At 37.9% G+C, this 576,716-nt stretch overlaps 1 protein-coding gene across 2 annotated transcripts; it reads left to right on the plus strand.

The window, feature by feature from the left end:
- The first annotated feature begins 57,267 nt into the window (after positions 1-57,267).
- On the plus strand, positions 57,268-333,421 carry KLHL1 (kelch like family member 1). 2 transcript variants are annotated; one of them, XM_086611712.1, is made up of 11 exons: positions 57,268-57,779; positions 127,994-128,176; positions 148,362-148,498; positions 168,856-169,052; positions 210,916-211,128; positions 240,066-240,252; positions 286,055-286,279; positions 309,260-309,422; positions 325,639-325,851; positions 331,645-331,816; positions 333,362-333,421. In XM_086611712.1, exons 1-11 carry the CDS (start codon positions 57,268-57,270, stop codon positions 333,419-333,421), a joined length of 2,262 nt encoding a protein of 753 aa, XP_086467838.1. The 2 variants fall into 2 exon arrangements, with proteins under 2 accessions (XP_086467838.1, XP_086467842.1); XM_086611716.1 differs by lacking the exon at positions 127,994-128,176.
- The last annotated feature ends 243,295 nt before the right edge of the window (positions 333,422-576,716 follow it).

Raw genomic sequence — 576,716 nt, forward strand, 5'->3', positions numbered from 1 at the left:
GTCCTCCAGATTCAATGAGCGTGTCAGATTTAACCTCTCTGCCCAGTCCGCCAGGATCCTTAATTATCTTTAAAATGCTTGGTTATCTCTCATTATCTGGATGTGTCCCCCTGTCTCCACTTTGAGCTCCTTGTTCTTTCATCTACAGGAAACCCACTCCAATTTAGCCTACCATGTGTATAGCCTTTCAAAACCAGATACAACAGCTCTGTCTTCATACAGGTATATTCATATTGCAGGAAACAGTTTGGAAAATCTTGGGCTTTTTGCTTCTCAGATCTGTTGCTGCGTAACATGTTTCTTATTTTAATTTTTCCCTGTTAGAGTATATGGTCTGTACTCAAATTATTGTGATGCTAACACCATTATCATACATTCTGCAGGCTCGAAGAGCAGTCAGCAAAATATTCTGTTCTTCTGAGGACATTTTATTATTTTTATGAGAAATGCTCAAGGTCTGAATTTAGTTGCAAAGGTCACTGATTCACTGATTGTAAAACTGTTAAGTCTAGTAACAGCAGGAAAAGTATGCTGTTGCTGTATGTGTAAATGTCAAGTCAGCTACTGTTGGGATAAAAAGCATGAACATAATTGAAGATCTCTGCACAGGTATAAAAGAAACCAATTAGAAGACGTTTATTGCAATTTCTTCACTAAGAAACAAGATAAAGCATGTGTATGAAGGGTATTTCAGTGACTAGCCAGTATCTTGAACAGTGAAAGTATATTGTTTTGTCTCTCCAGATTCTCATCTACTATTGCTGGTTTCAGAATTTGTCACTAGTGATATTTTGTAGCTTGATGCACTGAGTAATGATATTTATCACAAAAGGATAGTGACTCAACAAAGACTAGTGCCATTTGTCAGCAGATCCACCATCATCATAAAAAAAATATTTTCCTTGAAAGAACACTGTCTTATGCCAACGATTCCTCCCAGATCTTCAGGAGAAAGAAAGCAAAATGAAGACACATATTGCAATGAGGTATTGGTGAATTTTCCAGTTCTTTAGCAGTATGTTTTTACTGCCACCATCCTTTTTTAAAAAGTCATATTTTTCTATAGCATGTAGTTTTCTAGCAAAACACATTTTTTGCAACACAGCCCATCAGCTAAATTGGTGGTGCCTCTGTGAAAACACATTTAAGAAAGGGTAAAATGCTTGAAGAGGTAGTGATGAGAGAGTAAAAAAGTGTGAGATGCAGCCCTGTGACACTAAGGTGAGAGGAGAAGTAGGGGGGAAGGTGCTCCAGGTGCTGGAGCAGAGATGTCCTTGCAGTCCCTGGAGGAGATCATGGTGAAGTAAGTCATCTAGCTGCAACCCATGGAGAACCCCATGCTGCAGGAGGTGGATGTGTCCTGAAGGCAGGTGCAGCTTGTAGAGAGGATCAGAAAGCTGTCCTTGACCTTTGACACATAATGGAAGAGTATATGCAAATGTCCAAGGACTACTATAATTTACTTTCTTTCCAGTGATTATCATAGGTAAATAAGAAGACAGTATAAGATTTAGAAGCCTAAATATTTAGTGAAAGTTAGGTAGAGGCTCCCACTTTCCCCACCTTCCAAAAGATTTAGTAATGTATGAAATAAAATTCAATCTAAAGTTCTTAAGGCTTGAGGTTCAGGCTTTGTAGAAAATAAGGAGTACAAATAATTTTTGTTGCTTTAAATTTTTTTTCTCTTCACAGAATAAAAAAAAACCCTACTATTTTTTGTAAGGATTTATGAAAATCTATTTGTAGAGATGATGAGAACGAAGAGTATAATTAGTCTGAAATGAGAATACTATTTAAGTCCATCAGTTGCGTACAAGCTCTTTAGCAGGAACACCAGACTTTGAAACAGACCTAGGACTCAATGATTATCTTTGACAACGTTTAAGTATGTACTCTACATTGAGCTTTAAATAGCTCTGTCTTATAGTTATGACTTACATTTTAGATTTTATTTGAAAAACAATATTTAGGATTCAGATCATTTGCAATTCTGAAGCATTCCAATTGTTGACAGTTCTCACTGTCTCCTGAGGGCAGGAAAGTAGTCTTTGCACCAACACTGAAATAAATTACTTGGAAAAAAATAATATTTTTCTTCATTATTTTCTGTCTCTTCTAACAGGCACAGCAGTAACAACAACACTGCTATGAATCTAGTGCTACTCTACCACTCATGGATGACAAACTTTTAGTGGATGGTAGTTTATTTGCAAACATTTTTGATGGTGGTTGTTAACCGTTGTGCAGGAGAATCTGTGAACTATTTTCACAGGAGGACACTCCTGAATTGCTGTACTTGTTACTGAACCAGAGAACTAAGCTAGCACTGAGTTTTCAAGATCTTGCTGTGCTATCCCCCAGACTCATTTCCTTCAAAATTAATTTTACTTTAAACCAAAGCACTTTGTTACTTCATGATACAAATCTATTCTTCTTCATGATCAGAATAGCACTTTATAACTACAATAACACATACCAGTTATATATATAAGTATAACATAACTTCTATCATAAGATGTTTAAATGACTTGGCTTTGATTCATGGATCATAACATCTGCAAGGAACGTAGTTTTCAATAAATGGACACAGTGGGTAACTGGCCACAAGTTTGGGATTCTTTCTTAAATTAATTTTGCTTTGGAATTTAGTTCTTGTTATTTCAAGTGTGCCTTTATTAAAGCAGTCAACTATTCATCACCTGTATCACAACGAAGAACAACAAATCCTGTGGTTGATTATCAGGCAACAATTCTAACAGAAATAATGGATGTTTGTCTGAGCTCCTAGTGTAGCATATCATGCCTGTAATAAAGCCGTAGTTCTTCAGGACAATATTCATACTGAGCAGTAGCAGTTCCAACCCCCCTGCCATGGGCAGGGAAACCCTCCACTACACCAGGTTGCCCAAAGCCTCATCCAACCTGGTCTTGAACACTTCCAAGGATGGGGCATCCACAGCTTCTCTGGGCAACCTGTTCCACTGCCTCACCACCCTCTGAGCGAAAAATTTCTTCCTTATATACAATCTAAATCTACCCTCTTTCAATTTAAAGCCATTGCCCCTTGTCCTATCACTACACACCCTTGTAAAAAGTCCCTCTCCAGCTTTCCTGTAGGCCCCCTTTAAGTACTGGAAAGCTGCTATAAGATCACCCCGGAGCCTTCTCTTCTCCAGGCTGAACAGCCCCAACTCTCTCAGCCTGTCTTCACAGCAGAGGTGCTCCAGCCCTTGGATCATCTTTGTGGCCCTCCTCTGGACTCACTCCAGCAGCTCCATGTCCTTCTCGTGTTGGGGACTCCAGAGCTGAACGCAGTATTCCAGGTGGGGTCTCACGAGAACTGAGTAGAGGGGCAGAATCACCTCCTTCGACCTGCTGGCCACACTTCTTTTGATGCAGCCCAGGATACGGTTGGCTTTCTGGGCTGCCAGTGCACATTGCAAGCTCACATTGAGCTTCTCATCCACCAGCACTCCCAGGTCCTTTTCCTCAGGGCTGCTCTCAATCCATTCTCCTCCCAGTCTGTACTTGTGCTTGGGATTGCCCCGACCCACGTGCAGGACCTTGCACTTGGCTTTGTTGAACTTCATGAGGTTCCCACAGGCCCATCTCTCCAGCCTGTCAAGGTCCCTCTGGATGGCATCCCTTCCTTCCAGCGTGTCCACAACACTACAGAGCTTGGTGTCGTCTGCAAACTTGCTGAGGGTGCACTTGATCCCACTGTCCATGTCACCAACAAAGATGTTTAATAGCACTGGCCCCAGTACTGACCCCATTCATAACTATGTTTAAGTTAGCATTATTATTTCTAGTGACTGTCCTGGCACTTAAATATCAGATATTGCAGGATTTTATTTATATATTCTTAAGGGTTCTTTCATTTGAATATTTTTTCTTTCTTTCTTTCTTTTTCTCTGTGACAGATCATGACTGTTCCCCAAATACCATTTTGAAGTTTAAAAATGGATAAATAGAAAACTCGTGACGATAGAGGCTTACATATTGGCTTTAAAGTGACAATTCAGGTTAGATATTGAAAATTTACAAACACAAAATTAAAACTATAGAATAGACTATTTTAAGGTTTTTTTCGCATTTCTGTGTCACAGACTATGATCTCAGTTTTTACAGGACATATCTTCTGAAAATAGATATCAGAAGTTATTACTTTAGATAACAAAAATATTACCAAAATAAGGAAACTAATTCATGCAGGCGAAAAATAATATTCTAAATAGTCAACAGCCAGTACAAAGGATTACTCTTACACATTTGAATTAAGCTTCATGGAGAATTCTGTCTCACAGACACATAGAAGGGTTTTTCAATTGACTGAAAAATCATAGAATCATAGAATCATAGAATGGTTAGGGTTGGAAGGGACCTTAAGAACAAAATTTGTCTTTGAAAAAGGATTTATCAAAATAGAAAATAATATACATCTACACTTATTATATATCAGTTACTAAACATTACATCTGCTCTGTGAGTGAGCAGACTCCCCTCCCCGGCAAACAGTTCTGTGATTTTTGGTCTCAAGGAAGGTACTTTCTTTTTTTCTGTTCAGTCTGTCTTGATTCTCAAAATCAAGAGGTATTCCTCCTGGCCCCGTGTCAGTGAAATTAACAAAATATTTGGTAAAAACAATCTAAATTATACCTTGATGTGAATATTTTTTTCTAAATTAGGCTGCCTTCATACAATTATTTTCTGAATATAAAATAGCCACTAAAGAATATTTATGTCAATGACAGGTCATCCTTTGCAAGAACACATCTATGGCGTGCATTTTTTAGTACAGTGATTCCTTCAAGAAATATTTCTATATTTAATTTTTCCTATAATAGAATGCTGGATTCATTAAAATAAGCGGAAAAACCCTCATTAAAACCAAGAGTTCTCTTTCCAAAATTATGGAGTGCCATAAATACATAAGGTTTCTGTCTAGATAGTACCTATTCATTTACGTATCATAGAGATATAACTATGAAAATAGAAATCATTCTATCAGAGTTTCTATTTTTACAAATAACATATAAATTTTTTACTGAAAGTAGCAAGTTAAAGTAATTGAATAACACCACTGTTTGATGTTCATGTTTCTAGAGTTGATTCCATACATTTTGACTGCTAATAAGGTAAGAAATATATTATAGACATTTAATGAAGCTCATTCACTTTAGGAAAACCTTGCGAGAAGTGGAATGTAGCCAACAACCTGGTGAGAAACCTATTGCAAATTTACCCACTGAGAAGCTTAACATGAAATGATTTGATGAACTTAGAAAATTCTAAAGTGATGTTAGTAAAAACATGGCTTGATCAAACAGAGCTTTTCAACTGAAGAAACAACAGGCTTGCTTATTTGCTGAATTTCTGTAGGCTAATATTGGAAGCCTAATCACTACAAATACAGTGAAATATACTTACATTGATTCCTCAGCCCCATAAAAATGTCCAATAAAGGCTCTGTTTGTAAGTGGCATGCAATAAATACACACTTAATTAAATTACAGGCATATACTTTTGAATGGACAAATCATAAATTCACCCTCTTGATAATCAGTACATCAATCGTAATAGAAATTGTATGAGTAATAAATGGAATTGCAAGCTGGGTTTAATTAAAAGGTAATAGTGCAATTATGCCATGTATATTTTTTCAAGATCATATTGCAGTGTTTCAGAAAAATAGAATTGCCATCAGAAAAGCTCAAAATAAATACCTTTCATTCTACTGAGTTTAACTACAGCCGTTTACACAGGAAGCATTTAAATAACCAGCAGTATATCAAGATTCATATCAGGTCTTCCGGATTACTACTTTTAAATTACTAAAATATACGAACCATAATATGAACCAGTAATATGGCAGGAAAATATGCTAAACACATATGGTATTCAGCCAATATTTTCTAGTCTGCAAAATAAGAAAATGGACATTATTATAACTATGCAAATTACAACATATGGAACATCTACGCAAAACATGCACCATAAATCCAAGTTATTTAGGTTCTATTAAAATGAAAAGGCTGATAACTGAACAGAACAGAAGAGATGCTGGGCTGCAGCACATCACTACAGTTCCTTTGTCTTCATCCAACAGAAGAACTCTAACTAGTGAGATGGAAGATACGCCTTTGATCACGATTACTTAGTTGAAGTAGTGGGTAAGAGTGTATATATTTGATTAAATTTTTCCAGGCCTTTCCATTCCTTCTATGTTTTTTGGAGTAAGGAGAACACAAATTACAGGCTGCGGAGACACTAAGCGATGACTAAGTATCTTGCCCGTCAATTACTTAAAGGTGAATGGTTTAAAATTCCTTCCATTCCTCCTTCCTTTTCCTTTGGAAAATCTAAAATCTTTTCATCAGACTAGTAAATTCCTCTGAAACAGTAAGGTCATCCAACACAATATTCAATAGAATAAAGATTGCTCTCCAGAATGTCTGTAATTTACCCTTTTAAAAACTTGCCTTTCAGTGGGAAAATTCTGGCTATACTTAGTTAGTGAAAAGGACGTTCCCCATTTTTCAGAAGTAAATTGTTAAGAATTCATTTTGAGGGTTACTTCTTCAGTGATATATTTTAAAACTTATTGCCAAAAGATAGTAGTGAAATTTGAAGAATAGTGAAAGTCTCTAACAAATTAAAAGAAACTGACCTGGCTTTTTTTTTTTTTTCTTCCCAGTAAGATAATCTACATCTGCATTCTATATTACCAGAGGATACATGTTTTTAAAAAAGATGTGAACCTTTGGTTTGGACAATAGGTGCTTCACTGTGAGATAGAAAAGTTACGTTCTAAGTAAAAAATTAGAGTTTACTCTTCTTTTCTTGAACCATCTAGTGCTGATAGAAAAAGGACAAACAACAGTGAGTTTGAGTTAGGACTGTGAGTTTGCTATGTATTTGGAAAGCACATGAAATCTACATTACTAACACTATTTACTAAGATTTTTATTTTAAAGCTAGAGCATCATGTTACCTATTTATTCAGCGTAAATTCAGCAATTGACAGTTGCGGTTTGAAGTATTTAAAGCTGTGCTATTTTAAAATTATGTCATAAGAATCTACAAATACATAAAATCATATACCTTTGATTCTAAGGTCTAAATTAGTTTTGATTTGTACAACAGTGTACATACACAGGCACACACATACATACATACATGCATATATACATTTTATTCCTGTAAAAAATCATGTTACACAATTTAATTTGTTTTAAACTGTAGAAATATTACTATATTTTGAATATATATTGAGTATAATATATTTTATATATTATATATATTTTCAAGTACAACTCATAGCAACAAGCACAACCACTTAGTATAGAAAATTGTGTTAGTAACAATGTTCAGACCAAAATACATTTAGAAGCTATATTATTTCAAACGGACTTACTACTTTCTTCTCCTTAAACTGCTAAGAGCTACCATCATTGTGGAAGATGAGTAAAAAAGTTGCAACTGCATAAACTGTTTCTTTTGTTTCCTTGTGGGTTTGAGTTTTTTGTTTTGTTTTGTTGAGGTTGGTTGTTTGTCTGTTTGTTTTTGACACAACACATATTTATTATTTATAGCATAAATAACTCTATCAAAAGATATTTAGGATTTGATTTGGAAAGTATATAAAATTTACGACAGTTTTCATAGAAGTTAGTGGTTACCATTCAACATGAAACAACTACCTGGCAACACATTTTTAATGTCAGATTTTAAAAAATAAGCTATTTCCCAGAAAAACATGTCTCAATCTTGGGAAACAGGTACAAATTATTTGGCGGGGTATTTTTGTTTCCATAGCATTAAGGATGTTTTGATTGGGAGGGAAACCTATTAAGGAGAACAGTGTTTCAGAATCTTTGGGTTTAGTAGAACGCTATCATCTAGATCACTAGAGAAAAATTCACTGAAACTAAATTTCTCACCTTTTCAGATGTCATTAAACAATGATTGGACCCTTTGTTTCTAGATACTTCAGACTAAACATTTATTTACAGTAGAACTGTTCACATTGCTTTGAAAATATGGCAAGTTTTTGCAAATTGTATTTTGTAAATACGTTGGCTTTTCTGAAGATAAATGGAAATCAAAATCTTTAACAATTAGTGTCAGAGTATTGAATGAATGCACCAGGAAAAAGAAGTAGACAGTAGAAGAATTGACGCCCTTATTTTTTCAAGATCTAGATTCTAATACACATGTGGTAATTGCCCTTTCCGCAAGATGGTGGAAACAAACACATTAGCATGTTTGTCTTGAAAGTCTGTATGAGAAGCTCTGCCTTGATAAAGTGTAAGTGCATTCTGGGATGCTGGAAATAATTTGAAATGATCATTGATCGATGGCTGGAGAAACAGTGTAAGCATAGTGACAATACTGACTATTTTACGTTGTGGTTTTGTCTTGTACACTCAACAACACAAATCATTTCTAATGTTCTACAAATGATTAGAGCAGGCAATTTGACCATTTCTGGAAATTTGTACTGGTGTTAATAAAAAGCTTATGCAAATATTAACAACAGAAAAACCCAGTTTATCCAAAAAACATTAAATTATAGATTGTAAAGGCAATTAAAAATGCAAAAATTGCCAATGGGAAGATAACAGGTGGCTAGACATGTATCCACAGGGTACCTGTCTCTAAAGAAATCCTCTAACACTAAATGCCATTAATTCTTTATAAGATATTTCTCATGCACTTTGATATTTTAAATGTGAATGAAAAACATAATTAAGCACTCTGTACATATACGTATGTCACAGATTCCTTTTACATATAAAGCAAATATTCTTTCAGTGATTCTCTTTAAGTTCTGCTGACTGCACTACACATCTGTTTGCTTGCTTTTTTGCTTCTTCCTGTAGTCAATGTTGTGCCCTTCATGCTGTCTACAAAGAATATGATTTCTTCCACCTAAGTTACTGTATTTATTTTTTAGGGTCCTTTATATTAAATTGACATAAAAGTAATTGATTTGTTCCACCTAAAATTGATTTTTTGGGCAAAGTTCACCTTGACAAAACTTTTTCTGCTAGGATTCAACTCAAAGATTGAAATAATTGTTTGAGATGACTAGTAGGCACTGGAGCGTGGAGAGCCCTTCAGCCTCCGTGGATATATATTATAGCATAAAATTATCAACTCTTTAAACTTCATTGACTATACCGAACAGAACTCTGACTGTAATCCACTTCACATGTAGATATCTACATTAAAGACACATAGCAAACTGAAGCCCACCTCCTGTTCTTTGCAGATGTTTGTATTTCTATTAACTATTTAGGAAACTTAAGATGTCTTCAGATGTCTAAAGTCAGGTGAGATGAAGTACAGTCCAAACATCTAGAAAACCTTCCCTATAAACTGTAAAACTCAAAATGCAGCACCTCCGTAATATTTGCCAAAGCAATGCTGTGCTAAACCACGACACAATGACTATAGCATTTACTGAGGTTGCAAGATTCCTTCACACAGATATTCTTCAAGTTATTCACAAGATTTTCTTTGCATAGGAAGATTTGAAGACACATCTTTCAGCTCTTCAACGAAGAACAAACAAAAATATACTGCATTTTGGAATTTCTCACTTTTTCTTGTTACAATTATTTAACTTTGCACGGCCTAATTAAATATAGTTCAAACCAGAGAAAAAATGGTGTGCAGGTGGAGAACTCATACAGCACAGAAAATTGAGATACTCAGAGTGTGAGGAAGGAAGGCAGGACAGAATTGAAGAGTAAGGAAACTCAACAGAAGCAGTAACAATGAGAGATATCCTGTGAGTTTCCTAGTGGAACTATGTATTATTTAATAGTGACAAAATTACAAGAGCTTGCACATGTGGTGTCTCACCATGGGAACACAATAGCCGTTGTGCATGCTCACAGTTGTCAAAGTAACGTTGCAAATAAAAGGACGTATACAGAATAGCAGAACTGACTAATAAGACCGTCTGAATAATTGAAATTCATGTGGTGAATTATTCACATAACCATTTTTATAAAGCAAAAGACACAGACAATCTGGTAAACTGCACATATGTGTCACTTGTACTCAGAAAACAATTTGCAGAAAACTACAGGTTCTAGTTGTGATCAAATGTTTCTGAATATCATATAAGAAAGGATGAAAATGCAAATTAGAACATATATTTTGATGAAGTACCAGCATCTAGGGATCAGGAAAGTTGTCAAGACTGAAAACACACAGTTGAATCCTCACAAGACACAAGACACTTGTATATCATTCAGGGCAAATCTGTGGAACAACCTGCATTCATACTACTAAACCATTAAGCTCCCGTATGCCCCAGAACGTCATGGATACATTCACAGTCCCTTTTGGGCATAGAATCATAGAATGGTTAGGGTTGGAAGGGACCTCAAAGATCATCTAGTTCCAACCCCCCTGCCATGGGCAGGGACACCCTCCACTACACCAGGTTGCTCAAAGCCTCATCCAACCTGGCCTTGAACACTTCCAAGGATGGGCATTCACAACTTCCCTAGGCAACCTGTTCCAGTGCCTCATCACCCTCAGAGTGAAGAATTTTGTCGTTATATCTAATGTAAATCTGCCCTCTTTCAGTTTAAAGCCATTGCCCCTTGTCCTATCACTTCATGCCCTTGTAAAAAGTCCCTCTCCAGCTTTCTTGTAGGCTTCCTTTAAGTACTGGAAGGCTGCTATAAGATCACCTCAGAGCCTTCTCTGGCATCGTCCATAGTCAGAGTTAACTTCCTGACTGTCCCAAGAAATGCTATGGAGACTATTACTGGCACAAGCCAAAAACTTTTTGGGGAGCATTCTAGCAGTCTGAGAGAATACGCAATAGAATGTCCAGGAGCATTTCCAGAAACTGATATAGACGTAACCAAAAGCTACCGTATTGATGTTGTTTACCATTCCATTTACATTTTAACTGTTTACTTCAGGCTTAGGTAGCTAGATAATTTATGTTACATAGTATTGCATAACTCTCTGACTGGTTATTTCTGAGCTCTGTACTTTTGAATATTAAATGTATATTTTGCATTCATTAATAACTTTCATTTTGGCATGCTACTTCTTTTTACATTAGGGTATACTAATTGGAGACCACTGCCTTTCTGTTACGCCATCTATAATCCCAGAATTACTTGTAGGGTGTGAACACTACTGTATGGTTCGAGAAGCTTACAGCAGAAATGCCTGCTAGTCCACCACATGATTTCCATTTTATGTTGCCTAGCAACCTTTCTCTGGTATCAATCCCAGTGTACAGATTGGCAAAAGGATCTATAAAGGGAAAACAAATAATCAAGAAAAGGGTGAAATATCTGTAAAAAAACCCTGCACATAAAGGGAGCAATTTATTAAACTTATTTTCATGAATTTGTGGATGCATGATCATTTGTGCACTGATTATTAGTAAAAGAGTAAAGATGTCGTCATGATCTGTGCACCTGTGTTCCTTATGATGTCAGGAATGAATGAGTTTGGGTTTTTTTTAAAAAAAAAAAAAAAAGAAGAGAAAAGGACTTGTGACATGACAGCGGTAGACGTAAGGATCTAAATGCAAAAGTCCATCCACTCATCCCTTAAACTTCCTGAAGTGTTATCTAGTTTTTACTATATGCTTTTCAGAAAGAGAATTTCTGAAAGTTAATCGTAGGCCCATTTGTAGTTCTGTCTGGCTTTTTCACATTGGTACAAGTTCCATAAATGAAAAGTTGTGTGGTTCTGGAAACATCAGGCACTGGAACTGCTCTACAGCATAGACTCAAGTATGTGCTATTGTCTTGAAATTTAAGACATTTTTGTCTTGTTTTAATTTGAATAGTAATAGCAAAGACTGAGTTTTGTGGAAAATCTTGCGTATTTTTCTGCAAGCATATGTATCCAGATATAGATCCTGCATTATGTCCTAGAATATTACCAAAATTATCTCTTTATCATGATGTCTGCTTACATCTGGAGTCTAGAAACAGCACCAACACAAGTACTGTTCCCAAGACACCATATCATTATCAGCTGCTTCTAAACAAAGACCAAATCTTGTACCTCTCTTTGACCACCTTTTGATAAAGGCATGTGTAGTTCTCTTATACATTCAACTACAGCCTTAATGCTTTTAAGTATAGTTTGCACAGACATGGGAACAGATCATCTGAATGAACAGTTCTAAGGCACAGGTAGCTGCTATCTGGCTTCAAACACTTCCCTCTCAGTACGTGACTCCTGTGGATCTCTATCTCAGATGTCCATTCAGTGTTCTCACCAACAGTGTGAGGAAGTTTAATATGAATTCTTCTCCTCCTTTTCACATTGAACAAGATTGAATTTGGCAACTGAAGACAGTGATAAGAACAAGACATTGTACTCTTCAACTATCACACTCCAAAAATTTAGACTAATGATATGGAAAGTATTGTGAGGAGGAGGAGAAAAGCTATAGAAATATTAAGCCTCTCATAAACTCAGTTTACTCTTTATTCCTGTGCTGGTTTTGGCTGGGATAGAAGTAATTTTCTTCATAGTAGTTAGCATGGGGTTATATTCTGGATTTGTGCTGAAAACAGTGTCGATAACACAGGAATGTTTTCATTATTGCTGATCAGTGCTTACACAGAGTCACGGTCTTTTCTGCTTCTCACCCCATCCCACCAGTGAGTAGGCTGGGGATGCACAAGGAGTTGGGAGGGCACACAGCTGGGACAGCTGACCCCAACAGACCAAAGGGATATTCCATACCATATGATGTCATGCTCAGCAACTAGGGGGAAGGCTGATGGAGAGGCTGCTACTCAGGAACTGGCTGGGCATTGGTCAGTTGGTGGTGAGCAATTGTTTTCATTTGCGTTCTTGGGTTTTATTTTCTCTCTTTGTCAATTTCATTTTCATTACTATTACAATAGTAGTATTATTATCATTATTTTATTTTATTTCAATTATTAAACTGATTTTATCTCAACCCATGAGTTTTCTCACTTTTACTCTTCCAATTCTCTTCCCTCATCCCACAGAGAGGGAGTGAGGGAGAGGCTGTGTGGCTTAGCTGCCAGCTGGGATTAAGCCATGACAATGCCTTAGGTACGCCACATGTCAGAGGGATATAGATTCAATCATTAATAGCTACTGAAAGAAAAGGCATAAATTCAGATTTACTTTGGTGCTACCTTTATTTCTAATCCTTGTGTCTGTGTTTCTGACTTTCACTTCTCTATCTTGGTAAATAAGCCTCTACCTTGTGTTACTATAAATTCTGGTTTTTTGCTGCAAGATGAAGTGAACTCATGTAAGCTTAGGCTCATGATGAAGGGTTCATTCTGGTGACTACCTGAAGCAGACATTTCACACTTAGGGTAAGATGATTCAGCACTGGCTTCGCTGGCTCGTGGGCAGCTATCCACGTTGATGTGCCCCTGGGAGCTTGTTCCATATTTCTGTTTATCCACGGAACTTGAGCAGTATACCCAGTCAGAAGGATGCTAGCACTACCGCAAGAAATGGTGGATAAGGAATTGGCTGGATTTCATAGATTTCATAGATTTCATAGATTTCTAGGTTGGAAAAGACCTTAGAGATCATTGAGTCCAACCGTCCCTAATCCCCATTAAACCATATCACTAAGTAGATCATCCACCCTATTCTTAAACCCATCCAGGGATGGGGACTCAACCACCTCCCTGGGCAGCCTATTCCAGTGGCTGACAACCTTTTCAGAGAAGAAATACTTCCTAACATCCAACCTGAATCTGCTGGATCTGATGGTCGCTCTCAAAGAGTTGTGGTCAACGGTTCAAAGTCCACGTGGAGGCCTGTGACGAGTGGTGTTCCTCAGGGGTCAGTACTGGGAGCAGTGCTATTTAACATCTTTGTTGGAGACATGGACAGTGGGATCGAGTGCACCCTCAGCAAGTTTGCAGATGACGCCAGGTTGTGTGGTGTTGTGGACATGCTGGAGGGAAGGGATGCCATCCAGAGGGACCTTGACAGGCTGGAGAGATGGGCCTGTGGGAACCTCATGAAGTTCAACAAGGCCAAGTGCAAGGTCCTGCACGTGGGTCAGGGCAATCCCAAGCACAAGTACAGGCTGGGCGGAGAATGGATTGAGAGCAGTCCTGAGGAAAAGGACCTGGGAGTGCTGGTGGATGAGAAGCTCAATGTGAGCTGGCAATGTGCGCTGGTAGCCCAGAAAGCCGACCGTATCCTGGGTTGTATCAAAAGAAGTGTGGCCAGCAGGTCGAAGGAAGTGATTCTGCCCCTCTACTCTGCTCTCGTGAGACCCCACCTGGAATACTGTGTTCAGCTCTGGAGTCCCCAGCACAAGAAGGACATGGAGCTACTGGAGCGAGTCCAGAGAAGGGCCACAAAGATGATCCGAGGGCTGGAGCACCTCTGCTGTGAAGACAGGCTGAGAGAGTTGGGGCTGTTCAGCCTGGAGAAGAGAAGGCTCCGGGGTGATCTTATAGCAGCTTTCCAATACTTAAAGGGGGCCTACAGGAAAGCTGGAGAGGGACTTTTTACAAGGGCATGTAGTGATAGGACAAGGGGCAATGGATTCAAACTGAAAGAGGGAAGATTTTGATTAGATATAAGGAAGAAATATTTTACATTGAGGGTGGTGAGGCACTGGAACAGGTTTCCCAGAGAAGCTGTGGATGCCTCATCCCTGGAAGTGTTCAAGGCCAGGTTGGATGAGGCTTTGAGCAACCTGGTGTAATGGAGGATTTCTCTGCCCATGGCAGGGCGGTTGGAAGTAGATGATCTTTGAGGTCCCTTCCAACCCTAACCATTCTATGATTCTATGATTCTATGATTCTAAATGTCAGGCATTGCTGTCAGATCTATGAAAGTATTATGTAGATTGTAGAAATCTGTCGGTATTGACTTCTTGCACTGAGTGCTTTACATGAAGGCATTTATTGCAAACAGTACTCCACGCTCCTATATCTTGAACCTGTATAGTGTGTGAAGACAATAAAGAAAGTGGAAAACTGCATCTCAGGCACACTCAGAACGCCCTTTGTATGTCCTTCTTTGACACTCCCATTTGGTCCTAGTTAGTACTACCTCGTCCAGCCTGTGTTGTCCTATATTATTGGGGTTCTTCCACCTTACAGGGCAAAGCGAGAAAACACTGCCATCCTATACGCCACTCAGTGAGAGAGCAATCTTCAGCTGCTAACATCCATACGCTCTTATAGCAGGAAATTAAGCATGTAAATCATCACCCACCCTGAATTACAGGATGACAACATACATGATAACTGCTCTTGCAAGCTTGGTGCTTCTGTGAGATTAGAAACTGTGACACTTCTTTCAGAACTGTCTGACAGAGGCTGCATCTTTTTGTCCATGAAAACCACTCCTTCTATTTTCTGGACAGTTTATCTGGAATAAGGGGAAAGAGGTCTTGCTAGCAGAGAAGGGAAAATAAGACTCCAAGGTTCAGGGTTTTTTTTTTTCAAAACAAAGTAATGACAGATTTGAAGAAAGAGCAAGACTGAGCAGAAATATGGAGGGACAGAGTGGGAGGAGGGGATTTTAGTGTGACGCCCTGCAGCACTTTTCCTTCATGTTGCAGTACTGTCATCTTGATAAAGCTGAGTCACCTGAATCACTCCAGCTGAAGGCTGTCTATCCATAATATCTTCCATTGTGTAAATAGGGGAATAGGATGTCTGCCTTTAGGCAGATATCTCATGATTAAATGCAGTTTGGAAGAAGCACCAGCTTAAATTTAGATCTCTATTTTTAGGCATCTGAATCACATCCCAACAGAAAGAATTGTGGAAGTACAGTGAGTGGTCACTGTGAGCCAAAGGATCACCCTGCAGTTCCTCTCAAATTTTCTACAAAGAATATGAGAATGCTTCATAGGATCACAAAAATATGCTACAGCTGGACTGCTACTGAGCCTTCAAGGAAGAGAATAATGGGGAAAAAAAATTGAGAAAATAGTCATTATGACTTTTTAACAATTAGTGACTAATGGAGGACCTACAAAGCCTCTGAGTCCTACCTAGATACTGCATGTAAGAAATGTGAGAAGGCGATGTCAATTAATGCATTATAGATGCTGTACAACCTTCACATCTCTTATTATCACATTTTCATTTGCTGCATTTGGTTAGAGTCTGGAACATTGACATTTAAAACTAATCTATTGGGAGAGATGCTTCCAAGACTAAAATTAAAATTGTGAGCATACCTTTCAGGAGTACAGTTGGGAAGCAAGATATTTTCTAGCATCTAAATATGTGATTAAACAAAAGCTCCTTAATTATACTACACTCATTAACTCATACTATAATAAATACCCATCTTTAATTATTTATATAATTAAATTCATGTTTCTGAATATTGTACTTCAAATGATTTCTTTTTAAACCAAAATCATTACTGTGCACACTGTCATTGCAAGTGTAGTGATGTAATAACTCAATAGATTGCAGGGCTGAGGATTTTTAAGATGGACCACTACAAATTATGTCAGTATATTATGCAAAGTTTTATATTAATGAGGATGACCAAAAATGCCCTGCAATAAGGAACCATGGGATTTATTTGAGGGGGACTTTCTCATAAATAAAAAAAGTCATTTCAGCTTTTGGTCAGTGCAAGCCTTATCCTTGCAGACCTGGAAATTTTTAAGCAGGTAGATGTTTCTCTTGTCTTATTCTTCAGTATATCCAGTCTTGTTTTCAGAATCAATGAGGAGATACATTCACCATGACATATTAACAGAGCATTTGGTTCCAGTTAAGCTGTTGTCATACTGCTATTCTCATGTCCACAGCATCAGCAGAAGACTTTGTTTGTTAGTTCTCTCTTGTGTGGCAAAAGGTATGGAATATAATTTGCAAGTTAGATTCAAATTTATCCTTTAGCTATAAATGCTATATAACTGGATATGAGTTCTGAGCCTTTATGCACACTCAGTGCACTAAAGTCATTAATTCTCCAGGTAGTCCAGAAATTCCCCGTGAAGTTATCTGCGTAGTTGAGATAATGGACTGTTTTGAGACAAGTTTATTGACTGAACTACTAGTCATCTTCCTAACAAAGCATTTGACTAATTTGCAGAGGAGCTTTCCAAATCAGAATTTCAAACTGTCCCTAAGATTTTCCCAGGTGAAATGCTGTGCTCAGACCAGTTTGTATGTTCAAGGTGTTGACTGACACCCTGGCTGGAAAACCCGGCCCTTTCAGAAACTCCTCAGATGATTCCTGTGCAGCACTCACCAGCCCTTGCATAGATAATACTCTTATAAATAGTCAGTATAAAATGCTCATGAAGATATAGAAATGGTCACGTAGGACAATCTTTCACCAATATTGAGGACAAGCAGGACATGTTTTGCATGTAGTTTAAAATAATCAGTAGTAACAGATCATAGACATGCTAGAGTCACCATGTTTGTCAGGGAGCAGCCCTGTCAAGATGAGCTAGTAGCTGAGGGTGACCCCAGCACAGGCCCTGGGATATAGGCTCATCAACAGGGTGCAATCCCACAGCACCTGAGATGGGCAAGTAAAGCAGGGGTGGTGGTAGGGCAGGTGTAGTGCTGGAGGATGCAGGTGAGGCTGTTTGGGCAATTAATGCACATTGGTACACTCAGGACTCTGATAACTCAGGAACACAGGTCAGCTGAATTACAAGATTTTATCAGAACAGTTTGGGGAGTCTTAGCTGAGAACACTGTTACAAGCACCTATCATAATCTAAACAGTGACTGACCATCTTGTTTGAGATACTTGATTCTCCATATGAGAGTTACTCTAAACAAACACCTCAATAATCAGCCTTTTTTTCTTTTTTTCTTTTTTTAAATTTTTTTCTTTTCTCTTTTTTCTCTTTTTTTTTTTTTTTCTTTTTCACAAGTACTCTATGAATGACTGTCTGTGGAACACTCAATCACTGCCGAGAAAGGTGTTGATAAAGAGCGTTATCAGAAACAGCAGTGGGTATTAAGGAAAACCCACTGGAGAAAGTCTGGCATGCAATCAGTAAGATGCTCTAGCTGTGGGTATAGAAAAGGAACCTGTCCTTTTTTTAAGATATCTATAGTTTTTCAGATATACTTTTAGGAAAAGCAAAAAAAGTCTTCTTTGAGTAGCTTAAGGTATTTTTGTTCTTTCTTTTGTTTAGGTTTATTTGTTCTTAAGAGTCATATTTATTTCCTTATGTTTGTATTTTCTGATTGATTTTTATATCTGATAGTTAATACTAAATTATTTTTTCCTTATTTTTTGCCATCCTTTCCAAGAAGTAGGGATTCTTTATTTCTGCTAAGCTTTTAATCTTCGATTTAATTTTTTGCTAGAAAAATTTCTTCCATCACAGGATAAAAAAAATTAAATCATTTTCAGTCTAAATTCTGTGAAGTGTTAAGCTAACAAATAAAGGATCCTATGAATGTAGATTTCATAGATTTCATAGATTTCTAGGTTGGAAAAGACCTTAGAGATCATCGAGTCCAACCGTCCCTAATCCCCATTAAACCATATCACTAAGTAGATCATCCACCCTATTCTTAAACCCATCCAGGGATGGGGACTCAACCACCTCCCTGAGCAGCCTAAAAAATGTATGACACACCAAAAAAAGTTCTTTCAACTTCTGAAACATAAATTGCTGATAATGTTATTAATGACATTCATAATTCATATTCTGAAATAAATATAACATGATGAGCTTGTTACAGTCAGTATTTTAGGGTAAGATTTCAATAGTCTAAATTATGTAAGGTTACTGGTATGCTGTATTACTAAGCCTGTTATAAAGTTGAGCAAATAGAGCCCGCATGGAAGTAGAAAACTGAATAGTAATCATGTAGCACAACTATATTTCATCCCAAACTTATTCACTAAAGTTGCATGCAGGTGTCAAAAACTAGAATCTACACTGCTTTCCAAGTCTATTGAATTTTTCTCCTTTTTTTTTTTTTTGATCCATAAAGTAAGAATAGAGTTGAACTTCTCAACTAACACACTCAACTAACACAAACTCTGTCTTTGTTATGATGTAAGCCTATCCTCTTTTCTCCTTTGCCAGTATGGTATCATATGTCCATAACGGATTTCAGCAATCTATCTCACTGTTGAGACACCAATACAAGTGAAATACAAAGCTAAACTGCATCCTGTGTGGTTGGTTGTTTTGGTTTTTTTTTTTTGTGGTTTAGGTTTTTTGCGGTGTTTGGTTTTTGGTTTGTTTTCTTTGTTTGTTTTTTCTCTGTCAGTGAAACAAAATATAGAGCTCTTCTGAGGAACAAATTGTTAACTGTAGTTGGCTTTAGGCCTCTAAGTACAGGTCTGTGCTTCAACACAGTGTTTCCCTGCGAAGGACAAGGAAACTATCCAAAAGTAATTAAAAGCCAGGCAACCTACGAGAAAGTAATGATATCAAAATAGCTCACGTCCCAAGAGAGAGAGTGCTGTACCACAACCAGAGTGCAGGACCAGGAGGAATCTTTTCCCCCTTCAGCCCCTGTTCCTGCAGATACAGGAAGCTGTCAGACCCCCAGCATCCCATCTCTTTACGCTGAAGCAAGCGCCAGTATAAAACAGCTCATTTTTTGTCTCGCCAATTCTGCTTTTGAAAGAAAGTTAAAATTTAAATGTCAGCTTTATTCATAGTCACTTTATGCCCGTTTGTTCTTGCACCAACATTTATCCTTTAGCTTTAATCACTCTTATTTTTATCCTCTACTTTTTACTACTGTCTTTTCAAGCTTCATTTTATCTGGCTTAACAGTGCTAGCTCTTTTAGCTTCTATTCCTAACATAAGTTTTACAGTCTCCTAATCAACCAAGTAACCTTTCTCTGAATGTCTTTCAAATTTATTTATCTTCTTCTTACATGGAAGAGTTATCAGTAGTATTCTAGACTATGAGCCATAAAGTGGGAGGTGCAAGGGACAAGATGCCTTACAAAGGGATTTACATAGATTGGAGCATTGAGCATTGGTTAATAGGATGAAATTTAACAAGTCTAAATGCTGGATTCTGCACCTAGGACAGAGTAACCCTGGGCACAAGTATAAATTGAGAGAGTAATGGCTGGAGAGCAGCTCTGCAGAGAGGATCTGGAGGTGCTGGTCAACAGCAGGCTCAATACAAGTCAGCAGTGTGCCCTGGCAGCCAAGAAGGCAAACTGCATCCTGGGGTGCATCAAACATAGAACCATCTGGCCAAAAGAGGTGATTATGCTGCTGTATTCAGCTTTGGTGTGGCCTCACCCCGAGTACTGTGTGCAGTTCTGGGTCCCACAATTTGAGAAGGATGGGAAGCTACTCAGATGTGTCCAGAGGAGAGTAACAAAGCTGGTGAAAATGCTGGAAGGCATGTCCTCTAAGGAGTGGCTAAAGACTTTGGGCTTTTCTAGTTTGTAGAAAAGGAGGCTGAGGGGTGACCTCATTGCTCTCTACAGCTTCCTGAGGAGGGGAAGTGGAGAGGGTGATGCTGATCTCTTCTCCCTGGTATCCTGTGATAGGATGCGTGGGAACGGTTCAAAGCTGCACCAGGGGAGGTTTTTACTGGACATTGGGAAGCATTTATTTACCAAGAGGGTGGTCAAACACTGGTACAGGCTTCCTAGAGAGGTTGTTGATGCCCCATGTCTGTCATTATTTAAGAGATATGCGGACAATGCCCTTAACAACATGCTTTAACTTTTGGTCATCCTTGAAGCGGTCAGGTAGTTGGACTAGATGATCATTGCATTTCCCTTGCAGCTGAAAACTATTCTATTCTATTCTATTCTATTCTGTTCTATTCTATAACTGTCTATAATAATTTTAATGCCTTCCTACCACTACTTGGAATATTCTCAAGACTGACTCTTAAGAAAATACAACAGGAACTTCTTTCAGATGCCTTTTACTCCTTGAATTTCATTGTCTATTTTTTTATTGAGCTCTTTATCTGGCTTATAAGTCATAATTAGCCCAATTTCAACTACTAATATTTTTCAAATTTCAACAGAAGTTTAAGTAGAATAGATCCACTAAAAATTATGTGTATATTTTGATTTTAAATTGCCATGATCGACTTTGTTAACTGGTCACAAAACTGCTTCAGATGTGCAGCACATACTGTTTTTCTATATCAAATATGCATTGTGTGAATGCCTATGTCCAAAACCAATCCTCACAGAGGACTGAATTGTCCATAGTTTCTAGAACTCAGAACTACAGGGCATCCTGGGAAGCCACTCAGAGGCCACAAAGCAGAGGTAGCCAAGCTCTTCACAGTGACACATAGACAAGGAACCATGAACATCAGTTGGAACAAGAAAAGTTCAGATTCTTTTTCACTTTTCATCAGTAAAGCATTAGTTTGTCTAAAAACTTTTTTTCACCATGAGGACAGTCAGGCAGAAGATCAAGCTTCTCAAAGAGGTTTTGCAGTCTCCCTTCTTTGAGATTTTCAAGAATATGAATGGATAAATCCTTGAGTAACCTCATAGCTGACTCTGCTTGGAACAAGAGGTTGGATCAGGGACCTCCTGAGGTCCCTTCGCACCTGAACCGCCATAGGATACTGTGATCCTGCTATCCTATTACCTTTAATGTTTGGGGTTTTTTGATATTATCTAAACAATAAAGTGAAGAATAGGAAACTACTTAGGGAGGTATACACAGAAAAAAACAACAACAAAACTGTTTCTAGTAGTGGGAGTTTGTTAAAGGACTTGAAGTAAAGAAACTTTTGTGGTGAAGGCTGAAACAAATAAGGTTGTTTTAAACATATAAAACAAAAAGGAGAAACTGTATAGAGTTATATAGTTTCCATGTGCGTCATGGAAGAATTTCAGAAGAATAAGGATGTCCAGTAGTGCTGATTAAAAAAAAAAAATAGCAAAAGATGGTGGGCTAGATAACAAAAAAAATGAAAGTGTTCAAAATAATGTGATAAACTTGCATATAGGCAATGCAACTAAAAGAAATACTGCATCTATGTCAAGCAGGAAGTTGGATGCGGTCTGTAAGAAGCTTCTAGTGTTGTAAATTCCCTTTTCCATTAGGGGATCAGAAACTGATCACAACCAATATTTATTAGAACACCTTTTATTAATTAAGCTGTTGCAATTACTAGAATCAAGCTATTATTCACAGTAGATAACTATTTACACAGTGTATTCAATCTTTCTCTCACAAAGTTCCCTCTCCCTCTCTCTCTCTCACATCCCCACACAATCATAGTTGTATAGTTGGGGCGAAAGCTGGGAGGACAACTCCAGCTCAGGAGTGGAGGGTCATACTGATGCTCCTACGACTTCCAGGTAGGTTTTCAGAAACCCCTGCAGAGGTTTCCCTGTTTCATCAGCTGTATATAAGCATAATTCTCTTGTCTTTGCTTGTGGAGAGCAGCCACTGTCCTCTTGGATGTGATCTGAGTTATCCAGCCCATTGTTGATAGCAGTGTGTGCTGGTGGCCTTCAACAGACATGGCAGATTTATGGTGTTCTCAATTTTTCAATTCTTGCAGATTCTATAGGCCTGCTAGCCTTGAGAGGCTTTCACATACTAGTCCTCAGCACATACTTCATCCTTTAATCATCTATTTTCTGGTATCTATGTACCCATAGGTACCTGTACAGCACTTTGACAAAAATATAAAAGGAGCTTTCATGAAAATAGAAGTCTTAGATATGTTAGCTTCCTAAAGCAAGTGGCCTGAGCAATATATTGAATAAAACAGGCACACAGGTAGAGGATCTGAAATTCAGTATTATTTTACATCGGAAGAACTCTAGAAATCAAGAGTAGGAGTTCAGAAAAGACAGAAGCACTGACTGGTATCTTTTTTATGTTAATAATGTGATAAACAATATAGAATTAATAATGTTTAGTAATATAAAATAAAAAAACCTATGTTATTAGAAAGATAATATTTCCTTAATTTATCTTTAATCTACTTTTAACACATTCTCTCCCTCTCTCCCAGTGTTAAGTCTGTTAAATAGCACTTCTAGGAAGCGTAAGGCTTGCATTCATTCAGTTCAGTGTTCTGTCTGAGGATAGAGCACAATGATCCTTTGCCTCTTCCTCCATACTTCTAAAATGATTAATTACGGAGCATGAGTGGAAAATTCACATCTGAAATAATCTCTGCTCTTACAAATGCAGACTTGGGAGACTCCGCGGGACAGATTCAGTGCAGTCCTCCCTAATGGATTTGATAAATATGCGATCAAGCAGAGAGTCCCTTAAAGGAATAACCCTGCTAGGATAAGCAGACTACAATGTGTTTAATGTACACAGTATCTTGATTGTTACCTTGACATCCACCCAAGTTCATTTCCTTATTGGGCAAAGTGGCAGTTAATAGAGTGTGGGATATGGAATAGCCAAGAGCTGGTAAATAAATTCTGTTTTGCAAGTGGACTGTTTTAGTACATGACTGATAAACAAGCAGCATCCTTATGCACTGTTATTCAGTCCTAGGGCCTGTGTTAAAAAATTATTTAGGAAAGGTCAAGATATTAAAGTTTGAAAAATGGCTGAGTGGGTATCCATTTGCTACTGCTCATAATTTTTCTTTCTTATTTTTAAAAGCATTTCATGAGCGTTGGTAAAGCCATGTCCTTAACATTTGCTCAAATTCATGTAAAACACTATGAATGCTCTCTACCGTGAATTTTCACAGAAATAAAATAAGATTTATGAAGTTTTTAAATTTTATTTTTGTAAATCTTTATAAACCTTTCATGAAATATTCATGCAAGCTCAAAATGAATGTGAATTCTCTGTAACGAAATATTTTTGGTGAAATTTAAGTTGGTAAATGCTTTCAACTGTCTGAACAAAACTGGCAAAGGGATATACATTATATCAAACTCTACAGCATAGAACAAAAGGAGTGGTTCTTCCGTAATATATGACAAATTGATTTTGCTATTATTCAGAAAGAAAGTAACTATCATGTTTTAATATATAATTAAGATTTAAAAATATTTCTGTGTAAGAATAATTTATTTTCTAAGAAAAAATATTAGGTAAGGTACATCGGTTTTGGGTCCTATTTTGTTACCACTGAAGTCAAATGAAGGTTCTGTAAAAGATTATGTAACACAAAAGGGCCCATAAAATCATGTATATAAGATATATAGGAACACCAGTAAATTAAGGAAGACATGTGGTTTTTCCTTTTTCATGGGTTTCACTGGCATGCCTTTAGCTACAGACTAATGTCAAAAGAAATATGAATCAATTCCCCTGTAATGCTTCATATTAAATACTGCAGTTGGACGGGATATGTTAATAATTATTTTGCATTTTGTTATTCTAAGACCAATTATGAATGCATTTTCAAAATATATTTTGTTCAGTATGCATCTTGGAGTGAAAATTTGTAACTTGTTGTTATGGTTTATCAGACTTTGTTTTACCAGACTATTTTCAAGATAGAACATTCTTTGATTTCTAAACCTAAAGGGACAGCATTGTATACCAAAGATGGGTTTGCTCCAGAAAATATTTTTTTTAAGTAATGACACAATTATTGAATCTGTATCCTCATCTTTTGTTGTTGTTGTTTTCTTTTCTTTATTTTGAGGATTAATATAGTTCTGTACGATAGTGCCTGTGAAACACAAAGGTACCGATAAGTATATACTATCTGGCAATGAAGAGCAATAACGTCAACAGAGCCATGGAATCAAATCTCTGAAATGTTGCAGTTTAAGATGACTTTGGCAGATACAAAACACTTTAATCACAGATATATGTGCAATTTTACAAATTACATGACCTCACTGTCTCTTGGAGTAGACAGTGCAGCCCAGGATGAAGGTCAGATGGGTCAGCACAGTGGTCACAGTTGTGTGGTGTATGATGACGGGTCTGGTTTGTTGGGTCCCATGGTGTCACTTCAGTGACTTCTGCTCCAATCCTGTGTTCCCCTGGAGTGTCTCTTCTGCTCTTCTGTCACCAATGTCTGTCTTTCTGTGTGTCTCTAACAGTACCTTGCACAGCATCTACATGTGTCTCCCCAAGTGTCTCTCTCTACAACTCCTGCTCAGAGTCTATTCCCACATGTGTCCCCAGGTGCCTGTCCTCAACATGTTTCCCCAAATACTTCTCTTCACATGTCTCCCAAAGTGCCTCTTCTTGATGTGCCTCCTGTGCTTCTCAGCTTCTCCTATTTCCTAAATACATGTCAGAGCACCTGGACCTTCCCTGCCTAACTGCAGTTTGGGGTGCAATGAGATGTTGACAGAGGTGTCAGAACCAACTGGACCCTCCGAGTCTCCTCCACCCAGCGCAGTCTGCAGCTCCCAGCTACCCAAACTTGCCACTTAGGTCCGATACTTGGACATTTAGCATCAGATCTTCCTTTCTTTTTTCCTTCTCTCCTCACTTTTTCAGAGCTCACTCTTATACTTTGCTGACAAGATTCAAGACTTTCTTAATGGACAATCTTTTTCGTTGTTTCTGCTATGTGTGAAATATATACTTTTTCTTCCCAATAGCCGGGTTTATTGTTTTATTCGCTTGTAAACTAGTTGCTTCCTGATCTGAAAGGGAAGAATCATTTTGTTTGTTTGTTTGTTTTTTCTTTCCAAACACATAACTCGCCTTAAAAGCACCTAATATTCACTTTCTGAGGCAGTCTAAAAAAGTGCTTTAGAGCAAAGTATCAGCAGTCAGAGCTAAAGCCAGGACAGAAGGTTGTGCATTGTCACGGTTTCTAGTATCATTAACTATTTTGTAAGTATTTGAGTGGGACACCTTAGATTTTTTGCAGGGTCAAGATTGACCTGGACATATGCAGTGTTACATTATATTTTTTAATTTCTTAAGTGGTTTTTATATAGAGAGAGTTTATGTGTAAGATGTATTAAAAAAAAAGGGGAAGAGGAAAAATCGTGTTAGGATTTGATTGGAGTATGATATAACTACTAGATAGATTTTTGGTACAACATGTCTATTAATGTAAGGAATCACCATATTTATGCATTTCTTGCTTATAATTTTATGAACATCTAAGAAAATGAAGACAAAACAAGCAGCATAATATGTGCATTTCTTAGAAGTGTCCTTCCTTGCTCCTGATGGTTGTTTTTGTTCTGTTTCCATCATGGCATCTGCTTTTCTTTTCTTTTTCATGTTCAGCTTATAGAAACTGTAAATGGCTGACAGGTTCTCTTTGCATCTATTTAAATTCCAGATGAGACTTTCTCTATGTCATGCTTTAACCACCATGAATTAGCTCAAAGCCATGCTAGGGAATAAATCCATGAAATATAAAGTCTCCTCTTGGCATCGGAGGCTACCTTTGACAGAGATTGTGTATAAAGCCAATTAAATGGTCAAGAAATGTTCTATACCTGTCACAAAGTTTAAGAAACTGTTACTGTTAGATGCAGTGTCACACACATCATATAAAGATGTCTGAGTCCATCTATTCAAGAAAAACTGAATTGCTTTATGTGAAGCAGTTCTGCTATGCTTGTCTCTCTGTTTCTTGTCTTTCTTACTCACCCAAGGTTCCTAGAGAGGCTTAAGACACATGAGCACGTAGACTTTCCTTCACCTTTGTGTAAAACTCTTATTTATATCATAAGGATTTAAGCTGTGGATTGAAGATGTTAACTTTATATATCCAGAAGCTCATCAATCCTAAAGGAAAGAGATTTGACAAATCCTCCCTGCAGAATGACTGTGACGTTCTAGTTTTGAGGTTTTACTCTAAGTGAAAAAGTCAGGAAGACATCTAATTTTTAATTAGTTCTCCCCATTTGGGAGATCATCTGATTTCACTGGCAGAATTAGCAAGTGAAATCACTTAAGAGCTGCCATGTAAATGTCCCCTACCCCTAGGGCCTCAGTATATTTAATGAGTACAGTGCTAACCTGGAAACATTATTATTGATTTTAAATGAGAGCAGCTCTGAAATTTGCAGGAAATCATTAAATTAAAAATAATTATTTTGATTCCTTTCTTCATCACTGATAATGTAAATTAGACATGTAAATCTCTTATGCAGAGAAGAGGACAATTTCTGTCCCCTTCCCCCATTTTCCTAATTTTAATAAATAATTTAAATTAATTTCAGACATATTTTATAGTGTTTTCTGACAAACAAGATGAACAACTTGCAGGATGTATCAGAAACAAACAAGACTGCAAGTCTTTTTCTACTTGATTTTTATTTTGTAACTTCTTTCACTAGCTTATACATAGTGTGACGTTCTACTGAAAAAATTTAGAAAAATATTCTGAGATTGTCTGCTCAATTTTCAAGTACCACTTAAGTACTAAAATTCAACCATATTTATGTGGCAAATTTGTGACATTCGATTTGATTACAAATAAAGACCATTTCTGTTATATCAGCATGGAAGCTCACCTACAGGAAAATTCACAACGCCTGTCCAAATCGTGTATGACTGCAGCCTGGAGCCATACAGACATCTATCACATACTTAAAGCTCAGCCCTCCAAAAGTTCTTGAATAAGGGTCACAGTCTTGACTAGTCTTATAGAACTGTTGCTCTTATCACACATCTTTTTAACACTTGAAAACAAGCAATTCCTAGAAATAAACGGGTTTGAGTATTTATACTTCTCAGTCTGTTGCATGAATTGTAGTGCTAATATAAAAGTTTCACTTAAAAAGAATTAAGCATTCCCAGTTAAATATTAAGACTGAAAACTAGTTAGTGTAAAAAATCAGCAGTAAAAACATGCAATTTTTATGTGTGTGTATACATATATATACACACATATGCATATGGGTTTGTACATAAAAAGTTTTAGCAAGAACATTCAATAGAATACTAAAGAACACATTCAGATATAGTATAAAAGTATAGCTTTCCCAATTTCCTCCCATCTTTTGCTCCAAACAAAAAGATGACATATGATATCTTAATGTAATTACACATTCTTAATAAGAGAAGAGGTATACAAATCTATTTCAATAATGGAGAAGACTAGTTTTAAATGTAATTTAAAGCAGTCTGAAAGGGCAAATAACATCACAGAAAAAAAATAAATTTAATTTATTGAAATGGAAGAAAATATAAGAAATACATAAAATCTTCCAGAAACTCTACAGTCTTTAGAAGGATAGAAAACTAGATACTTTCACCAAGAAGAAGCTCATACATTTTTGTCAGCCTTTCTTAGTCACTAATGACTTTTAAAAGTAACGTATAGGAGCAACAAGGATACAAAAATGATAATGCAATGGAAAAAAAAAACCAAACAAACTCATGCATTTTCACTTAACATAAACATTAAGATTACACTTAAAAAATCCAGATTCAGTTAGGAACTGCATCACTTCCTTAGACAGCTTTACTGAATATAGTCCTACCAAATTTAGGGAACTGTGTCAATTTGCATTGCAATAGATTTTGACCTTCTATTATTCATATATTATTAATATCATTAATAATAATAAAGCAAAACACTCGAGGCTAGTTTATCAAGAAAACTTTTTTTATTTTCAGAAATAACTGCACCTGCTCTCAATGATCAAAATCAACACTTGTCATTATATAAAACATTATATCTAAAAATGGAAATTCGCATCTAAGAACTGTCAAGAAGGATATGAGAATTCATTAAGAGTTGAAAGACTTCTGTTAAACAAAAGCAGAATACTTGAAAAATGCTTAGAAATCAGCCTAACTATATGGAGCCTGGAAAAATATATTAGTTAAACAGAAAGGGATCCAATTCTACAGTGCTCTTGCTCATGCAGTCATGCAGCTGCAGAATACAGATACAAATGATTATAATTTCAATATTTCTAAGAATGTAAACATGTATGTATATTCAAGAACGAAATAATTGGAATCTGTGAATTTTGACTTCTGAGACTTCTTATTGTTTCTTTCTATTGTTGGAAAAAATGGAACAGAAATGAATATTGGAATGGAAATGAATGGAAAAAATGTTGGAATTGCCGGATAATTTTGATTTGCAAATAAGACCTAAAACTGTGCACTATCTGGATGGCCCACAGTAAATATATTTTTTCTTCATATTTCTCTGACAACATAGTCTCTTTTGCTGCTACTGTCTGATTCTTCTTTATGGTTCTGTCAGATACGGAGTTTAATAAAAGAAACCATTTTGGCAACTACTTTGCCAGTAAGCTTCTGAGAATAATATCTCAGTGAATAATACCTTGGAAAAGATATAAAGAACTGATACCTGTTATATATAACACCTGAGAATATTCATTCCAGTGCTGACAGCCACAATCTGCCTGATTTATAGGCCAGTCAATATGGTTTTATACATCGATGGGTGATGATTAGAAGTCAAGATCTTCCTTTTCACTCTCTTCATTTCAAACTTTTCTTAGCTTTATTTTCTATCATGATTTCTCACAAAAACTCGTATCATATGTCCCTTGAAAAGAACAAATAAGAAATTATTACCTTAATAGAAAGATGTTCTTTCAGCTATGAAAGAAAAACAACAACAAAACAAATCTCCAAATAGTAGGAACTCATCGAGGTATAGTCAGAGAAACGTCTTGAGCAGAAGGTGTTTCAAACACTTGAAACGTATGGTGCAGTTTGTCATCGTATGTCCTCCACCTTGCTACTCACTGATTCCTTGGCTCTTTCGGGTTACTGATTTTCATTCATCTACATTAAGTTCCAGCGGAAATATGCTTTACGAACCATGGCTATGTTGCAGGACACAGCTGTAAGCAGGCATACCATACTCACTTGACTACAGGCTAGCATACTGATAATAACTATGCATTGAATTTTGCTCTTTAAATAGGTAGAAACCTTATGATTCACGAGTACCGTGAATAAATCATTTAAACACACTGTGTGCCTCTCTAGTTCTGAATTACCTTATAAATACTTTGGTGTGAGCTCCTGGGGAATCTATTGGTAGACCAGCATGTACATCCCACAGACTTTATAAAAAAGTGTAGTATTTCCAAGCCATTGTGTCATAGTTTGATGTGTGTGTGGGGTGTTCTGGTGGCAGGGGAGGGGAGTTGCTCCCTGTGCCACCAGATCTGAGTCCCATCCCCCTCGGGGGGCGGGGGGTGGGGGTGAGCCAAATTGGCGCCTCTACGAATTGCCCTATTTAAGTTGAGACAAAGGGACGGGGCGGTTTTTTGCTCAGGAGTGAGGAGAGGGGCGGAGGGCGCTGCCCTCGCTCCCAGCTCCCGGCCGGGCGGCTGCCCGGGCCGGGGCCGGCGCCATGTGCTCAAGGTGGCACCAGGGGAGCCGCATGGGGGGCTCGGGAAGCACCTCGCTCCCAGGGTGCCCGCCGGGCCGAGCTCCCCCAGAGAGGATTAAGATCTAAGAGAAAACAACCACAACGACCAGGTCAGTCAAGATGGAGCAGGAGGAGGTGTGCTGGAGCTGAAGTTTTCCCTTGCAAATTGGTGTGAAGATGGCAGGCGGCCCCCCTGCAGCCAGGGTGTACTCGGCGGAGCAGAGACCCACTCGTGGCCCGTGGAGAAACCCATGTCGGGGAAGAGATGCCTGAGCCCAGGAGAGGTCGTAGAGCAGGGGATGCACGACGAGGTACTGTGAATAATGGGCATGGAATGCACGACGAGGTCGTGGAGGCATCTCGAGTCCGTGGGATGACCCACGCCGACGCGAGTGGCAGCAGCTCCTAAGAGGCCGAGACTGGTAAAGCCCGAACTGGTGCGATCCATGGGGAAGGATTGCAAACCTGCGGGCAGGACTTACGCTGGAAAAGTTTGGGGATTTTTTCCTTGTGAGTAGGGGATCCACCGAAGCAAGGGAAAAATGGTGTAAAGACTCCTTCTCCTTTAAGAAAGGAGCGGCAGTTAACAACATGGATGAACTGACCTGCACTCCCCCATTCCCTGTCCCCCTGCGCCGCCGGGGGGGAGGTAGAGCCAGGAACAAAAGGAAATAGGGGGTGGGGAGGTGTTGTTTTAAGATTTGGCCTTGTTTCTCTTTCTCCTCTCAAGTAACCGGTTTCATTCCCTTGTGTCTCTTGTTAAGTAACTGTTAATAAATTGTTTTGTTTTAAGAAGAAAGCCTGAGTTATGTTTTGCCCAGGACCATGGTTGGTAGGTGCTCCCTCTGGGTTCTCGTCTCGAACCTCAGTCCAAAAACCACGACACATTGGCAAGACTTGTCACTTTTTTAATTTTAAAGAACAACTGCTGGGAAACAAATTGGAGTCTTGTTTCTGGTTTACATTATTTCCTTATGGTCAGAGGACTGGTCCAGTCTGTCAAAGACCTTCACTTAATTCACATCTTACACCAACATGGTAAAATAAACATCCTGGACTTCCCAGGAAAAAGCCTTAGATGTTACATTAACAGATGTTGGGATGGAGAAGATAAATTCTCTTGGTCCTTCTTTTTCAAGCGATGCTGTTATGCAATAAGAAAAACAGTATTTAATGTGTCAGGATACATACCACAAGTGTGAAAATAATTCCTATATCTTCTGAAAGCTGGATGATATGAAATTGGTGCTTTTGAAATAGGAGGGATAAATTACTCATAAATTTTCAATTTCTCTCAGCATTTCAACTTCTTCAGTATTATTGTGATTAATTACCTTATACTCCACTGATCATATATTTCAGAGAGAGTGATAATTATTGCAATTTATGAAAGACAATTTTTTTCATTTAGTTTGAGATTTCTATATGGCCATTCAGAAGATATCAGCAGAATCACTGGATTCAGCATGCAGCATCCAGGTTAAAGATCTTGGTTATGCAAACAGATCAGAATGGGACTCCCTACAAGCATGTACATGGGATATTAGAGATTTTTAAAGTCAAACAGGTGTGGACTTTATATATTTATTTTGGCATCACATGCCAAATTCAAATTTTAGGCTTGAGTAAAGCCAAATTTCCCAAACCCTAATGAAGACTCTGAAGTTATCTGTTGGGTCTTGCCTGTAATCACATTTCAGGAGTAGCGTTTGCTTCAGGTTGGTCTATCAGTTACTCACACAATTATTTTGAAAAAGCCTCTGTAAAGCCTCAGTACTTTCCAGTCTGGACAAACGGACCTGTGTATCAGCTTGAAATAGTCGAATCATATGCTAGTAAGACATCTAAGAGTGCTCACTATAGCTAATTCCCAGAGCTGACTTTTAGAAACATGATTAAATTGTCTTCAGTATCACAAAATGTGAATGGGTGAGAACATAACAAGAGTCTTACCTCCGCCATTGTAATGCAGAGAAAATATTTTAAATGAAAATGGTCTAACTATAATCTGATGTGGTCAATTGTTTATCAAGGATTAATTATAACACACAAATGCTGTTTATAGTTACAAGTACACTATTAAGCACAACACAGTATAAAATCTAACGAACAAATGGCATTTGCAGAACCACCAGTGTCACCAAAAAAACATAGCAGTTTTCAGATTTTATTAATCTTACAATAAACTATTGCTGCATTATAATTATATGAGCAAGACAGTCAACATTACTATGTGAGCTCCTGTTTTCTTAAAATTCCTTGTAACTGCAAAGACGTATTATTTATGAATTGTACATTGTTTTACTGAATGTGAATTATTGTAGGGATAGTGGGTTGAGTTATTTTCCATTATTATTCCAATATAGCAATGATTTATGCTAGGTATTAATTTTGTCATGTTTCATATGGTATCTACTTATATATAGTTCTTGGCAAGAGTAACTAGCCCAATATTCCTTAGGTAATGAGCTATTAAGTTCAATAAGAGAACTTAAAAGTGCCCTTAGAAATAAAGCATTCACATTTACCTCTCATTCATGTCAGAGGTTAATAATTTCACAATTTAATATCTTCCATCTAACACAGGTAATCAATATTATTCTGTTCATAAGTTGGAATGAATATAAAAATTACCTTAGTAACAGATATCAGCAGCATCCAAAATTAAAAATGAAAAAAAAATTCAGTAACTGAGAAACGGGTAACTTTATAAGAATTAAAATACCACTGAACAAGGAACTAAAAACCTACACATTTTAAACAAACGTGTGTATTTTCATTATATAAATAAAGCCTGGAGATATAATCCAACAGTTGGTACTGGATCTTAAATGAACTTCACGTTGCAGTGCTGACTACTATTTGGACAAATAATGAATAAAATAACAATATCTCATTCTTATACTACCAATCTCTTCTCAGCAATAATAAAAATTCAAGAACCTTAAATCTTTCAGGGTTATGTACACACATTGATAATGCTACTCTTGCATCAAGGTGCACTAGATAAAAGACATTTTGCCTTGACAAGTGTTCATTATTCTTATTTAGACATAGTGAAAGAAATTATCAGGCTATTTTGATTTTAAAAGTCAACAACAGGTCAAGTAGACACTCCAATTACTTCACTCAGTGAAAAAAAAAAAAATCAATTTACCGAAAATATGTTAATTGGTTTAAACAAAAAATTTATAGCAGTTGCAACAATTTACTAGTAATTCCTGGGAGAAGTTGCAGACAAACAAAACAATAGGTGAAACAATTAACATGTTACATCCAAGTGGAAATCAAGCAGAATTTTAAGCTTCAAGGATAGTCCTTCTTATTTATGTGTTCTTGTTCTCTGTTAATATAGCAATATACACCAAAATTATATCTTAGAAACTTCTCCATTCCAAAGTTACAAACTCCAATCTGTTTACTAAATGTATTTTCAAATTACTTAATTTTATACACTCAAATCTGTTAAACTAACACAAGAGATCAGTTCTCATGGCAGAATCCTGTCTGAAAATGGCTCTGAAGAGGATTTGCCTAAAGTTGAAGGGATTGTAGGAGAAGCTATGGCACACACATAAATAAACAAGAACACATCACCTCACATGAATGAATCAGATGAGTTTATATCAAAGGCATGTGATCTTTTATCTAAAACTGCATTGATATCTGGACTGCATGGCTAATTTTTAAAGTTTTCATGAGTAGATCGAGAACTACATCTTAACTCTTTGTCTTGTATGGAACGAATTAAGACACTGCAAGGGACAGGATTAATAAATACGTTGATAAATAAGATAAACTTCATCTGGTAGTTCATTCATGCTTTTCTCTTTCTGTCAAGACAAATAAATACTTTAAATCTTGTCTTCAAATTGCAGCTTTATTCCACAATAATCTTTAGCCTGGAGAATAGAGCATACACCAAAAAAAAAACCCACAAAAAAAAACCCCAAAACAGAAAAAAGTGGGTTTAAATCTTCAAGGAATTGAAGGAATCCGAATCTTCATTTACTTTATCCTAATAAACTGCTACGTGAAAGGGAAGCAAAACTCTTCTTGCTATGCTCTGTACCTTATGAAGAAGGACTGTTAATGATGAGTGGAGAAAACAGCCCCTTAGAGATTGGTATTGTCTGAAGAGTAACGGCACTGAATAGATACTTCTCCCTATCGGCTGACTATCAGCTCATCATTCAGTACTCTAATCTCCTAGTCAGTCTACGTGATGGTTTAGCCCAGCCGGCAGCTAAGCTACCATGCTGCTGCTCCCTCACTCCTACCCCGGGTGGGGAGGAGAGGAGAAAAACAAAAGGACTGAGGGTCCAGATAAGAACAGGGAGGGATCACCCACTGACCACGGCCCCAGGCAAAACAGACTTGTCTTGGGAACAAATCAATGTAATTTATTATCAGTTCATTCAGAGAGAATAACGAGAAACAAAACTAGATCTTAAAACACCTCTTCCCCACCCCTACCTTATTCCAGTGGTGCAGGGGGACGGGGAAGGGGGTTTGCAGGTCAGTTTGTCACACGCTGTTTCTGCTGCTCTTTTCTTAAAGAGGGAGAACTCCTTACACTCTTTCTCTGCTCCAGTGTGGGGTCTCTTCTCACAGGAGACAGTTCTCCATCAACCTCTCCAACGTAAGTCCTTCCTGCGGAATCCAGACCTTACCCATCAGACTCTTCCAGTACCAGCTTTTCCCACAGAGTCACAGCTTCTTAAGGAGATGCGACCCACCCTGGCATGGGCTTGCTTCCCACGGACTGCAGTTACATCTCTGCTCCACTGCTAATCTCCAGCAGTGTGGAGTCCTTTCCCACAGGAGAGTCCTTTATGAACTCCTTCCGGCACAGGCATCTCTGCTTCGGTGTGGGGTTGTCCACAGGCTGCGGGTGGGTCTCTGCTCCACCGTTAATCTCCGTGGGCTTTAGGGGGGCCACTGCCATCTCACCACAGGCTGCAGGTGAATCCCAGCTCCGGCACACCTCCTCCCACTCCATCTTCACTGACTCAGTGTCTGTGTAGCTGTTCCTCTCAGGTCTCAACCCTCTCTCCGCTGCAGCCCTGCTGGACCCAAGCAGACCAATGAACCTCAGTGGTCCCGACAGGAACACACTCCACCCAGTGGACACCTCGGAAGCAGGGCACTTGGAGCTCTCCAAGATGCACTGCTGTGGCCGTCTCCAGTTGAGTGGCAGCAGCCCAGGACTGGCAGCCACCCACGCGGAAGGCCAGAGGCCAGGTCCCCCCATCTCCTCCCTCTCTTTACTGTAGGTCCCACATGGAGTGGGTTTCTTTGTCCCTTCTTAAACATGTTTATTCACAGAGGCACTGATGGCTCTGCCCTGGCCACAGACTGGTCCAACTGTTTTTGGAGCCAGGAAGCTTCTTGCAGCTCCTTACAGGGGCTGCTCCTGCAGCCCCTCCCTCGCTACCAAAGCCCCACCACATAAACCCAGCACAGTCTTAAATACAGAAAGAACTCCGTTCAGGAAGCTAATAGTCTAACAAAAGTTACTGGGATTTCAGTGTGTAATGAACACATCTGAAAACTAGACTTAAAAATTAGGTACTGCAATAATATGCTGCAGTGCCTAAATTCCTTTCTGGATCTAATTCCGTATTAATTTCAGACACTTACACTGTTTGTTTCTATCTATTAATGAATGGAGTATGTTAATCATACTGGAAACATGTTTATTATAGCAATATTTTGTGAATAGTATTTCTTATTGTTTAAAAATGAGCTATTCATAAACAGTATATCTGAAATAATTATGTCAAACAATAAATTCTGAAATTACAATAGAAGAGATTTTGCTTTTAACATAATTGAACTAATTTATGTCATGAAATTGGATTGACGTATTTTGGAGTACACAGCCTTAATTGCTTCTGTTAAAGCAAGAAAACAAACAACAAATGAAACAAATAATAATTCCTAATCTATCCAAGCTGTCTGGCAAAAGAAAGAAGAGAAATCTAACAAACATGACTTATCTAGATGAGTGCACGAAAAGGGATTTGAGTTCTTTGAGAACTCAGAAGGCAGTCCTGAGTTGTTCTTTGGACTATACAACTCTGGATAAATTATCTTTGCTGATCATAATGAGAAAAATTTGTATGACAGAAAAATATATTAATAATATTGTAATATATGTTGTATTATGAATTTAAATTTGTAGTCAAGCAGAGTAAATGTTCAGGCAACTCAAACAAGAATTAAAAAAAACAAATAGAATTGAGTGCATTTTTATGATTCTAGGTCATCTTATTAAATGCCAGGCTAACATATTGCAAACCATTACCTTCTGGTTTTAATTAAAAAGAAATCCTGAAAAAACCTTCTGAAACCTTCTGGCTAGAAATTTTTGTAGGTTAAACCATACTCTTTAAATTAAATTAAAATAGAAAGAAGGAACAACATTCTATAAATCTTCATCAGTGAACTCATGACCAACTCTAACAGAAGACATACATTTTGTGAAAAGGTTTCTTCTCTCTCAATTCTGTTGACACCTTCTTTTCTTCTAGTTTCTTCCATTGCGTTGCCAGGGTACCATTCATAACAGTGCATGAAGATAAAAAAAAACTTTCAGAATAACAGAAGGAACAAAATCATTGCCAAATGCCAAGTCAGGTGTAGATTTGGTTGTTGTTTGTTTGTTTGTTTTAATTTAACCTCCTAACCATTCTCTATCTCATAATTTATATTACTATTTCTGTAGCATCACTAGCTTTCAAACATATAGGGCTTTTACCTCCCAGTTTCACTTGACAAAAAGTAGTCCATACATGATGCTCTGCAGGGCACACTACTAAGTTAGATTTCCATTCACCCAGCTAGATTTCTATGGAGGAGGAATGATTGATATGATATGATATGATATGATATGATATGATATGATATGATATGATATGATAGTCTAAGGATGTTAGTTTTTGCTTCAACAATTTATGCTGGACATTAAATTCATTGAAATTTAAAGTAAGTTTCTCTGACTTGTTTGGGTAGGTGTTCTCTTTAGCATCTATATAACTCTAAACACACAGGTTAGTAAATTACAGGTAGAGGAGTACTGACAAGGGAACTTAGTGACTAGGGTGCCATTCAACTTTCAAGTGCATAAAGGACTCAGACATCATGTTTCTATCTGTCCATGTACTACACTTAGTTCAGTTATGAGAGCTAATACAACATTCAAGAATTTATGTTGTGTAAACACATAAACAGAATGCACAGGCATTCTATAGGACTCAAATACACTATAGCAATAACAACCTAAAACAGTACATTAAACTTTCCTAACAAATAGGCAATAGCTCATGAAATATGTCAAATACCAAAAACAAGTCATTAGTAGAAGACAGGAGTCTTTAGGTATCTTATACAGCTACCACTTGAGAAGGGCACAGGGACAGTGTCCTATCTCTCATATCCCTTTGAAAGTTAAGGCAACTGGATGGTGCCCAATCTTTCCATTTACTATGATGTATACCACAATATTTAGCTTTCAAAACTACATGTAATATCTAAGTGCACGTAAATTTTAGTGGGTGCAGTCTGGAGCTAATTCCCACCTTGCGCGACACTACGTCTTGTCTATGTTCTTACCAAATTTAGTCTTCTGGCCACAGAACTATCCTTAAAAATCTGTCTTAATACCTCAAGTATATTTGAAAAGAGACTTGAAGACAGGACATAGGAACTAGAGAGCATAGTCTGTGCATTTGCTCTGTACGTGAGCAGCAAAACCAAAGACTAATTACGAGGCACATTCACAGGAGGATCAAGTTCTGGACAATATGTGTACAGAAAACCTGATCCACTGATGTGCTACTTCCACACTTGAAAAAAATACAAATCTATTTTGGCGTTTAATGTACAAATCTATAACAATTAAATTATCAAGTATGTTTCAGCTATGTTTTCTTTCAGAAACAAATAATAAAATGCAATATGTAGCTAAACCAGAGACACTAATTTTAAGTTCTCAAAGTGAAACTCCAGCAATTGGTGGTAATTTTCTGTATAGTTAAAATGGAGAGCACAGAAGGAATAATCAATACCTCTGAAACTGGAATTGACTTTGAGTGCACTTTTCAATTAACTTTTTAAATCACAGTTTGCTCTTAAATAACATTTTAACATAATGAAATACTTTATTCTGTTTATAGAGTTTATTTTTATTTAGCTAAAATTTTGTATTTTCCTATTTGATGGCAAATCTTCATACAGAAAATACAAATACAAATGGACTGCAAAATTGTTAGACAGCTTTGTAACTAATACTTTTTTCTTACGCAATTAAACTTTATAAGGATCATTTAAATGAAATGTAAAAGTCTAACAAAATCTGAAAATAGGAGTTAATTTTTTTCTAATAAGAGAGATTTTAAAGTATATTTTTGTAGTATGGATATATTTCAGTGAGAAATGATGTCAAAGTTCATAAAGAAACAAGCAACAAGTAAATCATGACAGATTATAATGATGATGCACTAGATATGACAGCAACATTGAAGTAAATTTTGTATTTAAGGCTAGAGTATTTGAGAAAAGGAATCAAAACCAGAAGGTTGTAATATTTATTTGAAGTCTCTCACTGTCAAAAACTATTAGTGGTGTTACTGGAAAAGTTAGCTAACTACAGATATGTTAGGAACTGTGGCACAAAAGTAATGGGCACTTATTGCTATTTCTGCTGTAATCTACCTTTTATCATTGGCATTTTGGTGCTCCTGGTTAACTGTGTTAAAAGTATAATACAAAGTCTGTCCTTAAAAGAAGTGTCCATAGGCATGAAGATTGGCCTTAAATAGCTGCAAAGTTACATAAAAGGTGGAATCTTGTTAGGGCTGCAAGACCATGACTAGGCTGTTAGTTAGACTCTGCGCTGAGATTACGTTAACTGAGCAGGACATGACACGACATGGGAAACTGCTGGATGTGACAGATGACAGTGCGAGAAGTTGACACAAATTAGAGCGAGCACCATGAGGCACGGCAGGGGTGCACAGGTAGTTAACGCAGAGCTATCTGAGAAATGACTGAACTTCACAGGTAATTGGAGGGAGTACTGGAGACCTTTAGGAAGGTAGTAGCTTGCAGGCCAGCAGTGCCAAGGCGAACACATTGGCAATAACCTACCAGGCTCAGGTTACCTGAGTAAAGGTAACAGAAATACCTAATTTGGATAAGGATGCAGCAAAACTGGGATCAATAGGGAAAAAGTAATGGAGGGCAGTTCAGAGGAGATCGGGCATAGAAAGAGAGGTACAAGGGTGGCAAAAATAGTAATAAAGTATGCTAATGTCGAAATTGGTTCTGTCTGGGTGTGCCTGGTGGGCAGCCCTGAACTTGATTGCTGTAGCCTAAATCAGGACTGTAGACGAAGCCTGCTACTCTGACCATAACACAGGAGTCAACCCTGCAGGCAGGATGGCTTGGGCAGGGTTCTCCTCCCAGTTAACAGAAGTGCACCTGGACAGGCAAATCAATAGTATCTCCAGGTCAGGTCTTGTTCCTGACAGCACCCGTATCTGCCCATCAAGTCTAACACGTATAACATTTTGATACAAACCTTTCAGTGCAATTCATGCAAATCAGATTTCTTTTTTTTCAGTTGCTGATGTAATTCTAAATAAGACAAAGGTACTAACTGGAAAAGTGGTATCAATGTGGTATCAATTAACCCACAGAGGTCAAAGCAAGACTTGTCTTAAATTATTTTTAAAAATTACTATTATTCACAGTGTAGGATTTCTCCAAGCACAATTAACAATTTGTACTTCTAATAGTATCAGAATGCTTCTTTCTTTGACTTCCAAATGGATGGAGATGTGAAACAGGCAAAAGGATATCAACAAAGACTGTGCGCGTACATGGGATAGATTAAACTACTAGAAAAATTTTGTCTGAGATCAGAGACACTTCATTTCCAGTACCTGAGGAAGAACTTGAATTACTACCTTGAATTTATTGTGCTTAAATGGCATTTAGTCATCTTGATATTTGGTAATGCATGTGTACACATATACAACATTGATGGACCTCAACAAATAATATCAGCAACAAGGCTATAAAACATAAATATATAAAATATACTGTAGTAAGAAGACAGAAAATTCTGTTCAAAAATATTAATTAAATTCCTTATTCTGTTTTGGTTTTATTTTTTCATGGAGTCTTTATGATCTACATGGAGAACTTTAAATATTCAATGCCTACTTTGAAAAAAAAACCCACAAAATAAACTGCAAAAAATGCAATTTATTGAGCTGAGAATCAAGTGTTACACCTGTTGCAGAATCTATTGCTTCAAGAACACTAAATATTTATTACCTGCATCTTCATTATCAAGTAAACTTCAACATAGCCTAAAAATATTCTGCATACCTTCTTTCCCTCTGTCTCTTTACTTTCTGTAAAAAATGCTTGTGTCCTAATTTTTTATTAATCTAAACCATTTTCACTTCATTTACCATAGGCTTCTACCTCTAGCTCCACAGAAGACATTAAATTTAAGGAGCAACATAGGATGAATGCAAAGAAGGAAGAACATAAAATTTCAGAAGGAAGCAATAGAAGTCTACTCCATTAATGATAATTTCATTTCTTGATTAGAAACAATTAAAAATGGATTTAAGAAAATGAAAGTTCTCATCTCAGCTTCTATGGATTTATCCTCCATTACTAATATTATGAAGTTCAACAAAAAATATGGTTCTGCAGCACTCTAATATATTCAATAAAGAAATAAAATTTAACAAAACATGGAACATGGAATATTTCAAATTTCCTACAGTACAGGATAGAGGAAAAAAAGGCTACCATGTGATAAAATTATGGGATAATATTTAATTATTTTAAGAGATGAAGAAGGAAGGGATAATATGCAGACAGATTTTAAAAAACAATAAATTAAGATATATAAAACCTCCCCAAATAAAAAAAAAAAAAGAACTGTATAATCTGGTATGGTTTTAGTATAATGTATATCAGTTTTAAATGTATAGAGAAAGCACTCACTTAGCTATCCCTTACTAGTTTCTTTTCCTTAGTGAGCATGAGTCACACGCATTAAAATTGTCATATTTCAGCAACTCTGACATTGAGAGATCATTTTCAAAGGTATATTTGAAACGGTCCCATCTCTTTTCAAGATGCCATGAAAGTTACAGGCTCAATGGCACTCTACAGTCCACTGCTGGAGACATGGATGAGTGCATGAAGGGTGGCAGTGACTTTGGAACTCCTAAGCAGGTAATGCTTCACAAATTAACTCATCGCCTTGCAGAAGTGCCTTGTTCAACAGTGTACCTTACATTTGTTCAAAGAAAATAAAAAACAAAGAAAAAATGAATTATGGGGGAAAAAATGGAAATCCATTAAAAAAAAGACATAGACTTACATGTAAATAATGGCTTTTTATGCTTTTCAGTATATTCCATCAAATTTTGAGTTTTGCAGTTATGTTCTTATCAACAAAAATAGCATAGATATTTTATAATCAGTTTAAAAAAAAAAGAAAAAAGAAAAAAGAAAGAAAGGTCATACCATAAACTTCATTGTCATTTGGTCAAAACCTTAGGAGGGGTCTTTCAGCTCTGAAACTGTCTTTTGTGAAGATGCCTAACTCATGTCCACCTCGATCTACGTCAACTCCCGTAGATGACAGTTTCAGTCAAATCCGTTTCTTCTTAGTTGTTATTTTACATTTCCATTGCCTTTAGGTTTTCTGGCCACCAAGTGGATGGGAGGCCTTATCTACAACTGTGTGGTACACTTAGATATACTATAAATGAAACTAAGATGTTAATTTAACCTTAGAAATCATATATTGAACTTCGATATCTAACAAATATTGCAGTACTAAGACGTTTTTTTTCTGGGTCTTCACTACCTTGCTTATCAATTGTTTTGAAATGGAAAACATGCAGAAAATACAACATATTCTTACTTTCCCAGTTATTAATGTGAATAAAAATTAATGTTATATTGGGGTGTTTACCAAGAAATGTTTACTGGCAAATGTTAATGAATACTAATTTACATTTAATCAGGACAGTGTTTCACATAAATTCCCATTAACAGGAATACATTTTTCTATTGCTAAGAGATAAGTGATGTTCAACAAAGTTTAAAGTATGTCTGAAATTAAATTTGATCTTGATGCACATTTTACTAAATAAATATTAAAAAGTATATGAGCCACTTTATACAAGAGTGACATACAGCATACTTAACAAAGAGATCTAATCTATGCTTACGTGTTTTGTGAGACCATTTGTAGTTTCTAAATTCCTTAATGGTCTCTTGCTAATGTCGTTGGGCATTATCTTTAAAGGTACTAAAATAAATATTCAAAAATAAAAAAATATATTTAAGATTGAATAAGTTATTTCATTTTTTTTTTGTTTTGGAAAATGACTTATTTCTCTCTGTAAAATTAGGAATTATACAAATGATAAGAAATCAAGCTTTCAAAAATTTGTGAAGACAAATTTAAGATAAATACTGAACTTGAAATCCACATTTTATTAGTTTAACATGTGTTCTCTAAATGTTCTAATTACTTTAACTGACAATTATTATAATTTTAATACAATAAAACTGATATTTCCTATGCAAATGTAGACACACCAAATTACAGTATGCTAGTGTAATCCTTGACCAATGGATTCAGATGTTTGTGATCCAAGGCTTAGTTTCCTGCAGCACAGCTGTGCGACTTTGGCACTGTTTTGCTGAAAAATTATTTTAAGTATGACAAAGTATGTTGCCTAAAATCATGGAAGATAAAAAAGGAGAGAAAGAAGGATAGGTGTTGAGACCGCAGGTCAGAGATTCAGTATAAAAAATGTTGACATGAAAAGGTATAAAATCATAGAATCATAGAATGGTTTGGAAGGGACCTTAAAGATCATCTAGTTCCAACCTCCCTACCACGGGCAGGGACACCTTCCCCTAAATCACGTTGCTCAAAGCCTCATCCAACCTGGCCTTGAACACTTCCAGGGATGGGGCATCCACAACTTCTCTGGGAAACCTGTTCTGGTGCCTCGCCACCCTCACAGTGAAAAATTTCTTCCTTATATCTAATCTAAATCTACCGTCTTTCAGTTTAAATCCATTGCTCCTTGTCCTATCACTACATGCCCTTGTAAAAAGTCCCTCTCCAGCTTTCCTGTAGGCTTCCTTTAAGTACTGAAAAGCTGCAATAAGATCACCCCGGAGCCTTCTCTTCTCCAGGCTGAACAGCCCCAACTCTCTCAGCCTGTCTTCATAGCAGAGGTGCTCCAGCCCTCGGATCATCTTTGTGGCCCTCCTCTGGACCCACTCCAGCAGCTTCATGTCCTTCTTGTGTTGGGGACTCCACAGCTGAATGCAGTACTCCAGGTGGGGTCTCACGAGAGCAGATTAGAGGGGCAGAATCACCTCCCTCGACCTGCTGGCCACGCTCCTTTGGATGCAGCCCAGGATACGGTTGGCTTTCTGGGCTGCAAGCGCACATTGCCAGCTCATGTTGAGCTTCTCCTCAACCAACACTCCCAAGAAAAAATTGGAGTTGTTCCTGAGAAAAATTCAGCAACATCAAAGATCAGCCTGTTCGGACGTTCTTCCTCATCTGACTGACAACTGCCCAGTCAACTGAGACTCGTCAGGGATCAGTATTAGGGATGGCTTTGCTTGGTAGCTTATTGGTTGCAGCTCTCTATCACATGTATTAGCCAACAAATACTTGCTTTACTCTCCTAAGTTGTTCATATCTTAGTGACAGTTTCTTCCTTTATGATAAAAGAAGCCCAAATGACCCAGAAAAAAAAGGCTATCCTTGGTACAGTAAGGGTAACTCAGCTTTCACAATCATTGTGCTAAAAAAGTTTGAAAGAAATCTACAAGCAAGGATGAAAACTAGTTACAGTTTTCTAGTTCAAAAATTTATTAAGATAATTAACATTTTAAGAATTGCAGTTTAAGATAATTTCAATTATAGAAAATATCTTGTTTGAGGAATTACTACGATGTGATTTAGAATTTAAAAGAGCTTTAAGTTCTTGAATATAGGTTAGTGTCATGGTGACAGATTTTAATTTGGAATACTTTTGAGTATATTTGTATTTTGTTTTAGGTCTACAGTTTGTTCATATGTATCCTAAATAGTATGAAAATTAAATTTTACTAGTATAATTGATTTTGATTGAACTACGGTTTTATACCTCATTAAACTACATTTCAAAAACTTACTTGCTACTACATTATGAAGAAAAGACAAAGCAAATTTGATTTATTATTACTCAATAACAGTTTTTGAAAGAACACCATGTATCTTGCTGCAGCTTTTATAGTCTTGAATGTCAAAAATATTTGTTTTTTTATTCTTTAGATATATCTACAGTATATTTGATGTCAATCACATTACTGTTAAAATAGAGATATCTGAATATGGTTAGTTTTCTTTCACTTTCTCTTTTTACATTCAAGTATGTTAGCATAATGTATTAACATTCATGTATTTGCAAAAATATACACTGATAGCATAGGGATAACATAGGGAAAGTCTGCACGGAAACCCCCTTACCAGTTCCCACTTCTGTATGTAAATTCATATGCTCAACTGGTTTAAAAGAGTGTCTCACCAAGTAGGTATAATAGCTATTTCTTTGCCAGTCAAGTTAAAAATAGAATAGAATAGAATAGAATAGAATAGAATAGAATAGAATAGAATAGAATAGAATAGAATAGAATAGAATAGTTTTCAGCTGCAAGGGAAATGCAATGATCATCTAGTCCAACCACCCGATCACTTCAAGGATAACCAAAAGTTAAAGCATGTTGTTAAGGGCATTGTCCGCATATCTCTTAAATAATGACAGACATGGGGCATCGACAACCTCTCTAGGAAGCCTGTACCAGTGTTTGACCACCCTCTTGGTAAATGAATGCTTCCCAATGTCCAGTATAAACCTCCCGTGGTGCAGCTTTGAACCATTCCCACGCATCCTATCACTGGATACCAGGGAGAAGAGATCAGCATCACCCTCTCCACTTCCCCTCCTCAGGAAGCTGTAGAGAGCAAAGAGGTCACCCTTCAGCCTCCTTTTCTACAAACTAGAAAAGCCCAAAGTCTTTAGCCACTCCTTAGAGGACATGCCTTCCAGCATTTTCACCAGCTTTGTTACCCTCCTCTGGACACATGTGAGTACCTTCCCATCCTTCTCAAATTGTGGGACCCAGAACTGCACACAGTACTTGGGATGAGGCCACACCAAAGCTGATTACAGCAGCATAATCACCTCTTTTGGCCAGATGGTTCTACTGTGTTTGATGCACCCCAGGATGCGGTTTGCCCTCTTGACTACCAGGGCACACTGCTGACTTGTATTGAGCCTGCTGTTGACCAGCACCCTATCCTGATTTAGCCAAGCAGCAGCAGCAACTCAGCCACCCGCAGTTGCTCACTCACTCCTTTCCCTCAGAGAGGTGGAGAGGAGAAAAATGTAACAAAAGGCCCCAGAGGTGAGATAAGAACAGGGAGGGATCTCCCACCGACCGTGGCCCCGAGCAAAACAGACTCAGTTTGAGGACAAACCAATTTAATTAGTTAACAGCTCATTCAGGGAGGATAACAAGAAACAAAGCCAGATCTCAAAAACACCTCCCCCCACCCCTCCCTTCTTCCTGGCCCTACCTCCTCCCCAGCAGCACAGGGGGATGGGAAATGGGGCCTGCAGGTCAGTTCATCACACGTTACTTCTGCTGCTCCTTTCTTAAAGGAGAAGGATTCCTTACACTCTTTTCCCCCTGATGCAACGGATCGTCTCCTCATGGGACAGTCCACAGACTGGACATGGAAAAGTCAGAGGGCTCAATTACACTCACGGATGAAAGAGAACAAGGAAACAGATTTTTATTCCTGAATGTCTACAATGCTTAAGTGATAATTTACTACTGGCTCTTTTTTGCCTATCTGTCATTAGTTATCTTCACGACTAATCTGTCATTAAATAGGCTAAGTTTAAGCAGTCTTTCCATTTGACCACTGGGCTAGGATTAATTCCTTTGCCTTCAGTAAATTAACAATAGCCAGGACAGCCAAGGCACAGGAAAACATCTAACTATGAAGGTAAAACATCCTGTCAGTTTATCAGAAGTAAAAGGACAGGCAAGAAAGAGTTGAGTCATTACTTAAGGAGCGCCAAACACTATTGATGCTGGGAAGAATGAATTGTTTACACCTTTCATGCTTCAGTTTTCATTAAAAATGTTATGCGTGAATGGACATCCCACCAAGACAGAATAAGGGAAATCAGTTACTTATCTAAGTCAGATGAAATTTCATCAGGTTGAAGAAATTTTCTGCAGAGTACTTAAAAAATGGCTGAGGAAATCTCATGTTAGCATTATCTTTGAGAACACAAAGAGAAAAAATGATCTTCCAGAAGATTAGAAAAGGGATTTTTCTATTTAAAAACAGCAATTTTTTAAAAAAGGAGGAAAAAAAGCCACAGTTGCCTAGCTCCAGTTGATGAAAAACATTTTAGTACAAAGACATGGAAAATCAAAAGGTGTTTATTGTCAGCCAATAAATCATGCCATAACAAACAAGTTTCCTTTAACAGGGTACCTCATCTCATTAGTATGTTAAAAATAATAGGTATTTCAGATAGTGCCTGGTACTATTTTCTTAAATGACCTAGAAAATTACAGTGACGAAAAACCTGCTACAAGATGAGTGTGTAAATGGCTGGAAAACTGTACTCAGCTGTTATTCATTGCTCAGAGTAGAACAAGAAAAAAGGTTGAGAGTGTTTACATAAGTATTTGTCTTTACTTCAGTACTGTTCAATACATTTATCATTTTATAATAGAAAATAGAGTACACCATTCAATTTGCAGATCACTTCAGACTGGACTAGACTTCGGAGACCACATTAAAATTCAAATGATCTTGAGAAACTGAAGTTGTTTATCTTCCAGAAAAAAAAACAAACAGAATGTTTGCTGACAGTAATGCACTTTTAACTTAAAAGAAAATGAAAGATTGTTGTTATCTTCACTTAAAAACTACAGCCTGATTGTCAAACAGCACATGCAAATGTTTAGAGCAAAGAAGAAAATTGCCCAAAAGGTTACCAGAATGATTCTATCAGTTCAGATTTTCTTCAGTGCTCTCCTTTAGATCATCAGAAATAATAAATTTTCTTTTTTGTAGGTTTCTTCCTATTAAAATTCAACCATATCTAAAGTTACTACTTTGTACCGCTCATATAACTCCTACTGGACAGGTAACACATGTTCTGGCCATCACAGCAGCCCAATTGCTTACCTTCTTTGTTAATTATGCCCTCCTTATTAGCTATATGCTGTAGCTATCCAACTGCAAAAGACAAGTTATATCAAAACAAAGAAAATTATGTCAGTCCTTGTTTCATATACTTGCAGATACAAACAACATATCACATCTCAACTTTACATATATATTTAATTTACATGAAACCTTTTGTAACTGTTAAAAAGTACTGGAATAAATTAGGAAAATGTGGATTTTCTATCATAGGCATTTTTCAAAAAACCCCAGAAAATATCTGTCAGAAATAGTTACAGTTCGTTCAGCTTTGAGAAGAAAGGATTAAAAATTTTTTCAGGTTCACCTCCATTCTCTAATTCTACAGTGTAATTTATGTCTAGACTTTTCTTGACAAAGCAACTACGTTGAAACATGAAGTTAGAACATACTTGCTATGTCAGAAGTTACAATCTCATTACACTGAAATCTATGACATGCTGCTGGTACAAAAAAACTGTGGCCAAGGGATTAAAAGTATACTGTAGTTCATCAGGTTAAAATCAGAGAAAACACAGTAGGAAAACAGTTCTGCGTACAAGAACAACTATAAGTATTTGAAATGTCAACTATATAATACCATAAAACATCTTTTAAAAAAAGGCATCCACATCCTTTCTGCTTTGGTATTATGTAATTAAAGAGACGAAATGTCAACCAAGCTGTGATCTTAAATTGTAATGTTAACACTTATTACTGTAGGTATCATGGCATTTGAATGGAAAACTATCCTCTCATATTGTTCAAGCAATTACAATAATCTCATCTGAATCACAAAACATTTTCAAGGGGAAAAAAATCCAGTACATTCTCTGTGACACAGTTCACTTGAAAGTGTGAATAAGCAGATAAAAAAAAAAAAAAAACCAAACAAACCCCCCAAATATTTTCAAATATTTGATTTTCTCAATTTGGTCAGACACTGAATGTAAACAAATGAAAGACCATATGTACACATAATCAAAAACAAACTCCCATCTTTCATTTTCAAAAGGAAGGTCAAGAGAAGCATACAAAAGCTTCTTTTAGTGCCTCATACTAAGTGCTGAAGAATTTTTTTAAAAAAATTAACCCATTTCTGCAAGAAATACTATAACTTCTTGCTGAAGTTTTGAATGAGTTATTTCATTGTGATTTAAGACACAAAACAATAGTATGCATGGTAAATAAAGATTACTAGTGACTTCAAAATTAAAATAGCATTCAGAGATCCTCACCAGCATTACTATATGTGTAATTCCTTGTTAGCTTTCCCAGAAAGGAAGATTCCTCTATTTAACCCTGAAGTCAGAAGCTGCCCAAACATCCACCATTACTTGAGAATAACCAAAGCAATATCTATGTCTCCACAATGGAAAATTTTCAACTAATCTTACTAGTATGATGATAAGGCACTTGGTACAAGCAAGAAGTACCTCAATTGCAACTAGAAAATTTAATTTTCATGGGAAAAAAATGTAACTTCCTAAACTGGAAGTACGCAATTTTTCAGAGTCTATCAATCTATCTACTGACTCTAGAAAATATGAGAAGTATAAAGCAGCAGAAGCTTGATGTTAAATAACAACTCAAGTGACAGAATACACCTCTGTGGGGACAGGTGTCTTTACATACCATGAGACACACCTGAAAATAAGGAAATGTTTCTCCAGAAGTGCATGTATTTATAATAAATTAAAGCAGGAAGCTATATCGAAGGGGCAATGAGATTGAGCTGAAGAAAAAGTCAGGAGACATCATGATCATCATGTGTGGCTTGTCTTAACACTCAGTCTCAGTAACAGGCAATTAAAGAGCAACAAGATTTATTGCCTAAGTAATTCTGTGTGAATGAGATGTAGAGAAGTTTCTAGATTATTTGATTTTATCTTGATGCAGCTTAATCACAGAACTTTTGCTTATACTGTTCAATGGCAAAGAAAAAAACACAAGTTCATTTTTAACATTAATAGAAGGTAATTGCTGTTCTGTACTTCAAAATATTTTACTTTAATTGTGTGCTGCAGAAGGAAAATATGCATTTAGAAATGCATACAACAATAACACTGTTAGATGGCAGTACTTTGTTCTTCACTATTTCTGAAATATAAAACTTTAATATAAAATTATAAGATGCTCACGCTTGTTACTACAAGTGTTAATCTGAGCAATTACATTCTATTGATCTATATAGCCCTCAAAATAAAACTGTCTATATGTAATGTAGTATAGTTGATTTTTTCTACTTTCTACTTATCTATTTTTTTACTCTGATTGCAAAGATTGTCATTTAGAAGATAAATAACATTATCAGGCAAGATTCTTTAAAATAATCCAATATCCTGTTACTTAGATAAAGCATTTTGATTTTTAAAGCTAAATTCTGTAGGGATAGTAAGTTTTTCCTATAAAATAAAGCAACAGATAAAATTATAAGTCAAATTCAGAAAAAAAATAAATAACGTTCCTATTAAAACAACTTATCCACAGAGGAACATTACAAAATACCTCATATCAGCTGTCAGTGAATACCAAAAACATGCATATTGTTCATCTCAACCAGCCACTTCTTTCCTTCACGCTCAGTGACTCACCTTTATTCACTTTACTACATCCCTATGTCTTCTGACATTGATTAAGATTGCTGTTTATTCAGATGCTGGAGAAAGACATAGCAACTCGGAAAGAAAGTCACTCAAAAGATAACTTCTCCAATGATGTGACATTACAAATCTGCTGTTATCCCAACTGATCTTTGTTCTTAAGAGAAGTCGAGAAGTCTTTCGTTTTCTGTTAAATGCTGAAAGGTTATCAAGGGTGAAAATCCCCTGAAATCACTTTTTTTTTTAGCTTCAAAAGAACCTATAAGCTGAAACATAAGCATCATAAGGTCATGTCTAGAACAGTAAACAAAATTGCTCAGTGCCTGTTCTCTGCTGTGTTCAGGCTCTGGGACTCAGGCCAAACGGCATGGCACAATTTACCTCCATATGGCTAAATGCTCTTTTCCTCTAAAACACTGGCTATATCCAAAGTGCCTATTGAGCATATTTCCTGACTTACGCTGACTCCTGAACTAGTTTGCGAGATGCTAGTTTTATAACCCAAAACCATTTTAGTGATTGTGATAATGGCTTATCAGTATTGAACATCTTATGCCAGTTCCATTGGCTCTGTTTAATTTAATTGAGTCTAATTTAATTTACTGGTATATGTGTAGTGGTAAAATCCTAGATATTTCTTTTTTTATAGAGCCTGTTTTGCAAACTATGGGAGTCTCCATTGTTGTGATTTGCTAATATACAATATTTGACAGAAGTTTTTACTCAGATTGAAAAACAAGCATTAAATAAAAGATCAGCAGGAAACTGCATATTTTTTTGAACAGAACATGAAAGCAAACCAGTTCTAAGAAGGTTCAGAGTCACTGTCACTGAAAAAATGACAGCAACTATTATTGAATCAAGCTAAGAAAAAAAATTCTATTTTCTTTGGATCACCAGATTTTCCACAGAGAAGAGAAATTGATATCATTCATAGGAGTACCACTATAAGTGTTAGATTTAAATCAAAACAAAACAACATAGTGATTTTAATACGAAATTCTATCACCTAAAATAGATAAGAACAACTTTCATGGAAATCAGCAAATGGAACATATGATCAGCTTCCAAATGTTAAGGTCCAAGAACATCATATGGAATATGGCATAGGAGCACAAAGGTCTGTGCTCTAACAAACCTGCACAAGATGGAGTTCAACTGTTTCTCTTGACCATAATTTGAGAAAGAAGGCATGACACGTTTTTCAGATAAGGGTAGTTCATAGCCAGCTTGGGAACTGCCGGTAAAAACTATGTATTTCTCAGGAGAAGTGACAACCATTGCAAACAGAGAAACTGTGGGAACTGATCTGGGAATTGAAGAACCTTAATATTCTTTAATTTGCCTACTTTTCTAAATTTAATAATAAAACTTTAATAATAATTTCTCTAGTTTCATAATTTTATGTTCTCTAGCCTTAGTTTATTTGTGAATCTTTACCCACAACAAATCATGTAGCATTTACTATTAAGTGAATTTCTCTGACCGTTTAAAAGCTGCTTTAGGGTGTGTTTATACAACTGCTTGTGATCATAATGAAATGGTTTAAGAAGTGACTGTCCCTCAAGCTAATGTAAGATAACTGACTGTGCTCTTCGAGGCTCCTGCAATGCAGAATAAAATGTATCTGTTCAAATCACCACTGGGGGCAATTCATATATCGTTATCTTATCCAGCATTACTAAGGAGGCAGTAAACAACAACTACAGAGAAGTAATTTCTGTTACTCTCTGAAATAAATATAACTGGTCATGCCACCACACTTGCAGAAATCTATCCTGTGCAGTGCTAACTCACTGTTAATTTTGAGAAATAACATCATTTAACCTTTTAACTTATCAGAAGCAAACTCATTCTCCAAAGTTCAACCTCAATTGAAAACTCACTGCAAAAAAACATATAGAAGAGCTGACGAGTGGTTTACTGTTTGCGTGTTTTTGTTATTGTTTTCTTGCATTAGAAAACAATAATAGTTAATAAGTGTAGACATATTTATAGTATTTTAAATAAGTCCACATGTAGTATCATGCGAGGAAAATCAGCTTAACAACTTGAAACTCCCCTTCCTGACTCACAGTAAGGCCACAGCATTATAAATATACATTATACACAAAATGACAGCTTAGTTTCTCACTACTATCATCTTTTCCTAGCATTTCAGTTTACTTATCTAAACTGATTCAGAATATATCTACATTTCATGAAGCTTTTTCAAAGGCTTTGTACAAAACAAACGTTTAAAGAATGCCTAATACATTATTTATTTGTTTATCACTTAGCACACTGACACTTTCTTCAGTCAGTTTTGATCTCTCAATGGATGTCCAGTCCCATCTATTTATTTCTCTGCTCTCTTTAGCTTGAGTATTCTATAGATCTGTTTCACAGCATCTTTTTAACACCCTCAGATTCTTGCTTCCGAATGCATAATCAACCACCTACAAAATCAGCATCTTCATAGCTGAAGTACATGTTCATTCATTCATGTGAGAATTCCCACATTCAAGTGAGAATTGTTTTAAAACCATTCATTCTAGTATCAGCCTTATCCAAAGCGCAGTGATGTATCTTTTTTTTTTTGTTTCTACTTTTATTCCTCCAAATGTAATGTCTTCTGGATTAAAAATACATGACAGGGTAAAATTCAGTAACAAAATTCCCCCTTACACTTTTAATTTGCTGAGAGATATATCCCTTCTCTTATTAATAACTACCGTTCCCCAGTAACACATATGCTCTTCACCTTCAGACTCACTGGCTGTATATCTTTTGACTTTATGTAAATGTAGTGTGGAGACTCACACAAACTAGGACTATTCATGACCCTAAGGGTAACTGTTAGCAAATTGCTTTGCATGACGATTCCTCTGTTGCTTGTTTTAGCAATCAATAACTGCAACTATAACTAAACTTTATTCCTGATCCACCAGTTCTCCCTGGGGTACAGGGTACAACATGTAAACAGCTTAATGTAAAACACCTGAAATGTAAAAATAAAAACACTCCACAGCTTTGCAATGGAAAGAGGGAAAAAAGAGGGTTAATAAAAATCTCACCAGTTCAGATACCTGCTTCAAGGTTCTTCTCTTTGAAAGTGCTTTTTACTACTTGGAGGATTTATTAAAAGGATATATATCCCTAGGCCATTTTTCCTACAAAACATGAGCATGCGACTTCCTTAGGGACATGATTATGTGAATTTAATTCATTTGAAGAGCATTAGAAAGACAAAAACACAAAGAGAAAGTGTCAGGAATCTGACTCATAACAGGGACATAAAGATTAGCCACTTTCATCTGTTTGCCTAACCAATAAAGAAAAAAAGAGCCATGAGCACTTTCAAGCTGTAAAGTTACTCAAGATTTGAGTGATTATGAGTAATCTGGGGAAATTACAATTGGGGAGGAAGTTCAGGAACATGCTGTGTAATAAATAAAAGTACAATGTGATATACTATGTTCCAGCGTGCAACTAACAGACATAGGACAGATTACCCATACAGACAAACCATTATTTTTATCATAGGACAGATTACCCATACAGACAAACCATTATTTTTATCTTGGCTGTATTTCGTGGCATACGTGAGGTACAGATGGAAGGCTGTGAGGCATCAAAATGTTTCCTTTCGAAAACTTGGAGACACGAGTATTTTCACAACTCTGTTCATATGCCGACGTTAACTCCGTATGAGTAGACTAAGACATATTTGACTAGTTAACTAATTATTTAATTATAATTCCTGAAAGCAAGGTCCCTAGAACTCCCAGCAGAGAACTATTTTTTCTTCTCCTGGATGGACAAGCAAGCCTAGACAACCTATAGAATTCTATAGTTAGTCTTTTTAAAGTTAAAAGTTAGTCTTTTTATGTATCAGAAGTTTCACGTGAAACTCAAAAGACATTTTGTATTCATCTTGTCATGTGATAATGTAGAATATGTTCTTTGTCTCACTGGCATATGTCAAGTGTTTGCAGGGAAACATGAAGATAAGAAACTACGAAAACCTAAGTAAACCAAACTATTTCATTCTTTTACTTCATACTTGGGAAACCCATTTATTCATTAACTGTATGTGGTGATAATGGTTACTTCTTCAGTGTAGTTTCTTTTGGGGTAGCTCTTTTTTACTGTACATTAACAAAATAATTGTGAACGTGATATGAATGAAGAAAATCAAGAGTTTTCCAGATTTCATTTTATGATAGAGAAGGGTTCATACAACCTCACACATGAAAATGAATGCATCTCTTACTTGCAAAAAATGTTTCTATACTAAAATATGAAAGAATCAAGTAATGTTAAAAAGCATATAAAAGCCTATACATAACACATTGAACAGTTGAGGTTTTAATTATTAAAATAAAAAATTCCAAGACCATTTATTTCAATTATTAACATAACTGAAATAAAAATGTATGAATAACAAATAAACTAAAATTTTTTTTTCCTTATAATTTCTTGTTAGTTTGTACTGGAAAGCTGATAAAAAACGGAATCACTTTCTTGAGTTATACTATAATATATTCATTGAGTGACCAATGAAGTGTGTTTAGAAAAAAAATTTTGTTGGAATGTATTGTCATTTATATTTATCTGTGTAACAGAAGTAAAGCTAGAAAATTTAATCTATCAACACTTCACATCAAATGATCCACTAAAATATCAATGCAGATTTTCAAATGTCTAAGATTTATAATACGGCAAGGAAATGACGCAGTTCTCCACAAATCAGAATATTTCTGAATTTTCCTAATCAGTTAAGAGATATTAAATACAGAACAGGTAGCATACTGTCTATTTCTGTATTCATTGATTAAAGTTATTTTATATGTACATATCCACATCTTTTAGAGTTTGTAACTAGATATTAAGTAACTCAGATTCACTATAGATGGTTTCATATATATTGTCATAAAAGGTGCATTTTTAAAGTCTCTGAAATGATGAAAGTTTCATCCGTCCTATTCTAGATGAAGATTTTTAGGCTTTTGTTCCCGCTGCTCTCCAAAGCAGCACATACTCACGCAGATCAGTTTCTGGATAAAAATGAACTGTCTCTTCTGTTTGCTTTTGAATGGCTTTTGTCTCTTTTTATCACTGAATACTGAGAGCAAAATTGAGGCACTAGAGAGTTTGCAGTCCAGCTGTTGTGGCACAAATCAATATTTAAAATGCACAGTGGCAATTTTTCTTCCCTTGAAAGCAGGACTCTGTGTCATGAATTTCTTGTTCTCTTAAATCCAGAACTTTATCAACGTTAAAGCACAAAACCTAATATTGGTTTGTACCCAAAAGCACTACTTCAGTGATAAACTAAATAAAACAGTAATAAAATTGTTAATTAATGTTTGACTTTTGTGTTTCTCTGGAGGAATTTTCAAGCATTAGTGTTTTATGAATGGGGAGTTAAAGCATTCCAGCCCAAGAGAAAGGTTTCCTTTAACTTCTTGAAATCACAAAGAGTTAGTATAACAAACTTTTGATACCTCATGGGTAAAGCTGGCCAATGCAAAGAGTATCTGGAGAAAAATACAATCTTTTTCATCATTTTACTAGGCATAAATCTTCTTCTAAAATACTTCTTTCCAAGGTACAGGTGGATTGCAGGCATTCTGTATATCATCTTATTGCTGGTGATTTTTCATGCATGGGGATTTATGAGCTAGAAGGTGAGGATACGCAGTACAGTTTTGCCCCTGTATTCCTCTCCTACATTTCAGCACGAAGCTTTTAATTCTGTAATTATGTCCCACATGCACAGTGTACTTTATGACACCCCTCCCAAGTGGGCAGATGTTCCTAAGCAGATCTCTCTGTTGTGAAGGAACCTCCCTTGGGTTTAGCACTGTCAGACTGCATTAAGAGCAGATATAAAAGGTAAGAAGCAGATGTATAGTGCTATTTCTGTTTGACATACTGTCCCTCTATCCAATGTACAGCAACACTGAGCCAACAGGCTAATGAATGGAGCCTGCAGAATAAATCGTTAACCTGTAACCTCATCCAGTCTGCATGCAGTCTATTAAGTTTGTACTCGTGTAATTCACGCTCTTATGTTTACTGCCGCTTCTGTGTTTGTTGCTTTGCTTTATTTTGCTCCCAGTATTACATACAGGTCTCAGAACCAAAATGCCAAGGTGAGAAGACCTGCACTGGAGAGAGGGGATGAGGAGGCTATGAGGGACAGTTATTGACCTGCCGACTTACTTGCATGAGGAAGACTGAAGCATCTCTTTTTCCCTCTGTCTCTTCACACTGATGGCCCCAGAGCACATCTGCGTCACATGCAGGGGAGGGGGTGGTTTGCTCAGAGGCGCTGAGATAGATAGATAGAAAATTGTTCAGTGAGGACCTTGACAGCCTCGCAGGCGTGATTTCCACCCCCCCACCCCCCCGCCCCTCCATACTGTGTATATAAAGGAGCCCCGATTTCTCTCCGTGGCAGCTCTCGGGCTTTGCCATCCCAGATAACTGCAGGCATGGGACTCCCCTGAGAAATGGGACGGGAAGGCGGGAGGTGGAGATAGGCTTCCAGGTGACTTCTCCCTCTCTGGCTGCGCTCGGTCACGGAGCTATAAAAGACTGAGGAAGAGCCACCTGCCTCCCGGTGCGGCTGCTGCCGCTGCCGGTCCTCTCCGGGCTGTAGCTCCGCTGGCTCCCCCGTTAATCAGATTAGCGCGTCTTCGCAGCCTCCCTCACCCGCTCTTCCCCACGCAAGTGCCTGTCTCCCCTGAGAGGTGTCTCTCATTCCTGCCTCTCTCTCCTCCCCTTCCCACTGATCACCGTGCAATTCTCGTCAGCTCTGGGCATCTCTCCCTCTCCCCTTCTCCCTTCCCTGCTGGGTGTCTCTACCTCCTCTCGGCTCTGTGCATCACTCCATCCATCCATCCTCCCTCTCCCTCTGCACTGGTGTGTGCGCGCATCTCTCTCCTCCTGGCGGCTACCACCCCTCGCCCTGCAGGCGCAGCGCTGCCCGGAGGAGCCGCCGCCGCCGCTACCGGGAGCGGGGCCGCCCCGCGCTGCCGCCGCCGCCGCCGCTGCCGCCCGGCCCTGCCTGGCCGCCGTGAGTCCCGCCTCAGCCCACCACTGTCCCCCGCCCGCCGCGGCACCATGTCCGGCTCCGGCAGGAAAGACTTCGACGTGAAGCACATCCTGCGCCTCCGCTGGAAACTGTTCAGCCACCCCTCGCCGGCGGGCGGCCCGGCGGGGGGCGGCTGCCTGCCGCCCGACAGCAGCTTCGAGCACTGGGGGCCCAGCCAGAGCCGCCTGCTGAAGAGCCAGGAGAGAGGCAACAGCGCCTTCTGGAAGAAATCCGCCTCCTCCGCCTCTTCCTCGGCGGCCACCACGGCCAGCCCGCCCAACGGGACGCTGCTGTCCGCCGGCGGCCGGCCGGCCGGGGGGCACGGGCTGGGGCACGGGCACGGGCCGGGGCCGCCGCTGCCCCGCACCGTCTTCTACGTGGAGTCCCTGGAGGAGGAGGAGGAGGAGGCGGAGGCGGTGCCCGGCGGGATGGAGGTGGCCCGGGAGCCCGAGAAGCCCCTGGCGCCGCCGGAGCGGGAGGAGGCGCCGGGGGACTGCGGGGATGGAGGCAGCCGGGCAACAGGTGACGGAGGCGGGCACAGGTAGGGACGCGCGGCGGCCCCGGCGCAACCTGCGCGGCGTCCGCGGGTCGGGGGGTCCTTGGCCCCGGCCCTGGGGGCGGGCTCCCGGCCGCGGGAGGGAGCGACGGGCCCGGGGCGCGGGTGGGCAAGTGTGCGGGTGTTGTTGCGGGAGGGAGCGCGGGGGAGCCTGGGGGCGGGAGGGCTCCTCCGTCCGCAATGGCAGAGTTTTGGGGCGGAGGGGCGCCCCGCTGCCCGGGCAGGGCGGCGGGGGGGCTGCCCGAGGTTCCCGGGCGAGAATGGGAAGCCTCAGGGTCGGGGTGTCGCAGGCAGGGGAGGCTGCCCCCCTGTCCCTTCCCCCCCCTGCCCCCTGCCCCCCTGTCCCTGCCCTCCCTTGCTGCCTGCCCCCCCCTGCCCCTGCCCGCGGGGCTGGCCCGGGCACCGGCGCCTCTCAAAGCCGGCGCTCCGCGCTGGGAGGGAATCGTCGCCACCCAACTTTCTCGGAAGTTGATTGAAATGCTAGCGGGAGGTGATGTTGTTCGGAGTATTGGGATGCCAGGTGAATGCTCAAAAGTAAAAAACGTCAGCTTCCCTGGAACCCGGCGACTTAATCGTGTCACAGCCTACCTCAGAGAAAAATAGGAATTTGGTTTACGAGTCATCAACTGAGTGACACCTGAGAAGACGTAAGAAAAAGCAAGACACATCCAGGTGCTTGTGATTCATATGAAACTTCTTTTAATGATGAACTGCTTTTCTTTCTCAACCCTCACTCCTCCCGCCCCAAGCCCAAACAGAAATTAAAATCATCAGAAGAGGGAAATGTAGCTAACAGAGCTTCCAGAGATACTGTGATACAGATAATCCTGAGGATAAAACACTTCATTGGTTTAACTCTGCTTATCCCCATCTCCCTATGGTTAAAATAATTTAATTTTCATTTCCCTTGTCATTTATTACTTTTTCTGTGCAAAGAAATGTATAGTTCTATTTCTAAATAGAAAATAGTGACTTGTGCTCTTCGTATTGAAACTAAAGCATATGATATTAAATACTTTATTAGATAAAGAGACAGCACTGCATTTGTTTGGCTTAATATGGCTGTAGATAAACATACATGTGCATACAACTTTGAGTATGTTAAGCTTTTTCATAGAGACCTAAAGCATATATTCTCTGCTTGAAACTTTTCGTTGTTTTGTCAGTTAGCGTAGTTCATTTCATAGGAGCTACATCGTTTAAACAAATGTGGAATAGCTGGCAAATGACAGGGCACATTTTTAAAGAAAAAGTAAGTGATACTCAAGTTTTAATGAACATTGGAAGTTATAATTTTGAACAAGAAGACGCTTATCACAGGATGCAATGCAAAATGTTATTGAGATACACTATAAAGACAGGTAAAATAAAATAAAAAGTAATCTCTTCAAGGTTTTTGAACTGAATAGAAGAGGTTAAAAACCAGTACAAATATAATCTCATTCTCTAGATTTTATATTATGTGCGTCACTGATCTGAGAATCTTCAGAGATCTCCATACTGACAGAAGCTTACTAAATTTTAATGGCATCACTTAATTTGTCCGTAAGAGTTGAGTTACTAGAATGAATTTCCTCATCACATGTGTAGTCTGTGATAATATAGATCTGATTTATTCTCACTGTTCTTGAGTTTTTATAATCCATTTATTCCTTGTTCTTCATTCATTGCTACTGAAACAACACATCTAGTCATCAGTACCTCATAGTCTTGTTGAAGGCATGTGCTAAAATTTGTTCAGATTTAAAGTAACTCCGGCAGGGAGTTACCATTTTAATATTAATGAAAATGCCACCTTTTCAGATACAAAAATGTTTAAGATAATTTTAGAGTCTGAGACTTGCCTTTCTCATTTTCGTGTAAGAACTTTTCATTTACCTGGCAAGAGGTGGTGAAGTGCTGCAAAAATGGCAGTACTGTGCCTGAAAGCTCTGTGGTCCAACAATCTTCTGGTGCCCTGACAAGTTATGTTTGTCACTCCTTCTGTAGAAACTAGTCTTTTTATGAATGGTGCCAACTTCTTTACTTTATTATGACTATAGGATATGTGAACTAGCATTCAGTCCTGAACTATAGATACTACCAAATACATAAACAGATCAATATGTGGAACTTACACCAAGACTTTACGCATACACCTGCTGAATGTTTGATACAGTGAGTGTAAAATTGTTAACTCCTGGCTCTCCTTAATGTTTTGTCCTGTACATGTTTAGCAACTACTTTAATACTTTAGGACTGTTTGGAACACAATATTTTTGTTTTGTGAAAATGGTGAGAATTCAACATTCGGATATGTTTCAATGCAGACTATATCCACAATATTTCAAATGTTGTGGACAGGAGGTCTCTGGACAATATTAGCTAGTAACCCAGTGGCAGGACATGATGTGAAGTGAAAGTCAACAAGGCAGCTTTGGTTTTATACTTGAGATTAATAGATTTGTTGTTATTTCTACTATTAATATGTATGTGCAAGTGAAAATTACACTTTTTTTTTTCCTTTGGCTTCCTCTTGGGATCCTTGTATCCCCAAAAGGTGGTGTGTTGTTGTGGGTTTTTATTCCTGGTTGCGCCCCTCTGTTTGATATGTGAATTCTCTATTGGAATCCCTTTTTCGGCCCATCTCGTGCAGAATTCCTGGTTTTGGCTATTTGTGGATTTGTAGTTACTTTGTTCTCACATTTAAGTTAAACGTTTAACTGAATGATCTTGAATTTCTAATTTTACTTTGAATATTCTGTAGATATTATGGTATTCATTTAATAAGAGAAGATGATTGGGTAATAACAAGTACATTCTACTTTATTAATTTGGTTTCATATGCTTCTAAAAAACATCCTTTCATGTTAATTGTACAGGTACTCATATGTGTAAGTAAAGTTATATGGATAGTCCCATTGACATTAGGAAGACTGAAGGATTAGACTTCATGCGTGATATGAAGTACTGATATAATAGTTCTACATTCCATATTTGTAAAAACAAAGTATGCAGTGAACAATTAGTGTTAAAACGCTATTTGATTCCTTGAAATTGCTTGCTCGAACACTTGCATATCAAATCATTTCAGAGTGTGCATGTCAAATTTGGCAATAACTGCAGTAGATATTTAAACATATATTTTTATTTCAATTATGTAAGAAAAAGCTGTTAGAAAAAAAATAATCTATGTAATGAATTTGCAATTAAGACTTATAAATCGACCATGAAATGCTTGGAAAATACCAGTGCCAAGATTTGCTATATAGCCATCAGCTCCTAGGAGATTATAATGGAGTTTTTGCATGATCAGTGAATGGTAGCGTGCTTTGCTTGCTTCACACTGTCCAAATCCTATGAAGATGTAATTACTCATGAGCCCTCAGCACTGTTTACCACTACACTCAGTACGCGCCTCACAAACTACTCATGGATTTATCTTTACAACAGCCCTATTTTATAATGGAGAAGTAAACCAGAGAGAGATAAAGGCCAGAAAAAAAAGAGTTGAATTGGTGGTTTCAGAGCACATAGCATTTTTTTCCTACTACTGTGTTCTCAGTTGCACCCATAAATGATGAGCCCTTCTGCAAACCAGCCCATCTCCTCTGGCTGTGTGCAAGAGGAAGGAGGAACACAGGGTTCAGTTAACTTATTGTTTAAGAGACACTTCCAAGAAGGATATACTAGATATGCCTAACCCACATAAAACAAGAACTGACAGTACAGAAGTCTTTCATAAAACATACAAGTGTTTGAAAATACAGCTTCTGAAAGAAGATGGCAAGTCCTCCCAGTATTAGGTACTGTATAATAGTATACTGTAAAGCAAGCAGTGAAAGGACTGAGTTCTGTGCCCTACTCACACAGCAGAATTTCACACTTATATCTCGCTCCACTAGAAAAAGTCATGAGGAAGGAGCATTTTCTACTCTTTCTGTCGAATTTGTCACTGGGAAGTAAAAAATTCAGAATTATTAGGAGTCCAAAAGGTTGAAAAGTGAGAGCATAATTTTGTATTTCAACCATTAATAGAGCAATTTGGTTTACAACTCTCTATGGTCAAAAAATATTTATTTAAATTAAATCAAATCATTATTTGATAAGAAATAATAGTAATGATCAGGGTAGAATCAAGGACATAAAACGTATATTTTTAAACTATAGAATCAAAACTATTGGATAAGCATTTCTTTTGTATTTTTCTCTTTTGACCCCACAAATCTTGCATTTTGATGCTTTTGCCCTTTAGTCTTTCCCACTTCCAAGTCTTCCTCCTTTTCTCTTACCAATCTACCACTTTGTGGTCAGCACGCTGCTGTAGAAAGTTATGAGTTTGAAACCTGCCAGGATGAGCAAGAGTTTCACTACAGCTTTCTAATTTAATGATAAAATATTTTGATCATTTTAGAAAATGCAGATAAATTGTCATAGCATTTTACCGCTTAAGTGCTTGATGTACTCTTGTCTATGTATCTAGTGTCAAGAGAGGATTCTGGGCTCTGGTTTCTAAGTAAAGCGACTTTCCCACTTACGACTTTGACCTCGGTACTGGAGCTTACAAAAAGAGGGGAATCAAGACACCTTCCTGCGTCTTAGACTGTCTTGTGAGCTCTCACACCTTTAGGTATTTTCTCAACTCAACATGGCTATGGCCTTTCTGAGGTGCTATCCACTTGGTATTGTTTAGATATCAAAATATGAACTGTGGATACTACTGTGACAGCCATATGCTAAAATTAGATACTATAGATATCAAATTTATAGCTGCTTATGTTTTCCATTGACTTGACTATCTCATAGAGACTGCTCTGTTAGGAATGAAATTTAATGCTAGGAATGGAATATATATTACACAACTCTGCATTTCCAGGTTACGGAGTCAGAAGAGAATAATTCATTTGTCTTTACCATGAGCCGACTTTTCAACTTGATTATGAAACTTTTAAAAAATGGTTATATAACTTCTATGCTTTTATACTTCTGAGTTTCACAACAGAAGAGACAGGGTTGATACACAGACCTTTCTCCTCCAAAGTTCTGATTCATTCTCAGAGGATGTATGTTCTGTGCATAGGATGCAAAAGAATCTGATGACAAACATATTACATGATCATATAGCTAAAGGCTGTATGTGTGCATAGATAGAATTAAATTAAATTTACAATGAAAATACAGTTCTAGAATTTCTTAACTATGAAGTCTTTGGCTTTTCTGTTTCTAGAACAGTGGTTCTAATGTGGGTTGTTTAGCAGATTTTTTTTTAGCAAAGGAAGCAGAAGAACACACGTCACTTCATGTGCTGTCATTTCTTTTGTCCACTAGGATGCAGGACTGAAACTTGAGAATTCACTGTACATCCCACTGCCACTTGAACTGATAGAATAATTGACATCAAAAGGAAGTTCTTATTTCTTGTGTGGATAATTACAATGGTGATTGTGTACCCTCTCTGCAGAAAGATGGGGGAATATGACAGCTGACAGGATACCAGGTCTTCAAAGTCTTCTGCTGCATTTGAGATCCCAGTGGGAAGCACAGACTCATACACTTTTCTTGTTGGTGCTCCCAAACTTACTTCCTTGTGTTTCATGCTCTTTCAACTCTTTTTGTCTTAATTTTGTGTTCTCCTTCTGGATCTTATCCTAGCCTTGTTCTCCTTTCCACAGTCTCAAAGTATTCCTGGCTGCTTTATTCAAATCCTAGGTTCCTTACCCGGGTTTGATTTTGTTGGCTTCTCTTACGATCTGCCTTCTTGGTTTACTCACCACGTTACTTACTCTAATGCAGAACTGGCTATTCTTTCCTGTATTTTGTCCTAGATACTTTCACAAATCAAGTCCAATTATCCCCTAGTCCCTTAACAGCTTGTCAGACTTCTCATTCTTTTGTTTCTCTGCCACTAGTTCCTAATTTTCAAATTTCGTTATCCTTTAGACCTTTCTCCAGCACCTTTGTCAGTTTTAATGGAAACCTAATAGAATTCCCATTCCTATATTTTGTCCCCATCGTCCAGTTTTACTGTATTCCTGTGACCTATTTCTTCAACTGTTGCCAAGTTGATGGCACCATTTGCTGTGTTTAATTGGTCGCTTAAACACCGAAGTTTGAGTCCTTCATTCTGTGGGTGATGAGGATTTATCTTACCTCTCTTAGATGCATATTTTAGAAGAAGGTGAATTGTCCTCCAGACATGGCCGTTTCTCTTCATTGAGTGTAACGGTAGTCTCAAGTGGCTAGTTCAGATTTAAATGTTCAATTTAAATGTTTAATGTTCAATTAAATTTGAGAAAATGAACATCATTTGAAGTCTACATTGCAAATTCAAACTGCTCTAAAAGGATAGAATTAATTAAATCTGTTAGATTTTCATAGCATTAGAAAAGAGCATATCTCTCATCCTAATAAATGTAAGGGTGCTACTCTGAAACATGGGCCCGCTAAATCCACTAGAAAACAAGACTTGACAGTTATTTTTGCTGTTGTTATCCACATATTTTAAACATTGGCTAAATCAACATTTTCTTCCTCCAGACATATTTTCAGTAAAGCTTGCACTGTTTTGCCACAATATCTCCAAAGGATTCAACATGAAGAAAAGATTTGGCAATGGAAATATCAGCTGCACAGAGAGTAGCTAAATCACTGAAATACCTCTGAAACTGTGGTTTTCTTAAGGGAAAACCTTAACATCAAACAGCATTAGAAAAGGGAAATGCTGTTCAGCCTTTCCATAGTAAAAGAGAGAGCATGTACAGAGAAGAACACCTATCTCTGGAAAATATAATTGATGCTGAATCTTCATAGATAAGCCTCTAGAAATACTAGTGACTTTAATATCTTTTTTTTCCCCTGACAAAAACAGTTTTGTTATAATAATAGTATGGACATACATAGGTCTGTATGTGCACACAGACATCTAAATCTATATCATCTTCATTTCTCTCTTTATATAAACAGCATAATACATACATATATAAAAATGCATATATATGCTTATTTTATATATTTATGCATATCTATACTTTTAATCTTTGAATTCCTACACAGTTATTAATAAATGAATTATAGTTGGTTACTCTCTGCTGTTTTTATGAACAGTGAAGTTCACTTAAATAGGATACATGGAAAAAAATGAGAGCATATTGTTGGAATCTGTGCTAAATTCATAAGGATGGTGCTGCTACATACAGGTTAATGTATTCTTAGCACGTGATCATTGCCTTCTACAAGCTACTTCTTATCCTTGTGACACATTTTTATACCCTCTTGCAAGCGGCTTAAGAGATTGCTCGTTCCTTTTATATATCAAAGTTGCATTTTTTAGGTGAAAACTGGTCCTTAAATATTATGCTATAGTATTTTGGTAGAATTTCCTAGTATGCAAATTGCCTGAACAACTTGAACAATTTTTAAGAATACAGGATTGATGACCTAAAATAAACTATTTCCACTAGTGAAATAGCTTGAAGTATGCCACCAAAAGTTTCTGAAAGGAAATCTGTCCTGTAAAATGTTGAGAACTGCTGCAACTTTCACAGATATAATAATAATGTAGTCATCCCTAGTAATATTGAAATAAAACCCCAAACAAAATCCCAAAACCTAAGATTTACCAATAATATAGTTTCAATAGTGCTTGAAATTTCTGATTTTTATTTCAAAAAATCATAGCTTACCAATAATTTAAGCCAAACATATTGAAAATATTAAAATATTATTATTTGTTGTGTTTTACTTAAGAGTATAATTTTGTTTAGATCTTTTTCTATTAATCTTTTCAATCTTTTATTTCAAAATATTTTTGAAATGTTACTGTTGACTGTAATAACAGATTACAACATCAGAGCGTTTTTATTATTTACACTTTTAAAATGCTCTTGATTACAAAATAAAAAATGAAAACATTTCACTTCAAAATAAACAAAGCAATGTATGTTTCTCCAAAATATCAGTTAGGATTTATCTGAAAATTTGAATTTATCTGATTTATCTGAAAATTTGAATACGTATTTTAAGCGTAACCAGGTTGTTCTTCCCTGTGGTTTTCATTTATTTTACGGACTACAAGAAATACCGTATTATCTGCAACATATATGACTATAATTCCACATCTCCTATTTCCTTTAATCTTGAGTATTTTTAGTGGTAATGCTAAGGATTACTATAAATTTACACTAGATTTACAGTTGTATGGTCATAAAGATATATATCAGAGCATCACCGGTCATTGTCATGCATAGCCTGGTTTTCCAAACCACATTTCTAATCATACCTCCTATTTCTTCACTCTTTAGTCCTTTGCTGCATATCTGCCTACCACATTTTGGCTATGTCACATGTAACTTTTCTAGCAGTTAGGATCCAGAATCCATTCTTTCACTTACCTAGCCACATCTCATCTCTAGATTTCCGTTTTCGCCACTTCATGTGGAATTTGATCTGTTTACTTGACCCAGCTGTGTTGATGTGTCTGGAGGCTTTAAAGTAAAAGATTTACAGTAAGTTCTGTAACTTACAGAAATCAGAAGACACTCATCCTAGCCTAGTGTCTATACAGAAGCTGGTTTTACCTAAGACCGAAGACATCAATTTATAGGAGTTCATGTTAATGGTATCTTTCATATGAAAAATAGTGACTCTAATTAATGAAATAAAATGGGAAATAGAAGATGAGCATATGATTCTCAGAAACCAATAGAAATGTGCAGAGAGAATTAAAACTTAGTTCAATGTGATATGTATTCCACAATTTGGAATTATTTGCTTCAGCTTGTTATATTAAGACTGAATATTAGAAATTAAACATTTAAAATTAGATCTGATTGAAAAGAAGATATTTTTTTCTTTTGGTCTTTGACATTGTTTTAGCATTTGCCATTATCTCAAAATGGGTTTGAAAGATGGAAATGTCTTTTTCAAAATGCTTGTTAAAAAGTTATTTCTAGAATCTAAACCAATAATTCTTATCACACTAAATTGATTGTCTGAATTTAGGGCATTTACTTTTTTATTGTCTAATAAATGGCTGGGTTCACTGTGTGGAATGCATCACCCACCATTCATACTTTTTTAAACTGCATCAGTCAAGTTTTCTATTTTACTATGTCTTATCAACATTAAAGTGTTCAACCTTTTATAACACTTACATTTGCCTGTCATCTGTTTTTATCCTTCCTCCCACTCTAACCATACGGCAAAAGTGACATTGCTTTGACCCTATGGTATCTTTTTTTGTTGCTATTGTAGTATTGTTTTGTGCAAAGCTCAGAGAGGAACCCCAAACCAAATCAAAGATCCTTAGATCTGCATTGGTATAATCACACACTTGTAGCCTCTTTGCTGAATATAGTCCCAGGCCTGATCCTATTTTGGCTCCTAATTCTTTCTAGTGATTCTTCAACTGGATAAATGATTCATACTTATAAATAGGGTGTAGAAATACATAAAGAGAGAAAATATAGGATGCATACTGAATGAATAGGTTTGTTGTGCCGTGTGGTTTTGTTGAAACTATCTCCTCCCAGAATATCTTATAGTTTAGTGATAAAGAAGTTCTTTCAAGTCATAGAAGTTGTCTTATGTTTCTTGGACAAATATGGAGAAGACACTCAAAAAGAACACTGCATCTGTATTTGCAAGAATATGTGAGACTTGAAGTTCAGATACTCAAACTTTTGTTCTTAGACTTCAGGCTGCCTATGGAGATGTAGGTTCTTTTTATGTTTTAGACAGGTAAGGTGCGTCACTAATCCAGACCTTCAGCCTGACCTGGTTCACCACTTTTTCTCAGATTCCTTGTTATTTCTCTACTTATAAATTGGAAGATGAAATAACATTAGTATGCATCCATTCATTATTAATCTGTACACGCACTGTTATATTTTCATGCATGCAATTGAATTATGATAATTTGTGAATGTCTGAAAGATTATTTTCATAAAATTATTTATCACAGAATTTTATAGTACTACTCATCATGCTAAATGTACGCATTCTGTGTGTAAGTCTGGTGGCTTTGCTTAGGCAATTTGGATTTTTCTTCATCAGTTTGTTGTTTTTTTTATTATTTGTCAATTTTTTTGTTATTAGTTTATCCACAATGATAATTGACTTTTTATATCAATTATCTGAAGTTTAGAATTAAAATATCTCAAAAGAAATTAAACCCCCCGCTAAAACACAACTTCAAAATATATAAGATTTAAAACAAGGAAGGAGAGAGTAGAAAGAAGGGGAGAGAGAAGTAAAGAATACAGAATAAACAGTTTTTCATATTTTCAGTTAGTGGGAACAATTTTTGAAAATCTTTTTAGTCTTTTATTGACAGGCACAAGGACTTCAAACTACTGCCATATTTCAGAAGATTTTTGAATAGAAAAAGCTTCAATAAATAATTGTTTGTTAATCAACAATGCCTTGAGCAACATATTTGATTATAATTAATCCTTCTGAATTGAGCTTTGCATATCTTGACTCTTGTTTGTTTAATTTAGAAGATTAATGACTTTTGTTTGAAAATATAATAGTCTTTGAGAGGATTGAGATTTAGATGAAAGTGAATGCTTCTGTACACTGCTCATCTGGGGTGGAAATGCAATTTATGAAAACTGTTATAAAAGGGATGCAAGAGGAAAGCATTGTTCACGTGCAAAATTAGGAACAATAGTTATATCAGTTGGAATTCTTCATGTTTCTTTTGGGCCCAGTTCTTTCATTGTAGTTACTAATGACTAAATAATGAAATAAAGCATATGCTGCTTAAAAATAAGGATGAAAAGAGTCTTAAAGGATTCATCAATATGTTACAGGAGAGAATTAGTATGCAAAATAATCTTGAAAAACCAGAGACGTCCTCTGAAAAAATGAATATGGAATAGTTCAACTTGCTATCCTGTCACAAGAATAATCAGCACACATACCCAGTGGGATCAAATGTCTAGATAGCAGTTCTGCAGAAGTTTTGCAATCAGCAAGTGAAATATGAGTCAACAATGCCATGCTTCAGCTAAAATGTAATCATAGGAATATATAAACAAATACATAGCCTGCAAAACAACTTAATAATTCCTCTTCTCTGATCAATTTTAGTAGAGCCTCAGCTCTACTGTGTTGTCCAGGTCAGTCAAGAAAGGTATGTATTGTTTGAAGAAATTCTAGGTAAAAAATTACTAGAAGTTTAGGAAAAATATTGTACCAAAAAAAAGATTACCATAGGAAAGAGAACTTTTTTTTTGTTTGTTTGTTTTAAGATTTGATAACAATATTAATCTACTCTTCCTATGAAAGGAATGATGGAAGAGACTTAAAGGGTTTAAATCACACATGAGATGATTAGTAAGAAATTGATTCTACAGATACTGATGTACAGGAACAGATTTCCTGGTAGTGGTGTCGACTATTTGATATCTGGGATTAGAAGAATAGGTTAGACAATGTCTGTCAAGCATGACATGTTTAAGCATGACAGCCCTTTCATAGAATCATAGAAAGGTTAGGGTTGGAAGGGACCTTAAAGATCATCTAGTTCCAACCCTGCTGCCATGGCCAGGGAAACCCTCCACTACACCAGGTTGCCCAAAGCCTCATCCAACCTGGCCTTGAACACTTCCAGGCATCCACAACTTCTCTGGGCAACGGGTTCCAGTGCCTCACTACCCTCAGAGTGAAAAATTTCTTTCTTATATCCAGTCTAAATCTGCCCTCTTTCAGTTTAAATCCATTGCCCCTTGTCCTATCACTACACGCCCTTGTAAAAAGCCCCTCTCCAGCTTTCCTGTAGGCCCCCTTTTGCCGTGAAGAAGGAAGTGCATTAAATAATCTCTCACAGACTATCAGTCATTATTTTTCTATGAAAGGGTTGACTACAGATGCTGACAAAGTGTTAAAAAAACCTCTAACCTTTCGTATAGGGATTAAAAGTTTTTTATCATCCTGTTTTTGCAACATTCTTTGAATATGTCTTTTGTAATTTAAGTATACTCTCTCTTTATATTTTATGGCTTCCTTATTTGATTCGCTCTTCCGCTATAGTAATGTGGTGTGCCAAATCTCATGACTGTGCATAGCCAAAATGATGTTAGGCGTTTAACATATAGACATAGGCATATCTTAAAAAGCTTGGAATTTAAAGAAATTATATCAATTGAAAGTAAATGCCAGTGCTACTGTGTTTTTTAGTTAAGACAGAACACTGAAGCAAAAATAACTGAATTACTTGAGGGAACTTATAAACTGTAACTAGGTGGTTTGAGTCTGTATTCTTAAAGGCAAGACCCTATATCTTCCTCAAATAGAATCATAGAATGGTTTGGGTTGTAGTAAAATAAATTAATCCGCAGTACTCATAAAAGTGATGTTAAAGTTTATCATCAAACCTGGTGTGTTTAGTTCCTCAAACTCTTAAAATTTTAATTATATGAAATTTAATGTGGTTTTTTTTGTGCACCATCTTCATTGATATCCCCTCAATGAGCCCATTTAATGTAATATTTCTCATTTTACCATCTTAAAAAGATTGTGGAAAATACCTTTAAGTTTTTTGCTTCCAGAAACAAATAGTGAATTAGATACAAAATAAAGACTCAAAAGTAGTTTCATATAGTTTCCTAATAGCACTAAGTATTCTCTAGTACCATCTGTCTTTCCGCCATCTAAGTTGCTAGGCTGATTTCTCTTCTGTTCTCTCACTGTTCTCATGACAAGCTTCAAGCATTACTAAAGCTCAGAGTTTAAATATGTTCTAGGCTCTTAATACACAACGTTCAGATTGTAACTTGCAGAATCAAACGTGGTTGTCTAATCAAGGAGATCACTGTCTGCAGTGTCCTGTTTCCTTTGTAGTGGTGATTGGGAATTATGTAGCAAGAAAGGCAGAGAGTAATTAAGAGAGGAAGGAATTTGCCTTGCCTTATGAAACCCTCTTCTAAGAGACTTCCTTCTGTAGGAGAAATTTCGTTGAAAGATTTCTTTCCAAATTTTGGAGATTAAGAACCAATACAGGTGATTCTTAAATCTTTTGACTGGTATTGAAACTGATTCCCCTGTGCATGACACAAGAACGTTTTGAAAACATCAGTGAAAAAGTTCAAGATACAGAAAACTAAAAACCACTGCAGTAAGATTAATTAATCTCAAGAACGAATCTTGGGCAGAACTTTATTTTTTTCCCTACACGCTAACTGTTACATTACAACAGAGGCGTTATCTAGGCATATGTTATTTTGCAAGGTGAAGTGAAATAACTGCACTCTTCAGGGGCTTGTTTTTCGCTCTTGCCTGTTTGTGTAGTCTAAACAGAGCCGCCCATGATTGCTGTGATGTAGGAGAAGCTCAAATATACTTCAAGATTTTTATTTTGCTTTGCTTTTTATGTTGGCATATGAAAACAGCAGTTGAAAAAAAACCCACCCAACAGATGGTTTGTGCATTCTGTTACAAGCAGATGATAGGTGCTCTGACTAGTATTATGCAGATAACATTGTCTGCTAAAAGTTTTGAAGAAAGTATGACTATGGCCTAAATTAAGTAGAAAAATGTCGATATGTCTTTTTTTTATGTGAAGAATGAACATATTTCAAAATACGCACGTTTGTATGTTTCTGTACATGTAAATATAGATAGTCAAACCAGGAATGATACTAATTTCAGAAGTATTGCTGCCTCTATTCAAATGTCATGTTTTGATTGTATGTCCCAAGCTTTGCTGTCAGGGCCATAACACTGTAATAAAACTTCTATCTCAGCATGTTTGAGCATATTGAAATGCCAAGTAGATGGATCTCACTTTCCTCACTAATTTATGTTTCTTTTTATTTTGTGTCTTTCTTCTTTACATATTCATTTTTTTCCTGGAATAAAAAAACCCACAGATAATGAAAAAAAAGTGCATGATTCATTGATTCAAAATGAATAATCAAGAAGATTTTCAGAATTACTGAAGCATCCTGTATGGCATATGAACAAAAAGGCTACAGTCTCATTTTAAAAAATATTTTTGCTTCAAAGATCACAATTAGGTAGTTAAAAAGCATGGAAAGAGTTACAAAAACTAATACAAAATTATTCAAATGAATGTGTTGAATTGAGGCAATTAGGACACCTTATTTATTCATTTTTGAATTCTGGTTCATGAAATCATCAGAATTCTGACTGCCTTGTCAGAATCTCGAATAATTATTTATCTCAAAATCCCATCAAATGGTTGAGGAGATGGTCGCAAGTTTAGAGGAAGAAGGAAAATATATTTTGTTATTAATTCTGAGATCACAGACCCTATTTTTGGCAGTTTTGCCACCAAATGAATGTTTTTAAAATGTGTACTTTTTTTGTAGATATAAATTCTTCTCTGTGTATCGTTATTTCAGTAGTCTTTTATTTTTCAGTCTCCTTTATTTACATATGCTTGGTATATCATTGAGAACAGCCAAGGATTTAAATAACAATAATCAGCTTTAGATGAATAAACTTTACAGTATCCATTGCCTTTTAACAAATACACCCAATTAGTCTTATACTGAAGTTTATAGTTTACTATCAACATAATATTTCGACCTTATTTTCCATTACTGCTAAGTCCTCAGTAAGATGTAGTGTCAAAGGGGAATGAGCCATAGCAGTCTTACATCAGAAATAACATTTTTGTTAAAAGCTTAATAGGAGCAAAAAAAGCAGTATTGCTCTTCTGCTAAGCCTTTTATCACATGCTGTGTATTGTCCCTGCTGTGTGACCTTTTAAAATGGCATCTTTTTAAATCTCTACATTGCATTATAAATTAATTTATGAGAATAAAAGAACAATTCTAAAGTATTATAATTAGAAAAATTAGGAGAAATGGCATGCAAGCAAGAGGAAGACTATTAAATTTTTGGTAACCCTCTTCAGACTACCATAACTTTTCTTAGTGTTATTTTTGTGTATTGGTTTCTCAGGTCCAACACAATTTAACAACTTTGCTAAATTTTCCTTGCTAAAACTGCGGGCAGTTAACATCGATGAAGCTATTTTAGCCTTGTTTTTACAGTGATGTATTAGTTTACTAACAGGAGCTTTTCCAATTCAATTTTACTCATCTAAAAGAGTGACATCTAATCCAGTAGTCATCTAGCCAACCTAATGGACTCAACAGTCGAGTATAGCTTATCTAAACAAAGATGTGGCATATGCTGCACAAAATGAGCCCTCTATCCGTGTGATGAAAGTACGTGCATTAGTTTTTAAACAAGTGAAAGTGGAAATCCGTTATACAGTCCAAAGACAGCTTCAAATCGTTAGGCAAGTACCAAAGTGTCTGACATTCAGCAATTGGATGGACCTTCATTACCAGTACTCAAACAGTACTACTGTTAACCAGCTGTAGATGCACCACAGAATTAAAGGTGGCAAGATAAGCTTATGAAAAAACAGTATGAGCATAATATTTTAACCACTGAACATTTGTGTCTGCCTAAGTTTAATTTCCTTTCAGATCAGATTTTATACCATCTCAGCATAATTTTGTGTTGTTCCTCTTGTATCCCAACCTTTTCTGATTTTCATGTCAGAAAAAAAAAAAAGATGTATTAGGATAAATACCCAAAATAATTATATTCCTACAAGTTTTGTAAACACTATCATTTGAACATGGCGACCTACATACCACCACCAAAGTACTTTGTGAAAGGATAGCATGTATAGAAGAGTTCTAACTTTAAATTAAAATGTTAACGACCAACTCTTGGTTAAAAATTGACCTCCCGCTCATGCTTGTTAATACTCCAATCTTTTAATTTGTAATTGACTATAAATCACTGTAATGATTTTTTAACTGGAAAAAAAATTAAACCTGAGGAAGAATAAAACAAAACAACTGAAAGAATAATTTTAAGGAGAATGTGAACTGCTACTGTCATCATGTCAGTTTAATTCATTTTACTTTATAGCTACATAAATTTAGAAGCATTTGCAGGGACAGTTATTGTAAGTCAGCTGAGAAACAGTAATATCTTAAGATAGGTCAACTTGTTCACTTGCTACCATCTGCCCATATCTCAAGACTGAAAAATTTAAATGTTTCACTTTATTCAATAAAATGGAAGAATGGACATGTTAGTTTCATAGATTCATAGATTTCTAGGTTGGAAAAGACCTTAGAGATCATCGAGTCCAACCATCCAAATTGGTTGGACTCGATGATCTCTAAGGTCTTGTATTGTCTAGTTGTCTTGTATTATCCAATATTCTTGATTTACATATAAGTTAGTATCCACAGACCTGAAAATTTAACTGAAAGGAGTTGGATTGGAAAGGATAGATGATTCACTTCACTCCAAAACTTGTAATGAAAGGCTCCACATTATTGGTCTCCAATGAAACCAGGATTGTCCACAGATGTTTATTATTTTGTTGCTTGGAAGATTCTCTAGTCTGAAGCAGAATATTCGTTTTGGTAAGAGAAACTGAAACTTTAGTAATGTGGTAGGAAGAGGCGTTTTAGATTCTCATATTGCAAGGGAAGCAAGATCACAGTTCTTGAGTGAGATCATCATCATTGAGGTAGAGTATCTCAGTTTTGGCAATTTACATTTAGATTAGTTATTTCGGTGTGTCTTTCTACACTCTATAGCCAATGGAGAGAAATAGGTACTTTAAGCCATGGTTCAGCTGCTGTATATCAGATGTCTACGGTAATATGGAATGGATCATGCTGCAGAAATGCTTAGATTTCTGTAGTGTTCATCCTATTTTTCCATAAAGGTTCTTTATGTATAGAATAATGTGGAATAGGCTGCAACAGGGCAGAATCTGAATTTTACCCTTCTAATGTGCTTTCATTACTGGGAAGGCAGCCGAAGCCTCATCAGCTTAACCTAAAATGACAGAAAGAATGAATTAAAAGAGAATAAACATGATTTAACAGTAGAAGTAAATAATAATTTTTAACTACTGTTATATAGGTGTAGTTACTCGAAATTACAACTGCTAGTACAAAAAAGGAGACATTAGGATAAAAATGTAACTCCATTTGCAGAAAGCTCTAAGCAAAAGATGATAGAAAACAAGAATTGTACAATATGGATCTTTATAATGAAGAATTTATACACTACAAAAACTGCTATACAAATTGAAAATTTCAGAAGGTAAATACAATTTTTAAAGCTACTCTTGCAATTTAAATTGGTATTTGCAGTCCAATGCTCGTATTCATTTATGATGGAGCCATTTAACATGGCTGAAACATCTGCATTCAATAGATTTGAATTATTTTTAAATTTGCTTAAGAGCTAGATACAAGAATTTCATATATAGATACAGTTTGGAGATACTGGATGAACATTTCTGAATTCAAATGCAATGTGTTCAAATGGAGGCCCAGTCTTACAGAGTCCTGTAGCTATTGACAATTCTGCTACTAATTTTGACTAAGATACATTTGACTTCTAGTGACTAGTAGTGCCTGATTTGAGATTGGTACAGACCAACTTATTGAAAGTTTTAAAAGAAAGTTTGCAACAATTTCATTTTATTGGAACTCAAAGGTTATTTTCCTTTTTTTCTGTTACACATTTACCAAAAATAAATTGGATGAGGAGAAAAAAGAATCAGATAAAGCATCTCTATAAAGCATCAATGTAATAAAATGTATATTTCTTTCTTTTTTGGTAGATATACTTGCTCTCTTTTAAATGAACTTATCACAAGCTCAACTCTTGTCTTAATATTTTATAACCTTAAACCTTATAAAACTTTAATTCTGATATAAAAGTTTAATACACCAGCAGAACATAGTTGCTGAATAAGAATGTTTTGAAAGGGGTTCTTTAGCACAAAGAAGAAAGCACTGAAGTAATTTGTGAATATTTCATGTTACAAGAGCCAGCTTCAATGTCAGCCTTCAGGTTTTTGACAAAAAGACCATCAAAAGGTTAGTTATAACCTTTGGAAAAGGTTACTTTAGTAATACCAACCATAGAAGCATATGAAATGTTTGCAAGCCTTTGTGTTTTTAGTATGCAAGTTTCTGATGTCAAATAAAAAGATCATCACTCAGGGATAAGTATATTTTGAAATAAGCATTGGTAAAAGCTTTACCTTCCAGAAAGTGTTTTAAAGGAAAATTAATAAGGGGGAAATGATTGATATATATTTCAGATTGAAGTCTTTGCAAACCCCATTTTATTGTGGAAGTTAAATAGTATCAATTGAATGAGTTTTCAGTTAATTCCAACTGATTATACCACTTTGCTTGGCTGCAGTGGTCCCACTAAAATTAAAAATCAAACCCACAAATGATGACGACAGCAACAACAAAAAAATTTCTAAGACAGTCCACCTAAAGAATCATCCCTGAGACCAAGAGCATTTGGTCACAGTTGGATGGAGCAGTCCAGTTGCGCCGAGTTCTTCCAGTCACAAGTAGGCTGCTTAAAGCTACTTAGAGGTGGCCCTACATTAATAAAATCTTGCCTAACTAGTATGATTGATGGCCATCCAGTGTTTTTTGTGTCCAATCCTCAGCTCAGAAATAGCTTCAAGAACTGAAATGAGGGACATTTTGTTTTGCTCTGTCTTGTCTTTGCTTCCTTTCCATGCCCCAGTTGCTCTGTAGTTTACAGAAGCGTGAAATAAAGGTCACCTTTCCACTGACTACACAAGTTATGGCAAGCATGAAAGAAAGTTATATTCAGAACAGCAGATTTTTCCTTCTTCCTTCCATTCTCTCCCCCTTTTTTTCCTTTTTCTTACCATTCTACAGCATTGAGCTGCACTGCTGTCGTTGCCTCACGAAAACACTACTTTATAAACTGCAAACATAATGAAATCGCTAGTCATGACAAATGACCCAGGTCAGTCTTTCCTGTTAAGTCCATGTAAAGGCTGAGCTATGTGCTGTGCTGTACTGAGGAATAAAAGAGCATAGCCTCTAAAGGAACTGTGCTACCAATTTTTCCCACAAGTAAATCTGACAACCATGGATTGTCTTCCTCTACAAGAGTATTCGTAAAGTCTCTACTGTGAGTTTTCTGTGGAAGCAAAAGTTGCCCATATTGCTGTAACCCTGCACAGCTTCTCTGTCCTAATTTTGCTTTTATAAATATCTGTTTCTAATTTCATTGTGTAGTCATTTTCATTGGGACTTTCAGAAGATTTGATTGAATAAAATTACATAAAATTGACTCATCATTTTACATCTGGAAAGAGTGGAGTTGAAAGGTATTATCAATAACTGACATACTAAAGGTGTACGCAATGCAGGAAAGACAGAATGAGGGATAAGATGCTCACTAAGGCATCTGCTCTGCATCATCTTAAATCTGTGGCATGTGATTCAAGAGATGATTATAAGAAATATTTCTTTTAAATACGATCAGTGTGGTGGTATGTTATGCATTATAGAGCACACATAGACACACAAAGAGATTAATTTTCCATTCGCACAGAGTTAAGATACTGAAAAACTCTTGGAAAGAAACTGTGCCTGTATTTTAAGTTTTTCAGAAATAATTATCTTTATTAAGAAAGTGAATGCTAAGCCAAATAGGATTAAAATTAAATCACTATCACATCACCTTTTTTGAGAAGTTAAAGACAAAAACCTGCTGCCAGGTCAAAGATCCCAGCATCTAATTTAGGAAGTGGCTGCTCACATATATTAACATAAGGGAAGAGTATCAAATGCTTTACTGTATTTCTCAAGAAAAAGAAGTTATCCATAATGAATCCAGAGTTTTCTTCTAAGCCAATTTAGAGCCTATTTCACACACATGAAATGTGTGGGGATTCATTTTCCAGTCTCCATGAGTCTGCAGTTGTCAATACTGAGTTTAATCTACTTTTGTTAACATTCAAATATATTACTCAGTCATTCAGAAACATGAGATCTTTCTTATACCTCTGCGATCAGATTAGATTTGATTATCCTCAATAATTTAAATAAAAGATTTTGCATTCTCATTTCTCTTGAGTAAGTAATTAGCAACAAACCCAGCAATACGGATTATTCAGAGATGCCACTGTAGAGGTCTCTTCATTATGAAAAAAATGACCATTCATTCCAATCCTTTTTCTGTCTTCTAGCTAGTTATTAATTAATTAAAAGTCTTCCTCTTTAAAATGGCTTTAAACTGAAAGAGGGTAGATTTAGATCAGATACAAGGAAGAAATTCTTCACTCTGAGAGTGGTGAGGCACTGGAACCCGTTGCCCAGAGAAGTTGTGGATGCCCCATCCCTGGAAGTGTTCAAGGCCAGGTTGGATGAGGCTTTGGGCAACCTGGTGTAGTGGAGGGTTTCCCTGCCCATGGCAGGGGGGTTGGAACTACATCATCTTTGAGATCCCTTCCAACCCAAACCATTCTATGATTCTCTTCCTTTAAAACAGGATAAGTTCTTTCAGAAGCTTTGTGGGAGAATTTAACAAAAGTTTTATTGAAAAACAGAGTGCATATTGCTCATATCGTATTCACATACTTGCTGATTCCTTCACATGGTTTGACTAAAACTTGTAAGGGCAGAATTTCTTCCATTGAAGCCAGTTTGAGACTTCCAAAGGTATCTCATGTAGTCCAGTGTATATGAAGTATGTTCCTTACTTTATTTTTATATTAATTCCCCTATAATAGAATTCAGACAATGGCTAGAGCTCTTTTTGAATTTGGTGTTACACAATAGCTTCTGTCCATTATTCTAAAGCAAAGCTGATTTAAGTAATAGTTTACACTACAAAACTAACAATTTAGCAGTTTGCTATGGATTTCATAGAAAATGAATGGATGAATCCCAAATTATCCAGACAATTTATTATTTTCTATTTCATAAATTTATTCTGAAACCTTTTCTTTTAGCAATTTCCTTTTGTGACTACTTGTCAGATTTTGTTTCCAGTAAAAAGAAGACATCTGGTCAGAGAACCTACATGTGTTCCTCTGTGGCCGAACTCTGTTGTAAATAGAAAATGAAACAGGATACATGAAAAAAACCACCAAAACAAAATGAAGTGAAGCATAGGATTTTCCATGCTTTTAAAAGCCTTGATAAATGCATATTTTTGTAGTTTCTTTTCAGGTATGATTCATTCTTTCAGTGTGTGGTATTGCAATATTTCTGCTATCCATTTCTTGTTCTTTGCTAGAGCTATCATCTTTATTTCAAATGAGTCTCAAAAAAAAAAAATGTAACAGACATCCAAACACGTAAAACCGAAAGGTTAATCAGTTCATATCTTCATTCTGTCAAGCTTTTTAAAATAAGTTCATGATAAGAAAAAAAATAGAATGAGATGGAAGATTTTTAAAAAAAATTTATATTATAGTCAATATACATGGCAAACAGACGTGATAAAAATAAAGGCTTGACTTTTAGTAGGAAAATTATTAGGAAAATCCAAAGATTCATTTTTTTTGCAGAAATACATAATTATGAAATTAGTTTAATATTTAATTTCTGTTATCAAACGTTTAGTAGTGACTGTTAAAAGCTCAGCAAATAGTCCTCTGCATTTGTTAGTACAAGGAGATATTGTGACATCTTACATATAGATCATTTGATGCTCAGTGAAGCTCGTTTGAGCTAATGAAGTTCTATCATTTATTTACAAAAGGAAAGGATTAGCTTCTTCGTGATTTTCATTACTCATACATAACAGAGCATCTTTTGGAAAGGAAGAGCAGAAGGGAGAAAACAGGAGTCATTTAAATGCCATTTAAATGTTCTCTGCATTTGGTTATTCTCCGCATGAAAGGTCTACTGAAGTATGCTGTCTCCTGAGATACATGCCAAAGTTCAGGAGAACAGTCCAAGCCTAGGACATGCAATCAGAATGTATGTGTGCCTGTTACTGACTATGTCGGGTGTCTAATTTCTCTTTGTTTAGGGATTTTTGTTTGTTTTTTGTTTATTTAACTTCTAAGTTACTTTACAGAAAAAAATCTTTAATGCCAGAATTCTGATAGATACTACTATTTAACCTTGAGTCTTCTAAAACATTCTGATTTTTCCTAAAAATGCAGGAAAATACTATGAGAAAGAGATTCTGCCTTTTGAAGTGATCAGTTCAACAGCTTTGATTATTAATATTTTGATATCTATGTTTGTATATGTTGTAGTTTTAGGCCAATCCAGCAACTAAAACTCACTCAGTCGCACCTTCTCCAGTAAAGTGGAGAGGAGAAAGATATAACAAAGGGACTGAGGGTTGAGACAAGAACAGAGGGAGCACCCACCAACCATGGTCCTGGGCAAAACAGACTCAGCTTTCTTAAAGCAAAACAATTTATTAATGGTTACTTAAAAGGACAAAGGGAAACAAAATCGGTTACTTGAGAGGGTAAAAAGAAACAAAGCCAGATCTTAAAACCGACACCTTCCTCCCCGCCCTCCCCCCTCCCCCTTTCCTTTTCCTCCTGGCTCTTCCTCCTCCCCCCAGCGGCGCAGGGGGCAAGTACTGGGGGAGTGCAGGTCAATTCATTCTGTGCTGTTACTACTACTTCTTTCTTAAAGGAGGATGAGTCGTTACACCCTTTTCCCCTGCTCCAGTGGATCCCCTACCCACGAGGAAAAATCCACAAACTTCTCCAATGTGAGTCCAGCCCACAGGATGCAATCCTTCCCGTTCGGATTGCCCCAGTGTGGGCTTTACCACAGTCTCGGATTCTTAGGGAGCTGTAGCCACTCGCTCCGGCGTGGGTTGTCACGCAGACTCCAGATGCCTCTTTGCCTTGTCGTGCACCCCAACATGACCATCCTCAGGCTCAGGCATCTTCCCTCCACAGGCTGCGAGTGGGTCTCTACTCCACCGAGGAGTCCTGGTTGCAGGGGGGCCGCCTGCCATCTCACCACCAGCTGCAGGGGAAACTCAGCTCCGGCACACCTCCTCCCGCTCCATCCTCACTGACCTGGTGTTGATGTGGCCGTTTCTCTCAGATCTCAGTCCTCTCCAGGTGAACTCAGCCCAGTGGGCACCCCGGGAGTGGGGCGCTCTCCGAGTTCCCCAGCTGGCTCCACTGCCGCCATCCTCAGTGGGCGGCGCCGGCCCGACGCAGGCAGCTGCCCGGCCGGGAGCCAGGGAGCGGGGGCAGTGCCCTCCTCCCTTCTCTCCTCACTCCTGGGCAAAGCACCTTTTCCGGTTCCTTTGTCCTGACTTAAATAGGGCAATTCGCAGAGGCGCCCTATTGGCTCAATCCCGAGGGGGATGGCAGTCTGATCTGGTGGCCAGAACTAAGCCTAACCTGGTTCCAAAACTGGGGAGGTCACAGGGAGCAAAGCCCCTCTCCTGCCACCAGAACCCCATCCCCCATCCCCCCCATCAAACCATGACAATATAATACAGTAACCGATAAGCAATTGCAGAACTATGAGAACTTGTAAAATGATGGTGAGTTAAGCCGCTAATTAATTCTGTGGCCAAGATTTTGCTGTGTTAATTTTACTGAACTGAACCTAAAAAAAAAAATAAATAAAAAGCAAGCCCTAAATTTTAATTTGATTTCTTATTTTAGAAAAGTTTGAAGGAATCTCTGAATTATTTGTTAAAGCTTACCTTTATTCTTTATAGGGTTTTTTATATTTTTTGTGCTGACTGAGGGATTGTGAAGGTCTTCATATATATAATAGACGACATTAAAAGCATAATTAGGCAATTATATAATCACACCTCATTTCCTGATCACTTTTAAATGTACCTATTAGGGAAAAAATTCAGACTTATTTATAGGAGACAGCTTACATAAAGCATGTATTCAGGCAAAGACAGTCTCATTAACATAAATATTTTTCTAGATTAGTTATATACATATATATGTGTGTATATGTGCATCCATATGTGTCTATATGGTCAGATCATACCTCTTCACTCTGTGTGTGGAAGCTCTAGATGGGAAATAGTTTTGGATGCTGCTACAGTAAACATTCACTTCTGTCCACTAGTGATCGTACCTCAACTGAACGGGAATAGAGGACTGGAAGGCTGATGAAAAGGAGATTGAATAGCCCCATCCAGTCCTGTGGAGAATACCTGGAAGTTCAAGTACATGCTATAACCTATAACTTGAATAAATGAAGCAATTATAGTTAAAACTATTTTTTGAAATGTGCAATGCAATAATCCTGTAAACTCTTTCTATAAGTGATAAAAAGACTATTACATTCAATGCAAATAGTTCCATGAGCCTTGTAGTTTTGAATTAAGAATTTATCCCTACAAAGCCTTACTTATTTCAAAATAGAGCTTATGTACTGTTATTTCAAAATTGATTTTAAGTTTTAAAATTGATTTCACATTTCAAAATATTTGTGTTTTACGAGAGAGATATATATAAAATACTGGGAAAAAAATTGTGCAGTATTTGATATCAACATGTTTTAATGAACATATGAAAATACTTCAAAAAATTCATATCATTCATCATATAACATGGCATTTTGAATAATTCTAGTTTAAACTGAATAATAAATTAGAATGTTTAGAAATAACATGTCAATTGTTTTGACTCTCACAAAGATATTCTTTTATGAATTTATGCTGGCCAGGCAATGCTATTAAAAGCACCAGTTGGACTTCAATCTGATAAACATTATGCGACTTCTACAATAGTTCTATTTTTTTTATTATTTAATTTTAATTTTAATTTTTAGCTTTTATTTTAATTATATTATTGATGCTGTATTAATTGGATAAATCTACTGCAGTTTTTAAGAAAACAAGAGGAGAATAGGGACATGCAGGTGTACCCAGGAGAGCAGTGGCCGTAGATCTGTGGGAAACAATGATTTGAGTGATGTAAATCTCATTTCCAGGATATATTTGTTCCTACCCAAATAATCGACGATTTCTCATCCTACCCACTATTTCTTAGTTTAAAAGCATATGAATTGTTAATAGTGACTTGAACAATATTAACTTGGTTAAATCTGCACTGCAATGTTCTGCACTGCATAAACAAACATACTTTGGATTGCTGAAGTGTCTATAACCTAATTTTGTTTCTTAACTTCAAATTGTTTAAAAGAAGGAAAGTCATTTTTATAATTGTCTGTAGTATATAGATGTTCTTGTGTTTTGGACAAACTCAGAAACTGTGAATTCTGATAAGTAAAACCCACTTTTCTTCTCTCTCCTAAAAAATATTTGCTTGGTTTTAGTATTAACTACATACACCTTTCAATTGCATCACTGAAAATAAAACAGGAAACAGAAGAGTGCTGTATTTGCCCTCTTTCTGAAGTCTGAGGCCTCATTCAGGAAATGTCTTCTTGAAAACTTAACGTTTAAGTCCCATCAATTTTAATAAGAATGTATTTCCTTTCTTGATAAGAGCTTACATTAATATTATCTTAATTTTATTCGCTTTTCACTAATACCCAAGAAAAACCCACCACCTACCTATTATTATTTCTAAGCGAGATTCTTACAATACAGCAGTAATGTTTTTATTTTTACCACAAAAATAGGAAGCAAAGTTTTTCTTCAAACTTCTGATCACTGAACCAAATAGAATTGAAAAAAACAGTCCTCTTCCTTCATGAAAGCTCTACAGAACAGTAGTGTTAAAAAGTGAACAAATAATCGATTGCTTAACTTTTTTAATAGATACTAATGTTCAGAGTACTCTGTAAACAAAACCAAAATAAGGCTTTGCCAGAGAGACCTCATGAAAATACAGCTTGAAGTCCTTATCCTAAAAAGGTCTAGGAGCTGTTAAAGTTACCAGTAGTTTTCAGTGTTGTCAATAAGTAAGATAAAATGTGGAAGTTTAGGGGCCAAAAGCAGTGCTGGCATTCCTCATTCTGCTGAATAGGGAAGTGAGGGCAAAAGATGTTTTCCTCCTACGTGCCTCCCCACTGTGTCCACAAAGGAGCCCATACATGGCTCTTAGCCTTGACTAAGCACACCTCGCTTTAGGCGTCTAGTTGAGGCATAAAGATGAGAAACACGAAAACTTGCTATAATGGTAGTAGGAAAAGAAAAGTATTTCCAGGTAATCTAGCTCATTTTAGGCCCACTACATGCCACTGATTCAGTGTGATGAGTTGAGCCTTTCCTTGTTAGCATCTTCACCATTCTGACTCTTTCAAAGGGAGGGAAGAGAAAAATAGGGAACATATGGTAGTATTGTAAAAGGAATGCAATCAGCCTCCATTTATGGAGATCTGGGAAATCACTCCCAACACTTTCAGAAGACATTTGCAAGTCGGTTCCACTCTAAGCCCTTACTCTCAGGTCACTATTAGACCATGAGATGGAGCAGCATGTGGAATCCTTCTTAAAGGAAGCTTACTTGCATACTTCCGTAAATTCAAGATTATTCCAGAAAATTGGATTTGCTGTGGTAATAAATATCTTGTAGGCTTCTCTTCGCATCTTCCCTCTGTTCTACCTCCAGATTAACCTATGACATGAACATCAAAGAAAGGTGCAAATAGAATTCAATATCAGGCAGATTAAATGGCATTTGGAAAAAGCTTTATTTTTACTATGGACAAAAATCCGAATAGATATAGATTTTTACCTTTCTAATTTAGAAGCATAAATCTGCTGATCTTCAATGACATTGTTACTCATAGGATTTCAAATACCTGTTTGAAAAATATGTGAAGTTTTGGAAATTCAGAAACAATCATTTATTTTTCTACTAATTCAGCTGAACAAATTTGGTGCATCAGTCACATTTAACTGAGAGTGTTCTGCATGCATATGGGTTCAATGATGCAAAGCTGTCATTCATTATGACATTTATTCTTAGCATAATACAAGAATAAACTGAGTCAGTGTGCCTAACGTCAAAGGAAAAGGTATATCAAAGCAAACTGATGTCCTTACACATGAGCATATTCAAAGCATTTTGAAGAGCTACACACTAAAAAGGCACTCTTTGGAGATGTACTGAAATGTTGCAATGGTTACTTCTTGTATAAACAAAGGCTGGAAAACAATTCTGTATTTTTAAACCACAGAACAGATTTATGTAGACGTAAATATTACTAACTTAATAAATCTAAACCAAGTAAATCTGAACTGCCGCGTATTGGAAATGCTTGAGTAAGGGCCATGCATTCATTTCTTAAAATTTGCTCTTCATGTAGAGAAAAATGAACTCTACCTTCCCTCCTGCTGTTTTGTTTGCCTTAAGGATTGTTGATCAATCAATCAACAAGTATTGCAGATACAATAAAATTTGTAACTAAGCTCCTGCTATTTTAGCATTAAGAGAGAATTGCACAGTGTTGTACTTAACCCGCTACACGTCAACATGATTTAATAGGCAGGCATTGATATATCTAAGTCTCTTCAAACATCTCTACTAGGAGGCTTTAAAAATAGCATCACTAATATCTCATTCAGCAGAATAATATGCTTAAACATTTATTGCTATTCTTTTAGTTCATGTTTTTTTTTTTAAGCAAGAGAATCAGGTTTGTGATTCTGATATAGAGGTTATACTTTAAAAAATATTCATTTATTTATCACTCCCACAAAGTGATGCATGGTAAATCATAATATTGCCATGTTCTTGTTATGCGAGACAGCTGATGGTTTGTGTGCCACCGTCTAACAAGTATATGCAAAAAACTGTTGAGGATGACAGTTGTGTAACTCCCACTTAGCAGCTTTGGTGGGACCCTTTCAGCTTCAGCAGAAAAGACATCTCATGTCTTAAAGAACATTCATGAAATATGAAAAGTTAAGAAGATATTTATCATATATATGTGGCTACTACAAATCCTATACTCGACAGTTTCCTTAGTTGAAAGGATGAAATGTGGACTTCCTTTTTGCAGGCTTTACACAAATCCAAAGCTCTGAGCTTGTATTTCATTACTTATAATTCCTATTGCAAAGCTGGATGCATGTAGCAATCCTTTCCAATGCTATTCTTGTTTGTTAATCTTTTTAAATATCATAATCATAGAATCATAGAATGGTTTGGGTTAGAAGGGACCTTCAAGATCATCTAGTTCCAACCCCCCTGCTGTGGACCCGGACATCTTCTGCTAGACCAGGTTGCTCAAAGCCTCATCCAACCTGGCCTTGAACACTTCCAGGGATGGGGAAGTCACAACTTCTCTAGGCAACCTGTTCCAGTGCCTCACCACCCTCAGAGTGAAGAACTTCTTCCTTAAATCTAATCTGAATTGATCCTCTTTCAGTTTAAAGCCATTGCCCCTTGTCCTATCACATGCCCTTGTCAAAAGTCCTTCTCCAGCTTTCTTGTAGGTCCCCTTTAAGTACTAGAAGGCTGCTGTAAGGTCTCTGTGGAGCCTTCTCTCCTCCAGGCTGAACAACTTGAATGACAATTTATTATATTAAATATATAATAAAAAGTAAACTTTGAAAATCTAACTGTTAAACTCAAGGAATATAAAAACAAATGTTTATTTTGCATTTAATGGTCAAAACAATACCTGCTCCAATTCCTTCTTTCTGTATTTTTAAATCTTTCTGCTGGCTTTTCAGGAGAAAACTTTAAACGGGGATTCATTTTGCCTGACTTCAGTGCCTGTAATGTAGATATTTGAAAATGATCTAGCAATTGAAGCACACATTGTCAGAAGTAAAAAACAGTTAAGGCATCCAGAGAACTAGTCATCTCATTGCTAAAGTAAATTCTGTAAATGTCCAGATGAATATTTCTCTAGGCTCCAGTAGTAGCTTAGTTCAGGTCCTCATGAATAGACATCTACTGTCATTTGACATGCTCTGAGATGTCTAAGATATGTCCATGGAGCTGACAGATACTACACTGGATCTAGAGGAGATCATGCTGTATGTGTTGCCATCTGAAGACCAGACAACATACACGAGAGCATCTTAAATTGTTTCAAGATGCCTGTATGTGGGCAGATGAACTGGTATCTTATAGCACAAAAAATGCAATAAAGTGACATCTTTATGTTCAAAGCATACTTTTGTCAGCGAGGACTAATTTTAAATGTAGAGATGTATCTTATTTTTTCTTATTGAACAGAGAGTTCACAAGTGTACTGTAAAGAAGATAATTTCACAATCCTGAGTGTGATGTTACATGTTTTACTAATTTCTCTATTTAAAAAGAGCATGATAATAGGGTAACATAATTGCCTATGATACAAAATCCTCATTCCTTAGTTAATACACATGTACAGCAGTTTCTATTGCTAATAAAAGAAAATAAGCATCTCAAAGAGAAGATGGACTGTACTGTAATTTGTTTTTGACTATTGTAATTTCTTTTTGAGAAAAAAAAAAAAGTTATGGACCACTTTATATTTTGATTTATGCCCACATAGAGCAACTATAGTAACAAAAATCCATGCTAATTACCAGAATCAGATACAGTGTTTCATTCAGTAGGGAAAGACAAGTTGTTATTGGTGACAGTGAAAAGAATTTTAATGAGATCCTTTCACTTTGAAGAGACATCGGACTACAAAAGTTTACTTAATGATGCATTCATTGAATTTGTTGCTTGAAAGTAATGCTCGCCCTGACATCAGGAGTTTGAAAGCAGTGAAGAAGTGATGGATTTATAACAATTAAATCCAGAAGGGACTATTATATTGACTTAAGTCACATAGAACATATACACAGAATTTCCCTGAGATACCTCAATGCTGAATAAACAAACACCAATATTATAAGATTGGGATCAAGAGATAAAACCCATTCTTCTGTCATCAATACGAAAATAATAAATCATGTTTAATCAATCTCTTTGTTAGAATGACTGTCCCAATGGATGAAAACCTAGGAAAGATTTTAGTACTTAAGCACACTTATAAATGAGCTAATGACATATGATGAAGGTATAATCAGCCTCCGGCAAGTGCTCAACTGCTTAAAAATCACTCATAGACTAGTTATAAAGAATTGTTGTTAAGCTGGAAGGACATTTAATACAGTTGTATCCTGAAGCCAGTTTCATTCATTATTTTAATTGCTTGAATAATATCATATAAAACATATGCATACAATCTGCAGGTGGAAGACAAAAATCTTCCAAAAATGTTTGCAAACCTAAGTCTGAGCGCACATTGATCTTGGATCATTTGGGAGGAAAAAAGAAAAAATAAAAAAATGGAATTCTAGATGTTGAAACACAAGGCTCAGACACATAAGCAAATTACCGATGGGTACTACTTTAATAATCACAGATGTGTATATCCCACAGCAAATGCAAGGTAATTTGAATTAATTTATTCATCTTGCAGCAAAGGATAAGCTTTTTCAGATTTGTAGTATCAATGTCTAAGAACAGAAATTTTGACCAGCTATGTGTACTGCCTTTCGGGAACATGTTTAGCTAGAGACATAGTTAAACACTGAAAAGGATTACCATAGATAACTGAATCTCATTCACCAAAAAGCTTTGAGTTTTGAGAATGAGGTAGATATCTTTCAGTTATTATCTGGATATACTTAATTCTAACTAGGCAGATGGTTAAATAATTTTTCAAGATTTATTCCATTTACATCATTCTCTGGTTAGTTCTTTTTCCAGTTCTTTTGAATTTCCCTTGCGAAAAATGAAGCACAAAAAGACCTAGAGAACTGGAGACTCTCCCTTATTATTAGAGATTTTAATTTGTGGCTCCAAGCAGGTCATCACCTAGAGCTATACCTGCGCAGATTCTCTTGCACTTTTCCCCAGGGAACAATTTCTGTTTCTGAAACAACTGGTGTAGACTGGCTTCACAGAATCACACAATATTGAGCTTGGAAGGGACCTATAGGGGTCATCTGGTCTAATCTCCCTGCTCAAGCATGGACATCTATAGCAGGCTGCCCAGGACCGTGTCCAGATGGCTTTTGAATATCTCCAAGGATGGAGACTCCACAACCTCCCTGGGCAACCTGTGCCAGTGCTTAGTCACCCTCACAATAAAAAGTATTGATGTTCAGGAGGAACCTCCTGTGTTTCTGTTTGTGATCTGGCCTTCTTATCCTCACACTGGGCATGGCTCTGTCCTCTTTGCACCCTCCTTTCAGGTAGATCATCTGCGCAGGCTTGCCCATGCTGATGATATCTAGCTCCTTTTGGAACAAAACAGCTAAATTCACACTGTAGAAACAATTTATCAGTGTTCATCCTGTAAACTTTGGTGTGGACTCAGTGGCCCACAGGTACCTTCAGAGATAATACTAAATACAGCCCAGTCATTACACATCTTTCCTTGTACATCACATATATAACACTATGATATTTCTCATCATGGGCTTTATTGTAAATTATTTCTAGTGGGTTTTTTGTTTGTTTTTTTCATCCTCAGGATTATATTTGAAACCCTTAGCATGCAGCTGTGCTGTCAAGTTCCTGTCAATTGTCAAGTCAGATTTTTTGCTTCCATAAATTGAACTTGGTTTAAGACAAAACTATATTATAACACTTTCACTACAGGCTCAGGTTAAACATTTTAGCATGTATAGCATTTTCTACTTTTAAGTGCTTAACTCTGTAATTTTGTGTGTCTTTCGTATGGAATGCAATCTGATTAGTTAAAATTACTTCCTTTTGGTTTCTCCTCATGGAAACCTGAAGTACCCCAGAATAATCCAGTCGTCCAGTCTAGTTTCTACTTAGAAATCATTTGAACATTGCTAAGTCCATGGGGTAAAAAAAGTATCTAGAAAGTTGTCCTGGTCTCACACTTGCAATAGTCATGATGGTAATTTATGAGTTTTGCTATAGTTTTGGCACTTTGGCTATCTCGGGTGAGTAGCAGGTCGCCAAGCTCTACACAGCTCAGGAAGTTGTGGCTGCGTCTGTTTCTGTATTTTCACCCTTGCTCCATTTTTGGTAACTAGCATCTGAATAATTAAGCAACGGGTTGAATGGAGATGGAATCAGGAATTAGAACAGCTGTTTGTTAATATTCAGTTTTGTTATTAGTAAGATGGCACTGAATGGTTGTAGTTGGCTTTTCTGGCTCAAGATGGTTTTCAGCTTTATTAACGTTTGTATATTATGTGTTCACATCTTTCAAACACTAATAAGAAGGAATATTCGAGCAATCCTTTAATAAGTGTACAGTTTCTCCCTTCTAAGTTACAATTACAATTGTAGCTAGACTGTCTATACCTTTCAGTTAGCGTGGGGATTTGGGCAAATAAGAATGAAGAAAAATGCTAATATATCTTCATAAAGTCTTATATAAGCAATAGCAAATAGAGAATTATTTACATTATAGTTTAGCTCCTCCTCCGTCCCCTATATCAGAATCACTTATCTTCCCACTACAGTTAAGATAATGAAAATGTCTTCTGTCCTCTGATTAGCGAAATGCATCCAAAGGATGCAAATCCAGCCTGTTCACCAGAATCCTTCTGACTCACCCCTGAGGAATGGTCCTTCATGTAGTGCACAATCACAGAGTGCACCAGGAATGGGAGTGTCACCCCTGTCAACCCTGTTCTGAATTTATCAGACTGTTTAGTGTGCAGTTAAACTAATCTGTGGTGCATTGATAAATGACATCTGTGTACAAATACTGTGCTGATACCAGTGTTATTTGAAAGATACAAAGTTTTCCAATCCCTACAGCAAGCTGATGCCAAATCTCCTAAGCAACCTGCTATGACTCGTTTATTCTACCCGCGCCTTCCATTAGCCTTCACGACCCGCTGTCCAAGGACATTGTGAGTAGTGTACTTCTAAAGTGGTACCTCCTGGTGCACAGCTAATGTGTGTGCACGTCTCCTTAGTAATCTTGGGTCAATTTAGAATTGTTCTGTTTACTGATAGTATCATTACACGAAGAAATGGGCTGCAACGATAGCATGTGTGAGAAAATAAGGAAATGGGACTGGCAAAACAATTAGTATCTTACTGTAGCTTGTTTTACGATGACAAGAGCAGCCTCCCTCTGCTCCGTGTCTTTCCTCATCTCCGCGTCCCAGCTAGCATTACGTGCTAGTTTGGTTAGTGGGTGCTGTGAACATTTCACAAGAACTGATCCACAGGTGTCAAACTCACAGCTATCATTATTTTTATTAACTGTCTTCTGTTCTGAAAACTCAGCATCTGTCGTGCAGGCTCACCTTTCTCCCTGCCTGACTGTCTGCTTCTCAAGATTGCAAGCTGTTGCTCAGTTGTCCTCTTCAGTAACACTGAGTTTTAATGTGCACTTGCCATTAAATGCATGAAAAGGAGGAAGAGCTCACCTTACTGAGCAGGACACAGACATTGGAATCAACTGAGAGGGAAAGAAGATGTAGAATAATATTTAGTATTGTTATTGTCAGGCTAAGATGTTTCCATTTACAAGCTCAAAAAAGAAAAACGTATTCTCCTTTAAAATTTGTACAATCCTAAGATAGTCCTTAAATATCTACTGTCTCCCAGTTTAATGTACAGTTCAGCACATACGCATATGTATATATGTACAGATGTACACACAAGTGTGACACAGAGATAGCCTTGCAGAGTAACTATAACTCGCTATGAGCCATCTTGGCAAAAATTGCTGTCTACATCTGGATGAAGTCTGTCATCTACAAGTGGTTTATTTTTAAAGAAGGAAAAAAACCCTGGAATGAGATTTTTTTCTTTAGGAGTTCTGAACACTCTGACTATGTATCTGAGCTATTTACTATAAAATGGAAAACTTCTGCTGCAATTTTGAGAGTAAATTTATTCCTCTGCTCGTCTGCTCTCTCATTCCATAGAGTGAGTGATGATGGAACATATACTTATTGACATTTTTCAGCTTTATTAACATCAAAGCAGGGTTGGTTTTGTTTGTGTTTTGTGGTGTTGTTTTTTTTAACTCACATCTCCAAAATCTTTGCAAGAAGCTGCCCTTTAATAAGCATATACTTTCTCCTTTTCAAGATACAGTTAGATAGCTAAGTAAACAATCAATCTCTGGATCAACTGTTTTCTCAGTTCAGCATATTTTCTCAGGAATCAGCATGATTCCTGCCATAACTGTAGTTAATGAACCAGTGCTTCAAAGTCCTTCTATTTATTGTTATTTTTGCCACTTTTAAGTAGGCCATTAAAACTAAAGCTTAACTGTGGCCAAATCTATCAGAAGAAAAAAAAAGTCCATATAGACGTATGTAGCCAGCAATAAACTTTACAAAAGCTTAAAATCTTTCCCTGAAAAAATCAATCACAGTTGAGCAAACCTGTATTTTTCCTGTTGCTGCGGTTGTTAGATCTATGCTGAATGTTGCTCACCCAGTTAAGAATGCAGATCTCAACTAGAAATTTAATTTCTCTTAGGATAAATGCAGTTTTGTTTTAAAATAGATTATTGTTTTACAACTAGATCATATTAACAAATGTAGGTAGTCAGAAGTAATTTATGGTACTGCCTGTCCTCATCAAACTCATTACTTGCAAAGTCTTTCATCCCTCTCCCTAACCAGAAATATGAAAATTCTCCCAAAAGGCGCTCTTCATATCTACTCCCTTCTCAATCCACACCACTAAAATTTTCCTATAAAATGGTAATGAGAACAAGCTCACAGGACATGATAAGAACAAGCACTGGAGAACAAGCTCCAGCTTTGAGGTGCCATTTCATCTAGATTAGTTACTTTCTCATGGTAAAAAGATAATTTATGTGCATGAAGTTGCCTGTGAAATAGCAACAGAGAATAGAGAAGAGTAGAATAGGAAGAAGAAAATAAAAATAACATTTAGAGAACATTTTTATAGAACTATCTTTCAACTCGAACAGAAAATAACCAATGGGTTATCTTAAAATTCTCACCTTACTTAACTTCGTGAATGGATCTTCACAAAGGATCTTATTGGGAAGGTATATCTCATATTTTTGGGAGAAGGGAGATCAGGGACTGCTGTCTGTGGGAAGGTGGACAGGGAGCCAAGAATGACCACAGCAAAGACAGTGTCCTCACGGATGGCATACAGCCCTACAGTATCTGAGCACAGCAGGCAGAGCCCAGGATGGTAACTGGGACTATTGACGTTCCCAACATGATAAGCAATGAAGGGCCAAGGTCCTTCCAAGCAATCAGGAGCAAAAGGAGATGAGGCCAGAGGCAGGACTAGAGACAAGGCTACAGTATGGACAATAGTGGAGTTTTCCTTTTAAAACAATAACATTTCTTTTTTAACTATTTTAAAATAAGAAATATATTCCCTCATGCGTGCAAGATCAGCAATAACTCAGGAAACCCAAATCAAGCCTATTTGACCACCAGTCTTTACAGACATTAGAGGGAAGAGTTTTCATTCCACTGTGGAAAAGGTCTTGAAAGGTGCTTGTGAGTCCTTCCATTTAGATACAGTCAGAAATACTAGAAAACATCAGTGAGGAACTGGAGGCATACAAAGGAGGTTAAAGATATCCATGAAAAATTCTGAGCAGAATTAAGAAAAAAATGAGACATTCTTCTAAAAGTTAGGAAGAAACGTAGTTTGCTAACAGTGGAACTTGGTATTGCAAACTGAAAATGCAACAATCTTATGCCTGATATGGTCCATTTTTAAGTTTTGTTTCATTTAAGTGTTTTCTGATATGGCTTTAATTTGTGAGGATGTTAATAATGAGCTATTAAAAGTAAATATTTGGAAAGAAGCAGGTTAGCAAAATATACGTTTATTAAAAGTGTTCGGTGTATGAGAAGTTCCTTGAACAAATCTTACAGTTAGTCTAACAAAAATATCAGAATGTTGGGGAAGATACAGTGGCCTAAGGCAAAGTTTGTTTCTTCTACTATTTAAAAAGGATGCTACAGGCAAACTAGCCTTATGTTAATGCTAGGAAAATAATAGAAAAGTTGATATGGTAAGCACTATAAATGGATTAATGCAAAACAAAACAACTTCATGGAAGATAAAGTCTTGATTTGATAAATCAATCAATTATCTTTGTTAGAAGCAGGAGATGTGTACGATCTTATAACACACTAATACATTTTGACACCTGTTAAGGTTTTATGTTAGCCTTTATAAGATTCTAAGTAAAAAGAAAACAATTTTTTAGCAGATAAATGAAGTTACATTTATTTCATTAATTTTAGCTGCTCTGGACTTTATGCATACATAATTATATAATTGGTCTTAAAGAAAATATATAAATAATTTCTTGATGTAATCTGCCAATTATTCAGAAATTATGAGATCTTAAATAATAACTACCCAGTGATACAGTTAAGGCAGCATCACTGCTAGCAATGGGATAATGCAAAGGAAGGGAAGAAAAAATAGAAAGAGGACAATTCATGCTTATCTCTGATTTTTGTAATTTGTTTACTGAGAGACCATAATTCTAATGAAAAGCATGGGCCTCAAACCACTGTACTTTAAAGGGTTTTACTTCTGTGACTGTAGAAAAATATTTAGCTAGGCTTATTTATTCTTACTTGGTTTTAGTTAGCTGTGTGAAATAGAAGATTCAGATGAAAAGAAAGGATGGTTCTGTCAATGAAACATTGTGTTAATACACAGGAGATTTAAGTTCAGTTTCTGGCATTACTTCAAGCTTTCAATATAGATTTGTGGACAAGTCACTTAATCTCAAAGCTTCCAAATGATCTGGAATATAAAGATATTCTCATTTTCTTTGTATTATGCTTCAAGGAAGGTATTATTCTAATCGTAAGTGATACTCGGCTCTTTGAGAATAGTTTTTGATGTACCAGTTACGGCAGGAAATGTAATTCTACGTCTTTGTAAACTATTTACATTTTAGTAAGCTGTACTATTACAAAAAAAAAGAAAAAAAAATAGATATAAAAAATTAATAGAAAAGGATAGTTGTGTAAGAAGCAGGAGCAAACTGATAGATTTTTCTTCTCATATAATAGGATTTCCTTAGGATAATGCTATGAATACTGATGTGTAGATGCAGTTAGGCATTCTTCTTCTCCAGCTGATCTGTTAAAATTTCTTTTAAAAAGAGAGAGAATCCATAGGATGGTGACATCATGGTTTCTTTGAAGTACTAGTGAAAGTGTTAATTATTGTGATAAAAGCCTTAACACCAAGAAATATTAAGTCATTATGCAGCCAAAACCAATTTCTCACCATGAAGTTACCAGTTTAAATTGCACTTGGTCATCTTTTACTTATTTGAATGTGTTATTGCTCTTTATAATTTATAAACAAATTAGCAAAATATTGTAATTTTCAAATGTGACAGAGAATGAAAGTCTGGTATCAGTAGAACTGAGGACAGTGATTAAACATAACTAGAGGATAGTCTGCCATAATTTTTAAGTGCTGTATGCTGACCTGCTTTTTGGCCGTGTATTGTACGATTTTGTCTAATTAGTGTTTGCCCCAAACAAAAACAAACAAGAAAAGGAAAAACTAGTGTAACATAAACTACATCCTTGCTTATACTGGAGGAACAAGACATTAGAATGATAGTGGGGAGGGAGAAATTATTAAAAAGGTATAAATCTTCTTAGATTGAGAGAGAGAGATGCTTGGAAATGCTTATAAATCCTTTTCTTCATCTAAATTATTGTTTCCTGTCTTAACATTTTTTTTTGTTTTATTTGTTTAAAAACCCCTAGGGTTTGTTTTTTTGTTTGTTTTTTTTCTTGGTTTTATGAAACTATTTTTTATTTTAAAAGGTACATTTCACTTGATGAGGAACACTGCTCAAATGTCACCTCCTCCAAAGAGCAGTGTTTAGCTCAATCTGGTTTGTTGAACAAGAACACTTCATGAAGTCATGAAATCAGACACCCTGAGGAGTGCACCCAAAGAGATCATGAAGGTTTCTTCCGCTGAGCCATGCCGATCAATATTTATGCCAAAACATAGTTGTCTATTTTGTTCTTCTAGAGTATCTACTAGTGTATTAAAACAGAACTTTGAATTCTGCCAAGGAATCTTAAGATTTTAAAACAGTTAGTTCTACAGTAGTAAACAAGTAATGTGAGGTAGTTTGGAAAAAAGAAAAGAAAAAAAAGAGATGTATATGTAATTCAACAGCTGTGCTGAAAAGTAAATACTAAAGCTGTGTCTGCTGAAAGATAGCTTTGAAGAAAAGCAGTTGGAAAAAAAGTGTCTTAGTTAAAGGGATTAAAATAAATTTACATGTGTGTGGTATATTAAACAATAAATATGTCTTTTCCAACATTTGTAAAAGGAGTTTAATTAATGGTTTCCATCAAAGATATGTTTGGTATTGACAAGATGGTACAGAACAGCTTAAAGAGCTTTCAGAGATTAATTGTGAATACAAGCTTGAATTCTTTAGAATGTACAGCTCATCAATGTACTTAAAATGAAGGCCCAAAACAAACATCTGTTAAAAACACATAAAAAGCTTGGGGAAAATTAACCCAGTTGACTGATGGCTAAGGCTTTATTTCTACACATCTTAAAAGTAGTGCATGGTGCGAGGGGAGGGAAATAGACATGCTGGTTTAGGTCCTTAGTCTTAACATGAAACATCCCCAAAAAACGTGTTATTGTCGTTATTTTTTGTTTTCTGCCAGCAATAAGCTTGGCATTTTATACGTTAAAATCTCAAGACAAAATGTAAAGTTAGAGTTGGTGAAAATGTATTGTAATAATAGTTTAATTTGAAAACCTTCAACAATATGTTTAGGAAGGAGAATTTATGTTCGCTCAAGACCATCTTTCAAGTGATTATGGTTTGGAAATGTATAGCGAGCAAACGTGGGGTGAAATACACTGAAATAGGCTTTGTGTGCTTTGTTTATAAAGTAGGAGAATTATGAATGGACAGCAGTTTAAGATTGTTTCACAGAACAGGTGCTGTTTTATTTTTATTCAGGTAAACGTAATATCACGTGAATAATTCTAAATTTTTAGTTGAGGACTGGATCAAGCCATTAACTGAAGTTCTTCCTCCTACTCGATCGTCTCTAAAGCCATAACTGACTCATTTAATTTACGCGCTAAGATGTAGTGAATGATGTGTAGAGAAGGCTTCCAGTTCAGAATGTGTGTAATTAAATGAATAAAAAGCTTTCCAAGGTCGAATATCTATAGATACAGAACCCAAGGTTCTGGATGCAGGACCAAGGTCTCCCATTGTCTGAACTGATTCCTCTTACCCTGTGCCATTAAGGACTGTTACTCTTCCCAAAGGCAAGTAACTAGATGAATAACTCCAGAGTATGTCTCTTCATCTCTGTTTTATATTTGTGCTAGTCTGCAGTCATGAGGAAGGCTTTTCCAGTCATACAGTATAAAGAAATTCAGACTCGTTCCTTTCATTGGTGTTCCCTGCTGGCTTGATGAGGTGTCCCAGCCTCGAGTACCTCAGCTGTTATGAATCAAGCAAGGTTTTCTGTCTTTTGCCACTCCACCTATAGGAAAATTAGATACCCTGTGTTCATTTCGTTTCTGGAATTAATAGGCATTCTCTTAGGCATCTAGTAATATCTATGATTGAACTGAACTCTAATTTAGGCTCGTATCCCTTGGATTCTGTTCACTGAGGCAGATTTTATCTGGCTTTATTTTCTTCTCAGCTATATCCCTGTTCAACCAATCAAAGATGAACTGATAAAAGGTTGCAATGTCTGCTATCTTGGTTCTTAAAATCTGCTAGATCTGAGGTTTTACAGGTGAATCAGCTTCCCTTGTTGTGCGCATTAGCAAAATTTAAATAAGAGGTAAGTCACTGCTGGGGCAGTATTGCCAGGAATAAGGAGAAAGGGTAAATTTATGTTTGTTTCAGTGGTTGCCAGGGCATGGCAACAAACAGCTGTTAAGATCATTAGGGATCGTTTCATATACCACGTTTCATCTGTGAATTACTATCCATTTGGACAGCATGATAGAGCTCGATGAGAAGACTGTATTGGCTCTGTTTCTGTGTCTGTCAGATTTAAAAGGTTTAAAGCTCTAAACCAGAGAGTATTATAATTTGAGGTTAGGAATTTATCCATGAGAACTGGAATTGAATTAGGGTGCAAAGCTAATCTTAAAATATAATGTAAATGTACCCTTCTGTTGCATTTGGTTCTCACAACACAATAGCTGATGGTTTGATATGTAAACGTAAGTACTATATCATGATTAATGTGTGTATATATTCAAAATATTGTTAGGACAATAAGCACCTTTTCATGGTAGGCAAGTTTGTGGTTTTTTTTTTTACTTGGAAAAGACAGATTTCATTTTTTAAATATTTTTTTTTTTAAAAAAAAGCTTATATTTCCAAGCATACTTTTTTATTATAAAAACAGCAATTGAATGCACATCCATTTTGCCTGAGAGTAGAAAAGTTTTGTGCATAATTGTTTTTTCATCCCAAAACCTTTAAATAGATGAAGTAACTTTATCATCCTTTAAAAATGAAGTAAAATCCTTTTCCAAGGATATAAAGTGAATTAATTTTAAAAGTAGAATGCATTTCACAGTAGTACAAAACTGTACATACCCCACAAGTTATCCTTCCAGATTTGCAACTCCAACACATTGGAATTTTGTTTGTGTGTTGGTCCTATAGTTATGCAAAAATCTATTCTGTGCCTGCCTTTTTAGAATTATTCCACAAATCTACGTGTAAAATATACCTGTGCTAATGAGTAAGGACTGACAGTGAAAAGTACATGTTGAATGGTAAAGAAAAACAATGCTAGATGGATTAATGTTATGGGCACAGAGAAGGTGGGAGACCTTCCTTCTCCCTTGCTAATAACTGTGGCATTCTCTTTTTCCCTTTCCATCTTGGAGAGGCTCCCTTGTTGAAGAATGACAGTCTGCCTGGAAAGAAGTGTGAACAGTCAAGTATCAGGCTATTTTTACCTCGGACAGAGTAAACAACTAATCTAAGTCTTTTAATGTGATTTAAATGCTTTGATTTTTTTAAACGTTATTTTCCATACATTGTTTGTATTATTGTTTTTTAAATTAACTCCTCAACTTAATGTGTTTAAGCTGTTAAAAGTGTGCATGTAGGCTTTGAAGCTAGTTTTTCTGTAACTTGAAATAATCTCCAGTATGTTTGAACACATGGACTTTCAAGAATACACAACATGGCAGTTCAGACAAATCCTTTTTCTTTCAGTAAAACATCCTCAAAGAACTTTCAAAGTACAATCTATGCTGCTGTCAAAAAACCAAACCCTATTGCTTCTCACCTCAAGCCATGTTGGAACATGAAGAAGTCAATATTTTAACTATTACAAGGCTTTGCAAGACAAGACAAATGTATTGTTCCAAATATAATTATCACATATAAAAGTTTAATAATATGATTATTAAATTTTTTCATCGAAATTGTGGTAAGAAAAAGAGAGTGTCTTTAAAAGAAATACTACTCATTTATCTTACTTACATCTTTTTTTTCAAAAGCATCACATGCTAATATGTTAATTGCTTCTGAGATCTTTCATTTAACATGTTATTCGAAAATCATGTTAAAATATAAAGGCCAATTAAGTAGATAGATACCTTTTTACTTTCTGTGTGATCTGTGATGAACTTAGAATTTAGTAGGGAATAATACCATCTGGCTAAGTCTGTACTTTAAACAGACTGAGACAAAAGCTCAAGCAGCCTTTTATCGCATATGCCATTTAGTTGCTAGCAAATTTCGTTACGTTGGTTTGTCCCAGTGTCTGGGCACAATCTAAGCAATGGCACTCCCCAGGGATGGTGCCTGATAGGCAAAATCATGCTGTGGAGCGGGAAGAGCTTAGCAGAGTGGGTATTGGCTATGCCAAGGACGGGTTCTGATATGTTTTTTTAACAGTGTGGATGAAGCTGTTGTAATTTATTACATTTGGTTACCTAAATTAGATTATTTATAGAAAATACAGCATTGTGCTAAATTCCAAACATCAGCCAGTTTAGTGTGGCATTTATTGCTTCATCCTTTATTGGCCAGGTAGTGGATTTTTGGAAATAACACTTCATATGTTGACGACTCAATATCTCTATTACTAAAATGCAGTTGCTAATGACAGCATCCTTTTAAGAGCAGTGATGCTGAATGTGCCAAATATATCTAGATAATATTTGAATTTAATGGAAATATTAGATCAATAAAAGTAAGTTAGAAAGAGGGGTCATATAAAGTCATGATGTGCTACACTAATGTTAATCTTTTCATCTATTTTAGTTTCAAGTGTAAGAAAATTAAAGCAGTCAGTTGCTTACATATTTATGTCCTTCCTAAATGTATCACATATGAAAATGGATTATATGAAATTATATGCATTTTTTTCGTCTTTCACTAATAGGTGAGCAAAAATCTCTTGTTGAGACTAGCTTGACATAAAATCCAATCTAGAAATGCTACCATGAGTTCATGAGCCGAATTTGGCTGAACTGATGTACAGGGGATTATCGATATCTTCTGAGAACTAATGTCCTAACCATACAATCCTTGAGATCCGTAACAGCATCTTGAACTGTACTAGGAAGCCAATAGCAGATGATGCAGTTCACAGTGAAGTTAGGTCAGAATGTAATGTGCATCCTTGGAAGTTTTTGCTTTCCTTTCAAAGCATCATTAAGAATAGCTAATTACAACTATCCAGTCTAGAGGAGGTCACAAAGCCATGCTCTAATCTGACAGCTATGGTCATGAATATTGTGGAAAATGCATGTGAAATAGGTGAATTTAGCTGTGAATCACTTGCAACTTCACGGATGATCACCGACTGTATTGAATTCCTCCTGCATGTGTAACTCAGCAACACTAACTAGCTCTATTAACAGTACTTGACAAAATTTCACTTTTAGTCCTTCTTTTTTAATTGCACTCATCATCTGTTTTCTTAAATTTAACAGAATAGTGTGCAGTACCAATGACAATTAGAAAACAAAAATCTGGTATGCGAAAACTTTTGCTGAGTGAATTGTATATATGTGCCTGCCTGTGCATGTACCTGTGTGTACGCATATATACATACATGCGCACGTATATATAAATATGAGAACACACACATACCAAATGTATATGTATTATACACACACAAATATATAAACATACATGTTAACAACATATATAAAATGAACAAATGCTGAATGGAGTAGAGACAGTGGAAATCACCAGAAGAGAGAGCGTTCAGGTTCACCAAGGTCTGTTCTCTTTCCATTCGATAGTTTGTAACAAGTGTGGAAAACGAAGGGTACAAGGCTAGATTTCTACCTTCCTTTTAGGAAAATGCAGCCTGTACCTTCCATGTCTCAAGACATCACCAAAAGACTATAAGAACAATGTTAATGATATATTGATAAATCTTTTCCTCTATTGCATGAGGAACTTCATTAAGGTTTGGAGGCCTAACAGTTTTGGCATGTACTATGTGTCTGGAGATGTCTGTTAAAATAAGACTAGCCAGCCAACCCCTCAGCAAAATGAACAGCTGATAAGCACCTCCATCGTTAGAGCCAGTGCCCTAAATTAGTGACCACATAAGCCATTTTTAAGTATTTTCTCCTGTAAAGCTCTGCATGTTTTACATGGCCCTAAAATCCATCGTCTGGCAGGATGCATTTCTCAATTAATGGACTCAGTGGAGAAAATAGTACATCTCTGTCTCTGTTATTTAGGCATGCAGCTTAAGGCCTTTCAGGTGGTTATGGGTGCAAAAATCTTCTCATGGAGTGCTTATAAAGTGACTATTACAGTAGCCTTCTAGTTTTTGGTGAAGGCGTTTAGGTAGTACAATATAAACTATTACTATCATTAAAATCAAGTCTAGATTAAAAGAAGAGAAATCTTCATGTTTTTCATGTATTTACATGTTTGAATATGTTTTAAATATATTCAAGATACAAGAAGAAGTAAAACAATCAAATTCTATCAAGTTATCTCATAAAAAGACAGTTTTTGGCCTTGAAGTTTAGGGTATCTAAGAAGGTGCTTATTTAAAAGCATTGATTAAAACCTGTATTCTCTTACTCTTTATAGACTCATAGAATCATTGAATCATTTAGGTTGGAGAAGACCTTGAAGATCATCGAGTCCAACCTAACACTGCCAAGTCCACCACTAAACCATGTCTCTAAGCACCACATCTACACATCTTTTAAATACCTCCAGGAGTGGTGATTCCGTCACCTCCCTGGGCAGCCTGTTCCAATGCTTGATAACCATTTTGGGGAAGAAATTTTTCCTCATATCCAGTCTAAACCTCCCCTGGAGCAACTTCAAGCTGTTTCTTCTTGTCCTGTCACTTGCTACTTGGGAGAAGAGACCGACACCCACTTCACTACAACCTCCTTTCAGGTAGTTTTAGAGAATGATAAGGTCTGCCCTGAGCCACCTTTTCTCCAGGCTAAACAACCGCAGTTCCCTCAGCCGCTCCTCGTAAGACTTGTGCTCTAGATCCTTCACCAGCTTTGTTGTTCTTCTTTGGACACACTCCAGCATCTCAATGTCTTTCTTGTAGTGAGGGGCCCAAACCTGCACACAGTATCCGAGGTACAGCCTCACCAGTGCTGAGTCAGGAGGACAATCACTTTCCTAGTCCTGCTGCCCACACTATTGCTGATAGAAGCCATGTATCTATGTATGTACATGGATGCTCTTGGCCTTCTTGGCCACCTGGGCACACTGCTGGCTCATATTCAGCCAGCTGTTGGCCAATACTCCCACATCCTTTTCCTCTGAGCAGCTTTCCAGCCACTCTTCCCCAAGCCTGTAGTGTTGCATGGGGTTGTTGTCACCCAAGTGTGACCCTTGTTCCAGCCTGTCCCTCTGTAGAGCCTTCCTACCCTCAAGCAGATCGACGCTCCTACCCAACTTGTTGTCACTTGCAAACTTACTGAGGGTGCACTCAATCCTCTCATCCAGATCATTGATAAAGATCTTAAACAGAACTGATCACAATACTGAGCCCTGAGGAACACCTCTTGTGACCAGCTGCCAACTGGATTTAACTCTGCTCAACACAACTCTTTGGGCTTTTTGGCCATCCAGCCAGTTTTTTACCCAGTGAAGAGTACACCCATCCAAGCCATGAGCAGCCAGTTTCTCCAGGAGAATTCTGTACTTCCAAGCAAAGCATGACATTTTTTCATGTTTTCTTAATCATAATAATTAAGACTTTTAACAGCAATAATAAAAATAATCTTACTAATATTTTGTGTAGTTTTCAATAAGTAAGTGTAGTAGTGTTTTGTTTTGAAATCCTAATAAACTCAGCATATATTGAAAGCTTTCTATCAGAATCTCTGGTTTATCTGTTTACTAAGACTGCATTGTAATATGATCAAAATATTTTTCCAAATTTGTGAGCAGAAATCTGATCTTCCAAAGAGTTTTGAATGTGATTAACATTATCTTATCTTCAGTTCGCTGCCTCTTGTGGGCAAGTAACCTTTTTCCGATTTTAATTACTGTCAGGACTTTGTTGCTCTGAAAGCTAAACTTTTCATTTGAATCTTTTTAAACATCGGGATTTCTCCTGGCAGTATTTGTTTGTTTACCACTTGGTAGTTTCTCAAGTTTCACAGTTAAAGTGATGAAATAATACACTATTATCCTGTGCAATATCCCAGATTAATCATATGTCTAAAAAATTATGTTTTCCTCTTCCTTCAATCAAAAATATGCCCACTTGCTTTCTATTCCTGCATTCTACATGGTGGCAATTATTTTCTTCTTTCAGTCTAAAATTTTAAATATGTTTTAGTATTAAGATCAAGCTATTTTCAGATATTGCAGTTGTATCCTAAATGTAACAACGCAGCCTTAGGCTTGACAAGCGCTTAATTGAAAGCATTTAAGTATCAAGGTAAATTAGTGATGTGTGATTTGTAACATAAGGACATGGAATAGTTACACTTTTGAGTTCGTTGTTTAGTTTAAACTTAATCTACTTTTCATCAACATTGCGGAAGGTTTACCACAAAATTAAGAGGTCTGTCATGTATAAGGGTGAGTTCTTGCTAAATACATTAGTGGATTATTTCCTGAATATCTTTATCGGCTGAAATGCTTGTGAAATTATATACTAAACTGATTTTTTCTTAATTTCTATTTCAGCTGTTTTTTTAAATCATCAGAAAAGGTATTCTTGAGGAAAAAAAAGAACACATAAAATAACCCAACCAAATACCCCTTTTGTCCTTTTTATTGTAAACAGAATGATATTGCACATGCAGTTTTTTATTTAAATACTGTGCATTGCCATGCACATATACAACATCATAATAAATGTACATTAAACACATTATGGTAAAGATATGACTAGTCACTTAAGGAGGGTTGCTGTCCTATTTTAAAAGTAAGGAAAGTGCTAATGAAATGTCATTTTATGATAATTAAATTTTATACAGACACAACATATAATGGCAAGCATATCATTGTAAGCCAGGCTTTTCAGAGTTTAAGTGCTCTGATGGTGTTTTAGGGATGAGATTCTTCCAGCCAAGCACAAGTAGAATAAGCTTGAATAAGCACAGGTTCGGAAGGAGCTCAGACTCATAGACTGAACTAGGTTTTTTGTTTGTTTTTTTAGTTGTTTTTTGTTTTTTCCCCAGCATAACACATATCTTTGAAATAACCTTGGTTGATGTGTTGTCAATGGTGGTGTTTTAAATAGGAAAGATCTGTCCAGGAGGAATGAGTAGTATTTTTCAATCAACTGTTGCAATTACATGTTATGATTGAGAGATTTCACATAATTGTAGGATAAATGAATCCCTCTTTTTGACAGTGAGAAAAAAGATTATGTCAAGTACAATGGAAAAGATTCAATGAAATATGATTTCTTGGAAGTCTATGGCCCATCAATCATAATGCATACTTGACAGCTGTCCAAATACAACAGCTGAGAAACCCAGAAATTAGCGTGCATGCACATTTTAACGTTTTAAATTGAATACTTCATCATAGCAAAGCTTGGCAGAAATCAAAATCATTAGCAGGTGTAGTTCATTAATAGGAATCAGTCTCATCCTTAACTGTACTTAATTTCGTGATATATATTAAGTAACTATTGCAATTTCCAACAAAAATTTATTAATAACTGCTTTATTATAGTCACACATAGTCCGCAGAAAAGATATACAGATTCATTACCCTGTTTTTTCATAGCTCTTGTTTAAGTTTCTGGCTACTAAAATGTAATGATAATTAATATTAGGATTGTCAAAATACTTTGTAAGTAGTAGTTACTCCACTGTAACGTAAATCAAAAAGTAATAGATGTGCTGCCTTGATCTTTCATTAGTGAGGAGTTAAAGATCTTCATCAACTAAGAAAAAAATAGTCTAGTTTGGAATTTACTGATGTGGGGTAAAGATTCATGAATTTTCACTGAAAGTTCCAGTGTTTTCTTGAGAAGCCACGAAATAAATGCATATTCAAGTAATTATCATTAACATGGCTACTTGTGGAAAAAAATATTATAGTGTAAAATGGTAGACAATTTATCTTCACTTTGGAATGAAAAGATTGGAGGAAACCTTTGTGTTTGTTTTACAGCACTCCTAATGAAACCTGAGGCATGCTCGTAGGTATTGATTTATCTGCTAAGTCTATGTTAGTAAGTTGCTCAGATGTAGGAAAAAAGCTGACAGTAAAACTCTCTCAGCCTACAGACATCTTTGGCCAAGAGACTAAGCTATAACATTGCCTAATTGTCACATACTGCCCTGAAGCATGTGTAGGATAGTTTGATGTATTCCAGCTATAAAACCTTTTTATACAAGTTGGATTTTCAAGTGACAACTAAATGAAATTAATTCCACAATTAAGGTGTCGGTAACTACGCATTGTGTAAACTACTCATCTCAAGCAGCAATTTCACTAGTGAAAAATTGTCACATCTATATAATTCTTAGAGGTAGACTAGTAATTATGGCTTTAATGCCTTCTCTTTGTATTATAGCTGCTAAAAATATGGAAACATTCAGTCATGACTGGAAATGGCTTTTCAGCAAAATCTTAACCAAATAAAGATGTATGACAGCAGATAATGCTTTTGATAGCTAATGAATGTTAGCTGTTGAGTTAAATAAATAATGAATGTACCAAGGCAGTGCACAGGAGTATAAAGGCATCTATACCACTGATAGAGGTGTTTAAACTCTTTAAGACTGGAGCAGTTACCTATAGTTTGGGTTATGGTGTTGGTTTTATTTAGTTATTTTATTTTTTTTTAATAAACTAATGGCAGGATTTCCTATTGCATATAATTTTCCTCCTCCTCTCCTTTCCTGCCCCGCCCTGCCTCCCACCCCCAATTTCTGACATGGAGGAGTACTCTGGTGGCAAAAACTGTGCCACACATCAACAAAGTCTGAGGAGCTATACCCATCATTTCAGATTTGCTGAAATCAGGTTGCCCTAGAGCTGTTCAAATTCAAGTACAAAAGTGAAGAGTCTCAATGACCTTACAGTTTAAAAGATTTCTGAGAGATACCCTACACTAACACACTCATTTGGGCTTTATATGAAACGTAGTGATGCCAGGGATGAAGTTATGACTATTTTTGTCACTCACACATTGTAATGAATTCAGTTTTATAGTACAATTATGTCTGTGGCTTGACTAGATTTAAAGTGATTGAAGAAAAATCTTAGTTGAGCTTCAGTATTGCTGTTCTGTAGATTACCATGCTTGGTTTGCTAAAAAAGCGATTTTTATGTAGTTCTTGTATCTTGTATAGTTGTAGAACAACTGTTTTTCATCACCACTTTGACAATTATGAAAGTGTTCTAGAAAACACAGGTAAAGCCAGGATATATTCATAACTTCCATTTAAACTACTGTAGTCCAAAAAAAATTATATTTCTAAATATGACTCTAAAAGACTGAAGTACCTACTTGTTTGCATTCTTCCTGATTTTCGACTGTGTAAACCCAGCAGGAAGTTGAGAGTAGCTTCCTCAAGAAAGTCTGAGGCATAGAAGACATGCTCTGTGCAGTAGGCAAGATTTTCCATACTTTCTGATTCATGTGAAGTAACGGCACTAATATATTCCTAGAACTTCACTTATCTGAGTAAGATTATTTTCATCTAAATAAGCTTTAAAATGTAATTTTTTATTTAATTCAGGCAGCGTTTACACTATTGTTTAGTTTATAAGATAACTTAAGTTACCTTTATACATTTTTTTTAATGCACTCAGATGTTTGCTGTTGTGTTTACATTTTATCCAAAGAATAGCAAAGAAATTGATGAAAATCTCTTTCTTTCTAATCTAGAAGTGCAGATGTAGGCAGTGTTACAGATATTTTTAAAGTAGCTTGATTAGGAATACATTTCTATTCTCTATTTTTATGTGAATCTTCACCTTTCCAATGAATATTTGATAGATCAAGAAAGACTAATAAGTTAATATATTCAAATGCACAGCTATCTTTTATAACATTATTACAATAGAATATAATTAACGTAATATATTTTAATATCTGGTATTGTGATGAGAAAAAAATTCACTATTAACAATTGTATAAGATATTACTGCACATTTTCAGGTCTTTTAATAAGTTGTACAACTACAAAAGTAATTAAAGATCTGCAATCAGTGGCCATTTTTATGTATGTTTCCACAGATATTGATTCTGATAGAATAACCCGTGATAAAACTATGTAATTGATTCTTGAATAATCTAAAGAGTTTGAGAAATTATTTAGAATTTTACTTTGGTAGTCATATCTCAATGCTATTTGATGGCTTTGTGAAGGTTGCAGGGGTTGTTGGAAATGTAATCTGTTTAATCCATTTTTTAATGACTGATATGAACTTTGCATTTTTGTCTTCTCAAGTATAGCTGAGCTAGAATTTCATTTTTATTCCAAAGTTAAAGAAATATATGAGTAGGAAAAAAAAAATCTGCCAAATCACGGGTCTTGACTACTATTTGAATAATAATAATATAATTCACAGCTACACTATTCTGTGTAGATTGAGTTTGGTTCAGATAATCAGGGAATGGAAGGCTCTGCAAATTAGTCCATATGCACTGAGATTAGGTTGGCATTTGAAGGCACACATTCAGAAAGCAAAAGCAAGAGCATTTAATAAAAAAATCAAGTAGACTTCAGACTTGAGTAGGCAGGCACTTTTTGAGATGCAAACAGTGACAGTATAGATTAGCCTGGTTTATAACAAGCCTTGTTAAAATAAAACTCATTCTAGTCATTAATTCTTAATTTTGAAGTGATGTGGAGTTCACTGAAACTAGCTGGAAGTGCATGCTTACAATTCTGCAGACGTGAAAAATTAAGGGATTACTTATTTTGTTACAGAAGTACGGATTTTTTTTACTTTTTACAGATTCGTGAATATTCTATATGGAGTAAACATAAAATGTAGTCAAGTAATCATTGCTGTCATTCTTTAAAGCTGACCTGAGACAGCAAGGGAATTTATGCAATTTCTTTTACATCCATAGTCATCGAAGATATTGAAAAGGTGGGAATATTTTTTATCTCTCTATATATGATCTGCTGTTTGTTTCTCTTGTCTTCTATCTAAATAAAAAGTGGGAAAGAAAAAAATGAGAATAGTCTCAAAAAAAAAAACCAAACAACAAACCAGCTGTAGTATCATAGCCTAGGAAAAAATAATTGGAAGCATAAGCAGGAATCTTAGTGCTGTTACAAAATACCACTGAAGACCCCTCTTTACATACATCGGTGTTCCGTTAAATTGAATGCAGGTACAAACATAGTTCAGAAATCTAGACATTCCTTTTGTCATCCCTGGAGCTCAACTTCCAAAAGAGACTTTTTTGCTGCAATGTTAAGTACAGGAATGCCTAAATATTGAGTACCTACAATTTAAAAAAGATACTTAGGTTCCTTAAATGTTTAATCCAAAAAGTAAGTACCACAAAATGGAGATCCATAAAAGCCATCATACTGAATGAGAGTCCTCCTAAACTAGCCAATGTAGGGCAGGTGAGGAAAAGAAATGCCTTTTTTTAAAATCTTGCTTTTCTTCATCTGTATTCCTGGAAGTACCTTAATCTGCATGGGAGTCACAGGCAAGAGTGTCTCATCCCTATATCTCTTTAAAGAGGGTAAACATTCATGTCTGTTGTAATGCCTTTGCATACGCCCTGTGCAAAATGCCTGATTACAAAGGTCTGGCTTCTTCATTCTTTTTGCAGTTAGCTTTGTGGTCAGAGCACTCGTGCTCTGGACTTGATTCCTTCTCTGCCTGTGGAGTGGAAGGTCTTATTTACTTTGGGGTCTGCATACTAGTCTGTGGAGTAGAAAGAAAGTGTCTCAGCTACTTCGTCTTTCAAGAACAATGAAGCTAAAAGTGGAGGAGTACAAAGAATTAACTTTCTTTTAGCAGAAAAAAAAAATCTGAATTCTAGATTTTACTTTTAAGTTTGTGCCACACCCTTTGGATAAAACATGTAAAAAATCTTTAAATCACAAATAGTAATGTGGACAAAATTCATGTTTTTTCTGTTATTCATAGATTCATAGATTCATAGATTTCTAGGTTGGAAAAGACCTTAGAGATCATCGAGTCCAACCATCCCTAATCCCCATTAAACCATATCCTCAAGTAGCTCATCCACCCTATTCTTAAACACATCCAGGGATGGGGACTCAACCACCTCCCTGGGCAGCCTATAAGGTAAGCAATTAGTATAATGTTAGCTGAACATTATACTTAGCAAAGTATAATGTTCTATTAGGTAAGCAATAATTATGCCACAGGCTGCTCTGTAGCATTTTTGTAACTCTACAGAATATTGTGGCTTTGGCTGGAGATTCTATACCTTCAAGTTTGCAGATTAAGGGCTGTATTTAACTTGAATGTGTGTGTACCTACCTTTGAATTCAGTGGACTAGCATTTCTCTCTTATTGCCTGATTTCATCTTCTATAGATAATAATTTTACAAATCCTGTGATAGACGAAACAATATTAATGGCTAGGTTTTTGTGCTACCATGTATGTGTATGAAAAATTCATTAGATCTTTTTCATATTGAACATACTATGAAGAACTTGGCTTGGGTATGTGCAGAGTTAATGAGTGGTAGCTGTTATGCAATATGTAGTCCTTAATTGCTTGCCGGAGAAGTTCCCAGAGTTGTAGTGATCCTGTAGTGTAGAAGCTTAATCTGTCAAATTTATCTTAGACAGGATTCACCAAACTGTCAATCTTAATTGCTGTTTTCAAGATTAGCAAAAAATGTATTGACACTTCAGAACAATATAGTAAAATGATCTATGATTTATTCCTTTATTTCGAGCATATCTTTCCCACTGGTTTGCAGATGCAGGCAAGCATGTCAGGACCATGAAATTCGTGAGCATCACCAAAAGATATGTGATACTCGATAGGTCTGTAACAAATAACAGGAAGAGATTGTATGCTGCTTGCTACTGAATGCTGTGCAATCTCCCTAAACACTTGTCTTGCAACAGGACATGAGTTGAAACATCATTCATACGGCTTGCTGAATGGGGCTGTAGGGGGTGAGTTTATATGTATGCGTGTTGTGATGTCCCACCTCACCAAGTGCAGTACTTCACTGAATCAGAATTTTAAGCTGGGATTTTTAAAGATTCAGCTTCCCATGGTCTTTGATATGATTTCCATTGCAGTCATAGAGTGTTTTAAGCTCTTGTTACCTATGCTGTGGAAGATCAGTGCATAATACAGTAACACACTGAAATTTTATGGAAATGTATGCTAAATATAATAGTAATAAAATACTTGCTTATCCTTTTTCGTATGCTGTTGCCATCATTCACATATATGATTTCTGTTAACATAAAGTGCCTATATCATAAATTAAATGCTGGAAGAAACTGTGTCTTAATAAAAGAGAGATTTGCATCCTTGAATATATATGTGCACACACTTTGAATAAGTAATGGTGTCTTCTAATTTACTTAGTTTATCCGTATAGGTATGGCCATTTGTCGTGACAAGATAGTTAACACGTCACACTAGCATCTCTCTTAGGCATAATGCAAGCCATCCATTCAGAAAACATAGCACTGCTTTAAGGAAGGACATGAAAGCAGCTGTAAAGGGATCGGCTGGGTCTGAGGTGGAAAAGCCTTTCTCCTGTCACGTAATATGAACTGTACCCTGCACCACTTCTCCTTTTTTTTTCTTCTTTTTTTTCTTCTCCTTCTTTTTTTAGTCACCCTACTAGTAAATCCAGCCCTGCTCTTTTATAATCTGAAGGTGCATTGTTCATACAGTAGTTATAGGACTAATGTAGAAGAGAGCTGCTGTGTTAGTAGCACTGGCATAGGTTTCATGAAGCTTTTGAAGTGACAATTGGAGAAGTACACACCATTGATAGCAGCAACTAACAAATTTACAGGCACAGCCACCTGAAAGAAATGGAATCTTCCCCTCCCTAGTGTATTACAGGAGTCTTCGGTGGTTTGCTTCAGCAGTTTCTGAATGTACAATCTTCAGTGTCTGTATTTGTAAAATTCTCATTTATGTGGAAGTATGTGCATAAATGATGTAATGGGCAGTGATAAAACCACAAGTTATTTTCTGTGCATCACATCTAAATTAAAATACTAGCTGGTGTCAGCTCCTTACTGTACTTAAGTTTGAAACCATCCTCTTTAATTTGCCTAAGTTAAAGTGAGTTCAAAATTCTACTGTTTTATGTTTTTATCATGTATCTGTATAATACAGGGAAGTAAACTATTTAATATTTATTATTTAACTGATAAAAATCAGAACCATAGAATCGCTTAGGTTGGAAAAGACCTTAAAGATCATCAAGTCCAACTGTTAACCTAGCACTGCCAAGTCCACCCCTAGACCATGTCCCTAAGCACCACATCTGCACATCTTTTAAATACCTCCAGGGGTAGTGACTTGATCACTTCCCTGGGCAGCCTGTTCCAGTGCTTGATAACCCTTTCAGGGAGGAAATTTTTCCTCATATCCAGTCTAAACCTTCCCTGGTGCAACTTGAGACCGTTTCTTCTTGTCCTATCACTTGCTACTTGGGAGAAGGGACCAACACCCACTTCACTACAACCTCCTTTCAGGTAGTTTTAGAGAATGATAAGGTCTGCCCTGAGCCACCTTTTCTCCAGGCTAAACAACCGCAGTTCCCTCAGCTGCTCCTCATAAGACTTGTGCTCTAGACCCTTCACCAGCTTTGTTGTTCTTCTTTGGACACACTCCAACACCTCAATGTCCTTCTTGTAGTGAGGGGCCCAAACCTGCACACATTATTCGAGGTGCGGCCTCACCAGTGCCGAGTACAGGAGGACAATCACTTTCCTAGTCCTGCTGGCCACACTATTGCTGATACAAGCCAGGATGCTCTTGGCCTTCTTGGCCACCTGGGCACACTGCTGGCTCTTATTCAGCCAACTCTCAACCAGTACTCCCAGGTCCTTTTCCTCTGAGCAGCTTTCCAGACACTCTTCCCCAAGCCTGTAGCATTGCGTGGGGTTGTTGTAACCCAAGTGCAAGATGTGACACTTAACTTTGTTGAACCTCATACAATTGGCCTTGGCCCATCGATCCAGCCTGTCCAGATCCCTCTGTAGAGCCTTCCTACCCTGAAGCAGATCAATACTCCCACTCAACTTGGTGCCATCTGCAAACACTGTGAGGGTGCACACGATCTGCCAGTCCAGATTGTTGATAAAGATCTTAAACAGAACTGGTCTCAATACTGAGCCCTGAGGAACACCGCTCGTGACTTGCTGCCAATTGGATTTAACTCCATTCACCACCAGTCTTTGGGCTTGGCCATCCAGCCAGTTTTTTACCCAGTGAAGAATATACCCATCCAAGTCGTTAGCAGCCAGTTTCTCCACGAGGATACTGTCTGAAGGATGCCCTTCTAATTTTCTCCCTGCATAACCTCACAACTTCCTTGTAGTCCTCCTGAGTTGCCTACCCCTTCTTCCAAAGATCATAAACTCTCCTTTTATTCCTGAGTTGCAGCCAAATCTCTCTGTTCAGCCTGGCTGGTCTTCTTCCCTGCCAACTCCTCTTTTGGCACATGGAGATGACCTGTTCCTGCGCCTTTAGGATGTCCTTTTTCAAGAATGTCCAGCCTTCCTGGACTCCTTTGCTCTGCAGGACTGCCTCCCAAGGGACTCTGTCAACCAGGCTCCCAAACAGGCCAACGTCTGCCCTCCAAAAGTCCAGGGTGGCAGTTCTGCTGACCCCCCTCCTTACTTCTCTGAGAATCAAACTCTATCATTTTGTGATTGCAACGCCAAAGATGGCTTCTAATCATCACATCACCCATAAGTCCTTCTCTGTTCAGCGGGGTGCTGTGCCTAGTTGGCTCCCTCATCAACTGTATCAGGAAGTTCTCTTCCACACACTCCAGGAACCCTCCTAGTTTCCTCTCCACTGTGTTGTATTTCCAACAGACATCTGGTAAGCTGAAGTCTCCCACGAGAACAAGGGCTGGTGTTTATGAGTCCTCTGCTTGCTGTTTATAGAATATTTCACCTGCCTCTTCATCCTGGTTGGGTGGTCTCTAACAGACTCCCATCGTGATATCTGCCTTGTCAACCTTTCCCCTCATTCTTACACATAAACGCTCAACTCTATTGTCACCATCATTAAGCTCTAGACAGTCAAAACACAGGGTTACCCCACCACCTCTCCTTCCTTGCCTATCCCTTCTGAAGAGTTTGTAACCATCCACTGCAGCACTCGAGTTGTGTGATTCATGCCGCCATGTTTCTGTGATGGCAACTGTGTCATAGTTTTCCAACTGCACAACAGCTTCCAGCTCCTCCTGTTTGTTGCCCATGCTGTGTGCATTGGTGTAGATGCACTTTAGTTGGGCTATTCATCCCAACTAGCCAACTAAGTTGGCTGGGGGAGAAGCCCTAATTCCTACATGACTGTTCTGAGGCACTTCTATCATGTCTAACGCATCAAATAACCCTTGTGTCTTTGCTGCTGCATGGCTCTCCATCCCTTGTCTCCACTGAGATGACAGACTGAAGGACCTCACTAGCACACTGTGCCTCAAACACTGGCATGCTGACCCCAGCCTTCTCTCTAGCGAGCCTGATTTTATCTCTTTCCCTCTTCAAATCTAGTTTAAAGCTCTTTCAATGAGCATTTTTTTTGTCAGAAAACCAAGTCAATACAATAAAGTTGCACTTACCATAATATTTTTGGTATTTGAAATAATGAAACTGTCAGTGAATGTTATTTTGTATGGCCTGTAAATATTTTTAAGGCCCTGTTACCAAAGACAGTTAATATATTTTAAATTCTAGCCTTGCACTTTGGTATTCTTTTGTATTCTTTCTTACTTGGAGTTAAAGTCACACTTAGTGAAAGTCTGAATCATGTCTATGACTAAGTAAATCTGAATAATAAAATGAAAAAAATATAATAATTTTTTTCTCTGCGAATGTTTTACCATCCATCAAAATATCAAGTCCTAAAAAAAAAAAAAATCTTTCAATTTTAACTAGCCTCACCAGAAGTTTATTTTCATTTGTGAAAAATGGTACCATGCATATGACCTGAATCTCTTTGTAGACGTGGAAGGATAATATTACCAGCTACTCACATTTTTTTCCCTTTTACAAAGGGTACTAAGACAGACTGTACTTAACAATATCCATTCACACTTATCTTCAGGCTCAAAATCAGTCCATTTTTTATAGCTGAGTTATAAAGTGCCAACACATTTCACATTTGCCTTCTGGTAAAAGGTGGCATTGGGGGATAAGGGAATTATTTTAATGATATAGGAGAACTATTTTGGTATATTGTGTTTGATTACTTAAGTAATTCAAAAGGCTCAGTGCATATCATCTGGAATAAGCCATTGTAACAACTGAACATCAAGGAAACTGTGGAAGTGTACTTTGTGAGAATGCTGAGTCTGTATCTTTGGTAGCCCTGCTCAGCTGATAGTGCACGGTGGTACGAAATACAATGTCATAAATTTCTTGAGATATTAAGAAAGGAAAAGGAATCATCTCTTTCATTTCCACTATGGCATCTGCTTTTTGGTTTTCTTTCGCATCTGTCTGCTTATTGCTGCTTCTCAGCCAGAGGAACGAGTAGTCATGACCACTTTACATCTGCAAAAGGACAGGAAATGTCTCCAGTCTGTCACATTTAACCACTCAGGCCAGTAACATTAGCCTCCTTTACAACAGTCTTTACCCTATGTCTCAGACTTCCCAGCTAATAACTTCCACTGTAAATGACACAGCAGACACAAAGTTGTTTCTCATTCAACTTAAACCTTGCTGGTGGCTTTGTCTGCCATGAACAGCTATCTCATGAACTTTTGTTATTTGCCTGCATTCAGTAAAGAATAGGATTAAACGAAGTGGAGAATCTATTTTAAAGGAATTCATGTAAATTATTACTATGAAAGAAAAGAATAAAAATAAACTGCAGAAAATTGCATGTATGTCATGAGCAATGCAGAAAGGATATAATTCTAGGGTTACATTTTAGAAATGGGAGGACTTCAACTTTTGCAGGCAAGTAGATCTTTGGTTAAAACTGCAGTTTTGAATTTCTGAGTCATAATAGTCTTGTTCATTCAACTTTTGATTGGTAGAAATGTGGAATCATATATGCTAGAAAATATTTAACCAAAGTATTTAAAAAATTTCATGGTGACAATCTGTCTTCATAATGGAGAGAATGTTTCCCTATTGCATTACCAATTGGGTAATTAAAGTATGAATGTACTGTGAATGCATTACGAATGCTTGATGCCTGTGACAAATGCAGGAGGCTTTTCTGTTTTAGGTATTTATCTTCCATAAGAGCCTTGGAAGACCATAAATTAACAGGTGTTTTATTTATTTTTTTAAATAATGGGAAGAAAACAGTCTCACAAATATAAGGGATTTAATTTGTGCAGTGGCACAGATTTATTTATTTACGGTTCCTACTTGGAGTTGGAATCTTCATCAAGTGAAAATGCACGGTGAATTAAGGCAAAGATTCTGGTGGGGTTGGAGAGAGAGGAGGGAAGAATGCCTATCTGAAGTAGTAACCTTACTCCTAGTCTGAGGCTGATCTGATTCCTTGCAGTAGGAATTTCGTCTGTTTCTCTGACAGTAAAAGGCAAAAGGGAAGGAAAGCAGAGCAGCTGGGTCATGCTTTAATGAACGAGGGTCCCTTGAGTCTTGAGCTAGAAATAGAGAAGGACTACTGACAGTAACTTAAGGAAAGGTGGTTGTGCTTCTCCGTTGTTCTCCAATAGCATATGTATTTAGAAATGGAAGTCTCCTCTGACACCTTTCCTGATTTCTGTTTTCAAGAAGAATGGCTTGCCTCCTTTCTGGAGGCCAATTCATTGTGTAGGTTTATATGCACCTAGTATCTGCTCATAGGGCTTTATACTTGTAAGCTGTATTTCCTGTATCCTCTAAGATACAAAAAATAAATTCAGACAGCAAGATCCAATATGACAAAAAGCTTTGCTAGCAACACGAATCTGGAAAATACACTAGTAAGTTTCCAAGTCATTAAAATAAGTCTATGTGTAGCTAGGATAACTTTATGTTCATTGAAGTTAATCATTGGTTTTTTTGAGAACAGCTGGAACACACTGCTCCCTCTATGTGGGCATGCGAAGCTGAAGAAGCAGTGGATCCACTGTTGGCTGTGGGTGGGAGAGCGCAGTCCAGCAGATAGTCAGCATCTTTTCTCTGTTGTTCCATAGCAAGACTGTTTAGAGGCAGAATAGGTCAAAGATAGGGGAAAAAAGTGTAATTTATCAAGTATGAAGGCTGTTAACTCGTGACAATGGTTTGCAGCAATACAATTAGGACTATAGCTGTCATGTGCCTGGTGTGACTGGGATGATGAACCTTAAAAAGTCAAATCTCCTTCAAAAGTCTGCTCTGGATTTGAGGAAATTATGGAAACTTGAAATAAGGTTTATAAAAGGATCATCTGTATGTTGAAATGAGTTTCAGAAAGCATAATGAGACTGATTTACGCTGCAATTATTGTTATATTGTTATATATATATGTAATCTACTGCAATATTACACTGCAATACATTGTTATATTTTGACATGATGAGAAGAAACAGTAAGAGGTCTTAATTACATTTCAAAGACATCTTAAAAAGCAATGTATAGATTTGGAAGAGAAATGCTAGCTTTTTTTTTTTTTTACCAATTAAAAAGTAATAAATTAGATTAAAGAAAAAAAAAAGAAAAAGAAAAAGGAAAAGTTAGTGTCTTGCTTTCATTGATGGAGGTTGTGCAGAACACAGATCCTGTGAGGCAGCTCAGCTGTCAGGGGAAAAAAAAAAGTTTTATTTTCTGTTATCTATTATGCGTTAGTCATGATTTGGAGATTTTAGATTTGCTAGGAAAAATAGAAACAGTACAAAATTTTTTACTGTTGTATGGTGCAGGGTGTATGGTCTCTTTCTGCCCTTTGCCATTGCAAAGGCTCTCAGGCCACCAGCAGACCTTTCTTTACTCTTACCCTGTCCCAGTCAGGCCTCTTGCAATAGACTGAAGAATCAGACTTTCCAGTCTACACTTAACTGATTTGGTATTTTTTACATATGTAACCTGATGAATTTTCAATGTAATGACATCACTGTGTCCTTTCAATAGTTTTATTACTATATTGTTTCTTTTTGTCTTTTTTTTTTCCTGAATAGGAGCTTATTTGGAGCAAAATCATTAAGCTTCTAACTGACATTATGTATATATGTGGACATTACTGAAAGTTTTTGAATATCAAGATCACTTGTGAATACTTATAATTAATACTCACAATAATTATGAAATTGTAATTACAATTGTTAAAATAAACATGCAGTTCTTATTTACAGACAGGGGATTTCAAGAAATATAACTTTTAAATTACCATCTGTCAATTACTAAAATATGAAAGAATTTGTGAACGTCATCTCCTTATACAAATAAAATCAGTTGCCTCAAAAGCTGTTAAAATGAGATCTGACATCCTTAAATAAAAAAAAAAAACACAAAACCACAACAAAACACACAAAAATTTAAAGAGCAATGCGAATGAATTAACATATCCAAAACTAAATGAAGTCAGTTCTGCAAACTTGCTATTTAATAAAAGTGTACTTGCTTGGGAATTTTGTGTAACTTGAGCAAAAAGTTGACAAACAAGTTTTTTGACTTGAAGGGGTGTATAAAATGGGTATTTTGTTGGTAAAGGCACCATTTCTGTTTGGTCTACCTTTCATTTTACTTCTCAGAATAGCTATTTGGGAAAGTAACTGTACCCAGTAGTAGCACGGATCTAGCATTTTTCAGTACTTCTTTTTTAACTTCTGTGTCAGAATACTTTTATGTATTATTTCTTCACAAAAATGTAGAATATAAAGTTTTTCATAAGTGGCTATAACTGAAACAAAGCTTTCCTTAAGAGATAAATATTTTGGTATACCTTTTAAGACAGTTCATAGGTATAATATAAAACAATAGTATCAAAATGAAACTTTCTAACCTTGGCAAATAAGAGCATTACAGTGTTGCATTTTTCTGTCTATAGGGGAAAAAAAACACACACACCCCCAACCCCACCCCATTTTTTTCTTCATTTTTTTGTAAATGTTTACATATATATAAATTTTCTACAAATAATATTTTATGAATTTTATGTTCTTTTACTTTTTTTTCCAAAGTTTAATAACAATCTGTTCATATTTGTGGCTGCTCAATCTTAATCTTTATTTGGAAATTCCATTTTTTTTTTACTATCAGTCAGGGCTGTGTTGGACTGCTGAGCCCATTTAGTTGTTCAACTGTGGAAGAGCATCTAAATTGCTGGGAGCTGTAAGTATTGCAGAGAGAAGCTGAAAGTAAAATTGTCAGAAGATAGGGCACAGTATTGGTAGGCAGGTACTGGAAGTACTAGTGAGGGAAAAGCAAAAACTTAGGTAATTTTTAAGACTGGACATAAATGACTGGGGAGAAGAAGAGAAGAAACAGGAAAAGCCTGAAGTAATTGTTTAGAAGACTGTAGAGGATAAAAAGTGAGAAAGTGAGAAGAGATAAAGGATCAATTGAACAGAATACTTAAAAAACAACAAAACAAACTCCCCAACTGTTTAAGTGGTTCCAAAGGCATAAGACATAGGACGAACTCATGTCATTAATAACAGTAATAAATTCTGGAAAAATGGGGCAAGACTGAAGGGAAAATAAAGCATTTGTTAATAATTTAACTGAACCCAGGAAGTAGTTTCTGGCAAAATCATGAGATTTTTCACTAACCGTTCATCAATTGAATTCGCTTTACCAAAAAAAAAGGACGAAAATGAGGAATTTTACAAAGGACTGAATAACTAAAAAACCAAGTATTTCAGGAACCTCTGGAGTCCTTGCATATGTTGGTTTCTCACTACTGATACTAGAGAGATCTATACTTGTAACTTAGGTTAGATAATTAACTGGTGAAGAGCAATAAATAAGAAAAATTCCAATCAAGAGTATTTTGAACTGAACCAAAACAAAAGTCTTACTTTGTATGTTTTATTATTAACCTGGAAAAATCACGGTCTGAACAACCTCTTCCTTCTCTCACCCTACTTCTACTTTTTTCTGTCAACTAATAAACAAGAAAAATATTTCTTCTCTGTAGAAGCAGTTAAGTATAGCACAGTGATCCCTTCTTATTGTCCTTCTGTTTCTGAAGGGCTGCTCAATTATTCTGAGGTCACACAATAAATTGGTAGGTAATATTTTGTTTATTGAGGCTGGTAATATTCTTAAGATGCACAGATGAACAGAACAACAATGGAATCATGCATGTTTTTGCTAGGCACACAGATGTCTTACTGACTCAATTTTGCCTTATGGTGTCCAAAGAGTAAGTTACATTACAAGTAATTTGATCCTCAAATTACCTTTAGGAGGATACACCATTGTAAATTATACATTATGCAAATTTATCTATAGAATGAGAACAATGTGTTTATAATATGCACTGGACTCCATTTAAAAGTATTTATTTTTCTACATAGAAAAGGATTCTCTGAGACAGCAATAATGCATCTCTGAGCTGACCTGATGTAACTAAAAAGTTCTATTTGATAGTCAGATTATTTTTTTATCTGGCACTTCTACCTAACTTTGTCTTTTATAAAAGAAATTTAGAACAACCTGCTGAAACTCCGGATAGAGCCTTTAGTTGCAGATATAATTGCTAGTGGCAGTGTGAAAGGCAAACCTTTTCATCAAAAATAGAACCTCAGCCCTGCTGTTGCTGTAAGAAAATGGTTTAAAGTCTTTATAAAACCGTCTCTCTTGCATTTTTGCAAGTAATCGCTAATAAGAGCCATGAGTTTTAACAGTGCATCTTTGCAAGTCCAATTCTACAGTTTATTGATTTCTAAGCCTTCAATGAGCAATTTTTAGAAAACAAATTGTTTGAAGATTTTTTTCAGTCTTACATATGGAATATTTCTGATATGGTTTTACAAGTGGGAAATAGCAAAGCAATATTTTTTTCACTGGAGAACTGGACATATATTGTTTCTTGACTACATGCTTCAGATATGTACCCAGTAATATACACTAAATTACATTGAACTGGTCTTGGATAAGTTTGCATGATCAATCCTGCATAAGTGAAAAATGAAAAAAAAGTTAAATACAGCAGGATTTGCTATTGCATTAACAATGAAATTATATGACATGTTCTGATTAAAGACTTCTTTATTTGAGGCCAGGGCTTCAGTAGAAGGAATGAGAAGTATATTCCAATTGAGTATGTAAAATACCTGAGTACTCTATAAAGTACTCTGCTTTATACGGTGATACGATTCTCCTATTTTATGCACTTCTATGACTATCGTTTACAGAATGGAAATTATTTCTTAATCTAAACCTCTGTTTTCTTAGAGTTTCAAGTCACATGAATTCACTTACCTTTATTTCAAAATGCCTTTTTTTGTTTTCTTTTGAAACTTATTCAGGACATGATTTTGACTAATGATGTTTACTATTGCTGTTTTCAAAACTTTGCATCTCAGGAGTGGCAGTTGCTCAGTTCAGGAGTGGCAGTGGCAGTCCTAATTACTTTCCCTTTTCCTGAGAAGAAAGATACAGGTAGCTAAACCTGTATGTGAGATCCCTTTTTTTCCCAGCATTTTCTCTTTAAGTCCTGGAAATATTACTGTAAACTAAGGATTTCCGTTTCTTTATTCTTTATGTTATCGTTTATTTGTGTGTAGTCAGTGAGCAAAAATCAAGTTTGAGTAGTATGGTCTTAACTGCTTATAAGAGTAAACACCTGTACAAGGTACAGGGAATGGCAGATTAGATATCTGCATAACTCTAGGGTACTAATTACTTTGTCCTAAATATCTTCTGAGGATTAATCTGTGTTTGTCTTGTCATACAAACATAATATGTACTTATAGAAGGATAGAATCATAGAAAGGTTTGAGTTGGAAAGGTCCTAAAAGATCATCTAGTTCCAACTCCCCTGCCATGGACAGGGACACCTTCCACTAGATCAGGTTGCACAAAGCCTCATCCAACCTGTCCTTGAACACTTCCAGAGATGCAGCATCCACAACTTCTCTGGGTAACGTTTTTCACTGCGTCAGCACTCTCGTAGTGAACAATTTCTTCTTTAGATCTAATTGAAATCTACCCTCTCTCAGTTTAAAGCCATTACCTCTTATCCTAGCACTGCATGCCCTTGAAAACAGTTCCTCTCCAGCTTTCTTGTAGGCCCCTTTTAGTTACTTGGGATTGCCTTGACCCATGTGCAGGACCTTGCACTTGGCCTTGTTGAACTTCATGAGGTTCTCACAGGCCCATCTCTCCAGCCTGTCAAGGTCCCTCTGGATGGCATCCCTTCCCTCCAGTGTGTCCACCGCACTACACAGTTTGGTGTCATCACCAGTCTTGCTGAGAGTATACTCAGTCCCACTGTCCGTGTCACCAACAAAGATGTTAAACAATGCTGGTTCCAATACTGACCCCTGAGGAACGCCACTCGTCACTGGTCTCCACTTGGACATTAAGCCATTGGCCGCAACTCTTTGAGTGCGACCATCTAGCCAATTTCTTATCCATCGAGTGGTCCATCTAAAAAAAAATCCATGTCTCTCCAGTTTAGAGACGAGGATGTCGTGTGGGACAGTGTGAAATGCTTTGGACAAGTCCAGGTAGATGATGTCAGTTGCTCTTCCCTTATCCACCAACGCTGTAACCCCGTCGTAGAAGGCCACCAAAATTGTCAGGCATGATTTGCCCTTAGTGAAGCCATGTTTACTGTCACCAACCACTTTGTTATTTTCCATGTGCCTTAGCATAGTCGCCAGGAGGATCTGCTCCATGATCTTGCTGGGCACAGAGGTGAGACTGACTGCCCTGTAGTTCCCTGGGTCTTCCTTTTTTCCCTTTTTAAAAATAGAGACTATGTTTCCCCTTTTCCAGTGGGCGGGAACTTCACCGGACTGCCACGACTTTTCAAATAGGATGGATAGTGGCTTATCTGCTTCATCAGCCAGTTCCCTCAGGACCTGTAGATGCATCTCATCAGGTCCCATGGACTTGTGCACCTTCAGGTGCCTTAGATGGTCTCCAACTTCTCCTACAGTGGGCGGTTCTTCATTCTTCCAGTCCCTGCCTTTGCTCTCTGTGACTTGGGCAGTGTGGCTACAGCACTTGCCAATGAAGACTGAGGCAAAGAAGTCATCGAGTACCTCAGCCTTCTCCATATCCCCAGTAATCAGGTCTCCCGTTTCCTTCCAGAGAAGGCCCACATTTTCCCTAGTCCTTCTTTTATCACTGACATATCTATAGAAGCTTTTCTTGTTGCCCTGAATATCCCTGGCCAGAACACTTGAATAAATCTATAAATAATTATAAATATATGAATAAATATATAAATAAATACTTGAATAAATCTCATCTTGGACAAAGAAGTCAAAGGTCTTAAAGATGTCCTTCTGAGACCTTTTGCCAGAGTGCCTTTTCCTTCTTACTTACAGTATACAGTAAGTATACAGTAAGTAAGTGCTTACTTAAAGGATTGTTATATTGAGGGAAGAGTTAGTACACCCAACTGTACTGGCATTTTCCTGCTGTTTTACCTGTTTTTTTGAAGGACTTAGGAGCAGGTAAAAAATGATTAAAGAATAGTGCCCTTGTTCATATCAAAGTGCTTTTTCTAGGAAGAGGAGCACTCTGAAGTCAGATGTTGTATATCCTCAGAGTTAAGCTTTTATTTCTATTTGCAGTGTTTTAAGATCTGTAAAGGCTCAAAGGCTGAATTTTCTCATCAACACTTTTTGGCTCTTCTTAAATCATTTCTCTTTCGATGACAGCATGGTATTCTTAACGCTGAAAATTATTCTGTACAAACTTGCTGGGGTCGATTTTTTTCTTTTTTTTTTTTTTATGCCATATGCACTCTGGTTTGCTATGTAATATAGAAACATTTGAGATTATTGAGTTTTTGCAATGTTGATAATTTTTGTGAGCCTTTTGTTTTTCTCATCCTGTAGTATCACCTTTCAGTATAATTATCATAATCTTGCGAATGGTTTGTTTTCCTTATTTCTGTACTATTAACTTAGTTGTTTAAAGATAAAAATTGTTCAAGACTGAACAACATCTGAATGTATGAAATTCCCGTGCTAAGTTCAGGTTTAGCACTTGCCAACTGAGAAAGATTAAGGAAAAAGCCCTTCTAGAGTCCATCCTATTCACTGATTACAGGGTTTTGAGGTACACAAGTGTTAAAAAGTGTTTTGAAAGACTCAGGGAATCTTTCGGTGAATTTGTGCTGGAGTTCCTGCGTAATTCACTCAACAAGCATCTCACTGCATGTATGGTTGAGATTGCCTGCACCTAAAGAAAAACAATATATGCAAGTAGAAAGTGTTATTTTCATTTTGCTAATTGGTCATAAGTACCTATATATTCCTTTCATGAACTGCTAAAAAATAACTGGTATTTACTGGTTGAAGCTCTTTTAACTAACTCTTTTAACTAATTCCTATTTTAGCAAGCTACTGACTGAATTTAAAGCATTGATTATGCAGACAGAGCATTTGTAATGAAAACGAGGTAGCTTCTCAATAGGCTAAGTAGCAGATTTTTTATCTGGGTTTTCTTAGAAAATAAATAAAAGATTAATTCATTGTCTTCTACTAAGCTTGTTACTTGCCAGTTTTTAGGATAATAATTTAAAATGTGCATGGCCTTCAGGGCTTGCGTTTGAGTAGTCATTTAATGACTTGCTAAGTGACAGCTATACGGATGAGGTGGAGGGTGGAAAGCATTGTTTATAAATGGCAAGCAGGAAAGAGGGCGAAAATTCGTGGCAAACACAGTCTAGTCATTCAAGAACGAAACAGACTAAGCTCATTTCAGCCCAATTTAACTTTATAGCACTAACATAAATTCAGTCAGGGTACTTCTCTTTTTGTGACCTAAAAAGTGCGGCATGTTTTGAATAGCCAAAAAGGGGCAGGATTAGTACCTTATCTGTTCAAATGTAAACTGACTTAGACCTAAGTTCTCAATTAACAGACAATACGAACCAATTCAGAATTGCTGTTGTTGCCACTTCTGAATTCCCCGGAGGAAGGGAAAAAATGTGTCTGTTTAACCCTAGCAACCTCGTTTATTAGGCACTGATTTATTTCTTGTAAATTACTTGTCATTTTAATTCTTCAGCAATAGAACTGAAGAAGTCTGCATAGGGCTACAATCAAACTGAGGGAGTAAAAAAAAAAAAAAGCTAAAATATCAACACTCTACCCATACTAATGAGCTTAGGTCCATCATTAAAATTTTATGTGAAAGTATTTGTTGATCATCCAAAGATAAGAAAATAAACTTGGATTTCTGATCAATGCGGTTGGCAGTCCAGGTTGGATAGGAACACACAAGCAGATTATGTCACTCACAGAATGAGTATGTTTGTTTTATTCTTTAGGAGGAATTTCCAAGAAGTAGCTAGCATAAACTACTTGACTGGATAACAAGATTGAATACAACAGAATTAAGTAAATGTTCCTTTCTAAATCACCAATTCATAACTGTTTCTATTGAGGAATTATGGTTAATAAAATTTTGCCAGTTCAATTTCCTATAGACAGGCTCACACATATTGTAACCTTACCAGCGTACAAATAGCAATATTGATTAATTTAAACCAGCTGATGATTTCTCAGGATCCAATTTAATGCTGCACAAGTGAAGTTACTGTGGGTAATAATTTTAAAAGGTAACTCATTCTAGTAAGTTAGTGCCTGCATATAGCACAGTATAGATGGTGGAGTGAGGTATAAAGGTAACTGAGTTGATCCTTTGTAAAATTATCTGCAGGCCACCTTCAATTAGGCAGGCTTCCAGCTACTTTAAAGGAATGCTGTGAAGCCTAGCAATTACTGTGACAGAAAGATGGACCAGCCTCTCCTCCTTTCCCCCGTGGACCCTTGTACAATCACTGTAGGAGAGTATGCGGAAGACATTTGGATAAAAATTAAATGAAAAGTAAATCACTAGTACGTGTCAAAAGGAAATACTATTTTTCTGAACTATATTACAGTCTACCAGAAGTCAATAAAAATACCATTTTCTTCTTTTTTTGAAGATAACTGTATTTCATTTTAATAGTGCATTTTTCATATTATTATATTTATGCACTTTTCAATTTTTTCCAGCACCTGGAGATTGTGGTATCTTACAGGTCTATTAATATTGTTCTTAGCATATAGTACCTACTGAATTCAACCCCTATATAATGAAACTATTGTATTATTATTGTAAATTCTTGAAAATATTTATGTGCTTCTTAATATTTGTCTTTCAATAGAATATGTATAAAATGAGATTGGTTTGAATTAATTGGTAATATTGTTTGATGTGCTGGATTAAAATATGTCCTCTGATGCTCTTCTATTGATTATGTAAGTTGTTTTGTATTTATCTAGTCGAAATAAAAACATCATCAGCTTCATCTATGAAATCCTCCATTTTCAACACCACAAGGTATATAAAACCTTCCAGCTTTCATTTGAAACAATTTCATTATGTATTTGTAAAAGGAGAGAGTATCGTCTGTGTCGTGAATTATTTGCAAGTGCTAGCATTAGTTTCCTCAAGGGCTAGTACTTGCTGACACATTTTCTTTTTTTCAGTAAAGGTCTGAACCAGAAATACTGAACAGAGTAAATCTGAACTAGGAATATACAGCTATATGTATTGAAAAAATAATTGCATTTTTCTTCTGTTTCTATTTTTTCTTCCGTTTTTTTTTTTTCATTGTAGACATCATTATCTTTGTATTCTAAATTCACTGTGTATTAATGAGCCTTTTGGTTAAAAAGTAGGTGTGCAATTTATCATCATGGAATATTCCCAATTCATTACAAATTAAGTCAATTAGAGTTACATTTTTCTTTCCCAGGTGGTTTAAAATGAATGTGAAGGTGAAGAAATGAAATAGAGTAGGCATTCTTAGAATCATTGGAAAGATACTATTGTTTTTTCCATTATTTATTTTGTGTATTCATATTAATATTTAAGAAAAACAAATAGATTGTTTAGATCTGTAAAATAATTTTGCTCTAAGATGCTAAGTAAAATTAATGAGCCCAATCATAGTTTAACAATGAAGATACAGCTATACTGTTAACATTAACATGAATATACTGAATTTCTGATTGTGGTTTATATTTATATTTTTTATAACTTCATCAAAGAAGAAAGAAATTGATTACTTCCATGACTGTGCTAAAAAAAAATCATTTCAGTTTTAAAAACTTACAACTTTGGTTGTTGCTCCCAATGCAGTGAGATTTTTTCAACTTGTACTTCTTGTACGACATCCTTGTCTCTAAACTGGAAAGACATGGATTTGACGAATGGACCACTTGGTAGATGAGGAATTGGCTGGATGGTGGCACTCAAAGAGTTGTGGTCAAGGGTTCAATGTCAAGTGGAGACCAGTGAGGAATGGTGTTCCTCAGGGGTCAGTACTGGGGCCGGCACTGTTTAACGTCTTTGTTGGCGATATGAACGGTGAGATCGAGTGCACCCTCAGCAAGTTTGCAGATGACACCAAGTTGTATGGTGTTGTGGACACGCTGGAGGGAAGGGATGCCATCCAGAGGGACCTTGACAGGCTGGGGAGATGGGCCTGTGAGAACCTCATGAAGTTCAACAAGGCCAAGTGCAAGGTCCTGCACGTGGGTCAGGGCAATCCCAAGCACAAGTACAGGCTGGGCAGAGAATGGATTGAAAGCAGCCCTGAAGAAAATGACTTGGGAGTGCTGGTGGATGAGAAGCTCAATGTGAGCTGGCAATGTGCACTGGCAGCCTAGAAAGCCAACTGTATCGTGGGCGTCATCCAAAAAAGCGTGGCCAGCAGGTCGAGGGAAGTGATTCTGCCTTTCTACTCTGCTCACGTGAGACCCCACCTGGAACTGCATTCAGGTCTGGAGTCCCCAGCACAAGAAGGACATGGAGCTGCTGGAGCGGGTCCAGAGGAGGGCCATGAAGATGATCTGAGGGCTGGAACACCTCTCCTCTGAAGACAGGCTGAGAGAGTTGGGGCTGTTCAGCCTGGAGAAGAGAAGGCTCCAGGGAGATCTTATCGCAGCCTTCCAGTACTTAAAGGAAGCCTACAGGAAAGCTGGAGAGGGACTTTTTACAAGGGCATGTAGTGATAAGACAAGGGACAATGGCTTTAAACTGAAAGAGGGCAGATTTAGATTAGATCTAAGGAAGAAATTTTTCACTGAGGGTGGTGAGGCACTGGAACAGGTTTCCCAGAGAAGTTGTGGATGCCCCATCCCTGGCAGTGTTCAAGGCCAGGTTGGATGAGGCTTTGAGCAACCTGGTGTAGTGGAGGGTGTCCCTGCCAATGGCAGGGGGGTTGGAACTAGATGATCTTTGAGGTCCCTTCCGACTCTAACCATTCTATGATTCCTATAACACTTGCACATAGATGTCAACAAACAGAGAATTTCCTCAATTCATTAAGGAAGAATCTAGGAGATGTAAATTCCCTAAGTACAATTACTGGAAAGTATAATACCCATGAAGACCAATTAAGCTGTCAACGCAGCTCCTGATATGCTGTCTCCTGCCAGCTTTTTCTGCCCACATAAAACCTTTCAGTCAATGATCCTCAGCCTTCAAAGTCCCACATGCACCAATACTAAGGAAATTGTCCATTGCAGGCACTTATTTTGGATGAGGCTTTGAGCAACCTGGTGTAGTGGAAGGTGTCCCTGCCCATGGTAGGGGGCTTGAAACTACATGATCTTTGATGTCCCTTCCAACTGAAACCGTTCTATGATTCTATGATTCTAGTGATGAGAACTGGGAAGGATTAATTGATTACTTATATCAGATTCTAGAAGCCTGTGATGAAGTCTAGGAACTGGTCACATCTTATCAACATGGACTTTTTCTTGTGGTTTACAGACTGTCAGGAGCCAGCCACCCCTTGCCGCCCCACTGTGACATGGATTCGTGTAGCTCCGAGGAATTCTACCAGGCTGTTCACCATGCAGAGAAAACCTTCAGAAAGATGGAGAGCTACCTAAAGCAACAGCAGCTCTGTGACGTTATCCTGATTGCTGGGAATCGCAAGATACCTGCACATAGGTAGGATATAAGCGTAAGATACTGAAACTACAAAAGTAAATGTTTTGTGTGTGCTTATTTCTTAAACCAGTGTTTTCTGTGGCCACTCATGCCTGCTTCCCTCTTTGTTTAAACATCACAAATGTGAGTAGCTACAGAGGGTGATATTTGAAGGTTGGGCCTTTGAAGGTGGACTTTTTTGTTCAGATTTCAAAAGTTCAAGTAGCACTCAGCTAGCAAACGTTTTATTGGGAGTGTGCCAAACATGTCTCCCTGCTGTGATGCTGTTCATATGTGAGGAGAATGGAAATTTCTGAAATGAGATGCTGTACAGGTACACCAGACACAGCATGAACACAGCGTCATTTTGAGCTTAAGATCATGATATTCTGATGTCTGTCATACAGAGTCTCTCAGACACTTACAGGGAAATAATATTGAACACTAACTTCCCGTGAAATGTTTCTTTGAATGAACTGACAAATCTCTTAATTACTTTTAATGATAATTATGAGTATGAAAATTATAATGACATTATAATTTTTAAAATTCTAGGAGATTATCTTGTACTAAAGAAGCCAGTATATATGCAACTATGCTTGGGTTTGGATTGTAATTACAGCTTAAAATAGTTATTCTTCATTGAGATTTTGGTCTTAGCCTTTGCTTTAGTGTATGCAAATAAAAGTCCATGCCTAGAGTTTATATTAAAATACAGAGAATACTTTTGAGGTTCTGGGTTAGCATGTCTTTTTACATTTGAACTCTCTATAAGGCTGCAAACTAAGGATGACCTATTCCCTGCTTGTGCCGTGGTTTCTCTGCTGAGGTATTAAATCCACAGCAGGACTATAGCTCCACAGCAGGAAAAACGAAAAATACCCAATGTATTTATGAGTTCTTAAATTAACTTTCTGGTGTAGAGGAATACTCTAAGGTCATCTTGGCAACTTGAACCTTACAAAGCTCCTTCTGGTCTGAGTGAAGATGGGCACAGAGACTATTCTTTTCCATTTTACAGAAAAGTTGGATATTCTATATTCCAACTCCCACAATAATAATAATTTAAAACAGGTGCAATATACAAGAGTGTAAAGCCAAAGCTATTGTTCAAATACTAAAAAGTAAAACCAGACAGAAAGCTTCATTAAAATATTCGATTTGCACCAATAATTATAATAAATGAGAAAATATCTCCACTTAACAAGGAGTAACAGATTGATCTAGGTAGTTTGCAGCACACATGAAGTGGAGTCCGCTTGTTTTTAGATTATCAGCTGTAATAAACATAGAAATCTTTCTCCTCTTCTTTCAGTGTTTTTTATTCTGAAGACATTGTTTCTACTCCTTTATCTTCTAAGAGCTGCCATTTTTGGTGTTCCTCCCTTGCCTTGATATACTTGGATTCCCAGATGTCAGCAAAGTCCCCAGCAATTTCTACCCACTGACTTGGCAACTGACACAGCCCTATGTTCCAGGCTTTTTGCCACTGTTAAATGTATTATGCATCTGGCACTTTATGCACCCCTGGTAGTTGTGGTCTGGTGCCATTTTTATATAAATCACCAAGATCATGGAATCATAGAATGGCATAGGCTGGAAGGGACCTCAGAGATCATCTAATCCAACCTCCCTGTCATGGGCAGGGACGCCTCTCAACTAGACCAGGCTACTCAAGGCACCGTCCAACCTGGCCTTGAACACCTCCAGAGAGGGGGCATCCACAACTTCTCTGGGCAATTTATTCCAAAGTCTTACCACCCTCGTACTGAAGAATTTCTTCCTAAGATCTAATCTAAATCTGTTCTCCTTCAACTTAAACCCATTTCCCCTTGTCCTGTCAGTGGACACTCTTGTAAAAAGTCCCTCCCCAGCCTTCCTGTAAGTTCCCTTCAGGTATTGGAAGGCAGCTATTAGGTCCCCCCGAAGTATTCTCTTTTCAAGGCTGAACAATCCCAGCTTCTGCAACCTGTCCTCGTAGCAGAGGTGCTCCAGCCCCTGGACCATCTTTGTGGCCCTCCTCTGAACACGCTCCAACAAATCTATGTCTCTCTTATGGTGAGGTCTTTCCTTTATGAGTATAAGTACAGAGGGAATAATATTAAACAAACATCAGTCCTTCTGTCCATCTGCATTTACAGTGTTCCGGAGTTGCGAGATTTGCCTTAAGGTGCCTTCCATCAAAAACAGAACTGGAAGGATAATTGTCGTGGGTTAGGCTGCTCCAGCAATCGAACCCCACACAGCCGGTCACTCACCCTCCCCCATCCCCAGGAATGAGGGAGAGAATTAAAGGAGAAACGGGAAACCCGTGGGTTGAGATAAGAACAATTTAATACAGATAAGTAATACACAGTGTAGATGCTCACCACCCCCTCTTATCCGCAGCCTGTCTTGTCCCGAAGCTGCAATCCCGGACGGACGCGAGGCCCCGAAATAGAGAGAGGCAGAGAGAGAGAGAGAGAGAAAAGAAAGAAAAACAGCAGAGCAACAGCGCAGCAAGCGCAAAAGAGCAAAAGTGCAAAAGAGCCAAAGCGCAAAACCCCTTCTTCCCGGCTGACCCTCGCTTTTATACTGGGCATGACGCTGCATGATATGGAATACTAATTGGCCAGTTTGGCCCTCAATCTTAAGTTCCACTACAAATCACAAGGGGAATCGTGTTCCCCTTGTCCTGGCTATGCTCCCCCCTTATCCCGCCGTGCCTCTGCACTCCGGCCAGAACACGGCACACTGAGAAGTCCTTGGAGTTTCATGTCCAACCACAAACATCAACTTGCTATCAACATTCTTCTCAGAGCAAGCCTCTGAGTAAAACCAAAACACAAAGCTCTTCTAGCTGCTAAAAAGAAGAGCTAACTCTGTCCCAGCTAAAACCAGGACAATAATGATCTAAGGCCTTCTAATTTGTGTCCAATTTTACATCCATATACATTACTGAAATAAAATAAACCCAGTTTTTCCGAAATAATTAAGATTTTGTTGTTCTTTCTTGACAGTTACTTGGCCTATTTTTACTTTTCACATTCTTCAAAACAGATGAGGTAAAAATAAAAAAGTCTGAATCTACATTTTTAAACTGATAGAAAAAATACTTATTATATACATAGAAATATTCCAAAATTGCTTTCATTTGCCCTGTTTAATATGAATGATATAAAATATACTGCTACATTTTTTACCAGTATATTTTTTGCCTATTTTGAATGGTTTGGTAAACTGCATAGTTTGTCATGAAGCAGATAGAAGAAGCTGTAGGTTTTTTTTTTATTTGTTTAGTTCATTCTTTCCTCATTTTAAGACAGCTGTTCATACTTATATGCCTAACTTTCAGTAGTAAATTTGATTTCACATTTGTCATTTCAATTCTACAGCATATCTAAATCCTTCTGGAGATGGAAAAACACCTTAATAAGAAGATTGACCATGGAATAATAGCCAAAATCTTATTTAGATTTTCTAATAAACCTACAGACCGCTTTACATTTGATTTTCCACTTCTCTGTGGTCTATAGTCAAAAGATCAAATCCCAAAGAACTCGCAAAAACAATGGTTGAATTATGCAAAGTTGGAAAGATTATGTTCTGAATAAACTAGAATTTTGTCCAAGATAAAATGAAGTGAAGGATGTTCTGAATTTTGGGGGATTTTTTTACAGTATATACTCAAGTTGTTTCAGACAGGTGTGGCTGGAGAAGCACAGAAAAAGGCTCTTTATTTTTAACGTCGCCATTACAATCCTAGAATAAAATTTAATTTGGAAGAGACCTTCTAAAGTCTGATTCAATTCACCATTCTTAAAGCAGGGTCAAAGTTAAAGATTAGGCTGTTGAAGGTCATACCCGGTTAGTTTTTAAATATTGTGACTTGTTGAGGTTCCCCTCATGGCAGCCTGTTCAAGTTTTTCATTATCCTCACTGTCTTTAGTGATCTAGAATGTGGCTTTCAGGAGAATTTACTCCATGATCTTCTTGGTAAGGCAAACCAGTCTATAGTTACTCACATATTCCTTTTTGAGATGGACATTGAAATTGTCTTTTCCAGTCTTCAGAAGCCTCTTGCAAATTATCATCATCTGTTAAAGATAAGAGAGAGTGGCCTTTCAGTGATACTACTGAGCTCCCTCAGCCATTGCTCCTTGAACACATCCTCTCTCGTCCCATGGATTCCTGTAAGTCTAATTTGCTTAACTGTACCCTAAGTTCGTCTTCCTCTACTGTGAGCTATTCCATGCAGATCCTGCCACTAGGCACAGGGACCTGGGAGGCCTGAAAGCAGATCATACTAAAACAAAAAGAAAAAAGACTGGGCGAAAGAAGGCTTTATTGAGCAGTGGACAAAAATTTTCAGTAGTCTTCCTTTTGCTGACAAGATAATTACAGAAACCCTTCTTTCCCATCACATCCCTTGCTAGCTTCCTCTGCATCAGACCTTGCTTCTCTAATTCAATTTTTGCATGTTGGGGCAATACCTCTGTATTTCTTCCATGTCATTTCTTCCGTGTATTCCCATTTTGCATTTGACCTCAATCAGAAGTTACTTCTTATGTCCAGAGTTGTAATTTTCTATTCATTTCAGTAACTTCTCTCATGATCCATTGTCTTAAATTCTGTTGTGTCATGATCTCTGCAGCCAAGTTTGCCATCAGATTTCGCCTTTTTTTCCCCCCAGATTTGTCAGGAGCAGATCCAGCAAGGTGTCTCCTCTACTTCAAGTTTTTTTACAAAGTAGGCTAGGTAATATTTGTTTTGCATTTCTGAGAACATGTAAAAAGCCTGCTTGCAGAAGGCAATACATAATCAGTATTTGTGGAGTTTATAAATTCAATACTTCATGATAGGTAGAAGTTTGGTAGAACATACCCTGTACAAAGTTTATAAAATCTTATCCTAGTAAAATGAACCCCCATTTTAAAATACAATTAAAACATAGATTCATAGATTCATAGATTTCTAGGTTGGAAAAGACCTTAGAGATCATCGAGTCCAACCATCCCTAATCCCCATTAAACCATATCCTCAAGTAGATCATCCACCCTATTCTTAAACACAACCAGGGATGGGGACTCAACCACCTCCCTGGGCAGCCTATTCCAGTGGCTGACAACCCTTTCAGAGCAGAAATACTTCCTAACATCCAATCTGAATCTCCCCTGACTAAGCTTATACCCATTTCCTCTTGTTCTGTCACCCAAAACTAATGTAAAGAGTCCTTCCCCTACCTCCCCACCATCCCTTCTCAAGTATTTGTAGGCTGTAATCAGGTCTCCCCTCAGCCTCCTCTTCTCCAGGCTAAACAGCCCCAACTCCCTCAGCCGCTCCCCATAAGTTTTATTTTCCAGCCCCTTGACCAGTTTAGTCGTCCTTCTTTGGACTCGCTCCAGGAGCTCAGTATCTCTCTTAAAGCGAGGGGCCCAAAACTGGACACAATATTTCAGGTGCGGCCTCACCAGTGCCGAGTACAGGGGCAGGATCACTTCCTGTGATATTACAAGCCATAGCTTATACTGAATAAGTTACAAATTAATAAACACAATATAATCAAAATTATTGCCTAAAAAGTAATGGTTTTCACATATTGTCTCTTCTTTTTAATAGACTAAGAGAATGCAATAGATTTAATATGCTACAATATAGTACAATAAGAATGACTTTCAGAAAGTGAGGGCAAAACACATTTTTCAAGAAAAAATATGAAAGTGATATTTTTCTTAATTATCCTGATTTAGATCAAATTAAAACAAAATAATAGTGTAAAAACCAAGCACAGAAAAACGTTTTATGTAATAATGTAGTCTCACTGTACCTCTCTCTATAAAAATAAAAATTCAGTTAAGAAATGCCATTATATTGCATCAAATGAAGTGAAAAACATCAAAAATAGTTACTCTCCTGTTGATTCTTGTGCATTTCTTCAGATCCCTCCACAGTTTATAATCTGTATGTCATTTCCGGTTCCATTCCTGATCATACTTATTCTTTTTTCCCCTCTTCTCCAGTCACATATCGTGATATGTCCTTTGATTATCTGTTTAAATAGCTTTTTCTCCAGAAGAGATGTTATTGCTGTGCCGTAAAATGTCTAAAACCTGACACTTTTATAGGAAGAACGTCAGTTAAGCTCTGGTCATAGCCTGACTGCTGCCAAATTAATTTGTGTCGTTGGTGTTGCTTTTTGTTTTTTGATTGTTTAGATTTTCATTATGTTTTTTTTTTTCTGACAAAAAATGTGAGAAGGTCAGATTAGAAAGGAGATCATAAAACATAGTCACTGAGCTCTAGTTCCCCACTTGGAGGCATCATGCCAAACTCTCAATCTTATTATAGCTACTTTTCACTGTTCAGGTGACTCAAACAGCTTTAAAGTTATAATGTGCTTAAGCTTTTTGTTGGCCCCTGAACATTGTGTTTGTGTAATCTAATCTTCCACTAAAGAGGTTACAGGTGTAATGTTTCAAATGAAGGAATAGCAAAAGGAAGTACAAACCAATCAAGTATTGTAATGATGAACAAGCAACCAAAAAGATTACTGAGAAAGTAGGAAGACCTCTATAGCAGGCATTTCAGAGAGGTAAAGTAGCTGACATTTAAATAAACCTGAAGAATTAAGTAAATATATTTTTTTTTGTTATATTGCTGTAATGTGTATAGATAACTATCAAATGCAAAAATGTAAAATACCTTAAAGAGAGAAAAATGCCTGAATAATAATTTCCTTTCCCTTCAGTTAAGCTGTTGCACTATTAACAGTCCATTCTAATTTTAAAATATTATGAACATGGAGTTTGTAGTTTCTCCACTCACTCTGGAGATGCATGCTATATATATTTTTCTCATTTTCTGTACCTCTGATTTAGAATACAACCTTTTTAAGACAAGAAACATAGTGTAACTTTGCAGTGCCTGGAATAGAAGGAACTCAGGCATTGCTCTTACAAAATGAACAAATCAATAAAACCAACACTGTAGTTCATACTTCCTTCTTCTATTCAAGTTACAATAAGCCAAATGCAGTTCCACAAGTCTAACTAGACTGCAGCTAGTAAATGTCGTCTGAAACACAAAACCCTTGGAACGTAAATGTTATTCAGAGCTATAGTGACATGATCAAAACATCATTTATTTTCAAGGTAGAAGAAAATTCTTAATCAAGCAATAATCATAGAATCATAGGATCGTAGAATCATAGAATGGTTTGGGTTGGAAGGGACCTTCAAGATTATTTAGTTCCAACCTGCCTGCAATGGGCAGGGACACCTTCCACTAGACCAGGTTACTCAAAATGTTGTCCAACTTGGCCTTGAACACTTCCAAACTTCTACCTATCATGAAGTATTCAAATTTGTAAACTCCACAAATACTGATTATGCATTGTGCTCTGCAAGCAGGCTTTTTATATGTTCTTGGGAACGCAAAATAAATATTTCCTAGCCTACTTTTTAAAAAACTTGTAATTAGAGAAGTCAACTTGAAATTGTGCCTATGGATGTGCCACAAATAATTTGATTGTTTTGAATGAAAACCACTCACTTGAATTGCACTATTTTTAAATGCTATACTTGAAATACTGTATTCTACAGCTGCTGAATAAACATCAAAAATACTAAAAAGAAAGAAGCCAAAGTCAATGTAAATGATACATAGACCTTGAAGATTTGCACTGGAGAGTTCATTAAAGCTTCCAGCCAGGATTGCATAAATGCTATTGGCAGCTCTAAACTCAGACTAAGGTTTAAACCATAAATTAGATTTTGACCAAGATGGTGCACAAAGCAATACAGGAACTGAATGCTGTAGGAAAAAAAAAAGAAAAAGAAGAGTGATATAAGCATAGAATTTACCTATCCCTACTCAATTAAAACAAAATGGTCCCATATAACAAAGACTGGATTACAATAAAACAAAAAATTTAATAAAACCAGAAAAAAAAAAAATAGGAGAATTACATTCTCAACTCGCAATTCTGACTTTCATTGCACTTGATGAGAACTCAAAATTGTGAATGAAAAGAAACCAAGAAATCTACTTTGTTGTTGTTTTAATATTGTCCAGCATAGTGTCATGGTTTAGGCCGATCTGGCAACTAAACTCCACGCAACCGGTTTCTCACTCCAGTAAAGTGGAGAGGAGAAAAATGTAATAAGGGGACTGAGGGTCGAGACAAGAACAGAGGGAGCACCCACCAACCATGGTCCCGGGCAAAACAGTCTTGGTTTTCTTAAAGCAAAACAATTTATTAACAATTACTTAAAAGGACAAAGGGAAACAAAACCGGTTACTTGAGAGGGTAAAAGAAACAAAGCCAGATCTTAAAACCGACAACTTCCTTCCCTCCCTCCCCTTTCCTTTTCCTCCCGGCTCTACCTCCTCCCCGCAGCGGCGCAGGGGGGCAGAGACTAGGGGAGTGCAGGTCAGTTCATCCCATGCTGTTACTGCCGCTTCTCTCTTAAAGGATTATCCTTACACCCTTTTCCCTTGCTCCAGTGGATCCCCTACTCACAAGGAAAAATCCACAAACTTCTCCAGCGTGAGTCCTACCTGCAGGATGCAATCCATCCTGCAGGATGCTTTACCACAGTCTCAGATTCTTAGGGAGTTGTTGCCACTCGCTCCGGCGTGGGTCATCACGCAGACTCCAGATGCCTCTCTACCTTGTCGTGCGTCCCAACACGACCATCCTCAGGCTCAGACATCTCATCTCCATGGGCTGCGAGTGGGTCTCTGCTCCACCGAGGCTGTCCTGGTTTCAGGGGGGCCGCCTGCCATCTCACCACTGGCTGCAGGGGAAACTCGGCTCCGGCACACCTCCTCCCGTTCCATCCTCACTGACCTGGTGTCGATGCGGACGTTTCTCTCAGTTCTCAGTTCTCAGTCCTCTCCGGATGAACTCAGCCCAGTGGGCACCCTGGGTTTGGGGCGCTCCCCGAGTTCCCCAGCTGGCTCCGCTGCCGCCATCCTTAGTGGGCGGCACCGGCCCGACGCAGGCAGCTGCCCGGCCGGGAGCCAGGGAGCGGGGGCAGTGCCCTCCTCCCTTCTCTCCTCGCTCCTGGGCAAAGCACCTTTTCCGGTTCCTTTGTCCCGACTTAAATAGGGCAATTCGCAGAGGCGCCGATTGGCTCAACCCCGAGGGGGATGGCAGTCTGATCTGGTGGCCAGAACCAGGCCTAACCCGGTTCCAAAACCAGGGAGGTCACGGGGAGCAAAGCCCCTCTCCTGCCACCAGAACCCTCCCCCCTACACACACACATCGAACCTTGACACATAGTTGAGTTTATAATGAGAAATCTGAGTTCTTTACTTGCTATTTTCACTTAATATCAAAGAAACATAGGCATTTGTGTTTTTTCTGATACTCAAGGTCAGGGTCAGAGGGGACTCTTACTGTAGTAGCAAAGGTAGCATAGAATGAGTAGAAAATTACGAGTTACATATAAACCAAATAAATTCTTTGTATGGCTACTGAAATCTTTCTGCAAGTGTTTTGATGAAAAGCAAAAATACTTCTTTCAAAACAAAATTTAAATTTTTCGCTGTAAATACTGACTGTCTAGACTTTTCGGATCTTTAGCTCTGAAGTAATAGCTTTTACTTGCTATGATCCTGATAAATCTAATAAACATTTTTCAACAAACTGTAATTTATGTTCTCTTTTTTAGTTCTCTAAGGAGTGTTTTGGGTGCTATTATAGAGAAGTAAAGTTTAAGAATAAAACTATCAATAAAATGAAAAAAATGTGTGGAGAAAGTTAAGCTGAAAGGAGCGATGAAATGATAAAGATCTAGGCAGAGAAGGAAAAGCATTTTAAAGGCAGAAGGAGAAAGAAGCAGAATGAACAATATACAGTCCTAAAACTCAGCTTGTTTTCTTGCATTAATAACAGATGCTCGTGGAAAGCACACAGTATAAGCAGTACAACTGCCCTATGTTCACTCTCAGGTATCTGTAATTATGATTTGAGGATCATCCCAAGTCAAACATTGCATCTAAACTGTGGACCTACTGTCCCTGAGTTTAAAACCAAATTATTCGAGTAATATGGTTGTAACAGAACAACAGTAACAACAAAAAATCCTGCTCTCAGAGAGAAAGCAGCAAGGCAATTTAGATAAGCTTTCAATATTAATCTAGATTGTGTGGGGTTTTTTTTAAAGAAGAAAGTGTAGTAGATAAAGAGTATTTCCTAATGCTGAGAGTGACATTAATATTTTCAAATTAATTTCTGTGATCTGCACAAGGAACACTTCTGATTTTATTTGGACCTTCTTCAGACATAAAAGACCTTAAATTCACACAATTTAATATGCATTAGTCAAAGGTTTTGCACATGCAGAAATAGACCTTGAGTTTTGAAGATAATTTCTGAGAATTTGAAGTTGGTAATCCAGTTGAGTTTTGATTTTGATATGGCCGTGTGTCTAATCTCATTCTAATCAATGGAGAACTATAGCTTAAGCTACCTAAACGCCTTTGTCTGATTGCCAGATATCCACCAAGCTCCTCTATCACTCCTCCTCCTCCTCAGCAGGACAGGGGGAGAACATAAGATGGAAGAACTCATGAGTTGAGATAAGAACAGGAAGATTACTTACCAGTTACTCACAGGCAAAACAGATGCAACTTGGGGGAAATTAATTTAATTTATTGTGAGTTAATAAAAGACTAGGATACTGAGAAATAAAAGCAAAACTCAGACCATTTTCCCTCCTGCCCCCTTCTTCCCAGGCTCAACTTCACTCTTGGCTCTTCTACTTCCTCTCCATGAGTGACACAGGGAGATAGGGAATGGGGGTTGTGGTCAGTTCATCACATGTTGTCTCTGCCTGTCCTTCCTCCCCACACTCTTTCCCTGCTTGGATCTGTCCAACATGGAGACAACCTCTCATGTCTTCTCACAGAAGCCACTCCTGCAGCCCTCTTGCTTCCAAAACTTGCTGTGTAAACCCAATGCAATGTTCTGGCTATTCAAAGGCAAATTTAAAAGAGATGTGCTGAAGAAGAACTGCAGAGAGATTTTCAAGGACTAAATGACATTGTTTATTATCAAGATGCAAAATTATTAAACCAGAGTACTAATGTTACTGCTTTATGGAATGGAAGTAGGTGCAGCAACTGAAATGGACTTTGAAGGGTGAAAGAAACAAGGATGAGATGTCTTAGGAAGAAAGCAAAAAGCAACGTTCAGCTGCATAATCTTTCCTGAGGTACTTTGAGTTATGCTGCCTGGCTTTCATCATGCAGTCCAGAAGGGTTCAGGGTTTTCATAGGTCTGTGCCAGGCCTATGCTGATGATGCAGACAGTCTAAAATATCTGAAATTGGCACTTGACACCTATATTTAGGGGACTGAGTCCCTTTTCAAACTGAATTGTTAAAAAAAAAGGGAGGGAGTTAAATGATATTGAATATAAAAATAAATAAAGCAAACAAACAAACCAGGTAGATGACAGAATGACAAAGGAGGCTATGCAAGGGTCAGCAAGACCTGACAGCCCACCATGAAAAAAGGTGTTGAAGATCACACACAAGGATATGACCAGAGTGAGGTCAATGGAAGAATGAATTGTGAAGGTAAATTAGTAATGATGCTCTATTGTATCATTTTGTAGAAAGAACTAGAATAAAATAAAAGGATGACAAATAGACCTTAAAAAAAATCTAAATATTTAAGCAGTCACTTATTCTAATGACTTCACAGATCTATCTCTGTACTTTCGTCAAGCTTAATCTCCATGTTTCTGACATTTTTCTCAATAGTCCAAAGGAGCTAAAATTGAACTTTTCCTTCTTCTACAAGCTTTTTCCCCTCTTCCTTTTGGAGTTATAGTGAATAAATAAAATCATTAAGCCCACAAATAGATCACTGTTGATTGTGTTGTCTTTCTACATTCAAATATGTATGTTGTGTCTGAAGATGTGAGTTTTTTTTTTACTGAGCTCTGCTTTGTGATTACGTCTTAATTGATCCTCATCAGCTCTTATCTTCATGTCATGGTTTAACCTGGCTGGCCACTAAACACCTTGAAGTCTCCTGCTCACCCTCCCCCACCTTCAGAAGATGGGGAAGAGAGTTAAAGGGGAAAAAGGAAGGAGACTCGTAGTTTGAGATAAGAAGAATTTAATAATTGAAATAAATCAAAATTAAAAGTAATAATGACAAAAATAAGAATAAAAATATAAAAATAAATTATAATCTATAAAAATATAATAATAGATACAAACAAGTGATGCACAGTGTAATTGCTCACCACCTGCTGATCAATGCCCGTCTTGTCCTGGCTAGCAATCTTCAAACAGCGAAGTCCCGAAACTGCAATCCTGGAAGAGTGAAATCCCTGAAGAAAGATCCCAAGAGCAAGAAGAGGGCTTCCTGGCCAACTCTCATCTATATACTGGGCATGACGTTGCATGATATAAAATATTCCATCAGCTAATTTGCGCCTCAATCCTAAATCTAAACTCAAATTCTAAGGTAGGACTTGAGAGTCCATTGCTCTGACTATGCTCCCTCCCAGCTTCTTGTGCTCTTGCACACTGGCAAAACAAGGGAAGCTGAAAAAATCCTTGATGTCTCAGTAACAACTATAAATATCAATATGTTATCAACATTCGGAGAATCGATTGAGAGCAGGCCTGAGGAAAAGGACTTGGGAGTGCTGGTTGATGAGAAGCTCAATATGAGCCGGCAATGTCAACTGGCAGCCCAGAAAGCCAACCGCATCCTGGCCTGCATCAAAAGAAGTGTGGCCAGCAGGTCAAGGGAGGTGATTCTGACCCTCTACTCTGCTCACGTGAGACTCCACCTGGAATACTGCATTCAGCTCTGGAGTCCCCAACACAAGAAGGACATGGAGCTGCTGGAGCAGGTCCAGAGGAGGGCCACAAAGATGATCCGAGGGCTGGAACATCTCTGCTATGAAGACAGGTTGAGAGAGTTGGGGCTGTTCAGCCTGGAGAAGAGAAGGCTCCGGGGTGATTTTATAGCAGCCCTCCAGTACTTAAAGGGGGCCTACAGGAAAGCTGCAGAGGGACTTTCTACAAGGGTGTATAGTGATAGGACAAGTGGCAATGGCTTTAAATTGAAAGAGGGCAGATTTAGATTAGATATAAGGAAGAAATTTTTCGCTCTGAGGGTGGTGAGGCAGTGGAACAGGTTTCCCAGAGAAGCTGTGGATGCCCCATCCCTGGAAGTGTTCAAGGCCAGGTTGGATGAGGCTTCGGGCAACTTGGTGTAGTGGAGGGTTTCCCTGCCCATGGCAGGGGGATTGGAACTAGATGATCATAGAATCATAGAATCATAGAATGATTAGAGTTGGAAGGGAACTCAAAGATCATCAGAACATAGAAGACTCTTCTATGATTCTTCTCATATCAAATCCCATACTAAATCCAAAACACTGGGTGCTAAGAAGAATACTAACTCTATTCCAGTGGGAACCTGGACACTTCATCACTGTGACATTTTGCCTTTCTGGCTCATTCCCAAATGTTGAAAAGTTGCGTGATTCATATTTCTATCTTCTTCTGTTTTTTTTTCATCCTTCTACTTGTTCAAAACAGCATAGAGTTCAAAATACTGACTACAATAGCAAATATCTTCAAAACTGAAAAAAAGGACGCAAACCAACACTGGCAAAATGTTTTGGTTATCAAGTCTGGTGGCTGTGATATGTGCATTTCTCTGGAAAAAACTAAAGCTGTGGTAGACATTGGATGTTTGGTGGAAATGATAATGTCAGATTTGTGTAATGTTCCTAAAAACTATGTGGCAACTTAAGAGATATAATGAGATGTAAAACTGTGTTCCAGTTTGTACTGTGGAAGAGATAAAGAGCCATTTACTGTATTTACACTTAAATGTCTGTGAGATAGTGAAAGAATTAACAGATGAAACGAAGAGAATGTAAACTCAAAAGACATGGTCCTGAGGGCAAAGAGAGAACATCACTTAGATTGTGTAGATTACTGGTATCACTTGTACTTGTAGCTGTGTGCTATAAGAGATTAAATTGGAAGAAAAGTATGTTTGAGTAAAGACAAAAAGGAAGCTTTCTTGTTTCAGGCTTCATTGATTCTCTTCAAAATTCCATCTGCTATCTATGGGTCTGGGGAGATGTTTTGGTGTCTTATTTGGGGATTTATTATTATTATTATTATTCTGTAGTTGTTCCAGATGAAATTGCCTTTACAAATAGGTTAGTTTATAAATATTACTCAAATAGTCAGGGAAAAAAAAAAGTTTGTCATTACATTTCTGTTCCATTTTTCTCCAAAATGAGACAAACACACAGGGCAGACTGCCAATATTAACAGTTATGATGGGAAGTATGAGACAATTCTCATTAATTTGACTGTTATGTGCTCATTGACCACTTCTTTACCCAATAAATGGGAATTTCTGATATGTTAATGAGCTCATCTGATGCTGCTGAATTGTTAGCAAGCTGATTGCACTATGGTAATGGTTCTGAGTGGATGCTGAATACCAAATTAACTCTCTGATTATCTCCTGTTTATTAACTGCACAGGAGCAGCTTTTATTTACAAAGACTGGGGAAAAAAAATGCAATATTTATAATTTTGCCACGTGACTTTTTGCAGATTTTTTATTTCCTTTTTTGTCTGTAAAATATGCAACTGTCAAAGTGTGCATATATGTATATACGCTCATGTATATGCATTCGTAAATACGATTTTAAAAAAAATGGCAAATTTAAGCTCTGAATTCTGAAAGAAAAATTCGTTTACAATGAATAGTAGAACGATTTGCACAAAGCATGTTTTTGAGAAGTCAGTTGAATGCATGTTAATATTGAGACTAAGTTGCTTTTCTGTACCATTCAGATGACTGAGATGTTAAAGAAGAGGCCACTGCTCAAGTATTCACACACCATTCAAAGAGTTGCACTCACACCATGTGAGACTTTAACTGCTAGGACCAAAGTCCCTTCTCAAGGGTCAACTCCAGTGAGCAGAAGGGTGCCCCTTTTGACTCCTCACACATAGACACTCACTCTCAGGTGCTTTCTCTTCCTTCAGACTCAACTCCAAGTTTCCCGTAGCAGAGTTTCAGGCATCGAATCTTAAAAATATAATTTATTCAGATGGTACAGCCAGAAAAACAACTTAAGCTGAGCGCCTCCAGAGATAGACTCCAGACAAAGAAATCTCGGGACTATTATACCCTTATGATCTGTACACTCGCGTCTCATGTGCTCTTCACACATTCTTCTTGCGCTCTTCTGGTCCAATAATCATTTCTGGTCTGGGGTCTTCTAACACTGTATTGAATTCTTTCTCTGTCTTCAGTCAGGCAGGCTGTTAACTGTTCTTTTCTTGCCAAGCTGCAGCTTCTGCTGACGGTTGTAGACTCCTTATCTTCTGGTATGTGCTTCTTGCACACCTGCTCATTAGTAGAACATGAGAAACTGAAAAAGTCCTAGACTTAGGATAAACACTACTTAGCAACAGCCAAAACATCAGTGTGTTATCAACATTATTCTCATGCTACATCAAAAATGCAGCACTGTATCAGCTACTAAGAGGAAAATTAACTTCATTCCAGCAGAAAGCATATCTAGGAGAAGGTTCCCAGCTTGCAGCCTAAGGCTTCAGCAAGTCTTGCTACTAATGCTAGGCAATGGATTCCATTTCAGCTAGAAAATGACTACTACGACAAATACGTAATCTAAACTTTTTGTCACTACTAATTGGGATCTATTAGTCGTTTAGTGCTTACAGATTCATAGTTTCATCAGCTAAAGTCATTCTACAAAGTTAAAACTGACAGTTCATCAGTTTTTCTAACTGTTGTTCAGTCTTCAGTGTTCTCAAGGCTTGTAATGGGGTAGCATACATTAGATACACCATGTTTTCTTTCTTGCCCTTTTTCCTTTGCCTGTTGACTCTGAAAAAAGTATTCAGAAGATGGAGGCAGTTGTAACAGTAACAAGCCCAAATTAACATTTCAGTGTCCTGACTGCAAACGAAGAAAGGCAGATGGCAAAGAATTCTAGATTTGAAAAACCGACTAGATAACAGGTGGAGGCAGAAGGTACACAGAGTGGCAAATTCTTCAATAGAGAATGAATATTACACATTTAATGTTGATCTTAAGTAAAGTTAAATAGAGTCTAAAGAGCATAATTAACAGATTAAAAAAATAAAATGAAAAGTGCAGAACAAATCATTTACCATTGATAAAACATAGAATGCAGGTTTTGACAAGCAAAATTCCTCAAGGTATCAATGGCTTTTACAGCGAGCACTCTTTACTTAGTTTTGCACAGTCCACTAGGGAGTACAGAGCAAGAAGATTTGGGTTTCTGCTGTATTACTGAAGCTGAGTTGAAAATCATACCATTTTCTACTTCATGTGTATTGAACCAATTTTAATAGCTTGCATGGGAAAGAAGAGTGAAAAAGAAGGGAAAGACATGGCATATCTGATTCCAAATTATGGACAATATGGAAGTAGGTATCAGAATTCTCAGATAGGAGATGCCAATTTAAAGTTAACGGGCAATATTTGTTCTCAAAAAAAAAAAATTGCCATCTGGACATCATTTTTTCTAAGGATCTTTGGTACTGAGCAGAAAATAATCAATGTGCTAGATTAAATTTACTGTTAGCTATATTTTTTTCCAAGGCTCTTATAGCTTTTTCTATATTTGGTAAACTGGTGAGAGAGAGTACCACAGTCATCAGGAAAGGTAATCACTACCTGGTATAATCCAAACCAGTTGATCGGTTCTACAACTTGCTCCTTTGTTGTGTTGTGTTTTCCTCAGAAAAGACAGCAGTCTTGATTGTACTGCCAAAATTGTTCTGGAAGTGCCAGCCAGTGCCTGCTTCCTTTTGCTACTGATTTTTTTTTTGAAGTGCATGCGTGGATATACCTTAATATATGTTCTGCAAGCCTTAAAATTTAGAAAATCAGAAAGCCTTCTCTATATGTACAGTAAATGTTTGCCTGCTATAAGAGCTGTAGAGCACCACTATCAGTAAAGACACCCAGTGTCAGCTGGTGTCCTCTGCAGAGCAACAAATCACATTTAAAAGCAATGAATGTTCAGCTCCTATATGAAGTAGCTTAATATACAAGGAAAAGAGTTATATCATGCCTAGGAGTTTTCAGTCCAAGTAACATCTGAGATTCTACTCAGTTGGCGGTAAAATACATTAGAGTTTGCTTAAAGAATATAAGTGGTTGAAGTTTGTTTTTTTATTTGTTTGCTTCTTCTGATTAATAAATGCACTAAGCAAGTTGAGGGAATTCTATATCAAAGGTGTATGTGAAAACCGTTGTGAAAATTGCAAGGAAATATTCTATAATAGAGGAAAATAAAATCTGATGTCATAGGACAAAAAAAAAAAAAGCAACAGGAATCAGTTATATTCTGTTTTATAAAAGAAACCAGAAATATATCGGACTAAATTTGCTTGCAATAAAAGTAGAGAAGTCCCTTAATCTGGAGAAAATCTTGCTGGGTCCACAAACTTATTTTTAGCAATGAGTTATCTGCTATGATTCTCAAAGGTGAAAGAGTTTATTATGTATTCTCACTGCCAGATCACTAGTTGAAAAAAGGTGGCATCCTGAGACACCTGGCCTTTCTTAATGAATAGGTCATCATGCCTTTAAACCAAGTTTTAGAGCTGTTTTGAGCCTTCTGAGCTACAAAAAGTAGCAGAGCATTACAGGTTAACTGATCCCTTTGATTTCTCACTTTTCATTTTCTATCTTAACACTGGAACACAAGATTTACAAAACATGTCAAGTGTTCAATTCAGCCTGTGAAGTGCTTCCAAAGAAAAAAGTTTGTGTCTTGAAATCAGTTAACTTTTTGCTTATATTGTTAGTGAAATAGCTGTTTTGTTATTTATATTAACTATTGATTAACATAAGGGACTTAAAAACGTCACTCATCACTCTGTTCAAAAACTTGTCTTGCTTGTTTAGGTGAGCTGCTGCTTCACAGAACTTTTCTGGTCAAGTAAGCCATCTTCTTGGACAGATGGTGCAAACCAGTAGGGATAAACCTGTAACTAAAATGGGACCTGACATCTGTATTATGTATTTTTCAAGATTTTTCAGAGTTTTTCACTTTGGATTGGATCCTTTCTGGTCCTGTAGACTGAATGCTCGTTTGAAACCGGAATCCATTAGATATCTTTTTTTCCTCACCCTGAATAATCCATCAGACAAACTGGGGAAAATTACAGATATTTGTAGAAGTCTGTGAAAGAGATGCCATCCTTCTGTTTTTTATTTTCTGTCCTCTCTCTGTTTTGTTATCTTTGAGTTGAGAATACACACAAAAGAATATTATATAATTAATAATGTCTGAACATAAATGATATAAACTGCAAATATAAGATATTAGTCTTTAAAAATACTTCAATTGATCATTAACTGGTGTATTGAAGTTTCTGTTCCTTAATTTGCCCATTAGTTTAGATGCAGCAAAGTGTTTTGACTTTACTTTTAGTAAGTGACCAAGCTGAAGACTCACAGTTGAATTTAAATGCTTGTTAATAAATCTGAAGCAACAGCTAATGCAAAATGGTCTCAAATGGAAATCTCAATCTCAGACCTAAATTACATCACTGCTAGCTGTGAGGGATTGTATCTCATAGAAAAACATCAATGTGTTTTTCCTTTTTGCTGGGATTTTTCTTTTTTTAAATCAACCATCTAATAACAATGAATCGAGTCACTTATAAAGAGGTATTGATGAAGAGTTATAAGATTTTTAGTTATCCATAATTGTATGGTTATCTTGATTGACTGATTACACACTTGTGATACTCAGTTTAGACCATGAATAAACAAACATAGAAGCAAATCTTCCTCAGTGGTAAAAGAATAAATAAATAAAGAGTGAATTAGGAGTCTCAAGTGGTAGAAACAAAGTATATTTCTAATTTCATCTTTTTGTAGCTGTCTATTTTTTTTATTAATTGCATGAATGCAAATGTGAACTGAGTATGAATTAGTATCTTTACTTCTAGAATTCATGATTGCTAGAGTTGAACACAAATGAGAAGTGATAAAAAATACTACACCTATTTAGTCATTGTCCATCATTTGAGCCAGAGTAAAGATCTTATACATGTTCTCAAGCTGCCTTACTTGCAGGTAAAATACAGTAGCTTAAAGCACTGTAAAATTATGAAGCCAATTCAAACTGTCATATTTTACTTTGCTGTTGGGATGAGCTTAGAGAGCAAAAGCGATCGATTACCATACTGACTGATAAGCGGTCACTTGTTATTCTTCAGTATCTTTTTTTTTTTTCACCTTTGGACAAAATATTTAACAATATACAAATGGTGAAATATTTTCTCCTGGTTGCCAAGTTCTCCAGTTGTGATTCTGGTAGCTTTTGTCAATGTGTTTATAATAATGTTTTTGAGTTCAACCAGAAATGTGGCCATCTTTTACAGAAGCATGTGGCATGCTATTTATAGCTGTACCACATTTCTAGCTCAAGATAGCTGTGAATATTCACTCCTAGAAAAATCGTAATATTACTGTAGATGGTATCTAGAAGAATGCCTTAGCTTAAGGCCCCAGTAATGACAATCATACCAGGTACTTTCTGTGGCTTTGATTTATCTACAACAGATCCCCAAACAACAATTTTGTAACTATTTTGAAACTATATTCCTTTGGAAATGTTTCTTTTCAAAAGCGTTGAATTACACATGATTTTTTTTTACTATTATTTTTTTTTTTAGTGAATAGAATTTTAAGCTACTTACAGTTTTACTGAACTTTGAAGGATTGTGTAAAGTCACATATTGTTAGTAAAGTTTATAAAAAATAGGCCTTTAAGAACAATGAAAAGTACCTCTGGAGTATGAAATATGTTTCATTAATAAGTTGTCTTTGATACTAGAGGTTATCTTGTTAACAATTGGTACATCTGCATGATTGGAAAATTATCAGAAAGACTGATTACTAATTTCTATGTCTAATTTATACTCATATGCTAATGTGCCACTTGGTTCATATCACAGGAAGAAAAAACAAATTACAATTAAATGTCATGCTTTATTTTGCTGCTGCTTATATGTATTAATAATATATTGTTCCTTGTAATTGATAATTACTATGAAAATATGGTTTTTAAAATATTTTTTATTTATGAAACTTCTAATATATGTATCAGTGTAAATGATACCAGTTTCTACCTTTTTTGCAGACTTGTCCTCAGTTCTGTCTCTGACTACTTTGCAGCCATGTTTACAAGTGATGTTTGTGAAGCCAAGCAAGAAGAGATCAAAATGGAAGGCATAGACCCCAATGCACTGTGGGATCTTGTTCAGTTTGCATATACAGGTATTGTACTGCATACATTACACTTCCTATAGAGAAAGGAGTTGATAGTTCTGTTTGCTACATGCCAATGAATTATATTTCTTTTTGAAATATTTTTTTTCTTTTTAATTCCAGTTAATCAAAACATTTATTTACCATTTCTAGGGCTGAATTCAGATTGTAATCTCTTATCTCCAAACTGTTAAATATGTCAGTCTTGGTAAGTATGAGAGAGCAATCTAGAAAATGGTATATTTTTCTTGATTTTCAAATACTTAAAAAGAGTGCCTCATATGCACATGATTCAGATTACATGAGATCATTGAAGGAATAGCTCTATTTTTGAAGAGTAGCCCTATATTACTGCCTTAGTCACATTGCAGTTTAAATAATTACATACATCTTTAAAAATTTTAAATAATAAAACATTTAAAACATTTAAACTTTACTGTGAGCTGGATGTTGTCACTTTCGTTTCCTGTTACAGGCTGGTACTCTCCTGTGTAATATAATCTTATGAATCACTCATAATTCAGAGTTAATAACTCAGAACTTCCTTCTGAATAGTTATTACATTTTAATGCATAATAGATTTAGTTTTTATCCTTCTTAAACAAGCTGTTATATAAAATGTATCTGAAGTGCATTAATATGAAAGAATAATAAAGTTACAAAATAAAGTAATTTAAAGAGAAGAAAGGCCAATAGTAAGACTTGTAGTCTGAATTTGCCTCCCCTTGCCTATGAATCATATAAGTAAAAAAAAATATTCTGCTTTCTATTTGTTTCCTAAAAGATATCCTCATATTGTTTAATTCAACAATATTTTATCATGGTCTTTCCATTGAATATTCAATTTTTGCTTCAGTTCTAAATGAATAGCCCATATTCTGCAGTTTCAGTCCTTTCTGTATACATATATATTAATTTAATCGTAAGTTGCTGTTTGTTTTGATATATTTAATCGGGATATGTGCTGTTTATTTTATGACATAATAACTTTACCGTCCTAATAGGAAACAAACTGCTAATAAACATAATTTAAGTTGAAATTTGCTCTCTTTGAGAATCATGTTTGAGAAATTCAGGTTCTAGGAATCTCAGACAATCTTCGTTTATATAGTACTCTACATATTCAAAGGGTAGTGTCTTTCAGTTGTGGTTTTGCAGTGCAGGAATATACATCATCCAGAGGGTTTCAAGCTAGGGATCAATGAAATGAGGAACATGTAAGTAGTTTTCATGAAGCATGAGAAGGATACAATCTGATTACTAGGTATGAGCGTAAAATAACGGGGCAAAATCAGAAATACCTTGACGCAGAATAACAAAAGACCTTACTGGTAATGTTAAATCATTCTGTAAGAGGAATGGAAAAGGAAGAGGAGGTAAGAGGAAGAAGAGGGACAGCATTGTTCCCCTGGGAACAAAACTGTGGAAATATGTAAGTACTGTGTGTTTCTTTTGCCTCGGTTTTCACTAAAAGATCACATGGAAACACACAACGCATTTAATACTGATAACAAGAGATAACACGTAAGTGTAGATTAAGAAAGGAAAGAGATCCAGAAGAAAGCAAAAATAGACTTAACCATTTTCAATACGAATGAAGCTATCTCAAAACTTTATTGGTTATCTCTAAGAACTTTGGACACTGGATGTGGTAATGAAAAACTAGAAAAAGCAAACTCCTTCCACTTTTTGCAAAAGATTAAGATTTTCGGCTGCGTTACGCTCCTTGATTTGTCTATGCCCTATGATGTACTCTGTTTATTATATGAGATGGATAACTTCGAGGTTTGTTCTTGGCATTAGGTAAATAAGGACCAACCTTCACAGATGGATAAGAAGAGAACTCCACAGATAGTATAATTCCAATGTTTTCTAGTTTTCCTCATCTGAAGTTTCATTTGCAATGGTCTTTCATTTAAACTGTCACATAAAGCCTAAACTACCTTAAAAATGGCATCATTATGTGCCGTCATAATTTAACCTTGAAAAGTTAGAAACTTAAGGTGATAAGAAAGGTCTCTAATTTCTGTCACTTGCAGTGGGAATACACCATTATCCTTTTATTTCTAAACCATTTTGGAGACCAAACAAGACATTAAAAAGGTCATCTTAATTTTACACTTGAAAAGGAAATTTCAAAAATACTCACAAGAGAAGAGTGATGAGATTCAGGGAACATGACTCTGTTTTATGTACTAAAAGAGAACACCTGGTGGATGCCATGAACTGTTTTGGTTCTTATTACTCTGTCTTGCATTTCTGTTCCAACAGGTTCTTTGTCCTGATTTACTCTCAGCTTGTGTCCTATCTCTTGAAATTAATGTTAGATTATTTCTTTCTCTATTCCTTTTCTCTTCATCAGATATCTTATCAAACTCTTAAATTTCCTAGCTAAAGTTATGCTAGTAAATTTAACAGTTCTAGGGAACATTTGCAGGCATTGGAACACAATTATCTATATTGATGCTGGCAGTTTTAGCCAAAACTAGCTAGCAATCTCTCTAACAAACCTTGGGTATAGCCTGGATATGCAGACTCATCATGAATGTAGTTATCCTTGTACAGAGGGCAAAAGCATTCAGAAGTTCTATGGACAATTCAATGATAACTCACAGGTGATCAGGGAATTCCTAGAACATGGTCCCAAACTTATTCAGTTTATTGAAATTAAACACAGTCTTTGCTCCTCAGTTAATCATTCCGGTTTTCCATGTTCTTTGCAGGATCAAAATCTGTCACCTCACACCCTATTTTTTTTACTTCCTTTTCATTTCCACCATGCCTCATAATTTCTCTAGCTTCATAGTTTATGTCTTTTCTTACCCTCTGATTATTTACCACCAATCTAGTTCATGTCTCTTTTTCCTTAGAGTCATTTCACTTTCTTCTTTGTGCTACATGAATGTGGGCAAGGGGAACACTGAAAAGTAAAGGAAATAGCCAACAAAATAATTCTGTTATCCAGCAATGTGGCAGCCAACAGGAATTCCCATTCAGCCTTTTAATCTCTAATCTGGAGCACACGTAGTCTAGACAGATTATGTGGAGAATTCAACTGCCAGATTCCGATTACTGACTGCACAGTATGTGAAACTCATTTTTCAGCAAGTCATGTCTGTGGCCAGTTTAGCTCTTTATTCTTTTACCCCAGGAATAGCAAACCATTTTGACAAATGAGCAGTTATTCACTCTTCTTCTTTTTCCTGTCACTACCTTCGTAGCTCAAGGATGTTTTTAAAAAAAGAAATAATTTCACATATAGTTGCTGCTGTTAGAAAGAAGTCTTTTCCTGGGGACAACTGAACATTTTGGGAAAATACAGCTTAACATGGGCTTGCTTGCAAGAAGTTAGAAGTTAAAGAGTATTACACTGCAAATATTTTTAGATATGATTTAAAAAAGGTAACTATTTCAACATCATATTAACTGTATCTCAGTCAGGTTTATATTTTTTAGAATTGTCATGGTTTTAGGCTGATCCAGCAACCAAAACTCTCACAGTCTCTCCTTCTCCAGTAAAGTAGAGAGGAGAGAAAAAAAATAATAAAGGGACTGAGGGTTGAGACAAGAACAGAGGGAGCACCCACCAACCATGGTCCCGGGCAAAAGAGACAGGGCTTTCTCAAAGCAAAACAGTTTATTAATGGTTACTTAGAAGGACAAAGGGAAACAAAACCGGTTACTCGAGAGGACAGAAAGAAACAAAACCAGATCTTAAAACCAACACCTTCCCCCCCCAGTCCTTTTCCTCCCGGCTCTACCTCCTCCCCCCAGCAGCACAGGGGGCAGGGACTGGGGGAGTGCAGGTCAGTTCATTCCGTGCTGTTACTGCTGCTTCTTTCTTAAAGGAGGAGGAGTCCTTACACCCTTTTCCCCTGCTCCAGTGGATCCCCTACTCACGAGGAAAAATCCACAAACTTCTCCAGCGTGAGTCCAGCCCACTGGAACAATCCTTCCCCACAGATTGCCCCAGTGTGGGCTTTACCACAGTCTCAGGTACTTAGGGAGTTGTAGCCACTCGCTCCGGCGTGGGTCGTCACGCAGACTCCAGATGTCTCTCTGCCTTGTCGTGCGTCCCAACACGACCATCCTCAGGCTCAGGCATCTTCTCCCCATGGGCTGCGAGTGGGTCTCTGCTCCACCAAGGCCGTTCTGGTTGCAGGGGGGCCGCCTGCTATCTCACCATCAGCCGCAGGGGAAACTCGGCTCCTGCACACCTCCTCCCGCTCCATCCTCACTGACCTGCTGTCGATGCGGCTGTTTCTCTCAGATCTCAGTCCTCTCCAGGTGAACTCAGCCCAGTGGGCACCCCGGGAGTGGGGCGCTCTCCGAGTTCCCCAAGCAGCGCCGCTGCCTCCATTCTCCGTGGTTGGCGCCGGCCCGACGCAGGCAGCTGCCCGGCCGGGAGCCAGGGAGCGGGGGCAGTGCCCTCCTCCCTTCTCTGCTCGATCCTGGGCGAAGCACCTTTTCCGGTTCCTTTGTCCTGACTTAAATAGGGCGATTCGCAGAGGCGCCCTATTGGCTCAACTGCGAGGGGGATGGCAGTCTGATCTGGTGGCCAGAACTAAGCCTAACCCGGTTCCAAAACCGGGGAGGTCGCAGGGAGCAAAACCCCTCTCCTGCCACCAGAACCCCCCCCCCCTCCACATCAAACCATGACAAGAATCTAGTGAAATTATTTCATTTTTATTATGAATCATACATATAGTAGTTCAAGAAAAGTAAAATATGCATATCTAGGAAAAGTATTACTATAGATAAAAGTATCCTGCACCGACACGAGACCCTTCAGTTCCAGCAATAAAGTCAAATTCTATTGCAAAATATCAGAATTAAAGTTAAGTGAAGGGGAGTTTTTGTACATTAGAGACCTGAAGAAAGATAGGTATATTTATTTGAAAAGACAGTTGTTAACATCTGCTATATCCATCAGTACAAGAAAAGGAGAATAATATTAGTCTGGTAACCAGTTACACATTGTTTTGTGTATCTCCTATTTTTCCTTTTAACTCCTGTTAATTAAAATAGTTCTTACCTATGCTTCCAGAAACATCCATATGCTTCTGAAGGGATGTGATTTTATGGACAGAATTTCTGAAGTCACTGTTCAGTGCCTTTTTCTCTAAATCGTTGAAATACGTGATAACTCCACTTTGTTCAAAACAACAACAAAAAATATTGTCTACTTTTTAAAATCTTTCATAAATGTTCTTTCTTTTGTCCCTTTCTAAATACATTCTGTAACTGTGGGTAGACAAGCCTCTGTGTTGGGCCAGATCACGAATGCATTAACTGAAAGTCTTGCCAGTAATAACACCTGATAGTAGATGTTTGGTAGCATGATATGAATAGTCATAATTTGTCTGGCATGTCCTCCTAGCTTCCAGCTTTATGGAATATAATTTCATCTACTTTGTTAGTCAGTGATCACCTGTGACGAAAAGAGACTCGACTGCAAGGTCCAAGCAAACGGTCTATTCGGACCGCACTTACAGGTTTAACTGTAAGGTCCGAGATAACAATTTACTCGAACTGCACTTGCAGATTCAATACACCACTATTACAGGTTCTTATAGGTACAAAGGAGGAATGCACTATTGCAATTTAAACCCAAAATATACACTATTACAATACACTATCACAGCACACAAGAGAGTCACGGAATGTGCTATTACAGCACAGCAGAGTCACAGCATACACTATTACACACACAAGAGCGAGAGAGCACACAAGCGCACTAGATTTAAAGCAGGCTAAAAAGAGGAAAAAAAAAAGAAAGAAATCACTTACCCCCTCAGATAAGGGCTCTCAATTCCAGGGAAGTTACCTTGGCCGGCGTCCCAATCAAGGGGGGAAAAAATCTCCTCACAAACTAGTTGTGTAGTTGGAGAAGCAACTCCCCATTTCCAACCCAAATCGTAGAGCTTTTGTCCCCTGATGTACGTGACTGTGTAGGTACCATGCCTGAGGGGGTCTTTGAGGGTGTGACAGGGAGTTTCCCCTTATCGATTGTACCTGACGAGGGGGTCTTCGAGGGTCTTCAAGGGTCTTTAAGGGTCTTTAAGGGTGTGACAGGGAGTTTCCCCTTATCGATTGTGCCTGAATACCTTATCTCAGGCAACTGGACAATGGTTGGATTGAGACTCAGGGCATGTTCTTTGTTGAGCGATTTCAAGGCTGAAATCAAGTTTTGGTTCTTTGTATAACGCAGCACTGACTCATCAGACAACTCAGGGCTGAGCGATCTACACAGCTCCCCGTGGGTCTTCTCTGCCTCAAGGCAATACAAAGCTGGGTTGCTTCTGCAACCCCCCTGTGTCACCTGTGTGCTGGGCACTGCCGAGAAACTTGATTTGGATTTTTGAGCCTGATGATCCATACATCATGTGAATTTTTCTATCATTTTGAAAGCATCTGTAGTTTCAGCCTCTATAGCATACTGTGGAGGTGAGTTAAACTCTGCAAAAGATATTATTCCCTTTGGTATTTCTGAATTTGCTTTCTGTTTCTACCTGTGTGAGGAATAGCAAATAATCATTCTTTTTCACATCAATTATGCAAATCATGATTTTATCTGTTACTATTGTACACAATAAACTCTCATTTAGGAGATTACTTACTAATATCATTAACAGCTTAAAAAACATGAAACTATGCAACACAGAGAGTAATGTTCATTGATTCCAAAATCAACATTTATTACAACTATTCTTAGACTTCCCTTAGCATAATTGATCTTGATTTGGCCCACATCATGGAAAGGTTGGCCACCACTTGTCAACCTCTTTGATATTATCTTTTGTTAGTCTAAGCATTCAGTGAGAAGAAAAAAAGAAAAGCAAAATCAAACTAAACTATCAGTACGGTAGTCAAATATTTATAATTTCAGTTCTGCAACTCAATGGATTTTTAATCTGGTCAGAAACATCCTAAATATCACTAGGAAGATAAAAATTTTGTGTTACAAAATATTTGGCATATTTTTATTCCACTTATAAAGGAAGGAAAATATGAGAGTAAAAATATATTTTTGACGTAAATGTGATTTTGAAGCTTTTCTGAAAGTGGCAGATTTTATTATTAGAATATCTTTAAATATGTGATTTCTGATTACAAATGTATTTTTCCCAGAAGTTTTAGAATATGGCATGTGAAAGCTGCTGCCCTGTTTCAATAATGAAAAAACCTCAAGAAATCTTGAAAAGTAATTTGTCATTGTAGGTCTCAATCTTTTAAAATAAAAAATAATTTTAAAAATGCTAAAAATGTAAAAGAAATTGAATAGATCTTACTTATTTCAAAATTAGGCCATTTTTCCTATGTTTATTTAAAACTTATATTGCAATGTAATGATAATTATGATAAAGCAGAATTCTGATCCAGTAGAGAATCAGAATTCCTTTACACCTTGAGCTAAAGATAATATTTTGCTATCAAAGTATTAGCTTCCATAAGCCTTTCCATCAGTCTTGGTTGTTTATTCATTAGATTTAAATCTTTTAAACAAACTCTGGATTTCAGGCTTCCATTTTTTAACGGAAAGTGTTCAATCTTCTTTCACCTAATTAAAAAGTAGTAGTTTTTCCTTGTTTGGTTTTGTATTTAATAATTTAAAAATTTTTGTGTTATAATAAGTCCTAAACAATTTTATTTGTCTGTATAGATGTAAAACATATTGATGTAACATCCGGATATTATTTACTTTGTAAAGGAAAATTAACATTTTAAACTGATCAACTTCAGAAGATCTTACTATCTATGAAAAATCAGCATATTAAATAAATCCAGTCATGTTTTTAAGGCTGTATGTGTGCATAAAGTTGGAAAAATGTTTAAGTAAGATACAATGTTAGGTTTTTTTACTTACTTCATTTTTAAAAAAAACCTTTTTTTTTTCTTCTTTTAAAGAAGAATGCAGTACTGCAGAATGCAGTAAAAAAGTATGCAGTACTTTTGGACTTTTTTCCATTTTTTTATTCTTAAAGAAAATTCTACTCTCTTAAATAAAAGAGTCGCAGTGCTTAATTGTATTACGAAAGGCTTTATACAATGATAAATTGTCCTCCCTGTATCTCCTAAATAGGTAGATGACAGAGTCATGACACACTGTGAAGCTGGACTGTGTTCAGTCACGTGTAAGCAAATAGACTTCTAAATAAGTGGCAAGGTAGAATTACATGGTGACCAGCAAAGCATCAAGTCCTATACAACCTTGATAAGAGCTGCTCCTAAGTGAAGGCAGCTGTCCATCTAAGAGTAGTAACAGGAAGACAGAAAATTAGACTGCCAAAAATACTGATTTAAAAACAATAACAAGTGTTAAAGTTTCTGCGAAGATTCAACATGACTAATTATAAAGTTAACGTGATAGATGCACCTATAAAACACAATATGATTAAAACTGAAAAAATGGAGATGTGTTAAAATTTGTACTATAAACTTAGTGTTAGATGAGCTTTGAGGTTCTTTTAGAAGTGAGGTTTCTTTAATATATATAAGGATTATAACTGAAGAGCTTAATTTTGTAAATAAATTAATAAGGTAGTGGCTGCATATTGTTTTATCTGAAATAAGCGCAAAGTTTTCTAATTACATAAGCTAAATTGTAATGTAATTACAAGTTGTATAATTCGAATTATATATATATAATGTAGATTTATCAGTAACACACTGCATTAAAATTATGTACTTTTTGTAGTTTGCGTAGATTCACAGGGGTAAATTACAGTGGGTTTCTCTCCGTTTTTTGTGAAGGATATATTTGATTGGTAAAATATGCAACTTCAATACAAGGTACAGATTTAATCTATCACATTTTGGTGCATTTGATTGTTTTATTCAAATAAACAAAGTATGTTTCATCTGTGATATAACAAAACTATAACTTAAGAGGAAACAAAGCTTCCTTTTTTGCATGTCTGTTAAACATTTCATGTGAGCCAGTTGAGGAACTCCGACGCCAACACTTATGTGTAATGGCTATGCAGAAAGTATGTTTCATTTTTCAGTCAGCAAGATGATTGATAGCAGAAAATCAGGATTGAGATCCTGGTGCCCTGGGATATAGAGATATGTATTCTCTGATCATTTTAGAGTTCAAAATAAGCAGTGATACAGAAGAATATTTATTTACCTCATTTTCTTAGGTAAAACCTAAACTGTATAACCCTACTGTATAACTTTTAATTAGTTTTTTTTTTAAATTCTTTAATTAAAGTACTGTCAAGTGTCTTCTCTGTCAGTGTTATATCTAATAACATACACAGGGCAGACAGCAGGGGTGTAACGAGAAAGCAACTGCCTCTAAGCACAAGGACCCTTAGGTTCCTTCAGAACAGAAGCTTTATTAATGAAATATCTTAAGAAGGTTTGTGCTTTGGTTTGATTTTGGTATTTTTTGGTTGTTTCTTTAATTGCTGAAACTCAGTTGTCTATATGAATAAACCGTGAGAATGATTCTTAGCACAGTTTTGGCCTGTGGCAATTTATAATGTTCATATAGTCCAGGGGTTATTGCAGCCACAGGATCATTCTTCAATATGCAGATTGAATGCAACTACCATGGTTTGGACAATGATAGAGTTTAGAGTATAACTGAGACCATTTCATTCCAATTAACCTCAGTGTTAGAGGGTAGATTTTGATTAGATATAAGGAAGAAGTTCTTCACTCTGAGGTGGTGAGGCACTGGAACAGGTTGCTCAGAGAAGTTGTGGATGCCCCATCCCTGGAGGTGTTCAAGGCCAGGTTGGAGGAGGTTTTGAGCAACCTGATCTAGTGGAAGGTGTCCCTGACTGTGGCAGAGGCATTGGAACTAGATTATCTTTGAGGTCCCTTCCAACCCAAACCATTCTACGATTATATCAAGTCTCAGACAAGTTTAATTTAATAGATGTAACGTGAGGCTGTATGTATATTATTAAAGGCGTCTGCTCAGACAAACAGTCCCTGGCTCTTAGGTGCTGATGGTCTGTTTACAATGTTTCAGGCTACTCCCCTCTAAGAGATACTGATCACATTGAGAACTGGAGTGTCCTTTGATAATATGCATATTGTGAAGGTCTTTGCTCTACCTCTGTGGCATGTTTAGTAAGTTCAAGAATTGTTTGTTCTCTGGTATCATTTTGAGACCCCTGGGAACACGGATCGTCTCTATCTAGCTCTTTTTGCAGGAGACTATTACCTGCTGCTGTCCCACTGCATTTACTCTGCCATGTACTTGATGATTGTGGACTTTGCACTTGCATAGAATAAGCCCTTGTGAATTTCCATTCACTTCAGATGGGAGATCAATTGTTCCAGGAACTCTGGGATGAGTGATAAATGTTCAAGTTAAGGTAGTGTTCAAGTTAGGCTCTGGAGTGATCTTATCGCAACCTTCCAGTACTTAAAAGGGACCTACAGGAAAGTTGGAGAGGGACTTTTTACAAGGGCATGTAGTGATAGGACAAGGGGAAATGGCTTTAAACTGAAAGAGGGGAGATTTAGATTAGATCTAAGAAAGAAATTCTTCACTCTGAGGGTGGTGACGCACTGGAACAGGTTGCCCAGAGAAGCTGTAGATACCCCGTCCCTGGAAGTGTTCAAGGCCAGGTTGGATGAGGCTTTGGGCAACCTGGTGTAGTGGAGGGTTTCCCTGACCATGGCAGCGGGGTTGGAACTAGATGATCTTTGAGGTCCCTTCCAACCCAAACCATCCTATGATTCTATGATTCTATGTTTCTAATTGAATTGACCTGGAAGACTTTGTTAGCCATTGTGTAATGGAGAGTACAGAAAAATGGTCATAAGTCATACTAGATGGTGGTAGACCTTGAATGAACTTAACTTCTGGATATGGAATATCCCCTGTGAAGTTCTCCGGGAGCAGATACTTGTCCTGACCTCCTTTTCAAGAGTCAATAAAGAGAAAGTTGCAATTACCTACAGAAGCCTTGTTTATCAGGGTTACTCCACTTTAACAAGTGGGAGGATGGTAGTGATCTCATGATCTGTAAAACCATCATTCATATTATCTGCATCGACTACACTTCCAAGATCACGTATATCTTTGCTCCAGTCACATTTCTTATTTATGCTGAAGCAATTGACAAAATTCATGTTTTCATGTAATGTTCCTTATTAAGTTCTTATTTATGCATTGGTAAAGCCTTAGTGTAACACCAAGGATTATTCCTGGATTGAATTATCAGCTATACTGTCCATGTGTACAATGCAAGAATCTTCCAAAGCTCCTCACTGTAACTGTAGAACTAGACTGTCCTCCTCCTTCATCTGTGGATGTCAGCCTGCTTGGAGTCAAATACCTTCCTACACTGAATGTCTTTCTGATCTTAAAGCAAACTGTGGGTTTTCATATAATGCGGATCTGTGGAAAAGGCCTTCAAAGACCTATTTAGCTTAACCAACTGCAGAGACTGACTGCTTCCTTACTTTTTTTTTTTTTTTTTCTTTTGAGCAATCCCTTCTCTGAGGATCTTGTGTCTAGCTGGAGCAGATGTTTTCCGTTCCTGTCACTGAAACACTAAGTCTATGCTCGTTTTTGGAGTTATACAATAACATGAATTGTTACTGTTCCTTCTTTTACCCAGCATACTCCATTAAGAGACAGAATTTGCAATTAGGTATTAGGAACCAGCTGTTTTCTCATTCTTTTGGTGCAGTATATAAGAATTGCTTGGAAAAGAGTTCTGAACTGGAAATTTTGAGTCTTCAGAATGATCAAGACTGTTATGGGGAGATAGCTAGTGACCATGTCCTTGTACTGTGGTGCAGCCTTCTACTCCTGAGAAGTCAGTAAGAATAAATTCAGGCAGACTCAGGGAAGCAGTGAGTGTGGAGGGGGAGAACAGTTCATGTAGTGCACTGCAAGGTGCATTTTTGAAGCTATTCCTTGCTAGTTTCAGAGTTCTCCATCTACAAGGAGTTAATAAACCAAATATTGAACATTAATCCAGGACATCCCTGAAAAGTGAGAGGGTTCCTTTGAGTGGAGTGCCATCCCTCTGTGTTGTCATCTGGTGTATGCCATGCTGTTGCCTAAACAGCATCAGTGAAGTGATCACATGGGCTGCTGTAGCGTGGGCTACTTCTTTAATGTGCCTCTCTCTGGATTTCCTGGAGTGGAGACATCTACCCACATCCACTCTGCTGAGCTCAGCTGCCTAGCATCCAGAGTTCCAAAAGAAAGCATAAAAATCAGGAAAATCACAATGGCGGTTTGTGAAAGAGGTCCTCACCTTTCATATGTTTTCTGCACTGTAAAATGTACCCTCATTCCCTCCCTATTCCATGCACGTCACACAGCAACTCTGCTGAAATGTACCCCCAGAACAGCATGTGACTGTAGCATTCACTTCTCCCAGGAGTGCAATCCAGCCCAAACCAAAGCAGATTTCATTAGGCTATAAGGAGAACTCATAAGCAAAAATCTTTTGTGGCAATTGATGCCTCCATCTCTGTAACTTTTTGTTCTTTAAACGTGGGTTTGAACTGCTCTGTGCACCCATAGCAAAAGCTGCCAAACCATCACCTGAGAAGTTGAGAATCTTATTCTGGCAGCGGTGAGTATTCCTGCTTTTGATGTGGAGAATAAAATACTGCTCCTTCAAACCTAAAAGCTGAGCTCCTTTGTCCTTGAGATGTTTTTCCCCTTTTTATTTTTCTCTTATTTTTTTCGCCCCAGAGGTCAGGGCTTGATTGTGTTCAGTGCAATAGAAAGACTATATCTCACTGAGATATAGATACTGGGAGTGTGTATTGTGTAGTTTTGATTGTTTCAAAAGGGCCTGTGTGAAGCAGGTCCTTTGGAATAGTTCTGGAAGCCTGGGCAGTGCGCTGGAAGCCAAAGGTGGTACACTCCCCTTCATACCAGCGATAGTGACCATGGGAATAAAATCTCCCTGAAATGTACCTAGTATTCAGTACAAGTCTTTTGGAACAAGACTTCTCCTCCCTCCTCAATATGAAGTTTGCATTTGTTGACAAAAGTAAATTTCTGGAGAGGTTTTCAATGAGTGCAGCATGATGAGTAGGATCCATTACTAAAAAAGAATTAAGGGAATCTAACGCCTTATATCAGAAATGAGCTTTTGAGAATAATTCTTGTCATCTCCCACCCTGTTTGGTGTATAAGTGCAAGATTTGTGCTGTTGGAAATTTAGTTAGCTAATCTTTTCTATATTTGTGTATTTGTGAAGGTAACCTTTATCTTGGGATTTTTTTCTTTGTTTGTTTCAACCTATGAGTTTGTATTCCTCTATTTATACATAAAATTAAGCTTAAAATTTCCAAGTAGAATGACTTTAGTGAATAGTTGAATTATTGGTGATATAATTATTAATATATTGATTGTCTACACAAGTGCAAACTAGTAATCTTTAGCAAATAATCTCAACAATGAAATCCAGATTTTAACAATTTTTCTATAACCAATGGAAAAACATATCTTCAAGTGTGTTTCAGAGCACTAATGTATCTTTCTTCACAGTTTACAAAATATTCTATGAAGATTAGACTCAGCTAAAATTATTTATTGTTTTTACTCCTGTTATTTGTATGTATATCTTAGAGATGACTAAGTCCAATTGTCTAAGGTGAGATAAGGCACATGAATGGCAGTTGCTTCATAAGGAGAAAGTAGCATCTTAATGTCTCTCTCTAAAAAGCTGTTATTTGTTAGTTAGCAGAAATTTTTCTTTCAATACATGACATTTCAGTTGTACAACAAAGGTATTTTGTTTGGGTTTTTTTTCAGACCAGGAGATGAAAACGTACCAGATCATGGCATATTTGGGCTAATACATTATTCTGATCTTTAGCCAGACATTTGCAAGAATGTTCCTGCTCAGAAGGGATTTTAATTTGTTAATAGGATTTCCTTATCACTCTGCAATGTTGTAATTTTCTGCGCCATTGAATTACAGCGGACTTTGGCAGTACTCACAAATGACCACATGATTAGGCCAGTTTAGTCCACTTACTCAAACAAAGATGTAGCATGATTAAAGTGTAAAAAACTGTACAGTTTTTTGAAACAGTGAAGCCATTTAATTTATAAGAATTCTTAGATTACTGAGATTGAGGCGTTTTCATTTTTTGCAAACTACATATATTTATGGCTGAGGAATCACTTATGAAATTATGTGTATGCATAATAATACTTAAATATAAATTTCATAAAAATGTTATTTGAAATCAAAAATTCTCATAATTTTGAAGTCGTGTTTGGTAGTGAGGAGTTCAAAAAACTAGCACCATAACTTGCAATGTAATTGAATGTCTAATCATAATTGAAACTTCTATCTCTGAATCAAGTGAATGCTTTCCTGATTTTTACTTTGAATATTTTTCGAGACTATTCCATAGAAATGTAAATTAAAATTACTTTAAAAAATCATTTTGAGTTCCCTGTGTGAAGAGGAGTTAAAATTAGTCGTCCTTTTCAAGAGTTGAATTTTATCCATAGGGATTAAAAAAGAGATGTTGCATGAACAGAAAATCTGTTCCAATCAGACGACTCAATTTAGGTTAGAGTTGAAGGGGATTGAAGTTGTTCAGGACAAGAAAAAATTTCTGTTACAAAAAAAATTTCCACTGGGCAAAAAATAATTTTCCTACTTAAGTCATATGGTTTAACTTGTCTTTTATTTATGGTGGCTTATATCAGAATGGCTGCCAATAAACCAAGTGATTCATCAGCACCCTCAAGTTAACACATCTTTGGGTCATACATATTTTGGGCGTTAATTTGTATTTTATTTAGGTTTTGGCTGCTAGTATGTAAGATGAATAGTCTGATAATAGGGAATGAGCAGATCATAGAATCATAGAATCATAGAATGGTTAGGGCTGGAAGAGACCTTCAAAGGTCATCTAGTCCAACCCCCCTGCAAGGAACAGGGATATCTCCAACTAGATCAGGTTGCTCAGGGCCTCGTCCAACGTGGCCTTGAACGTCTCCAGGGATGGAGCATCCACCACCTCTCTGGGCAACCTGTTCCAGTGTTCTACAACTCTCATGGTAAAAAATTTTTTCCTAATATCCAACCTGAATCTACCTCCCTCTATTTTAAAACCATTACCCCTTGTCCTATCACAACAGGCCCTCCTGAACAGCCTCTCCCCATCTTTCCTGTAGGCCCCCTTGAGGTACTGGAAGACCGCTATAAGGTCACCCCAGAGCCTCCTCTTCTCCAGGCTGAACAGCCCCAACTCTTTCAGCCTGTCCTCATAGGAAAGGTGCTCCAGCCCTCTTATCATCTTCGTGGCCCTCCTCTGGACCCTCTCCAACTGGTCCATGTCCTTCTTATGTTGGGGGCTCCAGAACTGGACGCAGTACTCCAGGTGAGGTCTCACGAGGGCAGAGTAAAGGGGAAGAATCACCTCTCTCGACCTACTGGCCACGCTCCTCTTGATGCAGATCTTAAGATCTTAAGTTCTTTCCTCGAATTAAATCACACTATCTAGTAGTAAGAGACTACTCCTTTTGAGGTAGTATTTTTTTGTTTATTTGAATATCTACAGAAAAAAAAAAAGAGCTGCTTTTCTGAATTTTCACTGATGCTAAATGCCAAACTGTAAGGAAATAAACCCAATCAGCCGTAGAATGCCTGTGTTCCTCATTTGCAGCTGGTAATCATGGTCTGCAGCAAATAACTAATAGAAAATAAAGAAGAGTTTGATCAGGAGAAACCTCTACAAAGTGAATATACTGTCTGTCATGTTTTCTTTTCTGGAAACAACTTCACCTTTATGAAAAGCGTGGGAGATGATACAATGTAGAATTTATCTTTTAAGGCATAGATCAACATCAAAACCTTAACATTCGCTTCAGAAATCAGCTGGAGACTAAAAGATGTTCTGCTACATGTTCTTCATTGGCTGCTATTAGTGGATGGATGTAAGAGGTGATTACTAAATATTATGTCGTTCCCAGGAGTTGACAGTAACAGAGAGAATGATCATCAGAATTGCACCCAAAGAGAGTTTAAAGAGCGTAAAGCATTTCCAAACGGTCCATCACCTGATACCTGCTGATTCTGATGATTCCAGTACTGTATATTTGGAAGCAGATGAACTGGATTCATATCGGCAAATATAAATGACAGTGTCTCCGTAAGTCAAATGAAGGTGTTCCTTTTATAGTCAGAAGCAAGAACTAACCACTCTTAGGGAGTGATTCATCTCATTCTAAAGTAGATGACTAAAACAAGTCAGATGAAAACTGCTCTAACACCTCATATTTCTCCCCATTGACTCTAAAAGGAGATGTCAGATGATTAACTGAGGTGGCTACCTGACAGATACCTAAGATTTGGTAAGAGTAATGATAAGCGATGCCAAAAAAGGTCTATTATAGCAATATGATGCATAACATCTTTTTAATAAGCTTTTTCTAGTCTTCACTGGAATTTGATGCTGTTTCAAAAAAGTAATTTTTTCTTGTAAACATAACTGTAAGCAATTAATCTACAATGCAAAATCTGAATAAATATTATCTTGATACCATTTACTGCCTTTTATTTTAAAAAATGGGAATCTAATAGAGAAGCTGCATTCCTGTGACTGATAAGCTTATGGAAATAATTCCATTCAGAAACTCTTCAAAATGGCAACACAACTGGTCAAGACATATGAAATAGAAAGGTTAAAAGATAAATACCTGACTAAAGGTATTAGTTCTAACCATTGTTTCTAATCCCTTGACACTTCCCATGACTTCGCTGGTGCACCTTTACTCACGGCTGTCTTGAGAATGTTCAGGAGTCTTGCTACAAATGGATAAATGTGTAGTTAACATGAGAGAATACATTTACTGTGCACATCGGGTAAAACAATATTATCATATGTTATGAGTCTGAGTTAAAATTTGTTGCTTATGCACAGAGCAAGTGAGTAGTACCTACTGAGTGGTCCCACCATAATAAATTTTATTGATGCCTATTGGTCAATAGCTATGACAGGCAGATCCCTGTGACACACACTGACCTTATTGACGTCATGCGAAGGCTGTCAAAGATGCAGTGATTCCCTATCTACAGAACTAGTTGTAACACTGTAGCATAAGGAGCAGATGAAAGAATAAAAGCAAAAGGTAAGATTAAAAAAAAAAGAAAAAAAAGAAAATCCCCAAACTGTCCCTTAACTTGGAAAAAAGATTTAGCAAAAGAATAAAGATGTCAGGGAATTTTTATATATTATCTCTGTTTCACATGTAGTAATAAGATAATAAAATTTATGTATTCATTATAAGGATGCATCCTAAAGACAGGCATTTTAATTTCTGCATAAGCAATGCACATAAAATTTGTCACAAATAGAACTATAATTTACAATAACAATTAGAATCCATTAAAGGTCTTTTGATTGTTTTTTCTCATATATTTTTTTCATCCTAATTAATGTAATACAAAATGAGATTTTAAGCTTTGATTAATTTGTTTTGCTCAGACTGAAGTACTTGTGCAAGCTCCTTATTGTGTAAAAATGTGAGGGGGAGGTGAATCAAAGAAGCACTAATATTAATGCCCCCTTGAATATTCTATTAAGCATTTCTAAATAGATACTTGGATCTTCTAATTGTCAATATGAAACTGTCTGAAGAGTTTACATTTTATATACTGAGTCTCTTAACATGTTTTTCTAACTCTGACCATGCTAAACACTTGATATCCCAGAGGAATTTGCATAAAAATGTCATAGCACCCTGCTGAAAAAGTGAATACAGCCCTTGTGACCATATTTGTGAATGTGTCTTGATGTTTAAAAATAAAGATAAGTAAGACTTGGGAAGCATTTAGATGGATTAGATCCTTACCTACCATTGAAGATAGTGCTCTGTAAAAATAAGATCATGGAGAGCCCTATCTTCTTACTATGTTTGTGAAGAAAAAAAAAAGAGAGAAAAAAAAGGCAGGATAAGACAGTACTGAAAGAAAGAAGCACAGTAAACTCCTCTTTAACTCAAACAGTGTAATTTTCTAGCTCTTATCCTAGATATATTAAGTAGTAAATTGGTGTTCTGAATTTAGTTAAAGATAAGTCAGTTGAGAATATATTTATATCTCCAGATATCCTAGAAGCCATTGTATATTTACCGCCTTGATTAATATGTAAGGCAGAAACTCTTTCACACTCTTCCATAAAAATATGAAGAATCTCCTTTGAAATGGTCACGTTGGTTACATAAAGAAATATATAATTTATGAAACAGATAACAACTTTTATTGTCTTAAACTTCTTTTAATCCTACTAGTTCCCAACTAGTATCCTACTAGTACCAGTTTTCCTTAAAATTAACAGAAAATATCTTCATTTTGAAAATAAGTATAATGATGTGGCTTCAACTGTTTCCTTTGGGCTCTTCTCCTAAAGCTACATTTAGTGTTAAAAAGCCAAACTGTGACACTTACCTTTCTTCATAAGGGGTGGTGATTCTTTCAATCCTTATGTCATTCTGCAAATATTATCTGGATCAGCTTTGTAGGGTCAGGGAATTCTTTGAGCTTGTTGTTGAAAAATAAATAGCATATAAGAAAAGGAGATTTAAAACTCTGATTTTCTGGTTTTGTTTCATCTGCTCATTTCTCAGTCCACTTACTTTTCACCGCTGGTTTGCACATTTTTATTTTTCTTCCTTCTGGTACTGGTACGGTCAGTTTTAACCTGAAAACAACTATCTTTTGATAGCTTCCACATGACACAGTGGAACTGTATTCTAGATAACGAATAGTATGTTGAGCCAGTTGTTACCTGCAAGCATGCAGCAAATGTGGGAGTGTCATTGGTAAATACATGTGTCAGCCAAGAGTCAGCTGCTGAGTGTGCCTTCTGACCACATTGCATAAATGTGCGGTGGACAGAAATGATGATAAAAAGTCAGATAACATAAAGAGAAACACATGTGACATTAATAGAACCATAATAATAAGCAAAGGAAAACCACTGAAATTATGCCGTGTACTTGATATGATGCTCTAATCTTTGCAAAAGGATGTATTGTATCTAAATCTAGTAAAGTGTAACTTCCCAGTTTCCATCTTATATTAAAAGCTCCAGATAGAGTGAGAGAAGGAGAAAAGGTCAGATTTTCTGTGTTATGGTTATTGTATTTTGAGTTTGGTATTGCACTGTAAAGCAGCTTTTCTTTTCAGTGACATTCTGTAGTGAGGATGGGGATTTTAGAACTCCTCAGTGCCATGTGATAGAACTATTAAGATTTGTAGATTTCTCTTTATGTGACAACAAATACAAAATTTGTGTGGGGAAAAGAGTGAGTTTATCTAGCTGTTGGACTATATTACTTTGAACAGAAAGATCAATATACACTTAATCCTCTTATAGTTTGAGATGATTTTTCCAAGTACAGCAGAATAAAATCAGAAGTGTTAGTTTCTTACAGTTTATATTATATCTGAACATTTTAATTTCCTATTCTTTTTTTCCAGTTCTCAAAGACATCCTTGTGATCTCTAATTTATAGTTTCTTAAGTTATTAATGTAAGAGATTTATAAGAGATAGTAATGTTAAAAAAAAATAAAAATGATCGTTGGGAGAGAAGCATGATGACAAGAATGACACATTACTCACTAAAAGAAATTATTTTTTATTTTATTTTAGTATTAATTTTATTTATTAAAAAGAGTATCAGTCTGCAAGATAAAGATAATGACTTGTGAAATTAAAAAAATCAAGTGCAATATTATTCATCCATATATATTCTTTTAGCTAATATGAAGTCTTTAGAAGAACTGTATGCTATATGCCTGCCATATGTTACTTAAGAAAAATTAAGTCACATTACAAATAAGCAACACAGAATTTGAAGGCTTTAAGCCCTCTTTTGAAGATATTTTTATGGTTTTAATCATAATATATTAAGCCGTTATTTCATTCTTTGAGAGAGGTAAATGAATGTGAGTTGTGCTCTGTACCATTGAAGGTAATACTAGTTTTAGCACCAATTTCAATGGAAAAAAAACAAAACCAAACAACAAGCAAAACACGCCAACACAACAAAAAAACCCCACAGCCTGGTTGACATCCAGATAATTACTCAGATTTTAGTTTCATTGCAGAAACAAAACCAGTGTTCTTAAATCTTCTCTTTCTTTTCTACACTTTACAGTCTCTCTTTGTATCTCTATTATATAGTTGAATTAATAGTAGTTTAAAAATAAACGTTTATGACACTGTAATGTTTAGGTCACTGCGGTGTCCAGTCAGAGAGACTAATCCTCCTTCACTTTTACTGTTAGAGCTATTTATATAGAACTAGGAGTATTTATAAAAGATCTTTTGATACTGCGTGTTTTGTAAATACTAAGTAAAGAAGTTTGCATATGTTATCAATCCTTTTTTTTAGGGTGCCTGGAATTGAAAGAAGACACCATTGAAAATCTTCTAGCAGCTGCCTGCCTCCTCCAGCTCCCACAAGTAGTAGAGGTTTGCTGCCATTTTCTGATGAAGCTTTTGCACCCATCCAATTGTTTGGGAATACGAGCATTTGCTGATGCACAAGGATGCACAGAGCTTATGAAAGTGGCTCACAACTACACCATGGTAAGGGAGTTTTAAAATACCTAAATTATGATCTTGTGAATGCTCTATATCTTCTGTAAGTAAAAATATAATGTTAGTTTTTGGTTTGAAATTGTTCTGTACTTATATTTATGTATTACTTTCATATTTTCACTTTTTGTTGAGTGAAGAGCAATATAATGAACAAAACCCTAATAGAGAAAAATCTTGATTTAAAAAGATTCTCTTGATTCTTTAAAACAATTTATTTAAATATTTTTGGAGCGAATGAAATTACTCATTATAGTACATTTGATGACTTGTGACTGATACATATTTAATGTATCACAAAGTTCACAAATGTCTGTGCCCATTTCTAAGGTATTAGGTATATTATATAATCTGTTATTTTTTTAGTACTCGTGTCTAAAATCTGAATTATGTGTAGTGGAAAAAAAAAAGATGGTACATAGAAAAGGAAGACAGTTGTAACTAATAAGCAAGTTCTGCTGTAATTAATAAGCAAGTTCTGATGTAACTGCAGTTACATTTGCAAGCATGCAATGTAGTCACACTTTCTCTTTGCTAGAAATACATATAATCACATCTATTCAATTATGCCATTATGGTGTTTTTTTCTGTACGTGATTAAACTTTCAACCCAGTGAAAACATAATCCTAAAAGTTAAGCTTCATAGGTCATACTATTTTCATAGGCATCGTGTTATTGCATTTAAGTGTGAGGCAGCTCACATCTATTTGATATACTGTTTTGTGTTAAAGGGTGTGGATGACTAGTTGTGAGTGGAAGAAGGGTGCCTTATTGCCTTTCTTCACTATAACACTCTTGATCAGAGGCAATCTACATAAAAGAAAAGTTATTATTCCTTCTACACACATGTGTTACGGAGAAAAACTTCTACCGTATCTAGAAGATACCCTGGAGCATGTGATAGAGGAACAGCAGAGACTTTGTAACCTGAAGAAAGAGTAGGAAAGTGATGAGGAGAGCAAAGAACAGATGCATAGTCTCTGAGGTGACGGAAGGCATTATTTTTTCTTTCAGACTCCAGGGAAACAATATGACTGTGATGAGAGCAAATGTAAAATAGGGCAAGGGGGAGTTTGTTAACAAACTCCTGTCTTATGCAGAGGATTTGAGGAGAAGCCCTCTTTAAAAAAACAATAGGGAAAAAGTTTTAAAAAGTTCTCATGCTTTCAGGAGAACTTCAAGGCCCTTTCTTTAAAGCTTTTCAGGGTGCTTTCTTTAAGAGTTGCAAGAGATGTATCTTAAATTCTGGCTCTGTGAATCCTCTTTCAGGTGTCATTGCAAAAGCTTGTTTGTTGTGAATAGGAAATAATAGTATCCCCTTAAATCTGGCATATTGTGTGGTTCTTTGCTCACAAAAATTTACCATTCTTTGAAAGCTATAGGAAATAAATAGCTGAAGAAGTTTCTGTTGAGAATGCAGAATAATGGTTTAGTGAATGCAGCTTTCAAAGTTTAGGTATTTCTGCTTTCTAAAGAAAAATCATTTTTCTTCATGAAAATGTGAAACCTAAACCAGGTGAATTTCTGTAATTTATTGTCTTAAATATCTGCTTAAATTATTTATCATATAAATAGTGGAATTGTTACAAAATTAATCTCTCTGATATATGAAAAGCACTTATTGAGAGAAAACTTGATAGGGAGGGGGTAGCTTTGAGAGCATTTGAGAGAAATCTAATGGCTTTTGAAGAGTAAAATAATATTAGGATTTCTTTTTACACTTTTTCAAAACTTTAGAAATACTGAGTTTCTTTCTGGATATTTAGCCCCGTAGTACCAGGGCATTTTATTAATATATTAGTTCAGCGAATAGAGGATTATAGCTGACTACCTGAATAGCCAGTTCTATAATGCTAATCATGATAACATTTTTTAATAGAGTACATATAACAAAATGAAATGGAGTAGATACTCATGTCCTCAGAGGAAAGAAAAAGTGAGAGTAACAACTGAAATTCTGTACCTTTCATCTTGTTCTTTGCATCTACAAAAATATCTGCTCTATATTAAGCACTAGAAATTCTTTCGGACCCCATTGTATGCCTCTTAAATATTGTAACCAAGAATTGTCAAAACCAAAAATAGTAATTTTTATTCTGCTAACTATAATGCTGTAGAGGAATACACCTAGGCCTGACCAGAAGTAATAGTGCTGTACCATAAAGTTTTTTGAGATAATAAAACTCAAAGAAACAGTAATTCTACACTGGTTATGGGAATGGGGACAAGGACAAAGTTTTTCAAATAATCTTGCAAAAATAGATTTATAAATGTGGCATATGCTATGGAATATGTAATAATTTGGAGATACGACTCAAGTTAAATCTCATTTTGGAATGATTTTGCTTCTTAATTAATTTTGTAGGTGAAATTAAATATTAATTGATTCTTAAAAAAAAAAAAGAAGAGAGACTAATTCTCTGTAGCCCTTAGTTGAGGTACTCAGGTACTCATTTATAATGCTGGAACCTTAGGATAACTCTCTGGCTACATTATACCTGGTAAATTTCTTACAGCTTTCCTCCACCAATTAGATTTAATTAGAAAGTAATTCACAGTTGTCTTCACAATGGCATTTTGATGAAAATTAATGTATTTTCATGAAAATGGTTTGCTACATTGAGTCTCCATAAATGTTTTAATTTTCATTTTTCAAAAGTGATTTCCTTACCTGGTGTTAAACTTGATATTTAGAAGATCTAAATTACAGTTGTTCATTAAAAAAAAAAGTAAATTTTATATATACGTAAAATCAGCTTACTTTGTGTTTTCGCTTAATGTATTATGAGGGCAAGACATTTGAGCTGGGAAATTTCTTTATATTGAAGAAGAAATAGTTGCTAAGGAGCAAAACACTAAATTTAAGAATCCTATTGACTTCAGGAGGTGCGTCATTTGCAACACATGTTTTCTGTCATATTAGATAACTTCAATTTCCCTCAACCATGAAAACTGTGGAAGCCATGAATATAAATTTTTGTTTGCATAGTTGATACAGGTATATGCAGACTTAATTCAAATGTGACAAACTTTTTTCAAAATGTGGAGTCATTGCTGAGCGTGGAGAAAGCTCCTAATGGAAGTAAAATTCATGTACAGTTATATATCCCTTTATATGAGCAGAGGTATAACATCCCTGGTATTTACTGAGATATGAAGTCTTCAGTGTCAAATATCAAATTGGTTTTTTGAAATGCAAAATCTAAGCGAGGAAAACAAAATGTGTGCATAGAGGAGGGGAGGCTGTGAGAAAATGAAGGTTAGAAAAGACGTGATGGAAAACAAGAAAGATTTGAAAAATCTTTAGAAAATACACTTGCCAAATAGTAAGTTTTGAGGTTGGTGTGGAAAGAGAGGAAGGTAGACTTCATAAAAAGTTAGTGAACAACAATAGCTGGAAATTTCTGTTTGCATTCCCTGTATTTTTTGCAAATGGAGCTTGGATAGCAACATTTTAAATTAAAGCATTAGAAGCAAGAAGTTAAGAGAAAAAATACAAAGTTTCATTGGTTTCTTTTTTTTCAGGAACATTAGATTTAATGTGGGTTGCTTTATTTCTTAGGTATGAAATTGTCCTGCCAGAGTTTTATGGTGTGGGTTTTTTTGTTTTATTTTCTTTTGGTTTTTTATGTTTTTTTAATGAATCTGCTAATTTAAATGGCAGCACAAATATCCATGTCTCTCTTGATTTAAGACTTCTGTACTTCTTAATTACAATCTGGGTTTTTACTAGCTTGTCAATTTCTGTATATTTTCAATCTGCAAAGCCATATGTCTGATAACTTTAAGTTCCTAATTTATTGTCAAGAGTTATATGACCGTACAGCAAAATGCACGTGATGTCTTTTTTAAAAAAAATAAAAGGAAAAATGGGAAATATCAGTAACCTAAAGGATATGTATTCTTTGAACAAGCATTTTTAGTGACAGTTCTTTATTCTTCTAGTTGTTAGGGGTTTCATATGTCAGGAAGGTAACCTCTAAAGTCAGCAGTTTATTAGCTTGTCATACTTGTCAGAAATTAAAGTCGTAGTGTATGGTCTTATCTGTCTCTTTATAAAACAGAGTAAATTCTTTTTCAAAATTGTGATGGCAACCTTTTGGGGTGCAATTCTTTTTAGACTATGTGACTTTTCTATAATACGCTTTTTTTTTGAACCATTGTACGTTTATTGCTTAAAGTTCGTAATAGACCATGCTAGTTTAACAAACTCTGTGGCCTTGATGTACCATTAGCCCTTCTCATAACAACTACTTTTCTACATTAGTAAGTATAGAGAGAGGTAAAGTATGTCATATTTTTTATTAAAAAGATAATTGAAGTTTGGTTTTAAAGCATGGGAAATTCTTAAAAAATGTATTCATATTTAGTAAGGTTTTGAATACAACTGTAGTTTGCTTTCTCTCTCCCAGTAGAGAATATGGTTCTGCTTGTGTTATGACATACAGATAATGCTTAGAAATTTAGTGTGACATTCCAAGTTATGTTACCAGATTCTTCATCTCAGTATCACGCCATTTGACTGAAGCTCAATTGTTTCAAATCCAAAATTTAAATATCTCATAGATACAACTATTTAATCTGTCAGTGCTTCACCTCTCAGGAAACTTCACTGAAAGCTCAGTGATCATTTTGCTTCTTGAAGCTGCAGTTTGACTATTGAGATGATGGTTTGTTCCACATTTTTATTTCCCCATATTCCAAAAAGAATTGCTAAACATAAACTTGGAAAATCTTCAAATTGACACACTGAGTAGAAGGATGGCCATAAGTAAAATTTCCATGACCAGAAGAACGTATATGAATAAAGTGGTTGATATGTCTTGTAAGCCAGTCAAAATGTTAGCAATACAAAGGACTCTAATGTATGTTACAGTTCCAAGCCTGGGATATGCAGAATGTTTGTAAGTGCCTTTGAATGAAGTGGTAGAAGGTGTTTAGTCTCTCATAGATGCAGTTCTGTGCTTCGTACTGCAAGGGTCATTAGTCTCAGCACAGCAAAACATTATTCAGACTTAATTATAAACATATAAGTAATGTCAGTGACATGTACTGACTCCATATAAAACCTTTAACTTACTGAGAATTCTGATTATACTGCAGACGAAGCAACTATTTCATTTATGTGAAGTGTGTGCCTTATGCAAATTTGTTAATGATCGTTTATGGTGAAGAGCTTCAGTGATCATGTTATTAGTTACGTTTATTATTTAAGCCACAAAATTTCACAGACCAAACTTGGTGCGGTGGAGTGAGGAAAGAGTGTTATATAAAACCTTCCCTATGCAGTTCCATTTACAACAGGTCATCCTGAAGCATACTGGAATGTTGTTACAATAGTGCATATTCAAATTAAGAAATATATTATGAAACTGATGACAGTCATTAATGAGTTGTGGTTGTACATTCAGACATCAGTGGTTTATTTCAGTGTTAGTATGGCTTTAACTAAGGTCAGATGAGTGAAGCAAGCAAACTCTCTAGTACTGTAATTTAATATTACTTTAACATATGCTATTCAACATGATTTATATACAGGGTCATCAGTTGGCTTTCTTCTATTTAAAATAGCTGACTAGATACTGGTCAGTAGATACTGACCAGATAACAGCTTTATTAACTTCATATCATACTTTGTTTTGACCACTGTGACCTCCTTATCATTACATTGGTAACATATGGATAAATGGGCAGTATGATGGGCAGAAAGCTGACTGGACAGACAAGCTCGAAGAGTTGTGATCTGTAGTAAAAAGTCCAGCTGCTGACCAGTAAATAGTGATGTTCCTCAGGGATCACTTCTGGTTCCAATAGTGTTTTAACAGCTTTATTACTAGTCTAGATGATAGGATGGAGTTCTCTCACAAGTTCGCACGTCACCCAGCTAGTAAGGGGAGATGATCACTACTTTTGAGGACAGGACTGCTATTTCGAGGGCAGGCTGGAGAAATGGACTGACAGGAACATCACAAATTCATGAAAGCGAAATGCAAAGTCCGGCAGTCTGGAGGTAAATAAACCCGTGCACTAGTATAGGCTGGGGAGCAACTGTCTAAGAAGCAGCTCTGCAGAAAAGGATCTGGGAGTCCTGATGGACATCAAGTTGAATGTAAGCCAGCAATGTACCCTGGCAGCAAACAAGGCCAACATCATCCTGGGATGTATTAGTGAGAGTAAGCAAGTTGAAGAAGGTGATCTTTCCCTGTTTGGCACCGATGAGACCACATATGAAGTGCAGTGTCCACTGTTGAATTCCTTAGTACAAGAGAGAGATGGATATGCTGCAGTGAATTAGGTGGAGGTCACCAAACTGGTTGGATGCTGGAGCACATGGTGTATAAGGGAAGTCTGAGGGAGCTGGGCCTGTTGAATCCATGTGAGAGAGAGCTAAGGGAGACCTTACTGCTCTCCACATCTTCCTGACTGAGGAACGCAGACTGGTGCCAGACTGTTGTTGGAGGTAGAGTGGCAGGCAACAGTCACAAAACAGAACATAGGAAAACCCAACTGAATATTAGGATTTTTATTTTTTTTTTTCAAACCATAGGAGTAGTCAAATACTAGAAAAGAAACAACCAATGGAGTTCTTGGGATCTGTTCTTGGAGGTATTCAAGATTTGACTGAAAATGTCGTTGAGTAACCCGACCTAGTTAGACATGCACTGAGCAGGGAGTTTGACCAGATGACCTCCAGAGGTCACTTTGAACCAAAATTATTCTATGAGGCTATTAAATGTATCTCCTGTGCATTTTCAATGGTCTTAGATAAGAGCTGTGTATCCAGGGAAAACATGAAGCAAAAATTCAGATTTTTTTTTTGATTTTATTTTTTAATCAATGTGCAACAGATGGGGTTACCAGAGCTAACATTTAATTGACTTTTATTAGCAACAAGCTATTCATAACACATTAGCAACAAGTTAGCAGTAACACACTGAAATTTTAAAGCATTCTGTGATTTTCTGTTTCTTACGCTCTGTCAGGCATACATTTCCAAAATATATTATTGTACAAAATGTCCTACTTGCACTGCAAATAGCAACTATAAATCTGCAAGAAGACCTGTGCAGGCTATGTTCAGACTTTATGGCATCCTACACTTAATGGATGATCTGTAAGATTTTTTTTCTGAGGATAGGTGATGTTCATAGAAAACTAGATTGACACCAGACAGCATCAGAACTTTTTTTCATTTGTTTTATTTTGTGTTTTATTGTTGTTTCTTCAAAAGCCCTGTTTAAACATTTGTCCAGCTACCTAAAAGGATATTATGACAGATTGCAGTACTAAAGAGACTATGGAAGAGACTGTGGCACACACTGGATGGTGACGTTGTTACTCACGTTGCTAAACATTTATTTGTCTAAAAATGCACTATATTATGTTCTTAACACTTGGAGGAAAGAAAAAAAAAAGAAAGGAATAGTTTTGAGTGAAATACTTTAAGAAAAGAACCTTCAAAATAGGACATTTCCATCCTCAGCAGTTTTTATTTGTTTTTTAACTTGGAACAATTTCTTGTTTACCAAACTGGAAATGTTGCAGCTAAAACACTGGTTTTAGTGCATATTGCGTGCACTTTTAAAAGTGAACTGATGTTGTAAGAACTGTTTAAGTTTTTGAGATTTTTGACTCAAGGTTAATATAAATTAAACGTGCAAGAAATTATCTTGGGACATACTGGAGAAAAAAAAACCCAATGTACTTTAACTGGCACATAAAATGACTCAATGTACCTATGACTAAAATGGACATACTAATCCATTAAACATATTTTTCATGAGGAGAGAGGATTAGAATCAATCTATAGAAAACTGTAATTGTTCTGGTTTATGCTTTTTACCTTGTGGATTTTAATCACAAATTTGGAATATTCAATATTAAAAAGATCGTTTACTGTAAGAAGTTACAAATATTCTTTATAAATTACATAGCTGTACACATATACAACTTAGTATCTATTCCTGCATCACTGACAACAGAAGTGAGGAGACGTCGTGTCAAAACCTTGCTGAAATGTCACTGATCATTGAGTCTCTGGGACTCTCTAAATTAGTAGTTCTCATTCTCTTACACATGGCAGGATGTCCCTGGAAAAAAACGTTATGCGTCTTGTACATTTTGACATAAGGACGTGGGCAAGTATGACTTCCTATATTCAAATTGCTTATATATTTTCCTTTCAAAGGAGTTAATTTTAAATACACTAGCTTGGAGTAAAAGGCTTAATTATGTCTTTGCTTGTTAGGTCTACATAGAATGCTAACTAAGGAAATCAGATCCTTTCACTTTTCTAGTTAAATCCTGATTGTTATAGTTATTTTGATACTCCAATTGTTTGGGATTTTTTAAGCTCCTTTCTCTCTCTAACGTCCTTTAGATCAGTAAAATGAACGAGAATAACTGAAATAAATAATAAAAGCAGAGATGCAGAGATGAAAAAGAAAAACATTTTGGAACTCACTGTATCACTTATGTCTTACCTGGAAGTATATTTTTTGAGTTTTAGAATTTTCTCCATTTTACCGCTTTAAAGCCATACTAGCAATACACAAAAGTGAAAAGGACTGAAACAGTGCAAACATAAACGAGAGTCCTAAAATGCTTGTGATGATCTTACTTTCAACCAAAATACAAAATTTGATCTTTATGTACAAAACTAAGCTCAGATCATGGAACAGTTGAGGTTGGAAGGGGCCTTAAAGATCATCTAGTTCCAACCCTTCTGCAATGGGCAGGGACACCTTCCACTAGATCGTGTTGTTCAAAGCCTCATCCAACCTGGCCTTGAACACCTCCAGGGATGGGGCATCCATCCCTGGAGATTAGTGGGGGTTTTTTTGATAGTATGACTTTCTTAAAATATTACAGTATCATTATTTTTATTTTTTTTAAATTCATCACATTACACTTGTATTATAACTATTATTATAACTCTTGATTCTAATTTCTATTTTCTTCTTTTCTTCTTTGAGAATAATTGTACTTCATAGATCACTTTTCACAGTTCTGGTATTTTTAAGATGCTTATTTAAAAGTAATAATCAGCACTTAGCACAGTATGCTGCTTTTTTTATAAGTTCTCCTTAGTACAGCTGTGATATGGCACGTTACTGTACCACTCCATCAAGACACAGTAGGAGAAGAGGAAAGTAAGAGCATTTCAAGAACTAGCATATGGACAACAAGATAATTAATAGGAAATAGAGAAGACAACTGCTGGTAGTAAAATGCTGTGAAATCTACAGGAAAATAGTTAAGCAAATAGTCTATAGTGCATTAATCACAATTTGATGGCTTCTTTATCATCAGGAACTTCCATTCTATTGCCTAAATGCCACATTAAAAAGGTTAGTATGGCAGAATGCTGTATTATTCCTTGAGAGTGCTGCTATGAAAAGTAGCACTCTCATCTAAATGATCTTTTTACGTTATACACAGGACTCAACACTTCCTATGGTTTTAATTTGTCTTTCATGTTTATTCTAGTTCCAGAAACATGAATATTCAGCAGCAACATTAGTGTTCCATCAAGCTAATACTTAACTATGCTTCATATTGCTAGCAGAAATATAATTTAATATTAAGGGTACTCTGATATGTCTCTTCTTTCTTCAGCGGGTCTGGTGATGGTTTGTCTGTCAGGTCAGCAGATCTACATCTCAATCTCGCAAGTGAGGAATATCTCAATTTATAAATCCTGCTTCATCTCACTGAACTGTAGGCATAAATAAATTACTGTCCATAGAGGTAGCACAGGGCAAGCAGATTCTTAACCTAAAAAGCACTGGTGGGTGCCTAAAATCAGTTTAGCATGAATCTGTGTCAGCACATACAGAACTGCAAATATCACGCTAAATAAGCACTTGAAAGACCGTGAATTTTAGAGGATTTTCGTGACGTTCATGGAAAACAGCAAAGATGAGAATCAAGACAGCTGAATTTTGTAGCCCTAAATTCAAAGCCTTTGAATCTAGTATAAAATCAAATACCTGACATTTGTACGTCTTTGGCAAGATTGAAGGATATGTCCCAGTACTGTTTCATGAAAGGGTATCCAAGACTGGCTAAATATAAAACTCCTCTAGAATACTTAGATTGTGTGCATAGTGGCATCTTAGAAGATGAAGGCTAAATTCTCTGAAAATGTTGTATGTATTGAAGTTCCCCTTCAGAGGTACCAAGAAAGCATGACATAGCCTGTAAATGCATTTTTTGTCTGCTATTCCCAATAATTTAGAATTGAGAAGAGATCCTTTAAGGTGGAAAAAAGACTCACTAGTCCTTTTTGTGGGCTTCTCAGGTAACAGAGGAGATAGCCTAGCTGGAATACATAGCTGGTGGGAGGGGACAAGGAAATAACATTGAACAAGATGATTGAACTGAAACTAACATGGGGAGCTTCAGCAGGAAAAACAGAGGAAGGGAAGATACAGGAGTGGGACACCATAGAAAAGTCAATCTTAGGCATTAGGCTATGATTGAGAAAGTAAACAGAAGAGTATATGACCATTAGAAATCCTACTTTGTAGAAAGTCCATCACCAAGATTCTTGTCTGTAGTCATTGCTCTGCTTTTTACAATCATCAGTTACTCGCATGCTTAAAATGGTGCATCCTGAGAGCCTACAATTTAGTTTTAATATTATTTTCGTCAAGCTTTGATATATAGCACATACCATTTATGAGATTATGTCTTAAGCACTGGATGGTATACTGAGGAGTATTTGTTGTCAGTCAGGATAAGACTGTGTAATTTGTTTTTCAAAAGCAAAAAGGCATCGTGAGTTACTGATTCAGAGATGGTGCTCCTCATTTTGAAAGGTAAGACATACCCAATGGCTAATTTTTGGTGATAATAGTGAAGACTTGAGAGTGATGGAATATTCATTCTGACCTTGTCTGGCAATAAAGTTTTCAGGAAAATGCAGGGCAGACAGCTTATTTCTCTGTTGACTAAATTGGGAAGAATTTGCAGTCATACAAAAATAAAGACAAAAAAATCTCAGAGAATGATACCTCTTTTGATGCTTTCAGTACTGTGAAAAAAAGAGAACAGTTTAGAGTAAAGATTAGCCCTGCTCTTCCCTTAAGCAGTATCAGAAACTGAAGCTTTACAGTGTTCTGTCGATGTACAGGTGGCCTTCAATGCAACAGTGACAGATGTTAGAGAATCATAACACAGAGATACTGGGAAAAACATCATCTGCAAGTATTTCTTCCTAACTGGAGCCAGAGGAACAGAATGATGCATATTCTCACTTACTCAATCTATATTAAAAAAAAACCTCACTCGTTATTAATAGACAAGACTTAGGTCTTTCCATTTCATTGGCCTGTTACTCCAGCCTGAGTCTTAATTTGATTCGTAAAATATTTTATTCACATTCAGAACATTTATTGTGACATTGCAAACTTTCAGAGAGTTTTAACTTCTGTCATGGGAGCATCACAATGTTGCCTTAATAAGGAGTTGGGTGACTGAATATAATGAGGCATGGCTGACAATGCAATGCAAAAAAGACAGTGTGATAAACTTTGGTACAGGCTATGGGTCAGCAAGTGCGAGAATAAAAAACCCAAAAGTGCTGAAAAGATGGTTCACAATATCATCATGGACTGATTTTACTGGTGGCCTGTGTGACACCTCCTCAGTAATAGAGACTGGGACTAGAAAGGCAGGAGATGAGGGATATTGTGCAGATATCCAATGCTGAGCTGGAGCAAGTGTTGCATTTCCCCAGGCTCCACTGTGCCAGCTCACATTTAGGGCCAGCTTCAGTAACTGGAACTGTGCGTGGGTTGTATGTGTGGGAGTGTGAAGTTTTTCCTGACACAGCTTATCTGCTGCTTTGGCTCAGTTATTAAATTGAACTTTGCAACATCATGCCGTCTGGTGCTCTTTCTCCCTGCCCGCTCCCCCTTGACAACTGTCATCATGCTTTTTTTACTTGGCACTAAGAAATACCATATTGTCTTATTTTGACTGGAAATGTTCCTTACCAGAAATAAATCCTTTTCTTTCTTTCATTTTTTTCTTTCTGGAGATATATCATGTAAAAACTGTTACAGTTTTATGCAACTCATTTAGACTTAAAGATGTTAAAGACAACGTAATACATTATAACTTTAACAAAGAGGATCATATTATAAAAAAAAACCAAAAGTATTTTGAAATATTCTAAGCCATGTACTTCTATTTAAAAATCAGAAGGGTGCAATTACATCTTTACAAAAAAAAAAGCTCATCAAATGCATTGGATCTGCTTTTTTAATGCAACCTGTTCTGAAAAGGAAACAATAAATTTATACATCACTCATAAGATTTTTATTTGATCAAATATAAAACATAAAAGAAGGGCAGACCAAGAGTTGTAGCTATGTCTAATGAATTACATAGTTTTGTTTTTCTTCTCTCCCTGTCTTTCACAATATCATGAACTTCTTCCACTTTTCCTTCCTCCCTCCTTCCTTCCTCTAGCCCTTCCTCTCCCTCTCCCTCCCTTTCACCTTCCCGCTGTTCCTTTCCCCTTCCTGCCTCCCCTCTTTCCTCCCTCTTTCTCTTCCTGCTTTCCTGCTTTCCTGCCTTCCTGCCCTCCCTTCATCCTGCCTGCCTTCCTTCTTTTCTTCCCTCTTTTTTGGTTTCCACTCTTTACTGTCTTTGCATACATCCTGTATGGATGTTTCATCTCTCAGTCACTTAAAGTAGTAACACACTAATAATTATGTGTAGTAATTGTGTGTTCCACAGAGAATATGTATGTGAAACCTTAAAGTTAAGCTGGAAAGAGAGAAAATACAGAGAAATCAATAGAGAAATTACCGGAAATGTCAATGTATGTTAGCATCACTGTTCTGATATGCTGTTCATTCATTGCCTCCTCTCCTTTTCTTCTGCTCTTTATGGTATGTTTTCATTGCCTCCATCAATTTTGCTGGGAGTCCAAATGAAATAAGTGGGATTTTTGAGATATCTCTCAATAGCAACGATGGTTTATTTGGAAATTTTCTGGACAAGTATTGATCTTCATTACTGTTTGGAACTTGTATCATTAAAGAATATAGTATTATAAGCAGGTGTTAAATTATTGCATCTCCTTGTTATAATTGAACTCTATTGCCTTACGCTCTTAACAGTACTCAGTAAAAATCCCAGTGAGTACATCTAAATACATTACTTTCCAGTAATTGTACTTAGGGAATTTATATCTCCTAGATTCTTCCTTAATGAATTGAGGAAATTCTCTGTTGACATCTATGTGCAAGTGTTATAGGAATCATAGAATCATAGATTGGTTAGAGTTGGAAGGGACCTCAAAGATCATCTAGTTCTAACCCCCCTGCCATGGGCAGGGACACCCTCCACTGCACCAGGTTGCTCAAAGCCTCATCCAACCTGGCCTTGAACACTGCCAGGGATGGGGCATCTACAACTTCTCTGAGAAACCTGTTCCAGTTCTTCACCACCCTCAATGTAAAAAATTTATTCCATATAGCTAATCTAAATCTGCCCTCTTTCAGTTTAAAGACATTGCCCCTTGTCCTATCACTACACACCCTTGTAAAAAGTCTCTCTCCAGCTTTCCTGTAGGTCCCCTGTAAGTACTGGAAGGCTGCAATAAGATCACCCCGGTGCCTTCTCTTCTCCAGGCTGAACAGCCCCAACTCTCTCAGCCTGTCTTCATAGCAGAGGTGCTATGTCTTATCACCTTATGATCCCCTTTACAGGTGACCCCACTTTTGTGACCCCCAGTGGACTTACAGCCTAGCAGCAAAGAGAAACTGTTATATAGCGTAAGAGGAGGGACTCGAAAAATAAAAAGGAAAGAAAAGAAGGAAGAAAAGAAGGAAAGAAGAAAAAAAACCTCTTTATCTGAGTGATTCCTTTGAATAACTTGTAATCTTTCAGAATTGTATTTCCAAAAGCTTATTTGAAGATGATTGCTTCTGAATTATTTCAGAAGTTAAAACATGTTTCAAAAGAAGATCAGTTACTTCTTACAAGGAAATAGCCTTATTTGATTTTGAGATCATTATTACATCGACTAGTAAGAAAGTAATTAGAGTAGCAAAAAACCATCTAATTTAACCTGGCATAATTTCATTAAAGTCATTATAGCTATGCTGGTTTATACCAGCTGGCGATCAAACATGTACTTCTAGAGTCACTCTGTTGTTAAGATTGTTTCAACTTTTATGTGTGTTGTGAATTCCTTCATATTTCTTCATGTATTTTATCTTCATTTGTAACCTCTAGAATTGTTTGTTCAAAATGGCACCATATTAACGTCACATTTAATGTTAAACTATTTAGCAAATGTTTTACAGTGTTTAATGTGTCGGTATGTTCTGAATGTCTTCCATAAGGAAAACATTACCAAGAGCAAGATGTAGAGAATTGTGGGGCTATTTCTTGAAGTTTTTCCGTGGAATGGAAATGTTTGAGAAATATACGACTTAGCATTGATGGTGCTAAAACAAGAACTTGTGAGGATATTCTGTACCACTGCAGTGCCCATGATAACAGATTGACAGTTGACTCTTATGGTTAAATTTAATTTACTTCAGTAATTACTCAAAAATACTCATGCAACCAAAGATTATAGTCAGTTTCACATAGTTGCATTTCATTATCTCCTATACCAGTTTTTTGGAACATTGGAAATTTGTATTTTGAATTTTTAAATTTGAAAGTTGAATCCATAGTTACTAAACTCTCATTTTCTTGACATAAGCTTGACTAAAAATTTTAGCCATCAATAAAATTCTAAGTTATGGCAGTTGAATGTTTGAACTCTTATTCTAAGGGTTCATGTTTGTTGTCAAAATTTTTGTTTTATTCACATAACTCCCTCTGGTGGATTATTTAAAATATGAACATATTTGGTTTATTGTTTAACCAAAAAAAAAAAACCTCTAAAGAATATGACTGTAGAAGCTAATTCTGTAACTTTAAGTTCTAAGAAGTTTTCAGTTAACATTTTATATATGTATTATTTATCTTGTTAGTGGTTATATATTATTTTCCTTGGTACTAATTCTCAGAGTACAACTGGAGTTTTTTGCATATGTGTAATGTTGATATCCTCTACTGTGCAAAGGAGAGTTTATTTAAAAAAAAACCCACAAACAACAAAACCAAACAAAACACAATTGCATAATCTGACTAGCAACCTGATGGTAAACTGGAGTACTCTTGGCTATGTTTAGTGCTTGATGAAGGCTGATCTCATATTAATGCCAGTGATTTGTTCTAGTTAAGGAAAACAAATGTTATGCTTACCCTTTTTGCCAAATTGTTGTTTCTCTCTATCCTTTTCCCATCATAAAAATTTCATCTCCGTTCTTGCCTGATTTGATAGATAGCAGAGCATTGACAGAAAGACGATTTCCATCCATGATACTTTTAAGTGATTCTAAGGTCAATAGAGAAAAATAGCTTGTAGAAAGGATTCTAACAAATAAACAAAAAATTACCTCAAAAACAAACCCGCAAAAATAAGTTAGAAATGAGCTGAGAAAATACAAGTAACAGGAAAAAAAAAGTGCATAAAAAGTAAAAATCAGTAAATTACAGACATAAAGTGGGGAAGCACTAAGAGCAGATTTAAATAATTTCTTTTTAATGAATACAAAAAAAAATAGAATATTTTAATTGCTAAATCGATAAAAGAACAGTGTTACTTGCAGTGAGTTAACGGGAGAGATTAGCAATAATTAAATAAATGTCATGAAACTTAACAGAAGCCTAAGCTTGCTTTTAATAAGTTCACTAATTTCAAACATGTAGACCAAGGCAGGATGTGCTTTAATGAAAACTGAAGTTCTTGAAAGGAAAGTTATCACAATGAAGATGAACTTAAAACTCAGAGTTCAAAATATATGCTAGTGATACATGTATATGTCTTTGTGTATATATATACACATGCCATATACATATATCGATGTGTGTGTGTATACCTATGTACGTATTTACATTGAGACCTCACCTGGAGTACTGCGTCCAGTTCTGGAGCCCCCAACATAAGAAGGACATGGACCAGTTGGAGAGGGTCCAGAGGAGGGCCACGAAGATGATAAGAGGGCTGGAGCACCTTTCCTATGAGGACAGGCTGCAAGAGTTGGGGCTGTTCAGCCTGGAGAAGAGGAGGCTCCGGGGTGACCTTATAGCGGTCTTCCAGTACCTCAAGGGGGCCTACAGGAAAGATGGGGAGAGGCTGTTCAGGAGGGCCTGTTGTGATAGGACAAGGGGTAATGGTTTTAAAATAGAGGGAGGTAGATTCAGATTGGACATTAGGAAAAAATTTTTTACCATGAGAGTTGTAGAACACTGGAACAGGTTGCCCAGAGAGATGGTGGATGCTCCATCCCTGGAGATGTTCAAGGCCAGGTTGGACGAGGCCCTGAGCAACCTGATCTAGTTGGAGATATCCCGGTTCCTTGCAGGGGGGTTGGACTAGATGACCTTTGAAGGTCCCTTCCAGCCCTAACCATTCTATGATTCTATGATTCTATGTATATATATAATACATGTACAAACACATGGGGTTTACTAAAGTGAGATCATGTCAGACTTACCCAACATCTTCCTTTAGTAAGACAATTGAGATTTTTTAGAAAAAGGAAAAAGAATGGATCTAATACATTTACATGTCAGTAAGATGTGATATGTGCTGCTATCTGGACATTTTAGCTGCAGAAGATCAATAGAGAAATAAATAAAGAATCCCCTTCTGCCCCAGTGTAGTGTTGTGGCAAAAAAAATAAGGGGCTTATCTCTGTATGTGACAATGGATTTTGGAATACTTTGTGTAGTTCTCATGTCATCATTTTTAAATAGCACTTGACATTTGGAGAGTGTAAAGAAAAGAGACAAACAGGATTACAGGACAAGAGAAAATGTCTTGCAATGAATGTCTTAGAGTGCTCAGGCTATTTCAGCTTATTAAAAAGAAGAGAAAATGATGTACTTGATTACGGTGTATCTCCACAGGGAAAAACTACTGTGAACCTAAGAGCTCTTTAATCTAGTTGAGAAATCTTAGCAAGAGCCAATTCAGTTTAGACAGTTTGGAAATAAGGTACACTTTTCCATCAAGAAGAATGCTTAAACAATGGAATAAACTGGAATAGCTGCAGAGGAGAGTGTTGAATTCTCCATCTCTGGATATTGTCACCTAAAGATTGAATGCATATGATTAAAATCTAGGCAAAGCAGAAATTATGCTTAGTCCCAGGGTAATTTGTGAACTGTATGTGCAGAATAGATTTGATATACAAGAAATTAGATAATGATCTAGCCAGTCTTTTTGGCTTTAATTCTAAATACTTCTGACATGCTAATCTATCTGTTTCCTTATTAGAGCTTGATATATCTCATACCCTTTTGAAAAGCTGTATCAGAAAGGCAGGCTGCCTTTTTTTTTTTTGGTCACAAATACTGAAAACTGAGTAAAGTAGAATTGTGTGGGAGAAAGGCCAAATTCTCCTTAACAGGTAACACAGTAGAGGGAATATTTTGGAGTTTAGAGTATCCTTAGAGAGATTTTGCTAAACAAGGAATCCACAGTATCAGAGAGGACAGAAAATTCCTTTGCTGAGTACAAAGCAGATAGTCAGGCAAAACTTAGAGGCAACGGATAAAAGACTTTTTTCTCACAGGAGATATGTAGAATTTGTTGCAGCACAGGAGTATGTTGCAGTTCAGTCAAGAGAAGGATAGTTTGTTTTGGTGTGTTTACTAAGGGAAAGATGTAAGGAATTTAACTCATTGCTCAATGCAGTTGTTTCTGTAGCCTCTCTTAGAATATAACCATCCTTTTACAGCTGTGATTGTCAAGCTTTCAGCACCATGAAGGTACAACACTCACACATATCTTATGTAGCCTTAAATAAACTAAATCTCTTGTTTAGTTTAAAGAATAACTTAATATGTGGGATAAAAAACTTCTGTACAGAAGTATGTAAATTCATATAAATCCACATAAGGATACTAGCTCTCCAGAGAATTAAGTATTGATTTATATAACTAAAGCATCAGTATTTCTGGTATGTATATGTAATACTTTTAATGATTTCACTTATATCACGAACAGTTTTCTTTTTACTATGGAAGGACTTGCAAGGTTAATTTACAGCTAAAATATTTCTAAGGTATATTTATAAAAGGAAGTGCTACTTGGTGGTTTGCTCTAACAATGACAAAGCCTGAAAGTTTCTTTTTTCATGCATAGTTGGGAATTTGTCTTTTCATCCACAAATACAGAGCCATGTAAAATGTGTACAATATGCAGCATCATTTAAACAGAATTTCAATCCTACTGCAGAATTGAGATGGTAAATTTAGCTTATTATTATATTAACAGAAACAATGTTTTAAGGGTTTTTTTGTGTTCTGTTTTTATTAATGGCTTTACAATAGTATATCCGGAGCTGAAAACCACTGTAGAAAAATGATACAACATTAGACCAGCAAAATTTACTGCTATTTCTAAGATATTTAAATAAATGAGATAACATTAAAAAAATCTATACAGCCTACATCTAATTTTCAGTTTTCCTTGCAAACATAATTGTCAGTAATGAATACCTTTTTTCCAATAAAATATTAGGTCATCCATGAATTCATGCTTACACCAGTACAAACTTCATATTCATATTTTAAAATTCAAAATATAAATGAAGAGTGAGAGTTAGCTTGTATGACTTGGTCATATTAATGTTAATTGCCTAGTCTTAAGCTTGGTGTCCAGGCTTCCTCTGTCATCAGTGGAGAAATAGAAGCTTCTCCAAAGGACATTTAAATGTGATCTGTCTTCAACTTCAATCTCAGGACAACAACAGCTACTCAGAGATTAAATATGAAACATTTATTTTTCATGTTTAAGAAATAAAGTGCAATTTCTCACTTATTGATTCACGTTTTTAACTAACATTACTCCAAATTCATCTAGCTGTTTCTGTTTTCACATACTAAAGTTTTTGAACATTCTACTAGTCATATCTTCCAAGCCAGATATCTGCCTTATGCATCTTTTTTTTTTCCACCTGGAAACATGTCAACATAGATATAGTTCAAGTAATTCTAAGAATAAATATAAGGTAGTTTTTCGTGCTGATTTTTTTTTTAAAGTTAGTTGATAATTTAAAAAAAAAAATATAAAATAATATCTTCAAAAATATTGTAGTACAGAATCAAGCATTCAAATGCTAGAATCAAAGGTGCCTATGTAGCCTTAATTTGGAGCACTTGCACATATAATGATGCAATCTTTATCTACAGAATCATATATAATACTATCCATGAAATATCTTCTTTTTCTTTCAATACACAAGTTAAATAGAAGCAATTTTGTGTAGCAAAGGACTTTCATCCCGTTCTCTATAAGCAATTTGTAGGTATGTGGTGCTTATGGAAAATGAATATTGCCTTTATTTAGATACACAACTTTTTAATCACATTTATTTATGTGTAATATTAAATAATTTAAACTACACTTCTACAAAAGTTCACTAAAATAATATTTCTTGCTTTATAGAATTATCTTTCTTGCTTGAGGCCTTGGATGAGAAATCATTATATGGGAAATGTAAGACCCTTTTTTTTTTATTTTTGAAGTGTTAGTAGTGCTTTAAGCAATGTAGTCCCAAACTTTTCAAACTGGACTTTTTGTAAAGTTGCAGCCTTTTTTTCAACTGTAAATTCTCAGTGTTTCGTTTCTTTGTTCTGATTTATACAATGGAGATAATAAAACTGCTTAATCTCTAAGAAAAAGTGTGAAGATAAATAAAAGTTGGTGAAATACTCATACATAATGGATGCTGTATTGCACCACAGAAAAGTCAGATAGATAATTGATTAATTTTGTTTCTTAATTGATTAATACTTGATTAGCTTTGAGTAAATTTTGCTTGGAAAAATATGTCTCACAATAGTAATAAAACAGAATATTAAACAGGTTGTTGTTTATTGATCATTATCCATACAGATATCTGAATGTGATTGATTATTTAAGGTTTGAGAGGTTTATTATCAAACATAATAATAATACATATCCATAGTACCAGAAAATGACCATACATGTCAAGTGAAGAAAATACTGCATTATCCAATTCATTTAAAATGTAATGTTCTGTAATTTATTTTGCATAATTTAAGCATTTAGTCAATATCTTAAAATACCAAGCCACGTAAAGTATGTTTGGAGTTTTGCTAGTTTTCTTCAGCTGGCTTGGAAGCCATCCTAGAATTTGGTAGATGTGATGTGAAAGCACAATTAACATTGAGTCTTCAAATTCCTTCTAGCAGCCTTCTGGTACTGAAAGGGGGCTTATAAGAAGGATGGGGACAAACCTTTTAGCAGGGCCTGTTGTGATAGGACAGGGGGTAACAGTTTTAAACTAAACAAGGGCAGATTTTGACTAGATATAAGGAAGACATTTTTTACAATGAGGGTGGTGAAACACTGGAACGGATTGCCCATAGAAGTGGTAGATGCCCCATCCCTGGAAGCATTCAAAGTCAGGCTGGATGGAGCTTTGAGCAACCTGATCTAGTTGAAGATGTCCCTGCTTATTGCAGATGGGTTGCACTCGATGACCTTTAAAAGTCCCTTACAACCTCAACTATTCTAAAATTCTATGATTCTATGCACTCCACTGGTAACTGGTCACCAGCCAGATGTAGCCCCATTCACTACGACTGTTTGGATTTCACTGTTTACATTGCTTCGTACATGTAGAAATGCTAAGCACAAAACACAGGCTTCTGGATTGTGCTCCAAGGCCTAGATATTTAAGAAGTTGCCAAAGTATTTATGTTCTTTTCAGTGGTTTCAGATTTCAGTGGAAGAGGTCATTCTTTGAAACAAAAACATTAAATTCTAGTGGTGTATACAGTTCTACATAAACAAAGACAGGTACTCCATTTTCATGGAGTTGAATAAGCAGTGATTTCTTGTTTGCTATTGTGATTTAATATTTATTCAGCACATGTATTTGTTTTGTAAGGGAGCAGGTTATAATTTCACTCAGTTATTTTATAATAGAAAAGCTGTTCTGGATTGATTTAAGAAAAGTGAGGTATAAACACTGTCATGTATAATACATTTTTAGTTGTTGTCAGCTGTGTGTAAAGACTGCACATTGATTTAGCTTAGAGCAGAAAATATCCTTTTCATTTCCATTATATGTCTCTATACAACACACTTTAAATAAACAAAAATGTTAGCCAATACCTAGAATACAGTAAACCTGAAAAATATACAACTAATTTATGTTTCTTTTATTATTAACAAGTCTTTTTTCAGAATGACAATGTTGTATGCTTTATAATTATGCAAATTTTATCTAACAGGTTTCTAGCATACTGAGATCAGAGATGCCTAGGATGAGAAAGCTTTAGGAAGGAGGCTTAGGGGTTTATACAACTAATGAATGCAGGAGACAAAACATTCTGTATTAGTTCATGTTAATGTAGATTTAATAGATAAATGTAAACAAGAACTTATTTTCTAGTTGTTCATTTTCATAACTTACTTTCTTCTAGACTTTGGTCTGTTATAGGTGGTGGTGCTTCAATGTGATTGGACCACCAGAATCTCTTATTTTTACGTTGCCCAGTGTTTATTTAACTCTAATTTCTGAATTGACACCAAGTAGAATCTGGATTTAATCAGATTTGTGGAGTATTCTGCACAAGATTAATGGTGTTAATTTGTAAACAGAAGAATTCTGTTCAAAATTTTTCATGTGATTAATTTTTTATTGTGGATCCAATCTGCAGTCCTGATGCAGAGCTTAAACTTTTGTGTCCACTGGAATATTTCATCATCTTTAGAGTAAATAGTGAAAAAAGACTCTAGATTCTACCACCTTACTCTGTGATTGTATCTTCATTAAATTATTATTTTTGAAAAGTAGTCTTTTTGAAATGACAATTTTTTTTATCTTTTTTATTTCAGTTCAACAATGATTTACTTCATTAAGTCTATATCTTTTTGCAATGCTAATCATGAAAATGTGAATCTAACTCAACTCATCTTTCTGAACCTTCTCTGAGCAGTGTATTTTCATCAATGTCTGTTGTGTTTTATTTTCTTACATCTGTGATAGAATTCTGTAGTCTTCTCTGCTTACAATGAGTTGCCTAGCTGATCCTGCTTAAGAAATTAATCTGACGTGATTTATGAAACGGATCCTACTGAGAAGACATAGATATTAAAAATCAAAATGTTTTTCATCTATTTTCATTTTATCAATTTAAAATTTTATATAAAATCAATTTTATATTTCTGATAATTTGAATTAATCTTCCTCAATGCAGGAAGTTTCACAGGTATACGCTAACTTCTGGCATAAGTACTGGTGTTCATATATACTGATGTGCAAAAATGCATTTTGAAGAGTCTCAGGGAATTCCTTTGACTCTCTGTGGGAGGGCACAGCAAGGCAGGACTCTGTTCCAAAGTGGTTCCAGAACTGGACAGATTAATAGAATTGCAGAGAATCTTTTCCCTTTGTGAAACTAAGTTACGTCTGGCCCTTTTATGTGTCGCTTCCTATTGCAATTAAGGAGTTGAGGGGTGATTTCTGTTTACGTTAGTTAACTTAAAGCAAAAATATAATTGAAGTCATGTAAATTAGCAGAATGTATTTGTTTAGATCTGCAGTTTCACAAAAATGAATTGTTCCAATGTATTTGTATAGCCTAGTTCAAAGTCTTCAATAGGTCTAGACTTGTCAGATTTTTTTATCATTGTGAGAACAGTGTTTTGTCCTTGACAGCAATATAATTGTTCAGAAGGTAAAGTGCTGTGCACTGCTAACATAAATGAAAGAAATACCCCACCCTTCAAGGCCTTTCAGCAGAATTATGTCTAGTCAGTGTAGCTGCTCTTTGCAGTAGGGTTAAACAAAGCAGAGCAAAGCCTTATGATGCTGCTATCACAGCCAGATGGGTAAGGAAATTGCTTTTCCTAAAAATACAAAGGTTAAATAGTTAATTAATAGTTTCAGTCATGTTTCATTAAAGATTTCCCTACAGGTAGTATAGTCCAATCCCCTTCTTCTGTATCCTACCCAGAAATAGGTTTTTAAGACTTTTAGTTAAAAGTTTACAAGAACAGAATCCATTGCAGTAAGGCACATTCAATTTTTAACCTAATTATATTTAATATTTTTAAATAGCAGTAATCTAAAATTCAGATAGTACAGATATATATTTAAATTAGATGACTTTCTGTACAGAAAACATTAGGGACTGCTTCTCTGTTCTATGTAGCGTTCCGAAAAGAGCCATATATAAGTTGCCGATCTTTTCACAAGCATACCTTTCTGAAAGTGTTATAAGTCCACTGAAATACTTCAAAATAGTTGTAAGTGATTGGAAAATATATTAACTTATCAGGATAAGCTCTCTTTATCTAGCATATCAATTTCCTTAAAGCAGGGAAAAAAATAATGAGAAAGAAAACAAAAGAAAATTTTAAGGGTGTTTTCAATGGCAAGTTCATCTGTTATGCAGCCCTAGATATGCTTTAGGTTAGAGTAACTCTGAGATCACTCTAATGGCCTGCTGTTATTTTGACATCTCAGACCTGCCAGGCACAGTTTCTTTAACTTTGCTCATTGTAAGAGAAGGTTAGAGGAAAACAAAGACTGACAAATTTTATTTAAAATTCCTTTCCAATGATTTTTTTTTTAAATTTGTTTAGTAATATTGAGAGTTAACTTGTAATTTAAATGGACATGAACTCCTCCACTTGGAATAAACATGTAAGCAGAGAATTTCTCTCTATATTTTACTTTGAATAATGAGCTTATGTGGCTCATATACATTTTGCAACCAGTTAGGTTGCATAGGTCAGTTATTTTGTTTTCTATTTTGCAGTATTAATAGTTTTGGTGGTGTTTTACCTCCAAAGATTTCTACTGAAAATTTTATTGACTTTACAAAAAAAAAAAAAAAAGAGTGTTCACGTTATTATTTTAACATTTTTGGTGTTTGTTTCTTTATGTGAATGTGTGAAGACTGAAGATGCTAGGGAAAAAAATCAAAATAGAACAAAAAAATTAAATACGTAGGAAAAAATCACGAGAAACATTTTCTTACAATTTTTTGCTGCTTTATCTGAAATTTACCATTTTATGTTTTGAAGATAGTTGTTTCATGTAGATAGCAGAAAAGCCAAAAGATAATTTAGTGATATTGTTCATGTTACTCAAATAGAATAAAAGGGAAAATAAGACAGAAGAATACTGTAATGGATATGGATTAAGTAAATTAATAATTGCAATGCCTTAATCTTGATTTGGATTAATTCCTTTCTGTATACACACATATATATGTCCTGTTATTCAGATGATCATATCCTTTTTATTTTAGCATCTCTTAAACTTTCAGTATGTGCTAAGAAGGTGCTGATGCATCATCCCTCTGTATATTTAATTTACGCTGCAGGGCTGTTAATCGACATGCAGTAATGTTGTTGTTTGCTATGAATAAATTCAAGTTGAGTCTGGGCTGGTTGTCTTTTCTTACATCTCAGGGTTTTGGTTTTTTTTGATGTTTTGAGTATTGTTTGTTTGTTTGTTTTTACCTAGGATGCTCTGTGTTTCCTGGAATGCTTCTAAAGGTTAATCAGCGTTCTCATTTCTCATGTTGGTAAAACATACAAGAATTTTTTAGGTTTATCTTAATCTATTCTCACATGACCTATTTTGCTATAAGTTTAGATTTAATAAAAAGATATTATACAGATCTTTATGTTGCCGAATGGAGAGCAACACGCAGTCTGCAGACTATTTGAATGACATGCAGCTCTAATCAACCTTATCAGTTTTTAACTGTGTATGTGCGCTACTGAAACTATAGAATTTTTATTCTGATGAAATTTTCTGCTGCATCTGTATGAAGACTAACCATATATTCAGTTCCATTAGTCAGCAGGTTGAAAGAAATAGTTGTTCCCCTCTGCCCAGGACTCCTGTTACCTTAACTGAAATGCATTTTACAGGTGGTGGCATTTCAATTCAAGAGCAAATTGAACCAACTTTGAAGCTGAAGCAGGAAGCCCATAATATATGAAGAGAACCTGAGGGGACATTCATGAGGAAAAGCAAGCTAAGGGAGACTCAGTATTTTCAGCTACCTATCAGGGGTTATAAAAAAGAGAAGATCATTCTCTTCTCCAAAGTACACAACAAGAAGACATTGGGCAACGGTCCCAAGCTGCAATTTCCAAGTGAAACACATTTCTTCACAATGATACTAGTACTCACTGTAGCAGTTTTCACAGAGAGGCTGTGGAATCTCTGTGCTTGGAAATACTCAAAGCTAGACTCAAAAAGGCTGTGAGGGTCCTGACCTATATTTGAAATTGGCCTTGATTTGTGCGAAGGTTGAACTAGATGACCTCCAGATGTTTGTTTCTACCTGAATTATTTTATGATTCTGTTTCATCAGTCCACCTGATGCATTAAGTCTAAATTTACTAAATTTCATTGCTGCCCAATCAAGGGAAATGTAATATTCACAAAATAATCAGAGGCAATTCTTTGTGACATTCTGTAATTTTCAATTTTCAGTAGAATTTTTATTATCGGTAGTGATTCTTATTTTGCTGTTTATTTTCATGAGATTAGAACTATGATTCACGTCAGATTCAAAACCCTATGGTGAAATGTGTTCAGTGTGGGTAGATAAGTGTATATATATACATATACATGCACATACACGCATGCACTTGTGTGTGTAAATATATATATACACACACATTTGGGGTCTTACTGTCCAAGCTCCCATTACAAAAACCACAGTTTAATCAATAATATAGATAATTTTGGACTTGCTATTCATGTCATTGAAATGAAAATTATTTTGAAGACATTCTGTAATTTTTTTTTTAGATTATGACTAAATAGTAGCTGCTAGAAAGTGACTTTGTAAACTAAGCACATTCTGCGGGTGAATTTATATTCAGAGGAATAAGAAAGGGAACTTGTATTTTTTTTTATCTGCTAGCGTTCTGAGGATCAGTATTGTAGAGACATCCAAACTTTTTCTTTAAGCCAATTTAATCCAGCTGTAAAACCTAATCAGAGTTCATTCTGATGGTTGGTATTGCTTTGCTTGGGTCTAGATAAAATCTGAGACAAATTGTGAAATTCCTAGGGGTGGTTAAAACTTTATATTAGTTAGGATTCAATTATAATTTTTGAAAGGTATGATCAAAGAATTTAATTCAGAAGTACACCTTGTCATTTTCCTACTTAAGGTAAATCTTAGAAATTTATGGGCATGACTTTCTCATAGAGGTTGTTATCACAATGTGCTTCCACAGAAAGGCTTTTGCAAGCATGTTTTTAAACACTTGTGTTTTTCTTATTACAAATTTCTAACATATCAATATAGATTAATGAATTCTATAGAATAAATTCCCAAATTAAAATCAACCTTCCCGCCCCCCACCCCCCCCACCCCCGTCCCCGTCCCCGTCCCCAGTAGTTAAATTGCATTTGAATAACGTCTCTTAAAAAAATCTTTGTTCTTAATGTACTTAACCTGTTATTTCCGTTAGGACCTGCTGAGATGTATTTCAACTGACTTATTTATCATACAATTGGTAAAACGCTCTTCCATTTTAGAGGTGATTGGATGTATGTGGAATAGATTTTGGAAATGCGTTACCTAATTCAGTACCTCTTAAAGAATTTGTAAAGTACCTGCTGGAAAAAATAAATACATGAAAATATAGATATTTTGATTCTTTTTCATTCAGGATGTTGCTGTACAATGAAGTAGAAATGCCAAATGATATCTACTGCTGTCTGGTTTTACATTTGATTAAAATTGAGAAGGGACAAGAGCGGTCAGAGTTTATCATCATCTTCAGTTTTCAGTTAGATTGAATGTTAGCTAAAAATTTGCTTATCTTAAATAAGGTGGTATTTGTTATGTACTATCTTTCTTAGTCAGAAGAAAAAAAAATGTGCTTGGGAGAAAGTGACAGGTATGAAATATCAATTTTTTTATCCTTTATCCTTATGTTTTATCCTTATCCTTAATCCTTATCTTGTTCTTGCTCTTATTTCTACTCTTAGTCTTACTGTATTTCTTTTGTAAATGAAGCAGTATACAGAATGACCAACATGAGCTATGTTGCAATGCATGTTTCTTCCAAGCCTGACCTTGCATCCTGGCTCAGAGACATTTTTTTCTTGGTGTTGTTCACAGGATAAAAATGTGCAGTTAGGTTATACTATGTTTATATTCTGTGTTCCTATGCTGAAACAAATTAGCAAATTTAAGTCAAAATGCGAATACCTCAAAGTTATTTGGGGGAGGGATTGGTCTGTGAAGCAAAGATGGGAAAGCACAGAACTCACAGCCATATACTGTGAGTGCACCACATTTAGTTCATTGCGTGGACCCAGTTTAGTCCACTTACTACTCTGTTCTGCATGGCCTATGCTACTATCTTCTGTTCATACAGACTTACATCAGTTAAACCCTTTTTGATTTATTTTTTTTTTCCCTGACTTAATAAGGTTGGAATGATGATTAGGAACTCCTCCTAAAAAAAAGTATCCCAAATAACTAATGTTAGACAGAGTTCTAAATATGATTAAGATAACTGATTTAAGATTTGAAAATTTTAATGTCCCATCAGTTGTCTTCACTGAATAATCAGTCTGATATCTATAGCAAAATGTTGATACATAGAAATATGTTCGAATTCACCTTCAGTGGGAGTGCACTGAATAATGTCTTGTTCATGAACTCTTAGAATATTTTCTTGGGAGCTGATGAAATTTTCATTCAGAGTGAGGCTTGTCTTATGCCCTAAAATTTCTCAGATAGGTATTTGAATTATTAAATTGTTTGAAACATAGACATCTTGTTACTGGTATCATATATTTTGTGAAGATTTTGTGGCTTGCCTTCCAGGCAGTATTTGTACTCCATAATCTGAGCATCTTCACTGCAGAAAGAAGATGGGATTTAAAACATGTCACTAGACACCCTGTTTCCTTTGACAGGTTCAAAGTACTGTCCTCTTTTCTGTACAGGATTTTTGCTTGCTGTTTAGTGACTGACTTTGCTAATGCACTATGTAGGGAGCCTGAGCAACCAGTTTGTCTTTTGGATTTTATTCTTCTCAAAAACATTAAAAACAAAAATCTTGACAGAGGATCTGTAAGGCTGAGATAAAACAGATTTAATATGGATGTTCAAAGTAGATAAGGCAAGAGACAGAAATTTGAATGAGTTGTTTACATTCGTATTTGCTACCAACAGACTATAAATTACCTTCTTTTTTTTTTTTTTAATTAAATAGATAAATCAGAATAATTATCTCAAAATTATACAAATGTTGACAGATCACTATAACCATTTGGTATTGACCCAGGTATTCTGAAGGAAGTGTTAGCTGTCGTATGTAACCGAACATCTAAGTCATCCTTGGTAAGAGCAAAATGGAAGCTGATAAATGTGGCAGCAGTGAGAAACCAAAGAGAAAAATAAAAAAAAAGTCCCACAAAGAGCCAGACACCATTTTGCTTGATTTCTGTTTACATTGGTTAAACCATAATAAGGGAGAACAGGCAGAAAGATGTATTAAAAAAAAAAAAAATGGAAAAGAGTGAAAGAAATTTTGGTAAGGCAAACCTCATTTCACAACTGTGGGAGTCTGTGGACAAATTTTCTGTTGCTTACTTGCACGTTCCAAAAGTCCTTTGGTAAGTCTGTTATTGGCAACTCTTAAAGAAGCATAGCCTTAAAGGCAGGAGAGAAAAGGTGTTCCTTTGGATTGCGATCTGGTTAACAATGAGGAAACAAAGAATCGGAATGAGCGTACTGATAGCCCTGTGTAAAAAGTTACCAGTAAGGGCCACGAGGGAAGTATGTTGTGAGTTAGTCAATTAAGCATTGTGCTGGGTGTGTGTGAAAGAGTTTTGGTAGCAGCAGAGGGGATTCACCCCCTGTAACTTCCCAGGCTCCAAAACCGGTCGGACCCATCTCTGGCCAGGTCGGACCCCACTCACCCCCCACCCCAGGCCGAGGTCGAGCCATCAGCGCCTCTGCCAATGCCCTATTTAAGTCGAGGACAAAGGAGCCGAAAGGTGATTTCGGACTCGCAGTGAGGAGAGGGGGATGCGGGGCTGCCCCCCTCCCCCTTTCCCGGGCAGGGGCTGCCCGCGCCAGGCCGGCGCCATCGGCTGGAGATGGACGCGGCGACGCCGCCGGGAGAGCTCGGAAGCGCCCCGTGCCGGGGTGCCGCTGGGCTAAGTGCGTCCAGAGAGCGCTGAGGTCTGGGAGAGACGGACACACCAACACCGGGTCAGTGCGGATGGAGCGGCAGGAGCTGCGCCGGAGCAGGGATTGCCCTCAGCCCGCGGTGAGACGGCAGCGGCCCCTCTGCAGCCGTGAGAGACTCGGTGGGGCAGAGACCCATCCGCAGCCCGTGGAGAAGCCCACGCTGGAGCAGAGATGCCTGAGTGAGTGGCAGCTCCCTAAAAACCTGTGACTTTGTGGTATAAGCCCATGCCGGAGCAATTTGATGGGTAAGGAAACGCAAAATGATTTTGTGATGCTAAGTATATAATACCAAATAAAATTAAATATCAATAAGGGAAAAGTAATGCAGGTGGAGGAATAATCTGCATATATTTAATGATGAGATCTTAATTAGCTGTCTCTTATCAGGGAGGGAAAAAATGCGAACAACTTTTATTATTGAGATAAGCTCTTCTTTGCTTATGAGAATGTTTGCTGAGAGCTTCAGGTGTTTACAAAAGAAGTGGAAAGCTGTGGAGTATTAGGAAAGGAACAGACGACAAAGCAGGAAACACCAAATCCTACTCTACTTCATGGTTTGTTTGCACCTTTAATACTGCTTGTTGCTCTTGTTATCTAATCTGATAAAGAATATATGAAAACTAAAAAGCGCTAAAAAAAGGATCAGTGATGACTGCATCTAAGTAGACCTGTGACTGTAGGCATCACTACAGAGTGGTCTGAATCCTCTGTCATCCAGATCAAATATAAATCCTGCAGCGTAAGCTTCCTTTTCATAGGTAGAAGCATGTCAGGTGAGGCTCGTTGATGTTCTCCTCACTCTTTGGATCACCTGGAGTCTTGCAATGGCATTGCCAGGGCACTGTTTATTTGTAGCTAAGGATAATAATTGAAAATGTGGTAAATGTCCCTATCTCCATAAGAAGAGAGGTATTTTGGTGATGGTGTTGAGTTCGGTGCGTTTTTTTGACAGTGGGGAAGATAAGACTGCTGGAGAGGCTGTAACAGACACATAAGGCATAAATGGCATAGAAAGGGAGAATGGAATATTATTTCCCTCAGTTCGAGAACTGAGATTCATCAAATCTGTTTGAGCAACAGATTTAAAAGCAAGCAAAAGGAAATACTTGCCATTTACAGGTATGTGCTTAAGTTGTGTAGTTGATTGCAAGGGATTCTATGGAGATGAAATTTAAATAGATTCAAAGTGCTGTTAAACAAATAGAAGAGAAATCTACAAAGGTCTTCTAAACATCTCATACAGGAAATCCTTATAATCACAAATTTCCGAAATCTATAATACACAGAGAAGGTATAACATTTACCTTTTAAACTTCCTTCTAACCGTTGTCAAAATTACATCTGGTCACAAATAGACCTTTGCTTGCTCTAAACCCATATAGCTCTTGAGTTTATGTTCTATATATGTTCTATGAGTACTTAAACACTAAGTAACATCTATATACCTAAATTCTGTGCAAGACTGTATCAGCTATCAATAAGCTTATCTGAATAAATACCATATTTTTTAATGTAATGAGTACCTTCTAAAGCATTAGAGTGTCAGGAGATCCAATCCTAAAAATTTAGCAAATCCTTGTGTTGTTTTGGATTCTTTATCTTAAACAATGTTTAGAACTCTGTTCTGCTTTAAAGCCAGCTGTGTTAGGCAGCATAATTTCAGGTGTAAATCTCATCTAGTAGTGTTCTGTTTATTTCCAGAAGAAATTCTCTGTTTATTTGTGTTGATAAACAAAAAAGACAAGAAAGAAATGAGAAGATATTAGATGAGTGATAAGTAGTGTAGAAATATTTTTCTGTATTTTATAGGGAAAGTTTAATTATGTAAGGAACCACTGGCTTTGCAGTAAATAGCTTGGGAAGTTGAGTTTGGATGCAGTTTGCTCAGATAATTGTTCTTTTAAAAAGTACAGATTTTTTTTAAGTGATGGATTTTAAAAAGCGTAGGATGATAATGAATTATGTGAGAACTTGAACACAAGCTAATGAAAAAAAAAACAACAAAACAACTAGCAGCAAGGCACAGCTATAAAGTTTTCTTCACCTTCTTCCCCTTCCCAATAACGAACTGACGCTAAGAAATTACTGCATATTATAGTTAGTCGACAGCATGAGATTATTTGACAGTAACGTGCAGTCTTGGAGAGAGTGAAACATACTGTCTGTTCCTTCCAAATTTGTAATTTCCAGAGCACCAATAAAACAAGAGTAACTGTCAGTTTAATCAATATTATGTGCAGGATGACAAATGTTTTACAATTTCACTTCAGTCTGAAATTTGTCTTTTGGGATTCACACAGTCGGTTAATGTATTTTCAGCATTCATTTAACAGGTTTTTTAAGTGTTCTATCAAAGACAACAACTTAATGTGACAAGTTTTCAGCAGCCTTGTATCTTGACAAACCACTTCAGGTCTGAATACAGTGGTTATTTTACATTATAATATATACCACTATTTTGTTGGAAAGAGTATGGAAATCACCACTGTTAATCATCAGACATCTTTGTGTGAATTATTTTATTTTCTGAAATACTGTGGAGTACAAAAAGTTTCTGTTATCTAGGGGAAGAGTATGTGTGGCTATTTTAATTAACTTTGTATTATAACACTGTGTCTTTAGAATTAATCTGGATTTAATAATGTGCTTGAAGGCTGTAAGTGCTGTCAGAAAGTAATTACCATATGACTTTCTTCAAATCTGGTTATGGAGTGGAAGTCCGTGGAAGACTCCTGTACACAGAGCGGTGATTCTCTCTCAGAATCTCTCAGAATTTTGTGTTACAATGTTTTTCTGATTTGGAATACATTCTTTTCTTTCATACTAGTTAAGACTCTCAGGAATGCTTCAAATTATGCTGGATGTTAGTTGAAGGGTAGATTAGAGTAAGATAACGAAAAACAAAGTGTGTGGGAATGATTCAGGCATTTCCTGAACTTTATATTTTCTGTATGATGGACTATTTGTTTTCTAGAGTGCTCTTGGAAGGTATATACTTTTTCAATATAATGATTTGCTGTACATTAATCAGAAATGCTAACGTTTTCATATATCTCTGTTGTGATTTTTTAAATATTTGGTTTCAGTTAAAATGACCACTGAATCTGAAGTATTGACATAAACTACCCCTTTTAAACATTTCACTCCTCTAACAAAACTGTAACTAAAACATTGTCCAGCAACAGCATACGTCACATGTGACACAGAATACATATGCTTTGAGACACCAAATGAAGACAGTAGAAACTGTTGTTGCAAATCTTTATAGTGTGGAAAGGAAAGTAGTAGAACAAGACATTTTTCATCTATGATCATACAATTCCCCATGGTTCGTTAGATGTGTTTTCGTTTTAATGGCCACTTATTTTTAATTCAAGTTTTGAGTACAGGAATACGAGAAAAGGTTTCACTTTATGCTCTGACTGAGGTTTCAATTGCCTTTTGGAATATTATCTTAATGACAGTATTTATTATTCATTTATGAAAGTAGAAGAAAGTTTTTGTATAGACATGACCTTGCATGAGCCTTCAGCCTTTGCTTATTGCTATATTCCATCACGTTTCACAGGCTAAGTAGGGTCAGGATGGGTCAGTGAATGATTATGAGATTTCCAGTGACTTTGTAGGTGCTACTACAAGAAACAGTGTTAATGATTATCTTTTTTTTCACTCCTGAACATCACAACATGGTGTTATAAAGACGCAGTACTGTGAATGAATTGTAAAAGCAAGGCCATAACCACTCAACTCCTTTGAGTTATTAAAGACCCAAGAGATTATTTTGAGTTTTTTAAGTTTTGGTGCTAATGGGCTCATTAATCAGAGTGAGAAATTCATAATAAGAACCGGTATGTATCAGTGGAAGACAGACGAGTTCAGATGGGAAATTAGACACACATTTTAATGTTGAGGATGATTACTTCTGAAAGCTACTGCGAAAGTGGCAAATTATCCATCTCCAGATGTCTCTGAGATGATGCCTTTATAGGAAGCAATCTTCAGTGGATCAGATGTTATTAGGTTCAACAGAAGGGTAACTGGGTTAAAACAAAACTGAAAAAGATTCCAAAGCAGTCTCTACTAAGATTTCAGTATGCTGTGTGAGCTGATATCCAAAGCAGTTCCCTGCTGCCTCAGGAAACCACCTCATGTAATCCCTTTTGTAAACTGCATCCTAAGTTATTACATTGGTTCTAACAGGCCTGTTCACTGCCCACCCACTGGAAATCTGTTCTAGAGCCTGATGTTTTAATAGCAATTTTTTTTTTTTTTTCTGATTTCCTGGTTTCTTTTAGTTAGATTTGATTTAGGTGAGGTTCCTGTTAGACTTGTTTTTCCTTTTCTATGCCTGTAATCAGAGTAAATAAGACAGGGGCTTCATTAGGACATAAAAATATGTTGCTTTCCTTGACATAAATGTCAAAAGGTTACGCTTGTCCTTTTTTGCATCCAAACTTGGTTTGTGATATGGTTCAAAGGCCAGATTACACAGATTGCCATATACCTCTCTCTGTACCTGAATACCAACGTCCTCCCCAGTTGTGGATTTTGCATAATGAGTGAAGTAAACTATGACACAGTGGCTGGAAGAATCACTTACTGGTTTTATTAATTCACAGGCCTTGGCTCTAGCGTACACCAAAGTCATGCACAGCAAGTTATATTAAATCTTGAGACACATTTGTAAGCTTTGCTGAGCAACCCAAAGCCCAACAGTGCTGCTTCTGAGACTTCTCTAACACTAATTTTGTCTTTACTCATCTTTCTTAAGATGCCATAAGATGCAATTCCAACTTCTGGCCACAGTCATGAGTGCTCTGATACGGTGTGCTCCCAGGGCTGATTTGATCAGTATGGGCTAGTATTTGCTGTATCTGTTACAGAATGTGTATGAATGTATGTTTCCATCCTGAGTGAGTTTTAATCTATCCATGGACAGGGTATTCCAGCAATGATTGGAAGCTGTGGGGAGTATTGATGGAGGTCTTAGTGAAAGATATCTGTCTTTTCAAAGCTTATTATTTTACCCTGGTATTATCCTGCCCTGCATGATGTTGTAAGTGCTGATCCTTATTTCCTCCTGTCCTACAAAATGGTTCTGTTCGTCCTCCCATAGGGGTACCAGTTATGGAGTGATTTATCTCCAGTGATTGCTCCAATGGTTACCTGATTTTTTTTTTTTTTTTCAAATAAGAAGAGGCTGAGAGAGTTGGCACTCTTCAGCCTGGACAAAAAGCTCAGAGAGAATCTCGTCAATTTGTATAAATGCCTGATGGAAGAGATTGAAGTTGAAGGGGGTGGACTCTTCTCAGTAGTGCCCAGTGACAGGACAGAGGGAATAGACTCAAATTAAAACCCATGAAATTCCATCAGAACAGGAGAAAACACTTTTTTACTGTGAGAGTGGTCAAACACGGGGATACACTGGAAAGAGGTGTTGTGGAGTGACCTTCTGTTGAGTTATTCAAGACCTGACTAGACATAGCCTTGGACAACCTGCTCTATCCGATTCTGCTTGAACAAGGGCATTGGACTAGATGATCTCAAGAGCTCCCTTCCAATCTAAATTATTCTGTGATTCTGTGACCTACAGGTTAGGGAAGCCACTGTGGCCAGACTGTAAATTGGATGATAGTGCTGGACTGGGGCAGCAAAGTTGTACCAAAGCATAATTACAGGAGTAGGGTATGGAAGAAAGACAAGTCATGCTTGGACTTTTATACTCATACATACATGTGTGAGTAAGAAAATGAGATTGTCACGATGACTACTTCTCTGGAGTGTTATAATTTAAACCCAGAAAATTGTCATTCCATTATCTAGGTGATAAGGGTTGCATTCCTGCCATGCAATCATCACAATTTTAAAAGTTGAAGCAGCTCATATTTTCCATACTTGGAGATTGCTGAGGGTACATCTTATACAAGTAAAAGCAAAACAAGACAGTCACCAGAGTCAGTACAAGTGTGTATCCACACTTCACAATACCGCAGCAATGTGACAGTTTGCACTGAGTCTCTGGTTTTGCCGCTTTTAGCCTTTTCGGTTCAAAGTACCACCTCTGGATGATTTACAGTGTGGATCTCTTTTGCTGTTTTCTTGAAATTGTGCTGAGAACCCTTCCGATGACAAATATATCAATCTGGGCCAAAGAAAAAGACCTAAAAAAGAGGAAAAAAAGAAAAAGAAAAAGGGGGGGGGGGGGGGAAGGGTGGAGTAATGAATAACAAGAGAACTGGTTTACAGTCTACTAGAGTTCTGTTTTCCCTAGATGCCATGCTAGGAAGAACATGTTATGTATGCGCTGGGGCTTAGCACCCAGAACTTCCAGGGTTTATGAGATATAGGACCTTCCAGAACAGTACCAGAAGACTGTTTCAGTCAGGGGGAGCAAGATGTGTAGACATCCTCATCCATTTAGCAAGTATGTTTGTTTTGTGTACAGGTTTAGCCGCCTTGGATCTTTTAGATGAGAAGAAGAATACATACAGTATGTGTGAGCCAAGATCCTTCAGCAAAACAGGAAACAAACATCCACCATTCTGACATAGTTAAGGAAACATGCAAGATTAATGCCCTCTAGCTTGAAAGTTTTAACCAGTGTATTGCGATGAACTGGCATATCAGCAAACATCTATGACCAACTAGTTATGAACTACATTTAGATTGTGAAATCCCAGAATGCCACATGATATGAGTTTGATATATGATGTATGCCACGGATGATGTATTAGACAATAATCTGGCTAATTCTACAGTCAAATCCTAAAACTCAAAAATTTTTGGGAAAAAAGTATTAAAAGTTTTAAGTAAAAAAGGAGAGTATTTAGATTGTAGTAGTCTAACTTTGTCATCTAGAAGTCTCTACTAAGATTTCAGTATGCTGTGTGAGCTGATATCCATAGTCACAGTCTCTTCTATCCTCAACTTGCTGTCTGCTCTTCCCAAAAAGCAACAGCTGCAGATCTCTCTTCCCACTGACAAAGATCAGAGGAGCATATACCTACATGATCTCTTTCCACTAGCTGCCTGTCCTTTGAACACCCAGCCATTATATCCCTTTCATAATGGTGACATAAGGCTGCCATCTAGTACTGGAAGAAACATGTTGCTCTTTGGATTACATAGGGTAGACGGAGCTCACTCCCAGATAAAATCTGAGATTTGGTTAGAGAACCAGACCATAAGCATATTAATAAATACTGGTCCTTTGTCTAATGGGAGTTCAGGAACTTAAAAAGCCCATTCTCCTTAGGAAAGAATATACTTAATAGGCCAGTTTTTGCAAAGGGGATGTAGTCTTGTTTGATACACAGCTGATAGGGAAAACCAGATATACAGAAGAAGAGGGCTGAATTCAATGTATCATAGCAGCAATGATTCCAGACTGAAATAGTTTGAGGCTTAACTAAAATAAAAATTGGCTTTCAGGTTTTTAGGGCTTCAAAAAGTATACTATATGTTTTAATATGAAAATCAGATACACTATTTATTCATTTATTTACATATTCTCATGAACACTTAGGTTCTAAACTAAAAGCAGCTTTGACTTAAAATATTCATTGACGCTAGTCATGTACTATTTAACTGAAAGGCTAGTGTACAAATACATTTTTTTCAGCATATTTGTATGGATTTCTCATTTTTTGTATTGGAAAGGCCACAAAGACCCCTACATCCAAAACAAAAAAAACTGCAAAATGTTTTACTGCCACAGAAACTCTGATGGAACAGGTTCTAAACAGTGCTCTCAGAATATGACATTCTTTGTCAATGTATGAAATTATTTCAGATATTTTATAATACTGAAGAAATTATTCTCAGGTTCTTCCTTAAAATTCATCATAGATTCATAGAATCATAGAATGCTTTTGGTTGGGAGGGACCATAAAGATCATCTAGTTCCAACCCCCCTGCCATGGGCAGGGACACCTTCCACCAGATGGTGGAACCTGAGACCAGGTTGCTCAGAACCCCATCAAACCTAGCCATGAACTCTTCCAGGGATGGGCCATCCACCACTTCTCTAGGAAACCTCTTCCAGTGTTTCACTACCCTCATAGTAAAGAATTTCTTCCTTAGATCTAATCAAAATCTACCTTCTTTCGGTTTAAAGCCATTACCCCTTGTCCTATCACTACATGCCCTTGTCGAAAGTCCCTTTCCAGCTTTCTTGTAAGCCCTCTTTATGACTGGAAGACTGCTAGAAGCTCTCCCCCGAGTTTTCTCTTCTTCAGTCTGAACAAGCCCAACTCTCTCAGCCTGTTTTCATAGGAGAGGTGCTCCAGCCCTCAGGCCATCTTTATGACCTTCCTCTGGACTCATTCCAACAGGTCTCTGTCCCTCTTACATTGGGGACTCCAGAGCTGAACACAGTATTCCAGGTGGGGTCTCACGAGAGCAGAGCAGAGGGGCAGAATCACCTCCCTCAACCTGCTGGCCACGCTTCTTTTGATGCAGCCCAGGATACGGTTAGCTTCCTGGGCTGCCAGCGCACGTTGCTGGCTCATGTTGAGCTTTTCATCAACCAATACCAAAATGGAGGCTATGTTTCTTCTTTTCCAGTTGGTGGTAACCTCACCAGCCTTCCACGATTTCTCAAATATGATGGATAGTGGTTTAGCAACTTCATCTGACAGTTCCCTCAGGGGCTGCAGATGCATCTCATCAGGTCCCATGGACTTGTGCACCTTCAGGTTCCTTAGAAGGTCTCAAACCTGATCTCCTCCTACAACAGGCAGTTCTTCATTCTACCAGTTCCTTCCTTTGCCTTCTGTGACTTGGGCAGTGTGGCTAGAGCACTTGCCAGTGAACACTGAGACAGGTCATTGAGATGCATGATGATGCATTGAGACACATGCTGATTAGTGAAAGCAATGACATAAACATCAATGAGAACTAACCTTTGCAAGATAATTCAATTCCTTGTAAAACAATGATCATTGCAAATATTGATTTAAAAAAAAAAAATTTGTATGGATAGCATCATTATAAGGCTATATGTAGCATAATTTATTTTTATTAAATTCCATTTGGTAATAGTTTAATTTCATTAAAGCATTTATGTTCCTATGATGCACAATCTTTAGACTCGGGTACTCAGGTGCTTGCTTATCTACCTTTAAATACAGATATGTTTTGTTTGCCAATACTTCATCGTCATTTAATTCTAATCCTGCATACTGCTGAAAAGCGAAACAGCTCTGCCGTGGAAACGCTATGACTCCACAGCAATGATTATGGAAGGGCAATCAAGCAAGACATAGCTTTCTCCAAATGGGTTCAGAAACTTTCATACTTTTTACTGTAAGTTACTTTTTCTAATTTAAAAGCAAAAATTCACTACTCTACTTAATTAAAACATTACAATTCTTGCTGAAGGGAAAAGCTAAGTGAATGACCCATGCAAGAGAGGCATTAGTCTCTAGCCTAGTTAGTCTCATGAGGCTTATGAGTGAAGACCAGATCTATAAATCTTCTTAAATATCAGAGCCAAAAGTTACAGATCCTGAAAACTCATACACCTCTGTCACATAACTCTGGACATGCTTAACGCTGAGTTTCCTTATTCTCAAAATTAAGGTTTCTCAGCCCAGGAGAACCTAAGCAGTCCTGAAAGCACATCACTAGAGCAAGGCGGAGTATCTCAATTCTTCTCTTGCACCTTAATTTCAGGAGAATTTAAAATTTATTTCATTTATTTTGAAAATTTTAAGCAGTAGATCACAGACATCTTTTGTATTCTGTTCCGTAAAGTGCAAAAAATTAAGATCAATTATATTTTAAAAGGCGGGCAGATATTTTTCCACAATAAGCATATAATAAATGATTTCTGTTACGATAAAACAGCAAACCATTGAAATATGCTTTACTGCTCCAAATGAAATGAATCTCAAGAAATTAAAATGTGATCTAGAAGTTCTAAACACTCAATAATCAATTTAGGAAATGCTGAATGCTTAAAAGGAGAGAGCTTTTAGCTCAGAAGATCAAGAACCTGTATTTTATTGCTGTTTTATATATAATATATATAAGTATACCATATAAGTATGCGTGTGTATATATACACAGAGGTTATAGCTAGATAAGGAATTTTTATTGAATAACATTTTCTACAGTACTCGGCCCTGAGTAACATGAAACTAGGGTAAGTCCAGATGTTTAGAAGAACAGATTTGAGTTCATATGTTCTATCTGAAAACTTTGCTAGATTCTGCTTTCAGTGAATGGTAAATCAGTACAAAGGCTGGAATAAGTTCTTCTTAAGCATGTATCCAAATGAAAAGACAATTAAAAATGATAAAAAATCCTAATCAAACTTGAAATTATTATTCTGAATTTAGAGCCAATGCTCTGAGTGTTATTCAAAATTAATTAAGTTCTGTGAATTCATAAAATGTATTCCACCATTGCAATGCTTCTAAATAGTATTAAATCTTTGGATTAATATGCTATTGCAAAGTTTGATGTTGGTTCCTATTAAGAAGTAGAGTTATATTTTTTTCGTGATGGAGTTTAATGTCAGTTTAACTAGCCTTAATTAAACTTTGGCTTATAAATCATTTTATTGAGAAATGCAATGAGATTTTCTGAGTTTTATGACTTTTTAATTAAAATGAATTAAGCCAACTTCTGGTTAAGTGCCTGCAAAGTAGTTCCCTTGCATTTCCAAGCGATCGTACAATGTTCTAGTCACACAGTTTAAACTTTATCAAGAGTCAACAGATTAAAACCTTAGGCCATAAAAATCTAGGGTTTTAGGTACTATTGACATTTAATCAATCAATTTAAAAAAAAAAAAGGGCTGAGTCATGTTCTGATCTAATTATCAGTTACACAAAAATAACTTAACAGCATGGTTGATACAGACCGTGACCAAATATATACCTTTGTCTGTTGTGTCAGCATCCCATTTTGGGTGCATATGTAGATTTAAAAAGTGGCTAATTGAAAGCTAAGTTTTACCTGTGAAAGTATTTACATTCACCATACTAAGCATCCCTTTCCTCTTTAGCTAATTTATTCTATTTTCACATATGTATTTGATGTGCAATTGTATTACATATTTCAGTGAACTTCTGTCTGTCATGATTTTGTCATGTCTATATCTGTATTATTAATCTTTGCTACCTTATAACTTTCAAAAAATATCGTAATAATAATTTCCTTGTTTTGCATGGGGTGAGAGGAGGACAACATGTGTCTTATTAGGACCAGAGTGTAATTCTGATGTTTTAAGTTTTACATCATTTTTTTTCTGTATTAGTTACATTTTCTCAGTAATACTGTGTTAAGTCTGTTTCAGTTCCCGATGACCAGTAAGTGTTTCCCCTGGCCCAGATCCAAACAAGCAATTATAGACAGTGTTAATTTGAATTTTGATATGCTAAGAACTGAAATGAGTGGGTGTAGTGGTGGAATTATCCACTTCCCTCAATTTTGAAGTTCTTACACTTGAGTTCTTGACAGATGTTTTGTCATTCCTTCCCTGCTTCTCATCTTACTCTCACAAAATCTATCCAGAATATCATTATGAAATTCATTATTATCTTTTATCTATCAGATATTGTAACTTACTTCTCCTTCCAACACTTTTACATTTTTGTTTTATGTCAAAGATTAGATTTTATTCCAAGAGGAGAGTCTCATGCCTCCAGTCAATACCTACTTCACTTTCTTCTTACAATCACCTATCAATCAAGAATATGAGAACACATTTGCAATTCCTTTATAGAGATCAAGCACCTTAAAAGAAATATTTGGAGAAAACACCCTGCAGAACTGTGGTTCTGTTGTGTCCTGTCAATGTAGGGTCGGTAGTTCAGAGAGCACTTAATTCAGTCCTTAGGATTCAGTCAACAAAATGAAACATGTTTTGTTGCATTTATATAGTTTATATCTATATGTTTTTATATAGTTTATTGTTCATTTTTTTGTAGTTATTCTTATATGTATTATAAATGTCAATACTATGAGATTTTAATTGCTGTATACATTTTCCATGTTAGCTGGTTGCTAACAATCTGTTCTACATAAATTCATGAAATAATGGTAAATAAGTTCATGATGTTGATCTTCCTCTCAGCCTTGTTATATGTATAGACAGCCATCGTCTGGATATTTATAACAGAATTGTATATGACTGACAAGTTATTTAAGAAAGAAATAATGAAGTAATACAGGAAAATGTATTATGTGCATGTAAAGATTTACAATATATTAAATGTGCTTAATTGCGACTGAGTTTGTAAAAATTTCAAACAATATGCAGACCTGCCCTAGCCTTTACTAGTTTTGATAATTTTTAATTACAATGTTACCCTATAGTCTTCATATTGTTTTCTGAATATATTCATATATGAACTATAACTATAGCTGTTTAATTCTAATCATCTTTGGTTTGTTTTTCTCACGAGCTGTAAGAGGACTGGATATGACAGATATTGGCTAATCCTATGGGTTTATTAGCTTTAACAGCTGCTTTTATTTTCTTCCAGTATTACTTAATCTGAAATATTTTCTTCTTCTCAGGAGAATATAATGGAAGTTATAAGAAATCAAGAATTTTTACTGCTACCGGCTGAAGAACTCCATAAACTTCTTGCTAGTGATGATGTGAATGTTCCTGATGAAGAGACCATTTTCCATGCCTTAATGATGTGGGTGAAGTATGATATGCAGAGGCGATGCAATGACCTAAGTATGCTACTTGCTTATATCAGATTACCACTGCTTCCACCTCAGGTATTTTTAATTATTATTTTAATAATAATAATAGTAACAATAACAACTACAACAATAATATTATTAGTAATAATAATATCACTGTTATTGTGAAAACTCTCATCAGTTTATAATCTGCAACTGCTGAATACTCTGGATGTTTAAAACAGTTCAGAATTAGAAAAAATTAATGGCAGCCCTTCATCCAGAGTGACCTCAATAAACTTGAGGATCAGGCCAACAGATACAGAAGAAGTGCAAAGCTGTGAAACTGGGAAGGAGTAGCTGCAGAATAGTAAATATTGTCAGAAAAAAAAAACAAAAACACTGGGGATTATGACAGGTATTGGGCTAAGTATGAGCCAACAGCATGAATGAGGAAAACTGCGTAGTGGTCTACATCAGGAAAAATTCTGTCAGCAGGCCATATGAAGTTATTATTCCTGTAATACCTGGTGCTGCTAAGGCTGCACCTGGAATATTGTTCCAATTTTGCACTCCACAATTCAAAAGGCATAAGAAGAAGCTGGAGAAGGTCCAGTGGTTGGCTACCAAGATGGTATGTCAGCTAGAAAGGGAGAGGCTGAGGAAGCGAACTTGCTTAGTCTGGTGAAGAGGAGGCTAAGTGATGACCTAATAGCAACTTAAGACTTCTTGAAGGAAGGTCGTGAAACCAAATTCTTCCTGAGAGCACCACAAAATGTAAGAGGAGGCAAATGCCCTAAGTTGTAGCATGGACAGGTTGAACAGTGGCTGGGATGAAGATCACTTGGAAAACAGTGAAACACTGCAGCAAGTTTTTCAGAGGCTAAGCGATCTTCTTCATAGGAGGTATTCCTGAATTCGCTGGACCAGATTATCATCAAATCCAGTTTTGACAATAGTCCTGATTTAAGTGAGAGGTTGAACTAGTTGACTGCTGGAGGTCCTTTGGAGCTCCCTTCCTATGAATGTTTCTGTGATTCTATGATTCAGGCTTCAGTTCCTCTTTTTTTTTTCCCCCAGAGAAGTAAATAGTACTTTTCTTCTGTTTAACACTTCCAGATAATCGCTCTCCTTTTTGTTAGTGTACTGGATGTGGCTGGGGTGGAGTTGACTTTCTTCATGGCAGCCCGTATGTTGCTGTGCTTTGCACTTGTGGCTAAACACTGCTGGTAACACACCAGTGGTTTGGCTATTGCTGAGCAGTGCTTACACAATATCGAGACTTTCTCTCTTCCCTACCCCGCTACTTCTCCAAAAGCCAGGAGGTCGGCAGTAGGCAAGAGGTTGGGAGGAGACACAGCCGAGACAGCTGATCCCAACGGACCAAAGGGATATTCCATACAGTATGACATTGTGCTCAGTAATAAAAAGCTCAGGGAAAGGAGGAAGGGAGAGGACAACTGTGGTTATGGTGTTTGTCTTCCTAAGAAACTATTACATGTTTTGAGGCCCTGTTTACTAGAACATGGCTGGACATCTACCTGCTGATGTGAAGTAGTGAACGAATTTCTCTTTTAGCTTTGCTTATGCATGCAGGTTTTGTTTTCCTTGTTAAAGTGTCTTTATCTCAATCCATGAGTCTTCTCATCTTCCATTTATTTTCCCCCCATCCCACAGGAGAGGAGAGTGAATGAGAGGCAGGGTAGGTGTTTGGCTGCTGACCAGGGTCAACCCATCCCAATCCTTTCTGGTACCTCACGTTGGCCGCCAAAAAGGACTGTTTATGGGAAAGATGACAACATTGAGAATCAGGCAGTGATGAGTAAGGTCTTTTTTTTCGATGGTGACTTTTAGATAGTTCCATAGTTGTATTAGAAATAATATCAGATCATATCAATGTCTACAGGAGGTATTTCTACATAGGAAGCCAAAGACAATGTTCTCACATATCTAAATCTCTTCATGTCAATTTGAGCATACTTACTCTTCCTTAGGGATCAAATCCTGAGCTGAGGGTCCAATGAATGAGCAAAGGAGTCACTGATACAGCAAAAGATATTGTTGAGCTATTTCTTCTCTGTCTGAGTGTGCAAAATTTATCTGCTTCAGACCATGAAAAGAAAAAAGTCAAAAATAACATTACAAGGGCAAATACTTTTGGCTGTGAATCCTAGTTACTATTCTGGATATTAACCTTCCAGAATGACTCACTTGTCCAAAATCAAGAAAGAAATCCAAGTTCAAATCTGCTTAAAAATTAAGTAGATATTAATACTGGAATTCTCAAATGTCATCCTGGGTTTCCTTCATATTGGTTATATGACACTGCAAAACAAAAACAAAACCAAGGAGAGACCTCAAACACCAGATCTTGTTCACCCTTATTACTCAGTTAATTCAACCCCTGGCTCTGATTTGAACCACTCCAGTTAGCTCTCTCCAGACAAGTATCCTGTAGGGGATTGTAGCCCTAACCCAATTGGCACTACCCAGTCATTTCTTGCCATGTTTCATTTACCAGTATAAGCATAGCATATGATTCTCTGACCTGCTTAAGTAGTTATTCTGTTTCAGGTAATATTTTGAAGAATATGGGAAGAAAGATGAAGGTAGGCTAAGTGTAACAGTTCACTACATGACCAGATACTGGTATTGTAATGTCTATGGTGTACAAAATATATACCCACTTTGAAACTGATCAAGAAAAAAATGCAAAGAAAGAGATGATTAAAACAAGAACTATCATAAATCATGATGCTGAGATTTACAGTTGCTTTGTGTCATACTGAGTTCTCAGAGGGTTGGGTGGGTTTTTTTTGTTTTACTTTCTAATATGAAATGTGATACAAAGGAAAACGGTCAAATACGATGAAGTTAATGCAAGCTGTTTATTTTTCAACATCTGTGCCAATTGAGAAGCTAGCACACCATACTGTGCATTACTTTAGTCTTTAAAGTGTTTTTTTTTTTAAACTGCCAAGAACTTACAGAAGGTAAATTAAACGGTTCACACACCAGCCTCACTTCTAGCTCTTACTGCATAGAAAGAGTTCATGCAGGCTTAGCTGGTTACTGGTCCCTGCCTTGGTTCTTAGTAGTAATTTTCTTTATAATTAATATCTGCAAGATCTGCCACTACAGAGTTAAATGAGGCTATTGAAATAAGTCAGATGAAAGGAATACAACTATTTTATTTGTTCTGTGAACTGCTGAAAATTATCAAAAATAGAACCAAGACTAAAAAGTTTACTTGCATTTTCAATAGCCTTATGTAAAATATCAGATAATTAATGTATGTGTGTAATGGTCCCGTTCTCATCTAGACTCCCTTTCCCATGAAAGATTGGACCAGAAGATCTTTCAAAGTCACTCCCAACCTAGACTGTTCTATGATTCTATGAATCTATGGTATATAAAGTGTGAGCTAAATAATTTAGAGGCAAGGCTTCAACCTACTTTTATATTAAGAAACTTCTAATCACACTACAAATTCTAAATGTATGGCTCATAAATTTAGTTGCATTCCTCCCATCAGTAGGGTTTTTACTTCATCTAGGTGTCACATAACTTTCCTTACCTCTGCACTGCTGATGGCATGTAAACTAGTGATTCCCACATTACCAAACTGAGTATTGGAGCTCTTTACCATAGTGTTAAAGGCAATTCCCTGTATAGTTGAGTAGCTGTGTTGGACATAGTACCTGTTGGAGTGTGGCTCTCTGAAGAGACTGCACGAAGAAAACCCTGTGTGAATAAAGATGGGAGCTGGGAAGTTAGGCCTCAGGGGCGGAATGCCCTTGAAGTAGAGGATAAGAAAACTATGCAGTATGATAAGGGAGTAGTGTTTGCTTAGAGCAGAGCTTCGCTAGGCGGGTGTTTTTTGAAATAGCCTGTTAAACACGACAAGCGTATGTATCATCCAATAATGCTGTAGAACAGGTGTGGTCAAGATGACTGACAATAGTTGTCTATATAAGCAATAAGGACTGCGCAATAAACGAGATTCCTGCAGCTAACTCATATTGAGTCGTCTCTGGGGTCTTCAAGTCCTGCTTCCGCAAGTACCTGCTTCTGGGTTTCCACTGGTGTCTCTGTGGCCCTAACACATAAAGATACCCTGAGACACTGCCAACAACACTGATGTCCCTCATTTATGCAAATAAGTTTTGTCCACTTTGTTATACATCATCCTTATGAAAATATCCTGGATACCTTAAGTTATCTGAAGTATCACTATATCCCATGTTTAGCAACTGAATGAAATACTAGATTTCCACTGCCTATCATAGGTAAGCATCACAAAAGTAAACATGTATCATTTGTATCTCACATCGACACCCACCTATAAACTCCTCAAACAGTTGTGTAAACCTCAAACTTAATTCCACTGTGTATCTTTTAGAAAATTTCTCATGAAACTTCCTTCTTCAGATTCAAGTCCAACTTTTAAAGAGAACATGTTTCTTTCTGAACAGCCAGGATGCAGGTGACCAGTAAGTAGGGCATATGAAAAAAAAAAGTTTCAAAACTGTTTGTAAGGAGTTTCAAAAATAATTATTTTAGAGTGATATACTTCTGGCAATTTTCTGTGGTTTTTGTCCAGTTTAATCTGAAAATTAACCCTTATGCACTGGTGCTTTTCTGTAATTGAGTACTGCATCATATAAATGTTTGCTATAATGATAAAAAAGTATTTAAAAATTGTTTCCAAATTAAAATTAAGGTATAACAAAGTTTCAACAAAAAATTATTAAGAGGTGAAAATTTACTTTTTATTACCAAAAGGTGAAAGTTTTCCTACTATGATTTATACTTAGGTATAAATCAAATAAAACACACTGTTATTTTCATTGCACTGAAAATTAGCTGAAGAGCTCTCTGGAGAGCAGCCAGGTCAAAATTAAAAGCTAATCATTGGACCTTCGAGAAAAAAGGATTTGAGTTTCCTTACTTTTAAATTCACTAAAAAAGATGAAGTCATAGACAGCAAATATTAACAGATTGGAAAGATTGTGCTGAAATCCTCTTAAAATGAAGGCTTAAATTTATAGCCTGAGTTTTTATGATACCTCATTTCACTTTCAAGGTGCAGTAACTATATTGGCAATGTAGTCAGACTTGAGTAATAGAATATTAAACAATGTAGTTCAAAATTCAGTAGAAGAATTTAGGAGAAGCCAATCAGTATTAACATATTAAAAGGAAAGTGTCATGAAGCTGAAAATGAAATAATAGAACCTGTGATGTTGCCATAGAACTTTTTTTTACTCTTGCTCTTTGATTTGCCTGAAACCATCTGCTAACCTAAAACAGTTCGTATTTCTTCATTCAAGTCAAACTAGGAGGATCGTTGGCTTGATCAATATAAGAATTTATATCTTGTTACAATAGATAAGATTTAGTTACTTCCTTTCAATAGGTATTCCAAATATTTTATGTTGACCTGTACAAAAAATAAAGGTTAATTTATGTTCTTTTTCACACTTAAAGGATTTAGGAAGAGTAAAAATCTGGTGGGAGCCTTAAACCTTGTTAATGCTGAAGTACTTTAAATTATTTATTTGAATTGTTCATTTACGAGTGTGTCGTAAATATTTTTTCCGGTGATTTTTAATAGCATTCTTCACTGAGATTAAGTTAACAAACACGTTAAGAAACAAACAAAAAATATCATTATGCTGACATTTTGTCAGTTGTTCAAAACCTCTGAGAAGCTACTTTTTGGGGCTAAAAGGTAATGACAGTTGCGTCAATTTTCAGCCATATTTTTTAAAGAAATTTGAATAAAACCATTTTAATATTTAAAAAAAAATAAATAAAATTAGTACATGTGAAACAGTGCAAAACCACTAGAGACAGTTTGTGGATATGTCTTTTTTGACATGATATGATAAATATGTACATAATCACAGAATCACGGAAGGAGGTAGTCTGGTCAAACACCCCTGCTCAAGCAGGGAGACCTAGAGCCACTTGCCCAGGAGTGTGTCCAAATGGCTTTTGAATACCTCCAAGGACTGTGTTAAGGCCCAGTCACCCTCACAATAGAAAAGTGTTTTCTGATGTTCAGAAAGAACATCCTATATTTCAGTTTGTGCCCATTGCCTCTGGTCCTGTCACTGGGCACCACTGAAAACAGCCTGGTCCATCCTCTATGCACCCTCCCTTCAGGTGTTCATGCACATAAGTAAGATCTCCCTGAGCTTTCTCTTCACCAGAATGAACTGCCCCAGGTCTCTCAGCCTTTCCTCAGAGTAGAGATGGTCCAGACCCTTCATTATCTTTGTGACCCTTCATTGAATTCTCTGCAATATGTCCATGTCTGTCTTGTACTGAAGAACCTAGAACTGGACACAGCACTCCAAGTTTGGCCTCACCACTGTTTAGTAGAGGGGAATGATCACCCTCCTTGACCTACTGACAATATTTAGTCTAATGAAGCCCAGTTAACCATCTCTGCAGCAAGGGCACACTGATGGCTCCTCTTCTGCCAAGCTGCTTTCCGGTTGGGTGTTCCGCCAGCATATGTTGGTGCATGGATATACATACACATGTACATATACATTTATTTAATTCTTTTATGGAAGCATGTTCTTGTGAACCTTTTTAGTTAGAGGTGAAAATCTATAGTCGTGGAAAGATAGACCCATTGAAGTCTGGCTAGAATAGCTAAAGGTGTTCTCACCTAGTCCCCTGATGACTGCCCTGACCCATCATCTAATGCTTACCTTCTCCATGATGCGCGATGTAGTGATTACCATCCCCACAGCTAAGGGAGCAAAATGGTTCATCTGAATCCTCTTTAATTCTGTATAGACAAAAGTCTAACCTTGTCTGTGGTTGAATCTAAAACATTAACTTCTGGCCCTGAAGGCAAATAGTATAGGTGAGTTTATACCTATATCACTGAATTCTTATCTTTCTCTCCTCCTTTCCCAGAACAGAATGGTTTCTTCTATGCCTGTATCTCCTATTCCCTGACTCAAGCTATACCTGGAAACATTCATTGCTGTTTATCAGCATGTTTGAGCCTCTGCCTAGCCCTATTTTGTTTACTAGTGACTAGCTTCTTTTTGCTGATTGTCTGTACACAGTGTAATATATCTGTTAATGTTGAGGCTACAGCATGAGCCAAGAATACGTGCAGGTTCAGTTGGGCAAAATGTTATTTTTATGATGTTTCTTAAGAATGTGAGAAGTTGCTAATGACAATTGGGCGACTGAAGGAGTTTACAAGCAGGAGTTAGGAGTTAATACATGATACTGAGGGCCTAGAATGGCATGATTAGTAAAGAATGAGGACGTTATACTTAGGTTTTAATGTTTCTCAGCAAAGATGTGCATTATAGAAAGAGCACAAATATTTACTTATAGAAATGGTTAAGATAAAGATAACTTGTACACCACCAGTGTGCTGTGTTTATAATTGTTATGGTTTGAAGTGGGGGGGAGGTCCGGGTGGCAGAAGCTGCCCATCACACCGGACTCCCATCCCCCTCGGGGCTTGAGCCAATCGGCGCCTCTGCGAATTGCCCTATTTACGTCGGACAAAGGAACCGGAAAGGTGTGCCTTTGCCCAGGAGCAAGGAGAAGGGAGAGGGGCGCATGGCCCCCGCTCCCGGCTCCCGGCCGGGCCGGTGCCGATGCCCGCCCCGTGCCGATGCCCGCCCCGTCGAGGATGGCGGCGACGGAGGCGCTTGGGGAACTCGGGGAGAGCCCCGCTGCCGGGGCGCCCACCGGGCCGAGTTCACCCAGAAAGGACTGAAATCTAAGAGAAATGGCCACACAGATAAGAGGTCAGTGAAGATGGAACGGAACAACGTGTGCCGCGGCTGAGTCCCCCTTGCCAGCAGCCCCTTTGCAAACAAGTCCTCGGTGGAGCAAGCAGAGACCCACTCGCAGCCCGTGGAGGACCCACGTCGAGAAGAGATGCCAGAGCCTGAGCACGGTACGCATCTAGAGTCCGTGGGATGACCCCCGCCGATGGGGAGGTGCTTTGTTAGAAGAGATGCCTGAGCCTGAGGCTATTGTGAATCCTGGGCACAGGTCGAGGCGCATTTACGCATTTTGCATTTACACATCTAAGTCTGTACGGAGGCGCATTTAAGGTCGATATGACGACCCACACCGGAGCTCATTTAAAGTTTGTTGATGACCCACGCCAGAGCGAGTGGCTACAGCTCCTTAAAGGTCCAGGACTGGTAAAGCCCGCACTTGGGCAAATCCGATGGGGTAAGGATTTACCTCCCAGCGGGCGGGATTCACACTTTCGCCGTGAGTAGGGGATCCACTGGAGCAAGGGACAATGGTGTAAGGACTCCTTTTCCTTTAAGAGAAGCGGCAGTAACAACTTGGAATGAACTGACCTGCACTCCCCCATTCCCTGCCCCCATGCGCTGCTGGGGGGAGGAGGTAGAGCCGGGAAGAAGAGGCAAAGGAGGGGGAGTGGTGTTGTTTTTAAGACCTGGCCTTTTTTTCTTGTTAGCCTCTTAAGTAACTGTTTTTGTTTGCTTTTCTCTTTGTAGGTAGCTGTTAATAGTTTTGCATTAAGAAAAAAAGCCTCTTTTGCCCGGGACCATGGTTGGTGGGTGCTCCTCTGTTCCTGTCTCAATCCTCAGCTCTTTTATTACATTTTTCTCTCCTCTCCGTTTTACTGGACTGGGAGAGCTGCGTGGGTTTAGTTGCCGGATCGGCCTAACCCACAACAATAATCAATGGTTTTTGCAGCTGCTTGTAACAGTAGATCATTGGTTAACTATGAAAGCTGAAAAATAGCATAAGATAAAGCACAGATGTAATTGCCTTTCTCTCTGCAGCGCTTTTAATAATGTTGCTTTCAGAGGTTTCCAAATCACATCAGTAGGATAATGTATAGTCCTTGAGCACTAAATATACACAGATCCAGTGAAACTAATATAGGCATCTAAATTAGGTTTCTTGCCATGGGGCAGAAACAATCCAGTCCTTATAAAGTGAAGTACTTAAATACCCTGTGAGTCACTGGAGAGAAAGTGAACTGATCCACCTGGGTTCTGTTCTTATTTATACAGAGATGTTGTAGAGAACCTGTAGGAAACCTCTGATCTCCCCAGAATGCACACATTACATCTGGCTGTACATGATTTTAAAAGTGTGTATGAATTTGCAGATAATAATCAAGTAGAAACCCTTTAAATCCTAGCTTGGATAATTGACATTGTGAAGCAAACTTGTAAATTTCTTCCACAGCTCAGCTGGCATTTGGCAAAGAGTTATTTCTCTGTACTGCTAAAAAAAAAACCGATTAACCAGACAGTCATCAGACTGAGGTTCATCAAGTTCTGACCTTTCCAATATATATTGGGCTAGATCCAATTGAAGGATCCTTTGCTTAGCAAAAATGGAAGGTATCACTCTGTGTCAGTCAATCTCTAACTTTTTCTTCCAGAGCAGTTTGATTGATAATACAAAGTGATAAACTTTTTCAGTTCTCTAACAATCCCTAGCATCACTAAAGGAATGCAGCTGATATGAATTAACACCTGACTAGAGAACTAGGCTTTTTAGGGTGATTCTCACCTACTGGTCTGGGGTAAATGCTAAGTATGTGTGTATATTCAGTCATCTTCTACATTTTGTAAATTCTTTCAATCATTTCTAAATTAATCGGATGCCAGGAGATTATAACTTGCATCTGAAAGGACTGAAGGTATGATTCAGTTTCTTATTCACCTATGTGTGTAGGCTTCGCCACATCAGCTAGATTCCTGTCCTCCCACTGTAGGCAATGAAGATCTAGTGCAGTTCCCAGCACATAGGAACAAACCTGTATGCTGATTTGAAAGGTGTCATGGGTTATCATGCTGCCTGATTCCCAGCAGATTTTCTGGAAACGTTTTCTCATAACTCCAGTGCCATATTTACTGGCTCTGTGTGAATTCTTAGACACCATGTGGCATCTCAGATAGTGCTAAATGCTTGGCTTTATGCAAGTGAATTAAGCAATCACTTGATTTGAATGTTGACCTGTATCAGAATAATATAAATTTGGGAATGTGAGGAAGTTTGGCAATATTTTAAATGCAATTTTAATGTTAACTTCAAGTAAATAAAGATAAATTAGTTACATTAAGAATTATTATTAAGAATTAATAACTTCTCAGTCTACAAAAAAGGAGATTTCAGGCAAGCTTGTAGGATGATCTCCACATTCCTCTATTAGCTTATCAATGTAGCAGAAATTTGGGCCTGAAATTCCACTTGCCTATGAAATGGCAATTAGTTGATTATAGTCAGTACAAGCAGAATATACTATCCTTTCTCTACTTTTCTTACATAGATCATGAAGTAAAGCAAACTTTTTTCTTTTTTTTTTATAACAACTTGTCTCGTTGTGGAGATATCTTGTCAGCTGATATTTTATCTGAAGAAAGATGTGATAGTTCAATGCAGCGTGCAGATACAGAATCATAGAATCACAGAATGGTTTGGGTTGGAAGGGACCTAAAAGATCATCTCTTTCCAACCCCCTGCCATGGGCAGGGACACTCTCCACTACACCAGCCTGCTCAACACCTCATCCAGCCTGGCCTTGAACACTTCCAGGGCAACCTGTTCCAGTGCCTCACCACCCTCACAGTGAAAAATTTCTTCCTTATATCTAATCTAAATCTACCCTTTTTCAGTTTAAAGCCGTTGCCCCTTGTCTTATCACTATATTACGCTTGTGAAAAGTCCCTCTCCAGCTTTCCTGTAGGCCCCCTTTAAGTACTGGAAGACTGCCATATGATGCAAAGGGCTCTTTTTCGTCCTTTAGCTAATTTTTAAATTGTCCTAAAGTCCTGTCAATATGGCTGGCATTTCTCGTTTAGACAAGTGACAGTGTGAAAATTTGTAAACAGTGAAAACAATAATCATTCAACCCAGTTATGTGTGACATTCATTTCCAAATATGGTTGTCTATCAGTAAAGTTTAGTGAATATCAGTAAATATCAATAAGGTATCAGTAAATGCTTTGAAGTTGTCATGAGATGCTGTTCGAATAAAAAGTTGTGACAACTTCATTCTATAATACCCTTTCTTTATCCTACACACAGGCAACTTACCTGACTTTTTATTGTGTCCCATGATATACTGAGCGTATGGTTTGCTACTGAATATGTTGGGGTAAATTTATTTGGTGTAAGAGTGGATCTTCACTGGATAAATCACTTCTGCACGTAGTCATAAAATTATTGGGGAGTAATAAGGATGAACAAAAAAATAAAAACCTTGCCTATCTTTATAATAATTCTGCATTGCCAAAGGTTGGGAAAAATGTTTTTTTATAAACTGTCTAAATCAATTATAAGCTCTGATCGTATAAATAAGAGCACATCTTTCCTTGACCTTCAAAACAGCATCATTTTCAGTGTTTAAATGTGTAATACAGTTTTATGTGCATAAAACGATGTCTTTAGTTTCGAGAAGACGTGTTTTGCCTGTTGTTTATGTTTTTACAAGATGATATTATTTATAGTCATTATTTGGCACCTTTCTATCTTTCTCTGTCTTAGTGACTGTCAGATTGTAGATTATATCAGATTGTTGCAGAAATTACTCAATGTATACATGGCTATTCAGTCATCCTCTTTGGCAACATATTTTTAAGTTCTTTAAATAAATTTTAATTGATTAGAAGGCCAACATAATATAACTCTTATCTGAAAATCTTTTATGTTCAATGAAAGTATTAAAATTAAATGGGAGTGGATCAAATAATAGTGATGCATACCATGTCATTTTCCAGTCCAGACTCTGGTTCACACTCATTTTTTAATCATACAAATAAACTGCATCATAATAGCTTGCATGGATCTCAGCAATGAAAATCAGAATAACTTTCAGCAAAGCTCCACTGTCATTTAGGCATCTACTTGATATGCTGAGACTTGCCAACTCGCTTAACACCCAGCTGTTCATAGCGATTTTAAAGAAAACGAATAGGTGTTAAGCACTTTGAAAAGGCTATCAGTGTAGTTTACGTTCCTAAACAGAGCTGCGAGTTACTGACTGCTTTTAGAAATCTTGTTTTGAATATCTTTTCAGATACTTGTTTCCCTTAGACTGGTCCTGGTTGTGTTTTCATCTAGGAGCATACAACGTGACAATTACCATCAGGTTCAAACTGCATTGTGTGAGTGGCAATATTAGCAAAAATTCAGTGCTACTGGATTTTTAAATGATTTAATTAAGTTTATCATATAGTAGTCTCCCTTATTTCTCTTATCTCTCATACTGGGGAGCCCAAAACTGGACACAACACTCAACATACTTGCTGAGGGTGCACTCAACCCCACTGTCCGTGTCACCAACAAAGATGTTAAACAGTGCCGGTCCCAGTACTGACCCCTGAGGAACACCTCTCATCACTGGCCTCCACTTGGACACGAGCCATTGAATGTAACTCTTTGAGTGAGACCATCCAGCCAATTCGTTATCCACTGAGTGGTCCATCCATCAAATCCATGTCTCTCCAATTTAGAGACGAGGATGTTGTGCAGGACAATGTGAAATGCTTTGGACAAGTCCAGGTAGACGATGTCAGTTGCTCTTCCTCTATCATCAATGCTGTAACCCCTTCATATAAGGCCACCAAATTTGTCAGGCGTGAAGCCATGTTGGCTGTCACCAATCACCTCCTTATTTTCCATGTGCCTTACCAGAGTTGCCAGGAGGATCTGCTCCGTGATCTTGCTGGGCACAGCGGTGACACTGACTGGTCTGTAGTTCTCTGTCTCTTCCTTTTTTTCCCTTTTTACAAGTGGGGACTCTGTTTCCCCTTTTCCAGTCAGTGGGAACCTCACCGGACTGCCATGACTTCTCACATAGGATGAATAATGGTTTAGCAACTTCATCCGCCAGTTCCCTCAGGACTTGCAAATGCATCTCATCAGGTCCTATGGACTTGTGCACCTTCAGGTTCCTTAGATGGTCTGAAACCTGATCTTCTCCTACAGTGGGCGGTTCTTCATTCTCCCTGTCCCTGCCTTTGCCTTCTGTGACTTGAGTAGTATGGCTAGAGCACTTGCCAGTGAACACTGAGGCAAAGAACTTATTGGGTACCTCAGCCTTCTCTATATTCTGGGTAACTATTTCTCTCATTTCCTTCCGGAGAGGGCCCACGTTTTCCCTAGTCCTCCTTTTATCACTGACATGCCTATAGAAGCTTTTCTTGTCACCCTTGATGTCTCTGGCCAGACTGAATTCTATCAGGGCTTTAGCTTTCCTAACCTGATCCTTGGTTGCTCGGACAATTTTTCTGTATTCCTCCCAGACTACCTGTCCTTGCTTCTACCCTCTATAGGCTTCCTTTTTGTGCTTGAGTTTTTCCGGGAGCGTCGTGTTCATCCGTGTGGGCCTCCTGGCATTTTACCAATAATCAGAACATTTCGTATCAGAACATAATCAGAAACTTTTTGTATCCTGGTTCTAGTTGAGCCATCAACATTTCAGAGATTCTGTGTGTTCTAGAATTCTTCATAATAGACATTTGTAACATTTATTCTTGAAACATTTTATATGGACCTGGACCAACTGAAAATGAAGAGGTTAGCCTACAGAGGGTGGAAGCGGAGACAGATAGCCTGGGAGGAATACAGAGAAGCTGTACGAGTGACCAGGGATCAAGTGAGGAAGGCTAAAGCCCTGAAGGAATTGAATTTGGCAAGGGATATAAAAAGCAATAAGAAAAGCTTCTATAGGTATGTAGGGGACAAAAGGAAGTCCAAGGAGAACGTAGGCCCCCTCCGGAAGGATACTGGTGCTCTGGTTACCCGGGACATAGAGAAGGCTGAGGTACTCAATGAATTTTTTGCCTCAGTCTTCACTGATAAAGCCTCTTGTCTTACCACCCAAGCTGTGGAAAGAACTAGCAGGGACTGTGAGGATGAACCACCGCCCACTGTACTTGAAGAGCAGGTTTGGGAACATCTGAGGAACTTGAAGGTGCACAAGTCCATGGGACCTGATGAGATCCATCCGCGGGTCCTGAAGGAACTGGCGGATGAAGTTGCCAAGCCACTGGCCATTGTATTTGAGAAGTCGTGGCGGTCTGGCGAGGTCCCCGATGACTGGAAGAGAGGGAACATAACCCCCATTTTTAAAAAGGGGAACAAGGAGGACCCGGACAACTACAGGCCGGTCAGCCTCACCTCTGTGCCTGGCAAGGTCATGGAGCAGATTCTCCTGGGAACCATGCTAAGGCACATGGAGAGCAAGGAGGTGGTGGGTGACAGCCAACATGGCTTCACCAAAGGCAGATCGTGCCTGACCAACTTGGTGGCCTTTTACGATGGGGTGACAACATCGGTGGACAAGGGTCGACCAACGGATGTCATCTACCTGGACTTGTGCAAAGCTTTTGACACTGTCCCGCACGACATTCTTCTCTCTAAACTAGAGAGGCATGGGTTTGATGGATGGACCACTCGGTGGATAAGGAATTGGCTCAATGGCCGTACTCAGAGAGTAGTGGTCAACGGCTCGATGTCCATGTGGAGACCGGTCACGAGTGGCGTCCCTCAGGGGTCCGTGTTGGGCCCGGCCCTCTTCAACATCTTTGTCGGTGACGTGGACAGTGGCATGGAGTGCACCCTCAGCAAGTTCGCCGATGACACCAAGCTGTGTGGTGCCGTCGACACGCTGGAAGGGAGGGATGCCATCCAGAGGGACCTCGACAGGCTGGAGAGGTGGGCCCGTACCAACCTCATGAAGTTTAACCAGGCCAAGTGCAAGGTCCTACATCTGGGTCATGGCAATCCCAGGCACAATTACAGACTGGGTGGAGAATGGATCGTGAGCAGCCCTGAGGAGAAGGACTTGGGAGTACTGGTGGACGAGAAGCTCAATATGAGCCGGCAATGTGCTCTTGCGGCCCAGAAGGCCAACCGCGCCCTGGGCTGCATCAAGAGGAGCGTGGCCAGCAGGTCGAGGGAGGTGATTCTCCCCCTCTACTCTGCCCTCGTGAGACCTCACTTGGAGTATTGCGTCCAGTTCTGGAGTCCCCAACATAAGAAGGACATGGACCAGTTGGAGAGGGTCCAGAGGAGGGCCAAGAAGATGATAAGAGGGCTGTAGCACCTTTCCTATGAGGACAGGCTGAAAGAGTTGGGGCTGTTCAGCCTGGAGAAGAGGAGGCTCCGGGGTGACCTTATAGCGGTCTTCCAGTACCTCAAGGGGGCCTACAAGAAAGATGGGGAGAGACTGTTCAGGAGGGCCAGTTGTGATAGGACAAGGGGTAATGGTTTTAAAATAGAGGGAGGTAGATTCAGGTTGGATATTAGGAAAAAATTTTTTACCACGAGAGTTGTAGAACACTGGAACAGGTTGCCCAGAGAGGTGGTGGATGCTCCATCCCTGGAGACGTTCAAGGCCCGGTTGGATGAGGCCCTGAGCAACCTGATCTAGTTGGAGATATCCCTGTTCCTTGCAGGGGAGTTGGATTAGATGACCTTTGAAGGTCCCTTCCAGCCCTAACGATTCTATGATTCTATGATTCTATATGGAAAATGTTTTCAAATGGACAGTTCCCTTTCTATGTGAGGTTTTCTTATCTATCCTTTTTGCCTAGTTCTAAGACCTGAAGATCGTATTTGAAAGAAGAGAACATTATTTAGGGAATAAATGCTGCTTTTGTATTCCATTTCTTTATACTTATTCTCTTATAGGGGTTTTATGAAAATGACATCGATTTTGGTACACTACAGTTAACTACAGTTAACAAGTAACTACCATTAAAAATAAAAACCTCTGTAATTTTGAAATGTAGGCTATTACCTGTTATTTACTGAATAACATTTGTGTTCCATTTTTGGCATCTGTCATGCTTTTACCTAATCTTCTATTCGACTTAACGTTTTCAGAAGAATAGAAAAGAATTTGATTCAAATAAAAAGCTTCAAATAAAAACATCTGCCTTTGAACCAAAGGAAATGAGACAATAAGAATATTTTTTCATAGTGCAACCTTTTTGCTGCTTCTAGAGTTTTGTTTTGTTTTGTTTTGTTTTGTTTTTTTCTCTTATTATAATGTGATTTTTTAATTTATCTTCCTTATGAATGTAATTTGACCTCTAAAACTTCTCTTACTTCTTATGTAGCATTTTAACACTATTGCAAAACATACATGGGTCTCAGAAGTATGTTACTTTTTTCCTCAAAGATTAGAGATGAAAAAATACAAGGTATTCTAAGAGAGATTCATATCACCTAACTTGAGATATCTAGAAAGTAAATATGTAACATATGAGATAGGTATTTACTTTAAGAAGAGATTTATCTTGAAGTAAAGATTTTTTTTTCTTCATTTACTATAGAGAGCTTAGCATGATGAGGTTAAATGTAGATGTCTGCATTAGTATAATTAAGTGTGTAGAAAGCTTGCGTCTTAGATTTTGCACTCCTTATTTCAGCCACGATGTGAAATATATGAATTGATAAAATCTTTGTGAAAAGATATCACTAGAGTCAGGAGCTGGTGGGAAGGTGAGTAAAACAATTGCTATTTTCCTGAATTGAATGACTTTTGAACCAGTGACAAATCAGGGTGATAAGTAAGTTGGTCAAATTAGTACCAGTTTCAAAGATAGACCCAGTAGTACTAGTAGTCCAACAAAAGTCAGTATGCGCGCAAAAAAAAGTGTGGACATATTTACAAATTAAGTTAAAATTAAAGTTTGACAGTGTGATAAAAGGTAACAGGGGACCACTTACAGAAAATAATATTGAAGATTTTAATAAATGGACTCATTAAATCATAAGGCTTTGGAGACTGTTAATGTTGTGAAAGTGGTTTCAACACCACAGTTTAATTACTTGCCACAGATGCTACCAGTGAATATTGCAATCCCATTACTTTATTCAAGACAGTGAGGGGAAAAAAGAAAATTTATTTTTATATCAAATGTAAAGCCACAGAAAATATGTGTGTGTGTGATTGTTTGTTTTTTGGTAACCTAATGATAGGTTAAGGAAAACAAACTTCAGCTATGCTATATTCTTTTCGTTTTGGTTTAGTTTTTTTGTATCCTGATGTGGGAGAGAGATGGAGAGGACTCAGGATTATAACTGAAGGGTAGATAGAAAGCCCATTTAAAATTTCTTCTGAATATGAAATTATTTTTCATGTGTGAGGAAAAAGTTGGAATTATAAATCAACACTAAACATATTTCCTCTGCCAGTGATTGTGATCACTGAAAATACCAGCTTAGTAGATGTCAGAGTTCGTTCATTAGACAGAAGACACAATTAGATTTCTTTCCAAAATTCCAGTCCAAGAGCATTCACTTTTACTGCTATGTGGTTGATCTCTTTGCAATATATCACTACGTGCACGTGTGCACAGATCGCAGACTTACAGACAGACTAACAAAAGTCTTTTGTGTCTAAGCAATAAATCTTAATGTACGTTATTTGTGATAGAAATGATTAGCCATATGTTTCAAGAAAGAACTGGTCTAGATTTTCTTAAAGATCCTTAAGTCTGCTGCATCTTATTGCTGAGGAGAAAATAACCTTTCTCTGAGAATACAGGAATCTGAGGGATTTAGTATATTCTTCTTCTTTGTGAGCTGGTTGAGTAACTCAGATGTTATGAATAATTTAGTCCATGAGCAGCACAATTATTGAATTTCATGTGCTGAATATTTGTATTACTACAAAAAATGCCTGGAAATCATCTCTGAGCTAAAACAGGTTTGCTGAAATCGTTAATTAAAAATGAATAAGAAAGAAAGAATTCCAAACAGATCCAGAATTTTCGATGAGCTGAAAGAAAATGGTAGAAAACAAACCAAAATGAGACATGCTAAAATAGAGAAATTACTAATTACAAGTGTTTTTAATTATTTTGTTTCTAAGCGTATTAAAATGATTCTTCTAAAAAAACCTAATAACTCAAAAAGATAAATTAGGTATAAGCTTTTTTAAAATTTCAATTTAAGGCCCCAAATTACAAAACAGTCAAGTGAGTAAAGCTTTATTTACTCAATTCACTCAATTTCTAGCAAAACAAAAAGATCTTTAAGACATACTGCTAAGGTTCATTTGGATAAAATAAGATCTAGAAATGGAGTTTAAACTTCAGCTTCATACATAATCAAATTATGATTATGACCTTGTGATTGCTACATTTAGGAGTCTGGAAAAGACAACTTTTGTATTTTTTAAAAGACTTAAAGGGGAGAGTGAGGGAATGTTTAATCTACTATAGTTAAAAATCTATTTGCAAATCAGAATCTGGATAAAGAATGACACTTTTAGTAATACCTCAGCATGTCCTCAAAGCCTAAAAATTAGTGGAAAATAATTTTATGACTACAATAATTTTTTATTTTCCTTTCAAAATATAGTAATTTAAAAGGAAGAGTTAAAAGAAATGGTAAAATCTATTTGTAGTAAATTCACAATTGTATGATTCCTGAATTTGTACCTTCTGTTATGCAAAATTAAATGAATTCTTTATGTACAAAACTGGCTCAATTTTCAAATTAGTATTTGTGATGTCTTTTTATAAGCACAATTCTAAATTTTAATATAATTTTAAAGTTGGGGTTTTTTTTTACTGTATTGTTGTTCTCTGAATATAATTTTTAAACATGGTAATAATGGATTCTTAATGAGTAGCCCAAAATACTTTGTTTCTCATGTAAACAGTGCAAACAACCTGTTATTCTCATTCCTGTTTTAGTATTTTTCACAAATAATTAATTTGATAGGTATAAAAAGAAAATTTGTCGTGTATTTTTCCTTATTAGAAAATATTACTGATGACCGAAATATCTCCCTTATTTTACTTGAGAATAGTTAATAACATTATTAGTGGAAACCTTCATACAAAAACTATGCAGTAAGGATGTTTAAGATTAAAGAAGCTGGTCAGAAAATGAGCTGTAATTTTTCAACTGAAATAGGAGAAGTGCAAAAAAATAAAAAGAACTGGGATATATTTTCTGCAGGGAAAAAAAAAAACGTGTTTTGTAAAAAGTTATCAGCCCAAAATTCAAAAAATGTTAATTTGAAAGTGTTTTTTTCATGGAAAATGCTTTCTGTCTTGGAGAAGAAAAGAATTCACTATTAGATCTCTTTCTTTTTTGTAATCTATATAGTATTATATATGTGTTTTCAGGGCTATATGGCTTTGTCTATGAAAGAGATCGTAAATAAAGGAAAATAACATCTTTTATTTTGACATACAAGAGAAACTGGGCAGGCAGAGTTTTATGATGTGTCTCTGGTCATTGAAAACCTACTCATGCATCTTTTTGAGCCCCACTTTCATTCTTGGGTATATGTCAGGAAGTCAAATAATTAAATTGAATCTTCTTGTAATGCCTGGTAGATAATCATGAATGCGAAAAACTTACATGGCCTCTTAAAAATATATGTTTGTGAGGACGAATTGCTTATTGGTTAACTCAAAATTACTTGTAACACCGTACTTCCTAGTAGTAAGTGCTAAATCTGAGTTTTCTCTGTCCATATTATATTAATTTTCAGAATTTTCGGTATGATTTGCCTACTATACTTTGTGACACTAAGTAGATAAAATTATTTAGGATAAAATTTAATATAGTGGGGTTTGGGAATCATGTGGAATGTATTAATCCAGATTAAAAATTAGGACTCTGCATTGGAAAGTCAAATTGATTTGAGCAAAGCCTATCATGCCTTTCAGAAAAAAGGCAGTACCTTTGGTATGCTGTTTTGTTTCTCACCCTCATTGGATTTTTAATTAAAAAAAAAAATAAACCTCTATCACTTCCCAAAAAGAAAATTAAAGTGCTGTATTACCGGTATCATGAAAAGCAGCATTCAGTCTTTTCTAGCTATTTTTAGCAAGATTTATAGTAATATAGATTGCAATTTAAGTCAAACCCTATTATTCCTGATTTAAACCTTCTTAGATAGATTAGCATTTAAATTATCTACCATCAATTTTATTTAAGTTTTTAATAATGGCTGATGTCGTTCAGTACCTGTAAACTAAACCAAAGATCTTGTTCATATCAACCATCGTTTTAATCTCAGAGAAGACATGGATATATTTGTTCAGGCAGAATCCTGAATTAATTGATGCATGACCAAACGTATTCATACAGAAGTAGATCCATTTGGTATGCTGTTAATAATAGTAGCTCGATATACTGTTATTTCTGCTTATAAGCTCTAGTTTAAGTGGAAATAATTAAGTTTGACATCAAGCTGTTCTTGGAAAAAGAAATAACAAAACGATTTACAATCATTGCAGAATTGTCCTGAAAAACATACTGTCTCCTTTTTACCTATGAAAAATATGAATGACAGTTGTTGATCAGTTGCCAGTCCAGAACTTATGTTCAGCTTTCCCAAGGGAGTCTTCACAATTTTTTGAAAATGGTGCATTTCAACAAACTCTTAAGATGAAGAAAAAAATTAAAGTATTTAACTTACTATTTTGTTTATCGCATAGGTTGAAAAATTTTTAAATAAGGATACAAAGTTTAAATATTATTAAACAATTAGTCTTTATAACAAGAGGGTTCGTATCCAACAGAAGTAACTCAGAAATTATTGTTTTTTAAAAAAAAGTAGCACTTTGTGGGGGACTTTTTTTTCCTTCGTGTTTGCAGTGAAGCATAAATAGCTTAACTGATATATCTTAAAATGTTTATGTACAGTTTTAATCAGAATAACAATGAATTAAGTTGAAATCTAATATTTACAAGCATTTCTTGCAGTTGTCTTATAGACAGAAAATACAAAATGTCGAACAATTCATTCCTTTCACCACATTGGGCAACTGAAATATTTCCATTCATATACCAATATAATGATGTAGGAATAATGACTTCATCTTCTACCAGCTTTGGACAGATAAAAAATTCTTCTAGTTGGAGTTTTGTCCAAAGATGCACGGTGTTTCCTAACAGCTAGAGCAGCATAATCATGGTAAGACTTTGAAAGTGATCTGAGAACATCTTTAAAAGAAAGTTTTAAACCAGTATTTTTATACTTTCCAGGAATTCACACAAACCCTTTATTTGCTATTCATTTTAATCTGAACAAAGAACAATCATGACCTTACATTTCAGAAGCCTCTGTTCTTTCGTGGTAGCTGCATTACTATGATCATCAGCAATAACCAGCCGTAACAAATCCGTACATGGAAAAAGACACATAAAAGGACAATGATGGCTAATCAAATATCTCTCTTGAAAACCATTCAATCTGCAAACTTTAGGTCATTCCTTCTTCAGATTTTTGTTTCATATGGTAATGTGTTTCTCTGACTCAAGGTTGTCAAGTGACTTCAGACACATTTTGGGTCCAGAAAGAGACTCATGGGCTTTGTTAAAACAAATCGTGCCATAAAAATCCACATTTCATTTATTCACAGTTCATTTAAAGGATTTTAAGCTTTTTATTCCTCTGTTATAATTATTAATACTATTAAGATAAGGGTAATCCTGTATTCTGCATAACACTGGCATGTAGGTTTGTGAGGGCACAGGACTCTTTAGGGTTTTTTTACAAGGAGAAAACATCTAGATACTAGGATAATTTTTAGATAACTAGAAGTTGCTTTCTGTCTATGATAAAATTAACATGTTTGTGTATGAAATCTAATACTATTCAGGCTATAGAATAATTATGTGTTGTTAAGGATGATTCTCAATCACCATAAATAGACATGTTCAGATAGGGACCACATAAACCATAATTTTGAATGATTCTGTGCCCCTTTGGCAGCAACTATCGCTTGGAAAAAGAAGATAAAAAATTTGGCATGTGCTTAGTATCTTACTTTGACATGCAGAGAGCCCTTTTTTGCTTGTTCAGTTTTAAAGCCCTAACACCTGTCCTGGAGTAAATATCCACGTCTTTCTTTTTAATGGTAGGAATCTTATGGTGTTTCCTCATCTCCCCTTTTGGGTAATTACTGTGTCTGAGGCACATACCAAGTTAATGGAATTTGAGGTTTAGTTCACTCTAACTGAGTGAATATTGTCATATCTCACACTTTTTACAAGGTAGGAAGCCCTAATATCCGGGGTGTGTTCTGTGTCTCTTCGGAAGGATCAGGATACTATGAAAGTTTTGTTGAGGGAGTTCTCTTGCTCTTCCATTGTCTTGTAGTCTCTTTCAAGAGTGGGGTGCAGGAGAGGAAAGAGCAATTATTTTCCTCTCAGGCAGGTGGAATCCTCTTTTTCCCTAGTAGTGGCTGAATTTCATCCTAGATGCCACGCATTCAACAGGGGAGAATGGGACCCATCCCATCTCTCTCATGATCATTTATGTAGAATATGTGAAATTTAACTTTATATCATTCAAATCAACTAATTAAATCACTAATACTCTCACTTGGATCATAGCTGCAAATCAGTGAGATGAAAGAGAGGCTGGGGGAGATCTATCAGGAAGCAGCTAAAATAGAGATGGTCCCCAAGGAAGGAAGGTGGGGGAGTGCTGAGTGTGACAGCAAGACAGGCAGCAAAAAGGGCACAGTCCCATGGTGCACCAGCTGTCAGTCACAGTACCACTACCAAACTCCTCCTGTTGTGCTCATGAGAGTTGGCTTTCCTTTTGGCAGTACTTGAGTACTTTCACTCCACATCTCAAACTGAATGTGCTTCGCTGGGTTGAAGCATGCCTGCTCTCTGTAGCATTGTGTTGAACGTAATTTAGAAGTACAGCTGAGAAAGGACTTGATGGGGGTTTTAACTGGGAAAAATGAGAAGCATGATGGTACAAAACTACTAAAAATTCTCTGGATATTGGTAGTCTGAGAAGTTCTAGCAACGCTAGAGGTAACTATGCTGAGATAGCAGTGACACGGGTCTTCTGAGAAGTGACAGCTCTGTGAGACTTCACGTATTACAAACCCCAGAAATTTTCATTCAATGTTAGATACAATTCTCTCTTAATGAAGTATGTCATAGCCATGGAGGAGCAAGCTGAACATAATGTGGTTTCCAAGGAAACATCCTTGTTAACTGAATTTCATGATCAAGTGCATCCTGATTTAATAAAAATATATTGATTATTTTGATGTAATAAGGAAAGATAACTATGGAGTAGAAAAACATTGAAGCAGGTTATTGAAATTTAGACAACATGAAACAGTTAGCTTTATATGACTTTTGGTTTCTAAACAATAGCTTTAATTTCATCTTCTTTTTTCCCCTCGCTTACAGAGTTTAGCCATTAGCATATTCAGAAATACAGTGTTTATCATAAGTCGGCCCAATATTTTTCTCAAAATTACTTTTTCCCATATCTTCACAGTTGGGAAAAAGCCTTGGAATAACATATTTTACCCTGTAAGTATTTTGGGGTATTTGGGGGGGGGGGTGTTTTTTACTTTTACTGTTACTTTTTTTAATTAAATATTTGTTGTTGTTGTTGTTGGTTTTTTACAAAAAATATTTTTATTATTTGGCCATTGAGTAATTTTTTCTTTTTTTTGAGAGAAAAGACAGTTTTCTCTCTGCATTTAAAGTTTTGGGTTTTTTTTTTATTTCTAGGATGAATGTCTAATTGAAAAGAAAAAGAAATTCAGCCTTTATTTGTGGTTGATGCATGAAATCTTGGAACTTTGGGACAGGACAGTGTTCACTGATTATTACTTCTTTATTTGAAACACCTGGCAACTCAGTTGAAAGATGTCTTAGAAATAAATATTTTACTTTAAGAGCCTATGCACAGATTAGAACATCAGAATAAAGAAGTAGCTGTTTGATAGGAAGTCACCAAATATGATTGTTGGACTCTGATCCATACTGATATAATAAGCTTGCCATAAAAAACCTTGTCATCAATTCAATTAATTCTGTTAAGCATTAGAAAAGTATACGTAACTTAATACATTACCTCAAATATGTGCAGGAGAAACTCATAATATGATTTCTTAGCTTTCTTGTGCCTGCATACTGTTAAATTAATTAGAATCATAGAATAGTTAGGGTTGGAAGGGACCTCAAAGATGATCTAGTTCCAACCCCCCTGCCATGGTCAGGGACACCCTCCACTACACCAGGTTGCCCAAAGCCTCATCCAACCTGGCCTTGAGCACTGCCAGGGATGGGGCATCTACAACTTCTCTGGGCAACCTGTTCGAGTGCCTCACCACCCTCAGAGTGAAAAATTTCTTCCTTATATCCAATCTAAATCTGCCCTCTTTCAGTTTAAAGCCTTTGCCCTTTGTCCTATCACTATATACCCTTGTAAAAAGTCCCTCTCCAGCTTTCCTGTAGGCTCCCTTTAAGTACTGGAAGGCTGCAATAAGATCACTCTGGAGCCTTCTCTTCTCCAGGCTGAACAGCCCCAAATCTCTCAGCCTGTCTCCAGAGGAGAGGTACTCCAGCCCTCAGATCATCTTTGTGGCCCTCCTCTGGACTCGCTCCAACAGCTCCATGTCTTTCTTATGTTGGGGACTCCAGAGCTGCATGCAGTATTGCAGGTGGGAATTGTTGGCTGAGTACACTGTTTGGTTCAGTAGTCCTAAATGTATGTTAAATCATTTTGCAAGAGAAGAGATCATCCTGCCTAAGCTCTGAAAATTATTTGTCTTCAGATCTTTGATATTTAATCCACTGAGTAGTGTGCTGAGCACTTAAAAGGGAAGAAAAATCGCAAAAAAGATATATTAAATATCTTATTGTTATGAAATATAAATTAACCTAGTGTTATGAAATATACTTAATACTGCTGCTTATTAGTATTCTTTAATATTCTTTTTTAGTAACATTGATTGCATTATAACCAACACCAGAAAACGCACACAGACATGCAGACAAAACCTTATCACATCTAGAATACAAAATGCTGGCATTTAATTTCTTGATAATCTGAAATTTCTGAACCTTTTCATCGATATTATGGATGCCAAGATTATAAGGATGCATTCTTTCAAAAGGTATTAAAACTAATAGCTTAAACACCTTCTTGAGAATTGTATTCTCCTCTACATACTAAGGAAGGTAAATAAATTTGAAAATAAATTCAACTTTAACTAGAGACTCAGTTTTCTTGGTGCTCAGATTAAGAAATAACAGAAAAAATCCGGTGATTATTCTACCATTCTTGTACTGACCCTAGTTCATTAATATTAAATGTAAAAACATAGAAATGCTCTATTTTACGTAATACCGTTACAGTCTGTGTGAAATCACTCACCAGCTATGATGGAAGAGAACAGAATCTTTGTTATTTATATTCATTAGGTTAGATGTGAAAGTAGTGTATGTTACATCATAATACAGTTCAAGAAATACGTCAGAGTAGTATACATTTTCATGCACTACCTGATAAAATTTTAAGGGGCTGCCATTTTGATTGAAATCAAATGGCCTTTGGGAGCTGTTCATTTTCCTGTAAAAAAAGAAGTCAATATCAAAGTTCAAGAATATTTTCAAGTATAATTTATTTCATGTGCAGTTTGTTCGCAATAATTTATATCAAGCCATTAATGTCAATCACGTGCATTGACTCCTTTTAAAAATACTGCTGTCAGGAACACAAATGTCTCTGCTGTTTTTTGTGTGTGTTGATTTTTGTTCTGCCCATGGCTCACGCTATTTTAATAAGACTCTTGACAACCCAGCATCTTGAGCCTTCAACCACAAAGCACTTATAAGTATACGTCGTTTTAAGCTGACCATAGTATTAATGCCTGTTTAGTGAACTTTTTTCCCAGAAGAGACTTTTTCTTGTTAAGATTACCTGAAATCTAGATACAGGCAAGTGTGTTTCTGAGAAGTAAACCTTCAGTATAAAATAATTATGTATATGATATTGTCTCCCTCTTACTGAATTTCTGTTGTCAAAGGAATATGTCCTTTGTGTATATAGATCAGTAGAAACTGATTAGTTTAAAAGATACTAAAATGCTACGGAGATGCCAGAATGGGAGTTTGTGACAAATTTAAAAGAGCAGCAGATTTAATTTCAAATCTTTTCCATAACATTTCTGAGACTGAATTCATATTAGGCAATCTCAATATTTTTTTCTTGTTTTTCTAGTCAGTTACTTATTCTGCTGGTGCTGTTTCAAAGATGTTTTAGTAGCTTCTTAATACAATAATCATGCACATTTATAAAAATGAATAGGGTAGATAATGTTATTTCATTAGAAAATAATAGCAAATGTAGTTTGGGAAAACAAATATATGGAGAGACTTCTATACCTCATTTTCCATGTAAGATGAGAAAAGTGCTTGTCCCACCAGATACAGAAAGTTGATATGACAATTTTCAAAAACCTAGTACGCCTAAATGAAAGAAAGCATATGAACCATTCATTATTAATTGGAAGTAAAAACTTCAGACCTCATCCCTTCATTTGTTGTTACATTAATCCAGATTTTGCACATTGACAACAATTTATTCAGAGATCTTGAAAGATACTTGAAGTCCCCAAAATATATCGATACATACATTTTCAGCCCCTTTGTATCTTCTCTGTCTTTTTCTTTTCTACAATTATTTTTACTTTCATGATTGTGGGATCATTTGTGGTTGATGCATAATCTATTTAGAAACACGTACATAAAACTATTAACCTGGACGACGTTCATTGATGTTTTCTAAAAACATTATCATCAAGGAACATAGCTGTCTTTTTACTTTCACATTTTCATTCTTTTAACTTTCTTAAGTGATAAAACAATACCATTGTGTTTAGTCCATAGGTTTAGTGACCCCCCCCAAAAAAAAAAAAAGTTTTCTATTTGGTTTGTCTGCCTTAATTGTACATTTGTGATATAGCATGTTTTCGTTATAGCATTTATTTTCGCATCCTAAGAAGGAGAACACATTGGGATTTCTACATTTAAGATATTTTAAATTTTTTATTTATGCAATCCTTGTGCAAACTAATAAATCTCACAATTTCCTTTAGAATAGAATAGAATAGAATAGAATATTTCAGTTGGAAGGAATCTACAGTGATCAACTAGTCCAACTGCCTGACCGCTTCAGGGCTTGCCAAAAGTTAAAGCATATTACTAAGGATATTGTCCAAATACCTCTTAAACACTGTCAGGTTTGGAGCATCAACCAGCTGTCTAGGAAACCTGTTCACTGTTTGAAACAAACGGAGATAAACCTTCATATGTAGTGAGTGACAGGCCAAATTTATTGTGAAAATATATTGTGGATGCAAAAAAATTTCCGTAAGTTCAAAGGAAGATTGAACTAGCTCATGGAAGACAAGGCCTCTGAGAATTACAAAATGCATGGAAAAGACATCCAACTCAGAATGTCGCTGATCTGAAAGTTGGGCATTGGGAGAATATTAAGGAGAATTACTATATATTTGAAAACAGTCTTATGGTTTACTCCCTAGACATTGACTTATGGCCACAGTCAGAGACATATTTTATCTAGACTAGGTGAACCTCCCTATTCACTTCTTTAATAAGCTTGTTTGTCATCAGCCGTGTAAAATAAGAGTTCTGGATTATCAGCTGAGATGCTTCAATGTGTAATGCCTTTCTTCAGACCTGAATAGATCCATTTCATGACTGACACCTAAAATCAGAGGCAGGAGTCTGCTGTCTACATGTAGAAGCTATTAGTATTTTAGATATCACAGAACATGTTATCTGCAAAAGGCTGACAGATTGACAAAGGACAGTCATGCATTCTTCAGCAGCCATTGGGTGTCACAGATAGATGTTTCATAGATTCATAGATTTCTAGATTGGAAAAGACCTTAGAGATCATCGAGTCCAACCATCCCTAATCCCCATTAAACCATATCCCCAAGTAGATCATCCACCCTATTCTTAAACACATCCAGGGATGGGGACTCAACCACCTCCCTGGGCAGCCTATTCCAGTGGCTGACAACCCTTTCAGAGAAGAAAAGATCTCATGTTCTATGAGATCTGGAAATCTCACAGACTGTACAGATATGCTGCCACATGCAATTAAAACCTGCTATGATTTGATAGTCAGCAGAATATAGGGATCAGCATCTAGAGGTAATATTCAATTGCCTAAACATAAGCATTGAGAGTTTGATCGGATTCGGATGCCTTAGGGTATCCGAGATATCTACATAGGTCTGGCAGATATGGCGCTAAATCTGCATAAACATTGCACTCTTCTGGCCTGACATCAGTGAGATCACAGAATCATTCAGGTGGGAGTAGACCTCAGGAGGTCTCTAGTCCTACCTACTGCTCAAAACGGGGTTAGCTATGAGATTAAGCCACGTTGCTTAGTCCAATGGGATCTTGAAAATTTATAGGGTGATTTACAGCATCTCAAAAGCCAGTAGATATGTACATACAGGCAAGTAACTCAAATACTTAACACTTACAACTTATAGCCTTCTTCCTTGGAAACATAATAGAATATTCTTTCAGCTGTGTGCACTGAACATCTGTTTTGGTAACTACTGATTATCGTTTTTATGCCAATTGTAAATATAGTTACATTTTCTGGTTTATTAATCCTTAATTTTGCCAATAATACAGCAAAACAATGGATTCAAAACTTGCACAAGTAAGTTCTTTTGTTTGTTTTTTTGTTATTATTTTGGTTTATGTTGTTTTTTTTGTTGTTTTTACCTCTTTTTCTTTTGGTTTCGTTTTAGAAATAAGGAATGTTCCTGGAAAGTATTACATAAGATACTATAGAATGTTGTTATGTTGTATGACTGCACATTCAAGATGCTTTCAAAGAGATGCCTTCTGGATCCTTTCAGTGTTATGCTGGCAAGCATTAAAAATAAGTGAGGCTGTAACCTACAATAGAATACTTAATTTTCTTCAGTGTCTTCAGTAAGAAGTAGTAAGATTATAGTCTTAAGGGATGGTGAAACAGTGATCTGAAGTCTGGAGTCTTTTAAAAATCAATTAAATACTTACTTTACTGTCCCTCCTCCAAGAAAAGTAGCCCTACAAACCCCTGTGTTCTACAGTGACATGATATACTTACGACATCTGTTTCATGATCTTCTCTCATTGCATGGTATTCCTTTCTAGGAATTTCTAGCATTTTGGATTCACGATTGTGTCATTCACAGATACTGGCTGACCTAGAAAACCATGCGCTTTTTAAGGATGACCTAGAATGCCAGAAGCTTATTCTGGAAGCCATGAAATACCATCTTTTACCAGAGAGAAGAACTCTCATGCAAAGTCCAAGAACTAAACCTAGAAAATCTACAGTTGGGACACTTTATGCTGTTGGAGGAATGGATAACAACAAAGGTATTAGAGGATATTTGTTACTTTATAAAAGTTCTATTTTGCATTTTCTTTGTTAGCAAACAGTGAAATAATTTCTATTCCAAGACTGGGGTGGGGGTGTCTAAATCAGTCAAGAAATGCTGCTAGGACTTTTGGTCCAATGAAAATCTACTGATATTTAAGGAAACGTATAATACTGTTAGAGAAAAGAAATTGAGTTTTGAGTTTACTCTTTGTTCAAAATCATTATAATTTCCAGGAAGGATTTTAACAAAAAATGTAGAGTGACATTCATTTAACTTAGTTTTAGCTTTCTAGAAATTATGTTTCATTTATATAAAAGTTAAATACGTGTGCAGCTGTTCTGTTCAATGAAAAATGGCAATTTGATGTGCAGTGTATTCCATCCTTAAACAGTTGTCTGAATTATTATATGCGGGAGATGAGTGAGGACACCTGACACGATCAATGTGATCAAACAAGTGAACCTTTATTTGTTTACACTCAGCGTGCTTTATAGCTTTCTAAATGAGACTTGGCAATCTATGATTGGTTACAATACAAACAATAGCCCACCCCTCAGTATGATTGGTTGCATCCCGGAAGCAATATCATCATGATGTCAAATTCCCTTTCTGCATCCAGGCACGTGCTCCCAGGAAAGGCTGGATTGTTCACATGTCTGTTGATTCTCAGGTATCCTTCCACACATCCTCCTTGTTTTTGAACAATCCAGACTTGTTTTACAACCCGTTCAATCATTTTCGTGAGCAAGCGTAACAGACAAGAAATTATTAAGCATACAAGCAACTCCCACACCTGCAATACACCAAACAACTAGAAACATAAAAACAGTTTACATATTCTTCTATTATGAGTCTTTTGAACCATTTCTTGTCAGTAACCAGTATGTATCTGTGGGAAGAAGCCACATTCTAGTTTGCTTCGGGTATATATGGTTTTACCCACTTCGCCGGAACCTACAGTGGTCCGTTTCCTGTAAGTAAACACATATATCCTCTGCCTGTTACTTTTAATTCTACTGGTCCTTCCCGCTTCCCTGTTTTTAAATCTTCATAGAGTACTAGGCCTTGCGTTTTTTCTTTCCAGAACGAGCCCATTCCTTTACTGTGTACTGTCATAGGCGGCTCTTCACTGTTTCCTGCCAGCCGTAAAAAGTTGAGGACATACAACGTTTTCATTAATCGATCACTGGGCAGCCAACCCCGAGATCCCCCTTTTTGTTTTAACAACATGTTTTTTAACGTGTGGTGGGAGCGCTCAATGATGGCTTGACCAGTGGGGGAATGCGGTATCCCAGTGCGGTGAGTGATACCCCAAAGATTGCAAAAACGAGCAAAGCGAAGCATAAGCGGGTCCGTTATCTGTCTTAATTTCACGTGGAACCCCTAAAACTGCAAAACAAGCATATAAATGTCATTCGACATGTCGTGTGGTCTCTCCAGTTTGTGTAGTAGCCCAAATTGCCATAGAATAAGTGTCTATACAGACATGCACGTATTTCCAACGTCCAAACTCTGTTACATGAGTAACATCCATTTGCCACAGTTGGAGTGCATGTAGTCCTCGTGGATTGACACCTTGACTGAGACTAAAGCCTAGTTTCTGACAGGAAGCACAGGACTTTACTATGCCTTGTGCGTCCGCTAAGGGGATGTGAAATTGTCTCTGGAGCACCTTGGCTGATTGGTGAAAAAAGTCATGAGACATACGAGCTTGTTGGAAAGCATCTATAGGTGGTCCCGTCCACGCAGGTGCTACTAATTGATCAGCACGGTTATTGCCAATTGCTAAGCCTTGTTGAATTAAATGACTACGTATATGCGTAATAAAGTAAGGAATAGAGCGCATATTTAGTAAATGTAACAGCTGACTTAATAACTTGCCTAAAACTGGATTAGATATTACCTTTAACATAGCCCGTTCTAACCGATGTACTATACCTACCACATATAACGAATCTGAAACAATATTGATAGGTTGCTGAGTCCAGTTTGAAAATGTCCATACCACTGCTTGCAGTTCAAGAGTCTGTATCGAGTCCTTCGGGCCTCCTTTGATGACATGTTCCTCCCAGGTACCTGTTGAAGATTGCCACGTACTCACAGCCTTTTTTGATTTCCGTCCTGCAGCAGTGAATATTGTAAGTCCTTCCACCGGAACCTCCGACAGTTGTGGAGTTGAAACAAAATCTTGGTCAGTTAAAAATGTTAACATCTTATGAGCAGGGAACTGATTACATAATTGACCCGAAAATCCACATAGTGCTGTTTGTAATTCTAATGAGTGTCGTAAACTCCATTCAAGCCAGACAGATGCAATTGGTAATACTATTATTTCAGGATCTTTCCCTGCTATTTCTAATAGACGTGTCCGTCCTTTCATTATCAGAAGGGCAAGCAATTTTATTCTTGTTGTGACAGTTTTGTGTGTCTGCAAGGGTAGGAAAACCCATTCTAGAATTGATAAAGGATCTCTTTTTGATTTGTCCCATTGCATAAAAAGAGCAAATGGATACTTCCTGTTTTGATTAGAATTGACAATCATTAATGTTATCGGTTCATCTTTGACGAACCTCAATCCATATTGAGAAGTTAATTTTGCTGAAATTGTTTGCAAAGCTATTTTTTGGGATGGTCCAATTTCTTTGGATTCATTTGCATGGTTGCTTGTCCCCAATAACTGAATTAGAGGACTTAGGTCATCATTTGTGATTCCACAAATATTGCACACCCACTAAATATCACCGACCAACTTTTGCACATCTGACAATGTTTTAATGTTTGTTTTCAGCTCAACCTTTTGTGGTCTTATCTGGGATTCTGTGATAATTCATCCCAGATAATACCACGGTGTCTTTTCTTGAACTTTCTCTGGAGCAATTTTCAGTCCCTTTCCTTCCAGTTGTGTAGTAAGTTCAGATATAAGCGTTTTTGCATCAAGTTCTTCCCCAGCAATCAATATATTACCCTCAGCAAGTTCGCCGATGACACCAAGCTGTGTGGTGCCGTCGACACGCTGGAAGGGAGGGATGCCATCCAGAGGGACCTCGACAGGCTGGAGAGGTGGGCCCATGTCAACCTCATGAAGTTCAACCAGGCCAAATGCAAGGTCCTACATCTGGGTCATGGCAATCCCAGGCACAAATACAGACTGGGTGGAGAATGGATCGAGAGCAGCCCTGAGGAGAAGGACTTGGGAGTACTGGTGGACGAGAAGCTCAATATGAGCCGGCAATGTGCTCTTGCATCCTGGGTTGCATCAAGAGGAGCGTGGCCAGCAGGTCGAGGGAGGTGATTCTCCCCCTCTACTCTGCCCTTGTGAGACCTCTCCTGGAGTACTGCGTCCAGTTCTGGAGCCCTCAACATAAGAAGGACATGGACCAGTTGGAGAGGGTCTAGAGGAGGGCCACGAAGATGATAAGAGGGCTGGAGCACCTTTCCTATGAGGACAGGCTGAAAGAGTTGGGGCTGTTCAGCCTGGAGAAGAGGAGGCTCCGGGGTGACCTTATAGCGGTCTTCCAGTACCTCAAGGGGGCCTACAAGAAAGACAGGGAGAGGCTGTTCAGGAGGGCCTGTTGTGATAGGACAAGGGATAATGGTTTTAAAATAGAGGGAGGTAGATTCAGATTGGATATTAGGAAAAAATTTTTTACCATGAGAGTTGTAGAACACTGGAACAGGTTGCCCAGAGAGCTGGTGGATGCTCCATCCCTGGAGGCGTTCAAGGCCACGTTGGACGAGGCCCTGAGCAACCTGATCTAGTTGGAGATATCCCTGTTCCTTGCAGGGGGGTTGGACTAGATGAGCTTTGAAGGTCCCTTCCAGCCCTAATCATTCTATGATTCTATGATTCTATATCATCCATATAGTGATATATTAAGTACTGTGGGTATTTTTTACGAATCGGATCTAAGGCCCATGCAATGAACATCTGGCATATTATAGGAGAATTTTTCATGCCTTGCGGCAACACAATCCAATGATATCTTTCCACTGGCTCGGCTCTATTTACAGAAGGTACTGTAAACGCAAAACGTTCCGCATCATCTGGATGTAATGGTATTGTGAAAAAACAATCTTTTAAGTCAATTACTACCAACTTCCACTTTTCTGGAATCATTGATGGGGATGATAAACCTGGTTGTAAGCTTCCCATGTCCTCCATTATTGCATTAACTGCTCGCAGATCATGCAACAATCTCCACTTTCCGTTCTTTTTTGGTAATGTGAAAATTGGAGTGTTCCAAGGACTTATTGATGGCACAATATGGCCTGCACACAACTGTTCATATACTAGTTCCTGTACTTTGAGCAGCTTTTCTTGAGAGAGCAGCCACTGATCAATCCACACTGGATCCTTTGTTTTCCAATGTATTTTGAGAATAGGCTGCTCCCCAGTGGCCGCAGCTAAAAAGGCTTGGTCATGATTTGTGCTTTCATTTGGCTCAACAAGTCTCTACCAACCAACGTGATTGATGTGTTCATGACATATGGTTTAGTAGATACTTGCGCCCCGTCTGGAAAAATAAATGAAATCACATTTTGGCTAATTCTGGTGGATTGAGTTCCCCCAATGCCAAATACTCCCAATTGTGAGTTGAGGGTCGGCCAACTAGGTGGCCAATTGTGTGCAGCTACGATTGTGACATCAGCACCTGAATCAATTAACATTTTTCTGGTTATTCTAACACGATCTGGCCCCAACATTGTTACCATCATTTCAGATTTCGTCCTTTTTAGATCCAAAGCAAAGTATACTTCTGGTTGACCAGTGGAGCCAAATCCTCCTGCTCCTCGTTCAACATCATCAGATGAAGGCACACAGGCACGGAAAGGCACTAGTTGAGCAATTTTACTGCTCTTTGGAATAAAAACAGGTGGAGTTAACGTATATACCGTGACCTTAATAATCCCTGTGTAGTCTGCATCAATAACTCCTGGTAATACAAAAATACCTTGATGTGATGTAGATGAGTGACCAATTAATAAGGCTGATAACCCTTCACCTAATGGTCCTTTTACGTTTGTATCTATTACTACTACTTTGTCAGATAAGAGCATTGAATGTACTGTGGTTTCCACATCCACTCCGGCACTTCCTGTGGTGGCAGCACGGAGGGAACAAATTCCTGACTTGATACTGGTGTTGCTCCCTGATTTACTATCATCGCGCGCGGGGCTGGCGCGCTCGGTTTCCAGTTTCCCTGCTTCCGGCACTCATTGGTATTATGATTATCCCTTTTGCAATTTTTGCACCATTTCTTGCTACTATATTGCTGCTGTTGTTGTGGCTGTTTACATTGGTTTCTGTAATGGCCTGATTTCCCACAATTAAAGCATTTCTTTTGCTTAGCTCCTCCCCCTTTTTGTTCTAATAGAGGACGAACAGCACCATATACCACAGCAGCAACTAAAGATGCAGGACCGGCGGTGCGTTCCATAACTTCTAACATATCTGCCACTTGGGCATCTCTAGGTAATGTGCTCAAGACCCTTTTTGCTTTATCATTGGCATTCTCAAAGGCAAACATTTTAAAGACTTGTTCCTTCATTGTCTCATCCAAATCAGGATGACTTCGAACAGCCTGATGTAAATGATCAATAAAGGAAGGAAAACTTTCCTGGGGGCCTTGTTTGATATTTGCAAAGGAATATACTTTTCCAGGTTCTCTAATTGAAGTCATTGCTTGATACGCTAATTGTTGTGACAACTGCAATACTTCTCCCAGAAACCCTTGCTGTAATGCCATATTTGAAAAAGGACCTTAACCCATCAGCATTTGTGCTTGAACACCATATAGAGGATCTCCCTGCTGCCGAGGTCATGCAGCTTCACGTTCACATAGTTGCCAGGCCCTGGAAAACAAAAGCTGCTGAAAAGGGGACAAAAGAATATTGGCAACTTGTTGAGAATCATGTGGTATCAGCATATCTGCTGTGAAAATAAATTGCAACAGTTGTTGAGTATAACTGGATTGAAGCCCATATTGCGATACCACAGAACGCGCCTTTTCTAAAATTTTCCAGTCAAAAGGTTCCCATTTTCTATTTCCCCCATGGTCTGTGATAATGGGAAAGGCAAACGGTAGAAAATTTCCTTCTATTAAGGCTTCACGAATAACTCCCTTCCATCTTTTGCTTCTCTCTTCTTCATCCGGTGGCGCAAAGGGTGGTGGGGCAGTTGGCACTGGCAGTGATAATGGCGTAGCAAAAGGATTAGGTGTATTGTGGAGATTTTTCTTCTCGTCGGCATCTGTCGTTTTTAATTCCGATAATTTGTCCATAACTTGCTGCAAGACTTCTTCAGATTGTTCCTTTTTCTGTTGTTCTCCCAAAGAAATCAGTGCGGACAAAGGTTCCTCCACTGGGTGGAGCTCTCGGCGGGGCGGTGGGAGGTCAGGGTAGAGGCGGGACTTAGGCCGGCATGACCGTCCACCTGTTTCCACGCCCCTTTGTAGTTCTTCCGCCTTCTCTTCCAAGTCCCCTTTTTCTGCCCACGTGCTGCCGCCATCTTGGTGCATGCTGTCGCCATTTTGGCTGTCGCCATTTCGGCGCAGTTCTAAGCACGTGGTCCCTGAATTCGCAGTTTCTACTTTGATAGCAGAGGGTGATGGTGGTGTTACAGGCACAGAAATTCGCGTAGAAAAGATAGAGGAAGTGTTTGGTAAAGAATCAGTAGGAGAGGGGGTAAAGGCAGCAAAAGCAGCAGCAGCGACAGTTCGTTCAACTTCCATGGTATGCAACGTTTCTTATATTAACTTCCACAGGGTAGCATATTTATTCGCCTCCTTCGCGCCCGCTCCCCCCGAACTTATACCATTCCAGTCATCCCATAGCTCTCTGCCTATGGCTTCCCACGTAGCGAGTTCAAAAACGACTCCTACTGAGGGGATTAATTCTTTGTTCCATGCCCACATTAACAGCCCTTTAAGAGCCGGGGATTCATATTTAAGTCCTCTCACAGAGAGCATGTGTTGGAGCAGATTTAGAACAGCCTCTTGTTGCTTATCCAACCCCATCTGTCTCCCCGACCGCTCACCTCTTCTAGGCGAGATTCCAGCGTCGATCCAACGACTAAACAGGTGCACCTTTTTCCACTTAGTGACTGGGCAAGTCACTGCTCATTCTGCCGGGGCAGCGGATCATTCGGTTGGCCTTCCACCCTCTTCCTCGCCAAGTCTCGCAACTTTACCGTGAGGATTCTGAGGGTCCCTGTTCTGGGCACCAGTTGCGGGAGATGAGTGAGGACACCTGACACGATCAATGTGGTCAAACAAGTGAACCTTTATTTGCATACACTCAGCGTGCTTTATAGCTTTCTAAACAAGACTTGGCAATCTATGATTGGTTACAATACAAACAATAGCCCACCCCTCAGTATGATTGGTTGCATCCCGGAAGCAACGTCATCATGGTGTCAAATTCCCTTTCTGCATCCAGGCACGTGCTCCCAGGAAAGGCTGGATTGTTCACATGTCTGTTGATTCTCAGATATCCTTCCACAATTATAGATGATTCATGGTCTTCCAATGCAGAACTTTATCAATTCTCTAGAGAAAAAACCTAGACAACTAGCTTAAACCAGACTACTACTTTGTCAACAGCTAAAGACAGGTGAAATTATCCCCATCGTACTGTGATGAAAAGTAGGAAGCAGCAGAAATTTTATTCAAGTATTTTGTTGTTATTTATTAGGAATAGGAATTATGATGATGTGCTTTTATTTCTGGTAAGAAGTCTTGAATGGAATGAAATAAAACATTTGAACTAAATGCTAGCTGTGTTATAAACCTATATACTTAGAAAGGCTTTGATTATTACTTTTTTCTTGAAATTCACTAACAGTTCTACAGTATCTTACATTTTCATGTCCATATTTAAACTGCAGAATGTACCATCATCAGAAGCATTAGTTCTAATATAAAATAGACTATACTTTAAAAAAAGTATAATATAAAATCAGATCTTCGGTATTTCACAACTCTGTTTCTAGGTGTAGTTATTGCAGTTGTTCCACTAAATAGCTGTGGCAATGTCATCTGTGAAAGGACATTGCATCTTTTTCCTGTAAAGTTACACCAACGAGAAAGGTGTATGAGACTTTGAGCAACCTGGTGTAGTGGAGGCTGTCCCTGCCCATGGCAGGGTTGTTGGAACTAGATGATCATTAAGGTCTCTTCCAACCCAAACCATTCTATGAGCCTATGATGATCTGTGCTTGTGTGAAAAAGAAATGTTGAGAGAATAGGAAAATGTAGAGAGAATACGAAAATGTTGAGGAAAAAAACAATACATGTATTTTCTTCTTATAGCTGCAGATAATTTTTGTCCTTTTAACATTTATAAGCACTTGTGTAGCTAAATGTTAGGCATGATCATAAGATATCTGAAATACTAATTTTCTCTTAGGACAAATGATGACGAACACTTCTAGTATTCAGGTAGTGGAAATGACCATAAATGACCGATTTAGGTGCAGCTGTATTTGTTCTAGCTTCCTATACATCTCTGCTCCTCGTTCATATAGCAAATCAAAATATAGAAATACTTAGTGAGACAGCACAGAGCGTAGCACCACTGCAGCATCAATACGCAGCCTATTTTTCAGATTCAGGTCAGGCAGAAGTGGTTTATTTCTGTAGCAGCAGGAGAGAACGCAGCAGGACAGAGGTTCAGCCCTCTGTCGATATGAACTCTGACTGAAAACAAAAGTGCCAGGGCTTATATACATTTAAAGCAGATAAAAACTGCTTTGAGAAGAGGTCTGTTACGGCAGAGCAGCATCTGCGTGGTAGGAGCCTTTGTTACAGCTGATGGAATGTGTATTCCCAATAACTCAGCATTTGCAGCTGTGCAGCCTTGACTTGCATGTGCTCAGCTCATCCCTCTTGTGATGCTGCTGTGTCCTTGACTAACTTTTATGCCCAACGAGTCTTGCTTCTACACATCGGTTCAGGAAACCTGAGTGCTGGTTACGTGTTTTGAAGAGTCCCTGAGTTCATAAAGCACACCTAAATATTTGAGCCATGGGGTGATGCTGATACTGTATTATATTTCCTCAATAATTAATATTTATTCTTTTTTTTCACAATTTTCTCCACTGAAATGCTGACATAGATGATTGTGATTCCCAATGATGTATTTTTAATACCTCCTGGTGTTTGCTACCAAATAAGAAACAGTTACATATCAGGTTTAGATGAGCTAAGCAAATTAGCAATTTATTAGCTGGCATATAAAACAGTGGATAAGTACTAATATTATGAAAGCATCTGAAAGTTATGTATCCCATCACATAAAAAGTAGCCTAGCATGCTAAATCAAGTTTGTTTTGCAATCTCTTCTATAGTTATCTTCCTTTCCATAAAAAAGAGGTGATAATTAAACTCCAGCAGCCAGTGACTGGAATTATGCCTGACATGTGAAAAGTTAATGCAGCACAGTACTAACTGGGTAGAAATAAAAGGAACAAAGTTAGATCATTTTGTAATTTTCATTTCCTAAATGTACAAAACCTCATTTAAATCTATTTCTGCACATCTTTATTCATTTAATTTGAAAGGCACATATAAGAAACAAATTTTCTCTATATGTTTACTGAAGTAAATGAGTAAATGCAAGAAGTGGGCATACACCAATTTGTAAGAATGGTAAAACACTGACTTCTTGCAGCCATCTTGGAATCCCAAATGCAGAAAAAAAGCCATGTGATTGAGCATGATGTATACGGTCTATGTTAGATAGTGCTATGGAAAATCATGGTGAGGAAAATACACTTGCATAGCAAGAGGAGATTGTTATAAATGATTGAGCAATGTTCTATTGATGGCAGAATACTGATTGATCTCTCCTGAGGTGTTCTAACCTGTCTCACTCCCTAGCAGGTAGAATAATAAGGGACAAGAAGAATCTGCAGAAAAAGAAAACAAAAGTGTCAGGGTAACCATGGTAAACATTGGTATATATTAATTTTGGAGTAGTCCTAGATTAGTTCATCAAAATCCTAGATTAGTTAATTATTTACTGAATCACAGTCTTTAAGTAAATGCAAGGGAAAAAGAAATGAAAAATTACATGAGCAAGACATAAAATGTGACAGGTTATTAACTAGGAGAGGGAACAGTTGATTTACTGAAACATTGATATTAAAGGTGTGTTTTTCATTAATCTTGTGACTAGATATAAAACCTTCCACAGAAATTACTCTGATGGTAAATAAGTGAGGTGGCACCTTTACTATATATCAAGCAATTGTAAAAGTCCTTTCATTATTGTTTATATGTATATTTTAGAAAGATCTTTGATATTACTACAGATATATTAAAAATCAATTGTGAGGTCTCCAGTCCTTAAACTCCCATGTTGCGTGTTTTACCACACTTAATCATTTTCAGTCATTTGTAATAATTCTGTTTTCTTTACAAATATGGTTTATCAAATGTGATTATTACTTATATATAATAATTTCACAGGAATGTTATCTAACATAGCTACATGAAGTTACTCTTTTGCTCTGGTGGACTTTCAAGATGTCCTTGTTTCTCTGGGCTTTTTTTTTTGTTGTTTTGGTTTTAGTTTCTAGTAAGACATTTCTCACAACACACTTAAACATTATTTATTTAAATTATATATTTTTCATTCTCATATAGGCATACTTTTTAAATACTGAAAGAAACGTTAGACAACCCATTGTAAATACTGTAAATAAAGGCAAAAATAGGGAAAGGTCATGTTTTTCCTCTTAGGTAATTCTTCTTGCTTTTCAAAATATGTTTCTGAAATGTCTATCTGCATCCTTCATCTTCAGTTTAGTGGAAATTTGTTTAAAAAAAAAAGTAAAATCTATCAAGATTTTTTCATGGCATTTTGTTGTGGAAATTACTACAAACCATTTTGTTTTCAGATATGTAAAACATTTGACAGCATTCATTACCTATTCATTTGATGTACATAACTATTTTGAGAAAACATCTTCATCTTACTTGCATTTTCATTCAAAATATTCAATGTACAGTAACAGTTTAATTTTCAAAATTTGAGTGCTTATAGTCCTTGTATAATACACAAACAGCAAAACCAATTTAAGAATGTATAGTATTTCCTTTTGAAAAAAAAAAAGAGAAAAAATGTCATAGAATCATAGAATCATAGAATGGTTAGGGCTGGAAGGGACCTTCAAAGGTCGTCTAGTCCAACCCCCCTGCAAGGAACAGGGATATCTCCAACTAGATCAGGTTGCTCCCGGCCTCGTCCAACCTGGCCTTGAACGTCTCCAGGGATGGAGCATCCACCACCTCTCTGGGCAACCTGTTCCAGTGTTCTACAACTCTCATGGTAAAAAATTTTTTCCTAATATCCAAACTGAATCTACCTCCCTCTATTTTAAAACCATTACAAGGCTGAGGTCCTTAATGCCTTCTTTGCCTCAGTCTTTAATAATAAGGTCAGCAGTTCCCAGGTGAGCTGGCCTTCGGTGTCTGAGTGCAGGGAGGGAGAGCAGATCGAAGCTCCTGTGATCCAAGAGGAACGGGTCAAGGATCTGCTCCTTCGGCTGGATGCCCACAAGTCTATGGGGCCTGATGGTATCCACCCGAGAGTCCTGAGAGAGCTGGCGGATGTCATTGCCAAACCCCTGTCCATTATCTTTGGGCAGTCTTGGCTCACTGGGGAAGTTCCGCTGGACTGGAGGCTGGCGGATGTTACCCCCATTTACAAAAAAGGGCGGAAGGAGGATCCGGGGAACTACAGGCCTGTCAGTCTGACCTCGGTGACGGGCAAAGTCATGGAACAGGTTATCTTGAGTGCTATTAATGGGCACGTACAGGTTAACCGGGTGATCAGGCCCAGTCAACATGGGTTTATGAAAGGCAGGTCTTGCCAATCAAACCTGATCACCTTCTATGACAGGGTGACCCGCCTGGTTGACGAGGGAAGGGCTGTGGATGTAGTTTTCCTGGACCTCAGTAAAGCCTTTGATACAGTTTCTCATAGTGTTCTGGTTGAGAAACTGGTAACTGCTGGCCTGGATAGGCACACCCTCCTTTGGGTTAAAAGCTGGCTGGACGGCCGGGCCCAAAGAGTGGTGGTAAATGGGGCTAAATCCGGCTGGAGGCCGGTCACCAGTGGGGTTCCCCAGGGCTCAGTGCTGGGTCCAGTTCTGTTTAACATCTTTATCAATGACCTGGATGAGGGGATTGAATGTACCCTCAGTAAATTTGCGGACGACACCAAGCTGGGAGGCTGTGTCGATCTGCTCGAGGGTAGGGAGGCCCTTCAGAGGGATTTGAACAGACTGGATCGTTGGGCTGAGGCCAATGGCATGAGCTTTAATAAGGCCAAGTGCAGAGTCCTTCACTTGGGGTATAAAAACCCCAAGCATCGCTATAGGCTCGGGGAGGAGTGGCTGGAGAGCTGCCTGGCGGAGAAGGACCTGGGGGTGTTGGTTGACTACCGGCTTGATATGAGCCAGCAGTGTGCCCAGGTGGCCAAAAAGGCCAATGGGATACTGGCATGTATCAAGAATAGTGTGACCAGCAGGAGCAGGGAAGTGATCCTGCCCCTGTACTCGGCACTGGTGAGGCCGCACCTGGAATATTGTGTCCAGTTTTGGGCCCCTCGCTTTAAGAGAGATATTGAGCTCCTGGAGCGAGTCCAAAGAAGGGCAACTAAACTGGTCAAGGGGCTGGAAAATAAAACTTATGAGGAGCGGCTGAGGGAGTTGGGGCTGTTTAGCCTGGAGAAGAGGAGGCTGAGGGGAGACCTGATTACGGCCTATAAATACTTGAGAAAAGATGGTGGGGAGTTAGGGGAAGGGCTCTTTACATTAGTGATGGGAGATAGAACAAGAGGAAATGGGCATAAGCTTAGTCAGGGGAGATTCAGGTTGGATGTTAGGAAGTATTTCTTCTCTGAAAGGGTTGTCAGCCACTGGAATAGGCTGCCCAGGGAAGTGGTTGAGTCCCCATCCCTGGATGTGTTTAAGAATAGGGTGGATGAGCTACTTGAGGATATGGTTTAATGGGGATTAAGGATGGTTGGACTCGATGATCTATAAGGTCTTTTCCAACCTAGAAATCTATGAATCTATGAATCTATGAATCTATCACAACAGGCCCTCCTGAACAGCCTCTCCCCATCTTTCCTATGGGCTCCCTTGAGGTACTGGAAGACCGCTATGTCCAATGTATTTATTACAGAACTTTTCTCTGTGGTGTGCTTTTTGAAAAGTTTTATATAAATATGCATACTTTGTAAGTACACATAGATGTATGTATATATATACTCATATATATAAGCAATATGCGTTACTGAGACGTTCTCTTAAAAGTTTGAGGCTGTAGCATGGTACAATACCCCACCCTACATGTTGTACTTAAGCCATTCCTTAATCCAGCATGCAAATGAATTCATGGCTAGGGCTTCCTGCACTTAATGATAGATTGTCTTCATAATATAATTTTGTTAGGCTTTTTTCTTTTTTTTTAAGACGACCTTGATACGTTTTCTTATGTCTATTCCAATATTAGAATAAAAGTAAATAATCTCATGCTTACAAACTGTTAAGGAAAGTTGGAATAGCCACTGGCTTCAGCTGCCCCGGCCCAGGACCCATCTGCTCAGCTGCTGGAACCCAGCATGGTGCTCCCTGGGATCCAGGGTATCTGCTCAGGCTGAGGGATGCTTCTGCCTTCTGCCCTCCTCATTCATGCTGGTCCCCCCCAGTAGCTGGTTTTCAGGACTCAGCCCGTGTCTGGAGCTTAAAGGCCTCACTGGTTCCAGTAGCTGACACGACAGATCAGGGACATCCACAGCCTTGACGTGACTCTAGGAGCAGCCCCTACGAAGCAGGAACATAAACATGCTGTTATTACTCATGAAATAAGTAGATGTTCACAAAAGATCAATTGAGAAATGGACTGTCCCTTTTGCAATCCTACTGGTTTTTTTGATAACATCATATATCTGTCCTCTGTATGAGTTTCTTCTGCCTTTAGAGGTTTGTTTTCACCTGTATATTTTCCATGAGGACATTTGTTATGTGAAATTAATCAAGTAGACTTAAAATTACTTCAAGAGGATGATAAGCCAAAATAAATTATGCTTCTGAAATTCCAAGCAGCTGTCTGCCTACCACATTTATTCAGATATCTACAGCTGTCCTATGAAATCTTGACTGCTCTATTTAGCAATCCTGTCTCAGCTACACAATTCCAGTGTTTTCAAATACTGTTAAGTGAGTGATTTTACCAAGATAGATGATTGTAATGAGATGTTTACTCAGTCCCATGCAATATATGGGCTATGAAGCTGGGGAAGGGTCTAGAGCACAAGTCTTAGGAGGACTGGCTGAGGGAACTGGAGTTGTTCAGCCTGGAGAAAAGGAGGCTGAGGGGAGACCTTATTGCCCTCCACAACTACCTGAAAGGAGATTGTAGTGAGGTGGGTGTCAGTCTCTACTCCAAAGTCACAGGTGATAAGACAAGACGAAACAGCCTCAAGTTGTGCCAGGGGAGATTTAGATTGGATATGAATAAAAATTTCTTCACCTAAAGAGATGGCAGGCATTGGAACAGGCTGCCCAAGGAAGTGATTGAGTCACCATCCCTAGAGGTATTTAAAAGACGTGTAGATGTTGTGCTTAGGGACATGGTTTAGTGGTGGACTTGATGATCTTCAAGATCTCTTCCAACAATTTCATGATTCTTTAACATTTTAGTATTCTTTCTTATAGTTTCTGGAATGCATTTTTTCCAAAAAATGAACAATTTTTTTTTTTTTTTTAAAAAAACACAACATAAAAATATGTGTTGGTATAATGTGGTGTTTTCCCAGCCATTCTCTAGCTAGTAATGGGAAACAATTATAGCATAATTTACCTTAATTGTAAAATGCACTAATAAACAAGTAATATTCCATTAGCTTTAGGTCAACATTGTGTACCAATGACCATCTCTGTTTTCCTTTTTTTACCCTTTTTGGAAGACTCAACAGGAAAAGAATAATGGAGTATGTAACAGGAATAACAACAACAAAAAGTTTTTTCTCATCAGAATCAACAACCTAGCATAGTAATGAGGTTGCAATCATAGTGAGTTTTCTTGAGAAAATTAGAATACCAAAGTTAGAGGCAGGCAGGCTATGCAGAATGAATAACTGAATTTTTCAGTGTCTATATTGCAACTGTTAATCAAAAGTCATTTTTCATTTTAGATTGCTTAAATGGAACAGACAGAAGTTAGCTGTTTGTAAAAAAGAAAAAAAATCCACTACTTCTTAAAACAGACGACAACTGATTTTAAGAGCCTTAATTTGTCTATTGCACAAATTCAGATTCTCAGCCATTCTATAATATTCCAGGAGTTCATCATTGGATATATGTTTGATAAACTGCAAAGAGAAAATGATTTTTAGTTTGATTCACACGCTAGTAAACTGAAACTGAAATGAGCTGTTTCAATTCCTATGAAGTACATGTATGTTATATTTAGTTGGCAACACAACATTCTGGAGAGAAAGATCATAATTAAATAATATTAAATAACCTCATGAAGTTCAATATGGGGAAATGCAAAGTCCTGCACCTGAAGAGGAACAACCACAGGCACCAGTATATGCTAAGGGCCACCCAGCTGGAGAGCAGCTTGGCAGAAAAGGACCTGGGGTCCTTTTGCCCCCTGTACCAAAGATCTGCATAGCAATTGTTCAGATATACAGAAGTGCCAGAAATTCACTTCAAGATACGAACTCTGGCAGCAGACCTAGGGAGCAGAGGAAGCCGTACAGAGCAGCCGCATTCTCCATCCCACTGTTTGCTACATGGCAGACCTTGCTTGGTGAATTTTAAAGCATCTGCTGCCTTTCGAGAGGGAGACATGAAGGGATTGTTTTTCCCTGTTTTTATTTGCTTTCGGTTTCTCTTGAAGGCTTTGAGAAAGATTTGCTTCGATACTCACTGTAGAGGCATTCCCAAAGGATTTCCCTCACAGCACATGGAAGTGTGTAAGGTGACTTTACATACCTCCCTATTAGCACAATGCTGTGCATCTCTCTGGTGGCTGACGCTAAACCAAGAATAAGCAAACAGTCTTTTCTTCTGTAGTTATCAGAAAAAATGGTGGGCAAAATACCTCTATTTGCAGAGACATTGTGTGATATTTGGTCAGCCTCACCTCTGTGCCTGGCAAGGTCATGGAGCAGATTCTCCTGGGAACCATGCTAAGGCACATGGAGAGCAAGGAGGTGGTGGGTGACAGCCAACATGGCTTCACCAAAGGCAGATCGTGCCTGACCAACTTGGTGGCCTTTTACGATGGGGTGACAACATCGGTGGACAAGGGTCGACCAACGGATGTCATCTACCTGGACTTGTGCAAAGCTTTTGACACTGTCCCGCACGACATTCTTCTCTCTAAACTAGAGAGGCATGGGTTTGATGGATGGACCACTCGGTGGATAAGGAATTGGCTCAATGGCCGCACTCAGAGAGTAGTGGTCAACGGCTCAATGTCCAAGTGGAGACCGGTCACGAGTGGCGTCCCTCAGGGGTCCGTGTTGGGCCCGGCCCTCTTCAACATCTTTGTCGGTGATGTGGACAGTGGCATGGAGTGCACCCTCAGCAAGTTCGCCGATGACACCAAGCTGTGTGGTGCCGTCGACACGCTGGAAGGGAGGGATGCCATCCAGAGGGACCTCGACAGGCTGGAGAGGTGGGCCCGTACCAACCTCATGAAGTTTAACCAGGCCAAATGCAAGGTCCTACATCTGGGTCGTGGCAATCCCAGGCATAAATACAGACTGGGTGGTGAATGGATCGAGAGCAGCCCTGAGGAGAAGGACTTGGGAGTACTGGTGGACGAGAAGCTCAATATGAGCCGGCAATGTGCTCTTGCGGCCCAGAAGGCCAACCGCGTCCTGGGCTGCATCAAGAGGAGCGTGGCCAGCAGGTCGAGGGAGGTGATTCTCCCCCTCTACTCTGCCCTTGTGAGACCTCACTTGGAGTACTGCGTCCAGTTCTGGAGTCCCCAACATAAGAAGGACATGGACCAGTTGGAGAGGGTCCAGAGGAGGGCCACGAAGATGATAAGAGGGCTGGAGCACCTTTCCTATGAGGACAGGCTGAAAGAGTTGGGGCTGTTCAGCCTGGAGAAGAGGAGGCTCCGGGGTGACCTTATAGCGGTCTTCCAGTACCTCAAGGGGGCCTACAGGAAAGATGGGGAGAGGCTGTTCAGGAGGGCCAGTTATGATAGGACAAGGGGTAACGGTTTTAAAATAGAGGGAGGTAGGTTCAGGTTGGATATTAGGAAAAAATTTTTTACCATGAGAGTGGTAGAACACTGGAACAGGTTGCCCAGAGAGGTGGTGGATGCTCCATCCCTGGAGACGTTCAAGGCCAGGTTGGACAAGGCCCTGAGCAACCTGATCTAGTTGGAGATATCCCTGTTCCTTGCAGGGGGGTTGGACTAGATGACCTTTGAAGGTCCCTTCCAGCCCTAACCATTCTATGATTCTATGATTCTATGATTTGGCCTGTCCTGCTGAGTGAGGGATACAGAGGACATGTATTCACGTATTCTGGGAATTACTGACAAATTCTGCTATCAGAGAGTCAAAATAATAATCAAAATGGTTCATTCTATCTTGAAATAGCTTATGAACATTAGAGATGTGAGATCGCAGTGTATTCTCTGTGCAAGGCTCTCAAGATTGTTCTTTTTCATATTTTCTTTGTGTGGTTTTACATCTTTATTCCAACCGATGCCTCTTTTCTCTTCTCTTTTCAGTCACCAAAAAGCTTACATCTTCTCCAGTCTGGTCAGATCTCACTGGCAATACTTGACAGTACTTTAGCAGTTCTGACTGTGTTTCAGCAGGGGGGTTGGACTGGATCACCTCCAGAGGTGTCTTCCAACTTCAACTGTTCTGTGATTGTGTAATATGATAGTGTAATTGTAGAGTAAAAGTGGAGCTTGGTTAATTACTTCACCAGAGGAATATGAAATACACTGGCTAATGACTAATGTAATTATTAAATATATAAATCACACTAAAATTATCTTCTCACCCAGTTCTTATGCATATTAACATTATTATTTGCTTATTTTCACTCCTGTGAATTTCAATATGTCCCAGAACATTCAGCCTCATAGGCCAATTTACAGTTACAGTACTTTGATTTACCCATGCATTTCTGAATAGAACAAAAATCCAGGTTGTAACACGAACTGGTAGTTTTTCAGTACTTATTTTACTTATTTAATTTCTGGGATTTTTTCAGTGTAGTTAACTTCTGAAATTGCCGATTCAGTTACAGTTTGAAATAAAGAGAAGAACCTGAAGTGATCTGTTCTGAAACCTCCACAGCTTCAAATATAGGGAAGAGTCAAAGTTATCACACAGAAGATAAATGTCATCATCCCACAAACTCCCTACCTTGTCAGTCTGTTGCCCTGATATTCACACCTGTTGGTACAACCTATGGGGTCAAGCAAACAGCGCAAGAGGCTGCTGCCTTCATAGGAATATTTGGGAGATTATTGGGAGACTATTTTCCCAAGAACACCCTTATGTCCTTCCTTATTACTTCCCTGCTGCTTACTCTCTTTTCTGACATTTCCAGTGCAGATATTTTATCGCTGATTAAAGTACACAGAAAAAAAAAAGAAATCTTGTATATGATCTAGAGAGACACATGCCTGGCACCTGTACTGTCAGAAGCCTTAGCTTTCTCCATACACCAAACAATTTAGGTTCCCTGATCACTCAAGTTTCATTAATGGTTATTACTGGGATTGGCTTTGGAGTAAACCAAATAGTTTCTTCCAGCACACGTCCTGGGTGGTGGTGTGGAGACACGTCACTGCTGGAACCACCCTCGTTAGACAGTGTGGATAAGACTTCAAAAGCACCCTTACAACAGATTTGCCTTAGAGGTAATGTTTACCTCAGTATCAGTCATGCAGTAGATAAACTACTGTACTAGACATTTAGAAAATATGAATTTTCTTCAAATTTCTGAACACCCTTCTTGAACAAATCCCCAAAAGTTCTAGTCACGGACACACACACGTGTGCACATGTGCACACACACGCACAAGCAGAGATAGGAACAGGCACTGGAACAGGTTGCCCAGAGAAGTTGTAGATATCCCATCGCTGGAAGTGTTCAAGGCCAGGTTGGATAAGACTTTGGGCAACCTGGTGTAGTGGAGGATTTCACTGCCCATGGCAGGGGGTTGGAACTAGATGATCTTTGAGGTCCCTTCCAACCCTAACCATTCTATGATTCTATGATATACGTACCCTGTCTCTCACAGTTCGTGCAGGTCACCAACACCCCCTCCCCAGCAGTCAGAGCTCTGCTGGATGCACACCCCTCCTGCAGGAGATAACGTTGCACGAGTATTTGCTGCTGTCTATATGTAGAACTTTTCTTTTTTATTGTTAACACCTTATTTGTACAAGTTCCAGTGGGAACAGAACTGCTTTTAAAGAAGAGGCATGTGTTTTGTTGATAAGCAAAGGTAGACGAGCATACTGCATGATATAAATCATTAATAAAAGGCACTTTTGTAAGTTTTAGAGTAGATAAAAGCATAAAATAAAACATGAATGGTTTATGTTATAAAACATAACACTATATTATAAACCAAAACGCCCAACACTGAAGACGTTACCTAAAATCACTGTCGAAAAGCTGTCATTTCTGATACTCTTTAAAATATAAATATAATTGGAAAAAACTTGTATTAGTTTTAGAGAATTCTGATCGTGTGGAATAATTGAATATTCCCAAAGGTTTTCTGATATTTATTCATGTCAATTTATGTTAAATCCTTCTGATATTTTAGTATATTTTTTGCCTCAAAAATGTCATAATTATTGTGTAGAAGTTATAGATTTTTGGAGTGCTTAAAGGAATTTCTTACAGTCTAACTAAAGAGAAGAGCAGTGAACTGCTACCTTATTTTCTGTATAGCTCTTTCTTTCCCAAGAGCTTCTCCTCGATATCTGCGTCAGTAACCTATTTAGGTCACATTCTTTCCACTTGAGTAACCATCTTTTCAGTTCAAAATGTAGTGTTGCAGATCACTAGATCAAGATCATTGTTTTGCACCTACTCACAGCAGAATCTCTAAATCTTGAACATAATGGTCACAGTACACGTCAGCAATAGCTTTAGTAATAGCAAAATCAGCAGAAAGTCTTACATGAAAAAAAAATAAGAAATTTTGTGATGAAAAATGTAGAACTCCAACCCTTCTTCATGGGTTGAAATGCTGACTTATTTGAACTATGAGGAAAAAAAGCACCTTTAAGGTGGAAATATCTACATTGAATACAAAGGTGGGGTCAGGGGCAAAGGGGACATGTTTAGGCATTTGTATCTGCTTCTGAAGCAATTTTCACCTTGTTTATACCAAAATTCCTGCATTTATACTTAACTGAAATTAATATATTGCTCTCATAGTGTCAGACGTTCTTCGTGAAGTTTATCTGACTTTGTATGGCCTCCATCAGGTTTTTGAAAGATATTTAATAGCATCTTTGGAAGACAAGGTCTAGATATTTCTGCGTTTGACTTAAAACATTGAGTTGCAAACAATATTGCAATACATTTGTTCTTTTTCATGCAATGACCTTGCTATACTATTAGTCTTCTATCATCAACCATGCAAAAAATATGAGAACGGCAATCACCTTTATACAAAATTCTTGGTTTATAAATCATTAGCAAGTGTGATAGTTTGATGTGTGGGGGGGTGTTCTGGTGGCAGGGGAGGGGATTTGCTCCCTGTGCCACCAGATCTGAGTCCCATCCCCCCCGGGGGAGGTTGAGCCAAATTGGCGCCTCTGCGAATTGCCCTATTTAAGTTGAGACAAAGGGGCGGGAAAGGGCTTTTTGCTCAGGAGCGAGGAGAGAGCAGGAGGGCGCTGCCCTCCCTCCCGGCTCCCGGCCGGGCGGCTGCCCGCGCCCGGGCCCGGGCCGGCGCCATGTGCTCAAGATGGCGCCGGGGAGCCGCATGGGGGACTCGGTAAGCGCCCCGCTCCCGGGGTGCCTGCCGGGCCATGCTCCCCCAGAGAGGATTAATATCTAAGAGAAAACAACCACAACGACCGGGTCAGCGAAGATGGAGCAGGAGGAGGTGTACTGGAGCTGAGGTTTCCCTTGCAAATCGGTGTGAGATGGCAGGTGGCCCCCCTGCAGCCAGGGTGTACTCGGCGGACCAGCAACCCACTCGTGGCCCGTGGAGAAACCCACGTCGGAAAGGAGATGCCTGAGCCCGGGAGAGGTCGTGGAGCAGGGGATGCGCGACCAGGTACTGTTAACAATGGGGCATGGAATGCACGACGAGGTCGTGGAGGCATCTGGAATCCGTGAGACGGCCGACGCGAGTGGCAGCAGCTCCCTAAGAGGCTGAGACTGGTAAAGCCCAAACTGGTGCGATCCATGGGGAGGATTGCAATCCTGCGGGCAGGACTCATACTGGAAAAGTTTGGGGACTTTTTCTTTTTGAGTAGGGGATCCACCGAAGCAAGGGAAAAATGGTGTAAAGACTCCTCCTCCTTTAAGAAAGGCGCGGCAGTTAACAGCATGGATGAACTGACCTGCACTCCCCCATTCCCTGTCCCCCTATGCCGCCGGGGGGGAGGTTGAGCCAGGAAGGAAAGAAAATAGGGGGTGGGGAGGTTGTTGTTTTAAGATCTGGCCTTGTTTTCTCTTTCTCCTCTCAGGTAACCGGTTTTCGTTCCCTTTTGTCTTTTGTTTAGTAACTGTTAATAAATTGTTTTGTTTTATTAAGAAAGACTGAGTGATGTTTTGCCCGGGACCATGGTTGGTGGGTTCTCCCTCTCGGTTCTTGTCTCGACCCTCAGTCCAAAAACCACGACAGCAAGGAAATGTAATACACTTAACTTTAGAAAAAGACTACATGTAATAGAACGGTAACTAAAAGATCACTTGAAAAGGTTTCACCAAAACAGTTTCACAAGCTTATAAATCATAAATGAAATAAAAAAAAAATAGAAATTTGAGTCGTGCAATAGTGTACTGATTTGTAGATGAAGGTAAAATTGTGAGATCTAGTGGTAAAATTGTAAGATGGTAGGTAAAATGTAAAATGGTAGGTAAAATTGTGAGATTCCAGAGCTGGAATACTGCGTTCAGCCCTGGAGTCCCCAACACAAGAAGGACATGGAGCTGCTGCGGTGGGTCCAGAGAAGGGCCACAAAGATGATCCAAGGGCTGGAGCACCTCTGCTATGAAGACAGGCTGAGAGAGTTGGGGCTGTTCAGCCTGGAGAAGAGAAGGCTCCAGGGTCATCTTATTGCAGCTTTCCAGTACTTAAAGGAGGCCTACAGGAAAGCTGGAGAGGGACTTTTTACAAGGGCATATAGGGATAAGACAAGGGACAATGGCTTTAAACTGAAAGAGGGCAGATTTAGATTTGGTATAAGGAAGGAATTCTTCACTGTGAGGGTGGTGAGGCACTGGAACAGGTTGCTCAGAGAAGTTGTAGATGCCGCATCCCTGGAAGTGTTCAAGGCCAGGTTGGATAAGGCTTTGGGCAACCTGGTGTAGTGGAAGGTTTCCCTGTCCATGGCAGGGGTGTTGGAACTAGATGATCTTTGAGGTCCCTTCCAACCCTAACCATTCTATGATTCTATGATTTTATTGTTTCATCAAAAACATTGGATGGGAGAATCACATACTCCCCTGCTGCATACACACAGGAGTTTTCAGCAGAAGTTAGACCTTAATGCAAAATTACCCTGATCATCTACAATACATTAATTTCTGAAGTTTTCTTTCTCTGTAGATCTCTCATTACTTCATAAACCTTGGCTAATCAGGGCTTGTAATGCCCATGAAACTATGCACAGTACACAAAGCTAATCTCATCAAATACTCGGCTGGATTATAACTAGAATTTAATTTATTAAAAAAAAAAAAAGGTTGATACGTATACAAAACATCAAAAAAAAATCCTTAGCTCCTTATCATTTGTGCTGCCACAGTCATAGTATATGATTTAAATTTGCCATGTACTGTTGTTTATCATGCAAATAGCTATCAAATGAATTCTGTTTCATCTCTTTGTCTTTTTCATATATTCTGTCTTCAACACTACTCACTTCTCACTGCTTTATTAGCGATCTGTCTGTCGAAAAAATAGGGATTTTTGCATGTGTGTGTATAGAGGAATTGCCTGAGTGCATAGTATGTTTATTATAAGATTCTCAATATTCTATGTACGTGCTTTCCTTTAATCTTTGCGTTTGCATTTCTAATATCTTAAAGACAGTCTAGTAGAGTCATGTTTTTCCTTTTTACTGTTAGATGACTAAAAAACCACTAGAGTGATACCTGAGTGAAATAAACTACAATAGAATATATTTTTCATGTAATTTCATGTAGTTTTTCATATACTTAGCAGTATTTTAATTTGGGCCTATGTGTGTTTTACTTATAATGTAGTATTCCATCTGTTTTGTTTTATAGGAAAATATGTCTCTCTCTACATAATCAGCACATACACTGCAGCCAAAAATGAATAATGATTTTTTTGCTTTATTTAGTTTATTCATATCTTCACACTAAACTTGCATCTCCCATTTCTTTAAGATAATATACTGTAGTATCTTCCCAGCTGCTTCCTTCCACCCTCCTATTCTTGGGAAATTGAGTTTTCCAGTTTGCTGAAACAGTTAAATAGAATTACTTGGTTTGTCCATGGGGATTTGAATAAAGTAGTTGTCTACGGATTTCTAACATTGGTAAGACATCCTATCACAGCCTGTATAGATGGGGTTATGCAGCATTAACAAACATTGCTCATTTATTTGAGTTTGCACAGTTTGGAATTTGCTTCAGTTAGGAGTTGTCTCTGCTTACTGCCATCTACTAGTAATGGCAGAGAGGAGAAGACTTTCTGATCTCAGCTGGCATGTGATGCTGTCAACTTTTGCTTTTCGCTGGAAGCAACATCTGGCTGAGTGACTGTTCCTCCACTGCACCACACCATGGTGGTTTAAATTAAGTTGTTTGACTCTAGATACTGATCTCACCTTAGAAGTGGTGAAAGTGCATGTGGAGAGAGTTCCTTCCCTCTTTCTGCTAGATGCATGTGTCCAGGGTTTACTGTATAGTCCCTCCAGGTCTTGCGGCAAAGAGTGACTTGTGGTCCTGCAATGTAATTATTGTTTGTGTATGCACTGGTCCAGAATTCTGACAACTAGAATGGTGTTTTCATATCAGGGTTTGGATGCTTAAAGTTGTGTAGAGGTGCTTGAGCTTAGAAAGCTGGCTAAAATCCTTTTCAGTTACTGCAGAATGGAAGGAATCAAACACACTGTGTTCTCATCCAGTCTGCTTGTAACGAGTGGACCCTGAAGCGAATGCTTCTTCCATTTTTGTTTTAGTGCTCCCACTAGAACCTAGTAAGGAACAAATATGTATGCAATATAAGCATTCATAACCAGGGAGTGAAACCAGGGAGTGAGCTGGGGGCTATGCTATTTGGCAGTATAGATGCATCCTGTTAATTTGGTTGATCAGCTCCTAGCTGAAAACTTTAGACACAAGGGTAATGCAATAGTCTTACCAGCCCAAAGTCCAGGGCTTACCTACTGGTCGAGCACATAACAAACAATTCTTTTCTGTTGTAAAAGGTAATAATACACTGCCTGTCACAATACTCCCTAGTTCCTCAATCTCTAACATCTTATCTTTTTGTGCGTGAAAATATTGTTCTCTCTTTATTTACAGGGAAACTCAAATGCAGAGAGGAGAAAAAAATAATCCCCATAGTGGATTTAGGTACCAAAATGTGAAGTGTGAATATACTCTATCAGTAAGTGACTGCTTCATAGAATGGTTTCCTATGTGAAGTGCCTTTCTTTGATTTACAGGGCATGAGGAGAATAAGCTCAGTGAATGAGAACTGTGAACATAAGTGCGTGTATCAAGATGCTGTCTAGAGCTAGTCAAAAGGGAATTGCAGAAGTCAGAGGTGCCTTAAGTCATATGCACTGTGACTTCTGCACTTTGCTCACGGTTCTTATGCCTCACCTTCTCCTCCTCATTCTGCTAAAACTGAAAATAAAATATATAGCTGTTCTGCAGAAAAGATTGATTGTAAAAAACATTCCTATGGGAACCGTAAGATAAACATTCTCCTCAAGCTGATGATGTTTCTCCCTGCTCCAGAAGATCTTAAATACCTTTGTGAAATAAACAAATAAATAAATAAAAGATATAAAAGTGACATTTCTAGAATAGGTCCTGTAAGGTCAACTCTTCATAGACATGGTGGGATTCAAACCTTTCCAGTACAGGAAGAGAAAGACTTATTAGGATAAAGCTAAGAACACTGCTATTTGTGTCTTATTCTGTTCCCTGCAACATCTTATCTTTATGTCAACACAAAATTCCTTATTGCCTCTTTAAATGATGTCATTCTTAGACTTTACATTAAAATGTGTTCCCCTCATGGACTACCTACAATATTTCCTCTCAAACATGTGTCTCCTAATCTCCTATATATTATCCCACACATTTTGTCCCTCAGTTACATCCTTGGCTCCATTTCTTTGCATGTTTCTTTACTCTGACTTCTATTTCCCCCTCCAAACTGTTATAAAAAATTAAAAAATTACAAGTAATGTATGAGTAGTGTGAGGGGGTGCTGTTATTTCAGAAAGTTTTGACAGAGATCTTCAGAGGAGAAATAATTGCCTGCAAAATTCTTTTTTTTGTTTTTCCCCAAGAGTCTGGGGCACTCGCAAAGGCTGCTGTGAAAGGCAAAATATGCAGGGCAGAACACATAAAGACGCAGATGGGAAAAGAGGTGAGATAGCCATATACAACATATATAGTTTTGGGACCAGTAATTATTCAAACCACAGGGATTTGCATAGTTTAAAAATTACCATACAGCTTTGGGTCAGTAACGCATGAAAAATATCTATGTGCAGGCTGTGATAATTTTATTTTAAGTAATTTTTAAACCAATGTTAAATTCAAGGCCGTATTTACTTTATAGCAGGAGTAGAACCATCAATAAGTTGAAAGTAAAAGAACTGTGAAATATTATAAGTATATTTTAAAATATGTTACAACTCACACTTTGCAAATTGTATACGTGCTTTAAAATTTAGGAGTTAATTTAGTCACCACTCAGAGGGCAGGGTTACTCTTTCAAGAAAAACAGTTTTTCAGGACAGGAAGTTCTTTACAAAGCACCTTCCAAATGCTCTGTGAAATAATGGGGATGAACAGTCCCTTGGCTCCTGGATACCTTGATAAATGAATCTGGAGGGGATTTTTATATATATATATATATATCACCTCCAGCAGCCTGGGGGTACTTCCCATGGAGACAATCCTTTAAGAAGTCCCTTTGGCACAGGCATCTCTGCTCTGGTATGGAGTTTTCCATGGACTGTGGGTAGATCTCTGCTCCACCGTTAATCTCCATGGACTGCAGGGGGGCCGCTGCCATCTCACCACAGGCTGAGGGCAATCTCTGCTCTGGCACAGCTCCTCCCACTCCATCTGCACTGACCCGGTGTCTGCATGGCCGTTTCTCTCAGGTCTCAGTCCTCTCTCCTGCAGCTGCACCGGCCCCGACCAACACAGTGAACCTCAGCAGTCCTGGCAGAACAAGCTCTGCCCAGTGACTGCCCCACGAGTGGGCACTTTCTGGTGCTCCAAGCCACGCTGCAGCAGCCATCACCAGCTGAGCGGCAGTGGCCCAGTGTGGGCAGCCACCTGCCTGGGACGCTGTGGGGCCGCCCCCCGCCTCCCCGGTCTCTTCACTGCAAGTTCCACCTTGCTCGTGTTCCTTTGTCCCCTTCTTCGATATGGCATTTGCAGAAGTGCTTGTTGGCTCGGCCCCAGCTGGAGACCAGCCCCACCAGTGTTGGAGCCCAGGAAGCTTCTAGCACCTCCTTCCAGGGGCTGTCTCTGCAGCCCCTCCCCTGCTATCAAAACCCCACCACGTAAACAGCACATCAGGTCATGCCTGAAAGGTGAAACTGAAAATAGTTCTTGCCTCCTAAAACTTTTGGTTTTGTGATAGGTTGACCCTGGCTGAACACCAAGTGCCCATCAAAGCCGCTGTATCTTTCCCCTCCTCAGGTGGACAGGGGAGAGAAAATGCAATGAAAAGCTCGTGGGTCAAGATAAGGACAGGGAGAGATTGTTCACTAATTGCCATCACAGGCAAAACAGACTTGACTTGGGGAAATGAGTTTAATTTGTTACCAATCAAATCAGAGTAAGACAATGAGAAGTAAAACCAAATATTAAAACACCTTCTCCCCACCCCTCTCTTCCTCCTGGGCTGAACATTACTCCCAAATTCTCCACATCCTCTCCCCTCGGTGGCACAGAGGGACAGGGGACGGGGATTGCGGTCACTTCATCACACATCATTTCTGCCACTCCTTTCTCCTCAGGGGGAGGACTCTTTACACTGTTCCTATACTCCAGCATGAGTCCCTTCTGCAGGGTGCAGTCCTTCAGGAACAGACTGCTCCAGTATGAGTCCCCCACAAGATCACAAGTCCTGCCAGCAAAGTGAGCTCCTCTCTCCACAGATCCTGCCAGGAGCCTGTTCCAGCATGGTCTTCCCACAGCCTCCCTTGGGTATCCACTTGCTCTGGCATGGGATCCTCCACCGGCTGCAGGTGGATCTCTGCTCCACTGCTAACATGGACTGCAGGAGGACAACCTGCCTCACCATGGTCTTCACCACGCGCTGCAGGGGAATCTGCTCTGGTGCTTCAAGCACCTTCTCCCCCTCCTTCTTCACTAACCTTGGCGTCTGCAGAGTTGTTTCTCTCACATATCCCCACTCCTCTCCTGGCTACTGTTGCGCAGCGACTTTTCCCCCATGTTAAATATGTTATCCCAGAGGTGCTACCACCATCCCTGTTTGGCTCAGCCCTAGCCAGCAGTGCATCCGTCTTGGAGCCGGTTGGTGTTGGCTCTGTAAGACATAGGGGAAGCTTCTAGCAGCTTCTCACAGGAACCGTCTCTGTAGCCGCCTTTCCCCCCAAAAACACCCTTGCCATGCAAACCCCATACAGTTTTTAAAGTATCTATTTTTTAAAAGTCATTTTAAAATGTTCAGTCTTGTTTTATCTAAATTCTCATAGAAAACAAATGCAATAGAAAACTTGCCTGGGGTCATTTCTGTTGTTTTGAACTGCCGTAGCCTGCATTACCAAAACCAATTTGGTCTTTCCACTTTAATACAGGAAGGTGCTAGCAACTGACACTAGAACTAGAATATGGTTCACCTAGATTTTAGTGTTTCACAGAATCATAGAATGGTTAGGGCTGGAAGGGACCTCAAAGATCATCTAGTTCCAACCCCCCTACCGTGGGCAGGGACACCCTCCACTACACGAGGCTGCCCAAAGCCTGGTTTGCCCTATACGTGTCTCCACCCAAACTATACACTTAGTGCTCACTGTAGTCAATACAGATGGAGATAGTGCGGTTTCTCTAGTAAAGACTGACATTTGATAGACAGGATTGTTGTACAGAATCCAAGCCATCCAACGACCGGGACTACTCTGGGAGCTTATACAAATACCTCAAATTGCAGATACCTACATTTTCATTTTTGAAGCTATATCCCTCCCCACTCCTGAGAGGATGAACTGAATCCATCCTAGTTATCAAAAACAACCAGGAAACTGAAAAAAGAAAGAAACTGTTGAGGGAATGTTATAGCACTGTGGCTGTAGTGGAATATCACTACTCTGTTCTTATTGTTTAAATTCATCTTCTGTCTATCTCTGTCTATCTCTGTGTGTCTTCATTCCTGCTCTGAAAAAAATATTTGTCTGTTTCTGTTGTTATCTTCTTCCCACCATCTCACCTTCCTCTTACTATCTACTGTTATACTTTTCATTTTTTTCCCAATTAATTTGCCTCTACCTAGTTAAATATAGCAAATAAACATATGGCCATAAAATGAACCAGTATTTTCTGCTATCACATTATTTATTTTTGTATGTCTTACTTCTTCTTCTGTCTATGTTTTGTTTTCAGTCAGTAATATATATAGTTGATTTTTAAATTGATTTTTGCAGTGCCTAGCACAATGGAACATATTTGTGAGTAGTTATTTATATATTCCCAAGTAAACATGATTAATAATGTAGATTGTTCTGGCCCTTAAATCTACAGCCTGTTTAATTCCTGCATTTATTTGTTTTTATTTAATTCAAAAGTAATAAATTTACAACTATTCACAATTCAACATTACAGTAAATTCAGCAATAGTTTTTTTATTGGTAATTTTCATTTCCTGCAGCATCAACACAGTGTAGAATCTCTCTTTTCTCTTGTACATAGTGTTGAATGTATTTATTTCTGTTTCTTCTCCTTTCTGCTCATTTTTTCCTGTACTTCTGGCAGTTTTCTATGGCATCCGAGAAAATCATAGCTATCTCAACCTATGGAACAGAGGCTTCATCTAACACCGTGGGGCCTCCAAAAGAACTATCACTGTTATGTGTGCCTAAGTCATTTAGCTGTACCATGAAAAGACTCATATGACATCATATATTTCTATATTTATATATGTTACTGTAAAAAGCCTACAGAGAAAGAAATGCTGCAATGTTGATTATACAATTATAGACCTTTTATGACCTGTAGACAAGTTAGACCATTTATGGTCTCTCTGTTTCAACAATGTTTCCAGTGTCCTGCTTTCTTTCTGATATCATACTAGTTTAATAAGGGACTTGCTTATTTCTTCTTTTTCCAGTCATGTAAATATTTTATCAGTTTGTACAGAATAAGTAGTAGCAGTTTATATGACAACCAGGAAAAGGATATGATTTCTGCTTTAAAAAAAAAAAAAAGAAAGCAAGCAACATATTTAAAGATGAAGGAGGAACTAAAATTACATCAACTTTTTGCTGACAAGTAGAGAGATGGAACATCAATAAAAAATTGAAGTACATACAAAGGTTAAGTTTAATGTGAATCATAATTTACTCTTAATTATTTCTGATCGCTTTCTGTAAAGATAGATGTCCATCATAATCACTTTGACCTGTGTAATCCCATAATACTTATAATACCACTGACTGCCTAAAGTCAGTGGGTGTCCCTTATTGACAATAGATATGGAAAAACATCCCTCACAGTAAAACCATGCAATATCTGTCATATTTCATATTTGCCTGAGGTTCTTACATTGTTTTTACTCACATAAGTACACTTGCAGTCTGTGGTTACTACCTCACTACTCTTTTAAGTGAAAAACTAGTATTTTATAAACATTCATTAGTTTATTATTATCCAAAGTTTTTTTAGGAAAACACGTTACGCTTTTATCCATGATGACAAAGTCTATGACTTGGCATTTTATTATGTGTCTAAGGATATATTTATGACTAGTGTACTTTCCTAGAGCTTTGTGCAGTGAGCTTCTGTGTTTCAGTTTTCTGCTGCATTTTGACAATGATTTGGATTGATGAGCCACTCCTTTTCTGTCTATTCATCTTGTTTCAATAGCTCTAGTTACTTCAGTATGTCAGGGACTAGAAATCAACACCCACTATCAATTTTGGAAGAAAAAAATTGCAATCAGGAATTACTTTTATGACATTCTCTGTTAGAATTCTCTTATACTCCTTGTTATTATATTATTTAGTTTGTTTATCTCTAAAATAGAGACTTAATGATGGATAAATACTCTATTCTACTTTCCCTGTTTTATTTACAGATGAAAAATGGACATGTATGTTTAAAAATATACGTGTGTATTTCTATATAAAATATATGCGTTATATATAAACATATGTGTATATATATTAGATTAACTTGAACTCATGCTCCCATTCAAGTTTAAGCTCTCACCTGCCGGCTTATCTCCATCTGATAAGAAAATGTAGTGATGCTCACCAGTGATGCTAAATGATGGATTGAAACGGTATACTTCTATGTTGCATTTCACCTCACCGTCACTTTCCTGCTCTCAGGCTCTGCCCTGACAAATGTCTGGTGTTCTACTACAGCAGAGTGCTCGCTGCAGTTCACAAAGCAGCTCTCATTTTTTGAAAACTTTTCTGGCTAGTAGGACAGGACTACTTGTTGTGGTTTAGTCCATCCGGCAACTAAACACCACACAGCTGCTCACTCACCTTCCCCCAAAGAGAATTCAAGGGAAAAAGGGAAGGAGACTCATAGACTGAGATAAGAACGATTTGATAATGATAAGACTATAAATTTAAAAGTAATAGTGATAAAATAATAATAATATATGAATATATACATTTATAATGATAATAATATGTATAAGCAAGTGATGCACAGTGTAATTGCTCATCACCCGGTGACCAATGCCCATCTCATACTGGCAAATGATTCTGAAAGGGATAAGTCCTAACACCGCAATCCCAGATGAGTGAAATGCCTGAAAAGAGTGCGAGAGAGAGAGAGAACTCTGGGAGACCTAGAGTCCAGGAGAGAGCCCTCAGAAGAGCCAGCCCTTCTTCCCAGTCAACCCTCATCTATATACTAGTCATAACATTTCATGATATGGAATACTCCATTGGCCAATTTAGCCCTCAATCCTACATGTAAGTTCAAATCATAAGGGGAGTTTTGGGCCCTTTGTCCCAGCCATGCTCTCCCCTAGCCTGTTGTGCTCCTGCACACTGGCAAAAACATGGAAAGCTGAAAGGTCCTTGATGTCTCAGCACCAACCATAAACATCAGTGCACTATCAGCATTCTTCTCATAACAAATCCCAGACTAAATTCAAACCACAGACCTATTCCATCTGCTAAAAAGAAAAACTAACTTTGCCCCAGTCAGAACCTGGACACTACTGCAGGGGCTTGCTGGCTTCTGTCTTTACAGGAGCTGGTGGATGCTGTGGCCATAGCCCAATGGAGCTGGTATTAGAGGCCTAGCTGGACAATCTCATGGCTTTATTCCAGTCTGTAACCTACATTTCTTTCCCTTAGAAATAAAGGTTTGTGGAAAGTTGCAGATAAGAATACTGGGGCTTATCCAATTCTTGTCCAAGTAGGGGACTGGATCGTGATGAGAGGTGAGAGATATATCAATATGGATATGACCAAATATACAGTCTAGTTAATCAGCATCAGGAAGATTTGCAGGACGGAGTCCAGGCTTATGCAGAAAATGAATTCTGCTCTTTGGCAGTTATCCAAAGTTAATGTTAAGAAAAAGACCAACTAGTATGAGAACAAGACGAAGATGAGAAATAACCTATTCTAAAGCAGTGGCTTTCTGCAGCAGTGCGGCAGAAAACTCTGTAATAGGATTTTCAAGAGGTCTCTGAAGTACAAGCCGCCAGAAAAGTTCTGTCACAGTGCACTACATCAAACTGCACAGCTTTTCTCACCAAAGCAGCCTAATATGTAACCTACTTAGTGAATTTGGCAGTGAGCTTTTTGCATCTTAAGGTATCCTCTGCAGTCAAGCGTGCCTGTGTCAGGAATCAAAATGTGGTGAATATGTTTCTCTGTATACTTTGAAAAGAGGACAGTGATCTCTGCATAAATCTCCGCAAATCATGCCCATTATTTCCCATCTTAAGGGGACCATGCGGTGTCAGGTCCAAACTGCTGTCACTGACATGCAGAAGAAGATATAAAATGAAGTTCTGGATCAAAGAGACTGCAAGACTGTTGTATATTGTGAAGTCAAAAAATGCTTGCTGACATACCTTTCCACTCCCACTACAGTTCATCTGGGTTTTTGCTAGTCAAGCACTGCTTGCTTGTCAAATTCCCAATCCCTGTAATTTTTGACACCTCATTAGCCTCATCCTCTTCTGCAAGCTTAGTTTCTAAAAAATAATCACACTTCCCTGTTGTAGTTTAACCCCAGCTGGCAACTAAGGACCACACAGCCACCTGCTTACTCCCCCCGCAGTGGGATGGGGAAGAGAATCAGAAGAGTAAAAGTGAGAAAACTCATAGGTTGAGATAAACACAGTTTAACAGGTAAAGCATGCAAACAAAGCAAACCAACGAATTTATTCACTGCATCCTGGGAGGAATACAGAGAAGCTGTACGAGTGACCAGGGATCAAGTGAGGAAGGCTAAAGCCCTGAAGGAATTGAATTTGGCAAGGGATATAAAAAGCAATAAGAAAAGTTTCTATAGGTATGTAGGGGACAAAAGGAAGTCCAAGGAGAATGTAGGCCCCCTCCGGAAGGATACTGGTGCTCTGGTCACCCGCGACATAGAGAAGGCTGAGGTACTCAATGAATTTTTTGCCTCAGTCTTCACTGATAAAGCCTCTTGTCTTACCACCCAAGCTGTGGAAAGAACTAGCAGGGACTGTGAGGATGAACCACCGCCCACTGTACTTGAAGAGCAGGTTTGGGAACATCTGAGGAACTTGAAGGTGCACAAGTCCATGGGACCTGATGAGATCCATCCGCGGGTCCTGAAGGAACTGGCAGATGAAGTTGCCAAGCCACTGGCCATTGTATTTGAGAAGTCGTGGCGGTCTGGCGAGGTCCCCGATGACTGGAAGAGAGGGAACATAACCCCCATTTTTAAAAAGGGGAACAAGGAGGACCCGGACAACTACAGGCCGGTCAGCCTCACCTCTGTGCCTGGCAAGGTCATGGAGCAGATTCTCCTGGGAACCATGCTAAGGCACATGGAGAGCAAGGAGGTGGTGGGTGACAGCCAACATGGCTTCACCAAAGGCAGATCGTGCCTGACCAACTTGGTGGCCTTTTTCGATGGGGTGACAGCATCGGTGGACAAGGGTCGACCAACAGATGTCATCTACCTGGACTTGTGCAAAGCTTTTGACACTGTCCCGCACGACATTCTTCTCTCTAAACTAGAGAGGCATGGGTTTGATGGATGGACCACTCGGTGGATAAGGAATTGGCTCAATGGCCGCACTCAGAGAGTAGTGGTCAATGGCTCGATGTCCAAGTGGAGACCGGTCACGAGTGGCGTCCCTCAGGGGTCCGTGTTGGGCCCGGTCCTCTTCAACATCTTTGTCGGTGACGTGGACAGTGGCGTGGAGTGCACCCTCAGCAAGTTCGCCGATGACACCAAGCTGTGTGGTGCCGTCGACACGCTGGAAGGGAGGGATGCCATCCAGAGGGACCTCGACAGGCTGGAGAGGTGGGCCCGTACCAACCTCATGAAGTTTAACCAGGCCAAGTGCAAGGTCCTACATCTGGGTCATGGCAATCCCAGGCACAAATACAGACTGGGCGGAGAATGGATCGTGAGCAGCCCTGAGGAGAAGGACTTGGGAGTACTGGTGGACGAGAAGCTCAATATGAGCCGGCAATGTGCTCTTGCGGCGCAGAAGGCCAACCGCGTCCTGGGCTGCATCAAGAGAAGCGTGGCCAGCAGGTCGAGGGAGGTGATTCTCCCCCTCTACTCTGCCCTCGTGAGACCTCACTTGGAGTATTGCGTCCAGTTCTGGAGTCCCCAACATAAGAAGGACATGGACCAGTTGGAGAGGGTCCAGAGGAGGGCCACGAAGATGATAAGAGGGCTGGAGCACCTTTCCTATGAGGACAGGCTGAAAGAGTTGGGGCTGTTCAGCCTGGAGAAGAGGAGGCTCCGGGGTGACCTGATAGCGGTCTTCCAGTACCTCAAGGGGGCCTACAAGAAAGATGGGGAGAGGCTGTTCAGGAGGGCCTGTTGTGATAGGACAAGGGGTAATGGTTTTAAAATAGAGGGAGGTAGATTCAGATTGGATATTAGGAAAAAATTTTTTACCATGAGAGTTGTAGAACACTGGAACAGGTTGCCCAGAGAGGTGGTGGATGCTCCATCCCTGGAGACGTTCAAGGCCCGGTTGGATGAGGCCCTGAGCAACCTGATCTAGTTGGAGACATCCCTGTTCCTTGCAGGGGGGTTGGACTAGATGACCTTTGAAGGTCCCTTCCAGCCCTAACGATTCTATGATTCTATCCCAATGGCAGGCAGGTGTTCAGCCATCTCCAGGAAAACAGGGCTCCATCATGCATAATAGTTACTTAGGAAGACAAAGCACCATGACTCCGAACATCTCCCTCTTCCTTCTTCCCTCAGCTTTATATGCTGAGCATCATGTCACATGGTATGGAATGTCTCTTTGGTCAGTTAGGGTCAACTGTCCCAGCTGTGTCCCCTCCCAACTTCTTGTGCACTCCCACTCCTACTCACTGGTGGGGTGGTGTGAGAAGCAGAAATGGCCTTGACTCTGTGTAAGCACTGATCAAGAGTAACAAAAACATCCCTGTATTATCAACACTATTTTCAGCACAAATCCATAACATAGCCCCATACTAGTTACTAGGAAGAAAATTAAGTCTATCCTAGCCAAAACGAGCACATCCTCAAACTAAAATAAACTTTGGAGAGGTTTCTCCGTTATAGGGAGCTTAGTCCTCTGTATTCTAAAGTCAAGGAACAGCCAGTTACAAGAGAGAACATGGAATGAATAGAGTTTTGCAGAAATTTTGGCAAATCTTCATCCTTGATCTGGAGGCAAAGTATCATCAATTGGCAGTTATGTCACGTAGGACAGACACCAGAGAGGAACTAGCAAAATAACAGCAAGTGGAGAATTTGTTTCACCAAAATTTCTCACAACTCAGCAAATTTCTTAGTCCTGTTGAAACAGTCTTTTTGTTGCCCTTCAAACGTAAAGCCACTTGGAGTGCAAATATTGGGAAATTTCTTGCACATTGAATACTCAAAATAATATAGATCAATTTGAATCACTTGTAACAATGGAAACACTCCCATCAGTACACTAATCCAGTCCACTCTTGGGTATACATAGCCCAGCTGACTTTTAGATGTCCACAGCACTACTGTGTGAGGTGGTAATTCTCATTCAAACCTGTCTCCTGCTATCAAATACCTGTTCCATTTCTCAGTAGGCTACTCAAAGTAACAAACAGGCCCACTCCATTTGGTGTTTGTGTCATATCAGAAACAGACAGTGATGAGATATTGACCACAAAGACCGTTTAGCTCCTCCTCTTCCTTCTCCTAATGCTTTTCTATTACTACTTGATTACAGGACGTTTAATATTCAAATTTAAGAGGAGCAGAGTCACAACTCCTGACTCCTCAAAGCACATGAGGATCTTTGGGGCCCAGAGGAGTAGAAAAGGTATTTGAGATTTAAATGCTGTGTAACCGAAACTAGCAATCAGTCGCTGAGGTGAGCAGCTCCGGTTCCAGCATGATCCAGAGTGGAGTGCTCCAGCATGTTGCATAGAGGGGTTTTCGGAATGACGGAAACCTCATGGGGAGTCAGGAGCCTGCAGCTCGTCTGACAGGAGCTGATGAGACCTGGGTAGGGGCAGGAGCAACAGCAGCCAAGCTCCCCTAACATGTATAAAAGAAGCCTCTGGGAACCCCTAGGGATTAGGATCACTGCGAACAGAGTGGGCAAGCAGGACATGGCATGTCAGCAAGGGTGTGGCATGGCAGTTTGTGTGGAAAGGCATGCAGGAAGGGCACTGAAGCTCTGCTGGCTTGACAGGAGAGCAATGGTATCCATTTGGCAAAAGGCCATGGCCACTCTAAGCTGCACCGGCCACAACTGACACAGCTTCTCAGACAGAGCTTTGATGGGAACATGCTGCCACCCAGGTGTCAGGCTGCAGAGCGTGCCCTGCTCTTATGCCAGTGTGGGACAGTAGCAGTCTTTGTGCAAGAGTTAGCAGGGCTCTTTGAAAGAGCTTTAAACTAGATTTAAAGGGAGAAAGGGATAAAAACAGGCTCGCTAGAGAGAAGACTGGGGGTGTCACATCAAGGTTTGAGGCACAGTATGCTAGTGAGGTCCTTCAGTCTGTCATCTCAGTGGAGATAGGGGATGGAGAGCCATGCAGCAGCAAAGACACAAGGGTTATTGATGCGTTAGACATGATAGAAGTTCCTCAGAACGGTCATATAGAAATTAGGGCTTCTCCCCCAGAAAAGGTGACTAGTTGGGATGGATAGCCCAACTGAAGTGCATTTTCACCAATGCACACAGCATGGGCAACAAATAGGAGGAGCTGGAAGCTGTTGTGCAGTTGGAAAACTATGATACAGTTGCCATCATGGAAACATGGTGGGATGACTTGCACAACTCGAGTGCTGCAGTGGATGGCTACAAACTCTTCAGAAGGGATAGGCAAGGAAGGAGAGGTGGTGGGGTAACCCTGTATGTTTGAGAGTGTTTTGACTGTCTAGAGCTTGATGATGGTGACAATAGAGTTGAGTGTTTATGTGTAAGAATCAAGGGGAAGGACAACAAGGCAGATACCACGATGGGAGTCTGTTATAGACCGCACTACCAGGATGAAGAGGCAGGTGAAATATTCTGTAAGCAGCTGGGAGAAGTCTCACAATCATCAGCCTTTGTTCTCGTGGGAGACTTCAACTTACCAGACGTCTGATGGAAGTAAAATACAGCAGAGAGGAAACAGTCTAGGAGGTTTCTGGAGTGTGTGGAAGAGAACTTCCTGACACAGCTGGTGAGTGAGCCAACTAGGGAAGGCACACCACTGGATGGGTTGTTTGTGAGTAGAGAAGGACTAGTGGATGATGTGACAGATCTAGGGTGTCTTGAGCATATCAACCATAAAACAATAAGAGTTTTTGATTCTCAGAGAAGTAAAGAGGGAGGTCAGCAGAACTGTCACCTTGGACTTTGGAGGGCAGACTTTGGCTTCTTTAGGAGCCTAGTTGACAGAGTCCCTTGGGAATGCCAAAGGAGTCCAGGAAGGCTAAACATTCTTCAAGAAGGAAATCCTAAAGGCAAAGGAGCAGGCGGTCCCCATGTGCTGAAAGAGCAGTTGGCAGGGAAGAAGACCAGCCTGGCTGAAAAAAGAGCTTTGGCTGGAACTCAGGAATAAAAGGAGAGTTTATGATCTTTGGAAGAAGGGGCAGACAACTCAGGAGGATTACAAGGAAGTTGTGAGGTTATGCAGGGAGAAAATTAGAAGGGCCAAAACTCAACTAGAACTTGAACTGGGTACTGTGGTAAAAGACAATAAAAAATGTTTCTTTAAATACATTAGCAACCAAAGGAGGTCTAAGGAGAATCTCCATCCTTTATTGGATGCAGAGGAAAACATAGTAACAGAGGATGAGGAAAAGGATGAGGTCCTTAATGCCTTCTTTGCCTCAGTCATTAACAGTAAGACCAGTTGATCTTCAGGTACTGGGGCTGGAAGACAGGGACAGGGAGCAGAATGAAGCCCTCATAATCCAAGGGGTAATGGTTAGCGACCTGCTACAGCTCTTAGACATAAATAGCTCTATGGGGCCAGATGGGACCCACCCAAGGGTATTGAGGAGCTGGCGGAGGAGCCCACTAAGCCACTTTCCATCGTTTATCAACAGTTCTGGCTAACCAGGGATGTCCCAGTTGACTAGAATTTAGCAAATGTGACACCCATCTAGAAGAAGGGCCAGAAGGAGAATCCAGGAAACTACAGGCCTGTCAGCGTGACCTCAGTGCCAGCAAAAGTTATAGAGCAGATCATCTTGAGTGCCATCATGTGGCACGTACAGGACAACCAGGCAACCAGACCCAGTCAGCATGGGTCTAGGAAAGACAAGTCCTGCTAATTTGATCTCTTTCTATGACAAGGTGACCTGCTTAGTGCATGAGGGAAAGGCTGTGGATATTGTCTACCTAGACTGTAGTAAAGCCTTTGACACAGTTTACTACAGCGTTCTCCTGGAGAAACTGGCTGCTCATGGCTTGTATTGATGTATGCTTCACTGGGTAAAAAAGTGACCGGATGGCCAAAAAGCCCAAAGAGATGTGGTGAATAGAGTTAAATCCAGTTGGTGGCCAGCCACAAGTGGTGCTCCCCAGGGCTCAGTATTGGGGCCATTTCTGTTTAAAATCTTTATCAATGATCCGGACGAGAGGATCGAGTGCACCCTCAGTAAGTTTGCAGATGACACCAAGTTGGACGGGAGTGTTAATCTGCTTGAGAGTAAGAAGGCTCTGCAGAGGGATCTGGACAGGCTGTTGAATCTCTGTTGGAGAGTCAATAAGACTAAGTGTCAGGTCTTGTGGTTGTGTCACAGCAACCCCATGCAATGGTACAGTAAGAGTGGCTGGAAAGCTGCCTGGAGGAAAAGGACCTAGGGGTGTTTATGGACAGCCAGATGAATATGAGCCAGCAGTGTACCCAGGTGACCAAGAAGGCCAATAGCATCCTGGCTTCTATCAGAAATACTATGCCCAGTAGGACTAAGGAAATTATTATCTCCTCGTCCTTGACATTGGTGAGGCTGCACCTCAAATACTATGTACAGTTTTGTGCCCCTCACTACAAGAAAGACATTAAGGTGCTGGAGCATGTCCAAAGAAGAACAATGAAGCTGGCAAAAGGTTTAGAGCACAAGTCTTATGAGGAGTGGCTGAAGGAACTAGATTTGTTTAGCTTAGAGACAAGGAAGCTCAGGAGAGACCTTATCACTCTGTACAACCACCTGAAAAGAGATCACAGTGAGGTGTCAGTCTCTTCTCTCAAGTAACAAGCGATAGGACAAGAGGAAATGGCCTCAAGTTGTGCCAAGGGAGGTTTAGATTGGATATGAAGAAAAATTTCTTCACCAAAAGGGTTGTCAGGCATTGGAACAGGGTGCCCAGGGAAGTGGTTGAGTCACTACCCCTGGAGGTATTTAAAAGACATGTAGATGTGATGCTTAGGGACATGGTTTAGTGGTGGACTTGGCAGTGTTAGGTTAATGGTTGGACTCAATGACCTTAAAGATCTTTTCCTACAAAAATGATTCTATGATTTAATGATCCACTTAAGCTCCTGGCAATGACAGAGCTGCTACCTGAAGTCATAAAATATAATCACTTGTTTAAATATGTGTTAAAACAGAATTGCAAAATATTTACCCAAAAACTTGAGGTTTATGAATTATTTAGCTCCAGTAGCCTTACCATAAGACAAGTGTTTAAGGTCATTACAGAATCAGCAGGAAAGACTGTGAGAAAAACTGAGAATGACATTTCTGCCTATCTGAATTAAGATGCTTAAAAATCAAGAAGATAGACATATTTTCAAAACAGTCTTCACTCCGTGACAAGAGCGTTCAGCAAAACTAGCTCAAAGCTGTTGTCATCAAGATGAAGCGATGCCCTTGTTGGTAATGAGATTAATGACATGCCATCAACAATGATGCAGAAGATAATACAATCAATAGGTTTCAGGAAATCAACAATAAAGTAGAGAACATATCTAAATAAAGAGCTATAGCTAGAAGAGCATTGTGTTAAATCTATGCATTTTTTGGAAGAGGTTATGCATTATTTATTTCTCTGTATTAATATCTTTAAATATGTGAATATGAATAAAATTAATATAAATACTCAAATCTTTAACATAATGTCTTTAAAGAAAAATCTTCATAGACAGATCATGCCTTTTGTCCTGACTGTTGCATTGTCATTCACGTAACAGACAAGATCTATAAGTTCTCAGTAGAGAACAGAACGGAACAAAGAACAGAATAAAATAGACTAGAATAGACTATTCCAACTGCCTGACCAATTCAGGGCTGACCAAATGCTGAGGCATGTTGTTAAGAGCATTGTCCAAATGCCTCTTAAACACTGACAGGCTTGGGACATCAACCACCTCTCTAGGAAGCCTGTTCCAGTGTCTGACCATCTTCTCAGTAAAGAAATGCTTCCTAATGAAGTCCAGTCTAAAGCTTCCCTGGTGCGGCTTTGAACCATTCCCACACGTCTTATCACAGGATACCAGGGAGAAGAGATCAGCACCTCCCTCTCCACTTCCTCTCCTCAGGAAGCTGTAGAGAGCAAGGAGGTCACCTCTTAGCCTCCTTTCCTACAACCTAGAAAAGCCCAAAGTCCTCAGCAGCTCCTCATAGAACATGTCTTCTTACCCCTTCACCAGCTTTGTTACCCACCTCTGGGTGCATGCAGAGACCTTCACATCCTTCTTAAATTGTTGGGCCCGGAACTGCCCACAGTACTCAGGGTGAGGCTGCACCAAGGCTGAATACAGCAGGACAATCACCTCTTTTGGCCAGATGGTTCTACTGTGTTTGATGCACCCCGGGGTACTTTAGAGCTTCTGCTTTGATTCTTTTTCAGTGCAAGTAAATTAGTTCTTAACATTTTTGTGATGTCATTATTTGGCAATGTAATAATACTTTCTTTCTGAAGTATATGCAAACCATAAAGTAAATGATGAATGAAAAATCAATATTTTCATATGTTATTGATTTTATATACCCAGAGGACCTGACAATTCAGTAGTTAAACTGATTTGTCTATTAAAATCCTGTTGGACTTAATCAAGATTTTGCCTCTTTTCTCCTAGGTGCAGAAAATCCTTTTATTTTCAAGATCCAATCAGTTGAACTAAAGAAAAGAATCTTACTCTGTCAGAAATAACCACCCAGTTTTCTTCCTAGGAAAGGTAGAAGGTTGTTCTCTTTTTTAATCTAAACTGTCCCAGTACTTATCCATTTATATTGGAATGAAGAACGGTCTAAACATTATAAAATGAAGTAGACTTAAAATGCAAATAACCGTAGTATAATTCTCCTTGCCTCCATCTAGGGTAAATTTAAGGAATCATGGGCTGTAGAGCTGTAAGTGAAATCTAATTTCAGGTATTCAGGTCCCCTGTGTTACAGGATTAAGTTTAGTATGATTGAAATATGTTTGTTCTCAATAATCTCCAATTAAAGATATCCTAAAATCTCTGCTGATGGTAATGTTCAGTGGTTCCGCCGCCTTTTTGTTGAAAGATTTTTCCAATTTAAATATTACTTCTGCAGAGCCTTTGCAATCAAAACAGTTTAGAACAGGAAAGCAATAGAGTAAGACAGGATTTTTGTCTTTAATTACAGTTTTTTGAGATTTTTTTCCCGTCATAAGTACCTAATGAGAAACAGTGATCTGTATGTCTTTAAGCAAAATGTAATTCTGTGACTTGAATTAAGAATGGCTTAATGCTCATTAAAACTATTTTGTTTGTGTTCTTACAGCCTTTTAAATTTGAGCAAGCACATTCAAAACAGTACTAATGTCTGATGTGTGGGGTAAATTTTCCTCTCTTCAAGTTAAACAGAGGACTTCATGTAGTTCTGTTGGGAGTGAAAATTAGCAAGGAATTGTTAAGGTTTTAGTTCATTGCTATATTTCTCATGGATAGTTATTTATGTAAACAATAAATAAATAACAAGAAATTCAAATAAATATATGACATAGTGGAAGATGAAAAGGATTGCAATGGTCTTTTGTTCACACAGTATTTCATTTCACAATCTTAAATAAAACTGTATTATATATGAGATTTTCTCTTACTGAAAGTTAATCATGCCTAGGAAAAGAAACTGGTGGTCACAATCTCCATCTCAAACCGTGCAATCACACAGTCATAGGATAATTCAGGTTGGAAGACATCTCAGTAGGTCTGTAGTCCAACCTCCTTCTCAAAGCAGGGTCAGCTATGAGACCAGAACATATCCATTTGAGTCTTGAAAACCTTCAAGGATGAAGACTGCCCAATGTCTATGGATGAACTGTTCAATTTGCTTGACTGTTGTCATGGAGAAGTCCGGGCACCATTTAAAAAAAAATGTATGTATGTTTGTTTGTTTAGACAGCTGTATACTAAAACTGCTTCATGACAGGATTGATGTGTTAACAGAATAAGAGATGTTACTGTATTTTGAGGTTGGGGCTATAAGCAGAGGTCACAGCTGCTTCTCTGTTTACTGCAGGAACAAGGGAGAGACTGTAGATGTTTTCAACACAGCTATTTTCTATTTAGGCTTTGTTGTGTACAGCTGCAGCTAGAGGATTGACTGAGATGTTCTGGTGAGTTTTACTCACTTTACGAGTTGCAGACTTATCATCCCTTCTAAGAGTCACTAATGTCAAGGAACGAAATTTTTAACTTGGCTCAAGTGTTTTTCGGAAAAAAGTCTAGAGAATGTAAAACTTGTATGAAATGATACAGCTGGCCTGAATGCAGTGGCAACATGTACTAAAAAAGCCCAGAGTGACTAATGATTTCTGGTAAGAAGTTCTAGGCCTAGAGCTCTTCTTGTAGGAAGACTGTCATCAAATAGAGTTAAAAAGACATCACTTCCCTTCTTCTTCATGAGATTTCAGCATCCATGGAGAGTCTACGGGCATTCCAGTGCTGGAGACTGAACTGGCAGGGGTGCACGAAATAGAATTCAGCCAAAAAAGACTAAAAGTGTGCTTTTTCTGCCCATTGACAAGATATCTATAACATTTTAGTTGATTCTATCATCTGTTCTTCATCCATGAGCTGATTCCACCCAAGGAATCATAGAATCATAGAATCGTCTGGTTGGAAGAGACCTTCAAGATCATCAAGTCCAACCATTCACCCTGCATTGTCAGGGTCCCTAAACCATGTTCCTCAACACCAAATCCACACGGTTTTCAAACACCTCCAGGGATGAGGACTCCACCACCTCCCTGGGCAGCCTGTTCCAATACTTCACAACCCTCTCAGTAAAGAAATTTTTCCTGATATTTAACCTAAATTTCCCCTGGTGCAACTTGAGGCAACTCCCTCTCGTCCTGTCATTCATAACATGCGAGAAGAGACTGACACTCGTCTCCCTACGACTTCCTTTCAGGTAATTGTAGAGAGCGGTAAGGTCCCCCTGAGCCTCCTCCAGACTAAACAGTCCCAGCTCCCTCAGCCACTCCTCATAGGACAAGTTCTCTGAATCCTTCACTAGTTTCATTGCTCTTCTCTGAACCTGCTCCAGCACCTCAACATCCTTCCTGAAGTGAGGGACTGCAGTAACTTAAGAAGTCTTCTGTTCTTGTCTGCATTGTAGTCCGACATGTATTATATTCATGTTCCCAATATTAAAGATCATTTTATAGGACTGGTACTTACTCTACTTTGTATTATTATTATAATAATGTTTGTTTATTTATATGCTTATTTATTTATTATTATAGTTTAGCAAGGCATCTTACTGGATAAACAAAATTCAGGTGCTCCAGGAACTGCTGGATTAGATGCTTAATATGTAAATTAATAAAACACTGGGGCAAACTCAGGCTTAACCAATATTAGAAAATACATAGCTGAGAATGATTCAAAGACTGTATTTGATATGTTAGATTTTCTGAAATCAGAATATCAAAGCTTTTAACCTGTACTCTTTACCATTGAAGTAGATAGCATTATAGAACTCATATGCTACAGTTCTAGCTTTTAAGATGAATAGCTTTGACACACACAAAAAAATTCAAGCATAATAACGTAACTCCATTAATCTGCATCATTATAATATGCCCTGCAGCACCACCAAACAACTGTATCAAATAATCTATGTTTTTGTTCATTTGAACCTAAAGATTAATGCATTTCCACAGTTCTCAATTTTAAATTAAGGGCAAAAAGATAAATAAATATGTGTCTCTTAATTGAATGCAAAAATTGCTTCATATATCTTATGGCTTCATAAAACTAGCAGGAGATTTTATACATCCAGTTGAATTGTACATTATTGCTGCTCTGCTGCACTTAGATCCAAATTCAATTTAAATTATAACTTTTTTAGTTCAATTAACAAAAGTGTTGCTTTCATGATGTTTGTTTCCATTTGGTTCTTTACTCTTCTGTTCCAAAGAATGAATGAATCCTAAAAGAATTATTTCCCATGGAGTTCTAACCTTTTATTATAACCCAAATAGTTAATAGTTAATAGTTGGTAAATCTTAATGATTATGTTGATTCTTTCTTTATATATTTCTGGATATTTAAACTCTAGAAATGAAGCATTGTTACGTGTATGTAAAAATAAAATGTTACTTACATTTCAGATGAATTATCAAGTCTGTCTCTTAAAGATTAATTTAAACTAATCTGTCCTTTAAATATTTGTGCTTTTGCTTTGAATTAACTTCCTACACTCACATTGCAATTAATGGAATGCATTTCTCTCTCACTATCTGGAATCTAGTTAATTACGCTTCCTTTATTCCTCTCTTTTTGTCAATAAACTCTTCATTTTGTATCTTATCTTTGTATATTACATACAAGTTACTTTTAACAGCAGAGGCTTCTTAATGACTTTTTCACGATTAACTGGTAAGTTATTTTATACATAGTGCTCTTTATAGCTTTTGAGTTTATCTGTGAACGTAAACCAGATAACCAGGAAATTATTTTGGCTGTATATGGAAACATTCTTTAATATTTTGCTTGAGATTGTAAGTACAACACTCTGTACTTCCTACAGAAACGTCTGAAAAAAACTATGAGAGTACCTAAAATAAGAAAGAAAATATGGACCCAAATTAGAACACAACTTCTAATCTTTAATGAAAATATCATGTAATTTCATAGGCTTTTTTTACGCTGTTTGGAAGATTGGTATCAAGTGTAACCAGATTAGTTATCTTGGATAGTTATGCCACTGGACTGTAAAAAAAGATAGTAAAGTTAGAGCATACTCTTACTCAGGCTTGCAATACTTTGATTCTATAGGGGACATTTAAGGTGGGTTTTTTTCACTTTCTTTGGGGAGGGAAAAAAATATTATATGTATATATACACATGCACAGACAAAAGCATATTTCTCTCTATATATATATATTCCAAGGACTATTTTATCTAAAGAAAGAAAAAATATTTGTCAGAATTAGAAAGTAATATTAAAGTTTTGACACTTTATTTAAAAAAAATAAAAAAGACAACCAATGCCATTTTTGTATACATTTGGTATACATTATCCTATTATTATGTCTCATCAGGTGCTACAACTATTGAAAAGTATGATCTCAGAACAAATATATGGATTCAGGCTGGAGTGATGAATGGCAGGAGGCTTCAGTTTGGTGTAGCTGTCATCGATGACAAGCTGTTTGTCATTGGAGGCCGGGATGGTTTAAAGACATTAAACACTGTTGAATGTTACAATCCAAAGACCAAGGCTTGGACTGTGTTACCACCAATGTCAACCCATAGGCATGGCTTAGGTAAGGAAAAAAAGTTTTACAAAGGTACCACATTTTTTGGATATGTAATTTCCAATGGAAAACTAAGTACTTTTAAGCTATTGTAGCACTCTGAACAGTAGCAATAAATAATTCCATTGTTCTTGTCAGATCACTGAGAGTATACAGAAGGTTTAAGTACATTTTTATTATTTACCAAAATAATACTGGGTAAAAGGGGAAAAAAGAAAAAGCAACAAACAAATAAAAGGCAGAGGAAAAGAGAAAAAAACCCTGAAACTTACCCTGGTTTGTGAGAAAATTTGGGTTTGCATGCACTGATTTTGAAAAAGGATATCTTTATTTATCAAACAATCAAGATATTATTTATTTTTAATCAAAGCATTATGTGTTTTCATTTATCCAGTATGATAGGAAAAAAAGCTATAAACACTATGTCAGTGATGGACTGATGTACTTTACAAAGTATTTGTAGTAATAGTTTCACCGTGACTGAGAGCATATTTTCCCATAGCATGTTTTCAGGTAAGTTTTTTTTTGTTTTAGTTTGTTCTTTTTAGTAGTATTATCTGTACCACTGTCAGCATTAATCAAGCCACATTATATCCCTGTTCTCTACTCAGAGAAATATACATTTGGTGGGATTTTTTTAATTATTTTTTAAATTAAGCAAAATAAAGTTACATTGTACACTTGGGAAAAAACAAAAAAACCCAACAACAACAACGAGCCAAAACAAACAACAATAGTCTTTCTATTATGCCTATCATTTATATGTAATAGGAAAAAAAAATAATTTATTCAGTTACATAAGTAATTTTGTGATACTATTACAATATTCTTTTCTACTCTTAACTGTAGAGTGATGAGATTTTCTTGCTTAAAGAAAGGAGTTGAGAATCTAGGACATTCCCATCAGAATATAGTTTTTATAAGGTATAGAAAACTGAACTGTTCCTTATCTGTTCTGCTAAAACCACTTTGTGTGACAGAATCATTACAATGTCACGAAAAATAAAAATGAAAAAGACATACTATGTTATCATGTCCATTCCCCAGAGTTACAATCTGCAGCAAGTCCTTTAATGTACTACTGTTGTCAACATCTCACAAAATGAAGGTGCCTTTTTTTTCTCTCTTGCTATTTGACATTAATATCATAATATGCATTTCTACAGTGGCTGTCATAATCCATTTTTGTTATTAAATATGTCTTATAATAAAAAGTAGTGATGAGAATCTATGTCAAATAGCATCATGGCACTAAATGGCTCTGTGATTGAAAATTGTTTCCTAAGTTTATATTTCATTATAATGCTGCAGAAATACATGTAATGTCTTTTTTACCAGTGTTTGAGAATTTTACAGAATCTCTTATGAGTTTCAATGCTACTCCCAAGGGTGGTAAAAATGCAACAACTTCAGCTATAACACAGGAGATTATTAATAAAACATTAGGGAATTCTTGCTAGAGAAAAAATTTTCCCAGTGACAAGAGATGGGGCTGTGATTGAAAACCCTTTGTGATAAGTTCAAAAGTTATGTATCATTTTGGATTGATCATTCTACAGATGTTTTTGGTCAACAGATTTTTAAAATACCTTTATAGTTTAAGTAAAGCTGTTCAGGAATGTTGAGGTTATGACTGGAGGAAAAATGGTATGTTTTCTACAGGAGAAGAAAGGGAATACACAAGGCATTTGACCGCTTGAGGGTATTTTGGTTTTGTGTGAGTCACTTTTGAATTTTCATGTTACAGAAATTGAGGGTTTTTTGTAAACAACATGTAAAATGAGGAGAGAAGTATAAACTGGGATTGTACTGGTGGTTATGAAAATTATTAAATGCAGTTGTTTGGAAAGTCCCAAACAGGTAGAGATGTACTCATTTTCTTTATTTGGAATTGTGTAAGTCATGATATATTATTTCCTGAGAAGCTTAGCAAATAGAATTTCATTGCTTTTTTTGGTGTGATTTTTTTTTTCCCCAGGAATGCAAAAAAAAATATTATTTTAGTAAATGCTCTTTGTAATGAGAAATTAATCTGCAGTAAGAATTTTTTTGTTGTTTTCTAAAATACGTGTTATGTTATATACATGTAGTGAAAAAACTAGAACTGTTTGAATTAGATTTTGTATACAAGATTAGAAATAGGCACCCATCCCTTACATTGATGTCTTTTTTGTTGACATCAGCAAAAAAAATCAGATATACCTCTTTGTAACTAAAGTCACAACCAGGCAATACAATTCACTTTGTTCTGTCTTCATATATTCTTCAATAGAACTATGTGTGTAGAACTTGATATATGTAGAAATAAGAAATGAGAAAATGAAAACTGACAGGTCTTTTAGTGAAAGTACATAGTGTAGGAAGTCGTATGTTAGGCTGTTTCAGCGCTGTTGATGGAAGATGAGTGGAAGCTATGGTAGTGATAGTGTTTGGAATAAGTGGTGCTGAAGTACAGAAAAAAAGGGTACATTGTGAGATACAAACATATTATTTAAACTAACATTGATTCTAATATCTCTGTCAAATAGGTCATAAAACAGTATGGAATATGAAAGTAATAAGAAGCCAGAAAGGCAGTGGAAATCACAAATGAAATATGGGGAAGGTGAGACCTGAGAAACAGAAAGACAAAATCAAAACCCATTTAAGGAAGGCAGAAAGAGACTGAAATAACAAAGAGGGGAAAAAATGTAAAACAGTTTGTGGATTATAAATTCAGCAAAGAAATGGGAAAAGCGGGTGTAGAATTGCTTTATAAAAGAATTGATAGGCTACATAGAGGAAGAGGAGAGAGGAAACGGGAAATCAATGGTAGACTGAATTTAAGCTTTAGATATCAAATCCAGTGGAACTGTGTTTGTTTGGTTTTTTTTAAAAAAAAAAAGGAACAACAACAAAAAAAGATTAATACTAAGCTCATCTTTCCAAAGTAAACAGTTTAGGTGCCTCAGTGAGAAAATTAGGCTTCCAGTATAGTTAAGGGAGAAGGACAGTCTTTTCAGGTACGTCTCCTAAATTGTCTTGCCCTCTCCATGAACTGCCTAAAGAGTGTCTAAGACAGTCAAACATGTATTTGTAAGATGATCAGCTTTAGAAGAAGGATAACAGGGCATGGTACTACCTAACAAACTCCTGTGCAGCTTAGAGTCAATGTAGTTTATTTTTCCTTTTCCCCTCTTGGAAGAGAGCATTTTGCCAGTTGGAATGGTCTGAGTGAAAATGCTATAAAAATATTCATGGGTGACGGGAAAGCCTTAGATTTATTTATATGGCATATAGGCCCAGAGTGAATGGCCCCAGAGGACCTAAAGAGTTTCCAAGTCTCAGTTTACACAGTGAGTTATGGCTTCGACTCATTGTCCTGAACCAGTTAAGTAGGTAATGTAAATGTATTCTTAAGGACCTGAGGGGTATGCTTAAAATCAGACAAAGTGAATACCTGCCAATAATGTGATTGTCATGAAACTAGTATGTGCAGGAATGAACATCTGAAAGACTAAGTCCAAGAATCACAAGTGGAAAGAAAATACAAGAAGTTAGGGAATTGCAGGATAAACCGTCTTTGATGTTGATGACAAAAATATAAAATGACTTTATGTGTTTGCACAAAGGTCTATTTCTATATTTCATTGAAAGAGAATGACCCACCATGCTTCTTAGACCCAGCTCCATTTTCCACGTCCATGTCTACTGCTCTAGAATCCAACACATGAGGCAGAGGGAAGGAAAAAAAATTACCTGGGGAAAAAAAGATAGCCCTGTAATTTTTAAGTAGTAATGAGAAATGTTAATGGAGGGAAAGATTGTGGAGAAACTAGAGTATAAGTTAAAAAGCTGGTAAGTTACATAACAAAGGGAATAGTTAAAATCAGAGCTAACAAATCAAGAATAAGATAGGACTTTCTATTTATTTTGGCCAAAATCAAAGACATGACTGCCCTCTTTTTGATCCATAGATAATGATGATACATCAATATGTATATATGCATACCAGTTCAAATATATATGATAACATATGTGTGTATATACGTATACATGTATATATGTCTGTGTATGTCATATATATCATGACGTACCTGTGTGCATGTGTATATATACACACACATACCTGATTAGTGTAAACTTATTGCATCTTTTTTCTGTGATATTGTGATTCATAGCACTATCAGTGTTTTGCTCTGTAATATGGAACTAGTAACATTTTTCATCTTGTAAGTTATAAACTACCCTTGGCTTCATCACAAGGTAAATGAAACCAGTTTACCTGCATTAGAAGCATTCATTTATTTCCAAATCTGTGTGCCTGTAGAAAAGCTGTGGGTTCTTTCCTTGCATTGCCAGCAGTTATAATGTATGCAATGTCCAAGCGTAAAGAAGTTTAACTGATAGCTGAATTACAAATGCAGCTGCATACTTAAACTATTATATTCCTCAGACTCATAATAATAGGGCAGTTTGAATGTTTATTGAATACTTCATTTCTCTTAGTAATTTAACTTTGCATAGAAGATCATTTTTGAAATAATACAAAAGCTTAAAGTCAATGCTTCTATTCATTTAAATGTTCTCCTATGTACTTTAAGTATAGGACACTAAATAAAGTAATATTTCCTAAATTATGAGGTGCAGTTAACTTTTTATGGATGTAAATTTGCATTAAATGCTAGTGACAAAAATGATAATCCAAAACATTGACATCAGTCAAGGTGGAAATTTCTAATACAGGCATGGGACTATAGATTTACACAACTACTGTTGTGATTCTTTAAAAAGACTATACAACTTCAAATTTGCAGAGAATACAAATGCAGTTAAATGTCTTATGTAGCTTAAGAATAGTAAATGTTACATAAAGTTTAATAAAGTGAACTGCTGGCCCAGCAAGAATATTTTTTTTTTTTTTTCAAGACAGGAAGGTTATTTTGCTTTGTCTTAGTACAGAAAACTAACCACCATGAATTATTTAATAAAGATAGTGAAATTCTGCCTATTCAAAGACAAATTTTGAAGCTGCAATAAGTGCCAGGCTAGAGGATTCATGAGCAGAGTAGATCAGATAGATACACAGCAATGTAGCAAAACCAGATAGTGTACAGGCTGAGTTTTACCTTTTTCATAAAACATTATGAAACACAGATTATTGCCTGTTCAACACTGAAAATCCAATGATGAATGATACCACTCTTTAGACCTAGACTGAAGGATAACTTTCAAGTCAGTGAGAGTTTAATTTTCATCTTCTATTTTAGAAATTTTTGCCATGGCAGTTAAGCAGTGATGTTATTTTAGATAGCGCTTAAGCCCCAATAAATGCATGTTTGTCTATGGAGCTACAATCTATCACAACAGCATTCAAGACATAATAGAAACCATTAAAATAGATTAGGATTATAAATAAAAGCTTGATACAGTCTTGACAGTAACATCCATGGTAACTGTAAAATGAACTATAAAAATGTAGAAAATAAAGGGAGACTTTTTTTCTTTTTTCTCCACTAGCTTGCAGGACAGCATCTCCTTTTTAAGTACAACCATTTCTGGGCTACAGAGGAGGCAAAAATGGCAAATTCACATCTTCCACTAAGAGACAAACAAAATAAGTAGGGGTTTGTTTTGTTGGGTTTTTTTGTGTTGTTTTTTTGGTTTTATTTTTTGATGTAAGTTTTACAGCAAAATGATTCCAAATTTTATGTATGTTGTGTGTATGCAAAAGAAACCACTATATGGAGAGAATAAAGTACAGAGGTGAACAGTCAGAAGCATAAGAATCTGAGATTCTGTTTTGGACATCAGGGCAGATACAAACCTGCAGTGTCCTTATGGACAGGAGGCCAGAGATGAAAGGAAGGAAGAAAGAAAGAAAGAAATGTCAGTAAAATGAGAATTCATAGAATCATGAATGGTTTGAGCTGGAATGGGACCTTAAAGATAATCTAGTTCCATCTGCCCTGCCATGGGCAGGGACATCTTTCATTAAACCAGGTTGTTTAAAGGCCCATCCAACCCGGCCTTGAACACTTCCAGGGATGGGGCATCCACAGCTGCTCTGGACAATTAATGCCACTGTGTCACCATCCTCATAGTGAGGAATTTCTTCCTTAGATCTAATCTAAATCTACCTTCTTCCCTTCTTCCAGTTTATATCCATTACCCCTTGACCTATCGCCACATGCCGTCATAAAAAGTCCCTCTCCAGCTTTCCTGTAGGCCCCCTTTAAGTACTGGAAGGCTGCTATAAGGTCTTCCTGGAGTCTTCTCCAGGCTGAACAACCCCAACTCTCTCAGCCTCTCTCTTCATAGGAGAGGTGCTCCAGCCCTTGGATTATCTTCATGGCCCTCCTACGGAAACGCTCCAATTCTCCATGTTTCTATGTGTTGGGGCCCGAGAGCTGAGTGCAGTATTCCAGGTGAGGTCTCATGAGAGCAGAGTAGAGGGGCAGAATCACCTCCCTCAACCTGCTGGCCACGCTTCTTTTGATGCAGCCCAGGATACAGTTGGCCTTCTGGGCTGCAAGTGCACATTACCAGCTCCTGTTGAGCTTCTCATCAACCAACACCCCTTCTCCTCAGGGCTGCTCTCAATCCATTCTCCGCCCAGCCTGTACTTATGCTTGGGATTGCCCTGACTCATGTGCAGGACCTTGCACTTGGCCTTGTTGAACTTCATGAGGTTCACACAGGCCTACCTCTCCAGTCTATCAAGGTCCCTCTGGATGGCATCCCTTCCCTCCAGCATGTCCACCACACCACACAGCTTGGTGTCGTCAGTAAACTTGCTGAGGATGCACTCAATCCCACTGTCCATGTCACCAACAACGATGTTAAACAGCACCGGCCCCAATACCGGCCCCTGAGGAACACCACTTGTCACTGGCCTCCACTTGGACATCGAGCCATTGACTACAACACTTTGAGTGTGACCATCCAACCCATTCCTTATCCACCGAGTGGTCCATTCATCAATTTCATGTCTGTCCAATTTGGAGACAAAGATATCATGCAGGACAGTATCAAAAGCTTTGTTGACACTATCTTAGTCAGAAAGTTGGTGATATCCTTAACCTGGGCACCAGCGACGCAGCAGACTTCCCTAAGAGGAAGGTCTATTCATAGATTCATAGATTCATAGATTTCTAGGTTGGAAAAGACCTTAGAGATTATCAAGTCCAACCATCCCTAATCCCCATTAAACCATAACCTCAAGTAGATCATCCACCCTATTCTTAAACACATCCAGGGATGGGGACTCAACCACCTCCCTGGGCAGCCGATTCCAGTGGCTGACAACCCTTTCAGAGAAGAAATACTTCCTAACATCCAACCTGAATCTCCCCTGACTAAGCTTATACCTATTTCCTCTTGTTCTATCACCCAACACTAATGTAAGGAGCCCTTCCCCCACCTCCCCACCATCTTTTCTCAAGTATTTGTAGGCTGTAATCAGGTCTCCCTTCAGCCTCCTCTTCTCCAGGCTAAACAGCCTCAACTCCCTCAGCCGCTCCTCGTAAGTTTTATTTTCCAGCCCCTTGACCAGTTTAGTCGCCCTTCTTTGGACTTGCTCCAGGAGCTCAATATCTCTCTCTATTCAGCATATCAGACCCTCTGTTTCCCTGAGATGAGAGTCACTAACAACTATAACCCATCTCTTCTTCCTCGTGGACATGGTTGTGATACAGGTTTAGGCCTTTCTGGCCTTGGCAACACCTGCGGTGTAGATGGGCTGTCATCTACATCATCAACTGGGCTTCCACATGCAGAGCCTCATACCTGTTGTGCAGAGGCACCTGGGAAGGCAAGGTTGACAAGGAGAAGATTTGCCTGTGGCCCAGAGGACGGACTTGCCTCCATTCACTTCTTTCCTTTAAGTTACTGCCTTCAGCGTGGTGGGGAGAGTATACAGAATCCTTTTCATCTTGGCGTTTCTTCTGTGGCTCTTTCTGTTTCTGTCTCAGGTTGGGCAGAGCATGACACCACCAGTCTATCTCTCTCTCAGACTCTTTGATGCTCCTTAACATTTCTACTTCCTCTCGCAGCTCTGCCACCATGCTGAGCAGGTCATCCACCTGGTTGCACCTCACACAGCTGTTCTTACCACTGCTGTCTCTTACTAGGGAAAGGCTCCGGCACTCCCTGCAGCCTGAGACCTGGACAGCTGCGTGCTTTTGTGGGAGCTCTGTCTGCACTGCCACATCCCTCCTACTGGGTGCAGAGGACTCAGTCTTCCACCGGGTGGATGCCATAGCTGAGCTCCTGAGAGGGTCATGGCCACCAACTAAACTCACCTCTGGAGCAGTTGCAGGCTGACTGCGCCCTTCCCGCGTGCCTTTCCCCACAAACTGTCACACAAATGCTGCACCATTGAGTTAGCATTGAAACCCACAGACTGATCTTACAGTAGCTTGTTGCAAGAGCCCTTCTGTGGACGGCCCAGAGTCATGACCATACACCAATATGGTTAGAAAATCATGCTCCGTTTATTACAAACAACACACAGGTTATATAGCAGAATGTGGCGTGACACGACTACATTCTACAATTGGCTTGCTTAGCGTAAACACACTCTCGTGGGCTATAGTGATAGGGCAGCGCTAGCAGACCACAGGTAATAAGCTCATCCCTTTAGTCTCCTCATTGCGGTCATCGGAGAGGCATCCAGGAGGCGTGCATCTTGGCAGGCGATCAATCTACATTTCCTTTTAAGGCCATTGAGTTAACTTGAAGGACGAAAGTAATCTAGTTGGTAACCTTGCGCTCTGGGGCCCAAGCAGGGATTGTCCATACCCGAGAGAATATTATGGCCAGTCTCGGAAAGGAATTCCTCCACAGTAGCTCATATCCTATTGGTATGAATAACCCATAATTATTCATGATTAGTTGATTTTCCCAAAAGTGCTCTAAGCACACCAACTATTTATAAAGAGTTCTTGACAGATATAATAATATTTTTTTTCAGAATGTTTGCTACAATGCCAAAAGCTAGAACATTGGGTAAGAAAACTTCGAGATATTAGTTTGTTAGAGAATGCTGACAACTGAAAAGTAATAAAGCCCTTCATACAACCACATGTTTATAGTACTGACCAAATTGTACTGCATTGGGCAATGACATTCCATATTTCCAGATATATGCAGCTTAATTATTCAATATTTAGATGCTCTGAGCAAATGACCATGATGCCTGTTCAAATCAAGCTTAAATCAACAGAGCTGTGAGCTTGATGCATTCTATACATGTTGAATCTGCAGCATATTCTGCTCATGCGGAAAATCTGAGATGCTTTTGAACCTTGACATATTGGCAATCATAAACAATACTTTCAGTCATGAAGAACACGTTTGTATATTGTACATGTGCTTCATGAGTACAAAGGAAAATGTCCACCACTTTGTTTTTTACCATGAAGGAACAGTTTCCACCTATAATCTGTCCCTTCCCCGTTTACATTCTTGTACAAAAGATTATTCACTATCATTAATTCAACAGTATGACTGGAATGGAAAACAGGAGACTCAAGGAGAAAGACTCATGTCCCAAAAAGATTCTTTGAGTTAAGATCTTGTTGGAAATATCTTGCTTTTCTGCAATGGTAAATCTTTCCTTATACATCAGCTTCTCACAAGGAGGTGCTATGCTGGAGATATGTGTTCTGTCTCTCTATGTGGAGATTTCTGTGCATAACCACAGATATGCAAAAAAAAAAAAAAAAAGGAACAACAAAAAAAAAACCAAACGAAAACCTCCAAACATATATAGTCACCTAAGTATTAAGTAGAGTGGAATAGCTCTTCAACAGACTAGCTTACCAGACCACAGCAATGCTCTGACATAGCTGTATTGTTTACCCTTTCAGAAGTGGCTGTTTAGAGATTAGTTTGAGAATCTTTCTTTTATGCAATATTGACTAGTACCATGTACCTCTAAGTAGTTAAATTATTGTTATTTTTCAATGTTGAAATCTCAGGGGAAATATGTCATTCTAGCTTTCACTGGCTGTTGACAGAAGACCTGAGCCTTTTAAAGCATTTTCTCTGCAATATTGATTTGCATGTATATTAGATTTTTGCTTTGGATTTTTCTCTTAATCATCAGGAGCATTACAAGGATATTTTTTTTCTGAATTATTAAGTACCTTGTCATTGTACTTTGCTCCCTTAGTAAGTAGTAGATCATGACCCAATTCACTAAAGAGCTACAAATCATAATGGCAACACTTATAATAATTTCTGAGTCGTGTTCTCAGGATAATAGTGTGGCAGAGTTGAGAATCTGGTGTCTCATCTACAAAAATGAATGTAAATAAAGAGGCAGCAGGCAGATCTTTACCTCTATAAATTTGCATTATATTAACATGTCAGTATAATACCTTCTGGCCCAAGAGGGCAGGGGTATTTTTATAATTCTTTTAATCAGCTTTTATACATGCAGGTGAATAAACATAGCAAGAGGTATTTTTGACAATGTGTCACTGAATATTCACTGTGGAAGGTAGGTCAGGTCTAATTCTCCAGTTTATCATATACTAAATTCCCAATATGGTCTATGGCAGCCATATATGCAGCATCCAAAGAACAATACTTGTATTTCACATCCAGTTAAGATTATGGTTGTGAAAATTAAATACCAGGTTTAATTAATTGATGCATAATTTAAATCAAATTAGACTTTACCATCATTACTTTTCTTTACGTTAACACGAGGAATATGGAAAAAAAGTGGTTTAAGACTTAAAGAGTGCACGCACAGACCAAGGAAAAGCAGCAATGTTAGTTACGGTTAATATAGAATGGTCTAAGTATGCTCTGTGGATATGAGTGAGAAAGGAAATTGTTAAAAATTTACAACTAATTGGAAACTAAATAAATGCAGAGCTTAAATGCTGGAGTAAAGTCTGGGTGTTACTTAATTAAGTTTAATACTTGGATAACGAGTCACAGATTTATTTGTCTCCTCACCTTCAATGTCATGATACACTCTATGTCTGCCACCTTCTTAAAAGTTCATTATCTTATTTAAAAAATCATTTGTTGGATGCAAGTTTATCCTTCCCAGTTAACATTCTGTGTCTCTACAAATATAAAAATGTAGAGACTATAGTAAAGCTAACACCATAGCTAATTTTTCTTTGCCATTTTGTATCCAAAACTGTCAGGATGAAACTATACTTCCTGTTATTTTATAAAAACTGACATTTTTAAAAATTTCACTGTGTGAAATTAGGTCTATCATGCAGATAAGGAAAGACAGAGCTAGAAATATGATAGGCAGTGTTCCATTATTTTGTAACATCACAGAAAAGCAATTTAAAAATCCCATTCCAATCTCCAAGTATAAATAATTGAAACTGTACAGATCTCAGAATCTAATTAGACATAATAGGTTTTTTGCTACATAGCTTTATGAAGGCAATCAAAAGCAGAATGCCTGCCATTGCACTCTGGACAATACTCAGTTTTAGATCTCATTTACTTAAAAAATAACAGTGTTTGCTTTCATAAATCCCTAAGTCTAAATGCTTAGGAGAATTATTTTCCAGGTAGAAAAAAATTGTTCTTCCCTATATATAGTAAAACGGTACTGCAAATTATTATCCTTCTTTCTTGATTTTTTGTGGTTTTGTGTGCGTGTGTGTGTACAATTTGACTGAAAAATTTATTTTAGTATTTTCAAAAATTGTTTTAGTTCAGGAATCTGCCAGTTATAGATTGTGCTGATGAATAGCAATATGTTGAGGCACAATTATTTAATTATGACACTTTTTAATCAAAACTATTCATATTCACCTAAAAGCATCCTTATTACATAATAGGTGCTGACTTCTGTAAGACTGAATAAATAACAAACATTGAGTTGTTAAAGTTTTCATCATTTTCAGGGAAACATTAAGATTTCTTTGCACTATACTTCTGCAAATAACTACTCAATATATTACCGAAAACATATCTTCTCTTAAGAAAGGATGTTGTTTCCTTTCCTAAAAGAAATCCTCTACCATGATTTAATCCCAGCTGGCAACTAAGCACCGTATAGCTGCTCGCTCACTCCCCCCGGCTGGGAGCGGGAGAGAATCGGAAGGGTAAAAGTGAGAAAACTTATGGGTTGAGATAAAGACAGTTTCATTGGGAAAGCATAAGCCACACATGCAAGCAAAGCAAAACAAGAAATTCATTCGCTGCTTCCCATGGACAGGAAGGTGTTCAACCATCTCCAAGAAAGCAGGGCTCCATCACATAAAGGTTACTTGGGAAGACAAGCATTGTCATTCCAAACATCTCCCTCTTCCTTCTTCTTCCTCCAGCTTTATATGCTGAGCATGACATCATATGGTATGGAATATGCCTTTGGTCAGTTGGGGTCAGCTGTCCCAGCTGTGTCCCCTCCCAGCATCTTGTGCACCCTCAGCCTACTTGCTGGTGGGGGCAGTATGAGAAACAGAAAAGACCTTGACTCTGTGTAAGCACTGATCAGCAACAATGAAAACATCCCTGTGTTATCAACATTGTTTTCAGCACAAATCCAGAACATAGGCTCATACAAACTACTATGAAAAAAATTAACTCTATCCCAGCCAAAACCAGCACATCCTTGTCGCTGGGTTTCTAATCTCAGCTGTCCAGTAACTGTATGAGAACTAGCAAAGTCAAACCATTCAATGTCATGAAAATGAAAGTAATTGATCAAAAGATGGATAGGATGAATTAGTCCCTCAATGTCAGAATTATTCTTTTCTATGAATTAAAAGAATGCAAGATCTTATTCCAACAATTTCCAGTTCCTTTATTCAGATAAATAAAAACCTTGATTATTTTAAATTTAATTCTCTTCCAATAAAAGCCTCCCTTCCTGGATGTATGATTGCTTTTCTCAGCAAACAACAACAGAGCACTAGTATCATGTGGAACACAAAGTCAAAGAGAATTTCTTCTTTTTTTATGCCTTAAACTGGTTTTGTCAAATTGTTGAGGAAGAGGTGCAGGAGGAAAAGTTGCGAGGGCCCTGTGTCCTTTCTCTTCTCTTACCAAACAGTCCTGAAAGAGATGACAATACTGTTCTTGTGTGCATTTTGCTTAATAACAATAAGACTTCAAGTGTCAGCTGGAAATTGTTGTTTTCTCATTTAAGAACAGGAAATGTCCATTCTATATAATATATTGTAATAAAAACTTTATCTACATTCTGAGTGTAAATCTACATGGATGTTTATTATCTAGTGGGCAATAACACAGAAAACAACAAAATCATGTACTCTGATGTCTCTTTAGGACACTTACAGGGAACATGAAACCTGTTTCACGAAGTCAAGATGAACTCTGATCTTCTAACACACCGTTCATTATCTTGACTACAAAAAGATGAAAAATCTTATCTCAAGACACCATGCAGAAATTGGCTGCCCTATTTAGAAAAATTAAAATGTATATAGAGTTCAGTACCTCTGCTCTTTAAGGAGGAGGAATTCTACAGTGTGCTAATAGGATTGGAACTCTGACATTTCAACACAGACTACTTAAAATGAATTTAATTTTTTTTTCTATTAAAACAAATGACCTGGAACATTCAGAAAAGAGAATAGTCTTGTTTCAACAACTTTGCTTGAAAACATTTTGCTTTGCGATCTTGGCAGAATGTATCCCTTGAGATTTCAATTGCGATATTGCCATTTGTGGTTGTTGTGGACTGTTCAGGAACTTCAGTACAAGTTTAGATACAGAGGTGAGATGTACTGCACTCTGTTCTGTGTGATGGTGAGGCTTCTTAGAAAATATAATAGAAGAATCAGACTATGGGGTTTCATAGATAGGTGGGTCTGAGCACAGGTAATAGATGCAACAATTTGTGCAGCAGCTTCCACAAAAGGGGGCCAGAAACTTTACTGAGGGCAGTATATGTGCACTCTGCAATGGTGGCTCCAGGGAATACGGCCCTGGAGAAAAGAGAGACCCAGGAAAGCTTTGACAGATTTTTCAAGGATCACCTCCTTTTTTCTCAAAAAAATTCCATCTTGATGTGCAGGAGATCAAGCAAAGGCAGTAGGAAGACTGCATGGATGGATTGAGAGCTCCTGATTAAACTGAAACTAAAAAAGGAAGCATGCAAGAGGTGGAAAATGGACAAGTGACCCAGGAGAAATACAGAGGTGCTGCCTGAGCTTGCAGGGATCATGTTAGGAAAGCCAAAGATCATTTTGAGTTGAATCTGATGAATGACTTGAAGGGCAACAAGAAAGGCTTCCTCAGGTTTTTCAACAACAAAAGGAAGACTAGGGAAAACATGAGCTCGCTACTGACACGGGCACGGGACCTGGTGAGAAAGACCACAAAAAAGGCTGAGGTACTCAATGCCTCCTTTGCCTCAGTCTTTAATACTGGTTTCAGGAGTCCCAGGTCCCTGAAATTGGAAGGGGAAAGCTGGAACAAGGAAGACGCCCTCACTGGGGGAGGATCAAGTTAAGGAACATTTAAGTAAGCTGGACATGTACTAGTCCATGGAACCTGACAATATGTACCCACAAGAGCTGAGGGAGTTGGCTGTTGCCATTGTGAGGCCACCCTCAATTACCTTTGAAAGGTCATGGAGATCAGGAGAGGTTCCTGAGGACTGGAAGAAAGCAAATGGCATTTGAAATGCCATTTGTATCTTCAAAAAGAGCAAGAAGGGTCTGGAAAGATACAGGCCAGTCAGTCTCACCATGATCCCTGAGAAGTTGGTGGAACGAGTAATACTGGAACAGTTTCAGTCCATATTAAAAATAAGAAGTTGACTGGGAATAGTCAACCTGAATTTATGAAAGGGAAATAATTTCTGACCAGCCTGAGTAGCTGAACTGTGAGGGTCAGAGAGCCATAATCAGCAGCACAAAGTCCAGCTGGAAGCCACTAGTGATGTTTCCTAGGGGCCAGTGTGTTCGTCATCTTCATTAATGGTCTAGATCATGGGACAAAGTGCCCTCTCAGCAAGTTAGCAGATGACAAAAACAGTGAGGGCTGGTTGATGGTTATGCTGCCATCAGAGAGATATCAACAGGGTGAAAAATGAGCTGATAGAAATCTTGCAAGGTTCAACAAAGGCAAATGCCATGTCCTGCAATTGGAGAGGAATAACCCCATGTGCCAGTACAAGCTGGAGGCTGACTGGCAAGAAAGCAGTCTGCAGATAAGGTCCTGGGGGTCCTGGTAGATAATAAGTTGGACAAGAGACAGTAATGCGTGCTTGCAGCAAAGAAGGCCAACTGTATCCTGTGCTGCATTAAGACAACTGTTGCCAGCAGGATGAGGAGAACCATCCTTTCCTGCTGCTCACCCCTGGTGAGACACACCAGGTAAGTCTATACTACATCCAGTTCTGGGCTGTCTACTACAAAAGAGCCATTGACTTATTAGAATAAGTTCAGTGAAGGACCACAAAGATGATTAAGGGACCGGAGTATGCATATAATACCTGATAGGAGAAGTAAATAAAATGGATCCATGGTGTTCTTAGTGATAATAAGTGAAATGCAGACTGATATACAGAAAATACTGTCTAAATGTAAACAACAACTTTTTGCCTGTGAAGGTGGTACACTGGCATAGATTTCCCAGAGAGGCTGTGGAGTCTCTATCCTAGGAGTTATTTAAAAGCCATCTGGATGTGATCTTGGGCAACTGGCTCTAGATGATCCTTCTTTGAGCAGTGGCGTTGGCTAGACAATCTCCAGAGGTGCTTACTGATCTCAGTCATTCTAAGTCAGATTTACTGCAGGTGATTCTCAGAGTCTGAAACTACAATAGGACAATGGGAACAGATATAGAGCCCGGGTTTCTCAGGTTTCAGTAAGGTTTTTTTTAAGCCTGATGCAAGATCAGATGACAATAACACACAGAACATTGCCATATTATTTTTTTAGTCATTTTTAACACTGTATTTTGATAACTTCAGCCATTGCTTGTTGAAGACAGTCAGTTAACACATTCTATAAATCCTTAGTGGTTGTAACTCATGCTTATCAGTCGTTCTTAAATAACTATTCAATTTCTGAGTACACTGTTGAATCTACACTCAGTTGCTGATGATGCAATGAACCAATTTGTTTTCTTAAATGAATGTCATCAATAATATCAGGACTTCCATTTCTGCAGTGCTTCATTTCACTGTTATGGGTTTATTTAAACAGTTCTATACTTAGATTTAAAAGGCTCGTCTCGTTTAGCAATTTTCAAAACGTATTTATCTGTGATTTGCATTTTGGTATACTTACTATAAAGCATTAAACACAATACCAAACACATATGTCTCACTAAATCTGTGAAGCTGGCTTTGTAAAATTTGAGGGGCTCGTTGGTCTCATTTCATCATTTTAAATCAAAACTGTTTTATCAATTTAAACAAAGGTTAGATGTTGATTTCTTCAGTACTAAATTTTCATTCTCCCAGAATGAATTTTGGATCTTGTGAAGTCGTGTCATTATCCAAAAAATATGTAGAAAAATCCCATAGCTGATATGGCTGAGAGAAAGATGATAGAAGGGAGGTGAAATAAAAGGAGTGGAGAGAATGATGGTGGTAACAGAACAGGCAGAGAAATTTAGAGAGAAAATACAGATTTCTTTCAGCAGCCTTTAATAGTCATCTATTCATCTATATGAATTGGTGTCATCTTAGTATTCCCATATGATATTTGTATTAAAAAGTAAACTGAAAGTGGTTGGTAATAAACAAGCTGCTGCTGCTGCGTATAGGAAAAAGGAAAATTGGTCTAGTTAATCTAAACTTTCAAAATGTCACTGCCTAATCTGGAGATGTTTTACATCTCAACCAGAAAGCTGAGCATACTAGGGGATTACAGTCACTATTTCGCCTACTTCCTACGACCGTTATGTCAGACAGGAGAGTGAATGTCTCTCTGGCCATTCTTTCTTGTAGGAGAAATCATCAGCAAAACAGAATCAACATCATTAACTTCATTTTCAGAAAGGGTGAAAGTCAAGGAGACTATTTGTGCCCTCTAAGAAAATATGCTGTCTTCTGAGTAAAAATTGAAGAAATTAACAATGCTTCATAGCATGACCTACAAAAAATACAAATTTTTGTATTTTGTAAGTCTAGCCTTCCAAGTCAACACTTTTCAACATCTATGTGGTTAATGTTTTCATATTATTTTTAATAATTCTAAAAAAATGACAAATCAAACCAAAACTATATAGTACGAGTACTAGAAAAAGAAGAGAAAAAAACCTCAGCATTTCTATAAAAACAGGTTACTGACTGATGGGAATTTGTCTGTTTATGTTTGCCTTGAGTTTTTGCTTTGGGCTTGTTCTCTTTGCCTTTTCTGTCACACAGACATCCATGTCTCAAATATATGTGAAGTGATTTTTTATCCACCTCTAAAACTATACATACATCATTGCATATTGTTACGAACAAGTATTGAATATCTTTTTAATAGTGAAGAGAGAATGAAAGCTTTTTATTGGCATTGCAGCACAGAAGAAATAGCCTTTATTGAGTTGATTTGATTAAAACAATCATCACATTATTTCATAAAATTATTATTGCTATGGTTGAAGCCATGTATTTTATCTTATACATGCTTCATAAAGCACATTATTGGTTGTTTAAAGGAATGAAGACATATATTGGGGGAGTAATGCTTTTCTTGAACACTCAACTCTACTTTCATAAGTTCTAATTATACTTGTATATGCCTATGCCATTAATAACCAAGATCTGTATACATTCAGCAAACTCTGCAAGAGCTCTGCAATAGCAATGACCTCAGAAGGCAATATTTTGAGAGTCATTATTCATAGTTTGCATGATCAAAAGGAACTATTCACCAAAATAAGCATCTTAAAAATAATTAATGGAAAATTTATTGAAAACATGATTTTGGCTGCTCCGAGAATCTTGCAAAGTCTAATCAAGAGTACTTACTTGATTCACCAGTGCTGCAAGGTGCATATTTATTTATTTATTTGACTCACATAGAGATGTCTTGGATTTAAGTACTTTTTTTTTTTTTTTTCTCTGAAAGCATTAGAGATGCCTCTGAGTCACTAAGTTTTCCTGTATTAGTAATTAAGTTCCTAGTCAGGAAATGGCTACACTGAAAATGTGATATTCACCTTTTCAGGGTAGCAATGAAGCTCTGGGACAGATCTCCTTAGATCCTTCTGCAAGATTCTTATTATATGTCATATTAATGCAAAATGAAATAGAGGAAAAGTAAGAGGAAGGATAGGGCACTGATGGTTGTGATAACTGAGTGCTAGATCCCATTCCTTGAATATTTTTAATTTCAAACAATACAGAGCTATGGAAGCAAGAAAAAGGAAGAGTACCCTTCCCAGACTGATAAGTGAGGCTCTCCATTGTAAGCAGAGTCCAGCAAAGTAATCTTATTAATAATCTTGTGTAAGTCTTATGCTTTGTATTAGTAAACTCATATGCTATTATTTTGATACTGAGTTTATCTAGTTTTGGTTAAACCTTTTAACAGCTTTTCTCAGCAAAAAGAGCTCGAAATAATGTGAGCAAAATGTCACAGAGTTGTAGAAAAGTGGTTTATGGTGTGGCATTGAGGATAGCTTCTGTAAGTTCTGGTGAGTGACATGAAGTTATGTTGGCAATAAGAACACAGAGCCTGCCAGAATCTTCTTTGACTGACAGAGCCAATCTGGCATAGTACTATCCATACGTAATAGAGAATTGTTTATGGAGCAAACTGTTCTCAAAATAGCACCCATTTTTTTTCTGCATAGGAAACTATTTGGTTTGCCTTGACTCTCTGGAAAGAGGTATGATTGGGAAACCTTGAACAGGTATTCAACCAGTTTGCTCTTATTTGACAGACCAAATCACCAAAAGGTCTCTTATACATCATAACAGAGTGGTGGGTTTTCAGTAGGTAACTTTCTGTGCCTGCTACATCATAATACCTCTACTACATAATCTGTATTAAGCAATATATGAAGAATGGATGGATGTTAAGGAGACTCATTAGTTTGTCAGCCCACTGGAGTGGGAAGGAGAGTGCATGAATGAAGAGTAGAAGAGAAGCAATGGATTTACTGTTAAACAACAAGAAAGAAAAAAACATATTATGCAATTAGATTCACTATAGAGACCTAGCTGTTTTTCCCACAAAGATACCTGTCCCACAAATCATATCACTCTCTATGTCATGATATATTAAATTATGTTCTAAATCTTACATTTCTGTCATTTCAACCTGTCATGAATAGGCTTCCTGCAATTATTAATTTGAAGGTTTATCTAGCCCAGTCTTCACAGTTCTGCTCTAGATCCTTCACCAACTTCGTTGCTCTTCTGACACACTCCAGCACCTCAATGTCCTTCTTGTAGTGTGGGGCCCAAACCTGCGCACAGTATTCTAGGTGCAGCCTCACCAGAGCTGAGTCCAGGGGAACAATCACTTCACTAGTCCTGCTGCCCACACTATTTCTGATACAAGCCATGTATCTGTGTATGTACAAGGATGCTATTGGCCTTCTTGGCCACTTGGGTACACTGCTGGCTCATATTCAGTCAGCTGTTGGCCAATACCCCCACGTCCTTTTCCCCAGGCAGTTTTCCAGACACTCTTCCCCAAGCCTGTAGCATTGCATGAGGTTGTTGTGACCCAAGTGCAGGACCCAGCACTTAGACTTATTGGAACTCATAGAACTGGCCTCGACCCATCAATCGAGCCTGTACAGATCTCTCTGTAGAGCCTTCCTACCCTCAAGCAGATCAATGCTCCCACCCAACTTGGTGTGATCTGCAAACTTACTGAGGGTGCACTCAATCCCTTCATCCAGATCATTGATAAAGATACTAAACAGAACTGGTCCCAATACTGAGCCCTGGGGAACACCACTTGTGACCAGCTGCCAACTGGATTTAACTCCATTCATCACAACTCTTTGGGCCTCAGCATTCAGCCATAGCAAGTTAGCAGGTTCTCTAGTCAGCAGCATGGAAGATCACTTGTGTGCAGAAGCCCTTCTGTCTTTATCCTGTACGGAAAGAACAATTTTCGTATAGCTTTGCCGGTAAATTTTCCTATTATAGAAGCAATACAATCTAGAAAGCTCAAACTTGCAATCTTCTATGAATCCCTTAAAGTTCTTCAAGCAAAATGATCTTCCAGATTTCTTCAGTAATATAGCTGTAATAATATTCACACCTTTTGACAGAGGAGCATGACATGAATCTCATACCAAACCAACATTTTTATTTTGGCAGTTTTCTAACTGCAACATTTCCTTGTGTCAATGTAAGATTAAATTATGTGGAAATGGATTTGAACATCATGATAGCAAAGTATGTAGAAGTTACTCAGTAAGGCCAGACAAATTCAGAGAACACTGATGAAGCTTGAAAGCCAGCTGAATTCAAAACACAACAGTAAATGGTAAATGCAAAGTAAAAGACATTGGGGACAAATCTGAAGGAATTGTGCATCTCACAGAGTTCCACAAGCATTGTATAAAACCAGTAACGTTCTCATTATAGAGAAGCCAGCGAAGACTATTTTCTGTATAAAATCCAGTTAGAGTACTATAGGAAATGTGGAGAGAAAATCCACTACATTAATGCAATGAGCTTATCAGTTTTCATTGTCATTAAAAGAAAAAAAAACCTAAAAATCCATGAAAATGCAGGAGGAACAGTATAATGATTAAGATGAAAACAAATTTTCTACAAAAAGTGACTGAAATAATTAGGATATCTTAACTTACAGCAGGAAAAAAAGATGAGAATAAAACTCAAATATGAAAGGACATGACAAAGATTATGAAGTAGTGAATGGGATAAAAAAGTAAATTGAGAATAACTCTTTATGTCCTAATGAAAGAGAAAAGAAGCTATTTAAGGAAGTAAAAGGCAGAAATTCAAAACTGCTAAGATAAGTTTTGACATGCATCATAGTTTCATTGTGAAATTTGCTGCTTAATAAAAAAACTGCTTATGTGTGAAGGTGAGAGAAGGTTTCTGTGTTTATCTAAACATCAATTATATATGCATGAGGCTTTGAGGAACCTGGTGTAATGGAGAGTGTCCCGGCCCATGGCAGGGGGGTTGGAACTAGATGGTCTTTGAGGTCCCTTCCAACCCAAACCATTCTATGATTCTATGTTTCACACCCCTAAATTTTCTTTGAATATAATTAATTTTTCATCCCAATAAGAATTTTATTTTCTGTATAACTTCGCATTTAATGCAGAGTATATACATGAAAAGCTAAACAGTATAGTGTTGTAATAAATTATAGCAAATACTTTTTTTGACAATATAAACCTGTTTGTTATATATTTTAGAGTATTTATAGTTATTAGATATTAAACTAAAAAAAAAATCAAGCAAACAAACAAAAAAAACCAACCCACAACAGCAGCATATTGTCTCCTGATTTTCTGTGTGAACACTGATACATCTTCCACATGTTTGCTACTGGTTGAGTTTTGAGATAAGATATTGAGCTATATGGATCATGAGTTCAATTTAATATCCATTTTAATATTCTGGAAAAACTATAGCTGAAACCCGTTATTGAATAAAAAGTGTTTATAAGCAAGACTCTTCATACCAGAAGAAATTGGAGAATGAATTCGCAGAAGGTTCTACAGAAAAAGACAAGGCTCAGACTTCATAAGAAGGAAAATTATAGTAAGTGTTAGTAGGGATTTAAAAGTCTTGTTTTTGGTTTAAAACAAACAAAAAAAAACCCCAACACTTACAATGCAGGAAAACTTTCTGTGAACAATAAGATGAAACTTGTTCAAACTCATTGATAAATGTAGTTTTTAACATCAAATTAAGCTTTAAATGAATAACTTTTCTGAAATAGAACAAAACACAGTTCTACACAGAAAGTGGAAACTGTACATTGTTTTGAAAGAAAGATTTTTCTGCAAGAAAAACCCATTCTCTGAAACTTGAATGATCTACTGTTTTCTGACTTTTTGATGAGTTCATGTCTTGTGAAATGGAGTGGAAAAAAAAAGACACTGACTTAGGAATAGGATTGGATTTAGCCTGAGATTTTCAGAACAATGCTTATTTAGGATCATGGATTCATAGAATGAAATTACTGAGCTCATTGTATTGATCAACAAATCGTGCTTAGCAGTAAGTTATTTTCCAGAGCCTTCGAAGCTTAAGTGAAGATAGTGTGAGATAGAGAATTAAACAATTCATTTAAAAACCCTCTTAGTTAAAAATTTGTTTCTTATTTTATTTTTTTTCCTACTTCAACTTCCATGCTTTACGTTTTGTTTTACTTTTCTTCACTAGAGAAATACTCCTTATATTATACCTGTGAAGGTACTCATTATTTTGTTATTTCTTTTTTTGATATGGTAAATTGATGAAGCAGCTTAAGTTTCTCACTGTAAGTTACTTGTCCAAGCCTTTCAATATGGTTTTTTGATTCTGTGCCAGTCCATCAAGCTTCCCGCTAATAAAAAATTGTATATTTTCTTCAACAAAATTGACAAAAATGCTGAAAACCTCAGACAACTTTCCCTTCTCTGTGGAACCCTGGTAGAAGCAATTCCACTCAGTGAATGCTCTGCAACCCTTCAGGTTGACAATGATTTGAGGTCTATCAGGTATCCAGTCCATAATTTATTTATCATGTGCTTTACTGATATTCTAAAGAGCTAATTCATGATCAGAATGTTATGACATACTAAGTTAGAGAACAGTATAGAGAAATCTAAGACTATCACATCATTGACAGGTTATTCTATGAAGCAAACAATCTTCTCAAGGAATGAAATTAGTTTTGTTTGACAAGACCAATTTGTCATAAAGCCATGTGGAATGGCATTAATTTTATTCCTGCTTGTTAATCCTTAATTAATCAAATCTTAAATTGATGTTTTCATTTTCACTTTGAATATGTAAGTTCATTTGTTAACTGTGTTTTGGAAAGCTTTTTTTTTTCACTATTGATAAAGAAAGCAAACTTTTATCTTCTCTCACTCTCTCCTCCGTTTTAGGAGTTACAGTGCTTGAAGGGCCTATTTATGCAGTGGGAGGACATGATGGTTGGAGTTATTTGAATACAGTTGAGAGGTGGGACCCTCAAAGTCAGCAGTGGACATTTGTGGCAAGTATGTCAATTGCCAGAAGCACTGTTGGAGTAGCAGCATTAAATGGCAAGTGAGTAGGGTATTCTTATATGGTTGAAACATTTTTTAGAGGGATGAATAACTGTGACACACCCTTTTCAGAGTGTGTCTTTTAAAATAAATGTAGATAAAGTTGTGTGCACCCTCCTATATCCAATAGCTCTTACATTTATTTGAAATAAGTAATTTATATTTTTTATATTATTTTTGTTTAATATTTATATCAAATACTTAATACAGATCTGAAATTTCAGTGTGTATGGTATCAGCCAATTAAAGACAAGTTGTTAGTTGACTCATCTGACTTTTATATGTTGTATATGCTAGTTGTAGTTAATCGAGTTTATCCATCTAATATAGTCATGTATCCAGCAATAAGATTTGTTGTATATGCATTTTGTGCCTTGCTTCAGCCATACATTCACCCATGAAACCTTCTTTGTGTAAAAGCAACTACATTCACGCAGGAAGTAAACAGAAGTTTGATTCTTGTCAAACCAGTCATACTGCATTAAACCTGTAATTCTAATTGTGTTCAGATTTTCTCTTTTATAACTTTCAATTTTTAAAATTTTCATGTGACACTTATGAAAACTCATTTTACAGTAACATGATCTTATATATTACTTGTTGCTTATCACTTTTTAAGTACATGCTTTTAGCTATGTGGCTGAAAAGAGTACGGTGTGAACTGTAGTAATTTACAGGTGGGGGAGGAATTCATCACACCTAAGTTCAGATATTTTTGTATAGACATCTACAACTGAGCCAATCATCCTAAGCTTGCCTTATGGTCAATGGAAGAAATATGTACTTTTAGGATATAATTTGTCTTACTTATTTTAGACATTTATGTTAGGACCGCGTGAATTGTGCTCTGTAAGTGCCCATTTTTCTCTACTAACTACATGGGAAACCTGAGGACTGTCTCAGATTCTGACTTCTATGGTTTTGATATCTTAAGGGGAAGATGAATCCCTTTGTAGATAACTGAACACAAATAAAGGGCAGTCAGTAAAGAATCCCTTGGGTATGGTGGGACAATGGAATAGGGCAAATTTCTGGAATATGAGTTTCCTCATACTCTATTGCTATTGAACAGCAAGGAAGAAAGGATGAGAAACAGCTAGAGATATGTGATGAAATGAAAGAGTAAATGTTGAGGACATTAAAAAATTAATTAATAAAAGCTAAGATAAAATGTGTACAGGGAAAAAAAGGACTTATTAAGGCTATTTGATTTTATGGTAAACCATGATATTGCATAATTCAACAACTAAATTTTCAACACTAAATTTTGCCCATCCCATTTCTTCCAGTTGCACATCATTAAGTTTTGATTATACAGTTGGATAAACTCTCAAAAATCCTTTATATTAGGTTGTGCTTATCACATCTAAGATACAGGCTTGAGATAAGTAGGCTGTATTGATTTCTGTGATTGTCAGACTATTTCCACTGATGGTAAGAGTCGCTGAATAGAAAGGGCAAACAAGGAGCTTAATTTAGCCCACAAGCACCTATTTTACAAGACTTATAGGAAATCATGTACCTTTCTATACCACATCAGGAGGCCTGATAGAGTATCCATAATCCTATCATTATGACAATGTGAATTTTTTTTTTTTAAATTGAATCTAAAATTAATTAAAACTACAGGCTTTAAAATGTTAACTAATTTTAAGTTTGTCATATTACAGTTGTGTCCTCTGGATTAAATAGGCTTTATTGGATGCCTTAATTCTTAATATGATATTATTTAATTAATGATATCATATACTCAGATTATCTACTTCTCATCCATGACATTAGGAGTTAATTTTATGTTGTGAAATCATGTGCAAGCCACTGAAGCTTAGTTGTCAGTGCTTTCTCTTAGTAAGTCATAGTGGCATTGAAATATTCCAGTGTAGATCAAATGGGCAAAGCTGCTTTAATAACCCTATTACTATGAAAGAGTCTGGTTTTCAATAGTGAGCCACAAAGCAAACTAGCAGAGACAAGAGCTAGACATATAACTCTGCAAATAAAGATCTAAAATTATGAAAAGCTGCATATGATTATGTATTTATATTCCAGGTATGTTTCTTTTGCACGGCTAAGCATGTATTTAATGCTTCCCAGTTAATAAATGTTCAATTGAATTTTACATGACTTACATAGAACACTTTTAAATAGACATGTTATTTGTGTCTCACAAAGGTGGAATAGACACCACTGAAAGCTGAAAAGCTGTGGTCTCACTGAAGCAAATAGCAAATATACTCCTGATTTGTTTTTTTTTTTTTAATCTGAATAACCACCTTTAAAAAACATTCCATATGCCAAGAACTGAAACTTGAAAACATATGTTAAGGATCAAACCTTTCAACTCTCTGATGCTATTCTTACTACTCTTCTGTTCCACACAACTGACATATGCTGCATTCCTCATCTGAGCTTTTCACTTTGAAATAGACAAACATTTATGGATTTTTTTTTTAAAGAAATACTAGGGATATTAGAAATGGATGTCTCACTAAGAAACAAGACGTTGGTTTTAATATTTAATAAAGAATACACTATTTTAGAATGGAAGTTCTGAGGAGTCTTTTCCTGATTATTCCTTATATTTCTTTTCTTATGCACTGAATTTAATAAGTAAATAAATAAAATGCAGCAGGGTTAGACCGTCTTTGAAGTGAGAGAGTTCGAAACTCTTCTATGTGTGTATCTCCCACACTCCTTTGGGCACTTTACAGAAAAGGGATACTGTATGGGAAATATCTCAAATGTGAGCTTCTTAAGTATTTTTTAAAAATATAGTCTCTAATTTTGTGTTTTAAGGCTGGAAACTGTTCCATTTGTTATCTTCCATACCTCTGTGGTATGCTTCATTGATTTTTCAATTAAAACCATTTTAAACAGAAAAAAAAATACCTTTAACCATAAAATTGGATCAAAATTGTATTTTTCTAAAAGATTATGGTGGAAATAAATGAAAAATATAAACTTTTAGATTCTGATCTCATTAGGTTCTGAGATGATTGATTTGTAAGTAAATTCTTATTAGCTCTTAATGTATTGAGCCTTTTTACACTTACTTATATTTTCAAAGCAAGTCAATTATCAATTAATTTGCTGCTTAAATGGAAAGCGATACTATCTGAATTTGGCAAAATAGTGCATACAAAAATGAATGCTATTTCACTGAAATACATTTTTACATTTATACTGAAATTGCTATATCAAAATCTTTCCTAAAATCTGAAAAGGATTGTGCCATCATGAGCATTATGATCCAGTCTGAAAAACTTTTAATTACTGAAACCGTAAAATCCTGCTGAATTTGTCAGAAATTCAAATATTTGAAGTACTTATTTTTATTTCTTTTTTTTAACCATAGTCCAGTTGACTGGATTCTTTTATATATTCAGGTTGCATTATTACATTTTGAGGTCTCAGTACTGTTTCTCCCATAAGGATTTAACAGAAGGACTTCCTCTCCAAGCACGTATGTCACCTCGTTGCCCTCACATTTCCCACAGTAATAGGATCCATAGTTGCTAACCTTTAATAGGAAACACCAACAATATTCCTTTTCTTAAGTGGCTTCCTAAACCTGAGGTGCAACTAAAGCAACTAATAAAAGGGACAGATGGTTTTCTAGATAAAATGAAGATACATAGCAGATTTATTCTACTAGAATTTCACTAAAGCAGTTTATCTGGTGTTACACAGGAAATAATGAGTTGAGATGGAAAAAGGGTGAATAGAACAGGGATTTTAAGAAGAAAAAAGAACTGTCTGTGACAACTAGAACATGACAAAGTTACTACTGGCATTCTTTAGAGATAAGCCTTGGGAATAAAAGAGTGTAACAGCAGGAGCCCGCTAGTTAAATTATTAGATCATTCAAAGTGACACCAAAGGGAACATTATTATACGGGACATATTCGACTATTCTACAGAAGTGTTTGGATGACCTTAAGAAGCAACACAAATGAGATATTTAATAGTATATATGTGAACGAACAAGTCTTGTGTTTGAAGAAAACTAGTGGTCAAAAGTGGTAGAAGAGGGAAAAAAAAGATCTGTACCTTGTTAGAACCAAAAAAATAGCAGAAGAAAACTGTGAAAAAATTGAATACAACTGAAGAATACATAACGTATAAATAAATCCATTATGGGGATATTTATGCTATCTGGATCACTGTGTTCTCTTCTGATCATGCATACTGAAGAAAGTTTAACCAAAAGTGCAAAGTTTTAATAGGAGGTATCATGATTATCAAGAATGCCTATCATACCGAAGAAAAGCAACAGAAGTATTACAGCTGGCAAAGGCACACATGGCTACAAATACTTAAAATTCTGATGGGAAAGTACAGATAGAATAAAAATGATAGGGAGACAACAAGAGGATGTACAGAAAACTCTGATTGGGTTCTAAATATGTATTTATCAGTTCAGAGAAAGAGTAATATTATCTGTTTTCATGTGACACCAAAGATTGGAATCTGAGAATTTTCCTTTTCAGTAGCATGCCTTTGTTTTCTCAAATCAACAATTGGTGTGATATAGCAGTAATGATCTGTATTGAGGCTTTGAAGATTCCATCTCACTCATCCTCATACCTCTCTTATAATTAAATAGTAATGAAAGGGTAGAGTGTGTTAGCCTTAGTGTGTATATATATTTATTTTAAAAAAAACAAACCAACAAACAAACCAAAACACAACAAAACTTGATGCCTTTATTAATTTTTAACATACTTTGGTAGCTACTGTAGGACTTGCCCTGACTGTAGAGTTTCATGGGATGAAATATGGTCAGTAGTTCCTCCTGATCTGGAAACAGCATCGTCTTTTCTGCCTTGTTACTGTTAACAACCCTGTTGCATAGACTGAAGGAGAAAAAGTGCATGAACTCTTCCTTACATCAGAAACAGACGTAGGTGTTAAAGCATTAAATGTGAAATGGAGTCTTACACTTTAAAAAAATCAGAAAAGAATGGTGGTTTTTTATATGGAGATAACAGGAGAGGTCAGAAGTTGGGATGATGTAATTCAATTGTTCTTTGAGGGCAGACGTAAGTGACATGTAACTTCTATGCAATATGTACTATGCAAGACTGGTATTCTACAGTTTACAGGAGATAATGCAGAAGCCGTAGTATTGGAAGCAACAAGAAACCAAAAGCACAAAAAAAATCTTTTCCAGATTTTTTTTTTTTTAAATTGTCTCTTACTGTTTCAAGATTACGTCTTAATTTCTTCATTTTTAAAATCAAGAAGAAAAAAAATAATCTAGCTGACAGTTTTAATCTAATAAATACTGATCTTTTCAGTACCTTAAAATGTAGTTGCCTTCAAGACTACAGTAGCTATTTATAAGCTTTCTGTTTACAAGCCTCTAATATATGAAGCATGCATTCCCTGATAACTTTGAACCTTTACACTATTTTTTAAAATGAAATATAATTTTGGAACAAATCTTATTCTAATGGAGAAACTGTAAGTAACATTGAAATTAAGTTTACACACTTTACACTTTTTCCTGGAATACATAAATAAAAGAGACTCTTTGTATCATACAGATTTATGTTATTCCAAATAATTGTGTGACACAACTATAACTCAAAATTTTCTCGATTTTCTTATTATATGGACATAAGTCTATTATTAAAAATTCCTGAATTTTTACTTATATGTTGGAAATTATCAATGTTCTTTTTATGTAACTACAGCTTTCAAAGCAAAAAACCTGGCCCTTTATTTTTTTCTCTTTAGCAGATATCAATAAATCTGTGCTACATAAGGAAAAAATACTCAGCTGTTAATATGATCTGCCCTTTAAATGGTAGAACATCACAGTAGTACACTGAGTTAAGCATTAATATAATGACTTTGACATGCTCTGGGAAGCAACTCATTCACATGGTAAAATCTTGTGGAACCAAAGAAGACAGAGTTCTACCTGGTATTGATGGCCACATCATCAAAGATGTGCTTTAGTGAACTTGATATTTCCACCTGCTGCTGGTGTTTATATAAAATATCACACGTTATTATTGATCTATGATAGATGATGAAAAGCAAGGAATCGTCTAATCTTAACTTTTAAAAATAGAACTATTTGAAGTGCCTTTTCAAATCATACTTTTATTTGAGAAAAAAAAAGTTTTATGAGTATTTGTTTTCTCTGAAGAAAAGTGAAAGAATGATGAGAAATGCCACTAATAAAAATAGATTCAGGGTAGTGAGAAACAAAGACAAATTTAAACCGCCATCTTTCTTCCCCCCTTTCCCAGACTCAACTTATGTCTTTCACTCCTGGTTCCTCTACTTCCACCTCTGAAAGGTACAGGCAGATGAGGAACGGGAGTTGCAGTCAATCCATAACTGCTCCTGTCTGCTTCTCCTTCCTCCTCATGAATTTCCCTTGCTTCATCATAGGGTCTCCATAGGCTGCAGTCCTTCAGGAAATATCCTTCCTCTCCAGTGTATTGTCCTCCACTGGCTGCAGTGTGGGTATCTGCCCCGGTGCCATGGAGCACCTCTTCCTCATCTGACTTTGGTGTTCCCTCTGGTGTTTCTCATTCTCTTTTTCTCCTTCTCACTCTGTGTGGCATTTTTGCCTTTTCTTAAATGCATTTTCCCCAAGGTGCCACCTTCTTGGCTGAGGAGCTCAGCTGTGCCCTGCAGTGGGTCTGTTGGAGCTGACTGGAACTGAATATGTCCAGCATGGTATGGCCCCAGCCTCTCCTCACAGTGGCCATCCCTGCAGCTCCTCCCCGCTGCCAGCACCTGGGCACTTACAGACAGTACAATTACAATACTGATTTTTGCACATTTAATTATGAAATAATTGCCACATACTGGACATCTTTATGTTGAGTTAGGAGATCAGATTTCCTATCAAATGTTGTCTCAATAGAGTTTGGAAAAGAAAGGATTATTAGAAACCAGTAAGGAGACCATTAAAATGGTTCAATGGTGAAAGATGAATAATGGGGATGGGCTTCAAGTACTGAAGCATCACGTCTATCCTGGGGAAAATGACCAGCTCTTGCCAGACTTCACCATTTTTTAATAGCAGTTTTGAAAACAGCTAAGTTGAGCATTTTTAAAACATTTCAGCTTTCAAGAGATGGGTGCCAAAGCTTTGTTTGTGGTTCGTATCCTACAAGCTTGGTACCAAAGGAAGTAACCAAATGCTCAAACACTCTCAGAACATGAGTCACAATTCATAATGTCAGGAAAGACATGAAAATTATGACTGATGATTTCTTTAAGCAGGAAAATGCAATACAAATACAAAGGGCAAGATGCTTAAACTGACCCAGAGATTTCTTATTTTATTTTTATCTTAAACATACATCCTCTTAATCCAATCCAACGTCTTTTAACATTTGAGTTGTTTGGAAAGTCTCATCTTTCTCTATCAATTATGTTTCCTTCCTTTTTCCTTTATCTTAGTCATTGATATTGGAACGTCTTTGCTTTTCATATTTTTATTGAAAGTCCAACATAAAAATATGGTTTTGTGGTTATGTCCTTTATGAAATTATTTATTATTGATTCACAATGTCGGATTTTGTCTGTTGCTTGATTGCAGCAGGTAGAATTTAGAATGGCTTTCACATTCATAGAAATAGAGTATACTAATGATTTCTAAAAAAATACATGTGTGTATACATATTTACTATTTTGCTCCCTTAAACCCATGCAAATTAATGTGTTACATTTTCAATTTCATTTGTTAGATAGGCTTTAATAACATCTAGCTTTTTTTTTTTTTATTGTTTTTTTATTTATTTGTAGTCAGTTACATTCATTCAATTCCACCAGTTTTGCAGTAGCTAGATTCATTTAGTAATGGATTTCCATAAATTGAATTATCCTCTTAGCAGTACTTTTCCAGCTATTCTCTTTTTCATTTTGAATGGGAAACATAGAAAGCTGGCCAATGCAGGCGTTGGCATATGTGCAGGGGAATGTTTTGTTTTCAGGTCATTTAATGAAATAAAGCTGGAAAGAAATTTGTGTTATTTAGATAAACATTGTGCCTGTGGTAAATAGCAGTTGCTTTAGTTTAATATGTCCCTTATGAGTATTATGCATTATTACAAAGTGAACATCAGAAAATTTAGCTGAACCTTCGTTTTCAAGAAAATACCAAAATCCAAATCAAATTAGTATGCACACAAGAAAGGTTCTCAAAATTGTTCTGCAGTTAGGCACTCACAGGAATATAGTCGCTGTGTACTGACCTCGGAGAGGCACAGGTTAATAATTCCACAAAGTGCTTAATAGCAGTTCACTGTTTGGCATAAGAGAATTAGCAATGCATTGCACTATATAACCACCTACAAAACTTGATTGCGTGGCTGATTACAACCTCCTCCAGGAGTTCTGCTTCTTTGCCTTTCATGCATCATATAATAAAGTGTCTGTGGCATTTTCTCTTAGCCGAATCATTAAGGCTTATTACTAATTCAGTGCCCTGGTCTGATCTTTTGTACTTTTGCACACACATTCGTATTTCCTAAGTGGGGGTCCCATGCAGCCCAATGAATGTGCAATTCAATTCAATATGCATCATATTCTCTTTTTCAAGCAAGATTTAACTTGGCATTTTACATGCAGACTGTACAATAGGAGCCTCTGCACAAGCTTGCTTCTTTTCGTGTGGCTAGGCTAGCCTTAAAAAGGGCTAGAACATGTACAAGTTAGGTAAATCGATGGGAGTCTTAGGACAGTTAAAATTCATGACACTTTACAGTAAAACTAGTATTTTTCCTACATCTAAGGCAGCCTTACATGCAGCTAGAATGTATTTCTCTTTAGAACTCAAGTGATTGTTAGGAAACATGACGGATACTAAAGCCATCGCTATGTTGCAGAGTGGGAGCTTGGTGAGCCTATTTTCTCTTGATATGCTGTGGTTAGGCTCCCAGATGCTTAGGTCACGTTTCTGTTTTGCATGTTTACTGCGCATCTACATCTTTTAGTGGGTATGCTCCACCACACAGTTCTCTTCGTCCTTCACCCACACAAACAAGATTTTTGTACTAGCTGACTGTTGACTGGTGTACAGGTAGCATGACTGTCACTTGCTGTAAGATCTGCCATTCAGTTTTTGTAATCACAAACACTTTCTTTACTACACAGTTCTTTTTTTCTGTAAATTTTGTAACGAACAACAAATTCTACATAGATAATGAACATGACAGAGTATGGTATGCTTTAGTTTGGTCATGTAAGGGTATTTCAGACCAAGCAGACACAGTGAGTTAGCTTAGTCCTAATATCTGACAGGAAATGGCAATGGGATCACTCTGTCTAACTTCAGCTTTTAAATGTAACGCATGTATCAATCTAGACAGCGAGAGGCAGTGTGGATAATGCCCAGAAAGATTCACAGCCAATTTTTTAATTGTGTGACTTTCACAATTCAGCACAGATCTTAAAAAGCATTCAGCAATCACTGTCTTACCTCTCATGGTCAACACTGCAAAATACATTAGTAATCCACAGTCTGGATTGTTCTTAAAGTCTGGTTTTTAATCTTCAGTGGGAATTGAAATATGAGAATTCTAGTATGTTTCAAAGAGTACTTAGTGCCTATATGCTAGGACCTGAAGGAAGCCCTTGTTCATTGCAGCTGGAGAAGTCTAAGGATAAACCCCTGACTAAATGTAGGCATTTCCTTGACATATACACGTACATGTATTCACGTGTGTATATATACATATGTATAAACACAATTTCTTATTTCCATATATGTGGAAATCTGGAAGGATATTTAGACATCTAAATCTTAATGAAATTAAAGAAAGCTAAACATCTGATTTGATACTTAACTGAATATTTTTATGGACAACAGCCATTACAGCAGCTATCAAATACCTACTCTACTCAGCAGAACAGAACACCATGCAATCTGCACTGTTAACTGGTATCTCTGCTTTTCTAATTTGAAACTTGATTAACTTCTTAATAACTAATATTAGGGTAAAATGAAAAGTCTTTTGACTCAGTAAACCAACTCCAGCTGAATCTTTAATTATTGGTTGAATTCATTGAATTGAGAAGGATTCGGTCATTGTGAAGGTTACAGACTAAATGATCTGAAACTTTTTTTCAAGTCATCCACATAATTGCAATGCACTGATAATTTTCATACTTCTGTAAAACCTAGGGAACTGGCTCAATGTTATTAAATAAATGAAATATTAATATGTGGTAATTGTGTTTTTTAAAGCTGAAGTAACATTGCAAAATTTCATGCCAATCTAACAAGGTAAGAAATTATGTCTGAAAGAATGTTATTTCCTGTCAGAGCAGGTTTTTGGTGGCTTCTTTTGCTTGAGGGTTTCTTTACTCTTGTGCCTTGTTTGTGATTCAGTTATTCTTTTTCTAGCCATTTGAACTAAGAAAAATACTGTACTTGGCATACATAATTAACAGTCATGTAAAGAGAGAAAGTGCGCTTCATACTGCCTGCTTTCTGCCCACGATATTCTCACTGACTACAGACAAACACTCTAAAATCAATATTTAATGAATGACATGAATATTTTGCCTGATACTGAAATATAGCAGCCTTTTTTCTTATCAAAGAATTAATGCTTTCACATGTCTGTTTCCATAACAGGTCTTACATTGTCTACTCAACTAGAGAGTAAAACAAAATTTGACTTAGGATGATATTAATTATTAAGTATTTTACAAATGTAACTAATTTTACAGAACTCTTTTGCAACAGGGAGAAAGACAAATATATTTAGAAGACTAACATGTTATTAGCATTGGAATTTTTTCACATAGACTTTTAAAATCTTTTCTCTCTTCTTACTATATTTTACTCCAAATGAACTTTGACATATAAATAAATTCATACCTTAATTTAAATCCTCTAGAAGTTATTTCATGTTCTTTTATGACAGTTTTGACACTCCTGATGTTTTTTAAATGTTCTGTTTATTAACTGCTGCTTTTGATCAAACGTGTTTCTCAAAAAGGCAATTATTCTGCCTGCTGCTATAGAGAAAAAGGGACATGTGTTGAAAATATTTTTCCTTAATTGTAGAAACTACAAAAAGGTGTAGATTTCTTTTTTTTTTTTAATATTTTAGTCAGAATCATGCAATAATGGGTACTAAGACAGAATAAAATGGAACATCTGTATGGTTAAAATTATTAAACTCAAAGGAGATTAATATCATAAACATATTATCTCAGTCTAGTACAAAAACATTCTTGGAATTCAATTACAATTTCTTATTTAATGACTAATTTGTGTATTTCTTAAAATAAATGAGAACAATAAAAGGCCTTAAGCTCATGCTGTCGTAAATGATTGCTTTACAAAGACTGTTTTGCCTCTCATAGCGTGATACAGTCAAGAACATTTTTAACTGGTGGAATCTGCATTTAATCACTGGTCTTGCAAAGATAATGTAAAGGATATAATTTAATTAGAATTACATTTACATGAAACAGGTTCTTTCTATTAGGAAACTATAGTTTCTAGTGTACAAAACAGAACTTTGCCATAATTATATTATCCATGCAAAGGGTACTTTTTTCTCAGTATTTTCTATCAGTAGTTACTATTTCTTTAACTGCAGGCACTTTATTACCTTTTTTTCTTCACTTTTTTGATCGAATTGTATGCATTTTTAATTTACTCCACTATTGTGTTACGGTGCCAAATACATGAAATATTCCAAATTTACACAGAGAAATAAGACTTCATTAATGCTTTCCATTCAGAAAAATATAATTTTTCCAACTTTTGCCAGTGAAATGCTGTTCATTGGCATAACCAACACAGCATGGTTAGATATCTTTCCTCTACTATAGTCTGATTCCTAGATCAGGTATAGACTAATTGAGCAGTGCAGAAGTCCGGTACTGATGAAAATTATTACGTTGCCCTCACTTCTACCAGCCAGATATACTTTGTGCCAAATTAATTCTCTGTTGCTCTTTCAGTCATACTGAAAGGGCAGAAAAGGGTGCAAAAGAGCCTAAGCAAAAGGCTGGATGTGGTCTTTGATATTCACAATGAAAGAATTTTGAAAGGCAAAACCTTGTTAAGAAGTGCAGCAAAGGCATGATTCAACTGTTTTCACAAGCCATGCTACCTCACATCAAAGGCAGTCTCGTCTTTTGAGGTTGCCTTGTCAAACTGAATTTAAAAATGGCTTTCCTGATTAGTTATCAAAGGTTTGTAAAGATAGCACTGGGATAAATGCTTTTGATCCAGCCAGTCATGATTTCTCCTAATGTCTCCCACTTTGAAACCTTCACTGTATTTTCTAGCCATTTTATATATATATGTATATATAAGACACACACACACACGGATAAGAATCTCTGTCCACCTTAATACAAAAAGAAGAAACCAAACCCTGAAAAGACAAATTTCCAGCTCAGAGAAGACTGAGTTTGGTCTAAATTCATATCTACACACAGTGTCTGAATAAGCTGAAACATAGACAGTTGGGAAATAGAAATCCATAACATCTCCACAGGTAAAACTTTCACTGTTATCAGTGGAAATAAAAGTACTTAGTACTGGATGCTTTTTTTTCCTTTTCAATCTTCCCTTTTAAACAGTGATAATTATGATAGAAATCACAACAGTTATGGTAGGATACACAAGGAGGTGCAAATCTTAACAGAATATTCCCAACTCAAAAAAGAATTAAGATATGACTGTTTTGTGATTTCTTGCTTATTTCCCAAGCTTTCTTTTTAATGTTGAAAATAAAAGTCTCACAATACTGTAGGTACTCAAAAGCTATTAAGAGATATGACATCTACAGCAAGAGAACAGACACCAGTAATCTGGGAGAAACAGAAAAAATTGAGCTATGTGTTTGATGCTAAGTTAGACTTGTGGGGATAGAATATGTACTATCCCTATAGTAGATGTATTGTAAAAGAAACAGCTGGAAGTAGTATAAAGCATTTAGGTAAGGTAAAATTGTTAAGACAATATTGTAAATTAACAATGTGAAATTAACAAACAAAGTGAAATTTGACGACCTTGCATTTGCTGAATTCAGACTCACTGGATTATCTTTCATCTCTGAATTTTGAAAGTACTTGCATATGAAAATGAAAGACTACTTACAAATATTTTCAACAAATCATCCAGAGCAAAAGTGGTACCCGGTAATTGAAGTAACAGAATTTAGTATGGTTAAGAGGCATAAGAGTAGCCCTTGCAATTGCAGGACTGATACCTGATCTCAGTAATGCCAAGTTTTCAGGCTTTTTTAGAGAAATACATTATACTTTTCCCTATAGAAAATATTACTATAAACTGTTACCAAGAAAGGCAAAGCTGCAGAAATGGATTCATTCTAAGTCATCTAATAAAATAGGACCCTGAGCACTAAGAAGGAAGTAAGACTACTAAATATCTTCGGATATAAGTATTGCAAAAGTTTGAATTAACTGTACAGTATCCTGAATATTCAGCACTGGTTGCAGAGTTGTTCTGCAGTCATTTTTGGGCCTTTGCGAATATGGATGAGGAAACTTGGCTGAAGAGTGAAAGCAATTCCTGACTGAGGTGTTTTAAAGCTTAACAATTATTTGATTGCCAACTTTTATTTGTCTGAACTAGACTTTTGTGAAATAAAATTTTATTGTTAGTCTTATAAACTATTCCTTGCTGAGATATAAACATGATCAAACTCTAAACTGATAATTCTAAATCTGATTTTGGAAATTAGTTTTCTTTTTTTCTGAATAGCATAGAGCATTTTAACAAAAACTACATGGTCTCAGTCACTGTCTGAAACTTTTGTCATTTACTGATGAACAGCGTTTGCTGTCTCTTTACCAGCAACTCAAAAATGCCTTTAGCTATATATTGCTAGCTACCTTAATTGAAATAGAGGAGTGAAAAGTGTGCTCCATTTTCAGTGTGGAAATACAGCTTTTAGATTTATTTCAGTTGGAAGACAAGGGAATAGATGAGAACTCTTCATGCCAGAAGAAATAAACAAAGTGGTGGGTATTTAGAATTGGAGAACACATGATTATTCACACTGAACTCTACGGGAGTGTTGATACTTTCAGTATTTTAAAATTGCATGAAATGTTTAGGTGTCCAAATATTTACTTAGAAATCCATTTGGAAATCTCAGGCTTCTTAACCATGATCTTCATTTCCAGGGATCAATTCACTTATCTGCCTGTAATTGTCTGCTGCCATTTGATTTGCCTCAGGGTAGCCTACTCCAGCAATCATGCATGTTTCTCCTGCGTAGTCTTTGTCCTCTCTGCCAGCTTACAGAGAATGTCATGGTACCCTAGATGCCTCAAATAACATCTGATCATGGTCTGTGGGCAACTGAACCAAGTCCCACTTTTGAAAAGAAAGATAACATCCTTGCAGACACCTGCATGTAAATGCTTATATTTACATTTATATTACCGTAAATGTATCTGGATCACATGTTTAAATTTTTTTAGTCCTGTTATATAGTTTTTATTCTTTGCTGAAGAAAAAAAGCATGGTTGTGACTGGTGAACAAAACTTTACTTTAGGCTTGGCTGACTACCCTAACAGCAATTTAGATGCTGTAGACACCCACAGATTAATACTTACATGTAGGTGTCTTAATCTCGAATTGGATCCCACTTGTAGATATCTCGAAAATCATATAGAAGGGTAAATGTCTTAGGGCTGGATCCACAGAAATAATTGGGAAAAAAAAGTGTTTGCTTTAATATCTCTTATAGAGGAGTATGGATTCTCCTGGCTGCTTTAGTTAGTGCACAAGCCTGTCTGTCAGGCAGTACCAAAGTGTTCTATGGCTTCAGTGACATATTTAGTGGCAGTATGGTACTTCCTTATTCGTCAGCATCCATGCCAACAAAACGTAATGGTAAATGCACATTTAAGTAGCTCTGAATTCATGGAGTGCTTAGGACAGTAAAAGCTTCCAAATGAGTAATTGCTTCACACAGACAGCTTTTGCATCTTAAATTGCTCAGTGGTTGGGCTTTGAAATAGCCTGTGTTTCTATTAGCTAATCTCCAGGCACTGTAGAAAAGGCAATAGACTGCAAATGGATTCATAGAAGAAATGAATGCAGCATGGTAATAGTGGGAAAGAAAAATCAGAACTGTTTCCTCCTGGGAACTATTATAAAGGGAGGAAGGAAACAAGTTTCTTGCCTGCAGATAGTTACAAACATGGCATATTTTTTGTTAAACATTTTTCTGATTTCATATTTTAAATATTTTTAGAAGTTTTCCATTACTTCCCTATAGAACTTAATCCTCATAATATATTCTGATGAAGAAAACCAATGAACCGTGCCTAGGGGTATCATTTTCTTACTTGCTGAGTAGACATGTTACTAGCATAGGCAAAACTTTTCTTCAGTATAACCAAGATCCTTGAAACTGAGGTGGTACTTTTTAAAAATTCATGTTTAAAACATAATGAAATATTCTTTTCTGCAACATGCTGCATATTTGGTATCTACTATATTGTAAGTGTAAAATTCATTCCTGACATGAGGGTTCCATTGACAGTTTTGTATGTGAAATAGGCTGAAGACTAGATCAAAGACTGACTACAGTTTTCTATACGGTTTGCCCTTTCGCATATGGAGCTTATGCAGTACTTTTTTTTTTTCTTTTTTTTTTTTTTTTTACAAGAAGGGAGAATGAGAAGCTTGTGAGTCTATTCAGTATTAAAGAATTACACAAGATAGAATATTACAATACATAACAGCAGTTGCAAGACTAGTTCCCACTACTCTGATGCACGATAAAACCACAGAGAAACTATAATATATGGACTGAATATTCTTTGTTTGTCTGGATTATCAGTTTTAAGTTAGCACTTTCACTTCCACCTCACAGATGATTAGCAGTTAGGCAGCAACCCTGCTTACATGATTTTTAACTCTATGGAGACAAATCCGCATGTCATTTATAGCACTCTTGGCAGTATATGCTGTAATTGAAGAATGAAAATATCTGTTACCAGAAAGAAAACATCTATTCAGGTGGGGAAAGCACTAAGTAGTATGTGAGTTTGGTAATAATATTAAAATTATCTACATTTGCTAACTGTATGAAATTTGTATGATTTTGAGATATTATATTTTTTCTTTTCCTATTTGCTGATGTTAGATTAAAAAACAGATGCTCCTTGTTTTTATTTCTACTGTTCTGAGCTCTTGTTTTATTAACATTTTTATTTGTGTGGACTTTCTCAGGTTATATTCAGTTGGAGGTCGGGATGGAAGTTCGTGTTTGAGTTCAATGGAATATTATGATCCTCACACAAACAAATGGAATATGTGTGCTCCTATGTGTAAGAGAAGAGGAGGTGTAGGAGTGGCTACATGTGACGGTTTTCTTTATGCAGTTGGAGGCCATGATGCTCCTGCTTCTAACCATTGCTCCCGACTGCTGGACTATGTAGAAAGGTATCCAAATATATACATGTTTTTTGAATACAAAATAATGTCCAGTAGCATCATTTTCTTATCTAAGTGATGGTAAAATTAGATGCTTTTTTACCCCAAGAAGTGCCAAATTATTTTTATTTCAAAAACTCCATAAAGATTGCAGCAGATAATTTCTTTGAAGGTTATTTTATTTCCCTTTTTTCACAGTACTATTATATATTATCATGGACACAAAAATCCACTTTTTTCACATCTCATTTAAGAAGTCTTTGTTTTTAAGGCATGAGATTACACCTTGCAGAGTCATAAAATAAATTTTGCAGAGATAAAAATTGAGCCTTGAAATAATTTTATAATACCAAATTGTGTTTAGAAGTATTTTGTATCTCTAAAACTGTAGCTGAGAAAAGAAGAAAGGTTGAACTCCTTAAGTGATTGATATTTACAGTACACGACATTGCTTCCTTTAGCAACACCGCCACTTCCTGATGTGTTGATATAAGCCTTATACACTGTATTCACAGTACCTTGAATTTTGCAAGTGGATATTCTGCAAATTCACGAGTATCTAGCAGGGCAGTAGGGCACAGTTGGAGTGACTGTAGAATTCAATTTGAATATTTCATGAAGGTTTGACTTTTTTCTCTTTCTGCATGCTTTAAAATAGAATAGGGAAAATATACTCTCCAAATATGTATAAGGTGCAAAGGTTAAAGCAGATATGTGTGAATAGTTGGTTTTATCTTAACATACAAGTAAACATAGGAGCTGGGAGAGATTTATCTATCTATTTTCTGAAGGAGTTAAACTTTAATTAAATGTCAGTTGTAGCTTCTGCTGAATCTATCTTGGCATTTACCAGTTCCCAATATGTAATCCAAAAATTATAAGTTAAAACTTACTCCTTAGGTTATCTATACAATTTTCTTCAGTCTTAAGCTCATTCCCATGTCTACTGTATGTAAGTAAAGATCACAGACTGCCTGAAGTAGTTTATCCCAGCCCGCAGCTAAGCTGCCACGAGGTCCCTCGCTCACTCCTTCTCCTCAGGGAGGTGGAGAGGAGAAAAATGTAAGAAGAGGCCCAAGAGATAAGAATAGGGAGGGATCACCCACCGACCATGGCCCCGGGCAAAACCGACTGTCTTGGGGACAAATCAATTTAATTAGTTAACAGCTCATTCAGAGAGGATAATGAGAAAACAAAGCCAGATCTTAAAAGAACACCTTCCTCTCACTCACTCCTTGCTTCTTCCAGGCTCTACCTCCCTTCCTGAGAATGGAGGGTCACAGGTCAATTCATCACATGTTGTTTCTGCCACTCCTTTCTTAAAGGAGAAAGACTCCTCACACTCTTTTCTTCTGCTCCAGTTGGATCCCCTCCTCACAGGACAGTCCACAGACTTCTCCAGCATGAGTCCTTCTCGCAGGATGCAATCCTTACCTATCAGATTGCTCTGGCGCAGGCTTTTTCCACAAAGTCATGGCTCCTTAGGGAGCTGCCACCTACTCCATCATGTGTTTCCACAGACTTCAGACGCCTCTCCACCTCGTTGTCAGTCTCCAGCAGCTCATGGAGACTATTCTCTTACAACCTCCCTCAGGCTCAACATCTCTGCTCCAGCGTGGGCTTCTCCATGGGCTGCGGGTGGGTCTCTGCTCCACCTAGGCTGTCATGGCTGCAGAGGGGCCGCTTCCGTCTCACCGCGGGCTGAGGGCAATCCCCGCTCCAGCACAGCTCCTCCCGCTACATCTGCACTGACCCAGTGTCGGTGTGTCCGTCTCTCCCAGATCTCAGCCCTCTCCAGACACACTTGGCCCAGCGGCACCCCGGCACGGGGCGCTTCCAAGCTCTCCCAGCGCCGCCGCCATGGCCATCTCCAGCCGGTAGTGTCTGCCCGGTGTGGGCAGCCCCCGGCCGGGAGGGGGGAGGGGGGAGCAGCCCCCGCATCCTCCTCTCCTCACTGCGAGTCCGAAACCACCCTTTAGTCTCCTTTGTCTCCGTCTTAAATAGCACATTTGCACCGACGCTGATGGCTCAACCCCGGCCTGAGGTGATGAGGGGTCTGACCTGGCCAGAGGCCGGTCTGACCAGTTTTGGAGCCCGGGATGTTTTTTTCGGTTATTGTTTTGTTCTGTTTTGTTTTCCAGCTACTTACAGGGGCCATCTCTGCAACCCGTTCTATGCTACCAAAACTCCATCACCTAAACCCAGCACGCTGCCAAATGCTTTACTTCTCGTCTCCAACAGATGGAAAGTTCATCAAAGAAATCCCATGATGCCTGTACTTACAGGGCCTAGCCTCGTGGGCTTCTCCTTATAGGGAATAATAACCAGAATTTTCAATGAAATAAATTTATATTAAGACTACTAGTGACAATATTAATAAGTATGAAATCTTTCCAACTACTTCTGTTCATTGGTACTTGTAAGGGAGATTTTCTTTCATTTTTCGGTCTCTGGTGTTGAAGAGAGACCACATCCCAACACATTTGTCTTTCTCAGTGGAGATTGTAACAACAAACTAAATCACATATCCTTAAGCTATTTTACGTACTGGTATCTGAATGACATCATGCAGTGTTCCTCGTCTAGGTATTTTTGTGCTGATAGCAAAAAATGTGGATGATGTACTTCATGGGCAGTTAGCTTTCAGACTAAAAGCTGGGACTGGCAAATCAGAATTTATAAGGCTACTAGCTTAAATTGAGCGGATGTTAGTTAATCAGTGGACTCCACTAAAACGTGAGCAAACTCTCATGGCCCTCCCAATGATTGATAAGCTTATAACGTGTCTGGGATATGATTGAATGTATCTATTTTTACATTCAAAAATAATGCATCATCTTCTAAATATAAAAACATCTCAAAAACTTAGGAAACCAAAAACTAGTAAGTGATAATGAGTTCTATTATGGTAGGTTATTTTATATATCTCTGAAAGTTTTACTTTCTGTAAATATCTAGGACATCTTTTTTAAGTAAGTCTCTTTTCTTTTTAAGGAATGAGTCTCCACTTCAGTCATTTTGTCATTCTGATGCAGCCTGATAGGATGTGCTTTATTCAAATACCAATTTGCTCCTGGAAGACTGTCAAACCAGACATAATGTTTTAAAATTTATTTTCGAGATTATGTGAATTTAAAAATTTGTAAATGTTGTAAAATGTGTTTTTTAAATGCCACTGCTAAAATCCTGCTCAATAGTAACTAGAACTCCTAGTTTGATCACTTCTAAGATTGATTCAATTTTAAAGGATTTGCTATAGATTCAAGTATCCTAAAATAAAATAATAGTTATGTTTGTCAGCTCTTCACAAGCTGGACAAGTACAATGCTGTATTCCTTTTTAAAGGTAAAATAACTAGTTCCTTTTTAAGAATTACAAAATTTTGAAGATATTTTGGCAGATCTTTATAAAGTATTTATTTTCTTTTCCAAATGTTACTCAAAACTTGACAGCTATTAAAAACATAAGCAACTGATCTACAGTTTTTCCCCTTCGTCTCACCCTATTTTCAAACTGATTTCTTTCCACATTCAGGAACTTTTATCATAACCCTTCTCACTAGGGCATGCCTAGTTATTATAAAGGTGAAATATACAGTTGTTCTTAGCAGAAGAAAGGATATAAGAAATCTCAGACACTTTCCTGGCAATTACAGAATACAAGTTCTTGTGAGGTTCTATTTTGTTGACAGAATTGAGTTATAAGAATTCTGTTTAGCCTTATATACTTGTTTATTAAAAAAAAATAACGTTCAAAGATGTCAATTGTATTTAATTTCCCTGCTTTTGCACCTCTTCACCTTGACCCTTGTAATTCAAGAGTAGCGTATCAAAGAGTCTATTAAAATTTATTGCCTTTAGGCAGGTGAAGATACAATACATGCTGGTGCATTTTACTGGTTGGGAAACTCAGCTAGAGGCATAAAATGCTGTTGTTGAAAAGTCACACAGTCTTTGAAAAAATCTATTCAAAATTTTTTGGGGGGGGAACTTACTACATGTGCATTTCCCTTCCGTATATCTAAGCATTGTTTTAAATTATTTTCCTCTCACGTTTTCAAAGATATTTATCACATATCTAGATATTTAACTCAAAATTTCTTAAGAAAAAATAGCAAAATTAAAAAATGTGAATAAATAAAACAAAGAATTTATTTTTTTAAAAAGCTAACAACACAATCAATGGTATTTTAGACATAAAAAGTTGAACACAAATTTTAACATCTTCTTTTCTGAGAAGTACCCATAAAGGCAGAAAGATTAGCAGCCAGTAGATAATCAGAATTTTTTCCCAAAATGTATTTATCTGTCAAGGCTAAAGAAAATTCTGTTATTGTCCAATGTGAAGGTCATGTTTATAAACCAAAAGGCAGTTACAGGCAAAGCACTGTAACATTGTTGTTGCAATATTTATATTTTAAGTTTAAAAATTTCCATTGTTCAAATATAACGTGGGACTTCAAACAGTGTTTCTACTAGTTGCTTATTGAAAATATGAATGACTGAAATAGTTTCAGATGCTCTTATAGGCAGCCTTTGTAGTAAACACCTGGAATTTTCCTCTTTGTAAAACATAAGTATATACAACTTTCTGTAGGATTATCAACTTCTAGCGAATAAAGTTTAGACTATGAGAAAATATGTTGAAAGAACTTGACTCCCACCAAAAAAATGAAATTATAACTAATGCTGTCTTTTAAGGGTGTAGGAGAAACTGATTTGATGCCTAATTTTATATCAATATAGTAGTTAGAGGACTTGTAAATAAATAAGATTCTTAACCATTATAGAATTCCTTCATCATTATTTTAGAGAAATGATCATGCCCAAAGTGTGATGTACTTTACACTTAAGCAAATGACTAAAGCCAGTCAAAGGATTTATATCCTTAAGCTGTTTATTTTCCCCACTGATTATCAAGTGATTCTGCTACATAGCAGAAATGCTTAAGGACAGATGAAATTAACTCTATTATACTGTGATACAGTATTCTATTTTAGTCATATTTGTCATCTAAGAATGAGGTATCTAGTTTACCCTAGTACTCCAAACATCCTTAGTAACAAACTGAAAGGCATTATCAAAAGGGGATTCATTTCTATTTCAAAGATGTCCAAAAAAGATACAATGGAATGGCTTCTAAAATTAACAAATTTTTACATTATTAATGAATATCTAAATTAATGACTTAGGCTAAATGTTTAATTTTTAAATGACTCTCATTATACAAAAGGAATTTTGCACTCAATTTTAAAAATTCTGTGGTGATTATGTCTTAAAAACAGCATTATTCTCTTCACTTGAGCAAATATCAGGAGGAGAATCTAACTCTAATACAGTTAAGCATATGTCTTGAATTCTTAGGGAGGTTTTCTGGCTGTGAATATTGTCTAGCATAATTTTAGAAATTAAAATATATCATAATATAATTTTAGAAATAATATTTTTAATATGCTACAAGAAATATCCTATTTAAGATATATATATAAAAACATACATACATCCACATATTGCTCTTATATCCTTCTCAGATGTCTTTTTTTGACACCTTACCCCACAAATACCTTAGCTTATTCCAAAAGGTTAGCTGAGCAAAAGCTCCTAATCAACATTTAGAGGTTTGAATTTGGAACACAATAAATCTGTATGTTTTCTTTTTGCTGTTAGGAAGAATATTTTTTTGATAGGATGCTAAAGGATTATTTTTTTTTCCAGGAAAAAAAGGACTATATTCAAGTGAAGATCCACGTGAATTAACACTTATCTTCTCCCTGGACTTTCAGTTTCCTTTTTCTGTCCTCAGGTATGATCCAAAAACTGATACATGGACAATGGTGGCTCCACTGAGTATGCCTCGAGATGCCGTTGGTGTCTGTCTCCTTGGTGACAGATTATATGCAGTAGGTGGCTATGATGGTCAAACATACCTGAATACGATGGAAGCATATGACCCTCAAACTAATGAATGGACACAGGTAATCGTAAAGTCTTTTTTTTTTTTGTCTGTAACATATTTTGATAGTTGTACATAAAACCATTACTTTTTTGAAAAAATAATACAGTATCTGAGGTTGTCATAGCTGTAAAACTAGTCCTAATATTTTATCAAGTATTATGTCAGGAGAGAATTAGACCTTAAGAAACTGGAAAAATACAGAATAAGGAGTCATTAGAAATATAATCTTCTTACCTTTCAGACAAAATTTTTGTTCTGATCAACTTCTATAGCTTTTTTTTCTTTCATCTTTCTTCGTGCAAAAGAAATGTCATAAAAAGTATCAAAATAGATCTGTAATTTTAATTGGTAACCAGCATGTCCTGAATGTCCTTCCTATGAAAATTTGTTTATTTTATGTAAAGAGCCAAGTTTTCATTTCATACTTCAATTCCATTTTCTTCTGTTTGGTGGATATTTTGAGATGTTGAACTGTATGTACCTTCCTAATGTTGAACCATGTAAGAATTAATAGGTATAATAGCAATAGGGGTATAATGCAAGAAACTGGGGACTAGTGATTTGGTTGTAGAAGAAATGTATTTTATTATGTCACAGGAGTGCTTGAAAGATTTCAATTCATAGCAAACACTTAAAAAGAAATGAAGGATTATCTCAACACTCTCTGTTATTGTTCTGTTTTAATACCTCGAAAGCATGATCTTACCCTAAAATAAATATTTAAAATAGACCAGATGTATTATACTGAAAAATGCTTATTTCTTTTTATGATTGTAAAGGAGGGCTTCTGTTGTCAAGCTTAAATGGAGACATACATGATATAAAATTAATGCAGAAGACCATCTTTTTTATCTGCTACTAATTAAATTCCAAGAGAAAATTTTTATGACGTTCTGTAGGAAATAAGAAATCAATTTGGAAAAAATATTTTCCCAAATCCACCAGTCCACATAAAAAAATGTTAATAACCGTGTCTGGACACAGATAGTTAGGTGTTAGAAAACACCTCTGCTTTGCTATACACAGTACCATTAATTACAGCGTATTATCATTACTATTATTATGACATATCATATATGCTGACTCAACTGTGTTAGTTTCAGAAAGATCCAGTCTTCTAAAGTTATTAATCCTTTTGTTGTCTTGAATAGCATCTAAAGCTGCCAAACTTATTCTAAGGGAGACTTTGAACCTAATCAGGAATACTGGAATTATACAATTTTGGTATTAGTAGCCTTTACCTTGCCTCAGGGACTAAAGTGAAAGCATCAGCTACAGTCTACAGATTATAGAAACCCCTTGCATATCAACAGTTCACAAAATTGATGACAGCTGTAAAATCACTTCTTTTTTTTTTTCTGTTCTCACACTTTCAAGTGTAAGACGTCAGTTGTGAGTAAGCAAATTTAAAACGACGGCACTAGGATATTATGTGTTATATTTATTTTTAGTGGTTTACATTCCCATTAGTTTCTACCATTTTAGAATAATGTTGACACAGCACTTTGGCAATCTCTTTCATGGCTTGTTCCTGTTCAGTTAATTTGTGTATTTTTTTCTGCAGATGGCTTCCCTAAATATTGGAAGAGCTGGTGCGTGTGTTGTAGTCATCAAACAACCATGACTTTGTCAGCACTGCTTAGGATATTACTGACTGTGAAATTATTATTTTTCTATCAGAAAACAAGGATGATAACTTCATGAGAACAAGGATTTACACAGTGAATACTCTGTTGATCACAAACTTGATCAAGTTTGGAAGTGAGAAAGATTAAGTATTTATGCCCTATAAAATCATAAAAACTGTTCACAGTGAACAAGAGAAAAATCAGGCTGTTATAGGCATAAGTATGTGGATACGGAGTAGTAAGTTCAGGTACTGTTCTCATGCATGTGTCCTGGATAATGGGATAATCAAGGGAGAGCTCTACACAAGGAGCAGGAGGGAATAGGAGAATAGTTCTGACTGCAAGAGTTTTAACTGCAGAAACATCAAAGTACATTTAATCAATTTTAAACTGTGTTTTTTAATAAATAAATGTAGATGGTAATATAATTTTTTTCTGTTCAGGTCTTGTCTTCAAATGGGTTATTGCCTTCTCATTTAAACAGGCAGTTTGATTCTTACTGAAGGGAAGAGGCAGAAAAGTCTGGATATTCAAGTTTCATTTATAATGACTGAGCTGTTGCTCTACAGTAGAAGGAAAACAAAACCAAAAGTAAACTTCAAAGACGTTTTTTTTGTAACTTCAGATTGTACCTCCTTGCCAGTATTAACACATGTTATAAGTGAATCTGTCAAAGGAGAAGCCTGTGTGTTTAATCTAATCATACACAAAGCAATCCTTTGACTGCACTGGGGCTTTGTTGCAAATGTGAGTGTCAAAAGAACAGTTTCCTAATTCTTTCTTAATCTTATATTCAATTTAAGCATGTGGGCTGTGATCTCATTGTTTAATGCACCTTCTGCATGTTGGAAGCTCATGAAAAGCTGGAAAATTGATACTGTTCCTTCACTGCATCATGTAACAGATGAACAATGACCAAAACAGTTTATAGATCCTCTTCTAATATTTCAAGAGGGATAAAAATACTACATTTTATTTCTTTCTGATGCTTGTACATACACAACTTTGCCTGACTAAAGCTGCCAATTTATGACTTTCCACTTATGACTAAGTACAAGTAGGGAATTCAGAATAAATGCAAGTGGAGTAAGGAAAATTAGACCATTTGATCTAATAAAGTCCATATGGTAAATATACTACTGTCATCTGTGCTAGGATTTGTCATTTCTGGTAGTAATGATACTTTGAGGTTTTAGATTTGACATTGCTGAAGTGGTTAGAATCCTAAGGCCACTAATGGAATACGAAATTCTGCTATTCAGGGAGGCATAGGCTATGGGAACAGAACTACCAAGTATACCTTTTCTTTAAAGCCTTGCTGATCCTTCAGGAAACATTTTATGGACCAAATGCAGAAACCTCACAGTCTTCTATCACTAGCAATTTTGGGTAAGAATCTGGTTGTAATTAAAAAAGTTTTCCTAGTGGAAGCCTTTGAAATGAAAAAATACCTACAGCCTTCTACTTGGGACATTTGATTTGAAGGTGTGTCTTTCCTTCTAACAGCATCAGCATGCATGGAGATCTCTGTTTCCTGGCAAATTGAACTTCAGTTCTGAAGCCTAAGTATACTGGTTTAAATCTTTTTAAATGCTTCTCTGTCCTAATTAGAAATCAGCTGCAAAATCTTCAATATTAGTTTTCCACAGTCAGTTGACTTTTGAATTGCAATCATTCCTTCTTTCACAGACAACGATGTCCATTTTTCCCCAACTATAACAACTTGTTGAATAAAAGATGTTATGTCTCTGCAAATTTTGCTTCACATAAACATAAGCTTCTGAGACCAGTGGGGATATTATGGATCAGTGACAGCCAATTGGGATCCAGAATTTTCTTTTTTCTTTTTCTTTTCATTGATTATTTCTCTGATGAGGATAAAATATTTGCTGCTCAAAAATAAAAAAAAAAAAAAAAAGAGGAAAAAGCACAAAAGACTATAGTTATCTTCAAAGTGCTTATAGAAGCAGTATGTAAAAGCCAAATTAAGGAATAAAGAAGGAATAAACTCATCAGTGTTGTAGCTGTGGATTGCTGTTAATGTTTATTAATACAATTATTAAAGAAATCATAGAAGAAATTACAGTTTTGCAGGGTTTTTATTGGTTAAGTAAACAAAATGAAGAAAAATAACATAACATTTTTTTCTGTTTTTCAAATGAATTAGTTTTCCTGATTTAATTACTCTCAAAATGCTAGATGGTTAAACTCCAAGAATATAATTTTCTAGACAATATTAGAGGCTTTATAAATATGGAACAATTTGAGTTGAACTCAATAGTAAAACTGATCAAGTAAAATAGGTAAATCTTTTCCTGTGACTCTGAGTGTGCCATTTTTAATTCGTTTCTACCAATAAAGTAGCGTTAAAAAAAACATTTTGCAAAAGAAAGACTAATCTTGTGATCCTCTTGTTTATGGAACTGTTGATTATCTTGCAGTTTTATACCTTTCCTTTATCTTTTACATTTACAGTTTTTATTATTGAGAGCGAGGTATGCTAGAAACATAATCGGCATTAGTAAAGATCTACATAGAAAAATGTCATTTAATAGTCATTATATAGTAGAGCTCTTTATTACTGACATTTTCTGGTCCAATTTTGTCGAAAATTTGTGCATTAAAGGCCACAAAAAAGGCAATAAAAAGATATGAAGGTAAGAACATTTTTACTTTGACATTAATTGTTCTATATATTTGTATATGTGTTCTTGCAATTAAAATATTAACATTGTTTAAATGCAAAAGTAAATTTTAAAAAGTTCTTTTGCATATAGAACAGACTTTTAATCATATGAAACTGGTCAAATTATTAAGGCAATTTAAGGATGCTTTCAGGGAGCTGCCTTTCTCAATGTTACTCTGTTAAGCTAACATTAATTTGCATAAAGTAACCATTTTGGCATAGACAAAGTATGATTTCCTTAAGTATAATTCTATTCTACAGAAAATTGCCATCAATGACCATTATTTAAAAAGTGCTCATGTTAAAATGTATCTAGAAAGCTCTCTATATTATTCAGATTGTTTTATATGTTTAGAGGCCCAAATGAATTCCCTTGAATATTGTTTGTCAATGACTTCAATAAAAATAACTCACAAATGAGTTTGAAGTTATGCAAGTTTTAATGGCTCATACCTTGATGTCCATGAGCAAATACCAGAAACACTGAGCATTGTGATTATGAGTGAAATACAGCTTTCCCACAACAGAGTTCACACTCTACATGTCTTTCCTTATTACTGTGCTCACAATGGACTGAGCATAATAAAATATATTTTGTTATCTATGACTATGCATTAGTTATTTCATCAGGAATAAATAGAGAAGACATTTCTGTGAAGGCTTAAAAAAAGCTCTTGTATCTCTTATCAAATAGTCGCAATAAATTACATGAATAATTCTGTAACATTGTGTGAAACAGACATTTGACTATTTGCATGTATGGAATTTGATGGTACAAAACCAAGTGTAAAACTATTTACCTACATCAACTTCATAGCCTGGAACAGGGCATGGTGCACTTTTTTGCCGTTTTACCTACATCAACTTCATAGCCTGGAACAGGGCATGGTGCACTTTTTTGCCATTAGCATCTCCCATACATACACCTGTGTTTAGTTTTATACTCTCACAATCCCACTGCACATAAGCTTTTTTTACAATACTGCTTTTCTCACTTTTCTCCACCTCCAGTTTCTGTTTATATTGCAGAGGCGTTCCACCATTAGGCACGTTTTCCCACAGAATTCTCTCTGATGAAAGCAGCAAGTGTAATAGTACACCATACTGATAATCAATTCCTCAACACACTATATGGAAAGTGGATGGGTATGACATAAAAAATAAAAGTTTATTTTTCTTTTCCAAAGTAAAACTTCTTTGATATGTCTTCAGTCTTTTAAAGATCTAGACATTGAGGAAAGACATTAAACTTTCTAAAAATGTAAACATTTTTAATAGAGAGCTTAAAACAGTTCACAGATTACTCCAACTTTAAAAAGCTGTGTATTTTGTCATGCACAATTTTATCACAATCCCACTTCTGGCATCCAGGTCTCTTGTATGTGATGTACCTCACGTTTATTAATATGTCTCATTGTCTCCAGATTTTTAATAATCTAAAGGACATCTTCAGTTGAGTGAATAAAATATCAAATGCAATATTTACAACTCACATTTGAAGCTTCTGTGTGACATGCACAAATCAGAAATCAGGATCCCAGATTGCTTACAAAGTGTGTTTCCAACCTAGGCAGAAGTTTGATGCAGAGTCAGCTTTCCTACCAAATATAGCATACAATTTAATTGGTATAATATTTCTCAAAATATCAGAATACAAAATATTGTGTGAAGGATAATACAGTAGAATAACAGTATCTCAGAAATGTGAAAAGAATATTAGGGAAACAGATTTTTGTTACTTGTAAGAAGACATTCCCCAAGACTACCATATTTTATTCCCAACAGAAGCAATCCAGTTTTAGGGAAATAACTTTGCAACCAATCTACTAGCTCATAAATTGAAATACTGTTTGAAAGCAGTCATTTCTTATATCCTTTCTTGTAAAATAGGGACTTGACTTTGTACATTCACCATAAAAGAAGAAAAATTATTATTTATCCCCAAGTAATACTTAAAATCTCAATATTGGAAAACTGCTCAAATATATCTTAGAAGTCAGTAACTAGTTACATACTTTAAATTTTGAGAATATCAAATTCTTAGACATTTTTGCATCTGCTGTACCAAGCAGATGTACATATACTAGATAATACAGGCTAGCTGCCAACTCAAGACAATCTCAATACATAAAAGTAACTTCAGAAATATTTCTGTTTAAAAATAGATTATCCATGCAATTTATCTGTTTTAACTTAAATGAGAATGTATGAAATATTCAGCAGAATAGTTACTCTTCAGCCTTTTTCTAAGTGTAAAGCTGCTCAAATTGGCATAACCTTACATTTCATTGCAAATTCCCTCATTATAGTTCTGCTTCATAGTACATGGGCGTTAGGTACACTTAGGGACAGAAAGACTGCTCAAAATCCTTAAATCAGCAAAACCGTGATTTCCATGTGCAGGACCACAAGTATTAGAAATTAAACCATGATGAAAATTACAAACAAAGATAAATGCAGTGGCAGGGAATAGTACAGCCTGTAATCACTGGATATCCACAGCTTCCCCTTGGGGATCTATGTAGCTGCCAAAGTTTGGATTAGATGATCTCTAAGGTCTCTTCCAGCCTACGCCATTCTTTGATTCTATGATTATTCTCTAAGAGTTTTAAAAGTAGTCCAATCTGAGGTATAAGCAGCTTACACTTCTGTCACACCATGTTTTCCTAGATTTTTCATGATGACATGATGCTTAAAAAATAAATTAAAAAAATAATAAAAATAAAAATAAAAATAAAAATAAAAATAAAAATAAAAATAAAAATAAAAATAAAAATAAAAATAAAAATAAAAATAAAAATAAAATAAAAATAAAAATAATAAAAAAAAAAAAAATCCCCTCTTGTAGAATTCTAGTACTCTTCAGAATTAGGTCTGTGAGCCAGGGTCATAATTAGTTTTCTTCACTTAGACAGCTAGGTTGTGTGTAAAGTCTGATATCCTTAGTGAACCACTTCTAATGTAGAGGCTGTTCCCCAACAGTAGTCACTGAAGAAGGCTGACCTTAAAGGCCTTCAGGAAGAAATATTGTTCCAAAGATGAGATGTTTAAATTAAATAGATGAACTTTCAGGTTTTTTTACCCTCACATAAGTGTCTAATATCATCTGAGATGCCCAAAATTATCTGACATCCACACAGGGTTGGCAGGTATGACACAGATTAAGTTTTGGAGTGGCAAGAGAAGTTCAACTGGGAAGCTCTAAAGTATTTCAGATGATACTAGGTACTTATGTGCAGGCAAATAGAATCCATGATCCCTCATATATATATATATATGCATCCAGTGCCATTAGATATTAGAAGGTGGCATCTTGCAACCAACGGGGATGATTCAGCCTTCAGAAAGGCTGAATTGAAAAATGTTTTACTTCAGTTGCTTAAGCTTAAAAAAATTAACCTTGACTGTCCAATGAATGACACATATAGTAAACACAGGTGTGAGCGCACAGACAATTAATACTCATTAGTACTGACATTATGTGGTTAAGTATGGGAAATGCTAACTCAGAAAGATTCTCTTTATTGTGAAAATTAGCTTTCGTGAATCACTTCAGTAAGAAATTTGTTCTGTAAGAGTGATGAATAAATCATCCTTACTCAGCAGCGTTATTAAATCACCTACAGTAGTTGCTATTGCTTAATGTAAAGTTCTTGGTTTGTTTTTCTGTTAAATGGTAAAATGTGTCTGAGTGCAATTCTGTAAAGATTTGGCTGGGATATTTCAGTCACATAGTGGAAAATCTCACGTGTAGGCATAGTATGGAAACAGAATATATCGGAGATTAGGTTGGGGTTTTTCTTGTTTCTACATCTGTGTATTTTTCAGGATATCAATCAACTGAAAATAGTCATTTGTCCCATATGAAAGGAAAAAGAGAAAAAAGACTTGCAATAATAGACTGAATAAGTATTTCATTAATATAGAGTGTTCTCAAATATAGATATCTCCTGTGTAAATGTGCACATCAAAATTATACATCCTAAGCTTTTTCTTATAGCTAGAGTAGCAAAATTACTACTTCTAGGACATGATTAATCTAATTCTAAAAGTGAAATAAATCACACTTTAACTGCAAAAGCTGTCTAAAATAACTAGTTCAGATGCAGACATACACATTGTGGACACCTACATTACTTAATATAAATATTTAAGTTGAGTAAGATGAATCTCTAAAATCTGATAAATGCCTAGAAGGAACTGGACACACAAACATTTATTTCAAATAACTATGAGAGGAATTCCATTTAGAACATAACTGCAAGACTCAACTGTGTACTGAACAAAAACAATTTCCTTGCTCTGAAATCAAGCACTGTTACGATCTTCAGAGAGTGGATAATTTTGAGCTGCCAAATGACGTGAAAAAGCAGTAAAAGATATCTCTTCACTAAACTAGAAAGAGAAAAAGTATTCAGAAAATTGTAGCTGCAGCTTCTGGTAACCTAAAGTCTAGACATGTAGCTAGATTTCAGGGATAAGGGAGTAATTTAGTACAGTAACCTGCAAAACATGTTCATATAATTAAACTTTACAAGCCTTCAGAACATAAAATAGGATTATTTAAAGACATTAGATTCATTAGATTGCTGTCATCAAGGGGTATTAGTTATTCCAGGACCTTGTGCAGGAAGAGAACAACTTCACCTTACCCAAACACAGGCATACAAATAAATCAACTGCGTGAGATGCATGGTTTTCTTCTTTGGTTTATAAAGGTACCAACATGACTAATCCAGATTTAGGCACCTAAATTAGTAGAAATCAAAACAATGAAGTGTAGAAAAATACCAAACAGTGTGATCTGTCTGAAATTGTAAATCTGCTTGACTTTCTTATAGATTTATCTGTGTTATCGTTTACCTCGCAAATAGTTTACACCATACTACATATTCTTTACCAACTCTATGTATATAGACGTAATTTAAGAAATATATTTTTTGTGATTAAAGGCAACTTTTGAAATAATAGATCCATTGTGCAGCTATTGTAGCTAAATTTGTTGTTTTTATGAAAGTTCATGGTATTTCTTTGTGCAGTTCTGAACCACCAAAGGATTGATTGCTCATTTCATTGTGAATTGTCAATGTTTAGCACTTCTTAAAGTCACAGACTATTTTCTTTGCTTTTTAAATTCAGATGCTTATTTTTTATTTCATTTTTCAAAATTGTGGCTATATCTTATTTAAGATGTTTATGTAACACCTGTTTATGTGTGTGGAACCTTGCAGAAAAATACATGGCAGGATTCTGCTAGAATAAAATTACACAACACATGATCTTTTGAAAACTTATTTTCTATGGCAGGAAACTAAGATATTTTTGGTTATGTTTAGTTGACATTAAGGAACTGATTTAGAGTCATAAAAAAAAAAAAAGCGAAACCAAGATTCTCAAAGAACTTTACTTGCTTGATTGCTGTCTTTCTCTTCTTCCCTCTTAAAAAGCAACCATAAAAAAAGCAAACCTCCAAACAATAAACAGATAATTTCTATGTACTTTTTATTTTTAATTTATGTTCACTAATTTATATTATCATCAATGATAATTAATTATAAATTTAGAATTAGATAGAGGAAGAGCCTTAACTAAAATGGCACAGAAGTAACTGTTACACACGGAATGAAGGACTGCATTAACTGAAAACAAAACAAAACAAAACAAAAACATGAGTAGCATTTTTCTGGAATGGTGAAATCAACATACGGTGTCAGCAGATTTATGCTAATGGCTGATTTAATCTTTAACTAAAAAGCTTCTGCCTTCACCTTGCATACCAAAAAAGCTTGTATCAGATTATGGTTGCTTGGTCTATGTAAGAGGCTGGAAACTGAGGGTTGAGTCTTCCCTGCAAATAGGACATAGTTAAGTAGAAATAATGTGATTAGCAGTGTGTCATAAATATGACCTTTCCAGTGCTGTCATATGCGAGTGCAACTGTTTGCAGGTGTATTATATGACTTTTCGTCAAACTGGTCTAGTCAAAATCTTTGAAATTTTAGTTGAAAACAAAACTAGTATTTAAGAAGTATCTTGGGATGTTGAGGTATGAGTATATTTAGTATGGTAAGGAACTACAGAGCAAAATAAATGTACAATCGATTTGAATGTAAGAGACTAAATACATTATGAAAATGTACAAATATGGTTGTAAATACATTCAATTAAGCTGTCCTAAGTTTTGCAATATTTGCAGAGCAGTTTACTGAATGTTATGCTTTTACCATGACTCCCTTATATCTTGGATATGTGTGTATAGAATGCAAGTGAAGACATAGAGCACAATGTTAAACTTGTAACCTGGCTTTGTTTGACACAACTTGTTTTTAAGGAATTTGAATCCTGAAAATGTCACTGTGCAAAAATAAATATGCCTGTTTTTATGTGTGGCAGAGGTGATTCTTTTAAGTGGATACGGTAACACAGTTAGAGTTTTAGCCTGAGTGTTTTAAACTTGCCCATACCCAGTTTCTCTTACGCAAATTCAAAGGGCAAGACTCTTAAAGACTCTGATAAACATTAGTATTTAATTCACTTATCTTTTTCTCAAGTCAGACTATCAAGACTATAATGAAATGACACATAACATCATCAACAATTCAAGTTTCAACTTTTTTGATCTCCTTTTATTGGAAACGTAATGAAAGAACTCTCCCTTGAAAATAAAAGTCTACATGCCCAGCTATGTGGTCCAGGATTTATTTACAGTAAGAGACAGGAAATGCAAGTCTGGATGCTGGATAATATGATGATCAATAAGAAAATAAATTCTTAGTGCCAAAAAAATACTTGTTCAGGCAAAACAGCTGGCTTGAATCACACAGAGTTGGAATGGTTTAGTGCCTAAAATGTTAACCTGGGATATAAGTCAAATCTGTGTTTTACAAACTAGTAGTCCTTTCCTTAGTATTTCTTGGGTCCACTTCTACATTTCAGGTTTATTCTGACTTCATCCTACATAAAATCTAGCTGCACTCTGCTGTGTGGGTAGATAGTTCAGATGGGTGGACAGTTCAGATTGACCAAGATTCAATACCTTTATTTAGCTGGTTTTCATGTATAACCTGGGAGATTCATGTATTCCATGTTCTTACATCATCTCTCCACCCTCTGTGAAACATGGTTTATATTATATACTTAACATACACAAGATTTATAAGAAGAAATACTAAAATACGTTAACAAAAATATGAGAGGGATGCATGACAGATATGTTAAAAGTCCTGCCAAAGCCAAATTTGAATAGAGACTTCTGAAGCATGAAGAATGCATATATTAGAATTTGCATTAAGTGATTTCCAGCTCCTTGGAGAGACAAATACTTTAGACATGACTGCATTGATAAGCATGAATTTTGAATAACCAATATCATACTTTCTAAGGTGGACAGTTTAAATGAAGAAACTTTGCTGAGAGCATGTATCTCTAACATTTATCCTGATCTATTTTGGATGAGGGCTGAAGTGTCAAAATTCTTTTTTATAAAAGATGTTAGAGAATATTTAAGCAAGAAACTCTCTTTATGTTCAACTGAGTTTAACTTCTGATACGATTAACCCTTGCCATAGAAATAACTTTTCTCATGGTCTCAACATGTCTCTTGAGTAATATACACTCAAACAATGGGCAATTGTTTACAATTCAAATTAATGGAAAGGAAGCTGTGAAAAGTGGCCAGAAGCTACCTTCTATATCTGTTAATTCACGTCATTCTGAATCTGCCAATAAACTACATGGTCAAACCTGTCTGGCATGCTAATGTAACTTTCCAAAAGCAGTATGATGGATTTTGAGCCCTGATCACTGTATTGCAGATCATAAATAAGATCATACACCAGGGGTTTTAGAATCAAAAATCATGCTGCCGTAGAAGGAGAGATTTTATTTATTAAACAGAGATATTAACTTATTTAGTACTTTGGAGTTCAAGATTCAGTTTTGGATCCTTACGTGGAAATGTAAGACCTGGAAAGACAATACATTTATGCTCTCTTACTACTTACTCTTTTATGCATATTTTCCTCCTTTTCTTTATCCACGTTTCATCTTACTCGCATTTCAGGTTTTTTGTCTCATTTACATGATCATTTTTTTTTCCTTCTAATAAGTTATACTGGTTTCTATTTCCCTCCTTTTTCCGTTTTTCTTCGTATTGTGGCATTCCTCCTAGCTTCCAGAAACTTAAAATTTTTACTTCTTCTTTTCATGGTGGTTTGCAATGTCTCCTTCACGCTACCGTGAGCTGGAACTCATAGTTTTCTTCTTCCTCTGAGTACTTTTCCTTCAATTTCCTTATTTGTGTACATATACTTAATCGAGAAGTCCTGCTTACGTTGTATTGGAAATTAATATATTACAGCTATCTATCCTTTAAATGCTTTTCCTTTTGTCCTATTTTAAGCATTGGAAAATTATCTTTATTTTGGTGAAGATGGATTATTAGTAGTCTTTACACCCCAAAAATTGAAATAATTGCTAATTATACCGTCATAAGGGCTTTTTATTTTGTCTTGTACAGTTCAGAATTCAAGGACTCATACTGCACAACACATTGCATAATTTCCTTATTAGAAGGACTTTATATGTTTAAAGAACAAACAGTTATTACTGGATCTGTACATTTGCCTATGATTATTCATGTTCAATGAAGTATTACTTCATGCTGGATCAGCTGCAAGGGGATGGGCAGAAGGATTAGAATCTACTGTGCAAGGGGTCATTGTTGAGCACAATGAAATTAAGAATGAGACAGACTATGACCGCTGAGTGCAAAGTGAAATTAGGAAAAAATTCATAAACACCAAAGACAAAATAATTATTAACAGGATCATTTTGGACAGGGAAAAAGCACATTTAGAATGGTTAAGAATAAACTGCAGGCAGAAACTAAAATACAATCTTTAAAAAACTAGCTGGATGGCTGGGCGCAAAGGATTGTGGTGTTAAATCCAGTTGACGGTCAATCACAAGTGGTGTTCCCCAGGGCTCAGTATTGGGTTCAGTTCTGTTTAGTATCTTTATCAATGATCTGCACGAGGGGATCGAGTGTACCCTCAGTAAGTTTGCAGATGACACCAAGTTGGGTGGGAGCGTTAATCTGCTTGAGAGTAAGAGGGCTCTACAGAGGGTTCTGGACAGGCTGGATTGATGGGCCAAGGCCTGTTGTATGAGGTTCCACAAGGCTAAGTGCTGGTTCCTGCACTTGGGTCACAATAACCCCATGCAATGCTACAGGCTTGGGGAAGAGTGTCTGAAAAGCTGCCTGGCAGAAAAGCATCTGGGGGTGTTGGTTGACAGTGGACTGAATATGAGCCAACAGTGTGGCCAGGTGGCCAAGAAGGCCAATAGCATCCTTGTACATACATAGATACATGGCTCGTATCAGAAATAGCGTGGGCAGTAGGACTAGGGAAGTGATTGTCCTCCTGCACTCAGCTCTGCTGAGGCCACATCTCAAATACTGTGTTCAGTTTTGAGCTCCTCACTACAAGAAAGACATTGAGGTGCTGGAGCGTGTCCAAAGAAGAGCAATGAATCTGGTGAAGTGTCTAGAGCACAAGTCTTATGAGAAGTGACTGAGAGAACTGAGGTTGTTTAGCCTGGAGAAAAAGAGACAGAGGGGAGACCTTATCGCTCTCTACAACTACCTGAAAAGAGGTCACAGTGAGATGAGTGCCAGTTTCTTCTCCCAGGTAACAAGCAATAAGAGAAGAGCAAACGGCCTCAAGTTGCGCCAGGGGAGGTTTAGATTGGATATGAGGAAAAAAATTTCACCAAATGGGTTGTCAAGCTTTGTAACAGACTGCTCAGGAAAGTGGTTGAGACATTAATGCTGGAGATATTTAAAAGACAGGTAGATTTGGTGCTCAAGGACATGGTCACGTGGTAGACTTGGCAGTGTTAGGTTAACAGTTGGACTCTATGATCTTCAAGGTCTCTTGCAACCTAAACGATTCTATGATTCTGTAAGTAGGAGAAGACTAAAGTTCTGGAACAATCTTCTATCAAGAATGCTTAGAAGCTAGGGTAAAAATTGATTCATAAACTCCAAAGGATACATAATGTATTATTCCTGTCTCACATCTCCTTATTCCTGATACCACTAAGCCCATTTCTTAAACACGTTGGCCACACTCCTAATTGTCCTGAGAGGAGTCTTATCACCTTGCAACTTTGAAACGTAAATGATGAGATTAAGAGGTACCTAAAGCTGATGTCATTCTTTACAAATTGTAAAATTAAAGCAAAATTCTGAAATTAACATAACAGCAGTTCTTCTAGTAATCTCCATTAAATTCTCTGTTGTCCTTTTCACATCTACATATTAATTCTGCTTGGAAAAGCAGAAACACGTCACATTGGTATTGTGATCCACGATGTCTTTTGGCCTAAGGTCTGTAAAAAAGTGTTACTTTGTGAACTCATGATGTTATACTCTCTCTGTAACCTCATGTTTAACTTTTATATTTGCTATACCGATCAACCTTGCAGCTGGTGCCCAAACTATGATTAGGGCATTTCACAGAACACAATCTCCACATTGCTGCAAACGTGTCATTAGGCTGCAAAGAGTAAAGGTTCATTGGGCCAGAGAAAGAGAGCATGAGCACAAGTATGAGAAGGAATATGACTTTTTAATCTATTAATCTGGTCATTCATCATACAAAATTTCTGGGTTTTTGCTCTGCATAAGCTGTTTTATAGATTACATTTTGTAGTTTATGATCCTTTAACATTAAAAAGATATTAGGCAAAATAGCCATCAATGAAATGAAGTCCTGGATCCAAGACTTCTCATCTTCAGCATTTTCTCTCAGCTAATTTAGGTAGTTCTCTCTTACATGCTGATTGGTTTTGTACCCTGCTTGTAGCTTAGATTCCTGATCCTCTTCTTAGCAATTGACATCCAAAAAATCTTTCACTGCAGATGTGAAGTTTAGAGTTGGTATAATATTAAGTAGCCTGACAATTTAATAAACGCATGAGCACAGGCTAAAAGTGGCAGCTTAGCAACATGTAGTCTTGTTATGAGCGCAAAGAAATTTCTGAGAATTTTAAAGGCCTAAGGAAAGAAAACTGTGGGTAGATTTCTGAACATAAAGATCATAAAATCATAGAATGGTTTGGGTTGGAAGGGACCTCAATGATCATCTAGTTCCAAGCCCCCTGCCATGGGCAGGGACACCTTCCACTAGACAAGGTTGCCCAAAGCCTCTTCCAATCTGGCCTTGAACGCTTCTGTGGACGGAGCATAAACAACTTCTCTGGCAGCCTGCTCCAGTGCCTTACCACCCACAGAGTGAAGAATTTCCTCCTTAGATCTAATCTAAATCTACCCTTTTTCAGTTTAAAGCCATTGCCCCTTGTCCTGTCACTACATGCCTTTTTACAAAGTCCCTCTCCAGCTTTCTTGTAGGCTCCCTTTAAGTATTTTAAGGCTGCTCTAAAGTGTTCCTGGAGCCTTCTCTTCTCCAGGCTGAACATCCACAACTCTCTCAGCCTGTCTTCAGAGGAGAGGTGTTCCAGTCCTCAGATCATCTTCACGGCTCTGCTCTGCACTTATGCCAACAAACCCATCTGTTTCCTGTGCTGAGGACTCAAGAGCTTTAGCTTTGAAGCGATGGAAATAAATTTCCTTGACTTTATCCAAACTAGATGAAGGTAAGAATACATTTTGTACTGAGTATATTTTCATGCATTTTCTAGCCTACATTACTAGAATCAGGAAACTGGTAAATCTTTAAAGCAAAGAAAGATTGTATGAACTATAAAACCTGGGTGGCAGCTAAAAAAAAAAATAAATAAAATAAATGGAAATAGAAGTCCTTAATTTCTTTTTATCAAAAGCTATGACATCTCTCATCTATAACGGCGGCCTGTGACACTCAGTGAGTCAGAGGGCTAAATATTTGTAGGGGCTATTTTTCTTTTGTGTTGTGTTCTATATAGCCTAACTACCTATGTTCCTCACTAATGCAGATGCTCCTGGTGTTGGTTTTAAAACATATCCAATTCTTCTAATTCAGAACATTAAAAAGGAGAAGATTGGTGTGGATTTCTTCTCATTTTTTTGTGGGGTTTTTTTTGTTTGTTTGTTGTCTTATTGCACGTCAAGGATCTTCATAAAACAGGCAGACATGAGAGACAGTTTGCGTGACCACAGGAAAAGGAGCTGTGGTCCAGAGTCTGACAGATGCCTTTGTCTGATGCCTGGTACCGTTGCGCCAAAATACATTTGTGGGATAAGTCACAAGCACAGTCAAAGTTCAGGGTGTTTTTGAAGGGTTTGAGGAATCCCATGGTTGTGTAACATAATCCCATGTTTATGTATAACATAAACACAATAGGGATTACTAAAATATGTCAGAATTTCCTAGTATGAAGCTAGGAAGGTGTCTAGACCTTTACTAAGTAACACAGGCTTGTGTTGAACAGTTTGCAACAAACATCAGAGGGCATCTGCTGCTAATATAACGTCTGTATTACTGGTAAGATACAGTAACAATAAAATTTCCTTTACAATGACTCCAGTGTATAAGGAAGAACAAAACAGAGGGTTTCTTGTTGTTTCAGAAAGGAAAGTTTAGGTCACATGATAGAAGTTAGTTGGAAACACATCATCACAGGTCTTCAATGATTTTGCATGTTTCAAAAAAGAACGATAAAAACTACCTGTAAGAACATAGAAATGGCTTCAATAGGTCTGATGAAAGAATCATTAATCCTCCTATTTTATCTTTGACTAGTGACTAAAAGCAGTAGCTTCAGGAAAACAAAAAAGTTTTAAGGTAAGGTTATATTCTCACCTACTCCTGCCTAACTTCTGCCCCTGTCTGATAACTTCAGTGGGCAACCCAAATTTTTGTGTTGTTATAAGGAAAGAATTCCTCTGTTGTAATAAAGAATGAATGATCTTTCCTTGTCCTCTCAATCTCTTAATTTTACGGCACTGATTATTTTATATAATTCACTACGTTTCATCCTTGGTATCTTTTTCCTAACTAGAGGCATATTTTCTTTGTATTTTACCATAGCTATTCCGTGACTTCGGTTATCTTTATCAGTCTTTTGCTATATTTTTAAGGAAGTTTTACTATATTACGTTCGATATCATAGTTCCTGAACTGTACTCAGTATTCAAAATCTAAGCAAGTCCTGGAGGATCACAGTGACATTTACCATTTTCTTGTTTATTTTAGTAGGAATCTACAACATATTTACCTCTTGCTTATGACTGCACATTATGATGATGCCACTACAGAGTTATTTATGAAGGCTACAAGATTTCTTCCGTAAGAATAGCTAATATGGAAATTTTTATTGTTTTGTCTAATTAAGGCCATTTTCTGCACATGCATTAAAGGTACTAACCTTTAATTTTGTCTGCCATTTTACCAATTTATTAGAACTCTCAGTAGCTAACATTTGATTTTGCTGTCCAGAATAATTTTTTATCAGTTGAAAGCATCATCATGATTTAACAGGTTGCCAAGAGAAGTTGTAGATGCCCCATCCCTGGAAGTGTTCAAGGCCAGATTGGATGGGGCTTTGGGCAACCTGGTGTAGTGGAGAGTTTCCCTGCCCATGGCAAGGGGATTGGAACTAGATGATCTTTGAGGTCCCTTCCAACCCTAACCATTCTATGGTTCTATGATTCACTCATTTTCTGTTTATCCCTGTCAGGATCTTTGTTTTGTCCCATGGTGGCTTACTTTATTTAATGAATTTTGCAAGATCATCTTAAAATGTTTTGGAAATCTGAGTACACTTTATTAAATAAATGTTTCAAAGATTTCTGATTGATTTGTCTGGTGGGAATTCCTTTTAAAAAAGCCATATTTGCTTTTCCTCATTTTTTGTTAATCTAATAATTTTAGGTTTTATCACAATTTTTAACCATCACAGTTATGTAAAACTCAGACCTAATGATGTGCAGATACTCATATGCCCCCAAATCTTTTTATTAACTCTATTTTCCACACATCATTCCCCAAGGTCAATTAAAGCCACACTTAATAGTTCAACAGTTTTACATCTGACTTGCTTTAACACTCTTGGGTGAATACCACTTGCTTCTGGAAATCTGAGTGTTTATTCTATTGATTAGCACTGAGTCTATTCTGATGACACTTGTCTTTAATGACAGTTCCCTCTCAGTAAAAGAAGAATTCAAGGTGGCAAATTTCCAGTACTCCTCCACAACAAATGTAAAATACAGAAATAGTTCCATTTTATACAAGTTTGGGTTGTGGGTTTTTTTTCACATTTCTTGTATGTTCATTTGTACTGTGATCATCTGTGCGCCCAGCAAATTATTTTTAGCACTTTTGTCATTCTTATTGATTCTGAGAGAATTTGTTTCTATTAATAGTTCTAAATTTTCAGCACTTTCTCAAAATTTCATTTCATCACTTTCATTAAGGCTTTAGATTTTATTGTCTCCTCTGTTTTCTTTGTTCCATCATACCTTTTACCAGTTATTTTACTTCACACATTTACTTTATTGTTTTGTTTCACCAGTTTAGATTTTTTTGAGCTTGTTTTGTTGAGAGGTAAATATTTGCATGGAGTTGCCAGTGTATTGTCTCTAATAATATGTTTCACTTGTCAATATTTTATCGTTTTGGTTGTTCCATTGTATTTTCTTTTATCAAGCTTCTTTTTTTTTTCTTTCTTTTCTTTTTTTTCAGTAAAGGATTTTTTTTTTTCCTTTCAAGGGTGCTGACTTTGAGTTCAAAGTGATCATACTTACATAGCTGTTTCTCACTAATAATATATTATTAGGTCATTGCAAATTCATTTATTAAAATGTTTTTTATCATTCTGCCACAAAGAGCTGATTAATGCTAAGACCAGTGGATACTCCTTCATATGACCTATGAGATACTTAAGAAATGTGAACCGAAATTAGATAAAAAGGTGATTTATATATTAATTTCCTGAGATTTACTGGGCATGATCTAAGTTGTGAAATCATATAATAGAGCATTTATGCCCATGTTAGTGCTTTTCCTTTTCTTTGTAATTGTCCAGTAGCACTAAGAAAATATTTCTTGGTTCAAGCTGGTATGACACACATTTGAAAATGTTATATAGCTTCAATTATGTCATCTTTTACACTCATGCTTTAGTTTCAAAAATGTGGTAAAACATATATATACCAATTTAACTTTAATGACATTAATATCAGCAATAACAATCACCATTTCAAAGGAAAAAATGAATTTTCAGTAGTATGTCAAGTGCATGTTGATTTCAAGGGACAGAACTCTGTAATGATCACAACGGTTTCATAAACCATTGGAACAAAAAGCAGAAAGTACTGCATTTTGTTTAAGCGGAAATTATTAAAAATATGCCAACAATATATGATAAATACCTGAAGACTTTTAAACCCTAATACAAGACAAATATTGTGGCATAGTTATAATAACATTTGTTATCAAAGTTAATAATGAATGTTGAAAAGGCTTCTGATGCATTAAATATACAGTATATGGATTTTTCATTTCATTTCATGCAGTTGACTAGAACCAACAAAAGAAAAAAATAACCTGAGTAAGTGTAGCTCACTACTTATCCTGTACATGAATATGAGCTGGGTATGATACGTTTGATCAGAATCTTTTCAATAAATACACTTACATAAAAACTCATAAGACCATAAAGATGAGCTCGTGTTTTCAGAACTTCAAGACCAGTTTTTTAAAATTAATAACAAGCTATTAGAAAGTGGTGTATCTGGTACTATCACAGTAGAGAAAGAGCCGATGGCTCATATTTTTGGCCTGAGAGTGGGTCAGATGAATCAAACAGAAGTCTTAGTTACCAGATACTTTTGTGGAAACTGTAGCAGATCTCAGAAAAACAAAATTCTTCCTGCATGGCGTTTTTCTTAAAGCTTTCTGAATCTTCCTGAAACACTGTATTGAGTACAGAGAGTAGAGAAAGCATTATAAGAGCTACAGCGGACTAGCAGGAAATGTGGTTATTTTAAATCTATTAAACAAATTAATTCACTTTTTTTAGACCTTTTAGACATATCAGCCATGGAGTTCTGTTCTATTAGTTCTGATGCAATTAATATAATAAATGAAGTATTATAAAACGTAAATTAAAAATTGCATTGCTGTATGTGCTTGCAATTTTTAAAATCCTATGGTAAAAGTCCTATTGAAGAACAAAAAGAAAAATGAGTATGCAGCAAATAAACTTCACTTTATTCAATGACCATTTGTTTTTTTCACCTCCTGCACAACCCTCAGCAGATCACCCCTTTTCACAGTTCTTCTCAATCTCATGTTCATTATTTCTGTCCTTCTCTCCCCTAGGCCTTCAGTCTTCCATTCCTTCAGTCCCTTTACCACTAAAGGTAAAGTTCCTGTATTCAGATTCCTCCTACTTACATTCTCCTCTGATATTCTGTATTCCACAATCACTCTCTCTTCTTTTCCCGTTTCTTTATCTATTGTTTCACTTTAACTTTCTTCATACATATTTTAGTTCATTAATGTTAAGGCATGGAGGGAAACTATATTCTTCAAAACGAAATGAAAAGAAAGAAACAACAAGAATATTTCATAGCATCTAGCCATGTGTGAAAGCTGTCTGAGGGTCATTTGTTGCATTAGGTGAATTAATTTAGATAATTAAGGAAAGAGGAATAATACTAGAATTCTTTCTTTCTCTTTACTGTTCATAAAGGGAGCCTGATTACATAGCTCAGATACCTGTAGACACCTAAAATTAAGTAAGATGAATACTGCATGAAATGTCAACTTTTATCCTAAGGTTCAAATTTATAAACAATGTAGTGGCTACCTTTAATAATTAGATCCATTAAATTTGATAGCAAATCTCTTGACTCAGAGCAGCTTCTGATTTCAGAGTCATTTAAAGTAATGAAAACTGACAGTCATAAAATTAGTCTCCAGAAATGTTCATACAGTAAGATAATGACAACTGGAAATTTCTGTGCTATGATTTGTAAACTCATGTTTTTATGAGTTGTACCATTATTGCTCTGTCCTTGATGCTACTTTCTCTTCCAAGCAATGAAGGGCTCAGCTGCTCCACTTCGAGAGCAAATATACCTGATGAAAAATTTTGCCATAGCAAAAAAGTTTATCACATGAATATGGAGTATTGAAAATATTAGACATTTAACTTAAAAATAAAAATTGAATATAGTATAATTATATTTCCATAACAGGGACAACATGTTGTACCTCTTTGTTAGAGAAGAGATCGAAACAGTCCTTTCTTCTTGTTGTAACACAGACAGAAATAGCCAGATTTCCTTATGGAGAAACTGCATTGGTAGAGACAGTCATGCAAGGAACAAAACCGAATCCCATTTGTCCAGGTCTGACCCACCTCTGGCCAGGGCCGAGACGATCAGCATCTCTGTGAATGCCATATTTGAGAAAGGGACAAAGGAACTGATGCCATGCTGGATCTGCAATGAAGAGAGAGGGGTGGTGGGGAGCTGGCCCGCCCCTGGCCCCCAGCCTGTCAGACGGGCCGCTGCCCACCACTCGACTGGAGGTGGCTGTGGCAGTGTGACAGGGAGAGCTCCCAGAGTGCCAGCTGGGCGGAGCACATTCTTGCCGGGACTGCTGAGTTTGGTCAGGCTGCTCAGGCCCAGTGCAGCTGCAGCAGAGAGAGGGCTGAGATCTGAGAGAAATGGTCACACCGACACCGGGTCAGTGCGGATGGAGCGGGAGGAGCTGTACCGGAGCAAGGATTGCCCTCAGCCCGTGGTGAGACGGAAGCAGCTTGGTGGAGACTTGGTGGAGCAGAGACCCACCCGCAGCCCATGGAGAAGCCCATGCTGAGGCAGAGATATCTGTGCTCAAAGGAGTTTGCAGAGGGTTATCTCCAGTGCGAAAAGACCTCACACTGCTGGGGGCTGACCATGGAACAAAGAAGAATCTGCAGTTTATGGGAAGGGACTCCATGCTGGAGCAAGTGGTTGCACCCTAAGAAGCTGTGATTCCATGAGAAAAGCCCCCGCTGAAGCAATCTGATGGGTAAGGATTGTGTCCTGTGGGAAGGACTCATGTTGGAGAAGTTTGTGGAGAACTGTCTTCTGTGGGAAAGAAGCCTCATGCTGGAGCAGGGGAAGAGTATAAGGAGTCCTCCCTCTTAAGGAAGGTGTGATAAACTGATCTGCAACGCCCCCCATTCCCCGTCCCCCTGTGCCACTGGGGAGGAGGGAAGGAGGATTGGGGGAAGGTGTTCTTAAGATCTGGCTTTGTTTCTTGTTAAATTAACCCAAGTGAGATGTGTCCCACTTTTATTCTATAGATCTACAAAATATTTGAATGCAATTTTTATAGATGTTTGTTTGTTTTGTATACAACTACTCTTTATACAAATATATGAATAAGAATATGGATGTTACTCATTCCAAGTTGCTGGGTGAAACTTGAATAGCTGCAGATGTAGTTCCAAGGTAATGTCACATGACTGCTTGTGTCAACTTTGAGGAATACCATACAGTAACATACACCACATGATGAGTATGGCCATAAAACTGTCTTGATTAATTTACCATGACTCCTAATAGGCGTCCTTATGAGAGCTAGCACAGAAAGTTACAAGTATTTAAAGATGGATGCACTATGTCTATTTTTTACATAAATTATACATGTCTATAAAAACGCTGTGAAATTAGAGCCAATGTTTGTGTCGTGAGTATAAGATTTTTTTAAGGGAAATCTTCTATTTTGTTGTCTTTATTCACAGAAACAGCTGAACACAATTCTTAGGAAGATATTTGGAGACCATGCACAAGCACCAACTCTTGCTTATCTGGGAAAATCATTCATTCCAGTTCTATGATATCAGGCTTCACCTAAATATAGAATTTTTCTTATTGGCTTATTGTTTTGTAAATAATATAACAGATTAGGATCTACTATGAAAAAAACCACATATTTATGGTTCTATATTAATTTGAAGTGTCTTGGAAGCCTTTTAACTAGGATATATAATGTAACTAAAATATCTTGCTCAGCAGGTACTTAATAACAGGCAATATTTTTATGCCACGTTCTATCTTCAGGGTTCACATACACAGAACATCTAGTAGATTGATTAACTTGGCAACAGCTGTGCGAATTCTAGTGTCTCTGAACTCACAATTAACAAGGCATATAAAATTCGTAAACATTTTTGAGATTTTTTTGTGTTTGTTTTTCTTTTCCAACTGCTTGAGATAAGATGTTGTATCTATATCACAAAATACCTGAAGATTAATAGGCTCAGGAACAGTACGCATAAAAAATGAAAAATTTGGCAATGTCAGATAGGAATACTATAACTCTGTGACTCAGAGAAAAGCAGTTTATGATAATTACACTAAACAGTGCCTACATGTCATTCAGAAGTTGTATTGAATCAACAAAAGGCAACTGCTGAAGTAACATACTTCTCAACATATCTTCAGTAATTATGTTGTTTATTTTATGGATTTCCCTCTTCTGTATGTATTATGCTTAGTAAGCGCTCAGAAAGAACTGCACTCCATAGGACAATAGCTCACAAATAGATCATATTTTCAAAGTCAAAAATAGTGAAAGCAGTGTAACTGCAGTGGAAGAGTTCCCTGCAGCTCTGTCCTCATCTCCCTTCATTTGCTGCCACATAAATTTTCTTAATTTTACATTTTATTACCTTTGTCCTTCAGACCCTTTATCCCTGTAAAGAAGCACGTCCTCCTTTAATAAGGAGTGAAAATTGAATACGGTCCCTGTGAGTTCCTGATCATCCTGGGCATAGCCCTACATATAGATGTGGATTTAATGCTGCTGCAGTTCACTGAACATCTGAAAAGAAAAGATAAATGATCCCTGCATAGACTTCTGTTGTGACTTTGACATTGCTGGACATACATTTCCCCAGTAGTGACATTCACTGAGGAGACGAAGGATTAAACATTATAATTGTACTTTGACAAGAGCATATGACTTCTGGGATGGATTAATACTCCTGCAGAGGATTTTACTACTGTGTTTGACAATACTTACTCATGAACTTTTATTCTGGGAGCCTTTTTTCTTTAGCAGTAAAATGACACATGGAGCACTCTGGACAAATGTTTGTCTCTATTCCAAGGTAAATATCTGGTAAGTTCATGAAAGGTTGTCCAGACTTTTCCACTACTCAGCAGAATTTGATCATCTCAGATGACCTTACAGCAGCTCCTAGATTCTTAAGTTTTACTCTGGGTGACCTCTTGTTCTGACAGATAACTGAAACTTAGAAATTTTCCTGCTGTGTAAGTCTTCATAGCAGAAGTCCATGACAGGGTCCATTTAGATGGTAGCCAATCTATGGGTAAACCAAGTCTTTCTCCGCATAATAATCATCTTTCTTCTAAACATTTCCAGGTGGTCAGATTCATATCTTCCGGAGTAGTGACACTGACTTGAGTGATTTCAATGGGACATTTATTTAGCTAGACTTTTGAAACAGATCTGTCTAAATTTTCTTAGAGAAGTACTCCAAAATTACCAAAAAATCTTTTACATTAAAAAAACCCCAACATTCCCCAAAAAACGACCAACTGACCAAAACCCGTTAAAAAACAAAACAAAACGAAACAGAAAATAAAGTCTAAAAAAAAAATATTTATTTTAACTATATCATGTTGTCGTGGGTTAGGCTGACCCTCCCACACAGCCGGTCACTCCCCCTCCCCCACCCCCAGGAATGAGGGAGAGAATTAAAGGATAAACGGGAAACCCGTGGGTTGAGATAAGAACAATTTAATACAGGTGATTTAAGACACAGTGTAGATGCTCACCACCCCCTCGTATGCGAAGCCCGTCTCATCCCGAAGCTGCAATCCCAGATGAACGCGAGGCCCCGAAATAGAGAGGGGCAGAGAGAGAAAGATAGTACTCCGAGAGTGGGAGTACTGGGAGAGAGAGAAAAAGAAAGAAAAACAATAGAGCGAAAGCGCAGCAAGCGCAAAAGAGCAAAAGCGGCGAAAGAGCCAAAGCGCAAAAGCCCTTCTTCCCGGCTGTCCCTCACTTTTATACTGGGCATGACGCTGCATGATATGGAATACTAATTGGCCTGTTTGGCCCTCAATCTTAAGTTCCACCACAAATCACAAGGGGAATCGTGTCCCCCTTGTCCCAACTATGCTCCCCCCTTATCCCGCCGTGCTTCTGCACTCCAGCACACTGAAAAGTCCTTGGAGTTTCACGTCCAACCACAAACATCAACTTGCTATCAGCAGTCTTCTCAGAGCAAGCCTCTGAGTAAAAACAAAACATGGAGCTCTTCTAGCTGCTAAAAAGAAGAGCTAACCCGGTCCCAGCTAAAACCAGGACACATGTGAAGGCAAATCTCCCTTTCCAGACTAGCTTTGGAGTTAGGGGTAGTCTCTAAGTGGCTTCATCAGCGGAAGCTAACTCTACACAATCTCACTTGGTTTCCCTAAAGTGGTCTTGTGTTTATGAGCTATTTTCCAAAGCCCAGTTGTCTGCTTTCTTCTTCTCCACTGGTGCCTCAGTGCGTCTGTGATGGGCAAACTCCTTGTTCTGTGCTAAAATCTCCAATTTTCTTCTTTCACTGCCCCAAGAAACACCTTTTCCCCAAGCATGCTAAAATCTCTGTAGAAGCCCATCAGGTTCTCTTGGGCACCAGGAGGTTCACCTTTTCATTCTTTCTTAAGGGAACACAACACAACACAAGGAGAGTAAATAAAGAAATAATATGTCATTGATACTGCAACAGTACTGGTCTCTCAGAAAAGTTGCATGTAGGAGTATCACTAAGAAACCTTACTGATATATTTTGAATTTAATGGAGGCATATTTTATATCAGTAAAAAAGTATTATCAGCAGTCTGTATATCTTCATATATTAAATGGTACCTAGAGGTACATATTAATTGTGCAGATCTTGAAAGATGCACCGTAATCTCCAATTAGCTTCAGTTTGACTTCACCCATTCTGCATAAAGGAGGATTTTTGTCTTTCTATCTTTCTCTTTCAATGATATTTGTAGGAGCGCTAAGAAAGGGGGTTGGTTTATATTTTTTAAATACTTAATTCGATTGGGATGAATTTGAGGCTCATTTTATCTATTCAGCTCCAATCCCATACATTTCTTGTGCAACCATACAATTATGTCTCATTGGAGGGTCCATACTACAGCATTTCATAAACTTCGTTGTAGCTTCAATAATGTGTCAGGATTAAAAAAAAATAAATAAATAATTATCCAGTGAGTCTAATACACTGGTATAATTGTTAGATATGAACTCTTACAAATAACAAATTTGCCAGCAAAGCACCCTACAGTGTTCACTGATCAGCTTATTATACAATTTTTGCCTTCTGCGTGTGTGTGCAGTATTACTTTTAAAGTGCCACTTCAATAATTTCTGCTTTTAGCAACAGAAGAGTTTCCAACTATTGTAAGTTGAGGGGATCCTTAAAATATCAACATTTACCTAATATTTCCTAATAAAACCCATTGACTTTAGATCAGCAGTTCTTAATAATGAATCCTTGGAAAAAGCTTACCATCCACTCTGAAACATCACACAAAGCAATGGTCTTACTGAGTGAAGCAGAAAATTGACCCAGTCAATATCAGAATCCAAGTCTCTGCTTCCAGAAGCTTCCAAAAATCTGAGTGTCTTGAGTCACCACCGTCAGATCAATTATCGAGTGTTAGAACTACTCATTTTTATGTTCTTTCAGCGCTACCCCTTAACCTCATCTCCTTTTTACAGCAAGTATACTACTGATATATGGATGTTGGTTTTTTTTAACTCATGATGATCTAATTTTTGTAAGTCTTTCTAATGCTGCTTTATGTCTTTATTCTTTGAACCAAAATTTATTCTTTGATACTGATGGACATACTACTATGAAGAAGAATATAATCTTGTTCAATGCCCTTTTTGGAAGGTGTACAGCTGGATAAGGAGAGACAGCTTTGCTTGCTTCCACATTTCTCCAAGAATACTGTAATTTTTTCTTCTTCCTTTCCCCCCACGTATTTGTAGAGAAAACATTTGCAGAAAAAGAGAACAAAAACTGACAGGGATACATTATACAGGAGTAGTAAGGCATGCTGGGCTGGGCTAGAATAGAGTCAATTTTCTTCAATAGCGGCTTATAGGGTGCTGTGTTTTAGATTTTGCTAGCTTTTGCTAAAGTGTTTGCATACCATCAAGTCCTTCTCTGTTTGTTACTCCGCCCCTTCAGTGAATAGATTGTGAGGAGTGTGGGAAGGAACACAACTGGGATAATGACCTGAACTAACCAAAGAGATATTCCATACCATATAACAACATGCTCAGCAATAAAAGGGAAAAGAAGGGATTTTAAGAGGGTTAGTCACCTTTTGCTCAGGAACTGGCTGGGCATCAATATACCCGTGGGAGGTGGTAAGTGATTGCCTTTGCATAATTTATTTTGTTTTGTTTTCTTCTCTCTTTTCCATTTACCCTTGTTATAATACAGATTTTTTAAATTTTGTTTTATCTTGACCCCAACATTTTCTTGCTTTTATACTTACTTTCCTCTTCCTCTGTCCCCCTGGGAGTTGGGAGGAAGTAACTAAGTGGCTGTGTGGTGCCTGGCTGCCCACTGGGATCAACCCACAATGTAAGGCTATAATGCATCTCAGGTCTGATAAACAGGTACACTCTTGTGGGCACTTTGTAGTCTATATTAGGGGCTCTTATAGACTCCTAATTTACTCTGATAACTCAGATTTGTGTCAGATGTGGCTGATGTTTCATTATTCCCCCCTCCTTTAATAGTGAGACCTTACTTAGATTAATAAAGTTGGGATAGAAAATCTTAGATTCTGCCAATGAACATCACAATCAAAAGTAAAGTAGATAGTCTGTCCTGTCATAGGGATGAACAGGATGATGGACTGTTGACCAAAGGATCCCCACTTTCCTTGATTCATTGGGAGGATAAAATTGACTAAATTTGTAATGCATTGTTTGATTTCTGCTGATGGTGTTTGATAATCTGCACAATGTCAGTACATCCGCTCCTTCCATGGATCTCTTTATTTTTCATCATATTCTGTTGCTGAAGTTACAAATCAATATCTGTTGAAAGGTCTCTGTGGTGTACTGCAGTGAATCTGTAACAAAGTCATGTAGGTCTGATTTTATTTGGGTTTAATACCAGCTCCTCTACTGACAGAGGAGTGAGACAGATTAGTTTTATCTAAACTGTTACTAAATTTTTCATTTTAATACTGACACGGTGATTTACATGTGTGTTAATCACACAAATGTAAAAGTTAAACAAGAATTTGTTTTAAATTTCTTTAAAAGGAAAATTAACAAAGAAAGTATAGCTTGGAATTACAGAAATTTTTATTCATCTTTTTGAATAGAGACCCAGTAGAATAAGTAGGGCCAGCTGCTGCTAGTAATGTAACCGTAAGCCTTACACTGTGTCTCATCTTAACTTTGCAAAGTGCCAAGACTCCAATCCTGCCCGATTAGGTTTGCTATGAGTTTGTTATGAGACTATGCTGCTGAGTCAGAGCTTGATATTAGGCATTTTTTTGCTATGATGTGGAGCTGAATTGTGGGATGGTGGCTGCATCATTCTCTGAGGGTACTTACCTCCTTCCTTTTCCGCTAAAAAAGACTGACTATTTTTGATTTATGTTTAGACGGCTTACGTTTTGTGAGACTACCAACTATACTGTGCATAGGTTAGATTATTCACTGAGCCACAGAAGATATTTCATCAGTTTCCTGCTCTTATTGAGTATTGTAGTCAAAATCCAAGATCTTTGATCACTGAAACCCAAATAAAGTCAGAAATACTATTGCAAATCTTAAGATTTCTTTACACAACCGTATAAAACTTATAAGATAGTTGGATGTCAATATTAGTATAAAAGCTATTTCTCCAATTTATTATAAAAAAATAACGTGATGGGGAAAATGGTTTTCATGTGATATCATGTGGAATATGGCACTAGGCTTCTCAACTATTTTTCTGGAGTTGTCAGTGGACTGAATTGCTGTGCTTTATTCCGTCTTGAAGGTTGTCCTCAGAGAATAAAGGGGATTGCTGTCCATGGGATCCTGACTGTTGTGGTTTAGCCCAGCCGGTGGCTAAGCTACCACATCGCCACTTGCTCACTCCTCCCCCCGGTGGGATGGGAGGTGAAAATGGGGAGGAAAGGGCAAAACCAGTGGGTTGGAATAAGGGCAATTTAAGAGAACACCACCAGAAAAAAGGGAAGAAAAGGATAATCAAGCATAAATGTGCAACCACGAGAACAATATGGAACGACCATAGAGCTCAGCCTGTTCCCGACCCCTGAAGCGAACCTCTTCCCCCAGCTAGCTCCCCAAATATATACTCCGAGCATGATGTCACATAATATTGAATAGCCACTGGCCAGGCTGAGTCAGCTGCCTGCGTGGGGTCCCCTCTTAGCTTCCCGTGAAAAAAAATTAACTCTGTTAACTCTTTCCCAGCCAAACCCAGGACACTGATGTTGCTTTTTATGAGGCCCTGTGGTGACAGGGCAGGGAATAATGGTTTTAAAATAAAAAAAAAGGTAGATTTAGATTGGATACAAAGAAGAAATTCCTTACTATGAGGATGGTGAGACACTGGAACTGGCTGCCCAGATAAGCTGTAGAAGCCCCATCCCTGGATGTGTTCAGGGTCAGGTTGGATGGGGCTTTGAGAAACCTGATCAAGTGTGAGGGATTTGGAACTAGATAACCTTAAGTGTCTCTTCCAACTCAAATCATTCTATGAATCTATGATTCCATGATTCTACGATCACTTGTCTTTGAGTCATGCTGCAAATGTACCACTGATGTTTATTTACAAATGAAATTGTAGATAAATGTTTACATTCAATTTTCTCATTTTATATTTCTGTAATTTTGTGGCTGATATTTATTAAGAAAAAGGTATTTTGCTGAATTTTCAATTGTTTGGGATTTTTTTTTCCTCTTCTCTATATTACTATAAGTATTATGAAATCTTTTTAAAGAATCTTGAAAGTTTGGTAAGAATTTTCTTAATTAATTACATTTCTGAACTTATCAATTTTCTGTCATTATTAAAGTTATTCAAACACCTATTAAACAAACACAAAAAAAAGAAGGCAGCATTCCAGACTACAGTTCGATTAGTCTGAGGATTTCCCAATAGATGGTGCATCAAAGCTTTCAGACATTGCAACTGGAAAAGAAATCTTGTATCACAGAGGAATATACCCACAACCATGCCTCAGGTCTGTTTGAAGGAGATACTTTAAGAGTCATACACCAAAAGAAGAAAAAATCTTCTCAGCTGTACAACTTCAAAGTTTCACTAATATAAATCAGATCTTCACAAATAGTAAAGTTCCAAAAGGCAGAAAATGTCCATTTAAAAGAGAAATTTTATCTCCACCTTGACAGATGCAACTAAAAATAATAAAGTTTTATTTTTAAAGAAGCAATATTATGGTAGAATAAAGCAGTATTCATAGCAGGTTGATTTTTTGTTTTGTTTTGGATTTTTTTTTTCTGAAAATTTGACTAAATGGTAGATCTATATGTGTAAACGCTCACTGTATACATCACCCAGACCACCATTAGCCCTTAAGAGCCAGGTGTGTCATGATGTGATGATGTACACGGACAATACTTATTGTTATCTAGCAATACTATAAACAAACTACTTTTTCTAAAGTATTGTTACAGGTTAAGATTCAAGACAATTTCTAGCAGGGTCAAAGTCCACTAAAAGCATTGAAAAATTGCTGCATAGTTCAATATGTTATGGACCATTCATATTTAAACATCTTTTTTTTTCATGGGGACTGAAGGAAATTGGAAAGCCTGCAAGATGCTAAACCTTTTTTGAAGCAAAGATAAAGGAAGTTGAGAATAATATACCCATGTTTTGTCCGTGCTACGAAGAGAGCCACTGACTTGAAAAGAAGTTAAGTATTTTCCTAAGGCAATATAAAGATGTCAGTACTGTGCAACTGTAGGGCTGTGGAGCACTTCCTAGCACCTGGGTTTCAAAAACTCACTTCCAGCTTATACAACAAAGGAGATCTGTGGAGCACTTCCTAGCACCTGGGTTTCAAAAACTCACTTCCAGCTTATACAACAAAGGAGATCTGTGGAGCACTTCCTAGCACCTGGGTTTCAAAAACTCACTTCCAGCTTATACAACAAAGGAGATCTGTGGAGCACTTCCTAGCACCTGGGTTTCAAAAACTCACTTCCAGCTTATACAACAAAGGAGATCTGTGGAGCACTTCCTAGCACCTGGGTTTCAAAAACTCACTTTCAGCTTATACAACAAAAGAGATTACTATTCACTCTGATTTTCAATACTAGGAAATGGGCAGGGAGACAGAAAGATCAACACTGTCTTCCAGTGTTACAAGTTTTCCTTGGTTTGGATAATCAGAGGATCAAAGTACAGAGGAGACTCACCAGATAATCGGAGTTTGGAACAGGCAATGTCCTAATCCCATACTAAAGAATGAGTCACTTGATGCTGTAGCCCAGACAACTAACAGCCCTTGTATGTCCATGAAAAGGAAATTTGCACGTTATACACTGCTACTCTGTCACGTGCGCAAATGGCTTCAGCCCAGATTTTTCTTACATTTTGTGTTCTACATGGAATGTTGCAAAATGATTTCTTTCAAACTTTTCAGTTGCTGGTGATGTTAGTTGTAAGAAAAAGCAACTTCTTTTTTTAGTAGAACTTACTGAAAATTCAGAGCTGAGTTCTATACATGCAAATATTAAAAGATGAAATCTTTAATTGGAGTCATAAACTACATCTTCTCATGCTTAAACAACTATAATTCACTTAGGAAAGAAGGTGATTCCATATGAAATAGGGCATCATGTTTCTCAACTGTTTTTCTGGAGTCATCGGTGGATCAGATTGGTCGTTTATTTATTTATTTATTTATTTATTTATTTATTTATTTATTTATTTATTTATTTATTTATTTTCTTTCTTGAAGGCAGCCCTTGAAAGTAAAGGAGGTTATTATCCATGAGATCCAGATGTTACATGTTGCTGCTGGAAGTGCTAAGATCATGAGGACATAAGTCATCAGCAGTGCCCCTGCAACACACAAGATCAACAGCATTCTGAGCTGAATAAGGAAGAGCATTACCAGCAGGATGAGGGACATGATCTCTCCACCCTGCTCAGCCCTGGTGAGACAAATCTGGAGTGGTGAGTCCAGGCCTGGGCTCCCCAGTATAAGGGAGTCATGGACATACTGGAGCAGGTCCAACAAAGGGACACTAAGGTCATTAGGGACTGGACCATTTGTCACCTGAGAAGTGATGAGAGAGCTGAGACTGTTTATCGTGGAGAAGAGAAAGTTCAGGGGGATCTTATCAATGTGTATAAATAGTTGATAGGAGAGACGAAAGCAGACAGAGTCAAACTCTTCTTAGGGGTGCCCACCGATAGGACAAAACACAAGGGGCATATACTGAAATGTAAGAGTATTTGCTACAAGGATGGTCAAACATTGGAGCAGCTGGCCCAGATACGTTGTGTATGTCCATGAGTTGCCATGAGTAATATTTTGCTGCTTTAATGATTTGTATTCTCTCTTCCTTTGCCCATATGTGAAGCAAGACACTCCAGACTTTTCTTAATCAATTGTCCCTACTATAGTGTTCCTTCTTCTCTGGAAGAGTCTTTCATGTCTGAATCCTGACCATTCACTGCTATAACTGCTGAAAACTGCAACATTAGTGCATTTGCTACTGAATAATCACAAATGTGCTGAAAAAAATAATGTCCTGTTTGTATCAAATCTCACGCAAATTGAGTGGAAACTTGGGAACGTAATCTTTCTGCACTTCAGTTTCCACTCTGTAAAATGAGAATAATGCTATTTCAAGAGCATACATGAGTGCTTTTAAGATATGTTAATAGAATCTAATCATATGGTGACAAAAGTCACAGAAAAACTCAGAACAAAATTTGCAATTTAGTTTTTGAACAATTTCTATGGGAAATTGGTACAGGAAAAATTTAAATGAAATTATATTAAACTTTAATCAACATGACAAAAAGAAAAAGATGAATTGTTAACTTTTAAGTGAGTACTACACTTCCATCTGCTCTGAATGTGTTGGGATCTGTCTGAAGAAATATAGTCAAGTAAGCAAAGACCACATTTTAATGCAAAACACAAGGATACTAGAACAGAGAATTAAAGTTTCACAGGCTTTCACATTCAACATTAATTCTGGCATTTCATGTTTATTAAGCAATTGACTCTGCAAAGTAATTTAATGTTCGTTTAATATGCTTCTAAAACCTCGTATACAATCTGCAACAAACCTACTTCAATATGTTACTTCTGGTATTTTGTAACCATTTCAAAACTATTTGCTGAGTGTTCTTTTTTCTTGCTTTAATATCAGCCTGATTTTTTTTTTTTCCATCTCTCATTTCTTTAGTTTGTTTGGATGGACAACTAACTTTGCTTACTTGTTTGATTTTCCCTGAAATTAATACCATGTATACATATCAGGATAGTTCGTAGCTAATCTGTACATCTTCATTGTATCTGCAGTAAGTTGGAAATGCGCATAGGCAGGCTATGACATATGAAAATAAAGTTTTATTTTCTCAAGTATTTCAAATCTTATAAAATAACTGGGAAAGCAAATGCTAATATTTTTAAGACATCTTCCTAGCTTTGGAAACTTGGTGTTTAAATTCATAAATCTCTTTTTGCCGTTGTTAGAATTCCTTTCCATGGCTATATATTTCTGATCAGGATTTTATCTTCATTTAATAATGGAGTTCTTACTTCTTCTGTTATTATTACTATTCTTAAATTGCAAAGGGTAACTACAGAAGTGGTAGATGTATCATATTTATATATGTATAAAGATACAGACATATATAAATCACATATATATCACATTTTCAGAAATACTCAGCAAACTGTAAAGCTCCAATATTTTTTCCTTCATCGTTCGTGTGGAAATCAATAGTCTTTCAGGGAAAGCCAGTGATGCATGCAGCAAGAAAGGCTGAGGATAGAAGAGACTTGCTGTACTAGACCATATTAAAGTGTAGTGTAAAAGGATATGCTATCTCATTTCATATTTCTGTGCAGTGGCTTACAAACTTGGGATTGTGGACTATCAGAGGCTTATCAATGACTTCTAAAGGGCCTGTGAACATTATTGAGAAAGGCAAGTCTAGGATAATATTGAAAATCAGATGGAAAGATCCTCTTGCTTCACAAATTCCAGTTCTCTATTTTTGCAGTCAGTCACATAATCTGTGACAATTATCAGTTAGTTCTGGGCATGTTAATTCTAAACTACTTCAGAATATATTACAGTCATATTATTTATTTATTTTGTTTTTTAATACTGTCATTGAGGTTGCTGAGCATTTTTTTGAGGTGAAAAAACCCCAGGTCAGAAGATGCTATTGAAATCAGAGCAGTTGAAAAAGAAAACAATTAACATTTTTTATTTTACTCTATGGTACACATCTATTTTTAGGAACTATATATACAGTGTTTAAAACTATTTTTTCCACAATTAAAATATATTTCTATGAAAATATATATAGAAAAAGTTGTCTTATTTTAAGACACAAACGTTAATCTTAAATTGAAGATAAAACAATGAAATTATTTTTAAACTGCATATAGCCAAGGAAAATGACACAAACCCCCTCAAAACCACACAATGCTGTTGTAGATTTTGGCATACTTCCACCCTCAAAACCCTACATCATTCTATATTTCATTCTTTATTTGTAGTTGGAGTTCTCCATTCACAAAAGTTTTATAAAGTTTGATTCAGATTTGTAATCATCCAGCTGAAACCTGGTTAATTTAAATGATATAATGAACTGAATAAATTCCTCATTTCTGAAAATGCCATTGATATTGTCATGTCATCCACCTTTTTACTGATCTATACATTCCTTGTTCATCAGTCACTCCTTTTGCACTACAAATTACATTTTCTGTAATTCACATAAGGAATCTCTCCTGTATGAGATTGATGCTTTTTGCATTTTGGTATGTTTCCTTAGTACCTCTCAAAAAAGGCTAAATTTCACAAACATATTGCATAACTCTTTCTGTAGTGCACAGTGATGTTCCCTTCACTGTCTGAAGCTGCCATTGAGCTGCACTGCTGCTTCCCATCCCTGTGTTATGAGGTACGCCTTAGTCTTCATTTTATTTCATAATTTGGGGATATGCTACTCCAAAAGCATTGGATGAGTCAAAGACAGTACTTGTAACATCTTAAACCTCCTTTGAAGTATATGTTAGCATTTACTTTGTTCTCTGGGAAAAAAAATATCACACCCACATTATATCTTGCCATGCTCTCAGCTTAGCTGAATGCAAAAATATATGTGAATGCTTTTGCTTTTCTGAAAGCAACTTGAATGTTGTCAGCTTCACAGGGTCTTTAGTCTTGAATGAAAAAATAGTATTTGAATTAAAAAAGGAAGATAGACGATAGAGGAAAATTGTCATAAGATCACAGAATCATAGAACGGTTGAGGTTGGAAGGCATCTCTGGAGGTTGTCTGGTCCAACCCTCTGCTCAAACAAGACCTCCTAGACCCAGTTGCCCAGGATCATGTCTAGACGGCCTCTGAGTGTCTCCAAGGAAGGAGACTCCACAACATTCCTGGGCAACCTGTACCAGGGCTTGGTCATCCTCAGTGTAAAAAAGTGTTTCCTGATGTTCAGACAAAACCTCCTGTGTTTCAGTTTGTGCCCGTTGTCTCTGGTCCTCACTGGGCACCACTGAAAAGAGCCTGGCTCTGTCATCTTTGCACCTTCCCTTCAGGTATTTATATACATTGACGAGATCCTCCCTGAGTCTTCTCTCCTCTAGGCCAAACAGTTCCAGATGTCTCAGCCTTTCCTCACAGGAGAAATGCTCCAGTCCCTTTATCATCTTTGTGGCCTTTTGCTTCATTCTCTGCAGTATGTCCACATCTTTCTTGTACCGAGAAGCCCAGAACTGGACACAGCACTCCAGTTGTGGCCTCACCAGTGCCGAGTAGAGGGGAAGGATCACCTCCCTCAACCTGCTGGCAATACTTTGTCTAATGCAGCTCAGGACAATGTTAGCCTTCTTTTCAGGAAAGGTGTATTGCTAATTCATGTTCAACTTGGAGTCCACCAGGACCCTCAGTTTTTTTTCTGTCAAGCTTCTTTTCAGCTAGGTGGCCCTCAGCATATGCTGGTGCCTTAGATTGTTCCTCCCCAGGTGCAGGACTTTGTACTTCTCCTGATAGCACTGTTTTAAATTGTCATTGCTAATTCTCACTATTAATATATAAGTAATGCCATAGAAATTCACAATGATGTTGGACAGTATATGAATTGAAAATAGAAATTGTTTCACAAATGCTACTTGGCTGAGCATAAAAAAACTATACTGAAACATATTTATATAATTTATTTGGTTTAGTGCTTCTGTTTATATCATAAATCAACTATTTCTGTATTGAGACATAATTCTGTAGTGATAGAAATTGCAATTTAAGTACCTATAGCTATATATATACACACATATATGTGTGTGTATATAAATGCAACATTTTCGTCACACAAAGAAAAGCCTCACACAGGACATCCCTCCAGAGATTCCTTTTTCCTTCAGATAATTTCCCTTATTTTATTCTTTTATAAAATCAATCACTCTCCCATGACTCTTCACCTTGCAAAAAAATCCTCCAAAACAAAGCAAAAAAACCCCTTGTGATCAATGTTACAGGTCTTCAACAGTATCAATTAATTAAAACTTCATTCCCAGCTTGACTTGCATCAGAAATCAAGGCTTAGCCAAGCTAAGCCTTTTAAAAGATATCTTGCATTCCGTACAAGATTAAGGATTTAGTATACATTTAAATATTTAGCGTGGTGTGGTGCAAAAAAAGTTAAGCTCTACACAGAGCAAAAACTGACAATCTTTTCTTCTATTCTGTATCAAAGAGAAAAAATCTAGAGTGTATCATGACATGATAATTAATATGGAACATTACTAGAGTCTAAATGTTAACAGACTGAATGCACAATAATTTCTTTCTGTGTTGGAATTGACTCTTCTTTGAAGCACACCCTCATTATTTCTCCCAAGAACATACATAGTTGTTTGAAATCATACCGCATCGTTTTGTTGAAGAGAGTCAGTTCAGAGGGGATCACTACAGAAGCTGACAGTTACACTAGAGAAGGGAACCTAGGCTTATTTTGAAGAGTTATCAAATCCAAACAGAAGACAATATAAACTGCAAAAAGAGTGGAGCTGTGTACAGAGGCTTGCCTCAGGCAAACCAAATGTTCAGTTCACATTTACTCCTTATTTGCCACAGAAAGGAACTACAAAAGCTAGAAAAAAAATAATCTTTGATCATATTTTATTCCTGTGGGACATCACTGTACCTAAAGTAATATGATCTCTACTATTTGTGAAGGGAAGAATGATCTCTGGAAAGCATCAAGTCCATTCAAACCTCCTGAACTGAAATTTTAGAATACAGTGTTTTGAAGATACAGCTCCATTGGAAATACAGAACCCCTAGGGTACAGCTAAGATTTATCTATCTATCTATCTATCTATCTATCTATCTATCTATCTATCTATCTATCTATCTATCTATCTATTATTATTATTATTATTATTATTATTATTATTATTATTATTATTATTATTATTAGCTGGCTTTAATATACTTCAGCTACTACTGGAGAGAGGGCGAAACGTTGTTATTAACAATGTGTCTCCAGAAGTGCTCTCTTTCATCTTGTGAGGAGTTAGAACAAAGTAACTCCTTAGCAGAGATCTGTTACGTTGACTGAAATATAGAGCAGTTATGAAAAAAAAAAACCAAACAAACCCCAACCCACAACAAAAAACCCATGCTCTTCTTTTAGAAGCCCGCTCAAAAGCAAGTCATAAACAAACAAAAGTTGCATGTTTTGAAATATGTGGTAAATGGACATGAATTATTTGTGCAGTCAACCTTACTACAGTTTTCTCCACCATGTTTGGCAGTGCAGAGATGGAGAAGGAGCTCAAGTGCAGAGTCTGCATTTAACCTCTTCTGCTATCCATTCTGCCAGTGAGACAGCTGATTATAACAGGCAGCAAGTGAAATGGAAAGGGTAGGGAAAAGGATATGACAGGTGAAAATAATATTGTTAGAGATAACATGACTGCATAGCTGTTAAATGAAAGCATGCCCTGCAAGTGAGAGAAGATTTTGAAAGAATGAAGCACAATAAAATTGCATATTACAACGGACAAGGACTCCTACAGCCCTAGACCCTCTAGGAAGCTTGCCAACAAGTCAGGCAGTAGCTAGACAGTTCAGAGACTATGCCCAGAGTTCAGCACCTGGAGCAATGCTGACAGAAAAGTATATGATAACCAAGTCTGAATAGCAAATAGGGCGACCAAATGGATTTCTAGTGAGGTACTACAGGGATCTACAGGGAGATCTGTCGAGCAGCTGATGGGCCTGGCTATATTCATGGGTTTGGCTGATGAGAATGAGAACAGCAGAAAATTAGTAGAATTAGGAACCATTTAAGGAACTTTTCTGAGATTGATTCTTCCTGTATTTGGACTATCTCCAATGTTGATAAATGAGCAACTATCTCCTTGCTTCACCAGAAGTATGAATTGATGCCACATGTTTGCTGGCACAGGTGTACAGGAGAGGACTAATTCTCCTGACACTGAGATGTCTACTAGTCAGAAGGATCATAGCTGCATGGTCGAGAGACCAGGAGTCTTGAGGGCTGGATACCAGAGGGACAGACCAGAGGTCCCAGACAGGCACTAGTGGGACCCACGCTTGTGTATACAACTTGGAGGGTAATGAGATCTGCTAGAAAGCTTTGGCCAAGGAAGTAAGAGTAGGATCAGAGCACTTCTGTTGTTCACATTTATGTCAGTGGTGTTGGAGTGTAACCTGCTGTCGGTGAAGGCACTGCTATTTGCTATCTACTGGCAGCTGACCGTGTCTAGAGGATGCGTATGTGTATTTGTGTGTGTGCATGGTAGCACAACAAGAAGGACAACTCGCTTAGGTCCTGTAGTCCATTGGATTCAGTCAAACCTTCAGGATTTACACAAACATTGCTCTCTACATCTGCATAATTAGGCCAATGAGTCAGAAGTGAATCCAAGTTGGGTTGTAACAGCTACTGCAATCCACAGAGAGGAGTAGGGCATTAAGACAGTACAATAGTATTTGGAAAGTATTTTAATAGGGTAAGAGAGCCATAAATCGAAGACAAAATGTTTTTGGAGTTAATATATTTCCTGTAACAGATACAGACTCTTATATTCCCAACTGTAGCAGTGCAAATGAAATCTTATGACAAAACACTTTAATTGGATTAATACACAATGCAGTAAATAGAAATGTTACAACTTCCACTGGGCGTTCATTTTTCATTTACAGTAATCAAATATAGAAGTATATTATGTAGAAATATAATCTGGAAAATGGAATTTTCCTGTGAAAATATTGTGTTCAATTGCTGCCGTAACTTTTATATTTTCAGTCTTTTTAATAGGATCCTGTGTCAAGATTTTCTGCAATTATTTTTCAGATTTTTAAGTGTAGAAGTTATTTTAGTCTAGACTCACTAGTGATAAATCCTAAGCCAAACATATTAAATGTTTTGCTTTGTTACTAAGCAAGGCAATATTAACCGCATTTACTAGATGGATGTGGAAGCAAAATGTATTACTATCGGTTGTTCCTGTCAAGCATGATCAATTCTCTCAAATGAATAATTAGTTATTTCAATTTCTGTAGAAATGTCATATGTAGAATGCACTCAGCTCATTTTAAATTGGTATTTTTTATATTTTAAGAAGTCTCTCAAATGAAGATAACAATATCTTAGGAGACAAAACCCATCTGTGCTAAAATGTATTTGAGAGTAGTATATTTTAACATTGCAATATTCCTTCTAGAGTACCAAAGATCTGTCATTCCTAGTGGTACCTGTTTTTTTTGTAGTAATGATTATGAGATAAAATGACAAATCCAGATGAAGTGCATTTGGCCCAACAAATACATGTGTGTATTTACATACCTGCAAATTTGTATTGTTTATTATAAAATGTTTTTTATGTCCAAAGAATAGAATAGCATAAAAAGCATAATAGTTTTAAACTACAGAACATTAATATGTATTGGTACTAAATAGTGCTGCAGAAAAATAAAAGATTTTTTCTTTAAAATCAGATGCTTAAAATTTTAGCAACTGAATCAGATGTTTATTTAGTTACCAGGCAATGCCTACCAACACTCTGTAAATATATGTTTTTCATCACTAGCGTCAGCTAGCTTGTATCAAGTCTTTCGTATAAGATTTATTTTGCTTGCTAGGCTGCTTGCTTGCTTCCTTCTAACAGTATACTTTAATAGCATACTTTAGGATTTGGAGTCGCAGGTGTCATCAGACCAGGCTTGCTCAGTAAATGAAAAAAAAATCTTGCATTTAAGTTTCATTGAAACTCAACTTCCTCAATACTTTGAGAGAAAGAATGAGAACCTTGGACCGATTTCAGGATTTTGGATATATATCTTGTAATACCACAAACTTGTAAAAGATGAGTATTTGGCTGCAATTCAGATGTCAGCTATTTCACAGCTCAGTTTTTAATGACACATGGTTAGGTGCTAAATGACATGAGAGGGACCTTGACAGGCTTGAGGAGTGAGCCCATGCGAACCTCATGAAATTCAACAAGGCCAAGAATAAAGTCCTACACCTAGGTCAGGGCACCCCCAGTATCAGTAAAGACTGGAGGATGAATTGATTCAGAGTAGCCCTGGAGAGAAGGGCTTGGGAATATTGGTAGAGGAAAGATTGAACAAGAGCTGGTAATGCATGCTTTCACCCCAGAAAGTCAGCCATGCCCTGGGCTGCATCAAAAGAGGCGTGGGCAGCAGGTTAAGGGAGGTGATTTTCCCCCCTCTACTCTGCTCTTGTGAGACCCATCTGGAGTACTGCATCCTGTTTTGGAGTCCCCAGCATAAGAAAGACATGGGCCTGTTGGAATGAGTTCAGAGGAGGACCACAAAAATGATCAGAGGGCTGCAACACCTCTCCTATGAAGAAAAGCTGAGGGAGTTGGGGCTGTTCAGTCTTGTCGTGGTTTAACCCCCGCCAGTGACTAAGCCCCACACAGCCGCTCACTTACACCCATGGTGGGATGGGGTGGAGATTTGGAAGGGTAACAGTGAGAAAACTCATGGGTTGAGATAAAGACAGTTTAATACATAAAGCAAAAGTCACGCACACAAGCAAAGCAAAACAAGGAATTTATTCACTTCTTGGAAGAATGGGCAGGCATCCAGGAATCAATACAGGGAGGAAGTTAGGACATGTAGGGAGATAATCAGGGGGGCAAAAGCCCAATTGGAACTTAGACTAGCCTGCTCCGTAAGGGACAACAAAAAGTCTTTCTATAAATATATTAATAACAAAAGGAGGGCTAAAGATCACCTCCAGCCCCTACTGGACTCAGGCGGCACATTAGTCACTAGGGATGAGGACAAGGCTGAGGTCCTTAATGCCTTCTTTGCCTCAGTCTTTAATAATAAGGTCAGCAGTTCCCAGGTGAGCTGGCCTTCGGTGTCTGAGTGCAGGGAGAGAGAGCAAATCGAAGCTCCTGTGATCCAAGAGGAACGGGTCAAGGATCTGCTCCTTCGGCTGGATGCCCACAAGTCTATGGGGCCTGATGGTATCCACCCGAGGGTCCTGAGAGAGCTGGCGGATGTCATTGCCAAACCCCTGTCCATTATCTTTGGGCAGTCTTGGCTCACTGGGGAAGTTCCGCTGGACTGGAGGCTGGCGGATGTTACCCCCATTTACAAAAAAGGGCGGAAGGAGGATCCGGGGAACTACAGGCCTGTCAGTTTGACCTCGGTGACGGGCAAAGTCATGGAACAGGTTATCTTGAGTGCTATTAATGAGCACATACAGGTTAACCCGGTGATCAGGCCCAGTCAACATGGGTTTATGAAAGGCAGGTCTTGCCAATCAAACCTGATCACCTTCTATGACAGGGTGACCCGCCTGGTTGACGAGGGAAGGGCTGTGGATGTAGTTTTCCTAGACCTCAGTAAAGCCTTTGATACAGTTTCTCATAGTGTTCTGGTTGAGAAACTGATAACTGCTGGCCTGGATAGGCACACCCTCCTTTGGGTTAAAAACTGGCTGGATGGCCGAGCCCAAAGAGTAGTGGTAAATGGGGCTAAATCCGGCTGGAGGCCGGTCACCAGTGGGGTTCCCCAGGGCTCAGTGCTGGGTCCAGTTCTGTTTAACATCTTTATCAATGACCTGGATGAGGGGATTGAATGTACCCTCAGTAAATTTGCAGACGACACCAAGCTGGGAGGCTGTGTCAATCTGCTCGAGGGTAGGGAGGCCCTTCAGAGGGACTTGAACAGACTGGATTGTTGGGCTGAGGCCAATGGCATGAGCTTTAATAAGGCCAAGTGCAGAGTCCTTCACTTGGGGTATAAAAACCCCAAGCATCGCTATAGGCTCGGGGAAGAGTGGCTGGAGAGCTGCCTGGCGGAGAAGGACCTGGGGGTGTTGGTTGACTACCGGCTTGATATGAGCCAGCAGTGTGCCCAGGTGGCCAAAAAGGCCAATGGGATACTGGCGTGTATCAAGAATAGTGTGACCAGCAGGAGCAGGGAAGTGATCCTGCCCCTGTACTCGGCACTGGTGAGGCCGCACCTGGAATATTGTGTCCAGTTTTGGGCCCCTCGCTTTAAAAGAGATATTGAGCTCCTGGAGCGAGTCCAAAGAAGGGCGACTAAACTGGTCAAGGGGCTGGAAAATAAAACTTATGAGGAGCGGCTGAGGGAGTTGGGGCTGTTTAGCCTGGAGAAGAGGAGGCTGAGGGGAGACCTGATTACGGCCTATAAATACTTGAGAAAAGATGGTGGGGAGGTGGGGGAAGGGCTCTTTACATTAGTGATGGGTGATAGGACAAGAGGAAATGGGCATAAGCTTAGTCAGGGGAGATTCAGGTTGGATGTTAGGAAGTATTTCTTCTCTGAAAGGGTTGTCAGCCACTGGAATCGGCTGCCCAGGGAGGTGGTTGAGTCCCCATCCCTGGATGTGTTTAAGAATAGGGTGGATGATCTACTTGAGGATATGGTTTAATGGGGATTAGGGATGGTTGGACTCGATGATTTACAAGGTCTTTTCCAACCTAGAAATCTATGAATGAATCTATGAATCTACTTCCCATAGACAGGCAGGTGTTCAGCCATCTCCAGGCAAGCAGGGCTGAGTCACATGTAATGATTTTTTGGAAAGACAAAACGCCGTAACTCTAAACATCACTCAGTTCTTTCTTATTCCCTCGGCTTTATATGCTAAGCATGACATCATATGCTGTGGAATATCCCTCATAAGTTGGGCTCAGCTACCTGAGCTGTGTTGTCTCCCAACTTCTTGCCTGCCTCTAGACTACTCACTGGTGGGATGGGGTGAGAAGCAGAAAAGACCTTGAATCTCTGTAAGCAGTGCTCAGCAATAAAGAAAACATCCCTGTGTTATCAACACTGTCTTCATCATAAATCCAAAATGTAGCCCCACACTGACTGCTATGAGGAAAATTATCCCAGTCAAAACCAGTACAAGCTTGGAGAGTAGAAGACTCCAAGGAGAACTGATTGTGGTCTTTCTATATATAAAAGGGACAATAAGAAAGATAGAGAGAAGCTTTTTAACGAGGTCTATAATGACAGGATGTCATGGTTTAGCTCAGCAGCAGCTCAGCCACCATGTGGTCACTCGCTCACTCCTTCCCCTCAGAGTGAGGTGGAGAGGAGGAAAATGTAACAAAAGGACTGAGAGTTGAGACAAGAACAGGGAGGGATCACCCACTGACCATGGCCCAGGCAAAACAGACTTGACTTGGAGACAAATCAATTTAATTCTTTAACAGTTCATTCAGAGATAATAACAAGAAACAAAGCCAGATCTTAAAAACACCTTCCCCCCACCCTTCCCTTCTTCCTGGCTCTACCTGCTCCCCAGTGGCACAGGAGGACAGGGAATGGGGGGATGCCGGTCAGTTCGTCACACGTTGTTTATGCCACTCCTTTCATAAAGAAGGAAGACTCCTCGCACTCTTTTCCCCTGCTCCAATGGCTCCTCTCCTCATGGGACTTCTCCAACGTGAGTCCTTCCAGCAGGATGCAATCCTTACTCATCAGATTGCTCCAGCTTGGGCTTTGTCCACAGTCACGGCTACTTAGGCAGCTGCCAGCTGCTCCGGTGTGGGTTTTTCCATGGACTTCAGATGCATCTCTAATTTGTCATGAGTCTAATTCTCTATAACCTCCTTCAGGCTCCAGTGTCTCTGCTCCAGCGTGGGCTTCTCCATGGGCTGCGAGTGGGTCTCTGCTCCACCGAGTCTCTCATGGCTGCAGGGAGCCGCTGCCGTCTCACCACGGGCTGAGGGCAACCCCTGCTCTGGCACAGCTGCTCCTGCTCCATCTGCACTGACCTTCGTGTCTGTGGCCGTTTCTCTCAGGCTTCAGTCCTCCCTCTGCTGCAGCCACACTGGCCTGACTGGCGCGGGCAGCCATCCGCCTGGGAGGCCCGCTAAGGGGGAGCAGCAGCCCCCCACCTCCCTCTTCATCTCTTCGCTGCAGGTCCAAGCAATGTTTTTGGCTGTTTTATCCCCATCTTAAATAGGGTATTCACAGAGGCACTGATTTGCTTGGCCCTGGCCTGAGGGAATGGGGGGGTCCGACCTGGCCAAAGACCAGGTTTGGAGCCCAGAAAGCCTCAGGGGTCATCTCTGAAGCCCCTCCCCTGCTATCAAAATTCCTTCACATAAACCCGGCACACAGGACAAGGGGCAATGATTTTAAACTGAAATAAGGTAGGTTTAGATGGGATATGTGGAAGAAAATTTATATGACAAGTGTGAGACAGTGGAACAATTTGCTCTGTGAAGTTGTGGATGCCCCATCCTTGGAAGTGTTCGAGGACAGGTTGGATGTGGCTTTGAGCAACCTGATCTAGTGGAAGTTGCCTCTGCCAATGGCAGGGGACTTGGAACTAGGTGATCTTCAAGAGTCTCTTCGAACCCAAACCATACTATGATTCTATGGTATAATAATAGAGTTATAGACTCTAAAATTACAATTTTAAGGGCAATTTTTTCTTCAGGTGTTGGGGAAAAAGCCTCATAACAAATGTATTGAAAGATACTTAGTAAAAGAAGCACTTTTACTTTACTCTTTCTTTTTACAACATAATTTCAACCACTATAAGATGAGTTACCCTACATGCGCAATCTTCCTGTGGAGATGAAGATACTCTGTCTTTGAGTGCACCTCTGCTACTCCCAGCACCTTTCTGATGTATACACTGCTGAGAAAGAACCCTACAGGCTCATGCTTGCACACCTGATGTGTGGTCCCTGCACTGTCACCCTGAGTATTGCACCCCACAGTGACATCCCACTTGCCAGAGTGCAGCTGCTCCATGGTTGCTCTGTCCTGTGTGGGCAAGGGCTGGGGCATTGCTGGATGACTTTCAGCAATATCAAGCCAGGTTTGACTGCTGCTGCTTCCTTTGCAAGGTCTCTGACGTCTGATTTCTTTGCAAGTTGTCTCCTTTTTTGAAAAGTCTCTTGATAATTCCCCGGTTACTATTTAATCCAGTGAATTGATCATCTTTCTTTTTCACATGTAAAAGCTTGTCTTTGGGTGGACACCCTCCAGAGAGCTTTGGGTGCTTCACTCACATCCTGTTTTTCACCCTCATTTCTACTTTAACATCTGTTTTTGACAGTTATGAGCTGTGTGAGCTGCCCTAGAGATGTTTTCATATACTGCAATAATGTCAATGAGGTTGTATAAAAAAATTATTTTCAGCTTTGTCATTTAACATTTTAGAAATTCTTTTCCATGACATTACTGGACCATGGATAATCTTGATTTGAGGTAATTTTCTTAGAAACAATATTTCAGTAATGCTTTTAAGAAGTATTTTGGGAAATTATTTACGCTAAGGAAACAAATTGTGGTTTGCATTCTCTCATTTTCTGTCGGAGTGCAGATCCTTGAAGAGACTGCACGAAGAAAATCCTGTGTAAATAGAGACTGGAGCTCTAAAGTTAGGCCTCAAGGGCAGAATGCCCTTGAAGTTAAGGATAAGAAAACTATGCAGTATGATAAGGGAGTAGTGTTTGCTTAGAGCAGAGCTTCGCTAGGCGGGTACCTATTTGAAATAAGCTGTTAAATATGACAAGCATATGTATCATCCAATAATGGTGTAGAAAAGGTGTGGTCTCAGGATTATTGGCAAATACTGTCTATATAAGCAATAAGAACTGCGCAATAAACGAGACTTCCTGCAGCTAACTCATATTGAGTCGTCTCAGTACTTCTCCAAATCCCTTCTCCGCATTATGGCGCCCGAACAGGGACGGGAAAAAAAATGAGCTGGACTCACTATCGTTTCACTCGGGACATTATTACTTGTTTTGAACGAGAGTTATTTTAGCGGAGAAGGGACGGCGACCTACAGGCGGCCCATCGGGGAAAGCCAGGCGGATCTACTTCAGGCGGCCTATACGGGAAAGCCGACGATCCGCAGGATCCACATTCAGGCGGCCCATCGGGGAAAGCCGTGCAGATCTGCATACAGGCGGCCTATAGGGGAAAGCCGGAAGATCTGTAGGATCCACTGTCGCGGTAAGACGATGGAACGGGACGTTGCATTGTCGTTGTTGGGAAGCTTCTTAGAGAAGCGTGGATTAAAACTTGGAAAAAGATATTGGCCCCCCCTGATTGCAGGGGGGTATGCAAAAGATATTATCGGGAAACACGAAGAATTAGGAACCAAAGGAAAGAAGAAGTAAGCGACTGAAAAAAAAAAAAAAAAAAAAAGCGACAACTGCCTCAACAGGAGGAGGTAAGCGACTGGGAACAATGGGAAGCATGGCTTTAACAGAACATAAGTCTGTAGTTAAAGTGTTGACAAAGTGCTAGAGAAACCAGCACTATTAACAGTTCTGACTTGATAAAACTCCCGGTACTCCTGGTTTGGGTATCAGCCCATGTACCGGAGGCAGGCTCTTCAAATATATACATGACAAGGACTTGGGACACTATAGACGTTAAACTTTGGCGTGCAGCCACCTGTGGGGATGCTGCTGGCCTGGAAAAGTCATCATCGAATCTTTTGATCCAGGGCCCCGAACGAAAGAGAGACTTATTGCTTTCCCCCTCTTCCAACGAAGTCGGTACACCGGCACTCCCGCGCCGCGCCGCCCACCGCGCCCGGCGGCGCCCCGGGGACGCCGCTGCTGCTGCCGGCCGGGGCCGCGGGCGCGGCGTTTGCCTCGGCGCTGCCGCCCGTGCGCGGAGACCCGCGGCTGGACGGGACGGAGACGCGCGGCGGGCCCCGCTGCGCCGGTTCGTTCGCAGCTGATGGTCCCCTCGGCGGGAGGGGGCGGCGGCGGTTACGGAGCGCGAGCGGCCGGAGCTGCGGCAACAACAACAACAGCAACAACAAGGGGGCCGGCACAGGGCTGCTGGGTCGTCATCGCCACCCCGCCCCCCCGCCCGGCTGAGGCGAGGGAGGGCTGCCCACCCCCCCCACCCCCCCCTCCCCCACCCCCCCCCCTTCCCCCCGTCGCTGCTGCCCCCCCACCCGTCGGCCGCGCCTGGCGAGCGGCCGCTTGGCCCCGCCCCCCCGCCCGGCTGAGGCCCGGGGCCCAGGTTGTACCGCGAGACAGCACATCGTACCTTGGATCGTCTCGATCGGCATCGCGGGAAATAACTAATTCTCTTCTGTTCCAGCAATTTCAACAGTTAATATAAGTGTTGCAAAACCATAAACATGCGTATTCCATTGTACATCTGCGAGCGCACACCACGCTGCCAGGGCCTATAGCAGAAGGGAGCAGGCGAGCTGAGCCTCTCACGAGTGCAGCTCTGGTACCAAACTCGCTCATGCAGACAAACATCTTACATGACTGCTACCATCAGACTGCTAATGCTATTAGGTGACAATTTGGTATAACAAGAGAACAAGCCCGCTCAATCGTACAATTGTGTAGTACCTGTCAAAATACGATCGTGCCACCAGTGAATGGTGTTAATCCTCGTGGTTTACGCTCGCAGGAACTTTGGCATACACTTCTTATCAGATATATGTATTTTTGTCATCATAAGGTATTGAGCATGTTATTGGTATTCCTTACAATCCTACTGGGCAACTGATCATAGAATACGCACATGGTACTTTGGAGAATATGCTTTTAAAACAAGAATGATGGGGAAATCTCCCAATGAAACAATAGCTAAAGTGTTATAGGTGTTAAATCTCTTAAATCAAGAGCTAAATATTTTGGGATGAATAAAATGTCACTCATGTCAAAATCAGGCACAGGCAGGGTTACAGCAAATAGCTTTCCAACAACTGACTGAATTGGCTAAGAGAGCATTAAGACGTGTCCCTGATTTTGGGGACAGGGGAGGCTTCCTCTGCTTCCATTCGGCAGGGAGCACAGGAACCTTATGAGCATTTTTTTTTTTCTCTTCTTTGATCAGCTACAAATGGCAGTTCAGAGATAAACAGAAAATCCGGCTACTGCAGATGTGTTGGTATTCCAGTTAGCCATTGAAAATGCTAACACACACTGCCAACAAGCTCTTGATCTTATCGGAAATCGGGCAAAAACGATTGCAGATTTAGTAAAGGCGTGTCACAATGTGGGCTCGGAACACTATAAAGCAGAGATATTGGCAGCTAAATGTTTTGGTCAACAGTAATCACTGACACGTTGGTGCATTTAATTCCTACTGGTGTCTTTGGTCTTATATCACAAGGATTATGTGCACTATTGCTGGGACGATCATCCACCACAAAATTAGGATTGTTTGTACTCCCAAGGGTAATTGATTCTGAGGAAAAAATAGACAAACAAACAAACAAACAAAACACCAAAATGCTAGTAACTGCTTCTGCAGGGCTATAATAGAGCTTAGCAAGGTATTCCTTTGCATATAAGGGGAGATCCATGTACTATAGGGACTTTAAGAATGTTTCCCTAACACCACCATGAACCTAAGTCATAGACACACCCAGAATAGCTGCAGCACGCATGCTTATGATAGCTAGTGCGATTCCAGAGCAGAATTTTGGGAACCAGCTAAAATCATTGCAGCTTCAATATTTGCACCAGGAGTTGGAGTGGCACAGGTGTTAACTATACTGAATAAGTTGGGTTGTTGGCTTGCAAAACAAACTAATGCTACAGCTTCTGCTTTATCAATGCTCTTAATTGACAGGATGGTTAAAATCTCTAGTAAAGCAGACATTATATTGCTAGTAGTTCTTTTATGCATAGTAATAATCACCCCCTGCCTATTGTTATGCTCCCAGCAAACGGTACAGAGTACGGTTCATCAAGTAATGGTCATAGAAAAACAAAAAAGGGGAATTGTGGCATCATACACACAGCTACAGTTGAGGTTTCACCTTGATGATTTAAGCCTGTGCTCTTTTCTGAAGTTGGGAAACACCGATAACAAGGGTGAGAAAGAGAAGGGAGTGTGAACAGCTGGCACAGGGAGTGTGAGAAGTTGACATGGGGAGTTTGGGAAGTTGATATAGAGTGTGTGAGAAAATGATGTTTAGTTTAGCAAGTAAAAAATAGCTCCTTTTTAGGCATAGCCAATAGTAAAGTTAAAATAGGTGCGTGCACTATTGTTTGTACCCAATCACAGCTGGGTGAGGGCCGCGTGGACACATCGTGGCCAGAGTAATAATCTATAAAAGCTGCCTATATAACAATAAAGGTCACTCTGCTATCACAAAAGAATTTTGGACACAGACAGTCACAGCTGCACAGCCTCCTTTAACAGTAATCATTAATGGGAAGGCTTTTCTGGCCTAGTTGACACAGGGGCTGATGTATCTATAGTGAAAAATCCTGACTGGCCGCCCTCTCGGCCTCTGATACAAGCCCTGGCAGCTGTGATCAGAGTAGGTGGAACACAGATCCCACAGCAGAGTGCACAGACCTTGTTAGCAGTAGGCCCAGGTAACAAACAAGCTATTTTGAAACCATATGTTTTTGATGTCCCATGTACATTATGAGGTCGGGATTTGTTGAATCACTGGAATGTGAGGCTAACCTCAAATTTTTAGCACATCACTGATGTCCAGCCCTGACTCAAGCTGGCAAGCTGGTCTGGGTCGATCAGTGGCCATTAAAGGTGAGCGGCTGGAGTGAGCTCAAAAATTAGTCGACGAACAGCTCAAATTAGGACATATAATTCTCTCCACTAGCCCATAGAATACTCCAAAATTTGTTATCTCAAAGAAATCAGGAAAGTGGAGATTTATGTTAAAAGATTTAAGAGCTATTAATGCAATCATTTCACCAATGGGTGCTTTACAACCGGGTGTACCAAATCCTACTATGATTCCAGAATGTTAGCATTTGATGGTGATTGATTTAAAAGATTGGCTTATTTCACCTTTTTACTTTTTTATTTATTTGCACCCTAACGATTGTCCTAGATTTGCCTTTTCAGTTCCAGTGCTTAACAATGAACGACCCACGCAACAATATCATTGGATTGTACTGCTTCAAGGAATGATGAATAGTCCTACAGTTTGTCAATTGGTGGTAGATGATGCTCTCTGTCAGGTCAGACAGCAGATCAGGCTCAGCAGATTGCAGGTGCCTGCCCTGACCGTCAACATATTGTGCCTTCAAATACTCCAGCAGGAGAAAATCCAACAGGTTTATGTGCCAATGAATTATGGCAAACTGATATTACTTATAGTCAATCGTTTAATCGATCAAAATATGTCCATGTAACTGTTGATATGTTTTCTGCCTTTGTTGTTGCTACTGCTCACACTGAAGAAAACCATGGGAGTACCAAAGAAAATCGGGACAGACAGTGATCCGGTATGGTGCCTTTTACAGGATTGGGGAGTGACTCACACTACCAGTATCCCTCATTCACCTATGGGACAAGCTGTTATTGAACAAACTCATTTAACGTTAAAACAAATGTTTGATAAACAAAAAAGGGGCAGTCTTCCGTATATTTCCCCACAAGAGTTAAATTTATTAGGACCAAAATTTGTAGGTAGGGCCAGCAACAACCACGTTACACAAACATGTGTTGTTTTAATCTAAGTGACCATGGTGAGTCCATCCACAAACAATTGCAATGGCTTGGAGAGCATTCGGGGAGAATTGTGGTAGAGGATTGTATATTGATATGTAAACTGTCTTTATGTTTCTTATGATTTAGTATATTACGTGTGTGAAAGTTGCTTGTATATATGCTTTGTGTCTTTTCTCCGATCGGAAGGTGTATGGATTCCACCCGTAGCTACTGGAAGGAAAAGCATTAACTGGTACCGAATTAATGACAAAGAATTACAAACTAGACTTAGTTGTGAGCACGTAACTTTGAAAAGAGAAGCTAGGAGGATTGTTATTGAACAACATGTTGCGATTTGCAAAATCCGCTGTTGGCCAGCAGAGCACATACCTGGCGGCCTTGTTGCACGCACTGGCCACGCATGCGGCAACGCCGTGTCAGTGCCTTTGTCATAGACTCTGCTGAGGGTGTAAAAGGGATGGCTCAGAGCGGAGCTGAGGGAGGCTGCAGAGCACACTGTGTGGATAAACAGGGGACGCCCTGAAGGTGCCGTGCCTGCCTCCCTTCTCTGCGAGGACCCTGCCGACTGACACCCTCCTGCTCAGTGGAATCTTGGATATAGCGGAAATAGTAAAGCCCTCAGAAAGGGAAGTAGTATGCTAGAAACTGCTTTTGCAAGGCTGTACCAAAACAACATGCTAGTAACTGGGGTTGACGGTCTCGTGCACAGGATTTTCTTCGTGCAAGAAAAGAAAGGGGGATTTGTCGGAGTGCAGATCCTTGAAGAGACTGCACGAAGAAAATCCTGTGTAAATAGAGACTGGAGCTCTAAAGTTAGGCCTCAAGGGCAGAATGCCCTTGAAGTTAAGGATAAGAAAACTATGCAGTATGATAAGGGAGTAGTGTTTGCTTAGAGCAGAGCTTCGCTAGGCGGGTACCTGTTTGAAATAAGCTGTTAAATATGACAAGCATATGTATCATCCAATAATGGTGTAGAAAAGGTGTGGTCTCAGGATTATTGGCAAATACTGTCTATATAAGCAATAAGAACTGCGCAATAAACGAGACTTCCTGCAGCTAACTCATATTGAGTCGTCTCAGTACTTCTCCAAATCCCTTCTCCGCAATTTTCGCTGTGGGTTGACTATGTATAAAAAAGATATCTTTAATAAAGAAAATAACATCTCTAGTCATTGTGCTTCATAAAGACATTTCTTGGTACCTGAAAAAAATAATTAAAAAAAATATTTATTTTGATTCTTGTCCCATCTAAAACTCTGCTCCCCTGATGATAAGTTTTTCTGGTATGAAGGAAATCTTAATAATCTTTTTGGGAACTCGAAGAATTGTTCATCAAATTATTTCTGAGTTACAGGACTAATTGTGAAATGTATGTTCAATTCACTCAATAAACGAAAACGTGCTGGATGACAATTTCTCCCACGGTGGCTCTCAGCGCTGGAAAGGGATGTGATCATACTTTACTGTAGTCTTGTAGTCTTTGCCAGGGTAAAATTAGTATCTTCCTAAAACTTCTGAATGACCAACCTAAAATGAGAGGGGAAGTGTTGCCATTTTTTTATCCTAGAATCCTGTTCCAGAAGAGCTAAGCACACCGAAATCCCCTATATTTCAGTACAATAAAATACATTAATTTTAATTATAGTTTAGTCCTATATGATTTTTCTTAGATATTATGAGTTTCCTCATAAGGTAGTGCCCCTTGATTTGCTCCTTCAACAGTAAAAGCAAAGATGCAAAAACTGTAGGGTTTCGGCCAGCATTACTAAATGAAAAATCACCTGCATTACCCTCACTCCAATTTATTTTCTGTCTGTCCCTTGAATATACCGATGCAACAGGTATCAATCAGAATTAATACCTCTTTTCATTATTTGAATCTCTCTTACTCACTCCTTTTGCACAAGTGGTCAGTATCAATTCCATTTTGCAAGTAAAAGCATGTTTTTAGTGATTAGGATGACTAATATAACATGACTGATGTATTTAATAGTTGGTAGAAAATCTTTTCACTTTCACACTGAGTTTCGAAGTTAATGACTTTTACTGACTTGTATTAGAGATTATAAGTTTCATATCATCTAATTTTAATTACCCAGTTGTAAAACCATGACACACCTCTGTTGGTAATTCTCTTTCACTCTATAAGCTATATAGGGAATTAAGAACTAATTTCCAAATCTCAATGACATCTCAGTTACATGTTTAAAGTAGCCCACAGCATAACCCCTTCAGTTATCTGTTTCTGCTGCCACTCAAGATAGGAGCTATCATTGGTTGACATTTGCTACTCTCCTCTGTGAGTTAGGAACAACACTAGTGCTCAGAAATGGAGAGGAATTATTAACCTTTTATCTCATCTGTTGCTTTCAGAACAGATTTCTTGAATTCTAGGATCCTCTGGGGTAATACTACATGATGATTCTATACTGGTACTGTGAGGAAGATAATGTAAGCAGATAACTAATAGAAAACAATCATGATTTCTACTTTTAAAGGACTAATTCCAAATAGATTATTCCTTTTATCTGAAGAAAAATTCCCTTTCTTGTATTTTGCCCTCCGTGTATGTGCCACTTAATAAACTTTTACATCTTGTCGTATATGCCATTCATCCATATAACTGGACTCTAGTCATTGGCATCGCCCCAGCAAGCAAACAAACGAGCAAATATAAGCTTGTTGTTTCAGGCTTAGATCTGCTATGTTAGTACATTAACAGAGCAGGGGAATATTTCTGGGGAAAACAATTCAGTCAACTATATTTTGGAAAAAAATGGAACATGCTCAAGAATGGTTTTGGGCTGGAATAACTAGCACTCTCCAAACTATTCTTGGACAGAGCTCAGGAACTGCTATGGGCCAAGGTCATCTTCCGTACTCAGTTTGGATGTCGCCAAATTGCTTTTGAAGTGAAGACAGTTAAATAGTATGGATATGGGCTGTTGGCCTCAGTGTCAGAAAACACTTCTGGGCATGTTTAACTTACAAACAGCTGAAGTACTACTTTGGGTGGATTAAATCACCCTCTGAAGGTCTTCAAAGTTACATATCTCTCTCATAACCTCTCTATAGATGTATATAAGGAACATAGCTGAAGAATACTATAAAAACCAAGTAGGGAGTTGCATAGTAATAAGCAGCTTGTAGGTAGAAAAGAAAGGGAAAAGTTTGCTGGAAGATCAAACATGCAGAAGGCAGAAATGGTAGAAAGGTTAGTTTAAGTCTCCTATAATGGTACAATTTAGTTCAAGACTAGCCTGTGTCTATACAATAAATTTACTCATCAGAAATTGATAATCTGTGCCTGAGGAAGCAATTGGAGCTTGAAGTTTGTATTACACTCACCCAGGGGCACTCCAGACTGAAGAATCATAAGGTAAGTAGCTCCCTGAAACGCTTTAACCTTAGTGAAATTAAGGGATATTTACGGAGAACTGGCTTAATAGAAATGCTTAAAAGTAGAAATATTTAATTTCTTTTTTTGTGTGTTTTCACAAGATAGGTAAAAATATAAAGCACCATGTAGGATCCAGAGATTCCAAGCTCCTCTGAAAGAATATTTGTATATTCCCACTTCTAGTTATCTATGAAAAAAAGACTTTTTCAGAGTAATTCGGTTTCTCTAGCTTTAGTCGTCATTATGATTAATATTTCTTATTTTAGTCAAATGACAATTGCCTGTGATTTTTTATTTCAATTTATTTTGTCTTTCTTATTTATATAGAAATTATTTATTATTTTTATTTTCCATTCTAAAACAAAGCAGGTAATAGGGAGTCATTGTAATATAAACTTTTGGGTTAGTGCAGTTTTTATGGAACATTAATGTTTTCATACCATTGCAGTCTCCTGACTTTCAGAATGTATTTCCTATTGCTCCTACTTGGCACTATGTAAACAGAAACCTGATTGCTGTTCTTTTTCATTATCCACGTTCCTCATATTTCTTGTTTTTTCTTTAATGACCTTACTGTTTTTCTGAGCCTTTGGGCACCTCTAGTATTTAAACAGAATTTTCTTAAAAACGTTTTCATATGAAAATACACTACTGAGTTGCAAAATATTTTGTGTCCATGTATTCTGTATGTTTGAAGTTAATTATGCTGTTCAGTCTACCCTCTGGTTAAGACTGGGAATCAGCTCCAGTCTCAGAACACGAAGATGTATTTGTCCATGGAGTCTAAAATGAGCAGGGCTGCATGATAAATGGTACAGATCTATTTGATAGAGTAAGAGGAATCTGGAATGTTATTCAGTTCACTGTAGTCATGTACATTTGGTCATCTGAGAGGCACATAGTGCCATTTTGTACGTGTAATTAGAGTAACTACCACTCCACAGAACATACAGCTTCTCTAGGATGTGTCATTATCTCCAGTCCTATGTGATAATGTCCTAAGGCATCTTAGATGGCACTAAATATCCATGTTTATGCAGCTGAAATGAGATTCGGATCACCATCGACTACAGACACTACTTCATACTTTTAGGCAACTTCAATTGTCAGTCTCAGATTGAATTGTTCCCTCTCTCAATTAGCAATAAATACCATCAAGAAATGTCTGTTTCTCTTGTGGGGTTTTATATGAGCATATTTATCAAAGTATCAGCTACACAAAGTAATAAACATTGTTTCTTTTTGCTTCCTTTTGCAGAATGATTATTAACAAGAAAATTGCCTACGGTCTCAACAGATTTAAACTTTCTCTGCAATCAAAAGCAACAAGAAGGAAAAGCACTTACGGCATACATCCTTGTAATCCTTTGGATAATTATTTTCCCTTAGCTAAAGAAAAAAATGAAGACAAAATGTTCTTAACTGTTCTGGACAGAAACTGTTATGAACTGTTATGAAAAGGAGAGTGAAGAAAGATATCAAAATCTTCTGAAGTTTCATTTTAGCTCTTATGACATTCCATTGACATATTGCTCCCCAGACAATAGCAATTTTTTCAGGAAAAAGTTCAGAGATTTTTTTTCTTAGTAGAACAACTAAGTACTGCTGTGCCAATGAAATTTAATGTGAAGTGTAATCATAGAATCATAGAATCATAGAATCATAGAATCATAGAACCATAGAATCCTAGAATCATAGAACGGTTTGGGTTGGAAGGGACCTTAAAGATCATCTAGTTCCAATCTCCCTATCACGGACAGGGACACCCTCCACTAGATCAGCTTGCTCAAAGGCTCCTCCAACCTGGCCTTGAACAATTCCAGGGATGGGGTATCCACATCTTCTATGTGCAACCTGTTCTAGTACCTCACCGCCCTCAGAAGGAAGAATTTCTTCCTTGCATCTAATTGAAATGTGCCTTCTCGCAATTTAAAGCTATTACCCCTGGTCCTGTCACTACACGGCCATATAAAAAGTCCCTCTTCAGCTTTCTTGTAGGCCCCTTTTAAGTACTGGAAGGCTGCTAGAAGGCTTCTCTAGCACCTTTTCTTCTCCAGACTGAACAGCCCCAATTCTCTCAACCTGTCTTCAAAGGAAAAGTGCTCCAGCTCTCTGATGATTTTCATGGCCCTCCTCTGGACTCACTCCAACAGCTCCATGTCCTTCTTATGTTGGGCACCTCAGAACTGAACGTAGTACTCCAGGTGGGGTCTCACGAGAGCAGAGTAGAGGGGCATAATCACCTCCCTCAACCTGCTGTCCACGCTTCTTTGGATGCAGCCCAGGTTATGGCTGGCTTTCTGCAAGTGCACATTGCCAGCTCATGTTGAGCTTCTCATCAACCAACACCCCCAAGTCCTTCTCCTCCGGGCTGCTCTCAATCCATTCTCCACCCAGCCTGTACTTATGCTTGGGATTGCCCGGACCCATGTAAAGGACCTTGCACTTGACCTTGTTGAACTTCATTTGGTTCACACAGCCTCACCTCTTAAGCCTGTCCAGGTCCCTCTGGATGGCATTCCTTCCTTCCAGCATGTCGACCACACCACACAGTTTAGTGTCATCAGCAAACTTGCTGAGGGTGCAGTCGATCCCACTGTCCATGGTGCCAACAAAGATGTTAAACTATGCTGGACCCAGTACTGACTCCTGAGGAACACCATTCATCACTGATCTCCACCATTGGACATTGGGCTGTTGACTGCAACTCTTTGAGTGCGACCATTCAGCCCATTTCTTATCCACTGAGTGGTCCATCCATGAAATCAATGTCTCTCCAGTTTAGAGATAAGGATGTCGTGTGGGAGAGTATCAAATGCTTTGGATAAGTCCAGGTAGATGATATCAGTTGCTCTTCCCCTCTCCATCAATGCTGTAACCTCATCATAGAAGGCCACCAAATTAGTCAGGCAGGATTTGCCCTTGGTGAAGCCATGTTGGCTGTCACCAATCACCTCCTTATTTCCTATGTGCCTTAGCATAGTTGCCAGAAGAATCTGCTCCATGATCGTGCTGGGCACAGAGGTGAGACTGACTGGCCTGTAGTTCCCCGGGTTTTCCTTTTTTCCCTTTTTAAAAATGTGCATTATATTTCCCATTTTCCAGTCATTGGGAACTTCACTGGACTGCCACAACTTCTCAAATAGGATGAATAATGGTTTAGCAGCTTCATCTGTCAGTTCTCTCAGGACCTGCGGATGCATCTCTTCAGGTCCCATAGACTTGAGCATCTCCAGGTTCCTTAGATGGTCTCGAAACATCCCTACAGTGCGTGGTTCTTCATTCTCCCAGTTCCTGCCTTGCCTTTCTGTGACTTGGGCTGTGCAGCTGGAGCTCTTGCCAGTGAAGACTAAGGCAAAGAAGTCCTTGAGTACCTCAGCCTTCTCCATATCCTGGAGATTTGGTCACAATTTGAAAACCAAATCAAACTGAACCAAATAAAAAAAAAAAAAGCCCAACATCTTTTACTCCCCTCAAAACATCTTTTCAGAAAAGCATTTTGCTTCAGTAGTAAATGTTAAATTTGACATAAATTAACCATACTGTGGAGAAATCTGCTGAATAGCCATGTTTGAACTAGTCTTGGCAAATGTAGCTTCATCTCATTCAAAGTTTAAATAAATTTTGTTTCCTTTAAAAGCTAAGTCATAATAACAAATTAAGAGCTATGTCCTACATATGTTTACTGACTATGTATATGATCATACTCTTTTTGAATGCAAAGTGAAATAAAGCTCACATTAGTACTGAAGTCAGTTTAAACTAACCTCGTTCTAAAAGAGGATACTCAAATAATTTTCTGCTGCTAACAGGCAGTTTAAACAATAGCTCCTTTCCGTTTTCAGCTGCTTATTTACAATATGTGAGACTGGTGTTATTTCTAGTACTTCATCTGCCTGACCAACTGCATAAAGAAGTTTAAGGTCATTTAAGATGGCTTGTTCTTACATGGCTTCTAAGCATGATTAAAAATGTGTCAAACCAGAAAGGACCAGAAAGCCTAGGAGTTAGAATCATCTGAAAGGAGAAAGCATTTGAAACAAGAATTGTATTCTAAGAGGGAAGGATGTAACACAAAGAGATACCAGAGGCAGAAAGAGATGGCATCTGAATGTCAATTAAATAGATTAAAATTATTTGATTGTGTGGCAGCCCTACAAGCAATTACGAACTCTCAGGTGATATTTGGTCAGGTAGCTGAATGTATGTGGGTGGATATCAGTGCTTCTTAAAGTCACAAGAATGAGGCATCTTAGCTTACTGAGTCAGCACCACTGGAATAATAACGCTGATGTAAGAGGCCCACAGTCTGGCCTTCAATATGTCACTATGTAGTTGCTAGGGATGTAGCTTCTGTTAGAAAAATCACAACTAGGCCAGTATTATGGAGAAAAATTTAAAAACTAAAAGTAATTAATTGGTAGATATTGAAGATCCAAAGTTACACATGAATATTTGACTATCAACTTGCAGCAACCAATCAGTGAGCAACAACTAGGAGTGGTCCATCAACTGGCAAAGATCAACCTATCTGGAAGATGCTCTCCACCTCATAAAACTCACCAGTCCCAGCCAAAAGGGTAGCATCATAACTCTACCTTTGGGGACCCTTGACTGTAGAGGACCTCCTGGAGTTCCCAGGAACAAGTTCTTACGACTGGAGCTGCCTGATGTTCTCATGTTTAGCCATCTGCTTTTCCTGGCCTCTGACATCCACCTCTTCTGTTGGCAAGGAAAGAGGAAGTAGAGATAGCCACTTTGCTGTAACTTTGCAGTGTTTTCTGTATTATTAATCATTCTGTTGCAGCAGAAATAAATATCCAAACTCCTTTGCACAGATCCAATTATTTCATAGCAGTTAATGAGTGTTTAGTTTGTCCTGACTGAAACCACAACACAAAGATAGAGTACATTATATATATAAAGGTAATCATATGATTAAGATATGCCATGTAGTCTGTTACATTTGTGTTTATATAGCCTCTATATTTTACTTTTTGTTCTTAAGTAACGTATATACACACTGTAAAAAGTTAGTAAATCTTTACTCTCTTGATCTATTTATATTTATTTCCACTCTTCAAGGAAAAAATTTTATATACATATTTTTCTGATACTGATACTGTAAAAATTGATGAAAAATAATATCATGATCGCTGGTTATGAGTGTACTAGTATTTGAACTTTGACATTTGTACTAGCTTAAACTATTTTGCATACTACTAACTTAAATTTATGTTTCTTGTCTCATTTATAAGACTGTCCTAAAGAATATGAAACCAGGCCAGTGCTACTTATCAAATATCTAATCAAATATGAATATTCTAATTGCATTTTTGAGTGGATGAAATGATTATTCACAATAACATGGCAATTATAATCAAACGTAGGTTTTCACCACACAAGGGAAAGGTCTTGGTAGTGTTAAGTATCAATTCAAATAGAAATAATTCTGTAACAAATGTATTATACTTCATGGACACTTGATTCTTCACCTTTAGAAGATAGTAGAAAAATCAAATACACCTGAGGAGCACTCAGGGTATATTAACTTTGAAGTTTTTCAACATTCAAGAGGAAAAATTACTTAGATAGGGATTTCACTCATCTAAATGTATTTAGCCAAAAAATTAGTTCTGTCTCAGAATGGGAAAAAAGAACTACTACAGGTTCCTGTCTCTGCTTAAACAGACCTTGCGTTTCCAGGTTTGAACAAGATACCTAACCTTTAAACGGTGTCTAAATTAATCCCTTTTTGAGGATATGTAAGAAAGTTCCAAAGCTTTGGTAATAAGCCAGAACTTCTTTAAAAACAATCAGCTAGTAAACTGCAAGACTAAACACAAAATTTGTCAGAGTGACACTGTATGGTAACCTTTCTTAGAAACAGAGTGGTGGCCAAAGTGACCTTGGCCAAAGACCCTTTGGCCCTCTTGTATACAAGCCTCAGTGCTCTCAGCACTGGGGATATAGCCACTACGAAGAAGTACTACTTGGAATGCTCTGGTGCAAACTGGTTTCTGTATCATTGAGGTATTTAAAAACATCGTTTTCTGCATTTGCATCTGTATGTCCAGAAAATTCTGGTCTTTCAGCAATGTAGAGCAAGATCATCTGACCTATACGCAAATCTGAGCTAAAGAACTGGGCATTAATTTAAGGTTTGTGTGGTACATGTTATGTTCCCTTTTTGTGAATCTGTTACAGTTCATTTCTCTACCTTTGGGAGAAAAGATCTCTTCTGCTCTGGCATTACAGAGGAAATGGAAATGGAGTGGAAAACAGAAAATTCCATTTTTCCAAAGAAATAAATAACAAGAAATAAGGATACTAAAGAGGCCTGTAGGTTAAGTAGTTTGTGCTGAAGTTATTGCACCATCCCTTCTTATTGTACTGAAAAACTGTGAAGAGGGCTTGGTATTCTGCCTCCTTAAACTGCCTGAAGTGTTTCAATAACAAAACCTTATGTCCCTTGAGTATAATAAGGCCTTGAACAAAATCTATGTTTGTTCATCTATGGTCATCTGTGCCTTGAAGGAGCACCAGAGACTTCCCAGTCATGGACAAACTAGAAAGTGCAGTGAATGGGGAAAAAGGAGAATAGATCTTACAAGGCAATCCCTTTGCCACATCCACTCTAAAACCCCAATCATATTTGATTTGAAGAATGCAACATAAGGAAAAGATGACATTAAGATGAGAACATACTAATTTTCAGTTTTTCTTTCTGATAAAGACGAATTATAATATTACTTTCAAAATTCCCTTGTATTTCCATTCAGAGTGTCATAGATCCATCTTCACAAAAAATGTTTTCTGGGAAGGACCTCTTCCATGTGCTCACATATTTTGCAGTCTGAAAAGTAGGAAGGGAAGATGACATTGTACAAAGTAGAAAATGTCTGCAAAATATGAAGAAAATAAAATACTAAGTATACAGAGTACAGTGTGAAGAGAACTTAAGCTTTAAGCCCACAAGGCACATACAAGAAGTCAGGAAGAATCAAAGACGTAATATAAACCACGTTTAAATAAAATAAAAAAACAAGGGACAAACTGAGAAAAAGAGATCTCTCCTTTATATGTAATTCTTTCTTTTTTAGCTAATGCTCAATAAGACAAAAAGTAATGAATTGTTGTGAGACACTCTCCTTCCTCTTTAATTGCAGAGACGTTAGCGGACTTACCCAGTAGAAAGCAAAACAAAACGACATAACTTTCTTGTAGTAAAGATTGAATGTAATTTTAATAATTAAATACAATTTAATTTGAAGGAAGAAATAAGTATTTTGAAAACTCAATCATTAAGTTTGTCATACTATGGCCCTTCCATTATTTAACGCATCTCCTTCTTTTTCCAGTCAATAATAAATATTCTTACACTTAAAGTTAAGCAAATATTTCAACATTTTGTGTGATTATTCCCTGATCCCATAGTACTTTGAATGACCATCATTCATGATGGAACTCTGCTTTTATGCAAAGTTCACTGCTAAGTAAGAAGACATACTATTTTATCCATCTATCTTTTCATCTATCTGTATGACAGGTGAATGGTATACAGATCTTCAGTCTAACCTAGACCATCAGATAAATTGTTCTCCATCACATAACAATCTGTTGATTTTCATGGACATTCAACATGTTCTATGAAAAGAAAGAAGGTTTTTTTGAAGTTCAGTGAACATTTAGGGCCAAATAACCTCAACATTTCTCATTAGTGAGGAGAGAGATCAACAATCCTACCGAAAAGACTCAACACTTTTTAAAAGGTACCTGACAGAAGCTACAATTGTGCCATTTCGAAGCACAAAAGAAAAAAGAAGCAGAGTTTTAACTTTTTCCTCTTTTCTTTCATTTTTCATTGATATGTTTTTTAATTTGTCAACTTCTTTTTTAAGTGTAACTATTTCTCTATATTTTTCTATATTCATTTTCCCGATAACTCTGAATGCGTTATGCCTCTACATCTTTAAGAATGCTACAGTACATACAGGTTGCAGCTTAAAAAAACTTAGATAGACAATAGTTTCAGCGGTAAGGTCTTTGTATTCCAAAATGTGTTAAATTACTGTTGTTTTCATGGTTTGAAGAATTCCCTATAGTGCTTATTTCACTGAATAGTTTTTGATTATCTTTTTGTAAACAGCTTTAGCCTTCTTTTATAAAATGTGCTGAGGGCTATCTTTTCCAAGTGATTTGCCACAGTTCATGTTTTTTAAAAATAAATTCAGTCACTTCTTTCCGTCATACCTGTGTAAGATATTATTACCCTTTTTGAAGACCTTTGAAAAGTATTGGCAAACTGTCAAAAATGCAGATGTATCTTTATTAGATTCAAATCTATGTAGAATTTCATTAAAATGAAACAAGTCAAATTATGTCTATTTTAACTTTAATGAATTATGAGCACAAAAAATTAAATCAAAAGAAAATATTGCAAGCCCATACTATGCTGGATTTGCGTGATGGGGTTTTGGCAGCACAGGACAGGCTGCGAAAATGACCTCTGAAAGTAGCTGTGAGAAGCTTCTAGAGCTCCAAAACCGGTCGGACTGCCTTCTGGCCTGGTTGCACCCTCCATCCCCTCAGGCCAGGGCTGAGCCATCAGCGCCTCTGGAAATGCCCTATTTAAAAAGGGGACAAAGGATCCCGAACCGGTCTGGATCTGCACTGAAGAGAGCTGGGAGGTGGGGGCTGCCCCCAGGCCTTCCGGGTGGGCAGCTGCCCGCGCTGGGCCACTGCTGTCCGACTGGAGATGGCTGCAGTGGCACAGCGTGGGGAGCTCCAAAGTGCCCCTCTCTCGGGACACCCACTGGGCAGAGTTCATCCTGACAGGACTGCTGAGGTTCATCCAGCTCGGTATGCTGCAGCAGAGAGAGGACTGAGACCTGAGAGAAATGACTACACAGAGACCCAGGACAGCAAAGATGGAGACTGAAGAGGTGTTCCAGAGCTGAGATTCCCCTGCAGTCAGTGGTGAGACGGCAGCAGCCCCCCTGCCACCAATGGAGATTAACAGTGGAGCAGAGATCCACTTACAGCCCATGGAGAAGCCGACGATGGAGCAGAGATGCCTGTGTGTCATGGTTTAGGCTGCTCTGGCAACTAAACTCCACACAGCCGCTCATTCACCCCCCTCCATCCCCCGGGGATGAGGAAGGGAATTAAAGGAAAAAAGGGAAAGAGACCAGTGGGTTGGGATAAAAACAATTTACTACTACTACTACTACTAATATATGAATATATATGTATGTACAATGATAAATATATACAAACGAGTGATGTCAATTACAACTGTCAGATAAGCATGAAAAAAAACAATTTTGTGGGACTAAGGAAGTGTCCTGCTTTCAGTTGAAGTTGAAAATGTCAAATGGACAGAAGGTATTAACATCTACCAGTTTCTGTAAAGAAACTTGAAAATTATCTGAATGAAATCCATCTCCCCAACAAATCTTTTCAGATCATATTCACAGCTGATAGATAAACAGCAATGGGCTGAAACCCTAGTAAAACTCTCATGCCTCTGAAAATCATGTTAAAACTCTTGCTGTCACCTCAGCTAAGAATAATAATGTTCATGACATCTTTTTGTGAACTATCTGTGCTACAATATAATGATGTATTAGAATAAAAATATTTTTAATGAAAGAACATGAATGTTGCTAAGAAATCTACATGATAACAAATAAAAAAAGAATTCTTGCAAATTATTAACTGCAATTTCCTTTATCGTGAACATTATCCACATGAAACAGGGTCAATTTTTCAGAAGACTACAGCTACTGTGTGTAACAGTCCCATGAAGTCTGCATATATGCATTCCACATGCATCATAGATTGAATGACAAAGTAGTTTCTTTCTTTATTCTTCACTTTTCTTCTTTCTACTGACATAGAAGAGGAAGAAAGGTAAGTTTTTAAAGAACTATTTTAAAAATCTATTACAAAAAAAAACCCTGAAAATCAATGATTCCCTCCATAAAAGTCACGCAGGCAAACAGAAAACTAGAATACTTTGTGAGTGACTGTACATCAGATGGCAGAAATCAATAGTTTCCGTAAAGAAGGTATCCTTAGGGATACAAGGCTTCAAGGTATGAATAGAACAGTAGCTTCAGTGCCTGGCATCTGCAGAACTGATAATACAGTTTCTAATCCCTGCCCAGGACTGGGTAAAAAAATATACTGTTTCCAAAGTTTTAATGATCCAGGGTGAATACATTATTCTATTTTTCCTGCTGAGCTACTTGAGCCCTTCTTTACCTGAGGGATATGTTAAAAGAGCAATCAAATGATTCAGAAAACCTTGCGGCTTAACCAGCAATACTGGAATGATGTTTACCCTTCCTTCTGGGTCCCCTAATGGCTGCTGAAATCTCAAATACTTGCCTCAGACAGCAACTTGGTTTTTCAGTAGCAAAGATTGTATTGATATGAAGGAAGAAAAAGATTTTATGTAGTCTTTGTAAATCTGTTTTGTGCATTAAGTTCACTTTGATGTATGAAAACCCAAACAAACATAGGGCTTCCTAGTGTCTGGGATTAAGTGTTATCACTCCCTGATCATGTCCTGACTTCACATCTTCATTATCCATTTCTCTTTTCCCATATTCCAGGTTTCATGTAAAGGAAAACTACATTTGCAGCGTAATAGCGCACCCCAGCTGGTAACATCATACTCTGCTGACAGGGAACTAGGGTGGAATGACTGTAGACACATATTCACCATCAAGTTACTTAATTGTAATCGTCTTTCAGGTCAATGTCACCCAGTATCCATGTTGCATCCATATTAGTTTGCTTGTCTCTTTTGTAGTAAACTAATTCCAGACAAAACAAATCCCAAGAAGATGACTTTGAGGGCATGTTTCACGCCAAAAACTATTCTCTAAAATCAGTAGAAATAGTTTAACTTGGTGTATGTTCTTTCCCCTCTACAGTATTACCTACAACTTCCTATAAGTACAGTAAGAAAAGTCATGAAGAAGAGAAACAAATGGACTTATATTAAGGAACTGCCCCAGGACATCAAACACATGTTTACCTCTCAGGCAGTAGTGTTGTGCAGAAAGAAGGAAAGGAAGAACAGGAAGCAGAAGAGAAGGAAGAAGAGAAGAAAGGGACACAATCAGACAGATGAAGAAAAACAGAAAGACAGACAAAAAAGAAAGATGCAAAGAAGAACAGACAGAAAGAGCAAGGAAAGATGGATGAACAGAAAGACAGGCAGATAAGCAGGAAAAGCCATGAGGGCTCAGAGGACTCAGGACCAAATGTTATGTAGTTTGATCATGTGACTTTAGAGATTAAACCTGAGAAATGTGTCTGGAAACCATTCCATCCTGTCAAACCTCGAGAGGAGGATGTGCCCCCTGGGTTCACTGCATTTATCAGTACAGATGTAGCTATAGTGAATATTGCATAGCTATAATTATTAACAGCCAAAAATATTTTAAAAGATTATTTCAACAAATTAATGTAAGAAAAACTTCTCAGAGATTTATAGGTTGCCACTTTATAACTATAAAAATAGTGAAGGCAGATAGGAATAGTGGGGGAATAGGTTATCGCTCCTTCAGATGTACCTACCCCAGCTTGGGGAGATAGAGAATGTCTTCTGTCACCAAGTTTTAGGTAAGCTGTACTTCTGTCAAGTCTATGAGATATACAGAGGTAGTATCTGTTCAAGCTGACTCCTTCATCATACCAAAATGAGAAGCATTAAAGAAGTTCCTTACATCTCTGAGAGGATCCCTGCTGATTCGAGAATCTTGAGGAGCTGCAGGTGTCAAACAGCACAGTTAAGAGCTCCAGAGCATTTTAAGTTTCAACTTCTTTTTCTTCCTTCGCTGCAAGTCATTTCATACTATCCATTCACTGTGGTGCTTAGGGAAAAAAAAAAACCACAACAAACCCACACATTTGACACATTGTATGTAAATATATGCTTGAAGCTATAGTTTAACCATATACTCTGAAAACCTAGAAAGATCTCAGACTTGCACCGGGAAGGTTGAATTAATCAGATTTGTCATGTATGTGACACTTTTTTTTCAATTTAGTTTGTATAAGCTTACTGCTACAACCTAACACTTTTGTACGATTTAGCATACACGATAACTCCCAGTCCTTATCTGGAGTTCTTGTCATGTCAAAAAACGTACACAAAAGAACTAGATAAGCAAATATTGATGTATACCTTGCAATCATCTGAGAGCTGTATTGGGTGCTTCTTATGTGCTGTGCTAGCTTTGCAAGTGTTATCTATAATGAGAAAGTTGATCTAAAATTAAAAAATAAAAGGCATAGTAATTCTCACATTTGTCATTTTGAAGTATGGTTTTTCAGCTGGAGAGAAAATCGGACTATGTTCAAACAAGTTTTCTGCTACGTCTTTCTGAGATACCTATTCCTCTGTTTTCAGAATACATTTGGTAATGTTGCTAGCACTGTAATTGATTAAGCGACTGCAAGGCATGCTGAATGCTTGTCATCTTTTTAGGGGGAACCTTCAGAAGTTTTCCTGCTTTACACCTCCTGCTGTGCTGAATAATGATTTGACTTTGCTAGATGAAGGTGATAATGATGAATCTTGTTGAAATTCCTTATGGCTGTTTATCTAAGCAAGCGGAAAGGAAAAAAAAATCCTATGGCTCTTTAAAATTTTAATATGGTATTTTCAGAAGAAATAGCAGCATAATTAAAACAATAAATAATGTTTAAGTTTGCAATGTAAAAGTTTGCTAAAATCCACATAACGTTTTTCAAACAAAGTGTAATTTTGTAATATAGATAGCATTTTTTTGCTGCGTTTTCTTAATGCAATGATAAAATTAGAATAGCAACTTTGCTTTCTGTAGTGCTGAGTATTAACCTCTGAAATTTAAACAGTTTCAGAAGTAAATGATGAAACCTACCAATTAGGCTACTTTGGCTACTTTGAAACCATCTTCCTCTATGGTGAAACCTAAAGATTGGAAAAATACAGGAAAACATAACATAGTGAAAATAAATCTTCTTAATAATTTAACTGAAATTATGTATTACAGAATCACAGAATCACAGAATGTTAGGAATTGGAAGGGACCTCAAAGGATCATCTAGTCCAATCCCCCTGCCGGAGCAGGACCACCTAGATTAGATCACACAAGAACGCTTCCAGGCGGGTTTTGAACATCTCCAGAGAAGGACACTCCACAACCTCTCTGGGAAGCCTGTTCCACTGTTCTGTTACCCTTACTGGGAAGAAGTTCTTCCTCATGTTTAAGCGGAACCTCCTATGTTCCAGCTTATATCCATTTCCCCTTGTCCTATCATTGGATGCCAGTGAGAAGAGCCCGGATCCATCCTCATGACAGTCACCCTTTACATATTTATAAACATTAATGAGATCCCCCCTCAGTCTCCTCTTCTCCAAGCTAAAGAGACCCAGCTCCTTCAGCCTTTCCTCATAAGAGAGATGCTCCCTCGATCATCTTTGTGGCCCTGCGCTGGACTCTCTCAAGCAGTTCCTTGTCCTTCTTGAACTGAGAGGTCCAGAACTGGACACAATATTCCAGATGCGGCCTCACCAGGGCAGAGTAGAGGGGGAGGAAAACCTCTCTTGACCGACTAACCACACCCCTTCTAATACACCCCAGCATGCCATTGGCCATCTTGGCCACAAGGGCACATTGCTGGCTCATGGTCATCCTGCTGTCCACCAGGACCCCCAGGTTGCTTTCCCCTGTGCTGCTCCCCCACAGTTCAGTCCCCAACTCGTACTGGTACATGGGGTTGTTCTTACCCAAATGTAAGACTCTACACTTGCCCTTGTTGTATTTCATTAAATTTCTCCCCGCCCAACTCTCCAGTCTGACCAGGTCTCTCTGAATGGCAGCACAGCCTTCAGGTGTGTCAGCCACTCCTCCTAGTTTAGTGTCATCAGCAAACTTGCTGACCATGCACTCTATTCCCTCATCCGAATCATTGATGAATATGTTGCACAATACAGGTCCCAGTACTGACCCTTGAGGGACTCCACTGGATACAGACCTATTATTCTATAGTGTTGAAAATAAACAGCATTTCTATATTTCTTAGTACTCGAATATTTCATGAAAGAAATTAGAGATATTCTGTATATGTCTATATCATCAGATAACATGAATCTACAGCCTGCTCTTGGGCCCTTATCCCCTGACTAGCTGCAGTGTATGCTTATTTACTCCAAGGCTGTCCTTTGGACTGAAGCAACGCATTGCCTTTAAGACACAACACAATTGCAGTTCAATCCACAGCACTCCTCATGTAAACAATATGTTTTTACCTCCAAGTTATTTTTTTTTACTCCAAGTTCTTATTTGTTACCCCTAATATTTTTACCCTCAAGTTATTATAAAAAGATAATTTACCCCCAAAAGTTATTCTCTTTACCCTACAGATTAGCAAACTATGTACCCTTAGGAACCACTACATGCTCTCAAATGTCAACCTGGGGACATGTAATGTTCATTTTTGGAATAAGAATATTATCCTATTGAGTCGTGATACAATCCTCATATTTTTTCAGGTACTTTTAACTGAAAAAGTACTAGAGAAATAATGATTGTTGCTGAAGGTACAGAAAGTCTCTGGGGAAGTTCTTTGTAGTTAGCTGTGGCCAGCCCACCCTGATGGACCTTAACAGATGAATGCAGACACAGAACATTCTACACTATCTGGCTGGAGAACCAGAAGGCAATCTACTATGCTTTCAGTTATGAAGACATGGACTGTCATCTGAACTGTTCTACTATACTTGAGAAAGGTTCATGCATTTCTTATTATTTGTTCAAAGTGTTACTGAATGACAGCTGTTAGTGAATGATTACTTTAGATACAGCTTTTTCTTTACAGATACTGTTGAACAATCTGTAAAGTCAACAGAATTTGAAGTTGTATAGAGAATAGATTCATTGTAAAGAATGCCAAAGCGGTACGTTAAATGTTACTGTTAAATGATTCAGTTGCTTTCACAGCCTTTTCTTGGGTTTCTGAGAAATATGTGAATGCTAGGCGATATTAGTAGCTCTTTTTGTCTAGTAACTATGTGAACAACTTATGTCATTACTTGAGAAAGGATAAGCCTTTTTGCACTCTGTCAGCACTGCCAATTTTACTTCCAAAGAGCAATAATATTGAATAACTAGAAAGTGAAAGGAAAAAAAAAAAAAAGATATATAGATAGATAAACTTGGATGATATGAATTAAAGGATTATGTAGGTTAAGTTCAATTCATCATCTCACAATATGATTTTGTGTCATTTTGAAAAAATAGTTAAATTCCAAAATTTGAACTTGGTAATCATATGATATTACTAGACAACACGCAGATATGCTTTTACATAACCAAATAATCAAAGGATCATGCTGTTACTCTTGGTTTTACTTAATATAACCATCCAGAAAACCACAAGCTATGAGCATTTCTTTGCATTTCAGTGTGTAAGAAATTGTCACAGTACTATTTCTTGTTGTGACAGAACGGTTTAGCAGAGCTTCTTTCTTCAGCGAGCTTTTAGGATTGTAGTATCAAAAGGAAATGAGAAAGATACTAAATTGTCAAAAATAATTCTAGCAAGAATGCAGAGATACAGACCTATCAGATATTAGCACAATATTTTATAATGATTCTTTCTATAAAATCAGTTTCCACATATTTTGTCTTAGTCAAACAAGTAAAATATTAATTAATTCTATCAGATTTTTTTTGTTATTATAATTTAGATAACTTCTGAGGTCTACTTTGTCCTACCATTTTTGTTAACAGTCTTTTAAAGGAATCAAAAGAAAAATGTCCATGATAAAATAATCAATTTGTTATGAATCTGAAAAAGAAATACAGTCTCTTTTTTTTTTTTTTTTTAATTCAAGTTCTACTCCCTTTTCCAGTCGAGAAGTTTTTCAAAGAGAAAAATAATTTTGGGCTGCTTTTTTTTTTTTGTGTATTTTGCTCGAATAATGAGCTCTGTGTAAAAGACACTTAAGATAAAAGGTTTGTGAACTCAAGCCAAGCCTTTTTGCAAGCGGAGGATGATGACTCATTATAACTTCCAAATGTACTTTCAGTAGCAAAAAATACACCAGATTTCTTTTTATGTTTTCTGCATGAGAACAGCTTTGGAGGATAGTTTAATGGGAAAGACTTAGAGTCCCCATAGTGTGGGGTCAGAAAGACTCTTGTGACCCTCATAAATCTCCTGTGTACACACTAAAATGTCTATGTCAGTAGTGCATCTCACCTGAGAGAAATATGAAACGAATTGTGTGTAAGATACAACATGTTTGAATTTGTATGAAAGAACATTTTTAAATACTCTGTAGTGAATTTAGTCATTCTACGTTGCTTGATTTTACCTAGTTCTGGCAGCTGAGCTTGCCACAGCTGGACTATCCCACACACAGCTAGCTAAAAATGTTTACACAAGGTAACTCTTCAGCAAAGAAAGTCCCCAAGCGCTAGAATTATCTTCAAGAAAACTGTCCAAATGATTAGCAAGTAAACAGTTAGAAGAAAAAAATATTTAATGATACAGCAAATCCACTTTCCTTTAGAAAGTTTGTATTTTAAATAAGTTTGAGAATGCATGTGTATCATAAACTACTTTGAAGTTGCAGTCTCAGTTGTTCAGATAAAACATCTGACTTTAGTAATGTACATACCTCTCTCCAGCCTTCACTCTGGGCCTTTTCCCCACATGAATTAAGTTGTGCACGAGAAAGTTAGTTCGTAAGTCTCAACGATAATGCCAAGATGCAGCTGTTCCCAAGCATGGAAAAGCTCAGAAGTGTGCACAAATTCATCATATTAGAAGATATTTCAAGATAAAAGATTTTATCTCTCTTTTGCTTCGAATTAGTGATATGCATCTCTCAAATGTCATCTGAAATGTATGTTTATAGAACTTTTGGTTCTGTCTGAAGTGAGTCAGAGATTTGGGCTACAGATTCTCAAGATCTGGAGCTGACAAAAATATGTCATGTTTTGTATCTTTTGCCCTAAGATCGAATGCTTTCCTTTATGATTTCTTTGGTACTTAATACCAGTGGTGACTAAGCCTACTGTATCTGATTTTGCTAGCACTCTCACACACTCCACCCATCCCCAAAAAGTACTGTTTGGCTTTTTACATGCTGAGTCTGAATCTCAAGGTCGGTTCTTTGCAGTTTTACAAACTGTAGCACTTCGAGTTGAATTGAACTTTAATTTAGTAAATGTCTGAAATGTTTTGCATCCTATTCATTAAAAAAAAACAAAAAAAAAACCCAAACAAAACAAAACCCACAAAACCCTCCCATCCCCCAAAAACCCATGGGACAATCATGTAAGATTGTCATTTGAAATTTATCTTACACAAACCAGAAATAAAAAGATCTTTGACTTCTTGCTTTAGACAAGTTATTATTAAAACCTTTTTTTAGGGCTGGGTAGTCAGTGAACTGACAAAGTAAACCTTATTTCTTGTGATGTAAGAAAAGCAGAAAGCTTCTTTGAAGGTGACAGGGCCATTCTTACTTAACAAAGAAATTATATCAAATTAATTCTTATCAGTTGTATGTAGTATATAAGCACATCACTGTACCAGACAGTGCAGCAGTATACCAGTCAATTTTTTTTTCTAAGAAACTAACTTTACAAACCCAACAAAAACATTTAGTGTGAATATGCTGTACTATATAAAAACAAATAAATCTCAAATATGAGGAAATATAGTATTTATAATAAGAGATTTTTGGTTTACATAGTTAAAAATAAAAGGATGAGGATATTGTTATTTTACAGCACAAAGGATAATGTTTTTCAGCAAGAATAAAAACTAATTTTTTTAATCTGAATATAAATAGCAACATTTTGTTTAGACTTTTATGGATTCCATTTGTTGTCTCTGCTCAGGGGTAAGAGTTCTACATTATTTAGTTGTTTTCATAGAAGTCATTTCAAATCTTTTGACATCTTTGTTACTTTTAATACTTTTTTCATATCTTCTGCATCCTATTTGAGATGGGGGATTAGAACTGCATATGCTGTAGTATACCAATATAGACATATAGTTCACATATAGTAGCATAACAGTATTTATTCTACCATGTTTGTTCTTCTTTTGCAAGCGTTCTATTTCCTTTGGATTTTTTTTTTTTCCACTTTGAAAAAGTCATTTTTTCAGTGGCAAATACCTATTCAGAACTCCTCACTGTGTGTTCAGGAAAATAAGATTTTATTTTTCAATGCGAATTGCTTTGGAATTATCTTCACAAAATTTTGTCTCCAGTTTATTTTCTGATTAATCCATAGTATAATATCCTTCAGTAACTCTTTACCATTTGCAAAATATGCAAATTTTGTCATTTATGGCCCTTTTCTAGGTCATAAATGACAAAATTCACGTGTTGCTGAATGTGTCCATATTTAGCAAGAATGCACACAGACATCCTCATGGGATTCCATTGGTGAATTTCTTCCACTATGAAGTTTCCCATCTACTCCTGCAAATTTGTCTCCAGTATTTTTATGAGTCATTTGAGAACAATTTTCTATTTCACCCTATCATACCTTATTTTCTTCAAGACTTGTGGTAAGGAGTCTATCCAACATGCTTGGTAACTCCTTCAGAGAGATCTGGAATATAGGCTCTGCCTTCGGTACTGCTTGTCATAGATATGAACAGTGACTCACGCTTGCTCAAGGTAAAATTCAGAATAAATTGATATATTGCATGATGTGAAGGTAAACTCGTAATAATTGATACTGTTCTGGCAACAAGTTTCCTTCTACATTATTCATATCAGCACACTTTCTAGACCACCATAGCCCAAGCAATGCTGATCCATAAATCTCCTCTGTTCATTATGTCCTATGATTTATTGATTCTACTGTCTACAATAAACTTGAAAATATGTTGTCAAATAATTTTTTGCTAATCTTTGTTAAAAAAAAAAAAGAAGACAAAAGTGCTCACATCCTCTAGTAGAACGATAACATCTCTGGAACATATTGGCCGTGTCTGCATCATATAATTCCACTTTTCTTAATCCCACTACCTTCTGCAATGCATTTTGCATGTTACAGACGGTTCTTAACTACTCTACAATTTATATTATGTATAAAAGCATTATTAAAAAAAACCCAAAACCTAAACAACAAAAACAAAACCCACAAAACTAAAGAGAAAATTCTTTGTTTTCTTTGGTCAGATTTTGAGCAGCGTTACTTGGGTCTACACTTGAATGGATCAGCTGAAAGCAGCTCTACCTGACTGTCAAAGTCTTAAGTTCCTATCCAGTTATCTGGTAACCAAATGTAAACTACTACAAAATCTGGGTCTTCACTACACCTCCTAGGATCTTTCTTGGGCTTGAAACATGTTTCATGGAGAGTTTTTCTTTTTTCATAATGCACTCAAGATCAGTCAAATGTTATTTACAGATAAAAGCATTTCTGTTTTCACCCATAAAAGATGCATGCTGCATGCAGAGAAATATTTTGGGAGGATATGTGAGAATAATACTGCTATTGCGATTAAGAAGACAGCTGGAGGAGTGCTTGAGACTTTTCCAGTTCTATACACGATACCTGTCAGATTAGTTCCTGTTATGATCTAGTCTCCACCTTCCTGGTGTCTTTTAAGAGGAAAGACCAAATAGTTCTGTTACAGAGGTAATCTGACATTCATGAAGGGCAATGTGAACAGCGCTCCTGACTGCAGTGTATATGAGTATGAGAACAAGGACAAAAAAATGTCAACATAAACTGAGACACTTCAGAAACTGATCGTTTACTTGCTAGTACAAAAAATATACAATTGAGCATTGAAAGTGAGGTTCGAGTGGTGACTGTTTCTTGTGTTGACTTGCCGAGGTTCAGAGTTGCACCTTGAATCATTACCTACCTCTAGTATCCTCTAAAACAACATTCTACAAGTATGCTGAGAAGCTTGTTTTCTCACAGAGCATGCTACAATGACAAAATATCCATCAACAGATATAATTTTTTCTATATCAGAAATGATTCAGTACTCTTTAGCTCGACATCCGTGTCTGAGTATCTATGAAAATGTACTGTCACCAACTGATTTTAAAATCAGATGAAAATGTGAAATCTACAACTTCAAACAGTTTGGATTCCCTCCAAAGTTCAAGGAATAGTTCTGGTAATTGACCTAAAATTCAATACTCTGTAGGGTATAGATCTATAATGGTACTTTTGCTAGAATTAACATTAAAGTGTACCTTTAAACTCCAAAGTTGAATCTTGATCCAGACAAATTTTCTTTTAGTGAATGTACCTGCAACATTTCTGAAAGCAGCACAGACAACAGCTTTTCTCTTGTGTGGAGGATCATAAAATACCACAAAAGTTATTTTTCATTCTGAATCAGAACGAATCTCCCAGATACAGACATTTCCTCTGAATTGTAAATATTATTCTTGGTTCTGTTCTACTGATATTCTTTTCTCCAAATAAATGCACCAAATAGATAAGATACACTAGAATCTCAGAGTATTGAAAAATCATATTTATACTAGCTAACTAAAGAGTGTCAGGGAATGGGCTTGAGAACAGACCTAAAGTCATCCATGCTGCTTACCTCCACCCTTGTATGACTCTTCTTCTGACAACTAGCGCTCTCACAGGTGATGCTTGAACTCAATTTAGGGGACTAGAGAGGCCTAGAACTACTACCAACAAGTAATATAAGAAATATGGGAGAGTTAAAATGTATAGACTTGAGCCATCCTGTGCCATTTGCCCTCAAGCCTGGGAATAGACCATGGAATATATTATTTATTGAATAGATGTGGCTTGGAAATCCAGATATCCAGAAAAGTGTAGGGTTCTTAATATGTCATCACTGTGAAATCAAGGACCTCAAGTGGTTCACTTCCTCATGTTTTACCCTTTTTTGCCATATGATGAGATTGAGGATGATGATATTTTCAACTTATTTTAATGATAGCAGCAATCTAATTTTCAACATACATAAACAGATGTAACAGATTTTAACAGATCCTGTTTGAAGTGCTTTTCTTTGCCTGTAATACCGATAGTGCTATTTATTGTAAAAAGTTATTATAACAAAAAAAATCAGTTCTAATTGAATTTATCTTTTGCTAACATTTATTTTCTTTCTTATATTTCAATTTATAAAATGTTTATTTTTAAAAACTATGATGCTTCACACTTACAATTTTTTCATATGGAATGAGTACACTTTTCCAATTTAAGTTTTCACAAAGAGCATTGCAGTTTATATTAGTACTATAAATGTAGGCCTTACTGTTTTTCGAATTCGCATTTGCACATTTACACTCACCACTGAAATAAAGGTGGATTTGTAAATGCAAATAAAAGTAGGATTTAGCAAAAAAAATATCTGTACAATTGCAGGCACTGTCATAAAATGAGTATATCTTCCTTTTTTTAATTTCAGATAATGATTGTTTTCCCCATCCAGTGCATCCAGGCAAGTCTCAATTCGGTCCTTTGCATAAGGGAGAAGTAAGGGGAAGAACTTTATCTCAAGATGAACATTTTATGGTGTCTATTGTCTTCAATGATATGTTATGGTCAGAAGTGTTGAAGGCTGATGTAGGACATAAATGGCCCCGAGGAATTCTGTAGTTGAGATACGTCTGCTTCAGCTTTGACATCAGAAAGCTTAGGGGTCAGATACAGCTTCAGATTTTAGAAACTTAAATGTCAATGTCTGCATACAGGATTCTACATTTTAGATTAAGCTAACGGCACTCTGAATCCTTTAGCTGTTGATTAGTGGCTCATTTCCGTTTCCACACTTAGTTATTTAGTGTTATTTGAGATGCCTTGAGGTATCTTGGCCTTCAACTGCCACCTGAGAAGGGTACGAATACAAAAATAACTCCAGTAAGTCCTGCATTACAGGTGGTTATGAATCCCTCAGATACTCTAGGGCATCTTAAATGTCAATATATCCCTACATGAGGACAGCCATACTGCTTTCTAAAATTTTCATTGACCATACTCAGGGAGCCAGGTGCAGTCTTACATTTGACAATTTATGAGCTGAATCTCACCCCAGCTGCCTTACACAGACAACATGAGGTGCTTTTATAGTCAATGGAGAGTAACAGAAACCTCTGGAGGGCAGTTTGTCTCATTCTAAGGCATCAGAGCAAAAATAATCATCTGGAGTTTCTATTTCTAGACCTTGTCTGTAAAGGTTACTGGATCAGATGTAGATGTGAGATATCTTAGATGGAGATATATAAACCCAGGTTAGATAAATCTGTCTTCTGCACAGAGGTGAACTTCAGTCTGTATGAACTGTACAGCAGGTATTCCCATTTTCCTGTTTATTCTTACACTCCTCTTTGTAGACTCACTTTGTTGCCTGGAAAAATCTGGGAGCAAATCCTCTTCAAATACACTTCATGGCACATGAAAAAGAAAATGACCGGGAGCAATTGGTATGGATTTACCAAGGATAAGTCTGAATAACCTGATTGCCTTATAAGACGAAAGGACTGGATTTGTGGATGAGAAGAGAGGAGAGGTATACTTTGAAAAGTAAATCTTTCAACACAGTCTTCCACAACATTTTTGTATCTAAGTTAGGATGACATAGTGTGTATAGAAAGACAAACAGACATGAAAAGATCTGTTTAGATGATTAGGCTGAGAGGATAATGGTTAATGGATTGTACTCCTTCTGATGCCAGTAAATAAAGGAGTATTGCAGAAGCTTGTACCAGGCCCTATCTTGTTCAGCGTCTTCGTCAATGTCCTGGAGGGGATGACACACAGTGCACTCTCAGCAAGTTTGCAGATGACACCAGTCTGGGAGGACCAGTCAATATACTTGAGGGTAGGGCTGTCTTTCAGGACAGACAGAAACGTTACCTTCATGAAATTCAACAAGGACAAAAACAAAATCCTGCCTCTGAGAAAGAAGACCATCTGACATCAAAAGAGGCTGAGAAAAGACTGTCGGGGGAGCTACTCTGTGGAAAAGGCTTTTGGGATCCTTGGGGGACAGCGAGCTGAATGTTAGACAGCAGTGTGGTCTTGCAGCAGAGATGGCTCACAGCATCCAGGACTGTATTAACAGGGCACAAGCAGCAGATCAAAGAAGGTGACTATCGCCCTTATCACCTTTGTTAGACCACATCTAAACCATTACAACTAGTTTTGAGACCGCCACTACAGGAAAGACATTGGTAATGTGGAGCAAGTTCTGCAGAGGGAGACCAGGATGGTCAGGGCTGAAGCACTTGCCCTGTGAGAAGAGTCTGAGAGAGGGAGGTTGGTTCAGCTCAGAGAAGAGATCACTGTGGGGGGACCTAACAGCATCCCCTGATTTTGGGCAACCTGGTGTAGTGGAGGGTTTCCCTGCCCATGGCAGGAGGGTTGGAGCTAAACGATCCAACTAGATGATCTTTGAGGTCCCTTCCAACCCTAACCATTCTATGATTCTATGATTCTATGATTACCTACAGGGAGGTTACTGAAAAGATGGAGCCAGGCTCTTCACAGAAGTATATGACAAGAAGATCAGTGACAAAGCGTGTAAATTTAAATGAGAGAGGTTCACACTGGATATAAGGAGAATCACTTCCCCCATGAGGACAGTCAGGCAATAGAATAGGTTTCCCAGAGAGATTGTGCAGTATCTAGCCTCAGAGAATTCCTAGATCTGGCTGGATAAAGCCCTGGGAAACCTAGCCTGATCTGACAGCTCACCTGCAGTGAGCAGGAGGTTGCACCAGGGACATCCTGAGTTCCCTTCCTGCCTGTGGTCCTAAGTCTAGACACCTGATACGTTTTCCAGATTTATAAAATAACATGACAAGAATATTGCTACCATTTATTTTCTGGTTTCTCACTGTCGTGGGTTATGTTGAACCGCCCCACACACAGCCGGTCACTCCCCCTCCCCCACCCCCAGGAATGAGGGAGAGAATTAAAGGATAAACGTGAAACCCGTGGGTTGAGATAAGAGTGATTTAATACAGATGATTTAATACAATGTAGGTGCTCACCACCCCTCGTATGCGAAGCCCGTCTCGTCCCGAAAACTGCAAATCCCGGACGAACGCGAGGCCCCGAAATAGAGAGGGGCAGAGAGGGAGAGAAAGAGAGAGAGAAAAAGAAAGAAAAAAAACCAGCAGAGCAACAGCGCAGCAAGCGCAAAAGAGCAAAAGTGCAAAAAGAGCAAAAGCGCAAAAGCCCTTCTTCCCGGCTGACCCTCGCTTTTATACTGGGCATGACGCTGCATGATATGGAATACTAATTGGCCAGTTTGGCCCTCAGTCTTAAGTTCCACACAAATGACAAGGGGAATCGTGTCCCCCTTGTCCCAGCTATGCTCCCCCCTTATCCTGCCGTGTTTCTGTACTCCGCACACTGAAAAGTCCTTGGAGTTTCACTTCCAACCACAAACATCAGCTTGCTATCAACATTCTTCTCAGAGTGAGCCTCTGAGTGAAACCAAAACAGGGAGCTCTTCTGGCTGTTAAAAAAAACTCTGTCCCAGCTAAAACTGGGACACTCACTTAATTTCAGCTGTTTTCGATATAAACTTTTACACTTGAACTTATTACCTTGCTTGATTTTTGTAGTCAAAAGAGCTAAATAACAGTCCTCTGATCCTAAGGTATGCTAGACGAATCACCTACCAAAAAGACTCTTCCTATTCAGTAACTCTAAAGGAAGCATAGAGCCACTGATCTAAATGTAGAACATGTGCTGAAAATATGTAAGGTCATGGAAGGTAAATTCCCATCCAGATAGATCTAATTTAGTCAACTGACTTAGTATTTTAGAATTTATCTATGAAATGAAAAGTCAAAAGATTGGACTCAGTCTTTGGCTGGAGTGAACAAACATTGATCTATTGTTCTCAATTTATTGAAAGTTCAGTTTCTGAAGAATTTTTGCTGTTTTACTCAAGACCGAATCTTTCTTGAAAGTAATATTATTGGTAGTACGCTATAAAGATTTTGTGGGAAGAAAACCAGATTGCTGTTATGAAAGTTTTCCTTATACGACTTAGAATTACCACTAAATTATGTAAATAGCTAATGTCTGTTCCAAGATTTAATAAAATATGTAAAAGGATAAAGAAGAAAGGTTTATTTTGTAATTTTTATTTAAACAGACTAACCTCTAATATTTTGCTTTCACTGCAGATATGATTACTAAACAGTATACTTAACAGTGACTAGTACTGAATACATGGATGATGCAGCATTTTAAATTCTTGTCTGCTGAGCCTTGCAGAATGAATAGATTGATGAAAAATATCTGCAGTGAAGTCCAAACACATAAATGAAAGAATGTGACTTCATGAGAAAAGCTGCCATTTCAGACAAAAATGATTGGCACCTTCATTGTGAACAAAGCACTCATTGCAGGGAAGATTTCTCCTTAGAAATGAGGAAGAGCATAATTTAAGTTACAGAATCATATAATTTAACTAAGGGAAAAGATGTGTTATGTCATATGGTTCATCAGTTTGGTGATTCATAATTGCTCTTGTCATGTTTTCAACAGAGTTTTGCCTGATTTAGCTTAAATGTTCAAGAGAAATTACTCTCTTCATTTCCCATAGGAGACTATTTGGCTGTGAGAGCTTAGTGCAAGGAAGTTTTTATTGAGTTCAGTCTAATACCTGTTGTTTCTATCAATCACTGAAAGGAAATTTTTTATTATTATTATTTTAATTGCCACTCTCTTCTCACTCGATATACTAAATGATGTTTCTCATTAACCCAGATATATATTTAACTTTGAAACAATTCTGCTGTGAGTTATCTGTCCAATGTCATGCACTTATCTTCCAAACTGTCTTTACTTGTCCAGTAATGAAATGATTGGAACTCAGTATCTTTAGATGTGTCTCAAAAGAATTGCTCGGAGAAAGAATGATATTTGCATAAACTAAAACTATGTTCATAAGTTTTTGGTGTGATTCATTGCAAAGCGATTGCTATTTCTTTTAATGTTTCATTTCTCATTAGGTTTTGCTTGTTATACAGCTTCAAAGAAATATTTTTGCAGGTCTGAAATAGTAGGAGATTTGTTAAATGAAAACTTTAAAAGTGAAAACCTTTTCTGATGCTTCAGTGAAGATGAAGAATGAAAAAGAAGTGTTAGTAAGTAAGTTATACAGCAGGTAAGTGCGTGAGGACTGGTAGTGTGGAAATTGTTAGTGAGTTTCATAAGCAATCAAAGCACTGACAGATGGAATTATCTAAACATGTAAGTAACTCTATTTAAGTTTTATCATTATGAGATCTGAATATTCTTTTGCATTAATATTTTTCCTTGTTTTTCCTAGATTACAGTGGTCCCGGATCACCTTGAATAAGTGAACTTAGAGGTCTGCATGTGCATATATCCTTGTGAAATTAAAGTCTCTGCTGCATTTTTCTGGAGTGAATGTTATTTTTCTCCTCTTCTACCATATATCTTTTTGTTAATTTGTTTTCTTTTTTTTAATTATTATTTTATTTTTAAATAATTTCTAGCTGTATCCAATCTGCTATTGATAAATCCTATTTCTATTACCAGTAACTGCACTTATATTTTTCCCATTTTCAATACAGTACGAATGCTTTCATTTAATCCTTTCCACTCTTTGCAATTCTCCTGAAACAAAATGTGAAATATAACAATAGCTATAAAATCAATTCAATAAGAAACAGTAAATGGGGATGGTCTTGTAGCTATTTCCATCGATTTAGAAATGAAAATAAAACCAGTAAACTTAAACATCTTGACAGGCTGTTGCTAGCATCAGTAAGAGTCACCTCACATGTTTTTCCCTTCTGTTCAATGATTACAAGTTTTTGATTAATACCTGGCATTATGTAGCCTGAAGGAACCCAGAGCAAACAAATGGAACAACCCAGGGATGTTTTGGAGGACACACTGGTGATTAGGAAGACCTTACCTTTGATTGCTGTAGCAAACAGTCTGCCTGCCTGGAGGAACTGGAACCAGGTATTTTGTTTTGTAAGCAAATGCTCCAGTTGTTATGCTGTTTACAGCTGGAATCCTAATAAGCATGATGTATTGTGAAACAATATGATTTTTTCCCCATATTGTTCCAAGAGTAAGCAAAATCTCTCACTCTAACCTTCCATCCCTCCCATTACTCAGATCCATCTAATTAATTTTGCAGAGTTTTTTAAGTAATAAATACCCAAATTCCAGCTTTCAACTGTCTGTTTCACAGGCTTAGGAGAAATCTAAGCTGAATTTTTGGCTAACCCTGAATTAAGATGTGAAAACTGATCGTGCAAAACTTGTCGAAAAAATACCACAGGAAGAGTCACAGCCAGTGCCAGGAAAATGCCATGCTTTTGTCCTGCAGCAATACTCACTGCGAACTGCCAGCATATGCCTTATCTACTGTTTTGAGGTATTTAACACATAGGAAGCAACCAGGTTGAAATAATTTCGTCTAGACAGCATGAGGAGGCCTCAAGAATACGAAAATATTTAAGTTTGTCTCGAACTGAGTTTAATTTCTCTTATACTACAGTAGTACTTTTACATTACATGGAAGGTAGTCTTAATTCCAAGTTACACAATAGAGTTGGTGGTTTTTTTCATGAAAAAGTTATTAAATTTCTTCTATAAAAATGGGGACAAAAGGAAATTCGGAATGGAAGAAACATTTTCTGCATTATACTTATGTGAAACACTGGTTAATCTAATCTGCGTAAGGTAAATGCATAATGTATATAGAGCTTATGAAAGATTTCTGTAATATGTTTATGTATTTGCATATTAAGACAAAACCAGAATGTCAAGATTTGAACTAATTTTTATTAAATTCTTTTTTTTCTTTTTCTTCCTCAATAAGAATTCAAGAGAAGAGAAGGCAAAGAGATGGGACTGATCACAATCGAATAGTTCTCCTTTTAAAACTTGGGGTCATGTTTAACCTGAAATATTAACATAGAATCATAGAATCATAGAACGTTTAGAGTGGGAAGGGACCTCAAATATCACCTAGTTCCAACTCCCCTGCCATGGGCAGGGAAATCTTCCACTACACCAGGTTGTCCAAAGCCTCATCCAACCTGGCCTTGAACACTTCCAGGGATGGGGCATCTACAACTTCTCTGGGCAACCTGTTCCACTGCCTCACCACCCTCTGAGTGAAAAATTTCTTCCTTAGATCTAATCTAAATCTACCCTCTTTCAGTTTAAAGCCATTGCCCCTTGTCCTATCACTACACGCCCTTGTAAAAAGTCCCTCACCAGCTTTCCTGTAGGCCCCCTTTAAGTACTGGAAGACTGCTATAAGACCACCCCGGAGCCTTCTCTTCTCCAGGCTGAACAGCCCCAACTCTCTCAGCCTGTCTTCATAGCAGAGGTGTTCCAGCCCTCGCATCATCTTTGTGGCCCTCCTCTGGACCCGCTCCAGCAGCTCCATGTCCTTCTTGTGTTGGGGACTCCAGAGCTGAACGCAGTATTCCAGGTGGGGTCTCATGAGAGCAGAGTAGAGGGGCAGAATCACCTCCCTCGACTTGCTGGCTATGCTCCTTTGGATGTGGCCCAGGATACGATTTGCTTTCTGGGCTGCTAGTGCACATTGCTGGCTCATGTTGAGCTTCTCATCCACCAGCACTCCCAAGTCCTTTTCCTCAGGACTGCTCTCAATTTATTCTCCGCCCAGCCTTTACTTGTGCTTGGGATTGCCCCGACCCACGTGCAGGACCTTGCACTTGGCCTTGTTGAACTTCATGAGGTTCTCACAGGCCCACCTCTCCAGTCTGTCAAGGTCCCTCTGGATGGCATCCCTTCCCTCCAGCGTGTCCACAACACCACACAACTTGTTGTCATCTGCAAACTTGCTGAGGGTGCACTCGATCCCACTGTCCATGTCACCAACAAAGATGTTAAATAACACTGGCCCCAGTACTGACCCCTGAGGAACACCACTCGTCACTGGCCTCCACGTGGACATTGAACCGTTGACCATAACTCTTTGAGAGCGACCATCCATCCAATTCCTTGTCCACTGAGTGGTACATCCGTCAAATCCATGTCTCTCCAGTTTAGAGACACGGATGTCATGTGGGACAGTATTAAATGCTTTGGATAAGTCCACGTAGACAGAAAGTTGGGGAGGTTTTCACAGAACGAGTCTGATGGCAAATGACAGATTTCGGCTGTCTCAAATGGAGAAAACGATTCTTGCTCATGAGCTGGCAGGGCTCATCGAGAGGGCTTTAAACTAGGTTTGAAGGGAGAGGGGGATATAACTAGGCTCAGTAAACTAGGCCCAGGGAATAAGGCCTCCCACCCCCCTAGGGTGAAATCAGCATGCTCAGCTGGCTCTCTGAAATGCCTGTACACCAATGCACGCAGCATGGGGAACAAACAGGAGGAGTTAGAAATCTGTGTTCCATCAGGATGTTATGATCTGGTAGCAATTACTGAGACTTGGTGAGACAGCTTGCATGACTGGAATGTGGTCATGGATGGCTATGTCCTCTTCAGGAAAGACAGGCCTGCAAGGCGAGGTGGTGGAGTTGCTCTTTACGTGAGGGAGCAACTAGGGTGCATTGAGTTCTATCCAGGGATGGATCAGGAGCAAGTTGAGAGCTTGTGGGTGCAAATTAAAGGACAATCTGGCATGTGTGATACTGTTGTTGGTGTCTATTACAGACCACCGGATCAGGATGAGAAGGTTGATGAGGCCTTCTACAGGCAGCTGAGAGCAGTCTCGCAAATGCAGGCCCTGGTTGTCATGGGGGACTTCAACTATCCTGATATCTGCTGGAAGGCCTATTCAGCCAGCCGTCCACAGTCCAGGAGGTTCCTTCAGTGCATTGATAATAACTTCCTGATGCAAATGGTTGATGAGCCTACTAGGACAGGAGCGCTGCTGGATCTTATTCTCACTAATAAGGAGGGTCTGGTTGAAGCGCTGAAGGTCGAGGGTAGCCTTGGTTGTAGTGACCATGAAATGGTGGAATTCAGGATCTCATGTGGCAGGAAGAGAATACCTAGCAGAACTAGAACCCTGGGCTTCAGTAGGGCCAACATTGATCTTTTCAAACAGTTGCTAGGAGAAATCCCATGGGACAGAGTACTGGAAGGTAAAGGGGCCCAAAATAGTTGGTTAGCCTTCAAGGACCTCTTCCGAGCTCAAGACCGGTTCATCCCAACAGGTAGGAAGTCAAGAAAGGGCACCAAGAGACCTGCATGATTAAAGGGGGAACTATTGGGCAAACTCAAGTGGAAAAAGAGAATGTACAGATCATGGAAGGAGGGGCAGGCCACTTGGGAGGATTATAGGTCTGCTGTCAGAGGATGTAGGGAGGCAACTAGGAAAGCTAAGACCTCCTTGGAATTAAACCTTGCAAGAAAGGTCAAGGACAACAGAAAGGGCTTCTTTGAATACATTGCAGATAAAACTAACACTAGAGGCAATGTAGGCCCACTGGTGAATGAGGAGGGTGCCCTGGTGACAGAGGATAAGAAGAAGGCAGCGTTACTGAATGCCTTCTTTGCCTCAGTCTATACTGCTGGAGGCTGTCCTGATGAGCCCCGGAACCCTGAGGCTCCTGTGGAAGCCAGGATAGAGGAGGAGTCTACCCTGGTTGATGAGGCCTTGGTTAGGAACCAGTTAAGCAACCTGGCCATCCATAAGTCCATGGGCCCTGATGGGATGCACCCGTGGGTGCTGAGGGAGCTGGCAGATGTCATTGCCAGGCCACTTGCCATCATCTTTGCTAAATCGTGGGGAATGGGAGAGGTGGCTGAGGACTGGAGGAAAGCAAATATCACTCCAGTCTTCAAAAAGGGGAAGAAGGAAGACCCGGGTAACTATAGACCGGTCAGCCTCACTTCCATCCCTGGAAAGATAGTGGAACAACTTCTCCTTGGTGCTGTCTCTAGGCATATCAAGGATAGGAGGGTCATTAGGGGCAGTCAACATGGCTTCACTAAGGGGAAGTCGTGCTTGACAAACCTGATAGCCTTTTATGAGGACATCACCCAGTGGGTGGATGATGGTAGAGCAGTGGATGTGGTCAATCTTGACTTCAGTAAAGCATTTGACACAGTCTCCCCCAGCATCCTCACAGCTAAACTGAGGAAGTGTGGTCTGGATGATTGGATAGTGAGGTGGATTGTGAACTGACTGAAGGACAGAAGCCAGAGAGTAGTGGTCAATGGGACAGAGTCCAGTTGGAGGCCTGTATCCAGTGGAGTCCCTCAAGGGTCGGCACTGGGACCTGTATTGTTCAACATATTCATCGATGAGTTGGATGAGGGAATAGAGTGCATGGTCAGCAAGTTTGCTGATGACACTAAACTGGGAGGAGTGGCTGACACACCTGAAGGCTGTGCTGCCATTCAGAGAGACCTGGACAGACTGGAGAGTTGGGCGGGGAGAAATTTAATGAAATACAAGAAGGGCAAGTGTAGAGTCTTGCATTTGGGTAAGAACAACCCCATGTACCAGTACAAGTTGGGGACTGAACTGTTGGGGAACAGCACAGAGGAAAGGCACCTGGGTGTCCTGGTGGACAGCAGGATGACCATGAGCCAGCAATGTGCCCTTGTGGCCAAGAAGGCCAATGGCATGCTGGGGTGTATTAGAAGGGGTGTGGTTAGTTGGTCAAGAGAGGTTTTCCTCCCCTTCTACTCTGCCCTGGTGAGCTCGCATCTGGAATATTGTGTCCAGTTCTGGGCCCCTCAGTTCAAGAAGGACAAGGAACTGCTTGAGAGAGTCCAGCGCAGGGCCACAAAGATGATTGAGGGAGTGGAGCATCTCCCTTATGAGGAAAGGCTGAGGGAGCTGGGTCTCTTTAGCTTGGAGAAGAGGAGACTGAGGGGGGACTTCATTAATGTTTATAAATATGTAAAGGGTGACTGTCATGAGGATGGAGCCAGGCTCTTCTCACTGGCATCCAATGATAGGACAAGGGGAAATGGATATAAGCTGGAACATAGGAGGTTCCGCTTAAACATGAGGAAGAACTTCTTCCCAGTAAGGGTAACAGAACACTGGAACAGGCTTCCCAGAGAGGTTGTGGAGTGTCCTTCTCTGGAGATGTTCAAAACCCGCCTGGACGCGTTCTTATGTGATCTAATCTAGGTGGTCCTGCTCCGGCAGGGGGATTGGACTAGATGATCCTTTGAGGTCCATTCCAATCCCTAACATTCTGTGATTCTGTGTGATTCCCCTATCCATCAATGCTGTAACCTCATCATAGAAGACCACCAAATTAGTCAGGCAGGATTTGCCCTTAGTGAAGCCGTGTTGGCTGTCACCAATCACCTCCGCATTTTCTATGTGCCTTAGCACAGTCGCCAGGAGAATCTGCTCCATGATCTTGCCGGGCACAGACGTGAGACTGACTGGCCTGTAGTTCTCTGGGTCTTCTTATTTTTCTCCTTTTTAAAGATGGGGGCTATGTTTCCCCTTTTCCAGTCATTGGCAACTTCATCAGATTGCCACAACTTCTGAAATATGATGGATAGTGGCTTAGCAACTTCATCTGCCAGTTCCCTCAGGACACACAGATGCACCTCATCAGGTCCAATGGTCTTGTCCACCTTCAGGTTCTCCTGATGGTCTTGAACCTAATCTTCTCCCACATAATACTAATGATGAACTTCAGAGCTATTATTACAAGATATTCTCTGGAAGACAGGTGGAACCTTTCAAAATAGAAGAAACAATTCCTAAGTTTGACTATGGAGATCAAACCACTAGATCTGGTAAAGAGAAGTCAATGAGTAATATTACCAACTTCTCGTTTCCCTCAGCATTCTGATGCATCTAACACATAGGAACTGGTTTTGCTAATATATTTTCTCTTAGTGCAGAGTAATTTGCACTACGTGTCATCCTGTTAACTTCAGAAATGAAACATGGAGACTGTCACAGCCTCATAGAAAGCCCTTATAAATTTCACAATAAAAAAATATTAGTGTCTTGACCTGTACTGTACTCCTGTATTACCATATATTTGTGTAAAATTATCCTTTCAGTTTCATGGGAGCCCAACAGTCACTAAGCACCAGGTTTCCTGCATGATAATCAGAATTCTAAGCAAATATCTGAAGCATCAGTCTTCCTGCTTTCCTAACTTGCCTTTTACTTTCTTTCATCAAAATATTTATTAGCTAAGTCCGCAGTTTCAGCAGTCAGAAAGCATTGACATGTTCCTTTTTTACACTAAATGACATTAAATCTCATGCCAATAAAAAATGTCTCATAGTCTTACTTCAGACTGCAAATACATTTTATTTTCCTTATGGTATAGAAAAAAAAACCCTGAGAGTTAGCATTATGTTGCCCTGGAAATTTGCAGGTTACAATCCAATATAATAACAGTGTAGGCCCGGTTTTTTTTTTTTTTTTTGACTTATCTATACTACCTCTCATTATGAATTAATCTAATTTTAATGTTTTGCCTAGGTTGTCTATTTTATTGAGTTTATTTCATTTCATATGATTGCTAAGAAATGCACATATTTATTTTTAATTACTGGTAAATACACATAGGTTATAGCTATGTAGTACAAGGTATCCCTGAAAACCAGGAAGTACTCCTGGGTCTTAGACTGTCCTTCAAAGTTTAGATGTTTGCCTGTGCAAATGTAAAATTTTTCAATGGAGATTATTTTTGGTAGAAAATAAATATGTTGTAATAATATTTATAAAATAATAAAAAGGAAATAAAAGCCTTGTTACGTGGCAGAATGCTCTTGGAAACTGTAAAGGTATACTGGACTTAAGTAAAAATAGATTTTGTAGAGGTGTTCCAAACAAAAACTGTTATATCTTCAGGGTAAAACAAGGAAGTAGAATGTGAATTGTTTATGCAGATAAGCAGAAATGGTGAAATGGTTGGAACATTAATCATATGGGATTTCAATTATCCCGACGCTGAAAAAAAATGAGAACTGTGGAGTCGCTGAAAAAGCGAAAAAACAAAAACGAACAAAAAAAAAAAACCCCAAAAGTGGACCAGAAAGAAACCTCTAAACACTCTTCCCCTCAAAAACAGAAAACATGAACGCCCAAGCCCACTTCTTTTGACCGCTGAAAAATCAGCAGACTGACTCTAGGTGGAATCCTGAGAAGCTGAACAACACAATAAATGAGATAAAGTGGTTGTCATCTCATGCTGCACCAGTGGGGACTCATCCCTGTGGGGAAGTAGGCTCTAGTTTTGTCAGGGCACTGTCCTAACACCTCTAATTTTTGCCTAAGGCTTGCAAGCAAAAGCTGTTAGACTCTGAATCAATACATCCCTGGAGTACAACACACTCTGTTCTCAGCCAGTATTAAACATTTTGACTGAGTAGCTTTTGGCCTCTGTGGAGAAAATCAGTAGTGGGCAATACTACATCTGTTCAGGGCCTCTATGAGAGGCCTTCAGGAGATTGCTTTGTGTCTCCGGGGATCACCATCAGAAAACGGTATAGCCCTTCTATGAATCAAACAAATGACATTATCATTTTAGAAATAATATACAAAATACAATATCCATTTCTTTCTAGAAGAAAATAATTAAGGTTTCTTTTATATTTCAGTTAAGTGTTGTGTATCTGGTAGCGTTCATCTTGTTTTAGATCATATAAGGCAGTGATAAATCCTATGGGTGAAACAACGGTACTCTTGGAAGAATGGCATGAAATAATCACTCAGGAAAATGAATAAAAGGTAAAGAAAAAACAATGGGAATGTTGTTAAACTTATTGAGCTGCATGCCGCTGTTTTCAAAGCCATGATAAATAACTCGTATTTGTTTGCACATGCTGTATTGTAAGAAATAATGAGGATGACAGAGATCCATCATTCCTAAAATTTTGGAAATGATGTGAGATTAATTGCATAGTCAGGATTTTAATTTTTATTTGAAGAATTTTTAAGAGTAACTTGACAAAAAAAAATAATGAATGGGAATGAAATTATTCAGTAACACATTCAAAGATTTTTAGAGCAAAAGGTATTTGTTTCCTTTTAAGTATCTATAGAGTCACTTTCATTAAAATCTTATTATGTTTTTTAATTTTCCTCATTTCATTCAATGAAAGTATCTGTTCATTTAAGGCAGATAGTAACTTTAGATTTTTTTTTAATTTATTTTATTGATGTTTTGGTTTATACTCTTAAACTCTTCAAACAAGGCAAACTAGGTCCTGAAACAACTTCCTAACTGAAGTCAGAGTTAAAAATCACTGGACTTATCTGGCCTCTTTAACACTGTGTTAGGAAATAAGACAAAATTGTCAGTTTTGTAGTGAAACAAACCCAAATGATTACATTTCAAAAGCTAAACTGCCACTCAGAATTTTATATGATACTGATTTCTGTATGTGGAGTTACCTCATACAAAGAAATGTAGAAAATCACTGAGGCATCTCAGTGTAGCTGCCAACTGCCTGAGAGGAAAGAAATATCTGACTGTGATAGGCAGGAGGCTTATTCACTTATTCTTTATAAACTATCTTTAAAAGAAAAAAATCTGCCATCAGATTGAATCCTAGTCACATTTTGTGTGCCTTAATGTATCCTGCTTGTTACTGAAACAAAACCAGTATGAGATAAAGTGGTTGTCACCTCATGCTGCACCAGTGGGGACCTATCCCTGTGGGGAAGTAGGCTCTAGTTTTGTCAGGACACTGTCCTAACACCTCTAATTTTTAATTAGATTGGAGAGGACCTCTGGAGATCATATGGTCCAAACCCTGCTAGACCAACTTTGAAACTGGATCTAGCTTTTGAGTTTGATGAGGTTGCTCATGATCTTGTTCAGCTGAGTTTTTAATATCCATGAAGACAGATTCCACAAGCTTTTGGCTCATCCACTCCAGTGTCTGATCACTTTCATTTGTGTGTTGTATTTTATTTTCCTGTTGTCAAATCAGAATTTTCCTTGTTGCAACTTGTATACATTGTCCTTCATCCTATAGCTGGGCTCGTCTGAGAACAGTCTGGCACCTTCTACATTGTATCAATTTATTACACATTTTAAAATTATTCCTTAGTCTTCTTTTATTAAGACTGAAGAAGTCTAGATCTCTCTTTTTTTTACCCATCTCTCACATTCAAGAATGAGCGGCCACAGTCTACAGTGCAGATCTCTGGCCCATATTTTCTGTTTTCAGAAATAAAAACTCAGAGCATTTCTAACTAGCTAGTAGCCAAATCAGTGCTACATATAGAAAAATACAGAATCAAAATGCCTTTTTTTTTGTCTATCATTTATGAAGTTTAAGTATTTTCTTTGCACTATTCTGCACTTTTTGGCAACATCATCAGTGACATGCAATTTTGCACTTCTGTATTAAGTATGAGAAGGATCAGATTTGTGTTAGAAACATCTCTGTGGCACAATTTAGACGATTCTACAAGTACGTACTGCCATCTGGTGGATGCTTCACCGAACGCTCAAATAAAACAGTGCTACTACATGCTAGTGGTCTGTTCGTTCAAAGTACTTGCAGTGGTTTTCATAGCGTGAGTTCTTCTGAGTCCTCTTTCCAGCAACACCTATGGGAGAAAATGAAACTTGAGTAAAGATTTTGTTGACGTGATTTTTGTTTCTGTCATGCCATTTGGGAAGAACAGATTTCCAAAGAAATCTAATTATTTTCTGTTTTATTTTGTAAACAAAGGCACCTTTTAAAATACATACGACATTAAATCAGACCATTTGGAGACGTATGACTATATTGACGTAGGCAGTTCAACCTAACCCACGACAGCAGCGAAGGAGCAAAAGCGGCGAAAGAGCAAAAGCTCAAAAGCCCTTCTTTCCGGCTGTCCCTCACTTTTATGCTGGGCATGACGCTGCATGATATGGAATACTAATAGGCCAGTTTGGCCCTCAATCTTAAGTTCCACCACAAATCACAAGGGGAATCGTGGCCACCTTCTCCCGGCTATGCTCCCCCCTTATCCCGCCGTGCCTCTGCACTCTGGCCAGAACACAGCACACTGAAAAGTCCTTGGAGTCTCACTTCCAACCACAAACAGCAACTTGCTATCAACATTCTTCTCAGAGTGAGCCTCTGAGTAAAATCAAAACACAGAGCTCTTCTAGCTGCTAAAAAGAAGAGCTAACTCTGTCCCAGCTAAAACCAGGACAACATGACCGTGGCTATCAGCAAGCAGGCAGGAAGTGGGGCATAGGTACTCCAGACAAGCAACTTGGGTCAGCTGATAGGCTCAGGGAATTCTGAATTCCCTGATCAGACTACTCTTTTCATTGCAGAAACAATGCCTGGACTTGTTAATCAAATACCACAGCCTTGGTAAGGAGATGGCAAGAAGTTTCCCTGGCTCCAAAACCAGTTGGATCTGCTGTATGGATTGTCCAGCTCATAGATCTTAAACAAGTTTCAGCAACGTCTGACAGAAAGGTGACACAATGTCTAGTGCACAGCGGACTCATAGGGGGTTGTAAAAGTGACCCAACCTTGAACTGCCTTGAGACTCTACCTCTGCAGAGACAATCCATGAGGAGCCATGTAGATAGCTCAACCCTGAGTTGTCTGATAAGCTCTAGGCTAAACAAAACAGTGCTGCATTATTCAAAGAACTGAAACTCGGGTTGAGCCTTGCCACAAATAATATGGCCTGCGTCTCAATCCAACCATTGTCCAGTTGTCTGAAGTAAGATAAAGAGAGCCTGGAGGGTTTCCATTTCAGTGACAACTTTATGTATTCAGACAATTGATAAGGGTAAACTCCTCCACAATGCCAAAGATCTCCTCAGGCATAGTCCTACACACAGTCACATAAATTAGGGGATAAAAACCCTAAGATTCGGGTTAGGAATAGGGAGTCCCTTCTCCAACTGCACAGCTGGCCTGTGAGGAGATTCTTCCCCCCTTGATCAGAACGCCGGTCAAGGTAACTTCCCTGTGATGGAGAGCCCTTTCCTGGAGGGGTGAGTGAATATTTAGCATGCTTTAAGTCTAGTGCATTTGTGTGTTGTTTCTCTTGTTTATTGTCTGTGACTCTCTTGTGTGTTTTAATAGTGTATTGTAACAGTGTATTAATGCTTTTTAAATTGTGATAGTGCATTCCTGCATTGTATCTATAAAATCCTGCAATAGTGGCATATTGAATCTGCAAGTGCAGTTCAAGTAAATCGTTTGCTTGAACCTTGTAGTCGAGTCTCTTTTTGCCACACCTGCCTCTGGCCAGGACAGACCTGCTAATCAGTGTCTCTGTGAATAAACATATTTAAGAAGAGGGCAAAGAAACCCACAGCATGCGGTACCTGCAGTGAAGAGAGGGGGGAGATGAGGGGCCTGGCCGTTGAGCCCCCATGTGGGCAGCTGCCTGTGCTGGGCCACTGCCACTCAGCCGGACATGGCCAACATGTTGCAGCTTGGAGAGCTCTGAAGCCACCTGCTCCCAGGGTGCCCGCTGGGCAGAGTTTGTCCTGCTGGGACTGCTGAGATTTGTTGAGTTGGTTCACCCAGTGCGGCTGCAGCAGAGAGAGTACTGAGATCTGAGAGAAACAATGATGCAGACACCAGGTCAGTGAAGACAGAGCAGGAGGAGGTGTGCTGGGGTGAGATTCCCTTGAAGCCCATGGTGAGATGGCAGGCAGCCCCCCTGCCGCCCATGGAGATTAACAGTGGAGCAAAGATCCACCTGAACCCCATGGAGGACCTCATGCCGGACCAGAGATGACTGCACCTAAAGGAGTTTGAAGAAGACTGTCTCCTGTAGGAAAGGACCCCATGCTGCTGGAGATTGACCATGGCACAGAGATGCATCTCCAGTGAAGGGACGCCACCCTGGAATGGGTCATTGTGCCCTAAGAAGCCGTGACTCCACGCAAATAGCCCGCACCGGGGCATTCTGATGGGTGAGGATTGCATCCTGCAGGAAGGACTCATGTCAGAGAAGTTCATGGAGAACTGTCTTCTGTGGGAATGGACTCCACACTGGAGCAAGGGAAGAATGTAAGTAGTCCTTCCCCCTGAAGGAAGGAGTGGCAGAAGCAGCATGTGACTAACTGACCTGCAACCACCATTTCCCACCCTCCTGCACCGCTGTGAGAAGGAGATAGAGCCAGGAAGAAGGCAGGGGTGGGGAAAGGTGTTTTTAAAGTCTGGCTTGTTTCTCATTTTCCAATCTGAATGAACTATTAACAAATGAAATTTAATTTGTCCGCAAGCAGAGTTTGTTTTTCCTGGGACCATGGTTCGTGGGTGATCCCTCCCTGTTCGTATCTCAACCTTCAAGCCTTTTGTTACATTCTTCTCCTCTCCAAAGTGGCCATGTGGTAGCTTAGCTGCTGACTGGGTTAACCCATGACACCATGATAACAATTAATGCTGGAACAGGTGGCCAAGAAATGGTGGAATCTCCCTTACAGGAAATACTCTACATCTATATATAATCTCTTTTTTTAAACTTTTTTTTTTTTTAACAGTTCTATATCTAGATCTGTAGGTGACCTCTTTTTTTAAAAGGTTTTCCATTTTACTCAGAAATGTTTTAATACATTTGATGTGTAGAATTGTACAATAAATTTGCAGATAGATGGTGAAAAGCCTGAGTTAATAACTAATGACAGCTATGTTTCATCAGTTTTAATTATTTATTTTTCTTCTTGCTAAACTAGTCTATTTTAAATAAAAAGAAAGGAGTGTAAATAAGGAATTTTAACTAATTTGTAATGTATCAAGATGATGTGGGAAGAAGCCAATTAAACGTCTGTTTAGATAGTGCTAAAAACCTACTGTAGAACCACAAAGTCAGATTTGAACATGGAGAAAAATTTCTCTAATATTATTGAGGAAGTAAGTACTACTCACAAGTACTTTGAGAAAGAAGCATTCATGTTCCTAGTTTTATACTGAGAATTTTAATAATATTACAATTAACAGCAAAGCTGTTGATGTGTTGGCCCATTGTGATGGTTTGATGTGGGGGAGGAGGGGTTCTGGTGGCAGGAGAAGGAATTTGCTCCACCAGATCGGACTCCCATCCCCCCTCAGGGTTGAGCCAATCGGCACCTCTGTGAATTGCCCTATTTAAGTTGGGACAATGGAACCAGAAAAGTGTGCTTTTGCCCAGGAGCAAGGAGAGGGGAGGAGGGTGCTGCCCTCTCTCCCTGGCCCCCAGCCGGGCGGCTGCCCATGCTGGGTTGGTGCCACCTGCTCAAGATGGTGGCGACGGAGCCGCTTGGGGAACTCGGGGAGCACCCCGCTCCTGGGGTGCCCACTGGGTCGAGTTCACCCAGAGAAGACTAAAATCTGAGAGAAACAGCCACACAGACACCAGGTCAGTGAAGACGGAGCAGGAGGAGGTGTGCCGGAGCTGAGTTTCCCCTGCAACCAGTGGCGGGACGGCAGGTGGCCCCCCCTGCAGCCAAGGCAGTCCCGGTGGAGCAGAGACCCACTCGCAGCCCGTGGAGAAGCCCACAATGGGGAAGAGATGCCTGGGCTTGAGGACAGTAGTGAAGCATGGGACGCACGACAAGGTAGAGAGACATCTAGAGTCAGTGGGACAGCCTATGCAGGAGCGAGTGGCAACAACTAAGAATCCGAGACTGTGGTAAAGCCCGCACCGGAGCAATCCAATGGGGAAGGATTGCATCCTGCGGATGGGACTCACTCTGGAGAAGTTTGTGGATTTTCCTCGTGAGTAGGGAATCCACTGGAGCAAGGGAAAATGGTGTAAGGACTCCTTCTCCTTTAAGAAAGGAGCAGCGGTAACAACATGGATGAACTGACCTGCACTCCCCTATTTCCTGTCCCCCTGCACCGCTGGGGGGGAGATAGAGCCGGGAACAAAAGGAGAGGGGGGTAGGGAGGTGTCGTTTTTAAGATCTGGCCTTGTTTTCTCTTTATCATCTCAAGTAACCGGTTTTTGTTTCTCTTTGTCCTTTTTAAGCAACTGTTAATAAATTGTTTTGCTTTAAGAAAGCCGAGTCTGTTTTGCCCAGGACCATGGTTGGTGGGTGCTCCCTCTCTGTTCTTGTCTCGACCCTCAGTCCTTTCATTATATTTTTCTCCTCTCCATTTCACTGGAGAAGGAGTGAGAGAGCGGTTGTGTGGAGTTTAGTTGCCGGATCGGCCTAAACCACGACACCCATAAATTCAGCAATCAAAGATTTTTTTCATAGAATCATAGAATAGTTAGGGTTGGAAGGGACCTTAAAGATCATCTAGTTCCAACACCCCTGCCATGGGCAGAGAAATACTCCACTACACCAGGTTGCCCAAAGCCTCATCTAACCTGGCCTTGAACACTTTCAGGGATGGAGCATCCACAACTTCTCTGGGCAACCTGTTCCACTGCCTCACCACCCTCAATGTAAAAAATTTCTTCCTTATATCTAATCTAAATCTCCCCTCCTTCAGTTTAAAACCATTGCCCCTTGTGCTATCACTACATGCTCTTGTAAAAAGTCCCTCTCAAGCTTTCCTGTAGACCCCCTTTAGGTACTGGAAAGCTGCTATAAGATCACCCCGGAGCCTTCTCTTCTCCAGGCTGAACAGCCCCAACTCTCTCAGCCTCACGAGAGCTGAGTAGAGGGGCAGAATCACTTCCCTCGACCTGCTGGCCACGCTCCTTTTGATACAGCCCAGGATACGATTTGCTTCCTGGGCTGCCAGCTCACATTGCTGGCTCATGTTGAGCTTCTCATCCACCAGCACTCCCAAGTCCTTTTCCTCTGGGCTGCTCTCAATCCATTCTCTGCCCAGCCTTTACTTGTGCTTGGGATTGCCCCGACCCACGTGCAGGACCTTGCACTTGGCCTTGTTGAACTTCATGAGATTCTCACAGGCCCACCTCTCCAGCCTGTCAAGGTCCCTCTGGATGGCATCCCTTCCCTCCAACGTGTCCACAACACCACACAACTTGGTGTCATCTGCAAACTTGCTGAGGGTGCACTCAATCCCACTGTCCATGTCGCCAACAAAGATGTTAAACAGCACTGGTCCCAGTACTGACCCCTGAGGAACACCACTCGTCACTGGCCTCCACGTGGACATTGAACCGTTGACCACAACTCTTTGAGTGCGACCATCCAGCCAATTCCTTATCCACCGAGTGGTCCATCCATCAAAATCATGTCTTTCCAGTTTAGAGACAAGGATGTCGTGTGGAACAGTATCAAATGTTTTGGATAAGTCCAGGTAGATGATGTCAGTTGCTCTTCCCCTATCCATCAATGCTGTAACCTCATCATAGAAGGCCACCAAATTAGTCAGGCAGGATTTGCCCTTAGTGAAGCCATGTTGGCTGTCACCAATCACCTCCGCATTTTCTATGTGCCTTAGCATAGTCACCAGGAGAATCTGCTCCATGATCTTGCCGGGCACAGACGTGAGACTGACTGGCCTGTAGTTCTCTGGGTCTTCTTATTTTTCCCCTTTTTAAAATGGGGGCTATGTTTTCCCTTTTCCAGTCATTGGCAACTTCATCAGATTGCCACAACTTCTGAAATATGATGGATAGTGGCTTAGCAACTTCATCTGCCAGTTCCCTCAGGACACACAGATGCACCTCATCAGGTCCCATGGTCTTGTCCACCTTCAGGTTCTCCTGATGGTTTTGAACCTGATCTTCTCCCACATAATACTAATGATGAGCTTCAGAGCTATTATTACAAGATTTTCTCTGGAAGACAGGTGGAACCTTTCAAAATAGAAGAAACAATTCCTAAGTTTGACTACGGAGATCAAACCATTAGATGTGGTAAAGAGAAGTCAATGAGTAATATTACCAACTTCTCGTTTCCCTCAGCATTCTGATGCATCTGACACATAGGAACTGGTTTTGCTAATATATTTTTATTTTGATCATCTTTCAAATATTATGAAAATACCATTTCTTTTTACATTTAGTTGGGAAAGTAAGGAGAAAAATATAGAGTGGCTGATCTTACAAAATAGTTTTGAATTGAAGTAGGAGTTGATTTACTTTAAATTATCCCAAGAGTGTATAATTTCTACATTTTTTACTGCAATTCTGTGATGTCTGCAATTATTACTGCAAGCTTCAGAGTGGATTTCAATCTCTGTGAACACTGAGGAATTTAAAGACAGTATTTAAGCACTACTCAAGGCTGCTTATTGCCTGTGCTTCTACCACAGCTTCTTGCCTTCTCAGAAGACTTGGAAGACCATACAAGATTGTCCACATGCTTCCAATGTGTCATATAGACAGCTTCAGCATTTATTAGAATAGGTACTCCTGCTGAGGGAAGCATAAATATAGATTAAATTTCAACATTCAGAGTACCTGAACTGATCTGATCTGATGACGACCAACTTTCATCACCATAATTGAAGAGTAATAGATACCACTGAACATAATTCAACTCTACTTAAAACAAATGTTTGTATTTGGGCAAATGAATCACACTCTGAACGTGACTTTCACTCCAGAAAAAAGGAGGCATAGAATGGCTAAGACAGACTCTCATCTGCACCACAGGCATCAAAAGTCAGAAGAAAAGCTCTCATCCATACTGTTTCTTGCAATGATCAGGTATTCACAGATCAGAGAGCAAGAAGCAGGATACACCATCTCTGGATAGGCAGCATATTTCTGAACTTCAGAATACCCACCTAAAATGTAAATGCAGTCATGCCATTGTTAGCATCAGACCATGGGCTTCATACTGAATTTGCGTAGTCTTGGGACTGGGGCCTGTCAGTGTTACATTTTTAATGTTTTAAATCCGCAGACACATAGCTCTGAAGTCAGTCCAGCTACTATTTGAATAAAGCTATTGACAACTTGCTATCATTTGTTGTCAAATCACAACATATTTTGAGAATTGTGACATTTATTTTATTTATTTTGTATATAATTTTATTTATATTGGGAAACTCATCAATAGTTTGGTTTAACTCTATTTGTCTTCTCTGCACCTTTGATAAAGGAATTATTCTAAGCCAAGAGTGTAACGACATGTATTTTCAAACCCGTTAGATACAGCTTTAGTGGTTAAAAAAATATTTAAATCGCATCACAAATTCCTTCAGCTCTCTTTGCTGACCTCAGCTTCTACACCTATTCCATGCACAATCACAGTGTAGACTGCATCTATGTTAGTAACTTAAAACAGAGCCAGCCAGGCAATGCTCTCAGGACCAAAATGCAATTGTCTGTATTTTTAAGCTTTTAGACGATTCTCTGGAACATTTTTGACGTAGGCCAACTAGCAGGCTCTTAACTAATTTATTAGTATGTTTTAGGAGGCCAAATATCCCAGCTACTGTGTCTAAATGTCAGCTGGCTGTTTGCATGCAGCCGTGCCCTTTCTGTGGGTAAAAGCATATACTAACAGATACAAGTCATTCCATTTAACCCCGTGCCCAGGAAGGTTTCTGAGTTCTGTTTAATTCACTTCTATTGACATAACTTTAGATTGAAGATTTTCATTTATCATGTTCTTCTAGTGATATCCAAATCACAGATTAATGTACTTTGTAAAGAGTTTGACTAATTTGAGAATAACTTTTTTTTGGTTTCTAGTGTCAATTGTCACCCTTTTCAGGAAAATCTATATTAACTATATGGAAACTTACAAGCACACTAAAATTATGAAAGAGTTTGCAGATATTGTTAACTTAATTTCCTCAGACATATTTCATGAGACAATAACCTCTTTTGCTCTATTCTCTCTCCTGATGAGCCTACTTAACTATAGAAAATCTCTCCATTCCAACTGGAAAAAGGAGATAGTACAGACACCAGGCTGGTAAGGGTTTCCCAGAGTTCCCCTTTCATGGAAACAAGGCAGTTGTCACCCCAGTGCAGACAGAAGGTTTGGGTCAGGCATGAATGCAGTCAGAACATGGTGTGGACGAGGTCCTCAGCACACTTCACTTTAATGAGCACCTGCTATAGGACGACCAGTACCAAAACCATCAGAGAAGCCACTGGACCACTTGGTTCAAACTCCTTCCTGAGCATCTTTCACTTGCTACAAGAATATTCTTGTTACAGAGAGATACAGTGGATAAACAGAGGTATAACACTGCACAAAATAAGCAGAAGCAATTGCATCTTTGTCATTTTCCTTCACCGTTTTAAAATAATTCTCCAGTGTTGTGTGACTACAGGCCAGCCCTCCTGCCCATATGTTACATTTGTTTTTATTATCCTATTTTTGCTTTTGCAGCATAGTGTTCTGATTATATTTGGTTCTTGACAGCTTTTCTAGACTGGCTATCATTTTAAGCCTTCCTATTAGATTAAAATATAGAAATCTATTTTCAACAGTCTTTATATCTTGGTAAATAAACAGATTTTTAGATTATTTATTCAAATTTATAGTTATATTATCGTTATCTGCTCCATGGCTGGACAGAGTTAGGTTATTGCTTTTCCTATTACCTTAAATTGCAGTGTAAAATAATTTTTAAACAGGTCCTCAAAATATTTGAACCAGTTACGATGCAGAAACTGTTACAGCCACAAGAGAGAGCTCTTGTAAAAACATAAGCCTGCTTGAGAAATAAGTACATTTTGTACTTTAACAGCGAAAAATGGTTTTAGTAATTAGTGTTTACTTTAATTATTGTATTTCAGGAAATTAAACACTGATGTAAATTAGCACAGTATTCCCAATTCCATTTCTATTCACCTTTTTATTTGTTTTTAATTAAAGTCAAGAACTAGTAAATAACATGTATGTAGCTACATCCCTTTTGAAATAACGACAAAGTTTTGTTATGCAATCATACTTTCTCTAACATTTCGTCCCTCATTCTTCACTTACACAGTGCAACGACCCTTAGAGATAAAATACATCAATTCAATATGAAAATGCAACTCCAGCCCCAATAATGTGTTTGCTTTTTAGAAAAGGGTTTATATCAGATAAACTCTTCCTCATGCCCTTTGTAAGTTAAATTATACTTTTTTTAGACACTGTACTTTTTTTAGGCACTTAAATACAAGCTTACACCTTTGGGATCTTAGAAGGACCTACCTCTCCATATTGTCCTAGCGGAGAATGCTTTGTAAATGCAGAATAGAGCATGATACATGTAATCGTGTAACCCAATGGAATTCTGCAATTTACCAGTATTTTTATCTCAGTGACAGATACCTTAGATAGGTATCTTAGTGACAGCTTCTTCAAAATCAAGCTGAACTTTGTAGATAGAGTGTGGGATCACAGGGCAGCTAGATCTTCCTTCTTGATTTGAACTACCTAGATTTGTTGAAGATCAAAGTACAATGCTGCCCTGGTTTATATCAGTGACTGAACCAGTACAAATGGATATCTGCCTCTGTCACATCTTGCCCTCATAAAACTCATTTAAATCCAAAGGAATGAAGCTACTTTTGCTAACTTTTTCCCAGAGAACTGTTTCCCTTACTAGAGGACTTGGCTAGTGGTTATGCTTAGCCCCTTGAAGTCCAATTTGTGTTTATAAAGCAGAAAACTGCATCAATTGGAGAATGTGGTCTTTTATGTTTATAACCTTTTCTCACCACTTCTGAGGACATACTTTAGTCTGCTCTCATTAAAATCAATGGCAAAGCTCTGCATATTTCAGTCACTGCAAGATCTGGCAATTAATATGTTAATTTCTAATCTTCCCTTCCAAATTCTGCCATCTGCTTTTTTTTTTTTTTCCTGTTTTGAATAAAAAATGTGTTTTACAGACATATTTTCAGTTACTAATGTTATTACTTTCCTTATGCATGATTCTCTTCAGCTGAACTTTCCAGATGGTATCCAAGATCTAAGCATCTTTTCTTTAGATTCCTCATTTTAAAGTTGCTACTGCATGATAAATATTGAATTAGAATAACAACCTTTCTCAGGTACCAAAATAGCTCACCCTTCTGATCTCATTATTTTCTTCCATTCTTCCTCTAAATCTAATAGCTTTCTGTCCTCAAATTGCAGTGCTTAAAATATCTATGACTCATTAATTGTAAAAAAAATTGTCTTTTTATTCATTAGTAGTAGAGCTTTCCATTGAATGTCCCAGCAGTGGCCCAAGACAATTCAGATAAAAACCATTATTTCTTCTGTCTAGACAGGAATTAATTTGTAGTTTTGCCCTTTTGCACAGGAATGATGGAGAATTGTTGTCATTTGATGTAATACAGAAAAGACTTTTGCACCTTTAATCTGCAAATCAGATATTGTCAACATTCTTTTTATGACCAAGGTGGCCACAATTCAGCCAAGTGCTTAAACAGATGCCTTTCCTTAATGATGTAATTTCACAGTAATTATGAATGTATTTAAAGTGACACTTGTGTTCAATACATCGACTTCCGAGGACTTGATTATTTGAATGGAAAGACTTTACTTATATTTTTCTTATAAACAAAACATCACTAGGCTTCACTTTCCCTAATAGAGACTTCAAACTGAATGCAGATCACTACATTCTAAGTATAGAAATAAAACTCTTCACTCCAAAACTAATGCTAAATAGCAGATGGAATCACAGGACCAGAAAAGACTGCATGGCTTATGATGTTTAGTAACTACAGACATCAATAAAGTAGATATTCAATTACACTTATTTATAGAACATACATTTTATAAAATCTAGAACACATGTACATTGCTGAATACATTATCAAACACAACTCAGATTGCATGATTTATTGTCACCAAACTTTCAGTGTCTAGACAAATACAAAAGGTATTGTCCATTTAAATCCATGTCCAGACAGCTTAAAAACTGTCTCTATTTCAAAGATACCGAGAGTCTACCGCTGACACTAAAACCAAAAGCTACTAGATACTCAATTTACCCTTCATTAAAATCACGTAATTATTTGCCACAGTATGCTTTTACTGTTCATTAACTGGTCTCTTTCTCAAATATTTTGGCTGTATATGGACTGTTCTTACCTCTTGAAATTGCATCATAGATTTCCTTTCTCTTCCTAGAAATCTTTATGATACTTTCTTATGAACAATTAATGCAAAAAAAAAAAAGCTCTTTCCATTTGGATTTCAGTTAAGGAAACAACCTTCCTTCTTCAGAAATGCAATTGCACATTTGCTTAAAGTCTCTTGGCATGAGTGTAAACCTTCTATAGGTCACATACTGAGTCTTAAAAATCTTTGAAGCTAGTCGGGCTAAACCATCGTAACTGCTAAAATTTATGCTGAAAATGTTTGATTACAGAATGTCTAGTTTATTTTTCCAGTCTCGTATTTTGTACCTGGTTTCAAGGTACTTTTCCAGCTCTAGCAGCTTTTCAGAACACTGCTATAAGTCAGGCAGGCTCCTGCCTATCTACAAAATGTGTGCAAACATGCTTGTAGCAATGCTAAATAACATCAGTGCATTTTGTCTTCATTAATTCCTAGCTATGGCCAGTCTCTGGTATTTCCATCCTCAATAGATGTATCCATGTTAGGTTGTTTTCGGGTGTGAATATGCCTTGCATTGGTTATCTGTAGTCCTACAGTAGGTTTTTGAGCATAGCAGTGGTGCATTCAAGTGATTTCCCTCCTGGTGGAATCATGATCAAGGTCACTTCTGGGGCATATCTAGGTGTCGTGGTTTTAGGCTGATCCAGCAACTAAAACTCACACGGTCTCTCCTTCTCCAGTAAAGTAGAGAGGAGAGAAAAAAACCAAAGGGACTGAGGGTTGAGACAAGAACAGAGGGAGCACCCACCAACCATGGTCCTGGGCAAAACAGGCAGAGCTTTTCTCAAAGCAAAACAGTTTATTAATGATTACTTAGAAGGACAAAGGGAAACAAAAACTGATTACTTGAGAGGACAGAAAGAAACAAAACCAGATCTTAAAACCGACACCTTCCTCCCCCCCCCCCTTTCCTTTTCCTCCCGGCTCTACCTCCTCCCCCCAGCAGCACAGGGGGCAGGGACTGGGGGAGTGCAGGTCAGTTCATTCCGTGCTGTTACTGCTGCCTCTTTCTTAAAGGAGAAGGAGTCCTTACACCCTTTTCCCCTGCTCCAATGGATCCCCTACCCACAAGGAAAAATCCACAAACTTCTCCAGCGTGAGTCCAGCCCACTGGAAACAATCCTCCCCACAGATTGCTCCGGTGTGGGCTTTACCACAGTCTCGGGTACTTAGGGAGCTGTAGCCACTTGCTCCGGCGTGGGTCGTCACGCAGACTCCAGATGCCTCTCCGCCTTGTCGTGCACCCCAACACGACCATCCTCAGGCTCAGGCATCTTCTCCCCACGGGCTGCGAGTGGGTCTCTGCTCCACCGAGGCCATCCTGGTTGCAGGGGGGCTGCCTGCTATCTCACCATCAGCCGCAGGGGAAACTCGGCTCCTGCACACCTCCTCCCGCTCCATCCTCACTGACCTGGTGTCGATGCAGCTGTTTCTCTCAGATCTCAGTCCTCTCCAGGTGAACTCAGCCCAGTGGGCACCCCGGGAGTGGGGTGCCCCCGAGTTCCCCAGCTGGCTCCGCCGCCGCCATTCTCCGTGGGCGGCGCCGGCCCGACGCAGGCAGCTGCCTGGCCGGGAGCCAGGGAGCGGGGGCAGTGCCCTCCTCCCTTCTCTGCTCGATCCTGGGCGAAGCACCTTTTCCGGTTCCCTTGTCCTGACTTAAATAGGGCAATTCGCAGAGGCGCCCTATTGGCTCAATCCTGAGGGGGATGGCAGTCTGATCTGGTGGCCAGAACTAAGCCTAACCCGGTTACAAAACTGGGGAGGTCGCAGGGAGCAAAACCCCTCTCCTGCCACCAGAACCATGACACTAGGGCATACTTCCAGCACCGTAGATGCAAGGTCCTCCAGAGTCTGGCTCTTTTGGATAGATCAGTCATTCTTGGGAATGATACAACTGACACAGACTACATCCCTGGTAAACATTCCACATGAATATATGATCCTAGAACTATAACAGATGATGTCAAATCAAGTAGTGGTCCTTCCTGCTTGGCAATGTAACAGTTGGTTATGTAAGTATGGTAAAAGAGAAGTCAAGTTATGCACTGAGAGGTAAGGAGTAGAAAAGTCTCTTAATCCTGTTTGGTAACCAGAAGAATGCCCAAAGTATTAGATATTAAGTGCAATACACATAACAAATAAAAGCATTTACAGGAAGTATATCTAAAGACATGTGAAGCAGTGAGTTCCTTGCTTCTAATTATCCTGGCTAAAGGGTCAATGAACAATTTTAATCGTTTTACAGTGAGAGGTGTTTTTGTAATAATTGGTAGCAATTTGTTTATGAGCAATGTATGTCTCCAGATTCTGTACTTAAACAGATCTCATTCCCTTATATTTTCCATTCAGATTAATCACGTTTTTCAACATTTATTTTGCTAGACTAAGCTAGCCATATAGATTTTCATTTATTTATTTATTTATTCATTTATTCATTTATTTATTTACCTGACGTTCTAGAACTCCACTGAGAAAACTGCAGTACAGTTCTCATCACGGTTTCTCTTCTGTTATGGTCTCTAGAAAATAAGTCCCTAGTTTACAGTATCTTATATACTTCAAATTCCATCACAATTTTTTTAATATCAGTTTTCAGTTTAATGTTTTTCTTCCAGAGTCATGATCTGCTCTCCACAGTATTGGTTGAACTCTTCAACCTTGTATTTTACATGGATTTCATGACCTATATCTGGCAACATAGCCAATTATGGAAATATCAAATGTGTATTGCAAGACTAAACCTGAAGAACACTGTAATCTCCCTTACATCTCAGTAATCTGCATTTAATGCCCACCAAAAAGTCTCTTTATCCATTTTATAATTCTTTTATTAACCCATGGAAGATCTTCAACTTAAATAATATTTTTTTTAAATAGTACCATATTGTTTAGATCTCAAGTATTTTATATTAACCTTATCTCAGAAATTATCTTATAAGGACAGATATTTAATAACTCTAGTGTGATATATCTTTAATAAACCCATTTGTGTTTTATATCATTATCCATTTCCTTCTGTCTCTGATAATACTGATGTCTTTTATGCAAACTCTGTTAAAAAAAATTTCACGATCCTTAAAATAAAGTAACAAACTTCTATTTGTCTCACTCTGCTTAATTGTTTGTTGATTTGGTTTTTTATCCCCTGAATATTTTTTTTTCCTATCCTATTATATTGCTGAGGTCTGTTAATGAGTTATTTAACATGTTAGCTCTTTTACTAGTCTGATATAGATTTTTCAGACACTCAATATAATCGTTGCAAGCAGCCCAAAGTTTACTCACAGCTCACGTAGTATATTCTAATCTCCTTTTCTCATTGTCTTTAAATTACTTTTCAGTTGGTGTTATGTGTATCTTCACTGAAAATAGAAGAAAAACATGTATTTAGTATGTTGTAAACACCTATATCATTCCTGCTCAGTATCCTTCCCTCCACAAACTTTGGTCCATTTCTCTTTTCATCGTCTTTCTGTATATGTTTGTGGAAAATCTTTTTACCATTCACTTTATTTTCTTTAGTTCTTCCTTTAAATTTTGCTTTTTCAACTTCTGAGATACAGCAATCCTGATCATAGACTCATGGAATCACAGAGTCACAGAATGGGTGAGGCTGGAAGAGACCTCTGGAGGTCGTCTGGTCCAATCCTCCACTTAAGCAGGGCTCCCTACACCCAGTTGCCCAGGATCATATCTAGACAACTTTCGAATATCTCCAAGGATGGAGACTCCACAACCTCTCTGGACAACCTGTACCAGTGCCTCGTCACCCTCACAGTGAAAAAGTGTTTCCTGATGTTCAGAAGGAAACTCCTTTGTTTCAGTTTGTGCCCACTACCTCTTGTCCTGTCGCTACAGACCACCCTTCAGGTATTTATACACATTGACAGGATTCTCCCAAGGTGAACTCCTTCTCTAGGATAAGCAGTCTCAGCTCTTTCTGCCTTTCCTCATAGGAGAGACATTCCAGTGCCTTTGTCATCTTCATGGCTGTTTGTTGGACTCTCTCCAGCACGGCCAGTTCTGTCTTGTACTGGAGACGCCAGAATTGAAAAGAGTACTCCAGCTACTTGTTATAATCTCTCTCTTTTATCTTTTCATTGCAGATTATCTATTTTAATTCCCTTTTTGAGTTGTTTATTCCTCCTAGTAATTCTGCAAACAGTAAATTCTGTATAGATTTAGTGATCTTCATGAAGACTGTTACACTTACTAATAAAATAAACTTAAGTTAAATGCATCGTGAAACCCTAAACAACATAGTACAAGGAGGTCTCAGGTATTAATTTTTTTCCTAATAGGCTGGCTGAGAATGGACTTAATTCTTGACTCTTAATGAACTCTGCAAAAGTTTGGATGCAGACTGAATTTTAAACCAGGTGAGAGAAGCCCATAATTTCTAAACGTAGTTATGTTTTCTAAACTATTGAGCATCTATAACTCCTAATAACTTTTTATTAATGGTTGGATATTAGCTCTTTCTTTCACTTAACTTAAAAATCAGTTACAAAATGAACAAAAGCCCAGAAATACTTGTTCCTGACAGCTAGCTTGTTCCTGTAATTATAAATTGATAATTATTTAGTATTGCATATATCTGAATGATTTAAATGTTTTAGGAGACTCAAGCTTTGATATTTTCACAATTTTCATTAGAAGAAAAATACTCTAGACGTGTTCTATTTTGGAAAGTTTCCTGGATTTTTCAGCTTCTGTTTCCCACTACTCAGTTTTATGCTATTATTTCAGTTTAATCCCCTTGAATGAGCGCACTAAAAACTCTAGGATACACATCATTAACCTGCTTTATACAAATATAATAATTCAGTGTTTATCTGATGGCTCATGATTATCCTCTTGATCAGCACACATTGGGGAACGAAATGGATACCTTTAGAGCTAAAAGCATGAATTTTCTCATCTCAGTAGTGAAGACAAAAAAAGGAAACAAACCATATACGCTGTGAATCAAATATTGAGGGAAAATCCATATGCACTGAATACTGGATTAAGCTTTATTTTACTATGCGAATGACTTTCAACTAAGTCGTACAGAGACACGATCTAGAGGAAATCTCTAATAATTGTAATCTGGAATTATTTATGGCCTAAAATTTACTCTAGACTGGTCTGTTAGTCATATTTCACTCCGGAGGATTTTACTCCCTCTTAGAACCTGTGTAAACAGATTGCCTCTGTGAGCATAGTATTAGGATTATTGTAATTTTTCCTTCAATTCATCACTCTGAGGAATCTGATTATGCATGTTATTGGTTATCTTTTTTCTCTTCTTGTTCCACCTTGAAACAATTCATTATATATGTAGAGAGACTGGGTGTCCTGGGTCCGTTAGATACTTCTCTCATCAACCTATCTCTCCATGTGCAAGAGAACTATACTTTTAAAATTTTCTGCTCTCGCATAGCAGATCTAGGAAAAAGTGTTTCACCCTATGGGCAGCCTTAGACTATACCACTCCTTTTTTTTCTTTTCTTTTTTTTTTTAATTTATTTTTCTTTTTCTCAAGTAATATGAACTGCATAGGAACTAAACTTTGAGGTGGTTTTGGTTTGGGATTTTTTTTTTTTTTTTGATTTTATTTTTACTTTAGCTTGCTTCTAAACAGCTTTACTCACTCAGAGGTGTTAATATTATGCTTTAGGTAAAGAACCCAGCAAGTAGAAATCCAGTGTAAGCTGTATTATTCTATTTTACCATCTTCCTAAAATTCTGCCTAAGTTATAAGAGCATGCCTTTAATTCATGTCTGTCTCTACAAACTCCTGGCTACATTGAGCTGAAGCATATCCAGTGTCTGTAACTGTAGGGTAGAAACAGAATTGTAAGTCTCTTGCTCAGAGCATTTTTGAAGCTGTACTACTATGCCAACTAAGATATGTGCATACCCTAATACAAAGACTTTGTATATTAGATTTATACATCAATAGTCTTCATTCTATTGACTTTCAATATTTTGGCCATTTTAATAAGCATCAAAGCCTTATTTTAACAGCTAGCTCTGCCTTCTGGACCTCCTGTTGATTTTATATTTTATTTTATATTATATTTAATATTCTGAATCAATGCCATGAGGAGGTTTGAATGAGATATCTACTTAGTTGAAAAAATTCCCTGGAGCAACTCAAAATGTAGTATTTTCAAAGGTTAGAAACATTTTTTCCACACAATTAACACCAACCCGTATTTTCATAAATTTGCCTTAAGCTGGCACAAACTTTCTTAAAAGCCTCCTTTGAAGGAGCTAAATGTAGAGCTAAACACATTTCTGCCGTGATAACTTCAACTTTTCCTAACATCTGACAAGTATAGAGGGTCTTTTTTGTAGTGCAATGCAAGGCATATAATTTTTATCCAGAAGAAAATATTCTTGATTACTGGCTGAATATTTATTCCAGAGTCTTCTAGCAATTATTTTTCACTTGTAAAAGATTTTGACTTTTATTAGATTCACTACTGCATGGCAAATACTTGACAGAGCTAAGTCCATCCATAGTAGGTACCATGCTGAGGATTCTGTTCGCCCTTCTGCTGTTGGAACCAAGAGGATATTTATGCTGGGTAGCATGAGGCTGAAACTCACTAATGAGCATATATATGGCTTTTAGGTAGAGGCCTACCGAGACCGAGGATTTCCTCCCTTCATCTTCATCTCCTGCATCATTTTAGTGACGTACTTTTCTTGTAAACTTGCAAGGCACCTACAAGTCTTTCTCTTGAGTGCTGTACTTTCATCTTCTTTGGCATGTTTGCTTCTTCTGTAAAGTCCCGGGGATGTACATTCATCTCTCTGCATTTTGATATGATTTTGCTAGTAGCAGTAAGCTTTCCTGGGACCTAAGAGTCCTCTTACTTTCCTGTTAGGTCTCAAAGGGTTCTGGAGAGTGACATAATTTCTGAGAGGCTAAGACTGCTTTGGCATGTATAACATTTTGCTGATAATCAAAATTTGGTCTACTGTGCCTCTCATTATAATGATTTTGTTTACAATACAGTCCTTGAATCTGGTGGCTTTGATGCTACAGAAACATTCCTCATCTGGAATGAACACCTCATCATCCCATTCTCTGGGAGCTTCTCTGGAAGATGTATTTCATGACGAAAATGAATCCAAGGTACAAACACAGCTGTTTGAACATTCATAAATGAGATTTTTAGTTTACATCTCACCTTTACCTCCAGTGTTAGTATTTGATACTGGCCCTCTTGTGTCCTATTCTTACAGTATATTTACCTCTGCTTCATATGCCTGCAGCCCCTACAGTTAGCATCTTCCTTTACACAGCTCATGCAATGTGTAACCAAAAAATGTCGCTCCAGTGTGTTAAAAGTGTCTATGAAGGTCATATACTTATAAATCATCTACAAGCATATAAAAAGCTTAGAGAGATTCGGGGAAAAGAAACTGAGCAAGACATTGAATTTACCTACTTGAAAAGGGAAATTGTAACATGGTTACTCTGCAGTTACTTTCCCCATAACTGCTCTTTTCTGTCATTGTGGCAATGGGAATACGTAACTTATATTGTTTGGAGATTTCCCAAATTTTAAAAGTACCTATTATAAGATAAATTAAATTTATGCTAGTTAATGTCATGGTTTGAAGTGGGGGGGGGGGAGGTCCGGGTGGCAGAAGCTGCCCATCAGACCAGACTCCCATCCCCCTCGGGCCTTGAGCCAATCGGCGCCTCTGTGAATTGCCCTATTTACGTCGGACAAAGGAACCGGAAAGGTGTGTGCCTATGCCCAGGAGCGAGGAGAAGGGAGGGGGGCACAGCCCTCTCTCCAGGCTCCCGGCCGGACCGGCGGCCCGGTCCGGGCCGGTGCCCGCCCCGTCGAGGATGGCGGCGGCGGAGGCGCTTGGGGAACTCGGGGAGAGCCCCGCTCCCAGGGTGCCCACCGGGCCGAGTTCACCCAGAAAGGACTGAAATCTAAGAGAAACGGCCACGCAGATAAGAGGTCAGTGAAGATGGAACGGAACAACGTGTGCCGCGGCCGAGTCCCCCTTGCGAGCAGCCCCTTGCATCCAGTCCTTGGTGGAGCAAGCAGAGACCCACTCACAGCCTGTGGAGGACCCACGTCGAGAAGAGATGCCAGAGCCTGAGCACGGTACGCATCTAGAGTCCGTGGGATGACCCCCGCCGATGGGGAGGTGTTTCGTTAACGGAGATGCCTGAGCCTGAGACTATTGTGAATCCTGGGCACAGATCGAGGCGCATTTACGCATTTTGCATTTACGCATCTAGGTCTGTACGGAGGCGCATTTAAGGTCGATATGACGACCCACGCCGGAGCGCGTTTAAAGTCTGTATGATGACCCACACCAGAGCAAGTGGCTACAGCTCCTTAAAGGTCCAGGACTGGTAAAGCCCGCACTTGGGGCAAATCCGATGGGGTAAGGATTTGCCTCCTAGCGGGCAGGATTCACGCTTTTGCCGTGAGTAGGGGATCCACTGGAGCAAGGGACAATGGTGTAAGGACTCCTTTTCCTTTAAGAGAAACGGCAGTAACAACTTGGAATGAACTGACCTGCACTCCCCCATTCCCTGCCCCCTGTGACGCTGGGGGGAGGAGGTAGAGCCGGGAAGAAGAGGCAAAGGGGGGGCGGAGTGGTGTTGTTTTTAAGACCTGGCCTTGTTTTCTTGTTATCCTCTCAAGTAACCGCTTTTGTTTGCTTTTCTCTTTCTAGGTAGCTGTTAATAAATAGTTTTGCTTTAAGAAAACAGCCTCTTTTGCCTGGGACCGTGGTTGGTGGGTGCTCCTCTGTTCCTGTCTGGATCCTCAGCTCTTTTATTACATTTTTCTCCTCTCCATTTTACTGGAGTGGGAGCTGCGTGGGGTTTAGTTGCTGGATCGGCCTAACCCACGACAGTTGCTCACTGTCTTACACTTTTAACCATGTTTGAAAGATAATATAGAAAAGGATAAGAGGGATACAAGGGCAAGAGATAGAAGATAAAAGGATAATATGGAAACAGATCATGTTAAAGGGTTTGTGTTTTTAAGAGGTCTTAAGATTTAACATCTTACTTGCACATTATAGCTGCGTTCATAGACTTTTAGTGGTATTTATCTTTTTATTTAATTTCAAGGTTTGCCATTTAGTCAGATCCCATTTGGTTAAATAGATGCTAAGATTACAATGGAAATGATCTTCAGAAAAAGTGCTTTGGGATTTTTTCCTAACCTTGATCTGAACTGAATTATTATGATGATGATTAGTACCAGTAGTACCAGTAGTGCTAGTAGTACTGGTACTGATACTGGTACTACTACTAGTAATAGTAATAGTAATCATAATAATACCCTCTTTTCTCTAAATATTTTGTCTGTATCTCCCTGAAAACTTCTATGTTTGATGTTCCTGAGACTCTTCTGCTTGGCTTCTTACAGAATATTTAAAGAAATCCTACAGAAGGAAAAGAAGCCTTGATGTAAGGTTAGAAGTGGAAGGTACTTAATATTCATCAATGGACTTGAGGTCTGGTATGATAAGTGAAAGAATCACAGAATGGTTGAGTTTGGAAGGGACCTCTGGGAGATTGTGTAGTCCAACCGCCTGCTCAAAGAAGGATCAGCTCAAGCAGGTCGCCTAAGACAATGTCCAGTCAGGTTTTCAATCTTTCCAAGGATGGAAACTCCACAACCTCACTGGACAATCTATTCCAAAGTTTGAAAATCCTCACAGTAAAATTTTGGGGGTTTTTTACTTCTTGTTTTTAACTGGTATTTCCTGTATTTTAATTTCTGTTCATTACCTCTTGTCTTTTTACTGGATAATGCAGAGAATAGCCTGGCTTCAAATTTTTTATTGCCTTCCTCCATCCCCAAATCAGTTATTTATACATAGGGAAAAAATCCCCCTGAACCATCTCTTCTCCTGGCTGAATGGTTCCAACTCTCACAGCCTCCAGCTCTCACAGCCTCTCCTCATGTGAGGGATGCTTCAGTGACTTAAACATCTTACTAGTCTTTGGCTGGACTCACTCCAGGACATAATAATAATAAGGAGGGTCTGGTTGAAGCGCTGAAGGTCGAGGGTAGCCTTGGTTGTAGTGACCATGAAACGGTGGAGTTCAGGATCTTATGTGGCAGGAAGAGAATACCTAGCAGAATTAGAACCCTGGACTTCAGTAGGGCCAACATTGATCTTTTCAAACAGTTGCTAGGAGAAATCCCATGGGACAGAGTACTGGAAGGTAAAGGGGCCCAAAATAGTTGGTTAGCCTTCAAGGACCACTTCTTCCGAGCTCAAGACCGGTGCATCCCAACAGGTAGGAAGTCAAGAAAGGGCACCAAGAGACCTGCATGATTAAAGGGGGAACTATTGGGCAAACTCAAGTGGAAAAAGAGAATGTACAGATCATGGAAGGAGGGGCAGGCCACTTGGGAGGATTATAGGTCTGCTGTCAGAGGATGTAGGGAGGCAACTAGGAAAGCTAAGACCTCCTTGGAATTAAACCTTGCAAGAAAGGTCAAGGACAACAGAAAGGGCTTCTTTGAATACATTGCAGATAAAACTAACACTAGAGGCAATGTAGGCCCACTGGTGAATGAGGAGGGTGCCCTGGTGACAGAGGATAAGAAGAAGGCAGCGTTACTGAATGCCTTCTTTGCCTCAGTCTATACTGCTGGAGGCTGTCCTGATGAGCCCCGGAACCCTGAGGCTCCTGTGGAAGCCAGGATAGAGGAGGAGTCTACCCTGGTTGATGAGGCCTTGGTTAGGAACCAGTTAAGCAACCTGGCCATCCATAAGTCCATGGGCCCTGATGGGATGCACCCGTGGGTGCTGAGGGAGCTGGCAGATGTCATTGCCAGGCCACTTGCCATCATCTTTGCTAAATCGTGGGGAATGGGAGAGGTGGCTGAGGACTGGAGGAAAGCAAATATCACTCCAGTCTTCAAAAAGGGGAAGAAGGAAGACCCGGGTAACTATAGACCGGTCAGCCTCACTTCCATCCCTGGAAAGATAGTGGAACAACTTCTCCTTGGTGCTGTCTCTAGGCATATCAAGGATAGGAGGGTCATTAGGGGCAGTCAACATGGCTTCACTAAGGGGAAGTCGTGCTTGACAAACCTGATAGCCTTTTATGAGGACATCACCCAGTGGGTGGATGATGGTAGAGCAGTGGATGTGGTCAATCTTGACTTCAGTAAAGCATTTGACACAGTCTCCCCCAGCATCCTCACAGCTAAACTGAGGAAGTGTGGTCTGGATGATCAAATAGTGAGGTGGATTGTGAACTGACTGAAGGATAGAAGCCAGAGAGTAGTGGTCAATGGGACAGAGTCCAGTTGGAGGCCTGTATCCAGTGGAGTCCCTCAAGGGTCGGTACTTGGACCTGTATTGTTCAACATATTTATCAATGACTTGGATGAGGGAATAGAGTGCATGGTCAGCAAGTTTGCTGATGACACTAAACTGGGAGGAGTGGCTGACACACCTGAAGGCTGTGCTGCCATTCAGAGAGACCTGGACAGACTGGAGAGTTGGGCGGGGAGAAATTTAATGAAATACAAGAAGGGCAAGTGTAGAGTCTTGCATTTGGGTAAGAACAACCCCATATATCAGTACAAGTTGGGGACTGAACTGTTGGTTAACAGCACAGAGGAAAGGGACCTGGGTGTCCTGGTGGACAGCAGGATGACCATGAGCCAGCAATGTGCCCTTGTGGCCAAGAAGGCCAATGACATGCTGGGGTGTATTAGAAGGGGTGTGGTTAGTCGGTCAAGAGAGGTTTTCCTCCCCCTCTACTCTGCCCTGGTGAGCTCGCATCTGGAATATTATGTCCAGTTCTGGGCCCCTCAGTTCAAGAAGGACAAGGAACTGCTTGAGAGAGTCCAGCGCAGGGCCACAAAGATGATCGAGGGAGTGGAGCATCTCCCTTATGAGGAAAGGTTTAGGGAGCTGGGTCTCTTTAGCTTGGAGAAGAGGAGACTGAGGGGGGACCTCATTAATGTTTATAAATATGTAAAGGGTGACTGTCATGAGGACGGATCCGGGCTCTTCTCACTGGCATCCAATGATAGGACAAGGGGAAATGGATATAAGCTGGAACATAGGAGGTTCCGCTTAAACATGAGGAAGAACTTCTTCCCAGTAAGGGTAACAGAACACTGGAACAGGCTTCCCAGAGAGGTTGTGGAGTGTCCTTCTCTGGAGATGTTCAAAACCCGCCTGGACGCATTCTTGTGTGATCTAATCTAGGTGGTCCTGCTCCGGCAGGGGGATTGGACTAGATGATCCTTTGAGGTCCCTTCTAATCCCTAACATTCTGTGATTCTGTGATTCTGTGATTCTGTGTGACATCCAAGTCTCTCTGGTACTGAGCTGACCAGAGCTGAATGCAATACTTCAGTTGTAGCGTCATCCACAATGAAGGGAAGGATTGCCTCCTTCTGGCTGCTGGCAATACTTTTCTTAACGAAGCCCAGAATACCCTTAGCCTTCTATGCTGCGAGGGCACACTGCTTTCTCCTGTTCAACTTGGTGTCTGCCAGTGCACCCAGATCCTTTACTACAACGTTGCTTTCCAGATGGTCAGCCATAAGCATTTACTGGTACATGAGGTTATTTCTCCATGGGAATTTCCCTGAGGAAATGTGCATTTCATTTTCTTGAACTTCATTAGACCCCTGTCTGCCCAAGTCTCCAGTCTGTCCCTCTGAATGGCAGCACACCCATTGGGCATATCAGCCACTCCTCCTGATTTTATGTCATCTGCAAACTTGCTGAGGGTGTACACCATCTCATTCTCTTGGTCCTTTGTCGCGGCCAGATGTCGCGGACTGCCTGTGTCTTCCTCCAGGGGGTCGCAACCAAACGACTGTTGCGACCACAAGGTATCTCACAATCAAAAGGCTCTTCCAATCTCCAATAGAGAGCTCCAACTCACCGCTCTCCCGAGGGCTCCTACCTCTCCAAACTCCAGGAGGTGAATGCCCCACTCCCTCTTGGGAGTGCCCCGCCTTTAAGCTTCCCATAGGTCACGTGGCCTCCGGCCAACCAACGTGACTCAGCACCTGCCTTGATGAGGCACAGGTGCTTCTCATGTAGCAGCCGGGAAACTTCCCCAACAATTCCCCCTTTTCTTTAAAAAAAAATTGCCTTGCAGCCTTTAGGGGTTTCCAGCGTTTCAATTCCGTTTTCCGTCGCCGTTTGTTAACACCTTGAGACCGAGTCATGGGAAAGTCGTTCTCATATTTTTTTATCGTACCATGTTGGCGGTGGATATATCCATTGTTCTGACGACGATGGATACATCCACCCTGGTTGCTCTGACTGCTTCTCTGGCTGCTTTAGCATTCCTTCTGCGGTTTTCTCTGGGCTGGTCTGCGGCCGCTGCAGCGTTCCCGCAAAGGGCTTGCCTGGACCGTAAGGCATCTGTGTATGCTTTCTCTTTTTGCTGCTTCCCGGCCGGCCATTAGTTTTGCAGTTTTTGGCGAGATGACCTATTCTCCCACAAATATAGCATCTTTGTTTGGTTAGAGCCGTGGCCAATGTGGTCATCTCGCTTTTTGCGGGCCCGACTTTCGCACAAGCAATTACCATTTCTTCCAGGGAGGGGTCCCCCGGCAATACTTCAATGACTCTTCGACAATCGGGGTTGGCATTGTCCTTTGCCAGCTGTTTTGTCAACAGTGCCCGTAATCTACTGTCAAATATCTGTTTTTCTATTGCCCCCTGCAATCTCTCAACGAACTGTAGGAAGGGTTCGTTGGCCCCCTGTTTGATTGTTGAATATTTTGCCTTAGGCTCGGCCATTTCTGTTGTACGTAATAGTGCCTGCATCCCTATTTGTTTAACCTGTTCGAGGATTTGGGGATGCCATTGAGCCTGTATTGCTGGGTTACTAAATACTTGACCCGTTCCCATCAATACATCGGTACCTATAGCATAGCATGGGTCACTTTGGGGTAATTGAATATTCTGTAATGCCTGCTGGTCGGCCAATTGTCTCCAGACATTTGTGAAAACAGAGCGCTGCACCGGCTGGAACATGACCTGGGCTAGGTGTTGAAAATCGTACGGCACCAAAATTTCTAAGTTTAATAATCGTAATAGTTGTGTTACCGCCGGTGAGTTTGGTCCGTATCGCGCTACCGCTTTCTGCATGTCCTGGATTACTTTCCACGACCAGCCCAAATGTTTATTGGGCTGGTTACCACCCGGGAGGGCCAGTTCTACGGGAAACGCACTCGGCTCTCCTTCCATTTTCATTACCGATAATTTTTTATTATTAACTGGTAACCCCAAGGCTTGTATCAAGTTCCAGTCCCCGGCCTCTATTGCCTCTTTCTTAACTTCATTCCAGAAAAGTACTGGATCACGCTGAGTTGTTATGGCAGGCGGGGTAATTTCTGTTATTTCTAGCTGTGGAGCGGGGGATAAACATGTCTCTAGAGGGGCCGGCGGGGCGGATTTTGGCGACTTTCTCTCCGGTGGAGAAACCGGCGGAAACCTCCCAGCCGAACCGTCGCCCGCCTTAGGGGTTTCTCCTGACATTTCTTTCACTGCAGGGGGGGTCATGGCCTGCTGCAACATGTTCACCACGGTTGCTAACTGCTGGGATATACCTCGCAGCATTGTCATGGCCTGTCGCACCAATACCGGCTGCATTGCTCGTACTTGCGCCATGTATGTCGCCGGATATGAATTTGCCAGGGGTGGGGTTATTAAATCAAATGGCGGAGCTGTAGGCTCGATATCTCCTGAGGAGGAAGGGGGGGTTGCTGGGGCAAAGGGTGGGGGACGCTCCAGTATCTCCTGGAGGGTGGGGCAAAGTTCCTGCATAGTCCCTGCCACCTTGTTGACCTCTGTGAACAGTGAGGACACGTCTAGTTCATTGTCCACACTGTTTCCCTCAGATAATTCGTTGCCCCCTTCGTATCCTTCGCTTGCGGATACATAATCTGTAAATTCCTCTTCCTCCTCTTCCTCCTGTTCTGCTGACCCCTTTTGAATTATATTATCTAGGGCCTCCCATGTACGCAGAAGGTTGGTCCGGCCTTTTAGATTGACCACGGCTTCATAGAGTAACTTATCCCCTAGCTTTTTCCAAAGTTCTAGGTTAAAGGTGCAGGTAAGGTTGAATAAATCTTCGTGCCCCGCTGCCCAGTTAAGTAAACTATATAGGTCTTCATTACCTATGTTGACCCCCGCAGCCATCCCTGCCGATTTGAGAAAGGTGAAAGTCTGATTTTCCTTGACAAAATTCTGGCCCATTTTAGCTCTCAGCAGCTCACCTTGTTTCAGGCGTCTAGGTTGAAACAGATCAATTCACAGCTCTCCTGCTGCTCTTGAACTTCACTGGGTTTTATCTCCACCGCAGCTCACCCTGCGGTCCAGGCAGTTCGCGTTTCGACGAATCACGTCGGGGTCACCAGATGTCGCGGCCAGATGTCGCGGACTGCCTGTGTCTTCCTCCAGGGGGTCGCAACCAAACGACTGTTGCGACCACAAGGTATCTCACAATCAAAAGGCTCTTCCAATCTCCAATAGAGAGCTCCAACTCACCGCTCTCCCGAGGGCTCCTACCTCTCCAAACTCCAGGAGGTGAATGCCCCACTCCCTCTTGGGAGTGCCCCGCCTTTAAGCTTCCCATAGGTCACGTGGCCTCCGGCCAACCAACGTGACTCAGCACCTGCCTTGATGAGGCACAGGTGCTTCTCATGTAGCAGCCGGGAAACTTCCCCAACAGTCCTTAATAAAGATGTTATACAGTATTGGTCCCAGTATTGATCCCTGACACATACTGCTGGTGACTGGCCTCCAAAAGGACATCATTCTGCTGATGACGACCCAAGACCTTTAGCATCACACAATATTTAGTGTACAGCTGCTTATATACATTTATCTGAAGCTTTGTCATCAGTCCTAATACCAGAGAGGTGTTTAATTTTTCACAAGAAATCAACAGCTAATTTAAAATACTTTGAAACACTGTTAATCATACTTGAAGAATCTAATTACACACAATAATTTTGTAATGTTTTGAACATAATATATTTATGGAATAATTAATTTATTTGTGTCTAAGTAAATTTAATCACATTAATGTTATAAAGACAAATTGAAGCACCATATTTCTTCATTATATAAATATCCAAATGCAGAATTGAAATAACCCCTAATGTAATTAGAAGTAAATGCAGCATTTTCCAAAAGGAGTATTGCCATCACTAGCACATAATCTTGCCAAGTTATTATCATAGTCCCTAATTCTGACTAAACACATTATAAAATTCCAAGGGAATCAAGGGAAGAAAAAGATTAGAGAAAGCAACTCTAGGAGAGCAGCGTCATATACTTGAACAAAAGCTGGAATATATCAGAATATCAGACTATCAGAATATATGAAGAACTCTTTTCTCTTCACAGATTTGGGGAGCCACGAGTTTAGGTGCAAGTTCAGCATGTCTCATAGTGCGCACAGCAATGTGTAACAGGTTACCATGTGGGAAAGTGGTTCTTCATCAGCTGGTCACCACACAGGTAGTAAAGAACAAAGTTAGAGACTTTCTCCTGAATTACAACAAACTCTGTCTTATGTCTGTGTAAGGATTCTCTCCTTACGTGTCCTGTCTGACAGCCAAAGCATAAGCTATCACATAAATTACATGTGAACCTGTGCTGTCTAACTTGGACGAGTCTGAGGTTTGACTCAGAATGCATGTCTTAACTACCCCAACTTACTGCACTGATTCCTTTTCCAGAAAACAATTTTTGGCTCTGCATGAAAATTTAAAAATTCTTTCCACTTCAGCCACAAAATCCTCTGTTTACTGTAGGAATCAGCCCTCAGGATTTCCTACTTCGGTGCAGACAAAACTGCAGGTTGTTGAGCTTTGCAAACCAAGGTTAGAAACACTGTTCAAGGAACCAGGTGCATTTCAACTCTGAGTGGGCAGAGTAGGAGAAAAGGGAAGGTGAAAAATGGTAGCTGGAAGTTGAATGACACAGAAACAAAAATTATATATCTATTATGGAAAAAATGTAATTGAAATGCACCCATGCTCCATTTTATACCTTGTTGCGTGAGTTATCTGTCCAGGCTCAGGAACAGAACCATTCACTCACATTGGCGATGTAACAAAACAGCTACAGGAGCAGTGTACTGGCTGTAACTTGCAGGCTGGCTGAGGAGCTGGTGGCTGCAGGATGTCCTCCGAGGAGGAGGCTCTGAGCTGCTCTGGGACAAGCTGGCTTTGGCAGGCTCTGACACTGCTGTAAACACTCCATCTGGCATCAAAACTCTAATAAGGCAGGAGACCCTCCCCCCGTATCCTGATTCATACCTGTGTTGGAAGGAGCAGCAGTTACTGGAGACGTGAGAAAATAGAGGAGAAAACAACTCCAGAAAAATGGAAGGGACATGTGGAAGGGGACATTGTTGGGGGCACAGCTGGAGCTGCACTATTGAACAGAGGCACTCCACGCCAGAAGAGGGACTGCAGACTGCAGGTGACCCACTTCAGGGCAGAGACACCACCAAGGGACTACAGCCATGAGTGATTCATGTATTAAAATGAGGAACAAGTAAGGATCAGCAAAAAGAAAATATTACTCACTGCCCTCACCCTCCCACGTGGCCAGAAGGATTGGAGAGGCACAAGTGCAATGTGAGATGAAGAAAAGGGAGTTTGAGATGTGGAAGGGGGAGGACTCAAGTTGAGCACAATGAGGAAAGATATTTCCTTTTAGTTTATGTTTTATTTTTTTCTTAATATGTGAATAAATAATTAAAATTTTGTATTAATTAGCAATTAATTAAATTAAGTAAAATTCCACAAATTGAGATTGTTTTGCCCACAACAGCTACCACCCCATATCTGACATGCCTGGCCTACCATAGACACTGCTGAAGAGGAGATAAATCTGAAAACTGCTACAATACTGTTGTTGAAAAAACACATAAACTGGTAGAAAGACAAACTGTTCTATTCAGTAACAGGAAACTTTTCAGTTTGCTTTGGGTCCTCAATATTCCTCATCAGTGAGGCAAACTAGTCATAGGTGGAAACAGAAAATAGCAATGTGAACCATCAGGTGGCAGAATTACTCAGGAAGATGTAGAGGAAGGAGGAACATGAGGCTGTAGAAAATAAGGCATTACAGACCTACACAGGTTGGTGATCTGGTAACATTGGACTTGTACAACACTGTATGGATGAAACAAGAAGGGGAACCAGGCAAATACGAGACAGAGATGTTGTCTTTCCCCCCTTCTAATGTAACCTTGCCTAATATTTCCTCTTATCTAACGTAACTTGAAATTTGGCCTTGCTTTCAGTGAGTGACCAGTTGACCTCTAGAGGCAGAAATAGAGAAAAGTAACACCGTGAATGGTTCAGGAAGACAGTGTTCAAGCTTACTTTCTAATCATCTTTCTTTAGTAGCACAGACATACTGATTTTTTTTCTCAAAACTCATGTTAAAATTGGATCTTGGAAGGAAAATTTCTCAGGCAAAGGATTCATTAACATGTCCTGAAAGTGTTTCATACCAGATATTTTCAGAAATGTTATTTTACTATAGACAATTATAAGTCTAGATATAAAAAGTGGAAGTCTGACACAGTCTCACTCGTATATGACTTTAGTGTTTATTACGTCAGAATTCATTGTTTATGAATATGCTCCAATATTCTATAGCAACAAAATCTAAATTTTGAAATACTAAAATAAGAAATTTTGGGTTTTTTTTGTGGATTCAATATCTCAATAAAGCTGACATCTGCAGATGTGCATTACGTATTGCCAGCAGTAATTTATTAGGCTTCAGGGACCCACGATTCCAACTTCCATGTTTCAGCACTTGAAAAACTTCCTAGGCTTTTGCACTAAGCCTAACAGACTACTCTGTGCCTGTTTTTTTATCCATTAGTTGCTGCTGATGTTCTGTTATGAAGACTAGACCATAATATCTAACTAACAATGAAAATTAATGACTTTGTAAACTCTACTCCTCCTGCTAAATCTCCCTAAACATCTAATTCTTTACTTATATTGTTTTATTCTTCCTCTTGAAATATCTTATTCCACTCATGGAGGACTCTGCTCTTGTTGGAGTGCTTTCTACTGACTTTGTAGAGCCTTTTTCTCATCTTGAAGGGCTCTGTTCTTCTCTTAGAGGGCAAATTTCTCATCACTGAGGGCATATTTTTCCTCACAAATTGCTTTCTCATCTTCCTGAATAGGTTTGTTGTCCTTTTGAAGAGCTTTAAGCTTCTTCTTGAAGGCCTTGTTTTCCTCCCAGAAAGCTAAAATCTTTTGCTGAAGAGGTTTTTACTCCATTGCAAATGCTATTTCTTGTCTTTTGAGAGCCTTAATCTCTTATCTGAGGGATTTATTTTGTTGTTGGAGGGCCTTCTGCTGTTTCTCAAGGTGTTTTATTTCCTCTAATGAGCCCCTATACTTCTCCTGAAGGATTTTATTCTTTTCCCAAAGGACTTTGCTCTGTCTTTGGATACTTTGATTCTCCTGATAATAGGCTTTGTTCTCCATAGGAAAAGCTCTGTTTTTTTTCCGAAGGTTTTGATTCCCCTCTGGAAGGGCTCGATTCTCCTTCCAGAGTGTTTGATTAGATTGTGTCATGTTAGAGGAGATCACAAATGAAGGCAGCAGAGACAAATTACTGATCTTCCTTAAAGAATCTTCATCCTTTGAGTCAGACTTTTGTCACTTAGTTGCACCTTTCAGTGGCTGTGCTATGGTCCAGATCGGTGATTCTACTTTTCATATTCAGTAGTCATGGAACTGGGAATAGAGGTTAAGTTTCTGTAAGACCCTATTCAGAATAACATATAAATATGTAAATAAATAAATATAGCACTAAATGTGAAATAAAAATAATGGTAAAACAATACAGATATTTGACAAGTTTATATATTTTTGCATGTGCTGAAGAATACACAGCAAATTAAATTTCACATGGCTGAGTTAATCATAATGAAGAAACAAGAAGGAATATTTCCTTTTAGAGTCTTAAAACTTTGGCAATCTTTCTCCTGGATATGTAGCAAGGTGATATGCATCCATGGAGGAATCCAAATTGTTGATATATATCTTTAGTTGTAATTTTATTTTATTTTTTACCTTTTTTTGTTCTTTTTTTTTTTTAACTGTGTAATTATTTATTTCTTTTTCTAGAACTGTCGCCTTACTTTCACTTGAATTTGCTGTTAATGTTGTTTATATTATAACTATCTTGATCTACACCAGGGATGGCTTTGAATTTGAGCTTACCTTATGTTTCAGAGAAATAAAGACCAATATAATGTATGTATAAAGTGAAAATAAGTATCTATAACCCTTTCATATGTAGAGTTGATCAACTCTTCTCTTCAGACTCAGTTATATAACTGAGATAAGATGCAACTAAATACTTTTTTTGTTTTATTTACTCTTTATTCTACCCTGCTGGGAGAGTATTAAATCGTTTAGATTGGAGTAAAAGTACAGGCTAAACTGGATTTTCAGGAGCTTAATTTCTATACGCTGGAAAATACTGTAATATCAGGCATATTTTGAATATATGCCTGGTGTTTGCTAGGAAACACTAAACAATCAGCCACTATGCCACTTAGTCATGTAATTCATATATACAACTAAATACATATATATGTATGTACATATATATATATATATAACAAAGAAACTCCCAGATGTTCAGATAAACTATATCATATCTACGGAGTATCCAGCAGGAAAATTATGATAAATTAAGGAAATCATACAGTACTTACTGTTGCGTTTTCCTTGACTCAGTCTGCCATCTGGCAGCTCATGGCAGAGCTGTCAGGTGAGACTGTCCTCAATGTCGTTTCAAAACGCATAGCATCAGTGACACTGATGAATGCAACTGGTGATCATAAAAGTTGTGACTATCTGAAAATAAGCGTTAGTATTTGTAGAGTTAGGATTGTCTAGCAAGACATCCTTTGTATTTCTCAATATTTTTTTCATATTTCTTCATCCATCATGTTCATTCAAAACATTATTGTCCAGCTGGCTCAAAGGTTCTTGGCACTGGTATTGATGGTTGCCATGAAACATTTTCTTACATAGCCTATGAAAGTGAGCTTTTACTCCTAGCTACCTAGTCACAAATTTGAGGTAACTATATTTGGAGTTATTTCTGAATGAAATGAAACAATATATGGAAAATATATGGTATATTCAGATGAAAAAATATATGGTGTATATATATTAGAATATATATTCAAAAAATCAGACTAGGATTAGTATTTGGAATTATAAATGTTTGAGTAAATTTGTCAAATATACATAGAAAGTGAGTTTTTTATCAAATATACATAGAAAAGAGCATGTTAGTCTGCCTGCAATTTTCATCACCCACAGACAACGTTCCTCTTTCTCAACTCAAATAATATCCATGTGTTCTATGACAACTATTTTGCTTTGTTTGAATAGAAAGATGAATTACTTAAGACACATGCATATCTTAGATTACACCAGTGACTTTTCTCTTTATGAATTTTTGGAAGCAGAGGAATACTGTGTTCCAACTAAAGTATAAACCTGTTTCCAATATTTGTTATCCGATCGAAGCAACAAATATGTGTTTTTTCAGTCATACACTATATGCTCAGGATATTAAGAAAGAGGTCGATGAGGCACATTCAGATCCAGTGAGCTTAAAATGAGATTTGGTAGTTTTGTTTAAATCACTACACACATCACATCATCTCTTTGTGCTGTCTCTCAGCTCTGTTCTGTATGTTAATTAGGTAGGGGACTGAAATATGGCATGTAAAATGCTCAGTAATCCCAGAAGATGAATATTACACAACTCCCACTGAAAATTTTGAGGGATGATCAGCCTTCTGAATCCTTTTCTCCAGGATATTTGACTCCCCTGCCTGCTCACGCAAATTAAATAGGCAAAGCAGATGAGTAATACTGAAACCTATAATATCAAATCAGATCAGTATCTTGGGTTCATGTACCTTCCCCAGTCCTTTTTCTCACTTTAGCTTCTCAGGAGCAATTTAAATCTTATTTCTTCCACGCTTATCGCCAACATAAGTCTGAACATTGTAGCTCAGTTAATTTTCTCTTCTGCTCCCTTAAAAATGTCATTGCGATTAAGCAGAAATAGTTCAGGTAAGTTAGTACCTCTTGTAGGTGTTTTCTTGTTAAAATGTAAAGTTTAAAGAAACACTGGTTATTTTGACATGTAGGCCACTTCCTTTTATAAGTTAGGAATATAAGTAGTAGGAAAATGTTCTCAATTTCAGTAAGTGACAAAGAATAAGGCAATATTTCCTCCTCAAGATCTCCTGGGTGTTACACTCCCGAGTTCTCAGGACCGTGTATAGGAAAAGAAAGGGTAATCTCAGCCTGGAAAAGAGAGAACTTTATAAATCCAGTCCACAGTTGGAATAAAATAATGCAGCTATAATGACAGAAATGATTATTTACTCCATTAGAAATTCTTAACACTGTTTTCCTATTAGTGAAACAAAATAACTAAAATATCAAGTATACTATGAATTAACAATATTTATCAGAAAGTATAGAAATGCAAGATAGCTTGCAATATTTTTTAAAAGTTAAGAAAAAAATGGAGTTAAAACCTTTTTTAAAAGTTTTATTCAAATATTCTTGTATGTTACCTGTTACACTGCTGTTTGCTAATCATAGTGGATGGGAAATATAGTATCAAATACTATCTCAAATACAAACCAGTTTCACTTACATCCTTTTTGAATGCCCCCACCACCCCATTTAGCTGTACTGTTTAGTGGAAATGAGTAACACAGCAGGTGTATTCTTAGCTTTTCAGATGATGCTAGCTAACAATTCTGATCAATCACTGCCCACTACATCAGAGTAGCTACAAAAAAGTCAAGTACATGCGAAGAAAAAGAGCATAGTTCAAAAAAAGTAAGCTCCTAAAATCGTAATCATACACATTTCGTATCTTCTGTTACATATGCCAGTTGCTGTTGTATAAACCTAAAAACTCAGACTGGAACCTAAAAACCTAACTAGCATATTTGGCCCATCTGGCACTTTTGCTATTCTGAAAATATTATGCTGATGAAGTTTCTTTTTTAGGTCATTCAAACTCATGATTTTCTCTCCCAAGTGGATATAAAATTTATGTTGTTGCTTCCAGGAGACTGAAAACCTGGACTAAGACAGATCTTTGCTCTACCTGCCAGAGATTAGCAGAGTACTACAGAGAGCAAAAGCTGATGGTGCTGTACATCTGTGCATTCAACATTCGGTGGCACTAAGCCACTAGTCTCTTTTCTGCATGACCAACTGACTAATTACTGTACTTGGCCTTTTTGAGTCCCTTCAATTAATGCAATGTGCAGTTGCACACAGTGATGGAGTCACCCATACAGAACAGAATCTGGGCCAGAATTAGGCTCCAAGTCCCAGAAGCACCTGTTACAAATACAAAGTGTCCAGATGGTCTGGTCTTTGTGGGAAAGTGTCAAGAATTGACTTATCTGTCTTTCTTACTCTTGGTTTAAGGTCATAAACATGATTCTTTTGAAGCAGAAAGCCAATCACGTTTAGGGAAAAAAAAAAGAAAGAAAAAAAAAGTAAGGAAATAAAAGAAAGAAAGAAAGGAACCTTAGGATAAATGTAAAACCCACTCCATTTATAAATCTTAATAACCCAATGGAGCTTGTTGTTATCATGTTCTGGGCAGGCAAATGGAATTGGTCTGTGATTACAATGCAGCCTTCAATATAATTAGATAGATTTATTTAAACACAGCTGTAAACCATAAAAATGTGAAATATTTAGTGACCATAAATTCCACAGTTTGTAAATTCACACTTAAATCTCCAATCAGTTATTTTGTTTTGGATTTGTTTAGAAACACTAGAAAATACTGCTCTTCTTTCACTCCCTTTTTCATGGATATCAGTTATTTGAGTTTATAACAGTAAGGAGTGTTCCTGAATGCTGATTCACTTTCTAACAGTGCATTGTTTAATTCATGAGTGTTCTTCCTCCTTTGAAACGTGACATGTGAGATCAGCGACTCCATTGGCAATAACCATGGAGTTTGCAACCTATGCCTTCTGAGCTGCTGAGATAGAGGAAGAAATACAGTTTTATGTCAGATCCTGAAAGCAGTTAGGATATCTTAAACAATAACCAGGAACAATGGCAATCATGACTTCCTGATAAGACTGTTTTAATAGAACAAATCATTGACAATATTAACAGCAGTAAAAGTAATAACTGTTTTGTGCATTGCTGAAAGCCTTTCTTTTCCTACTTTGCCACTCTCCTTCCTTCCTTCCTTCCTTCCTTCCTTCCTTCCTTCCTTCCTTCCTTCCTTCCTTCCTTCCTTCCTTCCTTCCTTCCTTCCTTCCTTCCTTCCTTCCTTCCTCCCTCCCTTCCTCTCTTCCTCCCTCCCTCCCTCCCTCCCTCCCTCCCTCCCTTCCTTCCTCCCTTCCTTCCTTCCTTCCTTCCTTCCTTCCTTCCTTCCTTCCTTCCTTCCTTCCTTCCTTCCTTCCTTCCTTCCTTCCTCCCTCCCTCCCTCCCTCCCTTCCTTCCTTCCTTCCTTCCTTCCTTCCTTCCTTCCTTCCTTCCTTCCTCCCTTCCTCTTTCTGCCTTTCTATAACCACTCAATATGAGAGAGAAAAGAGTGAGAAGGATAAGACAAAAAGAAAGAGAAAGAGTGAGTTGAGGAAGAGAGAGAGGATGTTATTTCAGTAGAAAGAAAAAGTGAGAGGGTAACAAAACTTATTTTTTGCCCATCAATCATTTGGCCTGTATCAAATATTTATTCTTCTAGTGTCTTAAAGATCTTAAATCCAGACTCCTATATCCCTGCATGTTTACTTAATACAAAAAGAAACACATCACAATTAGCTTTCCAAGATCCTAACTTGAATTTGAACAACAGTAGTAACTGAATTCACGTCACATTGGAACTATGCCTCTTTCTATTATTCATAGTACTGAGATAATATCGACTACTATAAAATGTGTAAAAGACAACCAAAATTTTTAGGCATAAAGTACAGTAAGTAACACCTACTATCAATAATTACTGATTGGTGTTATTTTTCAGTTGATGCATGATGGTTTTTGGGAAGCTGCAATGTATACTGAACAAAATTTCTGTATTTTCAATGGCTTAAGAGACATGTTACTTGAAATAAATTTAAGTGAATTGATACACATGATGTTTTAAAATATGACCATTAATCAATATTTTACTGGATTTTGGAATAGTCTTTTCATAGAACCAATATTTACATCTTAAAATGTGAAAAGAACATGGAAGTGGCACGAGGAAAAGATACTTTTCATATATCCCAAAGACAGAGAATGCAGTATTTGTTCTTAATTGTAAAAAGTGGTAGAAAAGCTAAGCTGTTATTTTTGTTAAACATATGGAAACACAATACAGGGCAGTATTATTAACATGTCAGAACGGGTGAGTCATAGAATCATAGATTGATATTGGGTTGAAAGAGACCTTGAAGATCATCTAATTCCAACCCCCCCTGCTTCATTATGTTTCATTCTCGCTTTATTTACTTAGAAAACTGATGAAATACTGCATACCCTAAATTATAAGAAAGAATAGTGGATTCACCAGTGAAGGGCTATGGCTGTGGGAGTTTACCTGGGTATTTTCTTCTAATAGCATTCCTGGACTTCAAAGCCACATATGTAGGCAAGTGTGCATCATAAGGGAAAAATATTGGGTCAGAGTCAATGACCTGAATGAGCTGAGGCTGCTGCAGCTCCATGCTCCCAGGTGCAATCTGTAGTGAGGCTAAGCATGTATTCCCAATAGGCACATGCATATAGAGCACGCATGTTCACCACATATATAAAAATATATATGGCTGACTGCACAGATCAAGACACAGAGACACATTCTGCACTCATGTAAACACAGCACCAGCAGACTTATGCTGCTCCCCTCCTTGGCTGAGCAGGATGGTCTGTTACTGAGAGTATATGTATCTATACACATATGCAAAAGGTGGTTCCCTCCAACAGCTGAGCTCAAACACAGACATCTCAGTAGCTGTCCCTGGATCTCAGTCTCCCCAGTTGCTGGCATTTGGACATACTAACCTCTTGAGGCCAAAGTCCCACTCAAACTGCTAGTACGGACCTCTTCACTCTCTCACACACACACAAATATACCTGGTCAAGACTCTGCTGGTCTCCCGGTAGTTAACCTCCCAAGGTCTTGGTCTTGGAGATGCACACACACCCCTGTCTCCCAGGCCACTTCACCTCCTCACTGGCTAGTCCAGCACAATGTCGATGTTTGTTTGTGATTACACACTCACTTGCACGCCCATCCTCTCTACAGATGCTGGCACTGCTAACACAGGAGCCTTGTAATCTGAGGTGCTACTCCAGTGGCTGGCAGGTAAGTCTATTCAGTCCAGCCTCTCCAGTCACTGGTACTAAGGACACGAGCCCTCCAACCTGTGGTCTGACTCAGTTGTTGCACTAAGACCCACATACACCCCCCCACACCACATATGCACAGTCCCTTACTCAGGAAAGAGTTGGAAAGTGAATTAATAAATAAATAAAGCAGACTATGCTGACCAGGCATAGGGCGTGGTCAGACAAGTGTACTGACCAGCAAACTACTGACACGACTGGGCCCTTTTTACCCCTTTATGCGTTTATTTTCCCACCCTTGTTCCTCCTCAATTCACCTAAATCCATTTTCCTTCCTTTGATTCCTCCTTAAAACATCCCATAATAAGTCCTGCGCACTCCTGAAATGCTCTCCTCCTGCAGCCATAATGTGTCAAACACCCCAAGGCAACAGTCCACCTCAGTCTAAAAGAAGCTCCAACATTGTCTTATCTTGGTTGGTTTCTGTCGTGGTTTTAGGCTGATCCAGCAACTAAAACTCACACAGTCTCTCCTTCTCCAGTAAAGTAGAGAGGAGAGAAAAAAAAACCAAAGACACTGAGGGTTGAGACAAGAACAGAGGGAGCACCCACCAACCATGGTCCTGGGCAAAACAGACAGGGCTTTCTCAAAGCAAAACAGTTTATTAATGATTGCTTAGAAGGACAAAGGGAAACAAAACCAATTACTCGAGAGGACAGAAAGAAACAAAACCAGATCTTAAAACCGACACCTTCCCCCGCCTTTCCTTTTCCTCCCGGCTCTACCTCCTCCCCCCAGCAGCACAGGGAGCAGGGACTGGGGGAGTGCAGGTCAGTTCATTCCATGCTGTTACTGCTGCTTCTTTCTTAAAGGAGAAGGAGTCCTTACACCCTTTTCCCCTGCTCCAATGGATCCCCTACCCACGAGGAAAACTCCACAAACTTCTCCAGCGTGAGTCCAGCCCACTGGAAACAATCCTCCCCACAGATTGCTCCGGTGTGGGCTTTACCACAGTCTCGGGTACTTAGGGAGCTGTAGCCACTTGCTCCGGCGTGGGTCGTCACGCAGACTCCAGATGCCTCTCTGCCTTGTCGTGCACCCCAACACGACCATCCTCAGGCTCAGGCATCTTCTCCCCATGAGCTGCGAGTGGGTCTCTGCTCCACCGAGGCCATCCTGGTTTCAGGGGGGCCACCTGCTATCTCACCATCAGCCGCAGGGGAAACTCGGCTCCGGCACACCTCCTCCCGCTCCATCCTCACTGACCTGGTGTCGATGCAGCTGTTTCTCTCAGATCTCAGTCCTCTCCAGGTGAACTCAGCCCAGTGGGCACCCCGGCAGTGGGGTGCCCCCGAGTTCCCAGCTGGCTCCGCCGCCGCCATTCTCCGTGGGCGGCGCCGGCCTGACACAGGCAGCTGCCTGGCCGGGAGCCAGGGAGCGGGGGCAGTGCCCTCCTCCCTTCTCTGCTCGATCCTGGGCGAAGCACCTTTTCCGGTCCCTTTGTCCTGACTTAAATAGGGCAATTCGCAGAGGCGCCCTATTGGCTCAATCCCGAGGGGGATGGCAGTCTGATCTGGTGGCCAGAACTAAGCCTAACTCGGTTTCAAAACCAGGGAGGTCGCAGGGAGCAAAACCCCTCTCCTGCCACCAGAACCACCCCCCCCTCCACATCAAACCATGACATTTTCACACATGAACATGGGGTCTGAGGATCTCCTGGGGCAGCCCCGGGACACAGCCAGGCAAGTTGTTCTTTCCTCTGAGTCCCTAAATTTGGTTTCTGCCTGCCATGGTGCCCCTGTACTCTGTGGAGATGGACCTTTGATGGGCTGATAGCTCCTGTTATGGGCCAGGGAGTAGCCAGGGAAGAGTATTATTTGGACTTCCGCTACTGCTGTTGCCTTTCCATGCTCTGTTGTGGTCATACAGACAAGCTCTTACCCTGTAACCTAACATGTATATCTGCTAGCACACTCACACAGCCTGCTCAATAGAGTCTGATTCTAGAATCCAGCTCTCTCCACCGAAAAATATGAAGTGACCAAGTATTACTGTGAGTAATCCGAGCTGTGAAAATATATATTTTAAAGCCAGTGGTTGTATTGGACAGGTGTTATTCTGTGAGAAATTCATGTCATCACTCATACGATTGTTTCAGATCAAGGAATAGTACAAGAATTTAGCTATATTTTAACATGACTAATTATGGAAAAGACATCTATTTATCTTCCTAAATAATTATAGATAATAAATTTATCTTCCTAGTTGCTAAATGCAAACTACATATATCATATAAACATATCTATATGTTTATATATATACTATTTTATATATATACACTATAACACATACACGTAATATACATAGATATGATTATAAATGTCAAATTAGGTAGTTTCAAGCCTTTTGTTTGTTTGTTTTCATCTCATATGGAGTGAAATTCATCACACCTAAATTCTGATATCTAATAGTTAAACATTTAAATCCAAATAAGTCACTTCAGACTTTCTTCATAGTCACTTCAGAGAAATACGTATGTCCAGGGGAAGGTGTATCTCCTATTAACATAGACATCTAAAAGAAGTAAAATGAATCACTGCTGTCATCTAGATGTGCTTACTTTTGTTCATTGATCCAAGATGTCTAGCTAAGACTTAGATATCTATATTTCAGGTAAATAAAGTAGTTTGAATCCAGCACCACGTAAGAGAAAGGTAGAAGTAGCTGTCAGAGAACATCTCCACATCCATATCAAATGCAAAAGTTTCTTTTATTACACATTTTCTATAAGACAAAATGAAATAAAAGATCAAGAAATTAAATGTTGACAGCATTTTTTATTTCCTTTGAAAATTACTTTGTGAAATTTGTAGTCATGGGCACCTAAGTCATTCACGAGAAAAAGACCTAATTTACTGGAACATACCAAATCAGTATCTGACAGAGAAAAGACATTTTTACAATCTCTTCCTAACCTGATCTGACATAAATATGAAGGAAGAATTAATATCCTGAAGCATGTCATACCTCCACTCCTATTCAATCAGACAGGCTGAAGCTGTGGCTCTCCTCATCATTCTTAGTAATAGCATATGATCTTTTGCTCAGACGCACCTGAAATCAAAATCCTCATTTAACGATACTTCCTTAAAAAGACACATAACTTTTCTAGGAATCATTAACAGTTTGCTACTCGCAGAGCAGGTAGTACCTCTTCATTTGCTTCTGCCTTTCCAAATAAACACCATTACAGAACTTGAAGCCAGATAAATACTTTACATTTGGATTAGTTACATAGAATCCTTTCACAGTAAAATGGGTACTTGCAAGATGTAATTCACCTCATTCTAAATTCAGCATGTAAAATAGCCTTTATCAATTGTTCCTCATTAATTGTTTATCTTGGCATACAGAAGCCTAAACCGACTTCTTCAGTTGTAGGCATATGCTTGAAATCTCGCTATAACTGTCCTGACTATTCTCCTCTACTTGCTGTAAGAATCAATATCAAACTTTCTGTTTGCTGAAAACAGTATTTCACTGAACATTTCCTCAGATGATACTCAATCATGAGATCAAAAAAAATACAAGCTTGGTTGTATACAGCACACTAAATTTATGTGTTGTATACAGACAGTATAGAAATTTAACTACATTTTATTAGGAAAGTTTGTGGATGAAGGTTTTCTACAGAAAATATTTGAAAGATGTTTCAAATTTGATGGAAAATAAGTGAAACTTCTGGCAGACAATTCAAGGTCACTTCTAAAAACTTTAATGAAGGGTGAAACTTATTGGATATGTAAAGGTGATTCCATGTTTTGAACTCTTCTGTTTTATACAGGATTTATATTATAAAAAACAAACTCATATACCTAAGTCCAGGATAATTACATTCAAATCCAATCTGTACTACTTACTGCATTGCTATTATGTCCATACTCCAGTTTTCCAGTGCTTTTTATTACTCGCATCTAAGAGAAAACACAAAGGAACATCATTTAGTTTTAGAAAAGTCTATGAAATCTATATTCATGGAGTCATATACATAATTTTCCTGCAACTGCTGCCTTGATTCATGTGTATATTTTCCTCATGTCAAACTGTTTAAAGTAAGTAAAATTTCACTCTGAAACTGGTCCTTTCAGTTCATCATTACTTCAATTAAAATTATGGGAAAAAAGAACATTGAATTCCTCCATAAAGTAGGCTGTTTTATATTAAGAATAGTCACAATTTATGAGTTATCAGTATTTTGCAAAATCTTCTAGTATCACTGAGTTACTGTGATTTCTACATTTTGAAAGTGCTTTCAGACATTGAAATAATTGAAAAGGACCTTCTCTATTCCTGTTTCTTTCCTCAATAAACAAACAAAACCAAACAAAAAAAGCAACCTCCTTTTCCTTTTGTTAAGGATCTCTTCTTCCATAATTCTCTTTTTTAAAAAAAAAAATCTAGTTCCTGTTTACTCATTATTATAAAGGACTTACCTTTGACATAATTTTTTTTCTGTGTTTTTTTTTTTTTTTTCTAGGTCTGCAACTGTAAACTTACACAAATTAGAGCTGTACATCCAAATCATTTAATAGCTAACCTGCCACCTTTATTCTCCTGAGTCCTTTATATTTTTTTCTACAGCATTCTTTCTAATGCTGGTGAAGAGAAGGCAACCTTTAGCAAGTGTTGCATTCTAGAGCACCTCTTCAGTTGTCCTAATGCATTAAGGGCTGTAGACATCTAATAAATCATCTACTCTTGCGTAAACAACACACCTTTGACATAATAACAAACATCTGAGAAAGGCTTTAGGTCATTTTTGAAAAGATTTTTAAGCAGTTAATAGCAACACAGATGCGTCTTAAATTTGTATTTTGTACTGGAAATTTTAGAAACATACAGTTACTATACAAAAAAAGCCTTCTGAAGTGTAAGGATATTATTAAAGCAACTTAGTTTCTAGAAGAATTGTTTAGATTTCTAAAGGTTCAGAACAACTGTCTGTGTGTGTGTTCAGTGGCCTGACATCGGTCATTTCTGTTTGGCTGTGGATGTGATTTGTCACTGGGAAGCAGTATAATGCAAAAATTACACAGATGAAAAGGAAAAGACTGAAAATTCTACTTCAGTTCCCACCTCTGTGAGAAGAGGCTGGGGCTGCCCCATGCTGGACACAGCAAGTTCCAGCTGGCTTCAATGGATTGACTGCAGGGCATGGCTGAGCCCCTTAGCCAGGGTAGTTTGGCTGGGATAAAATGCTTGATATGGTATCTGTGGTACTTTTGGTGTCTTTTTCACAGGAGATGTAGTTGAGTCTGTAATTTTCACGGTGAAACAAGGTTTTCTGCACCAGGGTGAGACTGCACTGTGAGAGAATGACAGTGCAGGGCTCCTCCTGGATCTCAGAAAGAGAGCGGGAAAGGTACAACAACAAATGACTTAATAAAATAGCCTCTTTAATAAGGTAGACTAAAAAGAGGAATGCAGATAATGAGTAAATCTTACGTAGAGAACAAGAAAATCTTATGTCCCTTCAGATGCTATGAACCTCATGTTCACGCAGCGTCAGACAGACCCCAGATGGATTTACCCACGACATGCTGAGCAGACTCCATCCATGGAGAGAAGTTCCTCCTTTTTGGTATTTTGAGCTACTTTAAGATTTTCTTATAATAAAGCAACTCTATCATTCCTCCTGTCAAACAGAAAGAATGTTTACATGAGAACTTCTTCCTGGACTTTTAGACAAAGGCAGGGCCTCACAGGTGGCAAAATTGTTGGCATGGTATGGTACAGCACAGCACAGATCTGGACTTAATTCAGGTTTACTGCTACGTGAATTATTTAACTCCTCCATACACAATGGTCTTGTCATCAGGATCACTACACTCAGTATCTATGCTCATACATACTGAAAGCTATGCTCATACATGTATGCTCATACATACTGAAGCTATTATTTAACTCCTCCATACACAATGGTCTTGTCATCAGGATCACTACACCCAGTATCTATGCTCATACATACTGAAAGCTAGGTAAAGTGAGACCAATCACTCCAATGTGAGAAAAGACTGAAAGAAGTTATGATGTCTAATTCCAGAATAGGATTCACTATTATAGGAGTTCGGACTATGCTTACAATTATCTGGTATCAAAATTAAAATCACTGAAATTTGTTATTTCAGTAACTAAGATATTTCTGTACTCATGAAATAAACAGTGGCAGGGAATCTTCTCAGGCACTGAAATTTGATCATCTGTCTTACTGTGCTCTTATAAGAGTCTTTGACATGCGTTTTGATCATGGGCATAATTCAGAAGCAGGCATGGGCCATGGGGTGGCTTCAGCATTACTACTTGTTTTGGGAATTCAGAGAGCATAAGACTATTGGCATAGGCTGTTCTATGCTGCTTCGCCTTGGTGCTAGCTTAGTTTCCTAGTGCAGATACAGCCCACACAGTTTCTCTGGATATTGGCTTATGTTCTTTTGAGGATAGATGTTCAAAACATTCTCTGTGTTTTATTTTGGTTTCAAACGCATTAAGTTAGGCTTTGTGGATCACAACAATAGGCATCAAAATCTTTCCTTGTATTTTACAGGGATCCAAAGGGAATGACCCAGGTTTGTAAATTCAACTCTGTGCCAAAGTCTTTGTAAACAGGAATCATAGACAGCTAAGCAAAAGTTAAGTTATGACAAGGAATAGTATAATCTAGTGATGAATTCTTTCCTTTATTATTTCAGACTGTACGGGTTTTATCTGGGACAGAGTTAGCTCTTCTTTTTAGCAGCTAGAAGAGCTCTGTGTTTTGGTTTTACTCAGAGGCTCGCTCTGAGAAGAATGTTGATAGTGCACCGATGTTTGTAGTTGGCACTGAGGTCTCTAGGACTTTTCAGCTGCCGTGTTCTTGCCAGTGTGCAGGAGCACAACGGGATAAGGGGGGAACATAGCTGGGACAAGGGGGCCACGATTCCCCTTGTGATTTGTGGTGGAACTGAAGATTGAGGGCCAAATTTGCCAATTAGTATTCCATATCATGCAGCGTCATGCCCAGTATAAAAGTGAGGGTCAGCCAGAAAAGAAGGGGTTTTTTGCCCTTCTGGGACTCTCACTTTTGGACTCTCAGAGTGTTTTCTCTCTCTCTCACTCTTGATTTCAGGCCTCCCATTCATCCGGGATTGCGGTATCGGGATTTATCTGTTTCAGGATTGCAGCTTTGGGAAGAGATGGACCTCGGTCAAGGGGTGGTGAGCAGTTACACCGTACATCACTCTTTCGTATATATTTATCCTTGTACATATCCATACATATATATATTGGTAGTGGTAGTAGTAAATTGTTCTTATCTCAACCCATGGGTCTCTTCTTCTTCTTTGATTCTCTCCCTCATCCCTGCGGGTGGGGGGAGGGTGGGTGAGTGACTGTGTAGGGTTTGGTTGCCGGAGTGGCCTAACCCACGACACAGACTAAAGTCCTGCTGTTGAAGATGTTTTCCTTACAATTTACTAAATAAGGACTGTGTGATAATTTTGAGATTGGTCCTGGCTTAGGTTAGAGCAAATAACACATCTCCAGAAGGATATTTATATCACTAACTCATCTAGGATAGCTAAAAAACATCTTAGGAAACTTCTCGGATTTTCTTTGTGTTCTTTTTGTTATTCTAAAGTTTTCAGTCAAATCCAATCTTCAAAGGCATTACTCTTACTCTCCTAGGAAAACGAGTGTTTTAAAAAAGAGATATCAAATTGATGACATTAGTAGCTGGGGCAGAATAGACTGCATCTGATTATCAAGATTGAATGATAACATTATCTAGATGGCATAAAATGCTTGGATCCAAAAATAGATCTATTGCCAGTTGAAAATGTTATACATTTTGTTGATATGTTATTACTTTTTTTCTGTAAGAATATTCATCATCAGAGTGACACAATATATAACTAATTAGTTATTTGGTGTCATATTTTTCCATATTATACATAACTTAATATAGTTCTGAACATGGAAAATATTTTTTTAGTAATAAATTCGTTACCTTCTCTACTAAAAGGAATACAAGGAAATGCATCCAGAGTCTTGCTGAAATCTTGAACCATGTGCAATTTGTTGAGATTTAACTGAGAAAACAGAGGAATAGCAATTGCAACAGACTACTGCTTTTGCACAATTCATTAGGATTGTTTCTTTTTTCTTCCACCAGAGGCTTGGATCTGTGTAACCTTGATAACTTCAGTGATATCACCCCTAAATTACAGTGCAAAGCAGTAAGTCATGCCATCATCAGTACACTGTGCCTGTCCAAAAGGTTGCCTTATAGGCTTTAGAGCTGAAGTCCAAACAGCTCTATAAAGAGATATCTTCTTCCTATGAGGGCCTTGCAGACAGTAAACAAACACCCTGTCTGGGCATAACTCATTGTCTTAGTACAATACTGCAACATGCTTTTCTTCTGGCCCTGCTTGTGCACACAAAGTACAAACACAGAACCATCATAGCATACTCACTATTTGCATGGATAGAAAATCTAGTCTTGAGGGAGATTTTGCAGAGTAACTGAGGCTTAAATCTGTTACCTACATGATTCTTAGTAAAAGTATAGAATCATACAATCATAGAATCATAGAATGGTTAGGGTTGGAAGGGACCTCAAAGATCATCTAGTTCCAACCCCCCTGCCATGGGCAGAGAAACCCTCCACTACACCAGGTTGCCCAAAGCCTCATCCAACCTGGCCTTGAACACTTCCAGGGATGAGACATCCACAACTTCTCTGGACAACCTGTTCCACTGCCTCACCACCCTCAATGTAAAAAATTTCTTCCTTATATCTAATCGAAATCTACCCTCTTTCAGTTTAAAACCATTGCCCCTTGTGCTATCACTACATGCCCTTGTAAAAAGTCCCTCTCCAGCTTTCCTGTAGGCCCCCTTTAAGTACTGGAAAGCTGCAATAAGATCACCCAGGAGTCTTCTCTTCTCCAGGCTGAACAGCCCCAACTCTCTCAGCCTGTCTTCATAGCAGAGGTGTTCCAGCCCTCGGATCATCTTTGTGGCCCCTAACTTCACCAGATTGCCATGACTTCTGAAATATGATGGATAGTGGCTTAGCAACTTCATCTGCCAATTCCCTCAGGACCCGCGGATGCACCTCATCAGGTCCCATGGACTTGTCCACCTTCAGGTTACTTAGATGGTCTCGAACCTGATCTTCTTCTACAGTATGGTAAGGTGTGTCTGAACATGGTGACATTTTTGATGCCATAGTTTAACACACATGGCTGATATGTGCCACCGTAGATGGCCCAATTCTCCTGCTGGTCCTGTGTCATATCTGCCAGCCCCAAGGCTGTGTTGAGAACATTTTAGTAATTTAAATGGTGCTATATGACTACATGACGTCACCAAAATTGTTCCCTTGTTTTGCCATGTGAAATAATCTTGAGTTGCAGACATGGAATCAACTCAAAGAAGCTTAAACATATATGGGAAGAAGAGCATTCAAGCAGTGATAGGTAATATTCTAAAGTCTCACAAGCTCCTTTTGGTTTGGAAAAGCCTGCCAAAGTTTGAATATGATAACAAATGTTATCTCAGCCCTGTAAGACAGAAGAGTAGGCTAGAAATCTCAGTGGTAGTCTCCTCTAAAATGGCTTAAGATATCAAACTTAGGCTTACTGCTGCCAGCATGGTTGTATTTATTTATCGATTTACTGAAAACACTGTACTGACAGTCTAACTTTCCTGTTTCTGCTGTTATCAGAAGCAGAAACAATGAAAGCCTTTACCTTCCTCTGTTCCCCTTTAGTATTCTCAAATGGCCAGAAGCTGTCTTTTATCAACTGTTTCCTTTACAACATATTCTCTCTCATTTGGCTTCTGATTTTTTCTTGGTTTATAAATATATTTTTATTTTATTTAATTTTAAAATTGTTTAACCTATTGGATCTTTCAGTGGCGTTCCTTGTCAGATATCATTCGTTTTAGCAGCTAAAATTTGTCTCTTAATGCTATCCTCATTGTGTCAGTTGTCTCCTCCTTGAACCTATAAAAAATGTGTGATGTAAGCACAGGATTTTTCTTATTGTCACGCTGAACAAAAGAGTGCTGTTTGAATTAATACTGCAATAGAAAAGGCACATATGTACAAAATATTAGTGGATCTCAGTACTCTGAATGTACACAGTTGTAAATGAAGCAACATAGAATAATGCGAATCTGCTTTCCTCTTCAAACTGCTATTGTACTTATCTCCAGCAGTCTTGCATTTCATAGCTTCTTAAGAATGAAAATGTATTAGATGACAATGAATGTGTAGTAAAAATGAATGCTTTTTTTTTTTCTATTTCTCGCTTTTGAAATTCTGCTACAGCACAAAAAATATGGTAAGGGTCAATTTGTCTCTGGGAAACGATCTTAAAGGATTTAGATATACAACAAACACCACAAAATCTGGTACGCCATCAGGATCTGGCATGACTTCATTTGCAGTTTGTACTGGACATGGATTCTGGGCTGCTGGTGCCCTAACACCTAAACACAGCCTACGTGGATGCAATTATGACTGAAATACACACAGATGTCTGGATAACTTATGAATATCTGATGCAAGCCTAAATGTTTAAAAGAATTTATTAATAGTTGGGGATTATCTTTGGGGATTATCACACAATGGGTGTGCTACGTATATTGCAAAATGCAATTATTAAACAAGTTAACTGGGATAATTAAGAAGAGATTTTATTGTATCTTGGTATTGAATTATGAAGTACTTAAATGCAGCAGTATGCCTCACGTTATAAATATACTTTCAAGGTATAAAATACGTGGTTTTTGACACTTAAAAAATAGTATTTTGCAAAATCTTTCACAATTGCTGTGTAGTAACACAAAGGTATAACATTGTGTAGCTCTGTGAATGCAGTGAATTCATTGCTTATAAATAGCCCTGCACAACAACATTCTTCTGTTCAAGTGATAGATATTTATACAGCTGCATTGTTGTGTTGTGGTTTTTTTTTTATTTTACAAAGGACAGGAATTGCAAATTACATAAATAGCATACATTTTTATAGTTTTTTTTTTTTTTAAATCTTTATATTCCTCCAAACAATGTAAAATAGCTTTGAATGGCAGTGTACTGAAACAGTGACAGCAAAACAGAGTCACTAACTGATGAGAAATTGTTTGTATCCAGAATTTCAATGTATCCAATTCTGATCTTTAAAGCAGACATAAAATCATTTTGCAGAACTATGAATACTTGGTAATACAACTTTCATGTAATGCAAGAAATGGAAAGACCTATTATCTACAGATTACATAATGCCTTTATTATTGTTATTTCTGAGTGAGTGAAGAAGAAGTGACCTTTAGTCAGAATTTTCTACAAGTATTCTTTTTCCTGCTGTTCTCATTTTGATTCCTCAACATACTATTTTGGAGGGCTGAGAAAAATGAGTAACTAAACTTTTCTGAAAGCTAGAATATTTGGAAAATATTTTACATTGAGAACTCTTTACTTCTATGGGAAAATCCCAAGAAGCAAAAGCTGTTAATCTAAATATTGAGTTCTTATTTTGTTTTCATAATTTTCAGTCCAGATATTTATCTACTTCTGTACAATATCAGTGTAAAAAGCGAGTGGATCACAATGGTAGACTTTAATATAACTACAACCTCTGAAATATTAGCCTGTCATATCCTATGGAGTTTGAACAGATTTTCATCATTTGGGATTGCCATAGAAATCTCCTTGTTTGTGGATATCATAACAGTTTGTACATGAACCATTAATGCAACACTTATTTACCACGTAAGGTAAACACGAACAAATAGAAGACTTAAGTCAAGAAAAGTTTATACGCGGAATGCAAAATGCAAAGATCAGATAATGATTTGATATGCTCTGTCATTTATTTTCTAGCTACCAGTTTTTGTTGGGACTCTGTACATCTGTCTTCTTGCATAATAAGGCTGTAATTATGTCCATGAGGATGTAATATGAAACATCAGTAATCTAGAAGAGAATGATGTAATCTTAGCTGATAGAAAAAAATAAATCCAGAACATAAGTACATTTGAAATCTGTGTTTTTCTGGCACAAGAAACGGCGTCTATATGGTGCCAGATGTATGGAAGACTAATAATGTGGAAGTTGGTAGCCAGATGGGATACCAGGATACCTCCATATCTTATATGTCATTAAATACCTGGAGATAGATAAACAAATTGTGTCGACCATAAACAAATTGTGTTCACCTTGTCAATACATCTTAGAGGTTCTCTGATGATACTAAATGGAATCATCTTCAATGGATCAAGTGGAGAAATACCTAGATCGGCTACAGAAGAAAGAAATACCAAATACTTGCAACTATATCAAGTTCAGAGCATAAGCAGAGGTTTTCTACGTAACTGGAGAACTGTTGAGTTAAGTGGGAAGAGATTGTCACCAAATAGTGATGGCTACTCTGAAATTACTGGAATATCACACCTTGAACTAGATACTTCACCTGTGCACAAGTCTTATTTTAGTGCCATTCAATGTGTTTTAGAGCTATCAATACATATTGGCATGGAAGTGACAGAGAGAATGCAGGGCCCTGGAGAGATCCTTGCCTTACTGGTGCAACTGCTGAAGGTCATGGAAAGTCTACAAGAGAACCTCCGATTACTCTAGACACTGGTGTGTGGAAGATTGAATTGAGATCCCATTGGCTCTTCAGCTGAAAAGCTAGACAAGTTCCTCTGTGGGCATCAACAATAGTGTCAGTTTGGGATTCAAATGAAGAAGAATAGATGTCTAGTGGTATCTGAAAAGACATAGCAGTATCCTACATGGTCTCCAGAAGTTTTTTCATCTTAATGTGTGGAAAACAATAATCCAAATAAAATGTTACATCTATACTAAAGATAAATTGAAACATAGGTACGTATATTTGAAAGTTGTATTTAAAGAAATGAATCAATCATATGACAATAGAAACCTTTAAAGTGCGTTTATTAAATCTCATATAGTGCCTTGCCAATATTTAATCAATAGCATAGAGTAATAATATTTTAAACAGTATTAATTGCAATGTAGAATTGGGAAGGGGTGATTTAAAACAGTCCAGTCAACTCACATTTAAATAACCTCATCACTTAAAAATTTAATTCAACCTACATGGAAAGAAGATACAAACCACCAAAATACCAGTATTGCTATGTTTATTCAAAGCATGTATATGTCGTTTCAAAAAGGTGTAAGGAAATGGAAAACTGGATTTTGAAGGTCAAATTATTCCACAGAATAACTCCATTGATGCCAGTGGAATTATGAGTATGCATTTGCTTTCCTGTCATAAGTGATATGAGGAAAAGAGAGAAACAGTTTCACAGAGCTTCTAAATTAGCTCCATCTCATCTCTCCCATTTATTCTGTCTCAAATTAATTCACCCTGTCTTCCTTTGCTGCAAATAGCAAGAGATGAAAAACAACCCAAACTACCATCAGCTTCCTGAAACTCATTTGTCAGTGGCAATATTGAATGGAACATTTCCTACCTAAAGAGGTAGTTGATTAATTTGTTCATGTTTAAACAAGAACTCAAGAGGCAGAACGAAAATGCAGCTTTGTTTTTCAGATTGCACAACCTGGAGTAGTCATAGTCCTGATCTAGCTGGGAAGGCTGAATAGACATCACTTGTATGATATGACATTGGCACACAAGTCGTAAGAGCCATAGGTGAGAGAAAGAGGAGTGAAGCATTCTCGATCATTGTTTTCTCCTGCAGATTAAGTGGGCTACATCTGCATCTATCCAAGGTATCTCTGTTAAAATTAAATTAAAATATTAAAATAATGTAATTTGAAGTACTCACTGGTGTTGGTAGAAGGCAAGATTGGGTGATGGAGAATTTTTATTTAAGACCAAGTCTGAAGAGCTAAGTCTAATCTACCAGCTCTATAAATGCTCACACATTGTGATTAAACATTGGACATGGCAAAATAGGAAGTTTGGTATAGATTAACGCATTCATTTTGCTAAGTTGTTTTTTTTGTTTGTTTGTCCCTACACAAAAAGGCACTTGTTGAAACTGCTTTCCCCAGCTCACTCAGTGCATTTGGACTAAAACTACTTATTGTCAAGCAGACCCCACTTTGCTCTAATGATAATACTTTTTTTCAAATGATCTGATATGAAATATTTTCTAGTTTCTCTTACTCCTATGGTTTTACATACGTGCTCTGATAGAAGCAAAATATATATTCTGACAAAAAATACAATTTTTTTTTTTTTCTGTATTTATCTATGGACAAATTGTGAATATCTGTCTAAATGTACTTATATGGAAGATTGTGAGACTACTATTGATGAAAATAAGCACATATAAAAGATATTTAGCAAATGCTTCCACCATGGTATTTTTTTTCTTAACTGGGAAGAAAATTGCTGCCATATTAGAACTAAAAAGAAACATAAATCCAAGAACACAGAAACAAATAAAACCTGAAAGAATAATAATTGTCTTAGAGAAAAGCAATGCCATAAGAAGTGAGCTATTATTTAAAAATAAATCTGAGAAGCACAATACAAGACAAAGCCAAATTATATATGCAATTATTTTGTATATGCAATAGAACTAGATTTAAATGTCCATTGGCAATTAATTGTTCAATTAGGCTTGCAGTATTGCACACCCAAATAACCTGTGTCTAATCCTCACTTGGACTAATAGTCAAAATTGCTCCTGAGGTAGTATTTCCATGTGTTTGCATTTATGCAATTGCACATTAGTGTGGCTTAAAATCCATGCGTTAAACGAAGTATAGCATAGCCACAAGATAATACTTAGTCAAGAGAACAAAGTAGTCAGCTTGCATTCTGTTAAGAAAGAGTAAAAATAATCCAGAAGAAAATATATGCACTAATATGAAGAAATGTACAACGATATAGAAACTGAGACACCATAACATTCAGCACAGTTTGGCACAGTCACTGATGTTTGGGTTTTTTTTATTATTTTACTGGAAATTTTTGGAATTTTAGAAAATGTTTCATTACTGAAGAATTTTGATGGAAAAGTTACTAGGTTTATCCTGGAATAAATGAAGTAAAGATAGCTCACAGACTGTTCATTCAAATATTTTATGTTCACATTCTCCACTAATCTTAAGAGCTGGTTAGAATACATCCTATATCTTTTCCATGGCAAAAAAACTAGTCATAAGAAATTGTAGAAACAGTGAGTTAGCAGATGTGGGACCTGGAAGAAAATATAAAAAAATACAAGAAATTACAACATGTATTACATTCTTTTTAGTAGAATTCACAAAAAAAAAAATAATTGGAAATTACTGATGAAAAACGTAGATTTTCAATGGGCAGTAATCTTTGCAGATTTTAAAAAAGATCTCAATAACAGAAATGTCTCCTGAAATAAATTAATTGAAAGAAGATACATAATTTATCTATTTTTTCACATTTAAAAAATTCACCTTCTGAAACAAAATGTATTTTAAACAGAATTGAGGTTTCATTTTAGTTTAAGGGCTTTCAGTTGAAAAGTAAAACAAATATTCAAGTGAAGACAATTTTTATACTGTGAAAATATCACTTCCAACTAACTTTGTGGCAAATGAAGAAATCACTTGAAGTGAACACGAGCAATGCAGATGTTACTGCACAGTGCTTATTTTCTGTTTGTTCACAATTAAATTCACCTGATGTTTAGCTGCTAAATACTTGTATAGTTAACCTATACTAACTACTGAGAAAGAGGCAGTGACAAAAAGAAGGAAGGAACTACTTCTGAAGAGCAGCTAACTTTGTGAGGTTGAACGCTTCCCTGATTATAAAAGGAGAGTACCTGCCTTTCTCTCACATAGACACCTGCACTTGAAAACCAAATTTATGTCTTTATGATTGGGAGCGGAAACCCACTTAAAATTCCTGATGTTCAAATTTTACAATTTAGTTGAGTTGGTTTCTGATTAATATGTACTTCTTATCCAATGGTACAAAAAATTCTAAACTAGAAGCAAACTCTCCCTCTGTAGAGGTAGTCTGTATGAAAAAAGAGTTCTTGTTTGGTTATAGTTTATACTGGTTCTTTGATTTTCTGTATTTAGAAGACTTTAAATTTAATGACTGCCATTAACATAAACACTGTGGTAGTTAATCCTATACTCAAGCTGTAAATATATCTAGCACTTTTAGGTAATGAATAAGTAATAGTCAACTCCTTAGGCTCCCAGGCTGTATCTATAAAATAATTTTTTGTTAGAAGACAGATGTGTGTATTTGTATTTTATCAGTTAAATAAATACATATACGATATTTTATAAGTGATATAAAAACTGTCTATATACAAACACACACACACACACACACACTCACGCATATTTACACTGTAAATATCTGAATAGTTACTTCCCACTAGGTGATATAGAGCTCAATAAAGTAATTTGAAGTGTTACCTTAAATTTTACGAATACTCTTTTGACAGACCTAATTTTTAATTTATAAGATGAAGGATAATCAGGACTAAATTAAGTCGTAATTATTCAGTATAATGTCTTGAATAGATATTAACTTCTCTAAAAGTTATATTTTTAGTAATCTCCTTTTAGCCTGTTTAACAAAAGCAGCAGACACACTTTGTACTATGCTATCTAGTAGAAGGTGATACCAAAAATATTATAAAGTACCATGGGGTTTTATTAAAAGTAATATAGTAAACAGAGAGACTATGAGCAAAAGGACACTGATCTAAAGCCTAGTGGCTTTTCTGCTTTATGTGTACTTTTCCAGGTGCAAAGAGCTAAAAAAAATCTTGAAGATTATAAGTGAGAAAAAGCTACCTGCCTAGCTATGAAAACTAAGAAAATTGTAGGTATTTGCGTACTATGTGTGCTGTGAATTTGATGTATTCATTTTCCTCTAGACGTGTTTCATCTGTAATTTCAGCAGAAGTTTCCTAGGGTCTCTTGTGTTCGGTATTTCTTTCAAGTTTTTCCTCATAGTGGGATAATTATAATGGTAAATCCTGTTTTGGATATCAAAATGCAAATGTATTTAACTGCATATAAACCTATTTAAAACAGGTGATTTTCATTGTTAATGCTGGAGACACCAATTACGATTATTTTTAGATCTGGTACAGGTTAATTTCCATGAAACTTATCCAATGCAATACTCCTCTTCTTGTGCTGGGAATGAGATTTTTTTTTTTTTCCCCCACTTCCCTTCTAAAAATAAATAAAATATTGAGAGTCTTGTTTTATAGCATGAGAGAAATCTAGCCACATGCGTTTTCTTTTAATCAGTTTAAGATGAGTTCTGATGGAAATTCTTATCCTTCTGCTGAAGAATATATCATTTTTGTCTGAATTTCAGAAGTCATCATGAGATTGGTGTTCAATGAAAAAACATTTTTTAAAACCTCTCACTCACAGTAATGTTTGTACTTTCCTTAGTAGTGTCTCTGCTGAATAAATCATATTTCTAAGCTGATTTTACCAGATTCTAATGCTTATAAAATGAATGTACTGATGGATAACAGTGTTATTCAGTCTTTCCATGCTCAATTCAGGAAGTGTTGTGGCTAGACAAGAATAATACAACAGAGGAAATAGACAGTGCGTCCTGCTGCAAGGCTTGATGATGGCAACATGTTTTTCCTGAGCTGATGACAATAGTAATGCAGTAAGTATTGTTATTATATTTAAGCCAATTATGTTAAATTTTAGTTTTCATGCTACCACTTTCTTTTGTATAAATTTAGCAGGTGAGATTATTATCCTCTGAGCCCTTTGTTAAAAGTGTCAATTATATCACACTTCTTGGTGTATTTCCTTTACAATAGCGACTGCAACATGTTAGGTGATAAGCAAACAAATTAGAAAAAAACCACCTTATTTTTAAAGATTTCTGTTCTGGCCATTTTATATTATACAGTTAGATGGTTACGGAATACGGCAGAGTAGAGAACTTAATATTTATTATGAATACAAAGAAATATCTTTGCATAACAAGGACTCCTAATTTTACTGAATAATATGTTTAGCTCTGGTATTGTACTATAAATAACAAGTAGAGACCTGTGAAGCTCTAACTTTCCAGTTTATTAAACATTTTCTCAATTTATCAAAAATAACTAAAATATATAAAAGACAGGAAAACAGTGTAGTATTGCCTTTCTTTTAATATCTCAAAAGTAGTTGCGGCTGACTTATGTCCTATGTATTTCCATTTTCGCCCCTTGAAATCTAATGGCCTAATTCCATCTTAGCAGAGATGAATTTGACATTCTTCTGGTTCATAGAGTTCATCACCTCAACAAAGCCCAAATAATATGAAGCATTTGCTATTCTTTCACATATTATCAACAAATTGTAGATTTCAACTCTGAAACTTAACATTGTACTAGAAGTAGGTTTAGACATGTACCCTATAGAGAGGTCATTCTTACTCTTGGAATCTTTATGTTTACTCCTACACTAGCTTTGTTTGTGGCATTTTAAAATGCAAAGAAACAACATATTAAATGCTAGGCAGTATTCATTGAAACATAGTCTGGAAGAAGGGAGTTAATACTTGCTTATAAATTGAATAGTGACACAATCATAACACATTTATCAAGGAATTTGAAAAGCAAATCCGTATAATTAATACTGATTATTTTCGGAGTTCATAGATGGTAGCAGTATAATTTGCAATGAATATCAAAAACCTATCTCCACAGGAACATCAGTTCTAATAAACTACTTGAAATTAATAATTCAACAGTTCAGGTAAAGCATTCCTGTAACTTAGAACTGTTGAATTCACAGGTAAGATAGGCACAGTTTAAGGAACTGTCTTAAGACAGAATTCCCTCTAAAGTTGAGCTAAGGGAATGTTTAATAATTTTACTTATATAGTAGCTACAGTTACACCTTCAATTACTGTTTCCTGTGTGTATATTAGCGAAAGACAAACAAAAGGTGGTTTTATATAGATCAGTACATATCACTTGTATCACCCTTCAGATACCAAAAATGGGGTTCATTTGCCAGAACAGCTACTACTCCTGGAGGACACAAATCTCCTGTAGCTGAAGTAGTGTGTCTACTAGTCTCATGCCAATACCAAAGACGCCCCAGGAGCTCTTAGAAGGCACCATATGCAATGCCTGAGTAGCTGAATCATGCCCATAAGACTTCAGGAGCTGTTGCTTTCTTTGAACTTCTGATTCAGAAGAACTTCATGATCCAGAATATTTTCCTGGAAAACTGTGCCTAAGTTGCTTGGAAACCAACTCTGTAAGAAAGAGGATAGTTTAGTCTTGAGCATGGTTCGGTGGGTACCTTTAACAGGCACAAAATGAGGCGTATTCATTTCAGACTGCTTGAAGTTATCTCACATCTTCAGGGCAATGCCATGACCTGTGGACCAGCTGCATCTGACACATAGAGTAAAAGGGAGGTGTCACTTTGGTGTAATCAGAGATTGTGCTACTCAGTGAGACAGTCCATCCCAAAACCAAAATCTGTCCAGATGAGCACAGCAGTACTATTTGTCTTTCATCACAATATCCCAAATTAAAACACAGATCAGACATGTAATCTTGTGTTTTGAGAGAAATAAATTTAAAGAGCTGTTGACAGTTGCCTAATGGTGATAAAATCAGACCCTTGCATTCTGATTTTATTTGTTTGAATTTGGGGACTGTTAGCATTCCAATTTTTGGGGGTGTGTGTGTCACTATATTTAAATGGTCTATTTGTTGTGGTTTTGTTTGTTTGTTTGTTTGTTTTTTAATCAATCATGCAGTATTTTTCTTCTACCTGTCCCATACACTGTCCTATCTATTTTGTTCTTTTCCTACTCAGTGTGACATACACTGCATCATCTGCTAGTATGAAAATTGGAACAGATAGCCTCTGATGGCAGAGCCATAGCATAAGTGAAAGTTTTTTGTAATCTTTTAGACTATTCTTCACATTTTACATTTCTGTCATGACAGCTTCATTTAAACCTTATGCAATCTTAGGGGAAAATGGAAATAGGTTATCTTTATTTTTTTAAATGATGTGACAGGACTAAAATCAAGGAAATGCATTCCCTGACTGCAAAACCATATTTTCAAGAAAACTTGTTTTTATTACAGCAATATCAGCTATATGTAAAAAGTTTGAGACGTCATTTCAATTAGATAAATAAAAAAAAAATAAAAAATAAGACATTCCCTAGCTGTCAGTATTTACTTGAAATTTATGCTTTCTGTGCACTTGCCTGTACATTCAACATTCTGTTTTAAAATGTACAGAATGGTTACACTCTTTTTTAATCCTATGAATGAACAAAGATGCATGAGTAATAGTATTATATAAATGGGAATGATAGAAAATATAAGATAAACTAATCCTCACACACACTCCATATTAATGCATTTCATGGTGTATGTTGGAATATATAACCTGTCATGCTTGGGGTCATATACAACGAATAATTTCCTACTAGCATGTTTCCAAGGGGAAAAAAATGGTGTAGGTTGGTTTCATCTAATTTAAGTTTCATAGCGCACTAGGAAATTACTGTAAATTCAATGTGGAACATTGCTGACAAATTAAAATTTGGAATTTAAATAAGTCTGAGGCTATTCAGTATGAGATACTACATCTGTGGTATTTCATTTGTAAGTGCAAATGTGGTAATATCTGTTAAGGGAGGACAGTGAATGTCTTCTGCATTATGAATCAGATGTCTGCCTACATGGTAGAATTTCAGCTTGATTAATAGATAAGGCTTGTTTTAATTTGTTTACATGCAGTAACATTTATGGGGAAATACATTTATAGAAAAGCGGCAAACTCATCAGAAAATACCATAGTTTATGGAATACTAACTGGAAATACTTTTTTTTCCCTTTCTAATATGAAAGAGAAATTCCCATCCCAACTCCATATTGCTTGAACAGTATATTTTGTGACAGCTTAGACCCTGAAACTGTGAGAGGGAAAGAGGAAATAAAATTATATATAAGTATATAAGTAATAATAAATGCTGATTAGATGCTATTACAGGGAGGGGAAAAAAATTGTGTTTTTTCAACTGCTAGTAATCCTTTCAGTCCTCCCTCCAGACCTACATTCTCCAAAGCTGTCAATGAAATTCTATTTTAAATCTGGGTGTCTCTAATGAAGGCAATTGCTTTATTTCAGATTTACCCTGTTGCAAGAAGAAAGGACATATTACAGACTTCTCAGACTTCTCAAGACTCTAATTTGGTCCTGAAATGACACAATGCCAAAACAGAAGCAGGTAATTGTAAAATAAAATAACCACATTCTAAATCATGTATTTTGCTCTCTCTACCTTGCCAAAGTAGAACAAGAAGATGTGCTATCAGCAGATGTAAGACTACAATTTATATTTTCTGCACAAGAGATAAGCAAACTGTTTCAAATACTGTAATGTATAGATTCGGCTTTCAAACTGCAATGGGATTTGTCACAGCCCTCTTGGAGATACTTGACTAGAAATTGATTAGATAGCTGTATTGAGATTCATTGTTCTGGGATAGAAAAGAATAATTTGCTGAAGTCTAGCAGGCTTTCTAGGTCTGCACTCAGATCAGAGGTTAGTCTCCTATAATTTTATGAAAGTGGTTCCAATGGACATGTTTATACTACTAAATAAAAAAACCCCAAACAACCAGGAATTGACCTTCATGACTTGGTTTACTCTTTGGCTCTGAGTGGGAGAGTGTTAACCACTTATATACTGTACAAATTTTGCCAGGAACAGAGAGTCCTAAGCAATGTGAATGTGAGTGTCATGCATGAGATAAAGTAAATGCCAACCTATAATGGATCTGGATACTGAGGTTTATTTAAAAACCAATAAGAGTAGAGCTTTTACGCTACCTGATTATCACATGTAATTTCTTAGTCTCTTCCCCACTCAAAGTCACATTGTTGGTCTCAACTTCCCTTCTGTCAGAGACATCATTGCTGGTCTAGGAAAGTCAGAAAGAAAGTCATGCTGGTTTGTGCTGCACAACTGTTTGCAGCAGTCTCAGGCGTCACTCAAAATGTCACTGAGTTCTCCATGAAATGTGTCTCCATGGATCTGCCTCCATTTCCAGGATCATTTTTTCTAGACCTTTTTTCTCTATATAGCCTATATTCAGAGGCACAATGTCTGATCAGTCTCCTAATCAGTGGTCTTTTTATTAACCAGAGATCTCAGTATGTGCTATTTCTGCATAGTCTAGGTGTTACCAAAATTTGCAGCCAGGCCTTCCTGGTTGCAGGTAGCAAGTGGCAGGCTTATGCTTGTGAGTTCAAAAGTTCCGTTGCCAACATTCATCCACACCCATGGTTATCTGCTGTTGGTGTTCATGATGTAAGCTGTTTCTCATCTACCAAAGTGATTCAGTCAGAGGTTGGCTGGTGATTCTCCCTTTTTCGACTATGAAGACCTGGTCTTGTCTATATGTCTATATTGACTCTGAATTTTCTAGTACTACAAACTTCCAGGTGCTCTGTTCTTACAGACCATCTGTTCTGTTAGGTCAATTATTGACCTCGTTGCTCTTGGAGAAGTTTCTTTCACTATTACACCAGCATAAAAAACCAGCATAGTCAGACACAAACCATCTGACTTCGATATTTCTCCCTGCCTCAATTTTCTCATCTCTTTAAACACACTTTGGAATTTATTCAGTCCTCTAATATTCAACTTTCTCCTGAATATAACCTCTCCTCCAAATAACCAAAAATCCTTCTCCATTGCTATATTCTAGTTTCACTTTTATGTTTGGAGATTTTTCATCTTTAAATTAACTGGCACCATCAGAAGAATAGATGGAAGTGTAGGAAAGAAAACCTCTCCTGCTTTTCTATGTCTGGTGTTATGCTCAAAGCAGAGATTGTTTGGAAGAAAAATCCTTCTCAGTCCTTTTTGGTCAAGTAGGCTTGTCTGTTTTTTTAGTATCCCATACACCTGTGAAAGAGCAAATTAGAATTGTGAAGGGTTGAAGTACGAGTATAGCAAGTGTAATCTTAAGGAGGTTTATTTACCAAATCCTGAAGCAAATCTTCTGTGAAAACTCAAAAACTTATCCCAATGTTTTTAATTTGGCCAAAATTACATACATTAATAGGTAGGCTACAGTAAGTATGTCACCGGTAAATGAATGCACCCTTCTTCCCTGCCATCAAGCATTAAGATCTTCAGTAGAAATTGCTGAAATTCTGCTTACAAATGTTGATAATTTATTCCCCTTCATCTGTTTTTTTTTTTCCTTCCTAATAAATTCATCTTTATTGGAATTTAAAATTCTAAATGGCTTATGTTTAGCAAAGTTACATATGAACTTCGCTTTTGTAACAAGAAGAGTTCAATAATTTCTATTACAAGTTCAATAACAACTCTGCATATAAAATTTGCTTATTCGTGGTAGTTGAAGTCTTTTATTTTCTTTACCTGCTTTAGATGGAAACGGTAACCAGATAACTTATATTGAAAATATTTACTATTCTTGGTTGCAGTCATTAAAGATAATTTACTAAGAAATAAAAGAAGTCTTGCAAAATTCTTCCTGTTTTATGAAACGCACAAAATATTAGTAACATTTATTATTGTTACCAGCATCTCTGTTAATTTGCCCATATATATTTTTCTGCATTGCAATCTTGATAAATTTTATGTATGGTTCTGAACATAAAGTAAGCTCGCCAATGTTTATATTACTTTTGTGTTTTATTGAGGTGTTCAATACTATATATTATATTTTTATGCAATTCAGATTTCCTATTTGTATTACTTTTTTGACTTATCTGACTCTTAGGAAATAATATGCATATATATTTATCAAAGGATATACACTTCACAATCAAGTTCTTGAAGTTTTCTAGCATAGTTTTTGAATTAGAAAGGCCAGCAGCAATTATTACAGTAGAACATTGCTAAATTGAATGCAGAGACCTGTAAGAATATTCTTAAGTTTCAGTTGTTGGGTCTTAGGTTTCAGGCTATTGATTACAAAACTGCTGATTGTAAAGCTTTTAGTTGAGTCGTGAGAATTGTATCTAATTCTAATAGCAAGAGATTAAGATCTTTTTAGAGACCTGTATTTTATTGAACATTTTAGTGTACTTTATTATAACTGAATACATTAACAAGTACAGCATGAGTACAGAATGATTTTAACCTATGCAGTGTGTCACAGTTTAGTCTTCTTAGCTGGTAACCACCTATTGAAAAAAAATATGCCACACAGTCTTGCTCCTAAGATATTGTAAACTGTTACTGAAGAAGATGCTCTACTTATGAGTAAATGTAAGTGTAGAAACAGGTTGTAATGATCTTGTATTCATAGTGAAATATCTCACAACTATATTCAACATCTGCTAGATTGCAAGTTTAGCTTTTCTTCTTTGTTTCAACTAAAAAATCTTTAAGACTAGTAAGCATATGAAATGTCAGACCAAAAGTCCAAAAAATATTTTGTGGCTACTGGTTTGGAATCTGAGAAGCCATATTTCAGAGTTTAGCATGTCTTCACTCTCTTTGTTATTAGTCAATATTCTTTTTCTTGTAAATATTTATACATCATGCAATTCAGAACACTAAGGAATTGTAGGGAGAATAAGACATCTGAATAATACTTAGATTTATATATTTGGCAATTCTGTCATTGTGTTAAGAACCGGGTACAAACTTTGATCTAAAGTTGTGATTTATAGTCCTCACATATCTTTGCTTAAGATCAGAAGAAGAGTGGGGAAAAAATTTAGGTACATTTGGGAGTTAGGGCATGTTGAATTGTGTCTTTAATTAAAATACTGCCATTTGACTAACAGTAGCTATCTGATATTTTTTCGATATTGTTGTGCTTGGAGCTGAAACCAAGGATACAATGCATGGGAAAACTCATGATAAATCATAAGCTAAAGAAAAGATGAACTTTCAGAGTGAAAGATATTTTCCTCCTGTTATTTTCTTCAGCTATTTCCACCATTTTTCTCCTCTTGAAAATAAATTTCATAGAATCATATAATGGTTTGGGTTGGAAGGGACCTTAAAGATCATCTAGTCCAACCCCCCTGCCATGGTCAGGGACATCTTCCAATAGATCAGTCTGCTCAAAGCCCTTTCCAACTTTGAACACTATCAGGATAGGGCATACACAGCTTCTCTGGGCAACTTCTTCCAATGTCTCACCACTCTCATCATAAAGAATTTCTTCCTTATGTCTAGCCTAAATCTACCCTCTTTCAGTTTAAAACCAGTGCCCCTTGTCCAGTCAATCAAATTTATGTTTCTGCTGCATTTTTAAGTTGCCATGTATGTCCTAATATTTTTCAGTAGACAACAATCCAAAGAGGGCCACTGAGGATCAGTAATGGCACAAACATCACAATAGTACAATTGAGACTTTGTAAGGTTTTGGAAATTAGGGACATGGCTCCTGTCTGCCATGTGGTCATAGGAGTTGGTCATATATAGTTAATATAATGAAGTAAAAAATAGTACAAAGCATGTTTATCCTGAGTGGTAACATGACAATTTCTGCTTATGTAAGTTATAAAAACTTCTAAATCAACTTTAGTTAATGTGATCTGTAGCCTTTTACGTTAAATTAAGAATAAGCATAAAGTTCTGGTTCTGTGGTCTAGGATTGAAGTGTTTACCTTTGTTACACTTCAAATCGTTCAGCCAAATTGTGCTTGGTTTGAGTGTGCTTAGTGTCATGGGTTAGGCCAATCTGGCAACTAGACTCCACGCAGCTCTCCCACTCCAGTAAAATGGAGAGGAGAAAAATGTAATAAAAGAGCTGAGGATTGAGACAGGAACAGAGGAGCACCCACCAACCATGGTACCGGGCAAAAGAGGCTGTTTTCTTAAAGCAAAACTATTTATTAACAGCTACCTAGAAAGAGAAAAGCGAACAAAAACGGTTACTTGAGAGGATAACAAGAAAACAAGGCCAGATCTTAAAAACAACACCACTCCCCCCACTCCTTTGCCTCTTCTTCCCGGCTCTACCTCCTCCCTCCAGCGGCGCAGGGGGGCAGGGAATGGGGGAGTGCAGGTCAGTTCATTCCATGCTGTTACTGCCGCTTGTCTTAAAGGAGAAGGAGTCCTTACACCATTGTCCCTTGATCCAGTGGATCCCCTACTCATGGGAAAACGTGAGGTACTACCCGCTGGGAGGCAAACCTTACCCCATCGGATTTGCCCCAAGTGCGGGCTTTACCAGTCCTGGACTTTTAAGGAGTTGTTGCCACTCGCTCTGGCGTGGGTCATCATACAGACTTTAAATGCGCTCCGGCGTGGGTCGTCATATCGACCTTAAATGCGTTTCCATACAGACTCAGATGTGTAAATGTGTAAATGCGCCTCGACCTGTGCCCATGATTCACAACAGTCTCAGGCTCAGGCATCTCCTTTAACAAAACACCTCCCCATCGGTGGGGGTCATCCCACGGACTCTAGATGCGTACCGTGCTCAGGCTCTGGCATCTCTTCTCAATGTGGATCCTCCATGGGCTGAGAGTGGGTCTCTGCTTGTTCCACCGAGGACTGGCTGCAAAGGGGCCACTCGCAAGGGGGACTCAGCCGCGGCACATGTTCCGTTCCATCTTCACTGACCTGGATGATCTGTGTGGCCGTTTATCTCAGATCTCAGTCTTTTCTGGGTGAACTCGGCCTGGTGGGCATCCCGGGAGCGGGGCTCTCCCCAAGTTCCCCAAGCGGCTCCGTCGGGGCCATCCTCAACGGGAGGCGGGGGGGGGGGGGCACCGCCGCTGCCAGGCCCGGGCCGCCGGCCTGGCCGGGAGCGGGGGGCCGTGCCCCCCTCCCTTCTCCTCGCTCCTGGGCAAAGGCACACACCTTTCCGGTTCCTTTGTCCTGACATAAATAGGGCAATTCACAGAGGCGCCGATTAGCTCAAGCCCCGAGGGGGATGGGAGTCTGGTCTGATGGGCAGCTTCTGCCACCCGGACCTCCCCCCCCCACTTCAAACCATGACACTTAGTCTCAAGAAAAAAGAAGGCAAAAATGAAACTGTTGAATTTAGTGTAGTTCTTTTTGTCGAATAGAAAAATTTAAGGAATGCTTGATCACCACCTTGCCCTGCTCCAACGCCCAGATGTCCACCTGAACGTCTCAAACCCAAAATCAGAATATATCCTAAAAAATTCAGTTACCACAATATAATAAATTGATACTAGCTTCAGTGTGGTGGATGATTTTGGGTTTTAATTCAATGTTGGTGTTCAAAATTCCAACACATTCTGGTATAATACTTCGGTTTAATAAGATTCCCATAGCCTTTAAATATTGCAAAATTTTAAGGGTTCAGTAGTCAACATGGAAAAGGTACATGAGACTCTTTGATTGTTGTTATTGTTTGCTTGCTTTCTAATTTCACGAAGATCACTACATTAGAAAAGACAAATTTATTATAGTTTTTGACACCACATACATTTTTTCTGTCATTTTTTTTTTCCATAGTGAGTAACCTGTTTAGATGAGATGTACCTGTTGTGTTTTGAAAGCAAAAAAGAAATCAATGGAAAATTTGAATGTTAAAACTTGAGTTTGTTTTAGTTTTTAAAACAAACAAAACTATATTTTGAAACAAAAAAAACTTCTTCTGAGATAATGCATAAATACTGAAATATTCACAACAGTTTTTTGTAATTTGCTGTTGTCCAATGCATAAGAAGTTTGTACTCTTCAAATATAGGTAACAAATTCTAAACATTTATTATTTCCCAAGTAACATGATCAGCTGAAAAAAGATCAATACTCCTAGAACCTACTTGCTTAATAATCCTGAAGAAGGTTTTCATAACTCATTCCTATGGTTATCTGACTCATAAATGATTACTTATTTTTAACGCCTTTAGACTGGAGCCTGGAGAAGAGAAAGCTCCGGGGAGACCTTCTAGCAGTCTAGAAGGTCCTAAAGGGTCCTCCAAGAAAGCTGGAGAGGGACTTTCGACAAGGGCATGTAGTGATAGGCAAGGAGGAATGGCTTTAAACTGAAAGAGGGTAGATTTAGATCAGATCTAAGGAAGAAATTCTTCACTCTGAGGGTGGTGAGGCTCTGGAACAGTTTGCCCAGGGAAGCTGTGGATGTCCCATCCCTGGAAGTGTTCAAGGCCAGGTTGAGTGACGCTTTGAGTAACCTGATGTAGCGAAAGGTGTCCCTACTCATGGCAGAGAGGTTGGAACTATGTGATCTTCGAGGTCGCTTCCAACCAGAACCATTCTATAATTCTATGATGGGCAATGTTGCTCAGAGATTAGTGCAATTTTGCTAGCAAGTTTTTCATTTGGCAAGCTTCATTCTACTCTGCATTTTATACTGTTGTAACTAACAAAAGGATTTAGTTCTCATTAATGTGTCTTAGATTACTGTCCAGGTTTTGGCTGGGACAGAGTTTTTCTATTTAGGAGCTAGAAGAGCTCTGTGTTTTGGATGTAGTCTGGGATTTGTTATGAGAAGAATCCAGGACCTTTCAGCTTGTCATGTTTTTCCCAGTGTGCAGGAGTACAACAGGCTGGGAGGGATTGTAGCCAGGACAAAGGGTCCACAACTCCCCTTATGATTTGAATGTAGATTTAGGATTGAGGGCTAAATTTGCCAATGGAGTATTCCATATCATGCAACATCATGCTCAGTATGTAGAGGAGGGTTGATCTGGAAGAAGCTGTTGCTCTTCCAAGGGCCTTTGCTCTCTTCAGAGAAATCTGTTGGACTCTCAGACTCTCAGAGTTCTCTCTCTCTCTCACTCTCTTTTCAGGCCTCTCACTTGTCTGGGATTGCAGTGTCAGGACTTATCTTTTTCAGAATAGTTTACTGGGATGAGACAGGCATTGGTCACTGGGTGGTGAGAAATTATACTGTACATCACTTTTTTGTATATATTATTCTAATTATAGTTATATATATTCCTATATTATATTTTTAATGTAAGATTTAAATTATTGTTGTTGTTGTTGTTGTTGTTGTTATTGTTATTATATTGTTCTTATCTAAACCCAGGAGTCTCCTTCCCTTTTGCCCTTGAATTCTCTTCCCCATTTCCCAGGAGTGAGGAAGGGTGAGTGAGTGGCTTTATGGCGTTTAGTTGCCAGCTGGGCTAAACCACAACAATTAATTATGTTAAACATCAGAGTTATAAATCTAGAGGATGTCATCCTGGGATGCGTATATGGCAACATTTAGTGGCAATATTTCTTTTCCCTCGTTTCATAATTTTTTTTTTTACATTTTCTTGGACTTAACCAGATTCTTTTTTTTTTTTTTTAAGACAACTCAAGTTTAGAAGCTTCTCAAATATTTGTCTTTGTCCCATAATATACATTAGTTGCATTTGGAGAAAAATGCAAGATTTGGGAATTAAATAGTGGAACATGGATATCTTTATTATTATATACGAGACAATCACTGAACAAATGCTACTGATCTAAAAAAGAAAATAAGACAATAACAAACAACAAACCCAGTATGGGGCCCAGTTTGCAATGACAGAGTAATCTGAAGCAGAAACAAAGACTCACAATAAATTGCATAACTGTAATATTTGACCTCATAAAAATTAATCCTTAATCCTATTGTTACCTATTCACATTATGTTTGAAGAGATATATTTAACTGCAAATTCCTCCTGTTCGTATACTCAGATCATTTGAAGTCCAATTGCTTTATATATTATTATTTTCTCACAGTGTGCACAGTGAATGGGGATTCAATTTCGTCTGGGTTTGAATTAGTGAGTTGGAAAATCCATATTTTTGTTAAAAAAAGACTCCTGTATACGTTGAAATAAAAAAAAAAGAAAGAATGGTACTTTTATTATTCTTGAGTAGAACTGCATGCAAGTTACAATGATATTCAGTAACTAGAATTATTTAGCACCTGAATGAATAAACTAGGCAAATCGTAGAGTGTAAGAATACTTGGCTCATATCTAGCACTTTTATTATATCTTAAAACACATTAAAACAAGCCAGTGAAGCTCCCTAGACGTTATGGAAAGTAGATGACAGAAAAAGAGACGCAAAGCAGTGAATGGATTTCCCCAGGGGCCTTGCTGAGAAAAAATCTATTGCCTGAGCACTAATGCAGAGTTCTCTGTGAAGAAAATCAGCAAGAAACTTTTTGCATTATTATTTTGTTAAATAGAAAATGATGAGTTTATTTCATTTTAGCTTAACCAGCTGAAAGCTAAATGTTCTGTTCTTAGATCTTTCTATATTTAATAGAAGATTGGCATCTTCAGTCATCTCCTCTATATTAGATACATCTCAGGATAGCTGATTTTCAGTCCATCGGCTAAATGAAGAACAAACCTTAGATTAAGTGCTGTAATGACAGGTTGTTAAATTTAGTTGTATTCAATATCTGTGTGCATGTCCGTGCTTTGCAGTGTGCCAGCAATTGCAGAAATTTTCTATATTCAAAATATCTCTAAGTTTTGCTCTGGAATGATCTTCATCAGTGTCAGTGATAACTGGGAAGAGAATAATACATTTTAAAAACTTTTATCAGTCAGAGCTATCATCGGAGATTTATTATCAGACGTTATTACCAGAGGTATACTGACTTATAAAGTTCAAATAATACAGAAAAGTGAACATAATATTTAGTACTGAGTCAGCTTCCTTTTTGCCAGTGATAACCTCAAATTAACATGTATTAGCATATATTTTGTAACTTGAAGTTTTCTATGTGGAAGAAATTAAACCTCACTGGAGTATCCTTTAGGTGATACAGTTTCTTATTCCTTCATCTTCAAAATCTAGGACCAAAGCATCTTTGTTCTTTGCATATGAGTACTTTACCCCTGTGGTCATAGTATAAACTAGTACATGTTCATTAGTATTTAAAATTAGAACAGCAGGGGTCCATATATCAGTAAAATCAGATCTTTTTTTCTGGGAAAATTATGAGAGAGATTAAGAAAAAGTGTAGAAGTGAATGAGGAAGGAAAGTAACATTAGAAAATTGAGCAAGCAGGCCATCCTTATTGAAGCAAACAGATGAAATAAAAATAAAAACAGCAGCAAAGTCTACTAATTTGGTTTGACTGGTTGAAAATTTGGAAGCTAGCTGGGAAAAGATGGTGTTTTCCTATTTCGGAGGATTAGAGGAGCTGCCTCACTGAACGCCAGCACCATGCTCAGTGCTCCTTGACAGCCAATCAAAGAGAGGAACACGCTGCCCATTGCCTGCAGTCTTCACAGTCAATATAAAGGCCTGAGATTCAGCCTTTCTGGAGGTCTTGAGACTGAGCCATCTACTGAGATAGTCATGTATGAAGCAAGTTTACCATTATTTTTCTTTCTGGTGATGTTGCTCAGATCTTTGCAGTCAGCTTTGAGACACTAAAATCTGTTCGTATGCAATGCATGTGCCAGAGTGGTCCTGGGCATTAGGGGCCTAGAGCTAGTTGTTGTGGATTCAGCTTTTTTATTGTTTTACCTATTTAATTCTCCTTTTCTTAGGCCTGTGGTCTGTTGAGGTCCAATTAAGGTCCTGCATAGGCCAATGCACAAGTCGGCTATGTGATGGGTCTCCCTAGTCTATCCTTTGTTAGCCAGATTGACTCTTTTAATCGAATGAGAGACTTTACCTTCCCTAAATAAAACTCTGTGTTACTGTTTTCGGGTTCGTTGGAGGTTGTTTTTTTAAAGCTATTAAAATAGCAAAGCATCATTTGGATTTCACAGCCTGTACAAGGACACAGCTGAAACTGACATTTGGTCTTATCATGATGATTCCCATTTACAAATAGAATATACAGCTAATATATCTAAATTCTCAAGTGTAATTATTATTTTTTTTTCAAATCAGAAAAAAAGTAAGATCTGTAAATAGTTCTAGTTAGCTGGCTCAGAGTAATATTTTTATTTGCAGTCTACGTTTTTTTGCAAACATTTTCCACACACTTTTTTTTTAGGTATGCTACACAAATGTCACCATGGATTTCAATTTCTTTAATCATATGTGCTCTCAGTGGTCTGTGGCAATTATGTATATGTAATTGTAACTGAGACATGTTTTCTATGTATAAAAAAAAGGACATTTTCTTTTTAGATGACGATCAAGTTAAACGTTACAAAAACAAACATGGGTTTGTCCACATACAACATAACATGGAAGCATTTTGGTATCAAATGCTTTCACAATATGCTACTTAATCTCTGTACCATCATTTTGCTGTTCTGAAAAGAGAAATAATAACACTTCCTGGACTCACAGAAATATTAAGGATGTCAAATCTTAATAAAATTAAATATCAACTGGCTCATGTGTTGACATCTTATGAATGGAACAGGTCTTCCTCCTCGACTGCTAGATACAAAGCTGTCTAAATGCTCTTCTGGAGTCTGGGATTTTGAGACTCTGAACAGTGAAATAGGTGTAGGGAAGATCTTAACAGAGGATGTGAAACATGTTATTTTGAAGAACTTAGGGGCTGATAAGATACCACAGCATATCTTTAATTATTTTAAAATATATGGTTACTGCTGTTTACTGTTGATAAAATCAAGTTAATGGTGTGTGTCCTGTGTTGAACTGGTACTTCTCAGGAGTGTCCTAGGGGACACTCTCCTAGGGCTTAATTTATCCTAGATTTCTGCCAGATGTCTACATTTGTGGAGTGATAAATGACATCTCATGATTTTAAGATAAACACAGCAATCACTCAAACTTAGATTTTGTTATAGTCAATAATGTGTACTCGTGAAATTGTATGTGAAATAGAGAGCTTTTAGGGTACCTGAAAATAAGAAATTTACCCAATGGGGATCTGTGTGGGTACAATGAAACATTGTGTCATTGTACTGAAACAATATGAGGCCAAATGCAAATCATTTCTAGATGACTATAGATGATGCACTGGAACAGGTTGTTCAGAGAAGTCGTGGATGCCCCATCCCTGGAAGTGTTCAAGGCCAGGTTGGATGAGGCTTTGGGCAACCTGATGTAGTGGAGGATTTCTCTGCCCATGGCAGGGGAGTTGGAACTCAATGATCTTTAAAGTCCCTTCCAACCCTAACCATTCTATGATTCTGTGATTCTATGACCTGAAGAACACAAAAACCCAAACTAAAAGAATGAATTAAAATAATGAGACTTCAAATTGAATAGGTGTGGAAGTTGTTTTTTTTTAAAAAAAAAAAAATTTATCCAATTCAATTTCAACTAATTTTCTGAATTTTATTCAAGTAATGTTTACCTCTTTTGTAATAATGAATATTAGGATATATTGTTTGAAAGCAATTTTCATTTAAAGTCCAAGATTTGTAATTCAAGCTGTGTGACTAGACTCCTTCAAAACATGAAATTTCAGCTTATGACATAATGATTCAATTGCCCTCACCATAATTTTTATTTTCTTCTTACTGTAACATTGAGAAGAATTAAAAAAAAATCCCTTTTTTTTTAACTGTGAGTTTACTCAAGATCAGTTTTCCTTGTTTACAATATATAATAACATGTAAACTACTTTTTGTACAGAAGAAACCTAAATAGACCAATAAAAGGACAGATGTTGCACTCCCTTTCAGATTCTCAATTATCCTTCTAAATAAACTTAGTACATTTTATACTGCATGCACTGCACTACGTATGTAGGAGGTTCCTGGAATGCGTGGACGACAATTTCCTCCTGCAGGTGATAGAGGAGCCGACAAGGAGGGGTGCCATGCTCGACCTTGTGCTCATCAACAGGGAGGGACTGGTGGGTGATGTGAAACTTAAGGACAGCCTTGGCTGCAGTGACCACGACACAGTGGAGTTCAAGATCCACAGGGCAGCAAGGAAACTATAAAGCAAGCTCTGTTACCTAGACTTCAAGAAGGCAGACTTTGGCCTCTTCAAGGACCTGATGGGCAAAGTGCCGTGGGAGGCGGCCCTGGAGGGACGAGGGGCCCAGGAAAGTTGGTCCACATTCAAGGAGCACCTCCTCCAAGCTCAGCAGAGGTGCATCCCGATGAAGAACAAGTAGGGCAAAAAGACCAGGAGGCCGGCGTGGATGAGCAAGGAGCTCCTGGACCAACTGAAAATGAAGAGGATAGCCTATAGAGGGTGGAAGCAGAGACAGATAGCCTGGGAGGAATACAGAGAAGCTGTACGAGTGACCAGGGATCAGGTGAGGAAGGCTAAAGCCCTGAAGGAGTTGAATTTGGCAAGGGATACAAAAAGCAATAAGAAAAGCTTCTATGGGTATGTAGGGGACAAAAGGAAGTCCAAGGAGAATGTAGGCCCCCTCCGGAAGGATACTGGTGCTCTGGTTACCCGGGACATAGAGAAGGCTGAGGTACTCAATGAATTTTTTGCCTCAGTCTTCAATGGTAAAGCCTCTTGTCTTACCACCCAAGCTGTGGAAAGAACTAGCAGGGACTGTGAGGATGAACCACCGCCCACTGTACTTGAAGAGCAGGTTCGGGAACATCTGAGGAGCTTGAAGGTGCACAAGTCCATGGGACCTGATGAGATCCATCCGCGGGTCCTGAAGGAACTGGTGGATGAAGTTGTCAAGCCACTGGCCACTGTATTTGAGAAGTCGTGGCGGTCTGGCGAGGTCCCCGATGACTGGAAGAGAGGGAACATAACCCCCATCTTTAAAAAAGGGAACAAGGAGGACCCGGGCAACTACAGGCCGGTCAGCCTCACCTCTGTTCCTGGCAAGGTCATGGAGCAGATTCTCCTGGGAACCATGCTAAGGCACATGGAGAGCAAGGAGGTGGTGGGTGACAGCCAACATGGCTTCACCAAAGGCAGATCGTGCCTGACCAACTTGGTGGCCTTTTATGATGGGGTGACAGCATCGGTGGACAAGGGTCAACCAATGGATATCATCTACCTGGACTTGTGCAAAGCTTTTGACACTGTCCCGCACGACATTCTTCTCTCTAAACTAGAGAGGCATGGGTTTGATGGATGGACCACTCGGTGGATAAGGAATTGGCTCAATGGCCGCACTCAGAGAGTAGTGGTCAACAGCTCGATGTCCAAGTGGAGACCGGTCACGAGTGACGTCCCTCAGGGGTCCGTGTTGGGCCCGGCCCTCTTCAACATCTTTGTCGGTGACGTGGACAGTGGCATGGAGTGCACCCTCAGCAAGTTCGCTGATGACACCAAGCTGTGTGGTGCCGTCGACATGCTGGAAGGGAGGGATGCCATCCAGAGGGACCTCGACAGGCTGGAGAGGTGGGCCCGTGCCAACCTCATGAAGTTTAACCAGGCCAAGTGCAAGGTCCTACATCTGGGTCATGGCAATCCCAGGCACAAATACAGACTGGGTGGAGAATGGATCGTGAGCAGCCCTGAGGAGAAGGACTTGGGAGTACTGGTGGACGAGAAGCTCAATATGAGCCGGCAATGTGCTCTTGCGGCCCAGAAGGCCAACCGCGTCCTGGGCTGCATCAAGAGGAGCGTGGCCAGCAGGTCGAGAGAGGTGATTCTCCCCCTCTACTCCGCCCTCGTGAGACCTCACTTGGAGTATTGCGTCCAGTTCTGGAGCCCCCAACACAAGAAGGACATGGACCAGCTGGAGAGGGTCCAGAGGAGGGCCACGAAGATGATAAGAGGGCTGGAGCACCTTTCCTATGAGGACAGGCTGAAAGAGTTGGGGCTGTTCAGCCTGGAGAAGAGGAGGCTCCGGGGTGACCTGATAGCGGTCTTCCAGTACCTCAAGGGGGCCTACAAGAAAGACAGTTAGAGGCTGTTCAGGAGGGCCTGTTGTGACAGGACAAGGGGTAATGGTTTTAAAATAGAGGGAGGTAGATTCAGGTTGGATATTAGTAAAAAATTTTTTACCATGAGAGTGGTAGAACACTGGAACAGGTTGCCCAGAGAAGTGGTGGATGCTCCATCCCTGGAGACATTCAAGGCCAGGTTGGACGAGGCCCTGAGCAACCTGATCTAGTTGGAGATATCCCTGTTTGTTGCAGGGGGGTTGGACTAGATGACCTTTGAAGGTCCCTTCAAGCCCTAACCATTCTATGATTCTATGATTCTATGTTCACATCCTGTACATTCATAGAACTGAAAACCTGAACATGAAAGCTGTTACACACAGGTTGCATTACAATCATAGAATCATAGAATGGTTAGGGTTAGAAGGGACCTTAAAGATCATCTAGTTCCAACCCCCCTGCCATGGGCAGAGAAATCCTCTTACAAGATGAGTAACAGGTGATCTTTCAACACAGGAGTGTCATTACTCCATGAATTTGGTTCAGGCGAGCCATGTTCTTGGGCTATGCGTGCTACAGAGGTCAGGAAGGTGAGGCACCTCCCTGTTGTCATTCCTGTCTCTCCTGATACTTCAGGCACCCAAAGCCAGGCCTGGTTGAGGGGTTATCCACATGACAGACAAATTGGGCCAGCTGTACATGGGTTAACTTCCATCACTCAGGTGAGGTGCCAACACTTTCCTGATGAATTCAACTGTCAGAAAAGGAAGACGTGAGTGATTGTCTTTGCGTGCACGTGCATGCTTCACCATGCACGCACATGTGAAAGCTTGCATCTCAGCCATTAAGTGAACTTTTCTGATACAAGTGACTACATTTCTTTTAAGCTGAAATCTCTTCCTCAATGAATGTCACAGGATCTGTGAAAACAGCGAAGTGAGTCATTATAGGAAATTTCACTGCGTTTTACAAAAGGGATAGAGAAGCTCATGCTAAAATATGTACTATTTGAAGCACTGCTGGATAACAAAACATACATTCGTTTTGTAAATAACATAAAATGCCACTGTTCCTGTCCTTTCCCAACGAAAATTTCAGTGCCTGCTGTGCTGTTTGTTGCGGTTAGTACGTGTTCGACCTCATTAAATATTTTCTTATGGGTCTGTTTCTCAGCCCTAGTTGTCAGCACTGCCTCCATCTAGATTTGTGTGCACTTGGGAAATCCCTGTGGACCTATGGCCGTGCCAAAGAAAGAGACTATAGACATTGGCTGCCCTTCAGTCTCGAATCACTGTGAGATGTTAACTGTGCAAGCTTGTGGTGTCTCAAGTATTTGGAGTTTCATTTCACAGAACATCCTGTCTTTTACTAAAAAGGAAGGACATCAACTCTTTTTATTTCATCATCTTTATTTTCAGCATTCAATATCTTTTTGTTTATAGATCCATGTCAAAAGGAATGAGTAGCACATCAGACAAAATTTATACCACCACAAAAGGTGGTGGTGAGTCTTGAGCCTTAATACTTTTACAGTAACACTGAAGTATTGGCTGAAACAGAGTTATACATCAAGAAATAATTTAGAGAAAATTAGACCTCAGAACTATAAATCTTCATGGCAACTATTCTTTCCTGATGAAAATTTTATTTCTTACCTTCTTGTTCTAATATAAAATAAAAAAACATGCAAAAACATGCAAATCAGAGCTAATGAGATTTTTTTTCTCAAAGAGTTAAATAGAGTGTGTTTAACAGAAGTAATATCAAATAAGAAATATTTAACATTTTTTATGAGCTTCATGAAATAAAAGATGTTTCAAGCAAAACAGGACACTGTATACAAACAAAAAATCTAAACAATGTATTTTACTAACAAAATCATAACTGGAATATGATTGCTATGCTCTGATTGTTACTTTTCCCTATGAAATATTTTATAAGTCCATCCTTGTAGTGGTTTTAGGCTGATCCAGCAACTAAAACTCACACAGTCTCTCCTTCTCCAGTAAAGTAGAGAGGAGAGAAAAAAAAAACCAAAGGGACTGAGGGTTGAGACAAGAACAGAGGGAGCACCCACCAACCATGGTCCTGGGCAAAACAGGCAGAGCTTTTCTCAAAGCAAAACAGTTTATTAATGATTACTTAGAAGGACAAAGGGAAACAAAAACCGATTACTTGAGAGGACAGAAAGAAACAAAACCAGATCTTAAAACCGACACCTTCCCCCCCCCCTTCCTTTTCCTCCCGGCTCTACCTCCTCCCCCCAGCAGCACAGGGGGCAGGGACTGGGGGAGTGCAGGTCAGTTCATTCCGTGCTGTTACTGCTGCTTCTTTCTTAAAGGAGAAGGAGTCCTTACACCCTTTTCCCCTGCTCCAATGGATCCTCTACCCACGAGGAAAAATCCACAAACTTCTCCAACGTGAGTCCAGCCCACTGGAAACAATCCTTCCCCACAGATTGCTCCGGTGTGGGCTTTACCACAGTCTCGGGTACTTAGGGAGCTGTAGCCACTCGCTCCGGCGTGGGTTGTCACGAAGACTCCAGATGCCTCTCTGCCTCGTCGTGCACCCCAACACGACCATCCTCAGGCTCAGGCATCTTCTCCCCACAGGCTGTGAGTGGGTCTCTGCTCCACCGAGGCCGTCCTGGTTGCAGGGGGGCCGCCTGCTATCTCACCATCAGCCGCAGGGGAAACTCGGCTCCGGCACACCTCCTCCCGCTCCATCCTCACTGACCTGCTGTCGATGCAGCTGTTTCTCTCAGATCTCAGTCCTCTCCAGGTGAACTCAGCCCAGTGGGCACCCCAGGAGTGGGGTGCCCCTGAGTTCCTCAGCTGGCTCCGCCGCCGCCATTCTCCGTGGGCGGCGCTGGCCCGACGCAGGCAGCTGCCCGGCCGGGAGCCAGGGAGCGGGGGCAGTGCCCTCCTCCCTTCTCTGCTCGATCCTGGGCAAAGCACCTTTTCCGGTCCCTTTGTCCCGACTTAAATAGGGCAATTCGCAGAGGCGCCCTATTGGCTCAATCCCGAGGGGGATGGCAGTCTGATCTGGTGGCCGGAACCAAACCTAACCCGGTTCCAAAACCGGGGAGGTCGCAGGGAGCAAAACCCCTCACCTGCCACCAGAACCACCCCCCCCCTCCACATCAAACCATGACAATCCTAAATTAATATTAGTGAAAAAATACTTTGCTGCAGTTTCAATGTGGAATGTCTTTTTCCTCTCTCTTAGTGAATTTAACATTTACATTGCAGCTTAGTCTAGTCGGTCAGTGGAAAAATAATTTATAATTACCTTTAAAATAAAAAAAAAAATCAAGCATTACCAGCTATTCAGTTTTATTTCACTTCTATATAATGCATAATTTTATCTATAAGTCAAAACAATTTTAATAAGGAGATTTTTATCAGCCATATTGGTCCCCAAGTCAATGATCCTTTGACATCTTGCTGTAAAGTTACACACCAAAGGATCAAACATGTTATGAATCCAGTAACAAAACTCACTTCATTGTAATTTATTGCCTAATAGATACTATAACCTACTTTGGAAGAAGTTTTGGAAGGGTGATCAATTATGGAAGACACCATCTGACTGTCTGCATACTATACACAACGTTAGACACTATTATGATTTCAGGGCCTGAAGTCAATTCTTTTTCAGAAACTACCAGTTTGGATCAAAAAATCCCAAAGCTCTACAGGAACCTGTGATATACTAAAATGTGTATATGTGTGTGTATATATACATATACAGTTTCCATTAATTATTAATACTACTATAAGTCATGGAAAATAAAGTCTTATACTTTTGATGGATGTATTGGGAAAAGCATATTCTAATGCTTAAAAGGTGGTTACTTACATACAGAAAGTTTGAACTATTGTAGTTTTCATGATCTAACGATGCAGGGGTGTATCTGTGATGATCAAAGGATGCAGGAAAACAAAGTTTGTAAGTATGAGAAATAAGTTTTGTTTGTTCAATTACTATAGCTGGAGTAAAATCTTGCATTCCTAAAGTCTTGTCTACTCTTCCAAACTAATAAAGCTGACAGTGAAATATTTATTCCTCAGAAGAGAAACAACAACAACAAAAAGTATATGACTTGTTCTATGCTCAGGAGGTAATGAAACTTCAGCCTTTGGTTTTCTTTGTTGAATAACAATGGATTTTTCCCAAAACATAGTTTCCTTTCTGCCATAACATCGAACAAGCTGATAGATATACTCCATCAACAGGATTGTTCTGGCTGAGCTCAGAGAGCATATAGGGAGCATAATCAGATAGCAGGCATGATTAGTATCATGATCACAGTCGTTCATGACAGTGATATACTATCATTTTTGTAGATTTTTCTCATTCATGTGCATTTTATTATTTGGGAATAATGTAAACATAGAACACTACAAAAACTGTTTAAAAACAAAGTAAAAATTCAAAAAACAAATCAATACTCTTCTCTCAAATTTTAAAGTTTACAGTTTCTCATTACAACTGCTTGTACTGATTTTGAAGAAAACATATTTTTGTTATGAACCAAGAGTATTTCTAAGATGATAGTGGTAGTGGTGGTGATGAGCAACTTATCACTGAGGAAGAGAGAGTAGTATTAATAGTTATGGTCTGTAGGTCTATATTCTCAGGATATTTAGAACAGATACATACATACATACGTATGCATATTATTTATAAAAATATTTGTATAAAATACATATACATAAACACATATACAAATACGTCTTCCTTAATTCCTAGTTTCTAGAATGATTTATTTATAGAACATCTCTGCAGTCATGAAAAAAGAGTATGGTTTCTAGTGCTTAGGCCAGAAGAAGTAAACCTTTGAAAATGCAAACCCTGAAGGCTCAAACCCGTTACACAAACACAGAGAACTGAAAATGTATTTTTAAAATGCATGTTATAGACAATTCCAATTCCTGTAGCCATATGAACCACATGTCCAGCAGGGCTTTTTCACAGAATTCCATTAAAAAGATTCCCCTCTTGGGAGAAAAAAGAACTTCTAAGGCCTTAGGACAGCACTAACTAATTTGCAATAGAATCTTAGGGTTTATTCCTCTTCTATCTTTACTGAGTGAAATGTATTGCTAGCACTCAAGAAATAAAAAACCTACCTAAATCACACAGTAAGAGCAATAGGTGTGTTATTTAGACTGAATTGAATTTATGATGAAAAGTGTGGCAGCTTTTTATAGTTAAAAGTTAAATTGTTTAACTTCTTGGATCAACAGTTTTGGTAAGTAATATATGCTGTGATCTGTCACTGGATTAAATGCAGTGTAAACTGCATACTCTATGAACTTCTGCAGTATAAAAACATGGTTAACCTCTGTGGAAAATAAATAAATAAATAAATATGTATATGTACAGACAGAATTAGAGTGTCAAAGTGTACATATATGTGTTATTCCATATTTTTTCCTTTAGCACTGATTTCCCTAGTAAATTTACTTCTACAGATATTGTTTTACAAATGCTTACACTACAGATTCTTTTTCAGAAAATTGTTTATTCTACACATGTTGTCATGTGTAACTTGGACAACCACTAACTGAGCATCTGACTCATTAAAAAAATATGACTTTTGTTGCATAAGGTCCAAGAAAGCCTCATTTTTTTCTACTGATTATAGAAGTTGGTGGAAAAGTATATTGCTGCAATGCATACTAAGATGTAGCTTTGTCAGTTTAACATTTTGACTGTTCAGAGGAGTGAACTGGCTCTTGGGGAGCAGTGGAGTTACTTTGAAAACAGATAGCTACTTGGTCTCTCAGCCTCTGGACACATTTCTGGTTTTAATAAGCAGAAAAGGAAACAGTAGTTTTGAGATTCTTCAACACAAAATCGTAACAAGGAATTTACTGCAAGTAGCAGTTTTGTGATTAATGCATGTGCTAGAATAGTGTTCAGGCAATTCTTCTTCAGCTACATTAGCCTAGCAATGCTAAATTCTACTGAAAATTCAAACATGCTGTTATTTCTGTTCAGATCAGGAGATAGTGCAGTGCGTAGTCAATATGAAGAACCAAAGGCAGAGGAGACTTATAGAAAGGTAGATAAGAATTAATGCAACATGATGAACAAAGGTATCTCCCTCTTTAAATAGACTCCTTGCACAGGTATGTTAAGAAGTTTTCTGGGTCTTTTTGAGACAAAAGAAGTGATGCATCAGGAAATTCAGGCCACTGAATGCAAACCAGGCAGAAGCAGCAGTGGTAGAATACTACAGTGAGGGCTAACCCAGCAGCCGCACAGGGTCTCAGCATGTCCTGTGTTGCCAGGAACAGTTATATGAGCCAGCATCTGATAGCCCAGCAGGTCACTGAGGGGAATCAGTACAGCAGCAGATGCGTGTTAGGAGAGACCTGGCAGGCTTTGTGAGATTCAAAAACTGGCAGGAAATTTCATCAAACAGAGCCAGGACTTTGCCTGGGAAACCAGTAAAAAGATAAAAAAGATGGTCAGATTTGAACTGCTGAGTTTTGTTTTACTCTCTGTGACCATAATAATTGAACATAATGACTGCTAATAAATTAATAATGAAAGAGAATTCTTCAGCACATACCAGGAGATATCAGAATTCTGCAGCACATACTAGCACATACCACATATCTGGTCCTCTTTATTTTGGAAATAAGAAAGAGTAGATACATATATTTTTAATGCATGGTAGATTTTATTTACTTGCTAAAGGGATTTCTCACTGCTATGGGGAAATATTTGCTTCCTAGACATTTAGTGTTTGTCATACTAGGAATAAAAATAGCTTTTGTGAAGAAGAAATAGCAGTAAACAAACTACTGCGCTTCTTCCCCCTTCTTGGATTACCCAACTACTTGTCCTACAACAACGTTCTCTCACTTTCATGATTGTTTTTCCTCCTGGAATCTGTACACATCAGGTATTTATTGTCACACTGACTCAGCTTTTGTTTCTCAAAAACTTGTAAAGCTATCATGTTCACAATATTTGCTGAAGACATCAGAATATACAAGCCATGCACAAAGAATGTAATTAAAAACTGTTTCAGGAAGGTTTAATTGACACCCCACAAACCCCCTCCCCCAAACCAAACCAAACACGTTTTTAATTCATCTAATTTTTAAGTGTATTACACAGTTTTCAACTAAGATTTTTTTTTTTTTTTTTACCTCAAAATCTCATCTAATCATCTTGGAGTTTGCATTGTCCTAAAGGAGCACAGAAGCTGAAAGGCTCTGTGGAACATATTTTGATTTCAATATAAATAAAAAAATTTGATCTCCACACAGATAACTACATTAATCTTACTCTAAATATTACAGATGTCTTATCTTAGGGTCAGGATTTAGCCTTTCTATAAGAGAGGATGATTCTACTATCCAGTCACACTATAAAATATAAATATAATTCTATAAAATATAAGTCACGCACTGTAAACAGAAAGTACTGACTGAGTACCCAATACATTTTTTTTCCCCCTGTCTATCAGAAATCATTTCAGTTTTGCCTGAAGCCAGCTGCTTTCCATTCACAAATTGACTATTTGCATCTTGGTAATAAAATTGATTATCTTATTGGAAAGATCTCCTAATTTATAGGTTTTGAAAGTACTCACAGAGATATCTTGGACACCCTCAGGTATTCAGTTTTGCCTCTAACCGCTGCTAGAGAGACAGCGTGAATCTTTTGTAGCCCCATGTCATACCTACCAACAGCAGGGAAATGTCCTGAATAGCCTCAGGTGTCTCTGGTAGCGTTAGTTTGAAGCAAATAAATCAGTTCCTGTGTGTCTGCCAGAAGATAACTTGATTACTGCAAAAGGTCATGTGGCTCAGGGAAAAAAAAAAACAAAACCAACCAAAACCCCACAACTTTCTTTTCTACTAAGGTTTATGAAATAGTCTCTCCACAAACTGAAATAATTTTGGGAAGACCAACTGTAGTTTAAGAGATTATTTTTTCAGTTCAGTTTAAATTATTCTTTTATTTTCACTAGAAATTTTGCAAAACGTAGGCTTATCTATTTATTCTTTTTCTCTGCTGACCTCTGATCAGAGGAAAAACAGTGAACTTGCATGTTTTTCTCCTGTTTTTCTAGACGTGTTCTTCAGGAGCATTTATGAAGAGGTTGAAGAAGCTGATTCTTAGAAACACGGATAGTTTGGAGTTTGAAACTCTCACTCACATATACCTCTACCTTTGTAGCTGTGTGTCAATTATTTATTCCTTTGTTAAGCCTATTCGATATCAGTATTTCTTTTTTTTCCCCATCTCTTTCTTAAATAGAACCAATCAATTTCACTTTCCTTCTCTTGTTAAACAGGTTACTATGAAAGCAGCTGTTATACTATCAATCTGTAAAGATATAGCATGTTCAAATAGAGTATTTTTACATATGTGTGTATTACAGTTCAGTACAGTAATTTCCTGTATTAATTGATCTTGTGTACATTAATGTCTTACACAGCTGTTTGGATTTCAGAAGAAGAGAGAATTTTCCTCCCGCTTTTACCCAGTTTACTGTACTGTCAGATAATAAAACATTGAGAAGTCTTATCAGAGTATGAAAAGGAGACATTAAAAAGGCAAAAGTTTTGTCTAAATTATGTGAAAATATTGCCAGAAAAGCAAAAATTTAAATAACTGTATCCACCTTGATGTACTTAGGCTCAAATATTTTTTATTGAAACAATGAGTTGTGATAACTGAATTATTCCATAAAGATGACTATTTGAAGCATGCTTTGTATTTTCAAATCCTGTGCCAGGATCTGCAAATTCATATTTGCTTTAAAGTCACGAAGTGTTTTTATGGTTATATATTCTGAACTAGACAGTGGTGTTGTCTGAGCTTCTGTTTTTCAAAATCAGTCTTAAAGATGTACATTCACTTACAGATATCATGACTGTTTCATCTAAATATTTTTAATGTCGTAATAAGAACCAGAATATCATAAACCAGTATGAGTTGTATTTGGAAAGAACTTGGACTTACATTGAAGATATGCTCAATTTTTATAGTGTTATATATCTATTTCTTTAAGATTTTGCTATTGAAATGAAATGTAAAAGTTTATTTACACTGAACTATGTAACATGTGATGTTCCGAATCATTCAGAGCTATATCTTTAAAGACAGATAGATAGATAGATAGATATGGAATATGTCAGTTTCAGACAGAATACATTCCAGACTACTTGCTTTAATTGATGCTAAAAAACTGCTCGGTAGTTTTCTTTCGCTTTTTAAAAATTTGTATTTTTAAAATCATTGAATTAGTTTAGTTTTGTTGCTTTCCAAATCTACCTTACTGCATGTTAAGTATCCAGTATACTGAAGAAAGTGTTTGATTAGATTAGTATTTGAAAATTAATACTAATTACATACTAAAGTTTTCTTTTTCTCTTAAAATCGCAGTATTTGCCATTCTGTACCTAAAGTTATTATTCCAGACACAATGTGAGTACTATGTTCTGAAAATTACTTAGACAATTTTCCAAACATACGGTTTACAATTTACAACGGGAAATATATTTGTTAACATTTTACTTGCTCCTGTGATAGAAAGCTCTTTTCTCATTCATGTGTGGTCTATAGGTTACTATGGTCCTTATTTCACAGTGACCACTTAAATTGAAAATAGCTTAGGAAAATCAGGAAGAAAAATCTGAAAAAATATATATTGACCATATTTTCAATTGACTGCAAAGTGTGCAAACACAGATATTTAGCCAGAGTTCCGTGTGATAGTTAGATGTGGGGGAGGGGGTTCTGGTGGTAGTAGAGGGGATTTGCTCCCTGTGCCACCAGATCGGACTCCCATCCCCCTCAGGGTTAAGCCAATCATCGGTGCCTCTGCGAATTGCCCTATTTAAGTTGGGACAAAGGAACAGAAAAGGTGCTTTGCCCAGGAGTGAGGAGAAGGGAGGAGGGCACTGCCCATGCTCCCTGGCCCCAGTTGGGTGGCTGTCCGCACCGGGCCGGTGCCATGTGCTCAAGATGGTGGTGACAGAGCCGCTTGGGGAACTTGGGGATCACCCTGCTCCCGGGATGCCGACTAGGCTGAGTTCACCCAGAGAGGGCTAAGACCTGAGAGAAACGGCCACACAGAGACCAGGTCAGTGAAGATGGAGCGGGAGGAGGTGTGTTGGAGGTGAGTTTCCCTTGCAACCAGTGGCGAGATGGCAGGCGGCCCCCCTGCAGCCAGGGATGAACTCGGTGGAGCAGAGACCCACTCGCAGCCCGTGGAGAAGCCCACATCGGGGAAGAGATGCCTGAGCCTTGGAGAGGTCGTGGAGCATGGGATGCACGACAAGTAACTGTATATAATGGAGCATGGGATGCACGACGAGGTCGTGAGGCATCTAGAGTCCATGGGACAATCCACGCCGAAGCGAGTGGCCACAAATCCCTAAGAATCCCAGACTGTGGTGAAGCCCGCCCTGGAGCAATCCGATGGGGAAGGATTGCGTCCTGTGGGTAGGACTCACGCTGGAGATGTTTGGGGATTTTTTCCTCATGAGTAGGGGGTCCACTGGAGCAAGGGAAACTGGTGTAAGGGCTCCTCCTCCTTTAAGAAAGGAGTGGCAGTAACAACATGGATGAACTGACCTGCACTCCCCCATTCCCTGTCCTCCTGCACCGCTGGGGGGGAGGTAGAGTCGGGAAGAAAAGGAAAGGGGGGTGGGGAGGTGTTGTTTTTAAGATCTGGCCTTGTTTTCTCTTTATCCTCTCCAGTAACCGGTTTTGTTTCCCTTTGTCCTTTTTAAGCAACTGTTAATAAGTTGTTTTGTTTTGAGAAAACTGAGTCTGTTTTGCCCAGGACCATGGTTGGTGAGTGCTCCCTCTCTGTTCTTGTCTCGACCCTCAGTCGTTTTATTATAAAACCACGATGTTCTGTCACTTCTCATTTATTTACACTATACAACTACATTCAGGGTTATATATTCCTGCAAAATTAAGTCCTATGAAACTAATTACATGTATAAAATTATGTCACTAAATGCTATTTCTCTATTAAAAACCACCACTGTGGCTTTATCGAGGACACTGTAAAGCAGTTAGAGGGAAATAAGAGGCTGACATAACAGTATGTATACACAGGAGTATAATAGAAACTAAGAGACTCACATACGTAAAAGATTTGGAAGGAAAGTATAAACAGAATATAAAGATTCTGAAATAAGAACGAAACATACTCTGTTTAAATGTTGAGTTAATTCTATATAGGGTAATGCGTATGTAACAGTATATATAAAATACATAAGATTGTATAATAACGTGAACATAATATTGACTCAATGTATCAATACTATTCTACAATAATGTATATATAGTTTTGGCTTTATATATATATATGAAAATAAATCTGTGAAACTATAAATTTCCAGTATTATCTCAAAGGTTACATATCAAGAAGTATCAAGACACTCACTAGCAAGGACTAGCTGAGGCTGCCTGGATTTAGTTTTTAATTTCTACTGTTGGCTGTGTCCTTCAGACATTTCCAGCTTCATAGTAAGGAGACACCCAGGTAACACTTGCCACACTGCACAGTCTCATTTGCATAAAAAGCTCAAATGATATCTTATCTGAAGAATTTTGAGAGCAAGATCATGGGACAAAGTACTGTGTGACAACCTGTTCATAGAATCATAGAATCATAGAATCATAGAATGGTTAGGGCTGGAAGGGACCTTCAAAGGTCATCTAGTCCAACCCCCCTGCAAGGAACAGGGATATCTCCTACTAGATCAGGTTGCTCAGGGCCTTGTCCAACCTGGCCTTGAACGTCTCCAGGGATGGAGCATCCACCACCTCTCTGGGCAACCTGTTCCAGTGTTCTACCACTCTCATAGTAAAAAATTTTTTCCTAATATCCAACCTGAACCTACCTCCCTCTATTTTAAAACCATTACCCCTTGTCCTATCATAACTGGCCCTCCTGAACAGCCTCTCCCCATCTTTCCTGTAGGCCCCCTTGAGGTACTGGAAGACCGCTATAAGGTCACCCCGGAGCCTCCTCTTCTCCAGGCTGAACAGCCCCAACTCTTTCAGCCTGTCCTCATAGGAAAGGTGCTCCAGCCCTCTTATCATCTTCGTGGCCCTCCTCTGGACCCTCTCCAACTGGTCCATGTCCTTCTTATGTTGGGGGCTCCAGAACTGGACGCAGTACTCCAAGTGAGGTCTCACGAGGGCAGAGTAGAGGGGGAGAATCACCTCCCTCGACCTGCTGGCCACGCTCCTCTTGATGCAGCCCAGGACGCGGTTGGCCTTCTGGGCCGCAAGAGCACATTGCCGGCTCATATTGAGCTTCTCGTCCACCAGTACTCCCAAGTCCTTCTCCTCAGGGCTGCTCTCGATCCAATCACCACCCAGTCTGTATTTGTGCCTGGGATTGCCACGACCCAGATGTAGGACCTTGCATTTGGCCTGGTTAAACTTCATGAGGTTGGTACGGGCCCACCCCTCCAGCCTGTCAAGGTCCCTCTGGATGGCATCCCTCCCTTCCAGCGTGTCGACGGCACCACACAGCTTGGTGTCATCGGCGAACTTGCTGAGGGTGCACTCCATGCCACTGTCCACGTCACCGACAAAGATGTTGAAGAGGGCCGGGCCCAACACGGACCCCTGAGGGACGCCACTCGTGACCGGTCTCCACTTGGACATTGAGCCGTTGACCACTACTCTCTGAGTGCGGCCATTGAGCCAATTCCTTATCCACCGAGTGGTCCATCCATCAAACCCATGCCTCTCTAATTTAGAGAGAAGAATGTCGTGCGGGACAGTGTCAAAAGCTTTGCACAAGTCCAGGTAGATGACATCCATTGGTCGACCCTTGTCCACCGATGCTGTCACCCCATCGTAAAAGGCCACCAAGTTGGTCAGGCACGATCTGCCTTTGGTGAAGCCATGTTGGCTGTCACCCACCACCTCCTTGCTCTCCATGTGCCTTAGCATGGTTCCCAGGAGAATCTGCTCCATGACCTTGCCAGGCACAGAGGTGAGGCTGACCGGTCTGTAGTTGCCCGGGTCCTCCTTGTTTCCCTTTTTAAAAATGGGGGTTATGTTCCCTCTCTTCCAGTCATCGGGGACCTCGCCAGACCGCCACGACTTCTCAAATACAATAGCCAGTGGCTTGACAACTTCATCCACCAGTTCCTTCAGGACCCGCGGATGGATCTCATCAGGTCCCATGGACTTGTGCACCTTCAAGTTCCTCAGATGTTCTCGAACCTGGTCTTCAAGTACAGTGGGCGGTGGTTCATCCTCACAGTCCCTGCTAGTTCTTTCCACAGCTTGGGTGGTAAGACAAGAGGTTTTACCATTGAAGACTGAGGCAAAAAATTCATTGAGTACCTCAGCCTTCTCTATGTCCCGGGTAACCAGAGCACCAGTATCCTTCCGGAGGGGGCCTACATTCTCTTTGGACTTCCTTTTGTCCCCTACATACCTATAGAAGCATTTCTTGTTGCTTTTTATATCCCTTGCCAAATTCAATTCCTTCAAGGCTTTAGCCTTCCTCACCTGATCCCTGGTCACTCGTACAGCTTCTCTGTATTCCTCCCAGGCTATCTGTCTCCGCTTCCACCCTCTGTAGGCTAACCTCTTTATTTTCAGTTGGTCCAGGAGCTCCTTGCTCATCCACGCCAGCCTCCTGGTCTTTTTGCCCGACTTGTTCTTCGTCGGGATGCACCTCTGCTGAGCTTGGAGAAGGTGCTCCTTGAATGTGGACCAACTTTCCTGGGCCCCTTCAATTAATGCAATATTTTCAAAGGTGCTTAAATTCAACTTTTTTCTGTATAACAGCCCATACCTTAACTTCGAGGTTAAAATGTATTTACTTCTTTTTCTTTCCCTCTGAAATGTCCTGAAGACCCACACTTGTTTTATACTTCCCCAGGTAAATGAGCTAAAGCTTGGAAAAAAAGGTAAAATTTTGAAAAACGTTAACATGTATCAAACATTTATCAATGGAACTACAGATTCTATTTTAGGACCATGGTGTGGGGTACACCAGTGGCCATCAAATGTATTTCCTTTTCTAGTGGTTTTACCTAACAAGGCTACTTATAACAAGGTACTGAAGACTGAAGTGATGTTTCTCCTTGATATTGACTAGAAAGGGAGATGCCTTTGAGCTGGAGGTGAGCTAACTCCCCAAAGACGACCAGATATGTGGAGATTTTGCCTTTTCTCTGGTAATCAAAATAAAGTTGTACGGAAGTAACAAATTAACTTTTCATGAAATCTGTGATTCCTCAGAGGTCTATTCTATTTTCATGCAATATTTGTTTACATAGATTACTGAAACCAGAGATCTTGGTTAGATTAATGATACCTAAAATCTTACTTGACTGCTACGATTAAGTTGCCTAAAAGTGTACAGCTAGTGCACTCTGAAACATCCTTGGGGATAGAAAGTCATTCATGTGGAATAATGGATATGCCGCAGGACCGATGGCTAATATCCTCTTGAAGCAGCAGGTAGGGGCCAGGGGGAATACCTTGTGTCATCCCAGTTTTTTAAAGTGAGCTGAGACTCTAGAGCTATACTGACTACAATGGATGTATGAAAATCGACATTTAGAAGTAACCGAATCTCATATTTTTTTGACAGCCTGCTTTACCTTTAAAAAATAGTGTTAAGAAGATCAGAAGGGAATGCAAGTCTCTGTGTGTTTACTGTTAAAGTTAGCAAAGGAGTGTTTGCATAATGATATAGTACTGTATTACAGGTACCATTTACCACTTCAGCTGACATGATAATCAGAAAATATTTTTTCATGCATTTGTTATTTTTAATTTTTTTATAAAGATTTTTTTAAAGCACAGTTATGACAAATCAACAAGAAAAGAAACAACACAGGAGGAATAATATTAATTAGAAAATCAACTTATAATATCTATAAATGAAATAACTTAATCTGTTGAAATGGATATTGAAGAAAAAAAAATTTACTTCTAATTTAGTTTAAAATGTGTTTAAACTTAGAATTAGCATGTATTTCTATGATCCAGAGATGAGTCTGAGTTAATTTTCCAAAGCAATTAGAACGTCTGTTGCATTTGTATAAATGCTTATTTCAATGTTTTCTGTTTCATTTTAATTGCTGAGATTAAGAAACAAAAATGTCCTGTTCATTTTTGTAGGCTTAATTTGGACACATTAAAACTAATTTAACTTGTTATTAACATGTTGCAGTATTTATACACATAAAAATTGGTTGTGCTTTTGCTTTGATTTGCATACCATTGACTCAGAAATGTCTGCATTCTTGTTGCCTTTATTAACAAGTATTGTTTTCTTACTCAAAGACTGATTTCCATATCAAACAGGCTGAAAACCATCAGTCTTTCATATTTCTCTTTCCAAATCAGACCCGTATGAAATATAATTAAGGTTAGATTTTGATATTTTTTCTTTCTAAGCAGTATACAGGATTCATAGTGCATATTAATTACTTTTTAATTGATTTGATTTGACTGATTACTATATTAGTAATCCATCCATTACTATTGGGTCAAAGAAGATCCAAATTTAAGTTGTAGGAATTGATGTGTGATTGTCAGATTGCAAGAGTTACATGAACTATAGTTTTTGTTCTGGGAAAAAACTTATGTTGAACCCTGTGCCAGAGTTATGCGGTACCTCTGTGACAGGTAAAATCATGGAACAGATTCTCCTGGTAGCTGTACTAAGGCACATAAAAAATAACCAAGTGGTTGGTGGCAGCCAACATGGCTTCACTAGGGGCAAGTCGTGCCTGACTAATTTAGTGGCCTTCTACAACAAAGCTACAGCGCTAGTTGACGTGGGTAAAGCAACGGATGTCATTTTCCTGGACCTGTGCAAGGCGTTTGACACTGTCCCACATGACATCCTTGTCTCTAAAATGGAGAGACATGGATTTGACAGATGGACCACTCAGTCGATAAAGAACTGGCTCGATGGTCGCACTCAAAGAGCTGTGGTCAATGGTGCAATGTCTACATGGAGACCAGTGTCAAGCGGTGTTCCTCAGGGATATGTTCTGGGTCCAGTGCTCTTCAACATCTTTGTCAGCAACATAGATGACGGCATTGAGTGCACCCTCAGTAAGTTTGCCGATGACGCCAAGTTGTGTGGTGCTGTGGACTCACTTGAGGGAAGAGATGCCATACAGAGGGACCACAATAGGCTTGAGAAATGGGCCAGTGCAAACAGCATGAGCTTCAACAAGTCAAAATGCAAGGTCCTTCACCAGGTTCAGGCCAATCCTAGGCACAAATACAAACTGGGCACAGAGTGGGTCGAGAGTAATCCTGAAGAGAAGGATTTGGGGGCATTTATAGATGAGAAGCTCAACATGAGCCAGCAGTGCGCTCATGCGGCCCAGAAGGCCAACCGCATCCTGAGATGTATCAAGAGAAGCGTGGTCAGCAGGCCAAGAGGGGTGATTCTCCCCCTCTACTCTGCTCTTGTGAGACCCCACCTCGAATACTGCGTCCAGTTCTGGTGTCCCCACCATAAGAGAGACATAGGTTTGTTGGAATGTGTTCAGAGGAGGGCCACAAAGATGATCCAGGGGCTGGAGCACCTCTGCTACGAGGACAGGTTGCTGGAGCTGGGATTGTTCAGCCTTGAAAAGAGAAGACTTCGGGGGAACCTAATAGCTGCCTTCCAATACCTGAAGGGAACTTACAGGAAGGCTGGGGAGGGACTTTTTACAAGAGTGTCCACTGATAGGACAAGGGGAAATGGGTTTAAGTTGAAGGAGAACAGATTTAGATTAGATTTTAGGAAGAAATTCTTCAGTACGAGGGTGGTAAGACTTTGGAATAAATTGCCCAGAGAAGTTGTGGATGCCCCCTCCCTGGAGGTGTTCAAGGCCAGGTTGGGCGGAGCCTTGAGTAGCCTGGTCTAGTTGAGAGGCGTCCCTGCCCATGACAGGGAGGTTGGATTAGATGATCTCTAAGGTCCCTTCCAGCCTATGTCATTCTATGATTCTATGATTCTATGAATTTATGTGTAGTTATGCAGGTAGACAAAAATATTTCATCTTTAGCTGAGTTAATGCTGTTACCAGTTTATTTAAGTGGCTGGGTCATATCTCATTCTGAAATAAGATGTCTTTGGGACCAGTTGTATTCATTAGTCTTGTACAGTCTTGTACTGTAATGTACTAAACTAATATACAGCAGTAATCAGTTATGACGAAATTCTAAAAGTTAAAGTTGTACATTTAAACTGCTTGATGGGTTGAAACTGTATCTTATGGTTGAATTTGTTTATTTGTTGACTGAACAGTAATTTCTATTTTGTGGTTTCTTAAATTTATTGATTTAGTTAGTTATTTTTCTGGCCTTGGGGCCCCTGGTATCACAATGTGCCTGTGCTCTGCTAAAACTTTTTTCATGTATTATTTGGGTTCCTGCTATAACCTCAATTTTCTTTAAAAACCATCAGGATATGGCTTGCCAAACACATGCAGTATTTTATAACCATAACCTAGTCATGCATTTGTCATTGTTCTGGTGTTCCTGAATATTTCAGTATTAAAAAATAACAGTACTTTGGGAGATAAATTTGTATATCTAAATATAATATCCTGGTAACTACTTATCATTAATGTCTTACCAAAATATAACCCATCATATCAATATATCTTGCAACAGAAAGATTGATTCATAAAAACAAGCACACAAAGTCTAAAGTAAATTGTATTCCATAAAAAAAAACTGAGGATGTTAGATTTTAAGGTTTGTATAATGATAGGCTCATGACTAGCTGAGTGTTAAAGAAGATTGTCAGCTAGACAATAAAGGAATCTTGTATATGATGTGAAATGTAAAATTATTTGTTTGTTGGACTTCATTTTCTCATCTGCTTTAAAAATATGTTTATCTTTTCCTTTTATTTTTGAATTTTGCATGCTTTGTTTTTTCCTTAATCTGATACATGATAAGGATGATTTCAAAACATTCCATCACTCTGGATGGAGTTCCTAAAACTGGAACTGCTTTTACACCACTCAACCATGCTTTAGATTGTTTCAAGTATCTAGAAAAACATGATGCTCCAACTTGGATCATACTAGAGTTTTTCCAAAAGATTTTCAATGTAGTGAACAGTACAACATAAAAATATCTTAGATATTTTAAATAAATAACGAATATTTTGAACAAACTTACTTAACTGTCTTGCTAAGTCTGGGTGACAGTGGCATGTCAACAGCTATTCTGTAAATAGCTTGGAAAAAAAAAAGTGATATCTTCACAGTTAAAAAATGATAATGTGAGGTATTTTTATTTCTAAAAGCTACACGCAATTGTTCTAAAATCTATGTGATAGCTTTGTGTAAAAAAATAAGTTTTGGCATATAGCTCTTGTAAAACTGCACGGGGTCACTTATATATCTTTCCTTCTGTTTATGAAGTAATGTATTTTATTCTACCCAATGTATTATTGGGAAAACACCTTTGATTCAAATAGTTGTTTTTAAGTATTTTATTACAACCATTGAACTGAATTTTCTGGCTGCTCCAAGTATCCATTAGGGTCTCTATATTATATTAACAGCTTTTGATCACCAGCACCAAGACTTTTTTATTCTCCTGCTCCTAATAATAACTTTGATACCAAGAAGATCAAGCGTGGCTTTTCCTCTGGCTAAATTCTTTACCACCTTGTCTACTAAGTAATACAGCACTCTCTTTCATAATCCCTGTTGGCTGCATTTGTTACAGAATTTAAAGCATACATGCAGATAAAATTCAAAAAAGTGCCCTGAAGATTTTTCAGAAATGCATAGGAACACATGTGTGAGTATCACATATGTATTTTGGGGTGTAAATAATTTAAACAATTTTAGCATCCATTCTTTCCTTCTTTTTTTTTTTAAGCTTTACTTTATGAGCAATGTGATTTCTTCTCTGTTTTCTCAAATTCCAATTCCATTGGCATTTTAAAACTTTAGATGTGGTTGCCCTAATCTGTAGCTTTTCCCTGTTTTTATCAATTATGTATGGATCTTGCTCTCTGATGATCAAGTGATGCAAAAGATCAAACTAGGTTTTTATTGTGCTAATGAGACAGAACTATCTGACATCTAATGACTTCTATGTCTCCTTGAATTATTCTGTATCTCACTTCCTGTGCAGATAATTTAGCTGATTGATAATAATTCTTCATTATTTTTGCGTTATAAAACTCTGTCTCTCTTTTTGTCTGTAAGTATCAGTTGATCGTCCTTCTTTTACCTACATTAAGGGCTGTATGAACAAACTCAACTCATTTTGAATTCATATATAGCCTGAGTACCACTCAAATTTTACTTTGAATATGATAGCATTAGCATTGTACAACCGATACCAATACTCAGTGTTAACCATATTTAATTACAAATAGAAATATTTGAAATAATTTTAAATTGAAGGACAGTTTTCCATATTATTTTTCAGGTATATGAATGTCACTTACACATGGCAATTTATCTCGAATGAGCCAAGAACTCAACCTGAGGTGTTTAACCTTGAGTAGCATGCTTTGATTTGTCCTTGTCATGTGGTAAAATATAAGGCAAATATCATACTGGAAGACTGAAAGGTAAAGGTGAAAGAATGACAGATTTGAACTAGAGAGAAGGAGAAAGATCAATTGAAATGTCAAGATTGTTCCAGTCAGAAATAACACAATAACAATAACTGGTGAATAGATCTTGAAGTTTGGGTTCATCTCACCCAACTTTATCTATCTCACTACTGAAGTTGAATTTAATTGGATAGGTACTTTCTAATGCAGAGAAATTACCACTTGCAGAAGCTTTTTACAAAAATATGTTAAGAAGAAAAGAGTAGCCCTTTTTAAGTACTTGTTTCCCTTCATTGACTAAAACAAGAGCCCAGACAAACAGATGTCTTTAGATGACTAGTAATCTTAGGCTAGATAAGAAAGAAATCTGAGAAACTCAAGAAAAAGAAGAAGGAAGGTTTGCAGTTTTGATTTAAAAACAAACGCACACGCACAAAAAAAAATAATTCAAAGCTAATGTTAAGAAACCTGAATTTCGTGCATGTCAGAAACTGGAAGTTGATAAAATCATAGAATCATAGAACCATAGAATGGCATAGGCTGGAAGGGACCTTAGAGATCATCTAATCCAACCTCCCTGTCATGGGCAGGGACGCCTCTCAACTAGACCAGGCTACTCAAGGCTCCGCCCAACCTGGCCTTGAACACCTCCAGGGAGGGGGCATCCACAACTTCTCTGGGCAATTTATTCCAAAGTCTTACCACCCTCGTACTGAAGAATTTCTTCCTAAAATCTAATCTAAATCTGTTCTCCTTCAACTTAAACCCATTTCCCCTTTTCCTATCAGTGGACACTCTTGTAAAAAGTCCCTCCCCAGCCTTCCTGTAAGTTCCCTTCAGGTATTGGAAGGCAGCTATTAGGTTCCCCCGAAGTCTTCTCTTTTCAAGGCTGAACAATCCCAGCTCCAGCAACCTGTCCTCGTAGCAGAGGTGCTCCAGCCCCTGGATCATCTTTGTGGCCCTCCTCTGAACACGCTCCAACAGATCTATGTCTCTCTTATGGTGGGGACACCAGAACTGGACGCAGTATTCGAGGTGGGGTCTCACAAGAGCAGAGTAGAAGGGGAGAATCACCTCTCTTGACCTGCTGACCACACTTCTCTTGGTACATCTCAGGATGCAGTTGGCCTTCTGGGCCGCTGTCATGGTTTGATGTGGAGGGGGGGTGGTGGATCTGGTGGCAGGAGAGGGATTTTGCTCCCTGCGACCTCCCCGGTTTTGGAACCGGGTTAGGCTTAGTTCTGGCCACCAGATCAGACTGCCATCCCCCTCGGGGTTGAGCCAATAGGGCGCCTCTGCGAATTGCCCTATTTAAGTCAGGACAAAGGAACAAAGGAACCGGAAAAGGTGCTTCGCCCAGGATCGAGGAGAGAAGGGAGGAGGGCACTGCCCTCGCTCCCTGGCTCCCGGCCAGGCAGCTGCCTGTGTCGGGCCAGCGCCGCCCAGGGAGGATGGCGGCGGCGGAGCCAGCTGGGGAACTCGGGGGCACCCCACTCCTGGGGTGCCCACTGGGCTGAGTTCACCTGGAGAGGACTGAGATCTGAGAGAAACAGCTGCATCGACAGCAGGTCAGTGAGGATGGAGCGGGAGGAGGTGTGCCGGAGCTGAGTTTCCCCTGCAGCTGATGGTGAGATAGGCAGGCAGGCCCCCCTGCAACCAGGACAGGCCTCGGTGGAGCAGAGACCCACTCAGCAGCCCGTGGGGAGAAGATGCCTGAGCCTGAGGATGGTCGTGTTGGGGTGCACGACAAGGCAGAGAGGCATCTGGAGTCTGTGTGACGACCCACGCCGGAGCGAGTGGCTACAGCTCCCTAAGTACCCGAGACTGTGGTAAAGCCCACACCGGAGCAATCTGTGGGGAAGGATTGTTTCCAGTGGGCTGGACTCACACTGGAGAAGTTTGTGGATTTTTCCTCATGGGCAGGGGATCCATTGGAGCAGGGGAAAAGGGTGTAAGGACTCCTTCTCCTTTAAGAAAGAAGCAGCAGTAACAGCACGGAATGAACTGACCTGCACTCCCCCAGTCCCTGCCCCCTGTGCTGCTAGGGGGGAGGTAGAGCCGGGAGGAAAAGGAAGGGGGGGGGGAAGGTGTCGGTTTTAAGATCTGGTTTTGTTTCTTTCTGTCCTCTCAAGTAATCGGTTTTTCTGTTTCCCTTTGTCCTTCTAAGTAATCATTAATAAACTCTTTTGCTTTGAGAAAGCCCTGTCTGGTTTGCCCGGGACCATGGTTGGTGGGTGCTCCCTCTGTTCCTGTCTCAACCCTCAGTCCCTTTGTTTTGGTTTTTTTTTTTTCCCTCTCCTCTCTACTTTACTGGAGAAGGAGAGACTGTGTGAGTTTTAGTAGCTAGATCAGCCTAAAACCACGACAGCCGCATGAGCGCACTGCCAGCTCATGTTGAGCTTCTCATCTATAAACACCCCCAAATCCTACTCTTCAGGATTACTCTCAACCCACTGGACCCAGAACAGACCCCTGAGGGACACCGCTTGACACTGGTCTCCATGTAGACATTGCACCATTGACCACAGCTCTTTGAGTGCGACCGTCGAGCCAGTTCTTTATCGACTGAGTGGTCCATCTGTCAAATCCATGTCTCTCCATTTTAGAGACAAGGATGTCATGTGGGACAGTGTCAAACGCCTTGCACAGGTCCAGGAAAATGACATCCGTTGCTTTACCCACGTCAACCAGCGCTGTAGCTTTGTTGTAGAAGGCCACTAAATTAGTCAGGCACGACTTGCCCCTAGTGAAGCCATGAGAAGATTCTGAGAAATAAGAAAAGAGGCAGCAACGATACTGTCAGTATTTCATTCTCTGACATCTTCATCCTCGTTAAACAAAGCTATTTGCATAACAGCACAGCCTCCCTCAAATGGAATAGGAATATAAATACAGGCCGTGCTCTTTTCAAACAACTACTGCAGAAGTAAGGAATACTGCCAAGTGCCATCCACTTGACCACTATTTGCATTAACATGACAATGATGATGCTTCAATGCAGTCTTTTGTTCTCCTTATCAAACCATTCAGCGAATTGCTTATTAGGAAGGTTTACAGCTGTTGATGGAGGGGAAGGAGTTTGTCAAGTGTAGAATTCCCCGAATGCCTATCACCCTCCCTAGACAGTCACAACAGACAATGATTTGCTTTTTTTTGTTTTTCACTCAATTTATCAATATCAATTCAACTTTGCAAACTATGAAGAAGAAATATTTCATTTAACACATTCACAATTAAAACTGGGTTCAATTTTTCTCAATTTAAATTATTTTATAAGTAAATTTATATTGTTCTTTTTTGAGGTTGAAATTATTTATTTAAAACTTCTCAAGACTAAAATTTTTTATTCAGTCCAAGGTAAGTGCCTTAAAAAGCTCTGAATTCTTTGAGTGCTTAGACCGGGAAGTAAGGGAAACTGCTCCAGTATGCAGTTGAACTACTATTCAATGACATTTCTCCACTTTCACTGAAATCTTTATAAATTGGCAAGAAAACTATTTACACAGAGACTGCAGGGTAAAATGTTCTTCCAAGATTTTTCAAGAAACGTTAATTAAGGTTCAGTTAAAAAAAATCATAATAAAGGAAAAGAATTCTTAAAAATGACAACCTTAGATTTCAAGGATTCAATGTTGTTCAGGAAGGATTTTTCTTCCTAAAAATGCGTGCATCTCTGGTCATTATTATTCTGGTTTTCTGTAGATGTGTGTTTGATTTATTATTTTTTTTTTTTACTAAAGAATCAGGCATTGGCAATAGCTGGGAGTGGAGTAATGGGTTCAGGTCATGATGCTCAGATGGGAGATAGATTTGTATTCCCAGTTCATTTCTCTTCACCCATCATAGTGATTGCAAGGTTTGTGGAGAAATTAGCTCTCCCCAAAGACAATCTCCCTCTCAAACGACTTCAATACTTATGAGGAGCGGCTGAGGGAGTTGGGGCTGTTTAGCCTGGAGAAGAGGAGGCTGAGGGGAGACCTGATTACGGCCTATAAATACTTGAGAAAAGATGGTGGGGAGGTAGGGGAAGGGCTCTTTACATTAGTGATGGGAGATAGAACAAGAGGAAATGGGCATAAGCTTAGTCAGGGGAGATTCAGGTTGGATGTTAGGAAGTATTTCTTCTCTGAAAGGGTTGTCAGCCACTGGAATAAGCTGCCCAGGGAAGTGGTTGAGTCCCCATCCCTGGATGTGTTTAAGAATAGGGTGGATGAGCTACTTGAGGATATGGTTTAATGGGGATTAAGGATGGTTGGACTCGATGATCTCTAAGGTCTTTTCCAACCTAGAAATCTATGAATCTATGAATCTATGAATAGCTCTTTTGTTCACTAGGGCCTATGGAAACTTTGAAGACGGTCTGGCCGTATCTCACCTAAGCAATTCCTTGCTATTGCAAACCCTGCAAAGTGTCTGTGGCAGCTTGATTTCCCAATTCCAATGGCGCGCAACAGTTTAGTCTCTTGAGAACTGCAGTGGTTTGATCTCTTTAGGGCTTAGCATAAGGAATCAGAAATAAATTAGTGTCTTCCTTCTGAGTTTAACTCTAAAACTCAGACTGAGGATGTCCAAGGAAGGAAGAGGCATGGCCAGGCAGCTATGGAAAGGCATTCAATGATCATAAGGTTCCCATCTCCACAAGAAACTGTTTCCCAGTGGATGTTTCAGCATGTCTTCTGGAAGGACAGTCCTTCTTTAACTATTACTGTGAATTAAATTGTATTATAAAGCATTTATTTCATGTTATAACAATATAATGCAGGAATCATGACAATATTCAGTGACTAATGCTTCTTGAAATAAATCATATTTCCATATAAAATAACATGTCATGTACTTTTATATCATGAAGTAACAAAGCTCCACTTATGCCTTTACCTTCTGGACACCAAATTTTACTACTTAGAACTGGAATCTTAGCTTAAGAATTTATTTCTCACATTTCTGATATGTACCCAAAATTTGTTGTTATGTAGCATGAAAAGTCTTTTTACAGAGATACTGGATGTGAAGGAATGATTGTGCAAAGTTTGTTTCCCTATATTTTAAAAGGAGTATTACAGATTGGTGCACCACCTGTTTCTGATTTTAAATACTTTGGACAGTGATTATTCATAATTCTTCCCCACTTTTTTTCTTTCACCATATTGCTGGTCTTGCTCTGGCTATTTTTGAAATCCAGATCCTGTAAGCAAAATGCAGCTTGCTATACAAAATGCTTAAGTTTCTAATTAGGAAAGAGGAATTGCAGTTATAGTGCATCCTCGGATTGTATTAATATTTCATTTCCTAACTTCCTACATTAAGGATTAATCAGAGGAAAACTTGTTCTGAATAGTGATGAGTTAAAATAGGAAATATTTCAAAGATATTTCTAAATTACTTGTAAGGGTTATATTGCCATGCAAAAAAACATGAAAACTAGTGTATCACATTTGTCTACAAAAGAAATATTTCTATTTTTCATTTCACTGATAAAAAAGGTCTTTGCACTGCAGCTTTTTATGTTGTAGTTACAAACAAATATAAACTTTCTGATGAATTCTTTGTCCTCTAGTTGTTACAGACAACTATGACAGGAATGTCTTCACTTTTATTTCTTTAGGATCTGCACTGGTAACAACCCTGAAGTAGCAAAATTTCCCTTATTATGGCTTCAACAGGGTAGACATATTCATAGGAATTTTCCAATTTAAGCAGTTCAAGTATTTCATTGAGAACCTTTGATTTTCATCAGTGGGCAATGTAATCCATGAAGATGTCTCTCAGAAAGCTTCTTTCTCACTGTCACCTCACCTCTCTCTCTCAGAAGTCATCTCAGAACACTGGTTAGTCTGGGTTGAGCTTCTAGCTGTAATAAGTTTATGATGCTGCTTTTATGTTTCAGAGTAGCTGGGGTAATATATTTCTTTGTTGCTCAGGAAATACAAAGAACTAGATTTTACTTGTAATTAACTAGCTGAGAATTCAGTCATGTAAAATTCATGTCAAGCTGACATTCTCTAATGAACCTTCATTCAATATGAGGATGTGAGAGAAAAGTGTAGCCAGGTGATGTAATTTATAAGTGCTTTAATTTAACCCAGTGGCAGCAGATCTGTCATCTCCCCATGATATCTCTCAGCCTAAAACCTGAACTTTAAAATAAGTTTAAGAATTTTGTTTTAGGTTAAATTATTTGTATCCTCTCCTCTAGTTTTCATCGCTGTAAAGGACATCATTTAAGCTTTTGTAATGTATTCCCTACACAGTCAGGAAGAGTATTTGAAGACGAGACAAAACAAAATGTTTTGGCACTGAAGAAATAGAGAAATTTATTTTTTTTTTATCCTCCTATCATTGAAATGTGCGAAATAACTGCAGCCTAACTGTTGGACATCCGTTGCTGAGTGTCCTAAATTTTAAAGCTCATTTTATTTATGTGCTGCAATTTAAAATGAACAAGTGTTATGTCTAGTTCACACATGTTAGAAAAGGTTAGCCAAATATAGCAGAACAGAGGAACTGAGGAGGAATACACTTTACCAGATCAGTCTGATGAAAGAGCAGTAGGGAAAATTGATTCAGCCTATGCATTATTCAGTCTCCAGATAAGAAAAAAACCCCAAATATACGGAAGGTAGATTTTGTATGAAACACCAGAAGTCAAATAATAGCCCTAACAGGTCTGATTTTATCAGCAAAAAGAAAGGTAAACACAATCGACATATTAAGAGATGTGTTTAATTAGATTCTTCCTATTACAAATTTAGGTGTTGTATATTCCTTTTTTTAACTTTCATTGTTAGTATTTTGGTTCAGAAAACAGTAAGAAGGAATGAAAAAGTCAGAGCTAACATTGCAGAACCAAGGATTCTGCAAAGCAAGGAACTACTATGACATGCGTGGTGAATGACAAAAACATTTTCTGCAGCATTTTAAACAGATGTTCATAATGTGTAGTTAAATTTCTTTTAACACAAAGGATCATCACAATCTGAGAAGTAATGGAATTATATTACTGACTTCTAAGATAAGATACTGTTTATAAAAGGGAAGAGGAGTGACTTGTCCTCAGACCCACTGCAAGGATGTATATTTTTACGGTGGTGTGTTGAAAAAATGACCGTTTTCAATATTCTGTACCCAAACAACCTGCTGTAAAATAACAGGTGACACATCTGAAAAATAATTAGTTCGTAAATTCCTTACACAAGATCAAAATGTCTTTTTAAGTAATACGTGTTTTGAGGTGAGTTGATACATATTTTACAGAAATAACTCATCATATTGACCATAAGTTACACACAGCATACCACAGGACTTTCCTGAATTAGTTCTGATTCAAATCAGGAAAGAGGATATTTGATTTAAAAAGTAATCCAATGTTATTTGGATTTTTATTACAAATATGACAGTTTTGGAGAGGAGAACGTTACCTTTAACTCGTTAGTTCAATGCTGTCAGTATGTTAATTGTATTGTTTTTTTGTTTTACACAAATAAACAACAAATTTCAGCCAATTTGATAAGTAAATAAATGTGGTTACCTTTGGATTTTTAGCAACTATTTTCAGGAGATTAAGTTAATTAGCCTTCTTTTTGGTCTTTCATGAACAGAGCTACAAAGACTCAACATTTTTCCATGCTTCAAGGTATAATTTTCTAACCATACAAGATTTAGCCTTCAAAAGTAGATATAAATGTGCAAATGACAGGGAAAGACGAAGCCCTGGAGTGTGTTCTTTCTGTTCTTGGAGGATTTATTGCATATAAATGGCTGAGTTGGACAGAAAAAATTATCACCACATAGTTTATTGGTTAACTCTTCACAGTTTCATATATTTTAAGGCCAGAAGTTCCATTAGATCATCTAGTTTGACCTCCTATATCACAAGAATCCTACCCACTTATTCCCACATTGAGCTCAATAACCTATTTCATTAAACCTATATTTCAGATGGGCATTTATCTTGATTTAAAGACGTGAACAATTCAGTACTTTCCATATTAATCTTTCACAATTTTTACTATTAATGACTACTATTATTTCAACACTAATCAATATTCTTTTTTACCTTTTTTTTTACTTGAAAGTAATATTTTTTCAACTGTCAATCCCCTGCTTTTTGTTATGTCCTTCCTCACTAAAACATGGACTTATGTAATACTTCATATTTTCTCTATGTTAAGGTATTTACAAATAGTTATCAATTTAATTTTAAACCTTGTTTTTGTGATTTGTCAGAATTTGACTGTGAGACATTTTTTCTAATGTTCCTCTCACCCCATTAACCTTTTCCCACCCCTTCTCCCACATTCCAGTAGGTGTTCTTTACAGATGCATTAGAGTAGATAAAAATAGCACATTAGAAACAAATAGTTTACAAATAGTTTGTCAAAAGTAAAAAAAAGTATTACTGTGCAAAAAAGTGTTACTACTTGGGAAATGAATGTATGATGATTTTGGTAACAGAGGAACAAACTGAAAGAAAAAAAGCAACGAAACACGGCTTGTAGAATTTGAAATGTTTATTATCTCAGTTAAAAATAAGTAAATTCTGCTGAGATAAGAATAGTATGCCAAGGAATTTTCTGATATGTCGAAGGGAGTTTTGAGCTATTGTTCCAAAAAATGAATAAAGGTATATTACAGTGGTCTGGCAAAATGTCACAAAGCACAGAAGAATTTAGGGCAGTTAGAGGAAGAGAAGGCCATGAAGAAAGTACATGCATTTATCCTCCCTTTCATTAGTGTTGCTGAGGTTTTATACACTTCCAAATAGTGAAAATAATGAATCTAATTCATATATGCATATCAGACACTGAACTCTGCAAACTGTGATTCCTTTAAAAAATATTAACTGTTCAGATTCCAAATAACTCCATGTTGCAAAATTATATTAGAAGGTTCAGAAACTCAGATTATTTAATTGAATAACATAACATTAGTGTTTGAAAAAATGTCCTTATGTATAAGACTGACCGCACTCAAAGAGTTGTGGTCAACGGTTCAATGTCCACATGGAGGCCTGTGACGAGTGGTGTTCCTCAGGGATCAGTACTGGGACCAGTGCTCAACATGAGCCGGCAATGTGCACTGGCAGCCCAGAAAGCAAATCGTATACCAGGCTGTATCAAAATAAGTGTGGCCAGCAGGTCGAGGGAAGTGATTCTGCCCCTCTACTCAGCTCTCATGAAACCCCACCTGGAATACTGTGTTCAGCTCTGGAGTCCCCAGCACAAGAAGGACAAGGAGCTACTGGAGCGGGTCCACAGGAGGGCCACGAAAATGATCCGAGGGCTGGAGCACCTCTGCTATGAAGATACGCTGAGAGAGTTGGGGCTGTTCAGCGCAGAGAAGAGAAGGCTCCGGGGTGACCTTATAGCAGCTTTCCAGTACCTAGAGGGGGCCTACAGGAAAGCTGGAGAGGGACTTTTTACAAGGGTGTGTAGTGATAGGACAAGGGGCAATGGCTTTAAACTGAAAGAGGGTAGATTTCTATTAGATATAAGGAAGAAATTTTTTACATTGAGGGTGGTGAGGAAGTGGAACAGGTTGCCCAGAGAAGTTGTGGATGCCCCATCCCTGGAAGTGTTCAAGGCCAGGTTGGATGAGGCTTTGGGCAACCTGGTGTAGTGGAGGATTTCCCTGCCCATGGCAGGGGAGTTGGAACTAGATGGTCTTTGAGGTCCCTTCCAACCCTAACCATTCTATGATTCTATGATTCTATGATTCTATAATATTTTCTTTTTATAAGCTCTCAGCCAAGGTCAAAACACTGAATAAAATGTTAAGAATATTTCTACCTGTAACTAATTGCCTACTACAATATCATTGCATTCTTAGGAAAGCTAAAGCCCTGATAGAATTCAGTCTGGCCAGAGACATCAAGGGCAACAAGAAAAACTTCTATAGGTGAGTTGATGATAAAAGGAGAACCAGGGAGAATGTGGCCCTCTCCAGAAGAAAACAGAACATCTGGTTACCCAAGATATAGAGAAGGCTGAGGTACTAAATGACCTCTTTGCCTCAGTCTTCACTGGCAAGAACTCCAGCTGCATGGTCCAAGTCACAAAAAGCAAAGGCAGAGACTGGGAGACTGAAGAACTGCCCACTGTAGGAGAAGATCAGGTTCAAGATCATCTAAAGAACCTGAAGGTGCACAAGTCCATGGGACTTGAGGAGATACATCTGTGGTTCCTGAGGGAACTAGCAGACGAAGGTGTCATGCCACAATCCATCCCATTTGAGAAATCGTGGCAGTCCAGTGAAGTTTCCACCAACTAGAAAAGAGGAAATATAACCCACATTTTTAAAAAGGGAATAAAAGGAAGAGCCAGAGAACTACAGGCCAGTAAGACTCACCTCTGTGCCCAGAAAGATCATGGAGAAGATTCTCCTGGGAACTATGCTAAGGCACATGGAAGTAAAGGAGGTGATTGGTGACAGCCAACATAGCTTCACTAAGGGCAAATCGTGCCTGACAAATTTGGTGGCCTTCTACAATGGGATTACAGAATTGGTGGATAAGGGAAGAGCAACTGGTGGTGTTCCAACAAGTGATGTTCCTCAGGGGTCAGTACTGGGGCCAGTGCTATTTAACATCTTTGTTGGAGACATGGACAGTGGGATCAAGTGCACTCTCAGCAAGTTTGCAGATGACAACAAGCTGTGTGGTGTTGTGGACATGCTGGAGGGAAGGGATGCCATCCAGAGGGACCTTGACAGGCTGGAGAGGTGGGCCTGTGAGAATCTCATGAAGTTCAACAAGGCCAAGTGCAAGGTCCTGCAAGTTGGGTCGGGACAATCCCAAGCACAAGTACAGGCTGGGCGGAGAATGGATTGAGAGCAGCCCTGAGGAAAAGGACTTGGGAGTGTTGGTGGATGAGAAGCTCAACATGAGCCGGCAATGTGCACTGGCAGCCCAGAAAGCCAACCGCATCCTGGGCTGCAGCAAAAACGTGGCCAACAGGTCAAGGGAAGTGATTCTGCCCCTCTACTCTTCTCTCATGAGACCCCACCTGGAATACTGCGTTCAGCTTTGGAGTCTCCAACACAGAAGGACATGGAGCTGCTGGAGTGAGTCCAGAGGAGGGCCACAAAGATGATCTGAGGGCTGGAGCACCTCTGCTATGAAGACAGGCTGAGAGAGTTGGGGCTGTTCAGCCTGGAAAAGAGATGGCTCCAGGGTGATCTTATATCAGCTTTCCAGTACTTAAAGGGGGCCTACAGGAAAGCTGGAGAGGGACTTTTTACAAGGGCATGTAGTGACAGGAAAAGAGGTAATGGCTTTAAACCGAAAGAGGTTAGATTTCTATTAGATCTAAGGAAGAAGTTCTTCACTGTGAGGGTGGGGACGCACTGGAACAGGTCACCCAGAGAAGTTGTTGATGCTCCATCCCTGAAAGTGTTCAAGGCCAGGCTGGTTGGGGCTTTGAGTAATGTGATCTAGATGAAGGTGTCCCTGCCCATGGCAGGGAGTTTGGAACTAGATGATCTTGAAGGCCCCTTCCAACCCAAACCATTTTACAATTCTATGATTCTGATTTCATACAGAAGAAATCAGGTTGAGTCACTTTCTTTCTTTCTTTCTTTCTTTCTTTCTTTCTTTCTTTCTTTCTTTCTGTATATAGTTTTTTGACTTATTTGATTCAATTATCTGACAACAAGCTAACATGAAGGAAACGTGCTTTGGCATCTCTTCATTTAGAATGTATACAAACAGAAATTTTGTGTTTAGAATATTATTTGTTTTGTAGTTTTGACAAAGCAGAGCTATGTGCATTTTCCTTGCTGTAGTTTTGAGCTATGAATCTTAAAACCAATCTTTTATAGAAACTTTAATTTTTCTTTATTAGATCCTGGTTTCAAAGACATACCTTGAACTGAAGAAGACTCACTATCAGATATAAGCAAAAATATTTCAGCATGAGTGAATTTAGATTTCTCTCTTGTTTTCATCCTTGAAGCATAAAATGGGTTGTGGATTTTTAAACTTCTTATAGCTACTCATTTAAACTACTCCTGTGACAATATATATCTTTGTTGAGGTTTTCTAGTTAGTCATTGGTGTCATGGTTTAATCCCAGCTGGCAACTAAGCACCATACTGCTGCTCACTCACTCCCTCCTGGTGGGATGGGGGAGAGAATCAGAAGAGTAAAAGTGACAAAACTTGTGACTTGAGATAAAAACATTTTAATAATTAAAACAAAAGCTACACATGCAAGCAAAGCAAAACAAGGAATTAATTCATTACTTCCTATCAACAGGCAGGTGTTCAGCCATCTCCACGAAAGCAGGGCTCCATCATGTGTAATGGTTACTTGGGAAGACTCCACATGTTCCCCCTTCCTTCTTGTTCCTCCAGCTTTACATGCTGAGCGTGATGTCATATGATATGGAATATTCCTTTGGTCAGTTGGGGTCAGCTGTCCCAGCTGTGCCTCCTCCCAGCTTCTTGTGTATCCCCAGCCTACTCACTGGTGGGGTGGTGTGAGAAGCAGAAAAGGTCTTGACTCTGTAAACACTGCTTAGCAATAATAAAAAACATCCCTGTGTTATCAACACTGTTTCCATCACAAATCCAGAACATAGCCCAATACTAGTTACTATGAAGAAAATTAACTCTAACCCAGCCAAAATGAGCACAATTGGTTAGACAGAAAAGCGTGTTGTTTTGGGGGAAAAAAAAATAAAATTACAAGGTAATGAAAGGGAGATTACGTCCTGTGACAAATTTAAAATCCTTATAGCTATTTGATTCTGGGCATGTGTAAATATTCAAAGTTCATCTTAATGTAAACTCTGCCTATTTTTACCTGTGGGATGATAAACAAAAGAAACACCTTTTTGATTGTAACTACTAAATTAGCCATGTTTTTTTAAAAAAACACAGTAGACCCTTTCACTATTACTTAAGAGCATTTCTTTTCTTTGGTCAAATTTAATGTGACATCCAGGTAAGTCAGTGTCAAACTATGAAATCCCAGTTTTTTTAAAAAAATACAACGTGGCATGTGGACAGTACATCAGTTATAGCTAAAGGGTCTTGCTTGTCCATTACCATTTTGTAGCTTGCCTTTTAAATATACAATGTTGTCTTGACAAATTTGTTTCTCATGCTCGTGTCACAATGAATGTTCAGAGGTGATATTTTGACAGAATTCTATAATTAGAAATAACTTTAAAATGTTATGCTATTATTTTTTTTTTTCAATCTTGGATCTATAAAAACGTTTTGCCAATTAAAATTCATACATTAAGGACAGGATTTTCAAAATCTTATAACAGCAGTCTAGTAATTTTCAGTGAAATCTCTGGCAAAGCTGGTGGTTACTTTCAGTTGAAGATGTTATTAACACTCACAATTTTAACACAAAGTTCATTATATTGTTTTTCTAATACTACAGCACTAACGCTTACAATATTGACTTCTGTTAAAAATAGATTGTGCCAGATTATCTCTTTTTTTTCATTGTCAGCTGATTGTTTTGTGTAAAAAAAATCTCCCTGAATTTCATTAGAAGTGCCTGAGGAGTGTCATAAAAGAAACAAGTGGATAAACTGGAGGAAAAACATATTTAGATAAAGGCTATGCAAAATCAGGAATAATTAGTGTGCTGGGAATTTACTAGTGAAACTCTGCATATATGAGTGCTGAGTCTCTGCAATATTTTAGGTAAAGGACTAGACAGACTATATTGATATCTTGAAATTTTCAGAGAACACAGAGTTTGATATGGTATTGTTTGAGATAGAAGAGGATTCTGATGTCATATTGAAAATGAAAATTACTTTCAAATTGGAGAAATTATATGCTACGTCAAAATATGAACTTCAAGATTGAGTTCTGATGGCTTGATGAAATTCAGTTGCTCAATAAACTCTAAGAACTCTTTTTTAGTTGGAAACAGAACAAATGCTCACTGTTTTAATTATACAAAGGTGACTGTGAATAAAAAAAAAAAATTGAAGAAGCTTATAAAAAAAGACATATGAAGCTAAGCAAGCCTCTGGAATGGCCTTTAGGAGAAGAAACTGCAAAACAAACTTAAATTAAATTAAATAAATGTTAAAAAAATCTCTGTAAGGGAGAGTGATTCCCAAGGCAGTGGTGGTAAGACTGGAGAAAAGGGCACCGAGGTGACAGTCAGCAGACCCTGTAACCCAGACCCAGAATGGTGCACCTCATGCTGTGACCATTGCACTGACTCGCTCAACGTTCTTCCTCCTGGACAGCACAGTCTTACCCACGGGACAGTGAAGTTGTATAATTTATAAAACTGTATATATCTGCATCTATCTTTTATATTTACTACTAAATGTTTTGGTATCTAAGTCCATTTAGTCTCTGCACTGTCTTTTTGATTTTAAACTGTGATACATGGCTTATTACAATGAAAGAATAGTCTCCGAATAAGATTCTTCCAGGTCTATTTTCCAGCACTGTTCAACTCTTCCTTTATTTCGTTCATAGTCTATGTGTTTGCAGAAAGCAGCTTAAAAACCTTGGCCTTAGAAAACCAAAACACAGTAACTATGCATTTTTTGTTTCTTTTAACTTATATGTTTCTTATGACTCCCAATACTTTCTTATACTGTTATATTTCATTCAATTCCTCCTGATTAATAGTACACTGTAGGAAGTTTCAGGCAAAGAACTGTCCATTTAGTCTGTTAGATGTTCCCATTGTACACTATGGTATTGCAAAATACACCTGTAAGTTGCCTTGTCTTCTTTTTTGTTTTGAAATACGATTTTGAAAGTGTTAGAGCAAGCAAGAAGTTTTATTTATCTACAAAACAGTTTATAGTACTGTAATGTGTTTACATCCATATTTGAGTCTTGACTGGCTTACCGTTCTTGGATCCTCTCCAAATTCTCTGCATGGGTCTTTTAATATGCATCTATCATCCACAGAAGGACAGTGACAAGACAGAGGAGACATCTGTGTTTAAGAATGTCAGTTTTCTAGACTTCTGTTTTGAAAATGCTTATAACAGTGTAGTTTCAAACTGTTGGTATACAATATAGCAGTGAGAAATTTCCCAAATCAGTATTAACAGTTCATAGAGGAGGACGCAAGATGTAATTCGGAATTGAAAGTTAGCAGTCAAAGCAACACAAGCATTCTGTTATTACCCACTCAAAAAAATTAGAGGCCTGATCATTTGAGAAGAGCTGAAGAACTGTTTTAGTACACATACTGATAATATGATAACCTTGAACAAGTGCTATATGTAGTCGAATTTTAATCTGATGAAAACATTTTTAGAAAGTTTTAATTTTTTTTTTTTTTTTCATCTTGATACTGAGCTGAGAAGGAAGAAATATCCACAAAAGTCACAAAAGCATATTTCAAAGTTCCTTGAAGGAAGATGTGGAGCATGCTGCTGAATAGTTGAACGGAAAATAGGGTTTGGTCAAAGAGAAAATCCCTCTGGGACAGAAGGTCTAAAAGGGTGGACTGATCGTTGACAAGAGAAAGTGGAGAGCTTGGAAGGATGACAAATAGGTATATTTAATCTGGGAAGGTAAGAGCAGAGAAGAAGGGGAATTTCATTTTGGAGGCTTTTAAGTGCACAAAGAATGAGTGAGATACAGGACAAATGATTATTGGTTTTGGTAGTAGCAATATGAAAAATGACATGAAAAATGAGGGCTAGGGATTGAAAAAATATATATAAAACAAACACAGATAGAAAAATCCCATCTGAAGTACAGTAGATGTGATTTGGTTTTATTGGTTTCCAAGGCAAGAAGAGAGGACAGTGTTTTACCCATCACTTCCCCAAGGCCTCACTCCTAGACAATGCAGAACCTTAATATGTGTTTTAAGCATGAGATTTACGGATACAAGATTTTCTTCTCGAAGACAAGGATAATTGTGCTATAACTAGATCTCTAATTTGTCTATGTGTGTAGATCATAGAGGTTTCTTTATTATAAGTGGGATTAAAATTAACTGTATTCCATCATTTTTATTAGAAATGGAGGTACATTTATCAGAATATTTTTAACAGAGTTAGTAGAAATTGCATGTATATTTGGAAGAATGAATATGTAGCCCAAATTATTTTTCTTGAAAAATATTTCTAAGTTTCGGGACACTTTGCGTGTGGAGTGTGGGTGTGGGTGTGTGTCTGGTCCAGAGGAGCATATAGTTTCATATTTTAATAATCAGTCATTTACTCCTCATGCAGAACAGGCTAAACAAAGCAAAGGATTCAGTCTAAAGTTTCAGACAACAATGAGAAGTAACAGTCTTATTTTATTTTATATTTTGTCAAAGTTTATCAAGATAAACGACTAAAAATTTTTAAACCAGACAAAGTTGGTTCTTTTCTGTTGTGAGAAGGTTATTGTTCAGATTGTTTTAACCCTTAGGAATTGTACAACTTCTTACACACCTGAAAGTCTAAACTGACTGATTATTAAATTCACACTCTCTAGTCTTTGTAAAGAAAAGAGTTTGTACAGGGATACTAACTTTAAAACTAGTATATACAAATGAAAAGGGAAATACAGGGCAAAAAGGCAGGTAAACAGCATTAATCTTTAACGGATAATTCTTGTGAGTCAAGGACTAAAATGAAATGAGACGTGTAAGAAATACTATTTCCAGAAGATGGCACTCTTATACTGTTTGTTTTTGAGCATAAGTTTAGTCATTATTCATGACTATATAAGCACTTCCTTATTTGTCTAAACTATTCAATTATTTATCCATACACAAAAGGTAGGGTAAAGTGTAAAATATAGTCATCTTCATTCAGCCTTTACTCCAAGGAACATTGTTTTTGCCAGCAAGAAGCATCACTAATCAAAATGAATCATTGTCTTTAAAGATTGCACCTGGACCTAAATATATTGTGCTTAAAAAAAAAAATGGAAAAAAACCCAGAATAACAACAAAAACCCCTTACTCCCACTCTTAAACTTAAAAAATAATAAATAAAAAAAACCCTCCACAAACCAAAAAACTCAAACCAACTTTACTCCCACTCTTAAACTGAAAGATACATTATTTGTCTCTTGGAGGTGATGCATAAAAGTAGAGAAAAATAATGACTATTGGAATGATACAGCAGCAATTGCAGTCTTTGAACAGTTGAAAATGAAGTAGCATAGAGGCAAGATGGTTCTAACTATGAAATAAATGATGAGTAGAAGTTTCACTCCTTGTTCACTAATATGAATTTGATCTCTCAGTTCAGACCTACATCCTTAAACAACTATATTTTTATGATACATCTTCTATTGCATTTTCCAATGTGATACGTATTTTCAGAATTAAAAGAATTTAATAAATCCTTTTGTCTTTATCTGAAAGATCTACATTCATTTATCAAAAATCTATTTCAGGCAAACTTTTTATGGTGTTTACTCTAAAGCTAATTTATTTACATATTTGATTCTGTGATGTTACAACCAAGGTGTTTAAAAGAATGCAAAATAAAGATCTTAGTGCTATGCATAAGGAATCAGCCATTGAGCATAGCAATTTATAAAGCTAGCAGAAAATACAGTTTTCCAGCTATATATTATTTAAGCAGAACAAACAACAGATTTAAACACACATATTTGTCCATTTAATCAATTTATTCCTATGCAAATTAAGAATATTTTTGCAAAAAAATTAGTTGACCAAAATCTGCAGGAAAGCAGACCTGTATGAGCTGAATTGGAAGCAGTCTAGCTGAATAACAACTATTCCTTCAGTATACTTTAGATCTGTTAGACATTTCTTGATGTAATGTTGCAAAACAAGCAATTAATGCTATGTGAATGTAGCTCATTGATAGTTTTCTCTAGTTTTGAACATTACCAGCTATGTAGCTGTATAAATGCTTTTTGAGGTGTTTACATAGAAATTATTTGCACAGAATCCCTGCTGCTTTTCTTTTGTTGTTGCTATTGGGCTCATGTTCATAGGGCACTTAACCTTTCTTCAGGTGCAACTTTCTGATCTGGAAATAGAGCTGTGGAATGCAGATCTCACCAGTATTTCTGAGACCATCTTGTTTTCGGGGGTAGAATTGCAATAGATCAAGCTTCTATGGTAATTCACTATTTTTATTTCCAAAAGAGTCTAGGACACCAAAACTTAAAAAAAATAAGGAAATTTGTAAGCACAAAATTACACAAATTGTGTGTCCAATGAAGAGTGTAGTACTTTGAGACCTGGGAAGTCCTTGGAGTTGTGTTCTGTAGGACATATGCATACATCTTGCCACGAACAATGAAAGCACATTGCAGCTCCTCCCTCCACCCCGGGAGGTGGATGTGAGCTGATTCAGGTTTGAAAACTATGTAGCCGTGTCGTTTTTGTTGTGTTAGTACAAATGTAATTATAAATGCTGTTGGAACCACATAGATAATTGCACAGGAGACTGTACTATTTTACATGACTCACTGGTTTAGACAGCACTTATTCTGGGATGTGTGCATATTTCTGCTTGTTCAGTAAAAACATTTTTATGAGGCTGCACAATTCATGTCACTCCTCTGAATCTCTTTTAAATCTTCCTATACAAAGATCATAAATGCAATAAGTTCAAGGTTAACAGCATCACAGAGGATTTTAATGTCTATAGGGAAAAGAAAGAAGGATCTAGTATCTTCTGTCTGAAGTAAAAAGAGTAATCTTAACTTCTTTTTTGCTGGTTTAGATCTAACTTAAGCTTATCAATACAAATTGAATCTCATACTAAGTTTCATTCTATTTTATAATGATTTAAGTTTTGAAATATGACAAATATTTCCAAATTTATAACAGCAGTAGATATTACTACTTTTTATAATATATAGTTTTTCTTGACCCATTTTTTTTTTTTTTGCTTTGACGAATTCCTTTGCCATTGAATTCTACACTGAAAGTCTATGCTTCATTTTTCAAATTACCGTGGCTGAACTTTAGTTTACACCAATTATATCTGAACTCTTTAATCCTGGGTAACCTGTGCTATGGATTTTTACTGTGCTTTCTGTTTTTCAAATAGTAGATTAAACTTTTTTATCTAATTTAAAATATAAACTTAAGACATTTTATATAAAATGCAGACTTCTACATACATAAAAATTTACATAGTAAAAGTATGAATTTCTATGCATTTTTCAAAGCATGTAAAAATTTCATTTAAAAATTGTAAAGTTTCAGCTGAAAATATCTCAGCCAAAAGTTGTAGATGAAACTGAATAAAAATCTTGAGAATTTTCCCTAATCTTATCATTGATTACATGCATAGCCATTCAGAGTAAAATCAATTTACTTGTATCACTTTAAACACTTCTAGAACCCAAGGACTCTCTTTTTCTTAGAGACTACTACAAGCAGTGGGGTCACTCTGTTTTATTCCCAGTTAGATTTATGATCTTTAGTAATTTTATGCCAGGTAGAGAAACTCCAGGGAAAACAAACAAACAAACAAAACCAACCAACCAACCAACCAACCAACCAACTGAACAGCAAATCACCTTTTGCTCGCTTTTTCTCTTCTATAAATATATTCTAGTCAGGATCTTGGTATTTAAGGTTTTCTTTGAGATTGTGATTGTTGCAGATTGAAACTCCTTTAAGTGGAATGTAATATGGCACATCCTATGTGAATCCCTTCTTTACTGATCCATGTAGTCTTAGGAAGCAGAAGTAAATCCTAAATCAGCTTTGATTTAAATGAAAGGTGTGGTCATGCTCCTCCTTCTGTAGCAGTTCATTTAGTTCCTGTCTTCATGAAAGGCATCCATCTGTGAATCCTGCATGGATCACAGTTACCTAAGCAACACAGATGTTAAAGAAGTAGAGGGAAACAGAATATAACCCTTATTGTATTCGTGTTGTTTAATGTTAACCAGCTCCCTGTTGATCATACAGGCTTTTGTAGATCATAATATAACTAACTTTCTTTTTGTGTCATAAGTCAGGCAATGCAGTAATGAGAATCCTGAAATCTAATGCTGCTATCAGAGAATGGGAATTTCAGTGTGAAATATTTATTTCACTTTTAATTAAAAACAAAACCCAACACTTGTTTATTGCATATAGTTCATTTTCCCCCTAAAGAATAAATGCCAGCTTTAGTTTCATCTTGTTGTTACTACAGATCAGTTACTATATCCACATTCAAAAGAGAATTATTAATTTGTTCTTTCGACCTTTCTTTTACAAGTCATTATTGTCTGCCATATTTTGTGATTCAAATACCCTTCTATTCCTCAATTACTTGGGGGAATGTTTGGGGTTATTCTTGATGTAATTCTAAATTCTTCATACTCAGAAACATCAGACCTTCAGAATAAATCAGGCATCAGATGATATCAGTTCTACTAACAGTGTAGGGTAATACTTTCTAAAGTATTTAAATGACTTCAGAATGGAAGTTGGAATAATTTTGGAGTAGCTTTAGGCTAAGAAATAAATAGTCATCTTTGAAAATTTGTCTTAGGTTCCCATTGTTATTTAGAAAATCAAAAAATAGACACAGTCAAAATATTAAGACTCTTGTGGGTTAGGCTGAACCCCCCCCCCAGCCGGTCACTCCCCCTCCCCCACCCCCAGGAATGAGGGAAAGAATTAAAGGATAAACGGGAAACCCGTGGGTTGAGATAAGAACAATTTAATATGGATGAGTAATACACAGTGTAGATGCTCACCACCCCCTCGTATGCAAAGCCCGTCTCGTCCCGAAGCTGCAACCCTGGACAAACGCGAGGTCCCGAAATAGAGAGGGGCAGAGAGAGAGAGGTAGTACTCTGAGCAAAACCACAGCAAGCGCAAAAGAGCAAAAGCGACAAAAGAGCCAAAGTGCAAAAGCCCTTCTTCCTGGCTGACCCTCGCTTTTATACTGGGCATGACGCTGCATGATATGGAATACTAATTGGCCAGTTTGGCCCTCAATCTTAAGTTCCACCACGAATCACAAGGGGAATCGTGTCCCCCTTGTCCCAGCTATGCTCCCCCCTTATCCCGCCGTGCTTCTGCACTCCGGCACCCTGAAAAGTCCTTGAAGTCTCATGTCCAACCACAAACATCAACTTGCTATCAGCATTCTTCTCAGAGCGAGCCTCTGAGTAAAACCAAAACACGGAGCTCTTCTAGCTGCTAAAAAGAAGAGCTAACTGTCCCAGCTAAAACTAGGACAGACTCCACACCTAATTTTTATACATTTGGCAATGAAAAGAAGTATCCTAAATTAAATATCTATGATACATATACATTTCATGCAGGTGGATATCTTACATCTGGCAAAAGAGCCTGAACTCTGAAAAAGGATCTGCCTAGAATGTTATACTTTGAAAGGCTAAGTATATAATTTGGCCTCAAACTGTTATTTTGGGGTTACAGGAAGGTGCTTTTGGAAATGTTAGTTTCCAGACTTTGAATATTTTTCAAAAAGATGCTTCTGAGCACCCACCCCCACACCCTCCCCAAGCAATATTCTTCTCAAAAAAAAGGGGGGAGGGGAAGAAAAGGAAGAAACAATATACAAAATATTAGGCAAGAGGGATAATGAAAAAGCATTTAATAAAATATTCTACTGATTAGAGAAGTCATCAATGAAAGGAGGAAAACCATATGTTATTTTTCCCTCTGTCAGTATTCATATCTGGATTCCTCTACTGCTCCCAGGGGAACATCCTAAATACCACTGTGCAAGATATTCCAGGTGAAAATATCTGACACTCTTCTTAGTGGTGTGTGACTATTCAGAAATCAATTCAGGAAAACGGAAACTAAGATGTCTGTTCCTTATTACCTTACTCTCTTTACTCCATTTACTGCTTCATCTCCCTGGTGCATTTTTACTGATATCTTCTAGATTGGGAACTATTTAGAGCAGAAGCTTGTTTTTTGATTACTTGTCTTTACAGTGCCCAGCACAATAGAGCTCTGATCATTGATTGAGGTACACATAAAAGAAAAATCAGAACTAGATAATGGTCCTGTAAAATAAGCCTCCTGGACTAACATTCTTTAAAATTATCCAACTCTACTGAAATCAGTGGGTGTAATTGTAGCTAACATCCTAAGTGTAAGTAGGGGTGCTAGGATCTTTCCTTAACTTGGGAGGAGGAGGCTGATTTTCAGGAAACTGTAATTAGTCTCTTAGCCTGATGACAGCTGTAGTCAAGGATTTAGAACTGATTTCCCTATCAAGCACCAAAACTAGTGTCTTATAGCATTGTCTTTCATATTTTGAATTAAATAAATGAATTGGACAATATGCTTTTTGGCATATAATCTTTGTTCAGCATTCTGTCATGAGTAACTGCTTATCAGTTTCTCAACTTTAATCATAAATGTTTTGTAAACAAGTAAACTGAAAAATAATTTGAAAAAAATAGTATGATTTTTTAGTAGATAGCCCTGAAATGGCTTTATATGATTTCTCCCAGTAAAAAAATTTAATATTGTTGCTCTGATGAGATACTCTGAAAATACAATGTAAATATTTATTCAACAATTGTCAGAACACCTCTCTGAAGCACTGAAGTGTTAGGATAACCAATTTACAGACTTGTAAACCGAACATATGTGAAATGACTGATCTAAATTCACATATTGAGTGAAGGACAAAACTAAGAATAAAAACAATGGATGTTTGAAAAAAAGATTGGAGCACTTCCTGAGACCCATTGACATGGGACAGTACTCATTCCATTCAAATCATGTGGGGACACTGATAGTTGAGATGCATATTCTTTTTTTTTTCTCCATATGTTAAGTCTTAACCTACGTTTAACATTGTTGTGACCAAAAAAAAAAAAAAAAATGTTTTGGCTATTTTTGGTGACCCTTAAACTTACATTGCATCAGTAGTTTGGTAAGGAGAACAAATGTGGATATATTTCAAGTATGATTAAGTGTTCAAGTAATGGCAGATGAAGTATTTCAATTACGCTCGCAATTACCAAGGAACGGCAACTATATTTTTGTGTCAAAGAGTATTTGCCCCTTGCTTTCTTGCCTTACTGCCATCACAAATTTTCCTACAAGATGTCAATGCAGTTCTACACAGACCACAGTACAATGTCAAATCTTCTGTTAATCAGCATGTGAAGATGCCAAGGGTATGGGTATGCTATTAAGACAAAATGAGATTATATTAGCAAGACTTGACATTATCATGTCAAAACAAATGGAAATTATATATAAGTTACCTTTCTGCTAATAAAGATGAAAATTTAAGATATTGACAGTTATGTTATGTTTTGGTGGGGTTTAAAATAGGATGGATATTAAGATAACTTGTAAGTGAAGTAGTTGACTGGAAAACCTCGAGGACATAAATGTGTCGGAAGTTTGGAATATGTTAAGTTAAAAAAAGTATTTGCAATTTGCATCCTATAAAAATGGACAATTCATCTTTTAGAAAACTATTCCAGATGTAAGCAGATGCATAACTACTTTAAAAAAGTATCAAGAGTAAATAGTAACCCAATCAGGAATGGAAAGAGTACTGATCAGGTAAGACAGCTGTGCACAGTCAGAGATAAAGGAAGAATTACAAAAAAGCATGATGAGTTGGACTTTGCAAGGAAGTTAATAACAATAATCAGAGTTCTTCAGTGATGTAATATCATTTAAAACAACAATGAAAAAAAGTGGGATCATTATGGAGGAAGTGTGTTATTTAGATCAAAGGTTATTTAGGTGCAGAACAAAATTAAATGAATACTTATCCTCAGCTTTCAAAACAACGATGTTACTGAGCACAGGGTCAGGGAAAAGAGGAAAAAAATTGTAGGTATGAAAGTATGAATCACTGGAACTGATACAGACGAGATCCTTGTGTTCAAATTCTAGGACTATAATGTTGACTGAACTAGTACATGCATTTGCAGGTTTCACAGCAAGGATTTTTGATGTGTCTTTTAAAATTGGTGGTGATTTGTGATTAGATAACAACAAATCGTGTCTTCTGTTGCTTTGTAATTTTGTGTCATTGAACCTTTTCTGTAAGGACAAGCCTACTTTTTGAGAAGGTCATCTAGTCCAAATTCTGCTGAAAACAGCTAACTTTAGATTGCTTAGGGCCTTTCATTCAGTTAAGTTATGAACATCTCAATAGAAATTCCACTGTCTCCCTGGGAAATGTGTTCCAGTGCTTCACCACTGTTATTGTGAAGATTTTTTTCCATGTATTGAGTTGTAATTCTCCTTTGTGCAGTTTCTGATAACTGCTTCTTGTCCTGTTGCTGTGCACATCTGAGAAAAGTCCAACTTCATTTTCTCAATAACCTGAAGATTGAAATTAGATTTCTCTCTCTCTCCTTATTTTTTCTCACTTATCTAGGCTAAAATAATTCAAGTTCCCCATCCTTGTCTCATATGCCAGGGGGTATAGGCCCCAAACAGTTAGTAGCCGTCCTTTGATCTTGTTGCAATTTGTCAATATCGCTGTTGTACTGAGAGATACCCTAAACCAGACACATCATTGTCAATTCCCTCTCACAGGGAAGGATTGCTTCCCTCGACCTGATTATGTTTTTACTGATGCACCCAGTATGTGATTAGTTTTCATTGCTGCAAAGATGTACTGATGACTTATGTCCAGTTTGTTGTCCACCAGGACCTCTATATCCCTTTTTGTAAAGTTGGTCCTTAACTAGTCCTCAGCCTGTCCTACTGCATGGGGGTTTTGAGGACTACATAGGGGACTTTGCATTTGTGTTTGCTGAGTTTGGTGAGATTCCTGGAAACTCATTCCTCTAGTATATAGAGATACCTCTAAATGGCACCCCTGCCCTCCAGTATATTAACTGCTCCTCTAAGTTTGAAAGTCATTCATGAATTTGATGAAAGTATACTCTATCCTGTTGCATACACTACTGAACATATTAAACAATAGAACTATTAAGCCAAGAGGAATGCCACTCATAGCTAGCTGTCTGCTGGACTTCAAAATATTGACCACTACTTTTTAAGTCTGACAGCCCAGCCAGCTCTTCCCTCAGTTTGCAGTGCATCCATCCAGTGCATATCTCCCCAGTTTGACTACAAGGTTGATGTAGGAAACCGAGCCAAAATTTAAGTAAACAACATCCATTGTTATCTTCTTTTTACAACCAGTCATTTCGTCTTAAATAGCAATCAGAGTAGTCAGGCACAGTTTGGCCTTGGTAAATTATCCATGCAAGCTGTTCCAAATCAACTTCTTGTCCATAAGATGTGTAGAAATAACTTCCACAAGGACTTTCTTCATAATCTTCAAGTGTAGTAGCATGGAGAAAACATTTCCCAGCATGGAATGAGTATGACAGTATATGTAACTATTATGCTCATTCTGCTTCATTAAAATATAATATTCTGATCACATTTCAGTTCCTGGCTGGGACCAAAATGGTTAAGGAGTAATTATTTTTCACTGGCTTTCCCACACACTTTTAGGCTTAGCACAGACTTTAGGTATTGATGTTTGATTATTTACCAGAGCCACTAAGGGTGGGAAAAAGCTTTGTATTTTGATTGAGTTGCCAAATAGAGCAACTTGTTAATAACAAAGATAAGATAGAAGATATCCATTTCACATGGATTCAAGGCAACCCGGAGAAATGAAACAGAAATAAATGCAGTTACAAGAAACACCCAGAAACTCCCTTCTAGATGAGGAAGTCCTTGAACTCAAAATTGTTAGAAGTTGTGAGTGTATTTGGAAGAAACACTTCTATGTTTGTCTTCATCTTATACTCTTTTTCTTTGACATCTCTTTTTGAATTCTTTTAGAGACAGAACACAGTGGACTGAATGGACCTTTGATCCAAATTGGTAAGACTCTAATGTTCCTAGCTGGAAGCCAGAAAATGCAAATGGACTTCTAGCTTTAACTTCCGTTATAGAAATAATTACATTTTTTAAAAAGAATCCTTGAAGAGTAGATTGAACTTTGTGAACATTCTCTGATGTGTACTTCCTTATCATTTTCAACAGTAAATTTCTCATGTGGACAAAATAAACTGTTTCTGTGTTGTAAGTGTAGAAGTTTAGTGCTGAGGAGTGTAGCAGTTAGCAAGACTTAGGCTTAGCTAGCACAGCTTTTGGCATAAGCCCGTGATCTTTACTTTTATTGTAGTAGAAGCAGATGAAATATGACCAAGTATTTGTCCCAAATGACATAATAGTTCTAGTGTGTTCAAGGAAATAGATAGCCAAACTATGCAAACAATCTAATGAGAATAAAGAAGTGCAAAAGTGTGAACAGGGTCTGGAACAAGCAGGTTCTGAGCGCCAACAATAGGGACAGCAAATCTGGAAGTGGTGACACTATTTGAAGAGGCACTCCTACAGACAAGGACACTTAAGAATACTGGGATAGCCAAGAGTTTCTGGAAAAGACTCTGTGGAGGGAAACCCCACAATCCTGCAGTAGCATCTCTGTAACCTCCAAGGAATACAGGGAATCTAAAAGAAACCAGTGGACCCCATGGTCCCGCCCCAAGAGTATGCACAATACAGCTGGTACTGCTGCACTGATCCATCCAATCTCTCTCCAGGACAATGTCACCTCTCCTGCAGAACAGAAAGAACATTTAAGAAAACATTTCACTAAACCACCTGACTTCGTTCCCTCACTGCACCATTTCCCCCACGGCGCAAGAAAGTAGTGTTATGTGTAAAATTGCATGTATCTGTGATTAAAGTGCTTTGATATCCAAGTCCTTTTAGCTTTCACAATGTCATTTGGTCTTGAACCATGACAAGGAGAGATAAGCAACTCCTGCAGATCCTCTGTATGCAAAAATATATAGAGCAGGGGAGAAGACTATAGACTATGGTTATCAAGTAATGATGTGGAATGAACAGGAGGAGAAATCTAGCAGTACCAGCTCCAGCAGGGCTGTTTTTTTTACATAAAACCAGGCTAAAAACTGTCGATGAGTCTTCCGTTTATGCTATTTCTGTAACATTTTTATGTATGTCCATAGCACTACTGGTGAAAATAAAAAATTCTTTACCAGGCTACAAATAGTTGGAACAAGCTTTATTAAAATTGGTGATCCTCAAAGTATCACCGAAGTACAACCACCTTCTGATTCTAAAATGAATGCCATTAGCAATTAGGACAAACCAAGCTGCTTTTGCCTTACTACACAAAATGTGTACGTTTGGTTTTAGCTGTGCTACATGCAAACTGAACAGTAGTAGACAGTCTAATGTACCATACAGAAAATTGCAGGTGAACGTGTGCAAGGGAAGTAAAATTGTGTGAAACTAAGATGCTTTCTGTGCATGTTTCATAATATTCACCAACTCCCTTTCCCCAAAACCCAAAACAAAACCACAAGGTCTCAGCTAATATTTTACTTTGCAAATTGTAATAATTCCTTTTTCTATGCAAAGCAACATGATCTAATCCCATAGTTCTCATTTAGATAAAATCCTGTTCAAACACTTGATCTTTCTATGTGTTGATTATTTGTGAACGCTTTAACATCTATTATAGTCAAATGAAATAGCAGGTAGTTTGTGAGACTGGGTATTTGCATCTTATTCAACCTTCCAGATCTACTGGTTAATGTATGATTACTTCAAGAACTTCTGGATTATCTTACTCCTCATAGATATATTAGCAATACAATATATGTGTATTGATTTAGTGTCAACATGGAGGGGTATAAGCTTTTTAGAAAGGACAGGAAGGGGAGACGAGGAGGGGCTGTTGCTCTCTACGTCAGCAACCGGCTGGAGTGCGTGGAGCTACACCTGGGGTCGGAGGAGGAGCTGACAGAGAGCTTGTGGGTCAAGATTAGAGGACGGGGACGGATAGGGGACGTTACGGTAGGAGTCTGTTACAGGCCACCTGGCCAGGAGGACAGAGCAGATGAGGCGCTTTATAGCCAGATAGGAGCAGCCTCGCGGTCACAAGCCCTGGTCCTCATGGGGGACTTCAACCACCCTGACATCTGTTGGAGAGACAATACAGCAGGGCACGGGCAGTCCAGGAGGTTCCTGGAATGCGTGGATGACAACTTCCTCCTGCAGATGATAGAGGAGCCGACAAGGAGGGGTGCCATGCTTGACCTTGTGCTCACCAACAGGGAGGGACTGGTGGGCGATGTGAAACTTAAGGATAGCCTTGGCTGCAGTGACCACGACACAGTGGAGTTCAAGATCCATGGGGCAGCAAGGAAACCATTCAGCAAGCTCTGTACCCTAGACTTCAAGAAGGCGGACTTCGGCCTCTTGAAGCACCTGATGGGCAAAGTGCCGTGGGAGGTGGCCCTGGAGGGACAAGGGGCCCAGGAAAGTTGGTCCACATTCAAGGAGCACCTTCTCCAAGCTCAGCAGAGGTGCATCCCGACGAAGAACAAGTCGGGCAAAAAGACCAGGAGGCCGGCGTGGATGAGCAAGGAGCTCCTGGACCAACTGAAAATGAAGAGGTTAGCCTACAGAGGGTGGAAGCGGAGACAGATAGCCTGGGAGGAATACAGAGAAGCTGTAAGAGTGACCAGGGATCAAGTGAGGAAGGCTAAAGCCCTGAAGGAATTGAATTTGGCAAGGGATATAAAAAGCAACAAGAAATGCTTCTATAGGTATGTAGGGGACAAAAGGAAGTCCAAAGAGAATGTAGGCCCCCTCCGGAAGGATACTGGTGCTCTGGTTACCCAGGACATAGAGAAGGCTGAGGTACTCAATGAATTTTTTGCCTCAGTCTTCAATGGTAAAGCCTCTTGTCTTACCACCCAAGCTGTGGAAAGAACTAGCAGGGACTGTGAGGATGAACCACCGCCCACTGTACTTGAAGACCAGGTTCGAGAACATCTGAGGAACTTGAGGGTGCACAAGTCCATGGGACCTGACGAGATCCATCCGCGGGTCCTGAAGGAACTGGCGGATGAAGTTGCCAAGCCACTGGCTATTGTATTCGAGAAGTCGTGGCGGTCTGGCGAGGTCCCCGATGACTGGAAGAGAGGGAACATAACCCCCATTTTTAAAAAGGGGAACAAGGAGGACCCGGGCAACTACAGACCGGTCAGCCTCACCTCTGTGCCTGGCAAGGTCATGGAGCAGATTCTCCTGGGAACCATGCTAAGGCACATGGAGAGCAAGGAGGTGGTGGGTGACAGCCAACATGGCTTCACCAAAGGCAGATCGTGCCTGACCAACTTGGTGGCCTTTTACGATGGGGTGACAGCATCGGTGGACAAGGGTCGACCAATGGATGTCATCTACCTGGACTTGTGCAAAGCTTTTGACACTGTCCCGCATGACATTCTTCTCTCTAAATTAGAGAGTCATGGGTTTGATGGATGGACCACTCGGTGGATAAGGAATTGGCTCAATGGCCGCACTCAGAGAGTAGTGGTCAACGGCTCAATGTCCAAGTGGAGACCGGTCACAAGTGGCGTCCCTCAGGGGTCCGTGTTGGGCCCGGCCCTCTTCAACATCTTTGTCGGTGACGTGGACAGTGGCATGGAGTGCACCCTCAGCAAGTTCGCCGATGACACCAAGCTGTGTGGTGCCGTCGACACGCTGGAAGGGAGGGATGCCATCCAGAGGGACCTTGACAGGCTGGAGAGGTGGGCCCGTACCAACCTCATGAAGTTTAACCAGGCCAAATGCAAGGTCCTACATCTGGGTCGTGGCAATCCCAGGCATAAATACAGACTGGGTGGTGATTGGATCGAGAGCAGCCCTGAGGAGAAGGACTTGGGAGTACTGGTGGACGAGAAGCTCGATATGAGCCAGCAATGTGCTCTTGCGGCCCAGAAGGCCAACCGCGTCCTGGGCTGCATCAAGAGGAGCGTGGCCAGCAGGTCGAGGGAGGTGATTCTCCCCCTCTACTCTGCCCTCGTGAGACCTCACTTGGAGTACTGCGTCCAGTTCTGGAGTCCCCAACATAAGAAGGACATGGACCAGTTGGAGAGGGTCCAGAGGAGGGCCACGAAGATGATAAGAGGGCTGGAGCACCTTTCCTATGAGGACAGGCTGAAAGAGTTGGGGCTGTTCAGCCTGGAGAAGAGGAGGCTCCGGGGTGACCTTATAGCGGTCTTCCAGTACCTCAAGGGGGCCTACAGGAAAGATGGGGAGAGGCTGTTCAGGAGGGCCAGTTGTGATAGGACAAGGGGTAATGGTTTTAAAATAGAGGGAGGTAGGTTCAGGTTGGATATTAGGAAAAAATTTTTTACTATGAGAGTGGTAGAACACTGGAACAGGTTGCCCAGAGAGGTGGTGGATGCTCCATCCCTGGAGACGTTCAAGGCCAGGTTGGACAAGGCCCTGAGCAACCTGATCTAGTTGGAGATATCCCTGTTCCTTGCAGGGGGGTTGGACTAGATGACCTTTGAAGGTCCCTTCCAGCCCTAACCATTCTATGATTCTATGATTCTATTTTGGAGGCATTGAACTCAGTTTTCAGGTAATGGACAATGACGAATTGTGGAAGAGGTATTTTTTGATGTGCAAAATTACCACATTATTTTGGTATTGAGATACCTGTTCTTTTGCTAACTGCATGCACATACAGTGCTTTGGCAACATAAAAGTAATTGCCAGTATCTAGTTCTTGAGAGGGGAGGAATGAGGCTTAATTAATATCTTACGAACAGCAGCAGTTTGGGCAGGAAGAGATTTTTTCTGCCATCCTGAAGAAAAAAAAAGAGAATAAAAAGTTGCAGTCTGCATTGGAAAAATAAAATAGTTTCACAGATTCATATTTCTTGTTCATCTCTGTTGTGCTTATTTATTTATTTATATTACAATTTCTGGTGATGGCTAGGTATTTTGCTTCGTTCTTTGATTTTGAAGAAGGCTAAGGGAAAGCAAGAAGGGTAAGAGAAGTAAAGAGGAGTTGGAGTGCTGAATTTCTGTAGGCTGGATGCTGTGCACTGCTAATAGCATCATTCTGAAGAAAAGTAGTTACTTCAGAATGATGAGATGGTTTCCGTCCTCTAGAAAGCCCACAAAGTCAAGTCACAGCAGCTACTGGACACTCACTATAGCATAAACATCTTCCATTTTCCTTATGCCTGTCAAATCCTCTATATAAACATGTTCTTATTTTCTAGATTGTGTTTTCATGTCAGTTTTTAGTTTTCCTTGTTACATGAAAAATATTGAAAACATGAAGACACTGCAGCTAAGACTTTTGCAGAATATGTGATAACTTTGGAGAAATGTTATTGTCCCATCCACTTCAATGAACTCTGCTCTGATAGCTAGCAGGGAAAACAAACAGATAAAAACCAAACAAACAATCAAACAAAAAATCCTCACTGTAAGTCACATCAAAGAATCTGAAAAAGAAGGATAAAGAGGATATTACAAATATTTGTTCTTATGGTGAGTGTGTTATCTCACTTTAGCATCGTATTTGAAAACAGTTACGTCTCTTCGATTCAGCTGAGAAGGACCCAGAGCTATGGGATCCATTACTTTGGTCCACTCAGGGAAAGCAAAGTGAAGAAATCTACTCGTGGTATGCCAACTTCATTACCAAACATGAGCTTGCTCAGCTCATGAGCCATCCAGCAAAACCTACTGAGGACAAATAAAGCTTCTGCAAAATCATAACCTGGTATGTAGTACCTTAGGGGTGAAACATATTTTACAGTTGAAGATTATTGCTTTCCTGAGTCTCCTGATGCCTGAATAGCATGAATAAGTGAGATACAATATCAGTAAAGGTTGTGTATTGAATTTCCTTCACTACACTTACCCGGACACTGCAGTAGATTTATTTTTTGAAGTTTACTTTAGACTTACTTGGTGTGAGAGATTTCACTGCTTCTTTGTTTTCAAAAAAGTATGGAAAGATATGAGAGAAGGGACTTAGGTACTGAAAATCAGTTCCATATATACAGAAAATAAAATTATATGTTTAACAGTGTCTTTAGCTAATGTAAAACATTAGCGCCCTAATTTTTACGTAGTTCCCAGGAGAGGGACAAAGATCTTCAGAAAGGAGACAGTTTAACCAACCTTTTTCTGTTTCAGCCTTTCTGAGGACTGGCACTAAACATTAAAGAAAAAGATCTCATATAAATAAAGTTAATAGTTTAATATGCAACAAACTAGTAGCATTTAATGTGCAAAATTTAACTTTTCTTTTTTTTATATGAGCAGAATGTAGTGTTTTCAGAGTTTTTTCCCTAGATTCTTGGCAGGAAATACATATTCTAGCAGAGAATCTATTTAATTTACTTAGTCATTTTACCCATAAGAAGATAACACTTTAAAACAACTTTACCCATCTCTTTTATTAAGGTTTCAGTTTTGGTAGAGGGTTCTAAAACTTTACAACATTTGTAACCACCTAGCTTCATAGGTGGTTATTGCTGAATTCTTATATTGTATATAACATACAGACCCTCAAAAAGATAGCAATAACGGGCTGCCTCTAAGCTGTTTATTTGAAATTATACTGGGAAAGAAAAACAGCTTCTTGATTTAACCTTCAAAATCCTTTTAAAGTGCTGTCAAAACACCAGAACTTTTAAAGAGTTTCTAACCTATTTTTGACATCACAGAATTTCACTACTTAAATACTTGATGAGCACACCAAACCACACTCCTTGTGTCACCTTGTAGCTCCCTTGTTAACTTTCCCTTTTTCAAGGAAACTCTTTAACAGAATTTATTAGTTTGGGTTTTTTTTTAAATAAAACGACTCACTAAAACCACTTCTAGACACTGAATTTATAACAAATATGTTTAAGTGCACCTTGAGTCAGCTTTACGCACGATATATAAATGAAATCACAACCTATTCTTCACAATTAGTTTTTCTCTAGATGGCTGTCGTGGGTTAGGCTGCTCCAGCAACCAAACCCTACACAGTCGCTCACTCACCTTCCCCCAGACCCAGGGATGAGGGAGAGAATTAAAGGAGAAACGGGAAACCCGTGGGTTGAGATAAGAACAATTTAATACGGATGAGTAATACACAGTGTAGATGCTCACCACCCCCTCTTATCTGAAGCCCGTTTCATCCCAAAGCTGCAATCCTGGACAAACGCAAGGCCCCGAAATAGAGAGGGGCAGAGAGAGAGAGTACTCCGAGAGTGGGAGTACTGGAAGGAGGGGGAGGAAAGGCAAAAGAGCAAAAGTGCAGAAGCGCAAAGGAGCAAAAGCAGCGAAAGAGCCAAAGCGCAAAAGCCCTTCTTTCCATCTGACCCTCACTTTTATACTGGGCATGACGCTGCATGATATGGAATACTAATTGGCCAGTTTGGCCCTCAATCTTAAGTTCCACCACAAATCACAAGGGGAATCGTGGCCCCCTTGTCCCAGCTATGCTCCCCCCTTATCCCGCCGTGCTTCTGCATTCTGGCCAGAACACGGCACACAGAAAAGTCCTTGGAGTTTCACTTCCAACTACAAACATCAGCTTGCTGTCAACATTCTTCTCAGAGCGAGCCTCTGAGTAAAACCAAAACACAGAGCTCTTCTAGCTGCTTGTCTCGGTTTGAAAGACGGGTCTGCTAAGGAAGGCAGGAGCCTCCCTTGAAATGGAAAATGTAAACTCCCCTCCCTCGGAATTACTAGAATTTTGAAATTAAGGGGCTCTCAGGCAAAGATATGGGAGTAGGAATAACAGTTCTTTACTAGGAAAATTGAAGAGAAGGGAAAAAAAATACAAATGCAATAGTACACAAAAAAACCCACCCACTGACAGAGTCAGAATACAACCTGACACCCTGCTGGTCAGGGTGCTGGCAGCAGTCCGATCAAAATGGTGGCTGCAGTCCTCCTGGCACGGCAGACGTGGCTCTGCGGAAGCAGCGATCCTGCAGAAGGGTGCAGGCCTCCTCCGAAGGTCCGGCGGTGCTGCAAGTGGGCCCGGTCTGCCTCCGGGAACCCGGCGGAGAATTAAAACTGCTCCTCTGCAGTGTCAGTGCCGACCGAACCAGGCCTCCCCGGTCTGAGAGGAAGGCACCCAGCGGGCCTCGAGTGGCTGCTCTGTTCCAACCAGTCAACCAGCAGCGAGAAGTGCCCGTCTCCCCCTGGTGACTGCAAGACCATGACCGCCACCACTGTTTTCCCGGGCGCAGCCGCGAGGCGCCCCCTCCCCTCTAGGCTCACATGGGGCTGATGTTATGCTGTGAGTCTTCCGGTACATCCTTGATTGCCCCTTAAAGAGAGAGAGCTCCCGGAGTGAGTTACCCATGAGTCATGCAGCAAGGCATTGATGGGCCCATTAACAGAAGATAGTCTGGAAGGAAGAGGCAAGGCAAAAACACTGCCTGACCTGGTCTCAACAGCTCATGAAGATGGTGATAGAATGCATACTTTCGGGCACATCTTACATTGTAACTTAGTACACTGCTAAAAAGAAGAGCTAACTCTGTCCCAGCTAAAATCAAGACAATGGCCCAGTGTAAACGTCTTGCTGGGGATGCTCTGGAGATGCAGTTAGTAATATAGACAACTAAATCTTAAATTTGGATCACATGGACTATTTTAAGACTTTCATACCTTGCCAACACATTCATACACATTTCATTGCAGTATTCTGCTTTTAAACATACTTTAGTATCACAATATTAATCTCATTCCATCTAGGGCATTTAATAGTATAAAAGATAAAAGAAGCAGCAAAGTATTACAGCTAGATAAAAACACCAGTACACTTTTCAGAAGGGGTTATAAATCGTTCTCAGAGGATCTTGACTCAAAGCCACCATCTGTTTTTACTGAAGCTTAATATGAACATATTATACAGTCACTTCACAAATAAAACACAAGACACCTTGCAAGTTTTCAATGTTCAAAACAAAGTCACACAGCACAGTTCATTTGTATTTACAATTCACTAAGAAAACCCATAGTCATCAACGTCTTTAAACTTGCAAATAATGTAGAAGGCAACATTTTAAGGCAAATTTCTGAAATTATGTGGGAAGCATAGCCAGATCACTCCCATTATAATTAATATGAGTTGTTTTCATGGACGATAAAGCTGAAGGTTTGATTGTGTTGGATAAAACACAGAAAGCATGGACACTCTCAGCTTTAATAATGTTGTTATTCTCTCTCTGCAATCAGCCTACCATAGCCCAGTTCTACTGCCTGCTGTATTACACTATTCATTAGGCAACAGTTGCTACATTCAGTGGTGTCATCTAAAGAAAGGGATATTTTTTTTCACAGAATCACAGAATGTTAGGGATTGGAAGGGATCTCAAAGGATCATCTAGTCCAATTCCCCTGCCGGAGCAGGACCACCTAGATCAGATCACAAAAAAACCTACAACACCCTTCCTTTTCTCAGCATAACACTATTATTGTATGATCATTTTCAGATGCTTATTTTTCTCTTCTGGTTTATCTACTGGGAATGCTCACCACAGGGCACTGTACACTAACTGTCATCAAGTGGAAGTGTTAGAGCCATGTCAGGCATAGCACTGAATGCCAAATTTACAAGCTCAATCACAGTAAAAGTGAATTAACCAGGGCATAGTCTCACACTTCATTTGGAACTCAAGGAAAAACTCAACCAGTGTGTTGTGGTTTAGCCCAGCTGGAAACTAAATGCCGCACAGCTGCCCCACCCCCAGGGAATGGGGAAGAGAATTAAAGGCGAAAAGAGAGAGTGAGAAATGCCTGTATTGTCCTGGCAAATGATCTCGAAACAGATAAGTCCTGACGCCACAATCCTGGATGAGGGAGAGGCCTAAAAATAGAATGAGAGAGATACAGTAGTCCAAGAGGCCAAGAGTGAGATCCCCTAGAAGAGCAAGAATCCTTCGCCTTGGTCAACACTCACCTATAGTACTGGGCGTGACGCTGCATGACATGGAATATTTCATTGACCAGTTTAGCCCTCAATCCTAAGTCTAAGTTCAAATCATAAGGGGAGTTGTGGACCCTTTGTCCCGGCCACGCTCTCCTCCAGCTTGTTGTGCTACCGCATACTGTCAAAAACACGGCAAGCTGAAAAGTCCTTGATGCCTTAGTACCAACTATAAACATCAGTATGCTATCAACGTTCTTCTTAAAATGAATCCTGTACTAAATCCAAAACACAGAGCTCTTCTAGCTGCTAAAAAGAAAATAACTATCTCAGCAGAAACCAGGACACTGATGTCACACTGGTGCTGCAAATATGAGTTGTTAGTAGGTCGGAAAACAGTTATGATAAGAAGCTCTTCAAGTTAGAAAAGAGGAAAAGCTAAATAAAGACTAGAAAGGCAAATGACATGCAAATAGAAGATGTAAGAGAGTGAAGTAAGAATACAGCACACAATACTTGAGCTTCTCATAACTGGAGATTACTTCTTGTTAGGTGTTAGTAGAATGGAAGAGGAAAATCTCAGTTATGAGATAAATGAGGGGTGCAGAACAAATGAAGCAAAGGGATTAATTATGTCATTTGTACCAGAAGAACTGAAAACTAGACTAAAAGGAAAACGAGTCTAGAAGCAATCTTTAAACGTTATGTAATCTCTCTCTTTGCCTGAAATTATATTCCTGTATCAGCTATCTATATTCCCTACAGATATTTATGAAATTTTTAAAAAATACCTTCACTGCTGGAGATTTCATAACCTATCCAGACAACCTGCTCTTTGCCTTACTACATTTAAACTTGGAAAATATGTTCTGTAATGCTAACCTTGTGTACCTTTTGCTGTATTTTGAGACTATTATTTATTGTTCTATTCAAAATACACATTAAATATGATTTATTCCTTTTCTCACTGTACTTCCCCTTGACTCATTAAAAAATCATTGTCAAATCGTTGGCATCATCCAAGTCGTTAAGGAAAATACTAAGTAATCTAGGCAATTAGGCATAGTAGGAAGATTATTCTTAATCTTAAGACATTAAGATTTTCAAAAATCTTGAAAATGTCAAGAAGTCTGAATGGATGACCAGAGGAAAGTAAAGATTCATAAATAAAGACAGACATTATCTCAGTCAGATGAGACTGGTAAGATGTATTTTATTGGTCTGAGGCAGAAGTGTAGAGTCAAAGCTGACAACAAGCTTGGAGAAAAGGAAGTATGGAGGAAAATATGGAGGAGAACAGGTCCATAAAGATAATAGAAACAGGAGCTACAGGAAAGAAAGAGAACAAGAAATTATTATTAAATTAGTTCTGAACAAGTTAAATTTAAGCTGATAGCATGAACCAAGAAAAGATGACAGAGAAAGGCTAAAAGATAAAGAGGGGTCGGGAAAAGAAAAAATTTGTATGTGAGATATTACCATAACAGCTGATAATCAGAGATCTTTAAGAATAATTAATCACTCTCAGAAAACATTCACAACAAGTGAAGGTGCCTAAGAGCATAAACTTTCATCATCTTTTATTTTCCAGCTACTATTTTTCAATGTACATTTTGTAGTACAAATGCAGAAGCTGAAATTGTATCTTCCCTTGCGGTGTAGTTAGTTTTATAATACAGCACCTTTCCTTCTCAGTAACTCCACTAAAACAACAGGTGGCTGTTTTATGAAAATAAACATATAATTAATCATGTAGTAGCTACAATACATAAAATTAAACATTTTAAGGTTGTGGACTCCCAACGCTTGCACTCCTTGCTTCAACACGATTTTTTATCTAATTACCAGAAAAAATGACTATTCACCTACGCTTACTGTTTGCCCTTAGACCCTGCTGCCAGCATTAAAAAGATGATTTTAAAAGAAGATATTTAACTTTTGTTCATAAAAACATACCACTCTCTTGAGCAACCTTTCAAATAGGCAATATAATAACAAGTCTTAATTACTTTTAAGCTCCTGATGATTTTTTAGAAAGCCTTTAAAACAAGGTAGCTTTGTTCCTTACTTTACAAATATTCAATCTATCATTTAAAAATACATCTTGTTTATTCTCATAATAATAATGATGTAGCAAGGACTGTATAGATTCTTGCTGCTTTTGATGGCAACCTAACTTTTCACTGCTATAACACTGCGAAACACAAAATACTACTTCCGATTTACTGTTAGTGATTACTTTGTGTAGTCTGATCATCATTGGGGGAATGAAGCCTGAGAAAGGATGACAGGATTTTTCTGTTAGAAACGAAGTGAAAATTAACTTCTAATTGCAAGGACAAGGACACGTCAGAAAAAGATATTCTGTTTTCCTTATATCAGCTTACTGCTGATATGATAAGTGACACAAATGTTGAGAGGTTTTTATTTGTCTAAATACACCTCATCAGCTAATTTTTTGAATAGAAGCTACTTTTGGAACATGGTATCAGCTCCTCTCCATACTCACTGTGCTCCAGTTAACTGCACTGAACTCCCACAATTCTGCCATCATGGAAGAAAAAAGCAGTCCTGGAAGTTAGTTGGCCAAGAAGCTATAAAACAATACCTATTACACAGTCACAAAATCTATTCCTTGAAAGTAAAGGAACTTACTTAATAGATAAATGTCTTATAAAACTTGTCAATCTGTATTAGGCTGATGTAATACATGAATTCTGCTTATGTTCTTATCTCAAAAGTATCTTTAAATTATTTCATGTTCATTTTAAGAAGATGACACTCAAAACATAGTTTCTTTACCAAAATAAAGGTCTATTGCAAGGGCTCAAAGGAAAAAAATTAATCAAAATCCTTCTCCTGAACTTAACAAGTACCTGTGTATGCATACTATGATATCCATACCCACACATGAATGGATATCAACTGAAAGAGTAAATCAACATGAAATAGAAATAAAACGCAGTGTGTTGAGTAAACAAGGTAACTGTTTTAATAATCAGCCTCAGAAATCTACTTTTTCACCTTGTTTTTCATTGGTTAGTTTGAAATAGTTATATCTATTATGTCTTCTCTTCAGATCAATATTTACCTCAGTTGTACTCCGGAAGGGAATTATTTATTGTTGAAGAGAGGGTGCTAGGAGACAGCTTCTCCAAGTTTATTTCATCCTTGTCTATACAGACAACAACTTTTATATTTTATGTTAATTCCCTGTTTCCTTGCCTTTGTACTATGTGGCCATGTAACAGCCCCAGAGGGAGGGAGGACAAGAGGCAGAGGAACAGCAGGAACATTTCTTGTAATGTAGGTGTTACCCATGTTGTGCCCTGTTGAGATAAGAAAGATGGAGACAGTATATAAAGCTATGCCTATGTATTCTTTCCAGAAGTCAGCACTTAATCTTCATATTGCTTCTCATTTTTCAAAATTTCCTGGTAGTAAACAGGGTAAGTGTGAAATAAATTCTTGCCTTGAGTAGTGAACAAAAAAAATCACAGAAAAGATACCGTATTCCCAATTTTTACTTTTTCTTGGAATTTGAAGTCTCCAAGGAGCAATTTGTATTCTAACATCATTCCTGAGATATGTACTCTATCATACTTAAATTATACACACAACACACTGAAAAACTTACATTCTAAAAATACATGTAAGTAGGCATATATTTTCTTTCTTATCCCTGCTGCTTATATACATGAGAAGGATGTTGCATTTTAACTATTGTTAAATAGTTAAACTTGTTAAATTGTTAAATAGTTACATAGTTAGAGACATTTTAACTATTGTCTCTAATGACTGCAATAACTTGATAATTTGTATTGGCTTTTTCCCGAAAAGGCATATTTCATAGAGATTTTTGACCAATTTTTATGGGAATGTGTTAGTCTTAACTGTAGAAAAAGAACAAGTCCCTCTTTAACTGCAGTGGTGTTTGAATGTTCTCCTAATAGAGTGCATTTCCCTGATGTAAGTTGAATCTAGGAGAACACTTCAGTTAATTTGTCTATCTTGAGAGCCACGCCGAGGAATGCATAATTTGGGTTTACCACATCACAGTACAATAATTCAGTAAAGCACAAGAGAACAGATAACCAGTATATTCATAAGAAAACCACAGGCCTTCTGGTACAAACAGCTGTTTACAGATTTTGGAAGTGCATATTACTGTCCAGGACAGTCCATGTACAAGAGACAGAATCCCAGCCATTTTGCTCTGTTTCATATGCTAACAAAGCCATCACTTCTTCCACAATCTTGTATCTGTGAAGAGGAACAGAATTGGATGTTTTGAGTTTATCTTTTACCTATTTCTTTTCACAATTAAATAGAAATATAAATACATAAATAAACAACTATGTTTGTTTGTTTGTTTTAATTATGAGAAACTTTGATCTCATAGCTGGAAGAAGAAACCATACTTTCACGAAATACAGTGTGTCATTTCTACTCAGCTTTTAATGCCATATTTAATTCCTTCATTCAGTAGGAAAAAGAAAAGAAAAAAGAAAAAAGAAAAGGAAAGAAAAGAAAAGAAAAGAAAAGAAAAGAAAAGAAAAGAAAAGAAAAGAAAAGAAAAGAAAGAAAAGAAAAGAAAAGAAAAGAAAAGAAAAGAAAAGAAAAGAAAGAAAAGAAAAGAAAAGAAAAGAAAAGAGAAAAGAGAAAAAATAAAAGACCCATGAACCTCCTAATACACAGTGATGTCTAACTTTACTTTAGAAGTTAAGCCACTGTAACTTAAGTGAATGTCATTATATAGATAGTTATTCAAGCTGAAATTGTCCTTGGCAGCACTGTACAGGGCAATCTTTCCATAAGAATAAACAATTCTTGAACACTTTCTCCAATCTATTAGGCACAAACATATTTTTTGTCAGTATGAGGCATACATGTTTCTCTTCCAATTATTTTTATTCCTTACACAAATGTTTATAAATGTTTATCAAGGACAAACCTGAAGAAATCTCGTTCTGTATCTGTGTGAGTGCTCTCCTCTCTGACTTTTACACCATTTCAGTGCAGTCAGTTGTTACCAGTTCCTTTAATAACCTGAATTCAAATCAAGTTTCTTCCCGAGCCTCTAATGCCATACAAAAACTATTAGTATTTATGGACTTTCAATGCCAGCATTTTATTGCTCTCAATGCCAAAATTTGATAAGTCTCTGCCATATGCAGAATTAGAGCAACTTCTTTCCCAAATGGCAAAACTGTGTAACAGCGACTCTTAGGATAACCAATATGTTTTCCTCTGGCATAAACACGGATGAAATGTGTTCAGCAAGCTTACCCCACTGTTTTTTCCCCCACTGAAAAAATGTGGTTTTCATTCTACTCACCGTGCATGAGACCAGCTGTTGCTAAATGCTGTATAGAGCAACTCTTAAGCACTCAGGTCAAACAAACATTGAGATATGCATATAAAGTCTCCATTAAGCAGATAGTGTCATTTCTTCTGATTACATTTAGCTTGGTCTTCTGTTGTGTGATGTGACTTCGCTCCTACCCCTATTGCTAGAGTGCACCTCTGCTCCTGTCTGGACTGGGAATCTGAATTTCCTGTAAACAGTAACCAAGATGTATAGGGTTGCTGCCCACCTCATTGTTCACCCTAGAATGGGGGAGACATAGGAAACAAGCTGAGCATGTAGGTAATCTAGATCTGTTTTAAGTACATGTAAACAGAAAATGAAATCTACTGTTTAAACAAACCATCAAAATGGAATATTGTGGATTAATTTGAATGAACATGACAAAGGAAGTGAGATTAAATCAAAAAGCTTTCTAACAATTTGTTTTCCGCTACTATCAAATGATTTTTAATGGCCAAGTAACTGTAAGATGCTTTCAGGATAAATGCATCTAACACCTTATTTGAAAAATATGTGATGTAGCATTATTTTCTGTATATTTCTTTCTAATAGAGAACTGTCAGTTGCAGTTCAAAAGTGATCTATGTATCAAATAGTCCTAAAATCCGAATACGAAAAGTTTTCTATTCAAAAATGCATTTTTTAAGGATCGTTATACTTCTGTAAGTGCTTGCAATTTCACACCATAACAAACTGACCCCATGTTAAGATAGGTAATAAATACTAGTGTAATCTAAACAACAGTAAGAAATCAAGAGAATACTGATATATCACTCTCTTACCTCATAATAAAGTAATGTTGTAAGAAGTAATTCAGATATTCCCATGATGATAGAGATAAGGAAAAAGAAAAACTAAAATTACATTGTTAGTTGTTGCCTGATTTGATGGTGTGTCTAAGAGCATATAGACAGACATAACAATAAAGGGTGAAAAAATGGAAGAGTTTTGCTTCTAAGTCTTTTTGTTCACCCAGAGGCAAAGACAACTATTTTGAATAAAGTATTACTTAGACAGAATCAGGGAGTGTAAATAAAGAATATTTCAGTTAAAAATCAGCAGATTTTGAGTTTGTTCTTCAGATTTCTTTAATGAGACCCAGGTTAACTCCTTATCCAACTTAAGCTTTAATGCGGTGAATCATCTTCATGTGGTTAAAGCACCAAATCAAAATTACTGTTTGCTGTCTTTAGCCTTTGCTCCCCTCACTATGTAATCTGCAATTCATTTCCACTTTGTGAACAGCTGTTTTGGAAAATAAAAATTGCTTTTTACACATGGCAAAATCTGTGACACTATAGTGAACAAAAAAGGTTTAAGTCTTGCCCTTTCATGCATCTGTCAGAATGGTAAATTTTAAGAAGTATTAATTTTTAATATATATTCTATTTGCACATGCATACACACACATGCACACACTGCAATAAAGAAAAAAATGCTCATAGAACAGAAAATTGCAAACCTAGGCACTGATATTTTAAAAATACCGTTATAGAAGTTGCCTATGATTTTTCATTTAATTTCCTTTTGCAAACATGCTATATTTTGTCTTTATTTGTGCAATCTACATTACATTGTCATATTTATTCACATTCAGTAGGAAATAGGCAGTATTCAGTTACTGAACAACTGCTGAGTACATTTGCTCTATTTTTTTTTCCTCTCATATGCAGTTCATCAATTTACTCATTAAAAACTATGAAACTAGTTGTGAATACAAAAAAAAAAGTCAGGACCTGAAAAAAAGGCATATCATAAACATAAATTCATAGAATCATAGAATCATAGAATGATACAGGCTGGAAGGGACCTCAGAGATCATCTAATCCAACCTCCCTGTCATGGACAGGGACGCCTCTCAACTAGACCAGGATACTCAAGGCTCCGTCCAACTTGGCCGTGAACACCTCCAGGGAGGGGGCATCCACAACTTCTCTGGGCAATTTTTCCCAAAGTGGGGTCTCAAAAGAGCAGAGTAGAGGGGGAGAATCACCCCTCTTGACCTGCTGACCACACTTCTCTTGATACATCCCAGGATGCGGTTGGCCTTCTGGGCCGCATGAGTGCACTGCCAGCTCATGTTGAGCTTCTCATCTATCAACACCCTCAAATCCTTCTCTTCAGGGCTACTCTCAACCCACTCTGTGCCCAGTTTGTATTTATGCCTAGGATTGGCTCGACCCTAGTGAAGGACCTTGCATTTTGACTTGTTGAAGCTCATGCAGTTTGCACTGGCCCATTTCTCAAGCCTATCAAGGTCTCTCTGGATGGCATCTCTTCCCTCAAGTGAGTCCACGGCACCATGGCACACCACACAACCCTCGGCAAACTTACTGAGGGTGCAGTCAATGCCATCATCCACGTCGCTGACAAAGATGTTGAACAGCACTGGACCAGAACAGACCTCTGAGGGACACCGTTTGACACTGGTCTCCATGTAGACATTGCGCCATTGACCACAACTCTTTGAGTGCAACCATCCAGCCAGTTCTTTATCCACCGAGTGGTCCATCTGTCAAATCTGTGTCTCTCCATTTTAGAGACAAGGATGTTATGTGGAACAGTGTCAAACGCCTTGCACAAGTCCAGGAATCATTCTTAATTCTTAATTAAGTAATTCTTAATTCTTAATCTTACCACTTCTCTGAAGTTCAAATTTGACAGTAAAGAACTGAGATATAGAGAGATTAACATAAAATTTTTCTACTTATTTTGAGTGTCCAGTCTAAGATATTTCCAGCATTATTTTTCAGGACTGTTCAGCATTTCATATCAGTAAACAGTGGTAGAATTTAAGTGACAGTATTTGTAAAAGGGAGTTCTCATCTGCTCAGAAAATCTGATCTTTGTATCTCAAATCTGGCACCCAGAAAATAACAAACAGACATTTAAAAAACACTTGTCATAAGTAATAATGGTGATGTCTCAGCATCAAACAAGAACTCTGTAGAAGAAAGAACATAATTTGACTAACTAGAGAAATAAATAAATTCCTTAACAAGATACCTTTCTTTGTCTTTCCGTGTTCTGCCTGAATTATTACACTCATATCTACTATATGCAAGTTCTGAAGAATGAAGTAGGTGTCATATAAACGAAATGACCTTAAACATTTAACCTTCATTCTCATCAGAATGAATCTAAAGTTAGGCAAAGATCCTGTGAAAAATCAGACAATGATCATACACAAAATCTTAGGTAAAATGACAATATTGCTGTGTTAATACTACTGTGTTCTTAAGTTTTTTTAAATGTACACATTGAAAAAAATAGGAAACTGAATTTCATGAAGTCAGACAGAAACTCAGATTCTTTTTAAGCAAGATTTGCATTCCTCTTCCACAAATTTATCTAATTGCTTTATCATTCGTGTAAGCTGCTTTCACAAGTTCCTGTGGCAATGTGCTCCACAGTTACAATACATGGGGAAAGACCTCTTTTATATTGTTTTGGAATAGACAATCCCTTCTCCTTCCTAATGTTACTTCATGAACAATAACTCTCACATTTTTGAAAATAAGTGACTATTTCCTAATTCACTTTTTTGATGCTGCATGTGTTTTTATAAACCTTTACTATTTCCTTCCTGTATTTTCTAGATTTAAGTGTCCCCATCTATCAGTTGCTCCTTATACATACTTTTTTCCCCATACTTTTGGATACTTTTGTTACTTTCCTGAGAAGGTTATAGAGTCCTACTAAATGTTCCTTGAGATGTGAGGATCAGAAATGCACAATTATTTAATACATAGTCATAATAGGAATTTGTAAAATGGTATAATGATATTTTCTGCAGTGTTCAATATTATAATTCAGTATTATAAGATGTTTAGCTCTTCAGTCACTTTACTGCTTTGAGTGTCTTTGTATCTTTAGAAAGTTTTTTTCTTGTCTTGAGGAGAGAGCTGGGAGGAACTCGTGGAACTTTAAATTATCTATTCTTGACAGGCTACTGCCATCCCAATGTTAAAGTGTCCTCTATCCTTGCAATGAAGTTTCCTGTTTCTCTTCATGTAATACCCAGTATTCATGGAATGAGAAAAGCCCAGAGTGAGTGTAAATAGCACAGGGAATGGTGTTAATTTCCTGAAAACATCTGTGCTTGTGCTTGTCTTTAATATCATGAGTTTTTCCACTAATTCCAATGGATATGTGCAAAAGCTTGTAGGACTGGGATCGTGGGGGTCTCTGAGTATTCTGAAATAACAACCATAAAATACAATGTCTAATCACATATCTTGTTTATTTGTTTTTATGTAAGATCTATCAAATACTATTACATGCAGTTTAAGAATAATTTCAATGAGTAGGGGAAAATGAGAAGAATAAGTCTGATAAGTTTTCCTTACTGAAAGGCTTTGCTCCCTTCTGCGTCCCACAGCCAAGGGTCTAAGTTTTTCAAGTATGATTGTACTGAAGTTCTCTAAAGTATACTTACTTATGTTACGCATAAACTTTGCAATTTAAAACAAAATGTATTCAAGCAATCCATGTTCTTTTCTGGTTATAAGATTTTTGAGCTAAAACACCGTAAGACTACTGAATCTTACATATAAAGAAGGATTTGTCCTACCTGCCAGTAAAAATGTAAGACCACTATATGATTTGATGAGAGAAGATAACGTATTTATATAGTATGGAAGAATGAAACCATTCAGGGGAGTAATACTGAAAAGAAAACATTTCTAAAACAGACAGCCTGTATGGCTAATGCAGTTAAATCTAATGGAAATGCAGAAACATTTAACAGTATGTTAGGGGAATACGATCTGTTTCTAGTGTAGTTTAATTTGAATCTGTAATAATTACACAACTGGTGTTTAACATACAGAACTCCAGCAGAACAGAAGACAAAAGTAAAGCAGTGATGACCATCATAAAAAAAACAGACAAAAATAAAAAAAATACGCCCTCCAAAAAAAAAGGAAGACTTTTAATCAGAGGATAACTCTTTGGCTTTAGTTTTGCTCTTGATTTTAAAGTTTTGTGCCTTATATTGTCCCAAGTTCATAACGATCTCTTGTTGAACTGAAGAATATTTTTTCTTTTTTCTTTTTTCTTTTCTTTTCTTTCTTTTCTTTTCTTTTCTTTTCTTTTCTTTTCTTTTCTTTTCTTTTCTTTTCTTTTCTTTTCTTTTCTTTTCTTTTCTTTTCTTTTCTTTTCTTTTCTTTTCTTTTCTTTTCTTTCTTTTCTTTTCTCTTCTCTTCTCTTCTCTTCTCTTCTCTTCTCTTCTCTTCTCTTCATAAATATAGTTAAAAATTTTCATGTACTCTGAAGTTCCCAAACTAAAACTTCTCTTTGAACCTCAAGAACAGGTTGAAGAGCCTGTAGAATTTTTAGCACAATTCCCAGTGTTGCACTGTTGAAGATGACAGATTTCTAAGGAATAATAAATCAACTTAAAGAAAACTTCCAAGTCATTTTAGCTACCAGTATCCAGGTCTTTCTTGTAAGGTCAATGGGTAATTAATGTAGACACTCATTGTATTCAAACCTGGAAGTTCTAGAGAAAAATTCTTAAGCACTTTTTCATTTTTGAGGGATGAAAGATGAGTGAAATTAGCAATATGTGGACTGCCCTGACCAGATCACAGGGAAGAATTTCCATGAAAGCTCCAACTTCGCAAGGAGAAATGTTTCCAGTGTTTCTCCTGGACAAGGACAGAAGTCTCTGGCTTTCCTGCTTGCACGTGATCTGGTGCGGGCTACAGTCGATATTTCTGTTTAAACTGCTCCTACTGGTTACAAAGACAGTCTGCTACGTCCCATTCTTCACGGCAAGAAGAAAGTAGAGACTAATGATGGTGATAAAATACTGTAAATTGCATGGTGGGAAAAGTAGTTTTTTTTAAACTTGTCAAAGATGGAAGGGTAACCGAAAGAACTGTGGAAAGATGACCACTACTCAGAGACTAAATAAAGCTTATAAGACCATCATTATGACAGCTGAGTCTCTGGATTGGGCAAGATGTCCCCAAGGACTATCAGTAGATATGTATGAGCTCTGTTCTAGCTTTGAAAGTCATGCTACTTGACATCAACCTGCAAGAATGGCTTAGTATTTCAGGGAGGTGTAAGTCATGAGACAGAAATGGATTTTCCTTTTGGAAATGGAGATAAAGATACATCAGTGATGGAGATAAAGGTCTACTGCCAAAATATTGTGGAAATGACCTTTTTTTTATACCTATATACAGAGATTTTTTGGTGTTTATTTCCCAAGCTGATGCTATATCTATTTTAAAGCACATTCTATACACTCTTTTACTAATAATTTTTACTACTTCATATACTTAATTAGGTAAGATTCAGTGATTGGATAATGTATTTTTAAGACTTTAAGAAAAATATTTAAAGTAGACCTGAACTTTGGAGATTCAGATAGCTAAATTTAGATATCCATTATATAAGTATCTATATAGCAGCTAAATTTTAAAAAGATCCATTCAGTACAGTTAATGAATTCTAGACATATTAATCGCACCCTGGAGCAGACATCTACATTTGGTGAACTGAATTTCCCTGTAGAGTGAGTGTATCAACTAGGAGAGCGATTCAGTTGCCTCATGTTAGACATTTATGGTCTTTTTAGGTGTCCCAGAATATCTCACTTAGCTAGAAGGTGATGATGCACGCAATGATCCGAATTATGTTCTGTAATATTATGTCAAACCTTGCTAGCCATTTACAATAATTCAGGTGTCAAAAAGAGTCTAAAATGACAATACATGTTTATAATGAGGATTTAGGTGTTTGAATCCTGGGCTGAATCCTATTTCTAGGTCTTAATTCAGCTGTACATGTGGAAGGATCTAGTGTTCTTTGAGTTGTCCTGTGATGTCCTGGCTGATCTTCAGATGCTGTTACAGAAAAGCCTGAGTTTCTTGTAGGTCCAATGTAGTAGAGTAAAGCCTACCCAAAAGCACAGAGAAATGAGTCCTTGCTTACTTCTGTAACTAGCTAGATTTATGTTGCAGAAGCTCAAAAAAGAAATAAGCAATAAAACAATTTTGTTTTGTTTTGTTTTGTTTTGTTTTGTTTTGTTTTTTTGTTATATAGCTGTTGCTAAGGTTATACTTCTGTAAGACATTTGAATCAATAGCCCTTGGGGACTAGGGAGGGACATGCATACAGTGTAGAAGGCTGATTTCTAGGTAGAGGTGCTACACACCCAAGCAAGGCTGACAGCCACGAGCTGACACCTTGCACGGTCACAGTAAACGTCCTGTTCCCTCAGGTCAATGGTGCTAGTCTAAAGAGGAGTGGAGGGGCTGAGGCTTTGGTTGCTGTTAGTCTATTTTCTGTGTGTTGCAGATAGAAATCTGAGAACAGAAGTTGTTTTCCACCTGCTATCTGTATCTGCTTAGTAAATACGTTTTAAATTATATGTCATCAAGTGGCATGATTCAATTCTTGTGAAAATCCCACCTAAATTTCTCATGACACGACTGTATAATATGTTTCAGCCACATAACGCTGAACATCTTAAGGACCCTTAAACATCCTGGAGAATTTCAAATGGTGTAGGCACTTACATGTGGGCAATTAAATTGCCCTAAACACCCTCAATATCATTGACAGGATATGCACCTAATACTTCATGTTAACTTTTAGTGAAACTTATCTCAAAATGAATTGGATACTTTTGCCTGTCGCTAATAACACCTTGAAAATATAAAAAAGAGCTGTGTACTTGCATTCTCAAATATTTTTTCTAGTGACAGGGAACATGCACTACATTTGGAATGCTTCCTGGCACCTTATGAAGTAAGACATAACTTAAAGTAAGATGTAAGTCAAAGAATGAACAAATCTGTGTAGTTCCTCTGCCTATGTGAGCCAGGAGGTTGGGGCTTTTGGAGGTGAAAGGATAGGTTTCTATCACCAAGGAACGTGATTAAAAGTCATTCTTTTGTTTTGATCTTCTGATTTTCTACAGCCAGCTTTAGCAAATATGGAACTTAGACCCTTTGTTTCCTGTCTAATGATGAATGTGACTGTTTGTTGTGACAAGCTAAAGAAAAACAACTTGGAGTACAGAGCAAGTTGCTGAAAAAAAGTTTCAGACATAATCAGAAGCTGATGTAACTCTTTGAAGCACCAGGTTTCTCAATTATTTGTGATACTATTAAGCCTTTCACAATGTATCTAAGTTAAAGTAGCTTTCTTAAATTCTCTCTTGCTTCTTCATAACCAGGTGTCCTAGTTTCAGCTGAGACAAAATTATTTTTTCTTTTTAGCAGCCAGAAGAGCTCTTTGTTTTGTTTATTTTTGTTTGTTGTAGTATGAGATTCATTATGAGAAGAATGTTGATAACACACTGATGTTTATAGTTGGTACTGAGACATCAAGGACTTTTCAGCTGCCGTGTTCTTGCCAGTGTGCAGGAGCACAACAAACTGTGAGGGACCAAGACCAGGACAAAGGGTTCACAATTCCCCTTATGATTTGAACTTAAATTTAGGATTGAGAGCCAAATTGGCTAGTGGAGTATCCCATATCATGTAACATCATGTCCAGTGTATAGATGAGGGTTGACCAGAAGGGCTTTTGCACTTCTGGGACCTCTCACTCTTGGTCTCTCGAAGTGTTCTCTCTCTCTCTCTCTCATTCTCTTTTTGGGCCTCTAACTCATCTGAGATGACAATGTTGGGACTCACATGTTTCAGGATCGTTTGCCAGGTGGGACAGGCATTGGTCATTGGGTGGTGAGCAATTACAACATGCATCACGTGTTTGTATATAGTATTATAATCATACATAAATAAATTTATTATTATTGTTATTGTTGTTATTATTATTATTATTGTTAAATTATTCTTATCTCAACCCATGGTTCTCTTTCCCTTTTCCCCTTTAATTCTCTTCCCCATCCCCTGGGGGCAGGGAAGAATGAACAAGTGGCTGTGTGGCATTTAGTTGCCAGCCAGGCTAAACCACAACACCAAGGAAGCTATCCAAACACTCACCTACAAATCTAAAGCAAATATTAACCTGTGACTTTTTTTTTTTTTTTAATAAACTTCTCTTCAGCTACAACTTTAAACTTTACTTTTCTCACCTTTTCATCCTGTTGCAAATCTGAGGTATTTGCTTGTAGAAGTCAAATGAGTATATACTGATTTCAAACCCTGGAGACATGTACCTTTCATTTTAACAAAATAATTTTTTTTTTCAGGGTTTCTAGGATCTGTAAATTAATTCAGAGAAACTAAAGGGGAATTCTTTTTACATTTCTACACTTCTGTCTAAGCCAAGGCCTTACTCTAAATTAATTTTAACATTAGTGAACACTGAAACAAAAACTATCTTGAATATACAATTTTATTACATATAAAGTAATTCTTGGTTCACAGAGTGATATCCAGTACAGATACATCATTTTGCATGAAGCTGAAGTGAAGAAATACATGTCTAATAGAAACCGCTATGTCAGTCAGAAGAAGAGTATTTCAGGAAAATAAATTGGAATTATTAGATGAAAATAAATTAGAATTATAGAAAAAAATATGAGAAAATTAATTGCTTATGTCCCAGATATAGATGAATAAGGGCAGATGTCAGCAAAAATATGCACAATGGAAATAATATAGAGAAGGTATCACAGATTAAGAGCTTCTGTGGGTTTTTTGTTTTGTTTTGTTTTGTCTTTTGTTTTTTGTTTTTTTCTTTTATGAGAGAAGAACAATGGGACCATTAGTGAAATGAAAATCAACAAATTAAAGATAGATTGAAGGGTGCTTTTTTCTTCTTCTTCTTCTTTTTCTTTTTCTTCACATTACATGTCATGGGGAGTTTGTTCTAGTGTTTGACCACACTCTCAGTGAAGAATGTTTCCTAATATCCAACCTGAACTTCCCCTGATACAACTTTAAGTCATTCCCTTGCATCCTATCACCAGACATCAGAGAGAAGAGATCAGCACCTCCACCTCTGCTCCATTCACAAGGCAGCTGTGGACAGCAATGAGATCTCCCCTCAGTCTCTTTAAGCTAAACAAACTAGTATTCTCAGCCGCTCCTGTAAGTCATGCCCTCTAGTCCCTTCAATATTTTTGTTGCCCTCCTCTGGACACATTCTAATGTTTTTATATCCTTCCTATGTTGTGCAGCCCAAAACTGCACACAGTATTCTAGGTCAGGCTGCACCTACGCTGAGTATAGTGGGGCAACCACTTCTTTCAACTAGTTAGCTATTCTGTGAGTATACAATGTATCCCAGGATATGATTGGCCCTTTTGACCACGAGGACACATTGTTGACTCAACCAAACCCTCAAGATCTCTTTTTACAGAACTACACACTCATGTCCCCCTGTCTATATGTACATCCAGGATTAAACCATCCCAGATGCAGAATTCAACATTTGTTGTTGTAAAATTTTATATGGTTGGCAATTGCCTGGTACTCTAGACTATCAAGATCTCTCTGTAAGTTCTGTCTACCCTCAAGAGCATCAACAGTTCCTTCTAATTTAACATCATTGACAAACTTACTTAGTGTGCACTCAACTCCTGTGTCTGGGTCATTGATAAAAACATAAAAAGAAGTGGCCCTGAAATAGAGTCTTTGGGGACACCACTGGTGACGGGTCACCAGCCAGATGTTATTCCACTTACTACAACTCTTTGAAACCAACTGTTTAGCCAATAATTCAAGTTGTTTTAAGAAAAAAACAATCTCTTTAAACGTTAATTGTATATTCTGAACATCACTGATAAACGGACTTGTACTGATTCTCAGAAACTTCTGAAAATTAAAAGAGCTTCCAAAAATGTCTAATTTTTTATCTGCCTGCAAATGCTCTTGTGGTAATGCAGCTCCTCTGACATAGCTTTCAGTATAGAGAAAAAGAGATTTCTAATACCTTGTTCACTATTCCTTTTCACTGCAGAAGGAAAATGGGAAAGAATATTAGTGAGAAACTGCATTTTTTTTTTCTTATCCTGTCCTTTTCGTTAAATTGTCTGACTATTAATTGTCTAGTAGTTAGGTTTATTTGGGTTTTCTGAACTCTCTCCTTGCCATTTAAGAAATAACTTGGGAAGAAAGAGTGAATGGAGAAGACAGTCTATTAACTAGCTAAGGATCAGTTGAAATATGTTGAATAACTATAGAATATTGATATAAATAATTTGAAAAATGAATAAATGCATGCTTTTGCAAAGAATGAGTCTTTCCTGGAACAGTTATGTGTCTGCACTTCAAAAGTTATAATTTTCAGTGTTAAAAACTTGTATTGTAGAAACTGACCACCCTTTTCTCCAAAGAGGAAGTAAAAAAAATATTTTGTCCTCCAGTAAACCAAAAAGTCTTACAGTATAAAGCATTTCTTTTCTTGTTTCTGACAAAAACATGAAGTATGTGACATGGAATTGAAGACAGAACATGACTCCAGACTATTAGTTAACATGTATATCAGCCATAACATTGTTTTTGCAGTGTTTTAGTTATCTAAATACTAATTTCCTCTTCTTGAACAAGACAGTGAAAAATGGTGTGCTTGAAGGCTACTACGATTTCTATGTACATATATACATATATACATGTATACATATATACATACATATATTTCACACATCTTTCTTAAAGAGTAGAAGGAAAAAATTATAAGGCTCAGTTCATTTTGATCATTCTTTTATTAACATTGTTTTGTTTTCACTTTGCATCTTGAGTACGTCCAAAAATTTAATGTGAAGTTTCATAAACAGCTTGGGCACTGCTGCCAGTGCTGCCTGTGAACTGAAAGAAACTTATTACACAGCATAATTGACTTAAAATAAATGAAACACAATTGGATTTGCCTTATTGAGTTTACATAAAGTAGTTAAATTTACCTAAATCTTCGTAATTACAATATGGCACATTTTGAAGTACAGAAATTAAATCTGCTTCACAGATGCCATTTATTCTAGATTTTGCAGATTGCTTTATCTTTTAATCTGTTCTTTTGAACTACTTTTTTTTTTTTATGAAGTTGATTACATGCAGTTGAAGTCAGTTCATGAAAAATAACACCGCCAAACAAATACAAACTCAGTAATCCTTCTGTAAAGTGGCCGTTTGATACTGAAATTTAATAAAGCAGTCAAATAGCCTGACTCAGCCAGGTAGCAGGATGATAGTATTTGAAAGAGCAAGCAGACGTACGCAAAAACTAACACTGATTATCAACTTGCTAATTAAAATGTATTTGCTTTTAGAGTACGCTGAATTGATGGATACATTTCAGACAGAATCATATCAGTCCAATAATTAGAATTTGATATTTCTGTTTCTTAGTTGTTGTTTATAACCCTGTAGCTGTACAAAGAGGGTTCTCATTAAATGTTGAACATACAAAAGATCCAAGATTACCTATTACTTTAAAGATTATATATTCTGATTTTTAAAGAACACCATGTACCTCTCAGCAGCTATGCTAAAGTGATTCGTGTAAAATTTTACCCTCGTATATCCCCCATGTTAAACTTAATATCTCAAATTCTATTTACATAACCTGAAATGGTTTACATTCTGCTCTATGCTCTGTTTCTTTCATTCTGTTTTCATTTTCTTCTTGTGTGTCTTTGTTTTGGTGACTTTTCCTAAAGTAAAAATCCTATTTTTATTCTTTTCTGAAAGCAATCAAAATCTAGATCCTTCTAATCCTCTTACTCTTCTAGATTCCAATTCCATAATTAATCTTTACTTATCATTGCAAAAAATAAAATAAAATTCACCATTTTCAATTTAAGATCTTAAAAGCATAGGTTGTTGTCGTGGTTTTAGGCTGATCCAGCAACTAAAACTCACACAGTCTCTCCTTCTCCAATAAAGTAGAGAGGAGAGAGAAAAAAAAAAAACAAAAGGACTGAGGGTTGAGGCAAGAACAGAGGGAGCACCCACCAACCATGGTCCTGGGCAAAACAGGCAGCGCTTTTCTCAAAGCAAAACAGTTTATTAATGATTACTTAGAAGGACAAAGGGAAATAAAAACCGATTACTTGAGAGGACAGAAAGAAACAAAACCAGATCTTAAAACCGACACCTTCCCCCCCCCCACCTTCCTTTTCCTCCCGGCTCTACCTCCTCCCCCCAGCAGCACAGGGGGCAGGGACTGGGGGAGTGCAGGTCAGTTCATTCCGTGCTGTTACTGCTGCTTCTTTCTTAAAGGAGAAGGAGTCCTTACACCCTTTTCCCCTGCTCCAATGGATCCCCTACCCACGAGGAAAAATCCACAAATTTCTCCAACGTGAGTCCAGCCCACTGGAAACAATCCTTCCCCACAGATTGCTCCGGTGTGGGCTTTACCACAGTCTCGGGTACTTAGGGAGCTGTAGCCACTCACTCCGGCGTGGGTCGTCACGAAGACTCCAGATGCCTTTCTGCCTTGCCGTGCCCCCAACACGACCATCCTCGGGCTCAGGCATCTTCTCCCCACGGGCTGCGAGTAGGTCGCTGCTCCACCGAGGCCGTCCTGGTTGCAGGGGGGCAGCCTGCTATCTCACCATCAGCCGCAGGGGAAACTCGGCTCCGGCACACCTCCTCCCGCTCCATCCTCACTGACCTGGTGTCGATGCAGCTGTTTCTCTCAGATCTCAGTCGTCTCCAGGTGAACTCAGCCCAGTGGGCACCCTGGGAGTGGGGTGCCCCCGAGTTCCCCAGCTGGCTCCGCCACCGCCATTCTCCGTGGGCGGCGCCGGCCCGACGCAGGCAGCTGCCTGGCCGGGAGCCAGGGAGCGGGGGCAGTGCCCTCCTCCCTTCTCTGCTCGATCCTGGGCGAAGCACCTTTTCCGGTTCCCTTGTCCTGACTTAAATAGGGCAATTCGCAGAGGCGCCCTATTGGCTCAACCCCGAGGGGGATGGCAGTCTGATCCGGTGGCCAGAACTAAGCCTAACCCGGATCCAAAACCGGGGAGGTCGCAGGGAGCAAAATCCCTCTCCTGCCACCAGAACCACCCCCCCCTCCACATCAAACCATGACAGTTGTTTGGGAGACTATAGCTGGAAACTGCAACATTTTGGAGAGCCAAAATGTTTCCTGAACTTGCAACATCACCTGGAAACAAATAGGAAGTAAATTAAGTACACTGAACTCTAGAATAACATGCAGTTTGCGCAGCCTTTCTGGGAGAAAAGGTTCACTTGAGTGAATCATGTAATGATTCCCTTGAGGTTTTGGTTATTACTTATGCTTGGATTACATTCTTCTGTTTGCCTACATTTGAGATCTAACCTTTACTATATTGCTTTTAAGCATTTAGTGCTTATTCACCTGGAAATACTGAGAAAATTGATTTGTTATAAATGAACACCTGTTCTTCCATTACAATAAAAGTATATTTGGATTAACACTGGATCAGTCACTATTTTGCCGGGGGTTGGTTAATTATCACTCAAAGCCCAACTACCGTATCTCAAAAATATTATTACTAATCAGCAGCTTTATCCAGAAGTTAGTAGGAGATTTTGCTTTGGCATGAATAACTTTCTGCTGCTTTCTATGAAATATATTTATTGTTGGTTGTTGGCATCCAAATAAAGCTTTTTGGAAACTGAAAATAAGTAATAGAGACAGTTAGCTGTGAGAAAACACTGCAGTTTACTGACATACCTAACTTGAAGGCAAAAATATAGCTGATGTGGAATGTTTGAAAGACGAGATTTAAGAGAGGTAATTGTTGGACCTGTGATCTACATTTTAAGAATCTGGTTCACATTGTGCTCATAATCTAAAATCTGACCTTCCTGATCCAAAATATGATATAGAATTAGTTTAATTTGGAATTTAATTTTTCTTATAAATGTGCAACTATTACATCTTTATTGTTGTTGCCAACAACACCAAGACTTAAAAAACAATTGTCAATAAACCTGTCTTGTGGAAAGAGAGTGCTATTGTGCAGTTGAGAGAAAGAACAACAACTTTAGTTCTTGCCAGCAAATCACAACTGGCACAGTTCATTTAAAGTTGTATAAAAGATGAATTTGAAAATAGAATACACAGCATACTGTGGTGCTCCAGAGGCACTCCTGAATCATATTTGAGGTGACTTTTATATTAGCAGGAATTCTAATTCTCCCTCTCTTTCTCATTTAAAGTAAGACCCAGCATAAAATATCCCAGTGAGCTAGAATTGTATTAGTCATTGCCAGACATGGCAAGCAGATAGAAGAAGGCGGGATCCTCTTTTTGGGTAGCAAAAAAGAGATACTGTAAGATCTTTGTAGTCAGAGTATCAGTAATATTATTGTAGTGCAGTTGTCACAGAACTTGGTGCATGGTTGCGGAGACTCCATCACAGACAGGGGAGAGAAGGAAATTGGAGACTGAAAATCTGTTTTCACCTCTGCTCCATTGGCAGCTATACAGTGAAGATGTATTGCAAAAAGATGTTTGTGGATGTTGCTGAAGGCCACTCTGAAAACACAACATAGCACTCTTTCTCTTCAGATGCACTCTTGATTATAATGAAACAAGGCTAGTTACATGTACTAAAACCACTCTAAAATTAGCTAATAAACTTGTCTGACATAGTGTACATATTTAATCATGTTACACAGTGCTTCATCCTTATTTAAAAAACACCTGTTTAAAGTTTTGAAGTACTTGTATGTTAAATTAAATATTTTAACATCCATCAGAACACACGCATTTGTCTGTCCTTTTCCCCAAAAAGGTGTTTGCTTTTATTTACTTTATTTATTTATTTACATGTAATTACAGTCACATATTATGAAAAGTAGTTTCTCTGTTATTCAAAAAACCAAGCACCACAGGGCTACATATGATCATCTGTGAATTAACGAGAAAGTTAAGACCCTTTTTCATTGTTCTGATTACGATCAGCTCATTTGATACACACCCCTGCACCATGCCTTAAGCAAATAGCGTCATCCTCTCCCTCCACAATCTTAAATGTCTAGATAGTCTGTAATCTTGAAGTATCTTGTGAATAATTGTAACTTATTTATATTTAAAAATCTTTAATAATCCAACCTTAATATCTATCTAAAGGAATAAATATGGAGGTCAGGGACAAAATCTAGAAATTTTAAGTGTATCCAACAAAAAAGTATCAGAATCTTAACTGTACTTTTAAGTCTTAATCCTTGCTTCTTCCCTTGTGTTAACGGCTACAGGCCCATAACTGTTAATGCTCCATTTGCATGATGAATTCACAAAGGTCATAAATTCCTTTTTTTTTTTTTTTTAAGAATTTGATTACTTAAGATGTATAGTCACCTGCTATGACATTGAATGAAAACTGAAAGGGAAGTTTGTGGGGCTGCGGGCATTCATTATAAGCCATTATTAAAATTATATCTAGGATTATTTTTCAGAAGAATATTCACTATACCTTTAAATGTTCAATACTGAGAATATAGGCAGGCCTAATGATTTTTATCCCTTTAGGTTTACAGTATTAGAATAACATGAATTCCAAATAATCTTTGACAAAGAAATATGCTGTTAAATGATCTAACTGCCATCAGAATTAGAAAAGAAGTAAACATGTGGACATGCTGATAGTGATTTCCCACAGCCTGATCCTTCATGGATGAACTAGTTCTATTCCAGACTGATTACTCTGTCATTCACTAGACCCTAACTTGTCTGTTGCTGTCACACTTAGTCTTTGGCATTAACAATAAGATTAGCACCAGCTCTGACTGTCACAACACCAGCCAGAGCCTCAAAAGATATCGGAGAGCTTGCTTTGGTACAATTAAATTTAAAGACAGATCTTTAAATCTGTGCCTCTAGGCAATGATTCTCAACCTGGGCCCAGGGCAAAATGTTGAATTCCATTTGGAAAGGGGAATGTCAGAGTTGTTTTGCTAGCTCCCAGCATAATTCTTTGAGATAAGTATATAAATTGCATGATTGATTTTACTATGTGATTATTTACTATGACTAAAATGTATAAAATGCATATTTTCTTTTAACATAATTGTTGTCCTTCAATTTATCAGTGTGCAGTTCTCCCTTCTTATGATTCATATAAATCAAAATTGTGCAGAGTGCTTATACAATTACAAATTTTCATTTACTGTGATGAGGCTGTCAACAGATGCCTTCAGTTTCTTCCGCAGTAAAGATACAGTGCAGAATTGGATGCTTACTTAGATATCCCAGGAAAGTGACACGGTGTTTAAAATTAAACAGCTGTGACAATTGACTTTCAAGCACAGAGTAAAAATTAAAACCAAACTGTTGAAATAATCTGTGCTGAATGTCATAGTCTGACAATTTATTTAATTATAGCTCCTACTTCAGATATTGCAAAATCTGGTTTTCAAAATATTATGTGTTGACATTTGACATATGGAGAATTTAATCTTTATCCAGTGAGAAGGTATCAGATTAAATGTTGCTTTTTAATTATTCTAACATTTTGTTTATTACTTAGATTAGAAAGAACTGTATGAATGTCTTATGTTTCAGAATTCAGCTTAATGTATTTGCAATTTTAGAGCTTTTATGACAAAATTCTTCTTTTCTCTTGTCGTAGAAGCCCGGTTCTACCCTACTATGAAAAACGAACGCTACAATAAAAAATTTTAATTAATCAACTGATCATAGAAAGACAAAAAAATCATTAAATATGTCAGAATACAGACACATAAATAGCTAAGTAGTCCATAATTTCCTTCTTTTTCAAAGTGAAGTTTCTAACGATCCCTGTATACCTTCATTCAAGTCTCTGTATCTAATAATCAATTATTTCTCAAGTAGCACTTAGAAGTTTCATATTATCTGATACCTCACTTTCTAAAGAGAGACACCTGATTTAGCAAAGTGGCCCCTCATACCACAGAAAACTGATTTTTTTAAATACTTCACTTTGCCTGCTTTCCTTTCATTTTGTTTTGCGAATGTTCAAAATCTACAAAATTCTACTCCTTATCACCACATCTTCAAATGACAATTTTCAAAGCTGAAAACTTAGAATTTTTGTAACCTAAAGATTAAGGAGAACTCTTTGACTCCTCAGAAAAATGTATTTTGTACAGGAGGCTAGAAATACAGCATCGATCTTCTAATTTTAAATATTGAAGGACTGAGGTTAGCTTGAATAAAGAAGATAAAATTTTAATCCCATCTTTGAAAACATTAAAAAGTTTAGGAAAATTCAGGAAACATCTTTAATCTTCAAATAAATTGTCACCAGTGCCATTTCTGAATACAAATCTAATTATTTTTTCCTATGTAACTTCACTGGCAGCTTTTTTTCCCTGTCAACCTAAAGGACTATTACTTATTGAGAGATTCTACCTGTTAATCAATTACTCTTATATTTTGTTGCTGTATCTGTGTTTATTTTTCCTGTTTCTAGAATAAAAATATACAGAGCTAATCAGATCTCTTTTCAAAATAAAATAAAATAAAACAAATAAAACAAAAGAAAACAGTAACATAGGAGAAGCTACACAAAGTGAGGTATCTCCCTAGGTCTTTCAAGTAAAAGTTTAAAGATTTCCAGAAATACTTCTTTTTAACAGGTTAGAATGTCTTTCTCATTAATAAAAAAATGTTATGATTTGGCTACAAAATAAACTCTTGAACTTGACTCAGTGTGATATGCTAAAAAATTGGAATAAAGTTTTACTGAGAGTTTTTCTGAAAGCTACAGGCTTTCAAATCCCACAAGTGGTGCCTCATTTACAATCTGATATCCTCTAATTATAGTAAATCTTGCCTTGAGAAACTTAACCTTCCTAAGACATAGAAACTATGTTTTAAAGGAAAAAGGAAATCTGGTCTTTAAGTATGAAAAAAACCAATACTGCAGGCATTTCAAAACAAGCAAGAAAAGTGAAACTACCAAGAAACAAGACTGATGGAGGGCTTTTAAGTGAAAACATTCAGCTTTATTTGGCTTTTTTCCAGCTTTCTGGTACCTAACAACTTCTCATCTTTTCAGCTTTGGTAAACACGTGTCATCTGCATCATGTAATCGTGGTTAGTTATCATGATGATTCATTTTAAGCAATTGGCTACCGTAACTCAGATGACTGAATTCTAATGAATCACTTTATTGTGAGAAAGTGTATTAGATGCAACACGCAAATTCATAGAGGAGACCAGGATTCAGACCCTGTATCTTTGACTTTAAGTGTCTAAAAAGTTCCTTTAACTTTGCCCTAGAGGCAGATCATTTCTATAATGTCTGAAAAGTTGAGCATGTTCCCCAGACAGCTTTGGAAAAGCTAGTTCTGCACCATTCCTTAGTAGATATTCTCACAATACAAATATGGTTATGATCTTTTTGTGTCTTTTTCTTCATTCTTGAGAAATTGCTATTGCTGGGTGCAACAGTGCAATAATCAGAATAGACTGCCTC

This window comes from Tauraco erythrolophus, chromosome 1 (assembly GCF_009769465.1).
Source record: "Tauraco erythrolophus isolate bTauEry1 chromosome 1, bTauEry1.pri, whole genome shotgun sequence".
In the NCBI taxonomy this organism is placed as follows: domain Eukaryota; kingdom Metazoa; phylum Chordata; class Aves; order Musophagiformes; family Musophagidae; genus Tauraco; species Tauraco erythrolophus.

Excerpts from the sequence above, each read along its gene's own strand:
- KLHL1 (XM_086611712.1), top strand. The coding sequence starts at position 57,268 with ATGTCCGGCTCCGGCAGGAAAGACTTCGACGTGAAGCACATCCTGCGC. Across the intron at positions 128,177-148,361 it reads CGCAAGATACCTGCACATAG|ACTTGTCCTCAGTTCTGTCT; the intron begins GTAGGATATAAG and ends CCTTTTTTGCAG. Across the intron at positions 286,280-309,259 it reads AACCCATAGGCATGGCTTAG|GAGTTACAGTGCTTGAAGGG; the intron begins GTAAGGAAAAAA and ends CCTCCGTTTTAG.